Raw genomic sequence first — 487,791 nt, 5'->3', positions numbered from 1 at the left:
CACCGGCGACCCCGTCACGTGATCGCGGGTCGCCGATGGGCGTGCATGACAACCCAGGGTCTGCAGCAGACGCCTGTGGTTGTCATGATCTTGTCGCTATGAGCGCCACCTAGTGGTCGGCGCTCCTAGCACAGGACCATTTCTGCTGCATGCAGGGGACCTGCTCGTCCCCTGTATGTAGCAGAGGTGATCGGATAGTTGCTGCTTCTAGTCTCCTATGGAGACTATAGAAGCAAGCAAAAAGTAAAAAAAAAAAGTTTTTAAAAATATAAAAAAAAATAAAAAAATATAAAAGTTTAAATCACCCCCCTTTCGCCCCATTCAAAATAAAATATATAAAAAAAAAACCCACATACACATATTTAGTATCGCCGCGTTCAGAATCGCCCGATTTATCAATATAAAAAAAGAATTATTCCGATCGGTAAACGGCGTAGCGAGAAAAAAATTCTAAACGCCAGAATTACGTTTTTTGGTCGTCGCAAAATTGCAATAAAATGCAATAACGGGCGATCAAAACATCGGATCTACCCCAAATGTTATCAATAAAAACGTCAGCCTGGCACGCAAAAAATAAGCCCTCACCCAGCCCCAGATCACGAAAAATGGAGACGCTACGGGTCTTAGAAAATGGCGCTATTTTTTTTTTTTTTTTTTTTTACCAAATTTTGGAATTTTTTTTCACCACTTAGATATAAAAGAACCTATACATGTTTGGTGTCTATGAACTCGTAATGACCTGTAGAATGAGAAGGGCAGGTCAGTTTTAGCATTCAGTGAACATGGTAAAATAAATAAATAAAAAACAACTGTGGTATTGCACTTTTTTTGCAATTTTACCGCACTTGGAATTTTTTTCCCGTTTTCCCGTACAGGATATGATAAAACTAGTAATGGCGTTGAAAAGTACAACTCGTCCCGCAAAAAATAAGCCCTCACATGGCCATATTGACCAAAAAATAAAAACGCTATGGCTCTGGGAACAAGGGGAGCAAAAACGAAAATGCAAAAACGAAAAATGCTCCGGGGCTTAAGGGGTTAAAGTCTGGTCTGGGGGTGCGATGACCCCCACAGGTCTGAGGAGCACATTCCTTAGTTGATGTAGAATGACATAAATCCATGCAACACATTCATTCCTGCTCTGAAGGTGGCAAAGGTCGTCATGAGTTTATATTCCCAAACTTTTCTGTCTCTCTGAAATTTGAAGTTACCTTTTAATACCAGTAATTTCATGTCAATGATGCTGTGATCAGGGAAACAAAAATGTTTGGCCACAGATAAAAGAATAGATCTTTCTTTTGTGTGGCGATGATGATCCTTGTCCTACGTTTTTGCCCCATCTCCCTTACATACAGACCCCCAGCTGGACATTTGGTACATATAATTAAGTACACTACATTAGATGTGATACAGCTGAAAGTACCTGGGATCTTGTGGTCCTGATGTGACTTGAGGATCTTTATCTTGTCCATGGTCCTTATAAATGGACAGGTTTGCAGGGAAATGTTCCTGTAGCTGGTGGAGATGACAGAGAACTTCTGACAATGATGCTTCTTAGATTTGGGGGCTGCCTGAAACACAGGTGGGGGGTCTGGAAATATGGATTATAATCAGGCATCTTTTTGTAGTAAGGGTTGTAGTTTCCGTGTAGCTCTCCTTAGCGCCTCCAGATTTGGATTGTAGGTGACTACTAGAGGCACCCGGTTGCTTTCTTGTTTGGTTTTGTAATGTAGGAGATGATTCCTTGATGTTCTGATGGCCCTTGTATTCTGGTTCTCAATTGTTCTTGGATGGTAGCCCTGGTTCAAAAGGGTCTTTCTAAGACCACCAAGGTGTTTGTCTCTATCCATGGGGTTGGAACATAACCGATTGTATCTGATGGCTTGGCTGTAGACATTAGTTTTTTTATGTGTTTTGGATGGAAACTGTCCCATTTAAGTATGTTGGAGGGTCAATCGGTTTCTAAAACAGGGATGTCTCTATTTCATTGTTCTGTAGCCTGATGATGGTGTCCAAAAAGTTATTTTCAGTACAGGAGTAGTTGAGTGTTAGGTTGATGGTGGGATGAAATCGATTAAAGTGTTCATGGAACGTCTTCAGCTGTTGCTCAGACTCCGTCCAGATGATTAAAATATCGTCAATGAAATGATAGTAGGCCAGAGGCCTGATGGGACTTGAGGACAAAAAGTCACTTTCAAGCTTGGCCATGAAATTGTTTGCGTACCGTGGAGCCATTTTACTTCCCATCGCTCTACCAGTCTCCTGTAGATATATGCTATTAAATTCAAAGTAAGTGTGGGTGAGGATGAATTTTGTAAGTTTCACCACAGAATCAGCATCAATTCCTGTGGTTTCCATGAAGACACACCAAGACATCTTGGTGTGGGATATTACAGTACAAAGATTCCACATCCATGATTGCCAGGATGGTTCCTCCTGGTAGAGGACCTATTGCTGCTAGTTTATTCAGTAGGTCCGTATGTCCCGCTGGGTGTCTGTATGTATGGGAGACGGGGCAAAAACTTAGGACAAGAATGAATTCTCATTGCCACACAATAAAAGAAAAAAGAATAGATCTACCTGTGGCAAAACATTTTTGTTTCCCTGATCACAGCATCATGGACATGAAATTGCTGGTATTAAAAGGTAACTTCAAATCTCAGAGAGACAGATAAGTTTGGGAATATAAACTCATAACAACCTTTGCCACCTTCAGAGCAGAAATGAATGTGTTGCATGGATTTATGTCATTCTACATCAACTAAGGAATGTGCTCCTCAGACCTGTGGGGGTCATCACAGCCCCAGACCAGACTTTAATCACAGGATGATAAAACTTTCACACTCCTTATCTATGAACTATTTCAATATTTACGGCTACAACTGTAGTAATAGTATCCTATAGTAATAGTTCTGCTTCACGTCACTTGTCTCTCATCTATTGCATTATTTCTGTGTTTTGCTGTGTATAAATGTGACTCTTCAGATTGTGTTAGGCTATGTGCCCACGATGCAGAAATGCTCCGGATTTTTTTCCTGAGCGTTTCTGCATCTCCCTGGCAGAAAAAACGCATGTGGATTGTACATGCGGATTGTACATGCGTTTTTCCTGCCAGGGACATGCGGATGTGAAGCGTTTTTCACATGGGATTTCGCATGCGGGTTGTCAAGCGATTTTTAGCATCACTTGGAAAGTGCTTGACAACTTGGTCACACTATATAAATCCATGCAACCGGCAATTTCCTCCGGGATAAATAAAGTATATCTTATCTTATATATATTTTTTTACAGGTACTATGGTACTCTGGTCTGGATGAGAGTCTCCTCTTCTCCAGACCCGGGTACCATCCGCACATTGAATCGCTTAATATCCGCATGTAGTCATGCGGATATTAAGCGATTCAATGCAAGTCAATGGCGGAGAAAACGCTGCGATAACGCAAAATAATTGGTAGTGCCGCGGATTTTTCCGCAATGATAATCCGCAGCAGAAATGTCCGCAGCATGTGCAGAGCACATGCGGATTATCATTGGGGGACATGGCAGACTTACTACCAAGCATTTTTTAAGCGTTTCTGCAGCGGAATTGCCGCTGCCGAAACGCTTAAACGCACAGTGGGCACACAGCCTTATACTATGCCTGATGAAGAAACCTGAGTAGTCTCGAAAGCTTGCTGTTTGTTACCATCTCTTCAGTTAGCCATTAAAAGGTATCAACCACTGAGGACTCACAAATCTAAATAGTTTTCTATCTACTGGCTAACACGGTACAAAGATATATATTTTCCCTGTATTTATATTTAGAGTGTCCTAATAAGGAACGTAAATCGAATATGAGAAGATGCCTTAGTTCAGGTTATGATAGGTGCTGGTTTACCTACTGGACCTTTTGAAGAGACTTTCTGGTGTATACAGATCCTTTTTGTTTCTCCATTAGAGGGAGGGACTCCAAATAGCTGAGGAGAGTAATAATCAAAAGCCACATTAGTAGGTTGCTTCCGATTATTGCCTAATCAATGTATATTGGGGTACTGTAATGGGATCTAACCTCACCCCACGACTACTCCATTTATGTTAAGTGTACCATAGCTGGTGGTGTTGTGCCAGCTGATTTGGGTGGAAACAATCGACAAGCTCCCTCTACTCTCTTGACACCTATTGTAATGTTACATCTTTTCCCATTAGGAGCCTTGTACTTGCTGTGGACCCCTTTGCTGTTCACACTTAGCCCCATGCGCTGGGTAGATACATGTGCCGCCGATCACCTCACTCTGTGCTCCAAGTTGCCCCTTTATTTGCATGTTGTCACCGTGCTCGGATATTTGTATCTGTAAACACCTGATTGCAGCTGCCGACGTCTATATAATCCAGATCTGTTCCTCCTGTCAGGATCCCTCAGCGTCTATCTCCCACTGCCTGGCGACTCTGCTCTGTACTTTTAATGACTTATTTTGCTGTAAATATGGGGGGGAAATCTTTTATTGTAAATAAATGTATTCCTATTTAAGACGCTGCGTCCGTGTGGTGCTGGATCATGTGGCAGGAGTTTATGTAAAAGCTGCAAATCTCGCCTGAGCCCAGCAGTGGGTTTTCCTGTGTATTTGGCGGGCACTTCTCTAACAGAAGCGGACCTTGTGTGAAGTGAGAGGGGATCTGCTGCCATCAGACATGGATCAGCTCTTGCCGGGCAGAAGGTTTGGACATTGACGTTCAGCATGCCCGATCCTTTTCAGTGACGGGAAAATGTGAAGGGTCTCTGGGTTTTTTGTTAGAACAAAATGAAGCCACAGCTCTGAGGGAGTGCGGCAACACTTTTTTGGCAGCTGAAAGCACAGCTCGGGGCTACACTTTCCCGATACTCTTCAGCAGTGACCGGCGGTCATTGTGCTATTGGCCGGCTACCGAGGATTGCTCTGTAGCGGCTCCTTATTCCAAGGCCGTGAACAATTGTGTAGCCGGGCGTTGGTACAATGACAGGTTGCTGACCTGCGCTCCCCACCGCTGTCCGTGTTCAGAGCACCACAGAGAAATCGTCATTCTACTGTGTACTGACTCGGCTCTGCTAGGTCAGGGAAAGCCTCGTTCAGACGTCTGTGAAGCAGCTGGATGCAAATGAGACTTTCCTGCTTCTGCGAATTGCATCAGCCCAGACCTGAGCGCTGCGAGCCCACCGCTCTGCGAGCCCACCGCTCTGCATTAAAGCCTCACTCTGACGTCTCTGCATAACCAACATCTGAATGAGGCTTTCACTGACAGAAGCGTCTGTTTAGAGCACAGCAGTACATCTCAGCCTGGCCTTGGATCCCCCATGTACTGTGCCACACGGGCTTGGATACAATCCATACGGGATGGGTATAGAAACACGGAATGTATCAGAATGGGCTTAGATTAATTCTGTGTACTACGCAGGATGGTCTGGATACACAGAGTGTACCGAGTAGGATGGGCTTGGATGCACTATCACACAGAATGGGCTTAGATACAGTCTGCACTACACAGGATTTTCTTACCTTGCAAGCTTAAATGCTCTTGTAACACTCAGGGCATCTCAAACCTGTGCGAATCATGCAGGACGGGCTTGGATACACAGTATATTGTGAAGGAGGGGCTGAGATGCACAGTATCACATAGTATGGGCTTAGATACTGAGTATCATGCAGGATGATGCAAAATGGGCTCAGATGCACTATATCATGCAGGAAGGGGTTAGATACACTCTGTACAGGATGGGATTGGATGCATTCTGTGTACCATGCAGGATGGGCTTGGATGTACTAAGTGTATCACACAGGATATTCTTAGATGCACTCCATGTATCATGCAGATGGGCTAAGATACATTATCATGTAAGATGGGCTGGGGTACACCCTGTGTACCACACAGGATGGGCTGCAATACAGAGTGCATCACGCAGGATGGGTTTAGATACGCTCGGTGCACTGCCTAGGATGGGCTCAGATACAATGTGTACCACACAGGATGGACTAAGATGCACTCCATATATCACGTAGGATAGGCTTGCACACACTGAGTGAATAGCGTAGTGTGAGCGAAATACGCTCTCCTCTATGCCTCCTGAACTCCAAATTAATAAGATTTGTTTTACGAGCGCTCGGGAAATCAGTACAGCACAGCCAGGAATGGTGTACTAGAAAAGACTTCTGCTTTATTAACACATCTGACACTTTAACCCCTTACTTCTGGGGACGTATTAGTACGCATATTTGCGTACTGCCCGTTCAGTGAGGGCTGCTGCGCTGATTCTTACAGCTGACATGTGCCCGCAACAGCCGCGGGTGGAATCGCGATCCACCCGCCGCTGTTAACATGTTAAATGCCGCTGTCAATCTCTGACAGCAGCATTTAACGCGCGCTTCCGGGTAGCGTGTCATAAGCCCCGCCCACCGGCGACCCCGTCACGTGATCGCGGGTCGCCGATGGGTGGGCATGACAACCCAGGGTCTGCAGCAGACGCCTGTGGTTGTCATGATCTTGTCGCTATGAGCGCCACCTAGTGGTCGGCGCTCATAGCACAGGACCATTTCTGCTGCATGCAGGGGACCTGCTCGTCACCTGTATGTAGCAGAGGCGATCGGATAGTTGCTGCTTCTAGTCTCCTATGGAGACTATAGAAGCATGCAAAAAGTAAAAAAAAAAAAGTTTTTAAAAATATAAAAAAAATATAAAAGTTTAAATCACCCCCCTTTCGCCCCATTCAAAATAAAATATATAAAAAAAAAAAACCCACATACACATATTTGGTATCGCCGCGTTCAGAATCGCCCGATCTATCAATATAAAAAAAGAATTAATCCGATCGGTAAACGGCGTAACGAGAAAAAAATTCTAAACGCCAGAATTACGTTTTTTGGTCGCCGCAAAATTGCAATAAAATGCAATAACGGGCGATCAAAACATCGGATCTACCCCAAATGTTATCAATAAAAACGTTTGCCTGGTGCGCAAGAAATAAGCCCTCACCCAGCCCCAGATCACGAAAAATGGAGACGCTACGGGTCTTAGAAAATGGCGCTATTTTTTTTTTTTTTTTTTTATACCAAATTTTGGAATTTTTTTTCACCACTTAAATATAAAAGAACCTATACATGTTTGGTGTCTATGAACTCGTAATGACCTGGAGAATAAGAAGGGCAGGTCAGTTTTATCATTCAGTGAACGTGGTAAAAAAAAAATAAATAAAAAACAACTGTGGTGTTGCACTTTTTTTTGCAATTTTACCGCACTTGGAATTTTTTTCCCGTACAGGATATGGTAAAACTAGTAATGGCGTTGAAAAGTACAACTCGTCCCGCAAAAAATAAGCCCTCACATGGCCATATTGACCAAAAAATAAAAACGCTATGGGAACAAGGGGAGCAAAAACGAAAATGCAAAAACGAAAAATGCTCCGGGGCGTAAGGGGTTAAATAGGGTCAGAGACAAAGGAATAGTTCCCTCTGACCTATGAACCAATAGTAACCTTAGGGGAGTGAATAGAAATGTGAAACCTCACTGCCCCTCAGTGTTACTTTACTTGATCATCATTACACAGAAGTTACAAGACAAGATGGATACCACATACTCAAAATGGATTCTTTTCTCTCACAGTAGAATGGGATCAGATACACTGTATCATGCAAAATGATCTTGGATACAATGTATCACACAGGATGGACTTGGATACACTGAATAGTGCAGGATGGGCTGAGATACTCTGCATATTGTGCAGGATGTGTTTAGATACACTGTACCACGCAGGATTGGATGAGATGCACTCCATGTAATGTGCAGATGGGCTGAAGTAAGCTGAGTGTATCACGTGGGGTGGGCTGGGATGCACTGAGTATAGTATGCAGAATGAGTGGGACCTCACTCTTGTAACTGGTGAACGGTGTTACTCTGTACAGGTCTGCGCTTATTGGAAAGTGCTGTGGACTATGTCAGCGCTATAGAAATAACATTATTATTAGATACACAGAATAGTGCAGGATTATTATTTATTCCATGGCACTTTACATGTGATAGGGGTGTACATAATAACAAGCACAATAATCCTGAACAATACAAGTTGGCGACTGGTACAGGAGGAGCGAGGACTCTGCCCGCGAGGGCTCACAATCTACATAGGAAGGCTGAGGATACAGTAGGTGAGGGTAGAGCTGGTCGTGCAGCGGTATGGTGGAGCGGTGGTTACTGCAGGTTGTAGGCTTGTCGGAAGAGGTGGGTCTTCAGGTTCCTTTTGAAGGTTTCCACGGTAGGCGAGAGTCTGATGTGTTGGGGTACGGAGTTCCAGAGTAGGGGGGATGCACGGGAGAAATCTTGTATGTGATTGTGGGAAGAGGAGAGGAGAGGAAAGTAGAGCAGGAGATCTTGTGAGGATCGGAGGTTGCGTGCAGGTATGTATTGGGAGATTAGATCACAGATATATGGAGGAGACAGGTTGTGGATGGCTTTGTATGTCATGGTTAGGGTTTTGAACTGGAGTCTCTGGGCAATGGGGAGCCAGTGAAGAGATTGACAGAGAGGAGAGGCCGGGGAATAGTGGGGGGACAGGTGGATTAGTCGAGCAGCAGAGTTTAGGATGGATTGGAGGGGTGCGAGAGTGTTAGAGGGGAGGCCACAGAGCAGGAGGTTGCAGTAGTCAAGGCGGGAGATGATGAGGGTGCGCACTAGTGTTTTTTCAGAGTCTTTGCTGAGGAATGTGCGGATCCGGGAGATATTTTTGAGTTGGAGTCGGCAGGAAGTGGAAAGGGCTTGGATATGTTGTGTGAAGGAGAGTTCCGAGCCCAGGGTTACCCCGAGGATGGGCTGAGATACACTCTGTGAACCCTGCATGATGGGCTCGGATACACTATATCCTACACAATGGGATTAGATATACTGATTGTATCCCACAGGATGGGCTTAGATACACTTTGTCAAGCCCATCCTCTGTGGTACACTGAGTGTATCCAAGCCCATCCTCTGTGGTACACTGAGTGTATCCAAGTCCATCCTCTGTGGTACACTGAGTATATCAATGTCCATCCTGATGCAGTGTATCTAAACCAATAAAGCATTATACAATCTGTATCTAAACCCATCCTGTGTGGTACAATCTGCTGAGCTGTGTATCTAACTCCATAATGTGATGGCTCAGTGGAGTGTGACACTATGGGATTAGATACACGGAGTGATACTCTTGTGTATCTATACTGATCCCAGCAGTGCAGTTGGTTGTCCTTGGTGACCGTCCACCTCTCCGCGGCTCCTCTGATTAAAAGGTGAAAAGATCATAACTTTATAAAGTATAAAGCAATCCTGACTTTCCAATGGTCGAATCCCCGCGGCCCGGGACTGATCCGCTCTCCCGCTGTAATCGCCGTTGGACGCACTGACGCAGTGGTGGAGTGCGCACAATGCAATGCTCCTCCTGCCCGCTGGGGGCGCTGCAGGACGCTGTAACTGCTGCATCTAAGGGTTAACCTTGTGACGTCATCATTCTACGCTGGATGGCAGCCATAGCTGGTGATGTCATCGCTGCGCGGCTCTTCCTGCACTGGTCTTATGGGGGTGACGTCATCAGCCGGCGCCGGAAGCACGTGTGTCTGAGCTGCGGGAGGTAATGGTGCTGTGCAGTGCTCCTGTGTGTGGCGGGTGATGGCGGCTGGTGACGGGTAACACAGGACGTCGCCCCCTCAGCAGCAGTGAGTTGGTGGTTTGGCCCAGAGTCAGTGCTGCTGGCGTTAACCTCTTCAGTTCCGGCTGCTTTTCCTTGTTGCCCTCTTCGCCCCCTTTCCTCCTCCTTCCAGGAGCTATTATTATTCTTCAGTCCCCACATCTTGTTTTGTGCAGTTTTCAATGACCCCGCTCCCTTCACCTGAAAAAGGGGAAAATAAATTGTAAAATGGCAATTCTACTGTATTTTTTTTTTTATTGGAGGAGAAGGGGTTAATGGCGTTTATTGTGCGGTAGAAATGACGTGGGAGGCGGATTGTCCCCCCGGCGGTGCGACCTGGCGGCTCCGGCCTCAGAGGGTTTTTATATTTTTATGGTTAAAAATGTCCAAATGTATTTCTCTTTTTGCTGCTCCTTGTCTGCGGTTTTCTGCGCCCTGAAGCCTCGTTCCCTCCCCCGGGCCCGTCCCGAAGCCTCGTTCCCTCCCCCGGGCCCGTCCCGAAGCCTCGTTCCCTCCCCCGGGCCCGTCCCCGAGCCTCGTTCCCTCCCCCGGGCCCGTCCCCGAGCCTCGTTCCCTCCCCCGGGCCCGTCCCCGAGCCTCGTTCCCTCCCCCGGGCCCGTCCCCGAGCCTCGTTCCCTCCCCCGGGCCCGTCCCCGAGCCTCGTTCCCTCCCCCGGGCCCGTCCCCGAGCCTCGTTCCCTCCCCCGGGCCCGTCCCCGAGCCTCGTTCCCTCCCCCGGGCCCGTCCCCGAGCCTCGTTCCCTCCCCCGGGCCCGTCCCCGAGCCTCGTTCCCTCCCCCGGGCCCGTCCCCGAGCCTCGTTCCCTCCCCCGGGCCCGTCCCCGAGCCTCGTTCCCTCCCCCGGGCCCGTCCCCGAGCCTCGTTCCCTCCCCCGGGCCCGTCCCCGAGCCTCGTTCCCTCCCCCGGGCCCGTCCCCGAGCCTCGTTCCCTCCCCCGGGCCCGTCCCCGAGCCTCGTTCCCTCCCCCGGGCCCGTCCCCGAGCCTCGTTCCCTCCCCCGGGCCCGTCCCCGAGCCTCGTTCCCTCCCCCGGGCCCGTCCCCGAGCCTCGTTCCCTCCCCCGGGCCCGTCCCCGAGCCTCGTTCCCTCCCCCGGGCCCGTCCCCGAGCCTCGTTCCCTCCCCCGGGCCCGTCCCCGAGCCTCGTTCCCTCCCCCGGGCCCGTCCCCGAGCCTCGTTCCCTCCCCCGGGCCCGTCCCCGAGCCTCGTTCCCTCCCCCGGGCCCGTCCCCGAGCCTCGTTCCCTCCCCCGGGCCCGTCCCCGAGCCTCGTTCCCTCCCCCGGGCCCGTCCCCGAGCCTCGTTCCCTCCCCCGGGCCCGTCCCCGAGCCTCGTTCCCTCCCCCGGGCCCGTCCCCGAGCCTCGTTCCCTCCCCCGGGCCCGTCCCCGAGCCTCGTTCCCTCCCCCGGGCCCGTCCCCGAGCCTCGTTCCCTCCCCCGGGCCCGTCCCCGAGCCTCGTTCCCTCCCCCGGGCCCGTCCCCGAGCCTCGTTCCCTCCCCCGGGCCCGTCCCCGAGCCTCGTTCCCTCCCCCGGGCCCGTCCCCGAGCCTCGTTCCCTCCCCCGGGCCCGTCCCCGAGCCTCGTTCCCTCCCCCGGGCCCGTCCCCGAGCCTCGTTCCCTCCCCCGGGCCCGTCCCCGAGCCTCGTTCCCTCCCCCGGGCCCGTCCCCGAGCCTCGTTCCCTCCCCCGGGCCCGTCCCCGAGCCTCGTTCCCTCCCCCGGGCCCGTCCCCGAGCCTCGTTCCCTCCCCCGGGCCCGTCCCCGAGCCTCGTTCCCTCCCCCGGGCCCGTCCCCGAGCCTCGTTCCCTCCCCCGGGCCCGTCCCCGAGCCTCGTTCCCTCCCCCGGGCCCGTCCCCGAGCCTCGTTCCCTCCCCCGGGCCCGTCCCCGAGCCTCGTTCCCTCCCCCGGGCCCGTCCCCGAGCCTCGTTCCCTCCCCCGGGCCCGTCCCCGAGCCTCGTTCCCTCCCCCGGGCCCGTCCCCGAGCCTCGTTCCCTCCCCCGGGCCCGTCCCCGAGCCTCGTTCCCTCCCCCGGGCCCGTCCCCGAGCCTCGTTCCCTCCCCCGGGCCCGTCCCCGAGCCTCGTTCCCTCCCCCGGGCCCGTCCCCGAGCCTCGTTCCCTCCCCCGGGCCCGTCCCCGAGCCTCGTTCCCTCCCCCGGGCCCGTCCCCGAGCCTCGTTCCCTCCCCCGGGCCCGTCCCCGAGCCTCGTTCCCTCCCCCGGGCCCGTCCCCGAGCCTCGTTCCCTCCCCCGGGCCCGTCCCCGAGCCTCGTTCCCTCCCCCGGGCCCGTCCCCGAGCCTCGTTCCCTCCCCCGGGCCCGTCCCCGAGCCTCGTTCCCTCCCCCGGGCCCGTCCCCGAGCCTCGTTCCCTCCCCCGGGCCCGTCCCCGAGCCTCGTTGTTGAATCCTGAGCTGCTGTTATCGGTCAGCAGATGCCGCCGCCTTCACATTTTATTTCATTTTTTGGTGCTGAGGAAAGATAGAAATTCTGTGGTTTTCAGATTTTTTTTTTACACTTAACTTGGGGTGAAATAATTTGGTGTCTTCATAGGTTGGAAATTTCCAGACACAAGAAGAAACCTGATTATTCTATTTTATTTATTTAATATTTTTTATATTCTTAATTCTATAATTTTCACTTGTTTCTCGCCTTTTGTTCTCTCGGGGACTTGTCCCTTGTGTCATCTGTATTCTGATACTTTGGTGTTAGTATGTAGTGATGTCAATCATCCAGGAGGACGAATATAGTGGCGGCAGCAACCTTCAGCTGCTCCGTCCGCACTGTCAATACATTAGTGGGGGGATCGGAGCCGGAACACGCACTGATGGTGGCATTGAAAGGGTTACACAGCCGTGATCGGAGTTTGGCTCCAGTCTCTGCTGTCAGAGGCCGGTACCAGCTGTGTGACCCACCCCCGCACACGCAGACCCCGCACGCACATATTATGTCCACAGCTGCCAGGCTGTTCATCCTGAGCCGGCGAAGGGTTTTCCCTTCTGGAGTCACTTTTTAAGCAATTTCCCAACTTTTCACCTTTTTCATTTTCTAGGGAGACAACAGAATAACGATGATGGACGCAGAGCGGAAGAAACTTACTGAGCGGAAAAGACCTCGCAGCATCAAAAGGAGCTGGGAGTCAAAAAAGGTGGAGGAGAATCCGGCCCCTTCCCTGGACCCCAAATTTCTGGAATATTTCCGACGAGTGAAAGAAACACTGGAACAAGACTTTGAATCGGAAGAAAATCGGGGTAAGAAGCCCCATCACTAATGCAAACTACCTCCTCTTCTGTGGTCCCACCAGCACATCACCGCTGCAGCCAATCACTGACCTCAGCTGTGACGTTTACACATAGTAGTATGTTATAGCTGTGATTGGCTGCAGCGGTCACGTGATGAATAGACGTGATGTCATCATTGCCAGGGATTCTATTATTTTAACACATTTCGTTCTCTTCCTCCCGGAGTCTGTAATAGACGTAGAATGATCCCCCGCCGCCATCAAGCGGTCAGCACTGGAGAGGGATTGTGCTGCTGATACAATTGTCACAAACCCCCAGCTGTGAATAGTATTATCTAGTGTTTCCATTCACTGACAGCAAGTAGCAGTCTTGCACCTTGCGAGGTACGGATACATCTCGTCAGCATTCGATTTCATTTTCTCCATCTCACAGCTCTCTTTGTCCGGAACGTCTTCAAGGAGGTGAAGGGGAACGAGCGGGCGGTGGCGGCCGACGTTGCCGGGAGCATTACCCTTCAGAAGCTGCTGGCGCTCGCCTCGTCTGCTCAGCTCTGCCAGTTTCTGGATGTCCTGAGTAAGAGCTGGCAGACCATATGTTGGCATCGTACCGGGTCACACGTGGTTGAGACCGCTCTCCTTCAGTACGAGCGGCTTCAGGGAGCTGAGGAGGAGGATGATGATGAGGAAGATGGGAGTGATCCCCGCACCAGCCTGGACGATCTAATTCTGAGCCTTTGTGCCGAAGTGAAGTGCAAGTTCCTGCCTTACAACCAGAACACCCACGGCAGCTTCATCGTGCGGACTTTGTTCCAGGTGCTGAGCGGAACCGTCCTCAGCAAGGACCCCAAGAAAGGCGGTCAAGCGTCCACAGGTAGACCTGGTTTTTTTTTAGGATTACAATGTTCTTCCTCCATATTTCTTTTAAGTTGCCATAAGCTGAGGTTCTCAGCAAGCAGAAGTATTGAAAAGGAAGAATTGCAAAGTAATTAGGCTTTAGTTCAAAATCATCATAAAATGACTTGTATGGAAGAGCTTCAGTACCTCTCACGGCCACTACACCATGTATGGCGCTGTGCCAGTTCTCCCATTCACTTGTATGGATTTGCTGCAGTACTGCTCACGGCCACTACACCATGTACGGTTCTGATTGATCAAATCCCTTAAAGCGCCCCTGTCAGCAGGATTGTGCAAAGTAAACTACATACACTGTCAGGTGGACGCCGTTACCCTGAGTAAAATGATACCTTTGTTGATGAAATCCGTCCAGTGGTTCTTCTGTAATCTTTATTTTCAGTTCTGCCATAATGAGATGCTTGTGCTCCGGGGCGGGACTTAAGTGGGGGGCTGTAGCTGCTGCTCTCATTATGTATGCCTATCTCTGGCCTCTGACAGGTCACTCTGCTTTCAGGGACCTGCCTACTGTTTTAAATATTGCCTGTGAAATTTACATCCCCCAATATGGCCGCCGCAGCTCGCACATGCGCAGTAGCATCTTTTGGTTGGTGAGCTGCTACTGCGCGGGCGCCATTTTGCTAGAGGAAAAAGAAACTTGCCTGCTGCAATATAGCCCCCGCAGCCTGCGCTTGTGCAGTAGCATGTCTCAAGTCGCTGAGTGGTGCTAATGTGCATGGGTGGCACCATATTGCTGCACCCAAATTCTTTTTCCTCTAGCAAAATAGCGTCCGCGCAGTAGCATCTCGCCAACCAAAAGATGCTACTGCGCATGTGCGAGCTGCAGCCATTTTGGAACATGTAAATTTCAAATTGGCAGAGAAATTACACAGGCAGTATGTAAAATAGTAGTGATAGGCATACATAATGAGAGCACCAGCTACAGCCCGTCCCACCCCAGAGCATGGGCATCTCATTATGTCAGAACTGAAAATAAAGTTTACAGAAGATCCACTGGATGGATTTCATCAACAAAGGTATCATTTTACTCAGGGTAATCGCGCCCACCTGACAGTGTATGTGGTTTACTGAGCACAATCCTGCTGACAGGTGCGCTTTAAATCAGGTGATTGATGGCAGTGTGCCCCCCACACCTTCATCCAGAAAGCCCCCTTAAGGACTCACTCACACTGGAGTATAACACGGCCGAGTGCTATCTGATGTTTTATCGGACCAGTGTTATACTATGGGGCAGGTCAGATCTGCGATTATTTTCTCATACTATTCGGTATGAGACAACCATCTCTGCATGCTGGATTCGTATCGCACTCACCCATACAAGTCTACATACATACAAGATGTGTGAAACATCGCACTGCACTCGGATGTCATCCAAGTGCAGTCTGATTACTGCTGACACTCGCAATGGAGGAGATAGATAAATTACTTTCTCCGTCTCCTCTGCATCTGTGATGCTCTCATGCGAGAGGACGGGCACACTGACACTCGGCTGTCGCTCGCTGCAGAGCAGAAGCGGAGTGTCATTAGCAGATGGCATCGGATGCTCCCGCCGGTGTGCGAGCCCTCACTGTCTCCTCCTTATGTCTTGCAGTCCAGTCTGAGTTTGACGTGCCGCCCAGTTTCCTGCAGGAGTTACAGGAGATGAGTGGATTATTTAAGGGTGACATCGGAGGTGAGTTGATATCGCCCTTTAGTGACCTATAAATGATTTCACGGAGACACCCGCCTGACCCTCGCTCTCTGCCCTCACCAGTCTTTGCCACCCATGAACTGGCCGGCCTGGGCATGCAGACCGCTCTAGTGGTTCTACACCGGAAGTCTCCTTCTACGTGCGCCGCGCTCTGCGATGATGTCATCGGTTATCTGTCCTCCAGGGAGGTCTCAGGACATGGCCGGTAAGGGCGTGGACGAGTGAATGCTGCCCTCCTGTATTCTATTGGTTGTACAGCCTTAAAGCTCCTCCCCCTTTTTTACACTCCGCCCATGAGGAGCCAGGGTGTTTTGGAAGGACTTTCTGAACCCCGAGTGATCTTTCCTTTTTTTTTTTTTTTGTAAGTGTCCTCCTAGTTTTCCTTAAGGATGAGACCAGCAGTCGCCTGTTTGAAAAAATTCTGGAAGTTTCCGAGCCGAAGCAGCTGCAGCGCCTCTTTAAAACCCAGTTTAAAGGCCAGCTAAGGGAGCTGTCGGCGCATCCCATCGCCAACTATACAGTGCAAAGACTGATCCGTGCCATCCAGAGCAAGAAACTGGTCAGTAATGCCCCCTAGCCCCTTCCCTTAACTATAGTATCACAGTGACCACCACTGACTGTCATTTTGCCAGTTCTCTGCGCTGTTCGAGGAGCTGTCGCCAGGAATAGAGGATGTTTTGGCTAAAGGTCACATGGGGATCATCACAACCCTGGCGGAGGCTTGTAAGAGACTGGAGAGTCACCAGACGGAGCTCGTCACACACATCATGGAGGTAGGTGCCCCCTACAGTTCTGCATCATTGTACTCTTAATATCTTACAATGCAAAGAAATATTCTCACCCTCCCCCAGGCCTTCCACTGTGCCGCCCCGACCTCCCGCCAGATCACCTGTGTACTGCTATTCCTGTCTCTACTGACCTACGAGATTTACTACAAGATCGAGGAAGAGGAGGAACCCTCTGAGCATGAAGTAAGATCTCATATTCCTCACTACTCTCTTCAATACAAATGAATGACTGTAGGGGGCAGTATTACAGTAGTTATATTCTTGTACATAGGGGGCAGTATTATAGTAGTTATATTCTTGTAAATAGGGGGCAGTATTACAGTAGTTATATTCTTGTACATAGGGGGCAGTATTATAGTAGTTATATTCTTGCACATAGGGGGCAGTATTATAGTAGCTATATTCTTGTACATAGGGACAGTATTATAGTAGTTATATTCTTGTATATAGAGGCAGTATTATAGTAGTTATATTCTTGTACATAGGAGCAGTATTATAGTAGTTATAGTCTTGTACATAGGGGCAATATTATAGTAGTTATATTCTTGTACATAGGAGCAGTATTATAGTAGATATATTCTTGTACATAGGGGCAGTATTATAGTAGTTATATTCTTGTACATAGGGGCAGTATTATAGTAGTTATATTCTTGTATATAGGGGGCAGTATTATAGTAGTTATATTCTTGCACATAGGAGGCAGTATTATAGTAGTTATATTCTTGTATATAGAGGCAGCATTATAGTAGTTATATTCTTGCACATAGGGACAGTATTATAGTAGTTATATTCTTGTATATAGAGGCAGTATTATAGTAGTTATAGTCTTGTACATAGGGGCAATATTATAGTAGTTATATTCTTGTACATAGGGGCAGTATTATAGTAGTTATATTCTTGTATATAGAGGCAGTATTATAGTAGTTATAGTCTTGTACATAGGGGCAATATTATAGTAGTTATATTCTTGTGCATAGGGAGCAGTATTATAGTAGTTATATTCTTGTACATAGGGGCAGTATTATAGTAGATATATTCTTGTACATAGGGGCAGTATTATAGTAGTTATATTCTTGTACATAGGGGCAGTATTATAGTAGTTATATTCTTGTACATAGGGGGCAGTATTATAGTAGTTATATTCTTGTACATAGGGGGCAGTATTATAGTAGTTATATTCTTGTACATAGGAGGCAGTATTATAGTAGTTATAGTCTTATACATAGGAGCAGTATTATAGTAGTTATATTTCTGTACATAGGAGCAGTATTATAGTAGTTATATTCTTGTACATAGGTGCAGTATTATAGTAGTTATATTCTTGTACATAGGGGGCAGTATTATAGTTGTTATACTTTTCAGGAAAACCCAGATGTGAAGCTGCAGTCTGTCAACTACCACGGCTCCATATTACTACAACACCTTCTCCATTTTGAAGATCCCGCTATAGTGCTGCACAGCCTGGGGAATATGACTGAAGCGGACCTCCACACCGTAGCTTGTAGCCCAGCCGGCAGCCATATATTCGATGTCCTGCTCGATGGGACCAATATTTCGAAAAAACAGAAGAAGAAAGTTTTACGAAAGATAAAGGCACGTTTACAGTTACGGTTTAGGACCTATTCCCAATTTTTTGTTTGGGGTCCGGAAATGTTCTTTTGTCCCCTTTTGTGAGAATTCCTGAACTCCGACCCTTTTCTACATTTATCCACCTCAGGTTCAATGCATGGAGCTGGCGTGTAACAAGTATGGCAGCCGAGTCCTGGACCGCGTATGGAATACCTCCACCATGGGAGTGAAAGAGGAGATCGCTCAGAAGCTCGGTGAGACTTGTCTATTCCCCATAAAGGATTTGTCCGGTCTCCTAAAGTTTAATCAAAAACTGATAAAGTTTTGCAACTTTTTAATATATTTTTGCTGTCAGTGCAGCAGATTTGTTTTAACGTTGTACCTTTATTCTCTTTTTTTGCCATAAAATGTTATTTTTCTTTCTTGTTATCAGTTATAAGACTCCGGGAGCTGCAGAATGACCCCATCGGACATCACATCGCCCGAAACTTCGCTCTAAATCACTTTGTAAAGAGGAGGAAAGTTTGGGAAGAGCACCAGCAAGTGGAGAAGAAGCGGCGCAAGATGTTTGCTGACATCCTGGAGGATTGAGGAGAAGTTTAGCAGCTGCTGTGAGGAACTTTCCTTGGTGTCAATCGGTTGCTGCCTCTGGCCCATCAGTCATGGTGACCTCTTGGACGATATCTTGGTTCTTGGGATGAGGTGGCTACTGGGTCAGTTTAGAACTGTCTCCAGTCAGTATGGATCTATAATTGAGGACTGAGACAATTCCTCCTCTGTACAACCCACGGTATTGGGTTCCAGTCCTGGATCACAATGGCGGACACCACCACTATTGACTATTGCAGTTGTATCCAGAATTTCACTGACGTTTCTAGTCCCGAAATCTTCATTCTCGACTGTATATAGGAGCATTCCTCATAAAAGTCAGATGTGTATTAAAATGGATCATTTTATAAACTTTCAAAATTGTGTAATTTTTGTTTTTACATTTTAGCCCCATAAAGGAGGCCCTTTATTGCACATTACAAAGGTGAAAAACGTTTTCTAATATCTTACTCCTAGGCTGAGAGCTGATCACTTGAAGTTACAGGCTCAAAGCCTGAGGCTGCACTAGATCACTCCTCTTGTCAGGTGCACTCTTTTTTTCTCTCACCCATGACAACAACACGGAGGTAGGGGATCCTCCCTTCATGGACAGGAAACCTACAGGATAAAAGGACGCTACCGCTCCCCTGCATCAGTTGGATTCCTGTCCTTGATGGGGGGGAACCTTTCTTTGGGGCATACCTGAAGAAAAGAAGACGTGGCTTCACCAGTTGTTCCCAGTCCTGGCCGTTTGGCTCAGGCATCGATCCCTTCCCTGCCTCAGCCGATGCAGAGGTCCTGAAGCACCACAGTGGGTCTGGAGGGGCCTTCACTAATGAGCTGGCACAAGTTGTGTCACCAAGCTTGTCGGATTGCTGGTTTCTGCGCATCTCCAGCAGCGCGTTCGCCTGAAGGTGCGCTCCATGATTACGTGTGCGAGGGAGACATGTGACCGGAAGTCACCAGAACAGCGGTTCCCTTTGGTCCAGCGGTCCCTCCAGGTAGTATGGAGCAGCAGGGGAGACCCCAAACAGCTCAGCGACGATGTGGCAGTGGCCGCTCGAATGGAAGGAGCAGCAGAACCACGCAGCAGAGCCGGGGCTCCAGCAAGGTGGATGGATCCTCAGCCTCCAGAGGGGATCTATCAGCTGATATGATTCCTCCTCCAAATCCGGTGCCCTTGATTACCTCCGAGTGGTAAGTGATCTTCATGAATGTTCACTTTGTAATGGGGTCCCCTTTCTTGTCATTCTGTTGTCAGGAAAAGAAATGCATAGTGAAGTCCAAGCACAGGGAGTGTGCGCTCTGTAAAGAAGGGTTTCCACATCCTGGGAGAAGACACTTTGTCAGTCTTGTATGGGACAGACATTGTGACGAGTCCTCTGACTTGGCCTCCGAGTTGAGATCTGGTATGATGGCGGAGGTTAAAAATTCCCTAAAATCCCTGTCCTAAGGAGAAGGGAGTCATAGGAGAGGCAAGAAATCTAGGCGGTTTCCTCCTGAGTCAGATGCCTCTGACAAATCAGAAGATGAAGATGGGGGTTTAAAATCTTCCTCTTCAACTTCGTCATCAGCTGAGGATATGGGAGGACGTCACTGTTTTCCTATAAAGGAGACAGATAAGCGAATTAAAGCAGTTGGATCCACAATGGGTATGGTTGATCCAAAACTGGCAAAATTACATGCGTTGTTACCACAGATGCAAGCCCCAAGGAATTGGGGGCTTATCTAGGAGATTTCATAGTCCAGGGAATCTGGTAAGGGGACAAAAGGGTAGTTTCATTGATCATGAAGGTCTACAAGCAGTGGAGCAGGCTATAATGAAGCTCTTATTGTCCCTTCAAGGTCACCATGTAAGAATCCTTACAATCAGGTGTTGGTGGCCTATGTAAACCATCAGGGAGGAACCCGGTTCAGGCCTTTTGATGGAGGTGGCAAGACATTTTTTAAGTAGCAGAGGATCATCTCCTTTCAGTAACAGCTCGCTGCATAAAGGGCAAAAAAAAACTCCAGAGCAGACTTTCTGAGCCGGAATCGGCTAATACTGGGAGAACTGGTGTTAAATCAGTCGGTCTTCAACCAGCTTGTGAGCATGTGGGGCCTCCCGGACATAGACCTGTGTGCGAACAGACCGAACAGGAGGGTCCAAACATTTTGTTCCCTAGACCATGGGGGGGGGGGGGGAGTCCTCGGGTAGTGGATGTCATCTTGATTCCTTGGTATTCTAGTCTGGCCTATGTATTTCCACCAGTAATTCTGATCCCAGCACTTCTAAGGAAAATCAGAGAGGACAGAGCGAGGGTTATACGGATTGCTCCCTTCTATCCCAGAAGGCCATGGCTTTCCTGGTTAAGGGTAATGTTGGTCACAGAACCATGGGTGCTTCCGGAAATTCCAGATCTTCTCTCCCAGGGGCCGGTGCACCGCCCTCGAGTAGCCAGTCTGCATTTGACAGCATAGAATTTGAGAGGACACTATGAAGAGACAAAAGATTTTTCCCTAATTTAATTTCCAGCCTGCTCCAGAGTAGGAAGGCAGCCACCCCTAAGATTTATGGCAAGACCTGGAGGAAATTTCTAACCATCTCGGGAGCAAAAATAGAAGAGGGTGTACCAGTTAGTGCCATCTTAGAGTTCCTGAAAAAAGTTCTAGAACGGGGTCTTTCTCCCAGTACCCTTAAGGTTTAGGTATTGGTGCTTGTAGCGCTGTATAATTGTGCCCTGGCAGGTAATCGTTGGATTTCCCGGGTCATTAGAACCTCCTCTAGATCTAGACCCATTATTAGGCAAAAGTTCCCCCCGTGGGATTTGAATCTGGTCCTAACAGCTCTGACTAATTCTCCATTTGAACCCTGAGAGTCAACATTACTTAAGGTCCTCTCCTTAAAAACATCTCTCCTTGTTGCCTTAACTTCAGCTTGCAGGGTTAGTGACATTCAGGCCCTGTCAGCAGGCCCTCCTTTCACACAGATCCTGGAAGATAGGCCAGGTCTGGTTTTAAAATGACTATTTGCCCAAAGTAGCCTCTGGTTTCCAAAGGTCTCAGGAGGTAGTCCTTCCATCTTTTTGTACCAGCCCAAAAAATCCTAAAGCAGAAAAACTTCATACGCTGGAGGAGATGTCTAATTAAAGAGGTTGTCCACTACTCTTGACATTGATGACCTATCCCTAGGATAGGTCATCAGTGTCTGATTGGCCGGGGTCCGACACCCTACACCCGACCAGTCAGCTGCTATTGGTGTTGGCGGCCGCTGGCTGGAATTACTCACTTGCTGAGCTGCTCCGTCTTCTGATAGTGGTCACCGCAGGGTACTACACATCTGCCTCCTATTGATTTGAATAGGAGGCAGATATGCAGTACCGAGAACTGGCCACTAGCAGAAGATCCTAAGGATAGGGCATCAATGTAAAAGTAGTGGACAACCTCTTTAACTAGCTGTTAGTCACACAGGCCTGGAGAAGGGATGGGTCATTGTTTGTTTCCTTTCCGGGACCTAAGAAGGGGCTTAAGGTTTCAAAATGTATGTTGGCTAGATAGATTAGGGAGGCAATCGGTTTAGCCTACTCAACGAGTGGGAATGTTATTCCAGAGGGGTTAAAGGCTCACTCCACAAGAGCAATGGCAACCTCCTGGGCGGAAAGGTCAGATGTATCCATCAAACAAATTTTGTAAGGCAGCTCCCTCAACTTTCTATAGACACTACAAGTTGGATCTGGCCTCCTCCGATCTCACCTTTGGGAGAAGGGTGCGGCAGGCTGTGGTCCCTTTCTGAATATCATTACCAATAAGAATATAAACTCTGTAATTCTCTCCTTGGTGCTGTCATGGGTGAGAGAAAAAGACGTAATTACTTACTGATAATGGGATTTTTCAGAACCCATGACAGCACCCTCCCGTTACTGGTTGGTTTTGGTGTTAGGTCAGGGGGGGGATTAAGGGTTTATGGTGTTGATGATTGAATAGTTGTAATAACCATTATCTGTAATCCAACTAATGCGGGGGGAGGTGCTACCCTTTTATTCTGTAGGTTTACGGTCCTTGAAGGGTGGATCCCCTTTCTATGCGGTGCTTTCATGGATTCTGAAAATTCCATTACCGGCAAATAACTAGGTCTACTTTGTGATTATAAACTTGGTGGTGATGGGATTTTACACAAGGCCACAAGCTTGGTGGCGACTGTCTCTTACGCGAGGCCACAAGCTTGGTGGCGACTGTCTCTTACGCGAGGCCACAAGCTTGGTGGCGACTGTCTCTTACGCGAGGCCACAAGCTTGGTGGCGACGTCTCTTACGCGAGGCCACAAGCTTGGTGGCGACGTCTCTTACGCGAGGCCACAAGCTTTGGTGGCGACGTCTCTTACGCAAGGCCACAAGCTTGGTGGCGACGTCTCTTACGCGAGGCCACAAGCTTGGTGGCGACTGTCTCTTACGCGAAGCCACAAGCTTGGTGGCGACTGTCTCTTACGCGAGGCCACAAGCTTGGTGGCGACGTCTCTTACGCGAGGCCACAAGCTTTGGTGGCGACGTCTCTTACGCAAGGCCACAAGCTTTGGTGGCGACGTCTCTTACGCGAGGCCACAAGCTTTGGTGGCGACGTCTCTTACGCAAGGCCACAAGCTTGGTGGCGACGTCTCTTACGCGAGGTCACAAGCTTGGTGGCGACTGTCTCTTACGCGAGGCCACAAGCTTGGTGGCGACTGTCTCTTACGCGAGGCCACAAGCTTGGTGGCGACGTCTCTTACGCGAGGCCACAAGCTTTGGTGGCGACGTCTCTTACGCGAGGCCACAAGCTTTGGTGGCGACGTCTCTTACGCGAGGCCACAAGCTTTGGTGGCGACGTCTCTTACGCGAGGCCACAAGCTTTGGTGGCGACGTCTCTTACGCGAGGCCACAAGCTTTGGTGGCGACGTCTCTTACGCGAGGCCACAAGCTTTGGTGGCGACGTCTCTTACGCGAGGCCACAAGCTTTGGTGGCGACGTCTCTTACACGAGGCTACAAGCTTGGTGGTGCTCCACTGATGAGAAAACTGGTGACTGTGCGACTCACTGCTGCAGGTTCCCCTATGTTCTGATCAACCACACAAGACTCGGCAGCGATTGGTAGATGTGATGTCGCCGACACTGCTCACCTGGCAAGGAAGTGAGCGGAGCCAGATTACAACTTTAATGTGTCATACAGGATTTATGCTCTGCTTATAGAGCAAGCTCAGCCACTGATAATAGCAGCATTTAAGAGGTTAAGCTGCTAAGTGTGAGAGCGGCATTTAAGGATTTAACAAGTCTATGGTGAGTTCTGACAACCATCGGCCCCCACGCAAACTCATAACTGTAGCCAATTTTTTGTTTCCACTTTCATTTTTTTCCCTTATTCCAAGTTAAGTCCAGCTTTCGGCTCTTGGCTAGGTCCTTTTCCGTCAACCTGCCGTTACCTCCATGTTCCTCAAGGTGGCGCTACAGCTCAATAGAGGCTGTAAATCGTGTCCGCTCAGTTCTGATAACTGATAAATGGCGGCTCATGAGTATTCAGGCTTGTTAATGAAGCGGACGGTCTTATAGGATCGGATCATTCTAGAGTAGGATAAATGCAGTAAGCGACCAATAAGGAAGCCCAGTTGGATGAATTTTGAGGTGCGATGCAAAACCCACCTCGCTGCCAGGACTGTAGATCGGAATTTCCTTTTGGAGGCCCCTTGAATCCAGCGTCCTGCCATCTCCTCGGTGCTGGAAAAGGGGCATAGAAATGAATGAAAGGGCTCTGTTTTCCCACACTGCCTCACAAAAGACCCTCGTCTATCAGTGCCCCCCGTTACATAGTGACAGGCGAGGCCGCTCTGCTTCATACATACAATGGAGGGGGGAAAGGAGGATAAGGGGGGGGGTCCACATTCATTTCCAAGGGGCCTGGATGCTTCCTGGGCACCGGATATCATGCTAATGAGGAGCCGCAAAGCGAGAGGGGGCGGTGGGATGCCCTATAAAACATCTTACAGGATTCATGTCATCCCCTAAGGCTTAATCAGTTACCACTATTGTGCCAAGCAGTTTTGTAGTTCTTTTCGGCCACGTTTCGGTTATGTGCATGCAGATGTTTTTTTTCCCTTTACAGCGGGTCTATTCCAGAAAATGCCTTAACATTTGCGCAAAAAAAAAAAAAAAAAATTTCTATTCTGTGCACACAATGTCTTTCAGATGGTATTCCACCTGGCACCTGCTGAAAAGGTTCAAGATACATTGTGCACATGTTCTGTCCTTTGTAGCTTGTGTGCCCGTACCCTGAGACACCATGTGCGCGTACTTTGAGATGCCGTGTGCCCGTACCCTGAGACACCATGTGCGCGTACTTTGAGATGCCGTGTGCCCGTACCCTGAGACACCATGTGCGCGTACTTTGAGATGCCGTGTGCCCGTGCCCCGAGACACCAGGTGCGCGTACTTTGAGATGCCGTGTGCCCGTACCCTGAGACACCATGTGCGCGTACTTTGAGATGCCGTGTGCCCATGCCCTGAGACACCATGTGCGCGTACTTTGAGATGCCGTGTGCCCATGCCCCGAGACACCATGTGCGCGTACTTTGAGATGCCGTGTGCCCGTACCCTGAGACACCATGTGCGCGTACTTTGAGATGCCGTGTGCCCGTGCCCCGAGACACCATGTGCGCGTACTTCGAGATGCTGTGTGCCCGTACACCAAGATGCCGTGTGCCCGTGCCCCGAGACACCATGTGCGCATCCTTCGAGACGCTGTGTGCCTGTACCCTCGGTGTGTGTTCACATGCATCTTTTTGTTGAGTTTTTGAGTAGGAAACGCCAAAATCCTTCTCAAAAATTTGGGTCCCGGTCTATTTGCGTTTTATTTGGTCACTTTCCCCTTTCCTGTCTTGTGGTATTAGTTGACATTTTTTGGCGCCAAATTAACCAAAATGGCGCATGCAATTCATGAATTTGGCACAAAGTAAAAAATGAGCTTTCTGCCTGTCTTGAACTGCTTTTGTGTCTTTTTGGTGCCAAAAGTTGCAAACGTTTTGCCAAAATTTTAACACACAAAAAAAATTACATCGGGGGAGGGGGTGGGAGGCCGGAGTGAAGTTACGCCAAACTTTGCAGCTTTGCAGTTGATGAATCAGATGAAAATATGTGGCATTGCTGGATGCTCCCCGTAAAGTGGAAACCAAAAAAAAGCAACGAGCAAATATAAAATAAACTTCAAAAAAGGCGCAAATAGAATAATGAGTTGGGTGTTAACAAAGAAAAGACACAAAACTAAACAACAAACAGGTGCAAAGGCGATAAAGCGGTGCTCTGCTGAACAGGTGATGTGTAATGCTGCAGGCTGATCAGAGGAGGTCGGGATGGAGGATGATGATGGAGGAGGTGTAGGAGTCCTGTGCTCTCCTCATGCTGCTGTTCGCTCTACAATGTCTAAAGCGCCTTCCACGCTGCTGAAGATCCAGATAATGTCCTGCAGTAAGTGCGTCTGCTCCAATACTAGTAGCCATCTACAGTGAAGAGCGATGATGGTGTTACATAAATGGCGGTGGAGTGTGGTCGTAGACCGTGTTCCCTGTAGTCACTAACCACAGGTGACAGCAGGTGGATGACATTGTGCTATGCTGCCCTGTGTGTATGGTGGCCACAATACAGCGACAGGTCCACTCTCTTATAAGCCGACAGCACAACACATTTTCTGCTTTTTGTCTAATATGATTGAATGAATACAGTAGACACGTAATTTACGAGTCCGGTGTATGCATGAGCCTCTACCCTCCTCTCACTGTATGAGTGACAGCTGGAAGCAAAGTGTCTGCTGAAAAATAAATCTCATACAAACACTGGGAAAAAAAATCTGCACGGTAAGTTACATATGTTGGGGATTTTAAACTGGAAGGGTTGTATTTTTTTTTTTTTAATGCTCATTTAACTAATCTTCGCTAATTTCAGAGACCCTCTGCCCGCTCCTCTGCCCTTCTGCCATAGCTCCGACCCTCTGCCCGCTCCTCCGCCCTTCTGCCGTAGCTGCGATCCTCTGCCCGCCCTTCTGTCATAGCTGCAACCCTCTGCCCGCTCCTCCACCCTTCTGCCATAGCTGCGACTCTCTACCCACTCCTTCGCCCTTCTGCCGTAGCTGCTACCCTCTGCCAGTTCCTCTGCCCTTCTGCCTTAGCTGCTACTCTCTGCCAGTTCCTCCGCCCTTCTGCCGTAACTGCGACCCTTTGCCCGCTCCTCCACCCTTCTGCCTCAGATGCGACCCTTTGCCAGTTCCTCTGCCCTTCTGCCTTAAGTGCGACCCTTTGACCGCTCCTCCACCCTTCTGCCTCTGGTGCGACCCTCTTCCAGTTCCTCCGCCCTTCTGCCGTAACTGCGACCCTCTGCCCGCTCCTTCGCCCTATTGCCGTAGCTGCGACCGTCTAGCCGCCCTTCTGCCATAGCTGCAGCCCTCTGCCCGCTCCTCCGCCCTTCTTCCGTAGCTGCGATCCTCTGCTAGTTCCTCCACCCTTCTGCCTCTGGTGGGACCCTCTGCCAGTTCCTCCGCCCTTTTGCCGTAACTGCGACCCTCTGCCCGCTCCTTCGCCTTCTGCCGTAGCTGCGACCCCCTGCCCGCTCCTTCGCCCTTCTGCCGTAGCTGCGACCCTCTGCCCGCTCCTTCGCCTTCTGCTGTAGCTGCGACCCTCTGCCCGCTCCTTCGCCTTCTGCCGTAGCTGCGACCCTCTGCCCGCTCCTTCGCCCTTCTGCCGTAGCTGCGACCCTCTGCCCGCTCCTTCGCCTTCTGCTGTAGCTGCGACCCTCTGCCCGCTCCTTCGCCCTTCTGCCGTAGCTGCGACCCTCTGCCCGCTCCTCTGTCCTTCTGCTGTAGCTGTGACCCTCTGCCCGTTCCTCCGCCCTTCTGCTGTTGCTGCGACCCTCTGCCCGCTCCTCCGCCCTTCTGCCGTAGCTGCGACCCTCTGCCCGCTCCTCCGCCCTTCTGCCGTAGCTGCGACCCTCTGCCCGCTCCTTCGCCCTTCTGCCGTAGCTGCTGCCCTCTTCTAGTTCCTCTGCCCTTCTGCCATAGCTGCGACACCCTCTGCCCGCTCCTCTACCCTTCTGCCTCAGGTGCGACCCTTTTCCAGTTCCTCTACCCTTATGCCTCAGGTGCGACCCTCTGCCAGTTCCTCCGCCCTTCTGCCATAACTGCGACCCTTTGCCCGCTCCTCCACCCTTCTGCCTCTGGTGCGACCCTCTGCCAGTTTCTCCACCCTTCTGCCTTAGATGCGACCCTCTGCCAGTTCCTCCGCCCTTCTGCCTCTGGTGCGACCCTCTGCCAGTTCCCCCGCCCTTCTGCCTTAGCTACGACCCTCTGCCAATTCCTCCGCCCTTCTCCCGTAACTGTGACCCTTTGCCCGCTCCTCCACACTTCCGCCTCTGGTGCGACCCTCTGCCAGTTCCTCTGCCCTTCTGCCTTAGCTGCTACCCTCTGCCAGTTCCTCCGCCCTTCTGCCATAGTTCCGACCCTCTGCCCGCTCATCCACCCTTCTGCCTCAGATGTGACCCTTTGCCCGCTCCTCCGGTCTTCTGACTCAGCTGCAACCCTGTGACCACTCTTCTTCCCCATTTTTCGTTTTTCCAAACCATCAAATTCAAGAACTGACTGATCACTCGCTGCCTGATGCATCCACCCGAGGCCATTATCACCAGATACTCCGTGGTTTTAATGTTATGCTGCTGTGAGTCTTGTGCCACAACTACTCGCCAAATATAAAGCTGCGATGTACAGGATGTGTCCTCAGAGCCACAGGTCAGGAGATAATGGGAAGTGTTAGTATTAAGGACAAGTGCGGCGATGCTCTGCCATGCGTGCCAGCGGATACCGAGCAGGAGAGGCAGAGACATAATGAGAATGGATGGCAGGACTAGTCTGTGTCGTGGAAGGCTTGTACTACAACTCCCACCATGTCCTGTCAGCCAGCGACCGCTGATGATGCCTGGCTATATAGAATAGAGGGGATGTCCTGGAGCAGAGACACTATTAGTGAGCATATGGAGCAGAGATGCCAGAAGGGGAGACCTGGAGGGAAGAGTAAGGGTGGCACCTGGGGCAGAGACATGGGGGGACGGCTGGGGGCGCTGCACTGTGTGGCTATTTCTAGGGTACACGGGGCTGATCCTGATGACTGGTGAATTGGTATTTAAGCAGTTTTCTGGGCTTCCCCATAGGCATATTAGTACAGATGTTATGGGGGCACTGCGATGTCAGTGCCATGTGGCGGGTGCTGCGCCCCTGGCGGTTTCTCTCCTAAGTGACGGGCACAGCTTCTGATATTTTTGTTCTGGTTTATAGCTTATCTGACCGTGCGCCCAAGGCTTGATGACCTTGTGTGGCGGAGACAGAAGCTCAGGGTGGTGGTGTGGGGGGTCCTGTCTGGTTTCCATGGAGACGGTGCCAGTATAGGTTACCAGCCGCACTTAAACATGATGTTTTGTCCCGTTAACCCACTAAGACCTGAAACCTTCGGCGCTGATAATCTGCACTCGACTACTTATGTCTGCCATTACTTTACCGTGATGAATTGGCAGAATAGCTGTGATTGCGCTTATCTGGTTCTTCTAAAGTTTATTAGTAGCTAACGGGGTGGTGGCGTTGGTATCGGCTGTCTACCCCAAGAGGGGGTCGCCCTCTGGATTTCACTCTTTGGTTGTCCCTCGAAATGTTGATCTCTATAGGAAAAGTGGCCATGTTGGGGAGCTACGTTGTGTTGGAAGAGGGTGGATTGGGGGCTGCGTCCATGATACGTGAGCCCTTGGCCCAGTAACCCATTCTGTGCCAGAGAGGTCAATGGATCCTCGTTGCCCTTTGATCCCAGCGTCAGTAAGCTGCACTTAAGCCCCCTTCCCATTCTGCTGCGTCCCTCCGATCACTGATAAACATTCCTGCCTCGGAGTCGTCTTTGATCCTAAAAGCCTCCATCTGGTTTTTATATAGAAACAACGGGATGAGCAGCCATGTATTTACCTTGGCCCAGAGATGCCCGGGACAACAGGACTGAGCCCAAATAAAGCCTTTGTCACAGCAGCTGCTGGCAGCCGGACAGATCCGCCGCGGCCCAGTGACTGTACACTTATTTATCATGGCAGCTTTGCCGGCCCAGAATAAACAGGACGATGGATTCCAGCTCCCTACAGACAGATACGAGCTCTGCTCAGTCTCACTGCGACCGCGGAGAAAAACGTGACCCAAAAGTATCACATAGCCGGGTGTATCTGAGCCCGTCATGTGTGATACTGTGCTGAGCCAGTGCTGAGATAGGAAGAACTAGTGCGACTTGGCTTCTTCTATCCTCTGGATGTCGCCATTACTGTTGGGCGTCACGGTGGTTGGTGTGGTGGCTCTGTGAATGTCACTGTTATTGTTGGGCGCAGCGGAGATTGGTGTGGAGGCACTAGTCCTTACAATCCTGTGGGTGTAATTTTCTTGAGCTAGGTTTGAGCAAGTATGTCTAATTAACCCTTTCGGCGAGCATGATCGAGTGCTCGCCGAGCATTTTGGCGTGCTCTGCATTTCTTTTACTGTTGCCGCGACTGCAAGTGTCACGACTGTTGGACAGCTGTGACACATGCAGGGATTGTTTGATAGGCAATCCCTGTGTAGCATCGGCGTCTCTGCCAGGCAGAGACGCCGTCCCCCTTACCGCCGCGGTCCTGCTCCGGCGTCTTCCAGCCTCCCTGCACACAGCTTCCCTGCCTCTGTGCTTAGGGCGCGCGCACGCTCCCTCCCTCTTGAAGGGGCCGCGTGTGCCGTCCTAAAAAGTCCCCGGCCAATGGCCGGAGGACTTTCTCTATAAAGGGAACCTCCTCCAATATGGAGGTGCCCGTGCAAGGTTGTTGCTCTGTGAAACTTACTTTCCTTCAGCCCTCAGGTCCTCTGCAAGTCAGTCCTGTCTGCCAGTCTGTTTATGGGCTCTGCCCCCCAGCTTTCCTGGAAGCACCTGCCTGTTTCCTGCCGTGCCCGCCAGCCCACTTACCTGGAAGCACCTGCCTGTTACCTGCCGTGCCCACCAGCCTGCTTACCTGGAAGCACCTGCCTGTTTCCTGCCGTGCCCGCCAGCCCGCTTACCTGGAAGCACCTGCGTGTTACCTGCCGTGCCCGCCAGCCTTCTTACCTGGAAGCACTTCCCTGTTTCCTGCCGTGCCCGCCTGCCTGCTTACCTGGAGCACCCATCTGACTATCAACCGAATCAGCCTGCTTGTCTACCCGGACCACCCGTCAACCTTCCTGCCGTGCTCATCCACTGTACCAGTCAGTTCCTGCCTTCTGACCCGTGGGAGTCACCTGCTCTCATACAAGGTCGGTCCCAGAGTGGCACCTGGTCCCTCTGCTCGGTTCCTCCTTGGTTCACGGAGTCGACTGAGCCGCCGTGTGACCTTGGTCAGGCCGAGTTGATACTTAGTCACGCCCCTCTGGCCCCTCCTTGCACCGCAGCACAGAGGTTCCACCACCCGGATCTGTAACACCCTGCATGTGTCACGGCTGTCTAACTGCCGTGACACTTGCAGCAGCGGCGACAGTAAAAGAAATGCCGAGCACACTAAAATACTCGGCAAGCACCCAAGTATGCTCGCCAAAAGGGTTAATGAGACATACTTGCTCAACACTAGTTATGACCCAACAACCATCTGAATAGAAATCCAAAAGCAGCAACGTAATGAAGACTATTGGGACGCTGCTGGTGGACAGATGTGAGCCCCATAATTCCCGGGACACTTAGAGATGTGATGCCCTCAGTGATGTTTTTAGCTCCTGTGAGTGTGACCCCTGTGGTGTCCGTACAGAGCGGATGGTGGGAGTATTAATCATGGTTCCGCTCACACGTCTGTGAACAAGGGAGCTGATTGTTGTGGTGTAAGGACCGGGACGCAGCTCTGAATCAAATCCATGGAACAAGAGCGCTCATTTATCCGATCTCTAAAGGTTATACAAGTGGGCGGAGCACGCAGCTTATACCGTACAGTACAAGATGGGTAATTGTTGGCTAAATAACTACAGCCAAAGTTTTAATAAAACACTGTAGAAACAGAGGGCATAGGATGGAAAGTACACGGCGTTGGGAGGTCCCCTGACCCAACATGTACCCCACATGATTCCTCTGGAGTTAATTGTGGAGAGTGTGGACCAGTGGCGTAGGTTACCAGACATAGTGCAGATTACCAGGCAAGGTCCGCAGTCCATGGACCATCGGTGCTCCCTGGTTCCTGTTTTGAGCCCCTCATTCCCCCTAAACCCATGTATTCAATGAAAATGCTGATGTAATTAGAGTTTGTCCTTTGACCTAATTTTTTTTCTGCGTAAACTGACATAACATTTTTTAAAATCCTTATATATTTTACTTTTTCTACATTTTTATGTAACTTTAGTCCTAAACTTAACCTTGGCCCCAACCCTATTGGTGGTTATTGGTGTCCTGACTCATTTGACAAAGTGGGGAAAAAGGGGCAACGATCACTCAATATTGCCCACCTCCTGTCATTTTGGTGCTGCCAGCCCCAGTACTGGAGGGTTAAGTATCAGGCTCCGGGCAGCGCATCCAGGCACATACTAAATCATTGTTTTGGCTTTTTCCTCCATGTTTTCCACACCTGATTGGACTTCTGTGCTGGCATCTGGGTCCTCGCGCTTCATTAGCTGCCGGGATGCCAGATTACATAACGTAGGTTTCACAGATGCTGCCGCCGTTCACAGGATGACCTCACTGATAATGCCATCCGCTCCAACCAAGATGGTCATAAACAGTGAAATAAATACCCTTTACAGATCTTTTCACCATTTCCAATATTTCTGTTTGCAGTCAGGGAATGTCTGTGTTCTTCATATAAAAAAGTCTGCAAAGATCTAAAGGTTTGTTATAATTGTAACCAGTTTCTGTGCTCTACTGAACCAACATCCGGCGCTGGAGAAAGTTAGCTCTTGGTTCTCTCATTTGGTCTCTCACTGAGCACCCTGAGGTCAGTCAGCTGCTTAAAAGCCAGCGGAAAAATGTCGTTGTGTGATAGTAAATTGGGGCCCCTTGTGATGCCAGTGTTTTAGACAGTCATGGGACATATTCCTTGATAAATCCTTTCTGAGATAATTTGTTCACTTCATTAGTAGTAATTTATTAGTGTTTTTGACTTGTTTACAGTTTTCCCAGGCCCCTCTACATTCTTCGGCCCCGCTAAGTCCCCTAAGTTACTACCTGTGGAGATCTTCAGCTATGTCAACGAACCTCCCCACCCGCGATTCCCAGCTGATATGACTTGGGGCAGATCAAAAGAGCACCGCTTCCACAAGGGTTAGAGGTCCCCAAAATGCCACTGTGGGGAACAATAGGAAACTTCCAATTAAAGCATAAGAGCAACAAAAAGCAAAATAAGACGCAACATGAGGTCAAATAACAGAGTATTAGGAAAAATAGAAATTAATTAAAAGCAGATTTCAGTCCCTTAGTACTAAGAACATTAAAGTTCACTAAACGTAATTCCTGATGAAGGTCCAAAGAAAGTTAGGATGACAACCAATATGGCCACTGTTGTCACTCAGTTATCCCAGACTCATGAGTGACTTTTGTCATGAAAAATGTGAGGAGACATAAAGAATGAAGCTTAATAACAAAGAGGGTTGATCAACAGGAATGACCATTAACGTGTGTATGTATATAATTATTATTTTTTTAAGAATCTATGCTGTATATTGTAATTTACAATTCATATTTAAGTGTAAAAATTGTCACAGGAAAAGGCGTGTATGAATATATCTTCTGTTTATCACAATATAGAAAAAAGGTTTAGAAAGCATTTGTAAATGAGATCACCCCAGGATTTAAGGGGAAAAATGAAGCTGAATAATGAAAGAATTTGGCTGAGATTAGTCAGGAAGAAACAGCATTGTGGTAGGTAAGAATCCATTCATCCAGTCAGCCCTCCTCACCTCTCCTCTGCTAGAAGAAAAGCCTAGAATGGAAGATTTTAATGAGATATAGGGGACCGTGATGGGGTCTGGGGCACGCCACCTGAGCCCATAGTGGAAAAAAACAGACTAAACTGATTGTAAAACAACACAAAAATTGGAAAAAGGTTTATTGTGGACTTAAATAAGATTTTGTCTTTGAAGCTTACAATGTGATTCAAAGGCTAGGAACTTTGTATTTTATTAGAATTTATATCTTAAAATTTATAAGTTATAATTGTTGTATAAATTACTGCAAAGAAATACTTGAAAATATAACATGTATTTGAAAAGTTGAAAAAGCATTTTTACATGAAGTGTACCCATGATTTACCATAATCCCAAAGCAATGGGGTAGACATGAGTCTTGATTTAACAGCAGGTGGCAGTTAATAATTCATTCAGTCCCCCTCCCCCTCCCATCACCTCTTTTGCTGGGAAAAAGAGCCTAGAGTAGAAGTGACAGGTTTTAATGAGATATAGGGAACTGTGATGTGGTCTGGAATACACCATCTGAGCTCATGGTAAACCTCTGCTAAAAATCTAAAAAAAAACAAACTAAAAGAATTTTAAAAGGTTTTGTGGTACTGGGGATCATATTGCCCATAATTATATGGAAAACAATGCAGAAAACATTTTTACTTGAGCTTATGACGTTTAGGATGAAGAACCAATCTGTAAATTCTTTAAATATGTGACAAGTGACAGGTAAAGCTGATAAATGATACAAGGAGGGGTAGACATGAGGTTAAACTAAAATAAACAGCAGGTGGCAATTCAGAATCCATCTACTCTGCTGGAATAAAAGCCCAGAGTAGAAATAACATTTTATTGCGAAGGGGAACAGTAATGGAGTCTGGATCAAGCCACTTGAGCTCAAGATTAAAGTAAAAATCTGAAAGTTACTGTGGAATTGACAAATATTGGAAGGTTTTGTCTTACAATACAGTTTAAAGACAAAGGAGAGGAAACTTTAATTTAAAAAGTCAAGTTTTTTTTAATATTGTAGCCAAACATCTATGAACGGACAACAAGTAACAGGCTAATGATAGAAATGTCATAGATTGTTATCAATGCTCATAGATGGGACAGCAAAAGGGTCAATGCGCCACTTCAAATTACAATAGTAAAGCTCACTGGGGGATTTTTCCACAGTACTTCGGGCCGAGAAAGCTGAACAATGGCAGGGGAGTGTTAATTTGACAGCTTGCGTAGACTATTAGTATGAAGGGACACTGTGCTTCTAGCCCAAGAGTTAATGTTACAGGTCAGTGCAGACAAAAATAATAACTTTACCCACCCGAGATGGGATTGGTGGCCTCAATATGCCAAGTGCAGAGACGTCAATGGTAGATACAATCAGCCCAATGCCGGGAGAGGTGATGGCGGCTGCCAAGAGCCTCATAGACCTTTCGCTAAATACCAGATCTGATTGGATATGGTTGGTGTAGGTTATCAAGCTGATTGGTGTCTCCTAGTGAAGGCATACAGATGTCACCGCCATCCAACTGCAGGAACATTACCTCCAGTGATCAGAAGAGATCTGAGTGATCACTTAGCACATATGATCTCCCATTACAGGGTTATTCCCATCTTATATTCCGTTGCTAGAATCCAACTTCTGGGAATTAAGGGGGTGCAGCACTTGTAGCACTGCACACAATATATCGATGTTTTCATGTGGATGGGGTTGGTGAAGGCCAAGTGCAGCTGTGCAGGGAAATTTCAGAAAGGGACAAACCAAAATTGTGAGCTCCATTGTTCAGAATATTAATCATATCTAATCCATCTACCTATCGGTCTGGCTCAGGGATATAAATACTCTTTGCTCTCCATAGATGAACCTCGTCCCCCGTCCCTTTCTCCGGTTACAGGGGACTTGACACTTTGCGACCATTTGATCCGAGGGACAGGATGAGAATATTCCATTTACATTTGGCAGCTAGTGGGAGTCCCTGCACCCAGCGAGGGTCTCGGGTTCAGACTGTCCAAGGGCAGAGCGGCAGCTGGTTCAGACCGCCTGGGTGATGTGCCAATGCTCATCAGTGCCATCTCTCCCAGGCAGATGAATGTGCTGTGACTGCCCGTTACCAACCACAAGCCGCTCAGCCTGACAGAGACTGCGCTTCCCTCCGCCGCAATCTGAATATTCACTTCCCCATTCCTTTAAACCCCTAGACAAATCGCCTGTGGCCCCAAGAGCTGACACTCTACCGGGAACGTGATGGCAAAATACAGCCTGTCAAGTCTACATCAATGGCAGCAACATTACCGATACAGTTAAAGAATGAACCACAAAGCGTAAAAAATGTCATGTTTTTACCCAGAGGGGAAGTTACAATTTTTTTTCTCTATTTCAGAGCATGTGTTACAATGTATTAATGTTATTTTCCCAGCTGCACCGAAGCTACAGGGAGGTCTGTCCACGCTCTGCATCTGCACAAAGCCAGGGGGCAGGTGAGCTGCGGAGGAAGGATGGGGGGTGCAGAGTCAACAAGGGGGTCAAGAGCTGTAAATATCCCATTAAGTAGGGAGGATCTGACTCCAGTCTACATGCAGGGAAACATTTACACAGGCTGATAAATCCACCAACCACAGTGGCTTGCAAAAGTATTCACCCCCTTGTCATTTTGTGTGTTTTGCTACCTCACAACCGGCCATTTCACTCAGTTTTTTTTTGAGGGTTTGCATCAGTTCATGTAAAGAACGTGCCGACAACTGTGAACATTTGGTTTTCTTGTTATTGTGAAGCAAACAAATTGGACAGAATAACTGAAAATTTCAGTGTGCATAACTATTCATCCCCTAAAGTCAGTACTTTGTAGAGTCTCCTTTTGTGGCAATTACAGCTGAAAGTCGCTTTGGATAAGTCTCTATGAGCTTCCCACTTCTTGCCACTGGGATTTTTTCCCATTCCTCAAGGCAAAACTGCTCCAGCTCCTTCAAGTTAGATGTTTCCTCTGGTGAACAGCAATCTTCAAGTCTGACCACAGATTCTCCACTGGATTAAGATGTGGGCTTTGACTCGGCCATTCCAAAACATTTACATGTTTCCCCCTAAACCACTCGAGTGCTGCTTTAGCAGTATGCTTTGGGCCATTGTCTTGTAGGAAGGTGAACCTGCATCCCAGTCTCAAATCACTGACAGACAAACAGGTTTTGTTCAAGAATATCCCTGTATTTCGCACCATCCATCTTCCTCTCAACTTGGACCATTTTCCCTGTCCCAGCTGCCGAAAAACATCCCCACAGCTTGATGCTGCCACCACCATGTTTCACTGTGGGGATGGTGTTCTTGGAGTGATGAGTTGTGGTGGTTTGATGCCAGACATAGCGTTTACCTTGGTGGCATAAAAAGTTCAATTTTTGTCTCATCTGGCCACAGCACCTTCCTCCATACATTTGGGGAGTCTCCCACATGTCTTTTGGCAAACTCAAATCGTGCCTTACAATTTATGTCTGGAAGTAAAGGCTTTTTTCTGCCCACTCTTCCATTAAGGCGGAGTGAACGGCTTATTGTGGTTGTATGGACAGATACTCCAGTCTCTGCTGGGGAACTCTGCAGTTCCTTCAGGGTTACCATTGGTCTCTGTGCTGCCTCTCTGATTCATGCCCTCCTTGCCCAGGCTGAGAGTTTTGGTGAGCGCCCTCTCTTGGCAGGTTTGTTGTGGTACCATGTTCCTTCCATTTGATGATAATGGATCCGGGGGATCATCAGAGATTGGGATATTTTTCATAACCCAACCCTGACTTGTACTTCTCAACAACTTTGTCCCCATGTTTGGAGATCTCTTTGGTTTTCATGGTGTTGTTTGGAGATCTCCTTGGTCTTCATGGTGTTGTTTGGAGATCTTCTTGGTCTTCATGGTGTTGTTTGGAGATCTCCTTGGTCTTCATGGTGTTGTTTGGAGATCTCCTTGGTCTTCATGGTGTTGTTTGGAGATCTCATTGGTCTTCATGGTGTTGTTTGGAGATCTCCTTGGTCTTCATGGTGTTGTTTGGAGATCTCCTTGGTCCTCATGGTGTTGTTTGGAGATCTCCTTGGTCTTCATGGTGTCGTTTGGAGATCTCCTTGGTCTTCATGGTGTTGTTTGGAGATCTCCTTGGTCTTCATGGTATTGTTTGGAGATCTCCTTGGTCTTCATGGTGTTGTTTGGAGATCTCCTTGGTCTTCATGGTGTTGTTTGGAGATCTCCTTGGTCTTCATAGTGCTGTTTGGAGATCTCCTTAGTCTTCATGGTGTTTGGTTGGTGGTGCCTCTTGTTAATGGTGTTGCAGCCTCTGTGGCCTGTCAGAAAAGGTAAAGTGTATATACTGACAGACGTATGACATTAGATTGCACACAGGGGGACGTCCTGTCACTAAGCATGGGACTTATGAAGGTAATTGCTTGCACCAGAAAGTTCATAGCAAAAGGGGTGAATACATATGCACATGCCAATTTTTAGTTATTTGATCCCATAAATTTAATTGATGCCTATATTTTTCTCTCTTCACCACCTTAAACTATTTAGTGCTGATGCATCACACACAAATCGGATTACAAAAATATTTAAACACCAGTTGTAATGTAACAAAATAGGTAAAAAGCCAAGGGGGGTGAATAATTTCACAAGGCACTGTATATAGGAAGCCGATCGAAGCTCATCAATTTAACATTTAGACTTCGCAGCGATTGTGAGAGTTGCGTACAAAGTTCATTACGTTATTGTCTGCAGCCAGTCGCCTGTTGATACATTCGTGTGCTGCTGAATATTGATGTTTCTCAGGTCCGCCTAAAAATTATCCGATCAGTGATCAATTGTTTATTCGCTCACTGGACATGATCATTTCAGCAATAATGCAACTGGATTGATCAAGGAACAGTTGTGATCCTCCGTGTGAAACGCTTCATTATTGTTTACCCAGTAGGATGTGCTGCCGAGCAATATTTTTAGGTTAGCCTAAAATATATGATCACTGATCGTTTGCTCGCTGAAAATTCAGATTTAAGCATTAATCGGTCAAACAGGATCGATAAATAATCTTGATCCTTTCTTTTTAGAATGGTCACGACATCCCGGGCTTACGAGTCGTTGCGCTGCCGAAAACGATGATTTTAATATCTTTATCAATGATCCAGTCAGTGCTCACTCGCTGAACACAATCGATTGAGCGATAATCTTGATCGTTCTTACGAAACCCTTTACATTATAGTCGGCATCAAATAGCTGCATGAATTGAGAAAAAAATATAATTTGGGGTTATATACAGAGAGCTGACATTATTTATCCCCAATTTAGACATTTCTTAAAGGGGCACTCCATTCTTGTGTTATGATATAGTCACAGTTGTCATTCTGCAGCATGTCATCATTCGAGTCAAAGGTATGCTCCTGAATACAGAGAACGAGCTGGGGGGGTCAGACTCCTGACAATGTAGTCTTCTTGTATGGATAACTCGAAAGTGGACAATCCCCTCTAAATAGCAATTCCTTAAAGGGGGTCTTCCAGGATTTATGATATTTGGTCAAAGAGAACTTTCCTAAAATGCAGAAATAACTGGCTCTTGCCTTTTATCCCCAGCTACTCTAGTGGTCCTTGGCTCCATAAATTGCACTCCCTGTTTAAAGGGGTTGTCCACTTAGGATTCAAGGCTCCGCAGAAAAGGAGATCATGGGCAATCCTGCAGCTGGGACCCTCTGTGATCAACTGTAATCTGCAAATTGCTTCTTCAGCAAGGAAGAGGACTTTAACTCTAGTGCCACCTATCAGAAATGCCAATCCTAAAAGTCAATATCGACCCTTTAACAAGCCTTGCCACGTGACTTGGGATAAAAGCCAAAACCAGAATCTCTATTTGCAGACACCTGTTTCAGGGTGTTGCCCCTCCTGAGTGCAAAGCAAGAGATTTGATTAGCTTGTATGAGAGGGTTCTTTTGACTGTGGTCTAAGGGGGAGAGAGGTTACCCCTTAGAACCAAACTGTAACCTGTGAGGAATCTGATATTAAGTGTCCCACTCTCTGCAGCGCCTCCGCAGGACAAAAGGAAGTATTACACAGTTCTCATTCAAATCAATGGGAATTGGCGACGTTCCGTTGTGAAGGTACGGGGCTGGGCAGGTAAGGGTTACTCGGAGATGTTGTGAGATAATGAAGGAAACGTGATGGGGGAGGAATGAGCCATGGGGGATTCTGGCGGTCTGCATAATGAGGAATTATAGAAAAAATGAGGACGAGCGATGAACAAAGCAAGGGATGATCCGGGGGAAAGGAAGATAAATTTAGAAATAAGGACAACAAAGAAAGGAGGGGAGACAATACTAGAATGGAGGGAAGAAAGGATTGAATGTGACAAAGGAGGAGGAAGACAAGGAGACGGGCATCGGAAGGGATACAGGCAGGGTAGGCATGGGGCGAGGGGGATGGGCACTTGTTTTGGAATTGACCCCAGACACTGATGGACTTTAGATGCAGCCAAACTTTTTTTTCTTGATCTGGCACCAGAATCCAAAGGGACAAGAGGAGGGTCCGGGTGCCCCCCAGGGAGGGAGGAGTTCATCCCAAAATCCAGCTCCAGTTTCAACAAGTGCTTCTTTCCCGAGAAGGAGAATCGCGCACCGGCTGCTATTTAAAGAAGGAATTGCTCAATTCTACTTTCTTTTGGGATTTTATTACCTTTTTTTTATTTTCAAATTTAATTTTAGGATCATCGGATTCTGATCTGTAAATTCCACAGGACGTGGGAGGAAGATGGGCAGAGGGGTGAGTACTGTGCATGTATGGGTAATGGGTATACGTCTGCGTACTGCTGTGGGGGGACCTGCCAAAATAATGTGCGGATAGAGAAAATAGCTGTACATGCGCAGGGGTCAGTGTGAGCTGTACAGGGGGATGCGCCCACATTAGGGGGAAATGCTGGCATCTGGGGCTGCAGGATTTATCACAGCAGGGAAGATACCAGGATATATATTTTTGAGCAATCTTTAAGGTGGATTGTAGGGATCGATAAAAATGCAGCTCATAGAAATGTACGAAGATATTTCTTTCCTTTTGCTAGTGGTGCAAATGTATAACCTGCATTATTCTCCAGAGCTGCACTCACTATTCTGCTGGTGCAGTCACTGTGTACATACATTACATTACTGATCCTGTACTGATCCTGAGTTACATCCTGTATTATACTCCAGAGCTGCACTCACTATTCTGCTGGTGCAGTCACTGTGTACATACATTACATTACTGATCCTGTACTGATCCTGAGTTACATCCTGTATTATACTCCAGAGCTGCACTCACTATTCTGCTGGTGCAGTCACTGTGTACATACATTACATTACTGATCCTGAGTTACATCCTGTATTATACCCCAGAGCTGCACTCACTATTCTGCTGGTGCAGTCACTGTGTACACACATTACATTACTGATCCTGAGTTACATCCTGTATTATACTCCAGAGCTGCGCTCACTATTCTGCTGGGGGAGTCACTGTGTACATACATTACATTACTTATCCTGAGTTACAGCCTGTATTGTACTCTAGAGCTGCACTCACTATTCTGCTGGTGCAGTCACTGTGTACATACATTACATTACTGATCCTGAGTTACATCCTGTATTATACCCCAGAGCTGCACTCACTATTCTGCTGGTGTAGTCACTGTATACATACATTACATTACGGATCCTGTACTGATCCTGAGTTACATCCTGTATTATACTCCAGAGCTGCACTCACTATTCTGCTGGTGCAGTCACTGTCTACATACATTACATTACTGATCCTGAGTTACATCCTGTATTATACTCCAGAGCTGCACTCACTATTCTGCTGGTGCAGTCACTGTGTACATACATTACATTACTGATCCTGTACTGATCCTGAGTTACATCCTGTATTATACTCCAGAGCTGCACTCACTATTCTGCTGGTTCAGTCACTGTGTACATTCATTATATTACTGATCTTGTACTGATCCTGAGTTACATCCTGTATTATACTCCAGAGCTGCACTCACTATTCTGCTGGTGGAGTCACTGTGTATATACATTACATTACTGATCCTGAGTTACATCCTGTATTATACCCCAGAGCTGCACTCACTGTTATGCTGGTGCAGTCACTGTGTACATACATTACATTACTGATCCTGTACTGATCCTGAGTTACATTCTGTATTATACTCCAGAGCTGCACTCACTATTCTGCTGGTTCAGTCACTGTGTACATTCATTATATTACTGATCCTGTACTGATCCTGAGTTACATCCTGTATTATACTCCAGAGCTGCACTCACTATTCTGCTGGTGGAGTCACTGTGTACATACATTACATTACTGATCCTGTATTGATTCTGAGTTAGATCCTGTATTATACTACAGAGCTGTACTCACTATTCTGCTGGTGCAGTCACTGTGTACATACATTACATTACTGATCCTGAGTTACATCCAGTATTATACTCCAGAGCTGCGCTCACTATTCTGCTGGTGCAGTCACTGTGTACATTCATTATATTACTGATCCTGTACTGAACCTGAGTTACATCCTGTATTATACTCCAGAGCTGCACTCACTATTCTGCTGGTGCAGTCACTGTGTACATACATTACATTACTGATCCTGAGTTACATCCTGTATTATACTCCAGAGCTACACTCACTATTCTGCTGGTGCAGTCACTTAGTACATACATTACATTACTGATCCTGAGTTACATCCTGTATTATATCCCAGAGCTGCACTCACTATTCTGCTGGTGCAGTCACTTAGTACATACATTACATTACTGATCCTGTACTGATCCTGAGTTACATCCTGCATTATACTCCAGAGCTGCACTCACTCTTCTGCTGGTGCAGTCATTGTGTACATACATTACATTACTGATCCTGAGTTACATCCTGTATTATACCCCAGAGCTGCACTCACTACTCTGCTGGTGCAGTCACTGTGTACATACATTACATTACTGATCCTGTACTGATCCTGAGTTACATCCTGTATTATACTCCAGAGCTGCACTCACTATTCTGCTGGTGCAGTCACTGTGTACATACATTACATTACTGATCCTGTACTGATCCTGAGTTACATCCTGTATTATACTCCAGAGCTGCACTCACTATTCTGCTGGTGCAGTCATTGTGTACATACATTACATTACTGATCCTGTACTGATCCTGAGTTACATCCTGTATTATACTCCAGAGCTGCACTCACTATTCTGCTGGTGCAGTCACTGTGTACATACATTACATTACTGATCCTGAGTTACATCCTGTATTATATCCCAGAGCTGCACTCACTATTCTGCTGGTGCAGTCACTGTGTACACACATTACATTACTGATCCTGAGTTACATCCTGTATTATACTCCAGAGCTGCGCTCACTATTCTGCTGGGGGAGTCACTGTGTACATACATTACATTACTTATCCTGAGTTACAGCCTGTATTGTACTCTAGAGCTGCACTCACTATTCTGCTGGTGCAGTCACTGTGTACATACATTACATTACTGATCCTGAGTTACATCCTGTATTATACCCCAGAGCTGCACTCACTATTCTGCTGGTGTAGTCACTGTATACATACATTACATTACTGATCCTGTACTGATCCTGAGTTACATCCTGTATTATACTCCAGAGCTGCACTCACTATTCTGCTGGTGCAGTCACTGTCTACATACATTACATTACTGATCCTGAGTTACATCCTGTATTATACTCCAGAGCTGCACTCACTATTCTGCTGGTGCAGTCACTGTGTACATACATTACATTACTGATCCTGTACTGATCCTGAGTTACATCCTGTATTATACTCCAGAGCTGCACTCACTATTCTGCTGGTTCAGTCACTGTGTACATTCATTATATTACTGATCCTGTACTGATCCTGAGTTACATCCTGTATTATACTCCAGAGCTGCACTCACTATTCTGCTGGTGGAGTCACTGTGTATATACATTACATTACTGATCCTGAGTTACATCCTGTATTATACCCCAGAGCTGCACTCACTGTTATGCTGGTGCAGTCACTGTGTACATACATTACATTACTGATCCTGTACTGATCCTGAGTTACATCCTGTATTATACTCCAGAGCTGCACTCACTATTCTGCTGGTTCAGTCACTGTGTACATTCATTATATTACTGATCCTGTACTGATCCTGAGTTACATCCTGTATTATACTCCAGAGCTGCACTCACTATTCTGCTGGTGGAGTCACTGTGTATATACATTACATTACTGATCCTCAGTTACATCCTGTATTATACTCCAGAGCTGCACTCACTATTCTGCTGGTGCAGTCACTGTGTATATACATTACATTACTGATCCTGAGTTACATCCTGTATTATACTCCAGAGCTGCACTCACTATTCTGCTGCTGCAGTCACTGTGTACATACATTACATTATTTATCCTGTACTGATGCTGAGTTACATCCTGTATTATACCCCAGAGCTGCACTCACTATTCTGCTGGTGCAGTCACTGTGTACATACATTACATTACTGATCCTGAGTTACATCCAGTATTATACTCCAGAGCTGCGCTCACTATTCTGCTGGTGCAGTCACTGTGTACATTCATTATATTACTGATCCTGTACTGAACCTGAGTTACATCCTGTATTATACTCCAGAGCTGCACTCACTATTCTGCTGGTGCAGTCACTGTGTACATACATTACATTACTGATCCTGAGTTACATCCTGTATTATACTCCAGAGCTACACTCACTATTCTGCTGGTGCAGTCACTTAGTACATACATTACATTACTGATCCTGTACTGATCCTGAGTTACATCCTGCATTATACTCCAGAGCTGCACTCACTCTTCTGCTGGTGCAGTCATTGTGTACATACATTACATTACTGATCCTGAGTTCCATCCTGTATGATACCCCAGAGCTGCACTCACTCTTCTGCTGGTGCAGTCACTGTGTACATACATTACATTACTGATCCTGAGTTACATCCTGTATTATCCTCCAGAGCTGCACTCACTCTTCTGCTGGTGGCGTCACTGTGTACTTACATTACATTACTGATCCTGTACTGATCCTGAGTTACATCCTGTATTATACTCCAGAGCTGCACTCACTCTTCTGCTGGTGCAGTCACTGTGTACATACATTACATTACTGATCCTGAGTTACATCCTGTATTATCCTCCAGAGCTGCACTCACTCTTCTGCTGGTGGAGTCACTGTGTACATACATTACATTACTGATCCTGAGTTACATCCTGAATTATACTCCAGAGCTGCACTCACTCTTCTGCTGGTGCAGTCACTGTGTACATACATTACATTACTGATCCTGAGTTACATCCTGTATTATACCCCAGAGCTGCACTCACTCTTCTGCTGGTGCAGTCACTGTGTACATACATTACATTACTGATCCTGTACTGATCCTGAGTTACATCCTGCATTATACTCCAGAGCTGCACTCACTCTTCTGCTGGTGCAGTCATTGTGTACATACATTACATTACTGATCCTGAGTTCCATCCTGTATGATACCCCAGAGCTGCACTCACTCTTCTGCTGGTGCAGTCACTGTGTACATACATTACATTACTGATCCTGAGTTACATCCTGTATTATCCTCCAGAGCTGCACTCACTCTTCTGCTGGTGGCGTCACTGTGTACTTACATTACATTACTGATCCTGTACTGATCCTGAGTTACATCCTGTATTATACTCCAGAGCTGCACTCACTCTTCTGCTGGTGCAGTCACTGTGTACATACATTACATTACTGATCCTGAGTTACATCCTGAATTATACTCCAGAGCTGCACTCACTCTTCTGCTGGTGCAGTCACTGTGTACATACATTACATTACTGATCCTGAGTTACATCCTGTATTATACCCCAGAGCTGCACTCACTCTTCTGCTGGTGCAGTCACTGTGTACATACATTACATTACTGATCCTGTACTGATCCTGAGTTACATCCTGTATTATCCTCCAGAGCTGCACTCACTCTTCTTCTGGTGGAGTCACTGTGTACATACATTACATTACTGATCCTGAGTTACATCCTGCATTATACTCCAGAGCTGCACTCACTCTTCTGTTGGTGCAGTCACTGTGTACATACATTACATTACTGATCCTGAGTTACATCCTGTATTATCCTTCAGAGCTGCACTCACTATTCTGCTGGTGCAGACACTGTGTACATACATTACATTACTGATCCTGAGTTACATCCTGTATGATACCCCAGAGCTGCACTCACTCTTCTGCTGGTGCAGTCACTGTGTACATACATTACCTTACTGATCCTGAGTTACATCCTGTATTATACTCCAGAGCTGCACTCACTATTCTGCTGGTGCAGTCACTGTGTACATACATTACATTACTGATCCTGAGTTACATCCTGTATTATACCCCAGAGCTGCACTCACTCTTCTGCTGGTGCAGTCACTGTGTACATACATTACATTACTGATCCTGAGTTGCATCCTGTATTATCCTCCAGAGCTGCACTCATTCTTCTGCTGGTGGAGTCACTGTGTACATACATTACATTACTGATCCTGAGTTACATCCTGCATTATACTCCAGAGCTGCATTCACTCTTCTGCTGGTGCAGTCACTGTGTACATACATTACATTACTGATCCTGAGTTACATCCTGTATTATACCCCAGAGCTGCACTCACTCTTCTGCTGGTGCAGTCACTGTGTACATACATTACATTACTGATCGTGAGTTACATCCTGCATTATACTCCAGAGCTGCGCTCACTATTCTGCTGGTGTAGTCACTGTGTACATACATTACATTACTGATCCTGAGTTACATCCTGTATTATACTCCAGAGCTGCACTCACTATTCTGCTGGTGCAGTCACTGTGTACATACATTACATTACTGATCCTGTACTGATCCTGAGTTACATCCTGAATTATACTCCAGAGCTGCACTCACTATTCTGCTGGTGCAGTCACTGTGTACATACTTTACATTACTGATCCTGAGTTACATCCTGTATTATACTCCAGAGCTGCACTCATTATTCTGCTGGTGCAGTCACTGTGTACATACATTACATTACTGATCCTGTACTGATCCTGAGTTACATCCTGAATTATACTCCAGAGCTGCACTCACTATTCTGCTTGTGCAGTCACTGTGTACATACATTACATTACTGATCCTGAGGTACATCCTGTATTATACTCCAGAGCTGCACTCACTATTCTGCTGGTGCAGTCACTGTGTATATACATTACATTATTGATCCTGTACTGATCCTGAGTTACCTCCTGTATTATACTCCAGAGCTGCACTCATTATTCTGCTGGTGCAGTCACTGTGTACATACATTACATTACTGATCCTGAGTTACATTCTGTATTATACTCCAGAGCTGCACTCACTATTCTGCTGGTGCAGTCACTGTGTATATACATTACATTACTGATCCTGATTTACATCCTGTATTATGCTCCAGAGCTGCACTCACTATTCTGCTGGTGCAGTCACTGTGTACATACATTACATTACTTATCCTGTACTGATCGTGAGTTACATCCTGCATTATACCTCAGAGCTGCACTCACTATTCTGCTGGTGCAGTCACTGTGTACATACATTACATTACTGATCCTGAGTTACATCCTGTATTATACTCCAGAGCTGCACTCACTATTCTGCTGGTGCAGTCACTGTGTACATACATTACATTACTGATCCTGAGTTACATCCTGTATTATACCTCAGAGCTGCACTCACTATTCTGCTGGTGCAGGCACTGTGTACACACATTACATTACTGATCCTGTACTGATCCTGAGTTACATCCTGTAATATACTCCAGAGCTGCACTCACTATTCTGCTGGTGGAGTCACTGTGTATATACATTACATTACTGATCCTGAGTTACATCCTGTATTATACCCCAGAGCTGCACTCACTGTTCTGCTGGTGCAGTCACTGTGTACATACATTACATTACTGATCCTGTACTGATGCTGAGTTACGTCCTGTAATATACTCCAGAGCTGCACTCACTATTCTGCTGGTGCAGTCACTGTGTACACACATTACATTACTGATCCTGTACTGATCCTGAGTTACATCCTGTATTATACTCCAGAGCTGCACTCACTATTCTGCTGGTGCAGTCACTGTGTACATACATTACATTACTGATCCTGTACTGATCCCAGGTTACATCCTGTATTATACCCCAGAGCTGCACTCACTATTCTGCTGGTGCAGTCACTGTGTACATACATTACATTACTGATCCTGTACTGATCCTGAGTTACATCCTGTATTATACTCCAGAGCTGCACTCACTATTCTGCTGGTTCAGTCACTGTGTACATTCATTATATTACTGATCCTGTACTGATCCTGAGTTACATCCTGTATTATACTCCAGAGCTGCACTCACTATTCTGCTGGTGGAGTCACTGTGTATATACATTACATTACTGATCCTGAGTTACATCCTGTATTATACCCCAGAGCTGCACTCACTGTTCTGCTGGTGCAGTCACTGTGTACATACATTACATTACTGATCCTGTACTGATCTTGAGTTACATCCTGTATTATACTCCAGAGCTGCACTCACTATTCTGCTGGTGCAGTCACTTTGTATATACATTACATTACTGATCCTGAGTTACATCCTGTATTATACTCCAGAGCTGCACTCACTATTCTGCTGCTGCAGTCACTGTGTACATACATTACATTACTTATCCTGTACTGATGCTGAGTTACATCCTGTATTATACCCCAGAGCTGCACTCACTATTCTGCTGGTGCAGTCACTGTGTACATACATTACATTACTGATCCTGAGTTACATCCAGTATTATACTCCAGAGCTGCGCTCACTATTCTGCTGGTGCAGTCACTGTGTACATACATTACATTACTGATCCTGTACTGATCCTGAGTTACATCCTGTATTATACTCCAGAGCTGCACTCACTATTCTGCTGGTGGAGTCACTGTGTACATACATTAGATTACTGATCCTGTACTGATCCTGAGTTACATCTTGTATTATACTCCAGAGCTGCACTCACTATTCTGCTGGTGGAGTCACTGTGTACATACATTAGATTACTGATCCTGTACTGATCCTGAGTTACATCTTGTATTATACTCCAGAGCTGCACTCACTATTCTGCTGGTGCAGTCACTGTGTACATACATTACATTACTGATCCTGAGTTACATCCTGTATTATACTCCAGAGCTGCACTCACTATTCTGCTGGTGCAGTCACTGTGTACATACATTACATTACTGATCCTGTACTGATCCTGAGTTACATCTTGTATTATACTCCAGAGCTGCACTCACTATTCTGCTGGTGCAGTCACTGTGTACATACATTACATTACTGATCCTGAGTTACATCCTGTATTATACCCCAGAGCTGCACTCACTATTCTGCTGGTGTAGTCACTGTGTACATACACTACATTACTGATCCTGTACTGATCCTGAGTTACATCCTGTATTACACTCCAGAGCTGCACTCACTGTTCTGCTGGTGGAGTCACTGTGTACATACATTACATTACTGATCCTGTACTGATCCTGAGTTACATCCTGTATTATACTCCAGAGCTGCGCTCACTATTCTGCTGGTGTAGTCACTGTGTACATACATTACATTACTGATCCTGAGTTACATCCTGTATTATACTCCAGAGCTGCACTCACTCTTCTTCTGGTGCAGTCACTGTGTACATACATTACATTACTGATCCTGTACTGATCCTGAGTTACATCATGTATTATACTCCAGAGCTGCACTCACTCTTCTTCTGGTGCAGTCACTGTGTACATACATTACATGTCTTATCCTCTTACTGATCCTCCTGCATTATCTTTTGTAGAATTATCTATGAAGATTCTCTTAGGTTGTTTTTCTGTTGATGTTATTAGACACATTAGACAGGCAATTCAATAGTTAACACTTCACATATGGTTAGCAGAAATAATTCCTGCATCCTCCTGGTTCGCCCATGCACACTGGATGAGCATAAAGGAGATTTATGAGTTGTGGAATACATGGCTTCTCAGGAGAAAACATTATGAACTTACAATATGAGGACCACCGTGACTGCTCCAGATAAAATTCTGAAAAAGATAAGTTGATCTGACAATAATTGGACTTCCACTAATCACTAATCCACATTCTGTGGATGTTATTGATGTATCTGGTAAGGGAAATCCCTTTTGATCCGATTAATGACTATTACTAATCACACTTTGTTTTAGGAAATGGTGGGTCTTCCAGGGGTTGTACTTCAATCAATAAGACATTCATGACTTTTTCTATGGGTCTATTGGCTAGGTAACTGAGGTAACCCCCCCCCCCCCCCAGTAATGACCATGGTCCTGGTCAAACTTGGTTTTAGGAAATGTTTGGTCTACCTGAGCTTGGATCATCTCCAAACAGACATTTATAACCTATACTAAGGTTATAGTCAATGTATCTGGTGGGAAACCAAGCTTTAATAACCTAGGTTTTGATCATAGTGGTCACACTTATTTTTAGAAAACATTTGGTCTACTGGAAATTGCATCACCACCAATCAAACAATTGAGAAGTTCTATGGATGTTATTGATGTATCCAGTAGGAAAACAACCTTTAATGACTAGTGTCCTGATCAGAGCGCTGGTCAGGCCATGTCCAGTCTTCATTCATAGTCCGAGTGTTTACGACATTATTTGTCATTCCGATAGATGACCTCCACCTTGTCTCAAGACAACAATCGCAGTTACCGTACCCAAGAGAGATCCGAAGACTTGTATGTTGTCTATTTTCCCTCACATTCTCCACTTTGCAGATGACCATAAATATAGCTCCATCCAATGTCCTAATCAGAATACTGGTCTGATCAGACGTAGGTTTTAGTAAACAGTTGGTCTAACTAAAGGATAGACTTCAACCATAGATTTGGTCATAATTGTCTGATTGGTTATGTTGTCAACCTATCTGGTGTGAAAACAACCAGTGTTACGATCAGAGTAATGGTCAGAACAGGACCAGACTTCATTTTTGGTCCAAGTTTTTACGACAATACTTGAGATTCTGCTATTTAACCTCCCACCTTTTCTCCAGACAACATAATTGCAGTTGCCATACCCAAGAGAGCCTACTGTGTTGTCCCTAGTCCCTCCGCTAGTGCCCCACAATGAAGATGACATAGTTTGCCCATAGTCTTGAGCAGGTGTAATCTTCACTCTTCTATTTGAACAGCATGTGAGCAGAGGAAAAGCTCCATCAAGTTAGATTTGTGCTCGATTACAGGGCGCGATGGGAGAGGTATTCGGAATGTAGGTCGAAAGTAAAAACAGGAGACTGGATGATACCGGACCACTGGTCTTGTGTAGACCACTTCTTGTTCACATAGTTCCACTGTTATGTTCACAATCTAAGCTTCTTGTTTCTAAATTTTTTGTTAGCTCCAAAATACACAGAGGTGATCACCCAATTCTCATGACCGATCCCACCACCTCAGACTATTTCAGTCCCACAATAGTCATGTTCTCACAGAACAAGCTGTCCTTGTGGAATTAGAACTGTAGGTCAGAGGCGTGAACTGACCTCGGGGCATGAACTAGAGGTGTGACCCCTACATCCAGGAGACCTAAAATAGCTAAACTAAACACAGCTGGTAAAGCTATAAATCCTTCTGTATGTGATATGGAGTATGCTGCTATAACCTGGGCAGCTTCTAGTATTCTCTTGCTCTCTACATAGTTATAGCTGGTATGAGGTAAGCTTTTTTGGTCTTTACTCTTGGTGTACATAATATTTTTTTATCTTGTCCTCTGCACGTACACTGCATGGTCTGGGAACCTTACAGTCAATATCACCGTTCTTCCAACATCTCACTTTGCAGGAGGGTCGGGAGTACTCGCCCGCTGCGACCAATGCAGACAATGGAGGGGGCAAGAAGAAGCAGAAGGAGATGGAAATGGATGAGCTCAAGAAGGAAGTTACTATGGTGAGAACTACCCGACTTGTGATACTTAACGGTGCAAGAGTAGAATGTAATCATGCCCCCGGTGGTAATTTGTGGTACTACAGTCTATAATTTTCCATGAACAGGACAATAGTTGTTACACTAGTGATTAGATGGACTAGTATCTAGATAAACTCTCTTTACAAGTATGTGCACTCCTCCGCACAACTTGTCCAATGTTTTCAGTTGCCTTTGTAAATAAGTTACACTTTTTCGGCAGGATGACCACAAACTTTCACTCGAAGAGTTGGCACGGAAATATGGCACCGACCTTGCCAAGGTAAGAATACGTGGTAAAAATTATTAATCCTACTGTAAATTAGTATTTCCTAATTACAGTGCTGCAGGCTTATGTTTGACAAGTTTGCTTTAATATTCAAAGGGACCTTTAACCTTACTAGACCCCCTTTAAATGACAGCCAAACTTGCAGATGTCTTAACAATACTAGATCCTGAGAGTAACTATTGGTGGACAGATAATGTTGCATATGGCCCCACTCTTCATGCCCCTATCTTGCTTTGTGACTGGGCAACGGCATACTTCATAAGTTGTCAGGTCCCTCAGCTGTCTGGTGGCGAGTGAACCTGCCTCTGCCGAGCGGCCCTGCCCCTGCCGAGCGGCCCTGCCCCTGCCCAGCGGCCCTGCCCATGCCGAGCGAGCCTGCCCCTACCGAGCGGCCCTGCCCCTGCCGAGCAGCCCTGCCCCTGCCGAGCGGCCCTGCCCCTGCCGAGCGGCCCTGCCCCTGCCCAGCGGCCCTGCCCCTGCCGAGCGGCCCTGCCCCTGCCCAGCGGCCCTGCCCATGCCGAGCGAGCCTGCCCCTGCCGAGCGGCCCTGCCCCTGCCGAGCGGCCCTGCCCCTGCCGAGCCGCCCTGCCCCTGCCGAGCGGCCCTGCCCCTGCCGAGCGGCCCTGCCCCTGCCCAGCGGCCCTGCCCCTGCCGAGCGGCCCTGCCCCTGCCCAGCGGCCCTGCCCATGCCGAGCGAGCCTGCCCCTGCCGAGCGGCCCTGCCGAGCGGCCCTGCCCCTGCCCAGCGGCCCTGCCCCTGCCCAGCGGCCCTGCCCCTGCCGAGCGGCCCTGCCTCTGCCCAGCGGCCCTGCCCCTGCCCAGCGGCCCTGCCCCTGCCGAGCGGCCCTGCCCCTGCCCAGCGGCCCTGCCCATGCCGAGCGAGCCTGCCCCTGCCGAGCGGCCCTGCCGAGCGGCCCTGCCCCTGCCGAGCAGCCCTGCCCCTGCCGAGCGGCCCTGCCCCTGCCGAGCGGCCCTGCCCCTGCCCAGCGGCCCTGCCCCTGCCGAGCGGCCCTGCCCCTGCCCAGCGGCCCTGCCCATGCCGAGCGAGCCTGCCCCTGCCGAGCGGCCCTGCCCCTGCCGAGCGGCCCTGCCCCTGCCGAGCCGCCCTGCCCCTGCCGAGCGGCCCTGCCCCTGCCGAGCGGCCCTGCCCCTGCCCAGCGGCCCTGCCCCTGCCGAGCGGCCCTGCCCCTGCCCAGCGGCCCTGCCCATGCCGAGCGAGCCTGCCCCTGCCGAGCGGCCCTGCCGAGCGGCCCTGCCCCTGCCGAGCGGCCCTGCCCAGCGGCCCTGCCCCTGCCCAGCGGCCCTGCCCCTGCCGAGCGGCCCTGCCTCTGCCCAGCGGCCCTGCCCATGCCGAGCATCCACACATTTCTGTGAACTCTAAAATCCTCTGACATTGCTGGCCAAAAGTGACTTAGCCGAACCAGTAGTGCCAACAGTCCTGCTTCTCTACACAAAACAATTTTTAGGAGGGCAGTGGTGGTGGTGTGGGGTTAGAGGCAATGTTCGGTCTTCATTACTTGGGTAAGACCACTGGTATAGTGTGAGGGCTCCAAATGTAATGGGGGATGAAATATTTTTTTTTAGTTTTGTTATTAAATAATTAAAAAAACATTTTTGTTTATAACAATAGTCCTAGTTCCAACTTTTGCCCTAACTCTTAACTGCTCATATCTGTCTGTTTGCTTCCTATGCAGGGCGCAGTAGCCAATACCAAACTTATCTTGACAGGTTCGCTCTACACAGACATCGGCTAGACAGATGAGTGCTGAGTGCTTAAGAGACAAGGGCTAGGGTTAGAGTAAAGGATAGGAGAAGAGCTAAGGATAGGGCTATTGTAATTTTGCCAAAAAGATGAGAAAACTTAAGGCCAAATTGCAAACAACAAGTAGTAGATCAGTATTACAATAAAATATAATAACTTTATTGTGGTGGGGATGTGACTCCATTAATGATGAATCGCTGCCACATAACAGCAAGCAGCCTGCCGCTCAGGCAGAGATCTGTGTGAGCCGATCACATGCCCCAATTATCTCACATTGTGACTTCGTGTCCGTACATCCCACCGCACAATATCCTAAGCCACCACATTACACCCTGCATCACCGGAGAGGAGGACACACCACTGGGTGAATACGAGAATGATAGACAAATCGACTAATTGCTGCTATAGAGCATCCAAGGAAAATTAAAGAACCTCTCGCCAGGTGAAAGGTGTCTGGCTTTGGTCTTATATATACACAGCGGAAATAAAATGCTAAGTGTTTTCATTTTTAAAATCCACCATATGGTTCCAGAGATATGGGCCATTTTATTTAGTGCAGCCACAATGGTAATTTTTATGGTCTTTACAAGAGGGCGTTTCTTACAGGATTCTCTAAGAGTGTGTATTTGGGCTGCATCATTACCCTATAAGCTCTACAAGTGAGCTCTATTCACTTTTTTCTAGAAATATCTCATAATCTGGCTTTTATCAATGTCAGATTGATAATTTTAGCTATTTTATACTTTTTCACCAAGCTTTTTCTTGCCTTGCTGACTTCTCACAGGGTCACACAAACACTCGTGCTGCGGAAATCCTGGCACAAGATGGCCCCAATGCTCTCACACCTCCTCCTACCACCCCAGAATGGGTAAAGTTTTGCCGGCAGCTGTTTGGTGGATTCTCCATCTTGCTGTGGATTGGAGCCATTCTTTGCTTCCTCGCTTATGGAATCCAAATTGCCATGGAGGACGAGCCCATCAATGATAATGTTAGTATCATCCACTTGTCGGGGCATGGTTTTGGCTACACTTTCTGAGACCTCTTTCGTGACTAGTCTCTTCTTCTTTTCCTTAGCTCTATCTGGGGGTGGTCCTGGCTGCCGTAGTCATTGTCACTGGATGCTTCTCTTACTACCAAGAAGCAAAAAGTTCCAAGATTATGGACTCCTTCAAGAATATGGTGCCACAGGTAATGGACTGGTTAGTGGAGACCCCTCAGTTTGATATATGTCTCTTCAAAGATTCAAAATTTGTTCTGACCTTTATATCCTGAAAAGAATTAAGTTTCTGTGGCAATTTCTACCTCCGCAGACAATATGGCTATGCTCCTGGGATATATGCCGTAGACTGGAAGAAGGGAAGAAGTTGTCATTTTGGATTGGTTTTCTTCATGGGGGTCAGATGGATGGACCTCCATTTGAAGTATCCAAGTCAGACCAATCAACTCTAGGCTTGACTTGGAGTTCTTTAGTAGAATATCCATCCAATGACCTGGCAGTGATTAAGACTTAGACATCACCAAGCCTCATGGTTTTTGTCTACACCCATGAAAAGGGAAGGACAAAGTTGTCTTAGCTTAGTCAAAATGATAGGACCACAAAATCCTTACTACCTTTCTCTAAGATCAGTTGACCTAGTAATGGCTTTCCACCAAGATGCTAGCCGATAAGAGAGTGACTGACCAACTTGGGATGGTCTTGTGTTTGCTCTAGACCTTGGGGCATTCTTACATCCTACAAAAAGGCATCAGCCCATGTTTTCAATGGTAAATCTCCAGGCCAAGTGAGTAAAATAAAGCTTTAAGACGATGATTAGTAACTATGTGTCTAAAATTTCGCTTTGTGTTCCTCCAGCAAGCTCTTGTAATTCGCGAAGGGGAGAAGCTCCAGATTAATGCAGAAGCCGTTGTCGTTGGGGATCTGGTGGAGATCAAAGGAGGAGATCGAATTCCTGCAGACATTAGGATTATCTCATCTCACGGGTGCAAGGTACCTCCACTCACACCACGTTCATCACTAGAGTCATGTGGGATGTTCTGAGTGCCAGAAAGTTCCAGCAGCCATTGAAGAGGCTCAGGGTCTTCTATCGGTCTTAGAATATTTTTTGTGATCTTTTCCCCGCCAGGTGGACAACTCCTCATTGACCGGAGAATCAGAACCTCAGACACGCTCTCCAGAATTCACCCATGAAAACCCTCTAGAGACAAGAAATATCTCCTTCTTCTCAACCAACTGTGTGGAAGGTAAGAATGAAAATGACTCCTACTTGAGAAATCAATATTACAGATTGACCTATGGTACCTCAATATGGTGGCTGTAAGTAAAAAAGATTGTTTAAAAAATGTTGGTTCTATGTGGAGAAAAGAGTCCATTGAATCACCTGGTCAACCCAAATGAGTGAGCTTCCATATTTATATGGTTCCCCATCAAGTTAAGAGAATGAGGCACTCACCCAATAACTTCTTAAAGGGCGTTATCTACTGTGGATAGTCCCTATTACTTAATGTGTTCAGTTTTCACAATTCCTTCACAGGAAGAGTAAAGTATTACATACTGTCCATCTAAATGAATAGGTTGTAATGCAGTAAAAGACCTCCAGAGAAAGATTCTTTTTATTTCAACTCTCCACTCTGGCCAATAATTGAGGGTTCTGAACAGATGACCCATTCAGAGTTCCCTAGTAGGGTTAATGGCAGTGTTTTCTAAACTGGAAAGTCCCTAAATTATCAGCTTCCAGACTAAACCTCAAAATTAGTAGATCCCTTAACCTTAAACTCAGACTCGTGAAAACTTCAATTACACCCCTGGCTGGACCCTTAAATTTTCTTACCTAGATCTCTAAATTACCAAACCCCAGACCAGATCCAAAATTTAAAGTTAAAAGGGTATTCCAATTTACCAGCCCCTCCAAATAAGACCCCAAATTAATATTACTCATTAGCCTTAAATTATGGGAACCTAAAATTGTCATACGTTACCTTTAAAGTAACCCAGACCAGATCCCTCGCGTTTTGAGTCCACAAAGATGTAAATTATTAAACTATTCTTCAAAACTGTCATGGCCCAAACCCATAAATTTGCCAAACTCAGACCAGACTCCTAAATTATCATACCTGCAATCTTAAGTTCAGAACCCAAACAAGACATCAAATTTTCACATCCTAATTTACAGACCTCTAAATTATTAGACCTCAGAACAGGCCAGTAAATTTTCTCATCGTAGACAAGACCCCTAAATTATCATACCCTTTGTCTTTAAATTACAAGACCCCGAAACAGACCCCAAAATGATCATACTTATTCTAAATCAGAAGTGAGACCAGACTCCTAAATTATCATACTTTTTGCTATTAAATTAGAATATCCAAAATCCTAACCCTAAATTATTAGACCCCTAAATTACCATACCTAAACCAGACTCCTAAGCTGACATACTCCTTTTCACTTTAAATGATCAGATATCCCCCTGCCCCCCAATTTCCGTCCCCAGACCAGTCCTTTAAATTTTCAGTCCTTAGACCAGACCCCTAAATTATTAGAACTCGGTAATAGACTCCCAAATGATCAGACCTAAGATTAGACTCCCTAATTACCTTACTTCTAAGACCTTAGATGAGGCAGACTCCATCACCCTCAAATCAGACCCCACCATACGTACCAGTCTCATTCTCAATAGGTCCTCTTGACTTTAGGCACTAATTCCCCCTAATTCCTGATACTGCCTAGTGTGAGCACATTGTGTGCCAGGCCACCCGAGACTGCACATCCCATAGCATATGATATAGTTGGTAGTTTTGTCCCTGGTAATGTGGCCCCCTTTGCTCATGAGACAAAAGATCTTGAATCACTCATATTTCCTTCTTTATTTGTAGGGACAGCTCGGGGTATTGTCATAGCAACAGGAGATCGCACAGTAATGGGCCGTATTGCCACTCTGGCTTCAGGCCTGGAAGTAGGCCGCACTCCTATCGCCATGGAGATAGAGCACTTCATCCACATCATCACGGGAGTGGCTGTCTTCCTTGGTGTTTCCTTTTTCGTACTTTCCCTGATTCTTGGCTACTCTTGGTTGGAAGCCGTAATATTTCTTATTGGTATTATAGTAGCTAATGTGCCCGAGGGTCTCCTGGCCACAGTCACGGTGAGGTGTAGACCTCTGTAGTCACTATTAAATAATATAGATGTGAAATAACAAGCTCAGTCGTATTTTGGTATCTTACATGGCTTCCTCATAGGTGTGCTTAACCCTGACTGCTAAGAGGATGGCTCGTAAGAATTGCCTTGTGAAGAACCTGGAAGCTGTGGAGACTTTGGGATCTACGTCAACAATCTGCTCCGATAAGACAGGAACCCTGACACAGAACCGAATGACCGTGGCACATATGTGGTTTGACAACCAAATTCATGAGGCGGACACCACAGAGGACCAGTCAGGTTTGAGAAGATACTTGGTCATCACTTGAGGCTGGGACAACCCATAATATCAGTCGCCATTCTTTGGTTGGGGTCAGGGGTGGATTATCCATAAAGATACTGCAGGATCCTGGGCTCCCTAGCCTAATTGTAAGGGTCATGCAGACCAAGGGGTTTCTTTACATCCCAAAACTCCAGTAAAATGGCATCCTTCTTGTGTGTGGTGATGACCTCTTTGGACATCTTCCCTTCTGGTCGCATATTGTTGACATAAAATAATCTGATACTGAGCATTTTCAGTAGAAGAAAATTAAACTTTGATTTACTGGAGGTATTGATGGACAGTGTATACTGTTAATAGCTGGTGCATAACTTGGTAAGCTTCAGGAATTGATACGTATGGCAGCAAACTACTTGTGGGAAACGCTTTCATCACGTGTTCATGGTTGACTTAGGTCCTCCATACTTCAAGTTATACTTCTAACTTCAACCCTATGTAACACAGTATCTATGTCCCTGCCTGGCAAACCCAGTCTTCTTTCGCTAATGCTTCCACGTCTGGCTAATACATTGCCACAGCCCCACATCTTCTCCATTGCTATCTTGGGGTCCTCACAAATCCACAGCTTTACCTTCCTGGGCTCTCGGCTCCATACCCTCTCTTCTTTAAATGATCACCACTTGTTTTGCCTTTTAGGAGCCACCTTTGATAAGCGATCTCCTACTTGGACCGCTCTGTCTCGAATTGCCGGACTTTGTAACCGTGCCGTGTTTAAAGTGGGTCAGGAAAAGATTCCCATCTCCAAGGTGAGGTGTTAATAAAAGGTTTGATATGAAATGGATAAATTATTGGAGCTACTCAGACCAGTGACTGATCCTTGTCATATTATCTGTGTGTAGCGGGACACCGCTGGGGATGCATCTGAGTCTGCTCTCCTGAAGTGTATCGAGCTTTCCTGTGGTTCAGTGAGGAAGATGAGAGATAGGAACCCGAAAGTGGCAGAGATCCCCTTCAACTCGACCAACAAATATCAGGTTAGTGGCTGATGCAAACGGAAACATTACTGGGTCAGACCTGATGATACACCAAGATTCTAAGATATGGTGCCATGAGGCATACTCTGAACATACAGTAAGATCTAGATATCTAATTTCATGCCTTGAAGATGACCAGTGGTGGTCCACTACACACAGGATGTAGTTTGGGCTATTACCTCACAAAATGTTGTTTTTCTTACTTCTACAGTTATCTGTTCATGAACGTGAGGACAGTCCTGATAGTCACCTGCTGGTCATGAAGGGGGCGCCCGAAAGAATCCTGGACCGCTGCTCGTCCATTATGTTACACGGAGAGGAACAACTTCTGGACGAGGAGATGAAAGAAGCCTTCCAAAATGCCTACTTTGAGCTGGGAGGACTGGGCGAAAGGGTCTTGGGTATACATATTTGATTTTACTGACTTAACAAGAACACAAAGTTAGAAATGCCCACTTTATGACTTTACTTTATTTCCTCTAGGGTTCTGCCACACTCATATGCCCGCTGACAACTTCCCACGTGGATTTAAATTTGACACCGATGAAATTAACTTCCCCATCACCAACCTGTGCTTCATAGGGCTCATCTCTATGATAGATCCGCCCAGGGCTGCTGTACCAGATGCTGTTGGCAAGTGCCGCAGTGCTGGCATCAAGGTAAACTTCTCAGAAAAACTGAACACATGGTGGTACTTCATAGGGCAATATACTGGTGTGGCCACTAAGGTGGTTGTACAGATAACGACCTACTCATTGGTGGACCCTACCAGTAGACAAGAGGCACATGAGCCTGTAGAAGTGACCTTTTGTCTCAAAACATTGATGCACATATTTTCCAGGTCATCATGGTAACTGGAGACCATCCCATTACTGCCAAAGCAATTGCCAAAGGTGTTGGTATCATCTCCGAAGGAAATGAGACGGTAGAAGACATTGCGGATCGGCTTAACATCCCAGTAAGCCACGTCAATCCCAGGTGAGACATACTCGAGCGTTCACTGAACAGTCTGCAGTGCAATAAGGGATGTGACCTCCAGGGTGCAATACAGGATTTGACCACCAGTATGCAGTACAGGGTATCACCATGAGGGAGCACGGCAGTGCCATACATGGTCTGACCACCAGATGGCGGTGCCGTACAGGGGCTGACCACCAGGCGGTGGTGCCGTGCAGGGGCTGACCACCAGGCGGTGGTGCCGTGCAGGGGCTGACCACCAGGCGGCGGTGCCGTACATGGGCTGACCACCAGGCAGTGGAGCCGTACATGGGCTGACCACCAGGCGGCGGTGCCGTACAGGAGCTGACCACCAGGCGGCAGTGCCTTACAGGAGCTGACCACCAGGCGGCGCTGTACAGGGGCTGACCACCAGGCTGCGGCGCCGTATAGGGGCTGACCACCAGGCGGCGCCGTACAGGGGGCTGACTACCAGGCGGCGGTGCCGTACAGGGGGTGACCACCAGGCGTCGGTGCCGTACAGGGGGTGACCACGATGTCTGAACGGTTTTATATTACGTTTATGGAGCTGATTAAGAATATGACTTCGGTTTTGCTAGATTGGCGCTAGTTTCTGAGATGTTTAATAGTTAATCAATTAATTACAGTAGAATTCTGGCTTCAAAAAGTGACTTATATAGCATTGTAGGCCTACAAATTGAATTACAAAACAATTATATGGAATATTTCATTACCTAAGTCACTGATAAAGAGTCAAAAGACAAAAAGCTATTGCATTTGTTATCACACACAAGTCGCATTGGAGGAATGCATTATTTTTATCAGGGCTGTGGAGTCGGTAAGCCAAACCTCCAACTCCTCAATTTCCATGACACTGACTCCCTCATACACGGCTCATGTTTAAGTGATAAATTTACTGTAGCACAGATTCATCTCAGCCAAAAGTCCAGACCCTGAGATCAGGAATAGGACAGACATTTATAGGACATTTCATAACTTTACCAAATTCTTATGAAAAAAATATTCCCCACAAACTGCATTGAACTACTGAACCCAATTTATTATGTATTTTAGGAGTCAGAGTTGGTCCATTTTATACTGACTCCAGCAAAATGGACACCGACTCCGACTCAACAGCCCTAATTTTTATGGATGAATTATCTCAAAACCTAGAACCAATTCATCAAAAGTAATGGGATTTTTTAATTCAGCACCCACAAAATACCCTAAATCCATTCAAAAAAACCTTGGCACCTGAAAAACATTTTTTTGGGTAGACCTGTGAGCTATCAGCCACTCCACCAGGAGTTGTTTCCAATCACTGGTATTGGTATGTTACATTATATAGACGACGTCTGTAATATAAACAACTTTTTTATCTTTGCAGGGAAGCCAAAGCTTGTGTGGTCCACGGCTCGGACCTGAAGGACATGACCTCGGAGCAGCTGGATGACATACTGAAGAACCACACAGAGATCGTATTCGCTCGGACGTCGCCACAGCAGAAGCTGATCATAGTGGAGGGTTGTCAGAGACAGGTGAAGTGTGGAGGACGGGAACTTTAAGTCACATTTTTGGCAACTGACCTTCACAAGATCCCATGTTCCAATGTTATTCAGGACCCTCATAATGTCCAAATTTATGGGGTGCCAGCAACCCATGCTTAGTATTCTCTCCTCCGCAGGGCGCTATAGTGGCTGTGACAGGAGATGGTGTCAATGACTCTCCAGCCCTGAAGAAGGCAGATATCGGGGTGGCCATGGGCATAGCAGGGTCCGACGTCTCCAAGCAAGCTGCAGACATGATCCTCCTGGATGATAACTTTGCTTCCATTGTGACCGGAGTGGAGGAAGGTTTGTAAGATCACAATCCATGAAAAATAATGAGCAGCTGATAGCAGGGTACAATTGACTACATTTAGGAAATGAAGATTAGAGCCCCCTTTAAAGAAATCGGGGCCAAGTATACAATGTCCTATCGGTGTCCGCAAGTTGGTACAATTGACCGATTGGCATCTTTCAGCCACACCTGACATTCCCCAGCCCATGGATTTGTGATTAGCTGCCAGTACTCCATCTTATGATGGAACATCCCAGTGTCACGCACAAAAAAACCTGCTGGAAATCTTACACTCTGGGAGGTTTCGGGAGGCTTTCACAACCCTGGGAAAATTTCCCATTTTTTTCCAAGGGTCGAGGAGATTTCCCATTTTTCTGGGAGCCTCCCTTACACCTTGGAAGGGTTGAAAAATATGTCTAAAGTGCAGAGGTGTAGCTAGGGGATCAGCTCAGGTGAGGCGAAACTTCTGAGTGGGCCCTGGTTACAACTATGGTGACGCACCCCAATTGTGGTTATAGGGAAAGCCCAGCAGATGACAAGGCTGAAAATATATCTTTATACAAAGAACAGAACTGATATTACCGCCATACAGTGACATATAGTGGTAGATACCAGTCCTGCAGACCATACAAGTTATTACTGTAGTTATATATTGAATGACTTACAGCTCACGTTCTTTCTGATGGAGTCATTCACTTTTCCCGTCTTTTCCATCTGGCCCAGACCAACATGACAACTTCTCCAACCACAACTTGTCTGCAGAGATTACAACAAAGACACATTTATTAATATTATTATTTATTATTATAGTGCCATTTATTCCCTGGCGCTTCACATGTCACAGGGGTATACATAGCAAACAACAAGTACGATAATCTTAGACAATAGAAGTCTCCGATTGGTACAGAAGGAGAGAAGACACTGCCCACGAGGGCTCACAATCTACAAACATCTGACTTCTCACATTTCCATCCCTGTCCCCATGTATCCCCAACCTGAACAAGCTCCTCATGCTGCTGATACCCCAATACTGAGCCGCTGCTGCCGTATGTGTCCCTATTACTGCACCTGCTGTGTGCCACAAAAAAAGGACTCTTCTTAGTGCCCCACATTGTAAAGGGTACAATGGTGGGCATTACTAAGTAAAATGTCTCCTTTGTGCCCTCAAGATGATAAAATTGCCCCCTAGAAAATAGTAATGCCCTTTGCAAATGCCATAAAATACAGTGTCCACATTTTGCCTCTAGAAAGTAATAATGCCCTCTCTGTGCCCCTTTGACGGTCACAATATCCTGAGTCCCCCCTATAACAGTAATGCTTCTTAAGTGCCAACTTAACATTTAATAATATCCCCTGAGTCTCTCCATCTACAGTAATAATATTTTCTGAGTCCTCCCATGTAAAGCTCCCTAATGCACAATATAATTGGACCACAGATCCCCTATGCACAGTAAGGTGGGCACACAGCTCCTCTATGCACAGTATGGTGGGCCCACTGCTCCCCTATGCACAGTATGGTAGTCCCTCAACTCCCCCATGCACAGTAAGGTGGGCACACAGCTCCTCTATGCACAGTATGATGGGCCCACAGCTCCCCTATGCACAGTATGGTAGTCCCTCAGCTCGCCTATGCACAGTATGGTGGGGCAACAGTTCCTCTATGCACAGTAAGGTGGGCACACAGCTCCTCTATGCACAGTATGGTGGTCACATAGCTCCCCTATGCACAATATGGTGGACGCACAGCTTCCCTATGCACAGTGTGTTCTCACTGCTTCCTGAAAACACAGTAAACTGATACCCTCACACTGTATAATGGCCCTCACATTAGCTCCTACACTATATAATGGCTCCCACAGTAGCCCCCACAAGTAGGATGTACCCCTCAGTAGCCCCTAAACTGTATAATGACCCCACAGTGTATGATGACCCCCTCACACTGTATAATGGCTCCACATTAGCTCCCACACTGTAAAATGGACCTTACACTGTATGACAGACCCTTCAGTAGTCCCCACACTTTGATGGCCTTCCACAGTAGTCCCCACACTTTATAAAGGCCTCTACAGTGGTTCCTACACTTTGAGGGCCCCCAACTGTATAAGGCCCCCACATTAGCTGTCACACTGTATAATGGCACACACAGTAGACCCCAAACTGTATAATGGCCCCAAATTAGCTGCCACACTATTCAATGGCTCCCACAGTAGTACCCGAACAGTATAATGGCCCCCACATTAGCTGTCACACTATATATAATGGCTCCCACAGTAGTACCCGAACAGTATAATGGCCCCCACATTAGCTGTCACACTATATATAATGGCTCCCACTGTAGTACCCGAACACTGTAATGGCCCCCACCTTAGCTGCCACACTGTATATTGGTCCCCACAATAGTACCAGAACAGTATAATGGCACCCACCTTAGATGCCACACTGTTTATTGGCCCCCACAATAGTACCCAAAAAGTATAATGGCACCCACATTAGCTGCCACACTGTATAATGGTTCCCACAGTAGTACCCAAACTGTAAAATGATCCCCACATTAGCTGCCACACTGTATATTGGCCCCCATAATAGTACCCGAAAAGTATAATGGCACCCACATTAGCTGCCACAATATATATAATGGCCCCCACATTAGCTGTCACACTGTATAATTGCACCCACAGTAGACCCCAAACTGTATAATGACCCCACATTAGCAGCCACACTATACAATGGCCCCCTCAGTAGTACCCGAACAGTATAATGGCCCCCACACTATCTGCCACACTATATATAATGGCCCCCACCTTAGCTGCCACACTGTATATTGGCCCCCACAATAGTACCCGAACAATAAAATGGCCCCCCACCCTAAGATGCCACACTGTATATTGGCCCCCACAATAGTACCCAAAAAGTATAATGGCACCCACATTAGCTGCCACACTATATAATGACTCCCACAGTAGCATCCGAACAGTATAATGGCCCCCACATTAGCTGCCACACTGTATAATGGCCCCCACAATAGTACCCTAACACCATAATGGCCCCACCTTAGCTGGCACACTGTATATTGGCTCCCACAATAGTACCAGAACAGTCTAATGGCCCCCACATTAGCTGCCACACTATATAATGGCCCCCACATTAGCTGCCACACTATACAACGGCCCCACAGTAGTACCCGAACAGTATAATGACCCCCACATTAGCTGCCACACTATATAATGGCCCCCACAGAAGCACCCAAACACTATAATGCCCTATCTTAGCTGCCACACTATATAATGGCCCCACATTAGCTGCCACACTATATAATGGCACCCACATTAGCTGCCACACTATACAACGGCCCCACAGTAGTACCCGAACAGTATAATGACCCCCACATTAGCTTCCACACTATACAATGGCCCCCACGGTAGTACCCGAACAGTATAATGTCCCCCACCTTTGCTGCCACACTGTATATTGGCTCCCACAATAGTACCCGAATAGTATAATCACCGTCAAATTACCTGCCACACTACATAATGGCCCCCACAGTAGTACCCGAACAGTATAATGGCTCCCACATTAGCTGCCAAAATATATAATGGCCCCCACAGATGTACCCGAATGGTATAATGGTCACCACACTCTGACCGCCTTCCACAGATGCCCTTACTGTGTATGAGGGGCCCCTCCCCCATTGTTTATGATGCCCCCATAGTCACATCACAAGTTTTATTTAAAATAAGAAGCATCACATACTCATCTAATCCAGGATCATGACAAGTCCACCTGCAAAGCGCTGCTGCACGCATAGGATGTCAAAGGCCCAGCATGGCGCGATGGCGTAAGTTCGCTGGGACTCAGATGTCCTGTGTGTGTGCCGTCGCTTCAGGCCCTGCATCATCCTGCCATTCTGTAGACCGCAGGCTTAAAGCGACCTGTAGTGGTCAGAATAGAGAGAGGTAGTGTAGGGAGACCATGTCTCCTCGCTCTTCCACAGGTGTCAACTATATCGATGAACTGCGCACGGCAATATAGTTAAGGGTAGCATAGATCTGGGGGGGGCTCCTCCAAGCGCGGGGCCTGGGGCGACCACACCCTCTGACCCCCTTGGTAGTTATGCTACTGCTATAGAAACAGAAGGGAGAGGAAATTAAAAATGGTTATGGCTTACCTGGTGAGGTGGTTTCTCAAAAATATGGGGTTAATAGCAGGGACCCGAGGAAACAATGCAGTGGAGCATGACTAGCTGTCCACTACTTGAACTGGTAGACCTGAATATACGGGATGGAAAATGGATCAACAGAGCTGGATATACTAGTGCACTAGATGCAGCAGAGATGGTGGTGCGAACAACACATAAATCGACAAGCAGGTCTGCAGGGAGCTTAATGTAGCAGAGCTGAGTGTGCGGACACCAACTTAAATGAGCAGTGCCAAGTAGACAAGGTTTAGTGTGTGGACCTCACCTTGACTCAGCAAAGAGGAGTAATGAGGCAGGCACCTTGGAGCAACGTTTAATGTGCAGACCATACACAGGAACAGCGGATTTGAGTAGGCAACTGGGCACCTTGCAGAGGGAAAGCTGAATGTGCAGATGGCACACAGGAACAGCTCAGGTGAGCGTGAAGTCAGGCACTGTTTGCAGCAGAGCACAGTGGGATATATGGTTAGACCCCGAGGACAGCACACATGGCAGTAGCATGCACCACTACTTGAATACTCATGCGGCATACAGCTGCCTCAGCGAGCCATAAAAGGCCTGGAATGCCGACTATAGTGCAGAGGCAGGAAGCAGAGCCAGGACAGGTAAGTACACAAGTCCAGACACCCTAAAAGTCCTGACTCTTCCTGATTTTTAAAGAATCAGAACTACACTGTGTTCCAAATTATTATGCAAATAATATTTTCTCAGATTTTCCCAAATTACCTATATGAATTGCAGTCATTGTAATTTTCCAGTCAAATAACTATTAGAGTACAATTGAAAGGTTTTTGTATAAACTGCCTATGATAACAGGATATTTTTAAAAAAATAAAAAACTCAAACTGCACTCAAAATGCATGTTCCCAATTATTATGCACAGCAGAGTTTTCAACCTTTTCATTTTAATAAAGACCAAAAAAATGGTCATTTTTGAAATTATAAGCATTAGCAGGTTATTACACACTGAAATCAAACAGTTTTCAACTCAAAACTTTATTCTAGGTGATGTTACATTTGCACATAGGACCCCTTGTTCGAAAGGAGCTTCTGAACTCTCTCGTCCATTGAATTTGTCAGATTTTGGATGGTTTCTGCTTCAATTGTTTTGCATGAGGACAGAATACCCTCCCAGAGCTGTTGCTTAGATGTGAACTGCCTCCCGCCATCATAGACACTCCTTTTGATGATGCTCCAGAGGTTCTCAATGGGGTTGAGGTCAGGGGAGCATGGATGCCACACCATAGTTTGTCCCCTTTTATGCCCATAGCAGCCAGAGATGCAGATGTGTTATGTGCAGCATGAGACGGGGCATTATCATGCATGAAATGATCTCGATGGTCCAGATGGATGGAGTGGAGGATGGCTGGTTGATGGACACCCCATGCAAACACGGCTACGGCGCTAACAAGGAGGAGGTGGAGTAATGTTTTGGCTGGAATCATGGGGAGAGAGATTGTCGGCCCTTTTAGGATCCCTGAAGGGGTAAAGATGAACTCCATAATGTATGTGGAGTTTCTCAAACAGCACTTCCTTCCATGGTTCAAGAAGAAGAACCGTGTATTCCGCAGCAAGATCATTTTCATGCATGATAATGCCCCATCTCATGCTGCACATAACACATCTGCATCTCTGGCTGCTGTGGGCATAAAAGGGGACAAACTTATGGTGTGGCATCCATGCTCCCCTGACCTCAACCCCATTGAGAACCTCTGGAGCATCATCAAAAGGAGTGTCTATGATGGCGGGAGGCAGTTCACATCTAAGCAACAGCTCTGGGAGGGTATTCTGTCCTCATGCAAAACAATTGAAGCAGAAACCATCCAAAACCTGACAAATTCAATGGACGAGAGAGTTCAGAAGCTCCTTTCGAACAAGGGGTCCTATGTGCAAATGTAACATCACCTAGAATAAAGTTTTGAGGTGAAAACGGTTTGATTTCAGTGTGTAATAACCTGCTAATGCTTATAATTTCAAAAATGACCATTTTTTTGTTCTTTATTAAAACGAAAAGGTTGAAAACTCTGCTGTGCATAATAATTTGGAACATGCATTTTGAGTGCAATTTGAGTTTTTTATTTTTTAAAAAATATCCTGTTATCATAGGCAGTTTGTACAAAAACCTTTCAATTGTACTCTAATAGTTATTTGACTGGAAAATTACAATGACTGCAATTCATATAGGTAATTTGGGAAAATCTGAGAAAATATTATTTGCATAATAATTTGGAACACAGTGTACAAGGAAGCTTGTCATGTGACCTCTGAGGTGAGGGAGGAGGTGGGCATAAGTCGCAATATGGGAAATAAATGCGCTCTCCTACTAATTGGTATGATGTTATTGTCCTTTTAAGTAATTTTTTATTTTTTTTTAAAGGACGTCTGATTTTTGACAACTTGAAAAAATCCATCGCATACACGCTGACCAGCAACATCCCGGAAATCACGCCATTTTTACTTTTCATCATCGCCAATATCCCTCTTCCTCTGGGCACAGTTACCATTTTGTGCATCGATCTGGGCACTGACATGGTGCGTATGTCTCCTTTCTCCCCTCATCAAGACTGATTTTAATGAGTTTTATTAAAAAAATCACACTATGATTTTTGTAATAAAGGTTATGTTTTAATAAGTCCGTATATGATTCAAATACTAGTTTGAGACCTTTTTGATGATCATTCTCTTTTTTTTCAAATTACTCTGATTTTAATGAGGCATCATTTTTCTTGAACCTTGTACCTCACTAATGTCAGACGTTGATAAATAGGGCTATTCCATCAAATACAGTCTCCAGCCATTAAATGACTACAGACCACATTACTGACTAGTCCCTTTTTCTTTTTCCCCTATCTGATCCAGGTACCTGCAATCTCCCTGGCGTATGAAGCTGCTGAAAGTGACATAATGAAGAGACAACCCAGGAACCCGCGGACTGACAAACTGGTGAATGAGCGTCTCATCAGCATGGCATACGGACAAATTGGTGGGTATAACTCTTGATTTTGACTACAGATGCAGTACCATTTATGACCACTGGATGGAGATGAAGACTACGCAAATTAAGACAGTTACTTCTTTTTAGAGGGAGAAAACGAGGCTTTTTATTAACTCCTTGATTAGGATTTCAGAAAATCACTTATAGGGTGTAAAGGCGCCTCTAACTGAGCGTTATCGGTGAAAAATCTGGCGAACTGACAGTTTCCCTTTAAATCGCTATTCGGGCTGTTTCAGACGTTATTCCCCTTTTAAGAAGCCACTTCCATTGCGTGCTACGTACGGGCATCTGTGGTCCACAGGTCTAGATGTGTCTGTTCTCCCGCAGTAGTGACTCTGCACAGGACACGACGCTTTATTTATTCATTACAGCTGAACTGATTTCATTATTTAATCATCTGCCTTTTAATTGGAAGAAAAAAAGGCCAATTAGTTTCCAGGTCTGAGCGGAGGAGATTAATTGCTCTGTTTGAAGAGTGAAATTACAGATTCCAGCGGTTCAGTTTCGTGACAATCACAGTGCGGGAAGGGGGTGATCGCTGCGGATCTATGGCGGTAGGAATAGATTGCTCTGGAGTATTATGGGTAATGCATGGAGCTGATAACTAGTAAGGTCCATGATCCAGGACCCCTAGGAGTTCCTAAAAATACGTTTATGATCAGGGGTGGTCTTGCGTTAGATATTCTTTACTGTGGACACCTGTCATGTAGTGAACATATAATATTGTACAGGCTCCATTCACCCTGGCAGGTTTTCCAAAACTTCAACCCTAGGGACCCCCTGGGGAAAAAAAAATCTAGTTTGGGATGCCACTACTGATATTTGTTTTCAAGGGAAAGAAAGACCCTCTAAAATCCTCATCAGCCCCTAAAAAATTAATTCAGACCCAAGATCAGACGTGCAAAATTATTCAAACCCCAAACTACACACCTCAATAAGACTCCTAGGGTCAATTCTGATCTTAGACCAGACGCCTAAATCAGACTACAGACCAGACACAAAAATTCAGACCCCAGACCTCTAACTTAATTCCCCAGACCAAAAAATGAATGACTTAATCACTTCAGACATCTAAATGAATTGGACCCCAGATCAGAGCCCAGAATTAATACTAACGGGTACTTTCCTCTCTGGGCTTCAGCTCCTCTGACCTACAAAACTTTGGCCTGCACACAGGTCCTGATTCCAGTCAGTGGTGGCAGCACAACATCCCGACCAGTCCAAAACCACAAAATCTGTTGGGAAATCCTGTACTCAATGGTGCTCAAATCCCAGGGCCATGCATTAGCCTAACAGCACATAAAATGCAAATATAGTACACTGTAAACCAACACATACCGCCAGACAGTGCCCCATAACACATACTGCCATACCATACAACAGTCAAAGTGCCACATAAGACATACAGTGCCACACAATACACACCACCATACAAGACATACTGTCATAGTGCTACACAATATATGCTACCATATCATGCCATACCATTTACACGTCCATACAGTGCCTCACAAGACACACTGCCATCAGTGGCGTAATTAGAGTCCAATAGGCCCTAATGCAAAATGTGGACCTGGCCCCCCTCCGTGTTGGTCAGATGTATGGGCCCTTGTAGTGGTCTAGATCCTATAAAGACATACCTGTTCACCCCCCCCTCCCATTATGTAGTAATGTCCCCCATCCTGGGCCTCTTCTAGGTATATATGCCCCCCCATCCTGGGCCTCTTCCAGGTATATATGCCCCCCATCTTGGGGCTCTGCCAGGTATATATTCCCCCCGTTTTGCTTCTGCTTAAAAAAAAACACAACATTTTTTTTAGTTCTCTCCATTCGATCCTACGACGCGTGAGGGAAGGGGGGGTGTACTCATTTATGCTGAGCACTGTATACCGCTATACTATTCCAAACAACACATACATGAACACAATATATATACTGCCATTCATTAATTAACAGCCATTGGCTTGGTCTCGAGCCATGCAGACTTGATGAATGAACGCTCTATAGGAAGATTGATCTTGTGCAAGCCTAGATAGGTCCACCAGAGTCTTCTCCGCCGTTATCTTGATAATATCAAGCCACGGGGTTGCTGGTCTTTGGTCTTTGCCTTGTGCCTTCTATTCTTCCGACCATGATGTCCTTCTCCAGTGATTGCTCTCTTCGTATGAGTCCAAAGTAGGCAAGTCACAGCTTGGTGATCCTCTAATACCACCAGTGACCAAATAACATCTCCATACGATATGTAATCCAATAGCAGTGCTAAATATGGAAATAATTCTGCTATACCATGCATATTAGGGTTTGTACTGGTCAGAAGCCTCATGTGCCAGTTGTTCCCCTAAGGCTGGCAATTTCCCTGTGGTTCAACCCCAGTAGATGGGAAGAGAAACCACTTCTTAAAAGGGAAAGATGCCTTTTATGTCTACCAGTCAGAATTGGGAATAGTATTCACTTCAACTTTTGCATGATATGAATGTCTGGTTACGGTTACTTTGCCTCATCTGTTGACCCTACAGGTATGATCCAGGCTTTGGGTGGGTTCTTTACCTACTTTGTAATCCTGGCGGAGAACGGTTTCCTGCCCGCTCAGCTGCTGGGTATACGTCTGGACTGGGACGACCGGTCTAATAATGCCGTAGAAGACAGTTATGGGCAGGAATGGGTGAGTAGATACCTCCATACCTACATTGTGAGTGATACTTTCAGGGTTGTGCTAAGGAACTGAGACTGTCCCACTGATTTTCCAAATGATCTCACCAGCTGGATGACTTCCTTCTCTGGCCGATAATGGAGACATCACTGCTCTTCACCGGTGATGTCGCTGAATAGTCTCCGACAATGATCAGCAGATATGATCTTCTTAATACTTTCTGCTGGAACAGCAGTATTTTGAGGCAGCGGGTTGGTGCTGAAGTTTTTGGCCAGTCCAAGTGAGGTCAGCATCTAGATGACTTCCTTCTCAGGCGAATACTGGTGGCATCACTGGTGATGTCACATAATATATGAATTAGTCTGAGGGTCCCTGAGGAAGCAAGTACCAATACAAACAGATTCTCTGTGTCACCACAACCTGAGAAGACAAGGTTTGGGTGGTCTTAGGACTTCCTAGTGTTGTTAGAGCTTTTGTTGTTCACTATCCAAACTATGAGGTCTCTTCTATCACCAATCGCATGATTATTCTTTCCAGACCTATGAGCAGCGCAAAGTGGTGGAGTTCACGTGTCACACCGCATTTTTTGCCAGCATCGTGGTGGTCCAGTGGGCTGATCTGATCATCTGTAAGACCAGAAGGAACTCTGTCTTCCAGCAAGGCATGAAGTAAGAAGCTAACGGTGGAATCTTGCCATTTGGGTGCCAGTTATTAGTGATGATCCAGGGGCTTCTGTATCAAAGGTGGTAAACACAGAGGTGGTCCCATATGTGGTCCCTCTTCCACCTTCGACATAGAATGTGTGGATCTGCCCATGGATCCACTTCTTGTAATGCAACGTGGCATGTGGACTACTGACGTGATGGGGTAAAAATTTCTCATAATAGGTGACATGGAAGCGAAGGGCTTAGGGGCTACAACTCTTCGTCTAAAGGTCATGTGGGACTGAATGCCATACTCAATGTCTCTTCAGGAACAAGATATTGATATTTGGTCTCCTGGAGGAGACTGCACTCGCGGCATTCCTGTCCTACTGCCCTGGAATGGATGTGGCGCTCCGGATGTATCCACTGAAGTGAGTTATCTTAAACAAAAGAAGAAATTCTCAAAGGGTAATTAATGCCAGTGTACTGGTGTAGATTGAGAACATTTAGCTGTGCTGGTTTCCATACTGCGGTATGTTGCAAGTATGTCCAGTAGATGGTGGTGGTGGCAGCACACTCGAAAATAGTGCCGTTCTTGTCCCAATAAATATTATATTGCTGATTTGCTGCTTGTAGAATATAATGTAATGTACAAAAAGTCCCTAAAAAGGCTTTGGACCATAAATATGGAATTTTGCTTTAGTAATAAGTGAGTTTCCATGCACCAATGTGTAATTTTTAATACTAGAAGAATCAATTGTGTAATTTGTTGCTTTTCCCCTAGGGTGACATGGTGGTTCTGTGCCTTCCCGTACAGTCTACTCATCTTTGTGTATGATGAAGTCCGCAAGCTGATCCTACGCCGTGACCCAGGAGGTAGGAAAAATACTGCCCCCTATGTACAATAATGTTACTACTATAATACTGCCCTCTATGTACAAGAATATAACTACTATAATACTGCTCCCTATGTACAAGAATATAGCTACTATAATACTGCCCCCTATATACAAGAATATAACTACTATAATACTGCCCCTATGTGCAAGAATATAACTACTATAATACTGCTGCCTATGTACAAGAATATAACTATTATAATACTGCTCCTATGTACAAGAATATAACTACTATAATACTGCCCCCTATGTACAAGAATATAACTACTATGATATTGCTCCTATGTATAAGAATATAACTACTATAATACTGCTCCTATGTACAAGAATATAACTACTATAGTACTGCCCCCTATGTACAAGAATATAACTACTATAATACTGCCCCCTATGTACAGGAATATAACTACAATAATGCTGCCCCTATGTACAAGAATATAACTATTATAATACTGCCCCTAAATACAAGAATATAACTACTATAATACTGCCCCCTATTTACAAGAATATAACTACTATAATACTGCCTCCTATGTACAAGAATATAACTACTATAATACTGCCCCTAAATACAAGAATATAACTACTATAATACTGCCCCCTATGTACAAGAATATAACTACTATAATCCTGCTCCTATATACAAGAATATAACTACTATAATACTACCCCTATGTACAAGAATATAACTACTATAATACTGCCACTATGTACAATAATATAACTACTATAATACTGCCCCCTATTTACAAGAATATAACTACTATAATCCTGCTCCTATATACAAGAATATAACTACTATAATCCTGCTCCTATATACAAGAATATAACTACTATAATCCTGCCCCTATGTACAAGAATATAACTACTATAATACAGCCCCTATGTGCAAGAATATAACTACTATAATACTGCTCCTATGTACAAGAATATAACTATTATAATACTGTCCCCTATGTACAAGAATATAACTACTATAATACTGCTCCTATGTACAAGAATATAACTACTATAATACTGCCCCTATGTACAGGAATATAACTACTATAATACTGCCCCCTATGTACAAGAATATAACTACTATAATACTGCCTCCTATGTACAAGAATGTAACTACTATAATACAGCTCCCTATATACAAGAATATAACTACTATAATACTGCCTCCTATGTACAAGAATATAACTACTATAATACTGCCCCTAAATACAAGAATATAAGTACTATAATACTGCTTCTATGTACAAAAATATAACTACTATGTACAAGAATATAACTACTATAATACTGCTCCTATGTAGAGGAATATAACTACTATAATACTGCCCCCTATGTACAAGAATATAACTACTATAATACTGCTCCTATGTATAAGACTATAACTACTATAATACTGCTCCTATGTATAAGAATATAACTACTATAATACTGCTCCTATGTACAAGAATATAACTACTATAATACTGCCCCTATGTACAAAAATATAACTACTATAATACTGCTCCTATGTACAAGAATATAACTACTATAATACTGCCCCCTATGTACAAGAATATAACTACTATAGTACTGCTCCTATGTACAAGAATATAACTACTATAATACTGCCCCCTATGTACAAGAATATAACTACTATAATACTGCCCCTATGTACAAGAATATAACTACTATAATACTGCCCCTATGTACAAGAATATAACTACTATAATACTGCTCCTATGTACAAGAATATAACTACTATAATACTGCTCCTATGTACAAGAATATAACTACTATTATACTGCCCCTATGTACAAGAATATAACTACTATAATACTGCTCCTATGTACAAGAATATAACTACTATAATACTGCTCCTATGTACAAGAATATAACTACTAAAATACTGCCCCTAAATACAAGAATATAACTACTATAATACTGCCCCCTATATACAAGAATATAACTACTATATTACTGTCGCTATGTACAAGAATATAACTACTATAATACTGCACCTATATACAAGAATATAACTACTATAATACTGCTATAAAGATTAATTTACTTTGCCTTAGCAATGTGGATTAGATTTTTATGGTCTTGGAAACATGTGATTCTCTCCTTTTGCAGGATGGGTGGAGAAGGAGTCCTACTATTAGAGGCCCGGGAGGAATGGATGACATGTTTGGAGACTACGTTGGCTGCAGACTTGATGATAAAATGATATCCACGTTATAACTCTTTAGGGGGGAGTCTTTATTACAATGTAGATGCTTGAGTGTTATACTCCAGCCACCAATCCCAGGCCATAGAAATCAAAGCCGCCTTCTGGTAGACAGCTATGACAGCCGCTAGACTATTCACCTCTCCGCCACTAACCACAGCGCCCACAGCGAGCTCGTGACCCTCTGACTGCTACTCCTATCTGAGCAGTACAGCTATCCTCTTGTTTTTCCTTTTACGGCAATGGTATATCATTATTTCTCCTGTACTTTACGTAATTACACTTATAAAATTAAGTCATTCATTGTCCGTATCAATTTATTCAACATTGTACAGTCACAAGAAAAAAAAGTTTGTAGTGTTTTTAATGGGACAGTCAACTTTTAATAATCTGTGACTGGGAGTAGCCAGAACATCTGTATAGTGATAGTCAATATAGGTGAACCAGCTTCCATCAACAGAGTGAACCAGCTAGTCTCAGGGGTACCCTGTCAACTGTAATGTCATAAGTAAATGAAAAAAGGCAACAAAGAATAGTCCAGACTCTATAAAAACGTCCTGAACGACTGCTGCAGAAGTCAACATGCATGAACAAAAACACTGCAGGGCCCACAATGGAGAAGGTGGTCAAAGGGCTGGGTAGTTCGTGTGACCTCCTAAGATGTGCTTGAGTCCTGGAATCCACGTGTGATGCTTCTGCTCTGGAAGAATCTAGTGTGGGAGTGTCCTCCCAGGGATGCCCCTCACTGTGAGTCTTGAGTAGGCGTGCGGCCCATGGCGTGCTCCGGCCGGAAGCTACGCCGATTGCTGCTACTGCACACGGGGGACGTGGTGGTAAGAATGACGTCACTGCTCAGAGAGCTACAGGACCTGAGACGGGCCACAAAGTCCAAAGCGTTTCAAAGGATTCACTGTCCTTCTTCTTCAGGGTGTTGGACTTTGTGGCCCGTCTCAGGTCCCGTAGCTCTCTGAGCAGTTACGTAATTCTTATCACCACGCCTCCCGTGTGCGGTAGCAGCAAGCGGCGTAGCTTCCGGCTGTGATGCGGTGGAATGACACGTAACGCCGGCACCCAATTCCTACAAATCAAACATGAAGAGGAAGTCCGGGCTGCAGCTGATCTCTGACTTCCTCTTCATGTTCAATTTGACAGGAGGCGGGGACACTGACGCCAGCACTGATTGGGTGCAGGGCACCACGTGTCATTCCACTGCATCACATCCCAGGACTGCCAGTGCTGACACTGCTGGAACGGCACCAGCACGAGAGATGTGTATAGTTTTCTTTTATTTTATTGGGGCCAAACGTTTAGTTCAAGAAGGGGTTGTCTTAGTAGAGGACAACCCCTTTAAATTTCATTTTATTGCATGAAATAAGTATTTTATCACCTACCAACCAGCAAGAATTCTGGCTCTCACAGACCTGTTAGTTTTTCTTTAAGAAGCCCTCCTACTCTGCACTCATTACCTGTATTAATTGCAGTTGTTTGAACTTGTTACCAGTATAAAAGACACCTGTCCACACATTCAATCAATCACACTCCAACCTCCAAGAAGGAGGATGAGTACAACCCCAAGAACACCATCCCAAACGTGAAGCATGGTGGGGGAAACATCATAAACATCATACTTTGAAGGTGCTTTTCTGAAAAGGGGACAGGATGACTGCACAGTATTGAAGGGAGGGTGGATGGGGTCATGTATCGCGAGATTTTGGCAACAACCTCCTTCCCTCAATAAAAACATTGAAGATGGGTTGTGGCTGGATCTTCCAGCATGACAATAATCCGAAACACACAGCCAGGGCAACTAAGGCGTGGCTCCGTAAGAAGCATTTCAAGGTCTTGGAGTGGCCTAGCCAGTCTCCAGACCTGAACCCAATAGAAAATCTTTGGAGGGAGCTGAAACTCAATGTTGCCCAGTAACAGCCCGAAACCTGAAAGATCGGGAGGAGATCTGTATGGAGGAGTGGGCCAAAATCCCTGCTGCAGTGTGTGCAAACTTGGTCAAGAACTACAGGAAATATCTGACCTCTGTAATTGCAAACAAAGGTTTCTGTACCAAGCACTTTTTTTTTCTATTTTTATTTCCCCCACTGTATATACCCATTTTGCTAAATTAAGGCAAACTTCCAAAAATTGTCGTGAGATTGCCCTCTTTTTCTATGGTAGTGAAATTTAAGACAAACCCAAAGTTGTCTTCATTGCAATATGTCAAAATTGGTGGGACCCCTGGGCTGTCAAAAGGCTCATGATGTATCTCAACCAAGGTCTACAACTTCTGTACAGTTCTCCTATTAGGATAGGTGACCATTGTGTTTGCAGGGGGTCTGACCACTGTCTCCAAGTATGGGGTTCCAAAGTCCTCTGAATGAATGGATCAGTTGTGCACATGTTTAATGACCTCTTCATTCTCCTCTTTTGGGTCAGTCTTAATGGAGCACACATACAATGTACCAACATTGCATACGCAGAAGGGAGTTTGTGACCTTTGTTTTTGAGATCGTGAGGTGTCATACCTGTGATTATACATTGATCACCTATAGTGTGGATGAGTGATAGACATGAGCAAATCGATCGCTACAAATTTCCCTCAAATTTTGGGTCAAATAATTTATATTCTAGGTCCTCACCTTGCCACCATAGCTCCAGGTCCTCCATGCTGGTGTTTGGTTCTTCAGATGCTTCCTCGCCAGTGATGGCCCCCCTATGACTAGCTCTGGGGCTTTGTGAGGCCAAGCACTGGTCTCAGCAACAGTCATGTGAGGGATGACATAAGTCATAACCATGTGACGCCTCTGCACCGGAAGAATCAAACACCAGTGCAAAGGACCCGGGAGCCATGCAGTAATCCGGCAGTTGCGAATCTGCCCAAAATGATTTTTTTTTTTCGAAAGGTTCGTTTTCTATCTAGTGGGAAAACCTCTTTAGGTTGGACTCTGCAGTGACACCCCCTTATTGGGCCTTTTCTGACTAATACGGTATACGTGCCCATTTTGTAGGTCTTGTATACTTGGGTTAGCAAAGAAGGCACTAACTAATATAGGGTCACTCTGAATTGAGGCGTCGACTACATAATATTTTTACTCATTTTATTGTATGGGAGGTATCTTGATGTTGGCGTCTTTGTTACTAATTCTGGTATGGGTCACTGACAAATTTTCTGAAGTTGGTGACACTGAACTTGATGTGCAAATGTCTTATTAGGAAATATAGCATTAAGAGAGGTCCACCTTCCCTAGAAATGGTAGTTTACCCTGGACAACATGAGTAGTTCACCTCTCTAAGGGTCCATCGTTCTATATACAGAAGGGGTTAGGTCGAGACCCTCAGCAGATTCCTAAGAAGACCTCAGTCCTTGACCATCCCTCCACTCGCCTCTCTGACTATTAATACACCACCCAGGCTGGCAGCTGTAAAATGTAGCACTCTCTGAAATAAGGTATGAAGCCTGCTGGCGGGAGGATAAAGTGTGCCTCATACCAAGCATGTATCATTACACCACTCCGGGACATCAACAGCTTGAATGCATGTAAAGCGCTGACCTTTTCTGATCTCACCTGATAGGAGCCGCACATATCTGTCCACATTACTGAATATACCATGCATTATTAATGTTATCCGGAAAATCTGCGAGAGATGGCCGAAGGGGGTGGTACTAGAAATTAGACCCCAAAAAGTCACAATTGTTGAGTGACAAGTTAATATGTAGGGGGCAGTATTACATAGTTCTATCACTACTATAATACAGCCCTCTATGGACACGGTACATGTACTTTTTTATTTTTCACCTTGCGTGTGTTGTTGCACAACACATGCATTTCATGCAACAGACGCATTTGTGATGCACGGCTGCTGCCTTTCATACTTATATTTTCAGTTGTGTTATGTTGCATTTCATTTGCTACGTTATGTTGAATCTGCTGTGGCGTGTTGTATATTATATGTAGTGTATGTTATGTCTAGTGTATGTTATGATCAGTGGACTAACTAGAGTCCCATGGGCTCCAGCGCAAAATTTGGACCTGGGCCCTCAGCTCCATGTTGGTCAGATATAAGGGCCTTTGTAGCGTTCTAGAAACTATAAAGACATGTTTAATAGTGTCCCCATAATGGCATCTTCCTGTGATAATGTCCCCCATCCTTGACCCTTCCTGTAATAATGTCTCCTGTCTTACCCCATCCTGTAATAATGTCTCTGATCCAGAGTCTCTTCCAGTAATAATGTCTGCCATCCTTGGCCCGTTCTTGGCATATTGACTCCCATCCTGGAACCGTTCCCAGTGTGATGCCCTGCGGCTGCAAGCTGTCACAGAACTCCTTGGTGTTGCAAAGATGGGATTCTCCCCAGTGGCCTCAATACATGCAGACACCTCCACCCAAGTCCACTAGATGGAGCCCTGTCAGGTATATATATACTGGGGGGTGGAGTTCAGGAAGTCAGTCAGTGGGAAGCAGTGAGTGTGACACGATGCTGCAGCACCAGACAAGCTGAAGTCTGTGTGGCTGAAAGCCAGGCTAGGCCCAAGCTGCGGGCTGGTCTGGCCAGTGAAAGCCTAGAGTGGGCTAGAAGGCAAGAAGGAAGAGAAGAGCCATGAGGGACAGAGGAACCACAGAGGCTTCGTCCCCTGTTGCAAGCCGGGCACCGGGCCCGAGCCTATTGGGATCTCTATGTCCAGTAGGGAATCCGGCATACTGAGGAGGATTTCATATCCCTCAGTCCACCCGTGAATAGCGCACACTCAGAGGACTAGGTACCACGAAGGCCCCAGCGTCCAGGGATCGTGGTAACCAGTGAGAAAGCCCTCGCCGCTAAGCAAGATGGGTGCGAGAAACATCAAGGGAGCTAGACCCTGTTCCAGGCAGGTCAGAAGCTCCAGGTAGAGAGACAGGAAGATACAGAAAGGAGGCCTTACACCCACTCACTGGGGAGCAAGACCAGAAGTGCACACCACCTACAAGTACCCCGGACCGTACCTGACTACCATCTGCAGTAAAGGTACTGAAACTAGCCCCGGTGTGTGTGTGTTTCTTTTCTTCCTCTGACCCGGCTGGGTCCCATCTCCCCTGCACCACCATCCATTACACCCCACGCTGCCCTGGAGCTAGCTCTACCTGTGGAGAGCCACACCATTCCTGCTGCCGTAACACCAGCTCCAGAGGACTGTTCCACAGCGGCGGCACCCCTTAGCCGCATTCCACAGGTGGCGTCACAAACTTTCCAAATCCCTTATAATATCTCCCCCTTTTACTGACCGCCCTGGGTCACGGACCGGGCCAGCCACCGTAATATCCCCCACCGGCATACACCGAGGCCCGGCTGCCGAGTACCCCACGGCCCAGGGGGCGCGTCACTGGCATATTGACTCCCATCCTGTGACCATTCCCGGCATTGTGACTCCCATCCTGGGCCCTTTCCCGGCATAATGACTCCCATCCTGGGCCCGTTCCCGGCATAATGACTCCCATCCTGGGTCACTTCCTTGTATAATGTCAGTTCTGTTTTCCAAAACATAAAAAAATAATTCTTTTTACCTTCCTCCGTTCCCACGACCCGCGCCGTCCTCTTTTTTCAGCCGGCAGCTGACTTCAGTGTGCCGCACATGCCGTCACTGCTATATGCTGCTTGTGACTGGAGGCCGGAGTACCCTGCGCTGTATTTTTTTTTGCATTTATTTGAAAATGGAAATTTTTAAGATCGATTAAGAAAGTAACCCGATAGGCATCTGTAACAAAAGCAGTTGATTGGTCCAAAAAGTTGTCGCGATAAATCCAACCACAGTTGGGATCTTCATTGACCTCATGAAGTAAAGTTCTTAACAGTAAAAAGGTTCTTTAAGAAGACTTTAGGGAGCCAGTGTCCCCACCTCTATGGAACAGAGGCTTATAAGATAAGCCCTCCCCAGCTCCCCTCATTTGTAACTCCTCCTGTTTTACATACTGAATTCCCAGAGCGCATCACCTCCTCCACCAGGATAAGTGGATTTGTCACTGAAACTGTACCTGTAAAAGGCTACTCCTTTACGATAGCTGTAGATCACTTTGGTTAAGCAACTGCACAACATCCTTAACCGCATGAGGAAAAACAATAACAAGGATTCTTCTACTTTTTGCATTATGGTTCTTAAAATAAAAAAGGTGACCTGATGATGAGCACCTTGTACTTCATTCACAACATCACCTCATATTCTGTGCAGAAAGCTGTCAAGAATTAACCAACTACAGCTGCGATCTTCAATGAGTTCAAGAAGGAATATCCATTAAGCAGATTAGGACTAACCAGTCCTGGGTGGGCTGATATGATGCTTTTACCCCTTCCTTTTTTACTCCTCCTCTAGCTACTACGCAGTAAATTTACAATAGATATTCCATCGGTCCTTTGCATAATTCCCATAATGCATTGTCCAAAACTCTCCCTAAGTTAAATGAACGTTGCAATCAAATACTCCCTGTGATCATCCATGGTCATAAATGTGATGAGTGCTTAGTGCTCAATAAAGTTTGGCTGGCTGTTGACGCAAGCTGCTGCCGGCTGTTGACGCAAGCTGCTGCCGGCTGTTGACGCAAGCTGCTGCCGGCTGTTGACGCAAGCTGCTGCCGGCTGTTGACGCATGCTGCTGCTTTTTAGTGGTGACAATTCCCTATCCACCATCCCTGGTGTTGGACCTGCTCAATAGTCTCCACTACTTATTAGACAGTATTAAAAGAAAAAATAATAATTATATATTTATGTATATTTAATTTTCAGACCATTCCATTAATTGCTCCGCCCCAGGATTCCCGCAGCAGCAGGACCTGGAATCCCCCAGCTTCTGGCCCAGCAAACAGGCTCCACCCACCTCATTATACTAAGCTCCACCCACTTTTTCAGGTCTCTGTGCTGTTTTCTACATTTTTTTTTCAATTTAATTTATTATTTTCAACGCCTACACAGCTTAGGGAGACTTTTATGCTAATGAGGTAATTTTTTGACTAAATTATTCAAATAAGGTGGGGCTATAGGCGGTCCTGCTCAGAAAAGACTGAAACAGGGTCAGGAGCTTTGGTTTCTTCACTCTTTTGGTCAGGAAAGGAGAATCTCAGGCCTGAAGAGGGTGCGTGAATGCTGGGGTTAGTAAACTTGCCAATAGATGGCGCTTCTACACAACCAAGTCAAGGATGGAGCTATCTGCTGGATTGCTTAAAGGGACACCGCTTTGGTCAAAGCAGTTGTTGTAGATAGATCTTTGGCACAACTGAGACATAAGAGGGATATAAGGCTGTGGCAGCATTTCCTATGTCACAGCCAGAGTGGTTATGAGGCCAAGGATTGCTCGGTGCAATTCAGTCAATGGAGTTTCAGCACAACTGAGAGACAAGGAGGATACGAGTCTGGGGCAACATGGCAACTCAGGCTGTAACACAATGAGGCCAAGGATCGCTCGGTGCTGCTGCTAGACCAGTGTTGTAGCTAAAGTCGCCGTGTAGCCTCAGCTGAAGACCCCAAAATGCAGACATAGCGAAATAACAGACAGAAGAGACAGGATCACATGGTCATGTCCGTACCCCCAGAAGGAGGAGAATGAACTACTAAGTAATTACTCCTCCTCTCAGATTAGGAATTACATAACATAGAAAACCCGCATCATTAATCACAACATCCCCAATTATCACCCGACTTTGTCAGTAAAGTGGAGGAGTATTGAACTGGCTAACCAGGATTAGAAAAACATGGCTGCATTCTTCTAGGAACAGCGCCGCCCCATCAACTGGTTGTGTGTGGTATTACAGAAGAGCCCCGTTCACTTAGAGCTGAACTGCGATACCAGAGACAACACATGGGCAGGAGTGGCGCTGTTTCTTAAATACATCCGTCTGTTTTTCTAATGCTGAACAACCCATTTAGCATTTCATTGTTTAATTGGTCAATCAAACATTGAGGCGGAGGTACTTGTGGCGCCCTGCTGCGCATTGGTGCCACAGAACCCAGAAGGGTGCATGGATGGACTTCTCCACAAGAGGCCCTCACACATTCACACACCTCCACTCTACCACCTCAGACCACCAGAGGGAGCCCTGATAGGGATATATATAGGGAGGGTGGAGTTAGGCAGCTAGTTAAGTTTCAGTTCAGTGTTCAGAGACAGAGAGGAACACAGCTCAGAGTTGAGCAGAGAGCGTGCTGACGCTCAGAGAGCAGTGAAGAGAGCAGCAAGCTGGCTACTGTGCTTAGGCGAGCCAAGGCCTACAGCATGTGTGGAAGCCTAGTGAGGGCCTGAGTGTGGCTGAAGGTGAGAGGAGAAAGAAGAAGTAGCGAGGGGGCAGAGGAGCATACCAGGCTCATCCAGATATATATACCGGACACCGAGTCCGCGCCTACAGGGACCCTTTACACCCAGTAGGAACCACCGAGACCCCTGGAGGACTACAGGTCCCAGGTTCACCAAACGCTGACTTCAGTACCAGGGCTAGGAGTCACAGAGGCCCCAGCGTCCAGGAAGAGTGATCTCCAGAGAGAAGGCCCTAACACCAGGTCAGCTGGTGCAAAGAGAGACAGTAACCAAGCTAGGCCTAGCTCCAGGCAGGTCAGAAGCTTAACAAGTAAAGCCACGGATCAGGAGGCCCTATACCCGCTCACTGGGGAGAGTCAAAAAGTGCGCCCTTCGCCTGGAGTACCCTGGACCGTGCCTGCAGCATCACCAGTAAAGGTACTGAAGCTTACCCCCGTGTCAGTGTCCGTCTTTCCTCCGGGACCGTCCTGCCGTCTCTCCCCTGCACCACCATCCATTACACCCCACGCTGCCCTGGAGCTAGCTCTACCTGTGGAGAGCCACACCATCCCTGCTGCCGTAACACCAGCTCCAGAGGACTGCTCCGCAGCGGTGGCCCCCTTAGCCGCATTCCACAGGTGGCGTCACGAACTTTCCCAAATCCCCTATAAGCTATTCCCCTTTTACTGACCGCCCTGGGTAACGGACCGGGCCAGCCAGCGTGACATCCCCCCAGCAACCAGAGGCCCGGCTGCCGGGTACCCCACGGCCCAGGGGGCGAGTCAGCCTTGGCGTCACGAACACGATTTAGTTCCCGTTGCTACTGGGTACTGTGCGCCTTTATTGAACTGAACTGTGTTAAACTGCGGTGAGGATCGCCGCCATTATCGCGCTGCAGCGCGGGAAGAAGAGGGGCGTAATCACGGGAACCTGGGAGGCGTAATCGCTGGAAGCGCGCGAAGCCTAAGACACGCCCCTCCCCGGACGTCGAAAGAGGAAGCGTCAGGTCCTGGAAGGAGCCCAGAAGACGCTCTGACGTCAAACGCGAGTGACGCAAGGTCCTGGAAGAAGACCGTCGCCCGCGGAACTGCGGCCTACCGGATGAGAAGTGAAGAAGGTAGGCTCCGGTTCACTAGGGGGGCGCAATGATGTCCGAAGCCCAGCAGAACGCCGAAAAACCGGTTAACGGCCCCGATGTTCCACTTGCGCTCGGCGCTGAGCAGGCTGAAGCAGCCGCTCCACCAGCAGGGCCTGTATTCCCTGTCATACCCATGGCCCTGCCGTACATCTGACTCGCCCCCTGGGCCGTGGGGCACTCGGATCCGGGCAATAGGGAGACGATGGGGGTAGTAGTGGCGACCCGGTTCCGTGGCTCAGGGTGGTCAGGCCAATGGTAGTCTGCTACTTTTTGCTGATAATGTCCGACTACGCCACCCGTGGATTTGCGGTCATTAGGTACCGCCGCTGCAAGGCAGACCGCTGGGGCTGATGAGGTGTGCAGCTGGGATGGTGTGACTCCCCACGGGAAGAGTGCGGCCCCAGGGCAGTATAATGGATGGTGGGAGTGATGGTAGTGAGAGTCCCAGTGTTAATAGTGCTGGAGGAGCAAGGAGCACACAGACAACAGGTTGCAGTCCAGGGTCTTTACTAGAACAGGTAAACTGACCCACAAACAGTCCCAGCTAGGAGGGGACCTGGATGTCTGAGAGCAACGGGGAAATTGGCCCTGGTCAGGGTGAGGGTGTAGGCCTACCGTGCTTTCTGCGCTCCTTCTGGCTATCTCCTCCTTATAGGGTAACAGCCCACGTTTCCGAGCTTTCCGTGTACTCTCGCCTGTATGGCCTGCGACGTGGGTTCCTTTCTGCTCCCAGCCTTGTACGACTTTACTGGTCCCTTCGGTTGTGGCAGGGCCTCCAGGCTTCTTAGGCCAAGGAATATACAGTCCCTTGCGGACTGGTTCTCTGCTGAAGGATGCAGAATCCTCCCAGCCTCAGACACCAAAGTCTGGTAAAGTCAGTCTCTTATCTGCCAAGACAGGCTTGCTTCGCCTCTTGTCTCTGGCTTGTGGCTCTCCTCCTGCCACACTTCCTCTTAGGTGCAGTGCAACTGTCTGTCCCTGCTCTGCTCTGGGACAAGTCTCAGTGCTGAGACAGGCCATCAAGTTCTCTCTAACCCTGCCCCCAGTACTAGCTTTTATAGGGGCAGCCAGCTCCCCCTACTGGCCTGAGACAGGAGGCATTGCATGCTAATGTTCCCCTGACTAGAGAACCTCCCCCTTGCTCTCAGACACAGCTTTAATTACACTTGTGGCATCCAGGCCAGGGTGACACATTCCCCCCTAGTGAAATTTAGTACTCCGGGACTAAACAATAAACAAAGACAATGTGCATAACCATAAAACATTAATAGACAAACGACGCACAGATTGAGTTCTTAAGGTCACAGTGTAGCCTGTGACCGGGTGTCCATATCACCAGAACAACGGGAGCCTTAACCAGGTGGGGGTCTGTCCTACCTCAAGTCCTTCACAGTCTTAGTTCATTCCTGGGTTAGGCTCCGAACGCAGTCCATACAAGGTCCCGGTTATAAAAAGTCCATAACCTGTGAGTCCTTACGGAAGCTGCAAGAAACTGAAACACAGAATTACCAAACATGCATGTAACTTGGCAAACAATTCAACATTTGGCAACAGGGTTATTTACAATCTTAGCGCGCTCTATATTTTCCAGCGAGCGGGTATCTGCCCCTTTGTGCTCCTGGTTGATCTACGTAGCCCACTGTCTGGTGGTGGACCAACCTGGCTTTCCCCACTAGCATTAGGGGTACAGCTACCAGCTGGTTGTACAGGTAGGGCAGGCAGCTGTCTGCGGGTCCTTTGGCTTACCGCAGGCATGGCAGTCTCACTGTCAGCAGAGGGTTGACTCTCCTGGGCTGCTGGTACAGGCTCTTCTGCCTCTGGAACTGCTTGCTCCTCTTCACCTTCCGGCTCTGGTGTTGGTTGTTGCTGTGCCGGTTGCAGGAAATGCAGGACGGGTACCACTATGGCATCATTTATGCGAGTCCAGGACTGAGGGAACTCTCCGAGAACGGTGCTGATCATTTCTTCCTTGTCCTCTGCGAGTTCAAGGTCACTCTGATCCTCTTCTGCACTACGGAGTTGCTCGGGGCATCTTTTGAGGTGGTCTCTGGAGACGACGCTAGTGGTTTCTCCTCCGTCCTTGGTGATTACGCACACCTTTGGGTTGTCGTGGTCAGACTGCAGTACGGTGTAGGGTTCCCTTTCCCACTGGTCGTCCAACTTATGTAGCCATCTTTTTCGCTTTAGGACTTGCTCACCAGGTTCTAGGGGACCAGCAGGGGCGTGTTGATTGAAGAGTTTTTCTTGCCTCTCTCTCACCTGGGCCAGGCTCTTCTCCACACTCTCCTGTACCTTCTTGTACTGCAGTTGCCTTTCCGTATCCCAGTCCGCATCCGGGGAGGTGTCCTCAGGTATTAGGACTCCCATCTCCAGGTCTACGGGCAGCTTACCTGGTCTAGCTCGCATCAGGTAAGCCGGGGTGCAGTTTGTAGCATTCACCGGGATATTGTTGTATAGGTCTATCAGGTCCGGCAGTTTTTCTGGCCACAGGCTGCGTTCCTCCAGGGGCAACGTCTTCAGGAGATCAATGACTATATTGTTCATCTTTTCACACATCCCGTTGGTTTGGGGGTGGTAAGGCGTTGTACGAATCTTCTTACAGCCATAGAGGTTGCAGAACTCCTGGAAGATTTCAGCCTCGAACACTGGACCCTGGTCTGTCAGGACCTGTTCCGGATACCCGTGTGGACGGCAGAAATATTGCTGGAAGGCTCTGGCCGCTGTTTGGGCTGTCAAGTCCTTTACCGGGACCACCACTAGAAAACGGGAATAGTGGTCCACGATTGTCAGGGCATAGATGTATCCAGACCGGCTTGGAGCCAATTTGACGTGGTCCAGAGCTACCAGCTCAAGAGGCTGCGTGGTGACGATGGGCCTCAAGGGTGTCTTCTGGCTGGTGCGGTCCTTCCTCCTCAGGTGACAAGGGCCACAGTCTCTGCACCATTTTTCTACAGCTCCTCTCATGCCGACCCAAAAAAATCTTCCTCTTAGCAGGAACTCCAGTTTCTTCCAACCAAAGTGCCCCGCTCTGTCATGGTAAGCCCCCAGGACCATAGCTGCATCCTGCCTTGGGACCACGACTTGCCAGGTCAGCTCGTGCGTCCGGTGGTTGACAATCCTTCTGCACAACTTGCCTTCGTAGAGGAACAGCTTGCTCTTCTCTTTCCATAGCTGCTTGGCTTCCTCTGGGGCATCTGGATCTAAGTGGGCGTCTTCCCAGGTCAGCAGATCTTTCACCAGGCGGATTGCAGGGTCACTATCTTGGGTCTCGGCCCAGCTGTGGTGAGGTAGGGGATTGATCATCACGGTTGTTAGATCCTCCTCCTTCACGCGGTGGGAGTATTGAGCGGCTCCATACCGGTGAAACGCGGGGAGTTCTACCTCCTCCAGCTCTTCTGGGTCTTCGTCACCTTCAGGTAAGTGAGGCATTCTTGATAGAGCGTCCGCGTTGGCATTGGTTTTGCCTGCCCGGTACTTGATCACGAAGTCATAGTTGGAGAGACGGGCCATCCACCGCTGTTCTAGGGCACCCAGTCTTGCATTGTCCAGGTGTGTCAACGGGTTGTTGTCTGTGTACACGGTGAACTTTGCGGAGGCCAGGTAATGCTTGAAGCGTTCCGTCACGGCCCACACCACCGCCAAGAATTCTAGCTTGAAGGAGCTGTAATTCTCCGGGTTCCTCTCCGTGGGCCTCAGCTGCCGGCTGGCGTATGCGATCACCCGTTCTCTGCCCTGTTGGTTTTGGGACAGTACGGCTCCCAATCCCACATTACTGGCATCTGTGTGAAGGATAAAAGGCTGGCCATAATTAGGGTAGGCCAGGATCTCATCCCCCGTGAGGGCCATCTTCAACTGGCGTAAGGACTCCTCTTCCGGTTTATCCCACTTGAAGGGTGGCTTTTGACTCCTGGACTTAGACTGTCCGATCAGGAGGTCCTGCATAGGAGCTGCCATCTTAGTGAACCCGGGGATGAACCTTCGGTAGTAGCCTACCAACCCAAGAAACTGTCTCACCTCTTTGATGTTCGAGGGGCTTGGCCAGCTCTTGATTGCCGTGACCTTGTCAGGGTCGGGGGCCACTCCTTCCGCGCTTACCACGTGCCCTAGGTACTGGACCTTTGGTTTCAGCAGGTGACACTTCGATGGTTTCACCTTCAGGCCATAGCCTGCCAGGGCTTCGAACACCTCGGCCAGGTGCTTCAGATGGTCCTCGTAGGTCTTCGAATAGACGATCACGTCGTCCAGGTAAAGGAGGACCGTCTCAAAGTTTCGGTGCCCTAGACAGCATTCCATCAGCCGCTGGAAGGTCCCTGGTGCGTTGCAGAGCCCGAAAGGCATACAGTTGAACTCACTCAGTCCCATCGGGGTGGTGAAGGCGGTCTTCTCCTTGTCAGCCTCTGCCACAGGAACCTGCCAGTACCCGCTAGTAAGGTCCAAAGTAGAAAAGAAGTTAGCTGATTTTAGTGCGGCTAAAGACTCCTCTATTCTAGGCAGCGGATATGCGTCTTTGTGGGTGATACGGTTGATTTGTCTATAGTCCACGCACATTCTCATGGTGCCGTCTTTCTTTTTGACTAGAACCAAGGGGGCTGCCCAGGGGCTACAGCTGTCTCTAATGACCCCAGCTTCTTTCATCTCTCTTAGCATGCCCTTTGCGTTCTGATAATGTGCAGGGGGTACAGGTCTGTGCCTCTCTTTTATTGGTGGGTGGCTCCCGGTGGGGATGTGGTGTTCTATCCCCTTTACTCTGCCGAAGTCCAGCGGGTGCTTACTAAAGACTCTCTCGTACTCCTGTACCACCCGGTAGACTCCTTGTTTTTGGTGCAGGGGAGTGGAGTCAGCACCCACATGGAGTTTCTGGCACCAGTCCTCCTTTTGTTTCTGGGAGCCATTACCCTCCGCCTGAGGAGATGGAGGCAAGGGTTCCACGGCCCTGATAGCTTTGTGTTCGACAACAAACAGTTTGGCGAGTGTAGCGTACCTGGGTAAGTGTACTTCCCTCTCCCCAATGTTGAGGATGCGGACGGGCACCCTCCCATGACGGACATCAACCACCCCCCTGGCTGTCAAAATGGTGGGCCTGCTGTCTGAGTACACTGGTTCTACCATGGCTTGGTAGTCTCTACCTCTCAACCCGATTGCAGTCCGACACCAGATCATCATTTCACTTTTGGGAGGCATGGAAATGGGGAATGGGTCACTCAGTCTTACGCTACCGATCTCACCACCAGACAGTTCTACCTGCTGCCGTCTCATCAGGGCTTTTATCTCCTTGTTGAGGACTCTCTGTTGGCTGGAACTAGCATTCACCGCCACCTGTTGTAAGATTACAATTACCTCTGAAAGACAATTTTCAATCACGTTAGTACCCACAGTTATTTTAGGGTGACTTTCATGACGGTCAATGTCCACAATAATTACTCCCTGTGCCGGTAGTTCAACTTTACCAATTTTAATGGTCATCTCCTTGAACCCCATCTGCGGCACGGGTAAGCCATTACTGGCGATGATGCTCAAGTTACTGTCTGGATACCGCGTGATATCAGCATCAGTCCAATACTGCTTAAAAAGTACATAAGGGATAGTGGTTACTTGCGACCCAGTATCCAGCAAGGCGCTCATGGGGATACCGTCCAGCACCACGGGTAAAACCGGGCGCCCCCCAACGTACTTATTACGCCAATTGTAAGGGCCTGGTGATCTTATGCCTGGGGGTTGGCCCTCTGCCCCAGGTTGGACCCGTTTAAATTACAGTACCTGGAAATGTGTCCGGGCTGGTTGCATCGACGACAAATGGGCTGTCCATCCTCTGCGTAGCAGTCTGTGGGCCTCCCTCGGAACGACGGGATCCTCCTCTGTCGACGCCACGGTACATCCTCCGGACTTGAAGCCAGCTCGATGGGTCTTGACGGGTCCTCTTGAAACGCCTGGACGGTCCTGGTCAACGCCGCGACGCTCCTGGTCAGCTCCTGGACTTGGTGGTGCAGGTCTTTTGACGGGGCTTGGTTCAGGGCCTGTGCATCAGCCCCCACGGGGTCCCTAGAGGAGGGCGCCGCCTCCTGGTGGTAGGTGAGAGCAGGGCGCCGGGGGTTTATACCGCCACTGGTTGCAGATTCACGGAGCACCCTTATGGCCCTGTCCTTAAATTGGGCAAAGGTCAGGTCGGGGTTCTGAAAGAACATGAGGCACAGTTGGGCCCTGTGGGCGCTAGACAGCAGACCTTCTATGAATTGTTCTGTTAGCAGCTTATCCGTTTCCTGCACACTGCCAGGGTCAGTTTGTTGAATAGCCCTCAAGGCTTCCTGCAAATTTAGGGCATAGTCTCTGATGCTGTCCTGTGCCCGCTGCTTACATCCATAGAACCTCATTTTAATCTCAGCGGAGGTACGTGTGTCAAAGGTACCCCACAGCCGGGCCAGAATACCCTTCACAGTCCTTTTCTCCTCAGTGGGCCATGATTTTACCTCCCTTTGGGCTGCGCCAGTTAACTGCCCTGTTAGTATGCTGACCTTCTGTTCCTCTGTCAGGGGGTAGACTTGGAACAAACTGTACAGCCTTTCCTTAAAGTCAGTTAGGGCATGGGGCTCCCCTGAGTACTTGGGCAGCCAGGCCGCTCCAGGGATGTAGGGCAGGGAAAATGGCATCACCGCTGCTGCAGCTGCGTTGGTGGTAGTGGGGGCCTCTGTGTCCGACATCTTCCTCCCCCCTAGTCAAGCGTGGCCTACCTTCCGACGATCCTCTTCTGTAGGCCGCGGCTCCGCTGCTACTGCTATGGACGAGGACCTGGCGTCGCGTCCTGATGACGTCAGCGTCACTCTCTCTCCCTTCCAGGACCTTGCGCAGCGTCGGTGCGTGGGGCGGAGCTTCGGATCTCGCGCGGTTTTGATGTCCACGCCCCTCTTCTTCCCGCGCGGCGTCCTGAAGATGGCGTCCGATGGCGGGAAACAGCTGCGGATGGCGGGAAGAAGGCAGAAGACGGCGGGAAACAGTCCAAGATGGCGTCTGATGGCGGGAATCGGCTCCGGATGGCGGGAAACTTCACCACAGGTAAGTTACAAAAGTCTTTTTCAGGCACGCAGTACCCGGTGGTTGCGGGCACGAAATCCTGCCGACTACGCCAAAGCTGACTCGCCCCCTGGGCCGTGGGGCACTCGGATCCGGGTAATAGGGAGACGATGGGGGTAGTAGTGGCGACCCGGTTCCGTGGCTCAGGGTGGTCAGGCCAATGGTAGTCTGCTACGTTCTGCTGATAATGTCCGACTACGCCACCCGTGGATTTGCGGTCATTAGGTACCGCCGCTGCAAGGCAGACCGCTGGGGCTGATGAGGTGTGCAGCTGGGATGGTGTGACTCCCAACGGGAAGAGTGCGGCCCCAGGGCAGTATAATGGATGGTGGGAGTGATGGTAGTGAGAGTCCCAGTGTTAATAGTGCTGGAGGAGCAAGGAGCACACAGACAACAGGTTGCAGTCCAGGGTCTTTACTAGAACAGGTAAACTGACCCACAAACAGTCCCAGCTAGGAGGGGACCTGGATGTCTGAGAGCAACGGGGAAATTGGCCCTGGTCAGGGTGAGGGTGTAGGCCTACCGTGCTTTCTGCGCTCCTTCTGGCTATCTCCTCCTTATAGGGTAACAGCCCACGTTTCCGAGCTTTCCGTGTACTCTCGCCTGTATGGCCTGCGACGTGGGTTCCTTTCTGCTCCCAGCCTTGTACGGCTTTACTGGTCCCTTCGGTTGTGGCAGGGCCTCCAGGCTTCTTAGGCCAAGGAATATACAGTCCCTTGCGGACTGGTTCTCTGCTGAAGGATGTAGAATCCTCCCAGCCTCAGACACCAAAGTCTGGTAAAGTCAGTCTCTTATCTGCCAAGACAGGCTTGCTTCGCCTCTTGTCTCTGGCTTGCGGCTCTCCTCCTGCCACACTTCCTCTTAGGTGCAGTGCAACTGTCTGTCCCTGCTCTGCTCTGGGACAAGTCTCAATGCTGAGACAGGCCATCAAGTTCTCTCTAACCCTGCCCCCAGTACCAGCTTTTATAGGGGCAGCCAGCTCCCCCTACTGGCCTGAGACAGAAGGCATTGCATGCTAATGTTCCCCTGACTAGAGAACCTCCCCCTTGCTCTCAGACACAGCTTTAATTACACTTGTGGCATCCAGGCCAGGGTGACACACATCCCTGGAGCGAAGTGGCTCCCCCAGTACAGCGGCAGACCAGATACGCTGCCTGAATTTAAAAGGAGAATATGGGGTGTGCTGGACATGTACTCAATGACAGGCAAACAGAGAGCTGCTGTTGTACTTGGACAATTGACTGGTGCTGCAGAGCGGGAAGTTGAAACCTGGTCAGCCACAGACCAAGAGTCAGTATCTGTAATATTTAAAAAGCTGCACGCTGTGTTTGAAAACCGCACTGAGACAGATCTCCGGATGAGGTTCTACCACTGTGTCCAGAAGCCCGAGGACAGTGTCCGGGACTACGCCTGGTGCTTACAGGAAGCCCTGTGGGCCCTGAAACAGGTTAGTCCAGCCAGCATAAAAAATGAAAGTAAAATGCCGACGGAACAGTTCATCCGGGGGTTGAGGTCCCAGGAGGAGAGCAGAACTGTACGGTGGTGGGCCTTAGACCATCCAGATGCCACCTTTGACACCCTTAAGGACATGGCTATAAAGGGTCGGCAACCCCTGGAAACATCAGATACTGCTATCCAGAGTTACCAGGGTGGGGCCACCCCAGTGCCCGCAGCACCCATTGCTCCTTCAGTAACGGCTGAAACAAAGATGCAAACAGTGCCCCCTAGCGAGCTGGACAGCCTGCGCTCTGAAGTGCATCAGTTAAGCAAAACTCTAACCACTGTCATGAGCACCCTGCAGCTACAGACGGAGCCTGAGCCGGAGGGAAGGATGCTGCTAGCCGACAGCCCGGAGGATGTCCCCTGGATGAGGAGAAGAAGGAGAGCAAATCCACCCCATGGGAGGACCAGCGACCAACGCCGCCCTCCAAAGGAACTCATCTGCTACCGCTGCCAGAAGGCAGGCCACACAGCGCGGAACTGTCCTTTAAACGAGCAAACCCTGGGGCCGAGGGCCGACACCCAGGAGTAGACCCCCCAGGCCCATCAAACTGGTACCACCGGTTCGTAGGAGGAAGACCTTTCCTGTCCATTGTGCTGGACGGCATCTCGACACCTGCCCTGCTGGACACAGGATCTCAGGTAACCATCATGCCTGATGTCCTCTACAAAAGGTTCTGGTCCATAGACGAACTTCACCCGCCAGATCCAAACCTTTCCGTGTATGCCTCAAATGGCCTTCCCCTTAACCTAGTCGGGGTTAAGGATGTGGCAGTAAAGGTGGGAAGAGTGGAACTGAAGGACCAGGGACTAATTGTAGTAGAGACTAATCCTGATGATACAGACTTTTATATGGTACTTGGCACAAATATTGTTGGTAACTGTTTGGGAGAAGTGTTGTTCTTGCTCCAACAGATGGCTGACACCGCCAAACCAGGGCAGAGGAGGGTGCTCCAGAAAGAGATCCGAGCCCTTATGTACCAGCAACAGGTAAAGCTAACAGGTGGTAAAATTGGTAATGTACGGGTGACAGACCCGATACCCATTGTGATCCCCCCGATGAGTGAGATGCTGCTTTGGTGTAGAGCAGCAATAGGTCTCAAAGGACGGAGCTACCAGGCGGTAGTAGAGCCCCTTGGCTCAGAGCATAGACCTACACTCTTGACTACCAGAGGGGTAGTGGATGTACGCAATGGGAGGGTGCCCGTACGCCTCCTAAACTATGGGGAGGACGAGGTTAGATTACCACGCTACGCCACTGTTGCCAAACTGTACACAGTAGATAACAACTCCATACACACGGCGGAGTCCTTAACCTCACCAGACGAAGTGGAGGATAATGACCGGGGAACCCAGGTGGAGGATTGGTGTCAACAGCTCCATGTTGGGACAGACACCACTCCTGCCCATCAGAAACAGGGTGTACACCGGGTGGTTCAGGAATACGAGCAGGTATTCAGTAAACACCCACTTGACTTTGGGAGGATTAAAGGGGTTCAACACCATATACCCACAGGTGACCATCCACCCATCAAAGAACGTTACAGGCCCATACCACCAGCACACTACCAGAAAGCAAAGGAAATGTTGCATGACATGAGGAAGGCAGGGGTAATAAGAGATAGCTGTAGCCCCTGGGCAGCTCTCCTGGTCCTGGTCAGGAAAAAGGATGGAAGCATGAGGATGTGTGTAGATTACAGACAAGTAAATCGCATAACACATAAAGATGCATACCCTTTGCCCCGTATAGAGGAATCCCTGGCTGCACTAAAGTCTGCAAATTACTTCTCTACCCTTGACCTCACTAGTGGGTACTGTCAAGTAGCTGTTGCTGAGGAGGATCGGGAGAAGACGGCCTTTAAAACCCCAATGGGACTCTGCGAGTTCAACAGTATGCCGTTCGGACTCTGCAACGCCCCCAGAACGTTCCAGAGATTAATGGAGTGCTGATGGGACACCGCAACTTCGAGACTGTACTGCTATATCTGGAGGACGTGATAGTGTAATCCAAAACGTATGAGGACCATTTGAAGCACCTGGCAGAGGTATTTGAGTCGCTGTCCCGGTATGGGATGAAGCTGAAGCCCTCCAAGTGCGACCTGCTCAAGCGAAAGGTACAGTACCTGGGGCACATCGTCAGTCCAGAAGGAGTAGCACCGGACCCGGAGAAGGTCACTGCCATCCAGAAATGGCCGGAGCCGAAGAGCCTCAAGGAGGTACGTCTTTTCCTGGGACTAGTCGGGTATTACCGGAGGTTTGTGAAGGACTATACCAAGAAAGCGGCGCCTTTGCAAGATCTCCTGGTAGGACAGTCTGGGAGAGGCAGAAACCCCCCGTTCCAGTGGGGTAAGGAGCAAGCTGAATCCTTTGAGGTGATGAAGGAGATCCTGACCGGCGAAGAGATCCTAGCCTACCCTGAATACAGCCAACCGTTCCTGCTGTACACTGATGCCAGCAACGAGGGATTAGGAGCTGTGTTAAGTCAGAAGCAGAATGGCCGAGAGAAGGTGATCGCCTATGCAAGCAGGAAGCTCCGCCCAACCGAGAGGAACCCAGAGAACTATAGCAGCTTCAAGTTGGAGTTCCTGGCCCTGGTCTGGGCCATCACCGAGCGGTTCAAGCACTACCTAGCCTCCAGTAAGTTCACTGCCTACACTGATAATAACCCCTTGACTCATCTGGAAACAGCCAAGTTAGGAGCCATGGAACAACGATGGATGGCTCGGCTGTCAAACTACCAGTTCACCATTAAGTACTGGGCAGGCTGCAAGAACGCCAACGCCGATGCCCTATCCAGAATGCCTCACCAGTCGGATACTGAAGAAGAAGTGGCTAACCTGGAGGAGATTGAGCTACCTGCCTTCCACAGAAATGGGATGGTCCACAAGCAGCGCACCTCCAGGAGGTATCGTGGTAAGATGTTAAACCCTTTGCCTCACCACAGCTGGAAGGAGACCCAGGACAGCGACCCGGTTGTCAGCCGTATCAAAGAACTGATAACCCAGGAAGGTTCCTCCCTGGAGAAGGACGAGTCTCCACAAGCTAAGCAACTGTGGAATGAGAGAAGCCGGCTGTTCATCTATAGAGAGAAGCTATGCCGAAGGTATGTCAACCCTAGGACCCATGAGATGGTATGGCAGATCGTAGTGCCCAGGACAGACATCCAGATGGTGTTGGAGGCCTACCACGATCAAGCGGGGCACTTTGGCTGGAAGAAGCTAGAAACCCTGCTGAAGGGTCGGTTTTATTGGGTTGGAATGCGCAGTTCCATAGAGAGATGGTGCCGGGATTGTGGACCCTGTAGCCTCAGAGGAAAAGACTACAGCAGTCAGAAGGCACCCCTGCAACCCATCAAGACAACTCGACCCTTGGAGATCGTGGCCCTGGATCATGTCAAGCTGTCACCCAGCAGGTCAGGATATTCCTATGCCCTGACCATGGTGGATCACTACTCCCGGTTCCTGGTGGTCGCCCCTGTCAAGGATCTGATGGCAGAAACTGCGGCGAAGACGTTTCAGGCGTACTTCTGCAGGCCCCATGGATACCCGGAGCAGGTGCTGACAGATCAAGGCACTGCCTTCAAAGCCGAATTGTTCAAGGAGTTCTGCGATCTGTACGGGTGTAAGAAGATCCGGACTACACCGTACCACCCCCAGACCAATGGGTTATGTGAAAAGTTGAATAACATCGGCATCGACCTGTTGAAGACCTTACCGCTAGAAGAAAGAAACCAGTGGCCAGACAAGCTACCTGACCTGGTAGATCTGTACAACCACATACTTGTGAGTTCCACCAATTGTACTCCAGCATATCTCATGCGAGCAAGACCCGGAAAGACCTAACACCAGCTCCAGAGGACTGCTCCGCAGCGGCGGCCCCCTTAGCCGCATTCCACAGGTAGCGTCTCTGAACTTTCCCAAATCCCCTATAAGCTATTCCCCTTTTACTGACCGCCCTGAGTCACGGACCGGGCCAGCCACCGTGATATCCCCCCAGCAACCAGAGGCCCGGCTGCCGAGTACCCCACGGCCCAGGGGGCGCGTCATACTGACCTAGCGATTTTCCATACACAGTGCCCCCTATAATTAAAGCCCTGAAAATAAAGGTTAAAACTTTTTAATTTTTAGTGATGATTTCTTTAAAAGGTATGTGTCATCAAAAACAATTTTTTTTTCAACAAGTGAAATATTTTAATTTTTTTTTTATGGTATAAACATGATTAAAAAACTTTTAACCTTTAAATAATAGTGCCAGCATTAGTTACGAGAACCTAGTATACTGCTAGCTTGCATTACGACTGTAGTAAATGTGGGCGGGATCTGCTTCATGTGTCTGACGTCGTTCCTGCCCTCCCATTCTGAGGAGGAGGAAGAAGTTTAGGATCACATTGCAGGGCCATTTTGATGGGGACTGGAATGTAATTACACAACTCAGCAGTCAGAACCACACATGCTGTGATTAGATACAAGGGTCAGTGGATAATTACTGTGATCTAAGCTGAGCCATCATGTTAATTGTGGTGATGAGATCACACTATTAACTGGTAATTTCGTTCAGTGATGTTTACTCACCACTGGATGAAGTCACCACCGCAGCGCTGGTGACTGGACATGGTGCGGCTTTACAGATTCAGCAGTAAAGGCTCATTCAGATTGTCCCTCCGTTACGAACGTCTGAATCAGACTTTAAGCTTACTGAGCAGAGCTGAGTCGGTGTTCAGAGCATAGCAGCTGCCACTAGTTTGTCAGGAGAATGCAACTCCGCTGCCTCCACTGTCACAACAATTACACAATTGAGTGACGAATGATGGACGTGGCCGCACCACTAGGCCAGTTATTGGGGAACTCACCGTGAGCGTATGGTATGTACACCTCTGATTCCAACGCATGGGATATATATACTGTATATACCCCGGCACAGTCACTGCCAACTCCTTAATAACAAAAAGAACAACTAGCTGCCACCACCAATAGTTTATACAGGCCGATTGGACACCCATTACAGGTAGCATATGGCTTCAGGGGTGCCGTTTACACAGCAAGAGGAACAGGGCTATTACATTTTATATATTTAATCTGTAAAGGTAGGCAGAGTTTATAACAAAAATATACAAAGATGGTACAAACGGGAACAAAACAATGCAATATATACAATTACATAAGATAAAAAGGAATAATGAAAGAGAATTACTAAACCTGATGTTGCAGGAATGGCTCTTTAAGGAGGGAAGCATTCCGACTGGGGAGATGGAATACTCTCACAGAGAACGTAAGACTTCCAGAAAGAACAATGGCCCAAATCAAAATACTGCTTTTTATTAGCTCCAGGTTACGCCCACATATCTCCCCTTGATGAGCTCATGTGGGGGCTGATTGTGGGATGTGCCAGGTCTGTTAGAATTTAAGGAGATTTCAACTTACAGGATATCTTCGCCCCTGGAGGTCCCAGGTAGTAGATATTGTCGTCACGCGTCTTATTGCGATTTTACATGTATATAGAGATAAATCGTGGCCTGGCTAGCATCATCCGTCGGTTCGTTATTAAGTTGGAGGAGTTAGAATGGTCTTACAGTGATGTAGATGAATGTGTTCCGTTAGTCTCTTCACAATGACGCCAAAAATATATCTCCCATGAATATCGGATGAATTTAAACCCCAATATTCATCACTGATCACTGGCTGGGCTGCGAGAGATTCTTTGATTAGTGGAAGCTTATGCCTCTGCGTAAACAAATCCCCATTTTCGTATCTGGTTCCCAGAGAAGATATTCCTGTTTTAATTAACTGGTCACTTTCATCAGAGGAAGCTTATGCCTCTACATAAACAAATGTCAGCCGTGGTGCCTTCTTCCCAGCAAATCTCGCTGCTGTAACTATCTGGTCACTGCATGGGGCCACTACTTTAATGGAGATGAAGGTGTTAGCGCTCTCTTACTTCCCCTGTTTTAATAAGTTTCTCTTATTTATTTATTTTATTTTACTCACTTATATAGTGCTATTAATTCCACAGCACTTTACAGACATTATCGGCACTGTCCTCATTGGGGCTTACAATCTAAATTCCCTATCAGTATGTCTTTGGAATGTGGGAGGAAATTGGAGAACCCGGAGGAAACCCACACAAACTCCATGCAGATGTTGTCCTTGGTGGGATTTGTTCTCTTCCTCAGTTATAATTAGTTTTCTCACTTCCCCATATGTTAAATGTGAGGGAGGCATGCCCCCTCGCTGGAGATGTCTGTATGGATTTTTATTTTTCTCTACGACACCTCAGCCTTTTAGAGGTGGCACAGGAGACTGATTTACAGATCATCTCCCAAGAGCACCTTATGGCACAACCTCCCTGGATCCCCCACAATACCCTCTCCTTCTTGGACTCGGAGACGGGTTTCTCCGTGAGGTTGCTCAGAGCCTCCAGACTTGCATCTATGGGTAGTGCAGTCTGAAACTCCTGGCTGGAGGTAGCCAGAAGCAACGTCAAGGCTCCAACTTCACCAGAACTCCCTGGGACCTGTTCTGCATCAGTAACTTGTCCTGTTAACCCGCTGGATGATGAGGATCCAGCAGGCAGCGCGTTACCTGCATTCTGGGCTCTCTGACTGCAGGTGACAGCAGCTATGCAACACTTTCTCATCAGCCCAACAGGCTGTGAATAACCCTTTCACCTCACCCTGACAGACTGGGGATATTACTTTCCTACCACCCTGACAGGCTGTGGGACACACTTTCCCACCATCCTGACAGGCTGTGGATACTACTTTCCCACCACCCTGACAGACTGAGGATACAACGTTCCCACCATCCTGATAGGCTATGGGTACCACTTTTCCATGATCCTGACAGACTAGGGATACTACTTTCTCACCATCCTGGCAAGCTATGGGTACCACTCTCCCATCATCCTGTCAGACTGGGGATACTACTTTCCCATCACCCTGGCAGGCAGTGGATAACAATTTCCCCTGACCCTGACAGGCTGTGGGACACACTATCCCACCAACCTGACAGGTGGAAGATAAAACCTTCCCCGCCTCCCTTGATACCTCAGGATCCGTGCTAATCATGGGGCAGCTACCACCGGTCATGTCACAGTCCGTCATTACACTGGCCAGCTGCACGCGACCACCTTCTTTATGATCCACGTGCCTATTCCCATCGCCCTTATCACCGATGCTTGCTCCTTTCAGGGGATCCTCAGCAACATCACCCCACAGTGTGACACGGCTGATTTCTCCTGTATCACAAAGCACATTATCATTATGCATGACATTGATACCTAAGATATCAACATTTGAATCATATAAAGTACCAGATCTGGGAGGGTTGTCAGGAATGTATTGAGCGACCAACCATCCCAGATCAGTTCCTAATAAAACATTTGTGGAAAGGTTGTCGAACACCCCCACTTTTCTTAACCCCCTCCTGGCACCCAATCCAGGAAAACCGGGACCATGTGTAAGGGTCGGCTAACACCCCCAAACCTAGTGACAGTCAGGGTCTTCCCAGGGATAAATTATTCAGGGAACACAAATTCAGGGCAGATGAAAGTTCGTTCTGTACTGGTGTCCTTGAGCCCCACTAATGGTGTCACCCACAGTAACCGGTTGCAAATTTTCACAGGCCCTCCCAACCACCACACCCACAAAAAAAAACAGATGCAGTAGGCCCCTGGAACTCAGATGTGGGGTTCCTCTTTTGCCTCTCCAGGCAAGTGAGGCTGATGTGACCAATTTGGTCGCAGGTATAGCACCGGCAGGAGTCCGATGCAGGCCAGGTGCTGGAAGATGTGGCAAGTTTCCCCTGAGGACCGGCTGGCAGGGGCATTGAGTGTCGGCTTACCCCCTTTCCAGCTGGCGACGGCTGACTTCCGCACCTCAGGTGTATGGTTGGCCTCATAGGTACAGTGGGGAAAAAAAGTATTTAGTCAGCCACCAATTGTGCAAGTTCTCCCACTTAAAAAGATGAGAGAGACCTGTAATTAACATCATAGGTAGACCTCAACTATGAGAGACAAAATGAGAAAACAAATCCTGAAAATCACATTGTCTGATTTGGAAATACATTTTTTAAAAATTTTGGTGGAAAATAAGTATTTGGTCACCTACAAACAAGCAAGATTTCTGGCTCTCACAGACCTGTAACTTCTTCTTTAAGAGGCTCCTCTGTCCTCCACTCATTACCTGTAGTACTGGTACATGTTTGAACTTGTTATCAGCATAAAAGACACCTGTCCGCAACCTCAAACAGTCACACTCCAAACTCCACTATGGTGAAGACCAAAGAGCTGTCAAAGGACACCAGAAACAAAATTGTAGTCCTGCACCAGGCTGGGAAGACTGAATCTGCAATAGGCAAGCAGCTTGGTGTGAAGAAAGCAACTGTGGGAGCAATAATTAGAAATTGGAAGACATACAAGACCACTGATAATATCCCTCGATCTGGGGCTCCACACAAGATCTCACCCTGTGGGGTCAAAATGATCTCAATAACGGTGAGCAAAAATCCCAGAAACACACGGGGGGGGACCTAGTGAATAACCTGCAGAGAGCTGGGACCAACGTTACACAGGCTACCATCAGTAATACACAATGCCGCCAGGGACTCAGATCCTGCAGTGCCAGACGTGTCCCCCTGCTTAAGCCATTACATGTCCGGGCCTGTCTGTAATTTGCTAGAGAGCATTTGGATGATCCAGAAGAGTATTGAGAGAATGTCATATGGTCAGATATAACCAAAGTAGAACTGCTTGGTAGAAACACAACTCGTCGTGTTTGGAGGAGAAAGAATTCTGAGTTGCATCCACAGAACACCATACCTACTGTGAAGCATGGGAGTGGCAACATCATGCTTTGGAGGACGACTGATCCATGTACATGAAAAAATGAATGAGGACATGTATTGTGAGATTTTGAGTGCAAAACTACTTCCATCAGCAAGGGCATTGAAGATGAAACGTGGCCGGGTCTTTCAGCATGACAATGCACACCACCAGGACAATGAAGGAGTGGCTTCATAAGAAGCATTTCAAGGTCCTGGAGTGGCCTAGCCAGTCGCCAGATCTAAACCCTATAGAAAACCTTTGGAGGGAGTTGAAAGTCCGTGATGCCCAGCGACAGCCCCAAAACATCACTGCTCTAGAGGAGATCTGCATGGAGGAATGGGCCAACATACCAGCAACAGTGTGTGCCAATCTTGTGAAGACTTACAGAAAACGTTTGACCTCTGTCATTGCCAACAAAGGATATATAACAAAGTATTGAGATGAACTTTTGCAAGTGACCAAATACTTATTTTCCACCAAAATTTGAAAAAAAATTGTTTCCAAATCAGACAATGTGATTTTCAGGATTTGTTTTCTCATTTTGTCTCTCATAGTTGAAGTCTACCTATGATGTCAATTACAGGCCTCTCTCATCTTTTTAAGTGGGAGAACTTGCACAATTGGTGGTTGACTAAATACTTTTTTTCCCCACTGTATTGGCAATCTGTGTGGCCTTGGCGGCCTCTGTTGGCTCCCTGTCCCTCCGAACTGTTGCACCTATACTGGGCAAAGAAGAAGAAATTGGTCCTTCACCATCAGGTCCTCCAATCTCTCAAAAGTGGTGACCGATAGTCCCTGGACCCACTGCTCAAAGTTGGTTCTAAGCCCGTCCACCACTTCACTGTAGGTGTTGTGAAGTCCAAGTTGGAGGGCCCAGAAATTTTTTTGGTACACCTCAGGAATCTAATATTTCCTTATAAGGGCCTGTTTGATAGCCTCATAGTCTCCATCTTGATCTCAAAAGGAGAGAGGTAAACCGCTCCAGAGCTTTGCCTCGTAGTCTTGGGGCTAGATATTGCACACACTGGTCATTAGGCAACTGGTATTGTCTGCGGGTCTTTTCAAACCCCCCCAAAAAATTTTCAGGGACAGGAATGATTGCTCAATCCAGCCACTAATGCTCTGTAATATTCCACCGCTTCCACCAGTTGTTAAATATAACAGCTGGGGGGGTCACGTAGATCCCACCACAGTTACCAGTTTGTCACAGATGACACCAAAGAGATCACCCAGATATCACCTCTGCCACCGGTTTGTCAGGTGGAACGCAATTCCGCTGCCTCCAATCTTCAGGACAATTACGCAATTGAGTAACGAGTGATTGACGAGGCTGCGGCTGCTTCCACTACTAGGCCGGTTATTGGGGAACTCACAGTAAACGTATGGTATATACACCTCTGATTCCAACACATGGGATATATATACTGTATGTACCCCGGTACGGTCACTGCCAACTCCAAAATAACGTGGTATGGTATATGCACCTCTAATTCCAACGCATGTAATACAGTACAGACCAAAAGTTTGGACACACCTTCTCATTTAAAGATTTTTCTGTATTTTCATGACTATGAAAATTGTACATTCACACTGAAGGCATCAAAACTATGAATTAACACATGTGGAATTATATACTTAACAAAAAAGTGTGAAACAACTGAAAATATGTCTTATATTCTAGGTTCTTCAAAGTAGCCACCTTTTGCTTTGATGACTGCTTTGCACATTCTTGGCATTCTCTTATTTTTCCCAATGGCAGATTTCCGCTCACATCAAGTATTTTCAGTCGGATTTAGGTCAGGACTCATTGCTGGCCATTTTAAAACAGTCCATTTTTTATTTTTCAACCATTCCTGTGTACTTTTGGATGTGTGCTTTAGGTCATTGCCTTGCTGGAGGATCCATGATCTTCGACTCAAACCAAGTTTTCTTACACTGGGTAGGACATTTCGCTCTAAAGTCTCTTGATATTTTTCTGATTTCATGACTCCTCTGATACGGCCAAGGCCTCCACTACCAGACGCAGCAAAGCAACCCACAGCATTATGGATCCTCCACCATGCTTAACTGTTAGCAAGGTGTTCTTTTCCTTATAAGCTTCATTGCGTTGTCTGTAAACAAACTGTTGCTTTGCATTGCCAAAAAGCTCTACTTTTGTTTCATGTGTCCACAGAACATTTTCCTAGAAGGATTGTGATTTGTCAATGTACTGTTTGGCAAAGATCAGTCATTTCTTTTTATGTCTTTACTTCAACAATGACGTCTTCCTTGGCCTTCGCCCATAAAGCTTTGCTTGGTTTAGTGTGTGGCGTATGGTACTTGTTGAAACCATGACCCCAGACTGTTCCAAGTTGGCATTCAGGTCTTTGGATGTTTGACGTGGTGTTTTTTCCACCATTCGCACCAACCTTAGCAGACATCTCTTGTCAATTTTCCACTTTCTCTCACGTCCAGGGACGATCTTGACGATCCAAAGTTAACATTGCACACTGTTGAAACTGGGATACCAAGGTCTTTGGAGATGGCCTTATACCCTTTGGAAGTCTTGTGTTTGCTAATAATAGCAATTCTGATGTCCTCAGACAGCTCCTTTGTCTTCGCCATTGTGACAAAGGAACAGGGCCTACCATATGGCTTTTTAAATTTATGTCACATGAGCACCGACAATTAATCACAGGTGAATCTCTTTTGTGATTTAAGATAGGCGAGTCAAAATGTGTTTCCATACTAAATTAATGTTAAGGGTGCCAATACCAGTGACACATCAAGCTTTAGGTTTTCTATTTTTCCCTCTTTTTTTTTTTGGTTTTAAATTATTGTTTATCATTTGCTCCTTTTAAATTTAACATGAGTCTCTATACAAAAAAACTGTTTAACTTCATTTTTTTCAAGAGATTATGTACTTAAACTTCATGGGTGCCAATAATGATGACCAGGACTGTATGTGTTGCACAGGCGATCAGATGACGGCAGCTTCTAGTCTCCCATGGAGACTAGTGAAGCATGTGAAAAGTAAAAAAAAAATGTTTTTAAAAATATTAGAAAAAATATATATAGAAAAGTTCAAATCACCCCCCCTGTCGTCCGGTTCAAAATAAAACAATTAAAAAAAAAACAAAAATACACATATTTGGTATCACTGTGTTCAGAATCGCTACATCTATCAATATGTAAAAGTAATCAATCTGATCGGTAAACGGCGTAATGAGAAAAAAAAAATCAAAATGACAGAATTACGTTTTTTGTAGTTGGCGCAACATTGCAATAAAATGCAATAACGGGCGATCAAAACATTGTATCTTCACCAAAATGGTATCGATAAAAACATCAGCTTGATGCACAAAAAATAAGCCCTCACCCAGCCCCAGATCCTGAAAAATGGAGACGCTACGGGTCTCAAAAAATGGTGCCATTTTTTATTTTATTTTTACAAACTTTGGATTTTTTTTCACCATTTAAGTAAAAAAGAACCTATACATATTTGGTATGTACGAACTCATAATGGCCTGGAAAATCATAACTGGCAGGTCAGTTTTAGCATTTAGTGAACACGGTAAAAACAAAAAAACTATTGAGAAATTGCACTTTTTTTTGCAATTTCACAGCACTTGAATTTTTTTTTCCTGTTTTCCACTACATGATATGGTAAAACCAATGGTTTGGTTCAAAAGTACATCTTGTCCAGCAAAAAAAAAAACCCTCACATAGCCATATTGACAGAAAAATAAAAAAGTTATGGCTGTGGGAAGAAGAGGAGCAAAAAACTAAAACGAAAAAGCGGAAAAACCCAAGGAGGTGAAGGGGTTAAGGGAAAAAGAAACCCAAACCTACAGGGCCCTATTTGAAAAAGAGATTGCCCCCTAATCCTAATAACTGGTTGGGCCGCCCTTAGCAGCAACAACTGCAATCAAGCATTTGCGATAACTGGCTTTTACAACGATCTTGAGGAATTTTGGCTCACTTATCTTTGCAAAATTCTTGTAATTCAGCCACATTGGAGGGTTTCCAAGCATGAACAGCCTTTTTAAGGTCATGCCACAGCATCTCAATCGGATTAAGGTCACTACTTTGACTAGGCCACTCCAAAGTTAAAATTTTGTTTTTCTTAAGCCATTTAGAGATGGACTTGCTGGTGTGTTTTGGACCATTGTCCTGCTACATAACCCAAGTGCGCTTCAGCTCAAGGTCACAAACAGATGGTCGGACATTCTCCTTCAGGATTTTTTGGTAGACAGCAGAATTCATGGTTCCACTTACCACAGCAAGTCTTCCAGGTTCTGAAGCAGCAAAATAGACCATCACACTACCACCACCATATTTTACTTTTGGAATGATGTTCCTTTTCTGAAATGCTGTATTACTTCTATGCCAGATGTAATTGGCATTACACCTTCCAAAAAGTTCAACTTCTGTCTCGTCAGTCCACAGATTATTCTCCCAAAAGGTTGGTGATCATAGAGATGTTTTTTGGCAAAACTGAGACTAGCCTTTGTGTTCTTTTTTCGTCTTGAAACTCTGCCATGCATGCCATTTTTGCCCAGTCTTTTTCTTATGGTGGAGTCATGAACTCTGACCTCAACTGAGGCAAGTAAGGTCTGCTGTTCATTGGATGTTGTTGTGGGGTCTTTTGTGAACTCTTGGATGAGTCGTTCCTGCGCTCTTGGGGTAATTTTGGGCAGCCGGCCACTCCTGGGAAGGTTCACCACTGTTCCATGTTTTTTTGCCATTTGTGGATAATGGCTCTTACTGTTCTCTGAAATCCCAAAGCTTTCAAAATGGCTTTATAACCTTTTCCAGACTGATAGATCTCAATTACTTTGTTTCTCATTTGGTACTGAGTTTCTTTGGATCGCAGCATGAGGTCTAGTGTTTGAGGATTTTTTGGTGTACTTAATTTTGTCAGGCTGGCCCTGTTTAAGTGATTTCTTGATCGAGGACAGGTGTGGCAGTAATCAGGCCTGTGTGTGGCTAGGGAAATTGAACTCAACTTCCCAAAGATGTGATAAACCACAGATAATTTATGTTTTAAGAGGGGGGAATCATTTTTTCACACAGGGCCCTGTAGGTTTGGATTTCTTTTTCCCTTAATAATAGAGAGCTTCATTTAAAAACTGCATTTTGTGTTTACTTGTGTTATCTTTTTTCTAATGTTTAAATTTGTTTTGTGATCTGAAACATTTAAGTTTGACGAACTTGCAAAAGAATAAGAAATCAGGAAGGGGGTAAACAATTTTTCACACCACTGTAACTACTATAATTCTGCCCCCTATGTACAAGAATATAACTACTATAATACTGCCCCTATGGACAAGAATATAAGTACTATAATACTGCCCCCTATGTACAAGAATATAACTGCTCTAATACTGCCCCTATGTACAACAATACAACTACTATAATACTGCCCCCTATGTACAAGAATATAACTACTATAATACTGTCTTTGTTATGATCTGCTACAGAGACTAAGGAAAGACAGGAGATCTGTCCCTACAATAGAACTAAACTAGATCCCTACGATGTAACGGGGAACCTGATCCTACGATCAGACCCGCTAAAGTCCTCGGCTAGTCTGTACGAAGACCTATAGATGTGAGGGAGGGATCCCTACAAGAACTAGGGACTGGGATAAGTTGGACACCTCCTAGCAGAAATAGTAGCAGTCAAAGACAAACACACAACAAAAAGCATAGAGGTCAGAAGACCTAGCAAAACTAACAGAGAACGGCAACAGAGCACCAAGCTAGCTCAAGAGTAGTAAATACAATGAAGTCCAGCAAGGCCAGGAGGGCAAAAATGGTCATGTGACCAGCAAACTAAAAAAAAACTAACAGGAGAGTTCTAACAGTACCCCCTCTTCTAAGAGGATCCTCCGGATCCCCTAGGCCCAGGCTTACCAGGAAACCTCCTGTGAAACGCTCTGACAAGTCTGGAAGCATAAAACATCATCCGCCCTCACCCATGAGTTATCCTCAGGTCCGAAACCCTTCCAAGCGACGAGATACTGCAAACTCCCTCTATACCGTCTAGAATTTAGGATGCGGGAAATTTCATATTCCCCGTCCTCCACCACCGGAGGAACAGTGGCAGAGGCGTCACCATCTGACACATCAGCTTTTTTCAACAGAGAAACATGAAACACCGGGTTAATCTTCCAGGACGTAGGAACCTCCAACCTAACAGCAGATTGGTTAACTATCTGAAGCACCTAAAAGGGCCCTACGAACTTGGGACCCAATTTTTTAGAAGGAATCCTCAATCGCAGATTCTTAGAGGACAACCAAACCATGTCACCAACAGCAAACAAAACCTCTTGCCGTTTCCTATCAAAGTACCTCTTAGATTTTTTGTTAGCCTCCTGAAGATTACCACGCACATCCGTCCAAACTCTCTCCAAATCACCGGAAAAACTCTCCTCCTCAGGCACAGCCGAAACCAATTTGGAGAATGACCCAAAAGACGGATGTCTCCCAGAACAACAAAAAAAAGGCGAACACCCAGCAGAAGAGGATGTATGGTTGTTAAGAGCAAATTCAGCAAGTGGCAGAAACTCAGACCACCCCTCTTGATTGTCTGCCACAAAACAACGCAAGAACTGCTCAACATCCTGGTTCTTCCTTTCTGTCTGGCCATTAGACTCAGGATGATATCCGGATGAAAACGACAAATGAACTCCCAACCTGTCACAAAAGGCATGCCAAAAACGAGCCACGAACTGAGGTCCCCTATCAGAAACAATGTCAGTAGGAACCCCATGTAGTCTGACAATTTCCTTGACAAAGGCCTTAGCGAGTGTCTTAGCGCAAGGCAGTTTGATGAAGGGAACCAAGTGACACATCTTGCTAAAACGGTCCACGACCACCCAGATGACCGTGAAACCTTCAGAGGGGGGAAGGTCAGTAATAAAGTCCATAGCCAGATGTGTCCAAGGTGCACTAGGAACCTCCAGAGGGCAAAGCAACCCCGCAGCAGGAGCATGCGAAGACTTGGATCTAGCACACACAGTACATTGGCGCACCCACTTAATGACTTCCTTCTGCCATCCAGGCCACCAAAAACTGCGACCCACAAGTCTCTTGGTCTCAGAAATTCCTGGATGACCTGCCAACCGAGACTCATGACACTCAACAAACAAATCTCTCCTAAAGGTCCTAGGCACAAACAACCTCCCATGGGGAGTGTTAGATGGGGCATTCTCCTGAGCTTTAAGAATCTCATCCTCCAAAACGGAGTCCAAAGCAGCAATCACAACACCTTCTTGTAAAATGCTCTCCTCTTCCTCCTCAACACCGACCATGGGAGAAAAGCTGCGAGACAAAGCATCCGCTTTAACATTCTTGGTACCCGGGATGTAAGTAACGGAAAAATTAAACCGCGAGAAAAAAAGTGCCCACCTAGCCTGACGGGCATTCAAGCGCTTGGCAGCATCAAGATAGATCAGATTTTTATGATCAGTGAAAACCTGAATGGGAAATTCAGCACCTTCCAAGAGGTGACGCCAGTGTTCAAATGCGAGTTTAATCCCCAGCAATTCCCGATTACCAATATCGTAATTAAGTTCAGTGTCAGAAAATTTTTTTGAAAAAAAGGCACAGGGATGTACTCCATCCTTGCTTTCCTGAGACAACACCGCACCAACCCCCACAGAAGAAGCATCAACCTCAACCAAAAACGGCTTAGTCACATCAGGCTGCATAAGGATGGGAGCAGAGGTGAACCTCTCCTTTAGAAACACAAAAGCTTCAATGGCCTCAGAAGTCCACTGAACCGCATTAGCACCTTTCCTAGTGAGATCGGTCAGCGGTTTTACAATAATAGAAATTTTTTTTATGAATTTTCTGTAATAATTGGCGAAACCCAAAAACCTCTGTATTGATTTCAAACCAATAGGCCTAGGCCATTCCTGAACCGCCTGAACCTTCACAGGGTCCATCTCAAAGCCCTCGCTGGAGATAATGTAGCCCAAAAAACTAATTCTCTGTACAGCGAACTCACATTTCTCCAGCTTAGCAAAAAGCGAATTGTCCATTAATAACTGTAATACCTCACGTACGCTCCGCCAATGAGACTCCAGATCAGGCGAATAAATCAGAATGTCATCCAAATACACAACCACATTTTTGCCGATTAAAGGTCTAAGGATGTCATTAATAAGATTCTGAAAAAATGCTGGAGCATTGGTAAGACCAAAAGGCATCACCAGATTCTCAAAATGACCCACAGGAGTGTTAAAAGCAGTCTTCCATTCATCACCCTCCTTCATGCGCAACAAATTGTATGCCCCCCGGAGATCAATTTTAGAGAATCACTTGGCCCCCACTAACTGGTTAAACAAATCAGGAATCAATGGCAGTGGGTAAGGATTGTGTACAGTAATTTTATTAATCTCACGAAAGTCCAGACAAGGACGTAAACCGCCGTCCTTTTTTTTTACAAAAAAAAATCCAACAGCCACAGGAGACTTGGAAGGCCTAATGTGACCGGCGGCCAAGCTTGTCTGTATGTATTCCTCCAAAGCCTTCCTCTCAGGAATAGTAAGATTAAATAAACGACTTTTAGGAAGAGTCGCTCCAGGGACAAATTCAATGGTACAATCATAGTCTCTATGGGGAGGCAAAATTTGTGACTCCTCCTCAGAAAAAACTCTCCAAAAATCCTGAATAGGTACAGGTAATTCCCCTTTTTCCACCGCAGCAATACGTCCGTTACAACACTTGTCATAACACTTAGGGCTCCAGGACCTAATTTCATTGGTAGACCAATCCAGTACAGGATTGTGCAATTTTAACCAGGGTAACCCCAATATTACTGGAGAAGGCAAATTATCCAATACCACCAAATCCAAATTCTCTTGATGAATACCATTAATAGTGAGGGGAAATTCACAGACCTTATGAGTAACACTCTTCAAGGGAGAGCCATCAACAGAAACCACAGCAATAGGGGATGACAAAGTTTTAGGTTCTAATCTAAGTTTTTCCAAGAATCCCCCATCAATCACATTCAGAGTAGAACCACAATCCACAAATACCCGAAATTCAATTAATTCATCCTGAGCAGCGGTAGTAGCAGATAGGAATACTCCCTTAGAATTTAAACAGGCAATACGTGCATGACTGACCATTTTTTTTTCTTTCTTCATACGAAGCACACAGTTCTTAATAAAATGACCAGAATTTCCGCAATAGAAGCACAAGCCTTCAGAAAGCCTGCGGTCTTTTTCCTGAGAGCGGGGTGCCATCGCCCCAATCTCCATCGGCTCTCCATTGTCAGCACAGACCCTCTCAGGACTCGGAGCTGACATAGCAGAGGATTTGCTCTCATTAACCCTTGCACGCAGTCTCCTGTCCACCCGTATAGCTAATTGCATTGCCTCCTGCAAGTTTCCAGGTGTGGGATAAGCAATCAGTAAATCCTTAACCCTTTCACCTAGCCCTGCAAGAAACAAGCTTTTCAAAGCTGAATCGTTCCACCCCACCTGGGCAGACCACCGACGGAAGTGAGAACAATATTTTTCCACATTACCTGATCCCTGCCTCAAACGTCTCAATTCAGACTCAGCAGATGAGACACGATCAGGATCATCGTACAACAAACCCAAAGCAGAAAAAAAACTATCCACTGATCTAAAGCACGGATCACTAGGTTGGAGAGAGAAGGCCCATCCCTGAGGATCTTTGCGCAAAAGTGACATTATGAACCCTGTGCGCTGTGATTCATCACCAGAGGATCCGGGTCTCAAACGAAAATACAATAAACAAGCATTTTTAAAAGAAAAAAAATCTTGTTGTTCGCCAAAAAATAAATCAGGCAGACGTACCTTTGGTTCCACAAAATGTGCTCCAGAACAGCTACTCACGTGTTGTTGGAGCTTGGCCACCTCCAGAGAGAGTCCCTGCAAGCGTTGAGCCAAATCTTGAACCGAGACCATGATGGAAACTGGAGGTCTTTCCTTAGAGATATTTTACGGCTGGACTTACTGTTATGATCTGCTACAGGGACTAAGGAAAGACAGGAGATCTGTCCCTACAATAGAACTAAACTAGATCCCTACGATGTAACGGGGAACCTGATCCTGCGATCAGACCCGCTAAAGTCCTCGGCTAGTCTGTACGAAGACCTATAGATGTGAGGGAGGGATCCCTACAAGAACTAGGGACTGGGATAAGTTGGACACCTCCTAGCAGAAATAGTAGCAGTCAAAGACAAACACACAACAAAAAGCATAGAGGTCAGAAGACCTAGCAAAACTAACAGAGAACGGCAACAGAGCACCAAGCTAGCTCAAGAGTAGTAAATACAATGAAGTCCAGCAAGGCCAGGAGGGCGGAGCCGGATTAAATAGGCAAAAATGGTCATGTGACCAGCAAACTAAAAAAAACCTAACAGGAGAGTTCTAACAGTCTTCTGACGTACAAGACTATAACTACTATAATACTGCCTCTATGTACAAGAATATAAGTACTATAATACTGCTCCCCTATGTAATAGAATATAACTACTATAATACTGCCCCTATGTACAAGAATATAACTACTATAATACTGCCCGCTATGTACAAGAATATAACTACTATAATACTGCTCCTATGTACAAGAATATAACTACTATAATACTGCCCCCTATGTACAAGAATATAACTAATATAATACTGTCTTCTGACGTACAAGACTATAACTACTATAATACTGCCTCTATGTACAAGAATATAAGTACTATAATACTGCTCCCCTATGTCCAAGAATATAACTACTATAATACTGCCCCCTACGTACAAGAATATAACTACTATAATACTGCCCCTATGGACAAGAATATAAGTACTATAATACTGCCCGCTATGTAGAAGAATATAACTACTGTAAGGTAGCTAATGGTTACATAGTCAATGGGAGGTATGTGTCACAGAGATGGCTGGTCTCTGTGATGTAGCCCAGAGTGCTTGTCTAGTGCACGCATGCACTAAGAGGACTAATTGGTGCACCTGGGAGCCAGGTTACAGGTTCCTAGGAGAGAATGGAGGGTCAAGCAACCCACATACCTCACCTCTGGGTGTGGTTAACAGCCTATAAAATGGAGGCAGTTGTTTGGAACATATTCTGTGTGTCCGGAGGGAGAAGGCCTCTTGTGTGTTGTTGTCTCCAGACTGGGCTGTGTACTGGATGCCTGCCAGCCTGTGTGACCACTTGTGTGGCGCCCCTGAGGGTTCAGTCACCACAGGGGTACTGCACCTCAGCTTGAGGTGTGGTATCTCCTCTTCCAGGTAAGGATGGAGCATTTCTCAGGACCCCACTTTACCACTCAACACTACACCACTCCTGTCCTGTAGGGGGCCTAAATGCACCAGGGTGCTGCCCCGGCCCGGGATAGATGAGATGGGGGGAACCAAAGATAGGGGGAACCAAGTGAGGGTGAGGGTGGAGGACACACTTACAGGAAGCACTTATAGAATCTATATAATAACTGGCCATCTTAAGTTCAAGGTCTTTGATTGTGGTCTTCTGCCAGGGTCCAGCAAGTGTCTGCAGCTGACTGAAGATACACGGTCCTCGTTCTCTGGCCTTGAGACGAGGAGCGGGTCAGAGTTAACCCGTGTCTCTACCCGGTCAAGGTCCTGACCTAAGAAGGCCTTGGAGGGGAGCAGAGCAGATAGGCTCCACAGGCAAAAGGATACCAGGGGGATACGGACGGAGCGGAGTCGCCACCTGTATTCTTTACTCTGGCCTAGTCAGAGGGATTCCTGCCGCAAGAGGGGTGACCGGCCCCCGATATCTGACTTTGTCACTTCACGTCTCAGTCAGAAAAGCCCGGAGGCTTAGTGGATCCCAGGGGGATACGGACGGAGCGGCCTACGCCAACTGTATCTCTTACACTGCGTTTATCCAGTGGGACCTGGCCTTACACTACGTTCATACCACACACAGTCAGGAGAAGACTTAGTGGGAGAACTTACCAAGGAGAGGAACACACATCAGAGGGGTCTCGACAGGTGCTCCTGATCTACCTGGAAAGTGCTGAACCCCCTTCCCGGTGGCCGCAGTACGTCATGAGTAGCAGAGAGAAGCTTTGCGGCTGAAAGTTCATCAGAAAGTGAGTAAAGACCCGGATGACTTCACACACCGCCTCAGCCTGTTATTTCCTGCGCGGCACTGCACCCACCATTCTTCTCACACTGCCCTGAGGCCTGCTCCGCTGCGGGGAGCCGTCCCATCTTAGCTGTCTGTAACACCGGCCTCAGTGGACTGAAGCAGCGCTGGTGTCCATCACCGGAAACCGCAGGTGGCGTAATTGAAATACCACTCTTACTTGAAAGCCCAATTTTTAATGAGGCAGCCCTGGGCACGGAACGGGTCAAGGCCACGACTGCAACCCCCGCGACACCTACAACGACCCGGCTCCGAGTAACCCCATTTCCCAGGGAGGGCGTCTCACTTGCTAACCTGAGTTTTTGCTAAACGGACTGTTTTCTTTGTTTTTGCCTTCACTAAAGGCTGTTTGTTTGCACTTTTGCTTTTGCACGGTTTATGAAACCAATAAACTTAAAGGAACATGTCTCCTGTTTTCCTCCCACCGCACCCAAGTGAGTACGATCCCTACAATTGGTGTTAGACGTGCGGGCAGCGTTCCCAGCAGACACATGTGACTGCTATAAGATGGGCTGCATATCCCGGGTAAAGTCTGCCATAAGCCAGCAAGTGACGCCGGACAAGATGGAGGACCTGCTCAAACATCTGTTGCAGGCGCAGCAGGTGCAGCAAACGCAGCATCAACAGCAGATGGCACAACAGCAGATGGCGCAACAGGAGACCACCAAATTGCTTATGCAGCAGCTCCAGCAGCAGGCCCAACCGGACCAGTGCCGACAACAGCAGCAGCAGATCGATTTGCTAGCAGAGGCGATCCGTGGCTTGGCAACAGCTCCGTCGACAAGTCCAGTGGGTGATTTTTCCATCCGGAAGGCGGTAAGGGGAGCCCTGCAGAAAATGACCCCGAGGGATGATATAGAGGCCTTTCTGACGGTGTTTGAAAGGGTCGCCGAGAGAGAGACTTCCGCCAGAGCAGTGGGCAGAGGTGCTGGCGCCATACCTGACAGGGGAACCCTAAAAAGCGTACTATGATCTAGCTTTGCAGGACGCTAAGGAGTATGGCAAGCTAAATACCGAGATTCTGGCGCACTTGGGGGTGACAATGACTGTCAGGGAACAGTGGGTCAAACCTCCTCGCTCCCAAATGTTTGACCTTTTGCACCTGGTTCATAAATGGCAGCAGCCAGAGTCCTCTACGCCTGCGCAGATAGTAGAGCGAGTGGTAATGGACCGATTTATGAATTCTCTGCCGAGGCCAATACAGACTTGTGTTGCCCAGGGTAATCCCCGGAAATGCAGATAAACTGATTGGACTGGTCGAGAGATACCAGTGGATTGAGGGTTCATTGGGAAGGCAGCCCACTCCATACTGGGTGTTCCAACAGGGGCCGTAGGCCCAAAAGGGGGTGGGGCATCCATGGTTCAAAGGGGCGGGGGAGGTGGTGCCCAAGGTCCCTACAGGTGATATTATTTGCTGGAGATGCCACGGCCCAGGTCATATTGCAGCCCGTTGTCCCCTGACCCCGGAGCTGATGGACTGCAGCATAGGACACCACTGCTCATATTATGCGTATCTGGCCTGCAGTGTGAACTGTCCACCCAGCGAGGGGCTACAAATGCCCTGCTAGACTGCGGGAGTCTGGTGACCCTTGTGAGGCCAACCCTTTCTCTCTGACTGATCCCGGGGAAAAAAGTCAGCATACGGTGCATTCATGGGGATGCTAAGGACTATCCCATGGCCAGAGTGAACATTGAAACGGCCCACGGTACTGAGTCCCACGAGGTCGTCGTCGGTCAGGACTTGTTGCACCCCATCATAATAGGCCGTGACTTTTGTTTATTTTGGGATCTGTGGGGGAAGGGTTCAGAGTTCGCTGGCTCAGATAAGAAACCAGTTAACCCTGATGAGGTATCACCACATTGTGTCCTTGTGGGGGATGAGGAGGTAGTGCCCGCTGAGTCTGACATTCCGGAGTTAGGGGTGACCAGCGAGAATTTTGGGTCTGTCCAACATAGGGACCTAACTCTGAAGGAAGCTTTCAATAATGTCATGATCTTAAATGGGGTAGCACAGGAGCCTGTGGTTGACACAAGGTTTCCTTATTTTATGATAAGTGGGGAATTGTTGTACCGGGTCACAAAAGTGAGGGAAGAGTTAGTGGAACAGTTAATAGTGCAGGGTCCCTATAGACGAAAGGTGTTGGACATGGCCCATTCGCATATCTTGAGGGTCATCTAGGGGTGGAAAAAAATCAGGAACAGATTATGCAGAGGTTCTATTGGCCCGGGTGTCACCGGGAAATATTAAAGTATTGCAGGTCCTGCCCTACATGCCAGTTAACTGCCCCCACCTCTCACTTTCGAAGTCCCCTCGTGCCATTGTCCATTATTGAAGTGCCATTCGAGATAACTGCCATGGACTTGGTCAGTCCCCTGATTAAATCTGCTCGTGGTCATCAATCATTTAATCAAAATGTCCTTATTTTTACCACAATAACTGGAAACACTGAATTGGCACTTCTCAAATGCATAGGTATAATCAAAGACCCCACCAGATGTTCTATTTGCTCCTGGTGGTAATTAGAAGTGACACAGATTAGTTCAATAAAATAGTTTTTTATTTGAAAATATTTTAAAAAATCATTATATTAAAAAACAGAAAAAGGTGCAGGAAAAAGGGTACAAGAGCTATCATTCACAGAAAGTGAAAGCGATAATTGTAAATACAACCTCAGTTATAGTTCAACCCTATTCAAAAAATGTATATTTACAGTATCTAAGTTTTCATTTGCATATTGCACCTTGGCTTGAACTACTAATGCACAGGGCCACAAACAATATTAGGATACGGCTAACCCTCCTGATACAAAAATATGCTATTTTAGGCTCAAAAAGGTCATATGTTAATTAAACCTAGGGGGTAAAGTTTCGTGCATAAAAGGTGCTAGTGCAATTGCAAATATAATTTTGTCCCATGCATTTTATTGCATACTGCCCACTGGCCTCAAAAAATAGTATACATTCCCCGGAATCTCAGTCCTATATTACTACAGAACCTTTATGGGGAGTCACAACATTTGGGCTCACAGGTGCATGTGAAAATATAAAGGTCAAGCTGGATATCACAGGGACTCTTTTTCATAAAGACATACTCTCCGTATTATCAAGACATATCAGCTATAACACCTGAGGGCCAAGAAACTTACATATATATATTCAAGAAACTAGTAGAACCTAAGTTGTTTTTACCTGATTCAAAATCGCTATGCTGTCAGTGTGCTCCTGCACTCAGCCCCGACGTGCACGTTTCGCCCAGCTTCTTCGGGGGGCGTGTCTAGCTACAGGGGCATGCTCAATTAAATACTACAACTGACCAATGAACAAATGACGCCATTTGTATGGCTTTTTTCATTGGTCATTTCTAGTATTTAATTGAGCACGCCCCTTGGGGATCGTGGAATACTACAGAAGGTTCATCCCAAACTTCACCATGGTGGCCGCACCCCTGACTGCCCTTCTTAAGGGGACAAATCAGCCATGGTCAAGTGGACTGCAGAGGCGGAGACGGCCTTTCAAGTGATGAAAGTGGCTCTGTGTAGGCAACCGGTCCTGGTTGCCCCTGACTTCAAGAAAGAGTTTATACCCCAGACAGATGCCTCAGATGTCGGTTTGGGAACAATTCTTTCCCAGGAAATATACGGGGAGGAGCACCCTGTTCTCTACCTGAGTAGGAAGCTGTCCTCCTACAAAAAAAAATATGCGGTCATAGAGAAGGAGTGTTTGGCCATAAAGTGGGCGGTGGACACAATGCGGTACTATCTGCTAGGTTGAAAATTTAGATTGGTATCCGACCATGCCCCACTCAGATGGATGAGGGAAACAAAGGAAAAAAATGCCAGGGTCACCGCTGGTTTTTAGCCCTACAGGATTTCAACTTCCATGTAGAACATAGAGCAGGGAGGCTACATGGTAATGCTGATGCCCTCTCGAGAATCCCCTGTACAAGAATATAACTACTATAATACTGCTCCTATGTATAAGAATATAACTACTATAATACTGCCCCCTATGTACAAGAATATAACTACTATAATACTGTCCCCTATGTACAAGAATATAACTACTATAATACTGCCCCTATGTACAAGAATATAGCTACTATAATACTGCTCCTATGTATAAGAATATAACTACTATAATACTGCCCCCTATGTACAAGTATATAACTACTATAATACTGCTCCTATGTACAAGAATATAACTACTAAAATACTGCTCCCTATGTACAAGAATATAACTACTATAATACTTCTCTTATGTACAAGAATATAACTACTATAATACTGCTCCTATGTACAAGAATAAACTACTATAATACTGCCCCTATATACACAAATGTAACTACTATAATACTGCTTCTATGTACAAGAATACAACTACTATAATACTGCTCCTATGTACAAGAATATAACTACTATAATACTGCTCCCTATGTACAAGAATATAACAACTATAATACTGCTCCTATGTACAAGAATATAACTACTATAATACTGCTCCTATGTACAAGAATAAACTACTATAATACTGCCCCCTGTGTACAAGAATATAACTACTATAATACTACCCCCTATGTACAAGAATATAACTACTATAATACTGCTGCTATGTACAAGAATATAACTACTATAATACTACCCCCTATGTACAAGAATATAACTACTGTAATACTGTCCCCTATGTACAAGAATATAACTACTATAATACTGCCCCCTATGTACAAGAATGTAACTATTATAATACTGCTTCTATGTACAAGAATATAACTACTATACTACTGCTCCCTATGTACAAGAATATAACTACTATAATACTGCTCTTATGTACAAGAATATAACTACTATAGTACTGCCCCCTATGTACAAGAATATAACTACTATAATACTACCCTCTATGTACAAGAATATAACTACAATAATACTGCCCCTATGTACAAAAATATAACTACTATAATACTGACCCTACGTACAAGAATATAACTACTATAATACTGCCCTCTATGTACAAGAATACAACTACTATAATACTGCCCCTATATACACGAATGTAACTACTATAATACTGCTTCTATGTACAAGAATATAACTACTATTATACTGCTCCTATGTACAAGAATATAACTACTATAATACTGCCCCTATATACAAGAATATAACTACTGTAATACTGTCCCCTATGTACAAGAATATAACTACTATAATACTACCCCCTATGTACAAGAATATAACTACTATAATACTGCTTCTATGTACAAGAATATAACTACTATAATACTGCCTTCTATATACAAGAATATAACTACTATAATACTGCCCCCTATGTACAAGAATACAACTACTATGATACTGCTCCTATGTACAAGATTATAACTACTATAATACTGCCCCCTATGTACAAGAATACAACTACTATAATACTGCTCCCTATGTACAAGAATATAACTACTATAATACTGCTCCTATGTACAAGATTATAACTACTATAATACTGCCCCCTATGTACAAGAATACAACTACTATAATACTGCACCCTATGTACAAGAATATAACTACTATAATACTGTCCCTATGTACAAGAATATAACTACTATAATACTGCTCCCTATGTACAAGAATATAACTACTATAATACTGCCCCCTATGTACAATAATATAACTACTATAATACTGATCCTATGTACAAGAATATAACTACTATAATACTGCCCCCTATGTACAAGAATATAACTACTATAATACTGCCCCTATGTACAAGAATATAACTACTATAATACTGCCTATGTACAAGAATATAACTACTATAATACTGTCCCCTATGTACAAGAATATAACTACTATAATACTGCTCCCTACGTACAAGAATATGACTACTATAATACTGCCCCCTATGTACAATAATATAACTACTATAATACTGCTCCTATGTACAAGAATATAACTTCTATAATACTGCCCCCTATGTACAAGAATATAACTACTATAATACTGCCTCTATGTACAAAAATAAATTGGCTTCTCCAAATGTGCTTTTGCATACCTCAGCTGACTCTGTTTGTGGCGTGCTTGCAGAAACGGCTTCTTTCGCATCACTCTCCCATACAGCTTCTCCTTGTGCAAAGTGCATTGTATAGTTGACCGATGCACAGTGACACCATCTGCAGCAAGTTGATGCTGCAGCTCTCTGGAGGTGGTCTGAGGATTTCCTTGACTGATCTCACCATTCTTCTTCTCAGCCTTTCTGATGTTTTTCTTGGCCTGCCACTTCTGGCCTTAACAAAAACTGTCCCTGTGTTCTTCAATTTCCTTACTATGTTCCTCACAGTGGAAACTGACAGGTTAAATCTCTGAGACAGCTTTTTGTATCCTTCCCCTGAACAACTATGTTGAATAATCTTTGTTTTCAGATCATTTGACAGTTGTTTTGAGGAGCCCATGATGCCACTCTTCAGAGGAGATTCAAACAGGAGAACAACTTGCAAGTGGCCACTTTAAGTAGCTTTTCTCATGATTGCATACACCTGGCTATGAAGTTCAAAGCTCAATGAGGTTACAAAACCATACTTATGCACCTGTCAAATTTTGTTTGAATGCAGATTGCACATTTTCTGTTAGTACAATAAACCTCATTTCAAAGCAGAAACATTACTGTGTCCAACAGTTATTACATATATCAAACTGAAATAGCTGTTGCAAAAACACCAATTTTAAGAAAACATTAAGCTTAAGATTAATAGGGGTGCCCAAACTTTTTCATATAACTGTAACTACTATAATACTGCTCCTATGTACAAGACTATAACTACTATAATACTGCCCCTATGTACAAGAATATAACTACTATAATGCTGCTCCTATGTACAAGAATATAACTACTATAATACTGCTCCTATGTACAAGAGTATAACTACTATAATACTGCTCCTATGTACAAGTATATAACTACTATAATACTGCTCCTATGTACAAGAGTATAACTACTATAATACTGCCCCTATGTACAAGAATATAACCACTATAATACTGCTCCTATGTACAAGAATATAACTACTATAATACTGCTCCCTATGTACAAGAATATAACTACTATAATACTGCCCCTATGTACAAGGATATAACTACTATAACACTGCTCCTATGTGCAAGAATATAACTACTATAATTCTGCTCCCTATGTACAAGAATATAACTACTATAATACTGCCCCCTATGTACAAGAATATAACTACTATAATACTGCTCCCTATGTACAAGAATATAACTACAATAATACTGCTCCTATGTACAAGAATATAACTACTATAATACTGCTCCTATGTACAAGAATATAACTACAATAATACTGCTCCTATGTACAAGAATATAACTACTATAATACTGCTCCTATGTACAAGAATATAACTACTATAATACTGCCCCCTATGTACAAGAATATAACTACTATAATACTGCCCCTATGTACAAGAATATAACTACTATAATACTGCTCCTATGTACAAGAATATAACTACTATAATACTGCCCTCTATGTACAAGATTATAACTACTATAATACTGCTCCTATGTACAAGAATATAACTATTATAATACCGCCCCTATGTACAAGAATATAACTACTATAATACTGCTCCTATGTACAGAAATATAACTACTATAATACTGCTCCTATGTACAAGAATATAACTACTATAATACTGTGTGTATGTACAAGTATAAGTATATATCTACTGTAATACTTCCTTTATATATGAGTCTTTATATATAAGAGTATAAATTATTTAATTCACTAAAGTTCTTGAAAAGATGAAGACTTGACACACAAAGTATAATAATAAATCACTGTACTGTTGATTATGAAATGATTTGTAACAGTCTGGGGAATATCGTCAATGTAAATTGTTGTCCCTTTAAATCTGAAATTGGAGGTCTGGCGAGTGACAGGTGTATATAAGCACCGATCTGTCACCCTGTGATAAGCTGGTATCCTCTTACTCAGTGTAAGTGCTGTGCACCACTGTCCCTTTAATTGCATTAGTGAGGAGGATACAATGTGCCAGGAGCGTGGCAGCTATCACTGGGCAAGAATCTACAATATTTGCATATTTCTGCACCGGACTCTCCTCCCCAATCCTCCCGGCTTCTTCTTGCTCACACCTCGCCTGGCATTGTTATAACTGTGGCACCGGTTGGCATGAGCGAGCTTTCCCTCTGTCTTTGAGAGATTTCTGTATAATCAGGCTGGAGTGTTAATCAGGGTAAGAGGATACAAGCTGCATTTTAAAAATAAAGCCCCCGGGGTCAGCAGAAAGAAGTGAAATTCTGTCGGGAGCCGTCAGCCACAAAACATTTCACACTTTTCAAAATAACCGCAGCTGTGGAGCCAAAACTGCAGATATGATTGTAATTATACCGTAATACTGAGTAATAGGGGAGGGGGGAGCTGCAGGGAGGGCTGAGCAAGTCCTTAGCAGGTAGATGGAACTGGATTGCCAAATTTTAGAGCCCACTTGCCGGCCTCGTACAACAATTTAACTGAGTTGCAAAGTAGCGGTTGTAGAGGCGTAGCTGTGCAAGGTGCAGAGGTCACAGTTGTACCCCGGCCCTAGTGCCTTAGGGGGCTCATAAGAGAACCAGTATCATCAATGACCTGGTCTCAGAGGCCTTGATACAGATTTTTCAGTAGGTTATGAGCAATTTACAAAGGGGCACATTTACTTAGAATCTAGCAGGCCACCTCCCGTCAAATGAGGACATGCTAATTTTAAAGAAATGATTACCTAAACTGCAACTGTTTCCCAGATTACCATGAAGGACCCACACCAGCATTGGTGTCCTTACAAAGCTGAATCCTGGCCTCTATACAAAAGTATGTAATTTGTGCTATAATAGAAAAGACTGGGATCATCATTTGACTTCACTGTCTGATCGGTGTTTATCATGAACGATATCTATGTACCCATCTACAAGTAATCAGAGGCTACACCAGCGACACAATCTGGATAGTCCCTGCACAGAGTACAGTAGTTATTGTGGATGAAGATGCAAAATACCTTAGTCTCTGCACCTCAGTTCAGTTCTTAGTCAAATCTAAAAACATGTGTTCACCCCCAGTCCCTTAGGGGAGTTAGTGACAAATATATCACTTGATTAAATATCTTGTAGGATGTGCTCATATTGAAGCCACATATCTGTCCGAATAACTTCCTAATCAAATCTGACATGAAAGCAGACTAAAATGTTATAGTTCGCAGTAAAAAATGTCACAATAACTTAAAATAGTTAAAATAACTACTATATTATTGCCCTCTAATGTACAGGAATATAACTACTATAATACTTTCCCCAATGTATAAGAATATAACTACTATAATACTTTCCTGTATGTCTAAGAATATAACTACTATAATACTGCCCCTATGTACAAGAATATAACTACTATAATACTGCCTCCTATGTACAAGAATATAACTACTATAATACTGCCCCCTATGTACAAGAATATAACTACTAAAATACTGCCCCCTATGTACAAGAATATAACTACTATAATACTTTCCTGTATGTCTAAGAATATAACTACTATAATACTGCCCCCTATGTACAAGAATATAACTACTATAGTACTGCCCCTATGTACAAGACTATAACTACTATAATACTGCCCCCTATGTACAAGAATATAAGTACTATAATACTGCCCCCTATGTACAAGAATATAACTACTATAACACTGCCCCCTATGTACAAGAATATAACTACTATAATACTGCCCCCTATGTACAAGAATATAACTACTATAATACTGCCCCTATGTACTAGAATATAACTACTACAATACTACCCCCTATGTACAAGAATATAACTACTATAGTACTGATCCTATGTACAAGAATATAACTACTATAATACTGCCCCTATGTACAAGAATATAACTACTATAATACTGCCCCCTATGTATAAGAATATAACTACTATAATACTACCCCTATGTACAAGAATATAACTACTATAATACTGCCCCCTATGTACTAGAATATAACTACTACAATACTGCCCCCTATGCACTAGAATATAACTACTACAATACTGCCCCCTATGTACAAGAATATAACTACTATAATACTGCCCCTATGTACAAGAATATAACTACTACAATACTGCCCCCTATGTACAGTGGGTACGGAAAGTTTCAGACCCCTTTAAATTTTTCACTCTTTGTTTCATTTAGTCATTTGGTAAATTCTAAAAAGTTCATTTTTTTTCTCATTAAAGTCCACTCTGCACCCCATCTTGACTGAAAAAAACAGAAATGTAGAAATTTTTGCAAATTTATTAAAAGAGAAAAACTGAAATATCACATGGTCATAAGTCTTCAGACCCTTTGCTCAGTATTGAGTAGAAGCCCCCTTTTGAGCTAGTACAGCCATGAGTCGTCTTGGGAATGATGCAACAAGTTCTTCACACCTGGATTTGAGGATTCTCTGCCATTATTTCTTGCAGATCCTCTCCAGTTCCGTCAGGTTGGATGGTGAACGTAAGGGGAAGCTCACAGTGGGCCAGTATGCTGTACGTTTCCGTACCCTCTCATCTGGACTCGCCTGGAATAACGATGCTTTGGTGGCTACCTTTTGGGAAGGCCTTTCTGGGTGGATCAAAGACGAACTGGCCAGTAGTGACATACCCACCTCTCTGGTGCTTATGTCTTTGGCCATGCGGATTGACATCAGGTTCCAGGAGCGTTCTAAGGAGGTGGTTCGCGAAAGAAGATCTTTACGCCTTGCACCTACCTTTCAAAAACCGGTCTCGCTTCAAGCCTCTGCCTTGGCATCCACCCCAGAATCTATGCAAGTGGACCAGGTTAAAATGGGCAAGACTAGCCAGAAGGTCCACCGCGCTGAGGGAAGATGCTTTTATTGTAGCAGTTCAGAGCATATAATCCGCTCCTGTCCAGAGAGACCGGGAAACTCCAGAGCCTAGGATCAATTGGAGAGGTCATCCTGGGCAAGAATCTTTCCTCTCTTTCCCTGACTCTGTAAGTAGCGAAATCCTGCGGCAATATCCATTTTGTCGACTCTGCTTATCTGGATTCCAGCGCTGCTGGGAATCTCATCCAACAAGCCATTGTGGAGCAGTATCAGATCTCTATCCAACGTCTCCCGGATCCGTTGGCGGTTTCTTCTGTGGATGGGAGGGCCCTTTCCAAGTCCATCTTGTTCATCACCGAACCCGTGGTTCTCCAGATTGGAATGCTACACTCGGAGAAAATCTCTTTCTTTGTTCTGTCTGGTCTCTCTCATCCCTTGTGGCTTGGTCTGCCATGGCTACAGAGGCACGAACCGGTCTTGAATTGAAGTTCGGGAGAGGTGCTCCGCTGGGGACAGGAGTGTCACAAAACATACCTGGTTTCCGTCCGTCCTGCTCGACCTCCGTCCACTCCATCTAATCTACCTGGCTTGGCGGCAGTCTACTGGTTGTATGCTGATGTCTTTGACAAGAAAGAGGCCGAGACACTCCCTCATAGGCCATATGATTGTCCTATTGACCTCATTCCTGGTGCCTCACCTCCCCGTGGTCGAATCTACCCCGTCATTGGCAGAAATTTGTGCCATGTCTTAATACATTGAGGAGAATCTTGCGAGGGGATTTATGCAGAAATCTAACTCTCCGGCTGGATTGGAATTCTTCTTTGTCAAGAAGAAGGACTGCTCTCTTCGGCTTTGTATCGACTATAGGGGACTGAATAAAATAACTATCAAGAACAAGTATCCTCTGCCTCTCATCTCTGAGTTGTTTGATCGCCTCAAAGGCTCTAAATTCTTCAAGAAAATCGATCTCCGTAGGGCATACAAACTAATCCGGATTCGCCAAGGTGACGAATGGAAGACGGCATCCAACACGCGGGATGGCCACTACGAGTACCGCGTGATGCCCTTCGGACTCCGTAACGCACCAGCAATCTTTCAAGACCTGGTAAATGATATCTTCTGAGCCCTTCTCTACACATGCATGGTAGTATACCTGAACGATATCCTGGTGTTCTCTCCAGATCTGCCCTCACATCGGAAAGACATCCGACAGGTATTGCAGAGACTCAGGAAGAATCGTCTGTATGCTAAGTTCGAGAAATGCATTTTTGAACAGACTTCTCTTCCATTCCTGGGTTACATAATCTCGGAGACCGGCCTAAAGATGGATCCCGAAAAGGTATCTGCTATTCTAAAGTGGCTCCGACTTGAGAAGCTGAAGGGTATTCAGCGATTCCTAGGCTTTGCAAATTATTCCCGTCTGTTCATTCCTCACTTCTCCTCCCGGACTGCTCCCATCTCTGCTCTGCCCCGCAATGGGGTTAATCCCAAGGAATGGATTCCCGAGGCAGAAAGTGTCTTCGTGTCCTTGAAACGGGCCTTCTCTTCAGCTCCGGAGCTGCATCGTCCTGACGGTAACAAGTAGTTCTTCCTGGAGGTGGATGCTTCTTCATCAGGGGCCGGAGCAGTTCTCACCCAGAAATCCTTTTCCATTCGAATGGTGACCTGCGGCTTCTTTTCCAGGCTATTCTCTCCCTCTGAGCGCAATTATTCCATTGGAGAACGGGAGCTGCTTGCCGTCAAACTTGCGCTGGAGAAATAGCGTTTCCTACTAGAGGGGGCCCTGCATCCAGTGGCCATCTACACAGATCATAAGAATCTCACCTATCTGCAATCCGCTCAACGGCTTAATCCTAGACAAACCAGATGGTCTCTGTTCTTTGTCCGCTTCAATTTTTCCCTCCACTTCCGGCCGGCGGATAAAAATATCAAGGTAGACGCACTCTCCAGATCATTTCTGTCAACCGACCAGTAGGAGGAGCCTCAACACTTCATTGAGCCCTCCAAAATAATTACGGTTGCCCCATTTGATCTATCTTGTCTGGTAAGACTTTCGTTGCTACTCCGGATAGGAGGAAGGTCCTACTCTGGGGTCATTCGTCTAAACTGGCAGGTCAAGTCAGACAGAAGAAGACAGTTCTGCTCATTTCCCAACATTATTGGTGGCCGACCCTGTGCAAGGATGTTGCAGATTTTGTCTCTGCCTGATCTTCCTGTGCCCGAAACAAGACTCCTAGGCAACTTCCGACTGGTCGACTACGTCCTCTACCTGTGCCTTCCGCTCCGTGGCAGCATATTGCGATGGATTTCATCATGGACCATCCGGTCTCGACCAGTTGTACTGTCATTTGGGTGGTTGCTGACCGCTTCTCCAAAATGGCTCACTTCGTTCCCTTGCTTGGTCTTCCTTCCGTGCCAGTGCTGGCTAAGAAGTTCATTTTGCAAATCTTCCGTCTCCACGCCTACCTCTTCATATTGTCTCGGATAGAGGGGAATATAACTACTTTAATACTGCCCCTATGTACAAGAATATAACTACTATAATAGTGCCCACTATGTACTGTAATATAACTACTACAATACTGTCCCTATATACAAGAATATAACTACTATAATATTGCCCCATATGTACAAGAATATAACTACTATAATACTGCCCACTATGTACAGGAATATAACTAATATAATACTGCCCTCTATGTACAAGAATATAATTACTATAATACTGCCCTCTAAGTACAAGGATATAACTACTATAATACTGTCCCTATGTACAAGAATACAACTACTATAATACTGCTCCTACGTACAAGAATATAAGTGCTATAATACTGCCCCCTATGTACAAGAATACAACTACTATAATACTGCTCCTATGTACAAGAATATAACTGCTATAATACTGCCCCTATGTACAAGAATCTAACTACTATAATACTGCCTCTATTTACAAGAATATAACTACTATAATACTGCCCCCTATGTACAAGAATATAACTGCTATAATACTGCCCCTATGTACAAGAATCTAACTACTATAATACTGCCTTTATTTACAAGAATATAACTACTATAATTGTGCCCACTATGTACAAGAATATAACTATTATAATATTACCCCTATATAACTACTCTAATAGTGCTCCAATATACAAGAATATAACTACTATAATACTGCCCTCTATGTACAAGAATATAACTACTATAATACTGTCCATATGTAGAGGAATATAACTACTATAATACTGCTCCTATGTACAAGAATATAACTGCTATAATACTGCCCCCTACGTACAAGAATCTAACTACTATAATACTGCCCCTATGTACAAGAATATAACTACTATAATACTGCCCCTATGTACAAGAATATAACTACTATAATACTGCTCCTATGTACAAGAATATAACTACTATAATACTGCTCCTATTTATAAGAATATAACTACTATAATATCGTCCCCTATGTATACGATTATAATTACTAAAATACTGGTCCTACGTACAAGAATATAACTACTATAATACGGCCCTCCATGAACTAGAATATAACTACTATAATAGATCTCCCATGTAGAAGAATATAACTACTATAATATTGTCTCTATGTACAAGAATATAAGTACTATAATACTGCCCTCTATGTACAGGAATATAACTACTATAATACTACCCTTTATGTAGAAGAATATAAGGACTATAATACTGTCCCTATGTACAAGAATATAACTACTATAATAGTGCCCCATGTACAAGAATATATCTACTATAATACTGCTCCCATGTAGAAGAAAATAACTTCTATAATACTGTCTCTTCGTACAAGAATATAACTACTATAATACTGCCCCCTATGTACAAGAATATAACTACTATAATACTGTCCCTATGTACAAGAATATAACTACTACTACTACTAATACTACAATACTACTAATACTGCTCCTATGTACAAGAATATAAATTCTATAATAGTACCACTATGTAAAAGAATATAACTACTATAATACTGTCCCCTATGTAAAAGAATATAATTACTATAATACTTCTCCTATGTACAAGAATATACAGTACAGACCAAAAGTTTGGACACACCTTCTCATTTAAAGATTTTTCTGTATTTTCATGACTTTGAAAATTGTACATTCACACTGAAGGCATCAAAACTGTGAATTAACACGTGGCATTATATACTTAACAAAAAAGTGTGAAACAACTGAAAATATGTCTTATATTCTAGGTTCTTCAAAGTAGCCACCTTTTGCTTTGATGACTGCTTTGTACATCCTTGGCATTCTCTTGATGAGCTTCAAGAGGTAGTCACCGGAAATGGTTTTCACTTCACAGGTGTGCCCTGTCAGGTTTAATAAGTGGGATTTCTTGCCTTCTAAATGGGGTTGGGACCATCAGTTGTGTTGTGCAGAAGTCAGGTGGACACACAGCTGATAGTCCTACAGAATAGACTGTTAGAATTTGTATTATGGCAAGAAAAAAGCAGCTAAGTAAAGAGAAATGAGTGGCCATCATTACTTTAAGAAATGAAGGTCAGTCAGTCCGAAAAATTGGGCAAACTTTGAAAGTGTCTCCAAGTGCAGTTGCAAAAACCATCAAGCGCTACAAAGAAACTGGCTCACATGAGGACCGCCCCAGGAAATGAATACCAAGAGTCACCTCTGCTTCTGAGGATAAGTTTATCCAAGTCACCAGCCTCAGAAATCGCAGGTTAACAGCAGCTCAGATTAGAGACCAGGTCAATGCCACATAGAGTTCTAGCAGCAGACACATCTCTACAACAACTGTTAAGTTTGTGCAGCAGGCCTTCATGGTAAAATAGCTGCTAGGAAACCACTGCTAAGGACAGGCAACAAGCAGAAGAGACTTGTTTGGGCTAAAGAACACAAGGAATGGACATTAGACCAGTGAAAATCTGTGCTTTGGTCTGATGAGTCCACATTTGAGATCTTTGGTTCCAACCACCGTGTCTTTGTGCGATGCAGAAAAGGTGAACGGATGGACTCTACATGCCTGGTTCCCACCGTGAAGCATGGAGGAGGAGGTGTGATGGTGTGGGGGTGCTTTGTTGGTGACACTGTTTGGGATTTATTCAAAATTGAAGGCATACTGAACCAGCATGGCTACCACAGCATCTTGCAGCGGCATGCTATTCCATCCGGTTTGCGTTTAGTTGGACCATCATTTATTTTTCAACAGGACAATGACCCCAAACACACCTCCAGGCTGTGTAAGGGCTATTTGACCAAGAAGGAGAGTGATGGGGTGCTACGCCAGATGACCTGGCCTCCACAGTCACCAGACCTGAACCCAATCGAGATGGTTTGGGGTGAGATGGACCGCAGAGTGAAGGCAAAAGGGCCAACAAGTGCTAAGCATCTCTGGGAACTCCTTCAAGATTGTTGGAAGACCATTTCTGGAGACTACCTCTTGAAGCTCATCAAGAGAATGCCAAGAGTGTGCAAAGCAGTCATCAAAGCAAAAGGTGGCTACTTTGAAGAACCTAGAATATAAGACATATTTTCAGTTGTTTCACACTTTTTTTTAAGTATATAATTCCACATGTGTTAATTCATAGTTTTGATGCCTTCAGTGTGAATGTACAATTTTCAAAGTCATGAAAATACAGAAAAATCTTTAAATGAGAAGGTGTGTCCAAACTTTTGGTCTGTACTGTACCTACTATAATACTGTCCCTATGTGCAAGAATATAACTACTATAATACTGCCCTCCTTGTACAAGAATATAACTATTATAATACTGCCCCTATGTACAAGAATATAACTACTATAATACTGCTCCTATGTACAAGAATATAACTACTATAATACTGCCCCCTATGTACAAGAATATAACTACTATAATACTGCCCCTATGTACAAGAATATAACTACTATAATACTGCTCCTATGTACATGAATATGACTACTGTAATACTGTCCCCTATGTACAAGAATATAACTATTATAATACTGTCCTCCATGTACAAGAATATAACTACTATAATACTGCCCCATGTACAAGAATATAACTACTATAATACTGCCCTTATGTACAAGAATATCACTACTATAATACCACCACCCATGTACGGTAATATAACTACTACAATACTGTCCCTATATACAAGAATATAACTTACTATAATATTGCTCCATATGTACAAGAATATACAGACAGAAGAGACATAGAGGAGAGCCTCAGTAAAAAAAATGTTCCCATTATAAAGGAGGGGGTTTCCTATACTGTTATCACGTATGCAGTGACCGCAAGGGCTGCCAAAAATTTGGACGCACCCCAATACCCCTTTGAAGAGACACGGAGGAGGCTCAGTAAAAAAAATGTTCCCATTATTAGGGAGTAGGTCTCTTATACTGTTATTGCGTATGCCGTGAGTGCAAGGGCTGCGAAAAATTAGGACGCACTCCAATACCTCTTTGAAAGACGTAGAGGAGGGCCTCATTAAAAAAATTGTTCCCATTATTAAGGAGCGGGTCTCCTATAGTGTTAATGCCCATGCACTAAGTGCATGGGCTGAAAAACATTTACCCCTGGGGGGTATACAGGTGCTTCTCACAAAATTAGAATATCATGAAAAAGTTAATTTACTTCAATTGTCTGAATTGTAATGCGCTGCAGAATATGTTGGCGCTATATAAATAAAAATATTATTATTATTATTAGTTCTTCATTTCAAAAAGTGAAACTCATATATTATATAGAGTCATTACAAACAGAGTGATCTATTTCACGTGTTTATTTCTGTTAATGTTGATGATTATGGCTAACAGCCAATGAAAACACAAAAGTCAATATCTCAGTAAATTAGAATAATTAACAAAAAACACCTGCAAAGGCTTCCGAAGAGTTTAAAAAGGTCCCTTCGTCTGTTTCAGTAGGCTCCACAATCATGGGGAAGACTGCTGACTTGACAGATGTCCAGCAGCCAGTCATTAACACACTCCACAAGCTGGCTGTTCACAGAGTGCTGTATCCAAGCATATTAATGGAAAATTTAGTGGAAGGAAAAAGTGTGGTAGAAAAAGGTGCACAAGCAACTGACGCGCCCCCAGGGCCGTGGGGCGCTCAGCAGCCGGGCCTCTGGTTGCCGGGGGATATCACGGTGGCTGGCGCGGTCTGTGGCCCAGGGCGGTCACTCAAAAGGGGGATATGAATATATGGGGGATTTGGGAAAGTTCGTGACGCCACCTGCAGCGCTGGTGATCTTCACCAGGTACCACAACAGTCCTCTGAGGCAGATGTTAGGGCAGCTTGTGATGGGACGGCTCCCCACAGGTGGAGCAGGCCTCAGGGCAGTGTGGTAGTAGAGAGTGGGTCGCGCTGGGCGTTGTAGTGCAGGGGGAATGATAGTGCCGATGAAGAATGGACAGAGGCAGTGTAGTGCAGTCATCCAAGATTTTACTCACAGTTCTTTAGACACTTCACAGGTGCACTATACAGGTAAAGGCCTCCCGCGTCGCGCTGCGTTCACTGGGCAGAGGTTCAATCCTTCCTCAGGCAACTTGGGAATACCTGGCAGAACCCCACTTTCTCGTGTTCCTATTTTGACCATCTTTACTCTGGTCCTTCTCCTTCCTGCTCTGCGCTGCCCACTCTCAATCCCGCTCGGGTGCTCTGAAGTCCTTCCAGTATGTCGGATCCGGGACCTACTTGACTCTCCTGGGGATTAGAATGCCGCAGCGATCCCTCTGTCTTCTGACAGATGCGGGGCGTACGGGTGCCGTCCTGCACGCGTCGTACCCCCTGGGATCCTTTCTGTAGAACGGAGTCTATTCCCTGCTCCCCACCTGGGCCTCCTGACTTGGCCCTACTTGGCTACTCATGACCAATAGACAACGCCAGAAGCGTCTTACCAGGGCCAAGGAGAAAAAGACCTGGACTGATGCTCAGTGGTCCAAGGTGTTGTTTTCAGATGAAAGTAAATTTTGCATTGCATTTGAAAATCAAGGTCCCAGAGTCTGGAGGAAGAGTGGAGAGACCACAATCCAAGCTGCTTGAAGGTCTAGTGTGAAGTTTCCATAATCAGTGATGGTTTGGAGAGCTATGTGATCTGCTGGTGTAGGTCCACTGTGTTTTATCAAGACCAAAGTCAGCGCAGCCGTCTACCAGGAAATTTTAGAGCACTTCATGCTTCCCTCTGCCGACAAGCTTTTTGGAGATGGAAATTTCTTTCTCCAGCAGGACTTGGCACCTGTCCACACTGCCAAAAGTACCAATACCTGGTTTACAAACAACAGTATCACTGTGCTTGATTGGCCGCAAACTCGCCTGACCTTAACCCCATAGAGAATCTATTATAGAGAATCTATGGGGTATTGTCAAGAGGAAGATGAGAGACACCAGACCCAACAATGCAGACGAGCTGAAGGCTGCTATCAAAGCAACCTGGGCTTCCATAACATAGTCAGCCTATCAGCATTTTCAGTTGACAGACGGATGCGCCTATCAGTTATAGTACCCCCGGTGGCTCTAAAAACCTGCTTTGACAAAACACTAGTTTCAGGGCAGGCCAGGACCTCCAAGGCGTAGAGAGACAGTTCATGCCACGTGTCCAGCTTGGATACCCAATAGTCATAAGGCAGAGAGGAATCACGGAGGACGTTGGTACGGTCGGCAAGGTTCTCCTTCAGTATCTTCCAAAACTTTTCCCTCCTTGTCAGAGTACCCTGCGTATCAGAACCTGGGCACTGGGAGGGTCTGAAAAAATTGTCCCATACCTTTGACAGTGTTCCCCTGCCTCTGATGCATCGTATTTGTGTTTTCCTTGCAGCGTGTGTCTAGAAGTGTGACCAACCAGTAATTACTGTTGCCCAAAATGCATACAACGCGAGGGTCACGGGGAAGGCTGTGGAACATAAAGTCAGCCATGTGTGCCAGACTGCGAAACAGCCAAGACTTCCCTATCCCAACCAAGAGGACGACAGTCCATGCTCTCCTCCTCCTCCTCCTGGTCCTCCTCCTCGTTCTCCCTCTCCTCAGGCCATCCCCACTGAACAAACGGTATTACCTTCTGTAGAGCAGGGAAACAGCTCCTGTTCTTCCTCCTCCTCCTCTTCCTCCTCCTCCTCATTAGCACTCAATCCGCGTTGAGATGAGATGGGGCTGGGCTTTGTAACATCACCCTGTATAGTTCCTTGCTCCATCTCATCGTGCTCCGCCTGCAATGCCTCCTCTTTAATTGTGAGCAGAGAGCATTTCAGAAGACAGAGAAGCGGGATGGTGATGCTAATTATGGCATTATCGCCGCTCACCATCTTGGTGGAGTCCTCAAAGTTTGTCAGACATCCATGCCCACTCTTCAGCTCTTATGTGCGGAGGCTGACCTGAATACCGACAGGCGTGTTGAAGCTGGTAGTCAACAACTGCCCTCTGCTGCTCACAAATTCTTCCCAACATTTGCAACGTTGAGTTCCAATGTGTGGTGACATTGCACACCAGTCGGTGATCTGGAAACTGCAAACGTTGCTGAAGCACGGCGAGGGCGGCGGAAGCTGTAGGTGACTTTCGGAAATGGGAACACACGCGGCGTACTTTGACAAGCAGCTAAGGCAGATAAGGGTAGGTTTTGAGAATCCACTGAACCACTAGGTACAGCACATGGACCAGGCATGGTATGTGTGTGAGCTTGCCTAGCCTCAGAGCCGCCACCAGGTTCCGGCCATTGTCATACACGACCATGTCTGGCTGTAGGTTCAGCGGTGACAGCCACAGATCCGCCTGCTCTGTTACAGCTATTAACAACTCTGCAGCGGTGTGCGGTTTGTCCCCTAAGCATGTTAGCTTCAGCACAGCTTGTTGCCACTAGGCCGAGGCAGTGCTGCAATGCTTCCAGCTTCTGACTGATGTGGTAATTTCGGAGATGGAGGCTGAAGAGGAGGAGGAAGAAGTGCAGGAGCAGTAGAATGTGGGGGCAACCCTGATCGACCAAGGGCCCGCAATCCTCGGCGTCGGGAGGACGTGTTCCGTCCCAGGGTCCTACTTAAAAAACAAGCATTCCTCACATGTATTAAAGCTGTCAAACAGTCGCAAATCATGCACACGGGAGTGATTCAAACTTATCACCGAGTACGCTGAAGATACTCGGTACTCATCCGAGCATATTCGTCGAAAGGGTTAACCGAATATACTCACTCATCACTAGTGGCAGACAATCCCTGCATGTTTATTCGCTGTCTAATCCAGGAGGTACTCGCTGAGCACCGAGCATCTCGAACAGTGAGATGCTCAGGTGCATACCAAGCAGTAGTGAGCACGCTCATCACTAACAAGAATATAACTACTATAATACTGCCCCCTACGTACAAGAATCTAACTACTATAATACTGCCCGTATGTACAAGAATATAACTACTATAATAGTGCCCACTATGTACAAGAATATAACTACTATAATACTGCTCCTATGTACAAGTATATAACTACTATAATTCTGTCTTTATGTAGAAGAATATAACTACTAAAATACTGTCCTCTACATAAAAGAATATAACTACTACAATACTGCTCCTATGTACAAGAATATAAGTACTATAATACTGCCCTCCATGTACAAGAATATAACTACTACAATACTGCTCCTATTGTAGGAATTGTACTCACTCAGGTGCGATGAGAGGCAAACATGAGGCATGGTCCTTTAAATGTCCATAGCGGTTTATTGGCGTCATAAACCGGTCAAAAAGCAAATGCAAACAAACTGACTTCTGTGCAGGCAAAAGCAAAAGAAAACAGTCCTTTAAGCAAAGTCTCTGGCAAACCGGACCTGTGTCACACAGGCTGGTAAGCATCCAACACACAGCTCAGTCTGGAGATAACACACAGGAGGCCTTCTTCCTCCAAACACAGACCATATACCAAACAACAGTCTCCATTATATAAGCTATTAACCACACCCAGAGGTGAGGTATGGGGTAGCTAGACCCGCCCATCTCTCTAAACTACCCGTAACCCGGCTCCTAGGTGCACCAAACGATCCTCTTAGAACTTACATTCACTAGGGAAACACTCCGGATTACATCACAGAGACCAGCCTTCTCTGTGACACATACCTCCCATCGACTGTGCGACCATTAGCCACCTTACATACCACCCCCCTCTGCCTAAAGTCGTGGGGCTTGGCACTTTCTACTATCAGACAGGGGATTTTCGAGAGGGCATCGGCATTACAATGTAGCTTCCCTGCTCTATCTTCTATATGGAAGTTGAAATCCTGTGACTCTAGCATTTTTTCCCTTTGTTTCCATCATCCATTTGAGTGGGGCATGGTCGGATACCAATCTAAATTTTCAACCTAACAGATAGTACTGTAATGTGTCCACCGCCCACCTTATGGCCAAGCACTCCTTCTCTATGACGGAATAATTTTTCTCGCATGAAGACAGCTTCCTACTCAGGTAGAGGACCGGGTGCTCCTCCCCATGTATCTCCTGGGAAAGAACGGCTTCTAAACCGACCTCTGAGGCATCTGTCTGGAGTACACACTCTTTCTTGAAGTCGGGGGCAACCAGAACTGGTTGTCTACAAAGAGTCACTTTCATCTCCTGAAAGGCCATCTCCTCTCTGCAGTCCACTTGGCCATGGCTGCTGGACCTTTTTCAGATGACTCTCCCAGTCCAGGCTGAAGTTAACAATTTCATCCAGGTATGCTGCGGCGTATTGCTTATGGGGTGCAAGGATTCGATCCATAGCTCTCTGGAAGGTTGCAGGGGCTCACTGCAGTCCAAACTGCATCCGGACATACTGGAAGCATCCGTCTGGCGTAGAAAACGCAGTCTTCTCCTTGGTTCCCTGTGCCATGGGAATCTGCCAATATCCCTTTGTCAAATCCATGGTGGTTATGTACCTTACTGGCCCAAGTTTCTTGATCAGCTCATCGACGCGTGGCATGGGATATGCGTCGAACTTGGAGACCTCATTCAACTTCCGATAGTCATTGCAGAACCTCTATTCCCCATCGGGCTTTGGAACCATGACATTCGGGCTCGACTTGGATTTCTCAATGACCCCTTCAACATATGCTCCACCTCCTTGGAGATCACTTCTCGTCGGGCTTCCGGAATTCGATAGGGCTTCACATTTGCGCGAACATGTAGCTCCGTCAGAACTTCGTTTCTACGACCTTCGGGCACCCCGGCAATTCTGAGAACAGGTCCCGGTTCTTCTGGAGCAACTCGCGGCACTGCTGTTTTTGGGCCTTCGACAGCGTCTCCGTTATGGCGACACCTCCAACCCCACCTTCTGGCTTGCCCAGCAAGCACGGAGTTTCAGCCCACTCTTTGTCTTGCCATGGCTTGATGAGGTTGACATGGTAGATCTGATATGGTTTCCGTCTTCCAGGTTGATGAATTTTATAGTTCACATCACTAAGCTTCTACAGCACCTCATACGGCCCTTGCCATTTGGCCAAGAACTTGCTCCCCACAGTAGGAATTAGCGCAAGGACTCGGTCTCCCGGACTGAACTGCCTCACTCTGGCTGACCGATTGTAGACCCTGGCCTGAGATGCTTGTGCCTGGAGGAGATGTCCTTTTATGATGGGCATCACCTTCGCAATCCTCTGCTGCATCAGTGCCACATGCTCGAAGACGCTTCTGTGGGGCGTGACTTCGGCTTCCTAGGTTTCCTTGGCTATATCCAGTAGACCTCACGGATGTCGGCCATACAGGAGTTCGAATGGCGAGAACCCCGTAGAGGCCTGTGGAACCTCTCGGATGGAGAACAACAGATACGGGAGGAGACAGTCCCAGTCTCTACCGTCCTTTTCTATGGCCTTCCTCAGCATACTCGTTAGCATTTTATTAAACCTTTCCACAAGGCCATCTGTCTGAGGATGCTACACTAAAGTGCTCAGTTGGTAGATCTGCAAGACACTGCATAACTCCCTCATCACCTTACTTATAAAAGGTGTTCCCTGGTCGGTCAGGATCTCCCTTGGTAAACCTGTCAGGGAAAAAACATGGCCCAATTTGCAAGCTATACTCTTTGCGGAAGAGTTTCTCAGGGGAATTGCTTCCGGATAGCGTGTGGCATAGTACAGGATGACCAAGATATATTGATGCCCATGAGCAGATTTAATCAGGGGACCAACCAAGTCCATGGCAATTCTTTTGAACGCCACTTCAATAATGGGCAATGGCACGAGGGGACTTCAAAAGTGAGAGGTGGGGGCGGTTAACTGGCACGTAGGGCAGGACCTGCAATACTCTAATATTTCCCGGTGACACCCGGGCCAATAGAACCTCTGCATAATCCTTTCCTTATTTTTTTCCACCCCTAGATGACCCCCAAGATATGCGAATGGGCCATGTCCAACACCTTCCGTCTATAGGGACCCGGCATTATTAACTGTTCCACCAGCTCTTCCCTCACTTTCGTGATCCGGTACAACAATTCCCCACTTATCATAAAATAGGGAAACCTGGAGTCAGCCCCTGGCTCCTGTGCCACCCAATTTATGACCGTAACATTATTGAAGGCTTCCTTTAGAGTTAGTTCCCTATGTTGGGCAGACCCAAAATTTTCGCTGGTCACCCCTAACTCTGGAACGTCAGACTCATGGGACCCTACCTCTATGGGACTATGCGACTATTAGCCACCTTATACTATGTACAAGAATATGACTACTATGATACTGTCCCTATGAATATAACTACTTTAATACTGTCCCCTATGTACAAGAATATACCTACTATAACACTGCTCCTATGTACAAGACTATAAATACTATAATACTGCCTTCCATGTACAAGAAGATAACTACTATAATACTGCCCCCTATGTACAAGAATATAACTACTATAATACTGTCTCTATGTACAAGACTATAAATACTATAATACTGCCTTCCATGTACAAGAATATAAACTACTATTATACTGTCCCCTATGTACAAGAATATAACTGGTTCTATGTACAAGAATATAAACTACTATAATACTGCCCTCTATGTACAAGAATATAACTAGTATAATACTGTCTCTATGTATAAGAATATAACTACTATAATACTGCCCCTATGTACCAGAATATAATTACTATAATACTTCCCCTTATGTACAAGAATATAATGTACTATAATACTGTCTCCTATGTACAAGAATATAACTATTCTAATACTGCTGCTATGTACAAGAATATAACTACTATAATACTGCTCACTATGTACAAGAATATTACTACTATAATACTGCTCCTATGTACAAGAATATAACTACTATAATACTGTTCCTATGTACAAGAATATAAACTACTATTATACTGCCCTCTATGTACAAGAATATAACTAGTATAATGCTGTCTCCATGTATAAGAATATAACTACTATAATACTGCCCCCTATGTACATGAATATAAAGTACTATAATACTGTCTCCTATGTACAAGAATATAACTATTCTAATACTGCTGCTATGTACAAGAATATAACTACTATAATAGTGCCCCTATGTACAAGAATATAACTACAGTAATACTGCTCCTATGTACACAAATATAACTACTATAATATTGCTCCCTATGTACAAGAATATAACTACTATAATACTGCCCCTTATGTAGAAGAATATAACTATTATAATACTGTCCCCTATGTACAAGAATATAACTACTATAATACTGCTCCTATGTACATGAATATGACTACTGTAATACTGCTCCTATGTACAAGAATATAACTACTATGATACTGCTCCTATGTACAAGAATATAACTACTATAATACTGCCCCTATGTACAAGAATATAACTACTATGATACTGCTCCTGTATACAAGAATATAACTACTATAATACTCCTCCTACTGTATGTACAAAAATATAACTACTATAATACTGCCCCTATGTACAAGAATATAGCTACTATAATACTGTCCCTATGTACAAGTATATAACTACTATAATACTGCACCCTATGTACAAGAATATAACTACTATAATACTGCCCCCTATGTACAAGAATATAACTATTATAATACTGCCCCCTATGTACAAGAATATAACTACTATAATACTGCTCCTGTATACAAGACTATAAATACTATAATACTGCCTTCCATGTACAAGAATATAAACTACTATTATACTGTCCCCTATGTACAAGAATATAACTGGTTCTATGTACAAGAATATAAACTACTATAACACTGCCCTCTATGTACAAGAATATAACTAGTATAATACTGTCTCTATGTATAAGAATATAACTACTATAATACTGCCCCTATGTACCAGAATATAATTACTATAATACTTCCCCTTATGTACAAGAATATAATGTACTATAATACTGTCTCCTATGTACAAGAATATAACTATTCTAATACTGCTGCTATGTACAAGAATATAACTACTATAATACTGCTCACTATGTACAGGAATATTACTACTATAATACTGCTCCTATGTACAAGAATATAACTACTATAATACTGTTCCTATGTACAAGTATATAACTACTATAATTCCGTCTCTATGTACAAGAATATAACTATGGTAATACTGCTCCTATGTATACAAATATAATTACTATAATATTGCTCCCTATGTACAAGAATATAACTAATATAATACTGCTCCTATGTACAAGAATATAACTACTATAGTACTACCCCTATGCACAAGAATATAACTACTATAATACTGCCCCTATGTTCAAGAATATAACTACTATAATACTGCCCCTATGTTCAAGAATATAACTACTATAATACTGCCCCTATGTTCAAGAATATAACTACTATAATACTGCCCCCTATGGACAAAAATATAACTACTATAATACTGCCCCCTATGGACAATAATATGAATACTATAATACTGCTCCTATGTACAAGAATATAACTACTATAATACTGCCCCTATATTCAAGAATATAACTACTATAATACTGCTCCTATGTACAAGAATATAACTACTATAATACTGCTCCTATGTACAAGAATATAAACTACTATTATACTGCCCTCTATGTACAAGAATATAACTAGTATAATGCTGTCTCTATGTATAAGAATATAACTACTATAATACTGCCCCCTATGTACATGAATATAAAGTACTATAATACTGTCTCCTATGTACAAGAATATAACTATTCTAATACTGCTGCTATGTACAAGAATATAACTACTATAATAGTGCCCCTATGTACAAGAATATAACTACAGTAATACTGCTCCTATGTACACAAATATAACTACTATAATACTGCTCCTATGTACAAGAATATAACTACTATAATACTGCTCCTATGTACAAGAATATAACTACTATAATACTGCCCCTATGTACAAGAATATAACTACTATAATACTGCCCCCTATGTATAAGAATATAACTACTATAATACTGCTCCCTATGTACAAGAATATAACTGCTATAATACTGTCCCCTATGTACAAGAATATAACTACTATAATACTGTCCCCTATGTACAAGAATATAACTAATATAATACTGCCCCTATGTACAAGAATATAACTACTATAATACTGCCCCTATGTATAAGAATATAACTACTATAATACTGCCCCCTATGTACAAGAATATAACTGCTATAATACTGCTCCTATATACAAGAATATAACTACTATAATACTGCCCCTATGTACAAGAATATAACTACTATAATACTGCCCCCTATGTATAAGAATATAACTACTATAATACTGTTCCCTATGTACAAGAATATAACTACTATAATACTGTCCCCTATGTACAAGAATATAACTACTATAATACTGTCCCCTATGTACAAGAATATAACTACTATAATACTGCCCCTAGGTACAAGAATATAACTACTATAATACTGCCCCCTATGTACAAGAATATAACTACTATAATACTGCCCCCTATGTACAAGAATATAACTGCTATAATACTGCTCCTATATACAAGAATATAACTACTATAATACTGCCCCTATGTACAAGAATATAACTACTATAATGCTGTCCCCTATGTACAAGAATATAACTACTATAATACTGCCCCTATGTACAAGAATATAACTACTATAATAGTGCCCCCTATGTACAAGAATATAACTACTATAATACTGCTCCTATGTACAAGAATATAACTACTATAATACTGCTCCTATGTACAAGAATATAACTACTACTACAATACTGCAAATTAAGAAAAAATCCAGCATAGCTAATGAACCGCAAACACGTTCCAGACGTAGTCATTCTTTACTTACTACAATACTGCCCCTATGTATAAAAATATAACTACTATAATAAGGCTTCCTAAGTAGTATTATATAGCTAGTATATTTTACCCTCTACAGACCATAGAATAAAAGATGGTTATCCTTTAGGTTTTATTATAAGGACAGATTTGTCAATGAGTGAGAAAAGGGCGTTCTTTATGATGGATAAACCATTTAACCCTCTGTTTCCTATCCATCGTCACTCATCTCAGTAGCCAGTGTCTGTCTCTTCCTTGTACTGTCAGTTCTCTCGTTGCAGTGTCCTCGGGCAGTCCTACAGAACAGTACTGATATAAATTGGCTCTGTCTGCGGAAATCTCATATGGTTCTTATTCGGCTACAATCGATTTTCCCATTTGGATTGAGCAGAGGACGCAGGTGTCTGCCATCTCGCAGGGTTCATTCTGCCATAATTGGACCCGATGATAAAAAGTGTGGGCGAGACACTTCACTTTATAAAGATTCTGATGTTTGGGGCTTTGTCTGGATCACTGTAGTGAACTGGTATTAATGCGTGGCCTCTTCTGCACTAGCAGGGGAAGGACAGGACACGGAGATTTGGAGTGTGGATGGGGGGGCAAGCATGCTGACTTGCAGGAAAACAAAAATAATCTTGTGGAAGAGGTAGGGAGGCTGAGGAGGGCTGCAGAGGGGATTACATTACGGCCCAGAGACTCAAATCACCCTAAGGGTAAATATAGAGCAGAAGGCTTGGTCATCCGGAATCTGCACACAGCTCAGGGATAAGCAGTGAATGGAAATCACCTAGGCTTGCAACCCTTACCCAAGGAATGTGAATCCTCATAGGCATGTGGTCGGCTTTAGATATTTCGGGGAATTTATAGGTTTGGTTGTGTTATGATTTAAACAGGATAAACGTTTAGGAATTGACTGGTGGTCAAACTAACACCAAAAAAGTCCAATATTTCCTCTATATTCTCCTGATTACTCACTGGCCACGAAGTCTGGGCTCAGCAAGCTGTCACCAGCTGGTGCTCTGATTGCATTTATCACTGGCACTCCAACTTTGGCTTAACTGGATCTTGACAGAAACAGGTTGAAGTCACATTCAGAAATCTACACCTAAAAGGCAGAGGCTCAGGTCCTCAAGACCCAATACAACGTCTGTGGACTCCATGATTTTTGTTGAAGTGCTTGCTCAACCAATGCTTCATTTACTTCTACGGGATTGTCCGTTGGTCGCTCATGCGCACAACCGCTCCATTCACACATAGAACTTTGGAACCTCCTTTTTTGGGATAGCTGGAAGTCCCGAGCAGTTGGACCCTCAGTGATCATACACTAACCTATTTGGGCTTCCAGGTTAGACCTCCTTGGAAGACGGCAAGAGCAATGTTCATTTTTGTTCTGTCTTTTCTCTGCCCGGTATTGTTCGATACCTCTGCCGCTTACTAGGCCTCTACGATGTAATGACTTTGCAACACAATGCACGTTATGACATCACTTAGAGACCTCATGTTGTAGTGGGGATCCAGTAAGCAGCAAAAGCGCCCAGGATAGGCAGAGAATTGCTGGCGTATAAGTGAACACTTTTCTCGCCTAGCTGCCATGGAGGAACGGACTGGACTCCAAACCAACATAGTTCGAACATTTGTGCTCATTTCTGAATACTTATCTTTTGTCTAGGTGACACATTAGCATAGTTTGAAAAATCCTTTTAGGAAAATTGTTCTCTGAATAGGGGATTTAAGGGTGGGAACTTGATCGAAATGATAAAATGTCTGGAAAAGACACTCATGGGTCACATTCAACCTTTCTTAGTCCTAGTTGCTTCATCCAAAGGATGCCCACTGACTAACATCAGGATCCACCAACAACCTTAAGTGGGATGGCTGTAAAGATCACCTTCGGGCATCTACTGTTGACAAAGGGTCTGGACTGGTTCAACTTCATGCGTGGTGGATGGGTTAACAATCCGCCAGCTGATTATAACTTTACAAGTGCTCAATAATTCATGTAGCTATAAATATTACGGCCTGAATAATTAAAACCCTTTTAGCAATGTTCCCTGCGAGGGCAGAGCAATGCTGTGGAGCTATCACTTAACAAAAGGCTGTTAAAAACTTCTTACACACAGGACAGAGGCTGCACCAGTGACGGATATGGTGCAACACAGGCCAGAAAGCTATCTTGAGTAATTATAAAGGGTAACCATGAGGACTTGTTAAGACTTAGCCTCATATCTGGAGAAGAGGGGAGTCACTGGCTAACTGATAGGGAAAACTTTTTTGAAATTACATGGGAAAACTAAGGACAAAGGTTTGAAAAAAATAAGGGGTTCAATGTTATACACAGCTTGTCCATATGAGGCTTCACTAAATGCAGAGGGTGCAGGACTGGTGCTGACACATTTAATGGGATGTATCAAATTGTGTACTGTCTCTGTACTAATGAGCTGTCACGTGCTGACTCGACAGCCTCGAGAACGTCCCGCAACTCCAAAAATATTGTCACTTTTATTGGGGTCAACTGATTTTGTCAATGATCTGGAAATCATTAAAGGGTTGGACACCAGTGACCGTTGAGATGATTGAGAAGCTCATCAAGGTCTCTGGACTGACAGATTTATTTTAGTGGTGGGTACTGACTGACATGAGGAGAAGCAAAGCCAAATACCTTATAGAGAGAGTCTTCATATTGGGCCTCTCATCTATGAAGAATACAGAATATGATACATTTCTGATTGGGTCAAGACAAGCCAGTTCATATGACCCAACAGAGCATATACAAATACCCAACAACACCCTAACTAGGCAGACAGAGATCTAATGGTATAATTTCCGTTGAGGTAGTCCAAAGTACTACTAAAGACTCCTAAAGAGAGGTAGGACATTCCAGGTTTGCTTCGTGCATATTTAAAAAGCTTAAAGTTGGTCAAATCTTTAAATTTCGAATGGATCAACTTGAAATCTAATGAGTATATAGAGGCCTTCCAACTCAATGAGTGAAGGATTGAGCGTCATGAACAAAGACTCCCGATCCTTTTCTCTATTTTTATGAAAAAAATCTTTTGAGCATTTTGTTTTACTCAGATAACAAGATCATTCACTGACTTCAAGAAATTGCGCCTACAATAAGAAGTATTGGGGGCTTTTCATATCAGTAATGATTGTGGAAGGTTTTATCCGCTCGACCCCATGCGATCTAGTGATGCTTGTTTGTTGGTCATTTCAGTCAAAAAAATGTTCTCCATAACCAAAACTATTTCTCAAGCCCATTCCCTTTCTATGCTGCGTGTCTCACCCCTTAAATGTGCCGTTCCATGGTGGCGCTCCATCTGGTGAAAGTAGAAACTTTTAGAAGTGCAACTATCTTGGAGGATTTTAATAGGATACTCCATGCTTCAAGGAGGTTTGACAGTTTTTTGTGAGGTCTCTCCTTTTCTTTACGCAGAGCCTCCAGGATGTGTTAGGAAAATTTGCATGTACCGTGTATTGTTTAAGGAAGCTGGTGGTCAACCAACCTTGATTTTGGAAAAGGCAAGGTCAGATTTGCCTATCAAAGGGAGACTCCTCTGGTGGGCTGCTACATCACTTACCACCCCAAGCCATTTGATGTAGGTTATACAGGGGTTCAGGGGTATAAGAAATAACCTGGTTTTATATCCAAGCCAAATTAAGAGGAGCAAACTTTGGTACCAGAGCATTCCCCGGTCATGCCAACCATGAAATATCGTGCATTGGCAATGGTTGGTCTGTTAAAGACGTGGCATTGTGAGGAACATAGTTTGGTGTTTCGGCTCAACTGGTGAGGTGGATCCTCCAAGCCCCAGGTCCGGGTGGGCACACAGGACACAGGCGTCAGTGCAGCAGGCAGGTAAGCCATGGAGCAACCAAGAACTAAAAGCACTGGATGCCGCGGGACAGGAGACAGGAAAATAGGTATGGAGTTCAGTGGACTGGGGTGAAGGGAGCAGAGCCCATACTCGGGATAGGTGTGTAACAGTTGGTTTTATCACTAAGAGAACAAACATGATGTGACAAGCCGGAGGAGAAGACTTGATTTCATAAACAAGATGGAACTGGAGCTACCAGTAAAGCAATATAAAGGGCATTGCAGGAGTGTCGTCAGGAACAGCCAGGAATCAAGACTAGAGTAACTCAACATGTACCAGGTAGTATCTAACAATCAAGACAGGAGCATAGTCAAGAAATAAGACCGAAGTTAGGCTCAGAAGCAATAGTCAATAGCAATCTGAATGCACAGGAACAAGGATAACCCACAAACAGCAGGCTACTTATAACAGCACAGTTCTCCTTCAAATAGACCAGTAGGCCTGACATCATCCTTGGGCAGCCTTTGCCTTGACAGTACCTTGACAGTAGAAGCAGAGCCAGAGATCATACACCACAGAGGAAGACGGATAACAAAGCAGGAGGAGAACACGAGTCCAGTTGTATCAAGATACAATTGGGTGTCAGGATGCATGGCTGGAAATGGATGAGTTGAATAACACAAATTGTACTGGAGTTTTAAAAAGGGGTCAGTTCATCAAATCGGGCAAATGACTACTTGAGTGTGACTTGTAAACTCTCTCAGGAACATTCAAGTGGCTCCTAGAGGAAAGAGAACCCTTGTCCCAAAAGGGGTTAAAAACCTCATGTATGGAAATATCCCAGAGAGTAGGACTTCCGGAAAGCTTCTTATGCATGAGGTCAGGTTGTTTGATGACGAAGCCCAGAGATCTGACCGCAAATTACCAAAAAAGAGCGTGAATGGTCAAAAAGAATGGGAGTCTAAAGAGGAAGTATTTTGGCACCAGCAGTCACTCTCCTCCCAGAAGCCCATCCATAAAAGTGGGTAAGCATGCCCTATGGTTACATAGGGATCCAAGAGGAGCTAACAGACAAAACCACATCCCCATCCTTCTGATTTTATAGGATCGGGGATTCCCATCTTCATTGGTACTAGCATGTCAATTAATGAGAAGAGGGAACCCACTTGAGAATCACATCAATTCCTGCGGACCAAAACCTCTTTGGAAACCCTGTTTTATAAATGCTTCTAATTCCTAGAAATGAAGCCAGGACAACATGAAAAGCTTCTGAATACAATGGGATCCAATGTTATTTCCAGTACTTCTACCCAGTGCTATAACCATAACAGTGATCAAACTGGGGCCCTTTACCCCATTTCTATGACCCTTGGGCCAATAGCAAACCTTCTTGTTTGCTTCTAGTGCATTATCTACAAAGAGCAGAGTCCTTCCTAGGCTCACACCACCTAATAAAAATGTGAATGGAACCAGTGAACCTGGATAGGGTCTCCTATCTTCAAGGGCCCCATAGCAGGTGGATAAAAGCAATTAATTTTTTTCCTATTTTTTTTTAATAAATAATCTTATTTTATAGATTTTATCTCCCTGTCTAATTGTGATTCTATGGGATGCACATTTAGGAGGTCCTCTATCCAGATAGACATGCATTGACCCTGCAGTTTTAGAATAGTGTGATTCCGTCTCAGAGATGTCAGCGTAATCTAATTATAAAATTTGTGGGCATACCTCACGGCCTAAAGTGCTGATCCACCACCAGCAGTAGCCTGCTATGTAAAGTTACACAGAGAGTGATTACATCTGTATCCAAGCACCCGTCAAATCTTTAACATAGGAAGGACAGCAATCTGTTGATAGCTGGCCCCAAAATGTGTGGTCTTGTAACCATTGGTGTACATTCCAAAGTGGCAACCTATGCCGCAGTTATGGGGGTTGTGAGAAGTGTCACAGTAAAGAAATTAGAAGCAAGCAGCCACAAAGGGATGAGAGTTATCAGAATTTTTGGAGGGTATGATGATTTTTTGCTATGGGATTCCTTCTGGTTTATGTTAGTCCCTGTTTGTAAGCACTCTTGTGTGTCACTATATGGTGCATTTCTATGGCACTAGCATGGCAAAACCCACATTTAACAACTTTTAGGGGTGCACTTTGGGGAGAATATAAACTATGGTGTCCAAAGACGTAAATTTTTAACACAGAGGCCCCACTTTAAGATGTTCCCCTCCATGCCGTCTACTCTTATGTAAAGCTGCCTTCTTGTGCATTTGGACATCTGATGATGGAGCATCCCGGTGTCCCACACTAGGAACTTTTCAGAACTGATGAATTTCCAAAGATTTTAGGATACTTCAGCAATACCTGTGATAATTGCCAACTTTTCCAAGAGTCCAGGATTTTTCAAGTATGGCGAAACCTCTGAGAGCCTATGTATGTGTTCAACACGTAGAATCAAAGAGGGACCTATAAAAATGCAGGCTGGAGGCACAGTAATAAAATGACTATAAATGGGGTCCATGAAAAGAATAATTGCCAACTTTCCCAGGAAGCATGAGTAGCTCCTGAAAAAGAAGGGGACCTCCTGGACTCCTGGAAAAGGTGGCAAGGAGTTACCAAATAGCCACTGGAGAAAGCCTCCCAAAAAAGAACAGTTCCTTTTATTGCTGTGATGTTTTCAAAAGCACATTTAAGGGCGGCTGCATAGTTTGGCCTACTGGAAAAGAATGTTCTCCTAAGTCATCAAACTCCTAGAAGACAACTCTATAAAGCTGGACCTAGTGGAGAGCTGGGTTTAGATGTTAAAAAATACCCCCAAAAATTCAGAAATAAAAAAAATCAGCAAACTTTCAGAAAAAGAAGTTAAACCTTGGAGAAATACAAAAATGGAAAAAACTGTGCAAAAAGTTTTTATATCTGTAGAATATAATAGCAAAATTTACTAGTTCAGAAAAAGAGCAATTTTTGAGAAGGAGGGCAGTAGAACTACTGCGGTTTATGAGCCAGGCCAGTTACATAGACACCACCTCAAAAAACCCAAGGAGTCTGAATTCATGCTCCGAACTGACGGTAATACTAGATAAATTCTGGGTGCCTTAGGGACTCACCCACGCACTGTTGTCTCCTATGTCTCCTCTCTCTCCTCAATCTCTCCCCTACTCCTCTCCATCAATCTCTAATTACCCAGCATCCGCACAAGGCCTTCTTATCTTACTCCAGACTCATCTCAAATTATATTTAGATCTTGTGCTCTGTCTCCCTTCTTAATATGGTGATTGTAAAAAAAAAAAAATATATCTATCTGTATTTCAGCAGCTCGCTGGAGAACTGCTTAGGGCTACGAAATTAATGGACAAGAGTCGTTAACAGATCGTAGGATTCCGATGGGACAAAATATGGAAGAAGGCCAATGGGTTACAGGTGGAATAACTTTCTCGAGTATGTATGCGAGCTGAAAGCAGCTAGAATGACGGATTCATGGCGATCGGAGCACTAGGTGGCACAAAAATGGGCACATTTACAAGCCGGGGCACTGCCAGTTGAAAACTGCTCCTCCTCAGCAATAGCAAAGTGTTTCCAATCATATGCGAGATCCAATAGAGGAACATACAGCGAGGAAGAGGAGTTCTCCCGGGTGCTCTACCCCTTATAAAATAGCGACCTGAACCCAGCACCCCACCTCCTGAATTTCAAAGCAGATCCTTCCTGTGCAGAGAAACATCTGCTGAAGAAGACGCTTATGTTATACCAGCTCCTCCTATAGCACTTTAAATAGAGGATATCCAGGTAATACCAGCTGGGTCCATATCATTATATAGGAAGGAAGTATAATTTATACCGGCTGTATATATACAATCATGGCCGAAAGTGTTGACCCCCTTGAAATTGTTCTAGAAAATGAAGTATTTCTCCAAGAAAATGATTGCAATTACACGTTTTGTTATACACATGTTTATTTTCTTTGTGTGTATTGGTACAACACAAAAAAAAACTGCAAAAAGAAGGCAAATTAGACATAATTTCACACAAAACACCAAAAATGGGCCGGACAAAATTGCTGCCACCTTTCCAAAATTGTAGGTAAACAACTTTATTTCAAGCATGTGATGCTCATTCAAACTCACTTGTGGCAAGTAACAGGTAACATGCAATATGAAAATCACACCTGAAACCAGATAAAAAGTGAAGAAGTTAACTCAGACTTTGCATTGTGTGTCTGTGTGTGCCACACTAAGCATAGAGAACAGAAAGAGGAGAAGAGAACTGTCTGAGGACTTGAGAATCAAAATAGTTGAAAAACACCAACAATCTCAAGGTTACAAGTCCATTTCCAGAGACCTTGATGTTCCTTTGTCCACGGTGCGCAACATAATCAAGAAGTTTACAATCCATGGCACTTTAGCTAATCTCCCTGGACGTGGACGGCAGAGAAAAATTGATGAAAGGTTGCAACGCAAGATAGTCCAGATGATGGATAGGCAGCCCCAATCAAATGCCAAAGAAATTCAAGCAGCCCTGCAGGCTCAGAGCGCATCAATGTCAAAGCGAACTATCTGTCGACATTTGAATGAAATAAAACGCAATGGCAGGAGACCCAGGAGGATCCTACTGCTGACACAGACATAAAAAATATAGCCAAAATGTACGTGAGTAAGCTAAAATCCTTCTAGGAAAACGTCTTTTGGACAGATGAGACCAAGAAAGAGTTTATTGGTAAATAACATTATTCTACTCTTTACCGAAAACAGAATGAGGCCTACAAAGCAAAGAACACAGTACCTACAGTCAAATATGGTGGAGGTTCAAAGATGTTTTGGGGTTGTTTTGCTGCCTCTGGCACTGGGTTCCTTGACTGTGTCCAAGGCATCTTGAAATCTGAAGATTATCAACGAATTTTGGGTTGCAATGTAATGCCCAGTGTCAGAAAGCTGGGTTTGCATCCTAGGTCATGGGTCTTCCAGCAGGAAAATGACCCCAAACATACTTCAAGAAGCACCCAGACATGGAAGGAAACAAAGCGCTGGAGAGTTCTGACGTGGCCAGCAATGAGTCCGGATCTAAACACTATTGAACACCTGTGGAGAGAATTTAAAATTGCTGTTTTGAGAAGGCGTCCTTCAAATATGAGAGACCTGGAGCAGTTTGCAAAAGAAGAGTGGTCCAAAATTCCAATTGAGAGGTGTAAAAAGGTTGTTGACGGTTATAGGAAGCGATTGATTACAGTTATTTAATCCAAAGGGTGTGCAACCAAATATTAAATGGGATATCCGGGAATTTTAAAAAAAGGCATGTAGTTACTAACTGAGGCAACTACCTGCCTGCTGTACTTGGTGCTGATCACTGACCGCTCCTGCCAGAGATTCAGCTACTCCTTGTCAACAGAGCAGCAGTTTCTCTTCCTGTTGACAGGGCGGGACTACTGGTGTCATGCTGATTAACAGACGGCTCTCTGCTGTCTAACTGGGGGAAGCCGGCTGTCAATCAGTATGACACCAATAGTCCTGCCCTGTCAACAGGAAGAGTGCATAATTATATATGTACAGTTGGTATCACCTAGGTAACTTCTGTATATAATTATATATGTACAGCCAATATAATCTGGGCACCTTCTGTGTATAATTATACAGTTGTGCTCAAAAGTTTACATACCCTGGCAGAATTTTTCCTTGTTTCAGAGAATATGAATAATAACAAAAAAACTTTTTCTCCACTCGTGTTTATTGGTTGGGTGAAGCCATTTATTGTCAAACTACTGTGTTTTCTCTTTTTAACCCTCCGTCACGTACAATATCGGTTCTAACAAGTTCACATACAATGTGACTGTCAGGCGCAGGCTAGAAAAATACCTATAATATCTAATGTTTGCAATTTCAGTGCTCTAAAAGTGATCAGTGACCTTCATAGGGATGTAATAAAAGAGACTACACATAATCAGGTGCAAAAAAACCCAATTTACTTAACATAAAACTAATAACTCTGAAATACAAACATTTCAAAACTCCCGCCAAATAGTCCCCAGTTCGACTCTGTCAAAAAACTCTACAAAGAAAATTTATGGAAGCAAACTTAATTTTAAGGTACCTTAAGTACTATTAAACACATATTCAATCAGAATTAGATCCTGAAGTTTCCCCAGAAAAATTACACTTGCAGAGCAAAGAGCAAGAATTCCACATCATTTTTGCATGTGTCAGGCAGATTGCATTATGACATTTGTGACATTCATAATTAGAAAGCCTTCTGATTCCGCTTTCCGTGGTGCAGGTGGTGCATCTCCTTCTTTTGGGAGGTGGTGCAGGTGGTGCATTTTCACTATCATCTTCTGGGCGGAATCTTTTGAGCTGAACTTGAAGGTGAGAGGGGATACCGATTGTTTTCATACTTCTCCTGCGTAGCTCTCCAAGCACTAGTTCATTGGCCAATTTTTTCAGATAGAATCGTCTACGGAGTGGTTCAAGCTTGTTTTCAAGGTAAATGACTTGTGAATTTATACCACCCAAGTTCAACATAGCAAAAAATATGACCATTGTCCAGCGTTTGGTGTTTCTGCTGACGTTGAAAGTTGAGCACATCTGATCAGCTGTATCAACACCCCCTTTGGTTGCATTATAAAATGTAATTATCTCCGTTTTTTTTTTTGCCTCAGTCCCAGGATCGATGGCATCATCATCATGAAGTGTTGATAGAAGAAGTACAATTTTTTTTGCTTGTGGTACATAGGAAACCAAAACCTTTCCATTATGGAATGCAAACATACTGCTGTACTGTTGTCTCCCTTTCACACTTACAAACTGTGTAGGCAATTCTTTTTTACTTTTTCTTACAGTTCCAACATATGAAAGCTTCTGCATTTTCAGATAATCAATCAGATCACAATTTGAAAACCAATTGTCAGCTGTTATATTGCGACCCGATCCAAATAAGGGCTCAGCCAGTCTTTTTACAACATCACTGAGTTTGCTGCTGACACAGTAAGGACCTTCTGGTTGTTTTCCTGCATAAACTTCCAGGTTGTAAGTGTAGGTCTTACTGGCATCAACAAGGGCATACATTTTTATTCCATATTTGTTAGGGTTTGATGGAATATATTGACGAAAGGCACATTTACCACGAAAACCAGGGAGCATTTCGTCAATAGTGAGATTCTCCCCAGGGCAATAGCTTTTTTTACAGTTTTCAACAAATTTTTGGAATATATCACGAATTGGAGCAAGTCGGTCATGTGTTTTACGTTCGGTTCGGGTAGTTCTGTCGTCAAACCGAAGGCAACGAATTAGAAGCTTGAATCTGTTTATGGACATAACAAGGCCAAATTTTTCAACTCCATCCCCATCTTTACTCCAAAGTTCCTCCAAACTTTGTCTATTTGCCCTATAAGCTCCTGCAAGGTATAATAATCCAAAAAAAGCACGCAGTTCTATTTCATCTGTGGCCTTGATGGTTCTGTTGCAGATGAACTTGTCCTTTATAATGTCTATATATTGGTTGGTATATGTGACAATAGAGTCCAGAATGTCATCTGTGAATAAGCTATTCCAGCATTCAACTGCAGTTTTTGCATTACTTGCAGTTCCTATAACTGCAGGAAGGTGAGTAATAATGTTTTGAGGTTCCCTACGTTTTTTCTGGAGTGGCTTCTTGTTCCATTGTTTTTTTTTATCTTTTCCCATATAATAAGATTCTACATCTTCATCCTCATCACTGTCACCATCTTGCTCTGTTTCAGAATCCACTTCACATACTTCCACCTCATCTTGAGAATCAATCTCACTTTCCTCTCCTAAATCCTCATTCAGTGTGGGGTCTGCATCATCTAACAGCATGTTTGTTACTTCCTCAACACCAAGATTTTTTGATAAATTGTACATTTTCCTCTCCATTTCAGCAGATAATCTGAAGCAAGAGAAGGAATATGTGTTAGGGAACTACTGTATATGCCTGAGCAGCACACTTTCTTTTTTAATCTGCCTTATTTCTATGAAATATCCTCACACTTTGTGCTATACATTCATAAAACAAGCTAAATAAACAATTGTGATGAATAAAAACATAAAATACCAACCTTATTGAGTGTGACGTGTTCACATACAATGAGCCTGACAGATTAGCGCAGTTATATCTGTCCTCCTGAAGCTCTGCAATCCAACTGTGGTATGAGGTTTCACAGAGCTGCTAGAGACAGGAGACTACCTGGAGGGAGGGGATTTCCTCACAATCTGGTGAGGAAGGAGAAATGAAAGTAAAAGAGATGTGCCTGTCAGGCCTATTGTACGTGACGGAGGGTTAAATCTTAATGACAACCAAAAACATCCAAATGACCCTGATCAAAAGTTCACATATCCCAGATCTTAATAACGTGTATTGCCCCCTCTAGCATCAATGACAGCTTGAAGTCTTTTGTGGTAGTTGTGGATGAGGTTCTTTAATTTCTCAGATGGTAAAGCTGACTATTCATCTTGGCAAAAAGCCTCCAGTTCCTGTAAATTCCTGGGCTGTTTAGCATGAACTGCGCACTTGAGATCTCCCCAGAGTGGCTCAATGATATTGAGGTCAGGAGACTGAGATGGCCACTCCAGAACCTTCACTTTGTTCTGCTGTAGCCAATGACAGGTCGACTTGGTCTTGTGTTTTAGATCGTTGTCATGTTGGAACGTCCAAGTACATCCCATGTGCAGCTTCCGGGCTGATGAGTGCAAATTTGCCTCCAGTCTTTGTTGATAACGTGCTGCATTCATCTTTCCTTCAACTTTTACCAAGCTTCCTGTGCCTTTGTAGCTCACACATCACCAAAACATCAGCGATCCACCTCTGTGCTTTACTGTAGGAATGGTGTTCCTTTCATCAAAGACCTTGTTGACCTCTCTCCAAATGTAATGTTTATGGCTGTGGCCAAAAAGTTCAATTTTGGTCTCATCACTCCAAATTACCTTGTTTCAGAAGTATTGAGGCTTGTCTCTGTGCTGTTTAGCGTATTGTAGGCGAGATACTTTGTGGCATTTCTGCAGTAATGGCTTTCTTCTGGCGACTCGACCATGCAGCCCATTTTTCTTCAAGTGCCTCCTTATTGTGCATCTTGAAACAGCCACTTCACTATTTTTCAGAGAGTCCTGAATTTCAGCTGATGTTATTAGTGGGTTTTTCTTTGCATCCCGAACAATTTTCCTGGCAGTTGTGGCCGAAATCTTTGTTGGTCTACCTGACCGTGGTTTGGCTTTTACAGAGCCCCTGATTTTCCATTTGTTAATCACAGTTTGAACGCTGCTCACTGGCATTATCAATTCCTTGGATATTTTTTTGCATCCTTTTCCTGTGTTATACAGTTCAACTTCCCTTTCCCATAGATCCGTTGACAATTCTTTTGCGTTCCCCATGACTCACAATCCAGAAATGTCAGTGGCTGGATGAAAGATGCAAGAGTCTGTCTGGATCCCAGAAACTCACTCAGCTTTTATGCACACACACTAATTACAAGCAAACAGGTCACATGTGAGGATGTTACCTTTAGTAGCCATTCAAACCCATTTGTGTCAAATTATGTGCATGTCATCAGACCAAAATCTCCAGGATATGTGAAATTTTGATCAGGATCATTTGGATGTTTTTGGTTGTCATTAAGATTTAAAAAGAGAAACACAGAGTTTGACAATAAATGGCTTCACCCAACCAATAACCATGAGTGTAGAAAAAGTTTTTTTGTTATCTCTGAAACAAGGCCAAGAAAGGAAAAATTCTGCCGGGGTATGTAAACTTTTGAGCACAACTGTATATGCACAGCTGGTATATCCTGGGCATCTCCTGTATTTAATTATATATGTACAGCTGGTATACCCTGGGAATCTCCTGTATATAATTATATATGTACAGACGGTATATACAGTTGAAACCATAAGTTTACATACACTATATAAGAAGACACATATGCATATTTTTCTCAATATCTGACATGATTCCAGAATAAACCTTTCCCGTGTTAGGTCAATTAGGATTACCAGAATTTTTAATATTTGCCAAATGCCAGAATAATGAGAGAGAATGTTTTAAGGCATTTTATTACATACTGCAAAGTCAAAAGTTTACATACATTTCATTAGTATTTGATATTATTGCCCTTAACCTGAATGACTTGGGTCAAACGTTTGGGATATCCTTCCATAAGCTTCTCACAATAGTTGGTGGGAATTTGGGCCCATTCCTCCTGACAAAACTGGTGTAACTGATCCAGGTTTGTAGGTCGACTTGCTCGCACCTGCCTTTTCAGCTTTGCCCATAAATTTTCAATAGGTTGAGATCAGGGGTTTGTGATGGCCCCTCCAAAACATTGACTTTGTTATCCTTAAGCCACTTTGTTACTATTTTGGCAGTATGCTTCGGGTCATTGTCCATTTGGAAGACCCATTTCTGCCTAAGCTTTAACTTCCTGGCTGATGTCTTGAGATGTTGCTTCAGTATTGCCACATAATCTCCTTTTCTCATGATGCCATCTATTTTGTGAAGTGCACCAGTCCCTCCTGCAGCAAAAAAAACCCCACAACATGATGCGGCCACCCCCGTGTTTCACAGTTGGGATGGTGTTCATAGGCTTCCAAGCTTCTCCCTTTTTCCTCCAAATGTAACGATGGTCATTATGCCCAAAAATTAAGGTCTGTGTTCCTGTGTGCATTTTCTAACATTAATCTGGCTTTTTATGTTTTTCTTTTGGAGTAATGGCTTCTTCTTGGCAGAGTGGTCTTTCAGCCCATGTTGATACAGTACTCATTTTACTGTGGATATTGACACAATCTTATTAACTTCTGCCATCATCTTCACAAGGTCTTCTGATTTTGTCCTTGGGTTGATATGCACATGTCGGACCAAAGCAAGTTCATCTCTGGGACACAGAACCCGTCTACTTCCTGAGCTGTATGATGACTGGACATTCCCATCTTGTTTGTACTTGCGTATAATTGTTTGTACAGATGAATGAAGCACCTTCAGGTATCTTGAAATTGTCCCCAAGGTTAAGCCAGACTTGTGCAAGTCCACAATTCTCTTCCTGATATCTTGGCTGATTTCTTTAGACTTTCCCATGATGATATACAAAGAAGCAGTGTGTTTCAGGTGTGCATTAAAATACATCCACAGGTGTGTCTCTAATTAACTCAGATGTTGCCGAAAAACCTATCAGAAGCTTCCAAACACATGACATCGTCATATGGGCAGTCCAGAATTGTTTAAAGGCATAGTAATCATAGTGTATGTAAACTTTTGATTTTTCAGTAAGTAGTAAAAATGCTTTAAAACATTGTCTCTCTCATTAATCTAGCATTTGGCAAATATTAAAAATTATGGTAATCCTAACTGACCTAAAACGGGAAAGGTTTATTCTGATTTCATGTCAGATATTGAGAAAAACATGCAGATGTGTCTTTTTATATAGTGTATGTAAACTTCTGGTTTCAACTGTAATTATATACAGGAGATGCACAGCTTATACCAGATGTACATATTTAATTATATATAGGAGATACACAGGTTATACAAGCTGTACATATATAATTATATACAAAAAGTGCCCAGGTTATACCGGCTGTACATATATAATTATATCTTTGCTCTGTGGCCTCTCTTCTACCACTCTCGCACCCCTCCAATCTATCCTAAACTCTGCTACCTGCTATTCCCCAGCCTCTCCTCTCTGTCAATCCCTTCACTGGCTCCCCATTACCTAGAGTCTTCAGTTCAAAACCCTAACCATGACATACAAAGCCATCCACAACCTGTCTCCTCCATACATCTGTCACCTAATCTCCCGGTACATACCTGCACGCAGCTTCCGATCCTCACAAGATCTCCTGCTCTACTCCCCTCTTATCTCCTCTTCCCACAATCACATACAAGATTTCTCCCGTGCATCCCCCCTACTCTGAAACTCTCTACCCCAACATGTCAGACTCTCGCCTACTGTGGAAACCTTCAAAAGGAACCTGAAGACCCACCTCTTCCGACAAGCCTACAACGTGTAGTAACCACCGCTCCACCATACCGCTGCACGACCAGCTCTACCCTCACCTACTGTATCCTCAGCCTTCCTATGTAGATTGTGAGCCCTCGCGGGCAGGGTCCTCGCTCCTCCTGGACCAGTCAGTGACTTCTATTGTCTAAGACTATTGTACTTGTGGTTTGCTATGTATACCCCTATGACATGTAAAGTACCATGGAATAAATGGCGCTATAATAATAAATAATAATGATTGTGCCCCCTCGCAGTAATGTGCTCCATTATCGTCTTCCAGAATAGCAATAGCGCCCCCAGCAGACTGTTATTCCCCATATAGTCCCCATTTGTTTTAATTAAAAAGACAAGCTTAAAGGCTTGGCCATGCTGTCTTAGTAGTGCAGTTTTCCTCACAAACATCTATTGATGGAGCAGCATGTGACCATCAGCCTCCTCCAATAGAAAAGCAGCTTTCCCCTGTGAGGTGTTTTATTATTGGACGAGGCTGATCGGCTGCTCTAGTCACCTGCTGCTCCATCAGCTGCCATGGTAAGTACAGAATGATGGTCAGTGTGTGAGGGATGAGAAAACGTGGACGACCCCATTAATCCTGCCACACACAATGACCGGTGATACGCTCCACATCCTGTCCTCCTGCAGTCTGTGCCCGGGGCTGCCTGACCTCCGCAGAGAGCCACCGTCTGACAGGATGCACACCACGCGCCTCACTCAATTATTACGCTGCTGAGGTAAAACTAAAGCTGAGCTCTGGTTGGTTATATAACAGCTGTGCTCTGGTTGGTAGCTCTGGGAATATGAAAGCTGAGCTCTGGTTGGTTATATAACAGCTGTGCTCTGGTTGGTAGCTCTGGGAATATGAAAGCTGAGCTCTGGTTGGTTGCTTATATAACAGCTGTGCTCTGGTTGGTTGCTTATATAACAGCTGTGCTCTGGTTGGTTGCTTATATAACAGCTGTGCTCTGGTTGGTAGCTCTGGGAATATGAAAGCTGAGGTCTGATTGGTTGCTAAGGCAAACAAAGACAATATATCTATGAGACAGATCTGATGATGGCGGCCCAAAAAACAACATCCTGTATCAAGCACACAAGAGAACAGGGATGGTTACCTAGTCTACCTTCTATAAGACGATTTATAACTTTAGAACTGACTGTACATATATAATTATATACAGGAGATGCCCAGGTTATACCAGCTGTATATATATAATTATATACAGGAGATGCCCAGGTTATACCAGCTGTACATATATAATTATATACAGGATATGCCCAGGTTATACCAGCTGTACATCTATAATTATATACAGGATATGCCCAGGTTATACCAGCTGTACATATATAATTATATACGGGAGATACCCAGGTTATACCAGCTGTACATCTATAATTATATACAGGAGATGTCCAGGTTATACCAGCTGTACATATATAATTATATACAGGAGATGCCCAGGTTATACCAGCTGTACATATATCAGTATATACAGGAGATGCCCAGGTTATACCAGCTGTACATACAGAATTATACACAGGAGATGTCCAGGTTATACCAGCTGTACATATATAATTATATACAGGAGATGTCCAGGTTATACCAGCTGTACATATATAATTATATACAGGAGATGCCCAGGTTATACCAGCTGTACATATATCAGTATATACAGGAGATGCCCAGGTTATACCAGCTGTACATACAGAATTATACACAGGAGATGTCCAGGTTATACCAGCTGTACATATATAATTATATACAGGAGATGTCCAGGTTATACCAGCTGTACATATATAATTATATACAGGAGATCCCCAGGTTATACCAGCTGTACATATATAATTATATACAGGAGATGCCCAGGTTATACCAGCTGTACATATATCAGTATATACAGGAGATGCCCAGGTTATACCAGCTGTACATACAGAATTATACACAGGAGATGTCCAGGTTATACCAGCTGTACATATATAATTATATATAGGAGATACCCAGGTTATACCAGCTGTACATCTATAATGATATACAGGAGATACCCAGGTTATACCAGCTGTACATATATAATTATATACAGGAGATGCCCAGGTTATACCAGCTGTACATATGTATTATATACAGGAGATGCCCAGGTTATACCAGCGGTACATCTATAATGATATACAGGAGATACCCAGGTTATACCAGCTGTACATATATAATTATATACAGGAGATGCCCAGGTTATACCAGCTGTACATATATAATTATATACAGGAGATGCCCAGGTTATACCAGCTGTACATATATAATTATATACAGGAGATGCCCAGGTTATACCAGCTGTACATATATAATTATATACAGGATATACCCAGGTTATACCAGCTGTACATATATAATTATATACAGGAGATGCCCAGGTTATACCAGCTGTACATATATAATTTATATAAAAGAGATGCGGTTATACCAGCTGTACATATATAATTATATACAGAAGATGCCCAGGTTATACCAGCTGTATGTATATAATTATATACAGAAGATGCCCAGGTTATACCAGCTGGACATATATAATTATATACAGGAGATGCCCAGGTTATACCAGCTGTACATATATAATTATATACAGGAGATGCCCAGGTTATACCAACCGTACATATATAATTAAACACAGGAGATGCCCAGGTTATACCAGATGTACATATATAATTATATACAGGAGATACCCAGGTTATACAATCTGTACATATATAATTATACACAGGAGATGCCCAGGTTATACCAGCTGTACATATATAATTATATACAGGAGATACCCAGGTTATACCAGCTGTATGTATATAATTATATACAGGAGATGCCCAGGTTATAACAGCTGTACATAAATAATTATATACAGGAGATGCCCAGGTTATACCAGCTGTATGTATATAATTATATACAGGAGATGTCCAGGTTATACCAGCCGTACATATATAATTATACACAGGAGATTCCCAGGTTATACGAGCTGCATGTATATAATTATATACAGGATGATGCCCAGGTTATAACAGCTGTACATATATAATTTATATACAAGAGATGCCCAGGTTATACCAGCTGTACATATATAATTATATACAGGAGATGCCCAGGTTATACCAGCTGTACATATATAATTATATACAGGAGATGCCCATGTTATACCTGCTGTACATATATAATTATATACAGGAGATGCCCAGGTTATACCAGCAGTGCATATATAATTATATACAGGAGGTGTCCAGGTTAAATCAGCTGTACATATATTATTATATACAGGAGATACCCAGGTTATACCAGCTGTACATATATAATTATACACAGGAGATGCCCAGGTTATACCAGCTGTATATATATAATTATATACAGGAGATGCCCAGGTTATACCAGCAGTACATATATAATTATATACAGGAGATGGCCAGGTTATACCAGCTGTACATATATAATTATATACAGGAGATGCCCAGGTTATACCAGCTGTACATACATAATTATATACAGAAGATGCCCAGGTTATACCAGCTGTACATATATAATTATATACAGGAGATGGCCAGGTTATACCAGCTGTACATACATAATTATATACAGGACAATGCCCAGGTTATACCAGCTATACATATATAATGATATACAGAAGATGCCCAGGTTATAGCAGCTGTACATATATAATTATATACAGGACGATGCCCATGTTATACCATCTGTACATATATAATTATATGCAGAAGATGCCCAGGTTATACCAGCTGTACATACAGGTGCATCTCACTAATTTAGAATATCATCAAAAAGTTAATTTATTTCAGTTCTTCGATAAAAAAGTGAAACTCCTATATTATATAGAGTCATTACACACAGAGGGATCTATTATATAGAGTCATTACACACAGAGTGATCTATTATATAGAGTCATTACACACAGAGGGATCTATTATATAGAGTCATTACACACAGAGGGATCTATTATATAGAGTCATTACACACAGAGGGATCTATTATATAGAGTCATTACACACAGAGGGATCTATTATATAGAGTCATTACACACAGAGGGATCTATTATATAGAGTCATTACAAACAGAGGGATCTATTTCAAGTGTTTATTTCTGTTAATATTGATGATTATGGCTTACAGCCAATGAAAACACAAAAGTCATTATCTCAGTAAATTAGAATACTTTATAACAACAGCTTGAAAAGTGTTTTTAAAATCTGAAATGTTGTCCTAGTGAAATATATGTTCAGTAAATGCCCTCAATACTTGGTCGGGCTCCTTTTGCATCAATTACTGCATCAATGCGGCAATGTGGCATGGAGGCGATCAGCCTGTGGCTGCTGAGGTGTTATGGAAGCCCAGGTGGCTTTGATAGCAGCCTTCAGCTCGACAGCATTGTTGGGTCTGGTGTCTCTCATCTTCCTCTTGACAATACCCCATAGATTCTCTATAATAGATTCTCTATGGGGTTAAGGTCAGGCGAGTTTGCTGCCAATCAAGCACAGTGATACTGTTGTGTGTAAACCAGGTATTGGTACTTTTGGCCGTGTGGACAGGGGCCAAGTCCTACTGGAGAATGACATTCCCATCTCCAAAAAGCTTGTCGGCAGAGGGAAGCATGAAGTGCTCTAAGGCTATGTGCCCACAATGCTAAAATGAAGCAGAAAATTTCTGCAGCATTTCTGCATCTCCCTGGCAGAAAAAACGCATGCAGATTTTGCATGCGTTTTTCCTGCAGAATACATGCGGAATACATGCGGATTCACATGCGTATCCACATGCGTTAACGCATGTGTTTCCGCATGCGGACTGACAAGCACTTTCCAGGCGATAGCATCACTTGGAAAATGCTTGACAACAAGGTCACACTATATAAATCCATGCAACCGGCATGGATTTATACAGTGTGACCGTAAAAATAAAAAAATAAAGCTATACTTACCGATCCCCCGCCGCGTGTGCTGTCGCGCTACTTCCGAGTTGCCGGCATCTCGCGAGACAGCCTGCGGTCACATGACCGTGACGTCATCTCAGGTCCTGGAAGGAGAAGTGCTGCCGGCAAGCAGTGAGAAGCCGCCAGACAGGTGAACATAAACTTTATTTTTTATTTTATTCTTTTTTTTACAGGTACAATGGTACCCAGGTCTGGATGAGAGTCTCCTCTCCTCCAGAACTGGGTACCATCCGCACATAGAGACGCATAAAATCCGCTTGTACAAATGTACAGACGCGGATATTATGCGTCTCAATGCAAATCAATGGCGGAGCTTCCGCTGCGCTTCCGCAAAATTAATGAACATGCTGCGGATTTATAAGCGCTGCAGAAACGCTGCGGAAAAATCCGCAGCATGTGCATTGACATTGCGGAATGCCATTGGGGACCATGGGGTGCGGATTACCATGCGTTTTTTATGCGTTTCCGCTGCGGAAATTCCGCAGCGGAAACGCATGAAAAACGCATCGTGTGCACGCAGCCTTACATTTCCTGGTAGATGGCTGCGCTGACTTTGGTCTTGATAACACACAGTGGACCTACACCAGCAGATGACATGGCTCCCCAAACCATCACTGATTGTGGACACTTCACACTAGACCTCCAGCAGCTTGGATTGTGGCCTCTCCACTCTTCCTCCAAACTCTGGGACCTTGATTTCCAAATGAAAATTGGAACTCTGGGACCTTGTGGAGTGAGTCAACGACTGCTTTCTGGACTTCTGTCAAGTCAGCAGTCTTCCCTATGATTGTGGAGCCTACTGAAACAGACTAAGGGACCTTTTTAAACGCTTAGGAAGCCTTTGCAGGTGTTTTTTGCTAATTATTTTAATTTACTGAGATAATGACTTTTGTGTTTTCATTGGCTGTAAGCCATAATCATCAACATTAACAGAAATAAACACGTGAAATAGATCACTGTGTGTAATGACTCTATATAATAGATCACTCTGTTTGTAATGACGCTATATAATATAGGAGTTTCACTTTTTGTATTGAAGAACTGAAATAATTAAACTTTTTATGATATTCTAGTTTAGTGAGATGCACCTGTATATAATGATATACAGAAGATGCCCAGGTTATTCCAGCTGTTATTTATTATTTATTTAACGGCTATCAAGTTGATTTAGAGCCATGGTGACTTGATGGATGAATGATCTGTAAGAAGATCGATCTCGTACAAGCCTAGATAGGTCCACCAGCGTCTTCTCCACCAGTATCTTGATTGTATCAAGCCATTGGGTTGCTGTTTTTTTTTTTTGCCTTGTTCCTTCTATTCTTCCGACCATGGTCTCCTTCTCCAGTGATTGCTCTCTTTATGTAATGTGTCTAAAATAGGCAAGTTGTAGCTTGATGATCCTTGTGTGGCATGTTTGGCTTGATTTGTTCCAAAATTTGTTTGTTCTTCTTGCCATCCATGGTATTGATAACATTCTTTTCTAGGACCACATTTTGAAGGCGTTGATTCTTCTTCTATCTTGTTTCTTTATTGTCCAGGTTTCGCATCCGTATGTTACCACAGAAAAGACCAAACTATGTATGAGCCGTGTGTTCGTTGCCAGCGAAATGTCCCTCGATTTGAAGACCTTGTTCAGTGACTTCATTGCTGATTTGCCCACAGCTATTCTCCTATTGACTTCCGGTGTCATCGCTGCATCTTGAGTGATCATAGATCTGAGTAGGTTGAAGTCCTTTACAACTTCCAGCTCTTCGCCGTCCATCTCAAATATGTCCCGGTCGTACCTGGCAGTAGTCAATATCTTTGTCTTATTTATGTTGAGTAGCAGTCCCATGTTCGAGCTTTCCATCTTGACACTTAATAAGTCCTTCGTTCCATCTATGCTTTTTATTATCAATGTTGTATCGTCTGCGTATTTAAAATTGCTGATGATTCGTCTACAATTCTGATTCCTCCTTCTTTTTCAGCAAGTCCAGCCTTCCTGAAAATAGCTTCTGCATATAAACTGAAGAGAAATGTTGACAGGGTGCATCCTTGTCTGATGCCTCGCTCTACTTTGAACCATGCCATGTCGCCGTGTTCCGCTCGAACTGTTGCTTCTTGGTCAATGTAAAGGTTCCTAATGAGGCTGATCAGATGGTTCGGCACACCCATATCCTTCATGGTATTCCAAAGATTTTGGTGATCAACACAGTCAAAGGCTTTGCTGTAGTCAATGAATCAAAAATAGAAGTCCTTGTATTCTTTGGCCTTTTCCATTATCCATCTAATGTTAGCAATCACATCTCTTGTTCCTCTGCCTTTTCTGACACCTGCTTGTTCCTCTGAAAGCTCTTTGTCAAAGTAAAACTGTAACAGTGTTTGTAGGATCTACAGTAATATTTTGCTGACAAGAGGTATGAGGACAATAGTCCAATAGTTTTCACAGTTGGTAGCATCTCCCTTCTTTGGAATATGAATAAACACGGATCTCGTCCAATCCTTGGACCATTTACCAGTTGATCATATCTGTTGGCACAGGCGTGTGATGACATCAACTGCTGCTTCAGAAAACTTTATTAGCTCTATTGGAATATTGTCACATCCAGGCGCTTTGATTTGACAGAAGAATTATCTCAGCAACGACTTTCTCTTCCAGGATGTTTGGCTCCCTATCATTTCTAGTCTCAGTTTCATCCTGTATCAGTGAGTTGTTCTTGTAGAGGTGTTCTGTGTATTCTTTCCATCTTTCCTTGATCTATTCTGTTTGTTAGTTTGTTCCCTTTGGCGTCTTTCAATATTCCCACTCTTGGTTGAAACTTTCATTGCATATCTTTGATCTTTAGGTATGTCTTCCTGGTCTTGCCCCTCATATGTTCTATCTCTGTACATATAATTTAGTAATAAAGTTCTTTGTCTGTTCTAATGGCTCTTTTTAGTCTTTTACTGATGTTGTCTGCGTTCTGCTTGTTACCTTTTGCTTTTGCCATTCATGTTTCTTCGATGATCTTTAGGGTCTCTTCTGTTAACCATGCCTGCGGGGGTCTCTTCTGCCTCTTGTTTATTGTCTTACTAGCTTATTCAGTAATAATACTCTTTATGTGTGTCCATAATTCTTCAGGCTTTCTGTCATCCATGTCCAGTGATGTAACTCGGTTGTGCAGACTGTTACAAAAAACTTCAAATATAGTGGTCAAATCGAAGATGGAAACGGCCTGTTGTCTAGTCCGTTGGTGCAGCTTGACTCTTGACTTTTTGCTGTTAAAAGTTCATGATCAGTTCCACAGTCAGCTCCTGGACTTGTTTTCACGATAATGATTGATGACCTCTATTTTTGAAGAACACATATGTAGTCAATCTGATTCTTATAAGCCCCATTCGGTGATGTCTATGTGCAGAGTCTCCGTTTGTGATTTTGGAAGAAGGTGTTCATGATGGACAGTTGATTTGTCGTACAAAAGTCAATGAATCTTCCTCCAGCCTCGTTCCGTTCACCAAGTCCAACATTTCCAACAATGGTTCCTTGTTTGTCATGGCCCACTTTAGCATGTAAGTCTCCCATGATAATGAGTAAGTCTTAATTTTGCCATATTGACTATTTCCTTTTCAACTTGATTGTAGAGTAGTTCAACGTCCTCCTCCTCAGCATCTGTTGTTGGTGAGTAGACTTGTATAACTGTGACATGGCTTGGTGCACTTTGTAGTCGTATTGAGATGACTCTATCACTGACTGCATTGTACTTCAGGACAGTGCCGGCCAATATTCGGTTGAGAATAAAAGCTACACTGTTTCTTCTTCGGTTATCGTTACCAGAATAGTAGACCCAATGTTCGTTTGACTGGAAATGTCCGTACTGAGTCCATCTTAATTGGCTAATTCTGAGTAAGTCAAGTCCTGTTCTGTCCATTTCGGCTTTGACGATGTCGAGTTTGCCTTGGTTCATGGTTCGTACATTCCAAGTTCCGAACTTTATAATAGGTTTGCAGCTTTTGATCTTTACTATGACCAAGCGACATCAGAACCAAGACATCCTTGCGGCCTTGATCCTGGCGCGTCATGAGCATCGATCATACTCAGGTCGACCATCAGCTCTTCCCCAGTAGCTTGTTGTTGCGTGCCTTCCAACCTAGGGGCGCATCTTCCAGCACTTTATCAAATTCCATTAGTTGTACTCTCCATCAAGTTTTCTTGACATAATATAGAAGTAGATTGCCAGACTTTTCTTCTGCACAGAGATGTGGCACTTGTGAAGGAGCCAAACTGAATCAGCGTTGTATGTTGTCAATACAAACCGCCTCAACGCGCAACATCTTGCTGCTGACGCTGGCGATGGGCAGTATGGTTAGTCTGGCGCCACAGTTGAAACCTGTCCATACCAGCTGCACATACTGTATATAATTATATACAGAAGATGTACATATATAGTTATACACAGAAGATGTCCAGGTTATACCAGCTGTACTTATATAATTATATATAGAAGATACCCAGGTTATACCAGCTGTACATATATAATTTTATTCAGAAGATGCCCAGGTTATACCGGCTGTATATATATAATTATATACAGAAGATACCCAGGGTATACCAGCTGTACATATATAATTATATACAGAATATACCCAGGTTATACCAGCTGAACATGTATAATCATATACAGAAGATGCCTAGATTATATCACCTGTACATATATATAATTATATAGAGAAGATGCCCAGGTTATACCGGCTGTACATATATAATTATGTACAAGAGATGCTCAGGTTATGCTGCATGTACATGTATATATATATATATATATATATATATATATATATATATATATATATATATACACACAAAAATACCCAGGTTATTCCAGCTGTACATATATAATTATATATTGAAGTAAGTGATGTTGAGCTGGATTACCATGGACAACCTTCCAGCATGTAAATCTCTGTTTTTGGGAAGGAGGCAGCTATGGAGAAAGTCAACATGCCAGGAACCCCTTCAATTTTGAAGACATCTTTGGGGTTTAGCTTTGACATCCTAAAGGTGTAATGTTGGGAAAACCATGAATCACATGTTTGGTCACTAGGGGTTAGTAGAACAGGGGTCCGTGTTCTAAAGGAGTTTTTACGGAGCAGTGGTCAAGAAGTGTTGGTACATGTGTACAGAATATAATATATAATCCTAAAATGTAAGCAGATCCCACCAAATCTGCCTTATCAGGTCGCTTCTGATGAAAGCGACCCTGATATTCGTCTGTGTGCTGACTTGTCTGGCTGCCCATATCCCCCCTGTCCTGCTTCTGGCAGTAGACACTTGAGGACTGATAGTATATTAGGAGACCGATCTCATGTAGACATATATAGACAGTGGTTACAAGAGGAGGGGGTTCAAGTGACGAATGTCCAGACTGGCAAGCCTGTTAGGATAGGATGTCCCTCCCGAGTTCTTGACCTCCTCCTATCCAGCCCCCTCATCCTCATTTATGGACTGGGTGTCAGATTTTCCCTTTGCTTTTCAGCCTGTGCACACTGGGATAGCCTCCACCACTTGTTCCCAGACTCTCGCCTCCATCTCAACCAGCTCAAGGAGCTGTCCCCAAAACCCCTAAAGTAAGAGTGGAGCCACCTCACCAAGAAGCCAGAGGAGTTACCTGTCCTTCCGAAACTATTCCTGCAAGGGGCTGGAGAAGGGGTTTTGGTACAATCCTCCTACCCCACATTGACTTTAAACTGGGACCGTAACCTGTTGATTTGGAACGTGCGAGAGGATGAAGGGGCTGTGGCTGGCTTTGGCAGCTCTGTGCCTCGCCTTGGTCAACCTGGGTGCCCGGGCCGAGGACGGACTAGACTTCCCAGAGTATGACGGAGAGGACAGAGTCATCCACATCAGCTTGAAAAACTATAAGGCCGCCCTAAAGAAGTACGAAGTCTTGGCCTTGCTATACCATGAACCTATTGAGGATGACAAAGCGTCCCAAAGACAGTTTGAGATGGAGGAGCTGATACTGGAGGTACAAAGAGACCCAGAAAGATACTTATTATTTATGTCATGGCTTCATGTAACCAAAATGTACATAAAAAATCCCCCAAAATCTAACTTATGGTACCCTTTAGTGGATCAAAACCCCACCCTTGAGCCACTAAAAGGCATAATAACTTATCTGAAGCCTTTAGCCTAATGGCTATTTTCTCCCTATGACATTCATTTATTCTTTTGCTTAGCCTTAGTGGTATCGTTCTTACAGTTTCATCCACGTCTTTATTGGTTAAGTACAGGCAGTTGCATCACTTAATGATATCGTCGCTTTGTGTCAATAAATATGCAAATGCATGCTAATTTTTGGGCAAACAGTATCACATTTTGGCAAAATATATTCTATTTTTGATTGTCACATCACCTTCTAAGCGGTTTATAGATATCGAAGAGGCATATCTGACACATTTGAGGTCTCCTCGCGGTAAGATGTGGAAACTCTGCTGAGATGACAGACGTGACTGGTCAGTATTCCGGGCTCAGCAATAGCTTAAATGACACATGCCACACATCCCTAGAGCTGCCAGCTGGGCAGATTTTCAGAATATCCCTAAATTAGGTCAGCATCTCTGTCTCACTGGTTTTTATAACCCCACACTCATAGCTGGAGTGGGTATTTTGTGCCTAAATCTGCCTTATTTCTATCTCATATAACTATATGTGCTATAGGACACAAATAATCGGGCCTTTAAATTACATACTTAAAGGGAATGCACAGACTATATTATATAATGTTTCATAGCTCATCTTGTCTATTATAAGAATGTTCTCCCATTTCTTGCACAGAATTTCTTCAAATGGTTTTGTACATTTTTTTATTGCTTGCAATACCATGCCTTACCATTTCTATCTGTCATAGACATCAATGCAATAGCGCCCTCCCTCCCCCATATGTAATTTATTTGATATTTGAAATGAAATCTCTTCAGGAATGAAAGGACCTTTTATTAATCATGAGTATTATGGCCCCTTATAGTCTCCAAAGTATAAAAAGGGTTGGATGAGCCTCGATGGGGTTGTGAGTCTTTGATGGGGTTAAGTCTTTGATGGTGACCTTTATCTTGGCTCCACTTTCTTTATCTATGTATTCATCAGAGGATCAGCAAAGATACAGAATGGGTGTTTTGAAAGACAAAGACCCTCCTAGACGTGGGTGGTTCCTTAAAGGGCCAATCCAGAAAAAAAACATGGCTGTTTTCCTCTAGAAACAGTGACATAACTCTTTTGTCCGTTTTGTCGATTTTGTCCGTTATTTCAGCTCAGCTCCATTAAAATGACTGAAACTGAGCTGCAATAATTCCTACAACCTGAGGACAGGAGTGGCGCTGTTGCAAGATGAAGGCAGCCATGTTTTTTCCAAGTCGAGACAACTTTAAGAACATAGAGCACAGTCAGATAGGTCAGATGATGATGCCCCCCTGAAATCAATCCCGATTGCCCGTTACCAATTTTGGCCGCATCGTCAGCCTAATTGGTTATATTAGATCTTCCTGTGGGCAGATGGAATGAGCCGCCAGTTTCTATCCCCAGGGACAGCATCAATTATAGGTCTAGAGCTGCTGTTCTTGTTCCCTCGATTGTCTCAATCAGAGGACAGTTTGGTTGAGAAAGACTAAATTGGAAGTCCCATGGGTCAATAGACCCATGCAATGTTTTGAAAGTTTTTAGCAACCAATCTGAGTAATAAGTACCCAAAATATCCCAAATTCTGATCTCCGCATGGCCAATAAACAGCACGGCTGTGGCCTGCATCTGAGCTAATAGTGGTAGTCCAGGAGGTCTCATCTTACTGCAGACCTCACCCATCTGACGTAAGGATGATATACAGTATCTCACACCTATACTGGACACATATATGATGGAGGATGGATAGATAGATGAAGATAGATAGATAATAGATAGATAATAGATAGATAATAGATAGATGATAGATAGATAGATAATAGATAGATAATAGATAGATGATAGATAGATAATAGATAATAGATAGATAATAGATAGATGATAGATGAAGATAGATAGATAATAGATAGATAATAGATAGATAATAGATAGATGATAGATAGATAGATAATAGATAGATAATAGATAGATGATAGATAATAGATAGATAATAGATAGATGATAGATAGATAATAGATAATAGATGGATAGATAATAGATAGATGATAGATAATAGATGATAGATAATAGATAGATAATAGATAGATATAAGATAGATAACAGAGAGATGATAGATAGATAGATAGATAATAGATAGATAGATAGACAATAGATAGATATATAGAGGGATAGATAGATGATAGATAATAGATAGATAGATAATAGATAGATGATAGATATATAGATAGATGATAGATAATAGATAGATAATATATAGATTATAGATAATAGATAAATAATAGATAGATAATAGATAGATGATAGATAGATAGATAATAAATAGATAGATAATAGATAGATAATAGATAGATAATAGATAGATAATAGATAACAGATAGATGATATATAGATTATAGATAATAGATAGATAGATAAATAGATAGATGATAGATAGATAGATAGATGGATAATAGATAGATAATAGATAGATTATGGATAATAGATAGATAATAGATAGATAATAGATAGATGATAGGTAATAGATAGATAATAGATAGATAATAGATAAATGATAGGTAATAGATAGATAATAGATAGATAATAGATAAATGATAGATAGAAGAAGAAATAAGGGCAGCGCTCCAAGGATTTAAAGTGGCGGTGGTGTATTGCCCCATCATGTCAGGAGAACGCTTCGCTCCATATGAGGAGGTTTTCCAGCCATGTAGTGTTATACCATAGACATATAGATAGTTAGCGTTGTGACTCTGTGCTCCACATATTTTTGAACAATGTAACTTCCTGAAGGCCGAGAATGGCGCGGATATTATGAAATCAATGTAATGGCGGGGCGAGTCATTATAACTCTAAATGAATTGCACATGAGACAGTTTTGATTAGTTAATATGGAATATGACTATATGAGGACTATGATTTTTTTATATATGATGAATTGAACACAATAACATATATGGATTTTGCACTGTGCACTTTATCTTAATGTATTATTGAATCCTATGAATTTCTATGTTAATCATTGTGTAGTTGGAGCACCTCTTTATATCTATGGTATAGTTCCTCATATGGAATGAAGCGTTGTCCTGACATGATGGGGCAATACACCACCTCCACATTGAACCCTCGGGGTGCTGCCCTTACTTTTCTTGGACCTGTTTGTAGGGTTGGTGTTGCCTGTGAGGCTTTGCACCCACCTGTGATTTTTTACTATATTGCTAGAGCTGCACCTATATTTTGCCATTAGATAGATGATAGATATATAGATGATAGCTATTTCTAGATGAGGCGGTTACACAATATATTCTCTTGGTTTTCCGCCTGGTACGGTGATAGTGTTTGCTCTCGGGTACAGGTCGGTGACCGGCACATTATAGGGCGGTGTGTGCCGGGTTGGGCAGGGTTCACACTGGCACAGATGGATGCGTTGGTGTTCCTAGCCGAGCCATTCATTGTTCTCGATGTTATGTCACCGTGTACTATAGAGACCCTAACGCTGATGATGGGAGTAGTAGTGTATCTGATGTAGGTGGCGTTCTCCTTTACAGTACGGTGTTTCTATATTTACTGTATGGCGGCTTTGCTGCGTCTATGGCTCCAGGTCCCGTACCTTTATAAGGAATGCTGTCTGGTTCTGGGCACAGCGTCTTCGCTGACTCCAGTAATAAAAAAATAAAACCCTCCCAGTGCTCCCAGTGCATTGGAGGAGAGCAGCCGCTGTGGCCAAGAATGGGCCAGCCCGGGGCAGATGGACTGGAACGGGAGATGTGATGAGTGGCGCTGGCTGGCATACCACCCCCCGGCGCTGCTTAGGTTACAGGCTGAAGTGCACATTCAGGGGATTCGCAGCACAGCTCCATATGGTCGTCTCTCGCAGGCTTACAGGGACGAGAGCTGCTCCGCACCCGCCGGGTCAAAAATAGACTCTTTATAAGGTTTGCCCGTTCCCTGGACACCTCAACAGCACCCAAAATACTCCGGACACAAGCACCAATGTGGCCTTATCAAGCCCTAACACCCTGCCCCTAATGGCCGGTGACCCACACACAGAACCTGTCCTACCTGAAGTGGCTGATAACAGAGAAAACAGCTTGTATTGAGCTGTCCTGCAGTCAGCCTCTATCAGAGAGTAATAGATTATATTTACTTCCCCTACAGCCAGACTGAAGCCTTACTTCCCAACCTGAATCAGCTGATAACAGGGAGCAATAGATCCCAGCATTTACCTGTTCTAAAGTGATCCTTTCCCCAGCTTGGCTGATAACAGAGAGCAATAGGTTGTTGTTATTATTATCATTATTATTATTGCAACCAATCACAGCACAGATTTCATTGTCTTAAAGGGGATCTCTCACTAGATTTCACAATGCAAACTGAGTATATTACTACAGGGATCTCTTAGACCTGATGGAACTGGTGTATTTACTTTGAAAATCTAATCTCAGAATTGCTGAATAATTCTTCTAGAAAGTTTAAATCAGTCCTGCTTAATTGCTCTTGAGTTCCCTTCCTCCCTGCTGTAGAATCTCCACCCATCAATCCTGATTGACAGCTCCTCAATGTCCTTCCTCCCTGCTGTAGAATCTCCACCCATCAATCCTGATTGACAGCTCCTCAATGCCCTTCCTCCCTGCTGTGGAATCTCCGCCCATCAATCCAGATTGACAGCTCCTCAATGCCCTTCCTCCCTGCTGTGGAATCTCCGCCCATCAATCCTGATTGACAGCTCCTCAATGTCCTTCCTCCCTGCTGAAGAATCTCCACCCATCAATCCTGATTGACAGCTCCTCAATGTCCTTCCTCCCTGCTGTAGAATCTCCACCCATCAATCCTGATTGACAGCTCCTTCATCCCTGCAGTTGAATCTCTACCCATCAATCCTGACAGCTCCTCTATGCCCCTCCTCCCTGCCGTTTAATCTCTCCCCATCAATCCTGACAGTTTCTTAATGCCCCTCCTCCCTGCTGTTTAATGTCCCCCCATCAATCCTGACAGCTCCTCAGTGCTCCACCTCCATGCAGCTATTGAAACTCCACCCATCTAGTCTGATTGACAGCTCCTCAGTGTCCCTACTCCCTGCTGATGCAGACATATTACACCTTTCAGTACAAGCTACAGCTGTCAGATTGGGTGGTCTGAGACTGAATAGCTTTCAGTACGGCTGGGCGGGGAGAGACTGAATACACTCGGACTCATGCACTCTCTCAGGTGGACTCATAGTCGTTTCAGACTGGGAAAAGAGTCCAAGACAAAGAGTCTAAAGCAGAAAGGAGTCCAGACATAAAAAGGAGTCCAGTGCAGTCAGTAGTCCAAGACAAAGAGGACTCCAGAACAGCGAGGAGTCTAGGGCATAGAGGAGTCCTAGATAGAAAGTTTCAAGCAGCGAAGAGTCCAGGGTAGAGAAGAAACCCAAGCGGAGGAGTCCCAAAAGTGGAGTCTAAGTCAGATCGGACTTCTGAGCATAAAGGAGTCCAGATATGGAGTACTTTGAGACAGAGAGCAGTCCCAAAAAGAGAAGAGTTCAATGGAGAGGGGTCAACAGCACAAAGTAGATAAGTAAAGAAAGGAGTCCCAGAGAGAGTAATTCTAGACCTGGAGGAGTCCCAGACATGGAAAAGTCCTGATCAGACAGAATAGAGAGGGAGTCCTAGTCAAAGAGGACATTGCATTTAAGTGTCCTTTTAAATTAGAATAATCCCACCAGGGTGCCAATGTAGCAAGTAAATTGGTGACGTGGGTTTCTGTACAAATGGTAACGCTAGTTACCATTATTATGGCCAGCACATCCCCATTTTACATAGGAATGTGCTGCTGACAATCTAATGTTATTTGTAGTTTGATCACTGGTTGTGTTTACACGAGACAATGAATGATTGGGGTGATCAGGGACGAATGCACGCACAGATGATCATTAGGGCTCGCACAAAGGCTCTTAGGACAATTATGTAACACGTAGATGACCACTTTCTCCAGTACTACTCACTATCTGGGACTTTTAGTACTTTTTCCATCCCCAGACTCCTCTTATCCTAGTACTTTTCTCATCCCCAGACTCCTCTTATCCTAGTACTTTTCTCATTCCTTGACTCCTCTTATCATAGTACTTTTCTCATTCCATGACTCCTCTTATCCTAGTACTTTTCTCATCCCCAGACTCCTCTTATCCTAGTACTTTTCTCATTCCTTGACTCCTCTTATCATAGTACTTTTCTCATCCCCACACTCCTCTTATCCTAGTACTTTTCTCATTCCTTGACTCCTCTTATCCTAGTACTTTTCTTATTCCATGACTCCACCTATCATCCAGGGACTCCACCTATCATCCTAGGGCTCCGCCTATCATCCCGGAACTCCACCTAACTTCCCGGAACTCCATCTAACATTCCAGGACTCGACCTATCATCTCGGGACTCCACCTATCATCCCAGGACTCCTCCTATCATCCCGGGACTCTTAGCAGAGACATCTTTTAGCCACGAATTCTTGTAGAATGAGGATATCTATAATTTCTGAATTTTTCTTAGCTTGGGACTCCTTATAGTTCCAGATCGTCTTCAGTTAGGACACCTTTTGGCTTGTTATTTTCTCTGCACATGGGCCTTAACTCTATCTTGGACACCTCTTTCTCTGGAGTTCTTAGTTTCCAAACCTTAGGGAGACTCTTCTTAGCCTTGGACTCCACTTAGAGAAGGAAACCAGTTAGACTGGTTCTCCTCTCTACCTGTGACCTTTTGTAGCCCATGTCACCTCTCCACCAAGTGCTGTTCTCTACTTTTCTACAGGACTCCTCTATTGTCCTTAGTTTGGGACTTCTTCCAGCATGACTCCTTTTAGACTGAGTCACCTCTAAGTCCCATACTCCTCTTTACTTGGAACACCTCTTATCTCATATCTCCTCCCCACCCAGGACTTCTCTGTACATGAGGAACTTCTTAGTCTGTGTATATACCGAACTTTTGGTCTTTATGGTATTTATTTTATAAGTCAAAAATGGGCTTCTCAGTGTTAGGCCGCACGACCACGCCCAACCCAAGAAGTGGAAACTCAACACAAGTTCATCACTCTCCTTCCAGTTCCTTGTAAGAGGAAATGTAACCTTTGGGTTGAACCTATTGTTATGGTTGGTAGAGTCCTGTAAAAGTTCTCAACAGTCACGGAGATAGGTGGGATCAACCTAAGATTCCTCTTCTCCACCAGCTGCTCCTGGAGTAATGAGAGGCCCCCTTGTTCGCAATCCACCCAAAGAATGCCCAGCTATGGAACAAGTCCACCTATTTACACTTTCGACCCATCTATATGGGCCTAACATTGCCTATTACATCTGGCTGGAGTAGAAGTTATTGACATTCCATTCGAGCCTATGCCAACCGCTGCAAACATAGCACATACCCGATTCTTCCAGAAGATGGCATCTCAAACTGAAAATCCATTTTTCTTCTAGCCAACTGTTTACAGAAGTGATCATGGTATTTTTTTTTTTTTTCGCGTTTTGAGCATCTGCTTATCTCACTTACTGCATCCAAACATAATAGATTCTTACGTGGGCGGTGTCACGAGAGCTAGGTGTCATGGAAGACAGACGAGAGACAGAGTTCACAAGGATGCCTTGTAAAAATAATTTCTACCCTGTACAGAAAAGTTAAGCGCCAACTGGCGGATACAGAACGCAAGAATCCAGGAAAATTAGTCACTTCTACTATGTGTTATGTTAAAAATAATTAATGAAAATTAAAAAAGAAATCTAAAAAATTTAAAATTTAAGATATAAATCAGAATGATTGGACGTTCTTAAAGAAAGGAAGGTTTCCTCTGAGCTCTCTAAACTTTACCTTTCCAGGTTTTGATTTGAATTATAGTACTTATATTCTTGTACATAGAGAACAGTATAGATGACAGTATTATAGTACTTATATTAGTATACATAGAGGACAGTATTATACTAGTTCTACTCTTGTACATAGGGGACAGTGTTATAGTAATTATATTCTTGTACATAGGGAGCAGTATTATAGTAGTTATATTCTTGTACATAGGGGCAGTATTATACTAGTTCTACTCTTGTACATAGGGGGCAGTATTATAGTAATTATATTCTTGTACATAGGGAGCAGTATTATAGTAGTTATATTCTTGTACATAGGGGCAGTATTATACTAGTTCTACTCTTGTACATAGGGGACAGTGTTATAGTAGTTATATTCTTGTATATAGGGGCAGTATTATAGTAATTATATTCTTGTACATAGGGAGCAGTATTATAGTAGTTATATTCTTGTACATAGGGAGCAGTATTATAGTAGTTATATTCTTGTACATAGGGGGCAGTATTATAGTAGTTATATTATTGTACATAGGGGGCAGTATTATAGTAGTTATATTCTTGTACATAGGGGGCAGTAATATAGTAGTTATATTCTTGTACACAGGGGGCAGTATTATAACAGCTATATTCTTGTGCATAGGGGGCAGTATTATAGTAGTTATATTCTTGTACATAGGGGGCAGTATTATAGTAGTTATATTCCTGTACATAGGGGCAGTATTATAATAGTTATATTCTTGTACATAGGGGGCAGTATTATAGTAGTTATATTCTTGTACATAGGGAGCAGTATTATAGTAGTTATATTCTTGTACATAGGAGCAGTATTATAGTAGTTATATTCTTGTACATAGGGGACAGTATTATAGTAGTTATATTCTTGTACATAGGGGGCAGTAATATAGTAGTTATATTCTTGTACACAGGGGGCAGTATTATAACAGCTATATTCTTGTGCATAGGGGGCAGTATTATAGTAGTTATATTCTTGTACATAGGGGGCAGTACTATAGTAGTTATATTCTTGTACATAGGGGCAGTATTAAAGTAGTTATATTCTTGTACATAGGGACAGCATTATAGTAGTTATATTCTTGTACATAGGGGGCAGTATTATAGCAGTTGTATTCTTGTACATAGGGGGCAGTATTATAGTAGTTATATTCTTGTACATAGGGGCAGTATTAAAGTAGTTATATTCTTGTACATAGGGACAGCATTATAGTAGTTATATTCTTGTACATAGGGGGCAGTATTATAGTAGTTGTATTCTTGTACATAGGGGGCAGTATTATAGTAGTTATATTCTTGTACATAGGGGCAGTATTATAGTAGTTATATTCTTGTATATAGGGGCAGTATTATAGTAGTTATATTATTGTACATAGAGGGCAGTATTATAGTAGTTATATTCTTGTACATAGGGGGCAGTATTATAGTAGTTATATTCTTGTACATAGGGGGCAGTGTTATAGTAGTTATATTCTTGTACATAAGAGCAGTATTATTGTAGTTATATTCTTGTACATAGGAGCAGTATTATAGTAGTTATATTCTTGTACATAGGGAGCAGTATTATAGTAGCTATATTCTTGTACATAGGGGACTTATTATATTAGTTATATTCTTGTACCTAGGGAGCAGTATTATAGTAGTTATATTCTTGTATATAAGGGCAGTATTATAGTAGTTAAATTCTTGTACATAGGAGCAGTATTATAGCAGATATATTCTTGTACATAGGGAGCAGTATTATAGTAGTTATATTCTTGTACATAGGAGCATTTTAATAGTAGTTATATTCTTGTACATAGGGGGCAGTATTATAGTAGTTATATTCTTGTACATAGGAGCAGTATTATAGTTAGTTATATTCTTGTACATAGGGAGCAGTATAATAGTAGTTATATTCTTGTACATAGGGGGCAGTATTATAGTAGATATATTCTTGTACATAGGGGAAGTATTATAGTAGTTATATTCTTGTACATAGAGAGCAGTATTATAGTAGTTATATTCTTGTACATAGGAGCAGTATTATAGTAGTTATATTCTTATACATCGGTGGCAGTATTATAATATTTATATTCTTGTACATAAGGGCAGTATTATTGTAGTTATATTCTTGTACATAGGAGCAGTATTACAGTAGTCATGTTCTTGTACATAGGGTGCAGTATTATAGTAGTTATATTCTTGTACATTGGGGGCAGTATTATAGTAGTTATATTCTTGTACATAGGGGCAGCATTATAGTAGTTATATTCTTGTACATAGGGGCAGTATTATAGTAGTTATATTCTTGTACATAGGGGGCAGTATTATAGTAGCTATATTCTTATACATAGGTGGCAGCATTATAGTATTTATATTCTTGTACATAGGGGCAGTATTATAGTAGTTATATTCTTGTACATAGGAGCAGTATTACAGTAGTCATGTTCTTGTACATAGGGGGCAGTATTATAGTAGTTATATTCTTGTACATAGGAGCAGTATTATAGTAGTCATGTTCTTGTACATAGGGGGCAGTATTATAGTAGTTATATTCTTGTAACAAAGAGCAGTATTATAGTAGTTATATTCCTGTACATAGGCGGCAGTATTTTAGTAGTTATATTCCTGCACATAGGGGCCATATTATAGTAGTTATATTTTTGTACATAGAGGGCAGTATTATAGTAGTTATATTCTTGTATATAGGGGCAGTATTATAGTAGTTATATTCTTGTATATAGGAGCAGTATTATAGTAGTTATATTCTTGTACATAGGGGGCAGTATTATAGTAGTTATATTCTTGTACATAGTGGACAGTATTATAGTAGTTATATTCTTGTACATAGGGGGCAGTATTATAGTAGTTATATTCTTGTACATAGGAGCAGTATTATAGTAGTTATATTCTTGTACATAGGGGCAGTATTATAGTAGTTATATTTTTGTACATAGGAGCAGTATTATAGCAGTTATATTCTTGTACATAGGGGGTAGTATTATAGTAGTTATATTCTTGTACATAGGGGGCAGTATTATAGTAGTTATATTCTTGTACATAGAGGCAGTATTATAGTAGTTATATTCTTGTACATAGGAGCAGTATTATAGCAGCTATATTCTTGTGCATAGGGGCAGTATTATAGTAATTATATTCTTGTACATAGGAGCAGTATTATAGTAGTTATATTCTTGTACATAGGGGGCAGTATTATAGCAGCTATATTCTTGTGCATAGGGGGCAGTATTATAGTAGTTATATTCTTTTTCAAAACTTACTTCTCTTCCATGTGAGTTAGAGATGATTTCTATGTAGTTTTGATCAGATCTGTTTTTCCAGTACTGGGCTTCGCTGTGCAAATATATTTGCAATTTCATATATTGCACCTAATCCTGTGTCTGGTTTTACAGTCCTAAAACATTTTCTTTCTTCTTCTTTCCTCTTTTTCTCCCTTTTTGTCTTTTTCCCTAGTTAGCTGCCCAAGTCCTAGAAGATAAAGGCGTGGGATTTGGGTTGGTGGACTCTGAACACGATGCAGCGGTAGCCAAAAAGTTAGGTGAGTGTCAAAAGAAGCTCATTTTATTTTTAGTATTAACAAAGTTAGATTAGAAGTTTTGACAGTTAGGACATAACCTGCCCTCTAGTGGGCAAAAGGACTTTAAATACTGAACCTGAAAAGATTCTCTTTACAGGGGTTTTCTATTTTTATGATGACATATAAAGATGTAATTAATTGCTGGACATTAGTTTGATCCTTCATCAATTCCAGGGGACAAAGTTGCCCCATCCCAGCGAGTCGATGGGGACCTCAGAGGTTGGACACTCACTGATTTATACTATAGAAATGTGATAAAGTTACTGAAATATCCCTTTAAGACGGTTTAAATGCCAGAAAAAGGAAATCTATGCCGGCAATGAAAAAAGTGTCAAATTGTGGCAAAATCTGTATAATTTCTCAAGTTCGAATTTTTAGAATTCAGCATATACTCAGAGGCCACTGCCAGTCTGTAAAAAGAGGACCCATGTTGGAGATAATTTTGAAGCTGTCTAAAAGTAAAACTGTTTTTGTTGTCCTTAGAAGCCAATCACAGCACAGCTTTTATTTGCATAGTTCCCAACTGTTCCAGATCTAGCGGAAGAGTCCCAAATTTCGGCATCTGTTAAGCTGTTCAGTTGACCACAGTGGTGGAGCAGGGAACCATGAGATCCCTACTCCACTGTACTGTATAGGTAAAGACTGAAGTTCATATGAAGTTCATACTGTGTGTGGAGGACTGTACTGTGGGGGCATTATATTGTGTGTGGAGGAATGTACTGTGGGGACATCATACTGTGTGTGGAGGAATGTACTGTGGGGGCATTATATTGTGTGTGGAGGAATGTACTGTGGGGACATCATACTGTGTGTGGAGGAATGTGCTGTGGGGACATCATACTGTGTGTGGAGGGAATGTACTGTGGGGACATTATACTGTGTGTGGAGGGAATGTACTGTGGGGACATTATATTGTGTGTGGAGGAATGTACTGTGGGGGCATTATATTGTGTGTGGAGGAATGTACTGTGGGGGCATCATACTGTGTGTGGAGGAATGTGCTGTGGGGACATCATACTGTGTGTGGAGGGAATGTACTGTGGGGACATCACACTGTGTGTGGAGGGAATGTACTGTGGGGACATCATACTGTGTGTGGAGGGAATGTACTGTGGGGACATCACACTGTGTGTGGAAGGAATGTACTGTGGGGACATCATACGGTGTGTGGAGGGAATGTACTGTGGGGACATCATACTGTGTGTGGAGGGAATGTACTGTGGGGACATCATACTGTGTGTGGGGAGGGAATGTACTGTGGGGACATCATACTGTGTGTGGAGGGAATGTACTGTGGGGACATCATACTGTGTGTGGAGGGAATGTACTGTGGGGACATCATACTGTGTGTGGGGAGGGAATGTACTGTGGGGACATTATACTGTGTGTGGAGGGAAAGTACTGTGGGGGCATTATACTGTGTGTGGGGGAATGTGCTGTGGGGACATCATACTGTGTGTGGAGGGAATGTACTGTGGGGACATCATACTGTGTGTGGAGGGAATGTACTGTGGGGACATCATACTGTGTGTGGAGGGAATGTACTGTGGGGACATCATACTGTGTGTGGAGGAATGTACTGTGGGGACATTATACTGTGTGTGGAGGGAATGTACTGTGAGGACATCATACTGTGTGTGGAGGGAATGTACTGTGAGGACATCATACTGTGTGTGGAGGGAATGTACTGTGGGGACATCATACTGTGTGTGGAGGGAATGTACTGTGGGGACATCATACTGTGTGTGGAGGGAATGTACTGTGGGGACATCATACTGTGTGTGGAGGAATGTACTGTGGGCACATCATACTGTGTGTGGAGGGAATGTACTGTGGGGACATTATACTGTGTGTGGAGGGAATGTACTGTGGGGACATCATACTGTGTGTGGAGGGAATGTACTGTGGGGACATCATACTGTGTGTGGAGGAATGTACTGTGGGGGCATCATACTGTGTGTGGAGGGAATGTACTGTGGGGGCATCATACTGTGTGTGGAGGGAATGTACTGTGGGGACATCATACTGTGTGTGGAGGGAATGTACTGTGAGGACATCATACTGTGTGTGGAGGGAATGTACTGTGGGGACATCATACTGTGTGTGTGGGGGAATGTACTGTGGGGACATTATACTGTGTGTGGGGGAATGTACTGTGGGGACATCATACTGTGTGTGGAGGGAATGTACTGTGGGGACATCATACTGTGTGTGGAGGGAATGTACTGTGGGGACATCATACTGTGTGGGGAGGGAATGTACTGTGGGGACATCATACTGTGTGTGGAGGGAATGTACTGTGGGGACATCATACTGTGTGTGGAGGGAATGTACTGTGGGGACATCATACTGTGTGTGGAGGGAATGTACTGTGGGGACATCATACTGTGTGGGGAGGGAATGTACTGTGGAGACATCATACTGTGTGGGGAGGGAATGTACTGTGAGGACATCATACTGTGTGTGGAGGGAATGTACTGTGGGGACATCATACTGTGTGTGTGGGGGAATGTACTGTGGGGGCATCATACTGTGTGTGGAGGGAATGTACTGTGGGGACATCATACTGTGTGTGGAGGGAATGTACTGTGGGGACATCATACTGTGTGTGGAGGGAATGTACTGTGGGGACATCATACTGTGTGTGGAGGGAATGTACTGTGGGGACATCATACTGTGTGTGGGGGAATGTACTGTGGGGACATCATACTGTGTGTGGGGAGGGAATTTACCGTGGGGACATCATACTGTGTGTGGAGGGAATGTACTGTGGGGACATCATACTGTGTGTGGAGGGAATGTACTGTGGGGACATCATACTGTGTGTGGAGGGAATGTACTGTGGGGACATCATACTGTGTGTGGAGGGAATGTACTGTGGAGACATCATACTGTGTGTGGAGGGAATGTACTGTGGGGACATTATACTGTGTGTGGAGGGAATGTACTGTGGGGACATCATACTGTGTGTGGAGGGAATGTACTGTGGGGACATCATACTGTGTGTGGAGGGAATGTACTGTGAGGACATCATACTCTGTGTGGAGAGAATGTACTGTGGGGACATTATACTGTGTGTGGAGGGAATGTACTGTGGGGACATCATACTGTGTGTGGAGGCAATGTACTGTGGGGACATCATACTGTGTGTGGAGGGAATGTACTGTGGGGACATTATACTGTGTGTGGGGGAATGTACTGTGGGGACATCATACTGTGTGTGGAGGGAATGTACTGTGAGGACATTATACTGTGTGTGGGGGAATGTACTGTGGGGACATCATACTGTGTGTGGAGGGAATGTGCTGTGAGGACATTATACTGTGTGTGGAGGGAATGTACTGTGGGGACATCATACTGTGTGTGGAGGGAATGTACTGTGGGGACATCATACTGTGTGTGGAGGGAATGTACTGTGAGGACATTATACTGTGTGTGGAGGGAATGTACTGTGAGGACATTATACTGTGTGTGGAGGGAATGTACTGTGAGGACATTATACTGTGTGTGGAGGGAATGTACTGTGAGGACATCATACTGTGTGTGGAGGGAATGTACTGTGGAGACATCATACTGTGTGTGGAGGAATGTACTGTGGAGACATCATACTGTGTGTGGAGGGAATGTACTGTGGGGACATCATACTGTGTGTGGGGGAATGTACTGTGAGGACATCATACTGTGTGTGGAGGGAATGTACTGTGGGGGCATCATACTGTGTGTGGAGGAATGTACTGTGGGGGCATCATACTGTGTGTGGAGGAATGTACTGTGGGGGCATCATACTGTGTGTGGAGGGAATGTACTGTGGGGACATCATACTGTGTGTGGAGGGAATGTACTGTGGGGACATCATACTGTGTGGGGAGGGAATGTACTGTGGGGACATCATACTGTGTGTGGAGGGAATGTACTGTGGGGACATCATACTGTGTGTGGAGGGAATGTACTGTGGGGACATCATACTGTGTGTGGAGGGAATGTACTGTGGGGACATCATACTGTGTGGGGAGGGAATGTATTGTGGAGACATCATACTGTGTGGGGAGGGAATGTACTGTGAGGACATCATACTGTGTGTGGAGGGAATGTACTGTGGGGACATCATACTGTGTGTGTGGGGGAATGTACTGTGGGGGCATCATACTGTGTGTGGAGGGAATGTACTGTGGGGACATCATACTGTGTGTGGAGGGAATGTACTGTGGGGACATCATACTGTGTGTGGAGGGAATGTACTGTAGGGACATCATACTGTGTGTGGAGGGAATGTACTGTGGGGACATCATACTGTGTGTGGGGGAATGTACTGTGGGGACATCATACTGTGTGTGGGGAGGGAATGTACTGTGGGGACATCATACTGTGTGTGGAGGGAATGTACTGTGGGGACATCATACTGTGTGTGGAGGGAATGTACTGTGGGGACATCATACTGTGTGTGGAGGGAATGTACTGTGGGGACATCATACTATGTGTGGAGGGAATGTACTGTGGGGACATCATACTGTGTGTGGAGGGAATGTACTGTGGGGACATTATACTGTGTGTGGAGGGAATGTACTGTGGGGACATCATACTGTGTGTGGAGGGAATGTACTGTGGGGACATCATACTGTGTGTGGAGGGAATGTACTGTGGGGACATCATACTGTGTGTGGAGAGAATGTACTGTGGGGACATTATACTGTGTGTGGAGGGAATGTACTGTGGGGCATCATACTGTGTGTGGAGGGAATGTACTGTGGGGACATCATACTGTGTGTGGAGGGAATGTACTGTGGGGACATTATACTGTGTGTGGGGGAATGTACTGTGGGGACATCATACTGTGTGTGGAGGGAATGTACTGTGAGGACATTATACTGTGTGTGGGGGAATGTACTGTGGGGACATCATACTGTGTGTGGGAGAATGTACTGTGGGGACATCATACTGTGTGTGGAGGGAATGTACTGTGGGGACATCATACTGTGTGTGGAGGGAATGTACTGTGAGGACATTATACTGTGTGTGGAGGGAATGTACTGTGAGGACATTATACTGTGTGTGGAGGGAATGTACTGTGAGGACATTATACTGTGTGTGGAGGGAATGTACTGTGAGGACATCATACTGTGTGTGGAGGGAATGTACTGTGAGGACATTATACTGTGTGTGGAGGAATGTACTGTGAGGACATTATACTGTGTGTGGAGGAATGTACTGTGGAGACATCATACTGTGTGTGGAGGGAATGTACTGTGGGGACATCATACTGTGTGTGGGGGAATGTACTGTGAGGACATCATACTGTGTGTGGAGGGAATGTACTGTGGGGGCATCATACTGTGTGTGGAGGAATGTACTGTGGGGGCATCATACTGTGTGTGGAGGAATGTACTGTGGGGGCATCATACTGTGTGTGGAGGAATGTACTGTGGGGACATTATACTGTGTGTGGAGGAATGTACTGTGGAGACATCATACTGTGTGTGGAGGGAATGTACTGTGGGGACATCATACTGTGTGTGGGGGAATGTACTGTGAGGACATCATACTGTGTGTGGAGGGAATGTACTGTGGGGACATTATACTGTGTGTGGAGGGAATGTACTGTGGGGACATCATACTGTGTGTAGAGGGAATGTACTGTGGGGGCATCATACTGTGTGTGGAGGGAATGTACTGTGGGGGCATCATACTGTGTGTGGAGGAATGTACTGTGGGGACATTATACAGTGTGTGGAGAGGGAATGTACTGTGGGGACATCATACTGTGTGTGGAGGGAATGTACTGTGAGGACATTATACTGTGTGTGGCGGGAATGTACTGTGGGGATATTATACTGTGTGTGGAGGGAATGTACTGTGGAGACATTATACTGTGTGTGGAGGGAATGTACTGTGAGGACATTATACTGTGTGTGGGGGGAATGTACTGTGGAGACATTATACTGTGTGTGGAGGGAATGTACTGTGGGGACATCATACTGTGTGTGGAGTGGGAATGTACTGTGGGAACATCATACTGTGTGTGGGGAGGGAATGTACTGTGGAGACATCATACTGTGTGTGGAGGGAATGTACTGTGGGGACATCATACTGTGTGTGGAGTGGGAATGTACTGTGGGAACATCATACTGTGTGTGGGGAGGGAATGTACTGTGGAGACATCATACTGTGTGTGGAGGGAATGTACTGTGGGGGCATCATACTGTGTGTGGAAGGAATGTACTGTGGGGACATCATACTGTGTGTGGAGGAATGTACTGTGGAGACATCATACTGTGTGTGGAGGGAATGTACTGTGGGGACATCATACTGTGTGTGGAGGGAATGTACTGTGGAGACATCATACTGTGTGTGGAGGGAATGTACTGTGGGGGCATCATACTGTGTGTGGAGGGAATGTACTGTGGGGGCATCATACTGTGTGTGGAGGGAATGTACTGTGAGGACATCATACTGTGTGTGGAGGGAATGTACTGTGGGGACATCATACTGTGTGTGGGGGAATGTACTGTGAGGACATCATACTGTGTGTGGAGGGAATGTACTGTGGGGGCATCATACTGTGTGTGTGATGGAATGTACTGTGGGGGCATTATACTCTTTGTGGAGGGAATGTACTGTGGGGACATCATACTGTGTGTAGAGGGAATGTACTGTGGGGGCATCATACTGTGTGTGGAGGGAATGTACTGTGGGGGCATCATACTGTGTGTGGAGGAATGTACTGTGGGGACATTATACAGTGTGTGGAGAGGGAATGTACTGTGGGGACATCATACTGTGTGTGGGGATGGAATGTACTGTGGGGACATCATACTGTGTGTGGAGGGAATGTACTGTGGGTACATCATACTGTGTGTGGAGGGAATGTACTGTGGGGACATCATACTGTGTGTGGAGGGAATGTACTGTGGGGACATCATACTGTGTGTGGAGGGAATGTACTGTGGGGACATCATACTGTGTGTGGAGGGAATGTACTGTGGAGACATCATACTGTGTGTGGAGGGAATGTACTGTGGGGACATTATACTGTGTGTGGAGGGAATGTACTGTGGGGACATCATACTGTGTGTGGAGGGAATGTACTGTGGGGACATCATACTGTGTGTGGAGGGAATGTACTGTGGGGACATCATACTGTGTGTGGAGAGAATGTACTGTGGGGACATTATACTGTGTGTGGAGGGAATGTACTGTGGGGACATCATACTGTGTGTGGAGGGAATGTACTGTGGGGACATCATACTGTGTGTGGAGGGAATGTACTGTGGGGACATTATACTGTGTGTGGGGGAATGTACTGTGGGGACATCATACTGTATGTGGAGGGAATGTACTGTGAGGACATTATACTGTGTGTGGGGGAATGTACTGTGGGGACATCATACTGTGTGTGGAGGGAATGTGCTGTGAGGACATTATACTGTGTGTGGAGGGAATGTACTGTGGGGACATCATACTGTGTGTGGAGGGAATGTACTGTGGGGACATCATACTGTGTGTGGAGGGAATGTACTGTGAGGACATTATACTGTGTGTGGCGGGAATGTACTGTGGGGACATTATACTGTGTGTGGAGGGAATGTACTGTGGAGACATTATACTGTGTGTGGAGGGAATGTACTGTGAGGACATTATACTGTGTGTGGGGGGAATGTACTGTGGAGACATTATACTGTGTGTGGAGGGAATGTACTGTGGGGACATCATACTGTGTGTGGAGAGGGAATGTACTGTGGGGACATCATACTGTGTGTGGGGAGGGAATGTACTGTGGAGACATCATACTGTGTGTGGAGGGAATGTACTGTGGGGGCATCATACTGTGTGTGGAAGGAATGTACTGTGGAGACATCATACTGTGTGTGGAGGGAATGTACTGTGGAGACATCATACTGTGTGTGGAGGGAATGTACTGTGGAGACATCATACTGTGTGTGGAGGGAATGTACTGTGGAGACATCATACTGTGTGTGGAGGGAATGTACTGTGGGGGCATCATACTGTGTGTGTGGAGGGAATGTACTGTGGGGACATCATACTGTGTGTGGAGGAATGTACTGTGGAGACATCATACTGTGTGTGGAGGGAATGTACTGTGGAGACATCATACTGTGTGTGGAGGGAATGTACTGTGGAGACATCATACTGTGTGTGGAGGGAATGTACTGTGGAGACATCATACTGTGTGTGGAGGGAATGTACTGTGGGGGCATCATACTGTGTGTGGAGGGAATGTACTGTGAGGACATTATACTGTGTGTGGAGGAATGTACTGTGGAGACATCATACTGTGTGTGGAGGGAATGTACTGTGGGGACATCATACTGTGTGTGGGGGAATGTACTGTGGGGACATCATACTGTGTGTGGAGGGAATGTACTGTGGAGACATCATACTGTGTGTGGAGGGAATGTACTGTGGGGGCATCATACTGTGTGTGGAGGGAATGTACTGTGAGGACATTATACTGTGTGTGGAGGAATGTACTGTGGAGACATCATACTGTGTGTGGAGGGAATGTACTGTGGGGACATCATACTGTGTGTGGGGGAATGTACTGTGAGGACATCATACTGTGTGTGGAGGGAATGTACTGTGGGGGCATCATACTGTGTGTGGGATGGAATGTACTGTGGGGGCATTATACTGTGTGTGGAGGGAATGTACTGTGGGGACTGTAACGGGTCTGGGAGGCGGAACCTCTGGGCTACAATACAAGGGGGCGGTCCTTGTAAGGGAGCGGGTGGCGACCAGGCAGGTAGTCACAGGAGGTGACCAGGACAGTCTCTGGGTGTACGGGCAGGAGGACACGGCAAGTGATCGGGGCAGTCTCTGGATAAAGGGTAGGTACGACCTGTGATGGCTGAACCTCCAGGTAGGCTAGCAAGGCAGATGGAGAATGTGTGCTCCCAGGTGAGCAAGCGAGAGTCTCTGGAATAGCAGGTGGTCACAGCACGTGACGGCGGAGCCTCCAGGTAGGCAAGCAGGCAGGTAGCGGAGAAGCGCTCCCAGGTGAGCGGGCAGGAGTCTCTGGAATAGCTGGTGGTCACAGCACGTGACAGCGGAGCCTCCGGGCAGGCAAGCAGGCAGGTAGCGGAGAAGCGCTCCCAGGTGAGCGGGCAAGAGTCTGGAGTAGCTGGTGGTCACAGCACGTGACAGCGGAGCCTCCGGGCAGGTAAGCAGGCAGGTAGCGGAGAAGCGCTCCCAGGTGAGCGGGCAAGAGTCTGGAGTAGCTGGTGGTCACAGCACGTGACAGCGGAGCCTCCGGGCTGGCAAGCAGGCAGGTAACGGAGAAGCGCTCCCAGGTGAGCGGGCAAGCTGGTCCATAGACAGACTGACCGGAGTTGTAAGGCAGACCGTCGGACCTCAGACTAGCAGACAGGTAGCAAGTAATCAGGCAGGAATCTGACAGGTAACTGGCAGGTAACTGGCAACGGGACCTGAGGGCTGAAGCACAGGTGAGACACAGGTGCAAACAACATTGCTCGGGCACCTCCATTTTGGAGGAGGTGCCTTATATATGATGAAGTCCTCCGGCCATTGGCCGGGGACTCCTTAGGACGGCGCGCGCGGCCCCTTTAAGAGGAGGGGAGCGCGCGCGCCCTAAGCACAGGGGCCGGGAAGGAGCGCGCGCTGAGAGCAGAGCGGGAGGAGGACGCCGGGAAGGAGCGCGCGCTGACAGCAGAGCGGGAGAGGGACGCCGGGCACGGGGCAGAGCGGTGAGGGGAGCAGCGTCCCTGCCTAGCAGAGGGCAGGGACGCCGGCACTACAGTATCCCCCCCTTTAGGCCCCCCCTTTTTTATGCCAGACAGAAATTTAGCTAGGATGAGAGGTGCATGGATGTTCTCCCGGGGCTCCCACGTTCTCTCCTCAGGACCAAACCCCTTCCAATCTACCAGAAAAAAGGTCTTTCCTCTTACCCTTTTGGTGGCAAGAATGTTCTCTACCTCAAACTCGTCCTCAGCAGAAACCGGAGCAGGAGGCGTACCTGTAGACTTGGAAAAAGAGTTAAGTACCACAGGTTTGAGGAGAGATACATGGAAGGAGTTAGGGATCCGTAAGTTGGCCGGGAGTTTCAATTTATAGGCCACCGGGTTGATCTGACTGGTGACCTCCAGAGGTCCGATGAACCGAGGCCCTAACTTGTAAGAGGGTATCTTGAGTCGAACATATTTAGATGAGAGCCAGACCTTATCTCCTGGACGAAATTGAGGAGGATCCAGGCGTTTTTTGTCAGCGTGTCTTTTCATCCGCTCGGACGACTGAAGGAGTGCGGATCGGGTACTCTCCCAAATGGAGGAAAATTTGCTAACGAGAGATTCCGCAGCCGGGTTGTCCACCGAGGTGGAGACAGGAAAAGGAATCCGAGGATGCTGACCAAAGACTACAAAAAACGGGGATTTGGAGGAGGATTCGCTCTCGTGATTATTGTAAGAGAACTCGGCCCATGGTAGGAGATCCACCCAGTCAGAATGGTGGGCATTAACGAAGTGCCGGAGGTAACTGGTCAGGTTCTGATTGATCCGCTCCACTTGACCATTGGACTGTGGGTGGTAAGCGGAAGAGAAGTCCAGGGTGACGTCTAGTAGTTTACAAGTGGCTCTCCAGAAGCGTGAGGTGAACTGTACCCCACGATCCGACACGATGTGGAGGGGCAGGCCATGAAGACGGAAGATGTGACGAATAAAGTCTCTAGCTAGCTCGGGTGCAGACGGGAGGCCTGGCAGGGGAACGAAATGAGCCATCTTGGAGAAGCGGTCAGCGACCACCCAAATGACCGTACAACCGGCAGAGAGTGGGAGGTCAGTTATGAAGTCCATTGCAATATGCTGCCAGGGGGCAGCAGGTACTGGGAGCAGAAGGAGGCGACCGGCTGGCAGATGTCTCGGAACCTTGTTGCGGGCGCAGGACACACAGGCAGAAACAAAGTCTATTACATCCTTGTGCAGGGTAGGCCACCAGTAGTGCCGGGAAATAAGCTGGAGGGTCTTCTTCTGACCAGCGTGGCCAGCCAGTTTAGACGAGTGACCCCAGTGAAGGATCTTCTCCCGATCAGGTACCGATACGAACGTCTTTCCGGGAGGGAGACGATTTAGACTCACGGGAGCCACCTGCATTACTCTGGCGGGATCGATGATGTGTTTCGGATCTTCCTCGAGATCAGATACCAGAAAGGATCGAGACAAGGCGTCCGCCTTGACGTTTTTGTCAGCCGGGCGAAAATGAAGGACAAAATCAAAACGAGCAAAAAACAAGGACCACCGGGCTTGGCGCGGGTTAAGTCTCTGGGCATGCTGGAGGTAAGCCAAGTTCTTGTGGTCAGTGTAAATTATTACCGGGTGAAGAGCCCCCTCAAGCAGGTAACGCCACTCCTCCAATGCCAGTTTGATGGCCAATAACTCTCGATCTCCTATGGAATAATTGCGCTCTGAGGAGGAGAAGAGTTTAGAGAAGAAGCCGCAAGTTACCATCCTCCCGGAAGAAGATTTTTGAGTAAGTACCGCTCCAGCTCCAGAGGAGGAGGCGTCCACTTCCAGGAAGAACTGCTTGTTGCCGTCCGGGCGATGCAGCACCGGGGCGGAAGAGAAGGCCTGTTTTAAGGAAAGAAAGGCTTTTTCTGCTTCGGGCGGCCACTCTTTGGGATTAGTACCCTTACGGGTGAGCGCGGAAATTGGGGCAGTTCGGGAAGAGAAGTGTGGTATGAAGAGGCGGTAGTAGTTGGCGAAGCCCAGGAACCGCTGAATGGCCTTCAACCCCTCCGGTCGGGGCCATTTCTCGATGGCAGACAGTTTCTCTGGGTCCATTCGTAGGCCGGTCTGAGAAATAATGTAGCCCAAAAACGGAAGCGAGGTCTGCTCAAAGAGGCACTTCTCGTATTTAGCGAAGAGGTGATTCTGCCTGAGCCTGAGCAGGACCTGACGAACGTCCCTCCGGTGAGTCTGGAGATCCGGAGAGAAGACCAAGATGTCGTCCAGGTACACCACTACGCAGGAGTAGAGAAGGTCCCGGAAGATGTCATTGACCAACTCTTGAAAGACGGCAGGAGCGTTACAGAGACCAAAGGGCATTACCAGGTATTCATAGTGGCCGTCCCGGGTGTTGAATGCCGTCTTCCATTCATCCCCTTGACGGATACGAACCAGGTTGTACACCCCACGGAGGTCTAGTTTGGTGAAGATTCTAGCCCCCCTCAGACGATCAAATAATTCTGGAATGAGCGGAAGGGGGTACTTATTCTTCACCGTGATCTGGTTTAGGCCTCTATAGTCTATACAGGGACGGAGAGAGCCGTCCTTCTTTTTGACGAAAAAGAAGCCTGCTCCCGCCGGGGAGGTAGATTTCCGGATGAATCCCCTGGCCAGATTCTCCTCAATATATTCGGACATCGACCGGGTCTCAGCAGCGGATAAAGGATAAATACGCCCACGGGGAGGAGTAGTACCGGGTAACAGGTCGATGGGACAGTCGTATGGTCTATGAGGGGGTAATGTCTCTGCCTCCTTTTTATTAAAGACATCAGCATAAGACCAATAAGGAATTGGAAGTCCAGGTAGATTAGCTGGGGTAGGAGAGGGACGGACGGGATGGACGGGAACCAGGCAGGTCTTATGACAGTCTTGTCCCCAGCGAAGGACTTCTCCGGTTTGCCAGTCAAGCACGGGTGCATGTTTCTGGAGCCAAGGCAGACCTAGCAAGAGGGCGTGAGAGAGTCCAGGCAGAACATGAAAGGAGATACTTTCAGAATGCAGCATTCCCACCTGCAGAGTAATGGATTCGGTGATGAGTTGGATGGGGCGTGGTAAGAGCCCCCCATCCACGGCAGCCACAGACAAGGGTACAGCCAGAGGTTTGGTGGGGATGCGGTATTTCTCTACCAGGGACTGTGAAATAAGATTCCCGGCTGCTCCAGAGTCCAGTTGGGCTAGTTCGAAATAACGGTTCTCCCCGTAGACGATTGAAACTGACAACAGCAGGGATGGAGAGGATTTATTCTTGTCTAGGTGGACCTCTCTGAGCGAACCTAGACACAGGCGTTTCCCGACCTCTCCGGGCAGGCACGGATCCGGTGCTCCTTACTGCCACAGTAGAAGCAGGTCCCCTCGGCACGGCGTAAGTCCTGACGGGTCTTGACCATCTTGGTCTGGTCGACCTGCATAGGCTCAGGAGGGTGTACCTGGTTAGAGACAGAAGGAGTGACGGGTTTCTGAAAAGTAGGAGCTAGACGTGGTAACCTCCTCTCACGGGTGACCTCTCTGGCACGCTCCTGGAACCGTAGGTCAATCCGGGTGGCAAGAGTTATTAAGTCATCGAGAGTGGTAGGAATGTCCCGACCGGCAAGTTCATCTTTAATACGGCCGGACAGACCCTCCCAGAAGACGGAAACCAGAGCGTCGTTATCCCAGGCCAGCTCCGAGGCAAGGGTACGGAACCGTATGGCATATTGGCCCACGGTGAGACTCTCCTGACGGAGGCGTAGCAACGAAGATGCAGATGAGGTCTTCCGTCCGGGTCCGTCGAAGACTTTCCGGAAAGCCGTGAGAAAAGCAGGCAAGTTGGACACCAGGGGGTCTCCTCTCTCCCATAGAGGATTTAGCCAGGCCAGGGCCTCCCCGGTGAGATGGGACATGATGAAGGCAATTTTGGCCCGGTCGGAGTTAAACTGGTGGGACAAAAGTTCAAAGTGCAGGGTGCACTGATTTAAGAAGCCCCGAGCCTGGACGGAGTCGCCTCCGAAGCGAGGAGGTGCAGAAAGCCGGGGTCCGGGGTAGGATACCATGGTATTAGTGGGCAGCGGAGCTGCCGGATTGCAAGATATGGCACTGGCGGAGGTTGTTGGTAGATCAGACAGAGTGTTCAGGCGAGTATAGACATTCCGCAGGTGACCCAGGATGGACTCCTGTTGGGACCTCTGACGGGACAGTTCAAGACAGAGGTCCGAGAGCGAGGGAGCTTGGGTGCCACCGGGTTCCATGGCCCGAGCAAACTGTAACGGGTCTGGGAGGCGGAACCTCTGGGCTACAATACAAGGGGGCGGTCCTTGTAAGGGAGCGGGTGGCGACCAGGCAGGTAGTCACAGGAGGTGACCAGGACAGTCTCTGGGTGTACGGGCAGGAGGACACGGCAAGTGATCGGGGCAGTCTCTGGATAAAGGGTAGGTACGACCTGTGATGGCTGAACCTCCAGGTAGGCTAGCAAGGCAGATGGAGAATGTGTGCTCCCAGGTGAGCAAGCGAGAGTCTCTGGAATAGCAGGTGGTCACAGCACGTGACGGCGGAGCCTCCAGGTAGGCAAGCAGGCAGGTAACGGAGAAGCGCTCCCAGGTGAGCGGGCAGGAGTCTCTGGAATAGCTGGTGGTCACAGCACGTGACAGCGGAGCCTCCGGGCAGGCAAGCAGGCAGGTAGCGGAGAAGCGCTCCCAGGTGAGCGGGCAAGAGTCTGGAGTAGCTGGTGGTCACAGCACGTGACAGCGGAGCCTCCGGGCAGGTAAGCAGGCAGGTAGCGGAGAAGCGCTCCCAGGTGAGCGGGCAAGAGTCTGGAGTAGCTGGTGGTCACAGCACGTGACAGCGGAGCCTCCGGGCTGGCAAGCAGGCAGGTAACGGAGAAGCGCTCCCAGGTGAGCGGGCAAGCTGGTCCATAGACAGACTGACCGGAGTTGTAAGGCAGACCGTCGGACCTCAGACTAGCAGACAGGTAGCAAGTAATCAGGCAGGAATCTGACAGGTAACTGGCAGGTAACTGGCAACGGGACCTGAGGGCTGAAGCACAGGTGAGACACAGGTGCAAACAACATTGCTCGGGCACCTCCATTTTGGAGGAGGTGCCTTATATATGATGAAGTCCTCCGGCCATTGGCCGGGGACTCCTTAGGACGGCGCGCGCGGCCCCTTTAAGAGGAGGGGAGCGCGCGCGCGCCCTAACCACAGGGGCCGGGAAGGAGCGCGCGCTGAGAGCAGAGCGGGAGGAGGACGCCGGGAAGGAGCGCGCGCTGACAGCAGAGCGGGAGAGGGACGCCGGGCACGGGGCAGAGCGGTGAGGGGAGCAGCGTCCCTGCCTAGCAGAGGGCAGGGACGCCGGCACTACAGGGACATCATACTGTGTGTAGAGGGAATGTACTGTGGGGGCATCATACTGTGTGTAGAGGGAATGTACTGTGGGGGCATCATACTGTGTGTGGAGGGAATGTACTGTGGGGGCATCATACTGTGTGTGGAGGAATGTACTGTGGGGACATTATACAGTGTGTGGAGAGGGAATGTACTGTGGGGACATCATACTGTGTGTGGGGATGGAATGTACTGTGGGGACATCATACTGTGTGTGGGGGAATGTACTGTGAGGACATTATACTGTGTGTGGAGGAATGTACTGTGGAGACATCATACTGTGTGTGGAGGGAATGTCCTGTGGGGGCATCATACCGTGTGTGGAGGGAATGTACTGTGAGGACATTATACTGTGTGTGGAGGGAATGTACTGTGAGGACATCATACTGTGTGTGGAGGGAATGTGCTGTGAGGACATTATACTGTGTGTGGAGGGAATGTACTGTGGGGACATCATACTGTGTGTGGAGGGAATGTACTGTGGGGACATCATACTGTGTGTGGGGGAATGTACTGTGGGGACATCATACTGTGTGTGGAGGGAATGTACTGTGGGGACATCATACTGTGTGTGGGGGAATGTACTGTGGAGACATCATACTGTGTGTGGGGAGGGAATGTACTGTGGAGACATTATAATGTGTGTGTGGAGGGAATGTACTGTGAGGACATTATACTGTGTGTGGAGGGAATGTACTGTGGAGACATCATACTGTGTGTGGAGGGAATGTACTGTGGGGACATCATACTGTGTGTGGGGGAATGTACTGTGAGGACATTATACTGTGTGTGGAGGGAATGTACTGTGGGGACATCATACTGTGTGTGGAGGGAATGTACTGTGGGGACAACATACTGTGTGTGGGGGAATGTACTGTGGGGACATTATACTGTGTGTGGAGGGAATGTACTGTGGAGACATCATACTGTGTGTGGGGAGGGAATGTACTGTGAGGACATCATACTGTGTGTGGAGGGAATGTACTGTGGGGACATCATACTGTGTGTGGAGGAATGTACTGTGGAGACATTATACTGTGTGTGTGGAGGGAATGTACTGTGAGGACATTATACTGTGTGTGGAGGGAATGTACTGTGGAGACATCATACTGTGTGTGGGGAGGGAATGTACTGTGGAGACATTATACTGTGTGTGTGGAGGGAATGTACTGTGAGGACATCATACTGTGTGTGGAGGGAATGTACTGTGAGGACATGATACTGTGTGTGGAGGGAATGTACTGTGGTGACATCATACTGTGTGTGGAGGGAATGTACTGTGAGGACATCATACTATGTGTGGAGGGAATGTACTGTGAGGACATCATACTGTGTGTGTGGAGGGAATGTACTGTGAGGACATCATACTATGTGTGGAGGGAATGTACTGTGAGGACATCATACTGTGTGTGGAGGGAATGTACTGTGGGGACATCATACTGTGTGTGTGGAGGGAATGTACTGTGGGGACATCATACTATGTGTGGAGGGAATGTACTGTGAGGACATCATACTGTGTGTGGAGGGAATGTACTGTGAGGACATTATACTGTGTGTGACGGGAATGTACTGTGGGGACATTATACTGTGTGTGGAAGGAATGTACTGTGGAGACATTATACTGTGTGTGGAGGGAATGTACTGTGAGGACATCATACTGTGTGTGGAGGGAATGTACTGTGAGGACATTATACTGTGTGTGGGGGGAATGTACTGTGGGGACATTATACAGTGTGTGGAGAGGGAATTTACTGTTGGGACATCATACTGTGTGTGGAGGGAATGTACTGTGGGGACATTATACTGTGTGTGGAAGGAATGTACTGTGGGGACATCATACTGTGTGAGGGGGAATGTACTGTGGGGGCATCATACTGTGTGTGGAAGGAATGTACTGTGGGGACATCATACTGTGTGTGGAGGAATGTACTGTGGGGACATCATACTGTGTGTGGAGAGGGAATGTGCTGTGGGGACATCATACTGTGTGTGGAGGAAATGTACTGTGGGGACATTATACTGTGTGTGGAGGGAATGTACTGTGGGGACATCATACTGTGTGTGGGGGAATGTACTGTGGGGACATTATACAGTGTGTGGAGAGGGAATGTACTGTGGGGACATCATACTGTGTGTGGAGGGAATGTACTGTGGGGATATCATACTGTGTGTGGAGGGAATGTACTGTGGGGACATTATACTGTGTGTGGAGGGAATGCACTGTGGGGACATACTGTGTTTGGAGGGAATGTACTGTGGGGACATTATACTGTGTGTGGAGGGAATGTACTGTGGGGACATCATACTGTGTGTGGAGGAATGTACTGTGGGGACATCATACTGTGTGTGGAGGAATGTACTGTGGGGACATTATACTGTGTGTGGGGAGAATGTACTGTGGGGACATCATACTGTGTGTGGAGGGAATGTACTGTGGGAACATCATACTGTGTGTGGGGGAATGTACTGTGAGGACATTATACTGTGTGTGGAGGGAATGTACTGTGGGGACATCATACTGTGTGTGGGGGAATGTACTGTGGGGACATTATACTGTGTGTGGAGGGAATGTACTGTGGGGACATCATACTGTGTGTGGGGGAATGTACTGTGGGGACATTATACAGTGTCTGGAGAGGGAATGTACTGTGGGGACATCATACTGTGTGTGGAGGGAATGTACTGTGGGGACATCATACTGTGTGTGGAGGGAATGTACTGTGGGGACATTATACTGTGTGTGGAGGGAATGCACTGTGGAGATATCATACTGTGTGCGGGGATGGAATGTACTGTGGGGACATCATACTGTGTGTGGAGGGAATGTACTGTGGGGACATTATACTGTGTGTGGAGGGAATGTACTGTGGGGACATCATACTGTGTGTGGAGGAATGTACTGTGGGGACATCATTCTGTGTGTGGAGGAATGTACTGTGGGGACATCATACTGTGTGTGGGGAAATGTACTGTGGGGACATTATACTGTGTGTTGAGGAATGTACTGTGGGGACATCATACTGTGTGTGGAGGAATGTACTGTGGGGACATCATACTGTGTGTTGGGGGGATGTACTGTGGGGACATCATACTATGTGTGGGGAGGGAATATACTGTGGGGACATCATACTGTGTGTGGGGAGGGAATGTACTGTGGGGACATCATACTGTGTGTGGGGAGGGAATGTACTGTGGGTACATCATACTGTCTGTGGAGGGAATGTACTGTGGGGACATCATACTGTGTGTGGGGGAATGTACTGTGGGGACATCATACTGTGTGTGGGGAGGGAATGTACTGTGGGGACATCATACTGTGTGTGAGGAGGGAATGTACTGTGGGGACATCATACTGTGTGTGGGGATGGAATGTACTGTGGGGACATCATACTGTGTGTGGAGGAATGTACTGTGGGGACATCATACTGTGTGTGGGGAGGGAATGTACTGTGGGGACATCATACTGTGTGTGGGGAGGGAATGTACTGTGGGGACATCATACTATGTGTGGAGGAATGTACTGTGGGGACATCATACTGTGTGTGGGGAGTGTACTGTGGGGACATCATACTGTGTGTGGGGATGGAATGTACTGTGGGGACATCATACTGTGTGTGGAGGAATGTACTGTGGGGACATCATACTGTGTGTGGGGGAATGTACTGTGGGGACATCATACTGTGTGTGGGGAGGGAATGTACTGTGGGGACATTATACTGTGTGTGGAGGGAATGTACTGTGGGGACATCATACTGTGTGTGGGGAGGGAATGTACTGTGGGGGCATCATACTGTGTGTGTGTGGAGGAATGTACTGTGGGGACATTATACTGTGTGTGGGGAGGGAATGTGCTGTGGGGACATTATACTGTGTGTGGGGAGGGAATGTGCTGTGGGGACATCATACTGTGTGTGGAGGGAATGTACTGTGGGGACATCATACTGTGTGTGGAGGGAATGTACTGTGGGGACATCATACTGTGTGTGTGGAGGGAATGTACTGTGAGGACATCATACTATGTGTGGAGGGAATGTACTGTGAGGACATCATACTGTGTGTGGAGGGAATGTACTGTGGGGACATCATACTGTGTGTGTGGAGGGAATGTACTGTGGGGACATCATACTATGTGTGGAGGGAATGTACTGTGAGGACATCATACTGTGTGTGGAGGGAATGTACTGTGAGGACATTATACTGTGTGTGACGGGAATGTACTGTGGGGACATTATACTGTGTGTGGAAGGAATGTACTGTGGAGACATTATACTGTGTGTGGAGGGAATGTACTGTGAGGACATCATACTGTGTGTGGAGGGAATGTACTCTGAGGACATTATACTGTGTGTGGGGGGAATGTACTGTGGGGACATTATACAGTGTGTGGAGAGGGAATGTACTGTTGGGACATCATACTGTGTGTGGAGGGAATGTACTGTGGGGACATTATACTGTGTGTGGAAGGAATGTACTGTGGGGACATCATACTGTGTGAGGGGGAATGTACTGTGGGGGCATCATACTGTGTGTGGAAGGAATGTACTGTGGGGACATCATACTGTGTGTGGAGGAATGTACTGTGGGGACATCATACTGTGTGTGGAGAGGGAATGTGCTGTGGGGACATCATACTGTGTGTGGAGGAAATGTACTGTGGGGACATTATACTGTGTGTGGAGGGAATGTACTGTGGGGACATCATACTGTGTGTGGGGGAATGTACTGTGGGGACATTATACAGTGTGTGGAGAGGGAATGTACTGTGGGGACATCATACTGTGTGTGGAGGGAATGTACTGTGGGGACATCATACTGTGTGTGGAGGGAATGTACTGTGGGGACATTATACTGTGTGTGGAGGGAATGCACTGTGGGGACATACTGTGTTTGGAGGGAATGTACTGTGGGGACATTATACTGTGTGTGGAGGGAATGTACTGTGGGGACATCATACTGTGTGTGGAGGAATGTACTGTGGGGACATCATACTGTGTGTGGAGGAATGTACTGTGGGGACATTATACTGTGTGTGGGGAGAATGTACTGTGGGGACATCATACTGTGTGTGGAGGGAATGTACTGTGGGAACATCATACTGTGTGTGGGGGAATGTACTGTGAGGACATTATACTGTGTGTGGAGGGAATGTACTGTGGGGACATCATACTGTGTGTGGGGGAATGTACTGTGGGGACATTATACTGTGTGTGGAGGGAATGTACTGTGGGGACATCATACTGTGTGTGGGGGAATGTACTGTGGGGACATTATACAGTGTCTGGAGAGGGAATGTACTGTGGGGACATCATACTGTGTGTGGAGGGAATGTACTGTGGGGACATCATACTGTGTGTGGAGGGAATGTACTGTGGGGACATTATACTGTGTGTGGAGGGAATGCACTGTGGAGATATCATACTGTGTGCGGGGATGGAATGTACTGTGGGGACATCATACTGTGTGTGGAGGGAATGTACTGTGGGGACATCATACTGTGTGTGGAGGAATGTACTGTGGGGACATCATACTGTGTGTGGAGGAATGTACTGTGGGGACATCATACTGTGTGTTGGGGGGATGTACTGTGGGGACATCATACTATGTGTGGGGAGGGAATATACTGTGGGGACATCATACTGTGTGTGGGGAGGGAATGTACTGTGGGGACATCATACTGTGTGTGGGGAGGGAATGTACTGTGGGTACATCATACTGTCTGTGGAGGGAATGTACTGTGGGGACATCATACTGTGTGTGGGGGAATGTACTGTGGGGACATCATACTGTGTGTGGGGAGGGAATGTACTGTGGGGACATCATACTGTGTGTGAGGAGGGAATGTACTGTGGGGACATCATACTGTGTGTGGGGATGGAATGTACTGTGGGGACATCATACTGTGTGTGGAGGAATGTACTGTGGGGACATCATACTGTGTGTGGGGAGGGAATGTACTGTGGGGACATCATACTGTGTGTGGGGAGGGAATGTACTGTGGGGACATCATACTATGTGTGGAGGAATGTACTGTGGGGACATCATACTGTGTGTGGGGGAGTGTACTGTGGGGACATCATACTGTGTGTGGGGATGGAATGTACTGTGGGGACATCATACTGTGTGTGGAGGAATGTACTGTGGGGACATCATACTGTGTGTGGGGGAATGTACTGTGGGGACATCATACTGTGTGTGGGGAGGGAATGTACTGTGGGGACATTATACTGTGTGTGGAGGGAATGTACTGTGGGGACATCATACTGTGTGTGGGGAGGGAATGTACTGTGGGGGCATCATACTGTGTGTGTGTGGAGGAATGTACTGTGGGGACATTATACTGTGTGTGGGGAGGGAATGTGCTGTGGGGACATTATACTGTGTGTGGGGAGGGAATGTGCTGTGGGGACATCATACTGTGTGTGGGGGAATGTACTGTGGGTACATCATACTGTGTGTGGAGGGAATGTACTGTGGGGACATCATACTGTGTGTGGTGGGAATGTACTGTGGGGACATCATACTGTGTGTGGAGGGAATGCACTGTGGGGACATCATACTGTGTGTGGAGGGAATGTACTGTGGGGATATCATACTGTGTGTGGAGGGAATGTACTGTGGGGACATCATACTGTGTGTGGGGATGGAATGTGCTGTGGGGACATCATATGGTGTGTGGGGAGGGAATGTGCTGTGGGGACATCATACTGTGTGTGGAGTGAATGTACTGTGGGGACATCATACTGTGTGTGGGGGAATGTACTGTGGGGACATCATACTGTGTGTAGGGGAATGTACTGTGGGGACATCATACTGTGTGTGGAGGGAATGTACTGTGGGGACATCATACTGTGTGTGGGGATGGAATGTGCTGTGGGGACATCATATGGTGTGTGGGGAGGGAATGTGCTGTGGGGACATCATACTGTGTGTGGAGTGAATGTACTGTGGGGACATCATACTGTGTGTGGGGGAATGTACTGTGGGGACATCATACTGTGTGTAGGGGAATGTACTGTGGGGACATCATACTGTGTGTGGAGGGAATGTACTGTGGGGACATCATACTGTGTGTGGGGGAATGTACTGTGGGGACATCATACTGTTTGTGGGGGAATGTACTGTGGGGACATCATACTGTGTGTGGGGAGGGAATGTACTGTGGGGATATTATACTGTGTGTGGGGAGGGAATGTACTGTGGGGATATTATACTGTGTGTGGAGGGAATGTACTGTGGGACATCATACTGTGTGTGTGGAGGAATGTACTGTGGAGATATCATACTGTGTGTGTAGGAATGCACTGTGGAGACATCATACTGTGTGTGGAGGAATGTACTGTGGGGACATCATACTGTGTGTGGGGAGGGAATGTACTGTGGGGACATCATACTGTGTGTGGGGAGGGAATGTACTGTGGGGACATCATACTGTGTGTGGGGATGGAATGTACTGTGGGGACATGATACTGTGTGTGGAGGAATGTACTGTGGGGACATCATACTGTGTGTGGGGGAATGTACTGTGGGGACATCATACTCTGTGTGGGGAGGGAATGTACTGTGGGGACATCATACTGTGTGTGGAGGGAATGTACTGTGGGGACATCATACTGTGTGTGGGGAGGGAATGTACTGTGGGGGCATCATACTCTGTGTGTGGAGGAATGTACTGTGGGGACATTATACTGTGTGTGAGGAGGGAATGTGCTGTGGGGACATCATACTGTGTGTGGAGGAATGTACTGTGGGGACATCATACTGTGTGTGGGGGAATGTACTGTGGGTACATCATACTGTGTGTGAAGGGAATGTACTGTGGGGACATCATACTGTGTGTGGTGGGAATGTACTGTGGGGATATCATACTGTGTGTGGAGGGAATGCACTGTGGGGACATCATACTGTGTGTGTGGAGGGAATGTACTGTGGGGACATCATACTGTGTGTGGGGGAATGTACTGTGGGGACATCATACTGTTGTGTGGGGGAATGTACTGTGGGGACATCATACTGTGTGTGGGGAGGGAATGTACTGTGGGGATATTATACTGTGTGTGGGGAGGGAATGTACTGTGGGGATATTATACTGTGTGTGGAGGGAATGTACTGTGGGACATCATACTGTGTGTGTGGAGGAATGTACTGTGGAGACATCATACTGTGTGTGGAGGAATGCACTGTGGAGATATCATACTGTGTGTGGGGGAATGTACTGTGGGGACATCATACTGTGTGTGGGGGAATGTACTGTGGGTACATCATGCTGTGTGTGGAGGGAATGTACTGTGGGGACATCATACTGTGTGTGGTGGGAATGTACTGTGGGGACATCATACTGTGTGTGGAGGGAATGCACTGTGGGGACATCATACTGTGTGTGGAGGGAATGTACTGTGGGGACATCATACTGTGTGTGGAGGGAATGTACTGTGGGGACATCATACTGTGTGTGGAGGGAATGTACTGTGGGGACATCATACTGTGTGTGGAGGGAATGTACTGTGGGGACATCATACTGTGTGTGGGGATGGAATGTACTGTGGGGACATCATACTGTGTGTGGAGGAATGTACTGTGGGGACATCATACTGTGTGTGGGGGAATGTACTGTGGGGACATCATACTGTGTGTGGGGAGGGAATGTACTGTGGGGACATTATACTGTGTGTGGAGGGAATGTACTGTGGGGACATCATACTGTGTGTGGGGAGGGAATGTACTGTGGGGGCATCATACTGTGTGTGTGTGGAGGAATGTACTGTGGGGACATTATACTGTGTGTGGGGAGGGAATGTGCTGTGGGGACATTATACTGTGTGTGGGGAGGGAATGTGCTGTGGGGACATCATACTGTGTGTGGGGGAATGTACTGTGGGTACATCATACTGTGTGTGGAGGGAATGTACTGTGGGGACATCATACTGTGTGTGGTGGGAATGTACTGTGGGGACATCATACTGTGTGTGGAGGGAATGCACTGTGGGGACATCATACTGTGTGTGGAGGGAATGTACTGTGGGGACATCATACTGTGTGTGGAGGGAATGTACTGTGGGGACATCATACTGTGTGTGGGGATGGAATGTGCTGTGGGGACATCATATGGTGTGTGGGGAGGGAATGTGCTGTGGGGACATCATACTGTGTGTGGAGTGAATGTACTGTGGGGACATCATACTGTGTGTGGGGGAATGTACTGTGGGGACATCATACTGTGTGTAGGGGAATGTACTGTGGGGACATCATACTGTGTGTGGAGGGAATGTACTGTGGGGACATCATACTGTGTGTGGGGATGGAATGTGCTGTGGGGACATCATATGGTGTGTGGGGAGGGAATGTGCTGTGGGGACATCATACTGTGTGTGGAGTGAATGTACTGTGGGGACATCATACTGTGTGGGGAATGTACTGTGGGGACATCATACTGTGTGTAGGGGAATGTACTGTGGGGACATCATAATGTGTGTGGAGGGAATGTACTGTGGGGACATCATACTGTGTGTGGGGGAATGTACTGTGGGGACATCATACTGTTTGTGGGGGAATGTACTGTGGGGACATCATACTGTGTGTGGGGAGGGAATGTACTGTGGGGATATTATACTGTGTGTGGGGAGGGAATGTACTGTGGGGATATTATACTGTGTGTGGAGGGAATGTACTGTGGGACATCATACTGTGTGTGTGGAGGAATGTACTGTGGAGATATCATACTGTGTGTGTAGGAATGCACTGTGGAGACATCATACTGTGTGTGGAGGAATGTACTGTGGGGACATCATACTGTGTGTGGGGAGGGAATGTACTGTGGGGACATCATACTGTGTGTGGGGAGGGAATGTACTGTGGGGACATCATACTGTGTGTGGGGATGGAATGTACTGTGGGGACATGATACTGTGTGTGGAGGAATGTACTGTGGGGACATCATACTGTGTGTGGGGGAATGTACTGTGGGGACATCATACTGTGTGTGGGGAGGGAATGTACTGTGGGGACATCATACTGTGTGTGGAGGGAATGTACTGTGGGGACATCATACTGTGTGTGGGGAGGGAATGTACTGTGGGGGCATCATACTGTGTGTGTGGAGGAATGTACTGTGGGGACATTATACTGTGTGTGAGGAGGGAATGTGCTGTGGGGACATCATACTGTGTGTGGAGGAATGTACTGTGGGGACATCATACTGTGTGTGGGGGAATGTACTGTGGGTACATCATACTGTGTGTGAAGGGAATGTACTGTGGGGACATCATACTGTGTGTGGTGGGAATGTACTGTGGGGATATCATACTGTGTGTGGAGGGAATGCACTGTGGGGACATCATACTGTGTGTGTGGAGGGAATGTACTGTGGGGACATCATACTGTGTGTGGGGGAATGTACTGTGGGGACATCATACTGTTGTGTGGGGGAATGTACTGTGGGGACATCATACTGTGTGTGGGGAGGGAATGTACTGTGGGGATATTATACTGTGTGTGGGGAGGGAATGTACTGTGGGGATATTATACTGTGTGTGGAGGGAATGTACTGTGGGACATCATACTGTGTGTGTGGAGGAATGTACTGTGGAGACATCATACTGTGTGTGGAGGAATGCACTGTGGAGATATCATACTGTGTGTGGGGGAATGTACTGTGGGGACATCATACTGTGTGTGGGGGAATGTACTGTGGGTACATCATGCTGTGTGTGGAGGGAATGTACTGTGGGGACATCATACTGTGTGTGGTGGGAATGTACTGTGGGGACATCATACTGTGTGTGGAGGGAATGCACTGTGGGGACATCATACTGTGTGTGGAGGGAATGTACTGTGGGGACATCATACTGTGTGTGGAGGGAATGTACTGTGGGGACATCATACTGTGTGTGGAGGGAATGTACTTTGGGGACATCATACTGTGTGTGGAGGGAATGTACTGTGGGGACATCATACTGTGTGTGGGGATGGAATGTGCTGTGGAGACATCATATGGTGTGTGGGGATGGAATGCACTGTGGGGACATCATACTGTGTGTGGGGGAATGTACTGTGGGGACATCATACTGTTGTGTGGGGGAATGTACTGTGGGGACATCATAATGTGTGTGGGGAGGGAATGTACTGTGGGGATATTATACTGTGTGTGGGGAGGGAATGTACTGTGGGGATATTATACTGTGTGTGGAGGGAATGTACTTTGGGACATCATACTGTGTGTGTGGAGGAATGTACTGTGGAGACATCATACTGTGTGTGGAGGAATGTACTGTGGGGACATCATACTGTGTGTGGGGAGGGAATGTACTGTGGGGACATCATACTGTGTGTGGGGAGGGAATGTACTGTGGGGACATCATACTGTGTGTGGGGAGGGAATGTACTGTGGGAGACATCATACTGTGTGTGGGGAGGGAATGTACTGTGGGGACATCATACTGTGTGTGGGGAGGGTATGTACTGTGGGGACATCATACTGTGTGGGGGAATGTACTGTGAGAATATCATACTGTGTGTGGGAAAATGTACTGTGGAGACATCATACTGTGTGGGGAGGGAATGTACTGTGGGGACATCATACTGTGTGTGGGGGAATGTACTGTGGGGACATCATACTGTGTGTGTGGAGGAATGTACTGTGGGGACATCATACTGTGTGAGGGGGGGGAATGTACTGTGGGGACATCATACTGTGTGTGGGGGAATGTACTGTAGGGACATCATACTGTGTGTGTGGAGGAATGTACTGTGGGGACATCATACTGTGTGTGGAGGGAATGTACTGTGGGGACATCATACTGTGTGTGGAGGGAATGTACTGTGGGGACATTATACTGTGTGTGGAGGGAATGTACTGTGGGGACATTATACTGTGTGTGGAGGAATGTACTATGGGGGCATCATACTTTTTGTGGAGCAATGTGCTGTGGGGACATGATACTGTGTGTGGGGAGGAATGTACTGTGGGGGCATCATACTGTGTGTGGAGGGAATGTACTGTGGGGACATCATACTGTGTGTGGAGGGAATGTACTGTGGGGACATAATACTTTGTGTGGAGGGAATATACTGTGGGGGCATCAGACTTTTTGTGGAGCAATGTACTGTGGATGCATCATACTATGTGTGTTGGTATGTACTGTGGGGGCATCATACTGTGTTTGGGGGAATGTTCCGAAGGTCATCATGCTGTGTTTGAGTTAACGTACAGTGGGGACATCATAGTGTGCGTGAGGAAGAATGGACTGTGGGGACAGCATAGTGTGCGTGAGGAAGAATGGACTGTGGGGACAGCATAGTGTGTGTGTGGAGGAATGTTCTTTGGGACATCATGCTGTGTGTGAAATGTACAGTATGGATATCAACAATGTGGGGGGGGTGATGTACTGTGGGGGCACCATACTGTGTGTGAGTAAATGTTCTGTGAGGACATCATATTGTTTGTGGGGGGCACTATGGGGAAAAGTGGTACCGTACTGTGTGGTCACACTAATGGACCTCACTAGGAGAATATTTCTCTGTGGGCTCATGTACAGGACTGGGGAAAGTTAGGCAAGTGGCTTAGTGCAATATAAATATTACTGCAGCGCATTTCGCAATGTGTATCTTTCATTTCTATTTTTCAAAGTTTGGAGGTAGGTGAAGATGAAGACATTTTGTCCTTCGTCTACACTGAAGGCAGACATTTTGTCCCCCACACATGACAGAGGCGGACATTTTGTCTCCCACACATGATAGAGGCAGACAGTTAGTGTCCCACACCTGACAGAGGCAGACATTTTGTGTCCCACACCTGACAGAGGCAGACATTTTGTCTCCCACACCTGACAGAGGCGGATATTTTGTGTCCCACACATGACAGAGGCAGACATTATGTCTCCCACACCTGACAGAGGCAGACATTTTGTATCCCACACATGAAAAAGGCGGATATTTTGTGTCCCACACATGACAGAGGCAGACATTTTGTGTCCCACACCTGACAGAGGCAGACATTTTGTGTCCCACACCTGACAGAGGCAGACATTTTGTATCCCACACATGATAGAGACGGACATTTTGTGTCCCACACATGACAGAGGCGGATATTTTGTGTCCCACACATGATAGAGGCGGACATTTTGTGTCCCACACATGATAGAGGCAGACGTTATGTCTCCCACACATGACAGAGGCGGACATTTTGTCCTACCCCCACCTTGGTTCTCTTAAATGAACCCCAGCACTACCAGCTACACCCAATGTACGATTATATCCCACAGCATGGCTCCTTCTCCTGTGCGAGTGGCATGAGGCACACTTTCATCTTTCTTATTTATGCTGTAGAAGAAGGCAAATTATTTTCCCTGGTAAACAATCCTACAGAAGGAGCGGGTTACAGACATTAAACACTAAGTCCAATTAAATTTAAAAGTGAAGCGCCTGGTTGCCATAGAGACCCCTATTCTGATTATACTGGGGGGCTGGGGGTGCTAGGAGCCGCTCGGAGCCGCACGGAGAACACGATGTTTTGTCGGAATGAAGAACAAACAGAACAGGCTGCGTTAACCTCGCTGATCAAACATTTCTTCATTAGCGGTCGATTGGCGTAATGCTCTGCGAGAAGGGCCTGGCACGGACATGACAAGCCGACCTGACTACTCCTTGCCAACATCCTCAAGATTGTCATGTAGAGGTTAGGAGCCCACCTCTAGCGCTCACTGAAGAGATGAATTTCTCCCAAGGACTCGATGTACGGCCCTTGTGCCTAACGAGCGGTCACAAGACCTGTACTAATAATGTATCTAGAAGGAAATGGCGGAAATGGAGTATAAAACAGGAGTGAGTGCAGCTCTGGAGTATAATACAGGATGTAACTCAGGATCAGTAATGTAATGTATGTACACAGTGACTGCACCAGCAGAATAGTGAGTGCAGCTCTGGAGTATAATACAGGATGTAACTCAGGATCAGTAATGTAATGAATGTACACAGTGACTGCACCAGCAGAATAGTGAGTGCAGCTCTGGAGTATAATACAGGATGTAACTCAGGAGCAGTACAGGATCAGTAATGTAATGTATGTACACAGTGACTGCACCAGCAGAATAGTGAGTGCAGCTCTGGAGTATAATACAGGATGTAACTCAGGATCAGTAATGTAATGTATGTACACAGTGACTGCACCAGCAGAATAGTGAGTGCAGCTCTGGAGTATAATACAGGATGTAACTCAGGATCAGTAATGTAATGTATGTACACAGTGACTGCACCAGCAGAATAGTCAGTGCAGCTCTGGAGTATAATACAGGATGTAACTCAGGATCAGTAATGTAATGTATGTACACAATGACTCCACCAGCAGAATAGTGAGTGCAGCTCTGGAGTATAATACAGGATGTAACTCAGGATCAGTAATGTAATGAATGTACACAGTGACTGCACCAGCAGAATAGTGAGTGCAGCTCTGGAGTATAATACAGGATGTAACTCAGGAGCAGTACAGGATCAGTAATGTAATGTATGTACACAGTGACTGCACCAGCAGAATAGTGAGTGCAGCTCTGGAGTATAATACAGGATGTAACTCAGGATCAGTAATGTAATGTATGTACACAGTGACTGCACCAGCAGAATAGTGAGTGCAGCTCTGGAGTATAATACAGGATGTAACTCAGGATCAGTAATGTAATGTATGTACACAGTGACTGCACCAGCAGAATAGTCAGTGCAGCTCTGGAGTATAATACAGGATGTAACTCAGGATCAGTAATGTAATGTATGTACACAATGACTCCACCAGCAGAATAGTGAGTGCAGCTCTGGAGTATAATACAGGATGTAACTCAGGATCAGTAATGTAATGTATGTACACAGCGACTGCAACAGCAGAATAGTGAGTGCAGCTCTGGAGTATAATACAGGATGTAACTCAGGATCAGTACAGGATCAGTAATGTAATGTATGTACACAGTGACTGCACCAGCAGAATAGTGAGTGCAGCTCTGGAGTATAATACAGGATGTAACTCAGGATCAGTAATGTAATGTATGTACACAGTGACTGCACCAGCAGAATAGTGAGTGCAGCTCTGGAGTATAATACAGGATGTAATTCAGGATCAGTACCGGATCAGTAATGTAATGTATGTACACAGTGACTGCACCAGCAGAACAGTGAGTGCAGCTCTGGAGTATAATACAGGAGGTAACTCAGGAGCAGTACAGGATCAGTAATGTAATGTATGTACACAGTGACTGCACCAGCAGAATAGTGAGAGCAGCTCTGGAGTATAATACAGGATGTAACTCAGGATCAGTAATGTAATGTATGTACACAGTGACTGCACCAGCAGAATAGTGAGTGCAGCTCTGGAGTATAATACAGGAGGTAACTCAGGAGCAGTACAGGATCAGTAATGTAATGTATGTACACAGTGACTGCACCAGCAGAATAGTGAGAGCAGCTCTGGAGTATAATACAGGATGTAACTCAGGATCAGTAATGTAATGTATGTACACAGTGACTGCACCAGCAGAATAGTGAGTGCAGCTCTGGAGTATAATACAGGATGTAACTGAGGTTCAGTAATGTAATGTATATACACAGTGACTGCACCAGCAGAATAGTGACTATAGCTCTGTAGTATAATACAGGATGTAACTCAGGATCAGTACAGGATCAGTAATGCAATGTATGTACACAGTGACTGCACCAGCAGAATAGTGAGTGCAGCTCTGGAGTATAACACAGGATGTAATTCAGGATCAGTACAGGATCAGTAATGTAATGTATGTACACAGTGACTGCACAAGCAGAATAGTGAGTGCAGCTCTGGAGTATAATACAGGATGTAACTCAGGATCAGTACAGGATCAGTAATGTAATCTATGTACACAGTGACTGCACCAGCAGAATAGTGAGTGCAGCTCTGGAGTATAATACAGGATGTAATTCAGGATCAGTACAGGATCAGTAATGTAATGTATGTACACAGTGACTGCACCAGCAGAATAGTGAGTGCAGCTCTGGAGTATAATACAGGATGTAACTCAGGATCAGTAATGTAATGTATGTACACAGTGACTTCACCAGCAGAATAGTGAGTGCAGCTCTGGAGTATAATACAGGATGTAACTAAGGATCAGTAATGTAATGTATGTACATAGTGACTGCACCAGCAGAATAGTGAGTGCAGCCCTGAAGTATAATACAAGATGTAACTCAGGATCAGTACAGGATCAGTAATGTAATGTATGTACACAGTGACTGCACCAGCAGAATAGTGAGTGCAGCTCTGGAGTATAATACAGGATGTAACTCAGGATCAGTACAGGATCAGTAATGTAATGTATGTACACAGTGATTGTACCAGCAGAATAGTGAGTGCAGCTCTGGAGTATAATACAAGATGTAACTCAGGATCAGTACAGGATCAGTAATGTAATGTATGTACACAGTGACTGCACCAGCAGAATAGTGAGTGCAGCTCTGGAGTATAATACAGGATGTAATTCAGGATCAGTACAGGATCAGTAATGTAATGTATGTACACAGTGACTGCACAAGCAGAATAGTGAGTGCAGCTCTGGAGTATAATACAGGATGTAACTCAAGATCAGTAATGTAATGTATGTACACAGTGACTGCACCAGCAGAATAGTGAGTGCAGCTCTGGAGTATAATACATGATGTAACTCAGGATCAGTACAGGATCAGTAATGTAATGTATGTACACAGTGACTGCACCAGCAGAATAGTGAGTGCAGCTCTGGGGTATAATACAGGATGTAACTCAGGATCAGTACAGGATCAGTAATGTAATGTATGTACACAGTGACTCCACCAGCAGAATAGTGAGTGCAGCTCTGGAGTATAATACAGGATGTAACTCAGGATCAGTAATGTAATGTATGTACATAGTGACTGCACCAGCAGAATAGTGAGTGCAGCTCTGAAGTATAATACAAGATGTAACTCAGGATCAGTACAGGATCAGTAATGTAATGTATGTACACAGTGACTGCACCAGCAGAATAGTGAGTGCAGCTCTGGAGTATAATACAGGATGTAACTCAGGATCAGTACAGGATCAGTAATGTAATGTATGTACACAGTGATTGTACCAGCAGAATAGTGAGTGCAGCTCTGGAGTATAATACAAGATGTAACTCAGGATCAGTACAGGATCAGTAATGTAATGTATGTACACAGTGACTGCACCAGCAGAATAGTGAGTGCAGCTCTGGAGTATAATACAGGATGTAATTCAGGATCAGTACAGGATCAGTAATGTAATGTATGTACACAGTGACTGCACAAGCAGAATAGTGAGTGCAGCTCTGGAGTATAATACAGGATGTAACTCAGGATCAGTACAGGATCAGTAATGTAATGTATGCACACAGTGACTGCACCAGCAGAATAGTGAGTGCAGCTCTGGAGTATAATACAGGATGTAACTCAGGATCAATAATGTAATGTATGTATACAGTGACTGCACCAGCAGAATAGTGAGTGCAGCTCTGGAGTATAATACAGGATGTAACTCAGGATCAGTACAGGATCAGTAATGTAATGTATGTACACAGTGACTGCACCAGCAGAATAGTGAGTGCAGCTCTGGAGTATAATACAGGATGTAATTCAGGATCAGTACAGGATCAGTTATGTAATGTATGTACACAGTGACTGCACAAGCAGAATAGTGAGTGCAGCTCTGGAGTATAATACAGGATGTAACTCAGGATCAGTACAGGATCAGTAATGTAATGTATGCACACAGTGACTGCACCAGCAGAATAGTGAGTGCAGCTCTGGAGTATAATACAGGATGTAACTCAGGATCAATAATGTAATGTATGTATACAGTGACTGCACCAGCAGAATAGTGAGTGCAGCTCTGGAGTATAATACAGGATGTAACTCAGGATCAGTACAGGATCAGTAATGTAATGTATGTACACAGTGACTGCACCAGCAGAATAGTGAGTACAGCTCTGTAGTATAATACAGGATGTAACTCAGAATCAATACAGGATCAGTAATGTAATGTATGTACACAGTGACTGCACCAGCAGAATAGTGAGTACAGCTCTGTAGTTTAATACAGAATGTAACTCAGGATCAGTACAGGATCAGTAATGTAATGTATGTACACAGTGACTGCACCAGCAGAATAGTGAGTGCAGCTCTGGAGTATAATACAGGATGTAACTCAGGATCAGTAATGTAATGTATGTACACAGTGACTGCACCAGCAGAATAGTGAGTGCAGCTCTGGAGTATAATACATGATGTAACTCAGGATCAGTACAGGATCAGTAATGCAATGTATGTACACAGTGACTGCACCAGCAGAATAGTGAGTGCAGCTCTGGAGTATAATACAGGATTTAACTCAGGATCAGTAATGTAATGTATGTACACAGTGACTGCACCAGCAGAATAGTGAGTGCAGCTCTGGAGTATAGTACATGATGTAACTCAGGATCAGTACAGGATCAGTAATGTAATGTATGTACACAGTGACTGCACCAGCAGAATAGTGAGTGCAGCTCTGGGGTATAATACAGGATGTAACTCAGGATCAGTACAGGATCAGTAATGTAATGTATGTACACAGTGACTGCACCAGCAGAATAGTGAGTGCAGCTCTGGAGTATAATACAGGATGTAACTCAGGATCAGTACAGGATCAGTAATGTAATGTATGTACACAGTGACTTCACCAGCAGAATAGTGAGTGCAGCTCTGTAGTATAATTCAGGATGTAATTCAGGATCAGTACAGGATCAGTAATGTAATGTATGTACACAGTGACTTCACCAGCAGAATAGTGAGTGCAGCTCTGGAGTATAATACAGGATGTAACTCAGGATCAGTAATGTAATGTATGTACATAGTGACTCCACCAGCAGAATAGTGAGTGCAGCTCTGTAGTATAATACAGGATGTAACTCAGTATCAGTACAGGATCAGTAATGTAATGTATGTACACAGTGACTGCACCAGCAGAATAGTGAGCGCAGCTCTGGAGTATAATACTGGATGTAACTCAGGATCAGTAATGTAATGTATGTACACAGTGACTCCACCAGCAGAATAGTGAGTGCAGCTCTGGAGTATAATACAGGATGTAACTCAGGATCAGTAATGTAATGTATGTACATAGTGACTGCACCAGCAGAATAGTGAGTGCAGCTCTGAAGTATAATACAAGATGTAACTCAGGATCAGTACAGGATCAGTAATGTAATGTATGTACACAGTGACTGCACCAGCAGAATAGTGAGTGCAGCTCTGGAGTATAATACAGGATGTAACTCAGGATCAGTAATGTAATGTATGTACACAGTGATTGTACCAGCAGAATAGTGAGTGCAGCTCTGGAGTATAATACAAGATGTAACTCAGGATCAGTACAGGATCAGTAATGTAATGTATGTACACAGTGACTGCACCAGCAGAATAGTGAGTGCAGCTCTGGAGTATAATACAGGATGTAATTCAGGATCAGTACAGGATCAGTAATGTAATGTATGTACACAGTGACTGCAAAAGCAGAATAGTGAGTGCAGCTCTGGAGTATAATACAGGATGTAACTCAGGATCAGTACAGGATCAGTAATGTAATGTATGTACACAGTGACTGCACCAGCAGAATAGTGAGTGCAGCTCTGGAGTATAATACAGGATGTAATTCAGGATCAGTACAGGATCAGTAATGTAATGTATGTACACAGTGACTGCACCAGCAGAATAGTGAGTGCAGCTCTGGAGTATAATACAGGATGTAACTCAGGATCAGTAATGTAATGTATGTACACAGTGACTGCACCAGCAGAATAGTGAGTGCAGCTCTGGAGTATAATACATGATGTAACTCAGGATCAGTACAGGATCAGTAATGCAATGTATGTACACAGTGACTGCACCAGCAGAATAGTGAGTGCAGCTCTGGGGTATAATACAGGATGTAACTCAGGATCAGTACAGGATCAGTAATGTAATGTATATACACAGTGACTGCACCAGCAGAAAAGTGAGTGCAGCTCTGGAGTATAATACAGGATGTAACTCAGTATCAGTACAGGATCAGTAATGTAATGTATGTACACAGTGACTGCACCAGCAGAATAGTGAGCGCAGCTCTGGAGTATAATACTGGATGTAACTCAGGATCAGTAATGTAATGTATGTACACAGTGACTCCACCAGCAGAATAGTGAGTGCAGCTCTGGAGTATAATACAGGATGTAACTCAGGATCAGTAATGTAATGTATGTACATAGTGACTGCACCAGCAGAATAGTGAGTGCAGCTCTGAAGTATAATACAAGATGTAACTCAGGATCAGTACAGGATCAGTAATGTAATGTATGTACACAGTGACTGCACCAGCAGAATAGTGAGTGCAGCTCTGGAGTATAATACAGGATGTAACTCAGGATCAGTAATGTAATGTATGTACATAGTGACTGCACCAGCAGAATAGTGAGTGCAGCTCTAGAGTATAATACAAGATGTAACTCAGGATCAGTACAGGATCAGTAATGTAATGTATGTACACAGTGACTGCACCAGCAGAATAGTAAGTGCAGCTCTGGAGTATAATACAGGATATAACTCAGGATCAGTAATGTAATGTATGTACACAGTGACTGCACCAGCAGAATAGTGAGTGCAGCTCTGGAGTATAATACAGGATGTAACTCAGGATCAGTACAGGATCAGTAATGTAATGTATGTACACAGTGACTGCACCAGCAGAATAGTGAGTGCAGCTCTGGAGTATAATACAGGATATAACTCAGGATCAGTACAGGATCAGTAATGTAATGTATGTACACAGTGACTCCACCAGCAGAATAGTGAGTGCAGCTCTGGAGTATAATACAGGATATAACTCAGGATCAGTACAGGATCAGTAATGTAATGTATGCACACAGTGACTGCACCAGCAGAATAGTGAGTGCAGCTCTGGAGTATAATACAGGATGTAACTCAGGATCAGTAATGTAATGTATGTACACAGTGACTGCACCAGCAGAATAGTGAGTGCAGCTCTGGAGTATAATACAGGATATAACTCAGGATCAGTAATGTAATGTATGTACACAGTGACTGCACCAGCAGAATAGTGAGTGCAGCTCTGGAGTATAATACAGGATGTAACTCAGGATCAGTACAGGATCAGTAATGTAATGTATGTACACAGTGACTGCACCAGCAGAATAGTGAGTGCAGCTCTGGAGTATAATACAGGATATAACTCAGGATCAGTACAGGATCAGTAATGTAATGTATGTACACAGTGACTCCACCAGCAGAATAGTGAGTGCAGCTCTGGAGTATAATACAGGATATAACTCAGGATCAGTACAGGATCAGTAATGTAATGTATGCACACAGTGACTGCACCAGCAGAATAGTGAGTGCAGCTCTGGAGTATAATACAGGATATAACTCAGGATCAGTACAGGATCAGTAATGTAATGTATGCACACAGTGACTGCACCAGCAGAATAGTGAGTGCAGCTCTGGAGTATAATACAGGATATAACTCAGGATCAGTACAGGATCAGTAATGTAATGTATGTACACAGTGACTGCACCAGCAGAATAGTGAGTGCAGCTCTGGAGTATAATACAGGATGTAACTCAGGATCAGTAATGTAATGTATGTACCCAGTGACTGCACCAGCAGAATAGTGAGTGCAACTCTGGAGTATAATACAGGATGTAACTCAGGATCAGTAATGTAATGTATGTACACAGTGACTGCACCAGCAGAATAGTGAGTGCAGCTCTGGAGTATAATACAGGATGTAATTCAGGATCAGTACAGGATCAGTAATGTAATGTATGTACGCAGTGACTGCACCAGCAGAATAGTGAGTGCAGCTCTGGAGTATAATACAGGATGTAACTCAGGATCAGTAATGTAATGTATGTACACAGTGACTGCACCAGCAGAATAGTGAGTGCAGCTCTGGAGTATAATACATGATATAACTCAGGATCAGTACAGGATCAGTAATGTAATGTATGTACACAGTGACTGCACCAGCAGAATAGTGAGTGCAGCTCTGGGGTATAATACAGGATGTAACTCAGGATCAGTACAGGATCAGTAATGTAATGTATGTACACAGTGACTTCACCAGCAGAATAGTGAGTGCAGCTATGGAGTATAATTCAGGATGTAATTCAGGATCAGTACAGGATCAGTAATGTAATGTATATACACAGTGACTGCACCAGCACAATAGTGAGTGCAGCTCTGGAGTATAATACAGGATGTAACTCAGTATCAGTACAGGATCAGTAATGTAATGTATGTACACAGTGACTGCACCAGCAGAATAGTGAGCGCAGCTCTGGAGTATAATACTGGATGTAACTCAGGATCAGTAATGTAATGTATGTACACAGTGACTGCACCAGCAGAATAGTGAGTGCAGCTCTGGAGTATAATACAGGATGTAACTCAGGATCAGTAATGTAATGTATGTACATAGTGACTGCACCAGCAGAATAGTGAGTGCAGCTCTGAAGTATAATACAAGATGTAACTCAGGATCAGTACAGGATCAGTAATGTAATGTATGTACACAGTGACTGCACCAGCAGAATAGTGAGTGCAGCTCTGGAGTATAATACAGGATGTAACTCAGGATCAGTAATGTAATGTATGTACACAGTGATTGTACCAGCAGAATAGTGAGTGCAGCTCTGGAGTATAATACAAGATGTAACTCAGGATCAGTACAGGATCAGTAATGTAATGTATGTACACAGTGACTGCACCAGCAGAATAGTGAGTGCAGCTCTGGAGTATAATACAGGATGTAATTCAGGATCAGTACAGGATCAGTAATGTAATGTATGTACACAGTGACTGCACAAGCAGAATAGTGAGTGCAGCTCTGGAGTATAATACAGGATGTAACTCAGGATCAGTACAGGATCAGTAATGTAATGTATGTACACAGTGACTGCACCAGCAGAATAGTGAGTGCAGCTCTGGAGTATAATACAGGATGTAATTCAGGATCAGTACAGGATCAGTAATGTAATGTATGTACACAGTGACTGCACCAGCAGAATAGTGAGTGCAGCTCTGGAGTATAATACAGGATGTAACTCAGGATCAGTAATGTAATGTATGTACACAGTGACTGCACCAGCAGAATAGTGAGTGCAGCTCTGGAGTATAATACATGATGTAACTCAGGATCAGTACAGGATCAGTAATGTAATGTATGTACACAGTGACTGCACCAGCAGAATAGTGAGTGCAGCTCTGGGGTATAATACAGGATGTAACTCAGGATCATTACAGGATCAGTAATGTAATGTATGTACACAGTGACTTCACCAGCAGAATAGTGAGTGCAGCTCTGGAGTATAATTCAGGATGTAATTCAGGATCAGTACAGGATCAGTAATGTAATGTATATACACAGTGACTGCACCAGCAGAATAGTGAGTGCAGCTCTGGAGTATAATACAGGATGTAACTCAGTATCAGTACAGGATCAGTAATGTAATGTATGTACACAGTGACTGCACCAGCAGAACAGTGAGCGCAGCTCTGGAGTATAATACTGGATGTAACTCAGGATCAGTAATGTAATGTATGTACACAGTGACTCCACCAGCAGAATAGTGAGCGCAGCTCTGGAGTATAATACAGGATGTAACTCAGGATCAGTAATGTAATGTATGTACATAGTGACTGCACCAGCAGAATAGTGAGTGCAGCTCTGAAGTATAATACAAGATGTAACTCAGGATCAGTCATGTAATGTATGTACACAGTGACTCCACCAGCAGAATAGTGAGTGCAGCTCTGGAGTATAATACAGGATGTAACTCAGGATCAGTAATGTAATGTATGTACACAGTGACTGCACCAGCAGAATAGTGAGTGCAGCTCTGGAGTATAATATAGGATGTAACTCAGGATCAGTACAGGATCAGTAATGTAATGTATGTACACAGTGATTGTACCAGCAGAATAGTGAGTGCAGCTCTGGAGTATAATACAAGATGTAACTCAGGATCAGTACAGGATCAGTAATGTAATGTATGTACACAGTGACTGCACCAGCAGAATAGTGAGTGCAGCTCTGGAGTATAATACAGGATGTAATTCAGGATCAGTAATGTAATGTATGTACACAGTGACTGCACAAGCAGAATAGTGAGTGCAGCTCTGGAGTATAATACAGGATGTAACTCAGGATCAGTACATGATCAGTAATGTAATGTATGCACACAGTGACTGTACCAGCAGAATAGTGAGTGCAGCTCTGGAGTATAATACAGGATGTAACTCAGGATCAATAATGTAATGTATGTATACAGTGACTGCACCAGCAGAATAGTGAGTGCAGCTCTGGAGTATAATACAGGATGTAACTCAGGATCAGTACAGGATCAGTAATGTAATGTATGTACACAGTGACTGCACCAGCAGAATAGTGAGTGCAGCTCTGGAGTATAATACAGGATGTAACTCAGGATCAGTAATGTAATGTATGTACACAGTGACTGCACCAGCAGAATAGTGAGTACAGCTCTGTAGTATAATACAGGATCTAACTCAGAATCAATACAGGATCAGTAATGTAATGTATGTACACAGTGACTGCACCAGCAGAATAGTGAGTACAGCTCTGTAGTATAATACAGAATGTAACTCAGGATCAGTACAGGATCAGTAATGTAATGTATGTACACAGTGACTGCACCAGCAGAATAGTGAGTGAAGCTCTGGAGTATAATACAGGATGTAATTCAGGATCAGTACAGGATCAGTAATGCAATGTATGTACCCAGTGACTGCACCAGCAGAATAGTGAGTGCAGCTCTGGAGTATAATACAGGATATAACTCAGGATCAGTACAGGATCAGTAATGTAATGTATGTACACAGTGACTGCACCAGCAGAATAGTGAGTGCAGCTCTGGAGTATAATACAGGATGTAACTCAGGATCAGTAATGTAATGTATGTACACAGTGACTGCACCAGCAGAATAGTGAGTGCAGCTCTGGAGTATAATACAGGATATAACTCAGGATCAGTACAGGATCAGTAATGTAATGTATGTACACAGTGACTGCACCAGCAGAATAGTGAGTGCAGCTCTAGAGTATAATACAGGATGTAACTCAGGATCAGTAATGTAATGTATGTACACAGTGACTGCAGCAGCAGAATAGTGAGTGCAGCTGTGGAGTATAATACAGGATGTAACTCAGGATCAGTAATGTAATGTATGTACACAGTGACCGCACCAGCAGAATAGTGAGTGCAGCTCTGGAGTATAATACAGGATGTAACTCAGGACCAGTAATGTAATGTATGTACACAGTGACTGCAGCAGCAGAATAGTGAGTGCAGCTGTGGAGTATAATACAGGATGTAACTCAGGATCAGTAATGTAATGTATGTACACAGTGACTGCAGCAGCAGAATAGTGAGTGCAGCTCTGGAGTATAATACAGGATGTAACTCAGGACCAGTAATGTAATGTATGTACACAGTGACTGCAGCAGCAGAATAGTGAGTGCAGCTGTGGAGTATAATACAGGATGTAACTCAGGATCAGTAATGTAATGTATGTACACAGTGACTGCAGCAGCAGAATAGTGAGTGCAGCTGTGGAGTATAATACAGGATGTAACTCAGGATCAGTAATGTAATGTATGTACACAGTGACCGCACCAGCAGAATAGTGAGTGCAGCTCTGGAGTATAATACAGGATGTAACTCAGGACCAGTAATGTAATGTATGTACACAGTGACTGCAGCAGCAGAATAGTGAGTGCAGCTGTGGAGTATAATACAGGATGTAACTCAGGATCAGTAATGTAATGTATGTACACAGTGACTGCAGCAGCAGAATAGTGAGTGCAGCTGTGGAGTATAATACAGGATGTAACTCAGGATCAGTAATGTAATGTATGTACACAGTGACTGCAGCAGCAGAATAGTGAGTGCAGCTGTGGAGTATAATACAGGATGTAACTCAAGATCAGTAATGTAATGTATGTACATAGTGACTGCACCAGCAGAATAGTGATTGCAGCTCTGAAGTATAATACAAGATGTAACTCAGGATCAGTACAGGATCAGTAATGTAATGTATGTACACAGTGACTGCACCAGCAGAATAGTGAGTGCAGCTCTGGAGTATAATACAGGATGTAAGTCAGGATCAGTAATGTAATGTATGTACATAGTGACTGCACCAGCAGAATAGTGAGTGCAGCTCTGGAGTATAATACAAGATGTAACTCAGGATCAGTACAGGATCAGTAATGTAATGTATGTACACAGTGACTGCACCAGCAGAATAGTAAGTGCAGCTCTGGAGTATAATACAGGATATAACTCAGGATCAGTAATGTAATGTATGTACCCAGTGACTGCACCAGCAGAATAGTGAGTGCAGCTCTGGAGTATAATACAGGATGTAACTCAGGATCAGTACAGGATCAGTAATGTAATGTATGTACACAGTGACTGCACCAGCAGAATAGTGAGTGCAGCTCTGGAGTATAATACAGGATGTAACTCAGGATCAGTACAGGATCAGTAAGGTAATGTATGCACACAGTGACTGCACCAGCAGAATAGTGAGTGCAGCTCTGGAGTATAATACAGGATATAACTCAGGATCAGTACAGGATCAGTAATGTAATGTATGTACACAGTGACTCCACCAGCAGAATAGTGAGTGCAGCTCTGGAGTATAATACAGGATATAACTCAGGATCAGTACAGGATCAGTAATGTAATGTATGTACACAGTGACTCCACCAGCAGAATAGTGAGTGCAGCTCTGGAGTATAATACAGGATGTAACTCAGGATCAGTAATGTAATGTATGTACCCAGTGACTGCACCAGCAGAATAGTGAGTGCAGCTCTGGAGTATAATACAGGATATAACTCAGGATCAGTACAGGATCAGTAATGTAATGTATGCACACAGTGACTGCACCAGCAGAATAGTGAGTGCAGCTCTGGAGTATAATACAGGATATAACTCAGGATCAGTACAGGATCAGTAATGTAATGTATGCACACAGTGACTGCACCAGCAGAATAGTGAGTGCAGCTCTGGAGTATAATACAGGATATAACTCAGGATCAGTACAGGATCAGTAATGTAATGTATGTACACAGTGACTGCACCAGCAGAATAGTGAGTGCAGCTCTGGAGTATAATACAGGATGTAACTCAGGATCAGTAATGTAATGTATGTACCCAGTGACTGCACCAGCAGAATAGTGAGTGCAGCTCTGGAGTATAATACAGGATGTAACTCAGGATCAGTAATGTAATGTATGTACACAGTGACTGCACCAGCAGAATAGTGAGCGCAGCTCTGGTGTATAATACAGGATGTAACTCAGGATCAGTAATGTAATGTAATGTACACAGTGACTGCAGCAGCAGAATAGTGAGTGCAGCTGTGGAGTATAATACAGGATGTAACTCAGGATCAGTAATGTAATGTATGTACACAGTGACCGCACCAGCAGAATAGTGAGTGCAGCTCTGGAGTATAATACAGGATGTAATTCAGGATCAGTAATGTAATGTATGTACACAGTGACTTCACCAGCAGAATAGTGAGTGCAGTTGTGGAGTATAATACAGGATGTAACTCAGGATCAGTAATGTAATGTATGTACACAGTGACTGCACCAGCAGAATAGTGAGTGCAGCTCTGGTGTATAATACAGGATGTAACTCAGGATCAGTAATGTAATGTATGTACACAGTGACTGCACCAGCAGAATAGTGAGTGCAGCTCTAGAGTATAATACAGGATGTAACTCAGGATCAGTAATGTAATGTATGTACACAGTGACTGCACCAGCAGAATAGTGAGTGCAGTTGTGGAGTATAATACAGGATGTAACTCAGGATTAGTAATGTAATGTATGTACACAGTGACTGCACCAGCAGAATAGTGAGTGCAGCTCTAGAGTATAATACAGGATGTAACTCAGGATCAGTAATGTAATGTATGTACACAGTGACTGCACCAGCAGAATAGTGAGTGCAGCTCTAGAGTATAATACAGGATGTAACTCAGGATCAGTAATGTAATGTATGTACACAGTGACTGCAGCAGCAGAATAGTGAGTGCAGCTGTGGAGTATAATACAGGATGTAACTCAGGATCAGTAATGTAATGTATGTACACAGTGACCGCACCAGCAGAATAGTGAGTGCAGCTCTGGAGTATAATACAGGATGTAACTCAGGACCAGTAATGTAATGTATGTACACAGTGACTGCAGCAGCAGAATAGTGAGTGCAGCTGTGGAGTATAATACAGGATGTAACTCAGGATCAGTAATGTAATGTATGTACACAGTGACTGCAGCAGCAGAATAGTGAGTGCAGCTCTGGAGTATAATACAGGATGTAACTCAGGACCAGTAATGTAATGTATGTACACAGTGACTGCAGCAGCAGAATAGTGAGTGCAGCTGTGGAGTATAATACAGGATGTAACTCAGGATCAGTAATGTAATGTATGTACACAGTGACTGCAGCAGCAGAATAGTGAGTGCAGCTGTGGAGTATAATACAGGATGTAACTCAGGATCAGTAATGTAATGTATGTACACAGTGACCGCACCAGCAGAATAGTGAGTGCAGCTCTGGAGTATAATACAGGATGTAACTCAGGACCAGTAATGTAATGTATGTACACAGTGACTGCACCAGCAGAATAGTGAGTGCAGCTCTGGAGTATAATACAGGATGTAACTCAGGATCAGTAATGTAATGTATGTACACAGTGACTCCACCAGCAGAATAGTGAGTGCAGCTGTGGAGTATAATACAGGATGTAACTCAGGATCAGTAATGTAATGTATGTACACAGTGACTGCACCAGCAGAATAGTGAGTGCAGCTCTGGAGTATAATACAGGATGTAACTCAGGATCAGTAATGTAATGTATGTACACAGTGACACCTGCAGCCACGTGGTGTGACGGTGTCCTTGGTTTGCACGGTGCTGTGCGGTACATGTGAGGTCCGTGTATTGATGTATCGGCCTCTCTGGGTAACAATAGATTGATACTTGTCAGAATAGTCTCTTTGTATACAGAGAATATATACGCCATCTCTGCCTCTCTGCACAACAAAGGATCATTTCAAGTTCAGGAATTGGGGGAGGGCGCCATTACTAAGAATCGTCATGGAAACGGCTTCTATAGTGATGCACAACCTGGATCCACAAACATATACACAATGCATAGTGTATCCTGTTTGTGAGGATCCTGCCATAGAGAGGAGCAGATCCAAATCTGTATGTTCACTAAAAATGTTGCACTGTTTGTTTTTTTACAAGCACTTAATTTCCCCGTGCATTGCTGGCTGCAGAATGAGTTAACGGAGGATCCCTCAGCAAGCTTGTTCTGACCAGGATTTTCTAACTCTTCTATTGCATTCTTCTCAGCATTATAATCACATGAAAGTACAACTCACCTTCTGATATGGTCTGTGGTCATAAAACAGCCAAGAAAGAGATCCCTGATGGACTCTCAGTTACCTCATTCTGCAGCCAGCAATGTGCAGGGACACATAGATGCTGTAAATGCAAAAAGATGAAAAGTTTTCCTTCTTGGTGTTTCAATTTCAATGTCGAGGAGAGTATTTCCAGAACATATTGGGTCTTGCTGTCACATTGTGCCCCGGCGGCCCTCTCATATTTTTCTCGCTGTGACACTTGGAGCTCACAAGCTGGGCCTGAATTACAGCTTATTAGCATAATTAAGAGGCAGCGGAGATAACACTACATCATGTTCCTGGCAGCAGCAGCATGTGGACGGCTCGCCGGGGTCATTATCGCAAGTGGGCGACGCACTCATGGGAGGCCTTGTCATGCACGGACCTACACGTCCTTGATTTGTCACCGTCTACTGACATCACCATGAATACCGGCCTCATTATACGGCCCTCAACGTGAAATATGACTGAGCTCGCGGGGTTAAGTAGTGGAATATATCCTACACGGCAACCATAGATCGGATTCCTACCAGAAAAGATATTTATGATGGTGTATTAAAGGTGTACTCCGTATTATGCCCAGTGAAAATTCTCCCCGGGAATGTCCAGGAGGCTCCCGGAAAACGGGGGAACTCAAGGACTCAGTGAAGGCCTGAAAAAGGCCTTTGGTGCACTTCTGGTCAGTCTTATGCATGAACCCAGTGCCTTAAAAAGAGATGAGGGTATGAAAATGTTTCACCTGTGCTCAACGTGCCACATTTTTTACTTTTCACACATCCACAAAAAAGAAATTGTTAAATACGTTCCGTGGAGGCGGAGCATAACGGTGACATGGGACATCCTGTCATGTTCCGCCCCCTCACAACGCGCGCTAACCTTAACACAGGGTATCAGGATTGCCCGGAGTTTTTATTTGGAGGGAATCGATTACAAGAAAAATCTCATTGTTGATACTGAAAGCTCCGGTAAAGGAAAGTGTCTTGTGTATGAACTACTCTGTCCAAACAAGGAGGGGAATAAAGTATGGAGGGAGTTGCAGTAAAAAAAGGAGGAGCGGTTCTGAAAATCAGTGTACCCCAGCTTGATGTGCTCTATCCTTGTTTACTGCCCTCGCACGTAGGACTGGCAAAAAAGATCTGTGGGGGCAAAGCATGACACTGAAAGGGGAAGACCTATCTGTACACTAGTATATCATCTAACAGTTTTGCCTGGAACACTCTTTTTTACCTGTGTTCAACGTGTCCCACTTTTTATTTTTCTATCATTCACAAAAAAATTGGCACATATGTTCTGCAGGGGCGGAACATAACACTAAAAGGGGAAGTCCTATGCCATGCCTCGCCCCTTAGGTCCTATTCATTAGTATATCATGTCATAGTTTTGCCTAGAAGAAATATCTTACAAGAACTGTTTTCTTCTATATCAGGACATCAGTCGCTGAGATGATAGGTACCATCTACCCACTAGGTGCCCTTCAGCCCCTCCCCATTCTTTTAGAAAAAGGATTGTTCCCATTTCTTAGTAGACAGGGCTTGTAGTCACGGCTTGTTGTTTGTGGTCAGGGCTTGGGGACTGGCGGCTTAAAAATGATCCAGCTGTAGGCAATATTTTGTATTCTAAAGAGACCTTTGAGCTTAAGAGGAAGCTTTGCTCACTTCAGGAGGTGTTCAAAGGCAACCTTTTGTTGCAGAGCTCACGGTCTTGAGTATCATTACCAATTACAAAGCATTATCAATTGATATTAAAAATCTAAGATATGAGTATATTCATACAGTGATCCCTAACCAGTGTCAGACTGGATTGACAAAGGCCCACCAGTAAGATTCATTCTTGGTGCCCTCTGTTCAGCTATATGCAAAAATAACCTGACCCTATTAAACAAGTTTACTTTTGCTCCAATGTAATATTAACTTGGCTAGCTTGTTTAGTGAATGATTAAATTATACTTTTTTTCTGCAAATTGTGAGTCAAGTGTAATAGCACTACTGATTAGCACGCCTTCACAGGGGCGGCCCACCGGAGGATTCTCCTGTTCTCCTTTGGGCCAGTCCAAGCCTGTCCCTAACACATCCATACGGAAATATGTATTGGGTGGAGTTTCCCTTTAAAAGAAATATATTTTAGTTTTTCTAAATATTTAATTTTTCTTCTTTTTTTTTTTTTTTTAAATCTCCATCCCTTGTGGCATGCATATTACTGCCGTCTTACTCCACGGTAGACAAGGCTTGCTTGTTAAACATGATTATCGGGAAGCGTCTCTTTGTGCACCCAGATGGGCAAATTTAAAAATTTAATAAAAGTGAAAAACCTTGTTGTGAAAGTCATTTTAGTTTGGCGCACGCACCTGGTTTGACAGCTAAAATAATTATTTCCTCTAGTTCGTTTGTAATTAGAGACAAGGGGTGACTGACACTCCAATAAACAGTGCGGGGGAGGTGAACAGCTCCTCGTACTATAACAAGACTGTGAACACTTCTGATAAAATCACGAGCCCCGGTGAGAAAATAGCTGGGAGGAATAGCAAAACCCATGCTGTGCCCTCCTCCAAGTGCCCTATGGCCGAATGGATGCATGGATGAATAGTGGCATCCCAAAGAAGGGGCCATGTTACCTCTGGACCCTTGTAGACCTGACAACTTTTTAAAATATACCATAGTGCCCCATTAATGGAAAGATTTTTGCAAAACCACACTTCTTTTACAAGCCACTCCCTATTCTCATTCTCTGCCTCCCTGAACATGTCATCTGAAGATGAAGTATTCTGGCCTCATGCATTTCCAAGACTCTCCTAGGTAGGACTCTCCTAGTTGGCAAAATTGTTCAAAAGTGGTGGCACAATGCCCAAAATGGCAACCATTTGGGGGATATTTGTTGACCTCAAACTGGGACTGAATTGAATACAGGATTTGTGGACCACCAGTTGTTGCGAAGCTACAACTCCCGGGATACCTTGAGAGCCTACGGACCCGGCCATTGATGTAGTACACTGATGGTCATGATCCATCAGAATGGCAGGGACAATTCTCTGGGGCTAAGCGATCCCCAATATTATATCAATTTACTCTGGTAGAACATAATTAAAGGTAATGAATTTTAAGGCGGTATCTAGTTTACCAAAGCTTATTTCCATGCACACTAATCAGGATCCTCATCTCTTAGCCAGAGCCAAGTCAGATTCAAGAACCCTTTTTTGCCCTGGAGGAACCATGCTGTCCTGCATTACACAAAGAACCTATGGTTTTGAATGTAATACTTAGTCTCTCCAGTGGTGGCACTGCAGGTAAAGCTAACACTTCCTGACAGATCACAGCTGATCCCTGGGGATCAGGGAGACACTTGGGGTTGTCCAAACCTCCAGACAGTGTGAGATGTCAGGTATATGACAGAAGCCCCCCTTATGGCACTTAGCAGGTTCTCCGGCTCTGAGATAACACCTTGGTTTGGCTTGCCTCCCGTATTGATTCCTATGTTCCTGCCGGCAGCTTGCGGAGAGTTTTTATTTACCCAAACAGAAATCACCCATCTGATCAAATATTTTACTCGGTAACGAAGCCGCAGGCAGATGTCTCAGACACACGGCCCTGCTGGTTGTAAGAGCTCACGGTGCTGACAATCAGTGTGTTCACAGAGAAGCTAGTAAGCCTGATATAAAGGACTTGTTCACAGAGCTTGCAATCTAGAGCACATACATTCACAACAAAGTCTTGCCTTTTTCCAGGACCCTCCTAGGTAGGACTCTTCTAGTCCTAACCTTAACCCAAAAACATAGAGCTAAATGATAGAAATACTGACTGTCTGTAACCACCCCTAGGTGGAGCCGAGGAGCTTCCTGAAGACAGATGGGTTACTAACTTCTATGTAGCTCCCTCTAGTGGTGAATGCCAACAGCTAGGAATTTATCTTGTAAGACTGTATCTGTAAAAAATTGAACTTAGACCCCTTTAAAGATATATAGAGAAATTAATGAGAGCAGAATTTTGCACCTAAATCGAGGAAAATAAAAAAATAAACACAGATTTCCAATAGAATAATGCTTTGGTCACAGCCTCCCTTACTCCTTCAATTCATATATATGTGAGTCTCCATGGTAACAGACTACAAAACACCCTTGTGTAGTCAGAGCCTGCACTCATGTGATGCTCATGGTTGTCAAGAGTCCCGAATTTTGTAGTATTGTCTCACATTTTTAAAACAAGCCAGACAAATTCGGCCATGTCCTGGGATGAAAGTGGAGGTTCCTGGGTGCTGGGCTTAAACACCCTGTCTTTCTAACGCTGATGTTGGTTGGCAAGTATAGATACTTCATGCTCTTTTCTCCAACTTTGACTAAACCTACACACAGTAGAAGTGGAGACGGAGTAAGGAAAGTATCACATAACTTACAGGACCAGACTACACTGGGTTTATTTGTAGTCCGTAACCATGGAGACACATTGTTCTGAACAGGAGCTGTAGACACAAAACAGTAGAAGATTTTTAATCATGATTATTGGCAAAGTTGCTTCATTTTTAACGTGTTGAAATGGAGCCGAAAAAGCAAAAATATTACGAGCCCAAGAGGACTTAGGAGAATTGGCACAACAGTAACGTGGCGCAGGCGGTAGCCGTTGGCGAGGTACTCGTGTTTCATGCACCAACATGCTACAGGAAAATGGAGGTCCTGGCTGGGTGTGTGGACTTTGTCTAGGAGGGAGCTACACCCTCGCAGGCCTCGTGATGCCGGTGACTTCGGCTGTCCAGGAACGGATGTTAAACAGTTCAATGAGGGAGACCACCACTCAAAAATAAACAGTCTTTTACCTAATATTAACTTGTACAATAGATAGCGGGTGCATAACTTCACGAACGTTTCCTTTACAATATGGAGCATCTTCACACACAATCTCTCTACTTCTTCCAAGCTTACTTGTTTCTGCCTTAAGTTCCTCTGTCTTCACCACAACCCAGCTCAGTACTACAGTCCAGTAAGTGAGAGTCCTATAGTTCAACCCACGGTTCTGTGTCCTCCTTTCACTTAGAGCACACATGTCAAACTCTGGCCCACAGGCCAAATCTGGCCCTCAGGGTGATTATATTTGGCCCGCGATGCCAGGGACTACGTGGGGCCATTATACTGTATGGAGGACTATGTGGGGCCATTATAATGTATGGAGGACTATGTGGGCCCATTAAACTGTATGGAGTACTATGTGGGGCCATTATTCTGTATGGAGGACTATGTGAGGCCCATTATACTGTATGGAGCACTATGTGGGGCCATTATACTGTATGAAGGACTATGTGGGGCCCATTATACTGTATGGAGGACTATGTTGGGCCATTATACTGTATGGAGGACTATGTGGGGGCCATTATACTGTATGGAAGACTATGTGAGGGCCATTATACTGTATGGAGGACTATGTGGGTCCCATTATACTGTATGGAGGACTATGTGGAGCCATTATACTGTATGGAGGACTATGTGTGGGCACTATACTGTATGGAGGACTATGTGGGGCCATTATACTGTATGGAGGACTATGTGGAGCCATTATACTGTATGGAGGACTATGTGGGGCCATTATACTGTATGGAGGACTATGTGGGGGCACTATTCTGTATGGAGGACTATGTGGGGCCCATTATTCTGTATGGAGGACTATGTGGGTCCCATTATACTGTATGGAGGACTATATGGGGCCCATTATTCTATATAGACGACTATGTGGGGTCCATTATACTGTATGGAAGACTATGTGAGGGCTATTATAATGTATGGAGCACTACGTGGGGCCCATTATACTGTGTGGAAGTCTGTGTGGGGATCACAGTTGTGACATCATACTGTCATGGGTCACCATACTTTTCTGGGGAGAGTACAGTAGGGTCATCATACCATGCGTGTGGAGGGTACTGCGGAGGAATTCACTGTGAGGACATCATACTATATTTGGGGGGAACTTTAGTTGGCATCATACTTAATCATACATGTTATTTATCAATTCAAGGTTTATGCTTTGTTATTTTATATTTAATTTAGGCCATTGGGCTACCTGTTTTTTACTGCTATTACATAACTTATTATATTATTCCATTATGCCTAATTTGTGATTATGTGCTCATTTTATTCTAATTATATTGGAAGATAAGGAAAAACTTCCTCAATTGTAGACATTTTTTTTTAATAAATATCAAGGTTGGCCCATGACCTTGTTCAAGTTTTTAATTTTGGCCCTCTGTGTATCTGAGTTTGACATCCCTGCTTTAGGGGAACTAGTTTGCCACTATGGCCTTTACTTAGCTTCTCTTCTTGCTGATGCCTTGGAAATCTCGCCCGGGGCACTCTGTTCGTCACCCGTTCCCTTTTCCGTCGGTCCATTACCTCTCCGACTTGCGTACGCAGAGCCGTATTGTTAGGCTCGGTGCCCCGTCCCATGTCTCCAATGCATCACTCTGTCCTTTGGTCACTTTTCTCTCATTCTCTCTACTCAGGATCACGCTATCCACTGCCTCGGTCTCCACTCACATCAGGGACACCCACGTCATGCGGCTCAGCTTACTAGTCAGACCGTAGGTCTGTTTCTGTTGTAGCTGGGCGATGTATCATTTCCTGATAGGAAACTGTCTCAGTCCCTGCACCTTAGCCCCTCCCACTCTGGGCTAGTCTCAATCATTAACCCTAACTCTCCCTACTGTTGGTCAAACTACAACGCCGTCACTAATACCGCATATCACAATACACATTACACATCATAACAATACACGTCTTCAAGGGGTAATATGGGCAGTATGTCCATCTACTTACACAACCCAGAGAAAATCCACATAATCAAAGAGATAATAGTAACAGCTCTGATAGCTTCATGTCTCAAAATTTTTGGAAAAAAATACTAATTGTCTAAAAATAACGGTTAATAAATTTTAATAAATAACAGCCAAGAAAAGAAACAGTGATAATACTGCAAAAAAACAGGAAAAGATCCAATACAACATTAAAGACAAAATCTGTAAAGTACCAATTTATGTCTGTAAGAGCTGCATCATTTTTAATAAATAACAATGTAAAAAAAAAAATCTGTGTTAATGAAGAAACGTGAAAAACTGGTAAAAAAACAGGGTGAACACTGGTGAATTCTAAAACAGTGGATGGAAATCCTGCAAAAAAAATCCCAGAAACAAACAGCAAGAAAATCAATTATAAATGTATTATTTTTGTCAATTACAAATGTATAATTTTTGAATGTCACATGACCTAATGACACTGTTTTTCTCATTTTTTAAAAAATTTTTCTCTTATTTTTTTGTCATCCAGGACTGCATGAAGAAGACAGTATCTATGTGTTTAAGGATGACGAGATAATTGAATACGACGGAGAGTTTTCAGCAGACACCCTGGTGGAGTTCCTACTTGATGTAAGTGCGGTGAGAGTCATTTATTGTTATTACGATGCCTGGACTTAAAGTCTATGGGCTCTTCAAAGTCAGAGCACTGAGGGGGCCAACTCATGGCACCCCCTTACATCCTCCCCCCATCGATCAGCTGATTAAAAGTGTGCGGTAAACCAGAAGTGGCACAGCTTTCATGCATTGTCTAGTGGTTGGGAATAGTACTGCAAGCTTTTTCCCATACAAGAGAAAAAGAAAGCTTGCAGTACCAGTTACAGCCACTACACAATGTGCAGATCTGTGCCTCTTGCGATGATCTGTGGAACCTACAATCAGGCGACCTTCACCAATCTGGAATTGGTGCCTTGTGTAAGTCCTGGAAAAGCTCTAGGAGATACAAAGAATGCTCTAGAATGCTTTAAGTTCATTGATTATCTGGAAGGGTTCCTCAATAACTGTAAATTGTGGAGGAATCTGGCAGCAAGTGCTCAGTTTCCCTGCAGTGCCTCTGCAGGAGAAAAGAAGCATTGCACATTTCCAGATTTAATCACTGAGAGTTCAAAACAGGGAGCTCAGAATTCCTCTTTTAATACTGAAGATGAAAACTTGTAGGGCTAAGAAAAATAAATAGGTACAAGAGAAAGAAAGAAAGTCAGGAGGACAAAAATAGTGATGATGAGAGGTGAAGAGTGAAAAATGAGAAGCAAAAGGAGAAAAAAAAAGGACTACGAGTGGGGGAAGGAAAGCAAAATAGGCTAGCATAAAAGGAACTAATGGGAGGAGAGAAGAGAAGAAAGTAAAGAAAGAATGAGGAGAGAAGAGGAAGCAGTAAGGCTGAACTAGAGGGAAGTGAATGAGAGGGATATAGAGAGAGATGGAAGTTTAAAATAGGGAAGCAGAAGGAAAAAAGGAAGATAGTGAAAGGGCGCTGGAGAGAAAGGACGTACAGAAGTCGAAGGATGAGAATTAACGAGATGGGACTAAAGGAAAAGTCCAAGAGAAAAGAACAAGTGAAAGATGAAAGTTAGAAAGAAAAGAAAGAAGGTCAGAAGGTAAAAAGGGCAAAAACAAGATAAAAAGGTCGAGAAAAAGAACAAAACAGAATAGAAAGGATTAAGGCAAAATGGTAAAATCGAAAAAGATGGAAAACAGGTAGAGAGAGTTGAACAGGGTAAAAAAAAAGACCAAAGAAAAGTGGTGAAGAGAGAAGAGGACATTGTGGTAAGAAAGAGAAGGAATTATTTAAAATGGATAGAAAAATGGTTGGGAAAGAAAAATGGACAGAAAATAATTGGATCAAATGGAGAGAAGATATTAGGAAGGAAAATATGAAAGAAGGAAACAAAACAGTCACAGAAGGTAAAAACAAAGGAGAGAAAAAAATGTGACAGAAGAAACACAGGATGCAAAGAAGAAGGAGAGGAAAAAAAGACATAGATGAGCAACCTGAAGAAAAGGAGGAACCAAGTAGAAAATCTGGTGATGAAGGATGTAATAGAGAGTAAGAAACAATAAAGGACAAGGGAACAAAAAAACCCGGGAGAGGAAGGATAGAGTAAAAAGTCAGCCAAGTGGGACACAAGAGGCAATAGATACAACGGTAAGAGAAAAATCAGAGTGATGAGAAGATAGATGACAAGAGAGACAAGGAGAGTCAGAAGGTGAAGAGACCAAGGTCTACGATGAAAAATAAAGAAATGTAATGAGGAAGACAAGACAAGAGCGGCGGGAGGCCAAAGTGTAGAAGAGTGACATTATCAGAAGTAAAATACATAGAACCCCTGCCTGGTATTCAAGAGACAGATGATGGGGGGAGGGCAGATGCCTCGGTGGGTGAAGGAGATTGAGATGAAGATGGAGGGAGCCTCGTCTTCAGGTAGATGACTTCAGATTCACATTTCAAGCTAAATGGCAGCTCTAATACCTCTTTTTTCATATTTTAGATGCCTCCTGCCACCAGTTATTAGCGGCTATATTTAAAGAGAACACTCTTTGCTTTGGCACAGACAGTAAATCCCGGCAGTGTTTACAGAATTAAGTCCCGACTGACCCCAATTACAGCTTCAGAATATTACGAAATCTGAAAGATTGCACAGCGCAAATCAGAAAAAGCAATTGAAATCCCTTCAGGGGATTCAGACATGTTTGGAATAACACAGTTCGAACCTGCAAGGTTATTTAGGCCGAATATTAACAATTAACCTTCCTTTTTGAAGGTCCTCCTGGTCACGCATTTACTGTTCAACACAAGTCAAAGTGCAGGAGACAAAATAAATTATGCTTTTTATATTTTAGATTTGGTCACATAAAGTTTAATGCTATCGAAAAAGACTATTCCACAAGTGGAGCCTACAAAACACTGTTACCCAACCAGATATAGAGGAGCTTCTAGGCTGAGAGGCGGCTTACGGTTACGGAAACCTTCCTCCCACGAGACTCTATGCAATGGACACTAAACATTTTAACCCCAATCCTTTTCCTTAAGTCTTGCCCTCTTTCAACTCTCCGTCCAAGCATAGAAAGCACAAGAAGGGCTAATATATTGAGGTCTTTGATGATATTCGATCATAGGTACAGTCCTTACGCGTAATTCAAGTCATCCGAGATTGTGTAGCTCACTGTGGGTTGATGAGAAAAGAAAAGATAACTAATATCGACACTGTCCTCTGCAGGTTCTGGAGGACCCAGTGGAATTCATTGATGGAAGTCATGAACTTGCCGCCTTCGAGAATATTGAAGATGAACCTAAGCTGATTGGATATTTCAAAAATGAGGACTCAGAGCGTAAGTAGAATTTTAATTATGTATTGATCTTCTACGCAGTTGACAACTGGTAAAAATTGCAACCATTGGTGGTCAGCACTCAACATGGAGGAGGCCGCTCAACTTTCGACAGACTCAAATGTCTCGTTATCTAACACAAGAGCAATAAATGGTCCTCTGGGAGAGTTGATTGTCTGGAGGCAATGAGCCAGTGTGCAATGCTTTGATGATGAGCTTTACCCCAACACATGTGTCAATCTGACACTGGGTTATATGGCATCGTGATGCCTACTACTGTTGTATTTTGACCACAACCATTGACTATGTAATGAGGGTAGAAATCAGTATGTGTGAAACGCTGACATGGGTTTTAGAAAGGGCTGTTAGAGGAATTTTCTATCCATGAAGCCTTGTGAAAAGGGGATGAATCCAGATTATAGGATGACACTCAGCAGATCCCCTGTACAATGGGCTGACAGAAAGAGGGCCAGAAAATCCAAGAGAATGTAGAGCCGTCTGTATGCCCTCACATACAATCTATAGATACATTCCCATGTACTAGCTATACATGTGCACATACTGTCAGTGCATTCCTCACATAATATCTAAACATCCTTACATCCATCTATACATCTTTATATACTACCTATATGTAAGGGCTCCCAGGGACTCTGCTTGGGGTGGCTCCTTTAATTAAACAGTATGAATACACTGGCCCTCGTTGGACAGAGTGGTTTCTCCACTCAGGGAAGGCTAAAGCAAAGCAAACCTATACCAGCAACAGTTCAAGTGACTTTTGCTCACTGGGATACAACAACCTTAATGATTATAATGTCCCTTTAAGAGGTAAAAGGCTTGAGCAGAAGTAGAAATTTGGGTTATAGCAATGAGCTAATGCTGGCAACACTTTTCTTGTAGTTGTCACAATCACCTGGCAAGTACCTCAGCAGCACTTCCTTCACCACAGAGCACAGTGCAGGTTGCAGTCCCTTCTCACCGCTCTTGGCAATAGTGCCCTCCTGCTACTCAGAAGCCCGCTGTCTGAGCATATTACACCTGAGGCACTTAGTCTACAAAATGTATGCACACAATACCAAACCCTCAGCAACAGTCTGTAATGTTTGTAAGAGGGTGGAAAACCCATTTTTCAACCATCCTACATATACGACCTCTTATACTATCTATCTATCCTGACAAACTAACTATACATTCTCACGTATCGTCTATCTATGCATCCTCACTAGCTATACATCCTCACATACAATCCTTTCAACCGTATGTAGTCTTTGTATAAATACAATCAGTAGCAATTCACCTAAGGGTTAATTGCTCATATAAAAGCCACATTTAATGGGGGTATTAAGAGACTTAGTGAGTCAGCAGCTGGCCTGCCACCACTCCATTCACTGCCTCAGTACACAAAACCTGCTTCCACAGCACCCCATGCCCCCAGCCTCAAAGTCAGCCTCCTCCCCCACCTCACTTGTTTACTGGGACCATTGATTGAACTTTCCTCTTAGCATTGTGTAAAAAGATCCGGAGAGCAGAACCCTGAAATCAGCACAGGAAATCCGCGATCCAACCCCAAGAGTCTGTATGTCACAGCATCTACATGGATTTGGGACTCTGCTTATCACGAGGTTGATTTCTTCATCTGTCCATGGAAGATCATCAGTTCTGGCTGAGTACCGCTGTGCCAGTAGCATGTCCTGTATACCTTTCCAACCAAACATTGGACCACCGGTGGAGGCTAGTGATTCTGCTGGAACTACACAAGAGGGTTATGGGAGAAGTTGTCCTGATACTTTCCTTTGTTCAGTTCACAAGGGGTTACTAAAATGTGGAATTGAGGCTGCAGCATCCTGTGTCTGTAACCTTATTATTTTCCTCTAGCATTGGGTCGTACCTTCAGCTCCACAGCCCATTAATCCTCCTATATTTCCGTATGCTTTCCTTCTCCTGCCCACACAGTCCTGACAAGCATGCAGAGTAAGTGCACTCCCTGAGTAATGAGCAAGCAAGTGCGTGACGGGGACCTGCCCGAATACCGAGCAAAGTGATCATATCTGATAGCGGTAATAACCTGTGATGAATCATGAGCAATTCATCATTGGAGAAGCCACCACATACAATCCCTAGAAGATGTATGAAGCTTCTCCAGCCTCTCACAACACCTTGTATAAGCCTTATTGGAGAAGTAAGTATGAAGGCCACAGGTAGTCACCTAATCGGAGTTCGGTCCATGAGATATCAACTTTCAAACCAACCATGAACCTTCCTGAGGCATTCAAAGGCAGGAATTAGGCCCAAAATCATAGTGACCATAGGCCATATTCTAGAAAACTGGCCATGAGGCTCCTGGAAAAAGACAAGACCTCCCAGAGGTGGGGGTTCTGTGTCATAGGAGTCCTCAACGAAGCCACATTAACCCTAGCCACCTCAAGCTCAATTCTTGACCCCATCTCTGGGACGTAAAACGTAAAAGTCATTGAACTCATAGACCTTTTGACAGATGCTCTTATTTAAATGGATGTTTCATAGTTACCATAACCAACAAATGACAATGGATGAAAAGAAGGTTGAGCGTTGACATCGAACACAAGATCGACCATATTTTACGCTGACCTAATCATTCATCCTGATGTCCTCTTATCCAAGGCTTCAGCCTAATGTTTAGTGTTCCGACATATGTAGTGCAATGATAAGAGAGAGGCAGACGCGGCCTGCACCACTCTTCATAATGGAGGAGGCTAATGTGACGCAGATAAATAAAAATCAAATCAAAATGGATGGCTGCTCCCTTTGAGATGAGGTGACCATAGGATTTCCTCAATACAATGTACAGATGGATGGGAGGAAGGGAGACATGCTTAGTCTTCAGAATTCATAAGCGAGCAACGTCCTTGATGCTGTCATATTCTTCTATAACTATGTGGGTTTATCTCAGGGAGTCTGAAGAACACAGTTTACGATTGACCATGGTTGGTTGACATTTATATGCAGATCACGAAAGAGTATAGGTCATTCTGTTGTGATATTGCAGGCTATTGGAGATGCTCCATGAACCCTACAATTGTACCTATCACGAAAGACACCAGGGAGATCATGCAAATCCCACCAGTCTATCAGGGGATGCAACTCCTCCAATAGTCAGGACAATTACGCAATTGACTGATGAGTGATGGACTAGGCTGTGGCTGCTTCCACTACTAGATCGGTTATTGGGGAACTCGTAGTGAGCATATGGTGTACACACCTCCAATTCCAACTCATGGAATATATATATATACCCAGGTATGGTCACTGCCAACTCCAAAATAACAAAAAGGAACCACTAGCTGTCACCACCAATCATTGGCAGATTAGACACCCTTTACAAGGTAGCATATGGCTTCAGGGGTGCGGTTTACAGAGCAAGAAGAACAGGGATATTAAATTTTATATATTTAATCTGGAACGGTGGCAGTGTTTATAAAAAATATACAAAGATGATACAAAATGGGAACAAAATAATACGGTATACACAATTACATACAATAAAAGTGCTAACAAAAGTAGATTACTAAACCTGTGTCACAGAAATGGCTTAGAGTTTAGCGGAGGGAGGTACTTCTTAGGAAAACGGACAGAACCAAAGCAAGCTGTACCTTCCAGGCCTGACAAATAACCAAACCTAAGTTTTGCTTTTTATTAGAACAAAATTACGCCCTCATACCTCCCCTTGGTGATCTCATGTGGGAGCTGGTTGTGGGATGTGCTTGGTCTTTTAGAATTTTATGAGATCCCCAACTTACAGGATACCTTCGCCACTGGAGGTCCCAGGAGGTAGATATTGTCGTCATGTTTCTTATCACAATTTTACCTGTCTACAGAGATGAAACATGGCATGGATAGCATGTCATTATAGAAGTTGGAGGGGTTCTACTGGCCTTACAGTGATGTGAATGAATGCATTATGTTCGTCCCTTCCCTACGACGCTGAAAATATATCTCCCATAAATATCAGATTGATGCAAATCCCAATATTCATCACTGACCACTGGCTCCAAAAGGTCTACGAGCTCTGCGCTTTGAACACAGAAAGCTTATGCTTGTGAAGTGTACTTCCCCGCCTCTGCGTAAACAAATCTCAGTCTTGGTGTCTTTTTTCCAGAGCAAATCTCCTGTGGTCATTGCCTGTTCACTGCAGGAGGCCCCTACTTCAATGGAGGTGGAAGTGTCAGCTCTCTCACTTCCCCAATTGTAATTAGTTTCTTTCTTCACCAGCTATAATTAATCACATTTGTTCAATGTGCGGTGCCAGACAAGCAGAAGATCAAATTGGCTTCCTGATGTTAATGTTGATGACTCAACCATCCCAACCAAATGGATACTACGATGGCGACAATGGTCTTCAACTGTTTCAACTGTACTCTTACATGGATCCCTTCACATTGAAAATAAAGTCCAATCATATAGCAGGAAAAATTGAGCTAAATATATATACAGTATATTTAGTATAAATACATTTTCTGTAAACCCACTAATTTCAGGCTTGAGTCCAGTAGGCGGTCCTACTTGTGACTCAAACTCATTGAGAAGAGCTGCCCACTGGACACTTAAGACCAAAATGAGCAGCTATTCCTGCTCTATATCATGCTGCCAGCAGACTGGATTATAATTTTTCCAAGGAATGGTTTCCCAAAAAAAAGGAAAAGCCTAAAGGAAATGTATCTGATTTGACAAATCTTTAGGAGTGATATGTCATGTCATGTCTAATGTTCACATGCTTGCCAACATTTCTCTGGATTTATCCACACCCCCAACCTAACCAAGTCCTTCTCTGGCATGCTCCACCCATCCTGTTAACGTCCCAGATCTGACCAGTAATGTTCATTTTTGGGCAGGGTTTACATAATTCTACCCCCTTTTGATTAAAGAGTCCTGGGAAATCCGGGAGAGTTGACAACCATGTGCACAGTCCACCGTCCTATTCTTGTTCCAATTGTTCATGTCAATGGGGCTAAAGACCGGTTATTAGCGAGCAATGGTCAATTTTTTTATAATTATCTGCCTTATGAGATCTTCCACAATTAATCCAATTAATAGGTTACAAGATCTGTCTTCTTCCATTTGCAGATTACAAGGCCTATGAGGATGCCGCTGAAGAATTTCACCCCTACATACCATTCTTCGCTACTTTTGACAGCAAGGTAAGAGTCAGCCCGACTGATGTTGAAACCAATTTCCTCAAACCCCATCACATCTGCTCTACAGAATCTACACACTTAAAGGGTACTTCCGCCTTAAGTCTGAGACATATCGAAAGACGATATCTGTAAAGGTGCATTAGTTCCCATTAACTGTATGGAAAGACTTTCAACAGTAGATGCAAAACTAGATATGAGCAAATTGAATGTGTCAAATTATTAGCAATTTTCTGAACAATTTGCGATTGGCCTCGCATGAATAGCCTAAACACATTTACACATTGCACAGGATAGCATTGGCCAGAGAAGGATCACATGACCTCTGGTGGATTTCCCCATGATGCCTTGCAGCTATCACATCACATAGTATAGCACAGCCAAGCAAGAGGGACTGTTGAAGTCTGTATAAAAGCTGAAGCAGGGCAAGCAGCAGCCACTTTTTGCTGCATCTGGATATCGAGTAGACAAAGCCATAGAGTACTAAAGAAACTGTACAGATAGTGTGTGTGACAGGAAAGAAATGAAGAGGATTAGTGTGTGAGGAGAAGACAATAATATAGATTTAATTGATAGGGAGAGAAAGATAGAAGAGTCACTGTGCCTGTGAGGAAGGGCCATAGAGGGATACATATCTGTGCCTGCTTGAGTGATCAGTCTGGTTATTGTGCCGCTAAAATTCAATCACACCTGCATGGTCTCTTCAGGACAATTGGAGGTTTTGGAAAATGTTTGATTTGTGGTTAAGCGATTTGCCATGAATCAGAATTTCCTGGGAAAATTTTGCCAAACTAGTGAATTTAGTCCTACACACTCCTACTGCCTACCCTAGCATTATTGATTTCCTTTGTGCTCAATCGAATATAAATCGATTGTACTCTCTGAGAAATACCACGTCTGAGATTCAAAGTCCTAGAAAACTCCCGCCCAAAGAGGTTTTACGGTTGGCACAGCCCCTTCTTGAATAAAGGCAACATCATGGACTACCACTGATGTTGCCTCCTGACTAGTTCCAATGACCCATTACAAGATGAGCAGAAGTCAACATCGCCTACTAGCCACCACACACAGGTGCTGCTGTAGCACCCTAACATCAGAAAACAAATCTCTTCGATGTGGCGGCAGCGCAAGAAATGAGCCTGTGGCCAGCCCAAGAAATTGGTATTTTCATACAATTCCCTACTTTACAATTAAAAGCCACAACTGCTACTTCTACTTTGGCTGTCAGAGAAATACTGTGTATTCAGGGGAAGATTAGTTAGTCACTGACTTGTCACATATGGAGGAAGCATTGACTGGTAAAGGTGGGGAATTAGTCATCGTATTGTGTTACCGTAACTTTAACATTTTTAAAGGGATAGAACACAAAAATTTTGCTAGATGAAGCAAACTGCTAAAATAAAAATTACAGTATTAAAGAGCATAAATCGTACAATAAACTCTCAAGTAATCCTGCTCCCATCATGTTCCTCGAAGAAAATATCAACCGGGTTCATTGTCACCCCCTGCCATTATTAAAAGGAAAAGGAGGTCATGTCAACTCAAAAAGGGTATTTAGATCATCCTGTACACACCAAAAAAATATGGTTTGTTTAAAATGGTGTGTTCTTGTTTGGTGAAGGGGCTCATGGGTCCAGGTGCAACTATTACCTCTGTACCTTGGAGGTATCCAGGTTTTAACACCAGGTGATCAGCGAGTGATTGGTGGATGTTCGCCTCCTACAATCAACAACTTTTATTGTAGATCACAACCCATCTTTATCCATGTGAGTGCTGATGAGTCTTCAGCCTCATAGATGCGGTAGGACCCTCACCGATGACATGCTGAGGCCTCACCCCATCAATAAGCCATCAAAAACCCTATTATCTCTAAATGGTCAGTATAACCTGAATGATTCTCCACTGTTTGCCCACTTAACTTGTAGATCATCTCCAAACAAAGTCAAGTTTGGAAACAGAAGGGGTTAAAAAGTTGACAGAACTGGGATCTGTTCTGAGGCACTTTACCTAGACAATAAAATTACCGTCTGCCTTCACGAGTTACAGCTAATATTCGAAACATATGTGCAATAACAAGACTTAATTGCTCTACCGCATCCCAATTGATTTCAGCTGTAGGCACAAACTACATGTGAAGTATTGGAGAAGACATCTCATCTGTGGGCTACACAACAGGGGAGGAGGAAGGCAACCCACTGAGAAACTGAAAAAATGGGCACAATGGTCTTGGGACATTATCTATTATAAAGTGGCCAGATGGTCAATTTGGTCAAATTTGATGGGCAGTTAAAAAAAAATAACTTATGCGGTTGTTTTGATCTGAAAGGGTATTTGATGGTCATTAATGATGATACGTTGGAATCCATACAGGTTATGATAGTTTTATTGTGTCCCTAAAAATAAATATAGTTCTTGGGGTATTTAGTTAAAGTCCAATTTCAAAGGGGTGTCCACATTTCAACATTTATGAGTAGTCCAAGAGTGACGGTAGAAGTTCAACTCCTGGAGGCCTCCACCAATCATTAGAATTATCAGACCTCTTTTCATCATCATCAACGAAAATTATATCTGTCAAGATTGCGTGTGCATCCTAAAAACGGAGGCGGATTCCAGTCCTCGAATAACAGATTTTGGGACAATGGGAACAAGAAGTTCCTTTTGGAAACTTCTGTTTCTTCAGGGTTGGTGCTCATAAGGTTTGAGATGTATTTTATGCCAACCAATTCTCTGTTTATGAATACAGGTTGCCAAGAAGTTGACTCTGAAGCTCAACGAGATTGACTACTATGAACCTTTCCATGATGAGCCTGTGACAATTCCCAACAAACCCAACAGTGAAAAGGAGATTGTAGACTTTCTGCACCACCACAAGAGGTAAGTTACTGCAAGGCTGATACTCTCAAGGTGGTAGGACCAGGATCTTCTTCAGAGACATCCATGATTATTGACGGTGTCAACCACAAATCATGCCAACTTCACAAAAAGACCAATATGTCAAAAATCAGACTCAACCAGGCACAGTCCCACTTCAGATCACTTGGTGGAAACTGTAACAAGGTTCCCGGAGACAAGCCAAGCTGGGTGACAATTATCTTAATATCTATCTATGGCTGGTGGGATCTATTTGATAGATCCACCATAGTTTTAGAACATGAGGATATGTTGGCCTTTAACCATCTCAGCCTTGACTCTGAGAGCTTGAGATATAGAACAACGCTTGCAGTATTATAGTAACATCTGTCCATATCCAGCAAGGGGCGAGAGACAGTTCTGTGGGGAAGTTACGATGGCACCTGGCAAAATAATTTAGCTGCCATAGAAACATTAGATATAACAGGACAGTGTCACATACTTTATATTGAGGTCAATTTATCTCAACAATTTCACTTCAGCTACAAAAGAGAATTATAATTATTCAGAACAGAGACTTATCTATCTGTTCAGATTACATTTACTCCTTCATAGAAAGCAGTATTATAGTAGTTATATTCTTGTACATAGGAGCAGTATTATAGTAGTTATATTCTTGTACATAGGGGCAGTATTATAGTAGTTATATTCTTGCACATAGGGGCAGTATTATAGTAGTTATATTCTTGTACATAGGGGGCAGTATTATAGTAGTTATATTCTTGTACATAGGGGGCAGTATTATAGTAGTTATATTCTTGTACATAGGGGGCAGTATTATAGTAGTTATATTCTTGTACATAGGGGCAGTATTATAGTAGTTATATTCTTGTACATAGGAGCAGTATTATAGTAGTTATATTCTTGCACATAGGGGCAGTATTATAGTAGTTATATTATTGTACATAAGGGGCAGTATTATAGTAGTTATATTCTTGTACATAGGAGCAGTATTATAGTAGTTATATTCTTGTACATAGGGGGCAGTATTATAGTAGTTATAATCTTGTACATAGGAGCAGCATTATAGTAGATATATTCTTGTATATAGGAGCAGTATTATAGTAGCTATATTCTTGTACATAGGAGCAGTATTATAGTACTTATATTCCTTTACATAGGAGCAGTATTATAGTAGTTATATTCTTGTACATAGGAGCAGTATTATAGTAGCTATATTCTTGTACATAGGCGGCAGTATTATAGTAGTTATATTCTTGTACATAGGGGGCAGTATTATAGTAGTTATATTCTTGTACATAGGGGCAGTATTATAGTAGTTATATTCTTGTACATAGGAGCAGTATTATAGCAGTTATATTCTTGTACATAGGAGCAGTATTATAGTAGTTATATTCTTGTACATAGGGGGCAGTATTATAGTAGTTGTATTCTTGTACATAGGGGCAGTATTATAATATTTATATTCTTGTACATAGGGGCAGTATTATAGTAATTATATTCTTATAAATGGGGGGCAGTATTATAGTAGTTATATTTTTGTATATAGGGGGAGTATTATAATAGTTATATTCTTGTACATAGGAGCACTATTATAGTAGTTATATTCTTGTATATAAGTGCAGTACTATAGTAGTTATATTCTTGTACATAAGGGATAGTATTATAGTAGTTATATTTTTGTACATAGGGGGCAGTATTATAGTAGTTATATTCTTGTACATAGGAGCAGTATTATAGTAGTTATATTCTTGTACATAGGAGCAGTATTATAGTAGTTATATTCTTGTACATAGGGGCAGTATTATAGTAGTTATATTCTTGTACATAGGGGCAGTATTATAGTAGTTATATTCTTGTACATAGGGGGCCGTATTATAGTAGTTATATTCTTGTACATAGGGGGCAGTATTATAGTAGTTATATTCTTGTACATAGGGGCAGTATTATAGTAGTTATATTCTTGTACATAGGAGCAGTATTATAGTAGTTATATTCTTGCACATAGGGGCAGTATTATAGTAGTTATATTATTGTACATAGGGGGCAGTATTATAGTAGTTATATTCTTGTACATAGGAGCAGTATTATAGTAGTTATATTCTTGTACATAGGGGGCAGTATTATAGTAGTTATATTCTTGTACATAGGAGCAGCATTATAGTAGTTATATTCTTGTACATAGGGGGCAGTATTATAGTAGTTATATTCTTGTACATAGGAGCAGTATTATAGTAGTTATATTCTTGTACATAGGAGCAGTATTATAGTAGTTATATTCCTTTACATAGGGGGCAGTATTATAGTAGTTATATTCTTGTACATAGGGGCAGTATTATAGTAGTTATATTCTAGTACATAGGAGCAGTATTATAGCAGTTATATTCTTGTACATGGGGGCAGTATTATAGTAGTTGTATTCTTGTACATAGGGGCAGTATTATAGTAGTTATCTTCTTGTACATAGGGGCAGTATTATAGTAATTATATTCTTAGAAATGGGGGGCAGTATTATAGTAGTTATATTTTTGTATATAGGGGCAGTATTATAATAGTTATATTCTTGTACATAGGAGCAGTATTATAGTAGTTATATTCTTGTATATAGGGGCAGTATTATAGTAGTTATATTCTTGTACATATGAGACATTATTATAGTAGTTATATTCTTGTACATAGGAGCAATATTATAGTAGTTAAATTCTTGTTCATAAGAGGCAGTATTATAGTAGTCATATTCTTGTAGAGAGGAGCAGTATTATAGTAGTTATATTCTTGTACATAGGGGCAGTATTACAGTAGTTATATTCTTGTATATAAGTGCAGTACTATAGTAGTTATATTCTTGTACATAAGGGATAGTATTATAGTAGTTATATTTTTGTACATAGGGGGCAGTATTATAGTAGTTATATTCTTGTATATAAGTGCAGTACTATAGTAGTTATATTCTTGTACATAAGGGATAGTATTATAGTAGTTATATTTTTGTACATAGGGGTCAGTATTATAGTAGTTATATTCTTGTACATAGGAGCAGTATTATAGTAGTTATATTCTTGTACATAGGAGCAGTATTATAGTAGTTATATTCTTGTATATAGGGGCAGTATTATAGTAGTTATATTCTTGTACATAGGAGCAGTATTATAGTAGTTATATTCTTGTACATAGGGAGCAGTATTATAGTAGTTATATTCTTGTACATAGGAGCAAGATTATAGTAGTTAAATTCTTGTTCATAAGAGGCAGTATTATAGTAGTCATATTCTTGTAGAGAGGAGCAGTATTATAGTAGTTATATTCTTGTACATAGGGGCAGTATTACAGTAGTTATATTCTTGTACATAGGGGGCAGTATTACAGTAGTTATATTCTTGTACATAGGAGCAGTATTACAGTAGTTATATTCTTGTACATAGGGGCATTATTATATTAGTTATATTCTTGTACATAGGAGCAGTATTCTAGTAGTTATATTCTTGTACATGGGGACAGTATTATAGTATTTCTATTCTTGTACATAAGAGGCAGTATTCTAGTAGTTATATTCTTGTACATGGGAGCAGTATTATAGTAGTTATATTCTTGTACATAGGGGGCAGTATTATAGTAGTTATATTCTTGTACATAGGAGCAGCATTATAGTAGTTATATTCTTGTATATAGGAGCAGTATTATAGTAGTTATATTCTTGTACATAGGAGCAGTATTATAGTAGTTATATACCTTTACATAGGGGGCAGTATTATAGTAGTTATATTCTTGTACATAGGGGCAGTATTATAGTAGTTATATTCTTGTACATGGGGGCAGTATTATAGTAGTTGTATTCTTGTACATAGGGGCAGTATTATAGTAGTTGTATTCTTGTACATAGGGGCAGTATTATAGTAGTTATCTTCTTGTACATAGGGGCAGTATTATAGTAATTATATTCTTATAAATGGGGGGCAGTATTATAGTAGTTATATTTTTGTATATAGGGGCAGTATTATAATAGTTATATTCTTGTACATAGGAGCAGTATTATAGTAGTTATATTCTTGTATATAGGGGCAGTATTATAGTAGTTATATTCTTGTACATAGGAGACAGTATTATAGTAGTTATATTCTTGTACATAGGAGCAATATTATAGTAGTTAAATTCTTGTTCATAAGAGGCAGTATTATAGTAGTCATATTCTTGTAGAGAGGAGCAGTATTATAGTAGTTATATTCTTGTACATAGGGGCAGTATTACAGTAGTTATATTCTTGTATATAAGTGCAGTACTATAGTAGTTATATTCTTGTACATAAGGGATAATATTATAGTAGTTATATTTTTGTACATAGGGGGCAGTATTATAGTAGTTATATTCTTGTATATAAGTGCAGTACTATAGTAGTTATATTCTTGTACATAAGGGATAGTATTATAGTAGTTATATTTTTGTACATAGGGGGCAGTATTATAGTAGTTATATTCTTGTACATAGGAGCAGTATTATAGTAGTTATATTCTTGTACATAGGAGCAGTATTATAGTAGTTATATTCTTGTATGTAGGGGCAGTATTATAGTAGTTAAATTCTTGTACATAGGAGACAGTATTATAGTAGTTATATTCTTGTACATAGGAGCAATATTATAGTAGTTAAATTCTTGTTCATAAGAGGCAGTATTATAGTAGTCATATTCTTGTAGAGAGGAGCAGTATTATAGTAGTTATATTCTTGTACATAGGGGCAGTATTACAGTAGTTATATTCTTGTACATAGGGGGCAGTATTACAGTAGTTATATTCTTGTATATAGGAGCAGTATTACAGTAGTTATATTCTTGTACATAGGGGCATTATAATATTAGTTATATTCTTGTACATAGGAGCAGTATTCTAGTAGTTATATTCTTGTACATGGGGACAGTATTATAGTATTTCTATTCTTGTACATAAGAGGCAGTATTCTAGTAGTTATATTCTTGTACATGGGAGCAGTATTATAGTAATTATATTCTTGTACATAGGAGCAGTAATATAGTAGTTATATTCAAGTACATAGAGGCAGTATTACAGTAGTTATATTCTTGTACATAGGGGGCAGTATTATAGTAGTTATATTCTTCTACATAGAGGGCAGTATTATAGTAGTTATATTCCCATACATAGGGGCAGTATTATAGTAGATATATTCTTGTACATAGGAGCAGTATTATAGTAGTTACTTTCTTGTACATAGGGGGCAGTATTATAGTAGTTATCTTCTTGTACATAGGAGCAGTATTACAGTAGTTATATTCTTGTACATAGGGGGCAGTATTATAGTAGTTATATCCTTGTACATGGGGGCAGCATTATAGTAGTTATATTCTTGTACATGGAGGCAGTACTATAGTAGTTATATTCTTGTACATAGGGAGCAGTATTATAGTAGTTATATTCTTGTACATAGGGGCAGTATTATAGAAGTTACATTCTTGTACATAGCGACAGTATTATAGTAGTTATATCCTTGTATATAGGAGCAGTATTATAGTAGTTTTATTCTTGTACATAGGGAGCAGTATTATAGTAGTTATATTCTTGTACATAGGGAGCAGTATTATAGTAGTTATATTCTTGTACATAAGAGGCAGTATTATAGTAGTTATATTCTTGTACATAGGGGATAGTATTATAGTAGTTATATTCTTGTACATAGGAGCAGTATTATAGTAGTTATATTCTTATACATAGGGGCTGTATTATAGTAGTTATATTCTTGTACATAGGAGCAGTATTATAGTAGTTATATTCTTATACATAGGGGCTGTATTATAGTAGTTATATTCTTGTACATAGGGGCAGTATTATAGTAGTTATATTCTTGTACATAGGGAGAAGTAATATAGTAGTTATATTCTTGCACATAGGGGGCAGTGTTATAGTCTTGTACAAAGGGGGCAGTATTATAGTAGTTATATTCTTGAACATAGGGGGCAGTGTTATAGTCTTGTACATAGGGGGCAGTATTATAGTAGTTATATTCTTGAACATAGGGGGCAGTGTTATAGTCTTGTACATAGGGGGCAGTATTATAGTAGTTATATTCTTGTACATAGGAGCAGTATTATAGTAGTTATATTCTTGTACATGGGGGCAGTATTATAGTACTTATACTCTTGTACATAAGAGGCAGTATTATAGTAGTTATATTCTTGTACATAGGAGCAGTATTATAGTAGTTATATTCTTGTATATAGGGGCAGTATTATAGTAGTTATATTCTTGTACATATGAGACATTATTATAGTAGTTATATTCTTGTACATAGGAGCAATATTATAGTAGTTAAATTCTTGTTCATAAGAGGCAGTATTATAGTAGTCATATTCTTGTAGAGAGGAGCAGTATTATAGTAGTTATATTCTTGTACATAGGGGCAGTATTACAGTAGTTATATTCTTGTATATAAGTGCAGTACTATAGTAGTTATATTCTTGTACATAAGGGATAGTATTATAGTAGTTATATTTTTGTACATAGGGGGCAGTATTATAGTAGTTATATTCTTGTATATAAGTGCAGTACTATAGTAGTTATATTCTTGTACATAAGGGATAGTATTATAGTAGTTATATTTTTGTACATAGGGGTCAGTATTATAGTAGTTATATTCTTGTACATAGGAGCAGTATTATAGTAGTTATATTCTTGTACATAGGAGCAGTATTATAGTAGTTATATTCTTGTATATAGGGGCAGTATTATAGTAGTTATATTCTTGTACATAGGAGCAGTATTATAGTAGTTATATTCTTGTACATAGGGAGCAGTATTATAGTAGTTATATTCTTGTACATAGGAGCAAGATTATAGTAGTTAAATTCTTGTTCATAAGAGGCAGTATTATAGTAGTCATATTCTTGTAGAGAGGAGCAGTATTATAGTAGTTATATTCTTGTACATAGGGGCAGTATTACAGTAGTTATATTCTTGTACATAGGGGGCAGTATTACAGTAGTTATATTCTTGTACATAGGAGCAGTATTACAGTAGTTATATTCTTGTACATAGGGGCATTATTATATTAGTTATATTCTTGTACATAGGAGCAGTATTCTAGTAGTTATATTCTTGTACATGGGGACAGTATTATAGTATTTCTATTCTTGTACATAAGAGGCGGTATTCTAGTAGTTATATTCTTGTACATGGGAGCAGTATTATAGTAGTTATATTCTTGTACATAGGGGGCAGTATTATAGTAGTTATATTCTTGTACATAGGAGCAGCATTATAGTAGTTATATTCTTGTATATAGGAGCAGTATTATAGTAGTTATATTCTTGTACATAGGAGCAGTATTATAGTAGTTATATACCTTTACATAGGGGGCAGTATTATAGTAGTTATATTCTTGTACATAGGGGCAGTATTATAGTAGTTATATTCTTGTACATGGGGGCAGTATTATAGTAGTTGTATTCTTGTACATAGGGGCAGTATTATAGTAGTTGTATTCTTGTACATAGGGGCAGTATTATAGTAGTTATCTTCTTGTACATAGGGGCAGTATTATAGTAATTATATTCTTATAAATGGGGGGCAGTATTATAGTAGTTATATTTTTGTATATAGGGGCAGTATTATAATAGTTATATTCTTGTACATAGGAGCAGTATTATAGTAGTTATATTCTTGTATATAGGGGCAGTATTATAGTAGTTATATTCTTGTACATAGGAGACAGTATTATAGTAGTTATATTCTTGTACATAGGAGCAATATTATAGTAGTTAAATTCTTGTTCATAAGAGGCAGTATTATAGTAGTCATATTCTTGTAGAGAGGAGCAGTATTATAGTAGTTATATTCTTGTACATAGGGGCAGTATTACAGTAGTTATATTCTTGTATATAAGTGCAGTACTATAGTAGTTATATTCTTGTACATAAGGGATAATATTATAGTAGTTATATTTTTGTACATAGGGGGCAGTATTATAGTAGTTATATTCTTGTATATAAGTGCAGTACTATAGTAGTTATATTCTTGTACATAAGGGATAGTATTATAGTAGTTATATTTTTGTACATAGGGGGCAGTATTATAGTAGTTATATTCTTGTACATAGGAGCAGTATTATAGTAGTTATATTCTTGTACATAGGAGCAGTATTATAGTAGTTATATTCTTGTATGTAGGGGCAGTATTATAGTAGTTAAATTCTTGTACATAGGAGACAGTATTATAGTAGTTATATTCTTGTACATAGGAGCAATATTATAGTAGTTAAATTCTTGTTCATAAGAGGCAGTATTATAGTAGTCATATTCTTGTAGAGAGGAGCAGTATTATAGTAGTTATATTCTTGTACATAGGGGCAGTATTACAGTAGTTATATTCTTGTACATAGGGGGCAGTATTACAGTAGTTATATTCTTGTATATAGGAGCAGTATTACAGTAGTTATATTCTTGTACATAGGGGCATTATTATATTAGTTATATTCTTGTACATAGGAGCAGTATTCTAGTAGTTATATTCTTGTACATGGGGACAGTATTATAGTATTTCTATTCTTGTACATAAGAGGCAGTATTCTAGTAGTTATATTCTTGTACATGGGAGCAGTATTATAGTAATTATATTCTTGTACATAGGAGCAGTAATATAGTAGTTATATTCAAGTACATAGAGGCAGTATTACAGTAGTTATATTCTTGTACATAGGGGGCAGTATTATAGTAGTTATATTCTTCTACATAGAGGGCAGTATTATAGTAGTTATATTCCCATACATAGGGGCAGTATTATAGTAGATATATTCTTGTACATAGGAGCAGTATTATAGTAGTTACTTTCTTGTACATAGGGGGCAGTATTATAGTAGTTATCTTCTTGTACATAGGAGCAGTATTACAGTAGTTATATTCTTGTACATAGGGGGCAGTATTATAGTAGTTATATCCTTGTACATGGGGGCAGCATTATAGTAGTTATATTCTTGTACATGGAGGCAGTACTATAGTAGTTATATTCTTGTACATAGGGAGCAGTATTATAGTAGTTATATTCTTGTACATAGGGGCAGTATTATAGAAGTTACATTCTTGTACATAGCGACAGTATTATAGTAGTTATATCCTTGTATATAGGAGCAGTATTATAGTAGTTTTATTCTTGTACATAGGGAGCAGTATTATAGTAGTTATATTCTTGTACATAGGGAGCAGTATTATAGTAGTTATATTCTTGTACATAAGAGGCAGTATTATAGTAGTTATATTCTTGTACATAGGGGATAGTATTATAGTAGTTATATTCTTGTACATAGGAGCAGTATTATAGTAGTTATATTCTTATACATAGGGGCTGTATTATAGTAGTTATATTCTTGTACATAGGAGCAGTATTATAGTAGTTATATTCTTATACATAGGGGCTGTATTATAGTAGTTATATTCTTGTACATAGGGGCAGTATTATAGTAGTTATATTCTTGTACATAGGGAGAAGTAATATAGTAGTTATATTCTTGCACATAGGGGGCAGTGTTATAGTCTTGTACAAAGGGGGCAGTATTATAGTAGTTATATTCTTGAACATAGGGGGCAGTGTTATAGTCTTGTACATAGGGGGCAGTATTATAGTAGTTATATTCTTGAACATAGGGGGCAGTGTTATAGTCTTGTACATAGGGGGCAGTATTATAGTAGTTATATTCTTGTACATAGGAGCAGTATTATAGTAGTTATATTCTTGTACATGGGGGCAGTATTATAGTACTTATACTCTTGTACATAAGAGGCAGTATTATAGTAGTTATATTCTCGTGCAACGGGGATAGTATTATAGTAGTTATATTTTTGTACATAGGGGGCAGTATTATAGTAGTTATATTCTTGCACATGGGAGCAGTAATATAGTAGTTATAGTCTTGTACATAGAGGGCAGTATTATAGTACTTATATTCTTGTACATAGGGGGCAGTATTATACTGTAGCTAATATATTCTTGTACATAGGAGCATTATTATAGTAGTTATATTTTTGTACATAAGGGGGCAGTATTATAGTAGTTATATTCTTATACATAGGGGGCAGTATTATAGTAATTATATTCTTGTACATGGGGGCAGTATTATAGTAGTTATATTCTTGTACATGGGAGCAGTATTATAGTAATTATATTTTTGTACATACGGGACAGTATTATAGTAGCTATATTCTTGTACATAGGAGCAGTGTTATAGTAGTTATATTCTTGTACATAGAGGCAGTAGTATAGTAGTTATATTTTTATACATATGGAGCAGTATTATAGTAGTTATATTCTTGTATATAGGGAGCAGTATTACAGTAGTTATATTTTTGTACATAGGGGACAGTATTATAGTAGTTATATTCTTGTACATAGGGAGCACTATTATAGTAGTTATATTCTTGTATATAGGGGCAGTATTATAGTAGTTATATTCTTGTACATAAGGAGCAGTATTATAGTAGTTATATTCTTGTACATAGGGAGCAGTATTATAGTAGTTATATTCTTATACATAGGAGCAGTATTATAGTAGTTATATTCTTGTACATAGGGGCAGTATTATAGTAGTTATATTCTTATACATAGGGGCTGTATTATAGTAGTTATATTCTTGTACATAGGAACAGTATTATAGTAGTTATATTCTTATACATAGGGGCTGTATTATAGTAGTTATATTCTTGTACATAGGGGCAGTATTATAATAGTTATATTCTTGTACATAGGGAGAAGTAATATAGTAGTTATATTCTTGCACATAGGGGGCAGTGTTATAGTCTTGTACATAAGGGGCAGTATTATAGTAGTTATATTCTTGAACAAAGGGGACACTGTTATAGTCTTGTATATAGGGGGCAGTATTATAGTAGTTATATTCTTGAACATAGGGGGCAGTGTTATAGTCTTGTACATAGGGGGCAGTATTATAGTAGTTATATTCTTGTACATAGGAGCAGTATTATAATAGTTGTATTCTTGTACATGGGGGCAGTATTATAGTAGTTATATTCTTGTACATAAGAGGCAGTATTATAGTAGTTATATTCTTGTACAAAGGGGATAGTATTATAGTAGTTATATTTTTGTACATAGGGGGCAGTATTATAGTAGTGATATTCTTGTACATAGGAGCAGTATTATAGTAGTTATAGTCTTGTACATAGGGGGCAGTGTTATAGTACTTATATTCTTGTACATAGGGGGCAGTATTATACTGTAGCTATTATATTCTTGTACATAGGAGCATTATTAAAGTAGTTATATTCTTGTACATGGGGGCAGTATTATAGTAGTTATATTCTTCTTTATAGGGAACAGTGTTATAGCAGTTATATTCCTGTACATAGGGGGCAGTGTTATAGTGTTGTACATAGGGGGCAGTATTATAGTAGTTATATTCTTGAACAAAGGGGACACTGTTATAGTCTTGTATATAGGGGGCAGTATTATAGTAGTTATATTCTTGAACATAGGGGGCAGTGTTATAGTCTTGTACATACGGGACAGTATTATAGTAGCTATATTCTTGTACATAGGAGCAGTGTTATAGTAGTTATATTCTGGTACATAGAGGCAGTATTATAGTAGTTATATTTTTGTACATATGGAGCAGTATTATAGTAGTTATATTCTTGTATATAGGGAGCAGTATTACAGTAGTTATATTTTTGTACATAGGGGACAGTATTATAGTAGTTATATTCTTGTACATAGGGAGCACTATTATAGTAGTTATATTCTTGTATATAGGAGCAGTATTATAGTAGTTATATTCTTGTACATAAGGAGCAGTATTATAGTAGTTATATTCTTGTACATAGGGAGCAGTATTATAGTAGTTATATTCTTATACATAAGAGGCAGTATTATAGTAGTTATATTCTTGTACATAGGGGGCAGTATTATAGTAGTTATATTCTTATACATAGGAGCAGTATTATAGTAGTTATATTCTTGTACATAGGAGCAGTATTATAGTAGTTATATTCTTATACATAGGGGCTGTATTATAGTAGTTATATTCTTGTACATAGGAACAGTATTATAGTAGTTATATTCTTATACATAGGGGCTGTATTATAGTAGTTATATTCTTGTACATAGGGGCAGTATTATAATAGTTATATTCTTGTACATAGGGAGAAGTAATATAGTAGTTATATTCTTGCACATAGGGGGCAGTGTTATAGTCTTGTACATAGGGGGCAGTATTATAGTAGTTATATTCTTGAACAAAGGGGACACTGTTATAGTCTTGTATATAGGGGGCAGTATTATAGTAGTTATATTCTTGAACATAGGGGGCAGTGTTATAGCCTTGTACATAGGGGGCAGTATTATAGTAGTTATATTCTTGTACATAGGAGCAGTATTATAGTAGTTATATTCTTGTACATGGGGGCAGTATTATAGTAGTTATATTCTTGTACATAAGAGGCAGTATTATAGTAGTTATATTCTTGTACAAAGGGGATAGTATTATAGTAGTTATATTTTTGTACATAGGGGGCAGTATTATAGTAGTAATATTCTTGTACATAGGAGCAGTATTATAGTAGTTATAGTCTTGTACATAGGGGGCAGTATTATAGTACTTATATTCTTGTACATAGGGGGCAGTATTATACTGTAGCTATTATATTCTTGTACATAGGAGCATTATTAAAGTAGTTATATTCTTTACATAGGGGCAGTATTATAGTAGTTATATTCTTGTTTATAGGGAACAGTGTTATAGCAGTTATATTCCTGTACATAGGGGGCAGTGTTATAGTCTTGTACATAGGGGGCAGTATTATAGTAGTTATATTCTTGAACAAAGGGGACACTGTTATAGTCTTGTATATAGGGGGCAGTATTATAGTAGTTATATTCTTGAACATAGGGGGCAGTGTTATAGTCTTGTACATACGGGACATTATTATAGTAATTATATTTTTGTACATATGGAGCAGTATTATAGTAGTTATATTCTTGTATATAGGGAGCAGTATTATAGTAGTTATATTTTTGTACATAGGGGACAGTATTATAGTAGTTATATTCTTGTATTTAGGGGCAGTATTATAGTAGTAATATTCTTGTACATAGGAGCACTATTATAGTAGTTATATTCTTGTTTATAGGGAGCAGTATTATAGTAGTTATATTCTTGTACATATGGGCAGTATTATAGTAGTTATATTCTTGTACATAGGGGCAGTATTATAGTAGTTATATTTTTATACTTAGGGGCAGTATTATAATAGTTATATTCTTGCACATAGGAGCAGTATTATAGTAGTTATATTCTTGTATATAAGCGCAGTACTATAGTAGTTATATTTTTGTACATAAGGGATGGTATTATAGTAGTTATATTTTTGTACATAGGGGACAGTATTATAGTAGTTATATTCTTGTACATTGGAGACAGTATTATAGTAGTTATATTCTTGTACATAAGAGGCAGTATTATAGTAGTTATATTCTTGTAGAGAGGAGCAGTATTATAGTAGTTATATTCTTGTACATAGGGGCAGTATTGCAGTAGTTATATTGTTGTACATAGGGGGCAGTATTACAGTAGTTATATTCTTGCACATAGGAGCAGTATTATAGTAGTTATATTCTTGTACATAGGGGCAGTATTATATTAGTTATATTCTTGGACATAGGAGCAGTATTCTAGTAGTTATATTCTTGTACATGGGGGCAGTATTATAGTATGTCTATTCTTGTACATAAGAGGCAGTATTATAGTAGTTATATTCTTGTACATAGGGGATAGTATTATAGTAGTTATATTCTTGTACATAGGGGGCAGTATTATAGTAATTATATTCTTGTACATAGGAGCAGTAATATAGTAGTTATATTCCTGTACAAAGAGGCAGTATTCCAGTAGTTATATTCTTGTACACAGGGGGCAATATTATAGTAGTTATATTCTTGTACATGGGGGCAGTATTATAGTAATTATAATCTTGTACATAAGAACAGTATTATAGTAGTTCTATTCCTGTACATAGGGGCAGTATTACAGTAGTTATATTCTTTTATATAGGGGGCAGTATTATAGTAGTTATATTCTTGTACATGGGGGCAGCATTATAGTATTTATATTCTTGTACTTGGAGGCAGTACTATAGTAGTCATATTCTTGTACAAAGGGAGCAGTATTATAGTAGTTATATTTTGTACATAGGGGCAGTATTATAGAAGTTATATTCTTCTACATAGCGACAATAATATAGTAGTTATATTCTTGTATATAGGAGCAGTATTATAGTAGTTATATTCTTGTACATAGGGAGCAGTATTATAGTAGTAATATTCTTGTACATAAGAGGCAGTATTATAGTAGTTATATTCTTGTACATAGGGAATAGTATTATAGTAGTTATATTCTTGTACATAGGAGCAGTATTATAGTAGTTACATTCTTATACATAGGGGCTGTATTATAGTAGTTATATTCTTGTACATAGGGGCAGTATTATAGCAGTTATATTCTTGTACATAGGGAGAAGTATTATAGTAGCTATATTCTTGCACATAGGGGCAGTGTTATAGTCTTGTACATAGGGGGCAGTATTATAGTAGTTATATTCTTGAACATAGGGGGCAGTGTTATAGTCTTGTACATAGGGGGCAGTATTATAGTAGTTATATTATTGAACATAGGGGGCAGTGTTATAGTCTTGTTCATAGCGGGCAGTATTATAGTATTTATATTCTTATACATAGGAGCTGTATTATAGTAGTTATATTCTTGTACATGGGGGCAGTATTATAGTAGTTATATTCTTGTATATAAGACGCAGTATTATAGTAGTTATATTCTTGTACAACGGGGTAGTATTATAGTAGTTATATTTTTGTACATAGTGGGCAGTATTATAGTAGTTATATTCTTGTACATAGGAGCAGTATTATAGTAGTTATAGTCTTGTACATATGGATCAGTATTATAGTAGTTATATTCTTGTATATAGGGAGCAGTATTATATTAGTTATAATTTTGTACATAGGGGACAGTATTATAGTAGTTATATTCTTGTACATAGGGAGCACTATTATAGTAGTTATATTCTTGTATATAGGGAGCTGTATTATAGTAGTTATATTCTTGTACATAGGAGTAGTATTATAGTAGTTATATTCTTGTTTATAGGGAGCAGTATTATAGTAGTTATATTCTTGTACATAGGAGCAGTATTATAGTTGTAATATTCTTGTACATAGGAGCAGTATTATAGTAGTTATATTCTTGTGCATATGGGCAGTATTATAGTAGTTATATTCTTTTATATAGGGGCTATATTATAGTAGTTATATTCTTGTACATAGGGATAGTATTATAGTAGTTAAATACTTGTACATAGGAGCAGTATTATAGTATTTATATTCTTGTACATAGAGGCGGTATTATAGTAGTTATATTTTTGTACATGAGAGCAGTATTATAGTAGTTATAGTCTTGTACATAGGGGGCAGTATTATAGTACTTATATTCTTGTATATAGGGGGCAGTATTATAGTAGTTATATTTTTGCACATGGGGCAGTATTATAGTAGTTATATTCTTGTACATGGGGCAGTATTATAGTAGTTATATTCTTGTACATGGGGGCAGTATTATAGTGGTTATATTCTTGTACATAGGGGCAGTATTATAGTAGTTATATTTTTGTACATACGGGACACTATTATAGTAGCTATATTCTTGTACATAGGAGCAGTGTTATAGTAGTTATATTCTTCTACATAGGGGCAGTATTATAGTAGTTATAATTTTGTACATATGGATCAGTATTATAGTAGTTATATTCTTGTATATAGGGAGCAGTATTATAGTAGTTATAGTTTTGTACATAGGGGACAGTATTATAGTAGTTATATTCTGGTACATAGGGAGCACTATTAGAGTAGTTATAGTCTTGTATATAGGGAGCTGTATTATAGTAGTTATATTCTTGTACATAGGAGCAGTATTATAGTAGTTATATTCTTGTTGATATGGGCAGTATTATAGTAGTTATATTCTTGTATATAGGGGCAGTATTATAGTAGTTATATTCTTGTTTATAGGGAGCAGTATTATAGTAGTTATATTCTTGTACATAGGAGCAGTATTATAGTTGTAATATTCTTGTACATAGGAGCAGTATTATAATAGTTATAATTTTGTACCTATGGAGCAGTATTATAGTAGTTATATTCTTGTACATAGGAGTAGTATTATAGTAGTTATATTCTTGTTTATAGGGAGCAGTGTTATAGTAGTTATATTCTTGTACATAGGAGCAGTATTATAGTTGTAATATTCTTGTACATAGGAGCAGTATTATAGTAGTTATATTCTTGTGCATATGGGCAGTATTATAGTAGTTATATTCTTTTATATAGGGGCTGGATTATAGTAGTTATATTCTTGTACATAGGGGATAGTATTATAGTAGTTAAATACTTGTACATAGGAGGAGTATTATAGTAGTTATATTCTTGTACATAGAGGCAGTATTATAGTAGTTATATTTTTGTACATATGGAGCAGTATTATAGTAGTTATATTCTTGTATATAGGGAGCAGTATTATAGTAGTTATAATTTTGTACATAGGGGACAGTATTATAGTAGTTATATTCTTGTACACAGGGAGCACTATTATAGTAGTTATATTCTTTTATATAGGGAGCTGTTTTATAGTAGTTATATTCTTGTACATAGGAGCAGTATTATAGTAGTTATATTCTTGTAGATATGGGCAGTATTATAGTAGTTATATTCTTGTATATAGGGGCAGTATTATAGTAGTTATATTCTTGTTTATAGGGAGCAGTATTATAGTAGTTATATTCTTGTACATAGGAGCAGTATTATAGTTGTAATATTCTTGTACATAGGAGCAGTATTATAGTAATTATAATTTTGTACATATGGAGCAGTATTATAGTAGTTATATTCTTGTACATAGGAGTAGTATTATAGTAGTTATATTCTTGTTTATAGGGAGCAGTATTATAGTAGTTATATTCTTGTACATAGGAGCAGTATTATAGTTGTAATATTCTTGTACATAGGAGCAGTATTATAGTAGTTATATTCTTGTGCATATGGGCAGTATTATAGTAGTTATATTCTTTTATATAGGGGCTGTATTATAGTAGTTATATTCTTGTACATAGGGGATAGTATTATAGTAGTTAAATACTTGAACATAGGAGCAGTATTATAGTAGTTATATTCTTGTACATAGAGGCAGTATTATAGTAGTTATATTTTTGTACATATGGAGCAGTATTATAGTAGTTATATTCTTGTATATAGGGAGCAGTATTATAGTAGTTATATTTTTGTACATAGGGGACAGTATTATAGTAGTTATATTCTTGTACATAGGGAGCACTATTATAGTAGTTATATTCTTGTACATAGGAGCAGTATTATAGTAGTCATATTCTTGTACATATGAGCAGTATTATAGTAGTTATATTCTTGTATATAGGGAGCAGTATTATAGTAGTTATATTCTTGTACATAGGGGCAGTATTATAGTAGTTATATTGTTGTACATAGGAGCAGTATTATAGTAGTTATATTCTTGTACATAGGGAACAGTATTATAGTAGTTATATTCTTGTACATAGGGGCAGTATTATAGTAGTTATATTCTTGTACATAGGAGCAGTATTATAGTAGTTATATTCTTGTACGTAGGGAGCAGTATTATAGTAGTTATATTCTTGTACATAGTAGCAGTATTATAGTAGTAATATTCTTGTACATAAGAGCAGTATTATAGTAGTTATATTCTTGTACATATGGGCAGTATTATAGTACTTATATTCTTGTACATAGGAGCAGTATTATAGTAGTTATATTCTTGTACATGGGGGCAGTATTATAGTAGTTATATTCTTGTACATAAGAGGCAGTATTATAGTAGTTATATTCTTGTACATAGGGGATAGTATTATAGTAGTTATATTTTTGTACATAGGGGGCAGTATTTTAGTAGTTATATTCTTGTACATAGGAGCAGTATTATAGTAGTTATATTCTTGTACATAGGGGGCAGTATTATACTAGTTATATTCTTGTACATAGGGGCAGTATTATAGTTGTTATATTCTTGCACATAGGAGCATTATTATAGTAATTATATTCTTGTACATGGGGGCAGTATTATAGTAGTTATATTCTTATACATAGGGGGCAGTATTATAGCAGTTATATTCTTGTACATAGGGAACAGTATTATAGTAGTTATATTCTTGTACATAGGGGCAGTATTATAGTAGTTATATTCTTGTACATAAGAGGTGGTATTATAGTAGTTATATTTTTGTACAGAGGGGGCAGTATTATAGTAGTTATATTCTTGTACATAGGAGCAGTATTATAGTAGTTATAGGCTTGTACATAGGGGCAGTATTATAGTAGTTATATTCTTGTACATAGGAGCAGTATTATAGTAGTTATAGGCTTGTACATAGGGGCAGTATTATAGTACTTATATTCTTGAATATAGGGAGCAGTATTATAGTAGCTATATTCTTGTATATAGGGAGCTGTATTATAGTAGTTATATTCTTGTACATAGGAGCAGTATTATAGTAGTTATATTCGTGTACATATGGGCAGTATTATAGTAGTTATATTCTTGTGTATAAGGGCAGTATTATAGTAGTTATATTCATGTACATAGGATCAGTATTATAGTAGTTATATTCTTGTTTACAGGGAACAGTGTTATAGTAGTTATATTCTTGTACATAGGAGCAGTATTATAGTTGTAATATTCTTGTACATAGGAGCAGTATTATAGTAGTTATATTCTTGTACATATGGACAGTATTATAGTAGTTATATTCTTCTATATAGGAGCAGTATTATAGTAGTTATATTATTGTACATAGGGGGCAGTATTATAGTAGTTATATTCTGGTACATAGGTGCAGTATTATAGTAGTTATATTCTTGTACATAAGGGCAGTATTATAGTAGTTATATTCTTGTACATAGGTGCAGTATTATAGTAGTTATATTCTTGTACATAGGAGCAGTATTATAGTAGTTATATTCTTGTACGTAGGGAGCAGTATTATAGTAGTTATATTCTTGTACATAGTAGCAGTATTATAGTAGTAATATTCTTGTACATAAGAGCGGTATTATAGTAGTTATATTCTTGTACATATGGGCAGTATTATAGTACTTATATTCTTGTACATAGGAGCAGTATTATAGTAGTTATATTCTTGTACATGGGGGCAGTATTATAGTAGTTATATTCTTGTACATAAGAGGCAGTATTATAGTAGTTATATTCTTGTACATAGGGGATAGTATTATAGTAGTTATATTTTTGTACATAGGGGGCAGTATTTTAGTAGTTATATTCTTGTACATAGGAGCAGTATTATAGTAGTTATATTCTTGTACATAGGGGGCAGTATTATACTAGTTATATTCTTGTACATAGGGGCAGTATTATAGTTGTTATATTCTTGCACATAGGAGCATTATTATAGTAATTATATTCTTGTACATGGGGGCAGTATTATAGTAGTTATATTCTTATACATAGGGGGCAGTATTATAGCAGTTATATTCTTGTACATAGGGGCAGTATTATAGTAGTTATATTCTTGTACATAAGAGGTGGTATTATAGTAGTTATATTTTTGTACAGAGGGGGCAGTATTATAGTAGTTATATTCTTGTACATAGGAGCAGTATTATAGTAGTTATAGGCTTGTACATAGGGGCAGTATTATAGTAGTTATATTCTTGTACATAGGAGCAGTATTATAGTAGTTATAGGCTTGTACATAGGGGCAGTATTATAGTACTTATATTCTTGAATATAGGGAGCAGTATTATAGTAGCTATATTCTTGTATATAGGGAGCTGTATTATAGTAGTTATATTCTTGTACATAGGAGCAGTATTATAGTAGTTATATTCGTGTACATATGGGCAGTATTATAGTAGTTATATTCTTGTGTATAAGGGCAGTATTATAGTAGTTATAATCATGTACATAGGATCAGTATTATAGTAGTTATATTCTTGTTTACAGGGAACAGTGTTATAGTAGTTATATTCTTGTACATAGGAGCAGTATTATAGTTGTAATATTCTTGTACATAGGAGCAGTATTATAGTAGTTATATTCTTGTACATATGGACAGTATTATAGTAGTTATATTCTTCTATATAGGAGCAGTATTATAGTAGTTATATTATTGTACATAGGGGGCAGTATTATAGTAGTTATATTCTGGTACATAGGTGCAGTATTATAGTAGTTATATTCTTGTACATAGGGGCAGTATTATAGTAGTTATATTCTTGTACATAGGTGCAGTATTATAGTAGTTATATTCTTGTACATAGGGGCAGTATTATAGTAGTTATATTCTTGTACATAGGGGCAGTATTATAGTAGTTATATTCTTCTACATAGGGGATAGTATTATAGTAGTTATATTCTTGTACATAGGGAGCAGTATTATATTAGTTATATTCTTGTACATAGGGAGCAGTATTATAATAGTTATATTCTTGTACATGGGAGCAGTATTATAGTAGTTATATTCTTGTACATAGGGAGCAGTATTATAGTAGTTATATTCTTGTACATAGGGAGCAGTATTATAGTAGTTATATTCTTGTACATGGGAGCAGTATTATAGTAGTTATATTCTTGTCCATAGGGAACAGTATTATAGTAGTTATATTCTTGTACATAGGAGCAGTATTATAGTAGCTATATTCTTGAATGTAGGGGCAGTATTATAGTAGTTATATTCTTGTACATATGGGACATTATTATAGTAGTTATATTCTTGTACATAGGGGGCAGTATTATAGTAGTTATATTCTTATACATAGGGGACAGTATTATAGTAGTTATATTCTTGTACATAGGGAGCAGTATTACAGTAATTATATTCTTGTTTATAGGGATCAGTATTATAGTAGTTATATTATTGTACATAATGGCAGTATTATAGTAGTTATGTTCTTGTACATTGGGGGCAGTATCATAGTAGTTATATACTTGTACATAGGGGCAGTATTATAGTAGTTATATTCTTGTACATGGGGGCAGTATTATGGTAGTTATATTCTTGTACATAGGGAGCAGTATTATAGTAGTTATATTCTTGTACATAGGGGCAGTATTATAGTAGTTATATTTTTGTACATAGGGGACAGTATTATTGTAGTTATATTCTTGTACATAGGAGCAGTATTATAGTAGTTATATTCTTGTACATATGGGCAGTATTATAGTAGTTATATTCTTGTACATAGGGAACAGTATTATAGTAGTTATATTCTTGTACATAGTGGCAGTATTATAGTAGTTATATTCTTGTACATAAGAGGCGGTATTATAGTAGTTATATTCTTGTACATAGGAGCAGTATTATAGTAGTTATATTCTTGTTTATAGGGAGCAGTATTATAGTAGTTATATTCTTGTTTATAGGGAGCAGTATTATAGTAGTTATATTCTTGTACATAGGAGCAGTATTATAGTAGTTATATTCTTTTACATATGGGCTGTATTATAGTAGTTATATTCTTCAATATAGGGACAGTATTATAGTAGTTATATTCATGTACATAGGGAGCAGTATTATAGTAGTTATATTCTTGTTTAATAGGGGGCAGTATTATAGTAATTATATTTTTGTACATAGGAGCAGTATTATAGTAGTTATATTCCTGTACATTGTGGCAGTATTACAGTAGTTATATTCTTGTACATAGGGGTCAGTATTATAGTAGTTATATTCTTGTACATACGAGCAGTATTATAGTAGTTATATTCTTGTACATAGGGGCAGTATTATAGTAGTTACATTCTTGTACATAGGAAGTAGTATTATAGTAGTTATATTCTTGTATATGGGGGCAGCATTATAGTAGTTATATTCTTGTACATGGAGGCAGTATTATAGTAGTTATATTCTTGTACATAGGGGCAGTTTTATAGTAGTTATATTCCTGTACATGGGGGTTGTATTATAGTAATTATATTCTTGTACATAGGACCAGTATTATAGTAGTTATATTCCTGTACATAGGGGCAGTATTATAGTAGTTATATTCTTGTACATAGGGGCAGTTTTATAGTAGTTATATTCTTGTACATGGGGGTAGTATTATAGTAATTATATTCTTGTACATAGGACCAGTATTATAGTAGTTATATTCCTGTACATAGAGGCAGTATTATAGTAGTTATATTCTTGTACATAGGGAGCAGTATTATAGTAGTTATATTCCTTTACATAGGGGCAGTATTACAGTGGTTATATTCTTGTACATAGGGGGCAGCATTATAGTAGTTATATTCTTGTACATAGGAGCAGTATTATAGTAGTTATATTCTTGTACATAGGGGGCAGTATTATAATAGTTATATTTTTGTACATAAGGGGCAGTATTATAGTAGTGATATTCTTGTACATAGGGAGCAGTATTATAGTAGTTATATTCTTGTACATAGGGGCAGTATTATAGTAGTTATATTCTTGTACATAGGGGCAGTATAATAGTAGTTATATTCTTATACATAGGGGCAGTATTATAGTAGTTATATTCCTGTACATAGGGGGCAGTATTATAGTAGTTATTTTCTTGTACATAGGATCAGTATTACAGTAGTTATATTCATGCACATAGGGGCAGTATTATAGTAGTTATATTCTTATACATAGAGGTAGTATTATAGTAGTTATATTCTCATAGATAGGGGCAGTATTATAGTAGTTATATTCTTATACATAGGGACAGTATTATAGTAGTTATATTCCTGTACATAGGGGGCAGTATTATAGTAGTTATATTCCTGTACATAGGGGGCAGTATTATAGTCGTTATATTCTTATACATAGGGGGCAGTATTATAGTAGTAATATTCTTATACATCGGGGCAGTATTATAGTAGTTATATTCTTGTACATAGGGGCAGTATTATAGTAGTTATATTCTTGTACATAGGGGGTAGTATTATAGTAGTTATATTCTTGTACATAGGGTCAGTATTATAGCAATTATATTCTTGTACATAGGGGGCAGTATTATAGTAATTATATTCTTGTACATAGGGGCAGTATTATAGTAGTTATATTCTTGTACATAGGAGCAGTATTATAGTAGTTATATTCTTGTACATAGGGGCAGCATTATAGTAGTTACATTCTTGTACATAGGGGGCAGTATTATAGTAGTTATATTCTTATACATAGGGGCAGTATTATAGTAGTTATATTCTTATACATAGTGGGCAGTGTTATAGTAGTTATATTCTTGTACATAGGAGCAGTATTATAGTAGTTATATTCTTGTACATAGGGGGCAGTATTATAGTAGTTATATTCTTGTACATAGGGGCAGTATTATAGTAGTTATATTCTTGTACATAGGGGGCAGTATTATAGTAGTTATATTCTTGTACATAGGAGCAGTATTATAGTAGTTATATTCTTGTACATAGAGGGTAGTATTATAGTAGTTATATTCTTGTACATAGGGGGCAGTATTATAGTAGTTATATTCTTGTACATAGGGGCAGTATTATAGTAGTTATATTCTTGTACATAGGGGGCAGTATTATAGTTGTTATATTCTTGTACATAGGGGCAATATTATAGTAGTTATATTCTTGTACATAGGGGGCAGTATTATAGTAGTTATATTCTTGTACATAGGGGCAGTATTATAGTAGTTATATTCTTGTACATAGGAGCAGTATTATAGTAGTTATATTCTTGTACATAGGAGCAGTATTATAGTAGTTATATTCTTGTACATAGGGGGCAGTATTATAGTAGTTATATTCTTGTACATAGGAGCAGTATTATAGTAGTTATATTCTTGTACATAGGGGGTAGTATTATAGTAGTTATATTCTTGTACATAGGGGGCAGTATTATAGTAGTTATATTCTTGTACATAGGGGCAGTATTATAGTAGTTATATTCTTGTACATAGGGGGTAGTATTATAGTAGTTATATTCTTGTACATAGGGGGCAGTATTATAGTAGTTATATTCTTGTACATAGGGGCAGTATTATAGTAGTTATATTCTTGTACATAGGGGTCAGTATTATAGTAGTTATATTCTTGTACATAGGGGCAGTATTATAGTATTATATTTATAGTGTTCCTATTCTTTTGGGTCAGAGGTCTGCATCATTGTATCATGTAGTCTTCAGCGAGACAATCTTGTATCACGCAGCTTCTCACTTTTCAGCAGGGAAATAAGTGGCCTCAGGTCTGTTATACTCCATTTCATTGACAATAGTTTGCGTCCTGGGGGATCGTTACCCTGTCACTTAGTCATCAGTTCACAGTCTGGTTGTTTATGTGTGATTGTTAGCTTATTCTCTGAATTAAGAGGAACCAATTTGTTAAATAAACAAAAAAGAGGTCAGTTTAAGCAATACTAGAGTGGTCATCTTTTTCAGTTTACAAATTTTTGAATAAAAGAGATAACATTTCCAAAAATGTCCTGCTCTGAATGAGGGTGATGTAGTCAGTGAGAAATCACAATCTACCAGTCATGTGCAGCTCTGGGAAAGAAGTGTTGTATCTAAGCATATCCTGTTTCATATTCTCTAGTAAGCCGGTAAATCTAAGCCTATCTTATTTGTCTGTCTTTTCCTGTAATTGACTTTTTTATGTCTCTTCTGTTCCTGTCTGTCTCTTCCTGTGGTTGAATCTTCCCAGTCTCTTTAGGCCTCGTCTGTCTCTTCCTATAGCCGATTCTTCTCTATCTCTTCTGTCCTCTTCTGTCTCTTCCTGTGGCTGATTCTTGTCTTTCTCTTCTGGGCTTGTCTGTGTCTTCCTGTGGCTGATTCTTCCATTACTCTTCTGTTCCCATCTGTCTCTTCCTGTAGCTGATTCTTCTCTGTGTCTCCAGGCCTTGTCTGTCTCTTTAGACCTTGTCTGTCTCTTCCTGTGGCTGATTCTTCCATATCTCTTCTGTTCCCGTCTATCTCTTCCTGTGGCTGATTCTTCCATATCTCTTCTGTTCCCGTCTGTCTCTTCCTGTGGCTGATTCTTCCATATCTCTTCTGTTCCCGTCTATCTTTTCCTGTGGCTGGTTCTTCTCTGTCTCTTCAGGCCTCGTCTGTCTCTTCCGAGGGCTGATTCTTCCCTGTGTCTTCAGGCCTTGTCTGTCTCTTCAGGCCTTGTCTGTCTCTTTCTGTGGCTGATTCTTCTATATCTCTTCTGTTCCCGTCTGTCTCTTCCTGTGGCTGATTCTTCCATATCTCTTCTGTTCCCGTCTGTCTCTTCCTGTGGCTGATTCTTCTCTGTCTCTTCAGGCCTCGTCTGTCTCTTCCGAGGGCTGATTCTTCCCTGTGTCTTCAGGCCTTGTCTGTCTCTTCAGGCCTTGTCTGTCTCTTTCTGTGGCTGATTCTTCTATATCTCTTCTGTTCCCGTCTGTCTCTTCCTGTGGCTGATTCTTCCATATCTCTTCTGTTCCCGTCTATCTTTTCCTGTGGCTGGTTCTTCTCTGTCTCTTCAGGCTTCGTCTGTCTCTTCCGAGGGCTGATTCTTCCCTGTGTCTTCAGGCCTTGTCTGTCTCTTCAGGCCTTGTCTGTCTCTTTCTGTGGCTGATTCTTCTATATCTCTTCTGTTCCCGCCTGTCTCTTCCTGTGGCTGATTCTTCCATATCTCTTCTGTTCCCGTCTGTCTCTTCCTGTGGCTGATTCTTCTCTGTCTCTTCAGGCCTCGTCTGTCTCTTCCGAGGGCTGATTCTTCCCTGTGTCTTCAGCCCTTGTCTGTCTCTTCAGGCCTCGTCTGTCTCTTCCTGTGGCTGATTCTTCTATATCTCTTCTGTTCCCGTCTGTCTCTTCCTGTGGCTGATTCTTCCATATCTCTTCTGTTCCCGTCTGTCTCTTCCTGTGGCTGATCCTTCCATATCTCTTCTGTTCCCGTCTGTCTCTTCCTGTGGCTGATTCTTCCATATCTCTTCTGTTCCCGTCTAACTTTTCCTGTGACTGATTCTTCTCTGTCTCTTCAGGCCTCGTCTGTCTGTTCCGAGGGCTGATTCTTCCCTGTGTCTTCATGTCTTGTCTGTCTCTTCAGGCCTTGTCTGTCTCTTCCTGTGGCTAATTCTTCCATATCTCTTCTGTTCCCGTCTGTGTCTTCCTGTGGCTAATTCTTCCATATCTCTTCTGTTCCCGTCTGTGTCTTCCTGTGGCTAATTCTTCCTTATCTCTTCTGTTCCCGTCTGTGTCTTCCTGTGGCTAATTCTTCCATATCTCTTCTGTTCCCTTCTGTCTCTTCCTGTGTCTCATTCTTCTCTGTCTCTTCAGGCCTTGTCTGTCTCTTCCTGTGGCTAATTCTTCCATATCTCCTCTGTTCCCGTCTGTGTCTTCCTGTGGCTAATTCTTCCATATCTCTTCTGTTCCCGTCTGTGTCTTCCTGTGGCTAATTCTTCCATATCTCTTCTGTTCCCTTCTGTCTCTTCCTGTGTCTCATTCTTCTCTGTCTCTTCAGGCCTTGTCTGTCTCTTCCTGTGGCTAATTCTTCCATATCTCCTCTGTTCCCGTCTGTCTCTTCCTGTGGCTAATTCTTATATATCTCTTCTGTTCCCGTCTGTCTCTTCCTGTGGCTAATTCTTCCATATCTCCTCTGTTCCCCTCTGTCTCTTCCTGTGTCTCATTCTTCTCTGTCTCTTCAGGCCTTGTCTGTCTCTTCCTGTGGCTAATTCTTCCATATCTCCTCTGTTCCCGTCTGTCTCTTCCTGTGGCTAATTCTTCTATATCTCTTCTGTTCCCTTCTGTCTCTTCCTGTGTCTCATTCTTCTCTGTCTCTTCAGGCCTTGTCTGTCTCTTCCTGTGTCTCATTCTTCTCTGTCTCTTCTGTTCCCGTCTGCCTCTTCCTGTGGCTAATTCTTCTATATCTCTTTTGTTCCCGTCTGTCTCTTCCTGTGGCTCATTCTTCTCTGTCTCTTCAGGTCTCATCTGTCTCTTCCTGTGTCTCATTCTTCTCTGTCTCTTCAGGCTTTGTCTGTCTCTTCCTGTGGCTAATTCTTCCATATCTCCTCTGTTCCCGTCTGTCTCTTCCTGTGGCTAATTCTTATATATCTCTTCTGTTCCCGTCTGTCTCTTCCTGTGGCTCATTCTTCTCTGTCTCTTCAGGTCTCATCTGTCTCTTCCTATGTCTCATTCTTCCCTGCCCCTTCTGTTCCCGTCTGTCTCTTCCTGTGGCTGATTCTTCTCTGTCTCTACAGACCTCATCTGTCTCCTCCTGTGGATGACCGAGCTAGTGTATCTAAGCCTACAATGTGTGATACTGTCTTCTGAGCTGTGTGATACTCTCAGAGAAGCTGGCGGCAGCTCTACCGTTTGCTGTTTCCAGGGATGCGGGGCCTCTCTGTCACAGGTGTCTCTTGAGGGTTAACCGTAGATAAGAGACGTCTGGTAGCTCCCTGCTTCTCAGTATGGCTGATGAAAGCTCCTCTCTACAGACACACTTTAAATATTGGCAGTTCAGAGACCACAGTTGCCATGACAGCGAGGCCTTTACTCCGCGCCGAGCAAATACGTTATTATTGTTGTTTCTTACATATCACATCATTAATAGTAAATCAGAGCGCTCCATGGATCCCGAGAACGAGCGCAGCCGAGACCTCACACTTGTTTACTTTTAAGAAATTACTTCAGAGAGAAAGTGGGAAAAAGAACAAATTTCTGAGACAGAAGCTCCGCCTACAAACATGGCGGCCATGTCCTCTCCTTCCTATACCGTGCCCTTGTAACCATACCCAAAGCACTAACGGAATGACATCACCATTATGATAGCCATAAGGCACCTGACAAAGGCGACAGGGCCCTGTTGTAATAGCCATGATGCCCCCATAATAAAAGCCACGGTGACCCCATAACAATAACTATGCTCCCCTTAACAATAGCTGTGATGTTTATATAATAGCCATGGTGCCCCCATATCAATACTCATAGTACCCAATAACAATAGCCATGGTACCCCCATAACAACAGCCATGATTGTCCCATATCAATGCTCATAGTACCCAATAGCAATAGCCATGGTGCCCCCATAACAATAACCAATATATTCCCCTATAACAGGAGACATGTTCTTCATTAACAATATATGTGGTGCCCCCGTAACAATAGTCTTGATGGCCCCATAAAAATATCTAAAATGGCCTAGCCATAACGCCCAATAGCAATAGCCATGGTGCCCCCCCAACAGTAGCCATTACTTTTCCAGTTAATATAGATATGAATGGTCCCCAATAACAATATATGTTCCCACCTTAACAAAGACCATGATACCCCCATAACAATAGCCAGTGACATAAAAAAGCAATGATGACCCAATAATAATAGCCATGGTGTCCTCGTAATAATAGCTATTACATCCATATACCAATAGCCATGATGTCTCCATACCAATAGCCATTATGTCCATATGCCCCAGAACAAAAATCATGGGGCCTCCATAACAATAGCTTTGAATAATAATAATAGTCATGGTGCCCTTATAACAAAAACCCTATAATAATGATCATTGTCTTACAAAACAAAGGCCATGGTGCCCCCATAGCAAAGGTCATGGTGCCCCCATAGCAAAGGTCATGGTGTTCCGTAAAACAGTAATTTTTTAATAAAAGCTAATTGTGACCCCATGATAGCTGTGGTCCTCATCCAGACATTAAACATTGTGGCCACAAGACAATAGTTACTGCACCCCCCCTCCCTACACAGCAATGACATTATACTTTTGGATCATGGGGAAAAAAAAAAAATCGACCGGCTCAGCCTAGTGTCCCTCTTTGGATAGTGAGGGAGGCCATTGTTTAGTGGAACTTCTGTAGGTAGGAAGCAACAGGTTGACCATAACAGAGGATGAAGTACAGTAGGTTCTGAGGCTCGTGGGCGGCTGAGGGGTCAGACGTTCGGATGGTGACTCCGGATGGTTCTGTAGGTTAATATCCCCGTGTCCTCTTTTTTTCATGTCTTCCAGACCAACACTGAGAAAACTCCAGCCTGACAGCATGTACGAGACTTGGGTAAGTGACACAAATTACACTATTTATGACCCTACGCCTGGGCTGTCCCTATGATAACACTTACTAATATTCTGCTAATTGTAGTGTTATTATAAAGGCTTTAAAGGGGTTGTCCCATGAACAAAGTAACAAAGTACATTTTAATCAATAGATCTTGGAATAATAATGATTTCCACAATTGGATGTGATTGAATAAAATGTTCCTGTGCTGAGATAATCTTATAAATGTGCCCCTGCTGTGTACTGTGTAATGGCTGTGTCTGACCGTACAGGAACATAGTCTGATCATACCACATCTCCTGGGCAGGGGGACGGGACACAAAAGACTATACAGACATTACAGTACAGATTCACAGATGATTCTTTCTTTGAGGTAAAACATTTTTTAAAAACAAGCAGGGAAATGTTTTACCTCACAGAAAGAATCATCTGAGATCCCATGCTGTCTTGTCTGTATACTCTTTTGCTTTCTCCCCTGCCCAGGAGCTGTGGTATGATCAGACCATGTTCCTGCACGGTCAGACACAGCCATTACACAGTACACAGCAGGGGCACATTTATAAGATTATCTCAGCACAGGAACATTTTATTTAAACAAATCCAATTGTGGAAATCATTATTATTCCAAGATCTATTGATTAACATCAACTTTAAAATGAAGTTTGTTCTTGGGAAAACCCCTTTAAGTTGAGCCAAATCACCATCATCATCTATGTCCCCCCTCAGCGGTCTGTATAGTGAGAGTTGTGCATGTATGTGTGTGGGAATTGATGAGGATGGTGTTTTGGGCCTTTATATACTGTACAGCTTTAATCCAGTTTTTCCATTTTCCATTACTGTACACTCTGTGTTCTGCGACTTAATTAGAAGTGTTCCCTGAATTGATTTTTGCATGAAATCTATCAATACCTTGAGTCTCAGCTGATCTCCCTCGTTAAACCGTCATGCCCTTTATTAATGTGCACTGTGTGGCGGTATATACTGCATTCTCATGGCCGTGAGTCACTGAGGCAATGGAAGGTGTAATTTGCGGCAGGAATCTCAGCTCTATAAGGCGCGATGTGTCATTTCAGAGATTAATATAGGAGATACAAAGCAGAACTAATGAAAGTAATAAGTAACAGATGTAATAAAGGCGGACGAGATATATACAAGCAGCAAGAGCCGAGCACCGAGAATGATGGGAATAATGAAAATTACGTTAGTTAATGCCTCTAATGCAAGCTGGCCATAGATATAGTGTAAACAGGAATAGGTCCTAATTCCTGCATTAAGATGTGTATATGTCATTCTATAGGACAGAGAACACCCCTGGCGTCACTTATCTCCAGGAGATAAAATCATCCTGGATCATTGTTTTTTTCCTATTATCTAAGGGTTTTCCAAGCCATAAGATTGTAGGGTTAGTAGGGAATCCTTAGGGTGACTATACACCTTGGATAGCTGTCAGTCAACAACTATTCTCCCATGACGCCTCCTGACAAAGCCCATCAGGCAAAACGCGCGTCAAGGTGCTACACAAACATTGTCTGCACGGACCTTTGTCTCAATCCATTTGCAGGATGGCTGCAGGTACTTGATGCTGAATTTATACTTATATGCACTAATGACACTTTATATTTCCATCCTATTGTGCTTAGTCCCAAGCTAATGATATAATATTATCTGCTTGAGAATATGTGTATGTATGTTTGTTATCCTTGCATTTCATCATATGCATGCATCTTTATTTTGTATCTGCACTGCTAAACTGCATTGCTAAATCCTGACTCATAGATGAACTCATTTTGCTTTCTACTTTATATCATCTATGTTCTACCATACAATATGCACTATCCATTTCTGCAAATGGCTTTGTAACAATCAAGCTCACGTATGCTTTCATTCTCTAACTAAGTTAGTCACATCAGTATGTGAACAGACTTTGACAATTTCCTAGCATTTTGCAGTATCTATTATATTGGTCTTATGTATGACATTCTGTATGTGTATCAAATCAATATATGAACAGTGCATTGTTTGAGCTGACCTAGGTTTCTGTGCAACTTTGTTTGGTTTCTTCACTTTCTGTTTCTCTTTTGACTTTAGTTGATCTTTTTACTACCTACTATATGCCAATGTTTAATAAAGCTTAGATATTTATTAGTACTCTGGCTCCTGATCTTACATTATCTCCGAGTCTGCAATTTTTTGTGGATATATTACTCCACATGACGCTAATTCTGTGAGATTTTCTCTTTTTCGTTTTGGTTTTGATTAGAGATCCTATTAGGATCTAACGGGTGCTATTATATGAGGGAATTTTTTTAGGTTTTTATATTTTAACTATTCTCCCTGACCAACTAAAACACATGTAAACTCAACTAGGCCAAGCGTGCATGTGCTCCTAATCCAGGATAGCACACGTCACCTAGAGTCCGTCTGCTGTCATACACTTTATGGATTAACAGTCCTCCTTCTAAAGTGGGAACACACAACACGTCTTTTACTGATATAGCTAAATTTTAGGGAAAGAGATGGGTAAGCCACTGATGATACCACCAGTCTAGTTTCTTCTCTCATGAGAAAAAAGAATTGAGCATAGTCAAACCCACATTTCCCAATCCTACTTTCCATCGTCAAAAAGTCCCTAAGCCATCATATACTGATTCCTACTGAAATTGCCTACTATAGTCTATGTTTATCGAACGTCTATTGTCACCTTTATCATACAGGAAAAATTCATCCTGTTGGATCCACTTGCTTCTCTGTTGGCCTTTACTAGCTAGTACCTAGTATGGGTCCAAAAGGCTCCACAAATATTAGGTTTTTAAAGAATCATTAGCTTTGGGAGACATCGCACAATGAATCATATCTTGTTGGATCCGTGTTATCCCTATTTGCATCTTTTGGAAAGGATCCTTGCTATAGGTCCACAAGGCTGCATGAACACAAGGTTGTTATGGCATTATTTTGTAGTTTATGTAGACTATTCACTTTCTTTCATTGTAATGTAGATCATTTTCTTATTTGTTGTTGAGTAGATTGGAGGTAACAGTGCTAGTTTCCATAAAATCACTAGTTAGAGACTTCGAGAGGGTCTATATATCAATTTTCTTCATCCTCTTAGGCTCCCAAGAAACTTGAAACTGTAATCAGGCCTCAAAGATTCTTATCTGCCCCTCACCATTCCCTGTGTTAACGTCTTTTTTTTCTTCTTATAGGAAGATGATTTGAATGGAATCCACATCGTAGCTTTCGCAGAAGAGGACGATCCTGGTAAGTAGTTTAGATTTCAGGGGTGCATACAAAAATATTAACAAAATTCCACATGGAAGCACCTAGAGAAGATCCCAGCCAATCCTACTGTTCTCCACATCTTTTCAAGACAACAGAGATACCAACAAAGTTTTCCGACAGCCACACATAGGCCGAATATCCAGGTTTATGGGGTACTGACGTGGAACCATGTCAACAAGTCCAACCTTTGCTGCCACTCTTGGAGATGGACATCTAAAATTTACCATTTCATAACTTAATTAAAATATATATATATATATATATCAAAATCTAAGTATCTTGGTGTAAAAGAAAAAAAAAAGTCTTCTTCACCAAGATTTTTCATTTCGAAATTCACTAAATGAAATTAAAAATTCAAATTTTAACAACAAAGATGTTTTGAGGAACATCATGGTTCTCTTTTCTCAAAAATGATGACATTACTAGCATTTACCAGCTGCAAAGGAGAACCTAAGATAACGAAAGTCCTGCAACTATGGAAAGATCCTTGATCATAATCTGTATTTCAGATGGTTATGAGTTTCTGGAAATCATCAAAGAGGTTGCAGAAGACAATACAGATAACCCAGACCTCAGCATTATCTGGATCGACCCTGAGGACTTCCCATTGGTAAGGAAATCTCATATTTGGATATGAGAAATTACTGCTTAGAGTTAGGAATTTTCTCTGACAAATAGCAAGAATTTTTTAAAATTACATTAAATGTTTTAGATTTCGGAAAGTTTCTAACTGAATAACATTTTTTAGATTTTTAGTTAAAATTAAAGTAAAATTCATAGTCCTTACTTCACTGTATTGGAAAGCTGCTTTGCAAGCTGTAATCTCTCTGCCTGACTCACAAGGAACTGAGTAAAAAACAAAGGCTGTATTTTTGATGAATAGCATGCAGTCCAAGATGGTTGCACACTTGGAATAGCTGAATGAAACGTCCTTGGCGTTCTTGGCACCCTTAATGTTACTTCAGAATGTGGGAACGGGGTGCCTAGTGGCATAGTAAAACGAATAGGATTAGAAGAGACGTGTGGGGAATTGTATCTCTGTTCATTCTATTTTTCAATATTCTTGTTTTTGTTTTTTTAGTTGATTCCCTACTGGGAAGAGAAGTTTGGTATTGACCTGTCTCGACCTCATATCGGTGTGGTGAATGTGACTGATGTAAGTAAGCGTGAGAAACCGCAGTCATTACCTTGTATATCTATGTTTGCCGTCTTGTGGTAAAAGTTATGGAGATGTTCAACCTACTGTTTTGTTGTATAAAGGGACAAAAGACGTGCTCCAGGTTCTCTACAACTTTTCGGGACCTAGGGATTATTAACAAACTCTTTAGGCCGGTTCTTCAGATCAGGTTTTTAAAATCGCAACCAGATGGAGATAATTGGCTCCCTGGTGGCCTTAGAGATGAAGGAAGGAAATACTACTTGACTCGATTTCCTTCAAAAGTGACTAAGCATGTCCTCTGGATCATCCAGCATGTTGATTGTCCATCACCCAAATCTTCCACTCAAGGCCAATTCTTCAGATGAGGTTTTAAAATCACAACCAGATTGAGACAACTGGCTCCATGGTGGCCTTAAGGATGAAGGCAAGAACTGTTAATGTTACTCGATTTCACTCAAAAGTCACCAGGCATGTGCTCTGGGTCCTCCACCACCTTGCTTGTCTATCACCCAACGTTTCCCACCAAGGCTAGTTCTTCAGATCAGATTGTTAAAATCACTTAGCAAGAAAACTGGCTCATTGGTGGCTTATTTTGTAGACTAGTACAGTCCTAATCAATGGTTGGAGTCACCATGTAATGAAGTAATCACATTCGCGTGTGAAAAGCTGCAGACAGTCCAAATCACGGTTTGGAAGAGGTCTGTGGGCAACACGGTAGATTCCCCAAATTTATTGACCAGGTATCTTTATCTCTAATCCAATCCTGGTAAAAAACAATGATTTTATCTGAACTTTCTAGCTTTTTACTGTCAGGGGACCATAAATTAACTCAATGTATAAACCAACAGAAAAGGGAGAGGTGCATTTTTGTAAAGCCTTGGTGACTTTGGGACAAAATGATATCTTTATAGCTATTAAAATCAAACATTCATTTACCAGTTATAGAAATTAATCATTGGAAGAGGCGTCGATTTAAGATTTATAATTATCTACCCAAGCTGACCAAGTGGGTACAATGATCAATCAAAGTCTCAGTCCTGTACCAGAAAAGGTGGAAGAATATGGAACTATTGTAATCCTTAGAAAGAATAAAAATACATGAAATATTACCGCCATAAGAAGTGTTTGAAGGGATGAGATGCTATGGTAAAATATAATCAAATGTGGACTAGCAAGAATTCTCCTCATATTCTCCTCTCAGATCTTCCATCTGCTAGCTACAGGTCTTCCCGCGGTTCCTTTGGTTCGTGGCTGTCTTCCAATTATTCATTATAACACTTGCTTCATACTTACTTGATACTATTCAATCTATCTCGAAGCGCCTAGACCCATCTGGTTAACATCTCTCACTTTCTACAGGACCTGCTCCGCTTCATTCTTCAGTCCTTCTATCTATCTAATGAACTAGCATGCCTATGAAGATATTGTACTGCCTATTTGCGTGTTCTCATCATCAACCAATCCCCCCCCCCCCTTACCACCTGAGTCCCATCATTCCTTTTAAGTCGACCATCAGTATTGTCTCTGTCTCATTTGGTCTACAGCATTGCAGATGTATAAATGCTCCTCTGAAAGCTTTTGTTCCACCTGCCTCCATGACTGCCATCTCCTCCTTCTATTATCCCGATCCCGCATTGTGTCCTTTCTGTGGAACATAATTACTGCTTTCTCTGGCTGCCTCCTGCAATGTTGTGTGTGACAGTGAGGCATGCAGAGGTCTGTTTATAATCTTCAGACAACGCAGCTGTGCTATTTAACAATCTGAAGATGATCGGCAGACCTACCTCTACATCCTGGGCTAAAAATGAAGACGTTATAGTATCAAGATCCAGAAAACATCAGCTCTACAATAAAACTTCAGGAGTAACAAACTGTCTTCCTTATGACCTTTAAGGCCTCCATACACATTAGAAGAACATCGGCCAAATATGCCTTATGACTCTTCCTCAACAAACGATGTCAGGGTAGCAAAGGATCCGGCTTATCCTACTTCTGACAGCTGATCCTTTTGGTCTCCAGGAGATAATCAACTGCCAGAGGACTCCGACATCGGCTCTCTCAAAGAGAACACAGGAGTGCCCAGCGTTCCTGTCTATAGGGGATTTGGGAGAGATAGCTTTTGGCCACTAGCTCTCATTTGAGTATGGGGGAGGGTTAGAGTTGAACATAGGAACAACTACTTCATTTGAATTCCTTTAAAATTGACCATGAATGATGAGTTGTTTCGTCAAACACTGTGCTCAATGAGACATCTCAGGTTCTTAGTGTTCTAGCTATGCCACCTGGTCCTTCCAGACTTCTGTAATCTCACTGGTAACACCAAGCTCTTCTATCAGCAGTTCTTGATAGTCCCTGAAAACTTAGTCTATATCAAACCTAGAAATTACACCACATATGATGCCAAATAAATCTTAAAAGGCTTAAATGGTTTAAATTAATAGAGATGGGTTCTTCCATTCAATAACTTAATCTCCTAGCAAGAGTAAAGAGTGGATACAAAGTGTGTATCTCCCTCTGGAAGACCTATCCTCTCCAGCATTACAAGGCCAATCCATTGATTTGAATGGGAACTGGGTAATGTCTTATTTCACCTGTGGTGGCACTTGAGGGAAATTGATCTGCCAGGTTCAATCAATCGGAATTGCCGAAATTGGCCAACCTTTACAAGCATAGATATGGTTGATATGGCGAGAATTAGTGATTCATATGGTAGCAAAACTGCAGTTATTGATTAATGATGGAATTTTTAAAAATTTCTTCCACAGGCCGATAGTGTTTGGATGGACATGGATGATGAAGAAGACCTCCCTTCAGTAGATGAACTAGAAGACTGGATTGAAGATGTCCTGGACGGAGATATCAATACTGAAGAAGATGATGACGATGATGACGATGATGATGATGACGACGACGATGATGATGACGATGATGACGACGACGACGATGATGATGACGATGATGATGACGATGACGACGATGATGATGACGACGATGATGATGATGACGATGACTAACCGGTCATTGATTAAGTCGTTAGCATCTAACTAGATTATACGTACGTTATTCACACGTCGAAAATCTTTAGTAACAACATATTTTTATATGAATTCTCGGAAGCTCATAAGCTTTACATTGACCCCAAAAATTTAACATCTACTACAAATCATAAAAATCGGCAGAAAACATGGTTAACCCATTGTTCTGGGCAAAGGGTATCTCTCAGGATATCTTCCATAATCAACCAGTGCCACCTAAAAATGTAAATTTAATGACCACATGATGACTATATACCTTCAATACACTCATGGAAAACCACCTATGGCTCAAAAAAAGCATAAATATCCCTATACTAAGGAGAACACAAAAAAGGACAGACTCCATTTCTGCTATGTCAAAGCCAAACTAGTGGGCACAGCTATCCACTGAAGTGACACTTAATGGGTCAAGTAATTCAACTCCTTTGAAACAAGTTTCCAAGATGTTGGGGCTAAAGAAAAGTGGTTCAAACATTGTGACCCTTTGTGACTATGCTAAGCAGTTAAAGAGGGTTTACAAGAGCAGGAGCTTATTTCAGAGGTGTTTTACACCCAATGACTGGCACTTTGGGGATGGGTGGGACTGCACAATCGCACCTATTAGTGCATCTGTAAGTTGGTCCTAGTGATTAACCCTTATCCCACAGTGTGGGATTAAAAAAAAAAAAATGGCACATGACATCAACCTCCCTCCGTCTGTAGCACGGATATAAACTTGGACATTTTGAACAAAATTGTTTCCTCTGGACATTTGATGTTTGCACAAAATTTGTCTATGAATTTCATGCATCACTGTCAAGGTCTTAAAGGTTCTCTACTGTGACTTCTGTGGTTCAAAACAATTCCCACAATTTGGAAAAAAGAAAACTGATAACACCCAAAACCTTGTACGTGTCTTTCTTGGGAATTGTGATGGCGTATATTTAGGCAGGCATAGAGTTAGCAGTTGGGGCCTACAAAGTGGGATAACCCCCACTACACATCATATAGATCCTAGATCCCAGTAATCTCATCAGCGGTTGTCACCTGTTTGGTTGTAGACCGAGGCCAGCTTTTCTTTCACACTAGGACTCTTGCCTGTATTGTGTTTTCTACCCATTTGGCATCAGATACCAATACATACACATATGAGCTGCGTAGGACTAATCAGATAGTAGATTCATTGGATTCTATGCCAGCACAGATGCCATGGTAATGACTAACAAAGGCTGGAAGAATTTCATATAATTGGTGTTATATTATGCAAATGAAGTAGGATCACCAGTGAAATGGAGATATACAATAGACATCAGACAACTTATTTTTTAATGATACAGCCTAAAAGAGAACTTCACGGAGAGTCCTAAGGTTTGAGTTGAGCTTTTCAAGCCCACTGACCTAACAGATCTCTATGTCTAAGATGTGCATGGAGCTTTTCAAAACTGTTGAACTAACATAGCTCAATCACCGAGTATAAGTAGTGCTTTCTATGACCGATAACCTAACAGATCTCTATAAATTAAATTTGGGTGGGGTTTTCCATGGCCATTGACCTAACAGATCTCCATGACTGAGAATTGGGTGGGGTTTTTCATGACTGTTGACCTAACAGATCATCACAACTAAAAGTTGACTTGAGTTTTCCATGATAGTTGACCCAACAAATCTCCATGATTAAGATTGGGTTGAGGTTTTCCATGATTGCTTAACTAACAGGTCTCAATGACTGAGATTTGGGTGGAGTTTTCCCATAAGCATTGACCTAACTGATCTCCATGACCAATATTTGGGTGGAGGATTCTTTGACTGTTGACTTAACAGATCTTTAACACAGAGATAGGTGGGGCGTGTTCTACCACAATGGGCTAATCTCAACAGAAGTGATGGGTATAGATGCTAATCCTGTAAGCAGGGGTGTAACCATAAGGGAAAGCTGAAGCTGTAGACACTCATTGGCCATGATGTATGACATACTTGCCACCCCACTGAAGAACGTCTGTAATAGTTCCTGGAGAAGGGGAGACATCCTGAAATAACCCTGTGGGTCAGAGAAAATCTCATGAAAACACGCTTCAAAGGATGTGGCCTGAAAATAATTATGGCTACAGTTGGCAATTATGGTGGGCTTCCTTATGTATCTTTTAGGAGAACATAAGTTCTATAAATTACCCATGATAGATGGTGGTCTTGGTACAGATTTTGGCTTCTATGAAGTCTTCTGTTATCTGTAAAGACCAAGTAAAGTGCCCCTGGTATAGTGAGTGGGGTGATGGGTGCTGTATCCCTAATGGATGGGCACAAGTCATTCTAAGATGGCTAGGAAGAGTATAACCTTTCATGGCCAGGCAACAATCTGAATTCTGGTCCCAAGCTAAAATTCAAAGTTGACACTCCTACTAACAATACCGTGCCCCGCCCCTGATTAAATCACTCCACAAGTTGCGCCTCTTCTTATATTTCTTGGAGAAGATTGTCAGAAGAGTTCTGGGACAAAATAGTGGGGTTATTTTTTACGGAAATCGTAACAAATATACAGGGGTAGTAGACATAGTAGGGGTGGTCTCCTGCAGTAGTAGCACAATACCAAGATGTCCTCCACTGCTTCCGATTCTCTGTCTAGTTTAGATTGTTTTAGTGAGGCGGTTGTCCCACAATGCAATGCTCAGAGAGGGGTTATCCCAGACTGCAGTCTAACAGTAAACAACAAGGGGAATAATTATATATAATATCTACTTCTGAGTCTGGAGCTTATGCTATAATTACATGTCTTCACTCCGCTTCACTTGAGGATCTGCGCAGCGGATGATTCAGGCTCTAGTGCAGCAAAAAATGATACCTACCCAACTGATTGACAGGTGCATCATACAAAACAGTCCCCAGAAAGGAGACCAGAGTAACGCTAAGCAACTACCGATACTGGGAAATGTGCTGCTTCCTATAGCAACAACACACATTTACTATTAAATATCCATCATATCCATCTATTTATCTTTCCATCACATATCTATCTCCCTACATCATGTATATGTAACGTCTGTCTGAGGCCACAGGCTCAAAAAGGCTAGCTTGGACAGACTTGGCACAAGTCACTCCATTTGAAACCCCGACACCCTTTAACCACTATACAGGGATCTAGACTTACAATGGGGTCCAATGCATTGCTACCTACGAAAGGGCTGCCATCCGGAGGTGCGAACCAGAGACAGGAATGGTCAGCAAGAAGCGTCAAAGCCGAGGAGTTGCATAAAAGAACAAAATAAGGATCCGTAAGAATAGTCAGAAAGCACAAGCTGAGGTCAAAACAAGGAGCAATGATTACAACAAGGAGCTAACAGACGGGACTGAATCATAGAAGCACAAGACTTAATCTGACAGCTTCCAGCAGTAAGCTGGAAGCTTAAGTAGGGTGTGGTGCTCTCCAATAGGCCGGAGCAGGGAGCTGATAACTCCAGCTGGACATCACACACACCCATTTTCCCAGATTGGACGGCACTACAGGTCTCAGCCATCCAAATCTAAGTGGTTGGACAAATCCTGTGCCATTCAGAGCCTCTGGTTCCAATGTCTCTTCTCTCACCAGCGCCACCCACAGAATGAATACGGAGGCACCTGGCAACAGAAGCAGATGTTGTAAAAGTAAGTCCTGGTGGAGATGTGACAGTATACACTTACGAGCAAAAGGGTAACAATGTTTTGAACTTTTGACTTTCAGATTAATATCTCACCATCCACTACTGCTTCAAACGTGAGACTACAATCATTTTATAGACAATCATCTTGGCTATCTCATGCATAAATTTGACTTGCAACTATTTTGCACATTATTAGTTATGTAGATTCTTGACATGTCACTGCATTGTTACTGTTTTGCTCCTGATGGTGGAAAAATCTTTTTCTTCCTGTATACTACAAAATACAACCTGTTCTCACATTCCCTAGTAGCTCAGTGTGTTGTCAGGTTGATTTCCAAGCGAAAGGTCACTGGTTAGAATCAAAGAGCAGCCATGAAGAAGATTTCCCAAGAAAAGAGAAGCAGCATCATACAACTCATAGATAGCGGTCTCTCGGCCAAGAAAATTGCCAAACTACATCATGTGAGAGCCATGACAGTTGGAAGAATGCGAAATGAAGTCCGTCCATCCATTCAAAAGCCAAGAGGTGGACGTCAAGGCAAAATATCAGAGTCAACAAGTCGGCTCATCACAAGATCTATCAGTTCTGGAGCGACAAACACGGCACTGGAGGTGACTCGTATGCTTCGTAATAGTGAGATCACAAACGTCCATACATGCACTGTGCGATGCACGTTACACAAGTCTGGAATGGTTACCCGAAAAAAGATGAAGAAGCCTCAACTTCAATATCGTCATAAGAAGCGTCGGCTTGAGTTCAAAACATTGTTACCTTTTTGCTAGTCAGTGTATTTGTTTATCTATTCATTTCTTTATGCATCTCATATCTATCTCTGTATCCATTCTATACCATCCAATTGTCCCTATTCTGTCAGGACAAGCCATCAAACAAGACAGCCAAAGGGGTAGAACTCAGCATAACCACTACAAAAGTGGGAGTTCCGGGGGCTATCCGAGACGGTCTCCATGTCTGGTTAGGATGTATCTATCTCATTTCTCATGACATGTGTTACACACACACAGCCTAAGTTCCGATAGGGGCGAGACAGGTTACATGAATTCGTTGGAATCCTGGGGAAACCGTTATTCCGGGAGACCATAGGCTGCAGCTTCTCTCAGGCACAGGACAGATTCAATTGCTGACCAGACACATTTGACAAGAGTCCTCATAAACGGTAGAACAGTAACATTTAATGAAGTGCAATGTAAATGTCTCTGCGCAACAGGCTCCAATAATAACAGTACAATCTCCTTTGCAGCACAGCAGTACACAGTCTATTTTCCTGTAGCACAGTACAGCACAGTTTTGATGCATACACAACCACAGGCTTTTCCTTCACAAGGACTCAATTGTACACAGCATTCTTTATCCTGCATGGAGATGGAGGGGGGAGGGTTTGATGAGGGAGATGATCTCTATGACACAATTCCTTCCAGTTCTTATCTTCCTGCCCGATGATACCCTGCACTGTTCGTTCAGGAAGTCTATCTGACCTGTGTTTTGCTTCACCCTGGACTTGAATCCTGTTCTCTTTCTTGCACTTCTGTGAGATACACATCACAAACACCACTTCTCCCTTTGGCTGCAGCCAGAATAGTAAACAAGTTCCCCACAATTCCTCTGGGGCTCTGCTAACCACTCCCTGTCTCTTGTGACTGTGTTTTCTTTTATAGTTGCTGGATGCTTTTGAAGAAACACCACTACTTCTGCATATCACACATGTCTTCTATCTTTACGCAATGAGAAGAGCTAAACTGACTCCACCTCATTTCTACAGCTATTCCATATTTACAAATTCTCTCAGAAATTATTCAGAGGGTGACAGGAGCACAGTAAGAAGGTAGAATAATGTCGCTTCTCCAGACAGACGTTCTCCAAGTGGTGGCCATGGCTACAGACATCATGGTCTACTTCATGGGTCAGTGTGTTGTCACCTAGAATAGTCGTAGTTTATCTAAGGCTTCCATCTTGGCTTTGTTGTTCCTTAGTAACCAAGTATCAGGACATTTTTAGTTGGGTACTATAGACAATCGAGTTGATGACAGGGATACATGCTGTGTTATGGAAATGCAACACCCAGAAAAGGAAGCAAAGCCCAACAAATAATACTACTGATGACTGGGAGGAAAGACAATCCAGACGAGCTAGTTAATTACCAATGAGATGGAAACCTCATGTCTGCCGGAAAGCTTTCATCTGCTTGAGGAGACATGCCAGAGGATAGATATCTGCTCAATGGCGATGACCAGAAGACAGATATATATTGGATAGGAAATCAAAGGCACCAGTTTTCATCATGACATACTAAGCGACGCTTAGTATGTCAACCACAATTCTGGCTCATGGACCACATTTCCCAGTTGTAGAAATTTCCACCAATCAATCAAAATATTAAAGCCACCTTTTACACAATATTGGGTTGGTCCCAAAACAGCTCTGACCTGTAAAGACCTTGACTCCATAAGACCCCTGAAGGGTCCTGTCACCACGACATTAGTTGTGAGGATCATCATGGATCAGACTTGGATTTGATTGAGATCTGGAGAATTTAGAAACAAAAGTCATCACCTTTATGAACTGACATATACCGGAAGCTTCCCACAATACATGACATACACTGAAAATACCCCACAAGACCTAACATATACTGGACATACCCCACAAGACCCACCGCTGAATGAAAACACCTCACAAAACCAGTCTTATTCTGGGATCCCACCTCAAGACTTTCCTTATACCAGGAACACCCCACAAAGACCTGCTCTACACCAGGAACACCCCACAAGACCAGCTGTACACCAGGAACACTCCATAAGACGCGCCGTATACTGGGATCACCCCACAAGGCCTGCTGTATACTGGGATCACCCCACAAGGCCTGCTGTATACTGGGATCACCCCACAAAGCCTGGCATATACCATGAACCCCATAACAAGACCTACCACTTACCGGGAACACCCTACAAGACCCGCCGTATAGCAGGAAAACTACACAAGACTCGATATATACCAGAAACACCCAACAAGATTTTCCATATACCGTGCACACCCCACAAGACCTGCCAGGTCCTGGAAACACCCCACAAGACCTGCCAGGTAAAGGAAACACCCCACAAGACCTGCCAGGTACTGGAAACACCCCACAAGACCCGCTGCGTACCAGGAACACTGCACAAAGCGTGCTGTTTACTAAGTACACCCACAACATACTCTGATCCAGTCATCTAGAAATCCCAGTTTGGCCCTTGTCAGAGCTTCTCAGGTCATTATGCCTGCTCACTTTTCCTGGTTCCAACAAATAAACTTCAATAACCCCTGACAGGCGCCTATTCAGGTATATTTGACAATACGATGGTCAAGATGAAGGTCAACCAACCCAATAATAAGTAGACTGAAGTGGTTATGCAGCAGTGCCCGACCTGCTGATGATTAAGCAATAGGAATTAATGTGGACCTACCATATTTCCAGCCCTTCACAGGCCATAAGCAAAGAAATGGCCACCACCTACTAAAAATACATCACTGCGGTAGAAGAATCAAGACTTTCCTTATACCAGGAACACCCCACAAAGACCTGCTCTACACCAGGAACACCCCACAAGACCAGCTGTACACCAGGAACACTCCATAAGACGCGCCGTATACTGGGATCACCCCACAAGGCCTGCTGTATACTGGGATCACCCCACAAGGCCTGCTGTATACTGGGATCACCCCACAAAGCCTGGCATATACCATGAACCCCATAACAAGACCTACCACTTACCGGGAACACCCTACAAGACCCGCCGTATAGCAGGAAAACTACACAAGACTCGATATATACCAGAAACACCCAACAAGATTTTCCATATACCGTGCACACCCCACAAGACCTGCCAGGTCCTGGAAACACCCCACAAGACCTGCCAGGTAAAGGAAACACCCCACAAGACCTGCCAGGTACTGGAAACACCCCACAAGACCCGCTGCGTACCAGGAACACTGCACAAAGCGTGCTGTTTACTAAGTACACCCACAACATACTCTGATCCAGTCATCTAGAAATCCCAGTTTGGCCCTTGTCAGAGCTTCTCAGGTCATTATGCCTGCTCACTTTTCCTGGTTCCAACAAATAAACTTCAATAACCCCTGACAGGCGCCTATTCAGGTATATTTGACAATACGATGGTCAAGATGAAGGTCAACCAACCCAATAATAAGTAGACTGAAGTGGTTATGCAGCAGTGCCCGACCTGCTGATGATTAAGCAATAGGAATTAATGTGGACCTACCATATTTCCAGCCCTTCACAGGCCATAAGCAAAGAAATGGCCACCACCTACTAAAAATACATCACTGCGGTAGAAGAATCTTTTTGACCGATGGAACTGATTGACAGTGAGGAACCAGAATCAAAATGTCTGGGGATGTGAAGGTCCTGTTGATGATGATGGAGTGAATGGTGAAGGGAGTACACTCAAGAAGAGGCATTATTTTATAATTTTTGAGGTTGAAAAGCCCCCTCCTCCTTTCTTTCAACAGATGCTAAAATATTTAGGTGTGTGTGGTCTAGTACACAGTGGGTTAACTGCACAGACTGTAATCACAGCGGATTAAAGCGACAGGAACAGCAGAGGAATCTACAGATGACAGCAATGCCCATCCATTAGCGTTATAAATAAAACGGAATTAGAAGGTAGTAGAGACTCGCTGACCACGGTAGACTGTCTGGTAGATCAATGTGATGTGTATTACAAGCCAGTGACCTGACATTGCCAGGAGCTAATAAACTTCAAGAGATTTTGATTCTTTGCTTAGTCGGGAGTTGGAGAATTCATGGCATCTGGTGCATCTTCTTGGGTCACATCACCATGATATGTAGAACCAAAACCCCCAAAGCTGTCCACATAGAAGGTTAGGATAATAATTGGCTTATTCAGGTATTCCTTGCTTTCTCCTCGTCCAATTGGTTAAAAAGCAATGACACCGGAAATTTTATTTGCGGAAAGTGTAGTTAGAACTGTACTTAACCGCCATACTGTGGTAATAAACACCTCTCCAAGCAGCTGTCTGCAGTACGCACTGCCAGGAGAGACGTTGTTCCAGGAGTGGGGAACCTTTTTTAAGCCAATGGCCATTTGGATATTTAAACCATCCTTTGGGGGCCATATAAATTGTGCGCTAACTATGCCTACCGAGTAAGTCTTGATGCTGACACTGGTGCCAGGACTTATTCTTTCATTGCACGCCGTTCAGCACTCAGTAGTGAATGCCGTGTGCGTATGCTCACAGGGAAAGAAGGAATTAAAAGGCAGTTGGTCACCAAAACACAGCTGCTGGTCTAAGTATCGTAGTTCCCAAGAATTTGCCCGAGGGCCAAAAAAATAGTCATCTAGGGCCGTAAATGGCCCGCGGGCCTGAGATGCCCCACCCGTTAGGCAAACTAGAGATTTGTCTTAAAAATAGTGCAGTTTGTTGCATATGTTTCATTACTTACACCAGCTTTATCAGGGAAAAACAAGGCAATGGTTTCCCCCTGATGAAGCCAGTATAATCGGTAAAAACCATGTAGGAGGGGCAGCAGACTGCACTATTTTTATTGAAAATGTCTAGCCTAACTAAATGGTTACTTGAGAACTTGGGGTAGCGAGTTCTGCAGGACACTGTATGTAGAGTTTGTTTGTTACATGCACGCCGCTAGGTTCAGATAGGGCGAGACGGGTTTCTTGAATTCTTTGGAATCTTAGGGGAACCGTTACTCAGGGCGACCATAGGCTGCAGCTTCTCTCAGGCACACGATAGATTCAATTGCTGACCAGACACATCTGACAAGAGTCTTTTTCAATAGTTTAACAGTGGAATTTAATCTGAAGCATGGCCAGTGCAATTCAGGGATATTACAGCAACAATCTTCATTACAGTGCAATCTGAGTTTCTTGGGCAACCGGCTCCAGTAACAATACAGTCGTTTCTTCACAAGGCACAGTATTCCAGTCTCTTCAGTAGAATAATTCAGCATAGATTAGATCTCTTAGCAGCACACTTCTATGCATACACAACCACAGGCTTTTTCTTCACAAGGGCACAATAGTACACAGCATTCTTTATCCTGCGTAGAGATGGAGGGATGGAGGGTTTGATGAGGGAGATGATCCCTGTGACACGATTCCTTCCAGTCCTTATCTTCCGGTCCAATAATACTCTGCACTGTTAGTTCAGGGAGTTTATCTGACCTGTGTTTAGTTTCTCTCATAATCTGAATCCTATTCAGTTGCCTTCTGTCAGATACAGATAACACACTACCTTTCTCTTCAGCCTCAGCCAGACTACAATAACAGGTTCCCCACAATCCCCCTGGGGCTCTGCTAAAACACTCCCTGTCTCCTGTGACTGTGTTAACCCCTCTAGTTGCAGAATGCTTCTGAAGCACCGCACTTCCTGTCTCCTGAGCTTGTGTTATTTGTAATAGTTGCTGGATGCTTTTGAAGCAACAGCAATACTTCTGCATGTCACAATTAGAAAATGAGATAAACACAAGGTGACTGTCAATCTTCTTATGTACAGCACCATGGAATCAATGGCGCTATATAAATAAATAATAATAATCTTCCTCAGTCTGGAGCTCCTTGCAAGACCTCGCCTCATTGGGTAAGGATGATTCTGAGAAAGGTCAGGAATCAGCCCAGAACTACACAGGAGGACCTGGTCAATGGACTGCAGAGAGCTGGGACCACAGTCTCAAACATTACCGTTAGTAACACACTAAGCCTTCATCAATTAAAATCTTGCAGGGCACAAGGTCCCCCTGTTCATACCAGCACATGTCCAGGCCTGTCTGAAGTTCGCCAATGACCATCTGGATGATCCAGAGGAGACATGGGAGAAGATCATGTGGTCAGATGAGACCAAAACAGAACATTCTGGAATCAACTCCACTCGCCGTGTTTGGAGGAAGAAGAAGGATGAGTATGTGGCACCCCAGGGGTCTGGTTTCCACAGTAACAGCAATGTTATGTCTGAGAGCAGGTGGGAGGTCTCTTGGTCAGGGATCCTGTGCATGCATTCCCCTATATAAACCTAGGGCTGAGGCAGGGTTAGTGAGTAGAGAAGAAGTAGAGACAGAGAAGAGAAGCAGATATAGGAAAGAACATCAGGAGCTCTGTGGGAGCAGTACTACAAGGAGTCAGGGGCTGGCAGCTGCAGAGCTCGCCCTGACTGAGAAGTTATCTCCGGACCCGGAGTCCGAGGCTGTGGGGACTAACTCCTATCCAGCAGCAGAAACCGACTGGCAGGGGATTGCAGGTCCTCTGGCCCAGAAACCCGAAGGCACGGTCACACGTGTGGGACCAGCACCGTCGTCGTGGAGCGGAAGCTACTAGAAGGCCCCGAGTCACCGGCCATACGGGTGAGCACCACACGGTACACTCAGGGACGTGGGCTACTTATACCCGCTTCAAGCAAGGTAGCCAGAAGAGTATCGTTAGTTTGGGAGGCCTACAACTCCGCCTGGCCAGGGGAGATCCCATCTGCTCAAGGACTGACCAGGCCCCAATCGCTAGCCAGTACTCCGGGAGGGTCTATCGTTGTCACCGGTAAAGACCCTGAACTACACCGTACCGTCTCTGAGTGGTTCCTGCTACCCCCATCATCCACGTCGGCTGCCCTGAGGCCATACCCCTCCCGTTGGGGGTTATACTATCACGCTGCACAATCCTACCACCGGCCTCAGCGGTCTGCCCTGCAGCAGCAGCTCCTTAGCTGTACTCAACGGGTGGCGTAGCCGTCCAACATCTACCGCTAATACAGCGCCACTTAGTCTGACTCCCTGGGCACGGACCGGATCACCGCCACGAGACTACAACCCTCAAGAGATCCGGCTCCGGGTAAGCTCCCGCGTGCGCAACGCAGCGCGACACAGGCCCAGGGGCGCGTCAACTTTTGGCGTAGTCGGCAGGATCTCGTGCCCGCAACCACCGGGTACTGCGTGCCTGAAAAAGACTGTTCAAACTTACCTGTGGTGAAGATTCCCGCCATCCGGCGCCATCTTCCGCTTCCTTCCCGCCATCGGTGGAGTTTTCCAGCCATCCGGCGCCATCTTCGGCCTTCTTCCCGCCATACGTGGAGTTTTCCCGCCATTGGACGCCATCTTGAGGACGCCGCGCGGGAAGAAGAGGGGCGTGGACTCCGAAAGCGCGCGAGAACTGAAGCCCCGCCTCACGTCCGGACGTTGCGTAAGGTCCTGGAAGGAGCCCAGCAGACGCCGACGTCACAGGAGCGCGACGGAAGGTCCTCAACCCTCACGATCCACTGCGGAGCCGCGGCCTACGGAAGAGGATCATCGCAAGGTAGGCCACGGTCCACTAGGGGGGAGAAGGATGTCGGATACGGAGGAGAGCTTCACCGCTTCAACCCCCGCCAGCGCCACCGCTGTTGCGGTCATGCCTTTCACCATGCCCTATATCCCGGGGGCAGCCTGGCTACCCCAGTACTCAGGGGAGTCACATACCCTGCATGACTTTAGAGAAAAGCTGGATAGCCTCTTCCAGGTGTACCCCCTCACAGAGGAGCAAAAAGTGAGCATCCTGGTGGCCCAATTAACCGGAGCAGCCCAAAGGGAGGTAAAGTCCTGGCCACCTGGGGGGAGGACTGTCGCAGGGATACTAACCCGGCTGAGGGACACCTTTGATACCCGCACCTCAGCCGAGATCAAGCTTAGATTCTACGGGTGCAAACAGCGGGCACATGAGAGTATAAGGGACTATGCCCTGAACCTACAAGAGGCCCTGAGAGCCATTAAGCAGACCGACCCTGACGGCGTGGGAGACGAGGACAGGCTGTTGACTGAACAATTTATAGAGGGTTTATATTGCAATGCCCACCGAACCCAGTTGCGGGCAATGGCCTTACAGGACCCTCATCTGGGATTTGCACAGTTCAAGGACAGAGCCATCCGGGTGCTTCGAGAACCGGCACCAGGTGGCGTTGTGACCCCCAGACGCCCCACTACCACTTACCACCAGGAGGCGGCGCCCTTGTCGGCAGGGCCTGTGGGAGCTGATGCGCAGGCTTTGAACAATGACCCGGCTCCAGACCTGCACCATCAGGTCCAAGAGCTAGCTAAAAGCGTTGCTGCGCTAACCCGAACTGTGCAGTCTTTACAGGTTTCCACTCCAGGGAAGATCCAGCTGGCATCCGGACCGGAGGACATCCCGTGGCGTCGACCAAGGAGGACCCCACCGGCCAGAGGAAGACCCAGCGACCGATACAACGAGGACGGACGACCCATCTGCCGCCGCTGCAATCAACCCGGACATATGGCAAGGTACTGTCCTTTAAACTGGCACAACCTGGGGTAGAGGGCCAACCCCCAGGAAAAAGATCACCAGGCCCATCGAACTGGCGCGACAAATATGTGGGAGGACGTCCAGTCTTACCCGTGGTACTGGATGGCATTCCTATGAGTGCCCTACTGGACACCGGGTCACAGGTCACCACCATCCCGTACGTGCTCTTCAAGCAGTACTGGAATGACTCGGATATCACCCGCTACCCTGACGACGACTTGAGTATCATCGCCAGCAATGGTCAGCCCGTGCCACAGATTGGATTTAAAGAGGTGACCATTAAAATCGGTAGAGTCGAACTGGCAGCACAGGGACTGATCATTGTAGACATTGACAAACACGAGAGTCACCCAAAGATAACTCTAGGAACTAATGTAATTGAAAATTGTCTTGCAGAGGTGATTTTCCTTTTACAGCAGGTTGCCAAGAACGCCAGCTCCGGCCAGCAGCGAGTGCTCCAGAAAGAGATCCGGGCACTGATGCGACGGCAACAGGTGGAACTCTCCGGTGGTGAGATTGGTAGCGTGTGAATGTGTGACCCTTTCCCTATTGCCATGCCCCCAAAAAGTGAAATGATGATTTGGTGCCGGGCAGCTATTGGTCTGAGAGGTAGAGATTACCAGGCAATGGTAGAACCAGTTTACTCAGACAGTAGGCCCACCATTTTGACAGCACGGGGGGTGGTCAATGTACGCCATGGGAGGGTGCCCGTTCGCATAATAAATATCGGGAAGAGGGAAGTGTACCTGCCCCGGTATGCCACGCTAGCCAAATTGTATACCATCAATCAAAATTCCATACAGTCCGTAGAACCATTGCCTCCATCTTCCCCGGAGGAAGGTAACGGCTCTAAAGAAACAATGGAGGACTGGTGTCAGCAACTACATTTGGGTACTGACTCCACTCCCTCACACCAGAAACAGGGAGTCTATCGGGTGGTTCAAGAGTACGAGAGAGTGTTTAGTAAACACCCGTTAGACTTCGGGCGAGTCAAGGGGGTAGAACACCACATCCCCACGGGAGACCATCCTCCCATAAAAGAGAGGTATCGACCCGTACCCCCTGCACACTACCAACACGCCAAGGGGATGCTTAGAGACATGAAGGAGGCTGGGGTGATCAGGGATAGCTGTAGCCCCTGGGCAGCTCCACCTGTCTTAGTCAAAAAGAAAGACAACACCATGAGGATGTGTGTAGATTACCGGAAAATCAACCGTATCACACACAAGGATGCGTACCCCTTACCAAGGATACAGGAGTCTTTGGCTGCTTTAAGATCTGCTAACTTCTTCTCTACCTTGGATCTCACTAGTGGGTACTGGCAGGTTCCTGTAGCAGAGGCGGACCGGGAGAAGACCGCATTCACCACCCCGATGGGACTTAGCGAGTTTACCTGCATGCCGTTCGGACTCTGCAACGCACCAGGAACCTTCCAACGATTAACGGAGTGTTGTCTGGGCCACAGAAACTTTGAGACGGTCCTGTTGTACCTGGACGATGCCATCGTATATTCCAAGACGTATGAGGACCACCTGAAACACCTGGCGGAAGTGTTCGAAGCTCTGGCAAGCTACGGCCTAAAGGTGAAACCCTCCAAGTGTCACCTCCTGAAACCAAAGGTGCAGTACCTGGGACACGTGGTGAGCGCTGATGGAGTGGCTCCCGACCCTGATAAGATCACCGCAATTAAGGAATGGCCAAGTCCCTCCAGTGTAAAGGAAGTGCGGCAGTTCCTCGGGTTGGTAGGCTATGACCGCAGATTCATCCCCGGTTTCACCAAAAAGGCAGCTCCTATGCAGGACCTCCTGATAGGCCAGTCCCGGAAGGCCAAGAACCAGAAGCCGCCCTTCAAATGGGAGAAGTTAGAAGAGTCCTTCCGCCAGCTGAAGATGGCCCTCACGGGGGATGAAATCCTGGCGTACCCTGATTACAGCCAGCCCTTTATCCTCTACACCGACGCAAGTAACATCGGGCTAGGAGCCGTACTGTCCCAGATCCAGCAGGGGAAAGAACGAGTAATCGCTTACGCTAGCCGAAAACTGCGACCCACCGAAAGAAACCCTGAGAATTACAGCTCATTTAAGCTAGAGTTCCTGGCAGTGGTGTGGGCAGTCACCGAACGCTTTAAGCACTACCTCGCTTCTTCCCGGTTCACCATGTACACGGATAACAACCCGTTGACACACCTGGACACGGCAAGACTCGGTGCCCTAGAGCAGAGATGGATGGCCCGTCTGTCCAACTACGAGTTCACAATCAAATACCGGGCAGGACGCTCCAATACCAACGCGGACGCCCTGTCCAGGATGCCAAACCTACCGGACGTAGGAGAAGATCCAGAGGGACTGGAAGAAGTCGAACTCCCCGCGTTCCACCGTCATGGGACTATCCAGTATTCCCATCGGGTAAGGAGTAAGCAAGCCGCTACGTTTAACCCCTTGCCTCACTACGACTGGGAGGAAACGCAAGACAGTGACCCTGCCGTCCGGCTGGTAAAAGAGATGCTGACTCGGCCAGAGGCTCGCCTTGACCCAGACGCTCCGGAGGAAGCCAAGCAACTGTGGGCTGAGAAGAGTCGACTGTTCCTTTACAAGGGGAAGTTGTGCCGCAGAATGGTTAACTCCCGGACGCATGAACTAATCTGGCAAGTAGTGGTGCCACGGAGAGACGCAGCCATGGTGATGGAGGCATACCACGACGGGGCTGGACACTTCGGATGGAAGAAGCTGGAGTTCCTGCTGCGTGGGCGGTTCCACTGGGTAGGCATGAGGGGAACCATCGAGAGGTGGTGCAGAGACTGTGGCCCGTGCAACCTAAGAAGGAAGGACCGTGCCAGCCAGAAGACTCCCCTGCAGTCCATCGTCACCCGGCAGCCATTGGAACTGGTAGCCTTGGATCATGTAAAACTGACCCCAAGCAGAAGTGGCTACGTCTACGCGTTAACCATTGTGGATCATTACTCCCGGTTCTTGGTTGTCGTCCCCGTCAAGGACTTAACGGCTCAAACAGCAGCTAGAGCCTTCCAGCAGCACTTCTGCCGTCCACACGGGTACCCGGACCAAGTGCTGACGGACCAGGGACCTGCCTTTGAAGCGGAGGTCTTCCAGGAATTCTGCAATCTGTATGGCTGCCGGAAGATAAGGACGACACCCTATCATCCGCAAACTAATGGACTTTGTGAGAAAATGAACCAGGTGGTAATGGATCTCCTGAAAACGTTGCCCCTGGAAGAACGCAGTCTGTGGCCTGAGAAGCTGCCCGATCTGGTGGACCTATACAACCACATCCCGGTAGGTTCCACCAACTGTACCCCGGCTTACCTAATGAGGGCGAGACCTGGTAAGTTACCTGTTGACCTGGAAATGGGAGTCCTGACACCCGAGGACACTTCACCAGAAGCAGACTGGGACACAGAGAGGCAGCAGCAGTACCGGAAAGTACAGGAGAGCGTGGAGCGAAGTCTCTGTCAGGCTAGGGAAAGACAAGAGAAAACTTACAACCAGTATGCTCCCGCTGTTCCTCTGGTACCCGGAGAGCAGGTCTTGAAGAGGAAAAGACGGCTCCACAAGTTGGACGACCAGTGGGAGAAGGACCCGTACACCGTACTGCCCTCAAGCCACGAGAACCGGAAAGTCTGTACCATCAGTAAAGACGGAGGGGAGACCATAGCCATTGTATCCCGGGATCACCTGAAGAAGTGTCCTGAACAGCTACGGAACCCTGAAGAGGAACAAGAAGACCATCGACCCGTAGAGGAAAGGGAAGATATGGTCAGTACTGTGCTCGGAGACTTCCCTCGGTCCTGGACTCAAGTCAATGGTGCAGTTGTGGTACCCGTCCTCACGTTCCTCCAACCAGCATCCCAAGTGCCTACGGAGCAACAGGTAGAGCTGGAAGAGCAGCCGGTCCAGGAGGCAGAAGACTCCACACAAGCAGAACAGGAGGATCAACCCTCTGCTTATAGTGAGCCTGCCGTACCCCTAGTGAGCCAAAGAGCCGGTAGACAGCTGCCCAGTTTACCCTTGACAGCTCCTACACCCTGTAGTTCAGGGCTAGACAGTCAGCTCCGTAGGTCCACTAGAGGCCAGTTACCCGCACGTTGGAGGATCTAAGTGTTTAAGCTATTTTATTAATGTTTGTCTGTTATTGTTGCTTGTGTATAATTTTGTGTTTCTAGTTATTTACAGGAGTCTTTGGTGGATTTACCGGGAATCCTTTGTGTATAGTTGGAGCGTAACCCAGGACGGACTAAAGACTGTTAAGGACTCGGGGCAGGACAGACCCCTACCTGGTTACGTCTCCCTGTTTTGGTGAAATGGACACCTTGCTTTGCTTCAAAAACTGCACCCGGTTGCGGACACGCCGTGACCATCTTTATATGTTTTTCTTATTGTACTATTATTATTGTTTATACCTTGTTATGTTTTTCTAAAAATATGTTTAGTCCCGGAGTACTAAATTTCACTAGGGGGGAATGTGGCACCCCAGGGGTCTGGTTTCCACAGTAACAGCAATGTTATGTCTGAGAGCAGGTGGGAGGTCTCTTGGTCAGGGATCCTGTGCATGCCACACCTCCTGCCCAGTCCTGGGAGGGGAAGAACTTCCCCTATATAAACCTAGGGCTGAGGCAGGGTTAGTGAGTAGAGAAGAAGTAGAGACAGAGAAGAGAAGCAGATATAGGAAAGAACATCAGGAGCTCTGTGGGAGCAGTACTACAAGGAGTCAGGGGCTGGCAGCTGCAGAGCTCGCCCTGACTGAGAAGTTATCTCCGGACCCGGAGTCCGAGGCTGTGGGGACTAACTCCTATCCAGCAGCAGAAACCGACCGGCAGGGGATTGCAGGTCCTCTGGCCCAGAAACCCGAAGGCACGGTCACACGCGTGGGACCAGCACCGCCGTCGTGGAGCGGAAGCTACTAGAAGGCCCCGAGTCACCGGCCATATGGGTGAGCACCACACGGTACACTCAGGGACGTGGGCTACTTATACCCGCTTCTAGCAAGGTAGCCAGAAGAGTATCGTTAGTTTGGGAGGCCTACAACTCCGCCTGGCCAGGGGAGATCCCATCTGCTCAAGGACTGACCAGGCCCCAATCGCTAGCCAGTACTCCGGGAGGGTCTATCGTTGTCACCAGTAAAGACCCTGAACTACACCGTACCGTCTCTGAGTGGTTCCTGCTACCCCCATCATCCACGTCGGCTGCCCTGAGGCCATACCCCTCCCGTTGGGGGTTATACTATCATGCTGCACAATCCTACCACCGGCCTCAGCGGTCTGCCCTGCAGCAGCAGCAGCTCCTTAGCTGTACTCAACGGGTGGCGTAGCCGTCCAACATCTACCGCTAATACAGCGCCACTTAGTCTGACTCCCTGGGCACGGACCGGATCACCGCCACGAGACTACAACCCTCAAGAGATCCGGCTCCGGGTAAGCTCCCGCGTGCGCAACGCAGCGCGACACAGGCCCAGGGGCGCGTCAAGTACAACCCCAAGAACATTGTCCCAAACGTGAAGCATGATGGGGGAAACATCATACTTTGGAGCTGCTTTTCTGCAAAGGGGATATCATGACTGCACCATATTCAAGGAAGTATGGATGGGGTCATGTATCGCTTGATTTTGGCCAACAACCTCCTTTCCTCAGTAAGAGCATTGAAGATGGGTCATGGGTGGGTCTTCCAGCATGACAATGACCCGAAACACACAACCAGGGCAACTAAGTAGTGGCTCCGTAAGAAACACTTCAATGTCTTGGAGTGGCCTAGCCAGTCTCCAGACCTGAACCCAATAGAAAATCTTTGGAGGCAGCTGAAACTCAATGTTGCCCAGCGACAGATCCGAAACCTGAAAAGCTGGAGAAGATTTGTATGCAGGAGTTGGCAAAATCCCTGCTGCAGTGTGTGCAAACTTGGTCAAGAACTACAGGAAACGTCTGACCACTTTAATTGCAAACAAAGGTTTCTGTACCAAATATTAAGTTCTGTGTTTCTATTGTATCAAATACGTATTTCATACAATAAAATGCTAATTAATTATGTAAAAATCATACAATGTGATTTTCTGGATTTCTTTTAAGATTCTGTCTCTCACAGATGAAGTGTACCTATAAATATTACAGACCTCTCCATTCTTTGCAGGTGGGAAAACTTGCAAAAGCGAAAGTGTATCAAATACTTATTTTCCCCACTGTATGTCCAACTTGGCCAAAGATGTTCCAAGGAATAAGTAAGGACAAAGGGTTGTTGTCATACTGAAATAGAATTATGTCACCATAACCAAAAATCTTGTTTCCTCTAAAACGTTAAAGGGTTGGAGGTAGGTGTAACACAAGGGATCAACCAAACAGCCACAAGCTAATTATTTGGGATAAGTGATGTTGGGTGACGAAGCTCAGCTTGGGTTCCTGTTCTTTCTGAAGAAGTTTCATGGTACTTAGGTCAGTATTGTGGCAAGCAATGAAGTTCCATCACCTCTACATCCAACTTGACCAACAATTTTACATGGAAAATCTCTACCAAAAGTATCGGTTCACAAAATTCTCTATTATACTGTAGAGTTAGAGTATGATGGGGCATAAGCTCATTTTATGGTGGGCCTACGACATCCATCGTCAACGACTTACCCCTAAACCCTAGGCTTACAGAGGTTCTCACTCTGCAGCCTAGACTTTCTACACCTTGCAGACTTCTCCAATTATATCCCACATTCATCCCACTCCTGCAGGGTTTATGTTCCACTTATGCCTGTTGCTCAGAGAATTATAGCCCAGCCATAATCCTGTCTAACTTCTCCCTTTGTGCCGCTACCTGGCCAATCATGAGAGGTCCCCCGCCAAGACCGCAGCACATGAGCTCAGAATACATATTTGATGTCATTGCTTCTCATGTAGTGAGAGACACATTTGCAGTGACAGTCAGTATTTTAGTGTATAAATAGTATTTCCTTCCTGTGCGCGGCCCAGCAGTGCTGAATCCTATATGAGATGCCCAGTGTTACAGATCATGATGAGCTGCTGAGAAATGTGGAAAGTCGATTCCAGAAGACCACAAGCTCAGATCACATCTACTGAGCAATGGGTTACCATCAATATAACTGGAGACTAATAATATATGTGTATATTTATATCTACCATTCATAACACTGCCACAAACAAGTCATTAAGCTCCCCCATATTAATTATCTTCCAGTCTTATTATATTTCTGCACAGATGGGGCACTTATAGTAGTTATATTCTTGTACATAGGGGCAGTATTATAGTAGTTATATACTTGTACATAGGGGCACAATTATAGTAGTTATATTCTTGCACATAGGGGCAGTATTATAGTAGTTAGATTCTTGTACATAGGGGCAGTATTATAGTAGTTATATTCTTGTACATAGTGGCAGTATTATAGTAGTTATATTCTTGTACATAGGGGCAGTATTATAGTAGTTATATTCTTGTACATAGGGGCAGTATTATAGTAGTTAGATTCTTGTACATAGGGAGCAGTATTATAGTAGTTATATTCTTGTACATAGGGGCACTATTATAGTAGTTATATTCTTGTACATAGGGGCAGTATTATAGTAGTTATATTCTTGTACATAGGGGGCAGTATTATAGTAGTTATATTCTTGTACATAGGGAGCAGTATTATAGTAGTTATATTCTTGTACATAGGGGACAGTATTATAGTAGTTATATTCTTGTACATAGGGGCAGTATTATAGTAGTTATATTCTTGCACATAGGGGCAGTATTATAGTAGTTAGATTCTTGTACATAGGGGGCTGTATTATAGTAGTTATATTCTTGTACATAGGGGCAGTATTATAGTAGTTATATTCTTGTACATAGGGAGCAGTTTTATAGTAGTTATATTCTTGTATATAGGGGCAGTATTATAGTAGTTATATTCTTGTACATAGGAGCAGTATTATAGTAGTTATATTCTTGTACATAGGGGCAGTATTATAGTAGTTATATTCTTGTACATAGGGGCAGTATTATAGTAGTTATATTCTTGTACATAGGGGGCAGTATTATAATCGTTATATTCTTATACATAGGGGCAGTATTATAGTAGTTATATTCTTGTACATAGGGGGCAGTATTATAGTAGTTATATTCTTGTACATAGGAGCAGTATTATAGTAGTTATATTCTTGTACATAGGGGGCAGTATTATAGTAGTTATATTCTTGTACATAGGGGGCAGTATTATAGTAGTTATGTAGTTATATTCTTGTACATAGGAGCACTATTATAGTAGTTATATTCTTGTACATAGGGGCAGTATTATAGTAGTTATATTCTTGTACATAGGGGGCAGTATTATAGTAGTTATATTCTTGTACATAGGAGCAGTATTATTAATTATCTTCCAGTCTTATTATATTTCTGCACAGATGGGGCACTTATAGTAGTTATATTCTTGTACATAGGGGCAGTATTATAGTAGTTATATACTTGTACATAGGGGCACTATTATAGTAGTTATATTCTTGCACATAGGGGCAGTATTATAGTAGTTAGATTCTTGTACATAGGGGGCTGTATTATAGTAGTTATATTCTTGTATATAGGGGCAGTATTATAGTAGTTATATTCTTGTACATAGGGGGCAGTATTATAGTAGTTATATTCTTGTACATAGGAGCAGTATTATAGTAGTTATATTCTTGTACATAGGGGCAGTATTATAGTAGTTATATTCTTGTACATAGGAGCAGTATTATAGTAGTTATATTCTTGTACATAGGAGCAGTATTATAGTAGTTATATTCTTGTATATAGGGGCAGTATTATAGTAGTTATATTCTTGTACATAGGGGGCAGTATTATTGTAGTTATATTCTTGTACATAGGGAGCAGTATTATAGTAGTTATATTCTTGTACATAGGGGGCAGTATTATAGTAGTTATATTATTGTACATAGGAGCAGTATTATAGTAGTTATATTCTTGTACATAGGGGGCAGTATTATAGTAGTTATATTCTTGTACAAAGGGGGCAGTATTATAGTAGTTATATTCTTGTACATAGGGGGCACTATTATAGTAGTTATATTCTTGTACATAGGGGGCAGTATTATAGTAGTTATATTATTGTATATAGGGATAGTGTTATAGTAGTTATATTCTTGTACATAGGGGTAGTATTATAGTAGTTATATTCTTGTACATGGGACAGTATTATAGTAGTTATATACTTGTACATAGGGGATAGTATTATAGTAGTTATATTCTTGTACATAGGGGGCACTATTATAGTAGTTATATTCTTGTACATAGGAGACAGTGTTATAGTAGTTATATTCTTGTACATAGGAGCAGTATTATAGTAGTTATATTCTTGTACATAGGGGTAGTATTATAGTAGTTATATTCTTGTACATAGGGAGCAGTATTATAGTAGTTATATTCTTGTACATAGGAGCAGTATTATAGTAGTTATATTCTTGTACATAGGGGTAGTATTATAGTAATTATATTCTTGAACATAGGGGGCAGTATTATAGTAGTTATATTATTGTATATAGGGATAGTGTTATAGTAGTTATATTCTTGTACATAGGGGTAGTATTATAGTAGTTATATTCTTGTACATAGCAGCAGTATTATAGTAGTTATATTCTTGTACATAGGGGATAGTATTATAGTAGTTATATTCTTGTACATAGGGGGCACTATTATAGTAGTTATATTCTTGTACATAGGGAGCAGTATTATAGTAGTTATATTCTTGTACATACGAGCAGTATTATAGTAGTTATATTCTTGTACATAGGGGTAGTATTATAGTAGTTATATTCTTGTACATAGGGGGCAGTATTATAGTAGTTATAGTCTTCTACATAGGGAGCAGTATTATAGTAGTTATATTCTTGTACATAGGGAGCAGTATTATAGTAGTTATATTCTTGCACATAGGGGGCAGTATTATAGTAGTTATATTCTTGTATATAGGGGCAGTATTATAGTAGTTATATTCTTGTACATAGGAGCAGTATTATAGTAGTTATATTCTTGTACATAGGAGCAGTATTATAGTAGTTATATTCTTGTACATAGGAGCAGTATTATAGTAGTTATATTCTTGTACATAGGGGGCAGTATTATAGTAGTTATATTCTTGTACATAGGGGCAGTATTATAGTACTTATATTCTTGTACATAGAAAGCAGTATTATAGTAGTTATATTCTTGTATATAGACGGCAGTATTATAGTAGTTATATTCTTGTATATAGGAGCAGTATTATAGTAGTTATATTCTTGTACATAGGGGGCAGTATTATAGTAGTTATATTCTTGTACATAGGGGCAGTATTATAGTAGTTATAGTCTTGTACATAGAAAGCAGTATTATAGTAGTTATATTCTTGTATATAGACGGCAGTATTATAGTAGTTATATTCTTGTATATAGGAGCAGTATTATAGTAGTTATATTCTTGCACATAGAAAGCAGTATTATAGTAGTTATATTCTTGTACATAGGGGCAGTATTATAGTAGTTATATTCTTGCACATAGGGGCAGTATTATAGTAGTTATATTCTTGTACATAGGGGCAGTATTATAGTAGTTATATTCTTGTACATAGAAAGCAGTATTATAGTAGTTATATTCTTGCACATAGAAGGCAGTATTATAGTAGTTATATTCTTGTACATAGGGGCAGTATTATAGTAGTTATATTCTTGCACATAGGGGGCAGTATTATAGTAGTTATATTCTTGTATATAGGAGCAGTATTATAGTAGTTATATTCTTGCACATAGAAGGCAGTATTATAGTAGTTATATTCTTGTACATAGGAGCAGTATTATAGTAGTTATATTCTTGTACATAGGGGCAGTATTATAGTAGTTATATTCTTGTACATAGGGGGCAGTATTATAGTAGTTATATTCTTGTACATAGGAGCAGTATTATAGTAGTTATATTCTTGTACATAGGAGCAGTATTATAGTAGTTATATTCTTGTACATAGGGGGCAGTATTATAGTAGTTATATTCTTGTACATAGGGGCAGTATTATAGTAGTTATATTCTTGTACATAGAAAGCAGTATTATAGTAGTTATATTCTTGCACATAGAAGGCAGTATTATAGTAGTTATATTCTTGTACATAGGGGCAGTATTATAGTAGTTATATTCTTGTACATAGGGGGCAGTATTATAGTAGTTATATTCTTGTATATAGGAGCAGTATTATAGTAGTTATATTCTTGCACATAGAAGGCAGTATTATAGTAGTTATATTCTTGTACATAGGAGCAGTATTATAGTAGTTATATTCTTGTACATAGGGGCAGTATTATAGTAGTTATATTCTTGTACATAGGGGGCAGTATTATAGTAGTTATATTCTTGTACATAGGAGCAGCATTATAGTAGTTATATTCTTGTACATAGGGGCAGTATTATAAATTCCTTTGCATTATTATCAATCGTAACTGAATATCCCATGGACCCTGCAGCAAACATAGCAAAAAATCCTGAAGCTACTAATGGTAAAGATTGGAGAAACTGCCATCTATCAGTGAGATAAATAGGTCCAGTGTGATGGGTGCATGGGGACAGGATGAATCTCATTAAGTCCTAATTAGGACATATCAGTAGCTGTAAGTAGGGATAAACAAACAAAGAAATTAGGGAATGGTTTCTTCTCTCTGCAAGTTACCTGTAAGTATGGCTTAAGGACATACAGTAAGTACTTCAGCTGGATAATATTTTATTTACAGGAACAAACAATTTAAGTAAGATCCCAAAGCGCGGGGCAGGATAGATATGAATATGTATAATGTGTCATTTATAATACAGGGGTCTTGTGTGGCACAGGGGACTTAGGACCCCCAGACAGCAGGAAGGAAAGATTACAATTCCCGTATACCTTGTTTTTCACCTCCCCGATTGAACATTTGAATTCTGGGCACAAGATTTATTCTCAAACCCCTGTTTTCATGGTGGATTTGGGTGGTTTTATTTGAGCCCAGGATATTTTTCAATTCTTCCAGGTGACCAGGAGTTCACACTTGGGGAGATAAATGGCTGCTTATCTGACGAATGTGTGGCGCCCTGCTGCGTACAGGTGCCACAGAACCCAGTAGGGTGCATGGATGGACTTCTCCACAAGAGCCCTCACACATTCACACACCTCCACCCTATCACCTCAGACCACCAGAGGGAGCCTGTAGGGATATATATATATATGGAGGGTGGAGCCAGGCAGCTCAGATTAGTGTTTAGTCTGAGAGTGTGCTAGACTTAGACCAGTGAAGAGGCAGCATGCTGGCTGCTGTGCTTAGGCGAGCCAAGGCCTACAGCACGAGTTGAAGCCTAGTGAGGGCCCTGAGTGTGGCCGACGGCAAGGAGGAAAGGAGAGAGGAGTCGAGGGGGCAGAGGAGCGTACCAGGCTCACCCCGAACTATACACCGGACACCGGGTCCACGCCTACGGGGCCCCTTTATACCCAGTAGGGATCACCGGACACCTGGAGGACTACAAGTCCCAGGTCGACCAACGCTGACTATTGTACCAGGGCTAGGAGTCACGGAGGCCCCAGCGTCCAGGGAGAGTGATCTCCAGGAGAAGGCCCTACCACCAGGTCAGCAGGTGCAAGAGAGAAAGAGAGACAGTAATAAAGCTAGGCCTAGCTCCAGGCAGGTCAGAAGCTTAGCGAGTGAAAGCAACGGATCAGGAGGCCCTATACCCACTCACTGGGGAGAGTCCAGAAGTGCACCCTTCGTACCGAGTACCGTGGACCATACCTGCATCTACACCAGTAAAGGTACCGAAGTGAACCCCCGTGTGAGTGTCTGTCATTTCTCCCTGAACCGTCCTGGCCGTCTCTCACCCGTACCACCATCCATTTCACCATGCTGCCCTGAGGCCCGCTCCACCTGTGGGGAGGTAAGCTGCCCTAACATCTGCCTCAGAGGACTGCTCCGCAGCGGCGGCTCCCTTTAGCCGCATTCCACAGGTGGCATCACGAACACTTTACAAATCCCCTATAAATAATTCCCCTTTTTTTTGACCACCCTGGGCCACGGACCGGGCCAGCCACCGTGATATTCTCCCCCACCGGCATCCATAGGCCCGGCTGCCGAGTACCCCATTGCCCTGGGGGCGCGTCAAATGCATATCGGTACTCATTTCTTTTAAATCTTGGTCAAGTATCCACTGAGCCCCATTGATATTTTGAAGCACCCGGTTAATATTGAGAAGCACTGCCAACAAAATCCTTATATATTCGACAAACTTACGAGTCTCGTGAAAGGCTCTTCTTGTCACAGAAGTGATGTCTGCCCACCATGTCTGAAGTGAGTAAGCAAAGGTGGGGCATAATGAGGGATAGGCAGAGTCGGCAGCTGTCTCGAGTGCCGTGAACTCTACAGGGTGGGGGAAGGCAGTTTATGTCTTCTGCCGATAATGCTGCAGGTTGTCAAATGTTATGTGAACAATTATATTAGGGTACAATTCATTTCGGCCTCCCCTTGGGTGTTGTCCACATTTCGGCCTCCCCTTGGGTGTTGTCCACATTTCGGCCTCCCCTTGGGTGTTGTCCACATTTCGGCCTCTCCTTGGGTGATGTCCACATTTCGGCCTCTCTTTGGGTGATGTCCACATTTCGGCCTCTCCTTGGGTGTTGTCCACATTTCGGCCTCTCCTTGCGTGTTGTCCACATTTCGGCCTCTTCTTGGGTGTTGTCCACATTTCGGCCTCTCCTTGAGTGTTGTCCACATTTCGGCCTCTCATTGGGTGTTGTCCACATTTCAGCCTCTCATTGGGTGTTTTCCACATTTCGGCCTCTCCTTGGGTGATGTCCACATCTCGGCCTCTCATTGGGTGTTGTCCACATTTCAGCCTCTCCTTGGGTGTTGTCCACATTTCGGCCTCTCCTTGGGCGTTGTCCACATCTCAGCCTCTCACTGGGTGTTGTCCACATTTCAGCCTCTCATTGGATGTTTTCCACATTTCGGCCTCTCCTTGGGTGATGTCCACATCTCGGCCTCTTATTGGGTGTTGTCCACATTTCGGCCTCTCCTTGGGTGTTGTCCACATTTCGGCCTCTCCTTGGGCGTTGTCCACATCTCAGCCTCTCATTGGGTGTTGTCCACATCTCAGCCTCTCATTGGGTGTTGTCCACATCTCAGCCTCTCATTGGGTGTTGTCCACATCTCAGCCTCTCATTGGGTGTTGTCCACATTTCGGCCTCTCCTTGGGTGTTGTCCACATTTCAGCCTCTCATTGGGTGTTACAAAGAAAATGACGTCACTTCCACTACAAGAAATAGGTGTGAACAGGTGCTTACTAAGAGGAGCTACCTCCATGTACAATGAACAAACAAAGTAGCACTCTGTAACACTGAGTATGTAAATATAAAGTATGAAATATGAATAGCATTACTGCTGTAGAAAATAGAAATAAATGAGAAATTTTAGCTCTTAGTAAGCACCTGTTCACACCTATTTCTTGTAGTGGAAGTGCCGTCATTTACTTTGTTACTAGATTTAAGCTTTGACTGAGCACTCCACCCCCATGCCGCAGGTGGTTTTAATTGCATCAGAATCTTACTTTCCCACACAGAAGCAGACGGATGTCCCTTAGAGAGGTATTCACATTGTTAGGTCCTGACATCGAGAAACGCCTTACCGCGGCTGCCGGGTACACATGAATTGGCCAATTTATGCGCTAAGATTTCTCATTTATTTCTATATTCTACAGTAGTAATGCTATTCATATTTCATTGGGTGTTGTCCACATTTCAGCCTCTCATTAGGTGTTGTCCACATTTCAGCCTCTCATTGGGTGTTGTCCACATCTCAGCCTCTCATTGGGCGTTGTCTACATTTCGGCCTCTCATTGGGCGTTGTCCACATTTCAGCCTCTCCTTGGGCGTTGTCCACATTTCAGCCTCTCATTGGGTGTTGTCCACATTTCAGCCTCTCATTGGGTGTTGTCCACATTTCAGCCTCTCCTTGGGTGTTGTCCACATCTCAGCCTCTCCTTGGGTGTTGTCCACATCTCAGCCTCTCCTTGGGTGTTGTATACTCATTTTGTTCTGTGGTTGTATATCACTGACCCATGGGGGTTGGTGAATTAAAACATCCTTTTCGAATATGCATCTAAAGGCACCACAGATGAGGCTCCAGCATTGAATGCTGAGTCATATCCTATCTTACGTCTGTCCTCATCATCATCTCTTCTCAACGAAAATAGATTCCATGCCCCGGATCTTTGAGACCATTCACCTCCGAACACCACGACCCTCTCAGATCTATTCATCATTAGTATTCATCTCGCATTGCAATTTGCATATTTAATAAGGTCACATAACCTACACATCAAGAGGATGCATGCAGGAAGTCAGTGCGGTTTCTTTGCCTGTAGATGGCGCCAACATGATGACTTGCTGCGTTACTAAAAGCCGAGCTGAGCCATAAAATAACTTTATGTCAAGCCTTGCACATCCTCCTGGCATTCTGAGATCTGAAATGTCATTTACTCTTAAGTGCCCGCTGACAAATGATCTGATTCATCAGCAACGGGACGACATACCTCTTAATGCAAAGTATTGATAGAAGATGTATCGCAAACTCCTTCTCCACGCACTGAATCATCCGTAGTCATAAGGACTTACTCCAAGTAAGGAGGCATCATCAAGTTTACATGGAAGATACTAATAATTAAGGGTTTCAGAGATGGTAGTAGAAAATGGCTGAAAACTGTAGTAGACCCTTCCTTTTTTGCGCATGCACAATGGAGGTCATGCATGCTCATTCCCCACAGAATGGTCCATACAGATGACCTGTATACAGCCCTGTCGCAATCGGCTCTATCACCATGTGATTGAAATGGTTACACATTTGCCTCGATCCATTAGATTTTCTTGTGCTCCACGTCGGGCTTTGCAAGTAGCCCAACGTGCTCCTATGTATTGTATTTCCTGGTCCTATATAAGGCCTCCCAAGACACACACCTGTGTCTTGGTAGTGCTCCAAGACTGCTAGTAAGTTTCTTAGTTGTCTGTGCACAGTTCCAGTCCACAGTCATCAGGACGTCTCCTGGCTGTCTGTGGTTTCCCGTCCATGAGTTACATGTCTGCGGCTTTCAGTGACCCTGCTACCTCTCAATGGTCTTCAGGACTTCATCTGTTTGTCTGTGGCTTCCAGTAACCCTGCTGTCAGTAGTTTTCAGGATTTCACCTGTTTGCCTTCGGCTTCCAATAACCCTGCTACCTGTCAGAGGTATTCAAGACGTCACCTGTTAGTCCGTTGCCTCCAATAACCTTGCTGCCTTCAGTGGTCTTCAGGACTTCACATGTCTGCCTGCAGCTTCCAGGCCCCCTCCTCTCCGCTTGCGGCTTACAGGACTTCTTTAAGTCTATCAGTTTGCCTCTACGCGTCCTCCTGCGTCTTACAAGATGTCTCGTGCCCGTTTTCGGCTTCCAGGACACCTTTAAGACTTTTAGTTTGCATCCGCTAACTCTGCTATCTGTTTGCCATGTGCAACACCCGCCTGCTGCACCAACGCCATGGCCAGTGTGTCCACCTGGATCTTTTGCTTAGAGGATCCACCTCACCTATTGTCAGGAAACTTCCTTTAAACTTCCGGGACATCTTCCGGTCTTTCGAGGGACGTTAACAAGTATGGGAATATGATGGTAATAAATGAGGTGGGCTCTCCTCTATACAACAAAGGAAGGCTTTCACTCTACAGTCCATGGACAGTCAATGAAATCAATGGACGCCATATAATATTCAATTTCTCTGTAAGAGAAGGCATTATTGACAAAAAGTCACTCCACATATCTCCATCACCACCTCCATCACTTTAGCCTTATGTTGGCCAAAACCACTGATTTCTTCGAACTGGCCGACTATCCAATGTTCATGAAATGATCAACCAACAGTCTTTGACAGTTGGGAAGGGAAGGATTGGGCAGTTGGATTTCATCATGCCCAATCTTTGGTTTATAAGGATGATAAAATACTACAAGAGTTGTTGGACAGCAATTTTCTGTCTTACAAGCATTTTCACCCGATTGGAGCGCAAATGTATATGTAGGGTCAGGAGTAACATATCAGCCAACAGTCATTGAACGTGTACGGCCGGCTTTAAGGTTCTTTTACATGAGTTGATAACAGTCTGAAGCATCAGCATGAAGCCTCGTCTGCTGATCATTGGCCTGTGTCAAAATGGCAGCGATCAGCCATCGATTGAACAAATGCATTTGATAGTTGATTACTTATTTGATGTGGGTTTTCTCGGAAGCACATCTCCCAGTTTAAGCGGGACATGCAGAAATCAATAATGATCAATAACCGACCAATGTGAAAAGGGCCTTTAAAAAAAAAGCACAGCTCAACTTGTTTTATTGAAGATCAGCAATAACTTGAGGATAAGTGCCGATAGACTTGTGATATCCTCCTCAATCGGTGATCATCGGAGCAGAAATGAGCTCAGATCGACTTGATACATTTTCGGCCAGAAATCAACTTTTTCTATCCTAGATCGGCAATCATAAGGGCAGAAATCTTGGATATCGACAGACTTGTCATATTGACAACCAAAACGAATGAGCGATGATCAACTTGTTATGTCCGTGATCAGCAATCATTCGAGAAAGAACAATTGGCGATGGTCTTGTTATATCGGTGACCAGCATTAATTCGAGCAGGAATGAGCGACAATTAACTTTTTATATTGACGATTGGTGATAATTGGGGAAGAAATGAGAGGTGATAGACTTGTTATATTAGCTTTCATTCGAGAATGAATGAGCGGCAATAGTCTTATGTCGGCCATCAGCAACCGTTTGAGCTTTTATGAGCGCCGATTGACTTGTTATATTGGTGATCAGGAATCCTTTGAGCAGGAATTGGAGGTGTTCGAGGGGTGGAGGTGTTCGAGGGTTTTTTAATCATTTCTTATATGAGTGATTGGTGATTGTTTTGTTGTATTGGCGACCATCTGAGAAGGAAACCTGCCTGGGTATCGATGTATCCAACAATTCAGTGTAATGTCGGGACCCCAAAATAACCTAGATCAGATTGCGAGTCCACACTACCAGTAACCTTCTTCACTAGGTATATACTATACAAGGAGCTTCACTACTCAGCATCCTGTTAATGCAAACTAGAAGTCTAAGTTGCAATGCAAAATACAGGATATTAACCCAGTGTGATCCCTATCTCCAGTAATTAAGTGAATTACACCCCCCCATGTAAAATTGTCCATTTCCCCTCGCCCGCTGCCTGTATACAATGGGTGTGTAGTCATTAATAGGAATACATCTGTAGCTTTCTGTCTCTCATTCCCTTGCTCCCTCACACACAGATCCACACGCAGAATGTGACATCACTCAGTACAAAGGGTGGAGTGAGTGAGACCACATTGAAATCAGTTCTGTCTGTAGGGGAAGGGAATTTCTTTGCACACAACAGCAGCAGCAGCAAGAGGATCTATCAGCTCAGCCACATCCACCCTGGCTGGCATCAAATATAGAGAAACACGCCAGTCTTCTAGAAGAAGAGCCGAGCTTCCAATCATCTCGTGAAGTACAGAGAGGACTTGGTCCTGGTCTAGGCTGGAGAACTTATCACCGACCTGAAATACCATAAAACCACTTTATCGGCTTGACGACAAGTAGACGGTAGGACTGATGTACCTCTTGTGGGATGTCGGTTGAGGTTTAGGCAAGGGTTAATATGAGGAAACCAGGGCAAGGGATGGCGGCATGAAAGGGGTGTGTTGGGAGTGGCACAGGGACAGCATTGGCAGCTTTTCACATCTCTACTTACTATACTAAAAAAATATTATATATCTTAGTATGAAAACTTTAGACGATAGAGCTTGGTCTTCTCCTGTAAGTGTTCAGTAAGTCAATTTTGCCTTGGAGCTGCCTCTTAGCCTTATGTAAAAGAGTTGACAAACCTGGGAATTTTGGGGATGGTCTATCAACATGGGTGTGGATGATTGGAAGCGAGATGGAAAAAACTCTTGTGAGATCTCGTGGAGAAGTTTTGGGATGAGGGAACTTTTTGAAGGCATCTGAGAGACTTTGGAAGTCAACGATTAAGGCTAAAAGTTTAATGCTCCTTATTGTCATTAATATAGTTTCTGATGAGTCTAAAATCGACAAATCAATGAAGTTTCCATTTAGTTGGATACCGAAAATGTTTCCGTTGGATCTAAAGTGACATATAGATGATGTCTCTGATAAGTCTGCTACCGATATACCGATGACATTTCTGTTGAGTCTGATACCAATATAGCAATCACATTTCTATTGAGTTTGATGCTGATATATAGACAACGTTTCTGTAGGCAGCAAAGTGGTGCCAGATACCCTGAGATATACCCTGAGACATCTTACAGACTTTGGAGGACTATGACTAAGGGAAAGAGTTTGGTGTTCCTTTTCTCATCCGTACAATTTCTGAAGAGTCTGACATTTATTGTTGATGAGGTTTCTTTTGGGTCTGTTATCGATGTATTGGTCTAAAACTGATATATTGATGATGTTTCCATTTATATAAAAAGATATCGATGACATTGAGTCTGATGCCAATATATAGACGATCTTTCTGTAGGCAGCAAAATAAAGACTAAATTATTTGTTAAGATAAGAAGGGTTTGAGGTGTTAATAAGTTGCCCACTAATGAGCTCCCACCCGTCATCTTCTTGTGTCAATTCTGGTCCTCTGGAGTCTCCTGCTACAGAGTTGGGCACCCTAAGCAGTCACATTCGGAAGTTTGGGCGTGGGATAGGGAGAAACAGCACAGGGCAGGCTGACAAACCCACTTCCTATAAGCCGAGAACACGAAATACAATGGACTCTCCGGTGTATTACAGCACGCTCGGTCTGATCTGGCAGAGTCACGCTCGCACACAAGAGGCTGATCATTCCATGCAACATCAAATACAAAACCCGGCAACACGGTGGATATAAAACGCGTTACTCATAAATATTAGACAGGGTAATGGCATGCTGCGTGCATGATCCAGCCGTAAAATATGCACAAAATACAACACACTTAAAGTGGAAGGAGATCTATATCCTCCCGACAGACCTTATATAGCATAGCAACAACCATTTAACTAGGACTGTTAGCTCCTGGGCTGTGGTGGAACCAGTCATGGTCAGAAGGTAGCTCTCCAGTGACTGTGGGACTATGAGACCTTGTATGATTTTGTATTACAGGAGAGGTCACTGTGTATGTTATTTAATGGATAGCCAAGGCAGGAAAGAGTTAAAAATCCACCCCCATGAGGGCCGACATGTGACAATCGGGGGGGGGGGGGGGGGGGCATTGGTTTAGGAATTGTTACTAGGAATATTGGTATTTCCTGTTTGCTTACATGACATCCATAGCTAGCCCCAGACACAAGTCCGAGTCCACCTCATGATACTCTAAAATGGTCTCGTGAGGGGCAACCCAAACCAATGGAAGGTGAACTCTGACACATCGAAACACGGGGTCACAATTTCTATAGAGTGTTAGCTAGAGAGCCCTATGAACAGTGCCATCACAGCCCCATCAATACTAAGGGTGGTGAAGCGGCCATATAACGTGTCAGTCAGAATGTCTTATAAGAAGTGCCAGTCCCATTTCATCCTTGAACAAGGTCAATGTGCCCCCATAAACAATGTCTGATATAGTGCCCTATAAACAGTGCCAGACACACTTAAAAATGCCAATGTCTCCCAATGAACAGTGTCAGACACATTGCCTTTATTAACAATTTTCCACTATCAGTGTGAGTGTGCCCCCGTAAACATTATCAGGGTGGCCCGTACACAGTGTCAGACACAGTTTATTCAGCATCAGTGCCACAATGGCTTCATAAAACTTTACCGGCCTGAGTGCCCCATAAGCAGTGTCAGCCACAGTTTTTTCAAAAACAGTGCCTCCATTAACAGTGATAAAGTGCCCCTATAATCTATGCCAGGCATATACCTACAGGCCCATAAGTGTTAATAGTCACAATCCTTTAACATGGTCAAAATGCAGAAAATGTCACAGACCTCCACAAACAGTGCCAATGTCTCCCTATAAACAGTACTAAACACAGTTACACATTAGAAAGCCTCCACTAACAATATGAAGATGCTTCTAAACAGTGCCAGAGTGCCCCATAAACAGTGTCACACACCGATAGTGGCAATGTGTCCCATGGTTTATTGCTCTCTGTTATCAGCTGGATTGAGGCTGACTACTGTATTCTTGGTGCTGCTGACAGGAAGCTGCGTGTAAGGTTTTACATGTATATCTGTGGCTTTTTCAGGTCCGGACTTCCCAGTAAAGGCCCCAGGGGGGCACAGTAGCTGAAGTCCTGCTGCTCCTTCTCTTCTAACATCTGTTTCTTCTCAGTCACTTAATGAAGACTGTGCCCAGGATAGAGGGAACTAGTAATGGTCACACCATCACTGTGTCCTCACTTAAGGGGCTGTCCACCTCATACAATCCCTACATGATAGAGAGGACCTCGATGATAAGTTGATCACAGTGAACCCTTGCGATCGACAAAGAGAAACCTGGCAGTGAATTCTCAGTTTCCCTACAGCACCACCACAGGAGAAACAGAGCATTACAATTTACATATTAACTTCAATGGGTTGTCCATATAATGCAAGGACGTACAAAGTCCTCCACTCTTCACAGGTTATGGGGTCCCGCTATGCGGTACCTTTACCAGTCTTGTCTTTGTACAGATGAGCTCCTTTGTGAGTTATGGATCCTCAGCAGGAAGAAACTAGACCATGGTGTTTTGTAAAAAGTGATGGCGGCGTATCGTGAGCCACAAAGTGACGGCGGCGTATCGCGTGCCACAATGTGACAGCAGCGTATCGTGTGCCACAAAGTGACGGCGACATATCGTGTGCCACAAAGAGACGGCGACGTATCGTGTGCCACAAAGAGACGGCGACGTATCGTGTGCCACAAAGAGACGGCGACGTATCGTGTGCCACAAAGAGACGGCGACGTATCGTGTGCCACAAAGAGACGGCGACGTATCGTGTGCCACAAAGGGACGTCGACGTATCGTGTGCCACAAAGTGACGGCGGCGTATCGCGAGTCACAAAGTGACGGCGGCGTATCGTGTGCCACAAAGTGACGGCGGCGTATCGCGTGCCACAATGTGACGGCAGCGTATCGTGTGCCACAAAGTGACGGCGACGTATCGTGTGCCACAAAGTGACGGCGGCGTATCGTGTGCCACAAAGTGACGGCGGCGTATCGTGTGCCACAAAGTGACGGCGGCGTAAAGTCTGCCACAAAGTGTGCCACAATTAGACGGCGGCGTATAGTGTGCCACAAAGTGATGGCGGCGTATCGTGTGCCACAAAGTGACGGCTGCGTATAGTGTGCCACAAAGTGATGGCTGCGTCTCGTTGCCACAAAGTGACGGCGGCATATCGTGTGCCGCAAAGTGACGGCGGCATATCGTGAGCCACAAAGTGACGGCGGCGTATCGTGCGCCATAAAGTGACGGCGGCGTATAGTGCGCCACAAAGTGACGGCGACGTATCGTGTGCGCCACAAAGTGACGGCGGCGTATCGTGCGCCAGAAAGTGAGGGCGGCGTATCGTGCGCCAGAAAGTGAGGGCGGTGTATCGTGCGCCACAAAGTGACGGCGACGTATCATGTGCCACAAAGTGAGGGCGGCGTATCGTGTGCCACAAAGTGACGGCGGCGTATCGTGTGCCACAAAGTGACGGCAGCGTATCGTGTGCCACAAAGTGAGGGCGACGTATCATGTGCCACAAAGTGAAGGCGGCGTATCGTGTGCCACAAAGTGACGGCGGCGTATCGTGTGCCACAAAGTGACGGCAGCGTATCGTGTGCCACAAAATGACGGCGACGTATCGTATGCCACAACCGCACGGCTCCCGCACATTACAGAATAATGCATTCTTTAAAATGAAAAATGCGACTCCCGCTGGGGCTGTGAGAAAATCCATCTTCATTTCTTTTACCGGGTGGATGTCACAAATTCTCTCTCTTTCGGGGTCCCAAAATATTCTGACAGAGGCGTTTTGTGTCCCCGAGGCAGCTGCAGCCGGGCCGGTGCTGAAAGTGTTAAATGAGGCATTGAAACCGAATGAATTAAAGGCACCCAGCTTCCTTCAGCGAAACATTAGCAGGCCGGCCATGTAGAGATAACGCTGCATTACACAGGAAGCCAGACCGATTGTCCCCCTGCCAGAAAGAAGAATTTAGGATTTCAGCACAGGAAGAAACAAGTTATGGGAGGAAAGGGGGTCCGCTTCTCCGTGACCTATTTTGTGGGTACCGTACCTTTAAAAATAGTAGGTAATTAATCACAAAGCTGTAAAGTAACCCCTGACCTATTTATGAGGTATATCATGGCCATATTCTGTCATACCTTACACCAAGAAGAACAACCTTAGGGGGCAATCAGGACCCCTCAAACAAATGAATTGAGGCAATTTAAAGAGAAATCACCCATAATTTTTACTTAGGATTTATCCCAACAAATAACACTAGTTGTCAGTTTTCTAGCTTCTTAAAGAGAACCTGTCACCAGAAATAACGCTGTTAACCTGGTGATATGAGGTTAATCTGTAGGTTAGCAGTTATTCTGCTGCCCGGTGCCTGCACGCAGCCGAATGCAGCGGGGAGAAAATGAACTTTATTCTCCCCGCCAGCATTCGGTTTCAGTCACGGGGGAGGTGGCTTACAGTAACCCTGCAGCCTGTCAGTAGTCTTCAGGACTTCACCTGTTTGCCTTCGGCGTCCAGTAACCCTGCTACCTGAGTATACAGAGCGGTCGCTGTAACCACACCCCGGCCTGAATGACAGCTGAGCCGCAATGCAGAGGGAGTGTCAGTCAGGGCCGGGGGCGCAGTTACAGCCGCCGCTCTGTATTCTCAGGGCAATGACTGATCCCGCGGATCCATGACTGCAACCGAAAATGCTGGTGGGGAGAATAAAGTTCATTTTCTCCCTGCTGCATTGAGCTGCGTGCAGGTGCCGGGCAGCATAACAAGGCTGTTAACCTGCAGATTAACCTCATATCTGCAGGTTAATAGTGTTATTTCTGGTGACAGGTTCCCTTTAAACTTAGGTCTTAAAGGGGCTGTCCAGAATTAATATGGCTATTTTCTGCCTAAATCAGAGCCACCCTTGTCCACAGGTTGTGTTTGTTATTGAAGCTTCAGTGAAATGGATAGATGTGGCGCTGTGGAAGGGAGCGGACATATTTTTACTATACTGTGCAACCGCATTTAGCAAGATGAGTTGACATTTAAGTCCCGCCCCTGGAAAGCCTTAAACTGGATCAGAACCCCCACTTTTGGGTGGAATTTCACAAACTCTATCCCTTCTCAGGGAATTGCCTGGATTATCACTGAAAATTCAGGACAGTTATTTCAATGTTGGGATTCTTGCCCATTTAATGTAGAAGTCCTCTAAAACCTAAAAATCAACATGTCGCACTCAAGTGAGAACTAATCACTCACCGTAAATATCTATTTTTTTGTTACCTGATGTAAAAACCGCTGTTCTCCTGAATCCGGTGATGTTTTTCTTTTGTTCCTGCGCCTCTCCGTTCCTGAGATATGGACTCCTCATCCTTGTATATAAATTTAGTCTTTTAAACCAAGTGGGCGTCCACAAATGGGACCACACCCACATGATTAATAAGACTAAATTTATATACAGGAAATAAGGGGGCATATCTCAGGAACAGAGAGGCGCAGGAACAAAAGAAAAACAACGCCGGATTCAGGAGAAAAGTGGCATTTACACCAGGTTAAAAAAATACATCTTTATTTCAAATGATGGGTTTTTCGCTTTGCTGGACACTGGTGACCACCTATTTCTTCCATGTGTGAGAACACCACCAAAATCTTTCCCTATCTCAACTTCCTACACCCCTGGATGTCAGGATATATTGGATTATTGGGGTTTACTGCACTCCGACCTAAATTTTTAGGTTTGTCATGGAGAGCCAGCAGCACAAAGTATTTAAGGAGAATAACGTTCTAATCTTAGTAAGAACATACTTAATATGTAAGTGACACAGCACATGATGTTACTGATGACAGGGCAGCACGTGACAATGTCATGATGTGAGGACGAGAGAGGAATGAAAACTATGGTCCAACAGCACAGAGGTCTTTACACCCAGCTGATCATGTTAATCAAGACTGGGTTGTGATTTGAGGACCAGGACAGAAACAAGCGGAAAGTCATAGACTGATATAAAAGGTACAGGGGCCACAGCAGCACAGAGGATGTTAGGAACGAGTGTACTGATATGACTGAGGAGAGGGCTAAATATGACAGGCACAGTGTTCGGTTGTGAGGAGCGCAATAGAAATGAGTCTGACATGGCAACAAAAGCAAGCAACTCACCAGGAGCACAGAGTATTTCAGAAGAGCTGTATATTTCTACCACAGAAAAAAAATAATAAAATCAATTGCGAATGGTCCATTTGTCTTTACGTGTCTGACCGACAAGAAAGGAGTCTAGACAAGTTATGCACCAAAAAGAAGGCCAAAACGCTTTGTGTAGAATTGGAGACAAGAAGGAAGCGAAGGTCAGATGTGAGAGTTGCTGAACAGATTTCACTTCCTCTATAAAAATGACTGCCTACCCCGCGCTCACTTCTGTATTGACAACCGAAAACCGTTTCCAGAGGTAGAAAGGCGCCGCCTCCGTACTAACCCTTTACTTACCACACAAAACCAAATAGTGAGTCTTAAAATATGAATCCCCAAATCACCAAGCTAACCTCTAATAGGTAAAATGTCAGATTATGGCACTGCTATGGGGTCCACAAACACCCCCAAGATAACAAAGGTAATTTCTCTGTTGGGTCCACACTGCTGCATCTGTAAAACTATCTGCAGTGCTATAAGTGCTACAAAACTGGAGTTGTTAGTCCTGGGTGGGGATTACGGCTTCATTGACACATCAGAGAAGAACAGCATTTGAAACTTCCATGGGCATTTGTAAAGCAAATGTTTCAATGCGGATGAAGCATGCACAATATTAAATCAAGCCCTCTGAAGGTGTCTACTTCTCAATGCTCAGAGATTACAGTAGTGATAGTAAATGCAGCTTTGCATGTGACTAGAGCAGACCTGGGCAAAGTGCGGCCTGCAGGCCACATCAGGCCCTTCCAGTCCAGCCCACAGACTGAGATAGCCGAGGGGCTGGAAAACAGTGGCCCATGAGCTGCACCGTGCCCTCCGTCTGCCCACTTGTTCGCAGTCTGTCTCCATCCACGCTCACTGCATTAGTGAAGGGGCCTTCGGCCCCTTTCTCCGCCGAACAGCGTGCGAAACAGCTAAAGCGATGATGTCATTTCATTGCGTCAGCAATGTACTGTGGAAAGTCAGTAGACCGGAGACTGGAGCAGAAAGCCAGGGGAACAGGACAAAGGTGAGTATGTGGTGTTCTTTTTTTTCATGTATAAGGGATGTTTGGCTGGATCTGGGGAGGCTATGGTGGGGTCTCATGCTGGACATGTGGAGGCTATGGTGGGGTCTCATGCTAGACATGGGGAGGCTACGATGGGGTCTCATGCTAGACATGGATAGGCTATGGTGGGGTCTCATGCTGGACATGGAGAGGCTATGGTGGGGTCTCATGTTGGACATGAGGAGGCTGTGTGGGGGCTCATGATGTATATGTGGAGGCTGTGTGGGGGCTCATACTGCATATGGTGAGGCAGTATGGGTTAGTTATATTACGTCCCACAGGGGCAGTATTATGCTAGTTATATTCTTCTATATAGGGGGCAGTATTATGCTAGTAATATTCCTGTATATAGGAGCAGTAATATAGTAGTTATATTCTTGTACATAGGAGCAGTATTATAGTAGCTAGATCATTGTACATAGGGGTCAGTATTATAGTAGTTATATCCTTGTACATAGGGGGCAGTATTATAGCAGTTATATTCTTGTACATAGGAGCAGAATTATAGTAGTTATATTCTTGTACATAGGGGCAGTATTATAGTAGTCATAGTCTTGTACATAGGGGCAGTATTATAGTAGTCATAGTCTTGTACATGGGGGCAGTATTATAGTAGTCATATTCTTGTACATAGGGGCAGTATTATAGTAGTTATATTATTGTACATAGGGGGCAGTATTATAGTAGTTATATTATTGTACATAGGGGGCAGTATTATAGTAGTTATGTTATTGTATATAGGGATAGTGTTATAGTAGTTATATTCTTGTACATAGGGGTAGTATTATAGTAGTTATATTCTTGTACATAGGAGCAGTATTATAGTAGTTATATTCTTGTACATAGGGGCAATATTATAGTAGTTATATTCTTGTACATAGGGGGCAGTATTATAGTAGTTATATTCTTGTACATAGGGGCAGTATTATAGTAGTTATATTCTTGTACATAGGGGCAGTATTATAGTAGTCATATTCTTGTACATAGGAGCAGTATTATAGTAGTTATATTCTTGTACATAGGGGGCAGTATGATAGTAGTTATATTCTTGTACATAAAGGGCAGTATTATAATAGTTATATTCTTGTACATAGGGGCAGTATTATAGTAGTTATATTATTGTACATAGGGGAACGTATTATAGTAGTTATATTATTGTACATAGGGGGCAGTGTTATAGTAGTTATATTCTTGTACATAGGGGTAGCATTATAGTAGTTATACTCTTGTACATAGGGGCAGTATTATAGTAGTTATATTCTTGTACATAAAGGGCAGTATTATAGTAGTTATATTCTTGTACATAAAGGGCAGTATTATAGTAGTTATATTCTTGTACATAAAGGGCAGTATTATAGTAGTTATATTATTGTACATAGGGGCAGTATTATAGTAGCTATATTCTTGTACATAGGGCCAGTATTATAGTAGTTATATTCTTGTACATAGGGGCAGTATTATAGTAGTTATATTCTTGTACATAGGGGCAATATTATAGTAGTTATATTCTTGTACATAGGGGGCAGTATTATAGTAGTTATATTCTTGTACATAGGGGTAGTATTATAGTAGTTATATTCTTGTACATAGGGGGCAGTATTATAGTAGTTATATTCTTGTACATAGGTGACAGTATTATAGTAGTTATATTCTTGTAAATAGGAGCAGTATTATAGTAGTTATATTCTTGTACATAGGAGCAGTATTATAGTAGTTATATTCTTGTACATAGGGGGCAGTATTATAGTAGTTATATTCTTGTACATAGGGGGCAGTATTATAGTAGTTATATTCTTGTACATAGGGGGCAGTATTATAGTAGTTATATTCTTGTACATAGGGGGCAGTATTATAGTAGTTATATTCTTGTACATAGGGGCAGTATTATAGTAGTTATATTCTTGTACATAGGAGCAGTATTATAGTAGTTATATTCTTGTACATAGGGGGCAGTATTATAGTAGTTATATTCTTGTACATAGGGGGCAGTATTATAGTAGTTATATTCTTGTACATAGGGGGCAGTATTGTAGTAGTTATATTCTTGTACATAGGGGGCAGTATTATAGTAGTTATATTCTTGTACATAGGAGCAGTATTATAGTAGTTATATTCTTGTACATAGGGGGCAGTATTATAGTAGTTATATTCTTGTACATAGGGGGCAGTATTATAGTAGTTAGATTTGTGTTTATAGAGGCAGCAATATTACTCTATATCATGTAATTCTTTGTAATGTGGAGTGGAGATTGTCAATACAGTTGTATTATACTCAGCAATCACAGGCCGCAGTGGGTTGATTTAATGGGGTCGGGAAGGGTCAGGTCTGTGTAATCTCCATGCAGTGATCAGTGGAATAGAGAGGTCTCAGGATGCAGTGACACTGGTGGCGTGGCTCCATCCCTGTACCACTTTCGGATGGGGCTTTGCATTGAGAAGCTTACATGCTCAGCCCATCAGCGCTGTGCCTTGTGTCAGCCCATCTGTTGGCGGCAGTCAGCTGACTCATGTTCTGCAGATTTCTGTTTTGACCTGAATACTTTGGGGCTCGGTGGGACTGGAGAGGAGGAGGGAGGCAAAATGCTTTGAGATGGCTGTAACATCTCCATCATCAGATAGGAAATGACTGGGGGCAAACCTCACACCAAATCCCTGAATGAGGGCCCATCCCATTCAGGAAGTAGCAGGAGGAAATATATGGAGAAGGAGGGAACTGTGTATAGGGATGCAGGGAATGAAATTAATGGGTGGTTTGTTCCCCTAAACCAGGGATGTCAAACTCAAACACACAGAGGGCCAAAATTAAAAACTTGGATAAAGTCGCGGGCCAACCAGTATACAATATAATGGGCCCCACAAAGTCCTCTGTACAGAATAATGGGTGCCACATAGTCGCCCATACAGTATTATGGGCACCACATAGCCCTCCATACAGTATAATGGGCCCCACATAGTCCTCCATACAGTATAATGGGCCCCACATAGTCCTCCATACAGTATTATGGGCACCACATAGCCCTCCATACAGTATTATGGGCACCACATAGCCCTCCATACAGTATAATGGGCCCCACATAGTCCTCCATACAGTATAATGAGCGCCACATAGTCCTCCATACAGAATAATGGCCCTACATAGTCCTCCATACAGTATAATGGACCCCACATAGTCCCCCATACAGTATAATGGGCCCTGCATAGTCCTCCATACAGTATAATGGGCCCTGCATAGTCCCCCATACAGTATAATGGGCCCTGCATAGTCCCCCATACAGTATAATGGGCCCTGCATAGTCCTCCATACAGTATAATGAGCGCCACATAGTCCTCCATACAGAATAATGGCCCTACATAGTCCTCCATACAGTATAATGGACCCCACATAGTCCCCCATACAGTATAATGGGCCCTGCATATTCCTCCATACAGTATAATGGCCCCACATAGTCCTCCATACAGTATTATGGGCACCACATAGCCCTCCATACAGTATTATGGGCACCACATAGTCTTCCATACAGAATAATGGGCCCCACATAGTCCTCCATACAAAATAATGGGCCCCACATAGTCCTCCATACAAAATAATGGGCCCCACATAGTCCTCCATACAAAATAATGGGCCCCACATAGTCCTCCATACAGTATAATGGTCCCACACAGTCCTCCATACAGTATAATGGCCCCACACAGCCCTTCATGCAGTATAATGGCCCCATATAGTCCTCCATACAGTATAATGGGCCCCACATAGTCCTTCATACAGTATAATGGGCCCCACATAGTCTTCTATACAGTATAATAGGCCCCACATAGTCTTCTATACAGTATAATGGGTCCCACATAGTCTTCTATACAGTATAATGGGCCCCACATAGTCTTCTATACAGTATAATGTGCCCCACATAGTCCTCCATACAGTATAATGTGCCCCACATAGTGCTCCATACAGAATAATGGGCACCACATAGTGCTCCATACAGAATAATGGGCCCCACATAGTGCTCCATACAGTATAATGGGCCCCACATAGTGCTCCATACAGTATTATGGGCCCCACATAGTCCTCCATACAGTATTATGGGCACCACATAGTCCTCCTTATAGAATAATGGGCCCCACATAGTCCTCCATGCAGAATAATGGCCTCACATAGGGGTGGTGGTTCTGATGTCAAGGGCCAAATAAAACCATCCTGTGGACCAGATTTGGTCCACGGGGCGGAGTTTGACATGTGTGCCCTAAGCCATGGACGGATGGTTATGGACACTAACAGGAGTGCCATTGATGGGTGGTTCCCTCAAACTATTGAGGGGTTTCTCTGGAAACTAATCGGAGCGCCGTCGATGGGTGGTTACCCCAAACCATTGAGGGGTTTCTCTGGACACTAATAGGAGCGCCATTTATAGGTGGTTCCCCCGAACCATTGAGGGGTTTCTCTGGACACTAATAGGAGCGCCATTAATGAGTGGTTGCCCCAAACCACTGAGGGGTTTCTCTGGAAACTAATAAAAGTGCCATTGGAGGGTGGTAGCCACAAACAATCGGCGGGTGGTTCCAGACACACCAGTAGGAGCACTACATATGGGTGGTTCCCACAAGCCATAGGAGTGCCACTGACTTATGGATCCTCCAAGGTGGCTCAGGACACCACCAGGAGAGTCATCTAGGTATGCTAACCCCACTTCACTGTACCAAGAGTGCCACAGGTTTTTCTCACCACATTTAAACCCAACAATACAGACAGGGTGGATTGGTACCCTCACAGCACCCAAGGATATTTCCAGGCACCGCCAGGACGCCACTGATAGTTAGTTTCCCCAATTGTCGCTGCTACCAGCGGCACCACCAAGAACGGTTTCCCTCCACACCATTGACACCACCAGTTTGACGCCACCAACGGGTTTTACCAACCCGTTAAGTCATATAGTTTAAGATAAATTTTTTAATCTAAAGCCAAATATTGTCATGGCAGCCCTCGTCACAGACGCCCCCATCCCCCAAGAATTCTCATCCATTCAAGACTTTTTTAAACTGTGTATGTTTTATTGTAACCCCCTCTGACAACTAAATCTTTCAGTGTTATATTTTAATGGAGCCTTTTTGTACTTTGACAGGCGTCCAATCCTTACATACCCAGCAGTTCAAGGTCCCGGGGAACATGGAGATAAAAAGCACTATTGTTCGCTCCAACCCAAGTGCACCCCCTCTCCATTACTCCTTTTGTTTGCTCCCCACAGTAATTTTGCATAAAGCTATCAGCCTTCCGGACATTCCATTCCATTTAAAGGGGGGGGGGGGGGGAGAACTTGGGATGAAGTCTATGGGAGCAAAGCTGGTTCACAGCCTGAAAATTAGAACTTTGTGTGGAGCAGGTTAAAAGGACAAGAAGAAAGCAAAAGCAGACGGATGTTTGGAAGAAACTGACAGGAGACTGGAAGGCTTCAGAAACTGCGTCTTGGAGAGTTAGATCATAGAATACCAATGACGCCTGGGATTCCCTCCTCCCACCCCACCCCATCATGTAAACTTCAAAAGGGAGGGGGGGGGGGCTAGAAATTTAAATAACATGAAATAGGGGTGAAAAAAACGAAAGATAGAAAAATAGAGAGGTGCGAGAACCCCTAAAAATGCAGAATTTTAATTTTTCAGACTTTTTTAATTTTTATTAAAATGTAAAACTTTTTTTTTTAAATATTTTTTTTGTAAATTAGAATTAAAATGATAAAAAAATAATGTGATCTTTTTTTTTTCTGGCCAAAGTAGGATAAGATTTCACCCAGAGCTTATTTTCTGTAACATTTTACAGAATTTTTTGTTTATAATTTTTTTCTTTTTCAAATTTTGCAACTTAGAATTAAAGGTTTAATAATTAGGCAGATTTCTGGGATGGCGCACGTTTCACCAGGGTTTTCCTGATTTTTTTTTTTTAATTAAAATTTAGAATTTTTGTTTTGTTTTTCAATTCTGCAAATTTTAAAATAAAATGTAATTTTTGAAGGCAAAGGCTGCTTCAGGCCTCACAATGGGGGACACTACCCTACTCTGAGTCGCCCAGCTCTAATGTAAAAATGGCCGCAGTCGGGGATAAAAGTGGGATAAATGTGCCGGCAGCGGCGGATTATATAACAATTCAATGTTGTTGCTTTCGATATGATGTTTTTGCTCCTCCATAAGTACCTGTGTGAATTATTCATGGTCGTGCTCGGAGGAATTTTTTTACAATCAGAGGTGTGATTCTATATTTTCTTAAAGGGACCGATTCAAGAAACGTTCCTTACCACACGGCGATAACATGTGGGTCACACATAAGGCACAAGAAAATTAATATTTGAAACCTCAAAGGGTTAAACTAACCGTTTTCTGAACCAGACTGGGAGTTTACAGATGACCTGGTGTCAAGCTGAAAAGGACTAATATCCTGAAAAAGGGTCTGTTCTCAATTGCTCAGTCAATCACTCTTTTGTGGAGCATTTTCTTCAACACTGATTGGCTGAAAGACATGAATCCTCTTCTCAAAAGTCCTTTCCAGTTGGATGCCAGGCCCATTTCCAGTGGTTAGCTCAACCCCCTCAAAAAGTGAAAAAAAACCAAACAAAATGACTCATGGACCTTTTCTGGGAAATATTTCATGAAGAATTAATGAACACGTTTAGTGGTGAAACTAATGGATGCCAATAGATTTCTGAACCAGACTGGGACTGTATACTTCACCTGGTGTCCAGCTGAAAAGGACTAACATCCCGAGAATGGCTAAGCATCTGAGAGCAGACAAGACCAATCAGTATTTCGTGGAGAATCATCTTCAACACTGATTGGCCGAAAGACATGAATCTTAAGACACTGCTCTTCCCAAAAGTCCTTTTCAGTTGGATGCCAGGCCCATTTCCAGTGGACAATCCCAGGCTATTTTTGAATACAAGCCCAAAACTAAAGCGTCTTATATAATTTTCTGCAAGAAATTGATTAATATTACACCCATGATACCCCTCATCTGAAAACCCTGAATAAGGTGCTGCGGTCTTTGTGTATATTGTTTATCAAAGGCGAAAAGGTTGTAAATAAAAAAAAAAAAAGGAGGAGCGGCGTTCCCGCAGACTCGTCAGTTGCCATGGCGATTTCATTGCACATAGATGGAAGAAAACATACTCTTCCCTCCAGGCCTCCCTCCCGTCTTGTCTGCGCGCGCTAAGCCAATTTTCACATTTCTTTCAGGCTTATTAAATGCAAAGCCAACGAGTGAAGAGCGTCGGGGAAAGGGTTAATTGGGGGGGGGGCCGAGGCGGCAGATGGAAGGGACATAGGATAAGAAGGGGTTAAACAGAAATAGGAGATGATCAAAAATTAAAGGGTAACTCCTCTCAAAGCCAGAAAAGGCAAATATAAGTGCAGTAAATGCCGATGCCTTGATTTCCTCCATATCACACATTCAGGGGTCCCAGGAGCTGAGATATGGGGGGATGTTTGAAGCCGTTCATGTGACAGGGGTGGAGCATGGTGGTCAGTGATCACGGACTTTTCCTGACTGACAAATCCACAGGATCAGGGACTCAAAATAAAGTATCACCCTGAAGAACTAAAAAGCACCACATGTCTCAGCTTCCGGGACTTCCGGTTACGTCTATATAGACCTCTATTCATTTTACAGTGTAATTCCCCTTTAAGAAGCATGAAGTGCACACCTGCACCTGTACACCTGTGCATGGGACAAGCGGCCAATCAGAGCCAGTCATACAGGAGATCAGTAATCCGACCGCGGTCCTGCTCCACATTCAGGTCACAGGACGCTCCGCTATAACCTGAGCCCCCGAGACTCCGCAGATCAACAGCACGGAGAATTCTCTCTAAATGTCACTGGGAAAATGACAGAAGGAATCTCAGAGACAATGTCATCTGCTGTCCATGCCCAGGTTATAGCAGCTGCAGACCGATACACAAGATGTATACAGAAGATGCCCAGGTTATACCAGCTGTACATATATAATTATATACAGGAGATGCCCAGGTTATACCAGCTGTACATATATAATTATATACAGGAGATGCCCAGGTTATACCAGCTGTACATATATAATTATATACAGAAGATGCCCAGGTTATACCAGCTGTACATATATAATTATATACAGAAGATGCCCAGGTTATACCAGCTGTACATATATAATTATATACAGGAGATGCCCAGGTTATACCAGCTGTACATATATAATTATATACAGGAGATGCCCAGGTTATACCAGCTGTACATATATAATTATATACAGGAGATGCCCAGGTTATACCAGCTGTACATATATAATTATATACAGGAGATGCCCAGGTTATACCGGCTATACATATATAATTCTATACAGGAGATACCCAGGTTATACCAGCTGTACATATATAATTATATACAGAAGATGCCCAGGTTATACCAGCTGTACATATATAATTATATACAGGAGATGCCCAGGTTATACCAGCTGTACATATATAATTATATACAGAAGATGCCCAGGTTATACCAGCTGTACATATATAATTATATACAGGAGATGCCCAGGTTATACCAGCTGTACATATATAATTATATACAGGAGATGCCCAGGTTATACCAGCTGTACATATATAATTATATACAGAAGATGCCCAGGTTATACCAGCTGTACATATATAATTATATACAGGAGATGCCCAGGTTATACCAGCTGTACATATATAATTATATACAGGAGATGCCCAGGTTATACCAGCTGTACATATATAATTATATACAGGAGATGCCCAGGTTATACCAGCTGTACATATATAATTATATACAGGAGATGCCCAGGTTATACCGGCTATACATATATAATTCTATACAGGAGATACCCAGGTTATACCAGCTGTACATATATAATTATATACAGAAGATGCCCAGGTTATACCAGCTGTACATATATAATTATATACAGGAGATGCCCAGGTTATACCAGCTGTACATATATAATTATATACAGAAGATGCCCAGGTTATACCAGCTGTACATATATAATTATATACAGGAGATGCCCAGGTTATACCAGCTGTACATATATAATTATATACAGGAGATGCCCAGGTTATACCAGCTGTACATATATAATTATATACAGGAGATGCCCAGGTTATACCAGCTGTACATATATAATTATATACAGGAGATGCCCAGGTTATACCGGCTATACATATATAATTCTATACAGGAGATACCCAGGTTATACCAGCTGTACATATATAATTATATACAGGAGATACCCAGGTTATACCAGCTGTACATATATAATTATATACAGGAGATGTCCAGGTTATACCAGCTGTACATATATAATTATATACAGGAGATGCCCAGGTTATACCAGCTGTACATATATAATTATATACAGAAGATACCCAGGTTATACCAGCTGTACATATATAATTATATACAGGAGATGCCCAGGTTATACCAGCTGTACATATATAATTATATACAGGAGATGCCCAGGTTATACCAGCTGTACATATATAATTATATACAGGAGATGCCCAGGTTATACCGGCTATACATATATAATTCTATACAGGAGATACCCAGGTTATACCAGCTGTACATATATAATTATATACAGAAGATGCCCAGGTTATACCAGCTGTACATATATAATTATATACAGGAGATGCCCAGGTTATACCAGCTGTACATATATAATTATATACAGAAGATGCCCAGGTTATACCAGCTGTACATATATAATTATATACAGGAGATGCCCAGGTTATACCAGCTGTACATATATAATTATATACAGGAGATGCCCAGGTTATACCAGCTGTACATATATAATTATATACAGGAGATGCCCAGGTTATACCAGCTGTACATATATAATTATATACAGGAGATGCCCAGGTTATACCGGCTATACATATATAATTCTATACAGGAGATACCCAGGTTATACCAGCTGTACATATATAATTATATACAGGAGATACCCAGGTTATACCAGCTGTACATATATAATTATATACAGGAGATGTCCAGGTTATACCAGCTGTACATATATAATTATATACAGGAGATGCCCAGGTTATACCAGCTGTACATATATAATTATATACAGAAGATACCCAGGTTATACCAGCTGTACATATATAATTATATACAGGAGATGCCCAGGTTATACCAGCTGTACATATATAATTATATACAGAAGATGCCCAGGTTATACCAGCTGTACATATATAATTATATACTGAAGCTACCCAGGTTATACCAGCTGTACATATATCAGTGAGTACCCAGGTTATACCTGGATGGTCCCTCTTGCAGTTATCTACACCTGTAAATATATTTCCTGTAGCTTTCTATTATGAGAATATCTTCTCCAGAATGAAGTGAATGTACTTTGGGACTTGATAGCCGGGGATGGCGCAGTAACCTCTGCTGTACCGCAGCTGATGCACCTTAGTAATGGCAGGGTCACCATAGACGACCGGAGCTGCCTGTCTGTCTGTCGCCATCTCTGCCAGCAGGTTGGAAACTGATGTTCTGGGAACAGGAGCAGGACGCCCGTCTCGCTTTCTGTGGCTGCAATTCACTTAGTGCTGATCACAATTTCCAATAATGATGTTTATGTTTTAGCTTCTTAAAGGGATTGTACCAATCATTTTTAGAAAGTATCTATGTTGTAGATTTATCCATGCAGATTACAGAAAAGTGCACGATAAGTCAGGATGACACTTTATTCTAGAGATTTTGTGTTGCAAACATCAGGATTTGATATAAAAATTGACTTAGTGAGTGAAGGGGGCGCTGTTATATTGCGGTCTATGGAGGAAGAAGTTTCTGTTGGCGGTGGAAAGTGGTACTGCAAGTGACATGTAAAAAGCAATAAAAAGAGAGAGTAGAGTGTGAACGCAGCTCTGGAGGTGACTAATATAAATTATAAATAGTAATATTACAGGCTTAGCTATCGGGCTGCATCTCCTGCTGCTTCAGTGCATAAATGACCACTATGCATTGTGGGAGATCAAAAAAAACAAAACTATCTGAAGCAATCACAATGTCAATGAGCAGAATTGTGAATACAGCTCTGGATCTGGAGGAATTTTCACATGGGAAAGGGTTTTTTAAATTTCATCTGTGAAAAGTTTTTTCAACCTGGAAACTGGGAGGATGGAGGAAAACGGTTGTGTTTCCGATAGATGTCACGTAGGGGAGTGCGGGACAATATATGAGGCACCAGTACAGGGTGGTGCGCGAAATCAGATGCCGGGAAATGTGTGAGCGAAAAGTAAAGGAAGTCGCCACTAAATAAGGGCTAGCGGCAGGAAGTGATCTGGTCAATGTCAATGTCACCGTAGATATCTGCCGCGTCTCTGGCTGACAGTGCTGGACATACAAACTCAACAGGCCCATTAGTGTTCCCCACACAGTACTGAGCCCCTCTCATGGCCACACACAGTACTGAGCCCCTCTCATGGCCACACACAGTACTGGACCCGTCTCATGGCCACACTCAGTACTGGACCCCTCTCATGGCCACGCACAGTACTGAACCCTTCTCATGGCCACACACACTACTGAGCCCCTCTCATGGCCACACACAGTACTGAACCCCTCACATGGCCCCACACAGTACTGAACCCCTCTCATGGACCCCACAGTACTGAACCCCTCTCATGGCCCCACACAGTACTGAACCCCTCTCATGGCCCCACACAGTACTGAACCCCTCTCATGGCCCCACACAGTACTGAACCCCTCTCATGGCCCCACACAGTACTGAACCCCTCACATGGCCCCACACAGTATTTAACCCCTCTCATGGACCCACACAGTACTGAACCCCTCTCATGGCCCCACACAGTACTGAACCCCTCACATGGCCCCACACAGTACTGAACCCCTCACATGGCCCCACACAGTATTTAACCCCTCTCATGGCCCCACACAGTACTGAACCCCTCTCATGGCCCCACACAGTACTGAACCCCTCACATGGCCCCACACAGTATTTAACCCCTCTCATGGCCCCACACAGTACTGAACCCCTCTCATGGACCCCACAGTACTGAACCCCTCTCATGGCCACATTCAGTACTGAACCTCTTTCATGGCACCACATAGTACTGGACCCCTCTCGTGGCCACGCACAGTACTGGACCCCTCTCATGGCCACACTCACTACTGAACCCCTCTCATGGACCCCACAGTACTGAACCCCTCTCATGGCCACACTCAGTACTGAACCCCTCTCATGGCCACACTCAGTACTGAACCCCTCTCATGGCCACACTCAGTACTGAACCCCTCTCATGGCCACACACAGTACTGAACCCCTCTCATGGCCACACACAGTACTGAACCCCTCTCATGGCCACACTCACTACTGAACCCCTCTCATGGCCACACTCACTACTGAACCCCTCTCATGGCCACACTCAGTACTGAACCCCTCTCATGGCCACACTCAGTACTGAACCCCTCTCATGGCCACACTCAGTACTGAACCCCTCTCATGGCCACACACAGTACTGAACCCCTCTCATGGCCACACTCACTACTGAACCCCTCTCATGGCCACACTCAGTACTGAACCCCTCTCATGGCCACACTCAGTACTGAACCCCTCTCATGGCCACACTCAGTACTGAACCCCTCTCATGGCCACACTCAGTACTGAACCCCTCTCATGGCCACACACAGTACTGAACCCCTCTCATGGCCACACACAGTACTGAACCCCTCTCATGGCCACACTCACTACTGAACCCCTCTCATGGCCACACACAGTACTGAACCCCTCTCATGGCCACACACAGTACTGAACCCCTCTCATGGCCACACACAGTACTGAACCCCTCTCATGGCCACACTCACTACTGAACCCCTCTCATGGCCACACACAGTACTGAACCCCTCTCATGGCCACACACAGTACTGAACCCCTCTCATGGCCACACACAGTACTGAACCCCTCTCATGGCCACACACAGTACTGAACCCCTCTCATGGCCACACTCACTACTGAACCCCTCTCATGGCCACACTCACTACTGAACCCCTCTCATGGCCACACACAGTACTGAACCCCTCTCATGGCCACACACAGTACTGAACCCCTCTCATGGCCACACACAGTACTGAACCCCTCTCATGGCCACACACAGTACTGAACCCCTCTCATGGCCACACTCACTACTGAACCCCTCTCATGGCCACACACAGTACTGAACCCCTCTCATGGCCACACACAGTACTGAACCCCTCTCATGGCCACACACAGTACTGAACCCCTCTCATGGCCACACACAGTACTGAACCCCTCTCATGGCCACACACAGTACTGAACCCCTCTCATGGCCACACTCACTACTGAACCCCTCTCATGGCCACACTCAGTACTGAACCCCTCTCATGGCCACACACAGTACTGAACCCCTCTCATGGCCACACTCACTACTGAACCCCTCTCATGGCCACACTCACTACTGAACCCCTCTCATGGCCACACACAGTACTGAACCCCTCTCATGGCCACACACAGTACTGAACCCCTCTCATGGCCACACACAGTACTGAACCCCTCTCATGGCCACACACAGTACTGAACCCCTCTCATGGCCACACTCACTACTGAACCCCTCTCATGGCCACACTCACTACTGAACCCCTCTCATGGCCACACACAGTACTGAACCCCTCTCATGGCCACACTCACTACTGAACCCCTCTCATGGCCACACTCACTACTGAACCCCTCTCATGGCCACACACAGTACTGAACCCCTCTCATGGCCACACACAGTACTGAACCTCTTTCATGGCCACACTCAGTACTGAACCCCTCTCATGGACCCACACAGCACTGAACCCCTCTCATGGCCACACAGCCCCCCACACACAGTACGAAAAACCTATAATGATCCCCACAGCCCTATATACAAATTATGATACTCCCACATACATAGTACTGAACCCCTCTCATGGCCCCTACACACAGTATCACACTCGCCTGTCACATCCCTGCTCCTGTTACTGGTCTCTGCTGACAAAACCTTCATGTCATGTGACATGCTCAGGTCAGGTGACCTGAAGGTCTTTGAACTTTCAGGTTCTACCTTGAAGGAATGGTGAAGTAAGGACCTGATGGCTTCACCATTATATTCATCTGCATCTGTGTCCTGAGGACAGACCCTGACTCCCCTGGCTGCCTCCATAACAGTGATATCCACAGTGCCCCCATAATAACAGTGATATCCACAGTGCCCCCATAATAACAGTGACATCCACAGTGCTCCCATAATAACAGTGATATCCACAGTGCCCCCATAATAACAGTGATATCCACAGTGCCCCCATAATAACAGTGACATCCACAGTGCCCCCATAATAACAGTGATATCCACAGTGCCCCCATAATAACAGTGATATCCACAGTGCCGCGATAATAACAGTGATATCCACAGTGCCCCCATAATAACAGTGATATCCACAGTGCCCCCATAATAACAGTGATATCCACAGTGCTCCCATAATAACAGTGATATCCACAGTGCCCCCATAATAACAGTGATATCCACAGTGCCCCCATAATAACAGTGACATCCACAGTGCCCCCATAATAACAGTGATATCCACAGTGTCCCATAATAACAGTGATATCCACAGTGCCCCCATAATAACAGTGATATCCACAGTGTCCCCATAATAACAGTGATATCCACAGTGCCCCCATAATAACAGTGATATCCACAGTGCCCCCATAATAACAGTGACATCCACAGTGCCCCCATAATAACAGTGACATCCACAGTGCCCCCATAATAACAGTGATATCCACAGTGCTCCCATAATAACAGTGATATCCACAGTGCCCCATAATAACAGTGATATCCACAGTGCTCCCATAATAACAGTGATATGCACAGTGCTCCCATAATAACAGTGATATCCACAGTGTCCCCATAATAACAGTGATATCCACAGTGCCCCCATAATAACAGCGACATCCACAGTGCTCCCATAATAACAGTGATATCCACAGTGCCCCATAATAACAGTGATATCCACAGTGCTCCCATAATAACAGTGACATCCACAGTGCCCCCATAATAACCGTGATATCCACAGTGCCCCCATAATAACAGTGATATCCACAGTGCCCCCATAATAACAGTGATATCCACAGTGCCCCATAATAACAGTGATATCCACAGTGCAGTGCCCCCATAATAACAGTGATATCCACAGTGCCCCATAATAACAGTGATATCCACAGTGCAGTGCCCCCATAATAACAGTGATATCCACAGTGCCCCCATAATAGTGATATCCACAGTGTCCCCATAATAACAGTGATATCCACAGTACCCCCATAATAACAGTGATATCCACAGTGCCCCATAATAACAGTGATATCCACAGTGCAGTGCCCCATAATAACAGTGATATCCACAGTGCCCCCATAATAGTGATATCCACAGTGTCCCCATAATAACAGTGATATCCACAGTACCCCCATAATAACAGTGATATCCACAGTGCCCCATAATAACAGTGATATCCACAGTGCAGTGCTCCCATATTAACAGTGATAGCCACAGTGCCCCCATAATAACAGTGATATCCACAGTGTCCCATAATAACAGTGACATCCACAGTGCCCCCATAATAACAGTGATATCCACAGTGCCCCATAATAACAGTGATATCCACAGTGCAGTGCCCCCATATTAACAGTGATAGCCACAGTGCCCCCATAATAACAGTGATATCCACAGTGTCCCATAATAACAGTGACATCCACAGTGCCCCCATAATAACAGTGATATCCACAGTGCCCCATAATAACAGTGATATCCACAGTGCTCCCATAATAACAGTGATATCCACAGTGCCCCCATAATAACAGTGATATCCACAGTGCCCCCATAATAACAGTGATATCCACAGTGCCCCATAATAACAGTGATATCCACAGTGCCCCCATAATAACAGTGATATCCACAGTGCCCCATAATAACAGTGATATCCACAGTGCCCCCATAATAACAGTGACATCCACAGTGCCCCCCATAATAACAGTGACATCCACAGTGCCCCCATAATAACAGTGATATCCACAGTGCCCCCATAATAACAGTGACATCCACAGTGCCCCCATAATAACAATGATATCCACAGTGCCCCCATAATAACAGTGACATCCACAGTGCCCCCATAATAACAGTGATATCCACAGTGTCCCATAATAACAGTGATATCCACAGTGCCCCCATAATAACAGTGACATCCACAGTGCCCCCATAATAATAGTGATATCCACAGTGCCCCCATAATAACAGTGACATCCACAATGCCCCCATAATAATAGTGATATCCACAGTGCCCCCATAATAACAGTGATATCCACAGTGCCCCCATAATAACAGTGATATCCACAGTGCCCCCATAATAACAGTGACATCCACAGTGCCCTCATAATAACAGTGATATCCACAGTGCCCCCATAATAGTGATATCCACAGTGCCCCATAATAACACTGATCTCCACAGTGCCCCCATAATAACAGTGATATCCACAGTGCCCCATAATAACAGTGATCTCCACAGTGCCCCCATAATAACAGTGATATCCACAGTGTCCCCATAATAACAGTGACATCCACAGTGCCCCCATAATAACAGTGATATCCACAGTGCCCCCATAATAACAGCGACATCCACAGTGCCCCCATAATAACAGTGATATCCACAGTACCCCCATAATAGGGATATCCACAGTGCCCCATAATAACAGTGACATCCACAGTGCCCTCATAATAACAGTGATATCCACAGTGCCCCCATAATAACAGTGATATCCACAGTGCCCCCATAACAACAGTGATATCCACAGTGCCCCATAATAACAGTGATATCCACAGTGCCCCCATAATAACAGTGATATCCACAGTGCCCCCATAATAACAGTGATATCCACAGTGCCCCCATAATAACAGTGATATCCACAGTGCCCCCATAATAACAGCGATATCCAGTGCCCCCATAACAGCGATATCCACAGTGCCTCCATAATAACAGTGATATCCACAGTGCCCCCATAATAACAGTGACATCCACAGTGCCCCCATAATAACAGTGATATCCACAGTGCCCCATAATAACAGTGATATCCACAGTGCAGTGCCCCCATATTAACAGTGATAGCCACAGTGCCCCCATAATAACAGTGATATCCACAGTGTCCCATAATAACAGTGACATCCACAGTGCCCCCATAATAACAGTGATATCCACAGTGCCCCATAATAACAGTGATATCCACAGTGCTCCCATAATAACAGTGATATCCACAGTGCCCCCATAATAACAGTGATATCCACAGTGCCCCCATAATAACAGTGATATCCACAGTGCCCCATAATAACAGTGATATCCACAGTGCCCCCATAATAACAGTGATATCCACAGTGCCCCATAATAACAGTGATATCCACAGTGCCCCCATAATAACAGTGACATCCACAGTGCCCCCCATAATAACAGTGACATCCACAGTGCCCCCATAATAACAGTGATATCCACAGTGCCCCCATAATAACAGTGACATCCACAGTGCCCCCATAATAACAATGATATCCACAGTGCCCCCATAATAACAGTGACATCCACAGTGCCCCCATAATAACAGTGATATCCACAGTGTCCCATAATAACAGTGATATCCACAGTGCCCCCATAATAACAGTGACATCCACAGTGCCCCCATAATAATAGTGATATCCACAGTGCCCCCATAATAACAGTGACATCCACAATGCCCCCATAATAATAGTGATATCCACAGTGCCCCCATAATAACAGTGATATCCACAGTGCCCCCATAATAACAGTGATATCCACAGTGCCCCCATAATAACAGTGACATCCACAGTGCCCTCATAATAACAGTGATATCCACAGTGCCCCCATAATAGTGATATCCACAGTGCCCCATAATAACACTGATCTCCACAGTGCCCCCATAATAACAGTGATATCCACAGTGCCCCATAATAACAGTGATCTCCACAGTGCCCCCATAATAACAGTGATATCCACAGTGTCCCCATAATAACAGTGACATCCACAGTGCCCCCATAATAACAGTGATATCCACAGTGCCCCCATAATAACAGCGACATCCACAGTGCCCCCATAATAACAGTGATATCCACAGTACCCCCATAATAGGGATATCCACAGTGCCCCATAATAACAGTGACATCCACAGTGCCCTCATAATAACAGTGATATCCACAGTGCCCCCATAATAACAGTGATATCCACAGTGCCCCCATAACAACAGTGATATCCACAGTGCCCCATAATAACAGTGATATCCACAGTGCCCCCATAATAACAGTGATATCCACAGTGCCCCCATAATAACAGTGATATCACAGTGCCCCCATAATAACAGTGACATCCACAGTGCCCCCATAATAACAGTGATATCCACAGTGCCCCCATAATAACAGTGATATCCACAGTGCCCCATAATAACAGTGATATCCACAGTGCCCCCATAATAACAGTGATATCCACAGTGCCCCCATAATAACAGTGATATCCACAGTGCCCCCATAATAACAGCGATATCCACAGTGCCCCATAATAACAGTGATATCCACAGTGTCCCCATAATAACAGTGATATCCACAGTGTCCCCATAATAACAGTGACATCCACAGTGCCCCCATAATAACAGTGATATCCACAGTACCCCCATAATAGGGATATCCACAGTGCCCCATAATAACAGTGATATCCACAGTGCCCTCATAATAACAGTGATATCCACAGTGCCCCCATAATAGTGATATCCACAGTGCCCCCATAATAACAGTGATATCCACAGTGCCCCCATAATAACAGTGATATCCACAGTGCCCCATAATAACAGTGATATCCACAGTGCCCCCATAATAACAGTGATATCCACAGTGCCCCCATAATAACAGTGACATCCACAGTGCCCCCCATAATAACAGTGACATCCACAGTGCCCCCATAATAACAGTGATATTCACAGTGCCCCCATAATAACAGTGATATCCACAGTGCCCCCATAATAACAGTGATATCCACTGTGCCCCCATAATAACAGTGATATCCACAGTGCTCCCATAATAACAGTGATATCCACAGTGCTCCCATAATAACAGTGACATCCACAGTGCTCCCATAATAACAGTGATATCCACAGTGCCCCATAATAACAGTGATATCCACAGTGTCCCCATAATAACAGTGATATCCACAGTACCCCCATAATAACAGTGATATCCACAGTGCCCCATAATAACAGTGATATCCACAGTGCTCCCATAATAACAGTGATATCCACAGTGCCCCCATAATAACAGTGATATCCACTGTGCCCCCATAATAACAGTGATATCCACAGTGCTCCCATAATAACAGTGATATCCACAGTGCTCCCATAATAACAGTGACATCCACAGTGCCCCATAATAACAGTCACATCCACAGTGCCCCATAATAACAGTGATATCCACAGTGTCCCCATAATAACAGTGATATCCACAGTACCCCCATAATAACAGTGATATCCACAGTGCCCCATAATAACAGTGATATCCACAGTGCAGTGCCCCCATAATAACAGTGATATCCACAGTGCCCCCATAATAGTGATATCCACAGTGTCCCCATAATAACAGTGATATCCACAGTACCCCCATAATAACAGTGATATCCACAGTGCCCCATAATAACAGTGATATCCACAGTGCAGTGCCCCCATATTAACAGTGATAGCCACAGTGCCCCCATAATAACAGTGATATCCACAGTGTCCCATAATAACAGTGACATCCACAGTGCCCCCATAATAACAGTGATATCCACAGTGCCCCATAATAACAGTGATATCCACAGTGCAGTGCCCCCATATTAACAGTGATAGCCACAGTGCCCCCATAATAACAGTGATATCCACAGTGTCCCATAATAACAGTGACATCCACAGTGCCCCCATAATAACAGTGATATCCATAGTGCCCCATAATAACAGTGATATCCACAGTGCTCCCATAATAACAGTGATATCCACAGTGCTCCCATAATAACAGTGATATCCACAGTGCCCCCATAATAACAGTGATATCCACAGTGCCCCCATAATAACAGTGATATCCACAGTGCCCCATAATAACAGTGATATCCACAGTGCCCCCATAATAACAGTGATATCCACAGTGCCCCATAATAACAGTGATATCCACAGTGCCCCCATAATAACAGTGACATCCACAGTGCCCCCCATAATAACAGTGACATCCACAGTGCCCCCATAATAACAGTGATATCCACAGTGCCCCCATAATAACAGTGATATCCACAGTGCCCCCATAATAACAGTGATATCCACAGTGCCCCATAATAACAGTGATATCCACAGTGCCCCCATAATAACAGTGATATCCACAGTGCCCCCATAATAACAGTGACATCCACAGTGCCCCCCATAATAACAGTGACATCCACAGTGCCCCCATAATAACAGTGATATCCACAGTGCCCCCATAATAACAGTGATATCCACAGTGCCCCCATAATAACAGTGATATCCACTCTGCCCCCATAATAACAGTGATATCCACAGTGCTTGCATAATAGTGATATCCACAGTGTCCCCATAATAACAGTGATATCCACAGTGCCCCATAATAACAGCGATATCCACAGTGCCCCCATAATAACAGTGATATCCACAGTACCCCCATAATAACAGTGATATCCACAGTGCCCCATAATAACAGTGATATCCACAGTGCAGTGCCCCCATAATAACAGTGATATCCACAGTGCCCCCATTATAGTGATATCCACAGTGTCCCCATAATAACAGTGATATCACAGTGCCCCCATAATAACAGTGATATCCACAGTGCCCCATAATAATAGTGATATCCGCAGTGCCCCCATAATAACAGTGATATCCACAGTGCCCCCATAATAACAGTGATATCCACAGTGCCTCCATAATAACAGTGATATCACAGTGCCCCCATAATAACAGTGATATCCACAGTGCCCCATAATAATAGTGATATCCACAGTGCCCCCATAATAACAGTGATATCCACAGTGCCCCCATAATAACAGTGATATCCACAGTGCCTCCATAGTAACAGTGATATCCACAGTGCCCCATAATAACAGTGATCTCCACAGTGCCCCCATAATAACAGTGATATCCACAGTACCCCCATAATAACAGCGATATCCACAGTACCCCCATAATAACAGTGACATCCACAGTACCCCCATAATAACAGTTATATCCACAGTGCCACCATAATAACAGTGATATCCTCAGTGCCCCCATAATAACAGTGATCTCCACAGTACCCCCATAATAACAGTGATATCCACAGTGCCCCATAATAACAGTGATATCCACAGTGCCCCCATAATAACAGTGATATCCACAGTGCCCCATAATAACAGTCACATCCACAGTGCCCCCATAATAACAGTGATATCCACAGTGCCCCCATAATAACAGTGATATCCACAGTGCTCCCATAATAACAGTGATCTCCACAGTACCCCCATAATAACAGTGATATACACAGTGCCCCATAATAACAGTGATATCCACAGTGCCCCCATAATAACAGTGATATCCACAGTGCCCCCATAATAACAGTGATATCCACAGTGCCCCATAATAACAGTCACATCCACAGTGCCCCCATAATAACAGTGATATCCACAGTGCCCCCATAATAACAGTGATATCCACAGTGCCCCCATAATAACAGTGATATCCACAGTGCCCCATAATAGCAGTGATCTCCACAGTGCCCCCATAATAACAGTGATATCCACAGTACCCCCATAATAACAGCGATATCCACAGTACCCCCATAATAACACTGACATCCACAGTGCCCCATAATAACAGTGATATCCACAGTGCCCCCATAATAACAGTGATATCCACAGTACCCCCATAATAACAGTGATATCCACAGTGCCCCCATAATAACAGTGATATCCTCAGTGCCCCCATAATAACAGTGATCTCCACAGTACCCCCATAATAACAGTGATATCCACAGTGCCCCATAATAACAGTGATATCCACAGTGCCCCCATAATAACAGTGATATCCACAGTGCCCCATAATAACAGTCACATCCACAGTGCCCCCATAATAGCAGTGATATCCACAGTGCCCCCATAATAACAGTGATATCCACAGTGCTCCCATAATAACAGTGATCTCCACAGTACCCCCATAATAACAGTGATATCCACAGTGCCCCATAATAACAGTGATATCCACAGTGCCCCCATAATAACAGTGATATCGACAGTGCCCCCATAATAACAGTGATATCCACAGTGCCCCATAATAACAGTCACATCCACAGTGCCCCCATAATAACAGTGATATCCACAGTGCCCCCATAATAACAGTGATATCCACAGTGCTCCCATAATAACAGTGATCTCCACAGTACCCCCATAATAACAGTGATATCCACAGTGCCCCATAATAACAGTGATATCCACAGTGCCCTCATAATAACAGTGATATCCACAGTGCCCCCATAATAACAGTGATATCCACAGTGCCCCATAATAACAGTCACATCCACAGTGCCCCCATAATAACAGTGATATCCACAGTGCCCCCGTAATAACAGTGATCTCCACAGTGCTCCCATAATAACAGTGATCTCCACAGTACCCCCATAATAACAGTGATATCCACAGTGCCCCCATAATAACAGCGACATCCACAGTGCCCCCATAATAACAGTGATATCCACAGTGCTCCCATAATAACAGTGACATCCACAGTGCTTCCATAATAACAGTGACATCCACAGTGCCCCCATAATAACAGTGATAACCACAGTGCCCCCATAATAACAGTGATATCCACAGTGCCCCCATAATAACAGTGATAACCACAGTGCTCCCATAATAACAGTGACATCCACAGTGCCCCCATAATAACAGTGATATCCACAGTGCCCCCTTAATAACAGTGATAGCCACAGTGCCCCCATAATAACAGTGATATCCACAGTGCCCCAACTGAGCGGTCCCTTCCTGACACTGAATCGCCCTCCCCTGGTCCTGGTTTTCCTTCCTTCTCCTCATTGTGCAGAGCTGGAGGTGCAGGAGTCCGGCCATCACTGGCCCCTCTGAAGCTATGAGCCCACCATCCGGAATAGCAGCCCACCTGCGCTGCGTCCACAACGCTGTGTCCACATTAGCAGCACAGTGGATGATGGATAGAAATCCCAGGTCCAGTGAGCTTCTATTTGACGCCGTGTAAACTTACCGGCGTTGCGGTGTGGCGCCCCTGAGGGTTCGACCGCCACAGGGATGCTGCACTTCTCTAATGGAGTGTAGTGTTCCTCCTCTGAGGTAAGAACAGTGTGATGGTCAGGACCCTTCCTCCACATCCAACACCACACTTCTCCCACCAGAGGGGGCTAGAAGGCACTAGGTGCTGCCATCCTGGTTATCAGGAGACTGGAGAACCAAGAGATAGGGGAACCATTTAGTGGGTGAGGGTGGAGGACTCACATTTTAGTGACACTGTAATTTTCATATTTAATTCACAGCCATCTTGGTTCATGGTCTTTTGTTGGTTCTTTGACTGTTCTACTGTGATCTCCTACCCTGGACGCGGATCCTGTGTGGGCCTGCATCGGATGGAGACACAGCCCTCGTACCTCAGCCTTGGGTCGAGGGACAGGTTGAAGATAATGAATATCTCAACCCGGTCAAGGACCATGACCAAGAAGGCCCGGAGCTCAGGAGTGTAGCTCCACCGCAAATGGATCCCAGGGAGGATGCAGACGGAGAGGTATACGCCACCTGTCCTCCCAACCTGATCTATTCAGAGGGATTCCGGCTGCAAGAGGGGTACCGGCCCCCGACACCCGACCTTGCTACTCCACGTCCTGGTCGGGAAAGAGGGAGACCCGGCCTATCTACACACACACAGACAGGAAAGGACTCGGTCTGAAGTCTAGGAACACTCTGGTGCAGGGTTCTGATTTAACACTGGACTTACTCGGAGGTTGTCGGACCCCTTCGTCTCTGGTGACCGCAGAACCCCGCGAGGAGCAGGGAGTCGCCTTCCTACTGCCATCCCTTTCGTGAGTAAAGCCTTGGAAGTTCACCCCTATGGCCTCCGGACTCTTTATTCTGCACTACACCGCACTACGCAGCACCAGGTCTCCTCTACTACTACCCCCGTCATCCTGTCCCTCTGCCCTGAGGCCTTGCTCCGCCTGTGGGGAGTAGTAGTAATTTTGGCCGCCATAACACCATGCCTCAGTGGACTGCAGCGGCGCTGGTGGCCTTCACAAGGTGCCACAGGTGGCGTAGTCGTAATCAGCCACTCAACCCAGATAAGCCCGTACCATCCTTTTTAATGTGACGGCCCTGGGCACGGAGCGGGTCCGGGCCACGGCTGCACCCCATCTCTCCATCACAGGACCCAACTCCGAGTCCCCCATCTCCCAGGGTAAGGGGCTTACAGAAGGCTTTGGGGCGTCACAGCGGCTTTACGAGCCTCAGCACATCAGGAATCCGCAGACCTGATCTCCCAATAGACTGTACAGGGAACACGAGGAGGCAGCTGCCGGATCAGACGAGCCAATGTACACTGCTATAGCCTGGTGTGTGGGGTCTCCCCTCCCAGAGATCTGCCCTATACAGAGCAAAACTGCCCACTGGTGTGATACTGAGCCGTGTATCTAATCCTACCATGTGTGATACTGTCTGCTGAGCCGTGTATCTAATCCTATCCTGTGTGATACTGTCTGATGAGCCGTGTATCTAATCCTCTCCTGTGTGATACTGTCTGCTGAGCTGTGTATCTAATCCTATCTTGAGTGATACTGTCTGCTGACCAGTGTATCTAATCCTCTCCTGTGTGATACTGTCTGCTGAGCCATGTATCTAATCCTGTCCTGTGTGATACTGTCTGCTGAGCAGTGTATCTAATCCTATCCTGTGTGATACTGTCTGCTGAGCTGTGTATCTAATCCTATCCTGTGTGATACTGTCTGCTGAGCTGTGTATCTAATCCTCTCCTGTGTGATACTGTCTGCTGAGCCGTGTATCTAATCCTACCATGTGTGATACTGTCTGCTGAGCTGTATATCTAATCCTATCCTGTGTGATACTGTCTGCTGAGCAGTGTATCTAGTCCTATCCTTTGTGATACTGTCTGCTGAGCCGTGTATCTAATCCGATCTTGTGTGATACCGCCTGCTGAGCTGTGTATCTAATCCGACCATGTGTGATACTGTCTGCTGAGCTGTGTATCTAGTCCTATCCTGTGTGATACTGTCTGCTGAGCAGTGTATCTAATCCTATCCTGTGTGATACTGTCTGCTGAGCTGTGTATCTAATCCTACCATGTGTGATACTGTCTGCTGAGCTGTGTATCTAATCCTATCCTGTGTGATACTGTCTGCTGAGCAGTGTATCTAATCCGACCCTGTGTGATACTGCCTTCTGAGCCGTGTATCTCAGCACTATGCTGGCCAGCCTTGCTGTATACTGCGGGCACATGCAGTGGATACGGGAGTGTCGCGCTGCGTGCGGTGCAGCTTCCACCCTTCTCGCCATCCCCGCGGTGTTACGTGTGATACGTGTCTGCACCTCCACAGGACGTCCAGCAAGTTTGCAGAGGTCTCTGCTGCCCGGCGTTCGCCCATGTATCTCATAGACAGCATGTCTGCCTGCGCCTGGCACTGGTTATATAATAGGGGGATTGGGATCTTCCAGTACGTTCACGGTGGCAGTCGTCATGGCATTTAAAGGGGAAGTACCTCTATTTTAGAATTACATTTCTTATTGTAAAAATCCTGCAACAGATAAGTGGCTGCCAGCCGCAGACCCTCCAAGAGACTGTTCATGCAGCTAATGAGGTGAATCTAGGTTTTCCCGAACCAGGGGCAAAAACTCAATTTGGCACAGCATAGATGGTGTCAGTAGTCATCACATGACCGCTCATATGTGACTTGCACACTGACAGTCGCTTACCGATGAGCTGCTCTTCATAATTCTCTCAATGTTCAGTGAAATACTACAGCCTCTACTTCATTGAGAGAAACTAGTCGTCACGTGACTATAAGTATGAAAATCGTACATGAATGGTCATGTGACGACCTCGTCAATTGGTGAGCATAGCCAAATTCTGACAGTGAATGTATTACGCCCTTTTAGGATTGGCTATGCTACAGTGCTTAATGTTATAATCAATGCTCCTAATACAGATACAGATGTAGTAATCCATAACTTGTCATACAGCACAATATTTTATTAACAGCCAGGTATCACATTATCTGGCAAGGTATGGGTTGCTAGATGTGTACAGAATCAGAACCAAGAACAGCACATGAATACAGCACCAGAACCAACATCAATACATGAATACAGCACCAGAACCACCATCAGTACATGAGTTCAGCACCAGAACCACCATCAGTACATGAATACTGCATCACAACCACCATTGGTACATGACTACTGCACCAGAACCACCATCAGTACATAAGCACAGCACCAGAACCACCATCAGTACATGAGTACAGCACCAGAAACACCATTAGTACATGACTAGTGCACCAGAACCACCAGGACTATATAAGAACAGCACCAGAACCACCATCAGTACATGTATACAGCACCAGAACGAACATCAGTACATGAATACTACACCAAAACCACCATCAGTACATAGGTGTAGCACTAGAACCACCATCAGTACATGAATACAGTTCCAAGCTTAGTACAGTAATCAACTGTAATGTCAGGTCAGTCCCATATACAATTGTATCTCATGAACCTACAACTCGCAGTGTGTCCTTAATAATGGTAAGGAATTGCTGGGAGTTGTTACCAGCCATCCTCAGACTGTGGACCATACAAGAACCACAGCCCTGATGAGACGTAGTCAGTATGACAGATAAACTTTTATATCCAGGTACTTTATTGGTGACATCTTCTCATCTCTTGGAGTCATTCTCTTCTTTTTCGTCTCCATCTGGTGATTTTTCATATCCACTCTTTGTTTCTGTAGACTTCGCCCCTCTCCGGTCTTTGCAGCACATCCCCACACCGTACCTTAAAAATGTCAGTGTCATTATAATGCTCCTAAATAAAAAATATACTCCCTGTTCGATGTTCGTGAATAATTGGTACTCACTATTATCCCTGCATAAAATATCACCCCACACTATCCTTCTTATGGTACATTATTAGCTATAACCGCCACACTGTCCTTATGGTACATGGCCTCCACACTGTTTGTATCTTATGTGCCTCCCACCACGCTGCCCCCTTCCATACTATGCCCCCTACTCACATCCCCCTGCATACTTTCCCACATACCGTGCCCTATCACTGTTTCCCAACGCTGCCCCCTCTCTATATTGCTCCCACTCTGCCCAGTCTCTACACTGTGCCTCATCACACCACCATAATGTCTCCTCACACCTTTTCTCCCACACTTTTACCTCAACATTCCAGCTTTCCTCATTTATCTCTTCAGTATCTTCGGCTCTGTCGGAGCAATTTCCTCATCGTCATCCTCCTCTGCGGTGCAGGGGTGATATCAGCAGCGTGATCAGGTGATCGGATCATGCCCTGACCCAGGAAGCGCCGGTGGTAAGAACTCTTATTGTACTCGCGCCTGACAGATGCGGGTACAATTGAGTATAGGGAACTGGCTGTCAGTGTCACAACCGGCCAGGGGAACTGCCGGATCCGGCCTCCTGTAGGATGTGCACTGGGCAAATGGTACTTCCCTCAAAATCTACACGACCTATCACAGGAGTTCTCACAGGGTCCAACCAATAAACCACCACTTTAATCTGAGTTCTTGGAAAAAGGACCTCATCACCTTAAAGTCCCTCCTTCTCAATGTCTTTAGTGTTGGGGGAGACCTTGTATCGATTGTCTATAGTAGTGAGACAATAACAAGTATTATTTCTAGGTCAGGGTCTGCGGGGGTGGAGCTTGACACAGAACCCACCAATCCAAGAGTCCCAGCATCAGGCTCCACCCCTGCGGATACTGCTGTAGAAATAACACAGTGTGGAATTTTCCCCTGGAGTGTTCCTTTAAAAAAAAATGTTTCTAACATAAATCCCCCCCCCCCAGATCATTCCAATTTTACCAAATTAACCTGCCGCTCTGCTCGTTAGCCAATTAATTTTCATGGCTGACACAGAGACAGAGATGTTCAAGCTAATTAATACACCATCATGAAATAGCAGAGCACGTGTAATCTCATTATATCAGCATCTATTACAGTGCTGCAGGGTGACGGTGGCGCTCACCGGCCGTGCACATCATCCCGGATGTTGCTGCTCCACTTTTTTTCTACCATTTGTCTTCACACCCTTCAGATCCGCCCCTCCCCCTATGTCTCCCATGCAATCTACTGTAAAGATGCAGTTAATAACTGTTAATTAGTTTTCCCTGAGCTGTGAGCACGGAGGTAACACATTCAGTTCACGTCAGGCAGCGCCGGCTTTACATGGAGTTGATGATATTAAGGGGCTATTTTTTTTTTTTTTTAGAATAGATCCAAAATTAGTACATTGAGGATGTACAGAGAACAGACTTCTGGGTAATAATACTTACATTGCAGCTTATAGACGGGATATCTGCCATAACCAATCTCTTGCCATATGATCCGAATGATTCTTAAACTTATGAACACTACCCTCCACTCATGACCCTATGTGGATTTACACAGAGCTTTATTTAATGGGTGATCCACCCGTTACTTCATCAGTTTAGGACAGGACATTGTTGTTTTACAGCCAAATATTAGATATTTTTTATATAATTGGACACAACTCCTGTCATTTCACACTTATTTGGACTCATTATAGCAGGACAGGTTATGTTTGGGAACCTGTACCACCCTTCATTAGAGCAGGACAGTTTATTGTGGTCAAAAACGTGTTTCACCCTTGTTTAGACTCATTAGCACAGGAAAGGTTGTTGTAGGCAGGAACCTGTTTTCCATGTATTTGGTGAGAGACGTTATATGGCACTAAACTGTAACATGCTTTTAAAAATTCTAAACTTTCATATAAAACAGCTTTTAAGGATTTTATGGTGGTGCATAAGCGCAGATCAAGAGAAAGTTCACATATGGCAGAAAAATGGAAAAGCAGCACTCACCAAATCTTTTTTCTAAAAAGTCCTTTATTCCTTCAGACGGGACATCTTTGCGGTATGCAGGGGATATGTGCGGGGAATGGAGTGGATTGCTTTTCCATTTTTCTGCCACGTTGGAACCTGTTTTACCCTTTATTACAGCAGGAAAGATTGTTGAAGTTGACAACCTGTTTCACCCTTGTATAGACTCATTAGTGCAGCGGAGACTGTTGTGGTTGTGAACCAATTTCACCCTTTTTTGGTCCTTTAGCGCAGGGCACGTTGTTGTACACGGGATCCTGTTTCACCCTTCATTAGAGCTGGACAGTTTATTGTTGTCAAAAACTTGTTTCACCCTCATTAGCACAGGACAGGTTGTTGTAGACAGGAACCCATTTCACCTTTCATTAGAGCAGCACTGTTATAGTCACGAACATGGTTCAACCTTCATTAGAGCAGGACAGTTTGTTGTAGCCGAAAACTTGTTTCCCCCTTCTTTGGAAGCATTAGCGTAGGACAGGTTGTTGTACTCTGGAACCTGTTTCACCCTTGTTTAATCTCATTAGTACAGAGAAGAATGTTGTGGTTAGGAAACTGTTTCACTTGGGTAGAATTATTCCCGAAGGATAGGTTATTGTGGTTGGGAACTTCTTTGAGCTCATCCAAGCAGGACAGGTTGTTGTGGTTGGGAACGTCTGTCACTCTTCTTTCAGCTCATCAGTGCAGGACAGGTTGTTGTGGTTGGGAACGTCTGTCACCCTTCTTTCAGCTCATCAGTGCAGCACAGGTTGTAGTGGTTGGGAACTTCTCTCATCCTTCTTTCAGCTCATCAGTGCAGGACAGGTTGTTGTAGTTGGGAATTTCTGACACCCTTCTTTCAGCTCATCAGTGCAGAACAGGTTGTTGTGGTTGAGAACTTCTTTCACCCTTCTTTCAGCTCATCAGTGCAGGACAGGTTGTTGTGGTTGGGAATTTCTGTCACCCTTCTTTCAGCTCATCAGTGCAGGACAGGTTGTTTTGGTTGGGAATCTGTTACACCCTTGTTTGGACTCAGTGTGGGACAGCTTGTTGTCATCAACAATATGCTTCACACTTGTTTAGACATATTCCCGAAGGATAGGTATTGTGGTTAGGAACTTCTTTCGGCTCATCAGTACAGAACAGGTTGTTGTGGTTGGGAACGTCTGTCACTCTTCTTTCAGCTCATCAGTGCAGGACAGGTTGTTGTGGTTGGGAATTTCTGTCACTCTTCTTTCAGCTCATCAGTGCAGGACAGGTTGTTGTGGTTGAGAACTTCTTTCACCCTTCTTTCAGCTCATCAGTGCAGGACAGGTTGTTGTGGTTGGGAATTTCTGTCACCCTTCTTTCAGCTCATCAGTGCAGGACAGGTTGTTGTGGTTGAGAACTTCTTTCACCCTTCTTTCAGCTCATCAGTGCAGGACAGGTTGTTGTAGTTGGGAATTTCTGTCACCCTTCTTTCAGCTCATCAGTGCAGGACAGGTTGTTGTGGTTGAGAACTTCCTTCACCCTTCTTTCAGCTCATCAGTGCAGGACAAGTTGTTGTGGTTGGGAATCTGTTACACCATTGTTTGGACTCAGTGTGGGACAGCTTGTTGTCATCATGAGTATGCTTCACACTTGTTTAAAGTCATTAGAGTAAGAAAAGGATGTGGTGGTTGTTATGGGAATGACTCCAAAATTATGTGATGGGTCTTAAACATTTTGACATGTTGGTAGCCATCAACCTGTAGACAACCAGTTGCATTGTTTCTTAGACTCCTTACTGTAGGATCGGTTACTGTAGTCTGCAAGTGAAGAAGTGCAAAATAAAGGATAGTTTTGAAGAATTCGGACTCTCATGTTTCACCCTTCTTTGGACTCATTAGTGTAAGGCAGGCAGGTGTAATCTGAAAGCAATTAGTGCAATTTCAATGACACATTGAATGGGCAAATGTTTGGGATCAATTTCACAAATTAAACATGTGGACATCCCGTTTCTCCTCTTTTTTTGACTCTTCAGTTGAGGATAAGTTCTTGTCATCTGCATAACAAGGTTAAGGCTATTTCCACAATAGCCAAGTTTGGAGAAATCAAACTGCGTGAAACCTGTTTCTCCCTTGTATGGACTCATTAGTGTAGAATAGGTAATAGTGGGAGACAAGTGAAGAGCGATGAATGAGGGATGTGGGAACTTAGCGTTGTCACTACTTCCAGTGGCCTATGACAGAGCACAGACAATAGACAGTTCTCATCAGGGAGGCTGAAGCTGTGAAACCATAGGAATGTAGAGAATTCTTATCTCAGCATAAGGGGAGTGAAGTATGAAGACAAACTGGAACACTGAAGGGTGTTGTGTCATTAACACTTCATCACCTCCACTCTGCCAATGCCAGAGACTGTGCGCGACAAGCTGACACACTAAGGACACCATGACAGTGGCGGGAGCTCACACAACTGTCATCCAATCTGTTATTTCCATCACATCCTGAACACAAATAACACAAAGGACTGCGAGAATAGCTCCAATAATGAGCTCACACATCATGTACAGTATTACATAGACATTATAGCTATTTTCTTACATATGGAGGCAGTATTATAGTAGTTATATTCTTGTACATAGGGGCAGTATTATAGTAGTTATATTCTTGTACATAGGGGGCAGTATTATAGTAGTTATATTCTTGTACATAGGGGCAGTATTATAGTAGTTATATTCTTGTACATAGGGGGCAGTATTATAGTAGTTATATTCTTGTACATGGGGGCAGTATTATAGTAGTTATATTCTTGTATATAGGGAGCAGTATTATAGTAGTTATATTCTTGTATATAGGGGGCAGTATTATAGTAGTTATATTCTTGTACATAGGAGCAGTATTATAGTAGTTATATTCTTGTACATAGGAGCAGTATTATAGTAGTTATATTCTTGTACATAGGAGCAGTATTATAGTAGTTATATTCTTGTACATGGGGGCAGTATTATAGTAGTTATATTCTTGTATATAGGGAGCAGTATTATAGTAGTTATATTCTTGTATATAGGGGGCAGTATTATAGTAGTTATATTCTTGTACATAGGGGGCAGTATTATAGTAGTTATATTTTTATACATAGGGGCAGTATTATAGTAGTTATATTCTTGTACATAGGGGCAGTATTATAGTAGTTATATTCTTGTACATAGGGAGCAGTATTCTAGTAGTTATATTCTAGTACATAGGGGGCAGTATTATAGTAGTTATATTCTTGTACATAGGAGCAGTATTATAGTAGTTATACTCTTGTACATAGGGGGCAGTATTATAGTAGTTATATTCTTGTACATAGAAGCAGTATTATAGTAGTTATATTCTTGTATATAGGGAGCAGTATTATGGTAGTTATATTCTTGTATATAGGGGGCAGTATTATAGTAGTTATATTTTTATACATAGGGGCAGTATTATAGTAGTTATATTATTGTACATAGGGGGCAGTACTACAACCCCTGGCAAAAATTATGGAATCACCGGGCTCGGAGGATGTTCATTCAGTTGTTTAATGTTGTTGAAAAAAAGCAGATCACAGACATGGCACAAAACTAAAGTAATTTCAAATGGCAACTCTATGGCTTTGAGAAATGCTAAAAGAAATCAAGATTAAAAATGTGTTACTCAGTAAGGGTCATTTTTTTTTCAGACCAAGCAGAGGGAAAAAATTATGGAATCACTCAATTCTGAGGAAAAAATTATGGAATCACCCTGCAAATTTTCATTTCCAAAACTAACACCTGCATCAAATTAGATCTGCTCATTAGTCTGCATCTAAAAAGGAGTGATCACACCTTGGAGAGCTGTTGCACCAAGTGGACTGACATGAATCATGGCTCCAACACAAGAGATGTCAATTGAAACAAAGGATAGGATTATCAAACTCTTAAAAGAAGGTAAATCATCACTCAGTGTTGCAAAAGATGTTGGTTGTTCACAGTCAGCTGTGTCTAAAATCTGGACCAAATACAAACAACATGGGAAGGTTGTTAAAGGCAAACATACTGGTAGACCAAGGAAGACATCAAAGCGTCAAGACTGGTAACTTAAAGCAATATGTCTCCAAAACAGGAAATGCACAACAAACCAAATGAGGAACGAATGGGAGGAAACTGGAGTCAATGTCTGTGACCGAACTGTAAGAAACCGCCTAAAGGAAATGGGATTTACATACAGAAAAGCTAAACATAAGTCATCATTAACACCTAAACAGAAAAAAACAAGGTTACAAAGGGCTAAGGAAAAGCAATCGTGGACTGTGGATGACTGGATGAAAGTCATATTCAGTGATGAATCGCGAATCTGCATTGGGCGAGGTGATGATGCTGGAACTTTTGTTTGGTGCCGTTCCAATGAGATTTATAAAGATGACTGTATGAAGAGAACATGCAAATTTCCACAGTCATTGATGATATGGAGCTGCATGTCAGGTAAAGGCACTGGGGAGATGGCTGTCATTACATCTTCAATAAATGCCCAAGTTTACATTGATATTTTGGACAGTTTTCTTATCCCATCAATTGAAAGGATGTTTGGGGATGATGACATCATTTTTCAAGATGATAATGCATCCTGCCATAGAGCAAAAACTGTGAAAACATTCCTTGAAAGAAGACACATAAGGTCAATGTCATGACCTGCAAATAGTCCGGATCTCAATCCAATTGAAAATCTTTGGTGGAAGTTGAAGAAAATGGTCCATGACAAGGCTCCAACCTGCAAAGCTGATCTGGCAACAGCAATCAGAGAAAGTTGGAGCCAGATTGATGAAGAGTACTGTTTGTCACTCATTAAGTCCATGCCTCAGAGACTGCAAGCTGTTATTAAAGCCAGAGGTGGTGCAACAAAATACTAGTGATGTATTGGAGTGTTCTTTTGTGTGTTTGTTTTTCATGATTCCATAATTTTTTCCTCAGAATTGAGTGATTCCATAATTTTTTCCCTCTGCTTGGTCTGAAAAAAATTACCCTTACTGAGTACCACATTTTTAATCTTGATTTATTTAGGTGTTTCTTAAAGCCCTAAAGTTGCCATTTGAAATGACTTTATTTTTGTGCTATGTCTGTGATCTGCTTTTTTTCAACAACATTAAACAACTGAATGAACATCCTCCGAGCCCGGTGATTCCATAATTTTTGCCAGGAGTTGTATAGTAGTTATGTTCTTGTATATAGGAGCAGTATTATAGTAGTTATATTCTTGTACACAGCAGTGTTATAGTAGTTATATTCTTGTACATAGGGGCAGTATTATAGTAGTTATATTCTTGTACATAGGGGCAGTATTATAGTAGTTATATTCTTGTACATAGGGGGCAGTGTTATAGTAGTTATATTCTTGTACATAGGGGCAGTATTATAGTAGTTATATTCTTGTAGATAGGGGGCAGTATTATAGTAGTTCTATTCTTGTACATAGGGGCAGTATTATAGTAGTTATATTCTTGTACATAGGGGCAGTATTATAGTAGTTATATTCTTGTATATAGGAGCAGTATTATAGTAGTTATATTCTTGTACATAGAGGCAGTATTATAGTAGTTATATTCTTGTACATAGGGGGCCGTGTTATAGTAGTTATATTCTTGTATATAGAGGCAGTATTATAGTAGTTATATTCTTGTACATAGGGGGCCGTGTTATAGTAGTTATATTCTTGTACATAGGGTGCAGTATTATAGTAGTTATATTCTTGTACATAGGGGCAGTATTATAGTAGTTATATTCTTGTACATAGGGTGCAGTATTATAGTAGTTATATTCTTGTACATAGGGGCAGTATTATAGTAGTTATATTCTTGTACATAGGGGCAGTATTATAATAGCTATATTCTTGTACATAGGGGGCAGTGTTATAGTAGTTATATTCTTGTACATAAGGGGCAGTATTATAGTAGTTATATTCTTGTACATAGGGGGCAGTATTATAGTAGTTATATTCTTGTACATAGGGGCCGTGTTATAGTAGTTAAATTCTTGTACATAGGGGGCAGTGTTATAGTAGTTATATTCTTGTACATAGGGGGCAGTATTATAGTAGTTATATTCTTGTACATAGGAGCAGTATTATAGTAGTTATATTCTTGTACATAGGGAGCAGTATTATAGTAGTTATATTCTTGTACATAGGGAGCAGTATTATAGAAGTTATATTCCTGTATATAGGAGGAGTATTATAGTAGTTATATTCTTGTGCATAGGAGCAGTATTATAGTAGTTATATTCTTGTACATAGGGGCAGTATTATAGTAGTTATATTTTTGTACATAGGGGGCAGTACTATAGTAGTTATATTCTTGTACATAGGAGCAGTATTATAGTACTTATATTCTTGTACATAGGAGGCAGTATTATAGTAGTTATATTCTTGTACATAGGTGCAGTATTATAGTAGTTATATTCTTGTACATAGGGGCAGTATTATAATAGTTATATTCTTGTACATAGGGGCAGTATTATAGTAGTTATATTCTTGTACATAGGAGCAGTATTATAGTACTTATAGTCTTGTACATAGGAGGCAGTATTATAGTAGTTATATTCTTGTACATAGGAGCAGTATTATAGTAGTTATATTCTTGTACATAAGGGGCAGTGTTATAGTAGTTATATTCTTGTACATAAGGGGCAGTATTATAGTAGTTATATTCTTGTACATAGGGGGCAGTATTATAGTAGTTATATTCTTGTACATAGGGGGCCGTGTTATAGTAGTTATATTCTTGTACATAGGGGGCAGTGTTATAGTAGTTATATTTTTGTACATAGGGGGCAGTGTTATAGAGGTGATATTGTTGTCCATCAGGGGCAGGCATATTCTCTAATGCCTCCTTCTTGTGTCTAGGCGGCCATGGAGGAGTACGGCAATTTGCTGCAGGAGCTTACTGAAAACATTACCAACGAGGATCTAGACCAATTAAAATCAGCCTGCAAGGAGGATATCCCCAGCGAGAAAAGTGAGGAAATCACCTCCTGCCAAGACTGGTTCAACTACCTGGAAAAACACGATAAATTAGCAAAAGGTAAGGTCTGAATACAGCGGGTGCCGGAGATAATTTCTAAATGAATGGGGCCTAATCTACTTTTCACTTTTTAGAATAAACTGTGCCCTGGAGATAGGCAATGGAGTTATTTATGGTTCTAGGTAAAGTGAAAACCATCAGCAAGCTGGCGTTAAAACTTATCTTCTATATAATTGTCTTATCCCGTCTGTCTGTCTGTCTGTCCTGGAAATCCCGCGTCGCTCATTGTTCCGGCAGCGGCCAATCAGCGCCGCGGGATTTCTGAAAAAAAATGGCGTCCGTTAGCGGTTCATCTGCGGGACGGAGCTCAGCGGAGATGCAGCCGGGAGATGAGCGCCGCGAGGCGCTCATCTCCCGGCCGGTACCAGCAGAAGGACCTCGACCGCCGGACCCATCTGCGGGACGGAGATGCAGCCGGGAGATGAGCGGCGCGAGGCGCTCATCTCCCGGCCGGTAGCAACGGAAGGACCGCCGGCGTCGCTGACCTCCATGCGGAAGGGAGGACTAGGTCCTCACCAAGACGATTCGATGATTGGTCGCGGTCTTCGGACCCGACCAATCACTGATCTTACCGCAAAAGTTAAACACTACTGTGCTGATTGGTCGCGGACGCTGCCCTCGACCAATCATCGATTTGGGCGCCAAATTTAAATATCGGCCGCGACCAATCACCGATCTTGGCTCCACATTTAAACACCGCTGTGCTGATTGGTCGCCGACGCTGGGCGCGACCAATCACCGATTTTGTCGCCACATTTAAATAGCGTCCGTGACCAATCAGCACAGCGGTGTTTAAATGTGGAACCAAGATCGGTGATTGGTCGCGGCCAATATTTAAATTTGGCGCCCAAATTGGTGATTGGTCGCGGGCAGCGCCCGCGACCAATCAGCGATTTTTAACACAAATGTCCGGACCTTTGTAACACCATGCGGATACTATGGGGACATCAGCGGCTAGGGTGTCAAGGGAGGACCGGGGAGCGGCGCTGCGGGTCGGGATACTTCTGCTGCGAGCAGTCGCTCATCTCCCGGCTTCTCGCAGCGGAAGTAGCCGCACAGGCAGCGGCGCTCCCCGGTCCTCACTAATACGATTCCGCTCCCCGGTCCTCACCAATACGATTCGCTGATTGGTCGCGCTCTCCGCACGTGACCAATTAGTGATCTAGGCGCTAAAGTTAAACACCGCTCTGCTGATTGGTCGCAGCCGCTGCCGGCGACCAATCACCGATCTTGCCGCCACATTTAAACACTGCAGTGCTGATTGGTCGCGGACGCCAGACGCGACCAATCAGCGAGCTTGGTGCCAAATTTAAACAACGCTCTGCTGATTGGTTGCGGACGCCAGACGCGTCCAATCAGCGAGATTAGCGCCAAATTTAAACAACGCTCTGCTGATTGGTCGCGGACTCCAGCCGTGACCAATCAGCGAGATTGGCGTCAAATTTAAACAACGCTCTGCTGATTGGTCGCGGTGGCCAGCCGCGACCAATCAGCGATTTTGGCGCCAAATTTAAACACCGCTCTGCTGATTGGTCGCGGCCGGCGATTGCGACCAATCAGCATTATTGGCGCCAAATTTAAACCCCGCTCTGCTGATTGGTCGCGACCGCCGGCCGCCACCAATCAGCGATTTTGGCGCCAGATTGAAACCCCGCTCTGCTGATTGGTCGCGGTTGCCGGCCGCGACTAATCAGCATTATTGCCGCCAAATTTAAACACCGCTCTGCGTCGCGGCCGTGACCAATCACCATTATTGGCGCCAAATTTAAACACCGCTTTGCTGATTTGTCACGACCGCCGACCGCAACCAATCAGCATTATTGGCGCAAAATTTAAACCCCGCTCTGCTGATTGGTCGCGTTCGCTGGCCGCGACCAATCAGCATTATTGGCGCAAAATTTAAACCCCGCTCTGCTGATTAGTCGCGGTTGCCGGCCGTGACCAATCAGCGATATAGTCGCCAAATTTCAACACCGCTTTGCTGATTGGTCGCGGTTGCCGGCCGCGACCAATCAGCGATTTTGGCGCCAAATTTAAACAGCGCTCTGCTGATTGCGCCCGGTCTGCCGCATACATATTCTAGAATACCCGATGCGTTAGAATCGGGCCACCATCTAGTATCTTTAATAAATACAGCATCATTAAAACATGGGCTTTGGATCTCAGTCTACAGCTTCTTGCTGATGGTTTCCAGGTTGTTCTAGAACAAACAGACAAAAGTGGAGGGTCATGATATATCACAATATCTCCGACACCTTTGCGCACTTTTTCACAGATGGAGGCTACTTCCTCTGTCGGTGACATTAGTCGAGGAGAAGGAATAATTACAGGAGCGGTAGTGTCCTGTGGCGCAGGAGGAGGGAGGGGATCGTACCGAGGCCTTTACATCAGTTCCCAGCTCAGCGCCGGTCAGGTCCTCGCTGGAGTCTTCTGTTGCTATGCCAATGCCTGTCGGAGGGACCACGGCCAGCGATGCGGCTCCCCCGCCACTGTGGAAATTGTTTAACCCCTTGTCATCTCCTAAACCAACATTTATTTAATGCCTCAAGGTGAAAAAAAAACCTACATCATACATAGCGGCATACAATGAACCGCACCACCATATCGATGTGGCAGGACACCCATATCTCCAATTTTTGAGGGGCCGTATCCATGGCCCCTCAAATAAAAGCAAAAAAAATTTAAAAAAATTAAAATATACAGCAACCAATCACAGCGCAGCTATCTTTTTACCTGAGCCTGTTTAGAAATGAAAGCTGAGCGCTGATTGGTTGCTATGGAAAAGCCCTTCCTGAGGAGTGATGTACACGTCGGATGGGCTGTCAGGGTGTACGGGGTGGGCTGTGGCTGTGGGTGGGCAGTCAGGGTGTACGGGGTGGGCTGTGGGCCTGAGCCCACTCCCGATAAAGGTGTTATTTAACCCCTGATAACACTGGTGACGCGCCGTTTTGGGCACACACCATCGCCCGCCTCGTGGCGCCATCACGCTGTACTATTTGGTTTCCAGGGTTATGTCAATGGTAAAGTGACATCATTGTGGCACCTGGAAGAGGAGAAGCAATAAAACCAAAGCGGAAAACATAAATAAAAAAAAACGTCCGGGAGAGAAGGGGATAAAGCGAATGTGGCTAAAGTGTAATACCACACACAACCTGTGGAAAGGGGAGGCGGTGTTTTAAGAAGAAAGCAGCCATGTTTCCTAATACGGGTGTATAAAGAAAGAGAAGAACGGCGGCCATGACGGATGACTGATACGGAGACCTTTGTGGTGGTTCTGGTCGGGGACGTTGAAAGGCCACATGCCTCCCCTCTCTTATCTCCGGTCTTGTTTGCACAGGAGATTGTTATTTTCACACAATAATTAAAGTGACATTTCTCTCTACATCCAAGCGCCGGATCCGGGTGACCTTTCCTGAGCTTCGGCATCTGGTTGCCAACCTGGTTCCCTGGCAACGTGGCGCTCCGTCCTCGTAACGCCGAGCAAATTTGAGGTTTTTTGATCTGCGAGCGAAAGCGGTATCGTGAAGCCATCAAGGGACGGAGACAGCTTGTGCCAGGGCACAATTTAATGAACCAGTCCGATACTCTGCCACGAGACGCGAGGCTGAATGGAGACCTCGCCTTAATGGAAGGGTCAGAATCGGCCTGAAAGGGAAACTTTCTTTTCTTTTGTTTTACATTTTTTTAATTCCACATGGAAAAAAAATCTAGATGGAGTTTTATTATAACCACATTATGTTGTCCCTCTGTTACAATATTCGAGCTACACGGTCTCTGTCAGCACGGGGCGGACAGGGGCTGAATGTTGTAGGGACACGTTCCCTTATGTGGTAACGCCAACTTGTCAATTTATTCATAAATTTCCCGGACGAATAAAAAAGATACAGCACATCAGATCAACATCGAGGCTCCAGGACAGCCAGAACGTATGCTCAGCATGAGCATGCTCGACCTCCACTCCTTTCACTGTCAATGGGACAGTCGGAAATTTTTGTTGCTGTAGACACATCCCTTCATGTCTATATACCACCTCTCTGAATGAAAAGAAAAACTCCCAAAATAGGCAGGTTTGATGTGGTCCCAGAGCTTTGCTGTCTCTTCTGGCAGTCAGTGAGGTCCCCCCTTATTCCAGAAAGTATGAAAGGTCACTTTGAGGTGTGTAAAATGATCAACTCAGCTCTGCTATATCCATAACTCAGCTCTGCTTCTTCTCCATCCATAACTCAGCTCTGCACATCCATAACTCAGCTTTTCTGCTGCTAAATCCATAACTCAGCTTCTCTACATCCATAACTTAGCTCTGCTTCTGCTCGAGCCATAACTCAGCTCTGTTACATCCATAACTCAGCTCTGTTATATCCATAACTCAGCTTTGTTGCATCCATAACTCAGCTGTTAGATCCATAACTTAGCTCTGCTGCATCCATAACTCAGCTCTACTGCATCCATAACTCAGCTCTGTTAGATCCATAACTCAGCTCTGTTGCATCCATAAATCCACTCTGTTGCATCCATAACTCAGCTCTGTTGTATCCATAACTCAGCTTTGCAGCTTTCATAACTCAGTTCTGCTGCATCCATAACCCAGCTTCTCTACATCCATGACTCAGCTCTGCTTCTTCATCCATAACTCAGCTCTGCACATCCATAACTCAGCTCTGCTGCGCTCATAACTCAGCTCTGCTGTGTTCATACCTTAGCTCTGCTGCATCCAAAACGCAGCTCTGCTGCATCCAAAACGCAGCTCTGCTACATCCATAGAATACAGAACCCAGTCGTTCTCATCTTTCTGGAGACTCCAAAATTCCCACGCACGGAGCGGAGGCATGTACGGTATGCATTATTCACAACTAGTTCTCTGGACTGAGTTTGTCAAGACATTGGGATCCCGTGAAGGAGCTGTATCAATAATATATCACAAGATAGAGGATCTAACAGAGGGTTTTCCTGAGTGCAAGAAACATGAAAACCAACCTCTAAAGACATGTACAAGGATGTGACCGGCGGTGGCAGCGATGGACGGGGGTAGAAGTGCCAGGACAGGGTCATGTATTCACCAGTAAAGTCGGGGACTCGGCCTTTGTTATCCAGTAGAACAATCCGTGAAAGCCTGAACCATTCGAAATCTGAACAAGTGAGGCATTGTACCTTGTGTCACCCGGACATCAGGCTCTTGTCTGCCAACCCAATGTGACAATTAGGCCTCTCTGAAAGCACGGGGAGAAATTTCCTTTCCGTTAATATCAAGTTATCGTCGTGTATTATTTATCTCTAAAAAGCTTTTATTTAATTCCAGACTTTATATTTTTGTACGTTTTGTATATTTTTTTTATTAGATTTTATGTATTTTTTTCTCCTCTTTATAGGTTGTGTTTGTTTTGTTGCTCATCTCTACTGAAATGAAAAGAACTGAGCTGCAATACCGCACACAACCTCTAGACTGATTTGACACTGTTTTTGGGAAAAGCAGCCATGTTTTTCTATCCTTGGACAATCCCTTTAAGGCACCTTACTGATATATTAATAGGTGCCATAAACAGCTGTACTGTGAGCTAATAAGTCGAAAGCGATCATACAGCATCCTTATTTTCAGACACGTCTCTACGTCATTGGTCTCCAACCTGTGGCTCTCAAGCTGAAGTAAAACTTCAATTCCCAGCATGCTTTGATAACATGGAGTTCACTGATCGAAAGATGCCAATAGATGTCACACAGACACTCGTTTGGTCTCGACCAGCCCCCATACACATGAGTTTTCAATGGGTAGCCTAAGGGTTGGTGGAGTAAACTGGTGCCAGACACCTCTGGTGGCGACCTACCTCTAGAGACAACCAAATGATCAGGAGTTCAGGCTTAGAGCCCAATACTTCTCTCCCCTGCTTCATCTGTCAGGGAAGAGTCATCCAATTTTTCAAAGAATGACAGATTTGGCAGACTTTGATCAAATGTGTATGGGGTCCTAAGTAGTTTGGTGCTCAAGGCTCACATCATATTCCTGATGATGCTATTTTGAGCTTTGGTATTTTAGTTTAATTTTTTTTATTATTTCCAGATAATCTTGCATACATAGAACACATTTTCGAGATCTCTCGACGTCCCGACCTTCTCACCATGGTCATCGACTACAGGACCAAAGTTTTGAAAATTTCAGCAGAAGAAGAACTCGACACGAAACTCACTCGGATCCCTAGTGCTAAGAAATACAAAGGTACTGTATATTATCCTGAAGACCTGATTTTCCATCATCATCAGGGCCCTCGGTGTACATTTACAAATGGTAATAGTTGATATAAATGAGCCATAAATTTGTTGTCTCAACATGATGACTTTTGGTCAGATAGAGGAATAAAGTTTGGAAGGAATCATGACGAACTAGAGGTTGAGAAGACATCAAATGACACTCTAGAAGCATTGAAGACCATCTAAAAAATAAAATACAATGCTTTTGGTTTCTAGAAGGATTCAAAGGTGTATCTTGTCTAGGCACCATCATCTGGGTGAATAAAGTTAAGTCTAGACCTTCAAGTGACACTTAGGGACTTGGAGAACCCTACACAACTTATACCACCTTCCCCAAACCTTGGTCTATAGAAAAGTTGTTGGATAGTCACAGTTCTTCATGAGCATCTAATGGTTTCCAAGCATGACTGTTCCTCCATAAAGTTGGATGAAGATCAATCAACCATGTGTGGCCTCTTGGTCATGGAAGCATTGGCTTTCAGTGCTTGAGAATAGGAAGGTGCTAGGAAGTCCACTTAGGGTTGAGGTCTTTTAGGCTTTTGGGACATCCACCTGATATAAAGCTTAGTTATTTTAATGCGAAAAATGTAAGAAATATATTTGTTTTTTTTTAGATATTATAAGGCAGCCTTCAGAAGAAGAAATCATCAAATTGGCCCCACCACCAAAGAAAGCCTGAAGACCTTTCTAGAGGAGAAAGAGAGAAGACTTAATCCTATTTGGTTTCCGATATTCTATCCCTCTTGTTTACCTTGTGCCTCCCTGGTCTCACCCTGGGTTATCCCACCGCAGGCGTAGAGATTGGGGAGGGAAGAGGGACGGGGAACGAAAAGGAAAATCCGCACCCACCGATGACCACTAACAAGAGTCCTAATCCTGTTGTGTATGTGTGCTCCGTGACCTGCAGTCTGTCCTAAGATGCGTTTCGTAAGCGTGTGTTTAAGTAGAAGCATTTTTTTTATTTTATATATTATATATAAATCCTTCTCGTGGGATAATGTGGCTAAATACGAATTTTATTATTTTTCGTGGTTTGGAGATTTCTATGCAAATGGAAATGAGGCCCTTGTACATTTTTTTCTCCCCATGGTTGTTTCCACCCGGTTGACCATGACCATGGCAGAAAAAGAAAGCTTATTGCGGTTAGGAGAGCATTGAGCGTGTGATATTGTGCTGTGTCTTTTATGTATTATTATGTATCCATGTTCCGTAGCCTATAAAGGCAGCCATTTTGATGGCAGGGCTTGTAGGATACAGCGATTTTACTGGTTTCTACAGGAAAGAAACTAGTCATATAATGGCGGTCTACCGTTACTTGTGCACTTTCTTAGAGGAAATGGTGATTGGTCTCCTTTGAACATTCCAGTGTGTAGAATATAAGCCATCTCCTAATATGAGAAGACATGGTAAAGGGGGTTCAAAAGCGAAAAAAAAAAGTCATCAAAGCCAATGCCGAGAATCAAAAATTCAAGTGGATTCATGCCTTGAAATCTTGAAGATATTGGTGTAAGGATATTTCATGATCTTGGCAAACCTGGTTTATAGATCTTGCACAGTATCGAATCCTGGGAGGCTAAATACTAAGAACAGCCAAGGGAAGTCAACAATACATTAAAAAAAAAAAATCAGATGTAAACCTATACAATTTGGCACCCCAAAAATTGCACTAAATGCAGCAAGCATTCGACAAATTTTGTAAAAAATTTTGGAAAAATTTCACCGATGAGCTATCAGAAAGGCTTGTTTTCCACTAGAGGCTTCGAGGAATGAATGGTATGGTGGAAATTGGGGAGGAAAGTGATATGTAAATAATAGAAAGCTACAGAATAAAGAAGGAAAGACGTGTACTGCAGGTAGAAGAGGGTATAAACCTCGAGAGGACCGATGAAGATGAAGCTACTCAGCATATTTAAAGGGGCTAAATGAGCACAAAAAATTAGAAAGATGGAGCTGCCTTTTTTTTTTCTTCTAAAGTAATGGCGCCACTCTTGGTTATAGGTTGGATCTGGTATTACAACTTGGAGTTACAATACTTCTAATAAATGGTTTAGATTTCAAAAAGTTTCTGATCCTCCTATCTAATAATTAATACATTTTAATTGTTTTGCATTACATGTAAAATAAAAATTCTCTGCTGATCTTAACCATTTTGGTTCTGAAATATTTTTGGGAAATTTTTTTTATTTCTTTTTTTATTTTTATAGAATTTAAAAAATAAGTTTGGGTTAAAAATGAGTTACTTAATCACAGCAGGAAGGAAATGACCGTATTGAGCCGTTGCATGATAATAAAAAAAAAAAAAGAGTTAAACTGAGAGAAAAAAAAAAAAACCAACTCGGCGAATGCTCGGAAACCTGATTTCCGCTGCTAATACAAACAGTAATAATATCCCACCAGACAGAGGTGGCTGCAGCTGGCCGAACAATAACCACTAATGGGGACTGAAATCGGAGTGAGAGACACAGCTGCATCGCACCAACTCCCAGGAGCCATGCCAAATGGGTGGGCCTCGGACCCCTGTACAGAATAACTAGGTCTGACTTTTTTTTTTTGCATTAGTTAACCCCTTCTGGGTATAGGGTGGTGACAGCCAGAGATCATGCCGGAATTTGTAGTTACTGAGTCTTAATATCCGTAGACTTAGCAAAAAAAATTAAAAAAATCGTGGCACTGAGAAATGTCTTTACCGCCACCGACAAGACCAGGAATGTAGAATATGAAGCACCCGTATACCGGCCAGACTCTTCTCCTCCTTGCATTGCATCATTAGACAAACACGATCGATCAGCCTTTACTATTTAACCCTTATTAAACTGAAAGAAGTTTATGGAGTTTTTGGAGCAGAAACTGAGCCAAATCTTCCTCCAAATCTCAAAACTCTTCCAAAACTTTTGATTTTTCTGCTTAGTTTTTTGAGCCAAAACTGAGTGCACATAACCTTAGGTTATTTTAGAAGAGTTTTTGGAGCAGATCCTCTCCAAAATCATCCTCAAAAACTCTACGAATACATTTCTATAGGAAATCCACTTTGCTGTACACATAATGAGGCTTTTTTTTTTTGTCCGAAAAATAATTTTGAAAAATTACTGTGGGAACAAAAAAAAAAAAAAAAAAAAAAAAAAAAAAAAAAAGGGCTCGTCACCCTTGAAACTGATCCAGCTGGAATCTGCTACAAACTAGGCGCTGTTCAATCAAAAATCAGTCTGAAAAAAACACAAAACTCCCCCCCCAAAAAAAGCACAAAGTGGTTTTAACTTGAAAAATTCAGTCTGAACATTCCGCAGTCTATCCCCCCCCAATGTGAACATACACTTAAATGGAGCACGATTTGTACCTGGTCAGTCTGAATAACGTCTTACTAAACCAAATTGTTTTTCCAGGATGATCTGGAAGGCAGCCCCATTACTGCTATTTCTAGCGAGCAGATGGAAAACAGATCAGGGAGATTTCCCAAAAGTTGAGAAGGGGGAGAAGTTACATTCCTGCTTCCTAGCTGATTATGGTCAATGAGAGGGAGGAGAGCCGGCAACAGGCCGGGACAAGTGAAAACTGTAACTTATCCAATATGAGCTAGGAAGGGGTTAACAACCCTTTCCGAAAAACAATTTATCCCCAGACGGGCACCGCGACAGATGAAATCCAATGATATTTCCAAGAGAACGTTAAAATGTCAAAGGAAAATATTAGAAACTAAAGACAATTTAGCAAAAAAAAAAAGAAAAAAGGAAATAGTGGCAGCGTGAAGAGAAAGTCGCTCCCATCCCAAGCCTCTAGGGACCGCGATGCATTAACGAGAACAATGTATGTTAATTACTTCAAACTTGTTAAAATGTATTCGAAATTGCTAAAAACATCTTTGACAGGAGCGGGAAAAAAAAAGCCTAAAAACAAAGACCAGAATTGAAAAATGCATATTTTTGAGTGCTGCTGTAGCACATAGCGTCCTACAGATGGCAGTGTTTTGTGTGGCTGGTGACAGAGGAGCCTAATAAGCCCCTCCTTTATGATACCCCCCCCCAAAAAAGGGGTTTAAACCACACCCAAAAAAAAAAATTAAGTGAAAAATTGTCAAGAGAATTATTGTATTGTTGGCTTTTGTTGGCTTTCAGCATATTTTTTTAAATCAGTTCTTGTCAGGCGTCTTGATTATTCAAGGTTTGTTCATCCTCAGATGAGACCATGAGGCTCGGAGTAATGCAATCCCCCCCAACCCTTTCTTCTCGTATCAACGGGAGGCTCTTTCCTATACAAGCATCACTGATTATAATGATAGCAGCTCTGTTGACAGCCGCAACGACAGTCACACACGGCCAAAAGCGGGGGAAACAAAGCTCTATTTTTTTTAAAATTGTTCAGTCCGGAGCCAATCACCCACTCCTATTGTTTTCTGTTATCACTCAATTTTGCCAAGGGCGAGAACGACTCTGATTCTTTCACACTGCTGGGAGGGAGCGAATGTAGTTTTGTGCTGTTTGTTACTCAAATTTTTGATGTCAGACCCCAAAAACGACCGTGGTTTTCCTTACACCCGAACAAAGAAACTATTTACTGAACGTTTACTACCTAGATCAAAAAAAGCCATGCGGAAATTTTTGACGCAGACCCTTCTCCTAGATGATGAAAAATTAATATTTTGGATTTTATATATTTTTTTGAGGCCCGATTAACAAACAGAAGAAATTTTTTGTTTATAGACCTATTAAGGCTACCCATACATATTTCAGTCAACAGTAGCACAAATGTGGTTTCGCAGGTTGATAATTTTTGGACCTGGTCAGTCAAAAATACAAAAATATGACAGTAGGCCAAATTTGTCTGTTATGTTGCATGGATTAATTATTGACAAATGATCGAAATGTTGTGTTTGGCCAACTTCAAAACCTTAACTATTTGCCCCAAGAACACAATTAAAAAAAAAAAAAAAATTATCACGTTACACAGAAGGAAAAAAAATGCTGCAACCATTAAAAATGAAGCCAAAATTGCCATAAACAAAACTTTATTTTTGTAAAATTTGCCTACCCGTCATTATTAACTGTGCCTTCCAAACAGACTGTAGACTGTTTTTGCTTTTTTTTTTTTGGGAACGCTTAGCTTTTGTTTCTGCCCAAAACCTTATATGAAGTGAAGCCCAAAATAAAAGCGAATTATTATATCAAAAAAATATAAAAGAGTGGTGGCTCGTCCAGGATATGGGACGTGGTTTTCAAATCCTAGAGTTTCTTACTAGGTGATTTTTTTTTGTAGATTTTTCAAAGTATTAAAATATTTTTCCTTTAGAAAAAAAAAAAAAAAGGGACAATTGAAGGTCATAAAATAATTTTATGTTATACCTTTAAAATCAATATAATACCCAGATTAACAAAAGGAGAGTTCTGATTAGGATTAAGAAATGATAAACCCCCACGGAGGTTGAGAGTAACGAAGGTCGATGAGGCAGACTTTCACAAGGATGAAGAGTGGGTTAGGGTGTAAAAAACAAACAAAAGAAAACTTTGGTGCGATTTGCATCCCTTTCAAATAGGAGTGAGCGGACCTGTGGAAGAAGTTCAGGTTCAACCGAACTTTAGTCCAAAGTTCAGCTCAGGCACAGAACTCTACCTGTATTTTAACCAGAACCCGAACCCCATAGAAGTCAATGGAACTTTGGTGTTGTAAAATGGTGGTAGTAAGTAGGGGGCTGCCAAAGGAAGCAGAGTAGCCCCACAGAATCTCTCTCCTCCCAGAACCCTGAACACTAAAACAGACTTCCGGGACAAGTCAGAGTTCAGCACCTTCGGGTTCGCTCATCTCTACTTTCAAAAATTGTGAAAAATTTTTACAAAAATTTTCAAAATTTTTTACAAAAATTTAAATTACAAATTGTGACAACTTAGCAAAACTTGATTTTTTTTTTTCCCAGGACGCCTAGTTTGGTCCCAAATTACATTTGACTCACTTAGTAGGCAAGGATGCACTTATCAAAGACCCCTTTTTCAATTCCTAGTGGACCCTTATAATTATGACCTCTGCATTTTAATTGGGAACATACGATGAGGCACACAAATACACTCCGATTGTGCGTAACAGGATATAGCGAACACATACATACATATATATATATATATATATATACACACATATACATACATCGTACAAGTGTCCTTGATCATCTAAAACTTGTAAATTTAAAAAAAAATAAAAATTCTAAAAAAAAAAGAAAAAAGTTAACAGCCATTTCCTTTATATATCCAGTCATGATATGGTTGCTGCCTAGGGAAAAAGCCATATTAGAAAAAAAAATGATATATATAGAACGACCTTAACATTAAAAGATATGTTGACTTTTTTTTTTTTTTATATTTCTTCCCTTTTTGTGTCTTTTTTGCTAAACTTTTTGGTTATAGTTCTGTCAAATTGTTTTTCTAGTGTGCTCTTTCCCAGCATCCGACGCTCAGACCGTGTTAACTGTGTGTACATATATATTATACATATATGTATATGAAATATACTCAGTGTTCCTCTTGCTGTTTAGTGTTAATTTATTGCAAAGCTACAGGACTTGAGATGAAAGAATTCAATTTTGGTTTTCAAGATTCTTAGCAAAACCAATCGTTGTGGAGAAGAGCAGAAAAAGAAAAAAAGAAAAAAAATATATATTTTATAAATTTAAACAAAAAACAACTATTTAAAATATATATTTTTTAGACTACTGGTATCATGAAGAGGGTACAAATGACTCAAATTGTTTTAGAATATATATTTTTTTCAGTATGGGGGAAAAAAAAAAAAATCTATTTACGATACAATAATGTGCAAAAATATGTATGGAACTCCAAAACGGTCCCAATTTGGTCAATTGAACTCCAAAACGGTCCCAATTTGGTCAATTGAACTCCAAAACGGTCCCAATTTGGTCAATTGAACTCCAAAACTGTCCCAATTTGGTCAATTGAACTCCAAAACTGTCCCAATTTGGTCAATTGAACTCCAAAACTGTCCCAATTTGGTCAATTGAACTCCAAAACTGTCCCAATTTGGTCAATTGAACTCCAAAACTGTCCCAATTTGGTCAATTGAACTCCAAAACTGTCCCAATTTGGTCAATTGAACTCCAAAACTGTCCCAATTTGGTCAATTGAACTCCAAAACTGTCCCAATTTGGTCAATAATAAATTTTGAACTTTTTTTTTTTTTTTTTTTTACAATTTTTTTTCCTCCACCAATTATTATACAGCCTTAAAATTAAAATGATTGTGGGTGCTGTCTCCCCGCACTTCTGAATTAATTTACTTGAGAGTTAACATTTTTTAAAATAAAGAACCTGTACTGGTATTTTTGCACTGACCACTTGGAACACCTTCCATCAAAAGTCCTTTGTTTGCTTAACTTTGTAATAAAAAATAAAAAAAAAAATTAAAAATGTAAATGAAAAAAAAAAAATGAAAGTGAATAAAAACCTGAGCTTGGCTTTAGCATTCTATTGAAATTGTAAGAAAAAAAAAATACAAAAAAAATTGTGCTAATAAAAGTTTATTGTATTGAAATGTAACTTTGTGCGACTCTTTGTAATTTCTGTACAACTTTTTTTTTTTTTTTTTTTCTAACACTAAACCCATTCATTCACCTTCTCCGACGTAAATAAAGGAGACGATAATCGGGATTGAACTTCTCTTATTGCATTTATTTCTATATAATATATAATATTCATTTTTTATTTTTTATTTTTTTTAAACTTAATAATTTTGCAAAGTCATAAACATCCAGCTCGATAAGATTCAGAGAACGGTGGGAAAGCAAAGCCGATGACTGATTAGAAATCCTCACGTTTGGTTCAGCCAATTTCTCAGAAAAGCATATGAATATTAATTTATTGGGAAGAACGAGGGAAAGTGGGGAGGGGGAGATTTTTTTTTTTTTCTAATTTCAATAGAACTTTTTTTTTTATTTATTTATTTTTTTTAATAGAGATTTAATGAAAACTGAAAAGAACAAAAAAAAAAAAAAAAACCACACAAAACATAACAGAAAAGTGCAAACAATCGCATTATATACACAGTGTCCTGCCAGGGAGGAGAACGCTAGTGACTTAAACAGTTTTCAGAGGTGCCGCCTATTAACTAAAGGAAGAAGTCACTGCGCTTAAATAAGAAAAGGGGTGATTAAATAGTTAAACAAAAAAAAAAAAAAAAAAGACAAAATGGAAAAAAAAAAAAAAAAAAAACTTATCAGAAAAACAAAGCGAAAGAAATGGGGGAAAAAAAAAGAAAAAAAAACTTTTTTTAAAGTTATTAAAAAGTTTTTTTTTTTTGTTTTTTTTTAACATGCTTTGCTTATTTCTAAACATGGCGCCTACCACCCTGCAGCCTCATTTTATCCGTGTTACCTCCGAAAACAAGTCCGGCCGAGAATTCTCCCTCCCCCCTGACCGAAGGAAACAATATTCAGCCTCTCCCTTCACTAGGACCTCGTTCAGTGGCGATGTCCGTACTCCTGAAGAGGCGGAATATATATATATATATATATATATATATATATATATATATATATATATATATATATATATATATATATATATATATATATATATATATATATATATATATATATATATATATATATATATATATATATATATATATATATATATTACATACACACACACATAAATGAGAAGAGGGGGAAAAAAATCCTACACACCCAAAAGAGCAATAAATGCACAAAGACCTCTGTGCAGATTTTTTTTTCATGCATTATTTTTTCTTTTTAGCCCACACACAACCAGAAAATTAAGACTTAATTTTACTAGACAATGAAAAAAAAAAAAATATATATAAAAAGGGAAAAAAAAGAAAAGATGAAATGGACAAACACACAGTATAGAGATATTGGGGTGGGGCGAGGGTGGCTGCTTCTTCTAGAAACACAAGAGAAAAGCAATTACATAGAAAAATAACGCCTGCTCTCCGCGCTGCCACTCTGTATTTAGTCCCCCTTTCCTTCTGGCTCTCTCAAACTGCTGGTAATTTGTCTAGAACAAAAGTTCGGATCGTGGGAAAAAGACTACATTGTGTGGATCGCTCCTTCTTCCTTCTCCAAAGCCGGCATATCCAAAGTGCAGTTATGCAAAGCCCAAAAAAAATGTTTGCCCCTTTTCGAAAACAGGAAAACAAAAAATACCAGGGCGTAGGAGGGACAGCGTGGCTTCTTACACTAGAGTCCTAGAACTTTGATAAAAAGCTGAAAAATGTTTATTAGTAAAGTAGTCCCTGTTGCCCGACCCCCTCTGAGGCGGAGGAGGAAGGGGAGGAAAGGAGGCGGCTCACGATGGGATGCACTGGACGCGATCGGGACCCTCTACGTCGTCGTCTGAGCTGTCGGAGGTGCTGGGCGAGGAGTCGGAGTCGGCGTCCGTCGTGTTTAAGCCGGGATCTCTTCTCCTCTGACAATCATGGAGGAAAGCAATGAAAAAAGTAAAAAAAAAAAAAAAATAAATAAAAAAATGAACAAGAAAACTTTTTTTCTCTTTCTTTTGGAGAAGATAAGACAGTCATCATCCTGCACAGAACTGGGAACTTGCAGCCATTGAGTAACAATGTAGCTGCTGGGGTGGGGGGCGTTATTACCCTGGGGGAGGGCACAATATATAACGAAGGTGATGGCAGAAATGTACAGGAAAGCCGTCAACTGGGAAACTGCCTTCACCATTGCAGAAGAATAACAAAAAATTCTAATATTAAATTTAGTAAAAAACAAAAACACACATTAACGGAATTACAACCTGTCAGTAAGGTCTGTAATTACCCATCACCAGAAACATTGGTGCGTGCAAGAGACTAAAAAGACCTAAAAGATGGCAACGAAGAGAGCCAGGCTGGATCCAATACCTATACAGAGCAGGGAAACATGTACCGCCTCATCCGAGCCCATAGGGGGCAGTATTATAGTAGTTATATTCTTGTACATAGGGGGCAGTATTATAGTAGTTATATTCTTGTACATAGGAGCAGTATTATAGTAGTTATATTCTTGTACATAGGGGGCAGTATTATAGTAGTTATATTCTTGTACATAGGGGCAGTATTATAGTAGTTATATTCTTATACATAGGGGCAGTATTATAGTAGTTATATTCTTATACATAGGGGGCAGTATTATAGTAGTTATATTATACATAGGGGGCAGTATTACAGTAGTTATATTCTTATACATAGGGAGCAGTATTATAGTAGTTATATTCTTGTACATAGGGGGCAGTATTATAGTAGTTATATTCTTGTACATAGGAGCAGTATTATAGTAGTTATATTCTTGTACATAAGGGGAAGTATTATAGTAGTTATATTCTTGTACATAGGGAGCAGTATTATAGTAGTTATATTCTTGTACATAGGGAGCAGTATTATAGTAGTTATATTCTTGTACATAGGAGGCAGTATTATAGTAGTTATATTCTTGTACATAGGGGGCAGTATTATAGTAGTTATATTCTTGTACACATGGGGCAGTATTATAGTAGTTATATTCTTGTACATAGGAGCAGTATTATAGTAGTTATATTCTTGTATATAGGGGGCAGTATTATAGTAGTTATATTCTTGTACATAGGGAGCAGTATTATAGTAGTTATATTCTTGTACATAGGGAGCAGTATTATAGTAGTTATATTCTTGTACATAGGGAGCAGTATTATAGTAGTTATATTCTTGTACATAAGGGGAAGTATTATAGTAGTTATATTCTTGTACATAGGAGGCAGTATTATAGTAGTTATATTCTTGTACATAGGGGGCAGTATTATAGTAGTTATATTCTTGTACACATGGGGCAGTATTATAGTAGTTATATTCTTGTACACATGGGGCAGTATTATAGGAGTTATATTCTTGCACACAGGGGGCAGTATTATAGTAGTTATGGAGTAGTGGTCTGGTACTCACCCTGCGGTGCCCTCTTTGTCGAAGATGATGCATAAGAAACCAGAGCATGTGATTATCAAACAAGTCGGCGTGGTGTAGACTATCCTCGTCCCTCTCGCGCTTATTCTTCTTAATAATCTGGAAGTAGAGGACACAGGTGAACCCTCCCCTTACAGACATGAGTGGGGGGGAGTTTTCCACTAATGAGCGTGCATATAGAAGGCCTATTTGGACGTTCTTGCTCATGCACAGACAGGCCGGCCGTCACCCCGCACAGGCCGGCCGTCACCCCGCACAGGCCGGCCGTCACCCCGCACAGGCCGGCCGTCACCCCATCTCCGCAGGGAGTGAAGTGGTTACGTTCATTCCTCCGTTCTGCATCTGGCATGGCGAGTCTCATCTGCCGGGAGCGGTGACTACAGTGCCATATGGATTGGAGATGAGCTCACTGCTGACTAATTTGGGCCCACACATTCGGTGGATGCTTTTTAGGAAGATGTTAACCCCTTATGGAGACAGTATGGGAATCGGGCCCCGTTGCCCATCTCACCTCCTTCAGGCCGTCTAGCTCTGTTGGATCCTTGGCCGTGGGAAGCCAGATCTTCACGTCGTAGTCGAGGCCGCTGGTGGCCAGGACGGGTAGATGGGGGTGAGGCTCCAAGCAGTTAACCTGCGACAACATAATGAGGTCACACTGAATAACGATACTAAAGGCATTACTGGCAGCATTGTGAGCGCAGCTCTGGGTGTTAATGGACAAGGATAGGGGTTGTGCCATCACGGCCACACCTCCACTTTCCATATGCATCGCACCTTGGCAAATAAGTAATGTCATCTCTAAAAGCAAAACATCCTACATAATACTAAAGCTTCAAGGTAACAAGGTAGCGCCAAGGAAGACGGCCACGTGGAGAGAGAATGAGGAGAAGGACAGAGGTGAACGATTACATCGGTCCTACACAACCTGGATGTGGGAAGGTGGATCTGATAAATGTGCGATTGGTGGTAGAGATGAGCAAGAAGTCACAGGACCCTGGTCCAGTGGTCCTGCAATCCGGCTCCTACATGCCGGCCTACCCAGCACCTCTTCTGTTTATCAGGTCCAGCACAAAGTCATGGTTGAGGAGAGACGTCATGACGACAACTCCAAGGAGGCAACAGTCATGCCGGCAGGTAGGAGATTCAGAGGACAGACGTGGCCCCTGGACCAGGGACCTGCAAACCTTTTTGCTCCTGGGGAAAATATCCAAAATAAACAATCCTCCCTCCAGTAGACATACACTTCTGCCTGCACTGCCCCAAACACTGATTTTGTATCTAGCCAAGCAGCTCCTCCTCCCCTCTCTCAGCACGCAGTCTCAGACACAGTGATAAGCAGCAGCTGCATCCCCCTCCTACCTATCTTTCATTTCCAGATTCACATTAGATTACATGGCCTTTTTGAAGGTTTGTGAACATCTGAAAGGGACAGAGGGAACATGAAGCCCCACTGTCAGTATTTGGCCACGGCCCCACTATCCGTATTCGGTCAGTATTTTTTCTCAGGAGTGGGAGCCAAAACCAGGAGTGGGTGATAAATGCAGAATTGGCGACTTGCTTCTATTATACCTTTTCTCTGATTGTTCCTCACCTGGTTTTGGCTCCCACTCCTGAGAAACAATACTGACCGAATACTGATAGTGGGGCTGTGGCGTAATGCAGTAGGTATTACAGCCGTGACAGATGCATAATTACACCGGCCTGGGCCATTACATGACAGCAAGCAGAGGTTGGTCAGGGAGTAGGATATTTTTGCTCTGTAACACCCCCTAGACCAATATCGCCCCCTTTTTCTTCTTATGTCCTTACCACACCACCCTTGTCACCGTCCATGAACTGCACAATCTGACAGGAAGACTTATCCCACAGGAAGATGTGGCCGCAGTCGCTCCCGCTCACCACAAACTCGCTCCTCGGCCCGTAGAAGTTCACGCCCTTCACTGAAAAGCAAAAGGGACCAGGTTGCGCGCACCGTCCTACACCAGACAACCCCTACTATGGTGGGAAACCACCACCCCCAGCATCTCCGACCTCAGGTCTCACTCCCCCCACCTGGGGTGCAGCCTGCGGAGGGGCCGACATTAGCATATAACTGCAAACATGGGAGCGCTTAGCTGGAAAGATTTAATGAGCTCTCGCAGACGCTCACAAAAGGCAGCGGTAATGAGAACGCAGACTGACGGGGGAGGAGGCCATGCCTGCAGAGCATTGCACCAGTCGGCTGCAAATAATCAAGCCAGTATTAAATGGATATTCTCTAATCTGGCGCCCTCTGCAGGACAAAGATGGAATTGCACGCAACCTCAGAGGCAGCGGGGCATATTGGCAGCCAGGGAAGCGTCACCCAGCACAGCTCAGAGGTGGTCCGCCAGGGCAGCTGCTCACCTGTGGCGTTATTCCGGTGACCCTTGTACCTCTTGATGTACTGTGCCCCATCGCTGTGAGAGGAGTTAAACAGGTAGATGTCTTCATCATTGTAGCTGGCAAGGAGCTCTGCAGAAAACGACATGATAGGTCAATGACATTAAACTTATCGGGGGCCCATTTATGACACCCTATACAATGCTGCACCCCCAATATTGGGCCCAGGAGACGCTTAAAAAAAAAAAGAAAAAAAAAAGAAGTGATTTTGCTCCTAGAGTCAGAGCTGGGCCAAAACATCATGTGACCACACTCTGCCTCCTGAGTGGTTGAATAGGGTCCTCAGGGGAGGAGCCTATTCAGCCATAGGACCCCCATGTGATGCCCCTTACAATGCTGCATCCAATAACAGACCCCAGGAGACTCCTCACACCAAGGACCTTGCTTCTGAGTCAGTATTTTGTGTTAAGCATCCCTTGCCCACTCTCTACTCTCCTGAGCAGGTTCCTCAGGGGAGGAGCCTATTCAGCCATAGGACCCCCCATGTGATGCCCCTTACAATGCTGCATCCAATAACGGACCCCAGGAGACTCCTCACACCAAGGACCTTGCTTCTGAGTCAGTATTTTGTGTTAAGCATCCCTTGCCCACTCTCTACTCTCCTGAGCAGGTTCCTCAGGGGAGGAGCCTATTCAGCCATAGGACCCCCCCCATGTGATGCCCCTTACAATGCTGCATCCAATAACGGACCGCAGGAGACTCCTCACACCAAGGACCTTGCTGCTCAGTGAGTATTTTGTGTTAAGCATCCCTTGCCCACTCTCTACTCTCCTGAGTGGGTTCCTCAGTGGAAGAGCAGACAATCACCAATGTCTCCAGTCCTCTGATTGGCTTTCAGCCCCAGAACTATAACTATACCCCTTAAAGGAAAATTGAGATTTTCAGGATTTCTTTACATTTTTTCCCTTTTAACTGTGATATGAGACCATATAGGATCGAAAAAGGAGGTGAAGGGTGGCAGCGCTGGGCATTTTTACAATTTTGGCCCCCAGAATTATAAAGAATTTTTTTGGTGTCACATACAGTGCAAAACTGAAAATGGTTGATAACAGAAAGTAATAGACAAATTGAGATGAGGTTTGGCATAAGAAGGGGTTAAACATTTGCAGCTTTTCGCGCAGTAATAACATTTATGCGGCAGGCGAAGAAGATATGCCTGGCTATTGGCATTCAGTGTGAATAAGCAGAGATCCCCCTCCCTCTATCACTCCAATTAGGAGACCCCCTTTAAATATCCCTTGAATTTTCTAAGGGGTTTCCGGGTGGGCGATCGGGTTCTTACCTGTCCCATCATGGCTGTACACCAGACAGGTGATGTTTGCTTTTGCTTCACTTGTTACCTAGAATAGAAATAGAACAATGAGCGGTTCCTGGCGCCCCCTACGGGCCGTAATTGCAGCCTTAAAGGGCTCATTTCCCATGTTCATAAACTGATAGCGCTCGTAAATACTAGCAATTATTCAATTTACTGTCTTAAAATTTTCATTCATTCTTGAGATATTAAAACTTTTCTTTACAGCTCGTTGCTTTGGAGACCGACCACCGCAGCTAGACTGCGGGACGTGCACAGCGCTTACAAGCACTTTTCTACTGAGCTTGTAAGAACTGTTTTAAAGCTGGCCCAGATCACAGGAGCGCTGTTACCTCCTAATCCCAGCCAACTTCAGCACAGTGCCTATACAGCGCACAGCAGCGGTGGTCGGTCTCCTAGGCAACGAGCAGGAAAACAAAAAGAAAAAAGTGTTAATATCTGAAGAACGGCTGCAAATGTTAATAAGCAGTAAATTACAGAAGTGCTTGTATCTACCAGCACTATCCAACAATATTCATCTGTGAAACTGGAAATAACCCTTTAATTTACAACATACAACCTCTGGGGGGCTGCAGAAGAGCCATGACCCAAAGCTTTCACAGGATATATACACACACCTTACTAAACTAAAGTGCCTCAACAGCAAGGAGTGCCCCCTCTAGTGGACAAATATAGATTTGCAGTTGATAAAAAAAAAAAAAAATGTTGTGCTTGACTCCATGACCAGACATTTTGGAACTCTCATTACAAAAATGGTAACCCGCAATGAAAAACATGACAGGATTTATAGCTTATGCAACAATGGGAGTCCACCAGTTGGGATCTAGATGTCCGCCCAGTCTAAAAGCAAGGTCACACTACCTGACAACCAGACATTTCTAGGTGGTTGTCAGGGAGGATCGGTCAAGAAAGCTCAGTTAGTACTGTGATACATAGGAGGACCTCCTGTAAGAACAGATTCAGGTGGAGGCCCCCTTTAAGAGCATACTTCCACGCAACACTCACCAAGTGATGAGGACAGAACTTCTTCAGGACGCCGTTATTCTCATTCTCATTAATTTTCCGCTGGTCGTAGATCCTGGGAGAAAGACAGTAATGAGCTGCCGCGCCCCCGCTACGCCGCACCCACGCTAAGCCGTGCCCCTGCTACACCGCACCCACTCCCCTGCCACCCCGTGCCCACGCTAAGCCGTGCCCTTGCTACCCCACGCTAAGCCGTGCCCTTGCTACCCCACGCTAAGCCGTGCCCTTGCTACCCCACGCCCACGCTAAGCCGTGCCCTTGCTACCCCACGCCCACGCTAAGCCGTGCCCTTGCTACCCCACGCCCACGCTAAGCCGTGCCCTTGCTACCCCACGCTAAGCCGTGCCCTTGCTACCCCACGCCCACGCTAAGCCGTGCCCTTGCTACCCCACGCTAAGCCGTGCCCTTGCTACCCCACGCCCACGCTAAGCCGTGCCCCTGCTACCCCACGCCCACGCTAAGCCGTGCCCCTGCTACCCCACGCCCACGCTAAGCCGTGCCCTTGCTACCCCACGCCCACGCTAAGCCGTGCCCTTGCTACCCCACGCCCACGCTAAGCCGTGCCCTTGCTACCCCACGCCCACGCTAAGCCGTGCCCTTGCTACCCCACGCTAAGCCGTGCCCTTGCTACCCCACGCCCACGCTAAGCCGTGCCCTTGCTACCCCACGCCCACGCTAAGCCGTGCCCTTGCTACCCCACGCCCACGCTAAGCCGTGCCCTTGCTACCCAACGCCCACGCTAAGCCGTGCCCTTGCTACCCCACGCCCACGCTAAGCCGTGCCCTTGCTACCCCACGCCCACGCTAAGCCGTGCCCCTGCTACCCCACGCCCACGCTAAGCCGTGCCCCTGCTACCCCACGCCCACGCTAAGCTGTGCCCCTGCTACCCCACGCCCATGCTACCCCACACCCACCCTAAGCCGTGCCCCTGCTACCACACGCCGCACCGTCCAGGTTACGTCATAACTACAGCAAAACTGGCTGCAACAGTGGACGCCATATTGATGGTTGCCCAGCTATTGCATTCAAGGTCACGAGATAATCCGGATTACTGGACAGTTCCAGATTATTTACATCCTAAACTTTGCTCACCGAACAAACTGGTCTCGTCCTCCCACAGCAAACTGGTAGGTGTTGGCCGGGTTGACGTAGATGGTGTAGAGGCCGATCTTCTTGTCCTTCTCCTTGGTGACCACCAGTCGCCTTTAGGAGGGGAAATTGGAGGTGAGGAGACACAACATGCGGCCACCGCGGATTAAAGAGGGGGGGGGTGTACTCACGAGGCCGGCCGATCCTGCCGCAGGTCGATGGTGAACACCACGGCGTCCTCACCGGCCGACAGGAAAGTGCATGGGGAGTCCGGCTCCAGTGCGAGCTGTGGAAAGCAAATCATAGGCTGTATCATTCAGGACCATGCTCATCCTGAGCCTCCTGGTTCAGTGCCACACCGCAGGTATAGGATTGGTTACACCTTCAGCCAGTCTTAGGCTTTTGCTAAGGTAAATGTAGGTATAAGCAGTGCTGAAGTATAAAGCAGGGAGAAGGGACAGCAGGATGTATTCAGCTACAATAGGTAAGACAATGCTGAGGATTAAGAGAGAAAAGAAGCAGTGTAAAGCACAGACATTACCCACCTTATGCGAGGCGCCTTTGTGCTGTGCCACCCGCTTTGTGTTTCTGCAGCACTGAGTGGCAGAGAGCTCTGCGACCCGTACCTGCCCGTCCCTGGCACACATCGCCAGGGTGGAGTCACCGCTGTTCGGCAAGAATTTTGCCTTAAAATGAATAATAAATAAAATAACTAATCACTATAAATTATCGAACCTGAAATACTCTGTGCTGCAAGAAATATTGTGCTAGGTCACAGCAGGCAGCCCTGTCCTCACCAGAATCACCTCAATCCCTCCTTGATCTGTAAGTAGCTTGTGATCCTGATTACAATCAGTTCTCCAGACACCGAGGCCGTTATATCAGCACACGGAGGGGGAAACATGGAGGTGCCCAAACCACCGTCACATCACAGTCCGAGGGAAAGACACCATCTAATCACACTGTAACCGCTATAAAGCCCCCCGTAGGCAATCACATAACGGCTCCAATGGTGCCCCCCCTACGAGCAAGTATATAACGGCTCCAATGGTGCCCCCCTACGTGCAAGTATATAACGGCTCCAATGGTGCCCCCCTACGTGCAAGTATATAACGGCTCCAATGGTGCCCCCCTACGTGCAAGTATATGACGGCTCCAATGGTGCCCCCCTACGTGCAAGTATATGACGGCTCCAATGGTGCCCCCCTACGTGCAAGTATATGACGGCTCCAATGGTGCCCCCCCTACGTGCAAGTATATGACGGCTCCAATGGTGCCCCCCCTACGTGCAAGTATATGACGGCTCCAATGGTGCCCCCCTACGTGCAAGTATATGACGGCTCCAATGGTGCCCCCCTACGTGCAAGTATATGACGGCTCCAATGGTGCCCCCCCTACGTGCAAGTATATGACGGCTCCAATGGTGCCCCCCCTACGTGCAAGTATATGACGGCTCCAATGGTGCCCCCCCTACGTGCAAGTATATAACGGCTCCAATGGTACAAGAATATAACTACTATAATACTGCCCCCTATGTACAAGAATATAACTACTATAATACTGCCCCCTATGTACAAGAATATATCTACTATAATACTGCCCCCTATGTACAAGAATATATCTACTATAATACTGCCCCCTATGTACAAGAATATATCTACTATAATACTGCCCCCTATGTACAAGAATATAACTACTATAATACTGCCCCCTATGTACAAGAATATATCTACTATAATACTGCCCCCTATGTACAAGAATATAACTACTATAATACTGCCCCCTATGTACAAGAATATAACTACTATAATACTGCCCCCTATGTACAAGAATATAACTACTATAATACTGCCTCCTATGTACAAGAATATAACTACTATAATACTGCCTCCTATGTACAAGAATATAACTACTATAATACTGCCTCCTATGTACAAGAATATAACTACTATAATACTGCCTCCTATGTACAAGAATATAACTACTATAATACTGCCCCTATGTACAAGAATATAACTACTATAATACTGCCTCCTATGTACAAGAATATAACTACTATAATACTGCCCCTATGTACAAGAATATAACTACTATAATACTGCTCCTATGTACAAGAATATAACTACTATAATACTGCCCCTATGTACAGAATATAACTACTATAATACTGTCCCTATGTACAAGAATATAACTACTATAATACTGCCTCCTATGTACAATAATATAACTACTATAATACTGCCCCTATGTACAAGAATATAACTACTATAATACTGCCTCCTATGTACAAACACATAACTTCTATAATACTACCCCTATGTGCAATATAACTACTATAATACTGCCCCCTATGTACAAGAATATAACTACTATAATACTGCCCCTATGTACAGGAATATAACTACTATAATACTGCCCCTATGTACAAGAATATATCTACTATAATACTGCTCCCTATGTACAGGAATATAACTACTATAATACTGCTCCTATGTACAAGAATATAACTGCTATAATACTGTCCCCTATGTACAAGAATATAACTACTATAGTACTGCCCCTATATACAAGAATATAACTACTATAATACTGCCCCTATATACAAGAATATAACTACTATAATACTGCCTCCTATGTACAAGAATATAACTGCTATAATACTGCCCCCTATGTACAAGAATATAACTACTATAATACTGCCCCCTATGTACAAGAATATAACTACTATAATACTGCTCCCCATGTACAAGAATATAACTACTATAATACCGCCCCCTATGTGTACAAGTACCTGAAACACGTTGCTTTTGTGGCCGCTTTCGAACTCTAGCACGGGTTTCCTCTTTACCCAGTCCCACACCACCACCTTGAGGTCGTCACTGCCGCTGGCCAGCCAGGACCCCTGCTGGTTGAAGTGCAGGGTATTCACACACCCCAGGTGCCCCTCCAGGCCGTGCAGCAGTCTGAACCTCTGGACGAACCCTCTAGCCCCACAGGCCTCGTAGATAAAGCGTCGGCTGCTTCCTATCTCCCTCTGTCTCAGCGCCCGTATCGCCTTCCAGCGCAGCCGGGGAAGAGGCGTCTTCTCAGACGAAACCCAGTCTTCGAGGGCCTTCTCATCGTCAGAGGAGTCATGCTCGTGGTTGGCCCGCTTGCGCTGACCTCTCTTTCGCAGTCGATCTTCTTCCTCCTCTTCTTCCTCCTCCTCCTCCTCATCGTCTTCTTCTGAGTGGGACCGGTCGTTCCCCCGGTTCTCGTCGTTAATGGAGTAGTGACCGGTATCGTCCATGCTGTCGGAGTCCTTATCCTCTCCTGAGCTCTCGGAGCAACTGTCTCTACTCTCGACGCGGTTAGTTCCCGTCTCGTCACCTGTGAGGCTCAAACTCATGTCCGAAGCCTCCACTTCAATCCCAGAGGAGTTCTCCCTTCCTTCATCTGCTCCGGACATGTCTTCGGGGCTACTGGAGAAACTACCTGTCAAAACCAAAGTTCAAAGCAATGTAATATAAATTTGGATGGCGTTCCCCTTTTAAACTTTGATTTGTTTATACCCTTTGTGGCCATCAGGTGGCACTCTTCTATTAGGGGCTTACATACAATGACTGTTCCGAACAGCAGGATGGGGAAACTCAGTTCCTGGAAATATCACCCCCCCTTAGATGCAACATGCAAAAGCAGCCACAGCCCCCCCCCACCTCCACAGCGTCCAAGCGATCAGACCCCCCACCTCCACAGCGTCCAAGCGGTCAGCCCCCCTTGCCCCCCCACAGCAAAAGTATCACTGGGAACCACTGAATAGTCAGGGAGCTAAAGAAGACCGCCAACCTGCCACTAAAGGCTTACTATGGGACACTAAGGGCAAGACTCAGCAACACAAGTGATCGCAGGGCTCCAGTCCTTACTGGCACAGGGGAAAAGGGGGAGGAAAGTGAAAGCAGCAAAACTGCAGCAGGAAGGGGTTAAAGGGGAACTCAGCAGCCATTCTAGAGGAAGTTTGATGGCGTGGAGGGGACCCGGCCACGCTGCTGCATAGTACTCACCATTGGTCAGATCGGTTTTCCCTTCGGCCATTTCTCCGCTGAATGACATGGCGGCTCCCCGCGACTGACGAGAGCAAAATAACTGCAGAGAGAAGAGACGAGGGTGACAGCCCCGAAGTACACAGCTACGGGACCCCCGCCCCACCACAGTACACAGAAGGACCCCTATATACCACAGTACAGGAGGGGGGGGGGAGAAGGACCCCTATATACCACAGTACAGGAGGGGGGGGGGAGAAGGACCCCTATATACCACAGTACAGGAGGGGGGGGGGGAGGGAGAAGGACCCCTATATACCACAGTACAGGAGGGGGGGGAGGGAGAAGGACCCCTATATACCACAGTACAGGAGGGGGGGGGGAGGGAGAAGGACCCCTATATACCACAGTACAGGAGGGGGGGGGGGAGGGAGAAGGACCCCTATATACCACAGTACAGGAGGGGGGGGGGGAGGGAGAAGGACCCCTATATACCACAGTACAGGAGGGGGGGGGGGAGGGAGAAGGACCCCTATATACCACAGTACAGGAGGGGGGGGGGCAGAAGGACCCCTATATACCACAGTACAGGAGGGGGGGGGGGGAAGAAGGACCCCTATATACCACAGTACAGGAGGGGGGGGGGGGGAGAAAGACCCCTATATACCACAGTACAGGAGGGGGGAGAAGGACCCCTATATACACCACAGTACAGGAGGGGGGAGAAGGACCCCTATATACACCACAGTACAGGAGGGGGGAGAAGGACCCCTATATACACCACAGTACAGGAGGGGGGAGAAGGACCCCTATATACACCACAGTACAGGAGGGGGGAGAAGGACCCCTATATACACCACAGTACAGGAGGGGGGAGAAGGACCCCTATATACACCACAGTACAGGAGGGGGGAGAAGGACCCCTATATACACCACAGTACAGGAGGGGGGAGAAGGACCCCTATATACCACAGTACAGGAGGGGGGAGAAGGACCCCTATATACACCACAGTACAGGAGGGGGGAGAAGGACCCCTATATACACCACAGTACAGGAGGGGGAGAAGGACCCCTATATACACCACAGTACAGGAGGGGGAGGAGGACCCCTATATACACCACAGTACAGGAGGGGGAAGGAGGACCCCTATATACACCACAGTACAGGAGGGGGGAGAAGGACCCCTATATACACCACAGTACAGGAGGGGGAGAAGGACCCCTATATACACCACAGTACAGGAGGGGGAGAAGGACCCCTATATACACCACAGTACAGGAGGGGGGAGAAGGACTCCTATATACACCACAGTACAGGAGGGGGAGAAGGACCCCTATATACACCACAGTACAGGAGGGGGGAGAAGGACCCCTATATACACCACAGTACAGGAGGGGGGAGAAGGACCCCTATATACACCACAGTACAGGAGGGGGGAGAAGGACCCCTATATACACCACAGTACAGGAGGGGGAGGAGGAGCCCTATATACACCACAGTACAGGAGGGGGAGGAGGAGCCCTATATACACCACAGTACAGGAGGGGGAGAAGGACCCCTATATACCACAGTACAGGAGGGGGAAGGAGGAGCCCTATATACCACAGTACAGGAGGGGGGAGAAGGACCCCTATATACACCACAGTACAGGAGGGGGGAGAAGGACCCCTATATACACCACAGTACAGGAGGGGGGAGAAGGACCCCTATATACACCACAGTACAGGAGGGGGGAGGAGGACCCCTATATACACCACAGTACAGGAGGGGGAGAAGGACCCCTATATACACCACAGTACAGGAGGGGGGAGAAGGACCCCTATATACACCACAGTACAGGAGGGGGGAGAAGGACCCCTATATACACCACAGTACAGGAGGGGGGAGAAGGACCCCTATATACCACAGTACAGGAGGTGGGGAGAAAGACCCCTATATACCACAGTACAGGAGGGGGGAGAAGGACCCCTATATATCACAGTACAGGAGGGGGGGGGGGGAAGGACCCCTATATACCACAGTACAGGAGGGGGGAGAAGGACCCCTATATACCACAGTACAGGAGGGGGGGGGGGAGAAGGACCCCTATATACACCACAATACAGGAGGGGGAGAAGGACCCCTATATACCAAAGTACAGGAGGGGGGAGAAGGACCCCTATATACCACAGTACAGGAGGGGGGAGGAGGAGGACCCCTATATACCACAGTAGAGGAGGGGGAAGGAGGAGGACCGGGTAGTCTCTCTCCCTCTCCGGTGCAGGCCGCTCACCTCAGGCTCAGGTGCCGGGGAGGGTCCGGGCGCAGGCTGCGGTTGGCCGCGCTCTCCCGGCTCAGTGTCGGCGTCCTGGGCCCCGGCTGTAGTGTTACCAGGCCCGGGAGGGGGGAGGAGTCAGCACATCCATGTCCTCCGGCCCCGCCCACCGACGGCGAGAGACGCGACACCCGGATATACCGCGCTGTACACAGCTCATATGATCACTGCCGAATACCTCACCGGTCATATGTATATATATATATATATATATATATATATATATATATATATATATATATATACACCCTGCCGTATACTCTACCGGTCATATATACAGTATATGTCTATACACTGCCGTATACCTCACCGGTCATATATATATATGTATATACTCTGCCGTATACCTCACCGGTCATACCTATATGTATATACACTGCCGTATACCCTATCGGTCAGATATATATGTATATACACTGCCGTATACCCCACCGGTCATATATATATGTATACACATTGCCGTATACCCTATCGGTCATACATATATGTATATACACTGCGGTATACCCTATCGGTCATATATATATGTATATACACTGCCGTATACTCCACCAGTCATTTATACATGTATATACCCTGCCGTATACCTCACCGGTCATATATACATGTATATACACTGCCGTATACCTCACCGGTCATATATATATGTATATACTCTGCCGTATACTCCACCAGTCATTTATACATGTATATACCCTGCCGTATACCTCACCGGTCATATATACATGTATATACACTGCCGTATACCTCACTGGTCATATATATATGTATATACTCTGCCGTATACCTCACCGGTCATATATATGTATATACTCTTCCATATACCTCACCGGTCATATATATATGTATATACACTGCTGTATACCTCACCGGTCAGATATATATGTATATACACTGCCGTATACCTTACCGGTCATATATATATGTATATACACTGCCGTATACCTTACCGGTCATACATATATGTATATACTCTGCCGTATACCTCACCGGTCATATATATATGTATATACTCTGCCGTATACTCCACCAGTCATTTATACATGTATATACCCTGCCGTATACCTCACCGGTCATATATACATGTATATACACTGCCGTATACCTCACCGGTCATATATACATGTATATACACTGTCGTATACCTCACTGGTCATATATATATGTATATACTCTGCCGTATACCTCACCGGTCATATATATATGTATATACACTGCCTTATACCTCACCGGTCATATATATATGTATATACTCTGCCATATACCTCACCGGTCATATATACAGGTATATACTCTGCCGCATACCTCACCGGTCAGATATATATGTATATACACTGCCGTATACCTTACCGGTCATACATATATGTATACACACTGCCGTATACCTTACCGGTCATACATATATGTATACACACTGCCGTATACCTTACCGGTCATATATATATGTATATACTCTGCCGTATACCTCACCGGTCATATATACATGTATATACCCTGCCGTATACCTCACCGGTCATATATACATGTATATTCACTGCCGTGTACCTCACCGGTCATATATATATGTATATACTCTGCCGTATACCTCACCGGTCATATCTACATGTATATACGCTGCCGTATACCTCACCGGTCATATATATATATATGTATATACTCTGCCGTATACCTCACCGGTCAGATATACATGTATATACACTGCCTTATACCTCACCGGTCATATATATATGTATATACTCTGCCGTATACCTCACCGGTCATATATACAGGTATATACTCTGCCGTATACCTCACCGGTCATATATACATGTATATACCCTGCCGTATACCTCACCGGTCATATATACATGTATATACACTGCCGTGTACCTCACCGGTCATATATATATGTATATACTCTGCCGTATACCTCACCGGTCATATGTACATGTATATACACTGCCGTATACCTCACCGGTCATATATATATGTATATACTCTGCCGTATACCTCACCGGTCATATATACATGTATATACACTGCCGTATACCTCACCGGTCATATATACATGTATATACACTGTCGTATACCTCACCGGTCATATATACATGTATATACACTGCCGTATACCCCACCGGTCATATATACATGTATATACACTGCCGTATACCTCACCGGTCATATATACATGTATATACACTGCCGTATACCTTACCGGTCATACATATATGTATATACTCTGCCGTATACCTCACCGGTCATATATATATGTATATACTCTGCCGTATACTCCACCAGTCATTTATACATGTATATACCCTGCCGTATACCTCACCGGTCATATATACATGTATATACACTGCCGTATACCTCACCGGTCATATATACATGTATATACACTGTCGTATACCTCACTGGTCATATATATATGTATATACTCTGCCGTATACCTCACCGGTCAGATATACATGTATATACACTGCCTTATACCTCACCGGTCATATATATATGTATATACTCTGCCATATACCTCACCGGTCATATATACAGGTATATACTCTGCCGTATACCTCACCGGTCAGATATATATGTATATACACTGCCGTATACCTTACCGGTCATACATATATGTATACACACTGCCGTATACCTTACCGGTCATATATATATGTATATACTCTGCCGTATACCTCACCGGTCATATATACATGTATATACCCTGCCGTATACCTCACCGGTCATATATACATGTATATACACTGCCGTGTACCTCACCGGTCATATATATATGTATATACTCTGCCGTATACCTCATCGGTCATATCTACATGTATATACACTGCCTTATACCTCACCGGTCATATATATATATGTATATACTCTGCCGTATACCTCACCGGTCATATATACAGGTATATACTCTGCCGTATACCTCACCGGTCATATATACATGTATATACCCTGCCGTATACCTCACCGGTCATATATACATGTATATACTCTGCCGTATACCTCACCGGTCATATATATATGTATATACTCTGCCGTATACCTCACCGGTCATATGTACATGTATATACACTGCCGTATACCTCACCGGTCATATATATATGTATATACTCTGCCGTATAACTCACCGGTCATATATACATGTATATACACTGCCGTATACCTCACCGGTCATATATACATGTATATACACTGTCGTATACCTCACCGGTCATATATACATGTATATACACTGCCGTATACCCCACCGGTCATATATACATGTATATACACTGCCGTATACCTCACCGGTCATATATACATGTATATACACTGCCGTATACCTTACCGGTTATATATATATGTATATACTCTGCCGTATACCTCACCGGTCATATATACATGCATATATACTGCCGTGTACCTCACCGGTCATATATATATTTATATACTCTGCCTTATACCTCACCGGTCATATGTACATGTATATACACTACCGTATACCTCACCAGTCATATATATATGTATATACTCTGCCGTATACCTCACCGGTCATATATACATGTATATACTCTGCCGTATACCTCACCGGTCATATATATATGTATATACTCTGCCGTATACCTCACCGGTCATATATACATGTATATACTCTGACGTATACCTCACCGGTCATATATATATATATATATATGTATATACTCTGCCGTATACTCCACCAGTCATATATACATGTATATACCCTGCCGTATACCTCACCGGTCATATATACATGTATATACACTGCCGTATACCCCACCGGTCATATATACATGTATATACACTGTCGTATACCTCACCGGTCATATATATATCTATATACACTGCCGTATACCTCACCGGTCATATATACATGTATATACACTGCCGTATACCTCACCGGTCATATATACATGTATATACACTGCCGTATACCCCACCGGTCATATATACATGTATATACACTGCCGTATACCTCACCGGTCATATATATATGTATATACACTGCCGTATACCTCACCGGTCATATATACATGTATATACACTGCCGTATACCCCACCGGTCATATATACATGTATATACACTGCCGTATACCTCACCGGTCATATATATATGTATATACTCTGCCGTATACCTCACCGGTCATATATATATGTATATACTCTGCCGTATACTCCATCGATCATATATATGTTATGGTTAATTTTTTAATATCTAGATGTCATTATTAATTTAGAAAAAAAAAAATTTATATTTTTGCTGTGTCTGAAGTCTGCTAGAGTGTTTTCTAATTTCACATTGTGGAATGTCTGACTAAGATACTTGTTTCCTGTGAAGTCCTTGACAAGAAGGTTTAGGCTGGGCCAAGGGAAATGTGTTTGTTACTTATAAGTCTATTTCGGTTTTCTGTTCAGTTGTATGTAACAATGAAGTTCTGTTCTGTCTAGATAATAAATATGGCGAGTCTTTGTTGCCACTCCAGAAGACTTTACCTGCTGACAATGCATGTCACATGTATTCTGTCTCTCTTCCTTCATCGATGAAGTATCTTAATTTGAATCTCACTGGCAATGTGAAGACCCTTTGCGGTCTATTCCAAAGTTCTCCTTAAAACAAAGAGGGTCTCCGTAACATATATATGTATATACACTGCCGTATAGCTCACCGGTCATATATACATGTATATAGACTGCTGTATACCTCACCCGTCATATATACATGTATATACACTGCCTTATACCTCACCGGTCATATGTACATGTATATACACTGCCGTATACCCCACCGGTCATATATATATGTATATACACTGCCGTATACCCCAACGGTCATATACAGTGCTGGCCAAAAGTATTGGCACCCCAGCAATTCTCTCAAATAATACTCAGTTTCTTCCTGAAAATGATTGCAATCACAAATTCTTTGGTATAATTCTCTTCATTTAATTTGTCTTCAATGAAAAAAACACAAAAAGAATTGTCCTAAAGCCAAATTGGATTTAATTCCACACCAAACCTAAAAAAGGGGGTGGACAAAAGTATTGGCACCCTTTGAAAAATCATGTGATGCTTCTCTAATTCGTGTAATTAACAGCACCTGTAACTTACCTGTGGCACCTAACAGGTGTTGGCAATAACTAAATCACACTTGCAGCCAGTTAACATGGATTAAAGTTGACTCAACCTCTGTCCTGTGTCCTTGTGTGTACCACATTGAGCATGGAGAAAAGAAAGAAGACCAAAGAACTGTCTGAGGACTTGAGAAACCAAATTGTGAGGAAGCATGAGCAATCTCAAGGCTACAAGTCCATCTCCAAAGACCTGAATATTCCTGTGTCTTCCGTGTGCAGTGTCATCAAGAAGTTTAAAGCCCATGGCACTGTGGCTAACCTCCCTAGATGTGGACGGAAAAGAAAAATTGACGAGAGATTTCAACGCAAGATTGTGCGGATGGTGGATAAAGAACCTCGACTAACATCCAAACAAGTTCAAGCTGCCCTGCAGTCCGAGGGTACAACAGTGTCAACCCGTACTATCCATCGGCGTCTGAATGAAAAGGGACTGTATGGTAGGATACCCAGGAAGACCCCACTTCTTACCCCGAGACATAAAAAAACCAGGCTGGAGTTTGCCAAAACTTACCTGAGAAAGCCTAAAACGTTTTGGAAGAATTTTCTCTGGTCAGATGAGACAAAAGTAGAGCTTTTTGGGAAAAAGCATCAACATAGAGTGTACAGAAAAAAAAAAGAGGCATTCAAAGAAAAGAACACGGCCCCTACAGTCAAACATGGCGGAGGTTCCCTGATGTTTTGGGGTTGCTTTGCTGCCTCTGGCACTGGACTGCTTGACCGTGTGCATGGCATTATGAAGTCTGAAGACTACCAACAAATTTTGCAGCATAATGTAGGGCCCAGTGTGAGAAAGCTGGGTCTCCCTCAGAGGTCATGGGTCTTCCAGCCGGACAATGACCCAAAACACACTTCCAAAAGCACTATAAAATGGTTTCAGAGAAAGCACTGGAGACTTCTAAGGTGGCCAGCAATGAGTCCAGACCTGAATCCCATAGAACACCTGTGGAGAGATCTCAAAATGGCAGTTTGGAGAAGGCACCCTTCAAATATCAGGGACCTGGAGCAGTTTGCCAAAGAAGAATGGTCTACAATTCCAGCAGAGCATTGTAAGACACTCATTGATGGTTACCAGAAGCGGTTGTTCGCAGTTATTTTGGCTAAAGGTTGTGCAACCAAGTATTAGGCTGAGGGTGCCAATACTTTTGTCTGGCCCTTTTTTGGAGTTTTGTGTGAAATGATCAATGATTTGATTTTTGCTTCATTCTCTTTTGTGTTTTTTCCTTGCAAGCAAATTAAATGAAGAGAATAAGACCAAAGAATCTGTGATTGCAATCATTTTCAGGAAGAAACTGAGTATTATCTGACAGAATTGCATGGGGTGCCAATACTTTTGGCCAGCACTGTATATATATGTATATACACTGCCGTATACCTCACCCATCATATATATATGTATATACACTGCCGTATACCTCACCGGTCACATATACAGTTGTGCTCAAAAGTATACATACCCTGGCAGAATTTTTCCTTGTTTCAGAGAATATGAATGATAAGAAAAAAACTTTTTCTCCACTCATGGTTATTGGTTGGGTGAAGCCATTTATTGTCAAACTACTGTGTTTTCTCTTTTTAAATCTTAGTGACATCCAAAAACATCCAAATTACCCTGATCAAAAGTTCACATACCCTGGTGACTTTAGCCTGATAACATGCACAGAATTTGACACAAATGTGTTTGAATGGCTACTAAAGGTAACATCCTCACCTGTGACCTGTTTGCTTGTAATCAGTGTGTGTGCATAAAAGCTGAGTGAGTTTCTGGGATCCAGACAGACTCTTGCATCTTTCATCCAGCCACTGACGTTTGTGGATTGTGAGTCATGGGGAAAGCAAAAGAACTGTCAGCGGATATACGGGAAAAGGTAGTTGGACTGTATAAAACAGGAAAGGGATACAAAAGGATATCCAAGGAATCGATTTTGCCAGTCAGCAGCGTTCAAACTGTGATTAACAAATGGAAAATCAGGGGCTCTATAAAAATGGTCAGGTAGACCAACAAAAATTTCGGCCACAACTGCCAAGAAAATTGTTCGGGATGCAAAGAAAAACCCACAAATAACATCAGCTGAAATTCAGGACTCTCTGAAAACTAGCAGTGTGGCAGTTTCAAGATGCACAATAAGGAGGCACTTGAAGAAAAATGGGCTGCATGGTCGAGTCGCCAGAAGAAAGCCATTACTGCGCAAATGCCACAAAGTATCTCGCCTACAATACGCCAAACAGCACAGAGACAAGCCTCAAAACTTCTGGAACAAGGTCATTTGTAGTGATGAGACCAAAATTGAACTTTGTGGCCAGAACCATAAACGTTACATTTGGAGAGAGGTCAACAAGGTCTATGATGAAAGGAACACCATTCCTACAGTAAAGCACAGAGGTGGATCGCTGATGTTTTGGGGATGTGTGAGCTACAAAGGCACAGGAAACTTAGTAAAAGTTGGAGGAAACATGAAAGCAGCACATTATCAGCAAATACTGGAGGCAAATTTGCACTCATCACCCCAGAAGCAATGCATGGGACATACTTGGACGTTCCAACATCACAACGATCCAAAACACAAGGCCAAGTCGACCTGTCATTGGCTACAGCAGAACAAAGTGAAGGTTCTGGAGTGGCCATCTCAGGCTCCTGACCTCAATATCATTGAGCCACTCTGGGGAGATCTCAAGCGCGCAGTTTATGCTAGACAGCCCAGGAATTTACAGGAACTGGAGGCTTTTTGCCAAGAAGAATAGGCAGCTTTACCATCTGAGAAAATAAAGAACCTCATCCACAACTACCACAAAAGACTTCAAGCTGTCATTGATGTTAGAGGGAGCAATACACGGTATTAAGAACTGGAGTATGTGAACTTTTGATCAAGGGCATTTGGATGTTTTTGGTTGTCATTAAGATTTAAAAAGAGAAAACACAGTAGTTTGACAATAAATGGCTTCACCCACCCAATAACCATGAGTGGAGAAAAAGTTTTTTGCTATTATTCATATTCTCTGAAACAAGGCCAAGAAAGGAAAAATTCTGCCGGGGTATGTAAACTTTTGAGCACAACTGTATATGTATATTCACTGCCGTATACCTCACCAGTCATAAATACATTGTCACAGAAGAAAATTGGCCTGTATAAGCGATTGGTGGTGGCAGCTAGTAGTCCTTTTGTTATTGGGAGTTGGCAGTTACCGCACTGTGGGAATATACATACAGGGGTGTGAAAAAGTGTTTGCCCCCTTCCTGATTTCTTACTCCTTTGCATGTTTGTCACACTTAAATGTTTCAAATCACAAAACAAATGTAAATATTAGATAAAGACAACACAAGTAAACACATAATAAAGTCCTTCATTTAAAAACTGCATTATTAAGGGAAAAAGAAATCCAAACCTACAGGGTCCTGTGTGAAAAAGTGATTGCCCTCTAAAACTAACAACTGGTTGGACCAACCTTAGCAGCAACAACTGCAATCAAGGGTTTGCGATAACTGGCAATGAGTATTTTACAACGCTCTGGAGGAATTTTGGCCACTCATCTTTCCAAAATTGTTGTAATTCAGCCACATTGGAGGGTTTCCAAGAATGAACTGCATTTTTAAGGTCATGCTACAGCATCTCAGTTGGATTAAGGTCAGGACTTTGACTAGCCCACTCCAAAGTCTTAATTTTGTTTTTCTTAAGCCATTTAGAGGTGGACTTGCTGGTGTGTTTTGGATCATTGTCCTGCTGCATAACCCAAATGCGCTTCAGCTTGAAGTCACGGATAGATGGTTGCACATTCTTCTTCAGGATTTTTTGGTAGACTGCAGAATTCATGGTTCTATTTACCACAGCAAGTGTTCCAGGTCCTGAAGCAGCAAAACAGCACCAGACCATCACACTACCGCCACCATATTTTACTGTTGGTATGATGTTCATTTTCTGAAATACTGTGTTATTTCTACACAGATGTAATGGGACATACACCTTTCCATAAGTTCAAGTTTTGTCTCGTCAATCCACAGAGTATTCTCCAAAAAGTCTTGGAGATCATCAAAATGTTATCTGGCAAAACAGAGACAAGCCTTTATGTTCTTTTTTGCTCAGTATTGGAACTCTGCCATGCATGACACTTTTGCCTAGTCTCTTTCTTATGGTGGAGTCATGAACACTGACCTTCACTGAGGCAAGTGAGGCCTGCAGTTCTTTGGATGTTGTTGTGGGGTCTTTTGTGGTCTCTTGGATGAGTCGTCACTGCCTCTTGTCAGGCAGGTCCTATTTAAGTGATTTCTTGGTTGAGAAGAGGTGTGGAAGTAATCAGGCCTGTGTGTGGCTAGGGAAATTGAACTCAGTTTCCCAAAGATGTGATAAACCACAGTTAATCTATGTTTTGGGGAGATGGGGGGGGGGCAATCTTTTTTTCACACAGGGCCCTGTAGGTTTGGATTTCTTTTTCCTTTAATAATAGATACATTCATTTAAAAACTGCATTTCGTGGTTACGTGTGTTATCTTTCTCAAATATTTAAATTTGTTTTATGATCTGAAATGTTTAAATGTGACAAACATGCAAAAGAATAAGAAAACAGGAAGGGGGCAAACACTTTTTCACACCACTGTATATTCCATGAGTTGGAATCAGAGGTGTAGATACCTTACGCTCACTGTGAGTTCCCCAATAACTGACCTTGTAGTGGAAGCAGCCGAGGCCTCGTCCATCACTCGTCAGACAATTGCATAATTGTCCTGACGATTGGAGGCAGTGGAGTTGCATGCCCTGAAAAAATTGGTAACAGTGGTGGGTTCAGTGTGACCTCCCCGCTGTGACCTTTGACTATTGGCAGCGGTGGGATGTTACAAAGCATTAGTGATCTGGTTTGAGAAATCATCCCTGTCACTGAAAACTTGCACGGTTTCTGAGAGGATTCTGTGCAGAGTTTTGAAGATCAGACTCAGGGTTTTATTCTTTTTCACCTGGGACAATACTGTACGTGTAGCAGTTACACCCCCCCCCCCCTCTTGTTTTTCTGTCCTATCTTTTATTTGACACTTATGGCTATAGTTGGGGAGTCCTGGTGCAACCACTTGAAAAAGGAGGCTCTTGCTGCCGTCTATGCGGTCAGGCAGATTGACTCCACTGGCAAAAACAGGCAGATGATCGCTGCTCTGGTCCAACACGACGCAGAGCAAGTCCATCACCTAAGCCCTGCTGAAGGGAAGGCCAACCAAGGTGTAGAGGGTGCTGCTGCAGAGGTCCTACCTATCGAGGCAAGCCACAGCAGCATCCAGGGTGGCGTGGACACCCTCCTGAAGATGACCCTACTGCAATTCAGCGCAGATGATCGTAACAGACTGTTAAGGCTCATTGAGCAATACCAAGAGCGAGCTGAGTGACAGGTCCAAGGTGGCCGAGAGAGACGATCATCAGGCCCAAGCCGACCGTGAGGCAGAGCAAGAGGCTGCTGAGCGACAAGTTGAGCAAGAGTACCAGCTGGAATTAATCCAACTCCAAAAGGAACCATCCACCCCACTGAACTGTGAGTCTAGTAATGTCTCCACCTTTAGACCTCGACCTGAGCATTTTCCTACCATGGACAAGGACGCGGATCTGAACACATTTTGCAGGGGTTTGAAAAGGCCTGCAGACAGTTCCAGCTGCCTGATGACCAGTCGGCCTGATATTTAACCCCAGGGCTATAAGGCAAAGCTCTGTAGATGTTCGCATCTGTACCTCGAGATCAAGATGGAGACTATGAGGCCATCAAACAGGCCCTGGTAAGGAAATACCAGCTGACTCCTGAGTTCGGGCCTTCAACGTGCCTGAAAAATTTCAGGCCCTCCAACGTGCACCTCATGACAGCTACAGTGATGTGGTGGACAGGCTCAGAACCAACTTTGAGCAGTGAGTCCAGGGACTATCAGTCACCACCTTTGAGGAATTGAAGGACCTGATGGTAAAGGACCAATTTCTGCTTCTACTTCCTGAGGAGGTGCGACATTCATGATGGAACTGGTAGCCAAAGGTGACTGCTAGAGCAACGCAGATTGCTGATACCTATGAGGCCAACCATACACCTGAGGTGGGAAGTCAGCAGTCGCCAGCTGGAAAGGGGATAAGCAGACACCCAATGCCCCTGCCAGCCGGTCCTTCTTCTAGCACCCGGCCTGCATCCGACTCCCGCCGGTTCCATGCTTGGCAAACTTCTTAACATTGCACACTGTTGAAACTGGGATACCAAGGTCTTTGGAGATGGCCTTATACTCTTTGGAAGTCTTGTGTTTGCTAATAATAGCAGTTCTGATGTCCTCAGACAACTGCTTCGTCTTCACCATTGTGACAAAGGAACAGGGCCTACCATGTTTTTTTAAAACACTGAAGTCATCATTCATTGGCTAATTCATGTCACATGGGCACCGACAATTAATTACAGATGAATCTCTTTTGTGATCTTTTACAAGCGAGTCAAAATGTGTTTCCATACTAAATTAATGTAAAGGTGACAATACCGGTGACACCGAAAGCTTTAGGTTTTTCTATTTTTCCCCCCATTGTTTTTTGCATTTATCATGAGTCTGTATACAAAAAACTGTTTCACTGGATTAATTTTTTTTCACATTATGTACTTACACTTCATGGTGCCAATAATGATGAGCAGGACTGTACACAAGTTACCGGGCAGGAGGGGGGACTCTGTGTATACCGCCATATACCACACCTGGCAGGGGACCTGCTGTGTGTATACCACTATACACCTTACCAGGGGGAGCAGTAGTTACATCAGACCAGCACTAGGGGCAGCACTGGCCACAGATCCTGTGACTTAGAGGAGTTCCCCTTTAATACATGCTGGTTGAGAGGGGGTGGGGTCTCTGGAAGGAGGCGGAGCCATGGACCATTTCATATTTTTATTTTACAGTCCAGGTCATCTACCTTCCTTTAAAAGGGACAGTGCTTTCAATATTGTAGAAAATCAGGGCAGGTCCCGATGCCCCCTGTTGAGGGTCACTGTACCAGGGATTCCTGACTAGTCGCACTATTTCAGTGCGGGTGACGGGGTCTTGTGCGGCACCATCACCATGGACGGGGGGGTGCCCGATGATAGTCTCCAGAGTAGTCACAGGATTTAAAGTGGCAGCACCCTCATTACTGCATGCAGCTCAGTCCCTGTCGTGGGGGTCCGCGCTCATCCTCCCCTCCGGGGACATTAGTAATTACAGTAAGGCAACGTCAGATAGTCTCCAGTCTGTAGCCAATGGGCAACCTCGCCGCGGCAAAATGGGGTCCGCCCTGTACACGGGCAGAAGGCGGCCTCCCGCTGCACGCTATGCAGTCCCCCGCCGTCACATGACCCGGCACTGCTCTCCGCTGCCGGGATTCAGGTTCATCGGGTCCAGATCGAAATTCAAACCAGGCGGCTGTAAGAAATAAGAAAAGGTATCACGGCTTCTACTCCAGTCACAGCCAAAGCAGCACGCAAAAGTCTGCACTAAGCTACCAGGGAGCAATGCATTTTGGGAGTTTAGCAATTAGCTCCAAGTGCAGGCAGTCTCCAAAACTGACTGCAGATTTGGATGTGACTGGAGTATATGAACAGAGAATGCTGCTCTAGATGTGACTGGAGTATATGAATAGCGAATACTGCTGTAGATGTGACTGGAGTACATGACTAGCAAATGCTGCTCTGGAGTATAAGAATGACACTTCAGCTTTGGCTGTGACTAGAGCACAGGTTATTGTAGGCAGAGTTACTGTCCGGGTGCTGTAATCGTATGCAGCTCTCCTGTTCCGGGAGGAGGGGGTCACAGTTGTGTAATAGTGGGTGATGGGCTCGCTGGGGGTCCCACCTCCTCTTTCCTCGGGGCTTGGAGTGTGAGCAGAGTTAGTAAACAAGCTGCAAGGCCGAGCCAAGAAGCCAAAACTGGTTACAGCACAGCAGATGTCTCGTCACAGCGTGCCAGGATCCCAAATAGAAAGCGGAGGAGCGCGGAGGAGGGCGGGGGCTGGAGGTGGAACAACTCCCATCATCTATTTATACCCCGATGGACAGGAGAAGGAAATAACCTAAAATGTCATGAAGACTGCGCCGCGGAGGACGGGGGAGGGGAACTGCTCCCAGCATGCACTACGACTGAGGTGTGATGCTTCATACAGCTATGAGCGCATGTCCGCAGCCTGCAAATGTCCTGAATGCAGCTTTAGACGTGACTAGAGTAAGCGCTCACTCACCGAGTCTCTGGCCAGCTCCTTAGGCGGGTGTCCGAGCTCCTGCAACTGAGAGATGGGAAGTGAGTGGTTAGTACTGCTCCCTGCCCCTGCTGCTCCTGCGCTGCCCCCGACAGGAACGGCGCCCTCTGCTGCTGCTCCTGCGCTGCCCCCCACAGGAACGGCGCCCTCTCTGCTGCTCCTGCGCTGCCCCCGAAAGGAACGGCGCCCTCTCTGCTGCTCCTGCGCTGCCCCCGAAAGGAACGGCGCCCTCTCTGCTGCTCCTGCGCTGCCCCCGAAAGGAACGGCGCCCTCTCTGCTGCTCCTGCGCTGCCCCCGACAGGAACGGCGCCCTCTCTGCTGCTCCTGCGCTGCCGACAAGAACGGCGCCCTCTGCTGCTCCCGCGCAGCCCCGACAAGAACGGCGCCATCTGCTGCTCCTGCACTGCCCCCGACAAGAATGGCGCCTTCTGCTGCTCCCGAGCTGCCGCAGAGAAGAGAAGCGCCACTTGCTGCTCCCGCGCTACCAACAAGAGTGGCGCCTCTTCCACCCAGACAAAGAGTTCTACCCCCAACAAAAGTGCCACCCCCTGCTGCTCCTGAGCTTCCTCCAACATGAACAGTGCCCCTGACAAGAGTGGTGCCCCTTGTTCCCCCCCCCCGATAAGAGCGGCGCCCCTGACAAGAGATGCTTTCAGCTGCTCCCAACGAAAGTGGTGTACCATGCTGCTTCAGATAAGAGACGCTTTCAGCTGTTCTAAACAAGAGTGGCAGCCCCTAGTGTTCCTTCATAGCCCTCAACAAAATTGGCAGCACGCACTGACCCAGACTAGCAACATTCCCTGCTGCGGAACACGACAAGAGCGACGCCCTGCTCTCTCGCTGTCAAAGAGACGAGTGTCGCCCTCATTGCCCCGTGGCACACAGGGGTATAACACCACTCACCTGCTGCATCAGATCCATGATGGCTTCAAATCTGGCTGCCTCGTCTCCTGACTGCTCGGTCTCGAAGTGCCGGCAGATCTGGGCCATCAGGCTGTGCTGCTCCTGGTACTTGTGGTACTCCTCGGCCGGCAGGGTGTCCCGATGTGCCTGCAGCCATTCCGGGAACTGAGCGACGGGAAGAGAAGAAAGAAAACTAAAAGCATCCGCTCCCGGGAAAGCTGGGTGACAGCAGTCATGGCCTCCACCACAAGGGGCGCCCTCACCTTGTCGGTGATCTCTTTCAGGGACGGGTACAGCACCTCCTTGGACAGCAGGTTCTGCATGATGTTCTGCATGAACGGGAGGATGTTGCCCTCCCCCTCCCCCTCGTCCACAGCCAGGCCCTCCATGGCGCGGGACAGCTCCTCCTCCGACAGGCTGGAGTTCTGCCAGGCACAAGGGTACATGGGTAATTACCTAGTCACAGACGCCCGAGACCCCCGGGGCCCGATCTCTCACCTGTAGCTCGTCCGCGTTCTTGGCGAGTCCCGTCAGTGTCTCCTTCAAGCACGAGGTGAATTCCTGCTGCGACGTCTCATCGCTCCCTGACCAAAGAAGCAGAGCGACCATGGAAGATCAGCAGAGCCCCCACAGAGGAGCCTCCGCACCGCACAGGAGCCCCCCGAACACATACACACCGCACCGAAGAGGAGCCCCCGCACAGGAGCCCCCCCCGCACTGAAGAGGAGCCCCCACACAGGAGCCCCCCCGCACACCGCATCGAAGAGGAGCCCCCACACAGGAGCCCCCCCGCATCGAAGAGGAGCCCCCACACAGGAGCACCCCCTACGGCCAACACCCAACCATCCCTGGATTGGAGGTCATACAGCGGGGTCTCCTCCATCAGGATCCCCCTCTATTAACTACTGACGCCGTCTGATCAGCACCAGGTACCCCAAATGTATCATTACAGGAGTGGCACCACGATGGCCGCGGGCACCTGCACCAACGTCTCACTGCAATACCCATTTATCGGAATAAATAAACCAGCATGAAAATACCGTCCTATGGCTGAAGACCTGATACGTTGTCAGTGCTGGATTACCAGGTCGGGGGTGACAGACTGATCTGTGGGATTACGTACAGTGACTCACTATCTCCGATAATCCAGGATAATCCCGAGCTCTAGGATACTGGATTATTGAAAACTAAACAGCGATTCCAGCTGGGGAGGGGCTGTCATATATACGGGCGGCCGTATCTGCCGCCATCTCTGTGTACACTCTTAACCAACCCTGCAGGTGGACTCTGACCTTTGCCCCCGGCTGAGCACAGTGTGACCTTTGCCCCTTACCGACTTTCCCGGCCGCCTCTGACAACCTCTGGAACTGCTCCACCAGGTGCGGCTCCTCCTCCGCTAGCTCCTTCATGGCTTTTTCGAACTCCTGTGTGGCCTGGGCGGCGAGCTCACTGCTGAACAGCTCCTGGAAGAACTTCTCCTGGGATGTGAAGAGGGCGTCCTGCTGGGAGAGAGTGGGGCAGCGCCCCCCGGGGTCAGGGGAGGGTGGGGTTAGCGCTCCCGCCCCCCCCAGGGTCAGGGGAGGATGGGGGCAGGGGAGGATGAGGCTCCCCCCGGGTCAAAGGAGGATGGGGGCAGGGCTCCCCCGGGTCAAAGGAGGATGGGGGCAGGGCTCCTGCCCCCAAGGGGTCAGGGGAGGATGAGGGCAGCGCTCCCCCGGGGGCAGCGCAACCCCCCCCCCCCCGGGGTCAGAGGAGGATGGGGGTAGCGCTCCCCCGGGATCAGGGGAGGATGGGGGCAGCGCTTCCCCGGGGTCAGGCTGCAGGCGGACACACATCAGGGCAGCACTCACCTTGGCGGTATCGGCTGGGGGTCTCTCTGCGGATTGGTTAGCGGCTGCAGGAGGAGGAGGGGGAGGGGGGCGGCTTGTCTTCTCAAAATCGTCCAGCGCGCCTGTCGTACACAGAACATGTGACTCATCAGACCGGCTGACACCAGAGAGCAATGACGCACAGCCCCCAATACAGAGTGCAGAAAACCTGACTCCAGAGAGCAATAGCAGCACACTCACATGTCAATCACCAGCAGACTACAACTCCCAGCATGTTCAGACTGCAAGATCTGTAGCAGTACAATAAGACTGCACCTGATACCAGAGAGCAATAGTAGATCCTGTGCACACAACCTGTCAATCATCTCGGATCCCCATAAACAGCATTTGGCTGACTCCAGAGAACAGCAGCATGCGCAGCGCCCCCGTGCCTCCCTCGCCCCCCAGGGCTCACTGTCCAGCAGCTCGTCCAGCTCCTTGTCTTCTACTCCCCCAGCTCCGGCCATCTTTCCTGCTTCCTTGTGAAGGGGACGTGTTTGCGTGGCGTCACCACCTCGCATCCAATAGAACACTGCGTACAAGTAAGGGCAGTGAGGCCGCGAAGGCTGGCGCCATTTTTAAAAGGCATCAGAAGGTGACCGGGAGGAGCCATGTGGCGGGGCTGCCAGTAGGCGGCGACCTCACATTGCGCTTTATGCTTCCATAATCAAGATCTCCGCTTACTATCAGTGAATGTAAACAGCAAAAAGCCCCTGTCATGTATCTGTATTGTTTCCTCTCACTGCAGCATAGATCTTGAAGATGGTGAAGAATGTAAAGAGACTTTGTGTAAGAAAGTGGTAAAGAAATGTAATATGTCCTAATGTCAGACTGTCCGAACATCCGAGAGAGTGCGGAGAACTCAGCAACAGCCATGAGGGAACCCGCTGCCATGAAGGGGTTAATGGGTCTGTGTGATGTTAAGTGGAGACAGTGTCGGACTGGGGTGCGAAGGGCCCACCAGTGACCAACTGCGGGGCCCCACTGCTCTGCTACATGAACATGTGACATTATCCTCAGTCACATAGTTATATAACAATGAGCTGGGCGGATTGTTACATCAATAAGATGTCGCCTCTGGCTGCACATAGTGATTCCCATGTATAGTGCCAAGTACTGCTCATATAAGAGGGGCCCACCGGAGGATTCCCCTGTGCTCCTGTGGGCCAGTCCAAGCCTGTGTGGAGACCACAAGAACATCACTCATCACAATCCAGGAACACCCAACAAGACCTGCCGTATACCGAGAATACACCACAAGACCCTCCGTATACCGGGAACGCCTCACAAGACCTGCCGTATACTGGGAACACCTCACAAGACCTGCCGTATACTGGGAACACACCACAAGACCTGCCGTATACCGGGAACACCCCACAAGACCCTCCGTATACCGGGAACACACCACAAGACCTGCCGTATACCGGGAACACCTAAGACCTGCCGTATACCGGGAACACACCACAAGACCTGCCGTATACCGGGAACAACCAACAAGACCTGCCGTATACCGGGAACACCCCACAAGACCTGCCATATACCGGGAACACCCAACAAGACCTGCCGTATACCGGGAACACACCACAAGACCCTCCCGTATACCGGGAACACCACACAAGACCTGCAGTATACCGGGAACACACCACAAGACCTGCCGCATACTGGGAACACCCCACAAGATCTGCCGAATATCGGGAACACCCAACAAGACCTGCCGTATACCGGGAACACACCACAAGACCTGCCGTATACCGGGAACAACCAACAAGACCTGCCGTATACCGGGAACCCCCCACAAGACCTGCCGTATACCGGGAACACCCAACAAGACCTGCCGTATACCGGGAACACCCCACAAGATCCGCCGTATACCAGGAACACCCCACAAGACCCGCCGTATACCGAGAACACCCCACAAGACAGGCTGTACACCAGGAACACTCCACAGGACCCGCGGTATACCAGGAACACCCCACAGGACCCGCGATATACCGGGAACACCCCACAAGACCTGCCATATACTGGGAACACCCCACAAGACCTGCTGTTTACCGGGAACACACCACAAGACCTGCTGTATACTGGGAACACCCCACAAGACCTGCCGAATACCGGAAACACCCAACAAGACCTGCCATATACCGGGAACACACCACAAGGCCTGCCGTATACCGGGAGCAACCAACAAGACCTGCCGTATACCGGGAACACCCCACAAGACCTGCCGTATACCGGGAACACCCAACAAGACCTGCCGTATACCGGGAACACACCACAAGACCCTCCGTATACCGGGAACACCACACAAGACCTGCCGTATACCGGGAACACCCGACAAGACCTGCAGTATACCGGGAACACTTCACAAGACCTGCCGTATACTGGGAACACCCCACAAGATCTGCCGAATATCGGGAACACCCAACAAGACCTGCCGTATACCGGGAACACACCACAAGACCTGCTGTATACCGGGAACAACCAACAAGGCCTGCCGTATACCGGGAACCCCCCACAAGACCTGCCGTATACCGGGAACACCCAACAAGACCTACCGTATACCGGGAACACCCCACAAGACCCGTCGTATACCAGGAACACCCCACAAGACCCGCCGTATACCGAGAACACCCCACAAGACAGGCTGTACACCAGGAACACTCCACAGAACCCGCGGTATACCAGGAACACCCCACAGGACCCGCGATATACCGGGAACACCCCACAAGACCTGCCATATACTGGGAACACCCCACAAGACCCGCCGTATACCAGGAACACCCCACTAGACCTGCTGTATACCGGTAACACCCCGCAAGACCTGCTGTATACCGAGAACACCCAACAAGACCTGCTGTATACCGGGAACACCCCACAAGACCAGCTGTATACCGGGAACACCCCACAAGACCTGCCGTATACCGGGAACACCCCACAAGACTTGCCGTATACCGGGAACACCCCACAAGACTTGCCGTATACTGGGAACACCCCACAAGACCTGTCGCATACCGGGAACACACAACAAGACCTGCCATATACCGAGAACACCCCACAAAACCTGCCGTATACCGGGAACACCCCACAAGACCCACTGCACACCGGGAACACCCCACAAGACCCGCTGTATACCGGGAACACCCCATAAGACTTGCCGTATACCGAGAACACACCACAAGACCTGCCGTATACCGGGAACACCCCACAAGAACTGCCGTATACCGGGAACACCCCACAAGACCTGCCGTATACCGGGAACACCCCACAAGACCCTCCATATACCGGGAACACCCCACAAGACCTTCCGTATACAGGGAACACCGCACAAGACCCACCGTATACCGGGAACACCCCACAAGACCTGTCGTATACCGGGAACACCCCACAAGACCTGCCGTATACGGGGAACACCCCACAAGACCTGCCGTATACCGAGAATACACCACAAGACCCTCTGTATACCGAGAACACCTCACAAGACCTGCCGTATACCGGGAACACCCAACAAGACCTGCGGTATACCGGGAACACCCCACAAAACCTGCCGTATACCGGGAATACCCCACAAGACCTGCCGTATACCGGTAACACCCAACACGACCTGCGGTATACCGGGAACACCCCACAAGACCTGCCGTATACCGGAAACACACCACAAGACCTGCCGTATACCGGGAACACCCAACAAGACCTGCCGTATACCGGGAACACCCAACAAGACCTGCCGTATACAGGGAACACCCCACAAAACCTGCCGTATACCGAGAATACACCACAAGACCCTCTGTATACAGAGAACACCTCACAAGACCTGTCGTATACCGGGAACACCCCACAAAACCTTCCGTATACAGGGAACACCGCACAAGACCCACCGTATACCGGGAACACCCCACAAGACCTGCCGTATACCGGGAACACCCCACAAGACCTGCCGTATACGGGGAACACCCCACAAGACCTGCCGTATACCGAGAATACACCACAAGACCCTCTGTATACCGAGAACACCTCACAAGACCTGCCGTATACCGGGAACACCCAACAAGACCTGCGGTATACCGGGAACACCCCACAAAACCTGCCGTATACCGGGAATACCCCACAAGACCTGCCGTATACCGGTAACACCCAACACGACCTGCGGTATACCGGGAACACCCCACAAGACCTGCCGTATACCGGAAACACACCACAAGACCTGCCGTATACCGGGAACACCCAACAAGACCTGCCGTATACCGGGAACACCCAACAAGACCTGCCGTATACAGGGAACACCCCACAAAACCTGCCGTATACCGAGAATACACCACAAGACCCTCTGTATACAGAGAACACCTCACAAGACCTGTCGTATACCGGGAACACCCCACAAAACCTTCCGTATACAGGGAACACCGCACAAGACCCACCGTATACCGGGAACACCCCACAAGACCTGCCGTATACCGGGAACACCCCACAAGACCTGCCGTATACCGGGAACACCCCACAAGACCTCCTGTATACCGGTAACACCCCGCAAGACCTGCTGTATACTGAGAACACCCAACAAGACCTGCTGTATACCGGGAACACCCCACAAGACCAGCTGTATACCGGGAACACCCCACAAGACCTGCCGTATACCGGGAACACCCCACAAGACTTGCCGTATACCGGGAACACCCCACAAGACTTGCCGTATACTGGGAACACCCCACAAGACCTGCCGCATACCGGGAACACCCAACAAGACCTGCCATATACCGAGAACACCCCACAAAACCTGCCGTCTACCGGGAACACCCCACAAGACCCACTGCACACCGGGAACACCCCACAAGACCCGCTGTATACCGGGAACACCTCATAAGACTTGCCGTATACCGGGAACACACCACAAGACCTGCCGTATACCGGGAACACCCCACAAGAACTGCCGTATACCGGGAACACCCCACAAGACCTGCCGTATACCGGAAACACCCCACAAGACCCTCCATATACCGGGAACACCCCACAAGACCTACCGTATACAGGGAACACCGCACAAGACCCACCGTATACCGGGAACACCCCACAAGACCTGCCGTATACCGGGAACACCCCACAAGACCTGCCGTATACCGGGAACACCCAACAAGACCTGCCGTATACCGGGAACACCCAACAGACCTGCCGTATACCGGGGACACCCCACAAGACCTGCCGTATACCGGGGACACCCCACAAGACCCTCCATATACCGGGAACACCCAACAAGACCCGCCATATACCGGGAACACCCCACAAAACCTGCCGTATACCGGGAACACCCCACAAGACCTGCCGTATACCGGGAATACCCAACAAGACCTGCCATATACCGGGAACACCCAACAAGACCTGCCGTATACCGGGAACACCCAAGACCTGCCGTATACCGGGAACACCCCACAAGATCTGCCGTATACCGAGAACACAACACAAGACCTGCCGTATACCGGGAACACCCCACAAGACCTGCTGTATACCGGGAACACCCCACGAGACCTGCCGTATACCGGGAACACCCAACAAGACCTGCTGTATACCGGGGTGATATGATCCTACCAAAACAATCCCATTACGATGCAACACATACCAGACTGATGTAGGGCACATTGTAATCTCATTATTTATCACCTTCCTACTATATAGAACAATAATAAAGATGGACACAAAGGTAAATAATATCAACTTTATTCCTTTCACTTCGGTCTTCTAAGAAGTAAAAATCACTTGGTGCGATCAGCCATGTTGTGGTTGGAATTTGGTTGGCAGGATGTCCACATTGTCGCAGAATTGATGACGTATTTGCGTTTCTCTGACTTCTGGATTATGTCGACTCCTCTGATTGGCTGAGCCGGTGTTAGCTTCTGTGCTGCAGTCTGATTGGCTGCATCGCTCTGCGCTCGCTTGCTTTTCCTTGCTCCGCACAGTAGGCTCGTTCTGCCGCTCACCGATTTCTAAAACCGCAAAATGACTTTGGCGGAGAGCAGAGCCCCCCGAAAGACGGCGGGAAACCGCATGTCCGGTTTGCTGAACCGGGAGGAGGAGGATGAGTTTTACAAGACCACGTATGGAGGCTTCAACGAGGTCAGTGTTTGCAGAACTATCGCTAGGTCTGTACAACATTAGAGCCTGAGGCTGTCATAGAGCCGTGCTGGAACTTATAGTCCTCCTTCACATTCACTTGTGCCTCCCCGTCCTCTGCACGTCCTGTAGCCCCAGCGCTGTCTTCGTGCACCAGGCGGCTCAGGATGAGCAGGTTGTGGCTACATAGATGATTGCTGAGGAAAAGAAGCTACAGCCCGAAAAGTCCAGGCACAGAGGTGGCATCTAAGAGTGTCCTATAAAGGGTTAAGTGATTCTGGGCTCTTACACCCCAATCTGCGGTGTCTCCATGCCACCTACAGTGATTCTGGGGATAAAGACGGCAGGAAAGCAGCAGACGGGCACTTAGCGGTGATTTTATCCCCATCCTGACATCTGACGTCTCTGACAGCGACTCTTGTGGCGTCATTGCCTGGCGCTACCATTCTGGCGTCTCCAGCCCTCCACCAATTACTATGAGCCGATGCAGAACTCCCGACCGTCCCACATCCAGCTGTCCCTGGAGGATGGGGCCGTGTGTCCTCAGGACATCATAATGGCGATGCCGACAGCAGATCCCTGCTCCATCATTACATTGGAGTAGAGACTGAAGGATCTGCATGGCATGTGACTGCCAGCAGTCACATCAAACTGTGTGTGGGGGCATCATACTGTAAGCACATCATACTGTGTGTGTGTGTCATTTTATTTTTATTTTACTCAGTTATGTAGCGCCTTTAATTTCGCAGCGCTTCGCAGACATTATGCGCACTGTCCCTATTGGGGCACACAGTCTACATTCCCTATCCTGTATGTCTTTGGAGTGTGGGAGGAAACCGGAGAACCCAGAGGAAACCCACGAGGAGAACATACAAACTCCTTGCAGATGTTGTCCTTGGTGGGATTTGAACCCAGGATTCCAACACTGCAGAGCTAACCACTGAGCCACCGTGCTGCCCCATGTTGGGGGAGGGGAGGATGATGTACTGTGGGGACATCATACTGTGTATGGAGGAATGTACTGTGGGGACATCATACTGTGTGTGGAGGAATGTACTGTGGGGACATCATACTGTGTGTGGAGGAATGTACTGTGGGGACATCATACTGTGTGTGTGGAGGAATGTACTGTGGGGACATCATACTGTGTGTGGGGAGGGAATGTACTGTGGGGACATCATACTGTGTGTGTGGAGGAATGTACTGTGGGGACATCATACTGTGTGTGTGGAGGAATGTACTGTGGGGACATCATACTGTGTGTGTGGAGGAATGTACTGTGGGGACATCATACTGTGTGTGGGGAGGGAATGTACTGTGGGGACATCATACTGTGTGTGGGGAGGGAATGTACTGTGGGGACATCATACTGTGTGTGGGGAGGGAATGTACTGTGGGGACATCATACTGTGTGTGGGGAGGGAATGTACTGTGGGGACATCATACTGTGTGTGGGGAGGGAATGTACTGTGGGGACATCATACTGTGTGTGGGGAGGGAATGTACTGTGGGGACATCATACTGTGTGTGGGGAGGAATGTACTGTGGGGACATCATACTGTGTGTGGGAAGGAATGTACTGTGGGGACATCATACTGTGTGTGGGGAGGAATGTACTGTGGGGACATCATACTGTGTGTGGGGAGGAATGTACTGTGGGGACATCATACTGTGTGTGGAGGAATGTACTGTGGGGACATCATACTGTGTGGAGGAATGTACTGTGGGGACATCATACTGTGTGTGTGGAGGAATGTACTGTGGGGACATCATACTGTGTGTGGGGAGGGAATGTACTGTGGGGACATCATACTGTGTGTGGGGAGGGAATGTACTGTGGGGACATCATACTGTGTGTGTGGAGGAATGTACTGTGGGGACATCATACTGTGTGTGTGGAGGAATGTACTGTGGGGACATCATACTGTGTGTGGGGAGGGAATGTACTGTGGGGACATCATACTGTGTGTGGGGAGGGAATGTACTGTGGGGACATCATACTGTGTGTGGGGAGGGAATGTACTGTGGGGACATCATACTGTGTGTGGGGAGGGAATGTACTGTGGGGACATCATACTGTGTGTGGGGAGGGAATGTACTGTGGGGACATCATACTGTGTGTGGGGAGGAATGTACTGTGGGGACATCATACTGTGTGTGGGGAGGAATGTACTGTGGGGACATCATACTGTGTGTGGGGAGGAATGTACTGTGGGGACATCATACTGTGTGTGGGGAGGAATGTACTGTGGGGACATCATACTGTGTGTGGGGAGGAATGTACTGTGGGGACATCATACTGTGTGCGGGGAGGAATGTACTGTGGGGACATCATACTGTGTGTGGGGAGGAATGTACTGTGGGGACATCATACTGTGTGTGGGGAGGAATGTACTGTGGGGACATCATACTGTGTGTGGGGAGGAATGTACTGTGGGGACATCATACTGTGTGTGGGGAGGAATGTACTGTGGGGACATTATACTGTGTGTGGTGGGAATTTACTGTGGGGACACTATAATGTGTGTGGATGGAATGTACTGTGGGGACATCATACTGTGTGTGGGGAGGAATGTACTGTGGGGACATCATACTGTGTGTGGGGAGGAATGTACTGTGGGGACATTATACTGTGTGTGGTGGGAATTTACTGTGGGGACACTATAATGTGTGTGGATGGAATGTACTGTGGGGACATCATAGTGGGTGTGGAGGGAATGTACTGTGGGGACATCATACTGTGTGTGGTGGGAATTTACTGTGGGGACACTATAATGTGTGTGGATGGAATGTACTGTGGGGACATCATACTGTGTGTGGAGGAATGTACTGTGGGGACATCATACTGTGTGTGGGGGAATGTACTGTGGGGACATCATACTGTGTGTGTGGGGGAATGTACTGTGGGGACATCATACTGTGTGTGTGGAGGAATGTACTGTGGGGGACATCATACTGTGTGTGGGGAGGGAATGTACTGTGGGGGACATCATACTGTGTGTGGGGAGGGAATGTACTGTGGGGACATCATACTGTGTGTGGAGGGAATGTACTGTGGGGACATCATACTGTGTGTGGGGAGGGAATGTACTGTGGGGACATCATACTGTGTGTGAGGAGGGAATGTACTGTGGGGACATCATACTGTGTGTGGAGGGAATGTACTGTGGGGACATCATACTGTGTGTGTGGAGGAATGTACTGTGGGGAGGGAATGTACTGTGGGGACATCATACTGTGTGTGTGGAGGGAATGTACTGTGGGGACATCATACTGTGTGTGGAGGAATGTACTGTGGGGACATCATACTGTGTGTGGGGAGGGAATGTACTGTGGGGACATCATACTGTGTATGGAGGAATGTACTGTGGGGACATCATACTGTGTGTGGAGGGAATGTACTGTGGGGACATTATACTGTGTGTGGTGGGAATGTACTGTGGGGACATTATACTGTGTGTGGTGGGAATGTACTGTGGGGACATCATACTGTGTGTGGGGAGGGAATGTACTGTGGGGACATCATACTGTGTGTGGGGAGGGAATGTACTGTGGGGACATCATACTGTGTGTGGAGGGAATGTGCTGTGGGGACATTATACTGTGTGTGTGGAGGGAATGTGCTGTGGGGACATTATACTGTGTGTGGGGAGGGAATGTGCTGTGGGGACATTATACTGTGTGTGGGGAGGGAATGTGCTGTGGGGACATTATACTGTGTGTGGGGAGGGAATGTGCTGTGGGGACATCATACTGTGTGTGGGGAGGGAATGTGCTGTGGGGACATCATACTGTGTGTGGGGAGGGAATGTGCTGTGGGGACATCATACTGTGTGTGGGGAGGGAATGTGCTGTGGGGACATCATACTGTGTGTGGGGAGGGAATGTGCTGTGGGGACATCATACTGTGTGTGGGGAGGGAATGTGCTGTGGGGACATCATACTGTGTGTGGGGACATCATACTGTGTGTGGGGAGGGAATGTACTGTGGGGACATCATACTGTGTGTGGGGAGGGAATGTACTGTGGGGACATCATACTGTGTGTGTGGAGGGAATGTACTGTGGGGACATCATACTGTGTGTGGGGAGGGAATGTACTGTGGGGACATCATACTGTGTGTGGGGAGGGAATGTACTGTGGGGACATCATACTGTGTGTGGGGAGGGAATGTACTGTGGGGACATCATACTGTGTGTGGGGAGGGAATGTACTGTGGGGACATCATACTGTGTGTGGGGAGGGAATGTACTGTGGGGACATCATACTGTGTGTGGGGAGGGAATGTACTGTGGGGACATCATACTGTGTGTGGGGAGGGAATGTACTGTGGGGACATCATACTGTGTGTGGGGAGGGAATGTACTGTGGGGACATCATACTGTGTGTGGGGAGGGAATGTACTGTGGGGACATCATACTGTGTGTGGGGAGGGAATGTACTGTGGGGACATCATACTGTGTGTGGGGAGGGAATGTACTGTGGGGACATCATACTGTGTGTGGGGAGGGAATGTACTGTGGGGACATCATACTGTGTGTGGGGAGGGAATGTACTGTGGGGACATCATACTGTGTGTGGGGAGGGAATGTACTGTGGGGACATCATACTGTGTGTGGGGAGGGAATGTACTGTGGGGACATCATACTGTGTGTGGGGAGGGAATGTACTGTGGGGACATCATACTGTGTGTGGGGAGGGAATGTACTGTGGGGACATCATACTGTGTGTGGGGAGGGAATGTACTGTGGGGACATCATACTGTGTGTGGGGAGGGAATGTACTGTGGGGACATCATACTGTGTGGGGAGGGAATGTGCTGTGGGGACATCATACTGTGTGTGGGGAGGGAATGTGCTGTGGGGACATCATACTGTGTGTGGGGAGGGAATGTGCTGTGGGGACATCATACTGTGTGTGGGGAGGGAATGTGCTGTGGGGACATCATACTGTGTGTGGGGAGGGAATGTGCTGTCGGGACATCATACTGTGTGTGGGGAGGGAATGTGCTGTCGGGACATCATACTGTGTGTGGGGAGGGAATGTGCTGTGGGGACATCATACTGTGTGTGGGGAGGGAATGTACTGTGGGGGCATCATACTGTGTGTGGAGGAATGTACTGTGGGGACATCATACTGTGTGTGTGGAGGGAATGTACTGTGGGGACATCATACTGTGTGTGGGGAGGGAATGTACTGTGGGGACATCATACTGTGTGTGGGGAGGGAATGTACTGTGGGGACATCATACTGTGTGTGGGGAGGGAATGTACTGTGGGGACATCATACTGTGTGTGGGGAGGGAATGTACTGTGGGGACATCATACTGTGTGTGGGGAGGGAATGTACTGTGGGGACATCATACTGTGTGTGGGGAGGGAATGTACTGTGGGGGCATCATACTGTGTGTGGAGGGAATGTACTGTGGGGACATCATACTGTGTGTGGGGAGGGAATGTGCTGTGGGGACATCATATTGTGTGTGGGGAGGGAATGTGCTGTGGGGACATCATACTGTGTGTGGGGAGGGAATGTGCTGTGGGGACATCATACTGTGTGTGGGGAGGGAATGTGCTGTGGGGACATCATATTGTGTGTGGGGAGGGAATGTGCTGTGGGGACATCATACTGTGTGTGGGGACATCATACTGTGTGTGGGGAGGGAATGTACTGTGGGGACATCATACTGTGTGTGGGGAGGGAATGTACTGTGGGGACATCATACTGTGTGTGGGGAGGGAATGTACTGTGGGGACATCATACTGTGTGTGGGGAGGGAATGTACTGTGGGGACATCATACTGTGTGTGGGGAGGGAATGTACTGTGGGGACATCATACTGTGTGTGGGGAGGGAATGTACTGTGGGGACATCATATTGTGTGTGGGGACATCATACTGTGTGTGGGGAGGGAATGTACTGTGGGGGCATCATACTGTGTGTGGAGGGAATGTACTGTGGGGACATCATACTGTGTGTGGGGAGGGAATGTGCTGTGGGGACATCATATTGTGTGTGGGGAGGGAATGTGCTGTGGGGACATCATACTGTGTGTGGGGAGGGAATGTGCTGTGGGGACATCATGCTGTGGGGACATCATACTGTGTGTGGAGGGAATGTTCTGTGGGGACATCATACTGTGTGTGGAGGGAATGTGCTGTGGGGACATCATACTGTGTGTGGAGGGAATGTACTGTGGGGACATCATACTGTGTGTGGAGGGAATGTACTGTGGGGACATCATACTGTGTGTGGAGGGAATGTACTGTGGGGACATCATACTGTGTGTGGAGGGAATGTTCTGTGGGGACATCATACTGTGTGTGGAGGGAATGTGCTGTGGGGACATCATACTGTGTGTGGAGGGAATGTTCTGTGGGGACATCATACTGTGTGTGGAGGGAATGTGCTGTGGGGACATCATACTGTGTGTGGAGGGAATGTTCTGTGGGGACATCATACTGTGTGTGGAGGGAATGTGCTGTGGGGACATCATACTGTGTGTGGAGGGAATGTGCTGTGGGGACATCATACTGTGTGTGGAGGGAATGTACTGTGGGGACATCATACTGTGTGTGGAGGGAATGTACTGTGGGGACATTATACTGTGTGTGGAGGGAATGTACTGTGGGGACATCATACTGTGTGTGGGGAGGGAATGTACTGTGGGGACATCATACTGTGTGTGGAGAGGGAATGTACTGTGGGGACATCATACTGTGTGTGGGGAGGGAATGTACTGTGGGGACATCATACTGTGTGTGGGGAGGGAATGTACTGTGGGGACATCATACTGTGTGTGGGGAGGGAATGTGCTGTGGGGACATCATACTGTGTGTGGGGAGGGAATGTGCTGTGGGGACATCATACTGTGTGTGGGGAGGGAATGTGCTGTGGGGACATCATACTGTGTGTGGGGACATCATACTGTGTGTGGGGAGGGAATGTACTGTGGGGACATCATACTGTGTGTGGGGAGGGAATGTACTGTGGGGACATCATACTGTGTGTGGGGAGGGAATGTGCTGTGGGGGCATCATACTGTGTGGGGAGGGAATGTGCTGTGGGGACATCATACTGTGTGTGGGGAGGGAATGTGCTGTGGGGACATCATACTGTGTGTGGGGAGGGAATGTGCTGTGGGGACATCATACTGTGTGTGGGGAGGGAATGTGCTGTGGGGACATCATACTGTGTGTGGGGAGGGAATGTACTGTGGGGACATCATACTGTGTGTGGGGAGGGAATGTACTGTGGGGACATCATACTGTGTGTGGGGAGGGAATGTACTGTGGGGGCATCATACTGTGTGTGGAGGGAATGTACTGTGGGGACATCATACTGTGTGTGGGGAGGGAATGTGCTGTGGGGACATCATATTGTGTGTGGGGAGGGAATGTGCTGTGGGGACATCATACTGTGTGTGGGGAGGGAATGTGCTGTGGGGACATCATATTGTGTGTGGGGAGGGAATGTGCTGTGGGGACATCATACTGTGTGTGGGGAGGGAATGTGCTGTGGGGACATCATATTGTGTGTGGGGAGGGAATGTGCTGTGGGGACATCATACTGTGTGTGGGGACATCATACTGTGTGTGGGGAGGGAATGTACTGTGGGGACATCATACTGTGTGTGGGGAGGGAATGTACTGTGGGGACATCATACTGTGTGTGGGGAGGGAATGTACTGTGGGGACATCATACTGTGTGTGGGGAGGGAATGTACTGTGGGGACATCATACTGTGTGTGGGGAGGGAATGTACTGTGGGGACATCATACTGTGTGTGGGGAGGGAATGTACTGTGGGGACATCATACTGTGTGCGGGGAGGAATGTACTGTGGGGACATCATACTGTGTGTGGGGAGGAATGTACTGTGGGGACATCATACTGTGTGTGGGGAGGAATGTACTGTGGGGACATCATACTGTGTGTGGGGAGGAATGTACTGTGGGGACATTATACTGTGTGTGGTGGGAATTTACTGTGGGGACACTATAATGTGTGTGGATGGAATGTACTGTGGGGACATCATACTGTGTGTGGGGAGGAATGTACTGTGGGGACATCATACTGTGTGTGGGGAGGGAATGTACTGTGGGGACATCATACTGTGTGTGGGGAGGGAATGTACTGTGGGGACATCATACTGTGTGTGGGGAGGGAATGTACTGTGGGGACATCATACTGTGTGTGGGGAGGGAATGTACTGTGGGGACATCATACTGTGTGTGGGGAGGGAATGTACTGTGGGGACATCATACTGTGTGTGGGGAGGGAATGTACTGTGGGGACATCATACTGTGTGTGGGGAGGGAATGTACTGTGGGGACATCATACTGTGTGTGGGGAGGGAATGTACTGTGGGGACATCATACTGTGTGTGGGGAGGGAATGTACTGTGGGGACATCATACTGTGTGTGGGGAGGGAATGTACTGTGGGGACATCATACTGTGTGTGGGGAGGGAATGTACTGTGGGGACATCATACTGTGTGGGGAGGGAATGTGCTGTGGGGACATCATACTGTGTGTGGGGAGGGAATGTGCTGTGGGGACATCATACTGTGTGTGGGGAGGGAATGTGCTGTGGGGACATCATACTGTGTGTGGGGAGGGAATGTGCTGTGGGGACATCATACTGTGTGTGGGGAGGGAATGTGCTGTGGGGACATCATACTGTGTGTGGGGAGGGAATGTGCTGTGGGGGCATCATACTGTGTGTGGGGAGGGAATGTACTGTGGGGACATCATACTGTGTGTGGAGGAATGTACTGTGGGGACATCATACTGTGTGTGTGGAGGGAATGTACTGTGGGGACATCATACTGTGTGTGGGGAGGGAATGTACTGTGGGGACATCATACTGTGTGTGGGGAGGGAATGTACTGTGGGGACATCATACTGTGTGTGGGGAGGGAATGTACTGTGGGGACATCATACTGTGTGTGGGGAGGGAATGTACTGTGGGGACATCATACTGTGTGTGTGGAGGGAATGTACTGTGGGGACATCATACTGTGTGTGGGGAGGGAATGTACTGTGGGGGCATCATACTGTGTGTGGAGGGAATGTACTGTGGGGACATCATACTGTGTGTGGGGAGGGAATGTGCTGTGGGGACATCATATTGTGTGTGGGGAGGGAATGTGCTGTGGGGACATCATACTGTGTGTGGGGAGGGAATGTGCTGTGGGGACATCATATTGTGTGTGGGGAGGGAATGTGCTGTGGGGACATCATACTGTGTGTGGGGAGGGAATGTGCTGTGGGGACATCATATTGTGTGTGGGGAGGGAATGTGCTGTGGGGACATCATACTGTGTGTGGGGACATCATACTGTGTGTGGGGAGGGAATGTACTGTGGGGACATCATACTGTGTGTGGGGAGGGAATGTACTGTGGGGACATCATACTGTGTGTGGGGAGGGAATGTACTGTGGGGACATCATACTGTGTGTGGGGAGGGAATGTACTGTGGGGACATCATACTGTGTGTGGGGAGGGAATGTACTGTGGGGACATCATACTGTGTGTGGGGAGGGAATGTACTGTGGGGACATCATATTGTGTGTGGGGACATCATACTGTGTGTGGGGAGGGAATGTACTGTGGGGGCATCATACTGTGTGTGGAGGGAATGTACTGTGGGGACATCATACTGTGTGTGGGGAGGGAATGTGCTGTGGGGACATCATATTGTGTGTGGGGAGGGAATGTGCTGTGGGGACATCATACTGTGTGTGGGGAGGGAATGTGCTGTGGGGACATCATGCTGTGGGGAGATCATACTGTGTGTGGAGGGAATGTTCTGTGGGGACATCATACTGTGTGTGGAGGGAATGTGCTGTGGGGACATCATACTGTGTGTGGAGGGAATGTACTGTGGGGACATCATACTGTGTGTGGAGGGAATGTACTGTGGGGACATCATACTGTGTGTGGAGGGAATGTACTGTGGGGACATCATACTGTGTGTGGAGGGAATGTTCTGTGGGGACATCATACTGTGTGTGGAGGGAATGTGCTGTGGGGACATCATACTGTGTGTGGAGGGAATGTTCTGTGGGGACATCATACTGTGTGTGGAGGGAATGTGCTGTGGGGACATCATACTGTGTGTGGAGGGAATGTGCTGTGGGGACATCATACTGTGTGTGGAGGGAATGTACTGTGGGGACATCATACTGTGTGTGGAGGGAATGTACTGTGGGGACATTATACTGTGTGTGGAGGGAATGTACTGTGGGGACATCATACTGTGTGTGGGGAGGGAATATACTGTGGGGACATCATACTGTGTGTGGAGAGGGAATGTACTGTGGGGACATCATACTGTGTGTGGGGAGGGAATGTACTGTGGGGACATCATACTGTGTGTGGGGAGGGAATGTACTGTGGGGACATCATACTGTGTGTGGGGAGGGAATGTGCTGTGGGGACATCATACTGTGTGTGGGGAGGGAATGTGCTGTGGGGACATCATACTGTGTGTGGGGAGGGAATGTACTGTGGGGACATCATACTGTGTGTGGGGAGGGAATGTACTGTGGGGACATCATACTGTGTGTGGGGAGGGAATGTACTGTGGGGACATCATACTGTGTGTGGGGAGGGAATGTGCTGTGGGGGCATCATACTGTGTGGGGAGGGAATGTGCTGTGGGGACATCATACTGTGTGTGGGGAGGGAATGTGCTGTGGGGACATCATACTGTGTGTGGGGAGGGAATGTGCTGTGGGGACATCATACTGTGTGTGGGGAGGGAATGTGCTGTGGGGACATCATACTGTGTGTGGGGAGGGAATGTACTGTGGGGGCATCATACTGTGTGTGGGGAGGGAATGTACTGTGGGGACATCATACTGTGTGTGGAGGAATGTACTGTGGGGACATCATACTGTGTGTGTGGAGGGAATGTACTGTGGGGACATCATACTGTGTGTGGGGAGGGAATGTACTGTGGGGACATCATACTGTGTGTGGGGAGGGAATGTACTGTGGGGACATCATACTGTGTGTGGGGAGGGAATGTACTGTGGGGACATCATACTGTGTGTGGGGAGGGAATGTACTGTGGGGACATCATACTGTGTGTGGGGAGGGAATGTGCTGTGGGGACATCATACTGTGTGTGGGGAGGGAATGTGCTGTGGGGACATCATACTGTGTGTGGGGAGGGAATGTACTGTGGGGACATCATACTGTGTGGGGAGGGAATGTACTGTGGGGACATCATACTGTGTGTGGGGAGGGAATGTACTGTGGGGACATCATACTGTGTGTGGGGAGGGAATGTGCTGTGGGGGCATCATACTGTGTGGGGAGGGAATGTGCTGTGGGGACATCATACTGTGTGTGGGGAGGGAATGTGCTGTGGGGACATCATACTGTGTGTGGGGAGGGAATGTGCTGTGGGGACATCATACTGTGTGTGGGGAGGGAATGTGCTGTGGGGACATCATACTGTGTGTGGGGAGGGAATGTACTGTGGGGACATCATACTGTGTGTGGGGAGGGAATGTACTGTGGGGACATCATACTGTGTGTGGGGAGGGAATGTACTGTGGGGACATCATACTGTGTGTGGGGAGGGAATGTACTGTGGGGACATCATACTGTGTGTGGGGAGGGAATGTACTGTGGGGGCATCATACTGTGTGTGGAGGGAATGTACTGTGGGGACATCATACTGTGTGTGGGGAGGGAATGTGCTGTGGGGACATCATATTGTGTGTGGGGAGGGAATGTGCTGTGGGGACATCATACTGTGTGTGGGGAGGGAATGTGCTGTGGGGACATCATACTGTGTGTGGGGAGGGAATGTGCTGTGGGGACATCATACTGTGTGTGGGGAGGGAATGTACTGTGGGGACATCATACTGTGTGTGGGGAGGGAATGTACTGTGGGGACATCATACTGTGTGTGGGGAGGGAATGTACTGTGGGGACATCATACTGTGTGTGGGGAGGGAATGTACTGTGGGGACATCATATTGTGTGTGGGGACATCATACTGTGTGTGGGGAGGGAATGTACTGTGGGGGCATCATACTGTGTGTGGAGGGAATGTACTGTGGGGACATCATACTGTGTGTGGGGAGGGAATGTGCTGTGGGGACATCATACTGTGTGTGGGGAGGGAATGTGCTGTGGGGACATCATACTGTGTGTGGGGAGGGAATGTGCTGTGGGGACATCATAATGTGTGTGGGGAGGGAATGTACTGTGGGGACATCATACTGTGTGTGAGGAGGGAATGTGCTGTGGGGACATCATAATGTGTGTGGGGAGGGAATGTACTGTGGGGACATCATACTGTGTGTGGGGAGGGAATGTACTGTGGGGGCATCATACTGTGTGTGGAGGGAATGTACTGTGGGGACATCATACTGTGTGTGGGGAGGGAATGTGCTGTGGGGACATCATATTGTGTGTGGGGAGGGAATGTGCTGTGGGGACATCATACTGTGTGTGGGGAGGGAATGTGCTGTGGGGACATCATACTGTGTGTGGGGAGGGAATGTGCTGTGGGGACATCATACTGTGTGTGGGGAGGGAATGTACTGTGGGGACATCATACTGTGTGTGGGGAGGGAATGTACTGTGGGGACATCATACTGTGTGTGGGGAGGGAATGTACTGTGGGGACATCATACTGTGTGTGGGGAGGGAATGTACTGTGGGGACATCATATTGTGTGTGGGGACATCATACTGTGTGTGGGGAGGGAATGTACTGTGGGGGCATCATACTGTGTGTGGAGGGAATGTACTGTGGGGACATCATACTGTGTGTGGGGAGGGAATGTGCTGTGGGGACATCATATTGTGTGTGGGGAGGGAATGTGCTGTGGGGACATCATACTGTGTGTGGGGAGGGAATGTGCTGTGGGGACATCATGCTGTGGGGACATCATACTGTGTGTGGAGGGAATGTTCTGTGGGGACATCATACTGTGTGTGGAGGGAATGTGCTGTGGGGACATCATACTGTGTGTGGGGAGGGAATGTGCTGTGGGGACATCATACTGTGTGTGGGGAGGGAATGTGCTGTGGGGACATCATACTGTGTGTGGGGAGGGAATGTACTGTGGGGGCATCATACTGTGTGTGGGGAGGGAATGTACTGTGGGGACATCATACTGTGTGTGGAGGAATGTACTGTGGGGACATCATACTGTGTGTGTGGAGGGAATATACTGTGGGGACATCATACTGTGTGTGGGGAGGGAATGTACTGTGGGGACATCATACTGTGTGTGGGGAGGGAATGTACTGTGGGGACATCATACTGTGTGTGGGGAGGGAATGTACTGTGGGGACATCATACTGTGTGTGGGGAGGGAATGTACTGTGGGGACATCATACTGTGTGTGGGGAGGGAATGTACTGTGGGGGCATCATACTGTGTGTGGAGGGAATGTACTGTGGGGACATTATACTGTGTGTGGAGGGAATGTACTGTGGGGACATTATACTGTGTGTGGGGGGAATGTACTGTGGGGACATCATACTGTGTGTGGGGAGGGAATGTGCTGTGGGGACATCATACTGTGTGTGGGGAGGGAATGTGCTGTGGGGACATCATACTGTGTGTGGGGAGGGAATGTGCTGTGGGGACATCATACTGTGTGTGGGGAGGGAATGTACTGTGGGGGCATCATACTGTGTGTGGGGAGGGAATGTACTGTGGGGACATCATACTGTGTGTGGAGGAATGTACTGTGGGGACATCATACTGTGTGTGTGGAGGGAATGTACTGTGGGGACATCATACTGTGTGTGGGGAGGGAATGTACTGTGGGGACATCATACTGTGTGTGGGGAGGGAATGTACTGTGGGGACATCATACTGTGTGTGGGGAGGGAATGTACTGTGGGGACATCATACTGTGTGTGGGGAGGGAATGTACTGTGGGGACATCATACTGTGTGTGGGGAGGGAATGTACTGTGGGGACATCATACTGTGTGTGGGGAGGGAATGTACTGTGGGGACATCATACTGTGTGTGGAGGGAATGTGCTGTGGGGACATTATACTGTGTGTGGGGAGGGAATGTGCTGTGGGGACATTATACTGTGTGTGGGGAGGGAATGTGCTGTGGGGACATTATACTGTGTGTGGGGAGGGAATGTGCTGTGGGGACATCATACTGTGTGTGGGGAGGGAATGTGCTGTGGGGACATCATACTGTGTGTGGGGAGGGAATGTGCTGTGGGGACATCATACTGTGTGTGGAGGAATGTACTGTGGGGACATCATACTGTATGTGGGGAGGGAATGTACTGTGGGGACATCATACTGTGTGTGGGGAGGGAATGTACTGTGGGGACATCATACTGTGTGTGGAGAGGGAATGTACTGTGGGGACATCATACTGTGTGTGGGGAGGGAATGTACTGTGGGGACATCATACTGTGTGTGGGGAGGGAATGTACTGTGGGGACATCATACTGTGTGTGGGGAGGGAATGTACTGTGGGGACATCATACTGTGTGTGGGGAGGGAATGTACTGTGGGGACATCATACTGTGTGTGGGGAGGGAATGTACTGTGGGGACATCATACTGTGTGTGGGGAGGGAATGTACTGTGGGGACATCATACTGTGTGTGGGGAGGGAATGTACTGTGGGGACATCATACTGTGTGTGGGGAGGGAATGTACTGTGGGGACATCATACTGTGTGTGGGGAGGGAATGTGCTGTGGGGGCATCATACTGTGTGGGGAGGGAATGTGCTGTGGGGACATCATACTGTGTGTGGGGAGGGAATGTGCTGTGGGGACATCATACTGTGTGTGGGGAGGGAATGTACTGTGGGGACATCATACTGTGTGTGGGGAGGGAATGTACTGTGGGGACATCATACTGTGTGTGGGGAGGAATGTACTGTGGGGACATCATACTGTGTGTGGGGAGGAATGTACTGTGGGGACATCATACTGTGTGTGGGGAGGAATGTACTGTGGGGACATTATACTGTGTGTGGTGGGAATTTACTGTGGGGACACTATAATGTGTGTGGATGGAATGTACTGTGGGGACATCATACTGTGTGTGGGGAGGAATGTACTGTGGGGACATCATACTGTGTGTGGGGAGGAATGTACTGTGGGGACATTATACTGTGTGTGGTGGGAATTTACTGTGGGGACACTATAATGTGTGTGGATGGAATGTACTGTGGGGACATCATAGTGGGTGTGGAGGGAATGTACTGTGGGGACATCATACTGTGTGTGGTGGGAATTTACTGTGGGGACACTATAATGTGTGTGGATGGAATGTACTGTGGGGACATCATACTGTGTGTGGAGGAATGTACTGTGGGGACATCATACTGTGTGTGGGGGAATGTACTGTGGGGACATCATACTGTGTGTGGGGGAATGTACTGTGGGGACATCCTACTGTGTGTGGAGGAATGTACTGTGGGGACATCATACTGTGTGTGTGGGGGAATGTACTGTGGGGACATCATACTGTGTGTGTGGAGGAATGTACTGTGGGGGACATCATACTGTGTGTGGGGAGGGAATGTACTGTGGGGGACATCATACTGTGTGTGGGGAGGGAATGTACTGTGGGGACATCATACTGTGTGTGGAGGGAATGTACTGTGGGGACATCATACTGTGTGTGGAGGGAATGTACTGTGGGGACATCATACTGTGTGTGGGGAGGGAATGTACTGTGGGGACATCATACTGTGTGTGAGGAGGGAATGTACTGTGGGGACATCATACTGTGTGTGGAGGGAATGTACTGTGGGGACATCATACTGTGTGTGTGGAGGAATGTACTGTGGGGAGGGAATGTACTGTGGGGACATCATACTGTGTGTGTGGAGGGAATGTACTGTGGGGACATCATACTGTGTGTGGAGGAATGTACTGTGGGGACATCATACTGTGTGTGGAGGAATGTACTGTGGGGACATCATACTGTGTGTGGAGGAATGTACTGTGGGGACATCATACTGTGTGTGGGGAGGGAATGTACTGTGGGGACATCATACTGTGTATGGAGGAATGTACTGTGGGGACATCATACTGTGTGTGGAGGGAATGTACTGTGGGGACATTATACTGTGTGTGGTGGGAATGTACTGTGGGGACATTATACTGTGTGTGGTGGGAATGTACTGTGGGGACATTATACTGTGTGTGGTGGGAATGTACTGTGGGGACATCATACTGTGTGTGGGGAGGGAATGTACTGTGGGGACATCATACTGTGTGTGGAGGGAATGTGCTGTGGGGACATTATACTGTGTGTGGGGAGGGAATGTGCTGTGGGGACATTATACTGTGTGTGGGGAGGGAATGTGCTGTGGGGACATTATACTGTGTGTGGGGAGGGAATGTGCTGTGGGGACATCATACTGTGTGTGGGGAGGGAATGTGCTGTGGGGACATCATACTGTGTGTGGGGAGGGAATGTGCTGTGGGGACATCATACTGTGTGTGGGGAGGGAATGTGCTGTGGGGACATCATACTGTGTGTGGAGGAATGTACTGTGGGGACATCATACTGTGTGTGGGGACATCATACTGTGTGTGGGGAGGGAATGTACTGTGGGGACATCATACTGTGTGTGGGGAGGGAATGTACTGTGGGGACATCATACTGTGTGTGGAGAGGGAATGTACTGTGGGGACATCATACTGTGTGTGGGGAGGGAATGTACTGTGGGGACATCATACTGTGTGTGGGGAGGGAATGTACTGTGGGGACATCATACTGTGTGTGGGGAGGGAATGTACTGTGGGGACATCATACTGTGTGTGGGGAGGGAATGTACTGTGGGGACATCATACTGTGTGTGGGGAGGGAATGTACTGTGGGGACATCATACTGTGTGTGGGGAGGGAATGTACTGTGGGGACATCATACTGTGTGTGGGGAGGGAATGTACTGTGGGGACATCATACTGTGTGTGGGGAGGGAATGTACTGTGGGGACATCATACTGTGTGTGGGGAGGGAATGTACTGTGGGGACATCATACTGTGTGTGGGGAGGGAATGTACTGTGGGGACATCATACTGTGTGTGGGGAGGGAATGTGCTGTGGGGGCATCATACTGTGTGGGGAGGGAATGTGCTGTGGGGACATCATACTGTGTGTGGGGAGGGAATGTGCTGTGGGGACATCATACTGTGTGTGGGGAGGGAATGTGCTGTGGGGACATCATACTGTGTGTGGGGAGGGAATGTGCTGTGGGGACATCATACTGTGTGTGGGGAGGGAATGTACTGTGGGGGCATCATACTGTGTGTGGGGAGGGAATGTACTGTGGGGACATCATACTGTGTGTGGAGGAATGTACTGTGGGGACATCATACTGTGTGTGTGGAGGGAATGTACTGTGGGGACATCATACTGTGTGTGGGGAGGGAATGTACTGTGGGGACATCATACTGTGTGTGGGGAGGGAATGTACTGTGGGGACATCATACTGTGTGTGGGGAGGGAATGTACTGTGGGGACATCATACTGTGTGTGGGGAGGGAATGTACTGTGGGGACATCATACTGTGTGTGGGGAGGGAATGTACTGTGGGGACATCATACTGTGTGTGGGGAGGGAATGTACTGTGGGGGCATCATACTGTGTGTGGAGGGAATGTACTGTGGGGACATCATACTGTGTGTGGGGAGGGAATGTGCTGTGGGGACATCATATTGTGTGTGGGGAGGGAATGTGCTGTGGGGACATCATACTGTGTGTGGGGAGGGAATGTGCTGTGGGGACATCATATTGTGTGTGGGGAGGGAATGTGCTGTGGGGACATCATACTGTGTGTGGGGAGGGAATGTGCTGTGGGGACATCATACTGTGTGTGGGGAGGGAATGTACTGTGGGGACATCATACTGTGTGTGGGGAGGGAATGTACTGTGGGGACATCATACTGTGTGTGGGGAGGGAATGTACTGTGGGGACATCATACTGTGTGTGGGGAGGGAATGTACTGTGGGGACATCATACTGTGTGTGGGGAGGGAATGTACTGTGGGGACATCATATTGTGTGTGGGGACATCATACTGTGTGTGGGGAGGGAATGTACTGTGGGGGCATCATACTGTGTGTGGAGGGAATGTACTGTGGGGACATCATACTGTGTGTGGGGAGGGAATGTGCTGTGGGGACATCATATTGTGTGTGGGGAGGGAATGTGCTGTGGGGACATCATACTGTGTGTGGGGAGGGAATGTGCTGTGGGGACATCATGCTGTGGGGACATCATACTGTGTGTGGAGGGAATGTTCTGTGGGGACATCATACTGTGTGTGGAGGGAATGTGCTGTGGGGACATCATACTGTGTGTGGAGGGAATGTACTGTGGGGACATCATACTGTGTGTGGAGGGAATGTACTGTGGGGACATCATACTGTGTGTGGAGGGAATGTACTGTGGGGACATCATACTGTGTGTGGAGGGAATGTTCTGTGGGGACATCATACTGTGTGTGGAGGGAATGTGCTGTGGGGACATCATACTGTGTGTGGAGGGAATGTTCTGTGGGGACATCATACTGTGTGTGGAGGGAATGTGCTGTGGGGACATCATACTGTGTGTGGAGGGAATGTACTGTGGGGACATCATACTGTGTGTGGAGGGAATGTGCTGTGGGGACATTATACTGTGTGTGGAGGGAATGTACTGTGGGGACATCATACTGTGTGTGGGGAGGGAATGTACTGTGGGGACATCATACTGTGTGTGGGGAGGGAATGTACTGTGGGGACATCATACTGTGTGTGGAGAGGGAATGTACTGTGGGGACATCATACTGTGTGTGGGGAGGGAATGTACTGTGGGGACATCATACTGTGTGTGGGGAGGGAATGTACTGTGGGGACATCATACTGTGTGTGGGGAGGGAATGTGCTGTGGGGACATCATACTGTGTGTGGGGAGGGAATGTACTGTGGGGACATCATACTGTGTGTGGGGAGGGAATGTACTGTGGGGACATCATACTGTGTGTGGGGAGGGAATGTACTGTGGGGACATCATACTGTGTGTGGGGAGGGAATGTACTGTGGGGACATCATACTGTGTGTGGGGAGGGAATGTGCTGTGGGGGCATCATACTGTGTGGGGAGGGAATGTGCTGTGGGGACATCATACTGTGTGTGGGGAGGGAATGTGCTGTGGGGACATCATACTGTGTGTGGGGAGGGAATGTGCTGTGGGGACATCATACTGTGTGTGGGGAGGGAATGTGCTGTGGGGACATCATACTGTGTGTGGGGAGGGAATGTACTGTGGGGGCATCATACTGTGTGTGGGGAGGGAATGTACTGTGGGGGCATCATACTGTGTGTGGGGAGGGAATGTACTGTGGGGACATCATACTGTGTGTGGAGGGAATGTTCTGTGGGGACATCATACTGTGTGTGGAGGGAATGTACTGTGGGGACATCATACTGTGTGTGGAGGGAATGTACTGTGGGGACATCATACTGTGTGTGGAGGGAATGTACTGTGGGGACATCATACTGTGTGTGGAGGGAATGTTCTGTGGGGACATCATACTGTGTGTGGAGGGAATGTGCTGTGGGGACATCATACTGTGTGTGGAGGGAATGTTCTGTGGGGACATCATACTGTGTGTGGAGGGAATGTGCTGTGGGGACATCATACTGTGTGTGGAGGGAATGTGCTGTGGGGACATCATACTGTGTGTGGAGGGAATGTACTGTGGGGACATCATACTGTGTGTGGAGGGAATGTACTGTGGGGACATTATACTGTGTGTGGAGGGAATGTACTGTGGGGACATCATACTGTGTGTGGGGAGGGAATGTACTGTGGGGACATCATACTGTGTGTGGGGAGGGAATGTACTGTGGGGACATCATACTGTGTGTGGAGAGGGAATGTACTGTGGGGACATCATACTGTGTGTGGGGAGGGAATGTACTGTGGGGACATCATACTGTGTGTGGGGAGGGAATGTACTGTGGGGACATCATACTGTGTGTGGGGAGGGAATGTGCTGTGGGGACATCATACTGTGTGTGGGGAGGGAATGTACTGTGGGGACATCATACTGTGTGTGGGGAGGGAATGTACTGTGGGGACATCATACTGTGTGTGGGGAGGGAATGTACTGTGGGGACATCATACTGTGTGTGGGGAGGGAATGTACTGTGGGGACATCATACTGTGTGTGGGGAGGGAATGTGCTGTGGGGGCATCATACTGTGTGGGGAGGGAATGTGCTGTGGGGACATCATACTGTGTGTGGGGAGGGAATGTGCTGTGGGGACATCATACTGTGTGTGGGGAGGGAATGTGCTGTGGGGACATCATACTGTGTGTGGGGAGGGAATGTGCTGTGGGGACATCATACTGTGTGTGGGGAGGGAATGTACTGTGGGGGCATCATACTGTGTGTGGGGAGGGAATGTACTGTGGGGACATCATACTGTGTGTGGAGGAATGTACTGTGGGGACATCATACTGTGTGTGTGGAGGGAATGTACTGTGGGGACATCATACTGTGTGTGGGGAGGGAATGTACTGTGGGGACATCATACTGTGTGTGGGGAGGGAATGTATTGTGGGGACATCATACTGTGTGTGGGGAGGGAATGTACTGTGGGGACATCATACTGTGTGTGGGGAGGGAATGTACTGTGGGGACATCATACTGTGTGTGGGGAGGGAATGTACTGTGGGGGCATCATACTGTGTGTGGAGGGAATGTACTGTGGGGACATCATACTGTGTGTGGGGAGGGAATGTGCTGTGGGGACATCATATTGTGTGTGGGGAGGGAATGTGCTGTGGGGACATCATACTGTGTGTGGGGAGGGAATGTGCTGTGGGGACATCATACTGTGTGTGGGGAGGGAATGTGCTGTGGGGACATCATACTGTGTGTGGGGAGGGAATGTACTGTGGGGACATCATACTGTGTGTGGGGAGGGAATGTACTGTGGGGACATCATACTGTGTGTGGGGAGGGAATGTACTGTGGGGACATCATACTGTGTGTGGGGAGGGAATGTACTGTGGGGACATCATACTGTGTGTGGGGAGGGAATGTACTGTGGGGGCATCATACTGTGTGTGGAGGGAATGTACTGTGGGGACATCATACTGTGTGTGGGGAGGGAATGTGCTGTGGGGACATCATATTGTGTGTGGGGAGGGAATGTGCTGTGGGGACATCATACTGTGTGTGGGGAGGGAATGTGCTGTGGGGACATCATGCTGTGGGGACATCATACTGTGTGTGGAGGGAATGTTCTGTGGGGACATCATACTGTGTGTGGAGGGAATGTGCTGTGGGGACATCATACTGTGTGTGGAGGGAATGTACTGTGGGGACATCATACTGTGTGTGGAGGGAATGTACTGTGGGGACATCATACTGTGTGTGGAGGGAATGTACTGTGGGGACATCATACTGTGTGTGGAGGGAATGTTCTGTGGGGACATCATACTGTGTGTGGAGGGAATGTGCTGTGGGGACATCATACTGTGTGTGGAGGGAATGTTCTGTGGGGACATCATACTGTGTGTGGAGGGAATGTGCTGTGGGGACATCATACTGTGTGTGGAGGGAATGTGCTGTGGGGACATCATACTGTGTGTGGAGGGAATGTACTGTGGGGACATCATACTGTGTGTGGAGGGAATGTACTGTGGGGACATTATACTGTGTGTGGAGGGAATGTACTGTGGGGACATCATACTGTGTGTGGAGGGAATGTACTGTGGGGACATTATACTGTGTGTGGAGGGAATGTACTGTGGGGACATTATACTGTGTGTGGAGGGAATGTACTGTGGGGACATCATACTGTGTGTGGAGGGAATGTACTGTGGGGACATTATACTGTGTGTGGGGGGAATGTACTGTGGGGACATCATACTGTGTGTGGGGAGGGAATGTGCTGTGGGGACATCATACTGTGTGTGGGGAGGGAATGTGCTGTGGGGACATCATACTGTGTGTGGGGAGGGAATGTGCTGTGGGGACATCATACTGTGTGTGGGGAGGGAATGTACTGTGGGGGCATCATACTGTGTGTGGGGAGGGAATGTACTGTGGGGACATCATACTGTGTGTGGAGGAATGTACTGTGGGGACATCATACTGTGTGTGTGGAGGGAATGTACTGTGGGGACATCATACTGTGTGTGGGGAGGGAATGTACTGTGGGGACATCATACTGTGTGTGGGGAGGGAATGTACTGTGGGGACATCATACTGTGTGTGGGGAGGGAATGTACTGTGGGGACATCATATTGTGTGTGGGGAGGGAATGTACTGTGGGGACATCATACTGTGTGTGGGGAGGGAATGTACTGTGGGGACATCATACTGTGTGTGGGGAGGGAATGTACTGTGGGGACATCATACTGTGTGTGGAGGGAATGTGCTGTGGGGACATTATACTGTGTGTGGGGAGGGAATGTGCTGTGGGGACATTATACTGTGTGTGGGGAGGGAATGTGCTGTGGGGACATTATACTGTGTGTGGGGAGGGAATGTGCTGTGGGGACATCATACTGTGTGTGGGGAGGGAATGTGCTGTGGGGACATCATACTGTGTGTGGGGAGGGAATGTGCTGTGGGGACATCATACTGTGTGTGGGGAGGGAATGTGCTGTGGGGACATCATACTGTGTGTGGAGGAATGTACTGTGGGGACATCATACTGTGTGTGGGGAGGGAATGTACTGTGGGGACATCATACTGTGTGTGGAGAGGGAATGTACTGTGGGGACATCATACTGTGTGTGGGGAGGGAATGTACTGTGGGGACATCATACTGTGTGTGGGGAGGGAATGTACTGTGGGGACATCATACTGTGTGTGGGGAGGGAATGTACTGTGGGGACATCATACTGTGTGTGGGGAGGGAATGTACTGTGGGGACATCATACTGTGTGTGGGGAGGGAATGTACTGTGGGGACATCATACTGTGTGTGGGGAGGGAATGTACTGTGGGGACATCATACTGTGTGTGGGGAGGGAATGTACTGTGGGGACATCATACTGTGTGTGGGGAGGGAATGTACTGTGGGGACATCATACTGTGTGTGGGGAGGGAATGTACTGTGGGGACATCATACTGTGTGTGGGGAGGGAATGTACTGTGGGGGCATCATACTGTGTGTGGAGGGAATGTACTGTGGGGACATCATACTGTGTGTGGGGAGGGAATGTGCTGTGGGGACATCATATTGTGTGTGGGGAGGGAATGTGCTGTGGGGACATCATACTGTGTGTGGGGAGGGAATGTGCTGTGAGGACATCATGCTGTGGGGACATCATACTGTGTGTGGAGGGAATGTTCTGTGGGGACATCATACTGTGTGTGGAGGGAATGTGCTGTGGGGACATCATACTGTGTGTGGAGGGAATGTACTGTGGGGACATCATACTGTGTGTGGAGGGAATGTACTGTGGGGACATCATACTGTGTGTGGAGGGAATGTACTGTGGGGACATCATACTGTGTGTGGAGGGAATGTTCTGTGGGGACATCATACTGTGTGTGGAGGGAATGTGCTGTGGGGACATCATACTGTGTGTGGAGGGAATGTTCTGTGGGGACATCATACTGTGTGTGGAGGGAATGTGCTGTGGGGACATCATACTGTGTGTGGAGGGAATGTGCTGTGGGGACATCATACTGTGTGTGGAGGGAATGTACTGTGGGGACATCATACTGTGTGTGGAGGGAATGTACTGTGGGGACATTATACTGTGTGTGGAGGGAATGTACTGTGGGGACATCATACTGTGTGTGGAGGGAATGTACTGTGGGGACATTATACTGTGTGTGGAGGGAATGTACTGTGGGGACATTATACTGTGTGTGGGGGGAATGTACTGTGGGGACATCATACTGTGTGTGGAGGGAATGTACTGTGGGGACATTATACTGTGTGTGGGGGGAATGTACTGTGGGGACATCATACTGTGTGTGGGGAGGGAATGTGCTGTGGGGACATCATACTGTGTGTGGGGAGGGAATGTGCTGTGGGGACATCATACTGTGTGTGGGGAGGGAATGTGCTGTGGGGACATCATACTGTGTGTGGGGAGGGAATGTACTGTGGGGGCATCATACTGTGTGTGGGGAGGGAATGTACTGTGGGGACATCATACTGTGTGTGGAGGAATGTACTGTGGGGACATCATACTGTGTGTGTGGAGGGAATGTACTGTGGGGACATCATACTGTGTGTGGGGAGGGAATGTACTGTGGGGACATCATACTGTGTGTGGGGAGGGAATGTACTGTGGGGACATCATACTGTGTGTGGGGAGGGAATGTACTGTGGGGACATCATATTGTGTGTGGGGAGGGAATGTACTGTGGGGACATCATACTGTGTGTGGGGAGGGAATGTACTGTGGGGACATCATACTGTGTGTGGGGAGGGAATGTACTGTGGGGACATCATACTGTGTGTGGGGAGGGAATGTACTGTGGGGACATCATACTGTGTGTGGAGGGAATGTGCTGTGGGGACATCATACTGTGTGTGGAGGGAATGTGCTGTGGGGACATTATACTGTGTGTGGGGAGGGAATGTGCTGTGGGGACATTATACTGTGTGTGGGGAGGGAATGTGCTGTGGGGACATCATACTGTGTGTGGGGAGGGAATGTGCTGTGGGGACATCATACTGTGTGTGGGGAGGGAATGTGCTGTGGGGACATCATACTGTGTGTGGGGAGGGAATGTGCTGTGGGGACATCATACTGTGTGTGGAGGAATGTACTGTGGGGTCATCATACTGTGTGTGGGGAGGGAATGTACTGTGGGGACATCATACTGTGTGTGGAGAGGGAATGTACTGTGGGGACATCATACTGTGTGTGGGGAGGGAATGTACTGTGGGGACATCATACTGTGTGTGGGGAGGGAATGTACTGTGGGGACATCATACTGTGTGTGGGGAGGGAATGTACTGTGGGGACATCATACTGTGTGTGGGGAGGGAATGTACTGTGGGGACATCATACTGTGTGTGGGGAGGGAATGTACTGTGGGGACATCATACTGTGTGTGGGGAGGGAATGTACTGTGGGGACATCATACTGTGTGTGGGGAGGGAATGTACTGTGGGGACATCATACTGTGTGTGGGGAGGGAATGTACTGTGGGGACATCATACTGTGTGTGGGGAGGGAATGTGCTGTGGGGGCATCATACTGTGTGGGGAGGGAATGTGCTGTGGGGACATCATACTGTGTGTGGGGAGGGAATGTGCTGTGGGGACATCATACTGTGTGTTGGGAGGGAATGTGCTGTGGGGACATCATACTGTGTGTGGGGAGGGAATGTACTGTGGGGGCATCATACTGTGTGTGGGGAGGGAATGTACTGTGGGGACATCATACTGTGTGTGGAGGAATGTACTGTGGGGACATCATACTGTGTGTGTGGAGGGAATGTACTGTGGGGACATCATACTGTGTGTGGGGAGGGAATGTACTGTGGGGACATCATACTGTGTGTGGGGAGGGAATGTACTGTGGGGACATCATACTGTGTGTGGGGAGGGAATGTACTGTGGGGACATCATACTGTGTGTGGGGAGGGAATGTACTGTGGGGACATCATACTGTGTGTGGGGAGGGAATGTACTGTGGGGACATCATACTGTGTGTGGGGAGGGAATGTACTGTGGGGGCATCATACTGTGTGTGGAGGGAATGTACTGTGGGGACATCATACTGTGTGTGGGGAGGGAATGTGCTGTGGGGACATCATATTGTGTGTGGGGAGGGAATGTGCTGTGGGGACATCATACTGTGTGTGGGGAGGGAATGTGCTGTGGGGACATCATATTGTGTGTGGGGAGGGAATGTGCTGTGGGGACATCATACTGTGTGTGGGGAGGGAATGTACTGTGGGGACATCATACTGTGTGTGGGGAGGGAATGTACTGTGGGGACATCATACTGTGTGTGGGGAGGGAATGTACTGTGGGGACATCATACTGTGTGTGGGGAGGGAATGTACTGTGGGGACATCATACTGTGTGTGGGGAGGGAATGTACTGTGGGGACATCATATTGTGTGTGGGGACATCATACTGTGTGTGGGGAGGGAATGTACTGTGGGGGCATCATACTGTGTGTGGAGGGAATGTACTGTGGGGACATCATACTGTGTGTGGGGAGGGAATGTGCTGTGGGGACATCATATTGTGTGTGGGGAGGGAATGTGCTTTGGGGACATCATACTGTGTGTGGGGAGGGAATGTGCTGTGGGGACATCATGCTGTGGGGACATCATACTGTGTGTGGAGGGAATGTTCTGTGGGGACATCATACTGTGTGTGGAGGGAATGTGCTGTGGGGACATCATACTGTGTGTGGAGGGAATGTACTGTGGGGACATCATACTGTGTGTGGAGGGAATGTACTGTGGGGACATCATACTGTGTGTGGAGGGAATGTACTGTGGGGACATCATACTGTGTGTGGAGGTAATGTACTGTGGGGACATCATACTGTGTGTGGAGGGAATGTTCTGTGGGGACATCATACTGTGTGTGGAGGGAATGTGCTGTGGGGACATCATACTGTGTGTGGAGGGAATGTTCTGTGGGGACATCATACTGTGTGTGGAGGGAATGTGCTGTGGGGACATCATACTGTGTGTGGAGGGAATGTGCTGTGGGGACATCATACTGTGTGTGGAGGGAATGTACTGTGGGGACATCATACTGTGTGTGGAGGGAATGTACTGTGGGGACATTATACTGTGTGTGGAGGGAATGTACTGTGGGGACATCATACTGTGTGTGGAGAGGGAATGTACTGTGGGGACATCATACTGTGTGTGGGGAGGGAATGTACTGTGGGGACATCATACTGTGTGTGGGGAGGGAATGTACTGTGGGGACATCATACTGTGTGTGGGGAGGGAATGTGCTGTGGGGACATCATACTGTGTGTGGGGATGGAATGTACTGTGGGGACATCATACTGTGTGTGGGGAGGGAATGTACTGTGGGGACATCATACTGTGTGTGGGGAGGGAATGTACTGTGGGGACATCATACTGTGTGTGGGGAGGGAATGTACTGTGGGGACATCATACTGTGTGTGGGGAGGGAATGTACTGTGGGGACATCATACTGTGTGTGGGGAGGGAATGTGCTGTGGGGGCATCATACTGTGTGGGGAGGGAATGTGCTGTGGGGACATCATACTGTGTGTGGGGAGGGAATGTGCTGTGGGGACATCATACTGTGTGTGGGGAGGGAATGTGCTGTGGGGACATCATACTGTGTGTGGGGAGGGAATGTGCTGTGGGGACATCATACTGTGTGTGGGGAGGGAATGTACTGTGGGGGCATCATACTGTGTGTGGGGAGGGAATGTACTGTGGGGACATCATACTGTGTGTGGAGGAATGTACTGTGGGGACATCATACTGTGTGTGTGGAGGGAATGTACTGTGGGGACATCATACTGTGTGTGGGGAGGGAATGTACTGTGGGGACATCATACTGTGTGTGGGGAGGGAATGTACTGTGGGGACATCATACTGTGTGTGGGGAGGGAATGTACTGTGGGGACATCATACTGTGTGTGGGGAGGGAATGTACTGTGGGGACATCATACTGTGTGTGGGGAGGGAATGTACTGTGGGGACATCATACTGTGTGTGGGGAGGGAATGTACTGTGGGGACATCATACTGTGTGTGGGGAGGGAATGTGCTGTGGGGACATCATATTGTGTGTGGGGAGGGAATGTGCTGTGGGGACAACATACTGTGTGTGGGGAGGGAATGTGCTGTGGGGACAACATACTGTGTGTGGGGAGGGAATGTGCTGTGGGGACATCATACTGTGTGTGGGGAGGGAATGTGCTGTGGGGACATCATACTGTGTGTGTGGAGGGAATGTACTGTGGGGACATCATACTGTGTGTGGGGAGGGAATGTACTGTGGGGACATCATACTGTGTGTGGGGAGGGAATGTGCTGTGGGGACATCATACTGTGTGTGGGGAGGGAATGTACTGTGGGGACATCATACTGTGTGTGGGGAGGGAATGTACTGTGGGGACATCATACTGTGTGTGGGGAGGGAATGTACTGTGGGGACATCATACTGTGTGTGGGGAGGGAATGTACTGTGGGGACATCATACTGTGTGTGGAGGGAATGTGCTGTGGGGACATTATACTGTGTGTGGGGAGGGAATGTGCTGTGGGGACATTATACTGTGTGTGGGGAGGGAATGTGCTGTGGGGACATTATACTGTGTGTGGGGAGGGAATGTGCTGTGGGGACATTATACTGTGTGTGGGGAGGGAATGTGCTGTGGGGACATCATACTGTGTGTGGGGAGGGAATGTGCTGTGGGGACATCATACTGTGTGTGGGGAGGGAATGTGCTGTGGGGACATCATACTGTGTGTGGGGAGGGAATGTGCTGTGGGGACATCATACTGTGTGTGGAGGAATGTACTGTGGGGACATCATACTGTGTGTGGGGACATCATACTGTGTGTGGGGAGGGAATGTACTGTGGGGACATCATACTGTGTGTGGAGAGGGAATGTACTGTGGGGACATCATACTGTGTGTGGGGAGGGAATGTACTGTGGGGACATCATACTGTGTGTGGGGAGGGAATGTACTGTGGGGACATCATACTGTGTGTGGGGAGGGAATGTACTGTGGGGACATCATACTGTGTGTGGGGAGGGAATGTACTGTGGGGACATCATACTGTGTGTGGGGAGGGAATGTACTGTGGGGACATCATACTGTGTGTGGGGAGGGAATGTACTGTGGGGACATCATACTGTGTGTGGGGAGGGAATGTACTGTGGGGACATCATACTGTGTGTGGGGAGGGAATGTGCTGTGGGGGCATCATACTGTGTGGGGAGGGAATGTGCTGTGGGGACATCATACTGTGTGTGGGGAGGGAATGTGCTGTGGGGACATCATACTGTGTGTGGGGAGGGAATGTACTGTGGGGACATCATACTGTGTGTGGGGAGGGAATGTACTGTGGGGACATCATACTGTGTGTGGGGAGGAATGTACTGTGGGGACATCATACTGTGTGTGGGGAGGAATGTACTGTGGGGACATCATACTGTGTGTGGGGAGGAATGTACTGTGGGGACATTATACTGTGTGTGGTGGGAATTTACTGTGGGGACACTATAATGTGTGTGGATGGAATGTACTGTGGGGACATCATACTGTGTGTGGGGAGGAATGTACTGTGGGGACATCATACTGTGTGTGGGGAGGAATGTACTGTGGGGACATTATACTGTGTGTGGTGGGAATTTACTGTGGGGACACTATAATGTGTGTGGATGGAATGTACTGTGGGGACATCATAGTGGGTGTGGAGGGAATGTACTGTGGGGACATCATACTGTGTGTGGTGGGAATTTACTGTGGGGACACTATAATGTGTGTGGATGGAATGTACTGTGGGGACATCATACTGTGTGTGGAGGAATGTACTGTGGGGACATCATACTGTGTGTGGGGGAATGTACTGTGGGGACATCATACTGTGTGTGGGGGAATGTACTGTGGGGACATCCTACTGTGTGTGGAGGAATGTACTGTGGGGACATCATACTGTGTGTGTGGGGGAATGTACTGTGGGGACATCATACTGTGTGTGTGGAGGAATGTACTGTGGGGGACATCATACTGTGTGTGGGGAGGGAATGTACTGTGGGGGACATCATACTGTGTGTGGGGAGGGAATGTACTGTGGGGACATCATACTGTGTGTGGAGGGAATGTACTGTGGGGACATCATACTGTGTGTGGGGAGGGAATGTACTGTGGGGACATCATACTGTGTGTGAGGAGGGAATGTACTGTGGGGACATCATACTGTGTGTGGAGGGAATGTACTGTGGGGACATCATACTGTGTGTGTGGAGGAATGTACTGTGGGGAGGGAATGTACTGTGGGGACATCATACTGTGTGTGTGGAGGGAATGTACTGTGGGGACATCATACTGTGTGTGGAGGAATGTACTGTGGGGACATCATACTGTGTGTGGAGGAATGTACTGTGGGGACATCATACTGTGTGTGGGGAGGGAATGTACTGTGGGGACATCATACTGTGTATGGAGGAATGTACTGTGGGGACATCATACTGTGTGTGGAGGGAATGTACTGTGGGGACATTATACTGTGTGTGGTGGGAATGTACTGTGGGGACATTATACTGTGTGTGGTGGGAATGTACTGTGGGGACATTATACTGTGTGTGGTGGGAATGTACTGTGGGGACATCATACTGTGTGTGGGGAGGGAATGTACTGTGGGGACATCATACTGTGTGTGGAGGGAATGTGCTGTGGGGACATTATACTGTGTGTGGGGAGGGAATGTGCTGTGGGGACATTATACTGTGTGTGGGGAGGGAATGTGCTGTGGGGACATTATACTGTGTGTGGGGAGGGAATGTGCTGTGGGGGCATCATACTGTGTGGGGAGGGAATGTGCTGTGGGGACATCATACTGTGTGTGGGGAGGGAATGTGCTGTGGGGACATCATACTGTGTGTGGGGAGGGAATGTACTGTGGGGACATCATACTGTGTGTGGGGAGGGAATGTACTGTGGGGACATCATACTGTGTGTGGGGAGGAATGTACTGTGGGGACATCATACTGTGTGTGGGGAGGAATGTACTGTGGGGACATCATACTGTGTGTGGGGAGGAATGTACTGTGGGGACATTATACTGTGTGTGGTGGGAATTTACTGTGGGGACACTATAATGTGTGTGGATGGAATGTACTGTGGGGACATCATACTGTGTGTGGGGAGGAATGTACTGTGGGGACATCATACTGTGTGTGGGGAGGAATGTACTGTGGGGACATTATACTGTGTGTGGTGGGAATTTTCTGTGGGGACACTATAATGTGTGTGGATGGAATGTACTGTGGGGACATCATAGTGGGTGTGGAGGGAATGTACTGTGGGGACATCATACTGTGTGTGGTGGGAATTTACTGTGGGGACACTATAATGTGTGTGGATGGAATGTACTGTGGGGACATCATACTGTGTGTGGAGGAATGTACTGTGGGGACATCATACTGTGTGTGGAGGAATGTACTGTGGGGACATCATACTGTGTGTGGGGGAATGTACTGTGGGGACATCATACTGTGTGTGGGGGAATGTACTGTGGGGACATCCTACTGTGTGTGGAGGAATGTACTGTGGGGACATCATACTGTGTGTGTGGGGGAATGTACTGTGGGGACATCATACTGTGTGTGTGGAGGAATGTACTGTGGGGGACATCATACTGTGTGTGGGGAGGGAATGTACTGTGGGGGACATCATACTGTGTGTGGGGAGGGAATGTACTGTGGGGACATCATACTGTGTGTGGAGGGAATGTACTGTGGGGACATCATACTGTGTGTGGGGAGGGAATGTACTGTGGGGACATCATACTGTGTGTGAGGAGGGAATGTACTGTGGGGACATCATACTGTGTGTGGAGGGAATGTACTGTGGGGACATCATACTGTGTGTGTGGAGGAATGTACTGTGGGGAGGGAATGTACTGTGGGGACATCATACTGTGTGTGGAGGAATGTACTGTGGGGACATCATACTGTGTGTGGAGGAATGTACTGTGGGGACATCATACTGTGTGTGGGGAGGGAATGTACTGTGGGGACATCATACTGTGTATGGAGGAATGTACTGTGGGGACATCATACTGTGTGTGGAGGGAATGTACTGTGGGGACATTATACTGTGTGTGGTGGGAATGTACTGTGGGGACATTATACTGTGTGTGGTGGGAATGTACTGTGGGGACATTATACTGTGTGTGGTGGGAATGTACTGTGGGGACATCATACTGTGTGTGGGGAGGGAATGTACTGTGGGGACATCATACTGTGTGTGGAGGGAATGTGCTGTGGGGACATTATACTGTGTGTGGGGAGGGAATGTGCTGTGGGGACATTATACTGTGTGTGGGGAGGGAATGTGCTGTGGGGACATTATACTGTGTGTGGGGAGGGAATGTGCTGTGGGGACATCATACTGTGTGTGGGGAGGGAATGTGCTGTGGGGACATCATACTGTGTGTGGGGAGGGAATGTGCTGTGGGGACATCATACTGTGTGTGGGGAGGGAATGTGCTGTGGGGACATCATACTGTGTGTGGAGGAATGTACTGTGGGGACATCATACTGTGTGTGGGGACATCATACTGTGTGTGGGGAGGGAATGTACTGTGGGGACATCATACTGTGTGTGGGGAGGGAATGTACTGTGGGGACATCATACTGTGTGTGGAGAGGGAATGTACTGTGGGGACATCATACTGTGTGTGGGGAGGGAATGTACTGTGGGGACATCATACTGTGTGTGGGGAGGGAATGTACTGTGGGGACATCATACTGTGTGTGGGGAGGGAATGTACTGTGGGGACATCATACTGTGTGTGGGGAGGGAATGTACTGTGGGGACATCATACTGTGTGTGGGGAGGGAATGTACTGTGGGGACATCATACTGTGTGTGGGGAGGGAATGTACTGTGGGGACATCATACTGTGTGTGGGGAGGGAATGTACTGTGGGGACATCATACTGTGTGTGGGGAGGGAATGTACTGTGGGGACATCATACTGTGTGTGGGGAGGGAATGTGCTGTGGGGACATCATACTGTGTGTGGGGAGGGAATGTGCTGTGGGGGCATCATACTGTGTGGGGAGGGAATGTGCTGTGGGGACATCATACTGTGTGTGGGGAGGGAATGTGCTGTGGGGACATCATACTGTGTGTGGGGAGGGAATGTGCTGTGGGGACATCATACTGTGTGTGGGGAGGGAATGTGCTGTGGGGACATCATACTGTGTGTGGGGAGGGAATGTACTGTGGGGGCATCATACTGTGTGTGGGGAGGGAATGTACTGTGGGGACATCATACTGTGTGTGGGGAGGGAATGTACTGTGGGGACATCATACTGTGTGTGTGGAGGGAATGTACTGTGGGGACATCATACTGTGTGTGGGGAGGGAATGTACTGTGGGGACATCATACTGTGTGTGGGGAGGGAATGTACTGTGGGGACATCATACTGTGTGTGGGGAGGGAATGTACTGTGGGGACATCATACTGTGTGTGGGGAGGGAATGTACTGTGGGGACATCATACTGTGTGTGGGGAGGGAATGTACTGTGGGGACATCATACTGTGTGTGGGGAGGGAATGTACTGTGGGGGCATCATACTGTGTGTGGAGGGAATGTACTGTGGGGACATCATACTGTGTGTGGGGAGGGAATGTGCTGTGGGGACATCATATTGTGTGTGGGGAGGGAATGTGCTGTGGGGACATCATACTGTGTGTGGGGAGGGAATGTGCTGTGGGGACATCATATTGTGTGTGGGGAGGGAATGTGCTGTGGGGACATCATACTGTGTGTGGGGAGGGAATGTGCTGTGGGGACATCATACTGTGTGTGGGGAGGGAATGTACTGTGGGGACATCATACTGTGTGTGGGGAGGGAATGTACTGTGGGGACATCATACTGTGTGTGGGGAGGGAATGTACTGTGGGGACATCATACTGTGTGTGGGGAGGGAATGTACTGTGGGGACATCATACTGTGTGTGGGGAGGGAATGTACTGTGGGGACATCATATTGTGTGTGGGGACATCATACTGTGTGTGGGGAGGGAATGTACTGTGGGGGCATCATACTGTGTGTGGAGGGAATGTACTGTGGGGACATCATACTGTGTGTGGGGAGGGAATGTGCTGTGGGGACATCATATTGTGTGTGGGGAGGGAATGTGCTGTGGGGACATCATACTGTGTGTGGGGAGGGAATGTGCTGTGGGGACATCATGCTGTGGGGACATCATACTGTGTGTGGAGGGAATGTTCTGTGGGGACATCATACTGTGTGTGGAGGGAATGTGCTGTGGGGACATCATACTGTGTGTGGAGGGAATGTACTGTGGGGACATCATACTGTGTGTGGAGGGAATGTACTGTGGGGACATCATACTGTGTGTGGAGGGAATGTACTGTGGGGACATCATACTGTGTGTGGAGGGAATGTTCTGTGGGGACATCATACTGTGTGTGGAGGGAATGTGCTGTGGGGACATCATACTGTGTGTGGAGGGAATGTTCTGTGGGGACATCATACTGTGTGTGGAGGGAATGTGCTGTGGGGACATCATACTGTGTGTGGAGGGAATGTGCTGTGGGGACATCATACTGTGTGTGGAGGGAATGTACTGTGGGGACATCATACTGTGTGTGGAGGGAATGTACTGTGGGGACATTATACTGTGTGTGGAGGGAATGTACTGTGGGGACATCATACTGTGTGTGGGGAGGGAATGTACTGTGGGGACATCATACTGTGTGTGGGGAGGGAATGTACTGTGGGGACATCATACTGTGTGTGGAGAGGGAATGTACTGTGGGGACATCATACTGTGTGTGGGGAGGGAATGTACTGTGGGGACATCATACTGTGTGTGGGGAGGGAATGTACTGTGGGGACATCATACTGTGTGTGGGGAGGGAATGTGCTGTGGGGACATCATACTGTGTGTGGGGAGGGAATGTACTGTGGGGACATCATACTGTGTGTGGGGAGGGAATGTACTGTGGGGACATCATACTGTGTGTGGGGAGGGAATGTACTGTGGGGACATCATACTGTGTGTGGGGAGGGAATGTACTGTGGGGACATCATACTGTGTGTGGGGAGGGAATGTGCTGTGGGGGCATCATACTGTGTGGGGAGGGAATGTGCTGTGGGGACATCATACTGTGTGTGGGGAGGGAATGTGCTGTGGGGACATCATACTGTGTGTGGGGAGGGAATGTGCTGTGGGGACATCATACTGTGTGTGGGGAGGGAATGTGCTGTGGGGACATCATACTGTGTGTGGGGAGGGAATGTACTGTGGGGGCATCATACTGTGTGTGGGGAGGGAATGTACTGTGGGGACATCATACTGTGTGTGGAGGAATGTACTGTGGGGACATCATACTGTGTGTGTGGAGGGAATGTACTGTGGGGACATCATACTGTGTGTGGGGAGGGAATGTACTGTGGGGACATCATACTGTGTGTGGGGAGGGAATGTATTGTGGGGACATCATACTGTGTGTGGAGAGGGAATGTACTGTGGGGACATCATACTGTGTGTGGGGAGGGAATGTACTGTGGGGACATCATACTGTGTGTGGGGAGGGAATGTACTGTGGGGACATCATACTGTGTGTGGGGAGGGAATGTACTGTGGGGGCATCATACTGTGTGTGGAGGGAATGTACTGTGGGGACATCATACTGTGTGTGGGGAGGGAATGTGCTGTGGGGACATCATATTGTGTGTGGGGAGGGAATGTGCTGTGGGGACATCATACTGTGTGTGGGGAGGGAATGTGCTGTGGGGACATCATGCTGTGGGGACATCATACTGTGTGTGGAGGGAATGTTCTGTGGGGACATCATACTGTGTGTGGAGGGAATGTACTGTGGGGACATCATACTGTGTGTGGAGGGAATGTACTGTGGGGACATCATACTGTGTGTGGAGGGAATGTACTGTGGGGACATCATACTGTGTGTGGAGGGAATGTACTGTGGGGACATCATACTGTGTGTGGAGGGAATGTTCTGTGGGGACATCATACTGTGTGTGGAGGGAATGTGCTGTGGGGACATCATACTGTGTGTGGAGGGAATGTTCTGTGGGGACATCATACTGTGTGTGGAGGGAATGTGCTGTGGGGACATCATACTGTGTGTGGAGGGAATGTGCTGTGGGGACATCATACTGTGTGTGGAGGGAATGTACTGTGGGGACATCATACTGTGTGTGGAGGGAATGTACTGTGGGGACATTATACTGTGTGTGGAGGGAATGTACTGTGGGGACATCATACTGTGTGTGGGGAGGGAATGTACTGTGGGGAGGGAATGTACTGTGGGGACATCATACTGTGTGTGGAGAGGGAATGTACTGTGGGGACATCATACTGTGTGTGGGGAGGGAATGTACTGTGGGGACATCATACTGTGTGTGGGGAGGGAATGTACTGTGGGGACATCATACTGTGTGTGGGGAGGGAATGTGCTGTGGGGACATCATACTGTGTGTGGGGAGGGAATGTACTGTGGGGACATCATACTGTGTGTGGGGAGGGAATGTACTGTGGGGACATCATACTGTGTGTGGGGAGGGAATGTACTGTGGGGACATCATACTGTGTGTGGGGAGGGAATGTGCTGTGGGGGCATCATACTGTGTGGGGAGGGAATGTGCTGTGGGGACATCATACTGTGTGTGGGGAGGGAATGTGCTGTGGGGACATCATACTGTGTGTGGGGAGGGAATGTGCTGTGGGGACATCATACTGTGTGTGGGGAGGGAATGTGCTGTGGGGACATCATACTGTGTGTGGGGAGGGAATGTACTGTGGGGGCATCATACTGTGTGTGGGGAGGGAATGTACTGTGGGGACATCATACTGTGTGTGGAGGAATGTACTGTGGGGACATCATACTGTGTGTGTGGAGGGAATGTACTGTGGGGACATCATACTGTGTGTGGGGAGGGAATGTACTGTGGGGACATCATACTGTGTGTGGGGAGGGAATGTATTGTGGGGACATCATACTGTGTGTGGGGAGGGAATGTACTGTGGGGACATCATACTGTGTGTGGGGAGGGAATGTACTGTGGGGACATCATACTGTGTGTGGGGAGGGAATGTACTGTGGGGGCATCATACTGTGTGTGGAGGGAATGTACTGTGGGGACATCATACTGTGTGTGGGGAGGGAATGTGCTGTGGGGACATCATATTGTGTGTGGGGAGGGAATGTGCTGTGGGGACATCATACTGTGTGTGTGGGGAGGGAATGTGCTGTGGGGACATCATACTGTGTGTGGGGAGGGAATGTGCTGTGGGGACATCATACTGTGTGTGGGGAGGGAATGTACTGTGGGGACATCATACTGTATGTGGGGAGGGAATGTACTGTGGGGACATCATACTGTGTGTGGGGAGGGAATGTACTGTGGGGACATCATACTGTGTGTGGGGAGGGAATGTACTGTGGGGACATCATACTGTGTGTGGGGAGGGAATGTACTGTGGGGGCATCATACTGTGTGTGGAGGGAATGTACTGTGGGGACATCATACTGTGTGTGGGGAGGGAATGTGCTGTGGGGACATCATATTGTGTGTGGGGAGGGAATGTGCTGTGGGGACATCATACTGTGTGTGGGGAGGGAATGTGCTGTGGGGACATCATGCTGTGGGGACATCATACTGTGTGTGGAGGGAATGTTCTGTGGGGACATCATACTGTGTGTGGAGGGAATGTGCTGTGGGGACATCATACTGTGTGTGGAGGGAATGTACTGTGGGGACATCATACTGTGTGTGGAGGGAATGTACTGTGGGGACATCATACTGTGTGTGGAGGGAATGTACTGTGGGGACATCATACTGTGTGTGGAGGGAATGTTCTGTGGGGACATCATACTGTGTGTGGAGGGAATGTGCTGTGGGGACATCATACTGTGTGTGGAGGGAATGTTCTGTGGGGACATCATACTGTGTGTGGAGGGAATGTGCTGTGGGGACATCATACTGTGTGTGGAGGGAATGTGCTGTGGGGACATCATACTGTGTGTGGAGGGAATGTACTGTGGGGACATCATACTGTGTGTGGAGGGAATGTACTGTGGGGACATTATACTGTGTGTGGAGGGAATGTACTGTGGGGACATCATACTGTGTGTGGAGGGAATGTACTGTGGGGACATTATACTGTGTGTGGAGGGAATGTACTGTGGGGACATTATACTGTGTGTGGGGGGAATGTACTGTGGGGACATCATACTGTGTGTGGAGGGAATGTACTGTGGGGACATCATACTGTGTGTGGGGAGGGAATGTGCTGTGGGGACATCATACTGTGTGTGGGGAGGGAATGTGCTGTGGGGACATCATACTGTGTGTGGGGAGGGAATGTGCTGTGGGGACATCATACTGTGTGTGGGGAGGGAATGTACTGTGGGGGCATCATACTGTGTGTGGGGAGGGAATGTACTGTGGGGACATCATACTGTGTGTGGAGGAATGTACTGTGGGGACATCATACTGTGTGTGTGGAGGGAATGTACTGTGGGGACATCATACTGTGTGTGGGGAGGGAATGTACTGTGGGGACATCATACTGTGTGTGGGGAGGGAATGTACTGTGGGGACATCATACTGTGTGTGGGGAGGGAATGTACTTTGGGGACATCATATTGTGTGTGGGGAGGGAATGTACTGTGGGGACATCATACTGTGTGTGGGGAGGGAATGTACTGTGGGGACATCATACTGTGTGTGGGGAGGGAATGTACTGTGGGGACATCATACTGTGTGTGGAGGGAATGTGCTGTGGGGACATTATACTGTGTGTGGGGAGGGAATGTGCTGTGGGGACATTATACTGTGTGTGGGGAGGGAATGTGCTGTGGGGACATTATACTGTGTGTGGGGAGGGAATGTGCTGTGGGGACATCATACTGTGTGTGGGGAGGGAATGTGCTGTGGGGACATCATACTGTGTGTGGGGAGGGAATGTGCTGTGGGGACATCATACTGTGTGTGGGGAGGGAATGTGCTGTGGGGACATCATACTGTGTGTGGAGGAATGTACTGTGGGGACATCATACTGTGTGTGGGGAGGGAATGTACTGTGGGGACATCATACTGTGTGTGGAGAGGGAATGTACTGTGGGGACATCATACTGTGTGTGGGGAGGGAATGTACTGTGGGGACATCATACTGTGTGTGGGGAGGGAATGTACTGTGGGTACATCATACTGTGTGTGGGGAGGGAATGTACTGTGGGGACATCATACTGTGTGTGGGGAGGGAATGTACTGTGGGGACATCATACTGTGTGTGGGGAGGGAATGTACTGTGGGGACATCATACTGTGTGTGGAGGGAATGTACTGTGGGGACATTATACTGTGTGTGGAGGGAATGTACTGTGGGGACATCATACTGTGTGTGGAGGGAATGTACTGTGGGGACATTATACTGTGTGTGGAGGGAATGTACTGTGGGGACATTATACTGTGTGTGGGGGGAATGTACTGTGGGGACATCATACTGTGTGTGGAGGGAATGTACTGTGGGGACATCATACTGTGTGTGGGGAGGGAATGTGCTGTGGGGACATCATACTGTGTGTGGGGAGGGAATGTGCTGTGGGGACATCATACTGTGTGTGGGGAGGGAATGTGCTGTGGGGACATCATACTGTGTGTGGGGAGGGAATGTACTGTGGGGGCATCATACTGTGTGTGGGGAGGGAATGTACTGTGGGGACATCATACTGTGTGTGGAGGAATGTACTGTGGGGACATCATACTGTGTGTGTGGAGGGAATGTACTGTGGGGACATCATACTGTGTGTGGGGAGGGAATGTACTGTGGGGACATCATACTGTGTGTGGGGAGGGAATGTACTGTGGGGACATCATACTGTGTGTGGGGAGGGAATGTACTGTGGGGACATCATATTGTGTGTGGGGAGGGAATGTACTGTGGGGACATCATACTGTGTGTGGGGAGGGAATGTACTGTGGGGACATCATACTGTGTGTGGGGAGGGAATGTACTGTGGGGACATCATACTGTGTGTGGAGGGAATGTGCTGTGGGGACATTATACTGTGTGTGGGGAGGGAATGTGCTGTGGGGACATTATACTGTGTGTGGGGAGGGAATGTGCTGTGGGGACATTATACTGTGTGTGGGGAGGGAATGTGCTGTGGGGACATCATACTGTGTGTGGGGAGGGAATGTACTGTGGGGGCATCATACTGTGTGTGGGGAGGGAATGTACTGTGGGGACATCATACTGTGTGTGGAGGAATGTACTGTGGGGACATCATACTGTGTGTGTGGAGGGAATGTACTGTGGGGACATCATACTGTGTGTGGGGAGGGAATGTACTGTGGGGACATCATACTGTGTGTGGGGAGGGAATGTACTGTGGGGACATCATACTGTGTGTGGGGAGGGAATGTACTGTGGGGACATCATACTGTGTGTGGGGAGGGAATGTACTGTGGGGACATCATACTGTGTGTGGGGAGGGAATGTACTGTGGGGACATCATACTGTGTGTGGGGAGGGAATGTGCTGTGGGGACATCATATTGTGTGTGGGGAGGGAATGTGCTGTGGGGACAACATACTGTGTGTGGGGAGGGAATGTGCTGTGGGGACATCATACTGTGTGTGGGGAGGGAATGTGCTGTGGGGACATCATACTGTGTGTGTGGAGGGAATGTACTGTGGGGACATCATACTGTGTGTGGGGAGGGAATGTACTGTGGGGACATCATACTGTGTGTGGGGAGGGAATGTACTGTGGGGACATCATACTGTGTGTGGGGAGGGAATGTACTGTGGGGACATCATACTGTGTGTGGGGAGGGAATGTACTGTGGGGACATCATACTGTGTGTGGGGAGGGAATGTACTGTGGGGGCATCATACTGTGTGTGGAGGGAATGTACTGTGGGGACATCATACTGTGTGTGGGGAGGGAATGTGCTGTGGGGACATCATATTGTGTGTGGGGAGGGAATGTGCTGTGGGGACAACATACTGTGTGTGGGGAGGGAATGTGCTGTGGGGACATCATACTGTGTGTGGGGAGGGAATGTGCTGTGGGGACATCATACTGTGTGTGGGGAGGGAATGTACTGTGGGGACATCATACTGTGTGTGGGGAGGGAATGTACTGTGGGGACATCATACTGTGTGTGGGGAGGGAATGTACTGTGGGGACATAATACTGTGTGTGGGGAGGGAATGTACTGTGGGGACATCATATTGTGTGTGGGGACATCATACTGTGTGTGGGGAGGGAATGTACTGTGGGGGCATCATACTGTGTGTGGAGGGAATGTACTGTGGGGACATCATACTGTGTGTGGGGAGGGAATGTGCTGTGGGGACATCATATTGTGTGTGGGGAGGGAATGTGCTGTGGGGACATCATACTGTGTGTGGGGAGGGAATGTGCTGTGGGGACATCATGCTGTGGGGACATCATACTGTGTGTGGAGGGAATGTTCTGTGGGGACATCATACTGTGTGTGGAGGGAATGTGCTGTGGGGACATCATACTGTGTGTGGAGGGAATGTACTGTGGGGACATCATACTGTGTGTGGAGGGAATGTACTGTGGGGACATCATACTGTGTGTGGAGGGAATGTACTGTGGGGACATCATACTGTGTGGAGGGAATGTTCTGTGGGGACATCATACTGTGTGTGGAGGGAATGTGCTGTGGGGACATCATACTGTGTGTGGAGGGAATGTTCTGTGGGGACATCATACTGTGTGTGGAGGGAATGTGCTGTGGGGACATCATACTGTGTGTGGAGGGAATGTGCTGTGGGGACATCATACTGTGTGTGGAGGGAATGTACTGTGGGGACATCATACTGTGTGTGGAGGGAATGTACTGTGGGGACATTATACTGTGTGTGGAGGGAATGTACTGTGGGGACATCATACTGTGTGTGGAGGGAATGTACTGTGGGGACATTATACTGTGTGTGGAGGGAATGTACTGTGGGGACATTATACTGTGTGTGGGGGGAATGTACTGTGGGGACATCATACTGTGTGTGGAGGGAATGTACTGTGGGAACATTATACTGTGTGTGGGGGGAATGTACTGTGGGGACATCATACTGTGTGTGGGGAGGGAATGTGCTGTGGGGACATCATACTGTGTGTGGGGAGGGAATGTGCTGTGGGGACATCATACTGTGTGTGGGGAGGGAATGTGCTGTGGGGACATCATACTGTGTGTGGGGAGGGAATGTACTGTGGGGACATCATACTGTGTGTGGGGAGGGAATGTACTGTGGGGACATCATACTGTGTGTGGGGAGGGAATGTACTGTGGGCACATCATACTGTGTGTGGGGAGGGAATGTACTGTGGGGACATCATACTGTGTGTGGGGAGGGAATGTACTGTGGGGGCATCATACTGTGTGTGGAGGGAATGTACTGTGGGGACATCATACTGTGTGTGGGGAGGGAATGTGCTGTGGGGACATCATATTGTGTGTGGGGAGGGAATGTGCTGTGGGGACATCATACTGTGTGTGGGGAGGGAATGTGCTGTGGGGACATCATACTGTGTGTGGGGAGGGAATGTGCTGTGGGGACATCATACTGTGTGTGGGGAGGGAATGTGCTGTGGGGACATCATACTGTGTGTGGGGAGGGAATGTACTGTGGGGACATCATACTGTGTGTGGGGAGGGAATGTACTGTGGGGACATCATACTGTGTGTGGGGAGGGAATGTACTGTGGGGACATCATACTGTGTGTGGGGAGGGAATGTACTGTGGGGACATCATACTGTGTGTGGGGAGGGAATGTACTGTGGGGACATCATATTGTGTGTGGGGACATCATACTGTGTGTGGGGAGGGAATGTACTGTGGGGGCATCATACTGTGTGTGGAGGGAATGTACTGTGGGGAGGGAATGTGCTGTGGGGACATCATATTGTGTGTGGGGAGGGAATGTGCTGTGGGGACAACATACTGTGTGTGGGGAGGGAATGTGCTGTGGGGACATCATACTGTGTGTGGGGAGGGAATGTGCTGTGGGGACATCATACTGTGTGTGGGGAGGGAATGTACTGTGGGGACATCATACTGTGTGTGGGGAGGGAATGTACTGTGGGGACATCATACTGTGTGTGGGGAGGGAATGTACTGTGGGGACATAATACTGTGTGTGGGGAGGGAATGTACTGTGGGGACATCATATTGTGTGTGGGGACATCATACTGTGTGTGGGGAGGGAATGTACTGTGGGGGCATCATACTGTGTGTGGAGGGAATGTACTGTGGGGACATCATACTGTGTGTGGGGAGGGAATGTGCTGTGGGGACATCATATTGTGTGTGGGGAGGGAATGTGCTGTGGGGACATCATACTGTGTGTGGGGAGGGAATGTGCTGTGGGGACATCATGCTGTGGGGACATCATACTGTGTGTGGAGGGAATGTTCTGTGGGGACATCATACTGTGTGTGGAGGGAATGTGCTGTGGGGACATCATACTGTGTGTGGAGGGAATGTACTGTGGGGACATCATACTGTGTGTGGAGGGAATGTACTGTGGGGACATCATACTGTGTGTGGAGGGAATGTACTGTGGGGACATCATACTGTGTGTGGAGGGAATGTTCTGTGGGGACATCATACTGTGTGTGGAGGGAATGTGCTGTGGGGACATCATACTGTGTGTGGAGGGAATGTTCTGTGGGGACATCATACTGTGTGTGGAGGGAATGTGCTGTGGGGACATCATACTGTGTGTGGAGGGAATGTGCTGTGGGGACATCATACTGTGTGTGGAGGGAATGTACTGTGGGGACATCATACTGTGTGTGGAGGGAATGTACTGTGGGGACATTATACTGTGTGTGGAGGGAATGTACTGTGGGGACATCATACTGTGTGTGGAGGGAATGTACTGTGGGGACATTATACTGTGTGTGGAGGGAATGTACTGTGGGGACATTATACTGTGTGTGGGGGGAATGTACTGTGGGGACATCATACTGTGTGTGGAGGGAATGTACTGTGGGAACATTATACTGTGTGTGGGGGGAATGTACTGTGGGGACATCATACTGTGTGTGGGGAGGGAATGTGCTGTGGGGACATCATACTGTGTGTGGGGAGGGAATGTGCTGTGGGGACATCATACTGTGTGTGGGGAGGGAATGTGCTGTGGGGACATCATACTGTGTGTGGGGAGGGAATGTACTGTGGGGACATCATACTGTGTGTGGGGAGGGAATGTACTGTGGGGACATCATACTGTGTGTGGGGAGGGAATGTACTGTGGGGACATCATACTGTGTGTGGGGAGGGAATGTACTGTGGGGACATCATACTGTGTGTGGGGAGGGAATGTACTGTGGGGGCATCATACTGTGTGTGGAGGGAATGTACTGTGGGGACATCATACTGTGTGTGGGGAGGGAATGTGCTGTGGGGACATCATATTGTGTGTGGGGAGGGAATGTGCTGTGGGGACATCATACTGTGTGTGGGGAGGGAATGTGCTGTGGGGACATCATACTGTGTGTGGGGAGGGAATGTGCTGTGGGGACATCATACTGTGTGTGGGGAGGGAATGTGCTGTGGGGACATCATACTGTGTGTGGGGAGGGAATGTACTGTGGGGACATCATACTGTGTGTGGGGAGGGAATGTACTGTGGGGACATCATACTGTGTGTGGGGAGGGAATGTACTGTGGGGACATCATACTGTGTGTGGGGAGGGAATGTACTGTGGGGACATCATACTGTGTGTGGGGAGGGAATGTACTGTGGGGACATCATATTGTGTGTGGGGACATCATACTGTGTGTGGGGAGGGAATGTACTGTGGGGGCATCATACTGTGTGTGGAGGGAATGTACTGTGGGGACATCATACTGTGTGTGGGGAGGGAATGTGCTGTGGGGACATCATATTGTGTGTGGGGAGGGAATGTGCTGTGGGGACATCATACTGTGTGTGGGGAGGGAATGTGCTGTGGGGACATCATACTGTGTGTGGAGGGAATGTTCTGTGGGGACATCATACTGTGTGTGGAGGGAATGTGCTGTGGGGACATCATACTGTGTGTGGAGGGAATGTACTGTGGGGACATCATACTGTGTGTGGAGGGAATGTACTGTGGGGACATCATACTGTGTGTGGAGGGAATATACTGTGGGGACATCATACTGTATGTGGAGGGAATGTTCTGTGGGGACATCATACTGTGTGTGGAGGGAATGTGCTGTGGGGACATCATACTGTGTGTGGAGGGAATGTGCTGTGGGGACATCATACTGTGTGTGGAGGGAATGTGCTGTGGGGACATCATACTGTGTGTGGAGGGAATGTACTGTGGGGACATCATACTGTGTGTGGAGGGAATGTACTGTGGGGACATTATACTGTGTGTGGAGGGAATGTACTGTGGGGACATCATACTGTGTGTGGAGGGAATGTACTGTGGGGACATCATACTGTGTGTGGGGAGGGAATGTACTGTGGGGACATCATACTGTGTGTGGGGAGGGAATGTACTGTGGGGACATCATATTGTGTGTGGGGACATCATACTGTGTGTGGGGAGGGAATGTACTGTGGGGGCATCATACTGTGTGTGGAGGGAATGTACTGTGGGGAGGGAATGTGCTGTGGGGACATCATATTGTGTGTGGGGAGGGAATGTGCTGTGGGGACAACATACTGTGTGTGGGGAGGGAATGTGCTGTGGGGACATCATACTGTGTGTGTGGAGGGAATGTACTGTGGGGACATCATACTGTGTGTGGGGAGGGAATGTACTGTGGGGACATCATACTGTGTGTGGGGAGGGAATGTACTGTGGGGACATCATACTGTGTGTGGGGAGGGAATGTACTGTGAGGACATCATACTGTGTGTGGGGAGGGAATGTACTGTGGGGACATCATATTGTGTGTGGAGGGAATGTACTGTGGGGACATCATACTGTGTGTGGGGAGGGAATGTGCTGTGGGGACATCATATTGTGTGTGGGGAGGGAATGTGCTGTGGGGACATCATACTGTGTGTGGGGAGGGAATGTGCTGTGGGGACATCATACTGTGTGTGGGGAGGGAATGTGCTGTGGGGACATCATACTGTGTGTGGGGAGGGAATGTGCTGTGGGGACATCATACTGTGTGTGGGGAGGGAATGTGCTGTGGGGACATCATACTGTGTGTGGAGGAATGTACTGTGGGGACATCATACTGTGTGTGGGGAGGGAATGTGCTGTGGGGACATCATACTGTGTGTGGGGAGGGAATGTGCTGTGGGGACATCATACTGTGTGTGGAGGAATGTACTGTGGGGACATCATACTGTGTGTGGGGAGGGAATGTACTGTGGGGACATCATACTGTGTGTGGGGAGGGAATGTGCTGTGGGGACATCATACTGTGTGTGGGGAGGGAATGTGCTGTGGGGACATCATACTGTGTGTGGGGAGGGAATGTGCTGTGGGGACATCATACTGTGTGTGGGGAGGGAATGTACTGTGGGGACATCATACTGTGTGTGGGGAGGGAATGTACTGTGGGGACATCATACTGTGTGTGGGGAGGGAATGTACTGTGGGGACATCATACTGTGTGTGGGGAGGGAATGTACTGTGGGGACATCATACTGTGTGTGGGGAGGGAATGTACTGTGGGGACATCATATTGTGTGTGGGGACATCATACTGTGTGTGGGGAGGGAATGTACTGTGGGGGCATCATACTGTGTGTGGAGGGAATGTACTGTGGGGACATCATACTGTGTGTGGGGAGGGAATGTGCTGTGGGGACATCATATTGTGTGTGGGGAGGGAATGTGCTGTGGGGACATCATACTGTGTGTGGGGAGGGAATGTGCTGTGGGGACATCATACTGTGTGTGGAGGGAATGTTCTGTGGGGACATCATACTGTGTGTGGAGGGAATGTGCTGTGGGGACATCATACTGTGTGTGGAGGGAATGTACTGTGGGGACATCATACTGTGTGTGGAGGGAATGTACTGTGGGGACATCATACTGTGTGTGGAGGGAATATACTGTGGGGACATCATACTGTATGTGGAGGGAATGTTCTGTGGGGACATCATACTGTGTGTGGAGGGAATGTGCTGTGGGGACATCATACTGTGTGTGGAGGGAATGTTCTGTGGGGACATCATACTGTGTGTGGAGGGAATGTGCTGTGGGGACATCATACTGTGTGTGGAGGGAATGTGCTGTGGGGACATCATACTGTGTGTGGAGGGAATGTACTGTGGGGACATCATACTGTGTGTGGAGGGAATGTACTGTGGGGACATTATACTGTGTGTGGAGGGAATGTACTGTGGGGACATTATACTGTGTGTGGAGGGAATGTACTGTGGGGACATTATACTTTGTGTGGGGGGAATGTACTGTGGGGACATCATACTGTGTGTGGAGGGAATGTACTGTGGGGACATTATACTGTGTGTGGGGGGAATGTACTGTGGGGACATCATACTGTGTGTGGGGAGGGAATGTACTGTGGGGACATCATACTGTGTGTGGGGAGGGAATGTACTGTGGGGACATCATACTGTGTGTGGGGAGGGAATGTACTGTGGGGGCATCATACTGTGTGTGGAGGGAATGTACTGTGGGGACATCATACTGTGTGTGGGGAGGGAATGTGCTGTGGGGACATCATATTGTGTGTGGGGAGGGAATGTGCTGTGGGGACATCATACTGTGTGTGGGGAGGGAATGTGCTGTGGGGACATCATATTGTGTGTGGGGAGGGAATGTGCTGTGGGGACATCATACTGTGTGTGGGGAGGGAATGTGCTGTGGGGACATCATACTGTGTGTGGGGAGGGAATGTACTGTGGGGACATCATACTGTGTGTGGGGAGGGAATGTACTGTGGGGACATCATACTGTGTGTGGGGAGGGAATGTACTGTGGGGACATCATACTGTGTGTGGGGAGGGAATGTACTGTGGGGACATCATACTGTGTGTGGGGAGGGAATGTACTGTGGGGACATCATACTGTGTGTGGGGAGGGAATGTACTGTGGGGACATCATATTGTGTGTGGGGAGGGAATGTACTGTGGGGACATCATATTGTGTGTGGGGAGGGAATGTACTGTGGGGGCATCATACTGTGTGTGGAGGGAATGTACTGTGGGGACATCATACTGTGTGTGGGGAGGGAATGTGCTGTGGGGACATCATATTGTGTGTGGGGAGGGAATGTGCTGTGGGGACATCATACTGTGTGTGGGGAGGGAATGTGCTGTGGGGACATCATGCTGTGGGGACATCATACTGTGTGTGGAGGGAATGTTCTGTGGGGACATCATACTGTGTGTGGAGGGAATGTGCTGTGGGGACATCATACTGTGTGTGGAGGGAATGTACTGTGGGGACATCATACTGTGTGTGGAGGGAATGTACTGTGGGGACATCATACTGTGTGTGGAGGGAATGTACTGTGGGGACATCATACTGTGTGTGGAGGGAATGTTCTGTGGGGACATCATACTGTGTGTGGAGGGAATGTGCTGTGGGGACATCATACTGTGTGTGGAGGGAATGTTCTGTGGGGACATCATACTGTGTGTGGAGGGAATGTGCTGTGGGGACATCATACTGTGTGTGGAGGGAATGTGCTGTGGGGACATCATACTGTGTGTGGAGGGAATGTACTGTGGGGACATCATACTGTGTGTGGAGGGAATGTACTGTGGGGACATCATACTGTGTGTGGGGAGGGAATGTACTGTGGGGACATCATACTGTGTGTGGGGAGGGAATGTACTGTGGGGACATCATACTGTGTGTGGGGAGGGAATGTACTGTGGGGACATCATATTGTGTGTGGGGAGGGAATGTACTGTGGGGACATCATATTGTGTGTGGGGAGGGAATGTACTGTGGGGGCATCATACTGTGTGTGGAGGGAATGTACTGTGGGGACACTATAATGTGTGTGGAGGGAATGTACTGTGGGGACATCATACTGTGTGTGGAGGGAATGTACTGTGGGGACATCATACTGTGTGGGGGGAATGTACTGTGGGGACATCATACTGTGTGTGGAGGGAATGTACTGTGGGGACATCATACTGTGTGTGGAGGGAATGTACTGTGGGGACATTATACTGTGTGTGGAGGGAATGTACTGTGGGGACATTATACTGTGTGTGGGGGGAATGTACTGTGGGGACATCATACTGTGTGTGGAGGGAATGTACTGTGGGGACATTATACTGTGTGTGGGGGGAATGTACTGTGGGGACATCATACTGTGTGTGGAGGGAATGTACTGTGGGGACATTATACTGTGTGGAGGGAATGTACTGTGGGGACATCATACTGTGTGTGGAGGAATGTACTGTGGGGACATTATACTGTGTGTGAGGAGGGAATGTACTGTGGGGACATCATACTGTGTGTGGAGGAATGTACTGTGGGGACATCATACTGTGTGTGGAGGAATGTACTGTGGGGACATCATACTGTGTGTGGAGGAATGTACTGTGGGGACATCATACTGTGTGTGGAGGAATGTACTGTGGGGACATCATACTGTGTGTGGGGAGGGAATGTACTGTGGGGACATCATACTGTGTATGGAGGAATGTACTGTGGGGACATCATACTGTGTGTGGAGGGAATGTACTGTGGGGACATTATACTGTGTGTGGTGGGAATGTACTGTGGGGACATTATACTGTGTGTGGTGGGAATGTACTGTGGGGACATTATACTGTGTGTGGTGGGAATGTACTGTGGGGACATCATACTGTGTGTGGGGAGGGAATGTACTGTGGGGACATCATACTGTGTGTGGAGGGAATGTGCTGTGGGGACATTATACTGTGTGTGGGGAGGGAATGTGCTGTGGGGACATTATACTGTGTGTGGGGAGGGAATGTGCTGTGGGGACATTATACTGTGTGTGGGGAGGGAATGTGCTGTGGGGACATCATACTGTGTGTGGGGAGGGAATGTGCTGTGGGGACATCATACTGTGTGTGGGGAGGGAATGTGCTGTGGGGACATCATACTGTGTGTGGGGAGGGAATGTGCTGTGGGGACATCATACTGTGTGTGGAGGAATGTACTGTGGGGACATCATACTGTGTGTGGGGACATCATACTGTGTGTGGGGAGGGAATGTACTGTGGGGACATCATACTGTGTGTGGGGAGGGAATGTACTGTGGGGACATCATACTGTGTGTGGAGAGGGAATGTACTGTGGGGACATCATACTGTGTGTGGGGAGGGAATGTACTGTGGGGACATCATACTGTGTGTGGGGAGGGAATGTACTGTGGGGACATCATACTGTGTGTGGGGAGGGAATGTACTGTGGGGACATCATACTGTGTGTGGGGAGGGAATGTACTGTGGGGACATCATACTGTGTGTGGGGAGGGAATGTACTGTGGGGACATCATACTGTGTGTGGGGAGGGAATGTACTGTGGGGACATCATACTGTGTGTGGGGAGGGAATGTACTGTGGGGACATCATACTGTGTGTGGGGAGGGAATGTACTGTGGGGACATCATACTGTGTGTGGGGAGGGAATGTACTGTGGGGACATCATACTGTGTGTGGGGAGGGAATGTGCTGTGGGGGCATCATACTGTGTGGGGAGGGAATGTGCTGTGGGGACATCATACTGTGTGTGGGGAGGGAATGTGCTGTGGGGACATCATACTGTGTGTGGGGAGGGAATGTGCTGTGGGGACATCATACTGTGTGTGGGGAGGGAATGTGCTGTGGGGACATCATACTGTGTGTGGGGAGGGAATGTACTGTGGGGGCATCATACTGTGTGTGGGGAGGGAATGTACTGTGGGGACATCATACTGTGTGTGGAGGAATGTACTGTGGGGACATCATACTGTGTGTGTGGAGGGAATGTACTGTGGGGACATCATACTGTGTGTGGGGAGGGAATGTACTGTGGGGACATCATACTGTGTGTGGGGAGGGAATGTACTGTGGGGACATCATACTGTGTGTGGGGAGGGAATGTACTGTGGGGACATCATACTGTGTGTGGGGAGGGAATGTACTGTGGGGACATCATACTGTGTGTGGGGAGGGAATGTACTGTGGGGACATCATACTGTGTGTGGGGAGGGAATGTACTGTGGGGACATCATACTGTGTGTGGGGAGGGAATGTACTGTGGGGGCATCATACTGTGTGTGGAGGGAATGTACTGTGGGGACATCATACTGTGTGTGGGGAGGGAATGTGCTGTGGGGACATCATATTGTGTGTGGGGAGGGAATGTGCTGTGGGGACATCATACTGTGTGTGGGGAGGGAATGTGCTGTGGGGACATCATATTGTGTGTGGGGAGGGAATGTGCTGTGGGGACATCATACTGTGTGTGGGGAGGGAATGTGCTGTGGGGACATCATACTGTGTGTGGGGAGGGAATGTACTGTGGGGACATCATACTGTGTGTGGGGAGGGAATGTACTGTGGGGACATCATACTGTGTGTGGGGAGGGAATGTACTGTGGGGACATCATACTGTGTGTGGGGAGGGAATGTACTGTGGGGACATCATACTGTGTGTGGGGAGGGAATGTACTGTGGGGACATCATATTGTGTGTGGGGACATCATACTGTGTGTGGGGAGGGAATGTACTGTGGGGGCATCATACTGTGTGTGGAGGGAATGTACTGTGGGGACATCATACTGTGTGTGGGGAGGGAATGTGCTGTGGGGACATCATATTGTGTGTGGGGAGGGAATGTGCTGTGGGGACATCATACTGTGTGTGGGGAGGGAATGTGCTGTGGGGACATCATGCTGTGGGGACATCATACTGTGTGTGGAGGGAATGTTCTGTGGGGACATCATACTGTGTGTGGAGGGAATGTGCTGTGGGGACATCATACTGTGTGTGGAGGGAATGTACTGTGGGGACATCATACTGTGTGTGGAGGGAATGTACTGTGGGGACATCATACTGTGTGTGGAGGGAATGTACTGTGGGGACATCATACTGTGTGTGGAGGGAATGTTCTGTGGGGACATCATACTGTGTGTGGAGGGAATGTGCTGTGGGGACATCATACTGTGTGTGGAGGGAATGTTCTGTGGGGACATCATACTGTGTGTGGAGGGAATGTGCTGTGGGGACATCATACTGTGTGTGGAGGGAATGTACTGTGGGGACATCATACTGTGTGTGGAGGGAATGTACTGTGGGGACATTATACTGTGTGTGGAGGGAATGTACTGTGGGGACATCATACTGTGTGTGGGGAGGGAATGTACTGTGGGGACATCATACTGTGTGTGGGGAGGGAATGTACTGTGGGGACATCATACTGTGTGTGGAGAGGGAATGTACTGTGGGGACATCATACTGTGTGTGGGGAGGGAATGTACTGTGGGGACATCATACTGTGTGTGGGGAGGGAATGTACTGTGGGGACATCATACTGTGTGTGGGGAGGGAATGTGCTGTGGGGACATCATACTGTGTGTGGGGAGGGAATGTACTGTGGGGACATCATACTGTGTGTGGGGAGGGAATGTACTGTGGGGACATCATACTGTGTGTGGGGAGGGAATGTACTGTGGGGACATCATACTGTGTGTGGGGAGGGAATGTACTGTGGGGACATCATACTGTGTGTGGGGAGGGAATGTGCTGTGGGGGCATCATACTGTGTGGGGAGGGAATGTGCTGTGGGGACATCATACTGTGTGTGGGGAGGGAATGTGCTGTGGGGACATCATACTGTGTGTGGGGAGGGAATGTGCTGTGGGGACATCATACTGTGTGTGGGGAGGGAATGTGCTGTGGGGACATCATACTGTGTGTGGGGAGGGAATGTACTGTGGGGGCATCATACTGTGTGTGGGGAGGGAATGTACTGTGGGGGCATCATACTGTGTGTGGGGAGGGAATGTACTGTGGGGACATCATACTGTGTGTGGAGGGAATGTTCTGTGGGGACATCATACTGTGTGTGGAGGGAATGTACTGTGGGGACATCATACTGTGTGTGGAGGGAATGTACTGTGGGGACATCATACTGTGTGTGGAGGGAATGTACTGTGGGGACATCATACTGTGTGTGGAGGGAATGTTCTGTGGGGACATCATACTGTGTGTGGAGGGAATGTGCTGTGGGGACATCATACTGTGTGTGGAGGGAATGTTCTGTGGGGACATCATACTGTGTGTGGAGGGAATGTGCTGTGGGGACATCATACTGTGTGTGGAGGGAATGTGCTGTGGGGACATCATACTGTGTGTGGAGGGAATGTACTGTGGGGACATCATACTGTGTGTGGAGGGAATGTACTGTGGGGACATTATACTGTGTGTGGAGGGAATGTACTGTGGGGACATCATACTGTGTGTGGGGAGGGAATGTACTGTGGGGACATATACTGTGTGTGGAGAGGGAATGTACTGTGGGGACATCATACTGTGTGTGGGGAGGGAATGTACTGTGGGGACATCATACTGTGTGTGGGGAGGGAATGTACTGTGGGGACATCATACTGTGTGTGGGGAGGGAATGTGCTGTGGGGACATCATACTGTGTGTGGGGAGGGAATGTACTGTGGGGACATCATACTGTGTGTGGGGAGGGAATGTACTGTGGGGACATCATACTGTGTGTGGGGAGGGAATGTACTGTGGGGACATCATACTGTGTGTGGGGAGGGAATGTACTGTGGGGACATCATACTGTGTGTGGGGAGGGAATGTGCTGTGGGGGCATCATACTGTGTGGGGAGGGAATGTGCTGTGGGGACATCATACTGTGTGTGGGGAGGGAATGTGCTGTGGGGACATCATACTGTGTGTGGGGAGGGAATGTGCTGTGGGGACATCATACTGTGTGTGGGGAGGGAATGTGCTGTGGGGACATCATACTGTGTGTGGGGAGGGAATGTACTGTGGGGGCATCATACTGTGTGTGGGGAGGGAATGTACTGTGGGGACATCATACTGTGTGTGGAGGAATGTACTGTGGGGACATCATACTGTGTGTGTGGAGGGAATGTACTGTGGGGACATCATACTGTGTGTGGGGAGGGAATGTACTGTGGGGACATCATACTGTGTGTGGGGAGGGAATGTATTGTGGGGACATCATACTGTGTGTGGGGAGGGAATGTACTGTGGGGACATCATACTGTGTGTGGGGAGGGAATGTACTGTGGGGACATCATACTGTGTGTGGGGAGGGAATGTACTGTGGGGGCATCATACTGTGTGTGGAGGGAATGTACTGTGGGGACATCATACTGTGTGTGGGGAGGGAATGTGCTGTGGGGACATCATATTGTGTGTGGGGAGGGAATGTGCTGTGGGGACATCATACTGTGTGTGGGGAGGGAATGTGCTGTGGGGACATCATACTGTGTGTGGGGAGGGAATGTGCTGTGGGGACATCATACTGTGTGTGGGGAGGGAATGTACTGTGGGGACATCATACTGTGTGTGGGGAGGGAATGTACTGTGGGGACATCATACTGTGTGTGGGGAGGGAATGTACTGTGGGGACATCATACTGTGTGTGGGGAGGGAATGTACTGTGGGGACATCATACTGTGTGTGGGGAGGGAATGTACTGTGGGGGCATCATACTGTGTGTGGAGGGAATGTACTGTGGGGACATCATACTGTGTGTGGGGAGGGAATGTGCTGTGGGGACATCATATTGTGTGTGGGGAGGGAATGTGCTGTGGGGACATCATACTGTGTGTGGGGAGGGAATGTGCTGTGGGGACATCATGCTGTGGGGACATCATACTGTGTGTGGAGGGAATGTTCTGTGGGGACATCATACTGTGTGTGGAGGGAATGTGCTGTGGGGACATCATACTGTGTGTGGAGGGAATGTACTGTGGGGACATCATACTGTGTGTGGAGGGAATGTACTGTGGGGACATCATACTGTGTGTGGAGGGAATGTACTGTGGGGACATCATACTGTGTGTGGAGGGAATGTTCTGTGGGGACATCATACTGTGTGTGGAGGGAATGTTCTGTGGGGACATCATACTGTGTGTGGAGGGAATGTGCTGTGGGGACATCATACTGTGTGTGGAGGGAATGTTCTGTGGGGACATCATACTGTGTGTGGAGGGAATGTGCTGTGGGGACATCATACTGTGTGTGGAGGGAATGTGTTGTGGGGACATCATACTGTGTGTGGAGGGAATGTACTGTGGGGACATCATACTGTGTGTGGAGGGAATGTACTGTGGGGACATTATACTGTGTGGAGGGAATGTACTGTGGGGACATCATACTGTGTGTGGAGGGAATGTACTGTGGGGACATTATACTGTGTGTGGAGGGAATGTACTGTGGGGACATTATACTGTGTGTGGGGGGAATGTACTGTGGGGACATCATACTGTGTGTGGAGGGAATGTACTGTGGGGACATTATACTGTGTGTGGGGGGAATGTACTGTGGGGACATCATACTGTGTGTGGGGAGGGAATGTGCTGTGGGGACATCATACTGTGTGTGGGGAGGGAATGTGCTGTGGGGACATCATACTGTGTGTGGGGAGGGAATGTGCTGTGGGGACATCATACTGTGTGTGGGGAGGGAATGTACTGTGGGGGCATCATACTGTGTGTGGGGAGGGAATGTACTGTGGGGACATCATACTGTGTGTGGAGGAATGTACTGTGGGGACATCATACTGTGTGTGTGGAGGGAATGTACTGTGGGGACATCATACTGTGTGTGGGGAGGGAATGTACTGTGGGGACATCATACTGTGTGTGGGGAGGGAATGTACTGTGGGGACATCATACTGTGTGTGGGGAGGGAATGTACTGTGGGGACATCATATTGTGTGTGGGGAGGGAATGTACTGTGGGGACATCATACTGTGTGTGGGGAGGGAATGTACTGTGGGGACATCATACTGTGTGTGGGGAGGGAATGTACTGTGGGGACATCATACTGTGTGTGGAGGGAATGTGCTGTGGGGACATTATACTGTGTGTGGGGAGGGAATGTGCTGTGGGGACATTATACTGTGTGTGGGGAGGGAATGTGCTGTGGGGACATTATACTGTGTGTGGGGAGGGAATGTGCTGTGGGGACATCATACTGTGTGTGGGGAGGGAATGTGCTGTGGGGACATCATACTGTGTGTGGGGAGGGAATGTGCTGTGGGGACATCATACTGTGTGTGGGGAGGGAATGTGCTGTGGGGACATCATACTGTGTGTGGAGGAATGTACTGTGGGGACATCATACTGTGTGTGGGGAGGGAATGTACTGTGGGGACATCATACTGTGTGTGGAGAGGGAATGTACTGTGGGGACATCATACTGTGTGTGGGGAGGGAATGTACTGTGGGGACATCATACTGTGTGTGGGGAGGGAATGTACTGTGGGGACATCATACTGTGTGTGGGGAGGGAATGTACTGTGGGGACATCATACTGTGTGTGGGGAGGGAATGTACTGTGGGGACATCATACTGTGTGTGGGGAGGGAATGTACTGTGGGGACATCATACTGTGTGTGGGGAGGGAATGTACTGTGGGGACATCATACTGTGTGTGGGGAGGGAATGTACTGTGGGGACATCATACTGTGTGTGGGGAGGGAATGTACTGTGGGGACATCATACTGTGTGTGGGGAGGGAATGTACTGTGGGGACATCATACTGTGTGTGGGGAGGGAATGTACTGTGGGGGCATCATACTGTGTGTGGAGGGAATGTACTGTGGGGACATCATACTGTGTGTGGGGAGGGAATGTGCTGTGGGGACATCATATTGTGTGTGGGGAGGGAATGTGCTGTGGGGACATCATACTGTGTGTGGGGAGGGAATGTGCTGTGGGGACATCATGCTGTGGGGACATCATACTGTGTGTGGAGGGAATGTTCTGTGGGGACATCATACTGTGTGTGGAGGGAATGTGCTGTGGGGACATCATACTGTGTGTGGAGGGAATGTACTGTGGGGACATCATACTGTGTGTGGAGGGAATGTACTGTGGGGACATCATACTGTGTGTGGAGGGAATGTACTGTGGGGACATCATACTGTGTGTGGAGGGAATGTTCTGTGGGGACATCATACTGTGTGTGGAGGGAATGTGCTGTGGGGACATCATACTGTGTGTGGAGGGAATGTTCTGTGGGGACATCATACTGTGTGTGGAGGGAATGTGCTGTGGGGACATCATACTGTGTGTGGAGGGAATGTGCTGTGGGGACATCATACTGTGTGTGGAGGGAATGTACTGTGGGGACATCATACTGTGTGTGGAGGGAATGTACTGTGGGGACATTATACTGTGTGTGGAGGGAATGTACTGTGGGGACATCATACTGTGTGTGGAGGGAATGTACTGTGGGGACATTATACTGTGTGTGGAGGGAATGTACTGTGGGGACATTATACTGTGTGTGGGGGGAATGTACTGTGGGGACATCATACTGTGTGTGGAGGGAATGTACTGTGGGGACATTATACTGTGTGTGGGGGGAATGTACTGTGGGGACATCATACTGTGTGTGGGGAGGGAATGTGCTGTGGGGACATCATACTGTGTGTGGGGAGGGAATGTGCTGTGGGGACATCATACTGTGTGTGGGGAGGGAATGTGCTGTGGGGACATCATACTGTGTGTGGGGAGGGAATGTACTGTGGGGGCATCATACTGTGTGTGGGGAGGGAATGTACTGTGGGGACATCATACTGTGTGTGGAGGAATGTACTGTGGGGACATCATACTGTGTGTGTGGAGGGAATGTACTGTGGGGACATCATACTGTGTGTGGGGAGGGAATGTACTGTGGGGACATCATACTGTGTGTGGGGAGGGAATGTACTGTGGGGACATCATACTGTGTGTGGGGAGGGAATGTACTGTGGGGACATCATATTGTGTGTGGGGAGGGAATGTACTGTGGGGACATCATACTGTGTGTGGGGAGGGAATGTACTGTGGGGACATCATACTGTGTGTGGGGAGGGAATGTACTGTGGGGACATCATACTGTGTGTGGAGGGAATGTGCTGTGGGGACATCATACTGTGTGTGGAGGGAATGTGCTGTGGGGACATTATACTGTGTGTGGGGAGGGAATGTGCTGTGGGGACATTATACTGTGTGTGGGGAGGGAATGTGCTGTGGGGACATCATACTGTGTGTGGGGAGGGAATGTGCTGTGGGGACATCATACTGTGTGTGGGGAGGGAATGTGCTGTGGGGACATCATACTGTGTGTGGGGAGGGAATGTGCTGTGGGGACATCATACTGTGTGTGGAGGAATGTACTGTGGGGACATCATACTGTGTGTGGGGAGGGAATGTACTGTGGGGACATCATACTGTGTGTGGAGAGGGAATGTACTGTGGGGACATCATACTGTGTGTGGGGAGGGAATGTACTGTGGGGACATCATACTGTGTGTGGGGAGGGAATGTACTGTGGGGACATCATACTGTGTGTGGGGAGGGAATGTACTGTGGGGACATCATACTGTGTGTGGGGAGGGAATGTACTGTGGGGACATCATACTGTGTGTGGGGAGGGAATGTACTGTGGGGACATCATACTGTGTGTGGGGAGGGAATGTGCTGTGGGGACATCATACTGTGTGTGGGGAGGGAATGTACTGTGGGGACATCATACTGTGTGTGGGGAGGGAATGTACTGTGGGGGCATCATACTGTGTGTGGGGAGGGAATGTACTGTGGGGACATCATACTGTGTGTGGAGGAATGTACTGTGGGGACATCATACTGTGTGTGTGGAGGGAATGTACTGTGGGGACATCATACTGTGTGTGGGGAGGGAATGTACTGTGGGGACATCATACTGTGTGTGGGGAGGGAATGTACTGTGGGGACATCATACTGTGTGTGGGGAGGGAATGTACTGTGGGGACATCATACTGTGTGTGGGGAGGGAATGTACTGTGGGGACATCATACTGTGTGTGGGGAGGGAATGTACTGTGGGGACATCATACTGTGTGTGGGGAGGGAATGTACTGTGGGGGCATCATACTGTGTGTGGAGGGAATGTACTGTGGGGACATCATACTGTGTGTGGGGAGGGAATGTGCTGTGGGGACATCATATTGTGTGTGGGGAGGGAATGTGCTGTGGGGACATCATACTGTGTGTGGGGAGGGAATGTGCTGTGGGGACATCATATTGTGTGTGGGGAGGGAATGTGCTGTGGGGACATCATACTGTGTGTGGGGAGGGAATGTACTGTGGGGACATCATACTGTGTGTGGGGAGGGAATGTACTGTGGGGACATCATACTGTGTGTGGGGAGGGAATGTACTGTGGGGACATCATACTGTGTGTGGGGAGGGAATGTACTGTGGGGACATCATACTGTGTGTGGGGAGGGAATGTACTGTGGGGACATCATATTGTGTGTGGGGACATCATACTGTGTGTGGGGAGGGAATGTACTGTGGGGGCATCATACTGTGTGTGGAGGGAATGTACTGTGGGGACATCATACTGTGTGTGGGGAGGGAATGTGCTGTGGGGACATCATATTGTGTGTGGGGAGGGAATGTGCTTTGGGGACATCATACTGTGTGTGGGGAGGGAATGTGCTGTGGGGACATCATGCTGTGGGGACATCATACTGTGTGTGGAGGGAATGTTCTGTGGGGACATCATACTGTGTGTGGAGGGAATGTGCTGTGGGGACATCATACTGTGTGTGGAGGGAATGTACTGTGGGGACATCATACTGTGTGTGGAGGGAATGTACTGTGGGGACATCATACTGTGTGTGGAGGGAATGTACTGTGGGGACATCATACTGTGTGTGGAGGTAATGTACTGTGGGGACATCATACTGTGTGTGGAGGGAATGTTCTGTGGGGACATCATACTGTGTGTGGAGGGAATGTGCTGTGGGGACATCATACTGTGTGTGGAGGGAATGTTCTGTGGGGACATCATACTGTGTGTGGAGGGAATGTGCTGTGGGGACATCATACTGTGTGTGGAGGGAATGTGCTGTGGGGACATCATACTGTGTGTGGAGGGAATGTACTGTGGGGACATCATACTGTGTGTGGAGGGAATGTACTGTGGGGACATTATACTGTGTGTGGAGGGAATGTACTGTGGGGACATCATACTGTGTGTGGAGAGGGAATGTACTGTGGGGACATCATACTGTGTGTGGGGAGGGAATGTACTGTGGGGACATCATACTGTGTGTGGGGAGGGAATGTACTGTGGGGACATCATACTGTGTGTGGGGAGGGAATGTGCTGTGGGGACATCATACTGTGTGTGGGGAGGGAATGTACTGTGGGGACATCATACTGTGTGTGGGGAGGGAATGTACTGTGGGGACATCATACTGTGTGTGGGGAGGGAATGTACTGTGGGGACATCATACTGTGTGTGGGGAGGGAATGTACTGTGGGGACATCATACTGTGTGTGGGGAGGGAATGTACTGTGGGGACATCATACTGTGTGTGGGGAGGGAATGTGCTGTGGGGGCATCATACTGTGTGGGGAGGGAATGTGCTGTGGGGACATCATACTGTGTGTGGGGAGGGAATGTGCTGTGGGGACATCATACTGTGTGTGGGGAGGGAATGTGCTGTGGGGACATCATACTGTGTGTGGGGAGGGAATGTGCTGTGGGGACATCATACTGTGTGTGGGGAGGGAATGTACTGTGGGGGCATCATACTGTGTGTGGGGAGGGAATGTACTGTGGGGACATCATACTGTGTGTGGAGGAATGTACTGTGGGGACATCATACTGTGTGTGTGGAGGGAATGTACTGTGGGGACATCATACTGTGTGTGGGGAGGGAATGTACTGTGGGGGCATCATACTGTGTGTGGGGAGGGAATGTACTGTGGGGACATCATACTGTGTGTGGAGGAATGTACTGTGGGGACATCATACTGTGTGTGTGGAGGGAATGTACTGTGGGGACATCATACTGTGTGTGGGGAGGGAATGTACTGTGGGGACATCATACTGTGTGTGGAGGGAATGTACTGTGGGGACATCATACTGTGTGTGGGGAGGGAATGTACTGTGGGGACATCATACTGTGTGTGAGGAGGGAATGTACTGTGGGGACATCATACTGTGTGTGGAGGGAATGTACTGTGGGGACATCATACTGTGTGTGTGGAGGAATGTACTGTGGGGAGGGAATGTACTGTGGGGACATCATACTGTGTGTGTGGAGGGAATGTACTGTGGGGACATCATACTGTGTGTGGAGGAATGTACTGTGGGGACATCATACTGTGTGTGGAGGAATGTACTGTGGGGACATCATACTGTGTGTGGGGAGGGAATGTACTGTGGGGACATCATACTGTGTATGGAGGAATGTACTGTGGGGACATCATACTGTGTGTGGAGGGAATGTACTGTGGGGACATTATACTGTGTGTGGTGGGAATGTACTGTGGGGACATTATACTGTGTGTGGTGGGAATGTACTGTGGGGACATTATACTGTGTGTGGTGGGAATGTACTGTGGGGACATCATACTGTGTGTGGGGAGGGAATGTACTGTGGGGACATCATACTGTGTGTGGAGGGAATGTGCTGTGGGGACATTATACTGTGTGTGGGGAGGGAATGTGCTGTGGGGACATTATACTGTGTGTGGGGAGGGAATGTGCTGTGGGGACATTATACTGTGTGTGGGGAGGGAATGTGCTGTGGGGGCATCATACTGTGTGGGGAGGGAATGTGCTGTGGGGACATCATACTGTGTGTGGGGAGGGAATGTGCTGTGGGGACATCATACTGTGTGTGGGGAGGGAATGTACTGTGGGGACATCATACTGTGTGTGGGGAGGGAATGTACTGTGGGGACATCATACTGTGTGTGGGGAGGAATGTACTGTGGGGACATCATACTGTGTGTGGGGAGGAATGTACTGTGGGGACATCATACTGTGTGTGGGGAGGAATGTACTGTGGGGACATTATACTGTGTGTGGTGGGAATTTACTGTGGGGACACTATAATGTGTGTGGATGGAATGTACTGTGGGGACATCATACTGTGTGTGGGGAGGAATGTACTGTGGGGACATCATACTGTGTGTGGGGAGGAATGTACTGTGGGGACATTATACTGTGTGTGGTGGGAATTTTCTGTGGGGACACTATAATGTGTGTGGATGGAATGTACTGTGGGGACATCATAGTGGGTGTGGAGGGAATGTACTGTGGGGACATCATACTGTGTGTGGTGGGAATTTACTGTGGGGACACTATAATGTGTGTGGATGGAATGTACTGTGGGGACATCATACTGTGTGTGGAGGAATGTACTGTGGGGACATCATACTGTGTGTGGAGGAATGTACTGTGGGGACATCATACTGTGTGTGGGGGAATGTACTGTGGGGACATCATACTGTGTGTGGGGGAATGTACTGTGGGGACATCCTACTGTGTGTGGAGGAATGTACTGTGGGGACATCATACTGTGTGTGTGGGGGAATGTACTGTGGGGACATCATACTGTGTGTGTGGAGGAATGTACTGTGGGGGACATCATACTGTGTGTGGGGAGGGAATGTACTGTGGGGGACATCATACTGTGTGTGGGGAGGGAATGTACTGTGGGGACATCATACTGTGTGTGGAGGGAATGTACTGTGGGGACATCATACTGTGTGTGGGGAGGGAATGTACTGTGGGGACATCATACTGTGTGTGAGGAGGGAATGTACTGTGGGGACATCATACTGTGTGTGGAGGGAATGTACTGTGGGGACATCATACTGTGTGTGTGGAGGAATGTACTGTGGGGAGGGAATGTACTGTGGGGACATCATACTGTGTGTGGAGGAATGTACTGTGGGGACATCATACTGTGTGTGGAGGAATGTACTGTGGGGACATCATACTGTGTGTGGGGAGGGAATGTACTGTGGGGACATCATACTGTGTATGGAGGAATGTACTGTGGGGACATCATACTGTGTGTGGAGGGAATGTACTGTGGGGACATTATACTGTGTGTGGTGGGAATGTACTGTGGGGACATTATACTGTGTGTGGTGGGAATGTACTGTGGGGACATTATACTGTGTGTGGTGGGAATGTACTGTGGGGACATCATACTGTGTGTGGGGAGGGAATGTACTGTGGGGACATCATACTGTGTGTGGAGGGAATGTGCTGTGGGGACATTATACTGTGTGTGGGGAGGGAATGTGCTGTGGGGACATTATACTGTGTGTGGGGAGGGAATGTGCTGTGGGGACATTATACTGTGTGTGGGGAGGGAATGTGCTGTGGGGACATCATACTGTGTGTGGGGAGGGAATGTGCTGTGGGGACATCATACTGTGTGTGGGGAGGGAATGTGCTGTGGGGACATCATACTGTGTGTGGGGAGGGAATGTGCTGTGGGGACATCATACTGTGTGTGGAGGAATGTACTGTGGGGACATCATACTGTGTGTGGGGACATCATACTGTGTGTGGGGAGGGAATGTACTGTGGGGACATCATACTGTGTGTGGGGAGGGAATGTACTGTGGGGACATCATACTGTGTGTGGAGAGGGAATGTACTGTGGGGACATCATACTGTGTGTGGGGAGGGAATGTACTGTGGGGACATCATACTGTGTGTGGGGAGGGAATGTACTGTGGGGACATCATACTGTGTGTGGGGAGGGAATGTACTGTGGGGACATCATACTGTGTGTGGGGAGGGAATGTACTGTGGGGACATCATACTGTGTGTGGGGAGGGAATGTACTGTGGGGACATCATACTGTGTGTGGGGAGGGAATGTACTGTGGGGACATCATACTGTGTGTGGGGAGGGAATGTACTGTGGGGACATCATACTGTGTGTGGGGAGGGAATGTACTGTGGGGACATCATACTGTGTGTGGGGAGGGAATGTGCTGTGGGGACATCATACTGTGTGTGGGGAGGGAATGTGCTGTGGGGGCATCATACTGTGTGGGGAGGGAATGTGCTGTGGGGACATCATACTGTGTGTGGGGAGGGAATGTGCTGTGGGGACATCATACTGTGTGTGGGGAGGGAATGTGCTGTGGGGACATCATACTGTGTGTGGGGAGGGAATGTGCTGTGGGGACATCATACTGTGTGTGGGGAGGGAATGTACTGTGGGGGCATCATACTGTGTGTGGGGAGGGAATGTACTGTGGGGACATCATACTGTGTGTGGGGAGGGAATGTACTGTGGGGACATCATACTGTGTGTGTGGAGGGAATGTACTGTGGGGACATCATACTGTGTGTGGGGAGGGAATGTACTGTGGGGACATCATACTGTGTGTGGGGAGGGAATGTACTGTGGGGACATCATACTGTGTGTGGGGAGGGAATGTACTGTGGGGACATCATACTGTGTGTGGGGAGGGAATGTACTGTGGGGACATCATACTGTGTGTGGGGAGGGAATGTACTGTGGGGACATCATACTGTGTGTGGGGAGGGAATGTACTGTGGGGGCATCATACTGTGTGTGGAGGGAATGTACTGTGGGGACATCATACTGTGTGTGGGGAGGGAATGTGCTGTGGGGACATCATATTGTGTGTGGGGAGGGAATGTGCTGTGGGGACATCATACTGTGTGTGGGGAGGGAATGTGCTGTGGGGACATCATATTGTGTGTGGGGAGGGAATGTGCTGTGGGGACATCATACTGTGTGTGGGGAGGGAATGTGCTGTGGGGACATCATACTGTGTGTGGGGAGGGAATGTACTGTGGGGACATCATACTGTGTGTGGGGAGGGAATGTACTGTGGGGACATCATACTGTGTGTGGGGAGGGAATGTACTGTGGGGACATCATACTGTGTGTGGGGAGGGAATGTACTGTGGGGACATCATACTGTGTGTGGGGAGGGAATGTACTGTGGGGACATCATATTGTGTGTGGGGACATCATACTGTGTGTGGGGAGGGAATGTACTGTGGGGGCATCATACTGTGTGTGGAGAGAATGTACTGTGGGGACATCATACTGTGTGTGGGGAGGGAATGTGCTGTGGGGACATCATATTGTGTGTGGGGAGGGAATGTGCTGTGGGGACATCATACTGTGTGGGGAGGGAATGTGCTGTGGGGACATCATGCTGTGGGGACATCATACTGTGTGTGGAGGGAATGTTCTGTGGGGACATCATACTGTGTGTGGAGGGAATGTGCTGTGGGGACATCATACTGTGTGTGGAGGGAATGTACTGTGGGGACATCATACTGTGTGTGGAGGGAATGTACTGTGGGGACATCATACTGTGTGTGGAGGGAATGTACTGTGGGGACATCATACTGTGTGTGGAGGGAATGTTCTGTGGGGACATCATACTGTGTGTGGAGGGAATGTGCTGTGGGGACATCATACTGTGTGTGGAGGGAATGTTCTGTGGGGACATCATACTGTGTGTGGAGGGAATGTGCTGTGGGGACATCATACTGTGTGTGGAGGGAATGTGCTGTGGGGACATCATACTGTGTGTGGAGGGAATGTACTGTGGGGACATCATACTGTGTGTGGAGGGAATGTACTGTGGGGACATTATACTGTGTGTGGAGGGAATGTACTGTGGGGACATCATACTGTGTGTGGGGAGGGAATGTACTGTGGGGACATCATACTGTGTGTGGGGAGGGAATGTACTGTGGGGACATCATACTGTGTGTGGAGAGGGAATGTACTGTGGGGACATCATACTGTGTGTGGGGAGGGAATGTACTGTGGGGACATCATACTGTGTGTGGGGAGGGAATGTACTGTGGGGACATCATACTGTGTGTGGGGAGGGAATGTGCTGTGGGGACATCATACTGTGTGTGGGGAGGGAATGTACTGTGGGGACATCATACTGTGTGTGGGGAGGGAATGTACTGTGGGGACATCATACTGTGTGTGGGGAGGGAATGTACTGTGGGGACATCATACTGTGTGTGGGGAGGGAATGTACTGTGGGGACATCATACTGTGTGTGGGGAGGGAATGTGCTGTGGGGGCATCATACTGTGTGGGGAGGGAATGTGCTGTGGGGACATCATACTGTGTGTGGGGAGGGAATGTGCTGTGGGGACATCATACTGTGTGTGGGGAGGGAATGTGCTGTGGGGACATCATACTGTGTGTGGGGAGGGAATGTGCTGTGGGGACATCATACTGTGTGTGGGGAGGGAATGTACTGTGGGGGCATCATACTGTGTGTGGGGAGGGAATGTACTGTGGGGACATCATACTGTGTGTGGAGGAATGTACTGTGGGGACATCATACTGTGTGTGTGGAGGGAATGTACTGTGGGGACATCATACTGTGTGTGGGGAGGGAATGTACTGTGGGGACATCATACTGTGTGTGGGGAGGGAATGTGCTGTGGGGACATCATACTGTGTGTGGGGAGGGAATGTACTGTGGGGACATCATACTGTGTGTGGGGAGGGAATGTACTGTGGGGACATCATACTGTGTGTGGGGAGGGAATGTACTGTGGGGACATCATACTGTGTGTGGAGGGAATGTGCTGTGGGGACATTATACTGTGTGTGGGGAGGGAATGTGCTGTGGGGACATTATACTGTGTGTGGGGAGGGAATGTGCTGTGGGGACATTATACTGTGTGTGGGGAGGGAATGTGCTGTGGGGACATCATACTGTGTGTGGGGAGGGAATGTGCTGTGGGGACATCATACTGTGTGTGGGGAGGGAATGTGCTGTGGGGACATCATACTGTGTGTGGGGAGGGAATGTGCTGTGGGGACATCATACTGTGTGTGGAGGAATGTACTGTGGGGACATCATACTGTGTGTGGGGAGGGAATGTACTGTGGGGACATCATACTGTGTGTGGAGAGGGAATGTACTGTGGGGACATCATACTGTGTGTGGGGAGGGAATGTACTGTGGGGACATCATACTGTGTGTGGGGAGGGAATGTACTGTGGGTACATCATACTGTGTGTGGGGAGGGAATGTACTGTGGGGACATCATACTGTGTGTGGGGAGGGAATGTACTGTGGGGACATCATACTGTGTGTGGGGAGGGAATGTACTGTGGGGACATCATACTGTGTGTGGAGGGAATGTACTGTGGGGACATTATACTGTGTGTGGAGGGAATGTACTGTGGGGACATCATACTGTGTGTGGAGGGAATGTACTGTGGGGACATTATACTGTGTGTGGAGGGAATGTACTGTGGGGACATTATACTGTGTGTGGGGGGAATGTACTGTGGGGACATCATACTGTGTGTGGAGGGAATGTACTGTGGGGACATCATACTGTGTGTGGGGAGGGAATGTGCTGTGGGGACATCATACTGTGTGTGGGGAGGGAATGTGCTGTGGGGACATCATACTGTGTGTGGGGAGGGAATGTATTGTGGGGACATCATACTGTGTGTGGGGAGGGAATGTACTGTGGGGACATCATACTGTGTGTGGGGAGGGAATGTACTGTGGGGACATCATACTGTGTGTGGGGAGGGAATGTACTGTGGGGGCATCATACTGTGTGTGGAGGGAATGTACTGTGGGGACATCATACTGTGTGTGGGGAGGGAATGTGCTGTGGGGACATCATATTGTGTGTGGGGAGGGAATGTGCTGTGGGGACATCATACTGTGTGTGTGGGGAGGGAATGTGCTGTGGGGACATCATACTGTGTGTGGGGAGGGAATGTGCTGTGGGGACATCATACTGTGTGTGGGGAGGGAATGTACTGTGGGGACATCATACTGTATGTGGGGAGGGAATGTACTGTGGGGACATCATACTGTGTGTGGGGAGGGAATGTACTGTGGGGACATCATACTGTGTGTGGGGAGGGAATGTACTGTGGGGACATCATACTGTGTGTGGGGAGGGAATGTACTGTGGGGGCATCATACTGTGTGTGGAGGGAATGTACTGTGGGGACATCATACTGTGTGTGGGGAGGGAATGTGCTGTGGGGACATCATATTGTGTGTGGGGAGGGAATGTGCTGTGGGGACATCATACTGTGTGTGGGGAGGGAATGTGCTGTGGGGACATCATGCTGTGGGGACATCATACTGTGTGTGGAGGGAATGTTCTGTGGGGACATCATACTGTGTGTGGAGGGAATGTGCTGTGGGGACATCATACTGTGTGTGGAGGGAATGTACTGTGGGGACATCATACTGTGTGTGGAGGGAATGTACTGTGGGGACATCATACTGTGTGTGGAGGGAATGTACTGTGGGGACATCATACTGTGTGTGGAGGGAATGTTCTGTGGGGACATCATACTGTGTGTGGAGGGAATGTGCTGTGGGGACATCATACTGTGTGTGGAGGGAATGTTCTGTGGGGACATCATACTGTGTGTGGAGGGAATGTGCTGTGGGGACATCATACTGTGTGTGGAGGGAATGTGCTGTGGGGACATCATACTGTGTGTGGAGGGAATGTACTGTGGGGACATCATACTGTGTGTGGAGGGAATGTACTGTGGGGACATTATACTGTGTGTGGAGGGAATGTACTGTGGGGACATCATACTGTGTGTGGAGGGAATGTACTGTGGGGACATTATACTGTGTGTGGAGGGAATGTACTGTGGGGACATTATACTGTGTGTGGGGGGAATGTACTGTGGGGACATCATACTGTGTGTGGAGGGAATGTACTGTGGGGACATCATACTGTGTGTGGGGAGGGAATGTGCTGTGGGGACATCATACTGTGTGTGGGGAGGGAATGTGCTGTGGGGACATCATACTGTGTGTGGGGAGGGAATGTGCTGTGGGGACATCATACTGTGTGTGGGGAGGGAATGTACTGTGGGGGCATCATACTGTGTGTGGGGAGGGAATGTACTGTGGGGACATCATACTGTGTGTGGAGGAATGTACTGTGGGGACATCATACTGTGTGTGTGGAGGGAATGTACTGTGGGGACATCATACTGTGTGTGGGGAGGGAATGTACTGTGGGGACATCATACTGTGTGTGGGGAGGGAATGTACTGTGGGGACATCATACTGTGTGTGGGGAGGGAATGTACTGTGGGGACATCATATTGTGTGTGGGGAGGGAATGTACTGTGGGGACATCATACTGTGTGTGGGGAGGGAATGTACTGTGGGGACATCATACTGTGTGTGGGGAGGGAATGTGCTGTGGGGACATTATACTGTGTGTGGGGAGGGAATGTGCTGTGGGGACATTATACTGTGTGTGGGGAGGGAATGTGCTGTGGGGACATTATACTGTGTGTGGGGAGGGAATGTGCTGTGGGGACATCATACTGTGTGTGGGGAGGGAATGTGCTGTGGGGACATCATACTGTGTGTGGGGAGGGAATGTGCTGTGGGGACATCATACTGTGTGTGGGGAGGGAATGTGCTGTGGGGACATCATACTGTGTGTGGAGGAATGTACTGTGGGGACATCATACTGTGTGTGGGGAGGGAATGTACTGTGGGGACATCATACTGTGTGTGGAGAGGGAATGTACTGTGGGGACATCATACTGTGTGTGGGGAGGGAATGTACTGTGGGGACATCATACTGTGTGTGGGGAGGGAATGTACTGTGGGGACATCATACTGTGTGTGGGGAGGGAATGTACTGTGGGGACATCATACTGTGTGTGGGGAGGGAATGTACTGTGGGGACATCATACTGTGTGTGGGGAGGGAATGTACTGTGGGGACATCATACTGTGTGTGGGGAGGGAATGTACTGTGGGGACATCATACTGTGTGTGGGGAGGGAATGTACTGTGGGGACATCATACTGTGTGTGGGGAGGGAATGTACTGTGGGGACATCATACTGTGTGTGGGGAGGGAATGTGCTGTGGGGGCATCATACTGTGTGGGGAGGGAATGTGCTGTGGGGACATCATACTGTGTGTGGGGAGGGAATGTGCTGTGGGGACATCATACTGTGTGTGGGGAGGGAATGTGCTGTGGGGACATCATACTGTGTGTGGGGAGGGAATGTACTGTGGGGGCATCATACTGTGTGTGGGGAGGGAATGTACTGTGGGGACATCATACTGTGTGTGGAGGAATGTACTGTGGGGACATCATACTGTGTGTGTGGAGGGAATGTACTGTGGGGACATCATACTGTGTGTGGGGAGGGAATGTACTGTGGGGACATCATACTGTGTGTGGGGAGGGAATGTACTGTGGGGACATCATACTGTGTGTGGGGAGGGAATGTACTGTGGGGACATCATACTGTGTGTGGGGAGGGAATGTACTGTGGGGACATCATACTGTGTGTGGGGAGGGAATGTACTGTGGGGACATCATACTGTGTGTGGGGAGGGAATGTACTGTGGGGGCATCATACTGTGTGTGGAGGGAATGTACTGTGGGGACATCATACTGTGTGTGGGGAGGGAATGTGCTGTGGGGACATCATATTGTGTGTGGGGAGGGAATGTGCTGTGGGGACATCATACTGTGTGTGGGGAGGGAATGTGCTGTGGGGACATCATATTGTGTGTGGGGAGGGAATGTGCTGTGGGGACATCATACTGTGTGTGGGGAGGGAATGTGCTGTGGGGACATCATACTGTGTGTGGGGAGGGAATGTACTGTGGGGACATCATACTGTGTGTGGGGAGGGAATGTACTGTGGGGACATCATACTGTGTGTGGGGAGGGAATGTACTGTGGGGACATCATACTGTGTGTGGGGAGGGAATGTACTGTGAGGACATCATACTGTGTGTGGGGAGGGAATGTACTGTGGGGACATCATATTGTGTGTGGGGACATCATACTGTGTGTGGGGAGGGAATGTACTGTGGGGGCATCATACTGTGTGTGGAGGGAATGTACTGTGGGGACATCATACTGTGTGTGGGGAGGGAATGTGCTGTGGGGACATCATATTGTGTGTGGGGAGGGAATGTGCTTTGGGGACATCATACTGTGTGTGGGGAGGGAATGTGCTGTGGGGACATCATGCTGTGGGGACATCATACTGTGTGTGGAGGGAATGTTCTGTGGGGACATCATACTGTGTGTGGAGGGAATGTGCTGTGGGGACATCATACTGTGTGTGGAGGGAATGTACTGTGGGGACATCATACTGTGTGTGGAGGGAATGTACTGTGGGGACATCATACTGTGTGTGGAGGGAATGTACTGTGGGGACATCATACTGTGTGTGGAGGGAATGTACTGTGGGGACATCATACTGTGTGTGGAGGGAATGTTCTGTGGGGACATCATACTGTGTGTGGAGGGAATGTGCTGTGGGGACATCATACTGTGTGTGGAGGGAATGTTCTGTGGGGACATCATACTGTGTGTGGAGGGAATGTGCTGTGGGGACATCATACTGTGTGTGGAGGGAATGTGCTGTGGGGACATCATACTGTGTGTGGAGGGAATGTACTGTGGGGACATCATACTGTGTGTGGAGGGAATGTACTGTGGGGACATTATACTGTGTGTGGAGGGAATGTACTGTGGGGACATCATACTGTGTGTGGGGAGGGAATGTACTGTGGGGACATCATACTGTGTGTGGAGAGGGAATGTACTGTGGGGACATCATACTGTGTGTGGGGAGGGAATGTACTGTGGGGACATCATACTGTGTGTGGGGAGGGAATGTACTGTGGGGACATCATACTGTGTGTGGGGAGGGAATGTGCTGTGGGGACATCATACTGTGTGGGGAGGGAATGTACTGTGGGGACATCATACTGTGTGTGGGGAGGGAATGTACTGTGGGGACATCATACTGTGTGTGGGGAGGGAATGTACTGTGGGGACATCATACTGTGTGTGGGGAGGGAATGTACTGTGGGGACATCATACTGTGTGTGGGGAGGGAATGTGCTGTGGGGGCATCATACTGTGTGGGGAGGGAATGTGCTGTGGGGACATCATACTGTGTGTGGGGAGGGAATGTGCTGTGGGGACATCATACTGTGTGTGGGGAGGGAATGTGCTGTGGGGACATCATACTGTGTGTGGGGAGGGAATGTGCTGTGGGGACATCATACTGTGTGTGGGGAGGGAATGTACTGTGGGGGCATCATACTGTGTGTGGGGAGGGAATGTACTGTGGGGACATCATACTGTGTGTGGAGGAATGTACTGTGGGGACATCATACTGTGTGTGTGGAGGGAATGTACTGTGGGGACATCATACTGTGTGTGGGGAGGGAATGTACTGTGGGGACATCATAATGTGTGTGGGGAGGGAATGTACTGTGGGGACATCATACTGTGTGTGGGGAGGGAATGTACTGTGGGGACATCATACTGTGTGTGGGGAGGGAATGTACTGTGGGGACATCATACTGTGTGTGGGGAGGGAATGTACTGTGGGGACATCATACTGTGTGTGGGGAGGGAATGTGCTGTGGGGACATCATATTGTGTGTGGGGAGGGAATGTGCTGTGGGGACAACATACTGTGTGTGGGGAGGGAATGTGCTGTGGGGACATCATACTGTGTGTGGGGAGGGAATGTGCTGTGGGGACATCATACTGTGTGTGTGGAGGGAATGTACTGTGGGGACATCATACTGTGTGTGGGGAGGGAATGTACTGTGGGGACATCATACTGTGTGTGGGGAGGGAATGTACTGTGGGGACATCATACTGTGTGTGGGGAGGGAATGTACTGTGGGGACATCATACTGTGTGTGGGGAGGGAATGTACTGTGGGGACATCATACTGTGTGTGGGGAGGGAATGTACTGTGGGGGCATCATACTGTGTGTGGAGGGAATGTACTGTGGGGACATCATACTGTGTGTGGGGAGGGAATGTGCTGTGGGGACATCATATTGTGTGTGGGGAGGGAATGTGCTGTGGGGACAACATACTGTGTGTGGGGAGGGAATGTGCTGTGGGGACATCATACTGTGTGTGGGGAGGGAATGTGCTGTGGGGACATCATACTGTGTGTGGGGAGGGAATGTACTGTGGGGACATCATACTGTGTGTGGGGAGGGAATGTACTGTGGGGACATCATACTGTGTGTGGGGAGGGAATGTACTGTGGGGACATAATACTGTGTGTGGGGAGGGAATGTACTGTGGGGACATCATATTGTGTGTGGGGACATCATACTGTGTGTGGGGAGGGAATGTACTGTGGGGGCATCATACTGTGTGTGGAGGGAATGTACTGTGGGGACATCATACTGTGTGTGGGGAGGGAATGTGCTGTGGGGACATCATATTGTGTGTGGGGAGGGAATGTGCTGTGGGGACATCATACTGTGTGTGGGGAGGGAATGTGCTGTGGGGACATCATGCTGTGGGGACATCATACTGTGTGTGGAGGGAATGTTCTGTGGGGACATCATACTGTGTGTGGAGGGAATGTGCTGTGGGGACATCATACTGTGTGTGGAGGGAATGTACTGTGGGGACATCATACTGTGTGTGGAGGGAATGTACTGTGGGGACATCATACTGTGTGTGGAGGGAATGTACTGTGGGGACATCATACTGTGTGTGGAGGGAATGTTCTGTGGGGACATCATACTGTGTGTGGAGGGAATGTGCTGTGGGGACATCATACTGTGTGTGGAGGGAATGTTCTGTGGGGACATCATACTGTGTGTGGAGGGAATGTGCTGTGGGGACATCATACTGTGTGTGGAGGGAATGTGCTGTGGGGACATCATACTGTGTGTGGAGGGAATGTACTGTGGGGACATCATACTGTGTGTGGAGGGAATGTACTGTGGGGACATTATACTGTGTGTGGAGGGAATGTACTGTGGGGACATCATACTGTGTGTGGAGGGAATGTACTGTGGGGACATTATACTGTGTGTGGAGGGAATGTACTGTGGGGACATTATACTGTGTGTGGGGGGAATGTACTGTGGGGACATCATACTGTGTGTGGAGGGAATGTACTGTGGGAACATTATACTGTGTGTGGGGGGAATGTACTGTGGGGACATCATACTGTGTGTGGGGAGGGAATGTGCTGTGGGGACATCATACTGTGTGTGGGGAGGGAATGTGCTGTGGGGACATCATACTGTGTGTGGGGAGGGAATGTGCTGTGGGGACATCATACTGTGTGTGGGGAGGGAATGTACTGTGGGGACATCATACTGTGTGTGGGGAGGGAATGTACTGTGGGGACATCATACTGTGTGTGGGGAGGGAATGTACTGTGGGGACATCATACTGTGTGTGGGGAGGGAATGTACTGTGGGGACATCATACTGTGTGTGGGGAGGGAATGTACTGTGGGGGCATCATACTGTGTGTGGAGGGAATGTACTGTGGGGACATCATACTGTGTGTGGGGAGGGAATGTGCTGTGGGGACATCATATTGTGTGTGGGGAGGGAATGTGCTGTGGGGACATCATACTGTGTGTGGGGAGGGAATGTGCTGTGGGGACATCATACTGTGTGTGGGGAGGGAATGTGCTGTGGGGACATCATACTGTGTGTGGGGAGGGAATGTGCTGTGGGGACATCATACTGTGTGTGGGGAGGGAATGTACTGTGGGGACATCATACTGTGTGTGGGGAGGGAATGTACTGTGGGGACATCATACTGTGTGTGGGGAGGGAATGTACTGTGGGGACATCATACTGTGTGTGGGGAGGGAATGTACTGTGGGGACATCATACTGTGTGTGGGGAGGGAATGTACTGTGGGGACATCATATTGTGTGTGGGGACATCATACTGTGTGTGGGGAGGGAATGTACTGTGGGGGCATCATACTGTGTGTGGAGGGAATGTACTGTGGGGACATCATACTGTGTGTGGGGAGGGAATGTGCTGTGGGGACATCATATTGTGTGTGGGGAGGGAATGTGCTGTGGGGACATCATACTGTGTGTGGGGAGGGAATGTGCTGTGGGGACATCATACTGTGTGTGGAGGGAATGTTCTGTGGGGACATCATACTGTGTGTGGAGGGAATGTGCTGTGGGGACATCATACTGTGTGTGGAGGGAATGTACTGTGGGGACATCATACTGTGTGTGGAGGGAATGTACTGTGGGGACATCATACTGTGTGTGGAGGGAATATACTGTGGGGACATCATACTGTATGTGGAGGGAATGTTCTGTGGGGACATCATACTGTGTGTGGAGGGAATGTGCTGTGGGGACATCATACTGTGTGTGGAGGGAATGTGCTGTGGGGACATCATACTGTGTGTGGAGGGAATGTACTGTGGGGACATCATACTGTGTGTGGAGGGAATGTACTGTGGGGACATTATACTGTGTGTGGAGGGAATGTACTGTGGGGACATTATACTGTGTGTGGAGGGAATGTACTGTGGGGACATTATACTTTGTGTGGGGGGAATGTACTGTGGGGACATCATACTGTGTGTGGAGGGAATGTACTGTGGGGACATTATACTGTGTGTGGGGGGAATGTACTGTGGGGACATCATACTGTGTGTGGGGAGGGAATGTACTGTGGGGACATCATACTGTGTGTGGGGAGGGAATGTACTGTGGGGACATCATACTGTGTGTGGGGAGGGAATGTGCTGTGGGGACATCATACTGTGTGTGGGGAGGGAATGTGCTGTGGGGACATCATACTGTGTGTGGGGAGGGAATGTGCTGTGGGGACATCATACTGTGTGTGGGGAGGGAATGTACTGTGGGGACATCATACTGTGTGTGGGGAGGGAATGTACTGTGGGGACATCATACTGTGTGTGGGGAGGGAATGTACTGTGGGGACATCATACTGTGTGTGGGGAGGGAATGTACTGTGGGGACATCATACTGTGTGTGGGGAGGGAATGTACTGTGGGGACATCATATTGTGTGTGGGGACATCATACTGTGTGTGGGGAGGGAATGTACTGTGGGGGCATCATACTGTGTGTGGAGGGAATGTACTGTGGGGACATCATACTGTGTGTGGGGAGGGAATGTGCTGTGGGGACATCATATTGTGTGTGGGGAGGGAATGTGCTGTGGGGACATCATACTGTGTGTGGGGAGGGAATGTGCTGTGGGGACATCATACTGTGTGTGGAGGGAATGTTCTGTGGGGACATCATACTGTGTGTGGAGGGAATGTGCTGTGGGGACATCATACTGTGTGTGGAGGGAATGTACTGTGGGGACATCATACTGTGTGTGGAGGGAATGTACTGTGGGGACATCATACTGTGTGTGGAGGGAATATACTGTGGGGACATCATACTGTATGTGGAGGGAATGTTCTGTGGGGACATCATACTGTGTGTGGAGGGAATGTGCTGTGGGGACATCATACTGTGTGTGGAGGGAATGTTCTGTGGGGACATCATACTGTGTGTGGAGGGAATGTGCTGTGGGGACATCATACTGTGTGTGGAGGGAATGTGCTGTGGGGACATCATACTGTGTGTGGAGGGAATGTACTGTGGGGACATCATACTGTGTGTGGAGGGAATGTACTGTGGGGACATTATACTGTGTGTGGAGGGAATGTACTGTGGGGACATTATACTGTGTGTGGAGGGAATGTACTGTGGGGACATTATACTTTGTGTGGGGGGAATGTACTGTGGGGACATCATACTGTGTGTGGAGGGAATGTACTGTGGGGACATTATACTGTGTGTGGGGGGAATGTACTGTGGGGACATCATACTGTGTGTGGGGAGGGAATGTACTGTGGGGACATCATACTGTGTGTGGGGAGGGAATGTACTGTGGGGACATCATACTGTGTGTGGGGAGGGAATGTACTGTGGGGGCATCATACTGTGTGTGGAGGGAATGTACTGTGGGGACATCATACTGTGTGTGGGGAGGGAATGTGCTGTGGGGACATCATATTGTGTGTGGGGAGGGAATGTGCTGTGGGGACATCATACTGTGTGTGGGGAGGGAATGTGCTGTGGGGACATCATATTGTGTGTGGGGAGGGAATGTGCTGTGGGGACATCATACTGTGTGTGGGGAGGGAATGTGCTGTGGGGACATCATACTGTGTGTGGGGAGGGAATGTACTGTGGGGACATCATACTGTGTGTGGGGAGGGAATGTACTGTGGGGACATCATACTGTGTGTGGGGAGGGAATGTACTGTGGGGACATCATACTGTGTGTGGGGAGGGAATGTACTGTGGGGACATCATACTGTGTGTGGGGAGGGAATGTACTGTGGGGACATCATACTGTGTGTGGGGAGGGAATGTACTGTGGGGACATCATATTGTGTGTGGGGAGGGAATGTACTGTGGGGACATCATATTGTGTGTGGGGAGGGAATGTACTGTGGGGGCATCATACTGTGTGTGGAGGGAATGTACTGTGGGGACATCATACTGTGTGTGGGGAGGGAATGTGCTGTGGGGACATCATATTGTGTGTGGGGAGGGAATGTGCTGTGGGGACATCATACTGTGTGTGGGGAGGGAATGTGCTGTGGGGACATCATGCTGTGGGGACATCATACTGTGTGTGGAGGGAATGTTCTGTGGGGACATCATACTGTGTGTGGAGGGAATGTGCTGTGGGGACATCATACTGTGTGTGGAGGGAATGTACTGTGGGGACATCATACTGTGTGTGGAGGGAATGTACTGTGGGGACATCATACTGTGTGTGGAGGGAATGTACTGTGGGGACATCATACTGTGTGTGGAGGGAATGTTCTGTGGGGACATCATACTGTGTGTGGAGGGAATGTGCTGTGGGGACATCATACTGTGTGTGGAGGGAATGTTCTGTGGGGACATCATACTGTGTGTGGAGGGAATGTGCTGTGGGGACATCATACTGTGTGTGGAGGGAATGTGCTGTGGGGACATCATACTGTGTGTGGAGGGAATGTACTGTGGGGACATCATACTGTGTGTGGAGGGAATGTACTGTGGGGACATCATACTGTGTGTGGGGAGGGAATGTACTGTGGGGACATCATACTGTGTGTGGGGAGGGAATGTACTGTGGGGACATCATACTGTGTGTGGGGAGGGAATGTACTGTGGGGACATCATATTGTGTGTGGGGAGGGAATGTACTGTGGGGACATCATATTGTGTGTGGGGAGGGAATGTACTGTGGGGGCATCATACTGTGTGTGGAGGGAATGTACTGTGGGGACACTATAATGTGTGTGGAGGGAATGTACTGTGGGGACATCATACTGTGTGTGGAGGGAATGTACTGTGGGGACATCATACTGTGTGGGGGGAATGTACTGTGGGGACATCATACTGTGTGTGGAGGGAATGTACTGTGGGGACATCATACTGTGTGTGGAGGGAATGTACTGTGGGGACATTATACTGTGTGTGGAGGGAATGTACTGTGGGGACATTATACTGTGTGTGGGGGGAATGTACTGTGGGGACATCATACTGTGTGTGGAGGGAATGTACTGTGGGGACATTATACTGTGTGTGGGGGGAATGTACTGTGGGGACATCATACTGTGTGTGGAGGGAATGTACTGTGGGGACATTATACTGTGTGGAGGGAATGTACTGTGGGGACATCATACTGTGTGTGGAGGAATGTACTGTGGGGACATTATACTGTGTGTGAGGAGGGAATGTACTGTGGGGACATTATACTGTGTGTGAGGAGGGAATGTACTGTGGGGACGTCATACAGATTGTGGCAACATACTGTGTGGTGAGGACCATGGAGGCCTCATACAGTGTAGAGTGTCTTACCGTTGCCATTATTTTGGTCGCCTCTAGTCCCCCTAATAAGTTCAATAAAAGAGTTTCATATGTTCCCTAAAATGATTGAAATAACAAAGACGAAGACGCCCACACATTTTAGCTGTGTCCAGCCCGGCCCAGATGTATCCAAAGGTGCGGACATTAAAAACTACCGTAAAAGTGGGTGGACGGCTGTTGTAAAGGACACTAAAAAAGACACTTGTTGTGAGGTTTTTTTTTTTTTTGGGGGGGGGGGGGGGGGGCGGTGCATATACCGGCGACTGATGGCACGGCGTCCCCTTTAATAATCGTTGCTGGCTCTGACTTTCTCTCACTTCCTTTCCTTAGGAATCTGGTGATGAGGAATACAACCAGGTCCGATCGGAGAGCGAGGATGAGGTGGACTCTGACTTTGACATTGATGAGGGCGATGAGCCCACCAGTGACCACGAGGAGGACGAACCAAAGCGGAAGCGCAGGGTAGTGACCAAGGCTTATAAGGTGAGAGCAGAAGTAGTCGTCTTCCAGCGGGGAAACCTTGAAGTGTGTCTCGTTGAGAGTGCTGCTGGAACTGACCTTGCGATTAGTTTGAATTTGTGCAGTGGGTGTGTAGAGCATGGGGGATGTCCTCTTGGTCGCTTCTATTCCCCCTCAATTATGCTACAGCTCCCTTGTCTCCTCCACAGGAGCCGATTCAGCTCCTGAAGCCCAAACCGAAGCCCAAACCTGATGCTGCGCCCAAAAGCCGCCCGGAGAGACCTCCCCCGCAGGAGGTCACAGAAGACAGTGCTGACAGTGAGTGTGTGGTGACTGTTTCCTGGACGTTGAGAGCTGTTGCTCCCTGTTTTCAGCTCTCCTGAAGTCCTGGACTTTGAACGTGCCTTTTCTCGACAGGTCGTAAGCAGATGCGCCAATCTACCACCGAGCACACGCGCCAGACCTTCCTGCGGGTGCAAGAGAGGCAGGTGCAGTCCCGCAAGAAAAAAGGACCTCACACTGACAGACCCCTGACCCAGGAGGAGCTTCTGGAGGAGGCCAAGATTACTGAGGAGATCAACATCCGCTCGCTGGGTATGTACACGGTGGTGAAAAAAAGTTACGACTCATGGAAGAAGAGGAAAAAATTAAAAGCTGCCTGTCGGGAAGGAGTTGATCATTTTGCTAATCGCCCCCTTATACCGTTTTTTTTCTGCTCGCAGAAAATTACGAGCGCCTGGAGGCGGACAAGAAAAAGCAGGTGCAGAAGAAGCAGAGATACGTGGGGCCGACCATCCGCTACCACTCCGTGGTCATGCCACTTATCGCGGACGCAGGCGTGAAGGAGGAAAACGTAGACGTGGAAGGGTGAGTGCAATCAATATGGCCGCCATGGCATCGAGTCACACAGAAACCCCCCCCCCTCCTCTGAAGGCTTTGTACTGGTATCGGTAATGGCTTCCATATTGGTTGCACTGAACCCTACTCTTCTTTTCCAGGTTGGAGCTGGAGCAGTCCGGTGACTCCGTTGTGCCTCCTGTCAGCAAGTGTTCCCGCACCTTCATCACCTTCTCGGAAGACGAGACTTTCGAACATATTTTCCCCAGGAACAAAACTCGGCTCCCCGTCCGTGAGCTGTGCCCCGTCACCCACAAACCCGCTCAGTACAGAGACCCCATCACCGACATCCCTTATTACAACGCCCGTGCCTTCAAGATCATCCGAGAGGCGTACAAGAAATACATCACTGCTCATGGCCTGCCCAACGCCGCCATGGCTGCCGCTTCCATGGCTCCTGCCAGCACCACACAGGACAACAGCCAGCGCAATTCGCGGCAGAAAATAGTCATCAAGCAGAGCGTGCCGACATCCTGATCACCCGGGCAGTGCGGCGACCGAGGAAGACGGGCGCACAGCAACGCTCATCATTCATGTGTTGTTGTTTTTTTAATGTTTTTCTATATAATAAATTATTTTCTGGTCCCTGTCCCTTCTGTGTGGTGTAATCTCCATAGACCATGGCGGGACAGAGGGGGGGGGGTATCTGAATTTAATTCTTTGAGCAAAAAAAAGTAAATTAAATACTAACCCCTTAATGACCAATTCCGACACTTGGATCAATATCGGACAAGTCTCTGATTTTCGATCCGAGGAAAAGGACGGCCGTGTGAACTACCCCTTAGCCCAGGGATCCCCCAGCTGAGGCTCGGGTGGTT

General features: G+C 45.5%; 7 protein-coding genes and 1 long non-coding RNA gene across 16 annotated transcripts; 5 read left to right on the top strand and 3 right to left on the bottom strand.

Moving 5' to 3' along the window:
- Positions 1 to 7,980: 7,980 nt before the first annotated feature.
- LOC141154018 (uncharacterized) lies at positions 7,981 to 231,841 on the bottom strand. 5 transcript variants are annotated; one of them, XR_012247381.1, is made up of 3 exons: positions 231,621 to 231,841; positions 62,391 to 62,481; positions 7,981 to 9,859 (listed from the first exon to the last, which is right to left on the bottom strand). It is a non-coding gene; the product is annotated as an uncharacterized lncRNA (long non-coding RNA). The 5 variants fall into 5 exon arrangements; XR_012247384.1 differs by lacking the exon at positions 231,621 to 231,841 and adding an exon at positions 114,037 to 114,193; XR_012247383.1 differs by lacking the exon at positions 231,621 to 231,841 and adding an exon at positions 86,076 to 86,186.
- Positions 9,459 to 18,797, top strand: NOP9 (NOP9 nucleolar protein). Of its 3 annotated transcripts, none has more exons than XM_073639399.1 (11): positions 9,459 to 9,601; positions 12,711 to 12,909; positions 13,333 to 13,770; positions 15,403 to 15,483; positions 15,565 to 15,706; positions 15,868 to 16,060; positions 16,134 to 16,274; positions 16,353 to 16,472; positions 17,652 to 17,882; positions 18,007 to 18,112; positions 18,292 to 18,797. In XM_073639399.1, the coding sequence occupies exons 2-11, from the start codon at positions 12,729 to 12,731 to the stop codon at positions 18,447 to 18,449; spliced, it is 1,791 nt and encodes a 596-aa protein (XP_073495500.1). In that variant the 5' UTR covers positions 9,459 to 9,601; positions 12,711 to 12,728; the 3' UTR covers positions 18,450 to 18,797. The 3 variants fall into 3 exon arrangements, with proteins under 3 accessions (XP_073495500.1, XP_073495499.1, XP_073495501.1); XM_073639398.1 differs by having other exon boundaries at positions 9,528 to 9,686; positions 18,292 to 18,796; XM_073639400.1 differs by having other exon boundaries at positions 9,528 to 9,686; positions 17,652 to 17,893; positions 18,292 to 18,430.
- Positions 39,422 to 75,609, top strand: LOC141154014 (sodium/potassium-transporting ATPase subunit alpha-2). 2 transcript variants are annotated; one of them, XM_073639397.1, is made up of 24 exons: positions 39,422 to 39,496; positions 40,081 to 40,138; positions 51,315 to 51,419; positions 51,658 to 51,717; positions 54,268 to 54,471; positions 54,558 to 54,671; positions 55,336 to 55,470; positions 55,607 to 55,724; positions 57,354 to 57,622; positions 57,717 to 57,915; positions 58,592 to 58,701; positions 58,795 to 58,929; positions 59,141 to 59,330; positions 59,413 to 59,588; positions 59,771 to 59,907; positions 61,274 to 61,424; positions 61,571 to 61,739; positions 68,298 to 68,452; positions 68,780 to 68,903; positions 71,432 to 71,577; positions 72,103 to 72,233; positions 72,539 to 72,640; positions 72,994 to 73,085; positions 75,221 to 75,609. In XM_073639397.1, exons 2-24 carry the CDS (start codon positions 40,127 to 40,129, stop codon positions 75,247 to 75,249), a joined length of 3,063 nt encoding a protein of 1,020 aa, XP_073495498.1. In that variant the 5' UTR covers positions 39,422 to 39,496; positions 40,081 to 40,126; the 3' UTR covers positions 75,250 to 75,609. The 2 variants fall into 2 exon arrangements, with proteins under 2 accessions (XP_073495498.1, XP_073495497.1); XM_073639396.1 differs by lacking the exon at positions 39,422 to 39,496 and adding an exon at positions 39,511 to 39,778.
- On the top strand, positions 168,527 to 280,874 carry CASQ1 (calsequestrin 1). The gene is made up of 11 exons (XM_073639401.1): positions 168,527 to 169,070; positions 180,501 to 180,585; positions 232,551 to 232,651; positions 235,297 to 235,408; positions 240,506 to 240,579; positions 243,317 to 243,447; positions 272,473 to 272,518; positions 275,722 to 275,776; positions 276,307 to 276,407; positions 276,879 to 276,953; positions 279,722 to 280,874. Exons 1-11 carry the CDS (start codon positions 168,828 to 168,830, stop codon positions 279,968 to 279,970), a joined length of 1,272 nt encoding a protein of 423 aa, XP_073495502.1. The 5' UTR covers positions 168,527 to 168,827; the 3' UTR covers positions 279,971 to 280,874.
- Positions 280,875 to 311,235: 30,361 nt separating this feature from the next.
- PEA15 (proliferation and apoptosis adaptor protein 15) lies at positions 311,236 to 369,103 on the top strand. Its single transcript, XM_073639395.1, has 4 exons — positions 311,236 to 311,578; positions 355,491 to 355,668; positions 361,721 to 361,876; positions 362,523 to 369,103. The coding sequence occupies exons 2-4, from the start codon at positions 355,497 to 355,499 to the stop codon at positions 362,585 to 362,587; spliced, it is 393 nt and encodes a 130-aa protein (XP_073495496.1). The 5' UTR covers positions 311,236 to 311,578; positions 355,491 to 355,496; the 3' UTR covers positions 362,588 to 369,103.
- A 441-nt stretch (positions 369,104 to 369,544) lies between these two features.
- DCAF8 (DDB1 and CUL4 associated factor 8) lies at positions 369,545 to 385,142 on the bottom strand. Its single transcript, XM_073639394.1, has 13 exons — positions 384,983 to 385,142; positions 382,731 to 382,812; positions 381,482 to 382,164; positions 379,236 to 379,376; positions 378,882 to 378,976; positions 378,694 to 378,804; positions 377,584 to 377,656; positions 376,549 to 376,606; positions 375,231 to 375,338; positions 374,655 to 374,785; positions 373,357 to 373,476; positions 372,828 to 372,944; positions 369,545 to 371,329 (listed from the first exon to the last, which is right to left on the bottom strand). Exons 2-13 carry the CDS (start codon positions 382,777 to 382,779, stop codon positions 371,210 to 371,212), a joined length of 1,806 nt encoding a protein of 601 aa, XP_073495495.1. The 5' UTR covers positions 382,780 to 382,812; positions 384,983 to 385,142; the 3' UTR covers positions 369,545 to 371,209.
- Positions 385,143 to 397,001: 11,859 nt separating this feature from the next.
- On the bottom strand, positions 397,002 to 401,689 carry PEX19 (peroxisomal biogenesis factor 19). Of its 2 annotated transcripts, none has more exons than XM_073639392.1 (8): positions 401,541 to 401,689; positions 401,108 to 401,208; positions 400,591 to 400,759; positions 399,756 to 399,841; positions 399,521 to 399,682; positions 399,258 to 399,422; positions 398,337 to 398,381; positions 397,002 to 397,525 (listed from the first exon to the last, which is right to left on the bottom strand). In XM_073639392.1, the coding sequence occupies exons 1-8, from the start codon at positions 401,644 to 401,646 to the stop codon at positions 397,451 to 397,453; spliced, it is 909 nt and encodes a 302-aa protein (XP_073495493.1). In that variant the 5' UTR covers positions 401,647 to 401,689; the 3' UTR covers positions 397,002 to 397,450. The 2 variants fall into 2 exon arrangements, with proteins under 2 accessions (XP_073495493.1, XP_073495494.1); XM_073639393.1 differs by having other exon boundaries at positions 400,591 to 400,756.
- A 5,319-nt stretch (positions 401,690 to 407,008) lies between these two features.
- Positions 407,009 to 487,564, top strand: VPS72 (vacuolar protein sorting 72 homolog). The gene is made up of 6 exons (XM_073637628.1): positions 407,009 to 407,227; positions 485,948 to 486,100; positions 486,286 to 486,394; positions 486,494 to 486,670; positions 486,799 to 486,943; positions 487,075 to 487,564. The coding sequence occupies exons 1-6, from the start codon at positions 407,111 to 407,113 to the stop codon at positions 487,448 to 487,450; spliced, it is 1,077 nt and encodes a 358-aa protein (XP_073493729.1). The 5' UTR covers positions 407,009 to 407,110; the 3' UTR covers positions 487,451 to 487,564.
- Positions 487,565 to 487,791: the final 227 nt, after the last annotated feature.

The sequence above is a fragment of the Phyllobates terribilis genome, unplaced genomic scaffold (genome assembly GCF_046119375.1).
Source record: "Phyllobates terribilis strain yellow unplaced genomic scaffold, ASM4611937v1 Scaffold_7__3_contigs__length_470593459, whole genome shotgun sequence".
In the NCBI taxonomy this organism is placed as follows: Eukaryota; Metazoa; Chordata; class Amphibia; order Anura; family Dendrobatidae; genus Phyllobates; species Phyllobates terribilis.
This window is presented reverse-complemented; position numbering and strand designations above follow the sequence as displayed.

Excerpts from the sequence above, each read along its gene's own strand:
- NOP9 (XM_073639399.1), top strand. The coding sequence starts at position 12,729 with ATGATGGACGCAGAGCGGAAGAAACTTACTGAGCGGAAAAGACCTCGC. Across the intron at positions 16,275-16,352 it reads TCGTCACACACATCATGGAG|GCCTTCCACTGTGCCGCCCC; the intron begins GTAGGTGCCCCC and ends ACCCTCCCCCAG. Across the intron at positions 17,883-18,006 it reads AAGTTTTACGAAAGATAAAG|GTTCAATGCATGGAGCTGGC; the intron begins GCACGTTTACAG and ends TATCCACCTCAG.
- LOC141154014 (XM_073639397.1), top strand. Across the intron at positions 55,471-55,606 it reads TCTCATCTCACGGGTGCAAG|GTGGACAACTCCTCATTGAC; the intron begins GTACCTCCACTC and ends TTTCCCCGCCAG. Across the intron at positions 59,331-59,412 it reads ACTGGGCGAAAGGGTCTTGG|GGTTCTGCCACACTCATATG; the intron begins GTATACATATTT and ends TATTTCCTCTAG.
- CASQ1 (XM_073639401.1), top strand. The coding sequence starts at position 168,828 with ATGAAGGGGCTGTGGCTGGCTTTGGCAGCTCTGTGCCTCGCCTTGGTC. Across the intron at positions 169,071-180,500 it reads TGGAGGAGCTGATACTGGAG|TTAGCTGCCCAAGTCCTAGA; the intron begins GTACAAAGAGAC and ends CTTTTTCCCTAG. Across the intron at positions 243,448-272,472 it reads TTTCTGCACCACCACAAGAG|ACCAACACTGAGAAAACTCC; the intron begins GTAAGTTACTGC and ends CATGTCTTCCAG.
- PEA15 (XM_073639395.1), top strand. The coding sequence starts at position 355,497 with ATGGAGGAGTACGGCAATTTGCTGCAGGAGCTTACTGAAAACATTACC. Across the intron at positions 355,669-361,720 it reads ACACGATAAATTAGCAAAAG|ATAATCTTGCATACATAGAA; the intron begins GTAAGGTCTGAA and ends TATTATTTCCAG. Across the intron at positions 361,877-362,522 it reads TAGTGCTAAGAAATACAAAG|ATATTATAAGGCAGCCTTCA; the intron begins GTACTGTATATT and ends GTTTTTTTTTAG.
- DCAF8 (XM_073639394.1), bottom strand. The coding sequence starts at position 382,779 with ATGTCATTCAGCGGAGAAATGGCCGAAGGGAAAACCGATCTGACCAAT. Across the intron at positions 373,477-374,654 it reads ACGGTGACAAGGGTGGTGTG|GTTAACTGCTTGGAGCCTCA; the intron begins GTAAGGACATAA and ends ATGTTGTCGCAG. Across the intron at positions 372,945-373,356 it reads AGCTAGACGGCCTGAAGGAG|ATTATTAAGAAGAATAAGCG; the intron begins GTGAGATGGGCA and ends CTCTACTTCCAG.
- PEX19 (XM_073639392.1), bottom strand. The coding sequence starts at position 401,646 with ATGCGAGGTGGTGACGCCACGCAAACACGTCCCCTTCACAAGGAAGCA. Across the intron at positions 401,209-401,540 it reads GCTGGACGAGCTGCTGGACA|GCGCGCTGGACGATTTTGAG; the intron begins GTGAGCCCTGGG and ends TGTGTACGACAG. Across the intron at positions 397,526-398,336 it reads AGGAGCTGGCCAGAGACTCG|CCGCCTGGTTTGAATTTCGA; the intron begins GTGAGTGAGCGC and ends TATTTCTTACAG.
- VPS72 (XM_073637628.1), top strand. The coding sequence starts at position 407,111 with ATGACTTTGGCGGAGAGCAGAGCCCCCCGAAAGACGGCGGGAAACCGC. Across the intron at positions 407,228-485,947 it reads CGTATGGAGGCTTCAACGAG|GAATCTGGTGATGAGGAATA; the intron begins GTCAGTGTTTGC and ends TCCTTTCCTTAG. Across the intron at positions 486,944-487,074 it reads GAAAACGTAGACGTGGAAGG|GTTGGAGCTGGAGCAGTCCG; the intron begins GTGAGTGCAATC and ends CTTCTTTTCCAG.